Source organism: Carcharhinus amblyrhynchos, chromosome 6 (genome assembly GCF_965287045.1).
Source record: "Carcharhinus amblyrhynchos chromosome 6, sCarAmb.v2.hapA, whole genome shotgun sequence".
Taxonomy (NCBI): Eukaryota; Metazoa; Chordata; class Chondrichthyes; order Carcharhiniformes; family Carcharhinidae; genus Carcharhinus; species Carcharhinus amblyrhynchos.
The window spans coordinates 56,137,674-56,714,389 of NC_137329.1; the positions used below are offsets into that span (position 1 = coordinate 56,137,674).

The following is a 576,716-nucleotide window of genomic DNA, read 5'->3' on the forward strand; positions in this document are numbered from 1 at the left end:
ATTATATATCTGACGGGATAGGAAACTGTGCACAATGTCAATGGACTGAAACTTGTGAAAATCTCTGTCAACGCATCTCATGATAGGGCTGGGAGAGAATAAATGGATAGAGATACGGCAGTGGGGGTGGGGGGGGAGGGGGAAAGAACATGTCGGAGTTTAAAAGTCAGAGATAACATTTAAAAGGAGCCAAAAACACACTGCTAAAACAAAAAAACCAAATAGAGACATCCTTTGCGATGCCCACAATTGTGGCTTTTCAGCCCCATTTCAAACACACTAAATGGATTCATTTCATCATGAGCTGTGCAATCTCATGGTAATGACATGCTTGTGTCTAATTCTTTTGTCAGCCACTCCCATTTTGAATTAATTGCACCAGCAAAAAGTGCTGTTCATGGTTAGAGTCCAAAATACCACCGGATAAACCGGTAAAACAATCAGGTAGGATCAGCCCTGCTGGTAATATCAACTGTTTTACTGACATTTCCCACACAGGATTGCCAGTGTCACTGTCAATACCATCAGTTTCATTGGCACCTTCACTAGTACTGCAGATGTCACCAGTTTCACTGGCACCTTCACTACTACTGGAGATGTCACCAGTAGCACTCCCAGTATCACCAGTTTCAATGGCACCTGTCGCAGAGCTACCAGTTCAGAACTAGACCAAGTGGTACCAGATTTTAATGGTCGTTTCTTCTGGATTTAGGGCAGGAAACTGGAATTCAATACAAATAGGCAATTGTTCATCTGCCAGTGTCCTCCAGTGATGTAATTAGCAAGCTATCATTATCAAAATGGGAGCAATGCTCCAATACCATTGCAATAAACTCCACATATAACACCCTCCACCCCATCTTCCACTTTCCACTGCCAGTCCCACTTTGTCTGGAGGGCAGTGGAAAGCGTGAAAATTTGTCCACCTGAAGCAACCTCTTCACGTACAATATCGGCCCTGGTGATAAGGCCAGGCAGTGTTAGTGGTGCACTGACTGGAGAGTTTCATCGTGAGGAACACTCTGGGACTTGGTTCACAGTTTCAAGGAGGAACAACGCAGCTGCATCCAACTCATTTGACACGAGGCAAATCAAGGCATTTGTTTCCAAAACATACACGCACACAAAATGCAAATATAAAAACATCTGCCAATGGTCGAAGATATGTCAATTTACAAAAAGGGGTCCATATATTTTTAAGTAATTACACACACAAAAAGGTCACAAAGACACATCAAGAGGATCTCACTGGAAAATTACAATAACTGTATTATCCTGGAAAATTTACAACTTGACAGAAGAACCTGTTCACACAGCCAGTGGCAGAGAATGGAGCAGCCCATCTCTATTCCACTCACTTCCCTCCTGGTGCCTGCAGTCCTGGGTGACAGTTTCAAGGACGGTGTGGCAGAGTCCAGTTGTTCCCTTGCTGCTGGCTGTGTGCTCCTTTTCCAGGTAAGGTCAGAGAGTCTGTAAACCTTTTCATTTTGTTACTCGATCCTTTCTCATACTGAGTATCAACACTGGGGGTGATTTCATCCTTTTGGCAATAGTGGGAAGCCGGCCACATTGGTTCTTCCACCCGTCGTATCATCCACACAACTTTCCTGGACATTGACGTAAAAGTTTAAATGATTTCCCCCACTAAGCCTGGGCTCCTTTCCTTGAATAATTCAGAAAAAATGGTAATGTCCTTTCTCCTACAGCAGTATTGTCTTGATGTTCAGTTGATGTCAAGTCATACTATATATATATTTTATTTATATATATATATAAATCTAAACCAATCACCAGAATCTTCAGAAGTTCTGCACCGTTGGATTAAGGCCTTTCTTATACATAATATATACAGTGCAACCATACAGTACCAGTGTAATAGGCTATGCACCCTTTAAATAAATCAGATTCTTAAAAAGCCTCTTCTTTTTCTGATCTACCACACTGTCAGGCTAAGGAAACCTTTTGGAAACTGAGACTGATGGTCTCCATGGCTGGGGTAATGAACAAGTAATCTACCTGTGACTGATGGCAATGAACAGTCCAATTTAATATCAAAGTGATCATCATCTGACTACTCAACCCCGGTGCTGTGATTGCTTTCTGATAGGTTGGAGCCCACAGGGACCATTCAAATCAAATTACACCTTAAAATGTTCAGCGTCTTAAAAAAGGTTAATGGCCCCATCAGGATTTTAAAAAGGTCACACCAGAAATTGCTTTGTCACAACATTCCATATGACCTCTTTCAGAATGGAAGAGGACAGACATGGCTTTAGTAGCAGCCACAATGTAGAGAGGCATGAGAATCTGCAAAAAAACATTCCTCCAATCTGGCCAAATTCTGTTTTTGAAGTCCAAATAGATTGCCTGTCTTAATATGGTTACTAGGGAAGGGGCACTGGTTACAGTTCCCTGAAAGGTCAGAAACTGAATGACTGGTCCTGCAGAAGAATCATGTTGGCCAAAATTTTCAGGCCATTCATGCCGGTGGGATTCTCCGGTCCTGCAGGCAGTGCACTCCTACCTGTGGGTATCCTGCCATCAATGGGTGACATCGATGGGAATTCCCATTGATAGCAACGGAACCAGAGGATTCCGCTGCTAGCGAACAACACACCACCTCCCGATGGTGGAAAAATGCCCATTAACTCTCTGTCTACACATGCTGCCAGCCAGACCTGCTGAGTATTTCCAGCATTTTCTGCTTTTATTTCAGATTTCCAGCATCTGCAGTATTTTATTGAAAGACTGGTTGATTTCCCCCCCACCCTAGTTTGGGGCTTTGAGGTTAACTGTGGCACATTAAATGACCAGGTAACAGCACAGAACAATAGAACCGAGGACCTGCCTGGTTGCTGGGACTCAGTACTGCACAAGTCCATTCACTGTGATCAACTGAGCCAGCACGGAAGCAGAGAGTAACTCTCAAACAAATACTCCTTTGGACATAACCATGGTGAAGGCCCCCATTGCCAACTTGTGGAATGTTCTAAATTTGCATTTCTGCTCATTGACTCGGAATAGGATTTTTAAAAAACAACCGTCATTGTCTTAAAAACGTCTTGCACAAACCTTTCTCAATTAGACAACTTATACTGAAAAATGCAGTATGGTGGCAGCGAGTGTCTGAAAATTTTGATCTGCAGCTATACAGATCTGCAGTCTTTTTCAGAAATGCCCAGGTAAAAGTAAACAGTAACACCAGTGGCTTGTTTCAAAAAAATTATCAACAGTAAAAAGGGTAGATATGAAATGTCTGTAATAGGGGTACGGATTTATCTGTCGCCATCTCTCACCAGTAAATCAAATTGCTGGTTAATTTGGGCCCCGGACATCAGGGAAACCCAGCCACTTGATCCGCAACTGCCACACAGCTTCCAGTTTCGCTTTCTTAGTCTCCTCTGGCTTTGTGGACCCCACCCCATCCCCCACCATCCTCTGGTGGTTATGAATGGATGCTGACTGCAAACACCAATCACACACCCCCCTCCCACCCCCACCCCCCCCGCCCACCACTACACTGTAAACATTACAAAAGCTAAACGAACTGCCCTTTAAACTCCAGTGAGTTAGTAGCAGACATCATTTGAAATCACATTTAACAGCATCACAATTAAACATTCCAATGTGCACACAAAAAAGTATACTTTTCCACATAATTTTCTTTTAAAAAATACGCCTGCAAAATAGAATAATTAGATCCATATTAATATTTTCAGCCTCCACTATAATACACTGGCCCTTTACAAAGTAGTGAGTGTTCACCTTGGATCCTTTCATATGACCTCTCGAATCGCTACCATCTCAGCAGCAAGGACAGCAGTAGGCATATCCCAGGTATGGAAATACGTGGTGCTACTATGTAGCGTGCAGTTTAAACAGTTAACTCGAGACATCACTGCTTGTAGCCAACTTTGTTAAACACCATTGACCTTATTCATCCATCCATTCATGAGGCTCACCTTGGCAGGTTTGTTACCACTCAACCGTTGCTTGGTAGCAGTAACTGTCTTGTTGCCATGTTTGGTTTTGGCATCTTGGTTGCTCCAGCTCGTGGCTTTAGTCAGTTGTCAGTTGTGGGGGGAGGGATGTGCGGGGAGGGGGGTCAATAAAAAAAAATGCACGCACACATACACGCACACACACACAGGCCAGCCGGTAGTTGAGTCACCAACGAACTGTGTTCTTACAAATGGCAGGGGCCATGCACAGTCTTTGGGGGGAGGAGGGCGAGATGGAGTGGGGGAGCGGGGCCTTGCCATCAGCTCCTCGCTGGTGTTACACAGCCGTCTCCTGGTCCTCTCGCTGAATCATCTGGTAGTGCTGTCGGTTCTCCAGGTATGCTGCCAGCTCCATGTCCATGGCCTTCTCTGCTTTGTTTTTGGGAGTGTCTCCCTGAGAGGCAGGATGAGAAAGAGAGAAAGGTCAGTCAGGAAGGGGAAGAACGTGCACGACACCAATGTTCTACCTTCCCTTTTAATAGATACCTTTTAAAAGCAGGCTAACTAAACCAGAGCAACAGGCAATACTATCTGAAAGAGGTTTGAAATAGGTTGCATCTTTTTGCTGATGTTTTGTTAATATCTCAATGGCTCCTCACAACATAGAATCAAAGAATCCTACAGTGCAGGAGACCAGTCAACCCATCGAGTCTCACCGACCACAATCCCACCTAGGCCCTATTCCCATATTCCTGTGCATTTACTCTAGCTAGCTAGTCCCCTAACACGAAGGGTCAATTCAGCATGACCAATCCACCTAATCCGCACATCTTTGAACTATAGGAGGAAACCAGGGCACCCAGAGGAAACCCACATAGACACGGGGAGAATGTGTAAACTCCACATAGACAGTGACCCAAGCCAGGAATCAAACCTGGGTCTCTGGCACTGTGAGGCAGCAGGAAACATCTATTTAATATCAGGATAGTTTAAGCCTGTTACAAAGTAGACTCTTCTTGTGGTATGCTATCAGCTGTGGCATCAGTTGGTAGCACTGTCAAGAAATCATGGGCCTAAATTTTTAGGATGGCGGGGGTGGGGTTGGGGAGCTGGGTCTGAGTGCCTTGCTGCCATTTTATACTCTAATGAACATTCACTGGCATTAAGCAGGAGTTCTGCACTCCACTTGGGAGAATATCCTACCTCGAAGAGCTGCCAGCCAATTTGCAGTGGCCAGAAGAGAAACTGCATGGAGCTGCCTGATGCTAAGTCTGGAGAACTAGAAACACAGATAAGTGTAAGGGGTCCAGGGTGGGAAGGATAAGGAAGGGGCTGGGCATTGTGAAGACAGCGATTGGGGTCTCGTGGTATAGGCTTGGGGAGTCGGGGGGTGGTCCCGGAGGTTATTAGGCCTAAAGGGGAGGGCGCCCCAGTCAGAAAGGGACCTCTGTGTCGAAAACATCTGACCTCGTCTGTGTCTGGGATTCTCCGGAGTCACTGCAGCAAATGAAGTTTTGCTGAAAGCTAAATTCTCCATTCCTGCTGCCAACAGAGGCAGGTGTGGATGAGATTGGAGAATCCCGCTCCTGATATGGGCGCCCTCCCCTCACCTTTCCCATCCAACCAAGATCAAAGCTTCTTTATTTCTCGTTTCGTCCACGTAGCCTCAATCCTACCACCAGCCCCTCAGGTTTGAGGCTGGGCAGGAAATGGCCCTTAATGACAGTTAATTGGTGATCTAAGGGCCTCAGCTGGGGCAAGGGTGGATTTCAGCCCTTTCAGGTGAAGCAGTGCTTCACATGCACCTCTTCAATCTGATCTATTGCATTCACTGTTCCCAATGCAGTCCACTCTACATCAGAAAGACAAAACGTAGGGTGACCGCTTTGCTGGACCCTTCAGTGCGTCTGCAAGCAGAACCCAGACCTCCCTGTCACTTGCCACTTCAACACATCACCCTGCTCTCCTGTCCACATGTCTGCCCTTAGCTTTTTGCAATGTTCTAGCGAACCCCAACATAAACTGGAGGAACAGTACCTCTCCTTCCGATTGGGCACTTTACAGCCTCTGGACTGAATATTCACCCCATTTCTATTTGCTTTATTTCCATTTGTTTCAATTTACTAATTGATTATTCATCAATTTTTATCATCCTTCTTTCTCACTTCCATTTTTCCACTTCTCCATTCCCACTCTCCATCTCGCAACCACCCCCAACTCTCTGCCCGCCACCCGCCACCCCAACCGCTCCCCGAGCACACTCCCCCTTTAGCCTTAACCATCTATACCTCTGTTCCACCATTCCTGATCACTTAATGGTCACTTTTCGTACTTTCTCAGCCTTCTTCATCCTCATTTACATTGCTTTTGTCTAATTACAGCACCCCACCACCCTCATAGTGTAAAGCTCTTTGCTTTGCTCTTAGATCTGATGAAAGATCATTCAGACTTGAAACATTGGCTCTGTTCCTTCTCCACAGATGATGTCAGACCTGCTGAGATTTTGCAGCATTTTCTGTTTTCATAATGTTTTGGGGACCCGGGTCTGAAACCTGCCACAGCAGATGGTGGAATTTGAATTCAACAAAAATATCTGGAATTAAGAATCTACTGATGACCATGAAAACATTGTTGACTATTGGAAAATCCCATCTGGTTCACTAATGCCCTTTAGGAAAAGGAACCTGCCCTCTGTATCTGGTCCGGCCTACATGTGATTCCAGAGCCACAGCAATGTGTCTCTCAACTATCCTCCAAGGGCAACTTGGAATGGGCAATGCGTGGGCAATGACCAGCCAGTGAGGCCCCATGTCCTACAAATTAATAAAATAATATCCCAGGGAAGCACTTCAAAGCAGGACAGAGGATGCTGTCTGGGGTAACAATTACCCCTCAATCAACGCCACAAAAACAGATTATCATTGTTTCATTTGCTTATTGTGGGAGCTTGCTGTGTAAACTGTTTGCTAGATGACTACATTTCAAAAGTATTTGATTGGGCACAAGAGCTTTGGGTGTCCTGAGGTAGTAAAAGGCGCAATAAAAATGCAAGTTCTCCTTTTTTTTGTGATTACAAACTAGTGGCTTCAACCTGGCTACACCAACATTGGGCTCTCCTCAACGTTTTCCACACTGGCCAAGACCTTTCTGCAGCAAATTGGCACAAGTGGGGCCTTGTAGGAACCTGAGCTACAGCTGTGGTGCATCCCAATCAATGACTCACCGTACTGAAGTCTGATCCTGACAAAATTCAGCAAGGGCTCAGAGAGCTTGGGATTACTGCATACGCTAAGAAAAAAGCATCCTCCATTGCCCACGCTTGCTCCTGGCACAGTTAACAATGATGACCAGCGTTGCCAATCCCTCTATCTCCCTCTCTGGAGTAATCCTTGGCACATGACAAGGAGTAAGTTGATTCATGACAGAGGAAGGAAACTCTGGTGTTCTGTAGATCACACTGTGGCAGCATGGCTAAAACAGCTTTGAAAATAGAATTCCAAATACAGAGAAATTGTGCTTTTTGATTAGTTAAGGACAACACCTTCTATTCCCATTATACATTTTTATATTCATTTTTCAGGATGTGGGTGCCATTGGCTAGGCCAACATTTATTACCCATCCCTAAATACCCTCAGGAAGGTGGTGATGAGCTGAACTGCTGCAGTCCCTGTGAAGCCGGAACTCCCACTCACCTGACGAAGGAACAGCGCTCCAAAAGCTAGTGGCGTTTGCTATCAAATAAACCTATTGGACTTTAACCTGGTGTTTTGAAACTTCTTAGCTGGTACATCCACAGTGCGTTAGGAAAGGAATTCCAGGGAAAGAGTATCATAGAATCCATAGATCATGGAATCCCTACAGTACAGGGAAGGCCATTCGGCCCATCGAGTCTGCACCAGCCACAATTCCACCCAGACCATATTCCCCTAATCTCACATATTTATCCTGCCAATCCCCTGACACTAGGATCAGTTTAGCATGGTCATTCAACCTAACCCGCACAGCTTTGAAGTGTGGGAGGAAATCGGAGCACCCAGAGGGAACCCACAGAGACACGGGGAGAACATGCCAACTCCACACAGTCAAAGGCCGGAATTCAACCCAGGTCCCTGGCAGCAGTGTTAACCACTGTGCTACTGTGCCACCCCAAAGTATGGCAAGCTACTTCATAAGTAAGTAAATGAAAACAGATGAGGAGCCGAGGAAGAAGGGAATAAGAAGTGAGTAAAACTTGATGCAAGAGATGAAAAGATTTGAAAAGATTTCAAAGGAGCATGAAAACACATGTGGAGTGGATTTGGGAGGCAGTCGGATCCAGGGTGGTTGAGGAATCATCTGGATTGGAGGGAAGCACAAAAAAGCCAGAAGGACAAAGACTTTGGGAGGGTACGAGGGATTGGGGAATTATACAGAGAACAGGGTGAATGGTAAAGCCATGTAGGAATTTGAAGATTTAGAAGTAGATTTTAGACTGTGAGGCTGAAAGGCAATGCAGGTGAGTTAAGATCAAGCTGACAGATGATCGGGATTTAATACAGGGGCAATCTGTGTGTGTGTGTATTATACAGGGGCAGTGTTTGCGTGTGTGTGCATTTGAGTGGATTTTGGACACGTCGGGCTGTGTGGTTTAAGGAAGACATCAAGGGAAAGATCAGATCCAGGATCTCTCCTGATCAGTCTTAATGGTGATGGTGAAGTATGGAATTGTTCCCTGGGTCACTGGATATGAATGGCGTGCTCGGTCTTGGTCACAGCAATCAGATCATTTAAATACCAAGAGCAGTGAAATTGGACATTGATTAGTAGCACACAATGGGCAATGGTGAAACAGCAGATCATTGTATAGATCTCATCTGATTTTTAAAACATTTCCCATTGAAGTCAATGGTGTAGATAATTGGGCAGGATGTAAAAAGGAGGGCTGTAGATTTGCTTGCGTTATCGACAAAGACCAGCACTCTGCACCTAATCTAAATCAGCATGAGAATGCTGGAAATATATCTACAATAAGAAGTCTCACAACACCAGGTTAAAGTCCAACCAATTTATTTGATAGTAAACTCACAAGCTTTTGGGGTTTGCCCCTTCGTCAGGTGAACCTGGTGTTGTGAGACTTCTTACTGTGTTTACCTCAGTCCAACGCTGGCATCTCCACATCAGGAAATATATCTACAATACAGGGGAAGGTATCAATCAAGGCAACTCAGATTGTAAATGGACGATAATCCCTTCACTCTGATCAACAACTTGTATTTACAGAGTACCATTACCTTCGTAAAACATCCCAAAGGGAGAATCGCATGTTCTCAGAAAGAGAAATCTGGCACTGAGCAAGGGAGGAGATGGTAGGATCACATTCAAAGCAGTTGTGCATGTCAGAGAATGAGGGAGAGATGGAGGCAAGGAGGCTTAGGGACGGAAGTGCCCTAATGTGAACGCATGGAATACAGCTGTCTTCAGTATGAAGTGTGAGAGCTGGAGTTTGTAAGGGTAGAGAGGCCTGTAATTCTTCTGTCACTATAACCCCACGGCATGAAGCAAGGCAGCAGCCCCCCACAAGCACTTCACATGTAAGTCATGCTTCCTGTCGGCTGGACAACATCCTATCGCGAAAGCCATCAAATCAGTTAGGTTCCTTCTCTTTCCCTCACACTTCTTGCATTGCCATCTCCCACAGGACAAGTGAAGGCGACACTACAGATGAAAGCAAATTCCAAACTGTTTCAGAGGACAGCAAGACAATAAAAGCCCTCAAGACTGAAACAGTTCTGAGTTCTTTGTAAGTCTAAAGTGTTTTAGCAGATGTTAAAAAGGAACAGCAATAGTTTCTTGTGGGTTCATTGTAAATATTATTATCTTACATCCAGATTATAATATTGTGTTGAGGCCAACTTAATTGAGGATTGAAGATTGACCAGTATCAGTTTTAAGATTCCTGTATGACTTTCAGTTCAGACTGCCAATCGCTATAAAAGGAGACAATCTAAAATCCATTTCTAAATCTTCATATTCCTCCACGGATTTAACTGTCACCCTGTTCTCTGCATACTTCCCCAGTCCCTCATACCCTCCCAAAGTCTTTGTCCCTCTGGATCTTTTGTGCTTCCACTAATCCCTCCAATCCAGAAGATTCCTCAACCACCCTGGATCCGACTGCCTCCTGAATCCACTCCACACTTTCGGCTCCTCATGGGTGAACATTCTACACTGTCTAATCCATACAGCTGGAAATTTTCACCAATTCATTCCCTACACGACCGGCTATGTACAGTGGAGGGAGAATCCCAGATCACGCCCTGCACGCCACATGCAATGACTTGAATCAATCCGAAAGTTATTAAGACATTTACCAATTCTTCCCCAAGTTTCTATAAATATTCTTGATTTCCTTCCAAGAATGTTCTGCAACATTTTAGTATCACTGAAATCATCCCAAGAGTAAAGAACGTAGCTCGTAAATGTTTACCGAAGTCCAATAAATCGTTAGAGCTCCCAGCCATTATTTTTCTAGAGAGCAAAGGAAGGCTCTCATTAACATTTTGAGCTTTATACACTTATTGGTCTTCTGAATTTAAATTCTACATTGACCCGTGTGTGTGCTCAGATTATTTTATTTCTACTTGATATGAGAGAACTCAAGAGCTGGAGATGTGTGCTTTGTTTTATTTTCTCCTCTCCCTCAAGGTCTGACATACCTCTGTGTCAAATTGGACCACCCACACATTTATTCGTTGAAGCCCATGACAAATGAGTGACAGGTGAGAAACAGTTAGCCATCCCGTGGAGGACCATATCCAAATTCCTTCAAGTGCTCTAGCTGGCTTCAAAGTCAACCATCAAGAATCTCTCCCCTGGGACAGAATGAGCTCCCTTCTAACTGACTATGTCAATGGGGCTGTCTCCTTTGCCCATCATTACCTCCAGCCTAAAGCCACCCCCAGAGCCAAGGTGGAAACTTTACTTACTGGCAGGTGAACTTCACACAGTATGTTGTAATAAGCACTGAAAGCAAATCACTTTCTGAACAACAGCTCAGCCACCTATTCCTTTCCCCCGAGGTTTCTGCCTTTAGAATTGGTGGTGATAAAAATTTAAAATGTGTGCCCATGTCTCACAATGGCATCTGCCGCTCCATGGGCACTGTGTAAGGAAGTAAAAACCACAGTCGTACAAAGCACCTACACAGCTTATGTGCTTATGCAGCCCCCCACCACAGTGGCTATACTGAACCCACAAAGAAGGTAGTCACCGTGGCCTGGCACTAGAGCCATATTTTCTCAACAGGCTTTTTATCAAACTACTGTCTCCTATTGCTGATTTTTCACAGTTTCCAGTGGTTGCTATAGCATTCATACAAGAGAGCCTTACAATGTGGTGAATGCTTATAATTTTCCATGCCAGGCTGATCTGGGGCCTACAAAAGGCCTTCTCACGCAGAGGCGCAGGATTTAATGCTTTGCCAGAACTGAACTGGTTCTCCACTGAAATGTGCTGCCTCTTATAGCAATAGAAGGCATTTCTGAATGAGCTCATGGAGTGAAACCCCCTACTGTTCTTCCATTGGATGAGACAGCAAGGATTAATTACTCTGAAAGCTTTGTGGGTAGGATGGTGCTTCAGTGTATTGATATATGAGCACATTGCCCTACGTCATTCAATGCACGAGTGGATGCTCTAGCGATTCACTTTAATCAGACACCAGAGCGAGATACTCGTCTACTGGCAAAAGGTTAGAAATTGTGTGTTGCAGAAGGGCCTTGGGAGGCACCTCCTTTCGAGCCACTAATGGAATAGAAAGTTGGGGAACTATTAAAAATAATTTTTTCAAACTTCATTCTTAAAGTAACAAAAATCAGAGTGGATCAGGCAAACCCAAATTCATTCCTCGCTTGCTCCAAAAACCAAAATCCAATTGAATCCAATTCAAGATTCCCGCAGGGAGTCAAAAAAGATCCAAACTGACAAGATGAGGCATTGCATCCCATCTTGGGCTTGATCTGACGCTTGATCATAAGCAAAAGGCCAAGAAAATAGCCGAGAGCAATGAAAGGAAGAGACTTGCATACATATGATGCATTTCACAACCTCCAAATGCTTCAGAGTCAATGAGACACCTTTTCTGGAGGGCAGCCACTTTTGCAATGATGCAGAAACATGACAGCCAAGATCCTACAAACACGAATGAGGTCATCTCCAGACTATTGTTCTTATTAAGTGATGTTGATTAAAGGGCAAATATAGGCCAGGCCACCAGGAACTGCTCTTGCTCAAAATAGTGCCATGGAATCAAGGTAGACAGGGTCACACACATCTTTAACAGTGCATCACTTCCTTAGTACTGGATGAGGCATCAGCACTGGTTTTATTAACAGGTCACCAGTGGGTCTTGAACCCACAAGGTTCTGATTCAAGAAAGTGCTACCCCTGAGCCACAGCTGGTATCCAATCACCTTGGCTTAAGGCAAATTGGGGCAGTCAGACAGAATACCCACCTGAAGCCAGGATACTGACCAAAATTCTCCAGTCATTCATGTCCTGCCACTGCTGCCAGTCAGAATGGAGAATTTGCTCAGCCAAATCTCTGTACAATGCAACAGGACCAGAGAATCCCACTGGTGTGGATGGCTGGAATCCGCTCACTTGCTGGTATTTTATGACCTCTCTCGGGCGAGGCTTGTAAAATCCAGCCCGAGGCCAATGGAGAACTCTGTTCTGCGAGCCACGCCTGGCTGATTCTGGGGCAGACGTGGCAGTAAAATTCCGGCCAATATCTCCAGCGCAGAAAGAATCAGAATGGAGAGGGAAGAGTCAATGGTATGAAGTTGTTGAACTCAATGTTGATTCCAGAAGGGTATAAAGTGCCTAATCAAAAAATTATTTTCCTCCTTTCTATTGCTTTTCAGTAACTGCAGTATTTTGCTTTTAATCGGATGTAATTATTCATTATTCTGCTATTTACGATCACTTTGGACAAATCATTTGTTTCTTTCCTACAACTATTATCAATCCCTTTGCCCTTTGTATCATGAAATCTTTTGTCAGTCAATCTCTCCCACTCTATAACAAATCTTCCTTTTTGTTCCCCCGCCCCGGCACTCTTTTCATTGCATCAATATATTTCCATAGGAACACAGGAGCAAGAGTAGGCCAATCAGCCCCTCGAGCCTGCTCTGTCATTTAACTAGATCATGGCATATCTACCTCAACACCATTTTCCCGCATTATTCCCATACCCTTTAATGCGTCAAGTGTCTTGAGATCTATCGATCTCTGTCTTAAAATCACTCAATGATTGAACCTCCACAGTCCTCTGTGGTAGAAAATTCCAAAGGTTCAACACTCTCTGACAGAAGAAATTCCTCCTTATATATGTCCCAAATTGCCTACCTCTTATTCTGGCACTCTGCCCCCCAGTTCTAGCACCTACCTACCCCTACCAGCCAAGAAAACATTCTTCCTGCATCTATCCTATCAAGTCCTGTAAAAAACTTGCATGCTTCAATGAGGCTATTCTTCTAAAGTCCAGAGAACACAGACCCAGTTTGCTCAATCTCTCCTCATAGAACAATCCAAGCACTCCCTCTATAGCAAGTATGTCCTTCCTTTATGATTATTGTTTCTCAGCATAGAAACAGGAGCTGGCCATTTCGCCCCTTGAACGTGTAATAATAATTACTCTTTTCAATGATTTGAAATTTTACAAGATTTGTTCCAGAACATGCTGTTGAAAATCAACAACTAAAAGGTGTATTATATCCATTTTCACACATGCTTTTAGAATCATAAAAACTCTACAGGGCAGAAGACGGCCATTCGGCCCATTGAGTCCACACTGACCACAATCTCACCCAAGCCCTCTCCCCATAACCCCACACTTTTACCCTATGTAGTCTCCCTGACATAAAGGGACAATTCTAGCATGATCAATCCAACTAACCCCCACATCTTTGGACGTGGGGGGAAACTGGAGCACCTGGAGGAAACCCATGCAGACACGGGGAGAAGGTACATACTCCACACAGACAGTGACCCATGCCGGGAACTGAACCTGGGTCCCTGGCATTGTGAGGCAGCAGTGCTAACCACTGCACCACCTGTACAATTCAACCATAAAACACTGTATGGTAGGTCACACAAGAAAGTAGTTTGGCACTGTTTACCAGTGTAAATGGGTGCACTATGAATATTATTGAGGGAACGGTTGAGACTCTCGTGAGATTCGATGCCCCACCCCCGCCCCCCCAAGCAGGATTTCCAGCAATGGAGGTGCTTCACCATGGGTTGCTGGCAGGATAGCACAAATTGAGAACAATTTGTGCTGCTCACTGGCCGTGCTGCGGGAAAGGCCAGAAAATCCTGGCCTTAGTTTTGCTCTTCTTTGGAGTACCAAAAATACTTTGTGTCGTTCGACACCAAAAGCTAACACTTTGACCTTCTCCTTCAGGTTAGTTATGTTCCTTTACATTGCTTTTTCAATTGGCTTTCATTGTGCCTGTTTCTCTTCGGCTGTTTGTTTTCCTAATAAGGCTGGACTGTAGGGCAACTTCTTTACTAAAGCTGATCACAGGGCAGAAAGGGTTATTTGAACTAATACGATGCATACAGAGTGCTGTGAGAGTGCCTGTAATATTTAATAGCAGCCTCTGGGCCTGTCTGAATAAGCTCCATAGGTGGATAAACATTAGGATTGTGTGTGATGGACTGCAGTACATGGCAGTGAATGCCACTTATCATCATCATTACTATCGTTGCAGGATGTCTCCTTCATTGCTTAATTGCAAGCAAAGAGTTAGTTACGCTTTAACTCTTATAATGCTGGTGGTGATATTCGCTGAGTTAAGACAGTGCCACAGAACACCTCAAATTGTTTTGACCTTTAACTCATTGACACTTTGCCCTCAGCTGACAGGTAAAAAAGGCACCTCACCAGACAGCAGAGATTTCAGGAATGCTAACTTGTGGAATCCACATTCAGATTAGTGTTTCTGAAGAGGTGACACTGAAGGATCTGTTCTCCCAATCATTTCCATCTGTTGGCTTATTAACGACAGGGTCAGTACAGATTCCAGATGGTGGGGATTTTTTTTCCCCTCTCTCCTCTTGCTTTTGAAACTCCATCTGGTAATTTTCTTCCATAATAACAGCTCCTAACTAATTTCAAAATGGCCCTCACAACATTTGCCCCATCATCTGGCAGCTATACACTATTCTGGTCACATTAATTTAGCTGTCTTGCACATAGACAGCTGGGTTCTCACAGAAACAAGCCCTGCTGTATTATACAGTCTGCTGATGGAAGGTTAGCCTTCAAATTTTCTCAAAGGGGCTGTCGTTTTGGCTTTGCTCTGTCAAAACGGCACACTGTAAATCATATGGCGGCGAGCTGACTGCACCCTCTGACCACCACTCCTCCAACACCACCCCCATTCATCCAATATACCTCTCTGCTAGTACTGAGAGCAACTGTCCATAAAAAACTCTTTCTTTCCCATGAACATACATCTTGATGGCCCAATGAGTTGTGAAGCTGTAAAACACAGACTCACACCACATGGAGCTTCTCATGTTAGCCTCAGCCTCCAAGGAGAGCAGGGAAAGCATCGAGTTTAATCACAGAATGGTTACAGCGCAGAATGAAGCCATTCAGCCAATCGTGCTCATGCTGGCTGTCTGCAAGATCAATGTTTCTGCTTCCACCCCCTGTCCTTTACCTGGAGTCCTGCAATTTTCCTCTCCACAGATATTTATCCAACTCCCTCCAGAAATCATGACTGAATCTGCCACCACCACCACATTCACAGGCAGTGCCCTAACCACCCACTGCTTATAAAAGCTAACCAGTTTGTGAAACAAGAAGAAACGAGGGAGGAGAGAAAGAGAGAGAGAGAGAGAGAGAGAGACAGAGGGTGGAGAGAGAGAGAGAGAGAGAGACAGAGGGTGGAGAGAGAGAGAGAGAGAGAGAGAGGGTGGAGAGAGAGAGAGAGAGGGTGGAGAGAGAGAGAGAGAGGGTGGAGAGAGAGAGAGAGAGGGTGGAGAGAGAGAGAGAGAGAGGGTGGAGAGAGAGAGAGGGAGGCGGGGGAGAGAGAGAGGTAGGCGGGGGAGAGAGAGAGGGAGGCGGGGGGAGAGGGAGGCGGGGGGAGAGATGGGGAGAGGTGGGGAGAGAGGGGGGCAGAGAGGGGGGGAGAGGTGGGAAGGTGGGGAGGGGGAGGGGGAGGGGGAGAGGTGAGGAGGGGGAGAGGTGGGGAGGGAGGGGGGAGAGGTGGGGAGGGGGGGGCAGAGGTGGAGGGAGATGTGGGGGGGGGGGAAGAAATGTGACAGATATAAAACAAAGATGGACTCAGACAAGCATAAAAGAACAGTGGGGAGAGGAGGCTCACCCCAGGGCTCATATATGTCCTCCTAGAAAATATCTGAAGAGTCAAATCAGCTGAAATGTGGGCAGGGGGAGGAGGGGCACATGACCTACAAGCATAGTGTGACTGTAAAAGAACTGAAATAGGTAATTTAACCAACAGGTGTTTCAAGTATTACTTTAGTGGCTGGTGGAATAAACTTTCTTCCCATTGCTGCTTCATATTGGGAAGTCCCCCCACCACCATAATGCTTACCTTGTTTATCAAAAATCTGTCCAACTTTGTCTTGAATATATTTAATGACCCAGCCACTACTGCTTTCTTGGGAAGAAAATTCCAGGACTAATGACTAACTAAAAGAAATTTCTCTTTATCTCAGCCTTAATAGGGAAACCTCTTGTTCTTAAACAGTATCCCCTAGTTCCAATCTTCCCCCAATCCTAGTTTTCTGGAGGCGGCCTGGTAGCACAGTGGTTAGCACTGTGCCAGGGACCTGGGTTCGATTCTGACCTTGGCTGACTGTGCGGAGTTTGCATGTTTTCCCCATGTCTGTGCAGATTTCCTCCCACACTCAAAAATCATGCAGGTTAGGTGGATTGGCCGTGTTAAGTTGCCCCTTTATGTCCCAAGATGTGTTGGTTAGGTGGATTAGTTGTGATAAATGTGCAGGGTCATGGGGATAGGGTAGGGGGAAGTAATGGGCCTGGATAAAAGTCAGTGCAGACATGGTGGGCCAAATGGCTTCCTTTGTGCTTGTAGAGACTTAATGATTCCCATGACTCTTGCTTCAAGATGCAAAGACGTTCAATTATTAACCCTTAACTCTCCAAGGTGTCCAACATTTTACACTTCCAAGGTGTCATACAGTGGCTGCCCTGATTCTCTCTCCACTTGACCTGGCTCCTAACCTCATCAAGGGGAGGCACAGAACAATGGCAGTATTCAGCCCTGGATTGAAGAGTGAGGGAAGGCTACATCTGGTAGGATTAGGTTGGCCCCTGTTCATGGATGGTGTGCAAATTGACAAAGCACTATTGTATGGGAAAGCTAAAAATTTGAGGGGGGAGCACATTGCATGGGGGGGGTAAAAAAAATCATCCATTAACTAATTCATATGAATGTTAAGGAAGCTAAGCCATCAGTAAAACAACTTCTCAAACAATACATAAATCGTTAGGTCAACAATTCTTGTTTTAAGAGGAGTTTCTTTGAAGTAAACAATTATGACTATTTACGTAAATTGCCTGTTTTCAAAAGATTCAAGAGCAGATGCATCATGAGGTTTTATCTGGGACACGAACCTTTGATGTAGCAAACCATGGTGCATAAAGCAGCATGATTTTAGCAGCTATTTGGAGAGCTTCAAAGGCAGTAACATCTCAGCTTCTTTATCTATACACAGATTGATCACCCAAGCAGTTTATGATAACATCTGCTCTGCATACTCCACCATCAAATACCTTATGGTTACTTGGAATGGCGTCATTGTGAACTAAAGAAATGAGATGGACCCTAACATGGAGCAGCATGCTGTACAGCACTGTCTGCAGTTACAGTCACTTTAGTTAGAGTACTCTTTGTCCACGTCTTTACCGTAACAGCTTCTTTTTGAGGGGGGGGGATGGGGATGGATGGAAGTAAATTCACTAATTAACGCTGCCACAGAAAAAAAAGTTGAATTTTAACTAGAAGGAAGAGTTGAATTTTAAATGGATCTGAATCATGGCCATACAGTCCTGTCTTCCAAGTTGGCAAACTGCAACATGACAAGGAGTCCTTGACTAGAAGCTTCCTCCAGAGGAGGTGGACTGAGACATGTTCTGCTTGATTGGCACCCCATCCACAAACATTCACTTCCTCTACCACTGACATACAGTGACAGCAGTGTGTATCTACAAGATGCACTGCAAGAACTCACCAAGGCTCCTTAGGGAGCACCTTCCAAACTCGCGACCACTACCAATCCAGAAAGATAATGGCAGCAGATATAAGGGAACACGACCACCTGCAGTATATTTAAGACGCGGGTTGATAGGTTTTTGATAAGCAAGGGGATTAAGGGTTATGGGGAGAGGGTGGGAATGTGGAACTGAGATACGACAGATCAGCCATGATCTTATTGAATGGCGGGGCAGGCTCCAAGGGCTAGATGGCCTACTCCTGCTCCTATTTCTTATGTTCTTATGTTCTAAGTCACTCACCATCCTGACTTGGAAATAAATCACTATTCCTTCACTGTAGCTGGGTCATAATCCTGGAACTACTTCCCTAACAGCACCATGGGTGTACCTACACCTCATGGATTGCAGGAGTTCAAGAAGGCAGGTCACCATCACCTAATCGGGGGCAATTAGGGATGGACAATAAACGCTGGTCTAGCCTTTGAAACCCACTTTCCTTGAATGCATATTAAAAAGTCCTGCAAATCGAGGGGTTTTTGTATCAAGCCCCTACTACTTTCTGAGGGCAATGAAGGATGACCAATAAAAGGCAATCTCTACAGTGATGCCTGTCTTTTGAGTGCATAAAGGAAAAGAGAGCCAGAAAGTGAAATTTTGCAACACCACAGGCATCTAAATAGCGGGGACACAGCCGACAGCAGGAACTAAAGCTATTTTATAACTAGCATAACGTGTTTCTTTTTCTACCTCAATAAATATCTTATAGCTACAGATGGACTGTTGCACGGGGAGTTGGATCATCTGAACTTGGCACTTTGTAGTCACCATTTCACTCGCAGTGAATTTGTGGTCATTACTAAACAGAGACTTGGCACTTGATCCTGCTGCCATTACCATTACCTGCAAATCCGTCTTCATTAACGATGCACCAGCTTCAACAAGGAAGTGGCATATGGTTCGATGTCGGAGTGCAGCAGCTTTGTGTAGGACAGTCTCACCACTGCAAACAAAAATCATATGTTTGACTTTACACTTTGAAATATGAGGCTCCAGAGAGATTTCTCTTAACAGCGTAACATTATTCCAGTTATAAACATATGCTGCAACTGCAAAATTGGGCTCTTTATATTTTTAACAAAATGTTTTGGCTTATTGTTTTCCTTTGGAGATATTAACCCTCAATTCCCTTCCTCTCAGTTACCCAAGACCACAAACTCCAGCCTAAGGGAGAGGCCTTCAGAATATTCCAGAGCTTCTGCTAAAGCTGTGCTGAACCAGATTTTGGATGGTGCTTGCAGTCAGCAATAAGGTGTAGGGTGGGTAACCGTACTTACAACGTTGTCCCCTTTCACCTCTGCTGGAATTTTACCGCCTCGCCTGTCACAGAATCAGAGCGGGCAAGGGGCGCACAACGGAAATGTCCATTGATCTCGAGTGGGATTTCCCGGTCTCAGGTCGAGCGAGGCTGTAAAATCCCGCCTCTGGTCTCTGGTCGGGACCACCCTCTAATGGTAGAGAGATAATCACCGACAATTCAACAATACAAAGAACAAATGTCCCTCACTGCCCTGGCACGGTATTTTAGCCTCGGAGAATGCTTACCCGAAGATCAGAGGCTGAATGCCTGTGACCGTCATGGGTGAATACGACATTTGGCTTTGATCTTTGGGCAAGTGTTCTCTAAGGAGGCCTTCATGACACACGACAGCGCAGGGTCTCTGAGCAGAAACTGATATTCAAGTTCCGCACACATGAGGTCAGCCTCAACCGGAATCTTGGGTTCATGTCACACTATCTGTAACCCCCATGACTTGCCTGGGCTTGCAAAATCTCACTTATTGTCCTGTCTGGAGACAATACACATCTCTTTAACCTATGCTTAATGCTATCTCCACTCACATTGTCTGCACCTTTAAGACTTGATTACCTGTAAAAACTTGCATTCTAATCAGTATTCTGTAAACTGAGTGTGTATCTTTACATCCCCTGTTTGTGATCAGAACTCTCCACTCACCTGATGAAGGGTCAGAGGCCAGAAAGCTAGTGGCTTTTGCTACCAAATAAACCTGTTAGACTTTAACCTGGTGTTGTGAGACTTCTTACAATGAAAAGAAGATGCAAAGGAGATCAACAGCTCCCAGGACACAGTTGCAATGCAGAAAGAAGTTCAGTGACTTTACTAGAGTTGTCAAGGCAAGAATGCAAACATCTCTCACCTCCCACCCACAGCTGAACAATCACAATATTGCTTTCCCCTTCCCTACAATGAATGTGCAACACTTCCCCCAATTATCAACATCCTTGGGGTTACCATTGAGTTTGCCAACTTGCCAGGTAAACACAGTGACTACAGGAGCAGGTCAGAGGGTAGGAATACTGTGGTGAGTAACTCACCTCCTGACCTATCAAAGCCTGCCCATCATCCATAAGGCACAAGTCAGGACACTGATAATAATTAAATAGGTTTAGTCACTTCAAAAATAGTCAACTTTTGAAGCCAAAAATATTTCACAAGTTTTTAATGACTGTTTTTGCACTGGGTAGAATAATACTATTGGTCATATTTCCTGACATTATCTTGCCAGTTGCCTGGATGGGTGCAGCTCCAACAAGACTCAAGAAGCTTGACACCATCCAGGACAAAGCAGCCTGTTTGATTGGCATCACACCTACAAACATCCACTCGTTCCACCATCTACACGCAGTAGCAGCAATGTGCACTAGCTACAAGATGCACTGTAGAAATTCACCAAAGATCCTTTGGCAGCACCTTCCAAACCCTCGATCACTTCTGTCTAGAAGGACAAGGGCAGCAAATAAATGGGAACACTACCACCTGCAAGTTCCCTTCCAGGCACTCACCATCCTGACCTGGAAATATATCGCCATTCCTTCATTGTCGCTGGATCAAAATCCAGGAATTCCCTCATTGACGCAATTGTAGGTCAGCCCACAGCACATAGACTGCAGCATTTCAAGAAGGCAGCTATTCACCTCCTTTTCAAGGGCGACTAAGAATGGGCAATAAATGCTGGCCTAGCTTGTGATGGCCATGTCCCATGAACGAATAAAACAAAACTTCACATCTTCTCCTCCTACTCTCAGACTCCACACTTTGAACTCTCACCTTCACTGCAAACCTCACTTACCCAGGACTTACAATTTTGACATGACATACAAATCATTCTACCACGACAGGCACATTCCCAAAACACCTAACAAGAACATCACTATTCCTATTTTTCTTTCTTGCAGGGGCTGAGCACATACAGTCTAGGACAGAAGGCCATAGCCAAACAAAGCCAACACAGCACAGACCATCATGCGAAGGCATTATAATGATTGTGACGATGGCAGCCCCGGCGGAGATATCCTTTCGGTTTTTTTTTAAACAGCCTTTTCTCTTTATCCTTTCTTGGTTCCATCTCCCTTATGTACTCTGCAAGAAAAACTGCAGCTGCTTTCAGGCCAGTCTTCCTGAAAATGCAGTGTCACTTTATCCAACCCAAAGAGCCACTACTTCAGACATTGGCATCATGCGTAGTTTGGAAGGTGGGCAATTGTGGTTGGCTCCATAACAACAACTGAGTGATGCAGAGGAGCATAATAAAACTAAAACACCGGGCAGCGTAAGAATATATTAGGACAGCTTGGTCACAGCGATATGTTCCTGGGAGTGTCTTAAAGGAGGAAAGGAGGCAGAGAGGAATTCCAGAAAATGGGACCAAGCAGCTTAAAGCATAGCTGCCAAAGCTGGGTTGAAGAAAATCGGTGTTACACACATTGCTGTGTGTGCAGAGGTTATTGCATAGGGACAGAATTACAAGGAGTAAATGTTGAAAAAAAACCCCTCGAATCAATTAACTTGTATGGCATGAATGAATTCTTTAAATAACTTCTTGAATTATCCTTGTTGCCTATTAGTGTCATGATTATTGAGGGCGTTTATCATGTTAGTTCTGGGACAGCCCAGCTTCATAGAGGGACATGCTGTGCACAGAATCTTTATTGACATATTATGAGCATTTTTAATACCTGTTCTCAGTGCCCAGGTAGGAGCCGGATCCAAAATGGCGGCCAGGTAGAATTAGTCGATTGCCAGTTTGAACCCTTCAGCACTATCAAATTACTAGGCCCCCATCTTTTACTGCTAAAAAGCAGTATGTATTGTTTGGGAGAGATGATAGAAGCACTGTGTCCCATTATTCATTGAGGAATATCACTCAAAGTCTCGGATTGAGCACTTCTCCAGCATTTAATTACAAATATTTCAAGCAATTAATTCCAAGAAGAAGATTAAAGCTCTCACGTTTTGTAGAGTAAGAAAATGTTAAAACTTACTTCTCCTTCTCTGTTAAGTCCAGTATCTCTGGAGAGGCTGGCAGGAGAGAGGGTGTGGAGAGACAGAAAAGGTTTAATATTACTTAATGCACACATGGAAATTGTCCATTAGAAAGCTCAATTCCAATCCTCTACACGTCCATTTCTATTGCTTTATCAGGTAACTGAGTATTCACGTGATCTCCCATGGTCAAGACTTTGCATTCATTCATGGGATGTAGGCGTTATTATGTGGGCATCACTGGCAAGGCCAATACTTATCCTTGAACTGAGTGACTTGGTCATTTCAGAGGGCAGATAAGAGTGACCTTGAATACGCTGACATCTCCTCAGTGTACTGAGTGCCGATATCCTTCTTTTACTGGCACACTCAGCCCAACTGTCAGTAAAAATTAACATCTTAGGATGTAGTATTTGAGACATGACATCTGGAATGTATGTTTGTGAGGAAAAGGTGCCTCGACCCCTATGGTTCCCAAAGCTTCCACCATTAGCATTTTCCTTGACTCATATATGGTCTGTTGCAGACTAATTTAGAGAGGTTGACTTCTCTGACTAATTAGTAACTCTATCATCATTGTGCCATACCTTTAGGGAAGGAAACCAGCCGTCCTTACCTGGTGACTCCAGAACCACAACAATGCGGTTGACTCTCAACTACCATCTGAAATGGCCTAGCTAGCCACTCAGTTCAAGGACAACTAGGGATGGGCAATAAATGTTGGCTAGGTAGTGACTTCCATGTCCTACAAATGAATGAACAATGTTTCTGCTAATATGGTTGAAGCTGAGATATTTTTTCACTGACAATTCCAATGTTAATGTTCTCTTGTTTCTCTTGATGTCAGGTGTCAAGTGTATTGCGAAGCTGACCATCCATGGTTGAGGAAGGAATGAAACATGCTATGTATAAACTGATGGAGATTTATTTCCAGTAACCAAAACTAAACTCATCTGATGGTAAGGATACGACTCTTGCAATGGCAGCAGTAGGAGGAGGAGAGTTTGGCAAGGGTCAATTTGTAGTTGGCTGGCCTCTTACCATTTTCCAGGATGTACTTCACAATCTCTTTGCTTCCTACTGTGACAGCGTGATACAATAGGGTCCGGCCCTCAGGATCTCGCATCATCAGATCAGCGCCTGATTTCTGTAACTCCCGTAACTGCAACAACAAAATAAATACAACGTGGATCAGACATTCTACACAAAGCAAAGGGGTTCACTCCACTGGAACTGAATGGACCTTTACAGTGACACAGTGGTTAGCACTGTTGCCTCACAGTACCAGGCTTGATGGACCGAATGGTCTCCTTCTGCATTGTGAGATTCTAAAACTTTCATGACTTCTAAACTTCCCTTCATTAAGTGTTACCTCAGCTCAATCCTGATCTTGCCTTTTACCAGCTTACAGACATTTTGGTCTTTAGCGCTCACAAGTGTAAAAAGGAAATAGATTTTATTTGTTGGGGGTGGGGGAGATCCATATTTTTAATCAGAAAAATGTGAGATGAAATAAGATGGAAAGAGGTCCACGTGGACAAGAAACATTGGCACAGACTAGTTGGGTTAAATAAAACCTTAGTGACATTTTCTCTTACACGCTAGAGTTAAAAGAAATCAGTGTTGGTGTAATTGTAACATTTTCAAGGGGAATTTTTAAAGGCCTGTAGAAATAATGATGATTATGTGCTCATTAGTCTTTTTGATATGCAAATGAGAATATTTAAGAGCTGCCACTGCCTGAGGTCCCAGTCTGACAGGAATTCTGGAACTTTTGAAGACATGTTACCTGCTGTTACTCTCCTTAACAAGCTGGGAGTGTTCACAACAGTATACACGCTGCCGGGTCTGCTGGGAGAAGGGACAAATTACCCTCTCTTGTCCCCTAGACTCTGTTACAGGAATGAATGGGCCAAATCATCTGCAAGAGTGGCCGTCACCACTTGACTGCCACTCCATGAAATCACTCCAGAGCAGAAGAGGCCATTCGGTCCATCGGGTCTGCACCGACTCTCTGATAGAGTATTTTACCCAGGCCCTCTAACCTGCCACACATTTCCCATGGCTAATCCACTTAACCTATGCATCTCTGGACACTGAGGGGCAATTTAGTATGACCAATCTACCTAACTTACACATCTTTGGAGTGTGGGGGGAAACCGGAGCACCCAGAGGAAACGCCATACAGACACAGGAAGAACATACAAATTCCACACAGTCATCCAAGGATGGAAACAAACCCAGTCCCTGGCGCTGTGAGGCAGCAATGCTAGCCACTGTGCCATCGTGCTGCCCTGTTTAATTTAACCATTCCTATGTAACTACGTGGTACCGGAATGCCGCATTTCTGGCCCAGAATTCTAAACCAGGCCTCTTGAGAAGCATGGAATGTAATTGCTCCTGCAGTCCTTCTGTCTTCGTGTAGGAGCATTAGGGGAAGCAAAGCCAAATCTTTTTATTGTGTTCCAGTATAGTTACACACCCCACAGCCACTTTGACAAGCTACACAGATACAGTAAGTATAAGGTAAATGGGTGAGGGAGAGTCAGGGAGCAGGGGGCAACCCAATCAGTGGTAGTCAGTGGGGGGCAATCAGGGGTTAATTGGAGTTGGGGAGGGGGGAATCAATAGTGTCGTTACCCAGGAGTTAGAACTGGTTTCAAACTGTTCTTTTTCCTGGGAAACTATTCGGCTAAGTGAGTCAGAACCATCTGAAGCCTCTGACTCTATCTTTAGGTTTCTGAGTGTTCTAGATGCAGGGTAAGTGTCTATCGGGTGCCCAAACTTCCCAAGTAATCTCTGTCTAGTCAGTGCGTGGGGACTTCCGAGGGGTTCCCCAGCGCATCTTGGGGGGTACCTCCTGTGTACAACCATCTGGAAAATGGAAGTTCAGGACCAATGACCTGCCATAACATAACATATTTGATCCTACAAAAATTTATTATGCTAGCAAGTGTGATCTGACCAATACAGGTTCAGCATAACTTCCCTACTTTGCAATTCTATCCTTGGAGGAATAAAACCAAGGCTGAGGTTTTCTGGCTCTGCTATGGCAGGACCCGCTGAGGGAAAACCCAGCCACTAAAATCTGCTGTGCCTTTTTTTTTAATGGCCTTGCTAATCTGTGGTACAACTTTTTGTGACCATGGTATTTGTACTCCGAGAGGCCTTTACTCCTCTCTTTCATCTGGACCTTCCTCCTCCAGTCGTCCTTGTTGCTACTTCTACCCAAAGATCTTCAACCCTATGGTGTATCACTGTCCCGTGCCATCCTGAAGCACATTTAAAGCCACTCTCTGATGGCCAACATCCAGCTGTGCCTAGGTCAACCACTCTTTCTGCTGCTCTCTGCTTTGTCCTCTAATAGAGATCTCAGTAGCTTTTCAGCACTCCTGTAAGTCGAAACTTTAGAGTTCGTTTTGTTCTTGAAATTTCAATCACAATTTTGTTTGTCTTACGGTCTGCCTATGGAATTTTGTGCATATGTCTCAGCATCCATTTTTCCAACATCTCTATTTTCTTCCATAGACTTTCACTTATTGTCCAGCTTCCTAAGGCATTACTTGAACCTTCCACATCATAAGTGACCTCCTATTCTTCCTAGTGAACTGTACTGCTGCACATTTCTCTGTGTTAAACTTCATTTGCCAATAATTTGCCTATTCTGAGTTTATTCATATCTTTATCCAATTTGTTGCAGTCCTCCCCAGTATTGCCCAGCTCCCCAATTTAGTGTTACTTGAAAAATTTAGAAATTGGGCAGGATTTTCCAGTCACATTCACCCCAAAACTGGAAAATCCCACTCAAGATCAATGGATGTTTGCATGAATCCATCCACCCACCCCTACGATTTCCGTGGCCAGCGGGACAGGCAAATTTCCCTCATTGTGTTTCTGATTCCAAATAATTATCATAAATTGTGAATAGCAGTGATCCCAACACTGATTCCTACGGAGCACCACTTCCCATCTACTGTCACTTTCTATTATTAGCCTTTACTCCCACTGTCTGCTTTCTATCTTGAAGCCCCAGTGAGCAATCCACTCTGTCATTTGTCCCCTGATTCCGTATTCTCCGATCTTATTCATTCGTCTATTACTGCGCATTCAATCAAATGTTGGTTTGATCAGTCATGCCATTTCTTTTATCCACTCATGGGATGTTGGCATCTCGGGTTGTGGCAGCATTTATTGCCCATCCCTAATTGCCATGCGATGCCATTTCAGAGGGCAATTAAGAGTCAACCACATTGCTGTGGGTCTGAAGTCACATGTAGGCCAAATTGGATAAGGATGGGATATTTCCTTCCCAAAAAGACATTAGTGAATAGATGAGTTTTTACAAGTCGATAATGGTTTATGATCATCATTAGACTCTTATTTCCAGATTTTTATTGAATTTAAATTTCAGCATCTGCCATGGCGAGATTTGAACCCGAGTCCCCAAAGCATTGCTCTAGGACACTAGTCCAGTGACAATACCACTGCGCCACCACCTCCTATTAAACTAATGAGACAGGTTATGGGTTATAAAAGACATCAGGCTTTTTAATCGAGGATCGGGCTTACCTGTTGCAGGTCCTTGTTCTTTACTGCGTGAAGAAGGCTCTCATCTGCACAAAAAGAAACTGGTGTTTTTACTGTGGCAAGGGAGTGACTGAAGAGCACAATAAGAGGAAATAAAACAAAAGGATCATGTGCCTAATAACAAAAATATACTGTGGATGCTGGAAATCTGAAACCAAAACAGAAAATGCAGGAAGGATTCAATAAGTGTGTCAGCACCTGTGGAGGGGGCAATACAGTAAATGTTTCAAGTCTGTATGACTCTTCTTCAGGAGATATCAAGCAGTTTTTCTTTCAAGAACTTGGTTCTCTGAAATTCTGCTGGCATTCCATTGATCAGCTGCCATGAACCTCAGAGAAATGGGAAAAACATTTGCTTTCAGCCACTCAGACCATTTCCTCGGGATGATTCAGTAGACTCCTCTGGCATTGCGGGAGAAGATTAGTGGGACCAATGTGAAACCTGAGAGCCATTCTCATTATTTTGAGTCAATCATTCAGCTTTCCTAACTCCCAAATGCCTTCCACCACGTAAAAACCACGTGAATGCTCTTCGCATACTAAAACATTTCTGCTCACAGGAATGACATTATAATGGTCCTTAGAGCACACTGGGAGTAAAAGTAAGTATGCTCAGTAAAGTTGCACCCTTGCCTCGGATTCAAAAGGTTCCGAGTTCCAGTTGCACTCCAGGACTTGATCACAAACATCAAGGCTGTTCAATGCTGCACTGACAGTGTGCTGCATTGTTGGAGGTTCCATCTTTTGACTAAGATGTTGAACTGGAGTCCTGTCTGCCTGCTCTGGTGGAGGTAAATAAAATTCTCATGGCCCTTGCAAAAAATAGCAGGAGAATTATCCCTGGTGTCCTGGCCAATATCTACCCCTCAACCAACATCACAAAAAACAATTATTTGGTCATAAGGTGCCACAGTGATTAGCACTGCTGTCTCACAGCACATTAATTAGAAACCTGATGTCTGTATCGATATGCGTGATCTTCTTGGAGATCCTCTCTACTTGGAGCCGGCAGTTGGTGGTGTCGATGGTAGCCATGACGTGGAGATGCCGGCGTTGGACTGGGTCCAGTCCAATGTTGGCATCTCCACATCATGCTTCACAGTGCCACAGTGCCAGGGACCGGGATTTGATTCCTGGCTTGGGTCGCTGTCTGTGCAGAGTCTGCATGTTCTCCCCATGTCTGCTTGGGTTTCCTCCGGCTGCTCCGGTTTCCTCCCACAGTCCAAAAGACCTGCTCATTAGGTGCAGTGGCCATGCTAAATTCCCCCTCAGTATACCTGAATAAGCACCGGAATGTGGTGAGTAGGGGATTTTCACTGACTTCATTGCAGTGTTAACGTAAGCCTACTTGTGACACTAATAGATAAACTTAAACATGATCACACTGCTGTTTGTCGGAGCTTGCTGTGCACCAATTAGCTGCTGTGGCTCCTACATACTTCATCAGCTATCAAGTGCTTTGAGACATCAGGTGGTTGTGAAAAAGTTGAGCCTGTCTTTTTTTCCCCAAAGCCAAGTAAAAAACACACAGCTACAGTTATCAACAGATCAAAAATGAGTGGCTACAATCAATAAAAACAAAACTTAAAAAATCTGATGGAAAAGAGGAGGGAACATTGGATACAATAAACATTGCACTAAAAGCTTTGTCTTAAACTCTTCCTCATCAAGTGAATGAAGTTCCATTGTGTGCTATTTTTAATGTATTGGGTATCAGATTTTCATGAAATCATGATTTTAACAGCCTGTTTAAAACAGATTGCTTAAAATAATTTGCCGAATTTAAATAAATTAACAACTTCATTAAAATAGTGCAGACAAGATCTTAATTTAATTTCATTCCTATTAGTAGGAGAGACTAGGATGCGAGGGCACAGCCTCAGAGCAAAGGGATGATCCTTTAGAACTGAGATGAGGAGAAGTTTCTTCAGCCAGAGGGTGTTGAATCTGTGAATTCATTGCCACAGAAGGAGGCCAGGTCATTTAGTGTATTTAAGAAAGAAAGGCAGGTTCTTGATTGGTAAGGGGATCATAGGTTACAGGGAAAAAGCGAGAGAATGGGGTTGAGAAACATATCAGCCATGATTCAGTGGCAGAGAAGACTTGATGGGCCAAATGGGCTAATTGTGGTCCTATAGTTTATGAACTTAATGAGTAAATAAACATGCTAAAATTTAGCACATGTGCAGATTACAATTTATTTGAGTTTGGATGATAACATTATCATCCAGCCAGGACCGTTGGCCTAGATTTTCTGATGGTGTTTTCCAATATCCTGCTTAAGACGAATAGGTTATTTGTGGCATTAGATAATGTTGACTGAAAAATCTCCACTTGTCTTCCAAATGGTTGTAAATGGTTGCTGGCCATTTGCTGTTGTTGTGTTACAGACAGAAATGTTTTCCTGAATGTCACATGCTCCTAAACACACAATATACTCCTACATATGTTATTGACATGTTACAGGCTGTATTACACTCTGTAAACCATGACAGGCAACCTAGGCTAGTGAGTGAGTTGCATGAGAGGCCCTCCCTCATCTCAGTGGGCTGCAAGATTGAAACTGGGCTTGTCCGTGAACCGTGACCCCATGAAGAAGATTAAATACATTTAATACATGGTGAATATTTCATAACGAGTTATAGAAAATGCATAATTATTTATATATTAATAGAACTGTCATCAATTTCAAATGGTGAAAACAAAAGAAATATTTACACTTCGGACACAGAAGGAGCACATGTCTCTCACAGTCAGTGTTGTGTGCAATCAGTAAGTACCTCACATCACTTACCCCTACTTTATCAGTGTACCACTTCAGTTATACCGATTAGAAAAAAAACTATGCAGATCGAAACCAGTGGAATGTGGCAATTCTGCTTGTGGGCAACGGTCAACAAAATGTCTCACTGGACATGCTCAGAACCCAGATGGGCTACTTGTGGCCCCAGTGCCAAAGGTTGCCCACCATTGAATCATAGCATCCCTACAGTACAGAAGAAGGCCTTTTGGCCCATCGAGTCTGTCCCGACCACAATCATACCTAGGCCCTATTTCTGTAACCCTCATTTATCCTGCTAACCCTCCTGATACTAAGGGGCAATTTAGCATGGCCAATCAACCTAACCTGCACATCTTTAGACTCTGGGAGAAAACCCATGCAGACACAGGGAGAATGTCCAAACCCCACACAGTGACCTGAGCTGGGAATCGAATCGGGTCTTTGATGCTAACCACTGTGCCATCCCAAAGGGCTTGTTCAGGATTTCAACCCCAGTCCTCTTGCAAATTCATCTATTTCCAACACCAAGTGAGAGTCACTCTCCTGCACCAACGAGCTAAGTCCGCTGCTGTAAACCTGTCCCATTGCAATCTGTAGACTTAATCCTGGATTGGCAGCATTGTGTAGCTCTGCCTGTTCAAGCTTTACAACAATTTCACCAAGATCAAGAGCCTGATCTTTATAGGGCATGTAGTAGCAATGGCCCCAATACAGCTGGAGCTTGATCAGGTGAAGGCATTCCCTGAATATCTGTGGGTTTCAGTTCAGTTGGCAGGTCACTTTCCCAGGTGTAAGAAACTATCCAAACAATTGGAAATTTGCTTTTAAGTTAACAGCTCAGAGCAAGTTCGAATTTTGCTGGTAATTGAGGAGGCATGTGGAGACAAACTGCACCTGTGAAATGTAGTGAGCCAAACGCACACTGTTTTAAAAGCACTTCAAAGTAGGTCCCAAGTGATAATACACAAATGTCAAAATAAGACACAAAACAGAAAGTGCTAGAAAATCTCAGCAGATCTGACAGTCTCTGTGGAGAGGGAATAGGGCCAATGTTTCAAGTCTCGTTCTCTCTCCACAAATGCTGTCATACCTACTGAGATTTTCCAGCATTTTATGTTTTTATCTCAGACTCCAGCAACTGCCATATCTTGCCTTTATTTAAATATTTTATTGCTTTCTTTAGGTGGTTTTACAAAATGTATAAAACTCTTCATTTGGGGAAACTGCAAATGCACGTAGGACACTTCCTTTTGGGAGGGGATTACAACAGAAAACAGACTCATTCTACTTAACTATGTGTGTCCTAAAACATTTATTATTGCAGTGTTAGTTATTCCATTGCTTTTCGTGGAAACTTGCTGTGTGCAAATTGGCCACAATGAAAACAGTAACTGCACTTCAAAAGTACTTAATTGGCCAAAAAGCATTTTGGCAATGCCCTGATGTTATGGAAGGCACTATGTAAGCAGAAATTCTTTCTGTATAGAATTGCCAAGTCCATCATACCAACACTGGGTGAATGACTCTTGGGTCAGAGAGTTTTACATTTGCACGAGCCATCAAACACCTAACTTTTCTAATCCCATTTTCTGGCACTTGGTCCATAGCCCTTGGATGCTGTGACATTTCATCTAAATGCTTCTTAAATACTATGAAGATTCCCGTCCCTACCACCCTGTCAGGCAGTGAGTTCCAGACTCCCACCACCCTCTGGGTGAAGAACTATTTCCTCAAATTCCCTCAATCTTTTGCCCTTTACCTTAATTCTATGTATCCCTGGTTATGACCCTGCTAATAAGGGAAAACGTTCCTTCCTATTTCACCTATCTATGTCCCTCATAATTTTGTACACCTTGATAAGGTTCCCCCTTCAGCCTTCTCTGCCCTATGAAAAACGACCCCGGCCTAACCAGATTCTCTCCATAGCAATGCTACTTGGTATCAGATGTCTCAGCAGCTGTTTTCAGTACTTCAGCTACCACCTTCAAGAATCACGCATACCAGCCTTCCATCCATTGACTCTGTCTACAATTCTTGCTGTCTTGGCAAAGCAGCCAGCATAATCAAGGACCCTGCCGACCCCAGACATACTCTCATACACCTTCTTCCATCGGGAAAAAGATACAAAAGTCTGAGGGCCACCAACTCAAGAATAGCTTCTTCCCTGCTGCCATCAGACTTTTGAATGGATCTATCTTATATTAAGTTGATCTTTCTCTATACCTTAGCCATGACTGTAACACTACATTCTGCACCCTCTCCTTTCCTTCTCTATGTATGGTATGCTTTGTCTATATAAGGTGCAAGAAACAATACTTTTCACCGTATGCCAATAATTGTGACAATAATAAATCAAATCAAAAAGTGTACCTGCAAATTAGGCACATTTAATAAGTAATCAAAACAATAATGGTACAAATTACCACAAGTTCTACGGCCAGCTTTTCCTGTTTCAGTCGCCCATTCATATTTCCTTTACAATTAGTGCAGAATCTTAGATTTATTCCCGGCCTGGGTCACTATCTGTGTAGAGTCTGCACGTTCTCCCCGTGTCTGCCTGGATTTCCTCCACGTGCTCCGATTTCCTCCCAAAGTCTGAAAGATGTGCTAGTTAGCTGGATTGGCCATGCTAAATTCTCCCTCAGTGTACCACAACAGGCACCGGACTAGGGGATTTTCACAGTAACTTCATTGCATTGTTAATATAAGCCTATTTGTGACACTAATAAATAAATTTTAAAATATATACAAATACTGCACATCAGCGTACAGGAGTCAAAGGATATGACATTACCTCTATAAAAACATTGGTCCTATTGGAACATATGGACCTATGGTCCACTCATCATGTTGCATTCAGCAAAGTTTGCTAACTATCGAACCTTCAGCAGCAGAATCCACAAAAGAATTAGTTCTCCTGGACTTTCTTCCTCACCTTTCACCCCTCATTCAAGTTAGGCAAAGTGACTCCCACGGGAAAATACAGCGTGGTTGACACCCTGAGCTGCTGGCACAGGCCAGCTTGACTCCACCATCAAAGCTTGAATGTGGCTGGGAACCGCTAACACCTGGCCGTTTCAGGATGTGAGCTCGAAATTCAAAGCTGCGACCTATGCACTGGTGAATGCACGCAGTCCAATATTGGGCTGTATCCAATACAACTTCATGCATGGAATCCTTTGTGCTATCCTTCTCTGTACTTCATGTCAAAGGAGCACATTTGCAGAGATGGGGGTTAATACAGTCAGCACTTTCAGCAAAGCAGAGCAGGATTCTTTTGCATAAAATCCACAATGTCATCAAAACATATCTTATTAATGAGCTGTAGAAACACAAGTTTATGTCCTTTGAGATACACTTGAAAATTTGCCTTACAGGCATAAAACAGATACAGGTTCTATAATCCAATTCTTATCTACTGACACAGTTTTAATTTTGTGGCGATTAAATTATGAAATAAAAGCTGCATTCAAGGCCCAATTTGCCTGACGTTCTGCATTATCGCGGAGGTTATGGCATTAACCAAAGTCCTGCAGCACATTGTAGCTTTGTTACAGATACAGATGTTAACTCTCTGTGAAACACTGTCTTGTGACATAGAGAAGCTTTCATGTGGCAGTGTTAGATCCCTGTTCATTTATGTACCTTTATAAAATGTTGCATTAATTATGCAGTTACAGAACCCTGTAAAACAGCGAGATCCAATCATTTTATACATAATTTATGCCTAAATGAAATAAAGTGGCTTTGATTAGTAGATCTGAGTATGCAGAATGAAGAAAAAGCATCATTTTTAAAAATTAACCCATTGTTTTAAATCTAGTTCTTAATCAGAATGAGGTGGCCTTCCTCCTTTTCTGCTCTCAGTCACAATTTTATTCCTTTCTGCCAAAGGGTCAATGGGATCATACTCTGTTCAAATTTCCTTAATGGGTCTGATATTTCTGCACCAGTTTCTGTGGTACCAGAGCACCAAACCACAAAGTGGATGCAGGAAGAAAGAGGGTGAATCGGAGTCAAATAGAGGGAGGGGGGGGAAGATTGTATTAAGAGAGAAAAAGGACAGGAAAAGAAGAAAAAATTTAAGAGTTTAGAAGTTTTGAAATCAGGCTTGTCAACACACAGCCTGTGGGCCTCAGCTCAGTCCACCAGGCCTCTCTATCTGGCTCGTGGGCCAGAGCTCAGCCTACTGAATCTCTGTATCTGGCCCACAGGCCCGTTTTCAAAGAGTCAACAAGTAATTTTGAAGATTTTTCAGAAAACCACCTGTTCAATCACAAGCTGCTTCTTTCCCTCGTTTGCTGTTGTAGGATCATTAGTGAGCCAATCAGCAGCAACGGTCTCTGTTAAGGCCTGCTTATGTATGACTGTCCCTCCAAGATGTCTCTCACTCCCAATGCAGTCTCTGGTTGGAGGAGCAGCTTTCTTTACTCTGAGGCCTGGAAATATGGTGCAACGACAGTGCTCAGTCTGCTGGGAAGGGAGGTGGGTAGCGAAAGATGTAGTAGCCAGGCACAGGAAGGGTGCTTAGCTTGTTGGGGGGGGGGGGGGTGACGTTTTAGCTCTAGAATGGGGGGGAGGGGGGGGGGTTAGCTGCAGAGTGTGGGGGGGGGTGCAAAGGGAGCAATTATCAGGCAGGGGGAGGAGGCTAGCTGCGGTGAGGTGGGGGGGGTGAGGTGGTGGTATGGTAACTCTGTTAATCCCTCTGACACTAAGGGGCAATTCATCATGGCCAATCAACCTAACTCTCACATTTTCGGACTACGGAAGGAAACTGGAGCACCTGAAGGAAACCCATGCAGACACAGGGAGAACATGCAAACTCCACACTGACAGTCACCCGAGGTCAGAATTGAACTCGGGTCCCTGGCACTGTGAGGTAGTAAGTGCCTCTGTGCTGTCTTAGTCTTGTTAGAGTATTTTAACTTTCTATGAGATCTCCTGTCCTTCTTCTGAACTCCACTGAATACAACCCTAACTGATTCAATCCCTCCTCTACGTCAGTCCTGCCAACCAAGGACTCAGCCTGGTCAACCTTTGCTGCACTCCCTCTCTTTTAAATCTAGTTCTTAAACAGTATGTGGTGGCCCTAGCAAAAACATCCTTTCTCAGATAAGGAGGCTAAAACTGTGCACAATATTCCAGGTGTGGCCTCACAAGACCCTGTATAATTGCAGCAATGATGTGGATCACGATACTGCAAGCTCACAGATAACTCACGATGCTCCATTTCTCCAGTTTACACCCTTAACATATTAAAGAAGCCGTCCCTTCCAGACAAGCCCTACTTATACACAGAATCTGCTCAGATGAGGAGGATCGCAACAGACATCTCCAGACACTGAAAGGTGCTCCCATAAGAATAGGATATGATGCTCAACTCATTGAGCGACAGTTCCAATGCACCACAGCAAAAAACCGCACCAACCTCCTCAGAAGACAAACACAGGACAGAGTACAGTTCGTTATCCAGTACTTCCCTGGAGCGGAGAAGCTACGACATCTTCTCCGGAGCCTTCAACATATCATTGATGAAGACGAACATCTTGCCAGGGCCATCCCCACACCCCCACTTCTTGCCTTCAGACAACCACACAACCTCAAACAGACCATTGTCCACAGCAAACTACCCAGCCTTCAGGAGAACAGTGACCATAGAACCACATAACCCGGCCACAGCAACCTCTGCAAGATGTGCCAGATCATCAACATGGATGCCATCATCTCACATGAGAACACCATCCACCAGGTACATGGTACATACTCTTGCAACTTGGCCAACGTTGTCTTCCTGATACGCTGCAGGAAAGGATGTCCTGAGGCATGGGAGACCATGCAGATGCTATGACAACGGATGAATGAACATCGCTCGACAATCACCAGGCAAGACTGTTCTCTTCCTGTTGGGGAACACTTCAGCGATCACAGGCATTCGGCCTCTGATCTTTGGGTAGGCGTTCTCCGAGGCAGCCTTCATGACACATGGCAGTGCAGAGTCGCTGAGCACAGACTGATAGCCAAGTTCTGCACGAGGATGGTCTCAGCTGGGATCTTGGGTTTGTGTCACACTATCTGTAACCCCCACAAACTGCCTGGACTTGCAAAATCTCACTAACTTTCCTGTCTGGGAACAATTTACATCTTTTTAACCTGTGCTTAATGCTCTCTTCACTCACACTGTCTGTACCTTTAAGACTTGATTAACTGTAAAGACTCACATTCCAACCATTATTCATGTAAATTGAGTTTGTATCTTTGTACGCCTTGTTTGTGATCAGAACTCCCACCCACCTGACAAAAGAACAGCTAGTTCCGAAAGCTAGTGGCGTTTGCTACAAATAAACCTGTTGGACTTTAACCTGGTGTTGTGAGACTTCTTACTGTAATTGCAGCAAAACATCCCTGTTCCTCTATTTGAATCTTCTTGCTATGGAGACTTAGGTACAATCTGCTTTCTTTATCGCCTGCTGTATCTGCATGCTTACCTTCAACAACTGGTGTATGAGGACACCCAGCTATCGGTGCATATTTCCCTCTTTTAATTTATAGCCACTCAGCTAATAATCTGCTTTCCTGTTTTTAATCACAAAAAAACTGTACTGCATCTGCCATTCATTTACCCTCTCACTCAACTTGTGTAAATCACTGAATCATCTCTGCATTGTGGGCAATTTGTTCCATCTATTTGCCCAGATTATTTCTCTACTAATACCAATTTCCTTCACTTCCTCCCTCTTACTAAACTGTGCTCTGCCACATTTCTGATACATTATTTGTGTCCTCCTCAATGAAGACAAAACCAAGATATTTATTTAGTTGGTCAACCATTTCTTTGTTCCCCATTATAAATTGCACATTTAAGGCCCTCCATTCACCTCGACTGTCAGATTATGCTGGGCAATAGCAGACAGGCAAGATTGAGAAGGCCCTTTTCTCATCCATGTTGGTGTGAAGGCGGGGGTGACGGGTACATACTTTGAGGGAGGGGGGCTGCCTTGTGTATATCTGGTGAATCCTCCCCCTTCCCCTCCCCAAAAGCATGTGTGCCTCCCTGCCTGACATCCCAAACACACCCCCAAACCGTCCTCACCTCGCTCTCGAGGGCGATTGAACCCTCCTCATCCTAGAAGCCCAGGATGTACAATCACCATGGGCCTGTTTGTAGTTCCAACAGCACCCACTAATGGCACTGCATGAACTGCCAGCCAATCAGGTTGGCTGACAGCTACAGAGGGTGGGACTCCCTCTCACAGAGGGATAGAAGTTTCACTATTTGCTTGTTATTGCTGCCCCTGGTATGTTATCATCACGTGGATATGCCGGCATTGGACTAGCGTAAACACAGTAAAAAGTCTGACAACACCAGGTTTAAGTCCAACCAATTTATTTGATAGTAAACTCACAAGCTTTCGAGGTTTCCCTCTTCTTCACGTGAATGGAGAGTTCTGGCCAGACTTTTTACTGTGTTATCATCGCAGCATGATACCAACTTTTCCTTTCTAGCCCTTTGATAACAGCCACCATTTTCAGCTAGACTGTGAGAGACGATGTCACCCACAAGTGGGGTGACTGTGATACATCCCCATTTCAATAAGTACTTTTTAAAATTAATCTAAGCTTTTCAGTTAAACAGGAAGAAATAAGTATGCTACTGCAAAATGCCCTCAACTGAGGCATCACAAATAACAATGACCCCTGAAAGGGGAAACTGAACAGGCATTAAAATTTACCGGATAAAAGCAAATTACTGCAAATGCTGGAATCTGAAACCAAAAGAGAAAATGCTGGAAAATCTCAGCAGGTCTGGCAGTATTGTAACGAGAGTGTAAGGTCAGCTCTTTTCTCTCCTTACACGTATGCCAGGCCTGCTGAGATTTTCCAGCATTTTCTCTCTTTGGGATTAAAATTTGCTGCATAGGATTTTGCAGTAAATGAGCACTACTGTATTTATTTGGTCTGAACTTATACATGATTATCTTTTTCTATTTTATAGCTAGTAGCAAAAGCCATGCAACATAAAATTCTCCTTTTCCTTCATTTCTCATGTTGGAACCAGCAGTCACAAATGTTGTCTAAGTTTCTGGAATCTGCCTGTTGCAAAATCCCAAAATGTTCTATCCTATAATATGGACTGCCATCCTTTTATGTACCTGTGTCTCTGATTCTAGTAAATTCCATAGGGCAGCCTTCAAAAACCTGCAAGCATGGCACTGGGTGGTATTTAATGGGGATCTCACCCAGCAGACAGACAGCCAGCAAAAACCTTGTCACCACTTTCAGGGAAGGCTGTTAAATTAACTGCCAATCAGACACTTAATTGGGCCGCTGTGGGCCTTCTTCAGGATTAAGGACCCTGAAAGGAAAAGTAGTCTTGGCCAATGGGAACTGGATCCCAGAGGGCAGCAGCTCTTCATTGTTCAAACACTGCCACTGGGGGAGTCAGTGGTTAGTGCTCCACCAGAGTCAAAGCCTAGGATCACATGGAACCAGGCAAAGGGGAGTGATGGCAGGAGGGAGAGATATAAGGGAGAGAGAGTGGCAGCAAGGACTGGGTAGGGGTTGGATCTCAGCGACTCTTTCCCAATGCTGGGTCCCTTGATCAGGCACTGAGGGCAGTCGAATGAGGGACCCAGTGCCTTTGTGTAAGGGACCTCACCCAACCCCCAGAGCTGGCCAGCAAGAATGCCATAACTTGTTCTTTGAGCTCCCTACGCGGCAACTCCTCTATTTACCATCAGGTGGGTGGTGGACTTAAGCAGGGCTATAATATCAAAGGGCAGGGTGGAATGATAATGGGGTCACCACTTACCACCCACCCTAATCCTAATTAAATGCTACCTCACCATACCCCGTATCAAACTCACCACATGGGACAGGATTCAATTCTGTCTTGTGTGTGGATAGTTGGGGGGTGCAGGGTCTGGCATTGTCCCATTGAAATGCTGTGATGAGATGACAGAGGCTGTTATATTTACTATGTAAGTTTATCGAAGTGACAAGCATACTGATTACAGCCTGGTGAGGGAAGGCATTTCCTTCACCAGATGTTTAACCTCAGGCTATCTATCCTCAGTTGAAATCCATTTTCAACCAGTTGGTGTTGCGATTTGACAGCAGGAGCCTGAGCAGGCAGTGGGTGCTGGGAACGGGATGAAAGTGCACAGGGTTCAGGAAGTGTCAGAGGAAGAAGGGAACGATACAAAAGGGAGACAGGGAAAGATTGAAGAAAGGCAAAGATAAGGACAGTAAGAAACAAAAACAGAAAATGCTGGAAAATCTCAGCAGGTCTGACAGCATTTGTGGAGAGAGAATACAGCCAACGTTTTGAGGCTGGACGACCCTTCGTCAGAAAGGAAGACAATAGATAGTAGGGTGATCGGTATACTGTAAGGGTAAGGGGGAAGTTACAAAGATATCATAGTCAAAAGATAAAGGGAATGTAAATGGTGATGATCATGGCTAAGAAGGGTGCTATTAGCGGCACATTAAGAAATCAGAATGTGAGTGTCAAAGGACAATCTGAGACATGTAAGAAGTCCCACAACACCAGGTTAAAATCCAACAGGTTTATTTGCAATCATGAGCTTTCGGAGTGCTGCTCCTTCATCTGGTGAGTGAAGAGGTAGGTTCACAAACATGGCATATATAGACAGAGAAACAATTGCAAGATAATGATTGGAATGCAAGTCTTTACAGATAATCCAATCTATACAGGTACAGATAGTGCGAGTGGAGAGAGGGATCATCACAGGTTAAAGAGGTGTGAATTGTCTCAAGCCAGGAAAGTTATTAACTGCCGTGTTTGTGAACCTAAAAGCACATTCCATTCAGCAGATGAAGGAGCAGTGCTCTGAAAACTCATGATTCCAAATAAATCTGTTGGACTTTAACCTGGTGTTGTGAGACTTCTTACTGTGCTCATCCCAGTCTAACACCGACATCTCCGCATTATAACCTGAGACATGTAACAGATGGCCTGAGCGGAGTGGGGCAAGGGGAGACTATAGTGGAGGGGGGTGGGGAGAAAAGATAGAAAGCGAGACTTTAAAAAAGTGAAAAGAAATGATGGAAATGAAAATAAAGTAAACAAAATAAAATTAATGGAAATGGGGTGAAGGTGGAGGACAGAGTTCTTGCTCTGAAGATGTTGAACTCAAAGTTCAGTCTGGAAGGCTGTAAAGATGAGGTGCTGTTCATCCAGTTTGTGTTGGGCTTCACTGGAACACTGCAAAAGGCCAAGGATGGACATGTGGGCAGGAGAGCAGGGTGATGTGTTGAAATGGGAAGCACCAGGAAGGTTTGGGTACTGCTGAAATTTTCCAGCATCTGCACTAATTTGCTTTTAAGGACAGTAAGAGGATGTTTCAGAAAGTTATTGCTCTCTCGAGTTTGTCGACACTCTCTGGCTTTCTGCACTTGGATCAAAAATCATCACAGTCGACAGAGGAATGTGCTTTTAGCCATTACTTCATCACCTTGTTACCTGACTGGTGACATAATTTAAAATCAAAGGCTCCTCGGAATGTGTGAGGTTACTGATGCTCGTACACATCAAAGGCTATCCTGGGTGCTTTTACAGTACTGGAAACTGTAAGCTGTAAGACAAAGTGGCTAATCTCTCAGCCGATCTTCAAGACCAGATTTATTTTAAAGATTCATTCACAGGCTGTGAATGTCACCGGCAAAGCCAACTTTTACTGTCCATCTATAATTGCCCTTGGGAAGGTGTGGTGGTGAGGTAGCTTTTTGAATACCGTCTAGTGAGGGGGCCTTCATAGCGAGGGGGATTGAATATAAAAGTAGGGAGGTCTTGCTGCAGCTGTATAGGGCATTGGTGAGGCCGCAGCTGGAGTACTGTGTGCAGTTTTGGGCGCCGCACCTGCGCAGGGATGTTTTGGCCTTGGAGGGAGTGCAGAGGAGGTTTACTAGGCTGATACCAGAGTTGAGGGGGTTGAGCTATGAGGAGAGGCTGAATAAACTAGGTTTGTACTCGTTAGAAGAATGAGGGGAGATCTCATTGAGATGTATAAGATGATGAATGGGATGGATAGGATAGAGGTGGAGAGACTCTTCCTGCTCAAAAAAGACAGTAGGACTAGGGGGCACAGCCTCAAGATAAAGGGGGGGGCGGTTTAGAACGGAGTTGAGGAGGAACTTCTTCACTCAAAGGCTGGTGAATCTCTGGAATTCTCTGCCCGTTGAAGTGGTGGAGGCTGCCTCGCTAAATATTTTTAAGACGCGGGTTGATGGGTTTTTGATAAGAGAGGGGATTAAGGGTTATGGGGAGAGGGCGGGAAAGTGGAACTGAGCCACGACAGATCAGCCATGATCTTATTGAATGGCGGGGCAGGCTCAAAGGGCTAGATGGCCTACTCCTGCTCCTATTTCTTATGTTCTTATGTTTAGTGGCTTACTAGGCCTTTTCAGAGGTCACTTAGGAGTCAACCACATCACTGTGGATCTGGAGTCTCATTACTGTTCATGGGAGCTTGCTGTAGACAAATTGGCTTTCATGTTTCTCACATTATGAGAGTGCTCACAACTCAAAAGTATTTCATTGGCTGCCAGATTTCTTTCCATCAGCAAACCACATGGGTTTTTACAACAGTCTGTAGTTTCATGGTCACCATTACTATTACAGGCTTTTTAATGTCAGATTTTATTATTTATTGACTGAGTTTAAGTTTCCCAGCTGCTGTGGTGGGATTTGAACTCGTGTTTCGTAAGTCCAGCAACATAACCACTATGCTACTGTAGTAGTGTTTACCTCGACATGAGATATGCCACAATTCATTCATAATAAATAACTTACTAACCTTTCTACAGTGCCTTTTCTGGCCTTGAGACATTCCTAAGCTCTTCAAAGTGAAGGAAATTTATGAAAGTGTAGTCACTGTGTTAATGTTTAGCAATTATGATGACTAATTTGCACACAGCAAGGTCTCATGAAGAGCAATGAGATAATAACCAGTTCAACTGCTGTTGAGATGTTGCTTTAAATATAAATTGTGGCCACAGAGAACTTCCCTGCTCTTCTTCAAATAGAGCCCTGGCATAGATATTGCAGTGTGCAACTGAGTTATACAGAGCACAACAATCTCAGGTGTAATAGCTAGACTACGTTTGGTTAGCTAATCTACAAGCTCACACATGACTAAATACCAGTTACCAGCCTCAGTAACTTCGTGCGTGTGTGTGTGCATGTAACTTAGTCAAAGAATCTTTGATTACATAGAAACAAGGGCCATTCAGCCTTTCAAGCCACAATATAATCATGGCTGATCCTCTATCTCAATGTCGCAATGCCACATTCCCACTTTCTCTCCATGTCCCTTTGATGCCCTTTAAAATCTTTAAAAAAAATCCATCTCTTTCTGGAATACTTTGAGTGATTTGACCTTACCAGCCTTTTGTGGTAGAGACTACCCTTTGAGTGAAGAACTTTTTCCTCATCTCAGTCCTATATGCTCTACCCTGTATCCTGATGTGCAGTTGCTGATGTTGGACTGGGGTGGGCTCACAGCACCAGGTTAAAGCGGCTTCCGTTCATCTGATGAAGGAGCAGCGCTCCGAAAGCTCGTGATACCAAATAAACCTGTTGAAATTTTAACCTGGTGTTGAGACTTCCTACTGTATCCTGAGAATGTGTTCCCTGGTTCTAGACTTGGCAACCAAGGAAAACATTCTCCTAGTATCTAGTCTGGTCCAGCCCAATTAGAATTTTATATATTTCAATCAGATCTCCTCATCCTTCTAAACTCTATTGAATACAAGCCTAGTTGAACCAATCTCTCCTCATGAGACTAACTTTTACTGTTCAACATTTACTGTCCATCTATAATAACCCTCGATGAGGTGGTGGTGAATACCGTCGAGTGGCAGATTTACTGCCAAACCCAGGATCAGCCCAGTGAAACTCTGCTGCACCCCTTCTGTGGCAGGTGCAGAGGTTCACTTACATTATGACCCAAACTCCAGAAGTTGCAATTAAGTTTCAGTTTATTTATTAGTGTCACAAGTATACTTACATTAACACTGTAGTTAAGTTACTGTGAAAATCCCCTAGTCCTCTGGCGCTTGTTCGGGAACACAGAGAGAAGTTAGCATGGCCAATGCACCTAACCAACATCTTTCAGACTGTGGGAGGAAACACACGCAGACATGGGGACAGCTTGCAAACTCGACACAGACAGGAATTGAACCTGGGTCCCTGGCACTGTGAGACAGCAGTGCCAAACACTATGCCACGGTGCTGCCCAATTACAAATGAAACTAAATTTACAACATCATATCCCATTAGTGACTCTAGATTTCCAACTTTATTTCTAATGTTAGGCACATTTAATAATCATCATCAACCTTGCCACTATTTGTACTCCAAAGAAGCAATGTTCTTGTGGTGCACTTTGGGTTCTAAATTGCTTCTCACCTAGATTTGCGAACACTGGCATTGTTGTGTGCATTCTGAAACAGTATGATCACACACTTTGACTAAATTCCCACTCTGTCATGATGCTCAAGAAGATCAGCCACTGCCACTGAGAGTTGAAAGTCCGACAGCAATTCGCTTCAGCCTTATTCTCATGGTTTAAGACGTCACCCTAAACACACTCAAATGCAATGAGCAATATTGCTGCATACAGGAAAACTAGCTAATGGGGAGGTGATGGCATAGTTGTATTGTCACTACACTTAACGCTGGACTAGTAGTAATCCAGAGACTCAAGGTAATGCTCTGGGGACTCAGGTTTAAATCTGACCACGGTAGGCAGTGATATTTGAATTCAATAAAAGCTGAAATTAAATGTTGACAATCATGAAAAAATTGTTGTAAAAAAATCTGGTTTACTAACGTCCTTTAGGGAAGGCAATCTGCCAGCCTTACCTGGCCTGGCCTACATGTGACTGCAGAGCCACAGCAATGTGACTGATTCTCAAATGACTCAGTTCAAGGGCAATTAGGGAACGACACGCACATCGCATGAATGAATGAAAACTAAAGGACTGCATGAGGCAAGAACATATTTTACTCAGCGGTTAAAGTGAAGTTTATTACTCACAAGTAAAGCTTACATTGACACTGCAATGAAGTTACACTTAGTCGCCACAGTCCGGCACCAGTTCAGGTCAATGCACCTAACCAGCACATCTTTCGGACTGTGGGAGGAAGCTGAAGCATCCAGAGGAAACCCACCAGGCATGGGCAGAACGTGCAAATTCCACACAGACAGTGACCCAAGCTCAGATCGAACCTGGGTCCCTGGTATGGTGAGGCAGCAGTGTTAACCACCGTGCTACTGTGAATTCACTTCCTTGAAAGGCGGTGGAAGCAAACAATATAATTTGCAAAAGACGACTGGGTAAATAGTTGAAGAGGAAAGATTGCAGGGTTAGGAGACAGTTCATCTAAGAGCTAGCACAGGCATGATGGGCCAAATAGCCTTTTTCTGTTCTGCATCACTCTACAACATTGCCCCATTTACTTGTTTGTAGGAAATTAGTTTTACATCAGTGACTGAATAAATATGTTTGTTATTTCAAGGGCAATACAGATAAAATATAGCAGGAATTTAATTCTGATGATCAATTGGCATCTTGCCTTAAATTCCTGCGAGCTTTATCTATCACTGTACAGAATTGTGGCCTTGTGGCTATCACATAAACCTGACTCATGTCTTTAAACAATGGAGGCTCAGTGGGAAAATGAATACTTTAAAGAAGAGCTCCAAAATGTCACCCATGGGTGAGGCTTGAAACTGCATGGAGTAGCTCAGCCCATCAATCGGTTCCAAATACACCATGTGATCTCCATGTTGAATCTCCATCAAGGATTATTACAGCAATCAACCTTCATATATCAATCAAAGCCTTGTCCTGAGAGGTGTATATCTGGCAGGTGATGTGCATTCTCCTCAGCTTAACAAATTAGACATCAGTACCAGGGTTTTACTGTGCTCACCAACAAGAAAGAATCTGACAAATGGTCCATCACAGAGGAAAATCCTTCATTGTTGTCACCTTACCATCATGTTGGATTTACCCATTACATGTATTGCACATTTGCACCACTACACAAGTTTAAAGTTTACTTATTAGCCACACATAGGCTTACATTAATAGTGCAATGAAGTTACTGTGAAAATCCCCTAGTCGCTGAGGGAAAATTTTAGCATGGCCGATGAACCTAACCAGCACGGCTTTGGACTGTGGGAGGAAACCAGAGCACCCGGAGGAAACCCACGCAGACGTGGGAAAAAGGTGCAGATTGTGCACAGACAGTGACCCCCAGTGAACCCCAGTCCCTGGCACTGGTGAATTAGCAGTGCTAACCACTGTGCCACATGCCGCCCCTAAGATTTAAGGTCAAAAAAACGTCTAAAATAATGCGACCAATATCCTGGGCTCTGTGGCAGATAATGATGTAAAATTTGAATCCTCATTGATTTTGTCACATTGGACCCAGATGAGCTGATATTTCTTGGGCTGATATTATACGAGTTGAAGTGTTAGCAGGTTCATTCAGAATGAAGGCATTTCCCTGTGCGTCTTATATGAACGTGGCCATCGCTCAGCTTTCTGTGAGTGATATGTGGGGTTCTGAATAAACACGTCACCGATCATTTGCTTTATTTCTGGCAGGCTTTGAAGCTTTCTGTTCAGTAGCTTTGTAGCTTTGTGCTGTTTGATGGGAATCCCTGTGGACTAAAAAGCAATGCTTATTATCTATTCCTCAGAGAGACTTTCAGCTCATGTTCAACTTTGGTAACTCAGCAGGAAGCTGCAGATCAGGCTAGTCTGCAGTGAAGGATACGTGCACATTGTTTGATTTGATTTCAGAAGCACATTACCCAAAATCTGCATGATAGCCAAGATCAGTGCATTCACCAGAACACCCCTTTGTAGCTTCAAAAATATTTTTCTCAGTATACAGTCAAAAGGTGAACGCAGTAGGGGAGAAATAAAATCCTGCAAACATCACATTAATGAAGCTCTGTTTTCAAAAGATAAATTAAAGCCTTTTTTTGTCACAGGAAGACTGAAAAAACAGAAAGAAACAAAAACAAAAATACTGCAGTTGCTGGGAGTAAGGATAAAAGACGTTGGAAATATTTAGCTGGTCAGGTGGCATCTATGAAGAGATGCCACCTGACCAGGGTGTCGATGAAAGATCATCTAAATCTGAAACGTTAGCTCTGTTTCTCTCCAAAATGCTGACTCACTTCACAGCATCCCTACAGTGCATGAAGAGGCCATTCGGTCCATTGAGCCTGCACTGACAGCAATCCCACCCAGGCCCTTTCCTCATAACCCCATTTATTTACTTTGCTAATCCTCTGACACTAAGGGGTAATTTAGCATGGCCAATCAACCTAACCTGCCCATCTTTGGACTGTGGGAGGAAACCAGAGCACCCGGAGGAAACCCACATAGACATGGGGAGAACGTGCAAATTCCACAGACAGTGACCCAAGACCGGTATTGAAACCAGGTCTCTGGCACAGTGAAGCAGCAGTGCTAACCATTGTACCACTGTGCTAACCAGCTGAATACTTCCAGCGTTCCTAGGAACCAAAAAAAACAAGATTTTACATTTCTGCTATCCTCTTCACACAACCCTAGGGCTTTCCAAAAGTGCTTCACAGCCATTGAAATTTTGTTTTCTTGAAAAGTGGTCACTGTCAGGATGTAGGAAACGTGGCAGCCAATTGCTGCACAGCAAGCTCCCACAAACAACAAGTTGACGGATAACCCACCTTAGTGATGTTTGTGGATGCTGTTAGCACTACTTACTACACTGGGAAAAGAACCGATGAGAGGTAACAATGGAGGCCAGCAGATGCCCAGACAACAGATGTATCTGCCCGGCTCTTCCACTGTTCTGGTAATCAACTGGGTTTGAGGTAGACAATCCAAAACATCTCACCTAAACTGATCAGAAACTACAACTTCCTTCCACAAGAGATGGAAAATAAAGAAGGAGTCACTACAGGTTTTTTTGCAACTCTCCTGGTGGCTAGTTACATGGCTGCTGCAGTAGAGGCTGAAAGCCAGATCCCACCTCATTCTTTTATGGGGAAGACATTAAGGGCATTTAAATAAATGGTCATTGGATAAACATGTAGATGATATTGGAATAGTGTAGGTTAGATGGGCTTTAGATTGGTTTCACAGGTTGGTGCAACATCAAGGGCCAAAGGGTCTGTACTGCGCTGTTATGTTCTACGTTTAAACCTGCTCAGCGGAGGGAGGAAAAAAAATTACATTACAAAAGAAAAACCTAGCAAGCTTCTTAGGATGTAATCTGGTGCTGACCTATCTCCAGCTCTTCCTAATCAGAATGGTCTCATCGGCAGGCATTACATTCTTCCCGTGTCAGCATGGGTTTCCTCTAGGTGGTCTGGTTTCCTCCCACTGTCCAAAGGATGTGCTGGTTTGGTGCATTGGCCATGCTAAATTCTCCCTCAGCGTACCCGCAAAGGCGCAGAGTGTGGTGACCAGGGGATTTTCACAGTAACTTCATTGCAGTGTTAGTGTAAGCCTACTTGTGACACTGATACATAAACTTAAACTTAGGTTATGGGGATGGGGGCCAGGCTTGGGCAAAGATGCTCTGTCGGAGAGTCGGTGCAGATTCGATAGGCCAAATGGCCTCCTCCTGTAGGGATTCAATGATACATGCTCCTGGTTTGCACTGCATTATGAATCAGTACAAGGCACAACTCTACATGAAGCCAATACATCATCTTCATCACTGGATTCGATGAAGATATCAATAAACCATTGTAATGTAGCATTTCAATCATCAACACCATGTGGAATGGGGTTTGAGACATTTTCACACTTTATTTTCACGAGCCCCACAGGAAAATCTCCTCAGCAATATAATTATAGATCTTCTCCTCCATAGCGTGGGCTGCCTCTGCAGAGGGAGTGCTTTAAGCTATGTAATACCATGTTGAAGTACTCGGTGATTACAGGGCTTGTCACTGTGGTAGCTATGGTGGGAGCAGTTTACGGTCATTAGGAGCATGGCACTAGAAGCATCGTACAAAACATTACCATGCAATGTGCTACGTTTGATTTCTCCCTACTGTGTGAATAAGCCAGGATGACAACTCTGTAATCCATCAACTAAATAAATGTTGCACAACTCGAGAGTCATGCAGTTAATCGGTAACTTATTTTTCATTCCTCCCTTTCCACATAATAGAAACTTAGAGGATAAATCCCAATAGCCTTCTAAGCCTTAAATCCATTAGAACTCCCATTCTCTGTCATCTGAATTAGTTAAAGGTCACAGTGTTGGTCCAGCTACCTAAAGTTGAAGGAGGTACCCAGTGCAATGGCTCTTGTGTTGAGTTAGCTGTTATCAGCAGGGACAGGGCCCTGAAATAATTTTCAGTGTCCTGAAAATGTAAGGGATCTTATCGATCAGTAAGCCCTGCTGGAAAGTGTAGATACTAACAATGGGTGACTGGCTATAGAGGCAACTTCCCCTCAGCCTATTGCACCATAGAAGTCTGTTGACACTCGCTCACTTGGCTCACACATAAAGAAAGGCCACCTGTGGATCAGATGTTTCTCTTTGCCCATCGGATCTTTCTGTCAGCTCCTTTCTGTTGCATCATGCCACCTTTCATTCTTCCTTCACCACCTGACCCCGTGCTAGCTTCTCACTTTTTTTTGCCTTCCTTGCTCCTCGAATAAGCCCATAGTTATCCTCAGTACCTCTCTTGCTCCCACTGAGGGCTAACATCTTTGATCTCCTTCCCATCCTGTTCACCACACGCACCAGCAGTTCCTTCTACTTAGTCAGAAGATCAAGCTGTACCTTAATATTTTTAAATTAATTGTTAGGGTATGGTCTACGCCAGCATTTAATGCTCATCCCTGGATGTCCTTGAGAAGCTGGTCGTGAGTAACCTTCTTGAGTGCCTGCAGATTGCGTGGTTAGATGAGATGTTCTTGGACTTTGGCCCAGTGACAATTAAGGAATGGCAATAAATATCCAATTGGGATGTGGAGTGACTAGGAGAGTGTCTCTGCTTTCTCTCCAGAATGTTCATAACCTCATTCTGGTGACTGTTCTGACATTCTGTTTTAGGAGAGAATTTTAAAATAATAACACTTCGAATTATAATTAGTGACATAGGCGCATACTCTATAATAACTAAACTGAAGATCACTGTGGGAGTTTTAAGTTGGGTGGTTCACCGATTAGCACTGCAGCTTCACAGTGCCAGGGACCCGTGTTTGATTCCTGGCTTGGGTCATTGTCTATGCCGAGTCTGCACATTCTCCCCATGTCTGTGTGGGTTTCCTCTAGGTGCTCTGGTTCCCTCCTACAGTCCAAAAGGCATTAGATGCGTTGACCAATCTAAATTTTCCCTCAGTGTACCTAAACAGGCACCAGAGTGTGGCAATGGGGGGATTTTCACAGTAACTTCATTGCAATGTTAATGTAAACCTACTTGTGACACTAATAAGTAAACTCTAAAACTTTAATCTTGGCTTCTGAAACATCACACAACTCCATCCCTCAAACTGCACGTTCAACGTACTCTTGTTTTACACAGGACTCTTACCAGAGTTACCTACAATTGATTACAGTGTTTAAACCTTCTTACAATCACGTGCAGACTAAGAGGAAAGCATGTTAATTATACTGTCAATTGCTGATGTGATTGGGAATCATTCATCTGAGCCATCCTTGTCCAGAAACTGTCAAAATCCCGCTGGAGGCTGTGATTTGTCAGCCATGCAAGAAGAATTGTTCACTGCCTGCAACTACTCATGTCTGACAATACTGCCATGTCCATATGTGTGATGGGAGCTGACAGCCTGATATTCCTGAGCCAAGCAGAAAGATCCAGTGTGGATGTGATTGGATTAAACTGAATCAGAAAGGTATGTCTGAAGTATCTTCTTTGGTTACCTACTGAAACTCACTCACCTTTTAAAATGGGAACTTAAAAAGAAAATTCAAATGTTGAGGCATACTGACGCTCCAACAATATTTGGCGCCACACACTAGGGGGATAGGAGCAGGTTTGGTCATCGCTGCGGCTCAGCAGCAGCATTCACAATTGTGAGTCAGAAGGCTCCAAGACTTGAGCACCAAATCTAGGCTTACATGCCTATGCAGTGCTGAGGGAGTGCTGCATTGTCAGGCGTGCAATCCTTCAGTTGAGACAATAAACCGAGGCCATATGTGCACTCATGATTGTACGTAAAAGAAACCAGGCCATTATTCAAAACAAAAAGTTGCAGAGTTATCCCTGGGGTCATGCTCTATTTTTATTCCTGAAACCAACACTGTTCAAACAGATTATATAATCATTATCTCATTGTGGTTTGTAGCTGTGTGCAAACTGATTTTCAGGTTTCCTGTCTTACAACTGGGACTACACTCAAAAACTTACTTTGTTGGCTGAAAAGCATTTTGCAACATTGAGAAAGGGACTATATAAATGCAAGTACTTTCCTTCCTTCAATCCCAATGAATTCACAATCTGAGCCACGGCATCGCAGGGAGTGAGTGGAGGTGGGACAGCACCACCTCATCGACAGAAAGGGAAAATGGGAATCAGCAGATACCCGTGAGTGTGACTACAATAATATGATTTGAAAACCTGAATCCACTAGGATTGTCTTGGATCAAACATATAGAAGTTCTAGGGCAAGAGTGTGACCAAGTGCATTGTTCCAACAAAACTATGTCATACTAAAAACAAAACTTTTAGCTTTAGATTAAAAGAACATAAGAACATTAGAACATAAGAAATAGGAGCAGGAGTAGGCCATTTAGCCCTTCGAGCCTGCCCCGCCATTCAATAAGATCATGGCTGATCTGTCGTGGCTCAGTTCCACTTTCCTGCCCTCTCCCCATAACCCTTAATCCCCTCTCTTATCAAAAACCCATCAACCCGCGTCTTAAAAATATTTAGCGAGGCAGCCTCCACCACTTCAACAGGCAGAGAATTCCAGAGATTCACCACCCTTTGAGTGAAGAAGTTCCTCCTCAACTCCGTTCTAAACCGCACCCCCCTTTATCTTGAGGCTGTGCCCCCTAGTCCTACTGTCTTTTTTGAGCGGGAAGAGTCTCTCCACCTCTATCCTATCCATCCCATTCATCATCTTATACGTCTCAATGAGATCTCCCCTCATTCTTCTAAACTCTAATGAGTACAAGCCTAGTTTATTCAGCCTCTCCTCATAGCTCAACGCCCTCAACTCTGGTATCAGCCTAGTAAACCTCCTCTGCACTCCCTCCAAGGCCAAAATATCTTTGCGCAGGTGCGGCGCCCAAAACTGCACACAGTACTCCAGCTGCGGCCTCACCAATGCCCTATACAGCTGCAGCAAGACCTCCCTACTTTTATATTCAATCCCCCTCGCTATGAAGGCCAGCATCCCATTCGCCTTCCTGACCACATGCTGCACCTGCAAGCTGGGTTTTTGCGACTCATGCACAAGGACCCCAAGGTCCCTCTGCACCGTCGCCTGCTGCAGTTTTTCGCCACGTAAATAATAGTCCTTCCTACCATTATTCCTACCAAAGTGGACCACCTCACACTTGCCAACATTAAATTCCATTTGCCATTTCCTGGCCCATTCACCCAGCCTATCTAGATCCTTCTGCAGACTCTCCACACCCTCCGCACAATTTGCCGTTCCCCCAATCTTGGTGTCATCAGCAAATTTCGACACCCTACACTCGGGTCCCTCCTCCAGATCATCTATATAAATGGTAAAAAGCTGAGGCCCCAGCACCAACCCCTGGGGCACTCCACTAGTCACCATCCGCCAATCCGAATAGCACCCTTTGACCCCCACTCTCTGTCTCCTATTTGACAACCAATCCTCTATCCACGCTAACACCCTACCCCCAACTCCATGTCCCTCGACCTTCTGCAATAACCTCTTGTGAGGTACTTTGTCAAACGCCTTCTGAAAATCCAGAAAGACCACATCCACCGGCTCTCCTCTATCCACCGCCCTTGACACATCCTCATAGAACTCCAGTAAATTTGTCAGACACAACTTCCCTTTAATGAAACCGTGCTGCGTCTGCTCTATCAAGCAATTCCCTTCAAGATGCCTCGCAATTTCCTCCTTAATGACGGATTCTAACATTTTACCTACCACAGACGTTAAACTAACCGGCCTACAATTCCCCGCCTTTTGCCTGGCACCCTTCTTAAACAACGGCATAACATTAGCCGTTTTCCAATCCTCTGGCACTTCCCCGGAATCCAGCGACGTCTGGAAAATAACCACCAAGAAGAGGTTTATAATTTTGCAAAGAGTAGTGGTAAGTCTGAGGATGGGGAGAGTTTCAGGAACCAGCAAGAGGTGAACAAAAATTGATTAAAAAAGTAAAACAAAACAACAGAATGAGAGCAACAAGCCAGGATAGATTGTAAGAGCTTCTACAAGTATGTAAAAAGAGTCACAATTAGAAAACATGGCTCCTTTAAGGCAGAGGCAGGTGAAATTATCCTGAGGAATGAGGAAATGGTACAGACATTGAACAAATATTGTGTATCTGTCCTCACAGCAGAAGACAGAAGTTAAATACAAGAATTAGATGGTAGCCAATAGGCCAATAAGAACGAGGAACTGAAAGTAGTCAATATTAGCAGAAAAAAACACTGAAGCAACTTAAGACAGTAAATGCTGACAAAAACCTCAGGACCTGGTAATCTGACTCCTAGGGTTCCAAAAAAAATACACTGACTATAACTTACCAAAATTTCTTAAAGACCTGAAAGGTTGCACAGTACTGGAAGCTTGGAAGTGTAACACTGCAATTCGGGAGAAAGAAAATGGAACCACAGGCCAGTTAGCCTGACATCAGTCATCAGGAAAATGCTGGAATCCGTTACTAATAACGTTTTAACAAGACTTGGCGCATGAAGCAAGGAGCAGGAGAAATTCAATTTTTTTTCCCCTCTGGAAAGATCATCAGGTTGATAATACATTGCATTCATGCAGTGTGAGTTTTGTTAGAAATGCAAACATTTGTTATTCATCCCTAATGGCCCTTCAGAAGGTGATGATAACAATGAAGAAAAGGTGGTACATAAGAATGGCTTGGCTTGGGGGGAAACTTGAAGGTGCTGCGTGTTTCCATGCATCTACTGCCCTTGACCTTCCAGGTGGTAGAAGTTGTGGTTTTGGAAGGTGATGTTGAAGGAGCCTTGGCAAGTTGTTATAGTGCAACTTGTAGATGGCACACACTGCTGCAACTATCGTGCTGGAGGTTAATTTTTTTTAGGCTGGTGAATTGGGCTGCTTTGTCCTGGATAATGTCAAGTTTCTTCAGTTTTGTTGCAGCTGCACTCGACTAGTCCAATGGAAAGTATTTCATCACATTTTCTGACTTGTATCTTGTAAATGGTAGTTGCTTTGGGAATCAGAAGGTGACAGATTTCCTTGCGTGTGTGGCCACAGTACTTACACAGTTGGTTCAGTTACATTTCTGGTCAAGCCCAAGGATCTTGATGGTGGGGGATTTAGCAATGATGCCATTTAATGTTAAGGGGGCATGGTTAAATTCTCTCTTGTTGGAGGTGGTAATTGCCTGATACTTGCCATTCATCAGCTCAAGCCTAGATGCTGTCCAGGTCTTGCAGCCTAAGGGCACATTCTGTTTCATTATTTGAGGAATTATGATTGGTACTGGACACTGTGCAATCATCAGTGAACACCTCCTCTTCTGACATTATTTTGGAGGGGAGATCATTGATGAAGCAGCTGAAGTGGGGCTGAGGGCACTACCTTGTGGAAATCCTACTCTTGGTACTGTGTGATAGTCATCAAATAGGATTGAATTGCAAACCAAGGAGATGAGGTGATAACCTCATTTTCAGAACTTTAGAAGCTGAAACGGAATGGAGATTGGCCCATTGGGAGCAATGACATGAGCCGAGGGCTTCTCAGGCATTCAACAAAGAACCTGGATGTCTGCCAGAAATTCCAGTCTCAATTTCACAAATTGGCCAACAGCAATCAAAATATCTGGATGACTGTTAGCTTCAGAGCGGCAGGAATGAGGATGGACTGCAGAAAGAAATCAAGTTCAGATGTTGGTTAGGAACTGAAAACCTGAGCCAAAGCTGTGACATTCACCACAAACATCTAAAAATGCAAGAAATTATCCTTTTTCCCCAGCAATGAACATGAATCTTTAACCCTTGCACTGTGATTAAACCTACATGTGTTTGCCTGAACTGATGCAGCAGCCTTGATTTCCTCTCACTTTGCCCGGTTCTATTTCTCCACTTTGGGAAAGGTGAAATAGCTATCTAACAGATTAAGCTTTGGAGTGGAATGAAAAGGTAATAGCTACTATGAAACAGTATGTTCATATATTTAATTGTCTAAGAGTATTATAGTCCTAGTTGTGTGTATTTGTCTTTTCTTTAGTTTAAGAAATAGCCTTTAGTAATTGTTACATGATGACTGGGCTGGTTCTTCTTGCTGGGGATTTCACATGAATCCTCACACCATTCGAAACCAAAACTATACACTACCATGAGCAGGCGTTTCAAGTTGAGATGCCCTTGCAGATAACATCCATGTGGTCCATGACACTAACCAATCAGCTCCCTTTCCTCTTGTACTATAAATTGTTGCGATCGTTTGAATTTGGCATTCTTGTGTTTATCCTGAAGGGTGAAAATCTTCAGCAACATGTCTCACTTTTCAGCAAAATAAAGCTCTGTTGCAAATCTTAACACAACCTTTGGTGAAATAAATACTTGAAAGATATATGATAGCAGCAGTCAAAAACATTACAGGATAACTAGAGGTGACAGCCATACCGGGATCTCCTACAGTTACATCTAGATAGTAAAGAAATTACTGCTCCCTGACTTGGTGGTTTCCATTGGCAATACCCCATTTTTCAGTATTTATTCCATCGGGTTCCCTCATATGCCACAACGCACAGTTAGTATTACTGACACAGCAGTATTGATATTGTATTCTAAACTACAGAATCAGTATTGCATCACAGACAGAGCATGGTACTTTAGTGCTATTGACACAGCAGAGTAAGTTATACTCCAAATCACTGATACAGCACGACAAATTACATGCCAATGCATTGATACAGTCAGGCATACCAATACCAAATAACAGCATTGTACTAATTCAGCATTCTGAACCCAGCAGTGGAACTGATGTATCTCTGTAAATGATACAGCAGAGTATGTGACGTTCCAATGTTAACAAATTCCAGTATTACAGATAGAGCAGGGTAAGTGATACACCATTGTTATGATACCACAGTGTTTAAAGATTTAGTTATGTTAATGGATCAGTGATCCAGAGGCCTGGACTAATGAACCAGAAGCACAAATTCAAATCCAACTGGCAGTGGGGAGTTTAAAATTCAGTTCATTAAATAAAATAAAAGCTTGCGTCAGTAGTGGTAACCATGAAATTATCAGCTTTATACATTTTAAAAAAAAGTTTGTTAATGTCCTTTAGGGAATGGGATCTACCATCCTTACATGGTCTAGCCTACATTAGACTACAGACGCATAGCTGACATTTGAATGCCCTCTGAAATGGCCAAGCAAGCCACTCAGTTGTGAGTCATGGGTAATAAGGTATGGGCAGTCAACGCCAATCTTTCCAGCGATCCTCAGTGTTAATGAGAGAGCAAGGTAAGGGACACTCCAATGTCAGGGGCAGTACAGGGTAAGGGACACTCCAGTGTTAGGGATAGTGTAGTGAAAGGATACTCCAATGTTAGAGACCATAAGAAATAGGAACAAGAGTAGGCCATTCAGCCTCTCGAGCCTGCTCCATCATTCAATAGGATTATGGCTGATCTGACATTCCCCACTTTCCTGCCCCTTTCCCAGTAATCCTTGATTCCATGACTGATCAAATATCTATCTATTACAGCCTTAAATATACACAAGGACTCTGTGGCAAGGAGTTTGAAACAATCATGACGCTCAAAAAGAAGAAATTCCTTCTCATCTAATTTCTTAAATTGGTGCCTTTTATTATGAGACTATCCCTCTGGTCCTAAACTCTCCCATGAGGGGAAATATCCACTCGACATTTACCCTGTCAGGTCCTGAAAGAATCCTACATGATTCAGTGAGAGGTTTCAACCTCTCATTCTTCTAAATTCAATGAGCAGATTCCCAACCTGTTTAATCTTTCATCATAAGACAATCCCTCCACACTAGGGATCATCCGAGTGAACCTTCTCTGAACTGCTTCCAATGTGATATCTTTCCTTAAATAAGGGGTTGAAAACTGCCCTCAATACTCCAAATGTGGCCTCACCAGTACCTCGTACAATTGCAATAACTTTCCTACTCTTGTACTCCAAGCCCATTGAAAAAAGGCCCAACATTCCATTAGCCTTCCTGATTCCTGCTGCACCTACGTGCCAGCTTTCTGTGTTTTGTGCACAGATAGCCCCAAGTCCCTTTGTGTTGCAGCTTTCTGTAGTTTGTTTTCCCAGTTAAATAATACGGTTCTTTTGTTTTCCCTTCCAAAATGAACAATGTTACATTTTCCCCATACTTTACTCCATTTGCCAACAGTTTGCTCACTTGCTTAATCTATCAATCAATATCTTTTTGTATCCCTCTTGTAACTTGCCTTTCTACCTATTTTTGTATCATCTGCAAATTTAGCTACAATACATTCACTTCCTTCTTCCAAGTCGTTAATATATATGACTTGATCACTGAGCACTGATCCTTATGGAACCCTATTGGTTACAGGTCGCCAACCTAAAACAGAATCCCTTATCCCTACTTGCTGTTTGTTGTCCATTACCCAATTCTCTATCCATACTATCTCCAACACAATGGGCTCATATCTTATGACTTAACTTTTTATGAGGTAGTTTGTAGATTGCTTTCTGGAAGTCCAAGTATAACACACCTACTGGTTCCACTGGTTTCACTCTGCTTGAGACTTCCTCAAAACGCTCCAAAAAAAGTCAGATTTCCCTTTCATGAAGCCCTGCCGACTCTGCTTGATTAGATTGTGATTTTCCAAATGTGTTGCTATTACTTGCTTGATAATTGATTCCAATATTTTTCTAACAATAGACGTGAGGCTAATCGGCCTATAGTTGCACACTTTTTGCTTCCCTCCCTTCTTGAATAGGGGCATCACATCGCAGGTTTCCAATCCTCCAGTACTTCAGAATCCAAAGAAATTTTGGAAAATTACAACCAATATATCCACTATCTCTGTAGCTCCTTATTTTAGGATCCTGTGTTCAGGGGACTATTCTGCCTTTAGCTTCATTAGTTTGTCTAATACTACTTCTTTGGTGATGGTACTTAATTCCTCTCCTATACTCTTCAGTATTAGTGGGATATTTGAAGTATCTTCCACTGTAAAGACTGATGCAAAATATCTGTTTAACTCCTCTGCCATTTCCTTCTTCCCCATAACCATTTCCCCAGATTAATTTTACTAAGGGGCCAATGTTTACTTTGATCTCTTCCTTCCTTTTTACATATCTAAATAAACTCTTATTGTCAGTTTTTATATTCGTCACTCGTTTGTCCTCATTTATTTTCTCCCTATTATCTTCCTTTTCAAGATAAGGGATAAGACAGTATTGGAAGTACTGCTGGGAAAGGGCCAGTGTTTGCCAAACTTGAATATAAAGGACACTGCAGCATTAGCCATACAAGAGAGATAACACTTGACATTATTTATAATGATATAGCAACACTTTGAAAGCCTCAGTTAAAAGGTTCTCAGAAAGCAATAAAATTTGGTCATCTTTACCTGAACTTGTACTGGATGTGGCAAGTTTGTCAGACCTGGAAAAGTAAAAAAATACATCAATATGAGAATAAAAATAACTAAGATGGGCAATTCTTAAAAAATCAAACAAGATTTCCACCTCTATCATGTCTCTATACCACATGAGTCCTTCAGTGATAGAGATCTGAAATCCATATATATTTTTCAGTGGGCTTGAATTGCACAAATATTAACAGCCTGTATCAGTGTGTGAAATTTGGAGCAAAGCTACTGACTGCTGTGAAATACCAATGTTACTGGCAAATACATGCATTCAAGGTCCTTGGGAACTCACGTAGTGCTTCAAACATGAGCATGATTGCTAGTTGCTGGGGTCTTTCCCTGTCAAGTCTGCTGAGAGGGTTTTGTTTGGAGAGCACTTGATACCTTCAGAGTTGAAAATGTTATCTTCAATAACATAAACAAACCAGTTTTTCTTTTTCGCAACTTGTCTCAAATTAGAACCAGCATTGACATCTCCAAATTTAAACCTGTTCTCCAAGGCCCTAGCACACAATGGCAGATAGATGTATGAAATAAAAACAAGGCTTGGCTAATGTAGGGCTGTATATACACTACTCAAGTCAGAAGAGAAATAGGCTGTTCAGTCCCTTGCATCTCAACTCCAAGTTACGACCCGTGCTACACCTCGCTTGGTGCCCTTATCCCAGCAAAACCTTGGTCTTGAAAGCTTCAATTGAACTTGTTTCACATAACTTTTTGGGGAGTGTTTCAAATTTTCACCACCTTTTGTGCAAAAGGCTAAGCTCATTTTTAAGATTATGGCCCTTGGTTCTTGATTCTCCCACCAGAGAAAACCATTCCTCTTTATCTCCCCATTTAAATACCTCAATCAGATCACCTGCTTGTCTACAAGCTATGTCAATGCAGCTTGTCTTCTGAGCCCTGGGGTCATTCAAATATATCTGCATTCCACCAAGATCAGTCTGTGTTCCTGGAACCAAAAACAATACTCTAGGCTGGGTCAGACTAATTCTCTACATCAGTAATGGGCAACATGGACGAGTGAGTGGGCCGCGTGAGGGGCCTCCTTCATCTCAGCGGGCCGCAAGATTGAAATTGGGCATGTTCATTAACCACGGCCCTATGAATAAGATTAAATGGTCGGCACGTTAGCACAGTGGTTAGCAGTAATGCCTCATAGTGCTAGGGACCTGGGTTCAATTTCTGCTTTGGATTACTGTCACAGAATCATAGAACCATAGAAGCTTATAGTGCAGAAGGAGGCCATCTGGCCCATCAACTCTGCACTGACCACAATCCCACCCAGGCCCTATTCCCGGAAACTCACACATTTACCTTGCTAATGCCCCTGACACTAGGGTCAATTTAGCATGGCTAATTAACCTAGCCTGCACATCTTTGGATGGTGGGAGGAAACCCACGCAGGTACTGGAGAATGTGCAAACTCCAGGAGTCTGCCTCAGTGTACCTGAACAGGCACCAGAGTGTGGCAATAGAGAATCTTCACAGTAACTTCATTGCAGTGTTACTGTAGGCCTTCTTGTGACACTAATAAATAAATTTAAAACTTTAAATACATTTAATATACACCAAATATTTCATAAGTTATAGAAAATTATTCATGTATTAATAGAGCTGTAATCAACTTTAAGTGGTTAAAAGCAAAATAAATATTTACACTTTGGACACAGGGAATGCATGTCTCTCACAGTCAATGTTGTGTACAATCAGCACGCACCTCGCTTCACTTGCCCTTGCATTACGTGTATCACTTCAGTCATACCGGTAGGAAAAAAAACTGCATGGATAATGTAGTCGCTCACAGAATCCAAATAGGCCGCATGCGGCCCCTCCAGAACACCGGTTGCCCACCACTGCTCTGTACAACTGAAGCAAAACATTGTAATCTACACAGAGATAAAATTACATCACAAACTCCACAAATCCTGCACTAAAGGACTGATATGGAGGTGAGGTTTAAATTCCCCTCATTTATCTTTTTATGTCCAAACAATTGCCCCTCTTCCAAGTGATGGATTTGCACAGTTAACACAAGATAGAGAAGTAATTTCCCTCAAAATGAGTGCTGTAAATGTTAGAAAATCTCACAAATACTCAAGGTAGACTGGATGTGGCAGCTGTACAAGACACAATTAAAGTCAGTGACAGGTTAGGTAGGGGGAACCTCTGTGATGAATTATTGAATAGCATCCCTGCGTGTAGCGACCATGATTGACATTTACTGTTTGAAGTGTCACTGGGTAGTCATTATTCTGTCAGATAGAAGGACAGGGATGAAACACTCAGTGGAGCAGATTGTCTAAATGACTGGCTGGAAAAAGCTGAGAAAGAGAAGTTTGGAAGGGGAATATTCCAAATTCTTAACCATGTTGGTAGGGGTAGCAGGGCAGCAGAGGTGGCACAGTGGTTAGCACTGCTGCCTCACAATGCTGGGACCCAGGTTCAATTCCCAGCTTAGGACACTGTCTGTGTGGCATTCTCCCTGTGTCTGCATGGGTTTTTCTCCGGGTGCTCTGGTTTCCTCCAACAGTCCAAAAGACGTGCTGATTAGTTAATTGGCCATGCTAAATTCTCCCTCAGTATACCCGAACAGGTGCCGGAGTGTGCCAACTCGGGGATTTTTTACAGTAACTTCATTATAGTGTTAATATAAGCCTACTAATGACACAAATAATTAAACTTTTTAAAACAATGGTTTGCAGATTGCTAAGAGAAAATGTTTTCTATTTTTAACCCTCTTCCAGCCTGGCTGGAATGACCTTATTCTGGAGTAAAGCCTGCTGGAAAAATAATGGCTTGACTTACCCTCATCACAGTTCAAAAGGTTCTCAGGTTCCCTGCACACACCTATCAAATTTCAGTAACTCTGGCAAGGCTGACTGTGAAAATACCTCATTTCACTTCAATCACGGGATTTGACAATCCTATCCAAGCAGGTATTAGTGGCGCACCAAGTATACAAAACCAGATATGGAAACATTGAGTGCAGTCAATACCTTGGGCAAGAGACTGACAGCTGAAATGCTTTTTACCTTGGTGTGCCTGACCTCACCAGCTGAAACCACACACATTGCGATAACTATTGACCAGAAAAGCTGCCAGTAGGGAACAACAATAATCACCTGTAGGGATTAACTAGGTAAAAGTGCCACCAGTCAGACAGCAGAATCCCTTTAGGGAAAAGGGATTTAATGACAGTGACCCACACCTCAATACCTGCATTAATAAAAGGCTGTCTGCAGGATTACTGTCTCTTTTAGAATTACAGCAGAATCTGTGACTATTCCAGTGTTCATAGAAGCCCTACAGTATAGAAGAGCCATTTGGCCCATCAAGTCTGTACTGACCACAATCCCACCCAAGCCCTATTCCCATAACCTTGCACATTTACCCTGCTAAACCCCGACACTAGGGTCAATTTAGCATGGCCAATCCACCTAACCCACACATCTTTGGACTGTGGAAGGAAACTGCAGCACTGACAAGAAACCGACGCAGACATGGGGAGAATGTGCAAACTCCACACAGACAGTGACCTGAGGTGGAATTGAACCAGGGTCCCTGGCACTGTGAGGCAGCAGTGCTAATCACTATGCTACTGTGCTGCCCCTGTGCCTAGAACTGTGCAGATCCAACCCTTATTTTTGTAAATTCTACATGCACAAGGTCAGGTGGGATAGGCTAAAAGATCAGTACTGGTGAGAAAAATGTTCAGCTTATGAACTGGAATTCATGAATTTATGAATATGGAATTTGGCATCATCTTGTCAAATCACCATTTCAATTCATAAAATGAGGGGATGGGGGGTAGAATGGGGAATGGTGGTGTAGTTTTAGTGTCACTGGACTAGCAATCCAGAGGCCCAATCTCGTGCTCTGGAGCCAGGCGTTCAAATCCTACCACAGAAGATGATGGCATTTAAATTCAAATCATACATCAGGAATAGAAAGCTAGTCTCTGTGAAGGTGGCCATGGAACTACTAATGATTGTTGTAAAATCATATCTGGTTCACTGATGTCCTTTAGGGAAGGAAATCTGCCGTCCTTACCTGATCCACAGTAATGTGATTGATCCAACCTGACTCCAGATCCACAGCAATGTGACTGACTGTTCTATGATTCCATTGTAGGAATCATAGAATCCTACAATGCAGAAGAAGGCCTTTCAGCCCATCGAGTCTGCACTGATCACAATCCCACTCAGGCTCTATTCCCATAACCCCTCATTTTTACCCTGCTAATCCCCCTTTACTTTAGCATGGCCAATCAATCAATCACAGTCTTTGGACTGTGGGAGGAAACTGCAGCACCCAGAGTAAACCCACGCAGACATGGGGAGAATGTGCAGACTCCACACAGACAATCACCCGAAGCTGGAATTGAACCTGGGTCCCTGGGCTGTGAGGCAGCAGTGCTAACTACTGTGCCACCATGTCTCCATTTATGGATGTTTCTTCAGATGGTCAGCTCAAACATTACCTGGGTACCTCGACCTCATTTGATGATGAAAGACTGAATGAGGTGGCAGTTAAAGTCAAATACTTGATGATTGGAAAACGTAACTCATGAGAGTTGCTGTCAAAAACCAAGGACGTTAGCACAATGCATTTGGCAAGTGATGGTGCCTCCTGAACAACACGCCCCGAGATGGTGTTTCACTCCAGCCACAGCTTCTTCCAGCTTCTCGGTGGGGAATGTACAATATTCCACTGCTTGCCAATCTGATTTAAAATTATGAGACATAACTGGGGAAAGGGTGGCTGGAAGGACACAGTGCAATGGTGCATCAGTATTACTTTTTGTTATTAATCAGACTCCATTCAAGTGCACAACCATATAGTGTTTGTCTGGAAGATGATGAAGATCCTATTATCTTGTTTTTATATATTCCTATAATCTTTGGAACTGTACCCAGCAGCACAACAGTGGACAAAATTATTACACGGTCCTTTTTAAAAGTCTGTCCACCAGAATACCTAGAATCATTACAGTGCAGAAGGAGACCATGTGGCCCATTGCGTATGCACCAGCTCTCTGACAGTGTGTCCTATCCAGGCACAAAGCCCGCCCTATCCCCATAACCGTGCGCATTTACAACACTAGCCCATTTACCCTACACATCTTTGGACGCTAAAGGGCAATTTAGCATGGCCAATCCACCTAACCTGCACATCTTTGGAGCATGGGAGGAAACTAAAGCACCCAGAGGAAACTCAGGCAGAGACGGGGAGAAGATGCTAACTCCGTATAGTCACCCAAGCTGGGAATTGAACCTGCATCCTTGGCACAGTGAGGCAGCAGTGCTAACCACTGTGCCACCATGCCACCCCTTTTGGAATTTACTTTGGGAGAATGGTTGCATGTATAGATGTCTGCACATGATCTACCAATTAGGTCAACATCTCTCAATTGATCGCAAGAGTAACTGAGGTCAGGAAGCAACAGGCTCCTGTCTTGTACTGACATTAGGTTAGTTTATCTGGATCCTAGACATTAGGTGAGCTTCAGGGATTGGCAATCCAATTATGATCTTTACAATGAAACAACTTGCCCTCCAATGGAGATCAGTTAAGAGTCAACCACTTGCCATGAGTTGGAATCACATGTAGGCCAGACCAGGTAAGGATGACAGAATTCCTTCCCTAAAGGGCAGTAATGATTTTTTAAAAAAATATTTCACAGGCCTCGCTGGCGAGGCTGGATTCTTACAACAAATTATCATGGTCATCATTACTGGGACTAGCTTTATATCCAGATTTATTCATTGAGCTCAAATTCTAGCAGCTGCCATGGTGAGATCTAAAGCCATGTCCCCAGTGCATGAGGTGGTGCCTTTGGGTTAACCTATTACCACGATGCCATCATCTCCAACAGTACAGCTTGATCAGCTTCCAGTTCAACCTTCTATTTTCTTGGTAAACGTCACAGACATAACTTGCATTTGGGTTGTGCATTTTACATTCTACCAGCCCGAAATATTCAGAAGCTTGGAAGTGCTCTTGATTTGCCTTCATTGTTGTAATGTCGGGAACTGAAGCAGCTAATTGGCCCACAATAAGGTCCAACAAATGGCAATGAGATAACAACCAGTTAATCTCTTTGGGCGATGTTGTTCGAGGAATAAACACTGGCTAGAAACACCGAAGAGAACTCCATTGCTCTTCTTCGAATAGTGCAGGACCTTGGTTTAATGTCTCATCAAAAGGACATCACCACCAACACTGCAGCACTCCTTCAGATCTGCAGTTAAATGCCAGCGTAGATGTTGTCCTTAAGTCTATGGAGTAGGAATTGAGTTTAAAGTTTTTTTTTAGTGTCACAAGTAGGCTTACATTAACACTGCAATGAAGTTACTGTGAAAATCCCCTAGTTGGCACAACCCAGCGTCTGTTCAGGTACACGGAGAGCGAACTTAGCATGGCCAATGCACAGAACCAGCATGTCTCTCGGATTGTGGGTGGAAAATGGAGTACTTGGAAGAAAGCCATGAAGACATGGGGGAATGTGCAGACTCCGCAGAGACAGTGACCTTAACCAAGAATTGAGCCCGGATCCCTGGTGCTGAGAGGCAGCAGTACTAAGCACTGTGTCACCGTGCCACGATTCAGCTTAGAAAGTAAGAGTATCACCACTTAGCAAGATTGACACAGAGCTGTGTCAAGGCTCCAATCCCTCATTTTCTTACAGCAGGTATAATTTTATCAGAGCCAGCAAGGAGCTGGCTTGTGATGCTGGTTAAGATTATTACAGATGAATTACATAAATGAATGATTACATTGGAAATCAGAGGTATGATGCTCACAATGTTCTGCCCATTCACTTTAACATTAGTGATTTCCTGAACTGCACTCCCAGCGGGCAAGGTTCTCCACCAGCCTTCAGGGGCACAATAATAGCCCTTATAATATCTCTCACATACATTCTGACATGCAATGCCTGCCTGATAAGTGATTCAATTTATAAAGCACAGTATGCTTGAAAATGGACTGCGCACAGGCCGAGCAGTAAGTTTACTTCACAGTGTCGGTGCATCATTTCTGTCAGGAACTGGACATTTCTAGTTAGTCTAGTTAGTCTTGGGCTGGCAAGACTTTCTTCTGAAAAGGAGAATTCGGAAAATGGCCCTACTCCTTTCTGCAAAGATGCAAGATTTGAGTTATTAGTAAAGGAATTGGTCACTTATGTAATTCACTTAATGAGCATTCTTACTTCATCATGTCATGTCATCGCTTGAATATTACAGACTTAGTGAGTCCCACAGAGAGAGGTTGGCACTGCTGTAGGGTCAGTCAGTCACACACAAATAGGTTGGCAGCTTATGGTTCAATCAGTCACACAGTAATCGGTTGGCACTGCGAGAAGGTCAGTAAGTCACACAGTAATGAGTCTGAACTGTCAGCTGATATCTAAAACCAACTCCAATCTTTTCCACTGTCATTTCATAAGTGATCATTCATATTTACCTTGTTCAAAGCCATGATGCCCAATGCTGTGATTGCAGTACTTCCTCTAATAACACTGGAAATTACTGTGACACAGTAGCACAGTGGTTAGCACTGCTGCTTCACGGCTCCAGGGACCTGGGTTCGATTCCCGGCTTGGGTCACTGTCTGTGTGGAGTTTGCACATTCTCCTCGTGTCTGCACGGGTTTCCTGCAGGGAAACTCCGGGTTCCTCCCACAATCCAAAGATGTGGGGTTAGATTGTTTGGCCTTGCTAAAATTGCCCCTTAGTGAACTGCATTGTGTAGGTTAGAGGGATTAGTGGGTAAATATGTAAGGATAAGGGGGTAGGGCCTGGGTGGGATTGTGGTCAGTGCAGACTCGATGGGCCAAATGGCCTCTTTCTGCACTGTAGGGTTTCTATGTTCTACTGAGATTCCATGACGACTTAGAATCATGTGGCTTTTTTTTAGAAAGTTTATTTATTAGTGTCACAAATAAGCTTATATTAACACGGCAATGAAGTTACTGTGAAATCCCCTAGTTGCTACGCTCTGGTGCCTGTTCGGGTAATACTGAGGAAGAATTTAGCACGGCCAATGCACCTAACCAACACATCTTTTGAATTGTGAGAGGAAACCAGAGCACCTAGGGGAAACCCACGCAGACACGGGGAGAATGTGCAAACTCCACACAGACAGTGACCCAAGCTGGGAATCGAACCTGGGTCCCTAGCGTTGTGAGGCAGCTGTGCTAATCACCATGCCATCCTTGATGGCTTTGCCCTTAAATGAAGGGACATTCAAAACAAAACACACACGTGCATGCATGGCGCATGCACACATTTCACAGATCAACACACCACCCAGATTAAGGCACACATTGCACTATTGTGCGTGCAGCATCTAATGAGACCAAAGACTTTATGGTTATTATCTAGCCGTTTCACTGACATCCATTGTATATAATGACAGTACAGTACTCTGTTTACACTCAATAATTCTTTTTGACCGATAAACATCGTTTGGTTATTCACTGGATTTACATGATTTGTCATTGCATTTGTTTGTTACTGAGACAGCAGATTCAATAAGACACTTGAAAAAAACTGTCAGGAGTTTTATTTAACAACACAATTGGGTGAAGTCAGGGACTATTTATTCACTTCTCATCTTTCAAACATATGGGATTGAGTTGTGATTTAAAGTCCCCAGGTTACTTGCAACTCCCGCATGATCACAGAACTGGGGCTGCCATGTGGACGATGATCCACATTCCCTTGAAGTACAGCATCCAACTGGAAGTGAGGCACCATGGGATTAACCTGACAGACACCGTCAATCATACGGGGTGAGAGGGGGGATGCTGGTGGAAGGGCCAAGGGAATAAAGAGCAATGTCAGCATCACCAAACACTTTTTAAATAGTAATAAGAACTCTCCCTGTGATTACTCAAGCTTGCAAGAAAGTTAACTGTGACTATTAAATCAGCTGCCAACATTTGCCTAATTGATGCTTTACAACTCCCATGATGCTTGACAGTTCCAGGGTATGATTTAATCCCTCGGGCTCCCTTTGTTAAGAGAAGGCAGAGCATTTTAACAGACTCAACATTCCCGGGGGCCTGCTCTTGTTTAATAACAATATAAAAATATACAGAGACTGTGCCCGGGGTACATGCATCGAGCCAGGGCCACAGGGTAAGTGCCTGCAACCTCAGGCATTTGGTTCAAACTCCCCATGGGAGGCCTGCACAGTTATGGTAATCCTGCAAAATCTTCCACTTTGTTAACTCCAGATCTGTTCTGGACTAAGGCTTTCACTGTTTGAATTAACAGCCCAATTACACAAGGATGACTTTGATTTAGTTTGCTGACTCAAGTCTTTGAGTATACACGGGATCCTCTGATCAGTTTTGAAGACCATTGGTCTGGTTTTCCTTTCGTAAGTGAGGTGTGTGCCTCGGTAGTCACATATTGAAGTACCAAACAGCAGAAATTATAATCTGTTTGATTCAGTGCTAACCAACAAGCCCTACTGGAAGTGTCTGCAATCAGATGCCAGGTAAGGACAGCATGACACTTCGCTGCAAAGCCCTCTAAAGCTGAAGAGCTTGCCAGCATTTAGCGCTAGTTCAACTGCGGCAACTGGGTTGGGTAGTTGAGGGTGGAGCTATATCTCAGCTAACTCCTTCAGGAGAGTACAAAATTCCCCAATAAAAATTGGGAGGAGGAATCAGCATGTGAACCCTTGGTGGGGAGAAGAAATTGCCAAGGTGGCGAGATGGCGCATACAGATATAGCCATGAGCCAGTCACCTTCAGTGGTTGCCACCTTAGCCTTGGGTCTGGTAACTCACTGGAAGTAACATCCTCAACTCTCATGCAAATAAAAACATGTTAAAGAAAAGGATTGCCACACCGAGGGAGAAAGGTTTAACTTTGGAGATGTTACAAGGTGGGCAGTGGTGCATTGACTCTCTGTCCAATTTACCTTCCCATTCACTGCAACCCCACTGAAGTGGAGCTCCACACTCAGAATGTGCAGCAAGGAATGGGAAGGGACAGGTCAGGACTCTGATGGGGAAATTTTCCCTCACGGATTCAGTGTCACTAAATCATGAACTCATTCACAATTTTGTCAATCCTCCCAAATGAACTTAAGCATTTCAATTGTGCCAACGTGGAGACAGAGACAGAATAAGTGGGATTGCGTACTCCTGTGTCCAGTTGGAGGCCAAGACTATTGGAACTGGTTTCAAAAGCAAAAAGAAAGAAGCAGGGCCATTCAGCCCATCATACAATCCGGAAAGCTCCGATAATCTACCCTCATGCCTACTTGTTTCTTCAGTGATTCCAGGAATTTAATTTTCTCGACTCTAACTTAACTGATTCAATTCCCCCCCACCCTCAAAGTTTGATTTTTCAGGTTTTTCTTTTTCCATTCGCTTAACTGTCACTTATAAATTCCCTCTCACTCACTTTCTCCCTTTCAGCCTGGAGTTGAAGAATAATATGCAGAAACAGTCCTGCCATATTACTGACTCATCCTGGTTTAGGCAATCACGCAGAAAGATTCACAAGGTTGGCACCAGAATTGAAAGATTACCACTATCGGGGAAGAAAATTACAAATTCACTGCTCCTCTGTCAGATACACCAAGTGAGACAAAGCAGTCTGATCTCCAAATATACTGTAACATGTGCTGACCACGCACATTCCTCTTTTGCAGACTTTTTCCCTTTACAACTGGCCTCTTTACAGAGTTGGCCAAGGGAAGAGGATTATGTGCAAAATGCCTGCTAAGTTGTAATAGGTCAGCAGTGCGACAGGGGGGGAACTACCATGTACATTGTTGTGTTGGAGGGTTGAAATAGTTTCAATAAATTCTCAAATGCTAAACACTCTAACTTCATTGTAGCATATTAAAGAATTTTGAGAACACCCTATTGATCATGCTGACTTATTCCCCTCAAGTCTCAGATCACATGAGTGTATTAAAGTTTATTTTGTTAGTGTCACAAGTAGGCTTACATTAACACTGCAATGAAGTTACTGTTAAAATTCCCTAGTCGCCACACTCTGGTGCCTATTTGTGCACACTGAGGGAGAATTTAGCAAGGCCAGTGCACCTAACAAGCACGTCTTTCAGATTGTGGGAGGAAATTGAACCACCCGGAGGAAAGCCACACAAACACAGGGAGACTCCGCACAGACAGTGACTCAAGCTGGGAACTGAACCCTGGCGCTGTGAAGCAGCAGTGTTAACTACTGTGTCATCATGCCATCATACAACTTCCTTCCATGCTATCACAGACTGCTACAGTTAACCCCTGATGACTCTAGGTTCAACACACTCCATTATACTACATTGTGCAGCCCTTTGTTTGGGATAACAGTCATGCATGTACATAAAAAGACCATGCATTGAAAAAACTGGCCACAGACTACCCCGCCCAAAGTTGCCCATGTAGCACGGCTTCCAGCAGCATGGGTTGTAAGGACATCTGAGATGTTGCCTATATTTCAAATGAGTCTGTGTCAAGTAGCCACTGTCTGTCTCACCGATAAGCACTACCAGATTTCTTATTTCCAAGCTCAGCATGCCAAACTCAAGTCCTTCCTTCACCTGACATCCACATTTCCTGCAAGCCTCACAAGAACCCTGGTCAATTTTTCCCCTCTTTTCCAAGCCCAAGGTTGCTGAGTGAGGCCACACCTCTCCCTACTGCTGGCTTGGTTCAGTTAACTTGGGCACCGATTGGCATTGAAACCAAGGATCATTCCAAGGCGCAAGGTTCAGCTCTTGACTTATTATTGCCACATGGATTGGGATACAGTGAAAAATAGTGAAAAATGTTCCTTATGCACCATACAAACAAAGCATGTCATTCATAGAGTACATTGGGAGAAGGAAAGGAGAGAGTGCAAAGTTTGGCATTACAGTCATAGCTAGGGTGTAGAGAAAGATCAGCTTAATATAAGCTAGATTCAATCAAAAGTCTGATGGCAGCAGGGAAGCAGCTGTTAAGTCGGTCGGTACGTGATCTCAGGCTTCTGTGTCTTTCTCCCAATGGAAGAAGGTGGAAGAGAGAATGTCTGGGGTGTGTGAGGTCCTTCATTATGCTGGTTGCTTTTCAAAGGCAGTGGGAACTGTAGACAGAATCAATGGATGGCAGGCTGGTGTGCGTGATGGACTGGGCCACGTGCACAACACTTCATAATTTTTTTGCGGTCTTGGTCAGAGCAGGAGCCATACGAAACTGTAATCCGGAAAGGATGCTTTCTTATGGTGCATCTGTAAAAGTTGGAGAGAGTTGTAGTGGACATGCCAAATTCCATTAGTCTTCTGAGGAAGTAGGGGCATTGATGGGCTTTCTTAACTGTAGCATCAGCATGGAGGGATCAGAACAGGTTGTTGGCGATCTGGACGCCTAAATACTTAAATGGGTAACCTCACTGTGATATCAAGGGAACAAATTGCAGTTGCGCTTAAATATAATTTGCCGTGATTTCTGAGCCTACACCTCAGAAAACCAGTGTGGCTAGGCGCAGACTTGATGATTATGTCATGGAATCAATGCTGCCAATTTCTATTACCTTCCTTGTCTAACAATTATTTCTGGCCAAATTTTGATCTTTACTTTGGCTGCTTGAGGTTTAAAAACTGCCACTTGAGGTAATGATCCAAAAACCAGCAGCAAGTAGAGTTCACAGTAACTTGAAGCTGCCGTCTTTGTGGCTATGGCCAGACATGAACTCATTCTTGCAGCAGTAACACTGACTGGGCCAGAATGTTCCCTTTTAGAAATCATTCTGTGTATTCATTCATGAAGAAAATACTTAAAACATGCAGAAAGTTCTCAAAATGGGAAACCGTTTCCTGCATCAGAAGGCTTGATTTGGGGGATCCGTAGGTACTTTTTTCCTCTTCTCTTTCCCCTTTTCCCACCCATCACCCAATATTTAATTCCTAACATAATTAGGGAGAATATCAGTCTCCGTATTTGAATTGCTGCTTCTTGTTTGCTTTAATTGCAAGTCCTGACATATATGCGCAAGAATTAATGAACAATCTGGCTGGTGAAGGGATATGCCATTAATGTGCTGTGTTCTTAAAGCAAGGTTGAGCAGTCCAATAATTCTCAATGACGAGCAGACTTCCATGTCGGATGTAGTTTGGCCAGACTTTATGGTGGTTTTGGCACTTATGTTTTAATCACCGTGTCATCATCTTCAGAGATTGGCTATAAGCTGCAGTACATGACTTGCATATTTTCCATCTCCATTGCTTGGATATGGCTCAGTTGCTTTGTACCTCTCCTGCTGTGCTCTTGCATTCTGTCTATTCACATTGGATCTGAATTGCGATCCCTCCCCAGTGCCTCCGATGATTAGGTTTCCCACACAATGCATGCTTTTTTATGTGATACTCCAGAGACACCTCTCATGCAGAGCATAATTCGTATGATCAGGCCTCAGGGAAGAGTCTGCACAATAAAATAATCAGCAGAAATTATCCTCGTCTCTCAACCCCTCACGTTTAGTTCTTGTTTTTTTTAATAACCAGTGGTGATTGAATCCTACTGGTATTACATCAAAGAAACGGTAGAACAGAAAGCCATGTATCAACAGAGGCTTCATCGCTCTGGGTGGCGGCCATCTGACTGCCACTCTGTGCTGACACTCCTGTAATAATGCACAATGCTGGCAGAGGCGTCGTGACTTGGAGTTTATCTTTTCCTCGAGTCACATGAAGTGTGGATTGGTTTCAAAGCCTCTTCCAGCAAGGTCCCACAAAGGTATGAAGATACCTTCTCAATAGGATATAGAGTGAAAATTGCCATTTTCCTTTTCTCTTTTACCTCTCTCCCTTTTTCTCTCAAGGTGAGCTGCGAGTTAACCTGCTTTGCAAGGTTTTTTCCTTCTCTCATAGCTTGCAATGGAAATGAAAGAGTGGGCAGACAACCTGGTTCATTCCATCCTGGTTCTGGGTTCAGGCTGCTGGGAATTGCCTTTAGAATTGCCAACTGTCTAAGGTTGGCCTCAGATCTCCAGGTATTGAAGATAAATCACTAGGCCACTGCCGTGTGCAAACTTGGAGAAAAATCATCAGCACATTGAAAAAGATCTTTAAAAAAAATTTTTGAACAAGAGTTGGCACGGTGGAACAATGGTTAGTGCTGCTGCCTTACAGTGTCAGGGACCCATGTTCATTGTCTGTGTGGAGTCTGCACATTTTCCCCATGTTTGTGTGGGTTTCCTTCAGCTGGTCCAGTTTCTTCCCACACTTTAAAGATGTGTGGGTTAGTTTAATTGGCCACGTAAATTACCCTTTAATGTTATGGGGATTAGCAAGGTAAATACATAGGGCTGTGGTGGGAATGCTGTTGGTGCAGACTCGAAGGGCTGTACAGCCTCCTTCTGCACTGTCAGGATTCAATGGTTTGGCTGACAGTCAAGCATCATCCAATTGGTTAATATGACTTTTTTGTTTCTCAATTGGTGCAATAATTCAGGACATCACAAGAATGGATGCATTGACCAATGAATGGCTGGAATCGTGGGGGGGGGGGGGGGCAAGTCATGTGATGAAACCTTCAGGAATATTTAATCAGAGTTGGCAGCTCTAAACGCCCTCCAATTTTTTTGGTTTCTCACTTAAAACAGCAACAGTTCTTCACGTTGCTAAGCAGCAGGTTGGAGACTGAACTAAATGGTCCCACAACCAGAAAAATCAGAAAAGGACACAGGTGTCCATCAATGGCTGCCAATAAATGGTGGTAATGGTGGACAGGCAGCTTCATGAGGCCACACCAGATCTGCTCAACCAAACTGCAATCAACTGGCTCAGTTGATGCTTATTCTTTGTAAGGATCAGCAGTCTTCTCTTCTAGAAACCCTCATCACTGGAAACTCTGAGCAACCCTGAACCTTTTTGGCTGTTTTCTGGATGGGAGGATGCGGCAGTGAGCAGCAAGGCCTCATCCTGTTCACAAGCAGCAATGACATGGATCCAATGCACATTTCTGGTCAACAGGAATCACAAGGATTGTTTTATCAGTGAACGTGTAGCCAGAGTGTCTGCTCTCAGGTAGGAGACCATCCCCCAGACAAACCAGAGCATTTCAAGGCTGAAAAATAGGCCTTGGGGTTATCATTGACTAGAAACTCAACTGGACTCACCACATTAACACAGTGGCTACAACAGCAAGTCAGAGGCTAGGAATACTGCGGCAAGTACGGCAGCACGGTAGCACAGTGATTAGCACTGCTGCTTCACAGCTCCAGGGACCCGGGTTCAATTCCCGGCTTGGGTTACTGTGTGTGTGGAGTTTGCACATTCTCCTCATGTCTGTGTGGTTTTCCTCCGGGTGCTCCGGTTTCCTCCCACAATCCAAAGATGTGCGGGTTAGGTTGATTGGCCATGCTAAAATTGCTCTTAGTGTCCTGAGGTGCGTAATCTAGAGGGATTAGTGGGTAAATATATAGGGATATGGAGGTAGGGCCTGGGTGGGATTGTGGTCGGTGCAGACTTGACAGGCCAAATGGCCTCTTTCTGTGGTGTAGGGTTTTTTTATTCCATCCTATGAGTAACTCGCCTCCCGTCTCCCCACAGCCTGTCCATTATCTACAAGGCACAAGTCAGGAGTGTGATAGGATACTCCCCACTTGCTTTGGATGGGTGCAACTCCAACAACACTCAAGAAGCTTGACACCACCCAAGACAAAGCAGCCCGCTTGATTGGCATCACATGTACAAACATCCATTCCCACCACCATGCTTGGTAGTAGCAATATGTACTAGCTACAAGATGCACTACAGCAATTCATCAAAGATCCTTAAACAGCACCTTCCAACTCAAGACCACTTCCATCTAGAGGACAAGAGCAGCTGATACATGGAAACATCATGACGTTCCCCTTCAAGCCCCTCACCTGACTTGGAAATATATCACTGCTCCTTCCCAGTCACTGGGTCAAAATCCTGGAATTCTCTCCTTAATGGCATTGTGGGTCAACCCACAGCACATGGACTGCAGTGATTCAAAAAGGCAGCTCACCACCACCTTCTCAAGGGCAACTCGGGTGGGCAATAAATACTGGCCGGCTAGTAATGCCCATGTCCCATTAATGAATAAAAAAATGAATAAAAGAAATGTGTAGGAACAACAGGTTGACATCCATCTTGGAAGCGTAGATTAGAAGGGGGCATTGTCCATTTAGCACCTGACACATATTACTGGCAGACAGTTTAATTGGAAATCGAAGCACTTGCCAGGCACAGGGAGGATTTTCAGTGGAGTACGCTAATTGAGGGGGGGGGGGGGTGAACTGCACCAATTCAACATCCCCCAAGGTTTTGAGTCACTTGTCGCTGTTCCACAGTGAATCATCTCCACGTCCAGTCATAGCAAACATCCAGAAGTGTGAGATACCATCAGGAGGAGGCATTTTAAGTTCTGCAAAGTGAGAGACTGAAAAACAGAGACAGATTCAAGATTCCGAGTGTTTCCTTGTACTTTTTTTCTTTTAAACCTTCATCAGGCTGAATTGGTCCAGGCAGTGTTGAATAATAAAAGAACTAAGAGCAAGAGTAGGCCATCTGGCCCCTCAAGCCTGCTCTGCCATTTAATAAGATCATGACTGATCTTTTCATGGACTCAGCTCCATTTATCTGCCTGCTCGCCATAACCCTTAATTCCTTTACTGTTCAAAAATGTATCTATCCTTGCCTTAAAAACACTAAATGAGGTAGCCTCAACTACTTCACTGCACAGGGAACTCCACAGATTCACAATCCTTTGGGTGAAGAAGTTCCTCCTCAACTCAGTCCATATCTGTTCCCTCTTATTTGAGACCATGCCCCCTAGCTCTAGTTTCACCTGATGCCAAAGAGTGAACCAAGAGAGCTGGAATGCCATCATCACCGAGATTTCTACCAGTTCCAAACCATCATGTCTGCTTGTATGCTGTGCCACTTCTGGCATCGGCAAGAGATTTCAGGTTTTGTTAGGAACAGAAGATGTTTATTGATATGAGAAACTTAGGTACAGAAGTTGCAGCTGTAGGGTGTTCTGGAATCGTGCTCCAGTCTCTATGACATTAACTACATGGCTGTTAGATGATTTTGCCCGAGAGAGGGCTTTAGCCTGTGGGGTGATCACTCACGGCGGCACAGTGATTAACACTGCTGTCTCACAGCATCAGGGCCCGGGTTCAATTCCCAACTTGGATCATTGTGCGAAGTTTGCACATTCGCCCCATGTCTGCACAGATTTCCCCCCACAATCCAAAGATGTGCAGATTAGGTGGATTGACAATGCTAAATTGCCCCTTAGTGTTTCAAAATGTGTAGATTAGAAGGATTAGCGGGTTAATGTGTGGGGTTACTGGGATAGGGCGGAGGGAAACAGCTGGTTCCGGCCCCTTTGGCTGAATGGCCTCTTCCGCATTGTAGGGCTTCGATGACTCACAGTTGTTCCCACTGGTCCCTGAAGTCAGATGACCTACTTCTGCTGTGTTGTCTTAAAGAAATAGACACAACACTGCCGTCACTAGATCACTGACATCTCTATTACTGCCTCCAGTTATCACGCCTTATTGATCTGCACTCTCTAAATTATCATCTAGCCCTGTCGTGCTCTCTTTGAAATAAATATTCTCCTTCTGGATCACTCCACAGCCAAAGTTTGCAAATGTCTCTCTTCAAATGAACACTGGGCACTTCTGTGTCTTGCAATAAGACGCTTTTTAACGGTCTGATATAGTATTGGAAGAGCCTCATCATCCTGTCAGAATGAATGAAGGTGTAAAAGGGTTCAGGTGTCAGGTTATTTCAACATCCAGCTGTTATGCGAATAGCTTCAGACATGTCAGAAGCTGCCGCTATAGCTTTCTGCCTATAGCATGTCTACCGGTCACGGTGCAAATTTAATTGATTCGACGACCTGGCTTGGTCATCCAGAGGCAACCAGTAATGCACACGGATTCTATTTTGTTACTTGTCGTGTTTCTAAATCATAATCAGATCAAATATGTCAGTGTAGCCTCCAGGATTAATGATTGTGACATTACATCACTTCCTACTTTTGACCAGAAAGATCCACCACAATCTGGGAGACTGGATGTCGACTGGATTTCTTTTTTTCAGCAAAAGTGCAGCTTTTCTTGTTCCTTTGCTATGTGAGGCTCTCTTTTGGAGGACAGGCTGGAGAATTGCTGCCAGGTCCCTGCCAATGCTCCTCAGGGAGGTATGTCAGAGTCACTTAGATTTATCCAACATTCAGTAACCTGTGGCTAGAAATTGGAATTAAGTTTGTGAAGAACTGGTGCAAATCATCTTGACCCCAGTCAGAACCGGTTTCATGTTCTCCCTCTCATGTGCGCTTTTCCACAAACTCACTAACACATGGTGCTCTCTCTGACAGGGTGCCCGGTGTGTGGTGAGGCTTTGTCTCTCTCTGAACAACATGGAGGTCAGTGTGTGCGTACTGACTGGTTTGTACAATAAATCTATAATCTTATAATAATAGAGAAATTTTTTATTTAACAGCTAATTAACTGATTGCAATTGTGTAGTCTGACCACTGTGGACAAAACATACAGCCGCATGCCTATTATTTCCAATTTTCTTCCCGCACCTAGTGATGCACTAAGGCAGATTTTCATCTGTTTCACAGCTAGTAAGTCCTGAAACAGGTTACTAGTCTGTTGCCAGGGCTTATAGCTTCAGGGGTGCCATTTGTCTCTCCCACTTTTACTGCCAGCCATTGCCATGTTTGGAAGGATTTGCAGGTTGACTCACTCCCTGTGTTTGACTGCGTTATGAATGCACCTTCAATGGTCATCAAATCTTGAGTGGGACTTGAACCCAGAGCTTCTGGCTTAGAGGTCAGAATATTATCCACAGTACCACAAGACATCCACATGCATATTCATGTGCATGATTAGCCACAATCCTAATGAATAGTGGAGCAGGCTCGAAGGGCTGAATGGTCTCCTCCTGCTCCTATTTTCGATGTTTCCATGTATTACGCTGGTCCTTAATTTCCAGAGTCCCAATTCTTTCAGGACTTTTGCATGTGCTGCTGCAGAAGTTTCAGCTTAGATCGAGAAGACTCGTAATTGGTATGAATCACTGGTCACACGGGCACTTGGACACACTCTGGCAGAAGGTTGGTTCAAACACTCCATGTAGAAAATACCAGGCAGCCAAGGGAGCACCTCCTGAACACCTCTGCGCCTCAGGTCCTCAGGACATCTCCAAGTACTTCATGGCATTTGAACTGTTGCTGGTGATTCTCCACTGTTTGTGTCACCTTCTGCCAAAGTTATGGTTGGAGATTGGGAACCACTAAGAAAATTCAACCTCATGGGTGTCAATATTTCATAGAAACCCTCCAGTGCTGAAGGAGGCCATTCGGCTGATCGAGCCTGCACCAACAACAATCCCATCCAGGCCCTATCCCCATAACCCCATGTGTTTAACCTGCTAATCCCCCGACACTAAGGGTCAATTTAACATGACCAATCAACCTAATCTGCACAGTTGGATTATGGGAAGAAACCAGAGCACCCAGAGGAAACCCATGCAGACACAGGTAGAGTGTGCAAACTCCACATAGCTAGTGAGCAACCTGAGGCCAGAATTGAAGCCAGCTCCCTGGCGCTATGAGGCAGCAGTGCTAACCACTGCATCACTGTGCCGCCGCTACTTTTGTGAAGCTGCTTAAAGTGTCTTAAAATGCTATACAAATGCATGTCGGTCTCAACAAAATCTATTACAAGTTATGGAGAGTCGCAGGTCATGTTCACTGCTGATGTTGTTATGTCCACATGACATTAAAATTGGAACCATTGGCGCAGGACATTCATCCCATCTGGCCCACACACTTTTAACAAAAAGTAAGCAGCTTGTAGTGTCACGGACCCATTCCCATGCAAGACCTCCAACAAAATGCGACCTGGCAATACTGGAAAATCAAACAAGGGCTTTGCCAGGATATCACCAGGAGATTTCCTCAGCCCTGGCCGCCTGGTTTCCATGGATGAGATTCCCATGCTCTCATTAGGCCTGCAGTCAGTGCTCTACAAATTTACCCCCAGAACTTTAATCATTTTTACTGACGTACGTATCTGCCTTTTCCAAGGAGTTGCTCATCACGAGCTGTAAGATTCATTTTCTTTTATGGTTTAGGTCTTCCTGAATAATTTTCTAGCTAAAAGGAAGAGCTTTCCGTCTCTGTCAATGCTCTAAGCAGCAGGGCTGAAATGCGCCAGAATAGCCTGAGGTGTCTGTCCATTGTTCCTCCCTCAGGGAAACAGTTTGCACTTTACCTCCACGCACCTCAAGTAGCACAGGAGAGACTCGGAATGAATACACAGAGAGCTATCAGTTTGACCTCTTGCCCTTCTACCTTTGGGCAAAGCAGACCGGAATGCCAGCATTCTGTCTCTTAGGACACACACACCGCTCCGAGGAGCTGCTGACACCCGTTACCATGGAAACGAGCTGACCAAACTCGGCGCTGTTTCTGATATAGCTGGAACCGAATCCTGAACACAACAGAAAAACAAAACGTTGCCCCTCTCGCTTGCCCACAGTTCGTCCATTATCACTTTCCCAGCTGTTTCCATGAGCAAAAAGGCAAAAGTGTGAGTAAGACGGCCACACAAAACCATCAGACCATCAATGCAATCACTCTTTTCCCACAAGATGAAGGCTCTCTTAAACACAGCTGTGTAAACATGAGCAGGCCCACCTGCTGGTACCTGCACAAGAGCCAGGAGCAACATCACACATGCTCTGACTTTTAATGCTTGCGTCTGCCCACACGTTCTCATTTCATGCAGCACTGGCTCAGGGTTACTGAGATTTGCCAACTCCGTGTCCAAAAAGAAGGACCTTAATTTTTTTTTAAAATCACTTTCTTGTTGCACAATAGAATAACTGACTATCAGAGGCCCAGAATAGCAAACAGAGAGGCAAGGGTCAGAAGGTGCTGCTCCTGATCTTTACACACAGAGCTAGGCATTTATCTTCAGGACAAGGGCTAAATATGTGGATGCTGGAAATACGTGGCAAAGGCAGAGAACACGGTAAAGACTCAGCGGGTCCAGCAGCATTCTGTGGAGACAGAGACAAAACAGCGTTTCTGGCCACTGACCTTTCATCAGAAAAGGCCACAGACCGGAAACGTTAACTCTGTTTCTCTCTCCACAGATGCTGTTGGACTTGCTGAGCATTTCCAGCAATATCAGCCTTTATTACATATCTTGAGGACAATGGGAAATGCTCCAATTTCAATCTACAGAGTGTTTCCATCAACTCCTGCAATTCTGTTTAATAATCTGGAGGAGGGTATGGATAGGTCAGGTTAGGGAAGTTTTTGGTCCGGTAAAACTCCTGGGTTTAAAAAGCTATTCATATATGGCATGTGGGTGTAGCTGGATAGATCAGCATTTATTGCCCATGCCTAATTGCCCTTCAAAAGGTGGTGGTGAGCTGCTTCTTGAACCACTGCAGTCCCTGAGGTGTAGGTACACCTATAATGCTGTTAGGGAGGTAATTTCTGGATTTTGACTCAGTGATAATGAAGGAATGGCGACATATTTCCAAGGCAGGATGGTGAGTGGGAGCTTCCCATGTGCCTGTTACCTTTGTCCTTCTAGATGGTAGCGCTCGTGTGTTTGGAAGGTTTGTTGAAGGAGCTGTCCTGAGAACATCTTGGAAGTGGTACACACTGCTGCCACTGTGCATCAGCGGTGGAGGGAATGAATGTGGATGTGGTGCCAATCAAGCAGGCTGATTTGTCTTGGATGGTGTTAACCTTCATGAGTGTTGTTGGAACTTCTTTTTTATTCATTTGTGGGATAAGGGCATCACTGGCTGGCCTGCATTTATTGCCATCCCTAGATGCTCTTGGAGGGCAGCTGAGAGTCAACCACATTGCTGTGGCTCTGGAGTCACATGTAAGCCAGATCGAATAAAGGAAGGCAGATTTCCTTCCCTAAAGGACATTAGTGAACCAGATGAGTTTTTCCTGACGATTGACAATGGTTTCATGGTCATCTGTTGATTCTTAATTCCAGATATTTTTCATTGAATTCAAATTCCACCATCTGCCGTGGCACAATTCAAACCCAGATCCCAAGCACATGAGCTGAGTTTTTAGATTAATAGTCAGTAGGCCATCACCTCCCTACTGCACTCATCCAGGCATCGGCGAGTATTCTATCACACTCCTGACTTGAGCCTTGTGGATATGGATTTGGGGGATCAGGACGTGAGTAACTCTCCACAGAATTCCCAGTCTTGGGAAGCTGCTCTGGTAGCTGCAATATATATATATAATAACCCCTAAAACCTACACCATCATTCAATAAATCTGACGGTGACCTCAAGTCCTAGTTCTAGATTCCCCCACAAGGGGAAACATCCTCTCAGCATCTATCCTGTCAAACTATCTCAAAATTTTATATGTTTCAATAAAATCACCTGTCATTCTTTTAACCTCCAATGAGTAGAAGTCTAACCTTTTTCATTCCAGGAATCAACCTAGTAAACCTTCTCTGAACTGCCTCCAATATATACCTTCCTCAATAAGAAGATCAAAACTGTATACAGTACTCAAGGTGTAATCTCACCAATGGTTTGCATGAAAGTTTCACCCAAATTTGACAAAGCCTTTAGGTAACAGTTAAGATAACAGTTGGGTCCATAAATCACTCAAGGGAATGACAAATCTATCTCACCAAACATGAAGACATGGCCTCCAATCACTGAATTCATCTCCCACGGAGATTTTCTCTACAGTCTCCAACTGCATAGTTCCTTAACCCCACACAGCCTGCTTCTACCTCCTTCCAAAACCATAAACAGGACTGCACTGGTGTACCCATTGTTTCAGCCTGTTTCTGCCCCGAGCTGATTTCTTCCTATCTCAACTCTATTTCATCTTCCTTAGTCCAATCCCTTTCCATCTATATCCCTGGTTCATCCAATGCCCCTTGTCTCTAACAGCTTCTCAGCTCTAGCTGTCTCCTTTTCAGCAAGGAGATCCAATCTCTCCATGTCCATCTCCTGGATGTTCTAAGGGTTCTCAACATTTTCCTCTAACAGAGGCCCAACCATTCCCCATCCACCACTCTCCTCCAAGGTAAAAGCAAAATATTGTGGATGCTGGAATCTGAAACAAAAACAGAAAACGTTGGAAAATCTCTGGCGAAGGGTCATCCCGGACTCAAAACGTTGGCTCTTTTCTCTCTCCACAGATGCTGTCAGGCCTGCTGAGATTTTTTAGCATTTTCTGTTTTTGCACAATTCTCCTCCGCCTGGCTGAACCTGCACATGTCTTAACAATACCTTTTTTTGGGGGATATATGGAACATTTCTTGTTCCAGTCCGACTCAGACTCCCAGTCCACCCCTCCACTTTTTCTGGCACATTGTTATGGTTAATGGGGCCAGTTTCTGCTCTCGCAGCACTTTAGTCATCAGCTTTGTTTCTAATCTCCATCCTTTGCTCACCTTCACAAAATCCACCTCCCACTCGTCTCTTCCTTGTTTTCTCCATCTCCATTTCTGGGGATAGGCTGTTGACTGATATCTATTATAAACCAACTGGCTTCTTGATGACACTTCCTCCCAACCAACTTCATGCAACAACTCTATCTAATTGTTTCAGTTTCTCCACTTCCACTGCATTTGTTCGAGTGATGCCACCTTCCTGATCAGTACTTCCGATATGCCCTCCTTATTCCTCAACCATGAATTCCTGTCCATCATGGTTGACAGAGTTCTTGAACCTGACATTTCCATTCCCCACACTTCTGCTCTTGCTTTCCCTGCGCGTCTCATGATAGGATGCCCCTTGTCTTCATCTTTCATGCTGGCCTCCACACTCAACAAATTATCTTCTACCATTCCCGTCATCTCCAGCATGATACCAAATACATCTCCCCCTTTCAGCATTCCGAAGGAATCATTCCCTTTGTGACACTCTGGTGTACTCCTTAATTATCCCCATGTCTCTATTTTCTTCAATTCTGCAGCCTGATCTCTATGTTCCTGGGTTCCTACTGTGGGTGGCATGGTGACACAGTGGTTAGTAGTTGTCTCACAGCGACAGGAATCCAGGTTCAAGTCTGGCCTTGAAAATCTAGATTAAATGGATTAGCCATGGTAAATGTGTTAGGTCATGGGGATAGGGTGGTGGACAGGCCTGGGTAAGGTACTCTGTCAGAGAGTGTCGGTGCAGACGTGACAGCCCAAATGGCCTCCTTCTGCACTCTAGAGGTTCAATGGTTCTACTCTATGACTATTCCAAAGGAGTTGGAATCATACCTAGGACAGAAGAAGATGGTTGTCATTGTTGGAGGCTAACTATCCTAGCCTCAGGATTTCACTCAGGGTAGTAGTGCCCTAGGCCTAACCATTTCCATTACTTTATCAATGATGCTTCAGTGGGAGTGTTCACTGATGATTGAACAGTGTCTGGCATCACTTGCATCTCCATAGATACTGAAGCTGTCCACGGCCACTTGCAGAAAGACCTCGACAATGTTCAGGTTTGGATTGATAAGCAGTAAGTAACATTCATGTCACACAAGTGCCTGGCAATGACCATATCCAACAAGAAAGAATCTAACATCTCTCCTTCCTACTGCTGAATCCTCCATTATTGACATCCTGGGAGTTACCATTGACAAGAAACTGAACCAGACTAGCCATTTAAATACTGTGGCTACAGGAGCAGATCAAAGGCTGGGAAGTCTGTGATGTGCAACCCACCTCTTGACTCCCCAAAGCCAAAGCCAAGTCCACCATCTACAAGGCACAACTTAGGGATGTGATGGATAGCTGGCACAGATATGATGGGCCTCTTTCTGTGCTGTAAAACTCTATGATTGTATGACTCGCCGCTTGCCTGGATGAGTGCAACTTCAACAGCACTCAAGAAGCTTATCATCAACGACAAGGCAGCCTGCTTGTTTGTCACCTGATCCATCACATTCAACATTCACTCCCTCCACCACTGATGTAGAATTGCAGCAATGTGCACAAGATCTATTGCAGCAAATCACCAAGTCCTCTTAGCCAGCATCTTCCATACCCAGAACCTTAGACATCTGGGAGGAAAAGGGTGCAGCAGGTACATGGGAACACCCCCACTTGCAGGTTCCTTTCCAAGCCTCACAACATCCTGATCTGTATCTATTCCTCCATTCCTTGACTGTTGCTAGGTCCCAATGTGAGACCCTTACTCTAACAGCACTGTGGGTGTACCCACACCAAATGGAGTGCAGCACTTGGCTCATCACAGTCTTCTCAAGGGCAATTAGAGATAGGCAATAAATGCTGGCCTTGCCAGCATCACTTACAGCCCAACAACAAATAAACTAAAATGAAGATGAATATGAGCTGGAGGAACATTTTCTCATTTTCCAGACTCAATATTGCCAACAATGATTTCAAAATCCTCAGCAGTTGTTGGTGCTGATTCCACTATTCTCACTTACACCTCACCTAGACCTATCTTTTAAATCCTTTTATGTGTTCTATTGCCATCTTCTTTTGTCTTGGACCATCATCATTTATGTCATTTAATTGCCCCTGCCTTCCAACTTACCACAGTCCTTCCCTTTCATTGGTTTCTCTCTTTGTCCCTTTCTCTTCCTTAAAACTCATTCACTCTTTCCCATTCTGACAAATCAGTTTAACTCTGTTTCCACAGCCTAACCTGCTGAGTATTTCCAACATTTTTTAAAATTTGAGTAATTGGCTTAGGTCGCATGCAATTAAATATAATTGATACTCTGAAACCAGATAATTGTTGTCTCTGATTGTGTAGCAACACAAGCTTCATTTTAAGCTCACAGGATTCCTAAACCTTGGAAAGTGATAACCCATCAGTGAGTGACGCCACTGGTGCAGAAAGCCAATTAGATTCAAAGCCTTCAGTCAACCCCCTCAGGAGAGGGGTTATATGTGGGGATTGTCTCCCAACAACATTACATATATACAGCAGCACAGTAGTTCAGTGGTTAGCACTGCGGCCTCACAGCACCAGGAACCCAGTTTTGATTCTGGCCTTGGGTCACTGTCTGTGCGGAATCTGTTCGTTCTCCCCTTGTCTGCATGGGTTTCCTCCCACAATCCAAAAGATGTGCTGGTTAAGTGCATCGACCATTAAATTCTCCCTTAGTATACCTGAATAGACTCCGGAGTGTGGCAGCTAGAGGATTTTCACAGTAACTTCACTGTAATGTAAGCCTACTTGTAACACTGATAAATAAACTTAAAACACACTATAGCTGGAAGGTCAACTGGCAGTTCTAAGCTATAGCACTGTCTGCTGTATATTTACTCACTGTTACTATGTTATCCCGATTATAAAAACATTCTGTTCAATGTTCATCTCTCAGAAACAGATTAAATGGCTATTCATCTCACTCGCTGTTCTGGCATCTCACTGTGAACAAAATGATTCTGTACTTGCCCACATAACAACAGTGACAGCATGATTAAATGATCCATTATAAGTGAACCATTCTGAGATATTCCTGAGAGCTGTGACCAACTTTATTTTCTTTTCCACTCTCTCTTCAATACCCCCAATCTTATTATGAAGTTATAATAATTCTGCTTTGATAAACAACTATTAAGTCTCAATTGTAGCGTACATTCTTGCTGCAAGTCTACCATCATTTATAACAGACACTTTCTATACAACTGCCCTCAGTGTACTGCTCATTGCCGTAACGCTCTTTGTTACAGCTATTAATGTTATTAATGCTCTCACTCAGGTATAACACGTTATCTGTTATACATGTAATTATATAGCTGACAGTTAGAATATATACTCTGTTATGTTGTGCAGTGATGTGCCACACGTTCTGTTTTATATATTTAGACTCTACAATAGCTTGAATGGAAATGAAAAGATGTACTGTGATCAATCCTATATCACCCATCTAAAATTATTGTCCATAATTTTAAAATAACCTATAAATATCGGCTCTCAATTCTAACATTCTGTTCTTCATGTGTACTTATTATAATGCTCTCAGTTATACGACCTTCTCAGTTATATTCTGACCTAATTAGAATACTGCCATTTATAACCCAGCTTCTTTGTAAATCTATCCTCATTATAACACATTCCCCTTTCAAACATCTATCATTACAAATTTTCAGTCAGAATGCACTCTCTAATACACAGCCACCCTTATTGTGATGCACAGTATAGCACACATTCTGTCATATTTGTTTCATTTTAATGGTCTCAGTTATAGTGCACACACGGTTATTGTCTGCCCTCTGGTACAGACAACTCTCTGATAAAGAGTCTGCAAGTCGTCCCTCATTCTTTTTACATTATAAGGGATTAGCAGCATACATTTCAGATAACATAGCAATTTATTGCATTTACATACATTTTATGACATTTCCTTCTAATCTTTCTCTAGCTTTTTTCTCTGAAAATCATGGATAAGTGAATATTGGACCTGCAAGCAGCAAAATGGTGCACATCATGTTTTGTGCAGATATGTAAATAGCGAAGACATGATTGGCAGTGCTTTACTGTAATGCCTTTAGTGGAGTAAACCAACACAAGGTGCTTCACAGGAGCATTAGGAGACAAAATTGAAAGTAAGGCACATAGGTGAAAGACAGGTGATCAAAAACTTTTTTTAAACTTTTTTTCAATGGAAATGCGTATTGCTGGCAGGTCAACATTTGTTGTCTATCCCCGGTTGCCCTCGGCTTGCTAGGCCATTTCAGAGAACAGTTCAGAGTTAACCACACTGCTGTGGGTCTGGATCAGATTTCCTCCTCTAAAGGACATTAGTGATCCAAATAGGTTTTTCCGACAAATGATAATGGTTTTTTGGTCACCATTAATGAGATGTGCTTTTTAATTCCAGGTTTATTAATCTAATTTAAATTTCATCAGCATGCGTGTATACCATATTCCCAGAGCATTGTCACCAAGATTATTGTTCCAGTGACATTACCCCTAAGTCACCATCAACCCATGAAAAACGTGATGAGAGAGATAGACAGCTATAGACATTTCTGTGGTGTAAAACTCCATAGGCGGGATTTTCCGGCCACACTAGCCTCAAGACTAGAATATCCCACATGAGGTCCATGCCCCCACTTGCTACAATTCCCATGGCAGGCGGGACAGGAAACTTCGCCCTTTCACTCTATGTTTTACAGTGCATTTTTAAAAAAGAGCACGATAGAGGGGTGGAAATATTTATGGGGGGAATTTGAGAACTTACAGCCTAGGCAGCTATAAGGTACGGCTATCAATTGTGGAAGAATAGATTTCTGAGCTAGCAGAGGGGAGGGTGGTTGAGGCCATGGATGTGTTTGAAAACATGTATGAAATTTAAAATGGAGGTATTGAATGTTCCAATGTAAATCAGGCAAACAAATATGGATTAATCTGGGTTAGGATACAGGCAGCCAACGTTTGCAGAATGTAATGTCTACAAGAAGCACTGCAGGAACTCACCAAGGCTCCTTTGATAGTACCTTCCAAACACACGACCTTTGCTATCCAGAAAAACAAGGACTTCAGGTACCTGGAAACTCTGCCACCTGCAAGTTCTCCTCCAAGCCATTCACCATTCTGATTTGGAAATATATCACTGTTCCTTCACTGTTGCTAGGTCCAAACCCTGAAACTTCCTCCCCTATAGCACCATGGGTGCATAGGTCCAAGAAGGCAGCACACAACTGCCTTCTCAAGAACAATTATGGATGGGTAACAAATGCTGGGCTAGTGAGAAAAGCCTACATCCCTTGAATGAATTTAAAAAAAAGCTCATGTACAGTATAAAATTACGGGCTAGTCAGGACAGCAGCAGAATAGTCAAGTCTCCAGGTACCAAAGAAATGGATGAGAGACCCAGTAATAGATAAACCGAGGGGGTGAGTGAAGCTGGGCAACATTGTGTAGTTGGTCTTGATGCTGGAAATGGATATGTGGTTGCAAGTTCACCTTAGGGTCAAATATGACATCAAGGTTTGCAATCAGTCTGATTCAGTTTCAGTCTTATATGTCAGGGTGAGGGACAGACTTGATAGCTAGGCAATGGAATTAGTGGCAAGACTGAAGCCCTCCCCATAATAACCGGGAGACATATTTGCTTATCCAGTACTTGATATTGGACAGGTATTCTGGCAAACCAGAGTGTGAAGGAGTTGAGGGAGGTGCTGGTGATAATAGGCTGGAGGTAGCTGTACATTAGTGTTTTCAGAAGATGGAATAGTTTTAATAGTTTTTAATATTTTAATAGTTTTTGCTGATCTTCTATAAGATCACCTCTCATTTTTCCAACTCCAGTAGAACTGCTACAAGAACTACTTCCAATGCATTTATGTCCTTTCTTAAATAAGAGAACAAAATTGTACACAATATTCCAGATATAGCCTCATTAGTCACATGTACAACTGTGGCAAACATTCCTGCTTTTATATTCCACTTCCCTTACAATAAACAATAACATTCCATTTGCTTTTCTAATCACTTGCTGAACCTGCGTGCCAACTTTTCCTGATTCATGTACCATGCTACCCAAATCACACCGTCTCCGAGTTCTGTAATTGCTCTCCATTTAAATAATATGCTACTTTTCAATTCTTCCTGCCAAAGTGGACAAGTTGACATTTTCCCACAATATATACCATCTGCCAATTTTTTGCCCACTCACTTATTCTATTTCATGGGAGACTCCTGATGCCCTCTTTCTTTCCCACCTCTCTTTGTATTATCAGCAAATTTACCAACCATACATTTGGCCCATTCATCAAAGTCATTGATGTAGATTGGAAACAGTTGCGGCACCAATGCTGATCCCTATGGTACACCTTATCACAGGTGCCAACCTAAAAATGACTTATTTATGCCTACTCACTGTTTTCTATGAACTAACCAATCCTCTCTCCATGCTAATACATTATTCCATACATCATGAGGTCTTAGTTAGCACTGGAACCTTTGATGTGGCACCTTGTGAAATGCCTTCTGGAAATCTAAATGCAGTACATCCACAGGTTCTCCTTTATCCACTTGTTTCCTCAAAGAACTCCAATGAGTCAAGCATGATTTCCCTTTCACAAAACCATTTTGACTCTGCCTTACTTCATTGCAATGTTGAAGTGCCCCACTCTATCCACCTTAATGATAGATTCCAGCAATGTCCCTATGATAGATGTTATGCTAACTAGCCTGTAGTTTCCTGCTTCGTGTCCCCTTTCTTTGAATAAAGGTGTTACATTCACTATTTTCCAATTTGACAGGACTTTTCAGAATCTAAAGAATTTCAAAAATAAAAATCAATGCACCCACTATTTCAGCAGCCATTTCTTTTAATATTCTAGGATGAAGTCCATCAGAACCTGGACAATTATCAGCTTTTAGATTTAATAATCATCTCAGTACTATTTCTCTGGAGATTGTAATTATTTTAAGTTCCTCCCTCCCTTTCACCTCTTGATTCACTATAATTTCTGAGACATTATTTGATCCTCTACAGTGAAGACAGGCACAAGTATCAGTTTAATTCATCTGCTATTTCCTTATTTTCCATTATTAGCTCCCAAAACTCACTCTCTACAGAACCAAAGCCCACTTTACTTACTACTTGCTTTTTAAAATATTCTTACTATCCATTTTATATTTCTAGCTAGCGTTCTTTTATACTCTGCAATTTCTCCCTCTTTATTAATCTTTTAATAATTTTTGCTGTTTCTTATATTTTGTCCAATCTTCTAATCCACTACTAACTTTGCAGAAGTATATGTTTTATTTTCAACGTTGTACTGCCTTTAACATCCTTGGTTAGCCATGGATGGTGCATCCTTCCTTTACAGTCTTGCTTTCTCATTGGAGTGCATCTTTTCTGAGTATTTTGAAATATCTCCTCAAATACTGTTACTGCATCTCAACTGACCTACCACTAAATCTAAATTCCCAGCTCATTTCAGCCAGCTGTCTTCATGCTTTCAAAATTTCCCCTTTTAATTTTAGAACATTAATCTTAGATCCATTGTTCTCTCCCTTAAACTGAATGTGAAATTCAACCATATTATGTCATAGAATCCCTACAATGCAGGAGGCGGCCATTCAGCCCATTGAGTCTTTACCGACCACAATCCCATCCAGACCCTATCCCCTTAACACCACGTATTGACCCTGCTATTCCCCCTGACATTATGGGGCAATTTAGCATGGCCTAACCCGCACACCATTGGACTGAGAGAGGAAACTGGAGAATCCAGAGGAAACACACGCAAACAAGGGGAGAATGTGCAAACTCCACGTAGACTTTGACCCAGGTCCTTGGTGCTGTGAGGTAGCAGTGCGAATCAACGTGCTAAAATGCCACCCACTGATCACTGTTACCGACGGGGGTACCTTCAGTGAGATAATTAATTAATCCTGTCTCATTGCAGGTTATCAGATGCCTGCCCTCTGGTTTGCTCCAGAACATGTCCAGACGGACACAAGGCTACCTTGTCAATCTGATTCATCCAATGTATATGTAGCTTAAAATCGCCCATGATTATCGCTACATCTTTCTCATAAACCCTCATTACTTCCTTCTGTATACCCATCTTACAGCTTGCTTACAGGTAAGGGGTCTGTAAGCCATGGAGATGAGGCAATAGCTTGCAAGGATAGAGAGATCAATGGTCAGCTTTTGTGAGGAGGGATAATGACAGAAAGTTTGAGGTGGAGGCGACAGAAGCTAAGCAGAGGGACTATAAACATGGAATAACATAGGAGCAAAGAGGGGAAGTTATATAATCAGCAATTTAGTGGGAACAGGGTAGAGGGAAGCAGGAGGTACATCTCAAGGAGAAGATGTGCCCAGTGTGGGCAGGAAGAGAGATAGAATAGAAACGAGGGAAAGGTGAGAAGTCAGGGCTACAAATAGGGGCATTCTTAGAAGAAGTTTGGTGTGGTGGGCTAGAGAGAAAGGTAATCTGTAGAAGCAAAGGATGGTCTCAATTTTATTGACAAAAAAAATCATTTCCTCCTCTCACATGGAGATGATGGAAGGAAAGGGAGGAGTTTAAGAGGAATTTGTAGTAGGGTTGGAATCTTCAGATTCCACAATGATCCTGGAATCGGCAGCAATATTGACAGAAGACAGTAGGACCCAACTGCTTTATGTGGTCCAGCCACATGATAAATGTTTAAACAAGTCGCCCATCATAAATATTCAGAGCGGCATCCTTTGGACTTAAGGGCATACACTGAAGGATTCTGAGCACAGTATATATGAGTTATTATACAAAGCACGAAATGTGATTAAATGTAACTACTTCAGCAGAGTCTACTCCAACCTCTCCTATGGCAGTGCCTCAAATGAAATTCAGACATAAAAATCATGAACATTAGGAACATTTTGGTTCCAAAAAAACACATTTTTACTGCATCATACTTCATCTCCTCTCTCGGATTGTAATAAAAGAGCCTGAATTATCTTTGCTGTGCACATGTTCTTACTGGAAAGATTGCTACACAGACGCTGAAATGGAGCACACTGGCATTGTAGTGTGCCATTCTAGGATGTTAATTCCACGGATTTTCATTCTGCTCTCAGAGGAGATTTAAAAATCTGCTAGTGTGGAAACTGACTGATGAAAACTCTTTTTCTATTTGATCTTCCCATTTTATACTGCGACCCACAGCACAGATGGGCAGACACCTTTCATAACCTCAGGTTATCCAATGAATTGTTTGCTGGAGCAGACGAGTGAAGGAGCAGAGGGACAGATAAGAAATTACCTGTTTTAAAAACCTGTTTAAATAAGTTTAAAGCACTTTGTAATAAGAACTAACCTTGTAGAACTGTTTAAATCATTTAAAAGCATTACCGCTTTAAGAATTCTGAGGGAGTGGTTAGAAGGGAGCGTGGGCCAGCAAGCTTTAAATCAGCGCCAGTTTTAAAAGGAGGCCTGGTGTAGACAGCGGGCAGTGTCGGAGCGGGCAGCGGAGTGAGTGGGAAGCAGAGTGAGCTATTAGGGCTTAAGATCAAAAGGGCTGGAGAGAAAAGGGGCCAGGTAAGTTCGTGTGGAATATTCATGAATAATGGAGGGGCATGTGATGTGTTGTTTCTGTATGATGTGGGAACTGGTGGACCCCAGGGTCCTTCCCAGTGACCATGTCTGCAGTAAGTGCAGGTTGCTGGAGGAGCTCCAGCTCAAGGTAGATGAGCTGGCCTCTGAGCTACGGACACTGAGGCTCATCAGGGAGAGAGGGTGCCACTGTCAATGGGGTGCAAGAGACATCCATCCCCCCTGGACTGGCTAAATCTAAGGGTCAGGAACAAGAGGGGGCTGCTGAGAGGAGGAAGGGGGGGCTGCTGAGAGGAGGAAGGGGGGGCGGGGAGAGGAGGAAGGGGGGGCGGGGAGAGGAGGAAGGGGGGGCGGGGAGAGGAGGAAGGGGGGGCGGGGAGAGGAGGAAGGGGGGGCGGGGAGAGGAGGAAGGGGGGGCGGGGAGAGGAGGAAGGGGGGGCGGGGAGAGGAGGAAGGGGGGGCGGGGAGAGGAGGAAGGGGGGGCGGGGAGAGGAGGAAGGGGGGGCGGGGAGAGGAGGAAGGGGGGGCGGGGAGAGGAGGAAGGGGGGGCGGGGAGAGGAGGAAGGGGGGGCGGGGAGAGGAGGAAGGGGGGGCGGGGAGAGGAGGAAGGGGGGGCGGGGAGAGGAGGAAGGGGGGGCGGGGAGAGGAGGAAGGGGGGGGCGGGGAGAGGAGGAAGGGGGGGGCGGGGAGAGGAGGAAGGGGGGGGCGGGGAGAGGAGGAAGGGGGGGGCGGGGAGAGGAGGAAGGGGGGGGCGGGGAGAGGAGGAAGCGGGGGCGGGGAGAGGAGGAAGGGGGGGCGGGGAGAGGAGGAAGGGGGGGCGGGGAGAGGAGGAAGGGGGGGCGGGGAGAGGAGGAAGGGGGGGCGGGGAGAGGAGGAAGGGGGGGCGGGGAGAGGAGGAAGGGGGGGCGGGGAGAGGAGGAAGGGGGGGCGGGGAGAGGAGGAAGGGGGGGCGGGGAGAGGAGGAAGGGGGGGCGGGGAGAGGAGGAAGGGGGGGCGGGGAGAGGAGGAAGGGGGGGCGGGGAGAGGAGGAAGGGGGGGCGGGGAGAGGAGGAAGGGGGGGCGGGGAGAGGAGGTAGGGGGGGGCGGGGAGAGGAGGTAGGGGGGGGCGGGGAGAGGAGGAAGGGGGGGCGGGGAGAGGAGGAAGGGGGGGCGGGGAGAGGAGGAAGGGGGGGCGGGGAGAGGAGGAAGGGGGGCGGGGAGAGGAGGAAGGGGGGCGGGGAGAGGAGGAAGGGGGGCGGGGAGAGGAGGAAGGGGGGGCGGGGAGAGGAGGAAGGGGGGGCGGGGAGAGGAGGAAGGGGGGGCGGGGAGAGGAGGAAGGGGGGGCGGGGAGAGGAGGAAGGGGGGGCGGGGAGAGGAGGAAGGGGGGGCGGGGAGAGGAGGAAGGGGGGCGGGGAGAGGAGGAAGGGGGGCGGGGAGAGGAGGAAGGGGGGCGGGGAGAGGAGGCCTCAGCCTCTCAATCTGCATAACAGGTTTGAGGTTGCTTGGGTTCAGGATGTCACATCTGGGCTGCAGAGGAACCTGGAGTGGGAGGGTGAGAATCCGGTCGTCGTGGTACATGTGGGTGCCAACGACATAGGCAAAATGCGAACTGAGGATCTGGGGAGGGAGTATGAAAAGCTGGGAATGGAATTAAAGAGTAGAACCGACAAGGTGGTTATCTCTGGGCTACTGCCTGAACCGAGTGCAGACGGGTGTAGGGTTGACAGGATTAAGGAAGTGAATGGGTGGCTCAGGGATTGGTGTGGGAGGAATGGGTTTGAATTTATGGGGCATTGGCATCAGTATTGGGGTAGGTGGGACCTGTTTGGGCAGGATGGGGTTGGTCTGAACCGTGCTGGGACCAGAGTCCTGGCGAATCGTGTAAAGAGGACTGTAGATAGGGCTTTAAACTAATTGGGGGGGGGGGGGGGTGCGCGCGCGCAGGTAGGTGACATTAAGAGGCCTAAAGTTAAGGAGAGGGTACAGGTAAGGGTAGAGGCCGAGGATGTCCCAAAAATAAAGGGAGTGGGGGGCGTGAGTATGGTTGGTGGCGTTCCGGCAAATAGGGTCCAGGTGAAGGCTGGGATGAAGGCACTTTATCTGAATGTGCGAAGCATTCGGAATAAAGTGGATGAGCTGGTGGCGCAGATCAGCACAAATGGATATGATCTGGTGGCCATTACAGAGACGTGGCTGCAAGGCGACAGGGACTGGGAGATGAATGTACAGGGCTATCAAGTGTTTAGGAAGGATAGGCAGGAGGGAAAAAAGGGAGGGGGGGGGGGCGGGCGTAGCTCTGCTGATTAAGGATAGCATCAGGGTGGTGGCAAGGGATGATATTGGAGCCAAAGAGCAGAATGTGGAATCATTGTGGGTAGAGATTAGAAACAGCAAAGGGAGGAAGACGCTGGTGGGTGTCGTCTATAGGCCCCCGAATAATGATCTGGAGGTGGGGCGGGCTGTTAACGCGCAAATAAGTGCGGCGTGCAGGAATGGAACGGCCGTAGTTATGGGGGATTTCAATCTGCATATTGATTGGTCGACCCACGTTGGACGTGGTGGGCTCGAGGAGGAGTTCTTGGAATGCTGCCGGGATAGTTTCCTGGAACAGTGTGTGTTGGAGCCGACGAGGGAGCGAGCTATCTTGGATCTGGTGCTATGTAATGAGGCGGGTACAATCAGGGACCTTGCGGTGAAGGATCCTCTTGGGGAGAGTGATCATTGTATGGTGGAGTTTCTGGTGCAGATGGAGGAGGAGAAAGTGGGTTCCCGGACACGCGTCCTTTGTTTGAACAGAGGGGAGTACGGTAGGATGAGAGAGGAATTGGCGAATGTGGACTGGGGGAGCGCGTTGGAAGGTAGGTCTGCTGAGGAGCAGTGGAGGATCTTTAAGGAGATCTTTCTTGGTGCTCAGCAGAAATTTATTCCGATGGTCAAAAAGGACCGTAGGAGGAGAGGTAATAAGCCATGGATAACGAAGGAGGTGAAGGAAAGTGTTAAATTAAAAGCGGAGGCATTTAGAGTAGCTAAGAGTAGTGGCCGAGAAGAGGATTGGGAGAGGTTTAAATGTCAACAAAGATTAACAAAGAAATTGATAAAGAAGGGTAGGAGAAACTATGAAGCTGGGCTAGCGCTTAATATAAAAAAGGATAGCAAGAGTTTTATAAGTATATAAAAAGGAAGAGGCTGGCTAGGGTGAACGTTGGTTCCTTAGAGGATGAGAAGGGGGACTTAGTGGTAGGGGATGGGGAAATGGCTGAGGTCTTAAATAACTTTTTTGTTTTGGTCTTCACGGAGGAGGACGTGAATAATTTGCCGGGTGTTAGCGATGGAAAGGTGGTAGGACTGGAGGGTCTTGATGACATTACTGTTACTAGAGAGGCGGTGCTCGACAGACTGGAGGGCCTGATTGTGGACAAGTCCCCAGGACCGGATGGAATGAATCCGAGGGTTCTGAAAGAAATGGTGGAGGTGATAGTGGATGCCTTGGTGGTTATTTTCCAGACGTCGCTGGATTCCGGGGAAGTGCCGGATGATTGGAAAACGGCTAATGTTACGCCGTTGTTTAAGAAGGGTGCCAGGCAAAAGGTGGGGAATTATTGGCCGGTTAGTTTAACGTCTGTTGTAGGTAAAATGTTAGAATCCGTCATCAAGGAGGAAATAGCGAGGCATCTTGAGGGGAATTGCTTGATAGAGCAGACACAGCACGGTTTTGTTAAGGGGAAGTCGTGTCTGACAAATTTACTGGAGTTCTATGAGGATGTGTCTAGGGCGGTGGATAGAGGAGAGCTGGTGGATGTGGTCTTTCTTGATTTTCAGAAGGCGTTTGACAAGGTACCTCACAAAAGGTTATTGCAGAAGGTCAGGGGGCATGGAGTTGGGGGTAGGGTGTTAGCGTGGATAGAGGATTGGTTGTCAAATAGGAGGCAGAGAGTGGGGGTCAATGGGTGCTATTCGGATTGGCGGGTGGTGACAAGTGGAGTGCCTCAGGGGTTGGTGCTGGGGCCTCAGCTATTTACCATTTATATAGATGATCTGGAGGAGGGAACCGAGTGTATGGTGTCGAAATTTGCTGATGACACCAAGATTGGAGGAACGGCAAATTGTGCGGAGGGTGTGGAGAGTCTGCAGAAGGATCTAGATAGGCTGGGCAAATGGGCCAGGAACTGGCAAATGGAATTTAATGTTGGCAAGTGCGAGGCGGTCCACTTTGGTAGGAATAATGGTAGGAAGGATTATTACTTACGTGGAGAAAAACTGCAGCAGGCGACGGTGCAGAGGGACCTCGGGGTCCTTGTGCATGAGTGTCAAAAACCCAGCTTGCAGGTGCAGCAGGTGGTCAGGAAGACGAATGGGATGCTGGCCTTCATAGCGAGGGGGATTGAATATAAAAGTAGGGAGGTCTTGCTGCGGCTATATAGGGCATTGGTGAGGCCGCAGCTGGAGTACTGTGTGTAGTTTTGGGCGCCGTACTTACGCCGTACTTACGCAAGGATATTTTAGCCTTGGAGGGAGTGCAGAGGAGGTTTACTAGGCTGATGCCGGAGTTGAGGGGGTTGAGCTATGAGGAGAGGCTGAATAAACTAGGCTTGTACTCGTTAGAGTTTACAAGAATGAGGGGAGATCTCATTGAGACGTATAAGATGATGAATGGGATGGACAGGATAGAGGTGGAGAGACTCTTCCCGCTCAGAAAGGACAGTAGGACTAGGGGGCACAGCCTCAAGATAAAGGGGGGGCGGTTTAGAACGGAGTTGAGGAAGAACTTCTTCACTCAAAGGGTGGTGAATCTCTGGAATTCTCTGCCCGTTGAAGTGGTGGAGGCTACCTCGCTAAATATTTTTAAGACGCGGGTTGATGGGTTTTTGATAAGAGAGGGGATTAAGGGTTATGGGGAGAGGGCGGGAATGTGGAACTGAGCCACGACAGATCAGCCATGATCTTATTGAATGGCGGGGCAGGCTCGAAGGGCTAGATGGCCTACTCCTGCTCCTATTTCTTATGTTCTTATGAAGTACTTTTGAAATATTGTTAGTACCGTACCGAAACACAGCAACCAAGGGGAGGCAGTGGTGTGGTGGTATTGCTGCTGGACTAGTAATCCAGAGACCAAGGGTAACATTCTGGGGTCCCATATTATGAATGCCACCATGGTAGATGATGAAATCTGAATTCAATACAAATCTGAAATTAAAAGTCTAATGTTGACCATGAGGTGGAGATGTCAGCATTGGACAGAATTGGTCTCACATCACCAGGCTAAGGCCCAACAGGTTTATTTGGAATCATGAGCTTTTGGGTCTCGGCCTTTTGGCTAAGATGCAAATAAGATGAAGCCTTGGAGGAGGAGCTACACCTACTCCAATCAGCTTGGATCATGTAGATCAAGCCCAAGACAGGAGGTGAGAGCCCTGTCTTGTCAGCTTGGATCGGGAATGACCTAACTTGTTGGGACTCTGAATTTGCTTTAATTTGACTTGATTGGATTGGAATAAAGTAAACAAAAAAAAATGTTCCTTTATCAGGAGAGGTGGGATAAATATCAGTTAGGATGTAGGAAAGAACTTCCCATGCTCTTTTTAAATTTGAGGGGCCACATGGGGCCATGGTGTGACACATCATCCAATGGCATGGTGTGATGCATCATCCAAAAGAAAGCACCTCTGAAAAAGCAGCACTCCCTCAGTATGGCACTGGAGTGCCAGCCTGGATTATATCTGGAGTGGAATTAGAATTCAGGCCCTCACCTCATCTGATGAAGGAGCAGCGCTCCAAAAGCTTGTGATTTCAAATAAACTTGTTGGTGTTGTGAGACTTCTTACACTGACCATGAAGCCATTGTCGATTGTTGCTGGTTCACTAATGTCCTTTAGGGTAGGAAATCCGTCATCTTTACCTGGTCTGGCCTAAATGTAACTCCACATCCACAGCAATGTGGTTGACTCTTAAATGCCCTCATGGATTGGCAATAAATGCTGACCCAGCTAGTAACACCCACATCTCATGAACAAATAGAAAAAATGGTGTACAGCAAGCTCCCACATACAGCCATGAGATTATGACCAAATAATCTGTTTTGGAATGTTGATTCAGGGGTAAATATTGGTTACGATGTAGGAAAGAATTTCCTCCCATGCTCTTTTTAAATCTGAGGGGCCAGATGGGGTCTTGGTGTAATGCATCATCCAAAAGATAGCACTTCTGACAAAGCAGCACTCCCTCAGCACTGCACTATAGTGCCAGCCTTGATTACCCCTGGAGTGGGATTAGAACACAGGGCATTATGGCAGAGATTTTTTTTTAAATTCATTCATGGGATGTGAGCTTCACTGTCTAGACTAGCATTTTTGCCCATCCCTTATTGTCCTTGAGAAAGTAGTGGTGAGCTGCCTTCTTAAACGACTGCAGCCCCTGTGATGTAGGGAGATCCACAACAATGTTAGGGAGGGAGTTTCAGGATTATGACCCAGTGACACTGAAGGAAAATGATGATATATTTCGAAGTCAGGATGGTGTGTGGCTTTAAGTAGAACTTACAGTTCCCATGTATGTGCTGCCCTTGTCCTTCTGGATAGTAGCAGTCATGAATTTGGAAGGTGCTGCTTAAGAAGCCTTGGTAAGTTCCTGCACTTCATCTTGCAGATGATACACACTGTGCCACTGCGCACCAGTGGTGGAAGGAGTGAATGTTTGTAGATGGAGTACCAATCAAGTGGGCGGTGGAATGGCGTGTGCTAGGCTTGAGTGTTGATGGAGCTGCAATTATCCAGGTAAAAAGAGTGTTCCATTACATTCTTATTTGTGCACCTTGTAGATGGTGGACAGTTTTTTGGGGGGATGGGGGGAGGTCAGAGAGTCAGAAGGTGAGTAACTCGCTGCAGGATTCTAAGCCTCTAACCTGTTCTTGCAGGCACAGTATTTGCATTAGTCCAGTTCAGCTTTTGGTCAATGATAACCCCAGAATGTTGATAGTGGGGGATTCAGCGATGAATGTCAAGGGGTGATGGTTGGATTCTCTCTTGTTGGAGATGGTCTGACATGGATGTTACTTGCCATTTGTCAACCTGATATTGTCCAGATCTTGCTGCATTTAGACATGGGCTCCAGCTTTTTTGTGATTATAATTGCTAAGTTACAGCAGGCATGCATTGCTTCTCCCTGCTTAAGACCTCATTTTGATTTTTTTTTCAGCCTTTTCATCCAGGCTCCACTCTTGTGTCTTCAGCTGAGGCCAGAGGCAAAAACATGCTTGTTTGATGCAATCTCTCAACAGATAATAAATAAATAATTACAAACTAGGCAATAAATTTCACTGCTGTCTTTTGTTCAGCCTGGTACCATCCATTCATCGGATAATGGCTATCTTCAATTTTGGCTTGATTTAAAATCGCTATTAGTGCCACAGCATCTTTTCAGAATTGAATTCTCTCACTGATGAATGATCAAGTTTCTGCGAAGTTATGAATGATGAACACATTTGAAAATGGTCATTTAATGAATAATTTTGTGGATTACTTCCCCACCTTGAATGACACCAAATAAATAATTTGTTGCGCTGGTTCAATTCAGCAGGGCCATAGAATCATACCACATAGACCACTCAGCCTACCATGATGGTCCCTGCTCTTTGGAAGATTTATCTAATCAATTCCATTCCCTTGTTCTTTCTGCATTTACCCGAATACAATAGGGGGTTGTTCATTTTGGGATGAGGAGGAATTATTTCATTTAAGGAGAGGCAATGGCCTAGTGGTATTATCGTTAGACAGAATTAATCTAGAAAAACAGCTAATGTACTGGGATCCCGGGTTCGAATCCCATCATGGCAGATGGTGGAATTTGAATTCAATAAAAAATATCTGGATGAATGTCTATTGATGACCATGAAACCACTGTCAATTGTCAGAAAAACCCATCTGCTTCACTAATGTCCTTTAGGGAAGAAAATCTGCCGTCCTTACTTGGTCTGGTCTACATGTGACTCCAGACCCACCGTAATGTGGTTGACTCTGAAACGGCCTAGAAAGCCACTCAGTTCAAGGGCAACTACGGATGGGCAATAAATACTGGGCAGCCAGCAACACCCACTTCCCATGAATCAATAAAAAAAAGTCAAAGGGTTGTGAATCTTTGGGATTCTCTTCCCCAGGGGATTTTGAATGTTTGATTGTTGAATATATTCAAAGCTGAATAGATAGATTTTTGGCCTCTTGAGAATCAAGGGATACGGGAAACAGGCAGGGAAGTGGAGCTGAAACCCAAGATCAGCCGTGATCATGTTGAATGGTGGAACAAGTTCAGTGGGCCATGTGGTCTACTCCTGCTTCTTTTTCCTAGCTTCTTAAGAAAGGGATGTTTTCAGGGCTATGCCCAAGTCCCGGTTGAAATACTCTATTGAAACTGCTTCCACCGCCCTTTCAGGCAACATGTTACATATCAGTGCAACCTGATATGTTAAACAAATTCTCATTAAGTCCCCCTTGGCTCTTTTGCTAATTATTTTTAAATGTGTCCCCTCTGGTTATTGACCCTTCTGCAACAGGAACCAGATTCTCTCAACTTACCCTATCAAAATCCCTATCTGTACAATTACTCTATATAAATCAGGCTGCGTTATCAGCAAACTGGTAGACTTACTGAAAAGAAATGGCTCACTGGGATTAGTTATAGCGTGCGTTCTCATTAGAGTGCCATTTATCTTTAGCAACTATGAGCAGGATTTTCTCATTATTAACAAGCCAGCCTTCCCTGGGGAATACAGATGAATAACAGTTTATTTGGGAGAGGAATTAACAGAAATGTGTGGGCATTAACCTGATCCCCTCAGCATCACAGGACAGCACAGAATAAAAGGCACAAGGATCTGGATCCCCAGCTACATGAAAGACGCTGGGAATTTATCTGTTTTTGGATGCCACAGCTTGCTAGCCAATCTATGCCATTTCATTATAATCACCTCTTCCTATCCAAAGCATGGTTTCAACCGATTGGTTTAGAATAAGGAAAGTTCTGCAAACTGGGTTTAGTAAAGTCCCATTCTTACTATTTTGGTATTACCCATCATTTAAGAATTAAACATAGGAGACATCATCAAGAAATCTATAGATGATACAAAAATTGGTCCTGTGGTTGATGATGAGAAGGGAAGTGGCAGACTACAAGAAGATATCAGCAGACTCGTCAAGTGAACAGAAAAGTGTCAAACAGATTTTAACCTGAAGTGTGGGGTAGTATTTGGTGAGGGAGAGAAGATGAGGCAACACGCAATAAATGGTAGGACACTGAGAAGTGTAGAGGAACAGATAGATCTAGGAGTGTATGTCCATAGATCCGTCAAGTTAGTGGCACAGGTAGATAAGGTGATTAAGAAGGTGTATGGCATACTTTATTAGCAGAGAATAAAGGGTGTCACTGGCAAAGTCAGCATTTGTTGGCCATCCTGTATTGCCTTTGCAGGACTAAAAACTCATTTTGAGGGGCTGGAAATTGAACTTGAGGAAATAAAATGGACACCTACATTGGCCTTGGCCAATCAGAGTCGACTTGCCCAGTTTGAAGTACTCTGTGCTACATTCTCCATGACAATGCTTGCACCAATCACAGTCCATGTGCCAACCAATCAGCACTCTCTGCTCATTGTTCTTTTTTACTGTTGATAATTTCTTAGAGATCTATCCTGATGAGTGTAAAATGATAAGATTTGGTAGCACGTCTCTTTTTTCAGTAATGCTCAAGCTCTCCAGCACCAAATCACTATCTCCTTTTGTGTCAGGTAATACTCCAACCTTTGGAGAAATTTGCCTTTGATTTTCATTGACTTCAAGTTTACTACAGCTCCTTGATGCCACACTGGGGTCAAATGCTGCCTTGATGTCAAGGGCAGTAAACTCTTACCTCAACCCTGCAGTTGAGCTCTTTTGTCCTTATTTGGATCAAGATGTAGCGAGCTCAGGAGCCAAGGGGCCCTGGCAGAAGACAAGCTGAGTGTCACTGAGCAGACTACTGTTGCACTACGTTACACTAGAACTGTATAAAACATCATTTAGATCACAAAACTTTGAAGGGATATGATTGCATTTGAGAGGGTACAGAGGGGCTTTACAAGCACATTGTTAACGTTGGAAAATTTTAGCTTGCGGGAAGACTGGACAGGCTGGTGTTGTTTGCTTTAGACAAAGGAGATGCAACTCAAGTGCATAAACTCTTGAGGGGTTTAGAGGGTGTTCATAGGATTGATCTATTTCTCTTTGCAATTTGGTTAATAAGAAAGTACCATAGATTTAAAGCATTCAGGACAAGGATTCAAGAGGACTCGGGGGTAATTTTTCACTCAGAGAGTGGGGAGTAATTTTTCACTCAGACGGTGGTGGGCATCTGGAACTCATTACCTTTTGATTTGATTTATTATTGTCACATGTATTAATATGCAATCAAAAGTATTGTTTCGTGCGCGCTATACAGACAAAACATACCGATTAAAGAGGAAATGAGTGACTACAGGCTGTAGTGTTACAGTCATAGCTAGGGTGTAGAGAAAAATCAACTTCATGCAAGGTAAGTCCATTCAAAAGTCTGACAGCAGCAAGAGAGAAGCTGTTCTCGAGTCAGTTGGTACGTGACCTCAGACTTTTGTATCTTTTTCCTGAAGGAAGAAGGTAGAAGAGATAATATCTGGGGTGCGTGGAGTCCTTAATTGTGCTGGCTGCTTTGCTGAGACAGGCTCAATGGATGGGAGGCTGGTTTGCGTGATGGATTGGGTTACATTCATAATCTTTTGTAGCTCCTTGCGGTCTTGGACAGAGCAGGAACCATACCAAGCTGTGATACAGCCAGAAAGAATGCTTTCTATGGTGCATCTGTAAAAGTTGAACCTGAAAACTTGAAAGGGTGGCAGAAGCAGGAACTCTCAACATTTAAAAAATACTCGTGATATAGAGATGCCAGTGTTGGACTGGGGGGGCATAGTAAGAAGTCTCACAACCTCAGCTTAAAATCCAACAGGTTTATTTGGAACCACAAGCATTTGGAGTGTTTCATCACTCACCTGATGATGGAGCAGCGCTCTGAAAGCTCGTAATTCCAAATAACCCTGTTGGACTTTAAGCTGGTGTTGTGAAAAACACTTCGTTACGCAATTGAAGTGTTGTAATCTACAGGAGTACGGGCTAAGAATTGGGAAGTGTAATCAGGTTAGATAGCTACTTTTCAGTCAGCACTTGCATAAAGGCTTTCTTCGGTGCCATAAATGTTTATATTTCTATCCCCTGCCTAATTGCAGGAATTCCCTCACTAAATCTCTCTGCCTCCTTGAAAACATAGCTTAAAACTTTCATCAAGGTTTTGATCAATTGCTCTACTCTCTCTTTTTCTGGCAAATTTTGTCTTGGACTGAGCAGAAATACTGGACAGCAAGTCACTAACTTCAGCCTTGTAGGCCTGAGAGCAACTTGTTCCGCAGCAATACACAGAGAGAGCCTCACAAAGAAATAATCAGTGCTTCCTTGACGAGGTGGAGAGCAAGGCTGCAGCAAAAAGAGTCGGAGCCTTATGTTTAAAAAGAAATGAGAGACTCAAAAAAAAAATCAATGGCTGATACATTTTAAATCTTACAGTTTTTGTTTGAACAATCTGAAATCTGTTTCTTTCTGTCTCCATTAATTCTGTCCTTCTGACCTCCTGCCTGACCTCCATTCAGCAAAACAATGATCAAACGCAGCCTAGAGGTTACTCTTGGTTTAGAATGTGAGCCCTTCACTTTAAAAGATTTTCCACCGGGTGAATGAATGCATGAGGGGAGGGCAGTCTTCAGCTTCCAGTGCTGCAGAGTTGTAAAGATAGCGAGTTACAAAGTGGTCAAAGGTCATAGAGATAAGCTTTCGCCATTGAGGACTGAATACTCTACAGTGGATCACTGGGTGGTTGGATGGGATGGGGGTGGAGGGGGGGGCACTAAGGATTGGTTTGTATTTGAATAAGTGTGTGTTAATCTCTCTTCAATATGGCCTAGAGTAACAGCACAAAGGCAGAGTAATCCATTGATATCCCAGTGTTCTGTGCCAACAGACAGAGGAGAGTCAGAGACAAATCTGTACTGCAACCCAGCTGTGCATTGTGTCGGGTGGGTGGCACACTGACAGGCGTAAAAGTTTAGATCCCACCCGGAGCATTGCTGTCTAATCCCAGCTGGACCTGTGGGGTAAAGAGAAATCAAACCTTCTGCCGCCAGATGAGAAGAGGGAAGAGGGGAGGAAGTAAGAGTCAGCCCTGGGCCGCACATGCAGCAAGTTCACAAATAGCACTAAGCAGAGAAGCCTGTGAACAAGGCCGAGTCAAGGGCCGAATATCATCCAAAAGAATTTTTAAGAAAATCTACAAGGTATTCTAGAGTTTTAGCAAAAAAGGAGTTTTCTTAAAAAGGCATTTATTTAATGCCAAATTCTGCAGAATAAACCAGAAAGCAATAGAGGACATACAGCATCACGATCACCATCATTTCATCAGAAAAACCCTCTTTTGAGCTGCGGCAGACTGCTATATTTACATAAATCGGATTAAACCTGGCTCCTGCACAGCACAATGTTTAATTTTTACAATGCAAGACATTTAAAATGAGATGCTGTGCTGCAACAAATACAGCTGCAACGAGCTTCCCTGCGTGAAAATCAACCAAAATGTTAAAAGGATTAAAGTAAGCAGTCAGTTTCAAAGGCTTTCGCCTCGTTGCCTCACAGATAAGTGGGGGCCGGTGGGGGGGAGATTGGGAGGTCTGACTTAATGACAGTGTGAAGTGGCTGCACTAATATCAGTCCTCACTCCCTCCCCCATTCCCCCCCCCTCCCACTGCCCCAATGACCGGAATCCAGTTTCAGAGCTGCCATTCCTTTGAGAAGCCAAAGGACAGTCCAAAATGGATCCATATAGTATACAGGAACATCTGGTAGGGGAGGTTTAAGGCAAGCAGATAACATTCAGGGATGATGTGTGGAAGCATTTCCTCACACAAAGTCTACTGGAGATCAGGAACATTCTCCTCCACAAAAAGCTGAGGCTGAACTGATGAAAATGTCAAAACTGAGATTGGTAGAGTTTTGTTCCACAATGGTATTCAGTGATCTGCAACCAAAGTTGTAGATTGAGTTAAGGTACAGATCACAGATGATCTAATTAAATGGCAGTCCAGGTTCAGGGAGCTGAATGCATTGCTCCTATTCCTAATCATACAAGCAAAGAGTCAACTGAAAATAATAGGCCATTTACATTACGTGAGTGTGAAAGATTAAGGGTGAGAGAGTGTGTGGGAGGGTTCTAGTAAAATCACTGGTGGGCACACTGAATGTCCTAAAATTATTTAAATTCACCTTGAGGTAGCCCATGAATCTTATTTTCCCTTGAAATGTTAGCAACAGTTTGTTATCCATCCCAAGACATTGGTTGTTCTGCATCAGAGATAGAAGGAGTTAGTCATTGATTTCAGGAAGCATTGTGGAAGGCATGTGTCTGTCTACATCAATGGGGACGAAGTAGAAATGGTCAAGAGCTTCAAGTTTTTAGGTGTCCAGATCACCAACCACCTGTCCTGCTCCCGATGCTATAAAGAAAGCCCACCAATGCCTCTACTTTCTCAAGAGACTAAGGAAATTCGGCATATCCTCTATGGCTCTCATCAACTTTTACAAATGCACCATAGAAAGCTTTCTTTCCAGTTGTATCACAGCCTGGTATGGCTCTGGCTCTGTCCAGGACTGCAATAAACTGCAATGGGTCATGAACAAAGTCCAACCCATCACTGATTCTATCTACACTTCCTGCTGCCTTGGAAAAACAGCTAGCATAATCAAGATCCCCACGCACCCGGATATACTCTCTTCTACCTTCTTCCATGGGGAAAAAGATACAAAGGTCTGAGAACAATTACCAACCGACTCAAGAATAGCTTCGTCCCTGCTGCCATTAGACTTCTGAATGGGTCTACCTTGCATTAAGTTAATTTTTCTTTACACCCTAGCTATGACTGTAACACTATATTCTGCACTCTCTCCTTCTCTGCTCTATGTACGGTAAGCTTTGTCTATGTGGCATGCAAGAAACAATACTTTTCACTGTATACTCACATGTGATAATAGTAAGTCAAAGCATATCAGATCAAAAGAATATAAAGTTTTCCAAAAGGATGTTGCTTATGACACATACTAGTGTTGGAGTGTTCAACAGACAATGGGAATACAAAGGCTATTTAATAGGTATACTTTTAGACAAATTATCCCTGTGAATTCCTTAGAAACTAACATATTGTTTACATTATTTAAAAATAAATACAATTCTTATATATTACATAGACTTATGCTGCCTGTGCAGAATATAGCTCCTATTTTTTAAACCATAAAAATGAATACAATTCCAACATGTCATATGGAGATTAATAAATAAATCTTCTTAAATTATTCAGAGTAATGGCACCGGTACATATTATTATACAAAGATGAATGCAGCCTCTGAATGGACCTATATCATCGAAACTAAGATAGCTCTTGTATTTAAAATGGAAACAAACACAGCCCTTATGTATAGAATCCCTACAATGCAGAAAAAGGTCCATCATGCCTGCACCAACTACAATCCCACTTCGGCCCTACCCCTGTAACCCCTCGTATTTACCCTGCTAATCCTCTGCCATTCAGAGGCAATTGAGCATGACCAATTCACCTAACCTGCATATCTTTGGACTGAGGGAGGAAACTGGAGCACCCAGAGGAAGCCCACGCAGACACAGGGAGAACATGCAGACTCTGCACAGTGAGCCAAGGCTGAAATTGAACCCAGGTCCCTAGCACTGTGAGGGAGCAGTGCTAACCACTATACTATCATGCCACCCTCAACTGAGGGAATAATAAAAGTTCTTGTACGTTAAAGACTAATACTTCTGTGCAGCACTGAAGGAGTGCTGTCCGTCAGAGGTGGTGTCTTTTTCATAAAACGTTAACCTTGTCTAGTCTCTCAGTTGGACAAAAGGATCCCACAAGCAGTATTTGAAGAGAACATATGAGTTTTCCCTATGTCAAGCCCAATATTTATCCCTCAATCAAATTCACAAAAACGGATTATCTGATGTTCGATTGTTGTGTCTCGGATTCTGTCGTACACTAATTAATCCTCCATTACAACACTCAAAAAATAAAGAGTTGGCTGTAAGGCGCTTTGAAACATATTGAAATGATAAAAGGTCCAGTATACATGCAAAACTTGTATTTTTCTACGATATAATAGTTACACACACAACAAAGGATAGACATTACTGCATCTGATTGCTGGACAAATATATCTTAAATCTGGCATTATCAATTCTTTGACTGATCAATAGGTAGAAAGAAGCAACAATGCTCACTGATGTTAAACAACTAAGACCATACAGCACAGAATGCATTTTCAATAAATGCAGCGTTCCCGCTAGTTGACCAGTTCAGTGGGCTTTAAAAATACATTGTTAATATTATTCTTAATTTAATAAGTTCCCTGACCACCCCTTTGCATTAGAATGCGGTCCTTAAAAGGATACTCACTCCCACAACACTGAATGGAAAATGTGCAAATAGAGAGTCGTCACAGAAGGCTTGAGTTATTGGGCAATAACTCCTTTTGTTTTTTCTTTCTCCCTTGTGTTCAGACTTCCAGATTGCAAGAGGTCAAACTGTCAGGAAGCTGGACTTGAGTATTTATTTGGATAATTTGTGAAGTTAAGAGTATTCAATACCGTGCATGTGGGAGCTCGGTTTTCACTGCGTCTATCAGTAAAATCAGCAGCAGAGTGAAATTCCATTATAAAAAGCATTACATTCGTAATTCATCACTGGATCCTACAAAGACAGGAGAGGATTTATGGCAAGTGTCACAGTCATATATTTCAATTCTTTCCCTCTCCGTAATGGGAATTTACAGGAATAGTGGTTACCCACTGCAGCCAAAAACAATAACTAAACCAAGGAATCAAGATCATCACTGGGGGTGAAGCAGAATAAACTTAATGGAGTCTCGGATACCACTGAAGAATGTCAATGCGTAGAATTTATCATTCAGAAGCAGGCCATTCAGCCCAACTAGTCAATGCTGGTGTTTATGCTCCACACACAAATGATAAGATTATTAATAATAGAGGCATGGAATAATTTGAATGCATGTCAGCATTCAAAACATGTTCGGAAGAAGTAACCAAATTTCACCATTTTGGCTCTGATTTAATAAAAGATTAGTTTGAATTTGTGGATGACATTAAGGTTAATGGAGGATATCATATGTAACATGGATATCACTCCATGTGATCTCAGTGCCAGAGACGCTGGATACTGCAAAGGCTAGATCTAGGCTCTGACAATATTCTGGCAATAGTACTGAAGACATGTGCTCCAGAACTTGCAGTGCCACTAGCTAAGTTCCAACACAGGTATCTATGGGCAATGTAGAAAATTGTCCAGCTCTGTCCTGCACACAAGAAATAGGATAAATCCAATCCAGCCAATTATCACCCCCTCAGTGTTCTCTCGATCATTAATAAAGCGAATGAAGATGTCATAAACAGTGCTGTCAAGCAGCACTTACTCAGCAATAACTTGCTCAGTGACACCCAGTTTGTGTTCCGCCAGGGTCACTCAGCTCCTGACCTCATTACAGCCTTGGTTCAAACATGGACAAAACAACTGAATGCCAAAGATGAGGTGAACAACTGCCCTTTACATCAAGGCAGCATTTGGCCAAGTAAGCATAGAAACGTTGAGAGTATGAGTAGGAGGAGGCCATTCGGTCCTTCGAGCCTACTCTGCCATTCACTATGATCATGACCAACCATCCAACTCAGTAACCTGTTCCCACTTTCTCACCAGATTCTTCGAACCCTTTAGTTCCAAGGGCCATATCTAATTTCTTCTTGAAATCAAACAATGTTTTGGCCATAACTACTTTCTATGGTAGAGAATTTCATAGGCTCACCAACCTCCTCATCTCAATACTAAATGGTTTACTCCATAGCCTCAGAATGTGATCCCTTGTATTGGACCTCCCCGCTATCGGAAGCATCTTTCGTGCATCTGTTCTGTGTCAGGGGTTTGCCCGGCACCAACAGTTACAAAAACTTTCGAAGGGCTGAAAGTTAGAAATCTGTCTAGCAACAGTAACAGCCAGCATTTCCAGGGGCAGGCAAAACCATCAAAAATCATTAGCGCAATCCAAAGACAAGAGAGCATCTAAAGATGACCAGGTGTGAATTGCTCAAGTAGTAGAAACAGATTACTTAGATGGCTGCTTTGACAATGTCAACTTCCACCAACAAAAACAGGTAACCTCAATGATTGGGTGATGTAGGGCTAGGGAAATGCTAAATTCCACTAAAGAAAAGAACTTGAGATATGTACAGCCAACTCTCAAGTTTGAAATAACAAAAGGGTAAACAACATAAATCTCTAACCCTCTCAGCAGCAGAAAGGGAGCCTATACCTCATAGCCAGAAACGAGTCCATTGTTCACAACCAAGAGGCTAGGACCCATTTCACAGCCAAGGGATCATAAAGAACCAAGAAAAGTATAGCACAGGAACAGGCCCTTTGGCCCTCCATGCCTGTGCTGATCATGATGCTTGCCTAAACTGAAACCATATGCACTTATGGAGTCCATACCTTCCATTCAAATAGTTGCCCCTTAAATGCTGCAATTGTACCTGCTCCCATCACCTCCCCAGACAGCATGTTCCAGACATTCACCACCCTCTGTGTAAAAAAACTTGCCTCGCACATCTCTTCTAAACTTTTCTCCATGCACCTTAAACTGATGTCCCCCAGTACCTTACTTTTCTACCCTAGGAAAGAGCATCTGACTATCCACTCTGTCCATGCCATTCACAATCTTGTAAACCTCTATCAGGTTACCCTCAACCTCCATCTTTTCAGTAAGAACAGACAGAGTTTAGCTAACCTCTCCTCATAGCTAATACTCTCCAGGCCATGCAACATCCTGGTAAATCTCTTCTGTACCTTCTCCCAGGCATCCACATCCTCCTGGTAGTGTGGCCTAACTAAGATTCTGTACAGCTGCAGCACGACCTGACAATTTTTATACTCAATGCCCTGACCAATGAAGGCAATCATGCCATATGCTTTCTTGACTACCTTATCCACCTGCGTTGTCACTTTTAGTGATCGGTGGACATGTATGCTCAAATCTCTCTGCCTGTCAATACTCCTAAGGGTTCTACCATTTAATGTATAATCCCTACATACATTGTACCTTCCAAAATGCATTGTCTTACACTTGTCCGGATTAAACTCCATCTGCCATTTCTCCGCCCAAGTCTCCAGTCGGTGTATATCTTGCTGTATCTTCTGACAATCCTCTTCACTATCTGCAACTCCACCAATTTTTGTGTCATCTGCGAACTTACTAATCAAACCAGTTACATTTTCCTCCAAATGATTTATATATACTACGAACAACAAAGGTCTCAGAACTGATCCCTGTGAAACACCGCTAGTCACAGCCTTCCATTCAGAAAAGCACCCTTTCCTTGAACAGTGTGTGTTGGGGCCGACGAGGGAGCGAGCTATCTTGGACCTGGTGCTATGTAATGAGGCGGGTAGAATTAGGGACCTTGTGATGAAGGATCCTCTTGGGGAGAGTGATCATTGTATGGTGGAGTTTCTGGTGCAGATGGAGGAGGAGAAAGTGGGTTCCCGGACATGCGTCCTTTGTTTGAATAGAGGGGAGTACGGTAGGATGAGAGAAGAATTGGCGAATGTGGACTGGGGGAGCGCGTTGGAGGAAGGGTCTGTTGAGGAGCAGTGGAGGATCTTTAAGGAGATCTTTCTTGGTGCTCAGCAGAAATTTATTCCGATGGTCAAAAAGGATAGTAGGAGGAGAGGTAATAAGCCGTGGATAACGAAGGAGGTGAAGGAAAGTGTTAAATTAAAAGCGGAGGCGTTTAGAGTAGCTAAGAGTAGTGGGCGAGAAGAGGATTGGGAGAGGTTTAAATGTCAACAAAGATTGACAAAGAAGTTGATAAAGAAGGGTAGGAGAAACTATGAAGCTGGGCTAGCGCTTAATATAAAAAAGGATAGCAAGAGTTTTTATAAATATATAAAAAGGAAGAGGCTGGCTAGGGTGAATGTTGGTCCTTTAGAGGATGAGAAAGGGGACCTAGTGGTAGGGGATGGGGATATGGCTAAGGTATTGAATAACTTTTTTGTTTCTGTCTTCACGGAGGAGGACGTGAATAATTTGCCAGGTGTTAGCGATGGAAAGGTGGTAGGACTGGAGGGTCTTAATGACATTACTGTTACTAGAGAGGTGGTGCTCGACAGACTGGAGGGGCTGATTGTGGACAAGTCCCCGGGACCGGATGGAATGCATCCGAGGGTTCTGAAAGAAATGGCGGAGGTGATAGTGGATGCCTTGGTGGTTATTTTCCAGACGTCGCTGGATTCCAGGGAAGTGCCGGATGATTGGAAAACGGCTAATGTTACGCTGTTGTTTAAGAAGGGTGCCAGGCAAAAGGCGGGGAATTATAGGCCGGTTAGTTTAACGTCTGTGGTAGGTAAAATGTTAGAATCTGTCATTAAGGAGGAAATTGCGAGGCATCTTGAAGGGAATTGCTTGATAGAGCAGACGCAGCACGGTTTCATTAAAGGGAAGTCGTGTCTGACAAATTTACTGGAGTTCTATGAGGATGTGTCTAGGGCGGTGGATAGAGGAGAGCCGGTGGATGTGGTCTTTCTAGATTTTCAGAAGGCGTTTGACAAAGTACCTCACAAGAGGTTATTGCAGAAGGTCGAGGGACATGGAGTTGGGGGTAGGGTGTTAGCGTGGATAGAGGATTGGTTGTCAAATAGGAGGCAGAGAGTGGGGGTCAACGGGTGCTATTCGGATTGGCGGATGGTGACTAGTGGAGTGCCCCAGGGGTCGGTGCTGGGGCCTCAGCTTTTTACCATTTATATAGATGATCTGGAGGAGGGAACCGAGTGTATAGTGTCGAAATTTGCTGATGACACCAAGATTGGGTGAACGGCAAATTGTGCGGAGGGTGTGGAGAGACTGCAGAAGGATCTAGATAGGCTGGGCGAATGGGCCAGGAAATGGCAAATGGAATTTAATGTTGGCAAGTGTGAGGTGGTCCACTTTGGTAGGAATAATGGTAGGAAGGACTATTACTTGCGGGGCGAAAAACTGCAGCAGGTGACAGTGCAGAGGGACCTCGGGGTCCTTGTGCATGAGTCGCAAAAACCCAGCTTGCAGGTGCAGCAGGTGGTCAGGAAGGCGAATGGGATGCTGGCCTTCATAGCGAGGGGGATTGAATATAAAAGTAGGGAGGTCTTGCTGCAGCTGGAGTACTGGTGAGGCCGCAGCTGGAGTACTGTGTGCAGTTTTGGGCGCCGCACCTGCGCAAAGATATTTTGGCCTTGGAGGGAGTGCAGAGGAGGTTTACTAGGCTGATACCGGAGTTGAGGGGGTTGAGCTATGAGGAGAGGCTGAATAAACTGGGCTTGTACTCGTTAGAGTTTAGAAGAATGAGGGGAGATCTCATTGAGACGTATAAGATGATGAATGGGATGGACAGGATAGAGGTGGAGAGACTCTTCCCGCTCAAAAAAGACAGAAGGACTAGGGGGCACAGCCTCAAGATAAAAGGGGGGCGGTTTAGAACGGAGTTGAAGAGGAACTTCTTCACTCAAAGGGTGGTGAATCTCTGGAATTCTCTGCCCGTTGAAGTGGTGGAGGCTACCTCGCTAAATATTTTTAAGACGCGGGTTGATGGGTTTTTGACAAGAGAGGGGATTAAGGGTTATGGGGAGAGGGCGGGAAAGTGGAACTGAGCAGCGACAGATCAGCCATGATCTTATTGAATGGCGGGGCAGGCTCGAAGGGCTAGATGGCCTACTCCTGCTCCTATTTCTTATGTTCTTATGTACTTTCTGTCTTCTATGGCCAAGCCAGTTCTGTATCCATCTTGCCAGCTCTCCTCTGATCCCGTGTGACTTCAAGTTTTGTACCAGTCTACCATGAGGTACCTTGTCAAAGGCTTTACCAAAGTCCAGGTATATAACATCCACTACCTTTCCCTCATTTATCATCCTCGTCACTTCCTGAAAAAACTCAATTAAGTTAGTGTGCACGACCTCCCCTTCACAAAACCATGCTATCTATCACTAATAAATCCATTTCTTTCCAAATGTGAGTAAATCCTGGGCCTAAGAATCTTTTCCAATAATTTCCCTATCATGGAAGGCTCACCAGCTTATAATTTCCTGGATTATCCCTGCTGCCCTTCTTAAACAACGGAACAACATTAGCTATCTTCCAGTCCTCTGGAACTTCACCTGTGGCCAATGGGGATTCAAACATATCTGTCAAGGCCCCAGCAATTTCCACACTTGCCTCCCTCAGAATTCTGGGGTAGATTCCATCAGGCCCTGGGGACTTATCTACTTTAATGCTTTTTAATATGCCCAAAACCGCCTCCTTTTTGATAATGACATGACCCAGAATATCTATACACCTTACCCTAGGCTCCTCATCCATCAAATCCTTCTTTTTGTTGAATACTGAGGCGAAGTATTAATTTAATATCTCACCCATTTTCTCGGGTTCCATGCATAGATTCCCTCTAATATCATTGAGTGGGCCAACCCTTTCCCTGGCTCCTCTCTTGTTCATTTCCCAGCGAAGCTATAGTGCTGCAACTAAGCCTTAGAGCCAAGTCATTGCAGGAAATCTTCGTAAAGGCAGTTTAAATGTCTTTGTTGCACCCGAAAGAGGCATTTCACAGACTTGATTATGAACCTTGTATTTTGTGGTATTCTCTGGTCTCTCACATCCCACTGCTGCTGCCAGCAAGAATGGAGAATTTGGTGCTCAGCCAAATCTCTATTCACTGCAGCAGGACAGGAGAATCATAGTCACAGGAGAGGCTGGAGAATTCCAGCCTTAATTTGGAAGTTGTTTGAGAAAAGGAAGTCTTACTGAGTGCAGGGATCATAGATATTTGATGGACAAGGGGGAATTGCTACATAAACATTGTGATTACTTATTCATATACTTAAATGCAATAGCATTTTGTAGTCCTTTTTGTTATGTATTTTGCTTTTCCTTTAAGTTAAGAAAAATCTTTAATAAGTGTTTTTACGAAGTCTAGACTTGGCTCCTCACTAGGTTTTGAGTGCTTCCTCACAATATTTAAAAAAAAATTCACCACTATGACCAGTGTTCCAACTTGGAACAGCCTTGCAGGTAACATCACTGTTGTTTGTGACACCTGTCTAGTCCTGTTAGAATTTTGTAGGTTTCTAATGAGATCACCATTGACCAGAAACCAAACTCAACTAGCCATAAAAATACTGTGGCTGCCAAAGCAGATCAAAGGCTAGGTATCCTATGGCAAGTAACTCACTTTCTAACTCCGCAAAGCCTGTCCACCAGCTTCAAGGCACAAGTCAGGAGTGTGATGGAAACCTGTCCATTTGCCTGGGTGAGCACAGCTCCAACAACACTCAAGAGGCTCAACACCATCCAGGACAAAGCAGCCCACTTGATTACAACCCCTTCCTCAAACATTCAATCCCTCCATCACCGATGACCAGTGGCCGTCGTGCGTAACTAGCTACAAGATGCGCTGCAGGAAATCACTAAGATTTCTTAGACAGCACCTTCCTAACCCACAACCACTGTCATCTAGAAGGATAACAGCAGCAGGTACCAGGCAACACCACCATTTGGATGTTCCCCTCAGAGTCACTCACAGTCCTGACTTGGAAATATATCACCATTTCTTTGCAGTCGCTGGGTCACAATTCAGGAACTCCTTCCCTAAGAGCACAGTGGATGTACCTACGCCTCAGGGACTGCAGCAGTTCAGGAAGGCAGCTCACTACCATCGTTAGAAGGGCAACAGGGGATCAGCAATAAATGCTGGTCTAGCCACTTACACCCACATCCCATAAGTGAATTTAAAAACAACTGCTCCAGGCAGAACTCCCAGGAGGAGTGTGAAAACATTTTAGGGATCTCCTCAAACATCCCTGTGGAGATTAAACGTCTCCGCTGACTCATACAAATCCCTGGCTTGGGACCAACCAAAATAGAAAAAGCTCATTCGGAAAGACACTGAACACATCGAGAAGCTTCATAGGCAATGTGCAGAGGCAAAGACAAGGCTTCAGAGAGGGTGCACAAACATCCACACCAGCCATTAAAGCACCACCTACCCCACTGTGGCAGAGACAACCAATTACGTACTGAACTAATCAACCATCACACAACCCATCAAACTGCAATGAAAGCAAATTATCCCCCATTCCTCGGGATTGCTCAATAGGAATGGGTATAGTGGTAAACTAATCTTGCTGATGCTTCACCTGCAACTTCAGGTCTCACAGTTCATTGTTAAAGAAACATGCCTGGACAAAAATTCTACAGATACACTGGTGATTGTGCAGCCCATTTCAAAATTCTAAGATTCTCCACTGTACATCTAAGGATGACTAGTGCCAGAAATAGAAAAATCACACCCAATCATTGGAACATTCATATTCAAGCTGAATACAACCCTAGGTCCCCAAGATTTGTAGCTGAGCAGAAAATCAATTAATGAATGGCATCCCTAGAATCAGTTATCGATTTGCATTGATCTGCAGAATCAGATAATACTCTGTACTCACTAATACAGCCAGACATTGGAACGATGGCACATTGGTTAGCACTCCTGCCTCACAGCATCAGGGACCCGGGTTGAATTCCTGCCTTGGGTCACTATCTGTGTGGAGTTTGCACATTCTCCCTGTGCCTGTGTGGGTTTCCTCTGGATGTTCCGGTTTCCTCCCACATTCCAAAGATACATAAGAACATAAGAAATAGGAGCAGGAGTAGGCCATCTAGCCCTTCGAGCCTGCCCCACCATTCAATAAGATCATGGCTGATCTGTCATGGCTCAGTTCCACTTTCCCGCCCTCTCCCCATAACCCTTAATCCCCTCTCTTGTCAAAAACCCATCAACCCGCATCTTAAAAATATTTAGCGAGGTAGCCTCCACCACTTCAACGGGCAGAGAATTCCAGAGATTCACCACCCTTTGAGTGAAGAAGTTCCTGCTCAACTCCGTTCTAAACTGCCCCCGCTTTATCTTGAGGCTGTGCCCCCTAGTCCTACTGTCTTTTTTGAGCGGGAAGAGTCTCTCCACCTCTATCCTATCCATCCCATTCATCATCTTATACGTCTCAATGAGATCTCCCCTCATTCTTCTAAACTCTAACGAGTACAAGCCTAGTTTATTCAGCCTCTCCTCATAGCTCAACCCCCTCAACTCCGGTATCAGCCTAGTAAACCTCCTCTGCACTCCCTCCAAGGCCAAAAGATGCATGGGTTAGGTGGCTTGGCCATGCTAACTTGTCCCTCAGTGTTGGGGGAATAGCTGGGGTAAATGCATGTGGTTGTGGGGATTGGGCCTGGATGAGATTGTGACCACTGCAGACTTGATGGGCCAAATGGCCTCCTTCTGCATTGTAGGATTCTATGCAAGATTCTACGACAAGGATCTACGCCATCCACTGAACCAACAGTTCTAGATACTTGGACTATGCAGATTGCCTCATGAGGAAAGGTTGGACAGACTTAATTGAAGTATAGAAGATCCTGAATGGTCTTGACAAGGTGGACAAGGAAAGGCTGTTTCCTCCTCTGGGTGGGTCCAGAACTAGAGATCACTGTTTTAAAATTAGATGAGATGTCACACAATAAACTTTGGACCAACAAACTTTCGGAGCGCTGCTCCTTCTTAGGGTGAAGTCTTCCTGGCTAAGGAGCAGCACTCTGAAAGCTCGTGATTTCAAATAAACATGTTGGACTATAACCTGGTGTTGTGTGCTCTCATCTTGTCCACTCTAGTCCAACACCAGCATCTCCACATCAAGTTTTCAAATTAGGGGTTAGCTTTTAGGACAGAGATGAGAAGAATTGTTTTCAATCAGAAGTTTATACGGCTTTGACACTCTGCCTCAGAAGGCGGAGGAGACAGGGTGACTGAATATTTTTAAAGAAATAGACAGATGGGCAATGGCAATCTGGGGGTAGATGGGAATGTGGAATTTGAAACGCTTATAGATCAGCCATGATCTTACTGAATAGCAGAGTAGGGTAGAGGGGCCAAACTGCCTACCTCTGCTTTTTTAAATTTGATTTATTGTCACATATACTAATATACGTTGAAAAATACTGTTTCTTGCTCGCTATACAGACAAAGCATATTGTTCACAGATAAAGAAACAAGAGGGTGCAGAATGCAGTGTCACAGTCATAGCTAGGTGTAGAGAAAGATCAACTTAATGTAAGATAGGTCCACTCAAAAGTCTGATGGCAGAAGGGAAGAAGTCAATTCTTAAGTCAGTTGGTATGTGACATCAGACTTTTGTATCTTTGTTTTGACGGAAGGTGGTGGAAGAGAGAACGTCTGGCATTTGTGGGGCTCTTAATTATGCTGGCTGTTTTGCCATGGCAGCTGGAAGTATAGACAGAGTCAATGGATGGGAGGCTGGTTTACTTGATGGGTTGGGCTACATTCATGACCTTTTGTAGTTTCTTGCGATCTTGGGCAGAACAGGAGCCATATCAAGCTTGAGGGCATGGTGAATAATGCATACAGTGGCCGGAATTTTACCGGCATGCCCACCCCGATTCTGGGGGCAGGCGAGGCTCGGAAAACGACGTTCTCTGTTGGCGTCGGGCGGGATCGTATGTGTCTCAGGTGGATGTACTGGTAAAATTCCACTTAGTATCCCAGGCTTTATTAACAGGGCCATAGAGTACAAGAGCAAGATGGTTATGTTGAACTTGTTTAAATCACTAACGCAGCCTCAGTTGGGGTATTATGTCCAGTTCTGGGTGTCACACTTTAGGAGGGAGGTGAAGGCATTGGAGAAAGAGTGCAGAATGATTCATGAGAATCGTTCTAGGGATGAGCAACTTAATAATGAAGGTAGATCGCAGGAGTTAAGATCATTTCCCTCACAGAAAAGAAAATGGAGAGATTTGATAGAGGTATTCAAAATCATGAGTGGTGATGATAGAGCAGATAGGTAGAAACAGTTCCCAATCATGAAAGAATCAAGAACGAGAGGGCACAGACTTGAAGGAGTTGGTGAAAGAAGCAAAAGCGATACAAGGAAAAATGTAGCAAGCAGCTAAGTTCAGGAATGCACAGCCTGAGAGTGGCAGCTTCAATTGAAGCATTGATTTTGGAATTTGGAAGAAGAATTTGCAGGATTATTTGGAGGAGGAGGAAGAATGGCACTAAGTGAACAGCGTGTTCAGAGAGTTGGTGCAGACATGATGGGCCAAATGTCCTCATGCACTGTAAAAATTCTGTGATTTATTTTTAAATTATGGGGTACGTAGAGGATGTAGAATGGCTCTGAGAGTGACTCACAGATACTGTGGATTTATGGTCATGTATTATTCCATTTCTGGTATTCTCTGTGGATCCATAAGATGAGAGATCACTTTTAGTTTCTTCAGGGCTCACTTCTATTATGTTTCTCATTCTAAGGGCTATTTGATTTGATTTATTGTCACACATATTGGGATACAGTGAAAAATTTTGTTTATTGAACACTGTACAGGCAAAGCACATCAATCATAGAGTACATAGGGGAGAAGGAAAGGAGGGGGTGCAGTATGTAGTGTTACAGCCATAGCTAGGGTTTAGAGAATGATCAACTTAATGTGAGGCAAATCCATTCAAAAGTCTGACAGCAGCAGGGAAGAAGCTGTTCTTGAGTCAGTCGATCCATGACCTCAGACTTTTGTAGCTTTTCCTGGACAGAAGGTGATGGAAGAGAGTATGTTTGGATGCATCGGGTCCTTGATTATGCTGGCAGGTTTCCCAAGGCAGCAGGAAGTGTAGATCGAGTCAACGGATGGGTGGAGTAAATATGCTGTGGGTAGGGTTCTGCACAAGGAGGGTTTGATTTCTGGGCCCACCTTCAGAATGTGCCTGATAATACGTTGATTGGGGCTAATTAAGCAGAAGGGTAGGTTTGAGGCCTTCATCCCACCTAACGAATGTTGAAGGGTGGGATGTCCGGCCACCGAAACTGTGGGCCATGACCTGGAACAAAGTCACAGGCAGTACTCCCTGGGCACAGGATGGTATCCGCGGAGCTGGAAATGCAGGATCACGTGAAAACTCTTGGGATAATTTGTCATTGGGCAGTTTGCAGACTTCTGATTTGTTTCGAGTTTTGTTATCTCCAAACCATGGCACTGTTCAGAGATTGCATTCTTTTCAATCGGGAACAGGTTCTCTATGTCTTTGTAGAGCTGTTACATGTTTCAGTACAAGACATAGGAGTGTCATTGGAGCAAGATAGTGATGGTGGAGAGGGGCCAAACCAGCCCTTAGATTCATCGCCTCAGAGCCCTCCGTCTCTGCTCACTATATTCAGCTGATGTCAACCCCTAGAAAGAGGAGAAAGCCAAGGCAGACATGTGCAATGTGGGAGGTGGTGGCCGAGGACATCAACGGTGTTAAGTTGGTCAGAAGGACATGCTCCCAATGGCAGGAAAGGCTCAGTGACCGAATGAGGATAACCAAGGTGGGTAAGGTTTGAGAATGTGCATCTTGGGCCAGTATGCTGCAGGATGTGCTTGTGAATGCAGGAAAGAGGTGAGTTTGACTGCTCTTCAAGGGCAGCATGATTAAATGCGGACACAACTGCCCTTGATAATGTCATTGCACTTTTCAAGCAATGATCACATTGCAGTGGCAGTTGGCAGATGCACGAGTATAGGCTGGCAAACACTGAGCTGATAATGGGTTGGTGACATGAGTGTGATTAATGGCTCCCTGCGCCCTGGGGAAACCAGCTATCACTGCAATTCCTCGGGCTTTATCCAGTGGACTGTGTACATGTGGGTGAAGGATATCTAATTCTGAGCCCCTTGTAACATAGCGGCAGTGAGGTCCTTTCTGCAGTGGCACACAATACATTGTGTGATGCTGCTGAGGTCTCCACAGGCTGCCTGTCACAAGAATGCAACTTCAAAGTTATAGGCATCGGGTGTCTTTCCTATGCAGTTGGAGGAGATCTGCCCTGCGAACATGTCACATTGTGATGTGACTATGACACTTGCTAGCCTGAGTCTTTTCCTGTATTGAGTCACTGACAATTGCAGATAATTCAATCTCTGTCTTTAGACTTTAGGGGCTGCATAAGACCTTCTGCACAGCTGCTGAGGATCACCAAGTGCCCTTTGGCCCTCCGAGCCCAGCACTGCTGTGTCCTGTTCACCAGTGCATTCTGGACCTCCTGCTCTACTCTTCTTCCTCTCACCCTCCTCCTCCCCTCTCCACTGGAGACTGTCACTCATTGATACCACAAAGCCCCTCTGTTACAGATAATATACAACACTGTGAGATGGACAGGACCAAAGTCTAGCACTCAGAAGGGAGGCGATGGCCTGGTGGTATTATTAATCCAGAAACTCAATAATGTTCTGGGAACCCAGGTTCAAATCCCACCATGGTAGATGGTGGAATTTGAATTCAATAAAAGATATCTGGAATTATCGAAAGTCCCATCTGGTTCACTAAAGTCCTTTAGGGAAGGAAATCTATCCGTATCTGATCTGGCTTACATATGACTCCACAGCAGCAGCATTGTGCTTGACTCTCTACTGCCCTCCAAGGGTGACTAGGGATGGGCAATGAATGCTGGCCAGCCAGCGACGCCCCATGTCCCACGAATGAATGAAAAAAAAGCTGGGAAGAGATGTTTGAATGGACAGTCTGTCATTCACTCCTACAGTTACTGAAATACTACCTGCTAAGCTGAGACTCTAGGCTCAGCAGCAGCTTTGAAGCCTGCCCTAACAAGCTTACCCATGAGGAAACAAGTTCCACACATGATGCGACCCAGACTCAAAGCGTATTATTGTCCTCAGACTGTTTTATGGGAGTCAGCAGAGTCGTTTATGATCTTGAATACACGTTTAATTGAGATCAACATCACACGGTCAGGGTTCCGATTTTTTAACTCACCCGCATACCATTTTGAAAACCAATAAGAAAATATCAGAAACGCTGTCTGATATCATCATATTTTATAATACATCGGCCAATGCTGGGAAGACTTCCCAGTTTGAGAGTGTAGTATTCAATCCCAGAGGTTGTTCACCCTACCTATCTAAAATGTTCCTTCCAGATTAGACAACACCCCGATATAGATAACAGGAACTGCACGAACACTATTGCCACAATTATTCTGTTAACATCTTCACAGAATCCCTGCAGTGCAGGAGGCCATTTGGTCCATCGGACCCATGCCAACAACAATCCCACACAGGCTCTATCCCTCTACCTACTTACACCGCTATTCCCTCTGACACCAAGGGGCAATTTAGCGTAGCGTGGTTCTTCAAAGAATATGGTAGCAGAAATCTAACTAGTAAATTTTTGTTATCAAACTATTTTCACACCAATATTTTAATCTAATCCTTGTCGTCAACTGCCATGTTCTTCACCAGGCTACAGACTGATGGGGGCAATAGCATAGTAACAATGCTCCTAGCAATCCAAACATCTGGGTGAATGCTCTGGATATGAGTTCAACTCCCATCACAGCAACTGAGGGAATTTAAATTGAGTCAATTAGCACATCTGGAATAAAATGCTAATCTTCTTAGTGATGATCATGAAACTATCAGATCGTCATAAAAGTCCATCTGCTTCAGAGGAAGAAATCTGCCAGCCTTAGCTGATCTGGCTACTCGAGACTCCAGTCCCACAGCAATGGCCTAACAAGCCACACAGCCAGATGTATGCGACTCAAGAGCAAGTAGGGGTGGACAATAAGCATTGACTTTGCCAAGAACATTTTGTTTTAAAAGTGCTCTGGGGTAGTTAAAAATAGAAAGACTTGCATTTCACAATGTCAGAACAATGGGCGGCATGGTGACACAATCATTAGCACTGCTGCCTCACAGGGACCTGGGTTCAATTCCTGGCTTGCGCCAATGTCTGTGTGGTCTGCATGTTCTCCCCATGCCTGCATGGGCTTCCCAGGTGATCTGGTTTCCTTCCACTGTCCAAAGATGTGTGGGTTAGGTTGGTTGGCCATGCTAAATTGACCCTAGTGTCAGGGAGATTAGCAGGGTAAATATGTGGGACCTGGGTGGAATTGTGGTCAGTGCAGACTCGAGGGCCAAATGGTCTCTTTCTGCACTGTAGGGATTCTATGATTCACATCAAGAACAAGTTTGTTCCTTTCGCATCATATCAACAGCTATTTCCACATAATTACAGAACTCCCTCCATGCAGAGCTCTAATCATCTGCCCACTTTTCTGCTCTGAGCTGCACCATTCAGTTCAGTTAACATTCAAATAGATAATGTGCTGTAACTCTAACAGGTTGCACATGGTACGGGATGAAGTTTCTTACCATTAAATCAATAATTACAAATAACGGTTCAATCCCCAATTTGAGAAGAAGACTGCATCCAGTAAAAAATCAACATTATTTTGTAAAGTTTAGCGTTCTTTTATTTCTTCATTTTTTTAATATTCATTCATGGGGACATGGGCACCACTGGCTAGGCAGCATTTATTGTCCATCCCTAGTTGCCCTTGTTCAGAGGGCAGGTTAGACTAACAACATTGCTGTAGCTCTGGAGTCACATGTAAGCCAGACCAAGTAAGGACAGCAGATTTCTTTCCCTGAAGGACATTAGTGAACCAGTTGGGTTTATCCTATAATTGACAATGGTTTTCAGGGTTATCAGTCGACTCTTAACTCCAGATTTTTTTGAATTGAATTCAAATTCTGTCACTTGCTGTGGCAGGATTCGAATTCAGGTCCCCAGAACATTAGTTGAGTTTCTGGATTAATAGTTTAGTGATAATACCACTAGGTAGTTGCCTTCCTGAATTAAAGGCTTATGGCTTTGAGAAGCGTCCATACAAATTCGGGATTGGTTGAAGTGAAAGAAAGAGTACATGAACCTACATCTCTGACCTACATGGCAATGGATAGCCATTATGACTGCAGCCACTGAAGTAACTTCTGAAGCATAGTCACTGTTGTCATGGAGGAAAGATGGCAGTCAATTCTGCCCAACAATATTGAACTAGTGACCAGGTCATCAATACAATCAATAGAGCATGTCAAATCCCCCCCAAAGGATAAGCGTAGATATTACTAAAGTGAATCTGAACAGAAAGAAAGCCACATTATGTGCTACCTGAAGTGTGGTCTCAATGGATTCAGGCATACAGGAATATAAATTAACATCTGTTTGAAAGATCAGAGATGCAACTATAATACATGGCAACCAGGAACCAGGAGATGGGGCATAGGGAGGGTACCTTGCTGCATGAAAATTAGTATTAGAGTTTTATATTTGACATTATATGTATCATACGCACAATTAATTATTGATTGGTACAAGACACTTGAACCCAATATAACAAACAACACATTGTCATACAAGGATCTGCAGTCTTAGCTGTGATATTTTATTTACCTTTCTCACATGTGTACAGAACACGCTCATATGCATGTCCCTGAGCTCCCTGTGGATTGCTCCTGCAACTCCCTTGTCCTCCTGCTGCTTCAGCCTCTCCTTATTATAGATTCTTGCAGATCTCCAACCAAGTGTGGCACAAGCCTGTGGGATTTAGTATGCATTGACACTATCCACACTACAGGGGGTACTTAGAACTCTTCAAAGTCTTCTTACTTCGAGCATTTTGTCCGGCTCCCTCAAGCAGCCTTACACAATACTCCACTGCATTTTGATGGAAGCTGGTAGCACGTTCCCTGCGCTGGTCAGTTTGATGTTGACGAAAGTGTGCAGCGCAGTCAGTGGGCATCAGCCATTATGCACAGCGCATCAAATTCCAGATGGCCAGAGTGAAAGCCTGGCTGTGGAATGTGTGATGTCCACAAGCTGGTGGCTGCCATCAGTGCTACTGATATGAGATGTGCCTGCCAGGGCGAGGCTCATTGAAGGACATACATTTAATGAGAAAAATAAATCATCAACAGTTCTTTCTGAAAGCCAGAGTTTGATGTGCATCAAACAAAATGAGAAGTTTCTGCCAGTTACTTGCAAGTACCCTTGATCTTCAGGAATAAAACAGATGCCGGAGCTTTCGTATTATGTGCTTTGTCTCAGCAAGTGAAACTTTGGTCTAAAGTTAGCTGTGGAGCTGCAGCAGCAATTTCTAAAACTGAAACCAAGTGTTGGAAGAGTAGGTGTGTTGGTATCTTGTTAAAGAAAAGAGAGGTCAACCCTATGGGTGTGACCCTTTTCTCTAAACTGGAAACTGGGAGTGACTGTCACTTTAATGGAACTTAAAAAGGGGATGTGAGTGGGAGGCAGAGAGGAAAAGGCTGTAACAATTAGTGATTCGCCACACCTCATATTCCATTCTATGGGTACCTGTATACAACTTGTGGGGAAATTTCAAGTTATAACTATGGCCAGCCCCATTGCTGCAGCCAAATGTTAAAAGGTTAGTTAGAAAATGGGGCCAAAGAGATGGAAGGGGAGATTCAAATTAAGCCCAATCACGATCTCTATATGAGGGACAGACAAGATCCAAGCTGACAGGATGAGGCATTGCACCCCCTACTGGGCTTGATCTGAACTTCAACTTAGCCTAAAGGCCAAGATGGCTTTGAAAAACTACATCAGATAAAACTTCGGTTTGACCCTGATCCTTTACTCCAACCTATCTTAGGCAAACCAAGATGGCAGGTGTCAGTACACCTCCAGTACTATGGACTAGCCTCGTCCCCTGTCTGATCATGGCTTCACTCCTGCCAGGTCCTGAATTGGTGGTATTAAAACACAAGTCCTTTCCCTTCCTTTACCACTGAAGTGGAAATTGATTCACAACAATGCAATTGTTGTGGTATTTGATCTTTCTGCGCACCTTAGCAATGACTGTTACGCTACATTCTGCACTCTCTCCTTTCCTATTCTATGAATGGTATGCTTTGTCTGTATAGTGTGCAAGAAACAATACTTTTCACTGTATATTGATACATGTGACAATAATGAATCAAATCAAAATAAATGCACCTTTAGGTGCAATGAATGCATTTAAATTGAAGACTTCCATCAACGGTTTTTGCAAATATATATAATCCAAAGGTGACATTTAGAAGAACTAGGACACAGGGTCTTCCTGATCATACCTGCAAATGCACTGTCTCCTTTCCTTCTCCCCTATGTATTCTATGAACGGTATGCTTTGTCTGTATAGCGTGAAAGAAACAATACTTTTCCCTGTTTGCCAATACATGTGACAACAATAAACCAAATCAAAACATTCAGCATTCCCTACAGCACTGAATATTAAAAGTCAAGATGCAACAGGAAACTTCACACATCTGAAGTTTTTCAAATCACTTTTTACAAAACAGTTGGTGACTAAACTAAATTCAGTTGACTGTTAGGCTAATCATTTGATGCACACAGCCTCGATTCTTTGCTTAAAAGAGAGTATGAGTTAGCTTTCTGAAAACCCTGTAGATTTGTGCTTGGTTTGAAAGTAACCTCGTAGCTTGCTTGTGTCCCCGTCTTACCAGCCGTCCGATAACCTCTTCCAACAAGAAAGCATTTTCATTCACTCACAGTCAGGCTTGCCTTCTTATTTCATCTCATCTCATCTGCCTTTAAGCACTGAATTTTCCAACACTCCAAATTCTGCTACTGTCCTCTTTTCTAAAATGAACAGACATCACCACAGGGAAGATCACTATTAAAATTTAAAGCATCACTGCCCATCTGAAGTATTGGAAAAATTGGATTTCAGGAGCTATGTCCAATTTTAGTCAACGAGAAGATAGTCCTGGGGCACGTGAATGTGAAGATATGAGTAGAAGTTCACAGATTAGACTGGACAATACAGAACTGGGAAAAGACATGGCCCAGCTTCTTAATGTGCCAAGAGACCTGTGACATTGTGCCCAAGGGCCTTGTGAGCGAATCAGTGACCAAGGTCAGACTTGACTGATAACATGGGTTTGAATGTTAGAAGGAGACTTATATGTAATATTCTCTTTTTTTAAATTCATTCATGGGACATGGGTGTCACTGGCTGGCCAGCATTTATTGTACATCTCTAGTTGCTTTTGGAGGGCAGTTGAGAGTCAACCACATTGCTGGGGCTCTGGAGTCACATGTAGGTCAGACCAGGTAAGGAAAGCAGATTTCCTTCCCTAAAGGCTATTAGTGAACCAGATGGGTTTTTCCAACAATCGACAATGGTTTCATTGTCATCCGGATATTTTTTGAGTTCAAATTGCAGCATTTGCCATGGTGGGATTTGAAGTCCGGGTCCCCAGAATATTGGCTGAGTTCCTCCGCTCACTGCATTTAAGTGGAGAATGAATCCAGTTTTAATCAGGAGATTTTGCGGTAATTTCAGACGTAGGTGTTGTTTGTTGTAGCACAAATGTTGTGTTCTTTAAACTAAAAGTAAAGTTAAAGTGGAGTAAAGTTTATTTCTTAGTCACAAGTAGGCTTACATTAACACTGCAATGAAGTTGCTGTGAAAGTCCCCTAGTTGCTACACTCTGGTGCCTGTTTGGGTACACTGAGGGGAGAATCTATCAATTCATCTAACACGCACATTTTCGGACTGTGGGAGGAAACTGGAGCACCCGGAGGAAACCCACACAGACACAGGGAGAACGTAAAAACTCCACACAGTGACCCAAACTGGGAATTGAACCCTGGCGCTGTGAGGCAGCTGTGCTAACCATTGTGCCACCATGCCTAGGCATCACTTGCAGTCCTGTAGAGTCCATCCACTGCACTGTTGACTCTATCCCTTCAATCTCTAACTTAACGGCTGACACGGTATTCTCAATACTCACTCTAATACTGAAACAGCCACATTAATTGCTCAGTCTCTCAGCCACCAAGTATTGCCCACCCTTTTATTGCTGCATCATCCAAGGCAATTTTACTATTATAATTGATCAATTTTGAATTGTAACAATATAATCAAACTCTAATATTTTGTTCATGTACTAATTTTTCATTACTGAAGAAAATTTTGCAAGATTAAAACGTGCATATAAAATACCTGCAGCATCTTTACCAACACATACATCCACTTATCTTTGAGTGGTCACATTCCTTTAAATTTATCCCTCATCCATTGCATAAGAAACTTTTTAACTTATTACATGCCATTTTCTAACACCCCCATAGTGAGCTCCCAGGGCAGGAAGTCACAGAGACTACAGCAAATAAGTTGGCCATGAAAGCTGGAAGGCTCAGTGCTAAACTGTGGCTGCATTAATGCAGTGCTTGACTAATGCTTGTTTGGAAGGTCTAATGGAAAACATGCACACTAATCTTCCAAATCCAACCACTGAAAAAAAATGTTTACCTGTGAGCATCGAGTCCATGTCTGTACTGTCATAATTCACCAATAATAAATGAGATAACATTGTTATGAGTTCTCAGACATTTTCTCGATGAGATGCACCACTAAACAACGATGTTGCCAAGCTGCCCAACTACTGTAAGACATGGAGCCTTCAGCCCAGCAGCAACAAAACTGTCTCAAGTATATTCCACCTCTCCAATTCCAGTGCCTGGAGGGAACTCAACATCTCCTTGAATGACGAAGGACTGAATCACAAACAAAACCCCGCTTATCTTGGTGTTACCCCTGACTGGATACTGACATCTAACACACATCTGAGCAAGACAGCAGCAAAACTGAAAATGCAACACAACCTCCTCAGCAATCTTGCTGGCTCTTCATGGGATGCAGATAGATAATCAAACCTTAAGGACCTCAACTCTTGCTATTGCCTACTTGACTGCCAAGTGCTGTGCACCAGTATGGTACAACTCATCCCAAACCAGTCTTGTAGATACCCAGCTTAACACGACAATGTCTCTGGTACTCTCTGATCAACATCACTCCCCTGGCTCCTGGTCCTGAGTGACATCCCATCCGCTCGTATAAGGAAGAAAATTGTGACAAGAAAGGTCTTGGAGATGGTTTAGATCAACCCAAGCCTGCCACTATACAAGGACTTTATGAATCCGCCTGCTGCATGCCTCCCATCATGCCAGCCTGTATGGCTAAGACCACAGTGCCAAGAAATAACAACAGAGGTCATACAGCAGCAGGAATGAACCAAAACACCACCATTAAAAACCACTTCCTCATCACACAGCCCACCCTCCCAGCTTCAACCTCCATGTCAACACTGGGCACTCGCCAACCACTTCCAGACTGGCCAAGACCTTTGTGCAGCAAATTGACACAAGTGGGGCCTTGCAGGACCCTTCACTGCAGCTGTGGTGCACCCAAATCAATGATTCATCATTAAAGACTGTCTCCTGACAAAATTCAGAGAAGGGTTCAGACAGCCCCATTTAGTCACTGCGGAAGCTATTGCCTGCTTGGTGATTACTGCACACGCTTGCTTTAACACACTAAGCATGCAGAGGGGAAAGAGAAGGAATTGTTCTCTGCTATCAAAATCTGTCAAAAAGGGAACTCTCTCCACAAAGAGCTCCAGTCTCAAGTCCATACCGTGACATTGCTGCCTGGGGTGACGTTGTACCCTGTGCCACAGTTGGTACAGAAGATGGTTTAAAATCCGCCGCTGTGGTATTCGACCGATGAACACTGGCTATCTTGGCACCTGCCCTGCAATAATGAGGAAACAGAAACAGGTTACAGTTCATATATCCTTGGGCTGAAGGCTGCATTCCACTCTTTTTATTAGAGAATTCCCAACATTAAACTGCTTATTTATAGCAAGGTACTTAAAAAATCTCATTGCAGTCAGACAGTCTTGGTTTTGTGTGACAGAAATTGGGTTTGGCTAATTGACTAGTTCTTTGAGGAGTTAAGTATTTTGATTAGGTCATTAATCTGGGTTAGGTTGATTGGCTATGCTAAATTGACCCTAGTGTCAGGGGGATTAGCAGGGTAAATATGTGGGGTTATAGGGGCTGGGTGCGATTGTGGTCAATGGACCAAATGTCCTCCTTCTACATTGCAGAGATTCTATGAACATTGTGGATAGGGAAAGTCTGTAGATGTAATCTTTATGGACTTCCAGAAGGCATTTGATTAGATTCCAAAAAAAGATTATTAGCATACATGTATGGTATTGCCTGCAGCTTGTGGTATGGATTGGACGGGTAGCATGGTGGCACAGTGGTTAGCACCGCTGCCTCACAGAGCCAGGGACTTGGGTTCAATTCCCTGCTTGGGTCACTGTGTGGAGTCTGCACGTTCTTCCCTGCTTGGGTTTCCTCTGGGTGCTCCAATTTCCTCCCACTGTCCAAAACACGTATTGGTTAGGTGCATTGGCTACACTATAATCTCCTTCAGTGTACCCGAACAGGCGTATACAGGAGTGTAGTGACCAGGGAATTTTCCACAGTAACTTCATTGCAGTGTTAATGTAAGCTTACTTGTGACACTAATAAATAACCTCTAAAAACTCTGAAATTGGCTACAGGGTAGGGGACTGAGGGTAGGGAAAAAGAACATATACCATGATTGCCACGGTGTAAGAAGTGACGTTTACTCAGAGATTTGTACTTGGGATTCAACCTTTGAAGACATTTATCAATGTTTTGAGTGAAGAAAAAGAGAGGCTTATATTCAAGTTGCACAGACACACTGATAGATTAAGTGGGTTGTCAAAGCTGTGGCAAAAGGAATTCCACAAGTGTAATGTCATATACACATCAAACCCAAGAGTGACAAATCGGACTATTTTGATCACACTAAGAAACTACAAACCGTGAATGTTTATGTACACACTAACAGTTAAAACAAGCTTAAAACAAAAGCTAATGAAATGATGTCCTCCATCTAAAGGGCAATGGAACAGAATACTCAGGAAGTGGTGCTTCACCTGTACAGAGCCTTGGTCAGACCCTATCAGCTGATGATCATATCTTAGGAGGGATATACTGAACTTGAAGCTGTAGAGCCCGGAATGGTGCTGGGGCTTAAAGGGTTAAACTCTGAGGCCGGTATGATTAAAGGAACAATAGAAGATCGCTGTCTAAGACCTATCAGCCGCCCTGAACTGAGGGCAGTGGAATCAGGCCGTATGACTCTCACTGAACAGATATAATGAAGATTACATTGTATTCTAGCACCTCAGAGTGCGACTAGTTCTACGTAGAACAGCTTAAATACCTTTGCACCATTTGTAATGGCCACTTTGAAATGTTTGTAATGTTCTTTCAGGCACTTTACAAATAAAGTATATTTTGTCAGAAAAGAAATCAAACTGAGGGGCTGGAAAGTGTGCAGAAATCCTTGGGCTGTATGGTGCACATTAAATGTCCACAGTAAATATTACATGTATTATAGTTGTATTGAAACACCTTATAATGCATATAATCTATGTAGAAAACCTGAATGTCACTGAATTTTCTGTGATCACCATTTTAAAATGTTCTTTTAGATATTTTATGAATAAAGTATGCATTTGGGGGGAAAAACGGGTTAAGGGCTGATCTAATCAAGATCTTAAAAGGACAGAAGAATTCACTTAGGTAAATAATCACAGAATCTCTACAGTGCATAAGGAGGCCATTCAACCCATCGAGTCTACACCAACAACAATCCCACTGAGGCCCTACCCTCGTAACCCCACATATATACCCTATGAATCCCGGGACACTAAGGGGCAATTTAGCATGGCCAATGAACCTAACCTGCACATCTTTGGAATGTGGGAGGAAACTCATTCAGACACAGGGAGAATGTGCAAACTCCACAGTGACCCAAGCTGGGAATTGAACCCAAGTCCCTGGCGCTGTGAAGCAGCTGTGTTAACCACTGTGCCACCGTGCCACCCCAGCAACAACTTCATCTGCTGGGGGTATCCAGAGCACAATCTTAAAAAAACATTCAGGGAAATCAGGAAGCACGTTTTCCACAGAAAGAAATTACAGATCTGCAATCCTCTCCCAGAAGTTGTGAATGCCGTGTCAATTGCAGCTGAGATTTTTGTTGGATAAACAAACCTGGATTTTAAGTTGGGCCAACTGCATTGAGGCATAAATCAGCCATGGTCTAATTGAATGGCAGAACACACTTGAGGGGCAGAATGGCAGAACAGGCTTGAGGGGCTGAATGGCAGAACAATGGCAAACAACTGGAAACGCCTCTGACAGTTACGGGACCAGAAGATTCCAATGGTAGGCCATGGGGCACACGGTAAATCCTGCTCAGGGACAATCTCCAACATTACAATGCACTTGCACACACATATTACTGAAAAGACTTTTGGATGAGGCCTTCTTACACAAAAATGGTTTAAATTCCATGTGTTCAAAATCTTCCTTCCATTGAGTTATTTTCAGTGCAACTGTTTTTATGGTGTGAGGTGACAAAAACTGATTGCAGCTTAGGCAGGGCGGATTTCGAATGGATTCGGGCTTTGCAACCAGAAGTGAGAAAATATTCTGCACATTTACCTGATTTAAAAAAAATGGATTAACCAGCCAGTAGAAACAAAGTGGCAAGTGGGGTTTTGCTGTGAGATCATATACCATCAGAGAACCCAGCACGGTGGCACAGTGGTTAGCACTGCTGCCTCACAGCACCGGGGACCCGGGTTTGATTCCTGACTTGAGTCACTATGTGTGTGGAGTCTGCACTTTCTCCTGTGTCTGCTTGGGTTTCCTCTGGGTGCTCTGGTTTCCTCCACAGTCCCAAAGGCGTGCTGGTTAGGTGCATCGGTCATGCTAAATTCTCCCTTAGTATACCTGAACTGGCACCAGAGTGCGGTGACTAGGGAATTTTCACAGTAACTTCATTGCAGTGTTAATGTAAATCTACTTGTGCCACCAATTCATAAACTTTTGAACTTTAAATTGGGTTTGCCAAAATTGACAATGTTCATTGACCAGCAAGAAGAAGCATTTGATAGCAGTCAGGGTGAGGGGACCCTGCTTCGATTTCTCTATTGCTGTAAGGTAAAATATAGTCAAGCCACTGCCCTTCCAGTGGTCTCAGAGGTTACAAAGCTTCCCTCTTTTCACTTCCTCCCGCCCTTCTTCTTGCGCCAGTCGTCTTCCAGGGAGTGGAGAGGAAGCTAAACTCCAGGCACTCCACAAGCTCAAGTGAATCCTGCTTCCACCCGATTGTCTCACCAACACCTCTTTCACCTCCCCACTTCCCACAGCTCTTCCAAGTATATCCGACTGGGAACCCATTCCATACATCTCACTATGTTATTGTGGGAATATACCTATTGATGGGAATGGAGGTACAGGTAGAGGGTCGGGTTGGGGGAAACCCAACTCACAGTGCATCTGTGCAACAACAACAACTTGCATTTATATAGTGCCTTTGACGTAGCAAAATATCTCGAGGCACTTCACAGGAGCACCATCAAACAAAATTTGACACCGAGGCACATACTGTGACCTCGAGTCAGCTGACCCAAAAGCTTGGTCAAAGAAGTTGGTTCAAAGGAAGATCATAAAGGAGGAATGAAATTGGAATTGCAGAGAGGTTTAGGGAGCAGCTGAAGACATAACAACCAATGATGGGATGAGAAACCAGGGACGGACAAGAGGCTGGAATGGCAGGAGGGCAAAGACCTCAGAGAGTTGCAAGCTTGGGAGAAGATGACAGATATGGGGGTGTGCGGGTGGCTGGCGGGCAAGGCTATGGAACGATTTGAAAACAAAGATGTCAAGTTTAAAACTGAGGTAACTGTTGAATCAGGATGTATGGTGGCGAGGGCAGGGGTGCAAACAGATAGGTGCCATTGGGATTCAAAACTTGTGCAATGTCCAGTGCCCATCACTATCAGGAAAACATGTGGAGTGATATTTAAGATGGGTGAAGCTGCAAACCCATTTAAATATAACAGAGCCCGGGATGGGACAGCACGGTAGCACAGTGGTTAGCACTGCTGCTTCGCTGTGCCAGGGACCTGGGTTCGATTCCCGGCTTGGGTCACTGTCTATGTGGAGTTTGCACATTCTCCCCGTGTCTGCATGGGTTTCCTCTGGATGCTCCAGTTTCCTCCCACTGTCTGAAAGACTTGCGGGTTAGGTGCACTGGCCATGCTAAGTTCTCCCTCAGTGTATCCAAACAAGTGCCGAGTGTGACGACAAGAGGATTTTCACAGTAATTTCATTGCAGTGTTAATGTAAGCCTGCTTGTGACTAATAAATAAACTTTAAATTATTGTTCACTGTGATATACATTGAAAAAGGCAATTCTTTCAAGGAGTGAGCGACTGTAGCTCACAACAAGCGGTGCTAGGCCAGCTCAACAAGATAAAGACAAAATACTGTGGATGCTGGAATCGGAAACAAAAACAGAAAAATGCTGGCAATTCTCAGCAAGTCTGACAGCATCTGAGGGGAGAGAGAGTGTGCGTAAGATATGTTCAGCTCTGACAAAGGGTCAGACTCGAAACGTTGGCTCTATCCTCTCTCCTCAGATGCTGTCAGACCTGCTGAGATTTTCCAGCATTTTTCTGTTTCAGTCCAACAAGACAGAAGAGCCAATCTCGGAGAAAGTGCCCTGCAAGTCTTTTTTGCTTTACTTAAAGAGTTGGCAGTGGTTACAGGCAGTTTTTAAGGAGCTGTGGAGGGGATCATGTTTGTCCTCCCCCTTCCAACACTCCCCCCCTGATACACAATCAACATAGCCCCCAAGCAATTGGTTCAATTACAGAAGAATGCATTGAAACCCTTGAGTCTGACATTTCACCACCATTAATGTTCCATGCAGGTCATTTCTATTTGAATCTGAACAATGCCCACAAACCGATTGGAACAGTGGATTTGCTTGTTTTCAAGAAATGGGGGGGATGAAGAACAGACAACTGAGAGCCACTTAAAGCTGGCTGGCTGCAGAGATGGATGGGAACCATGCAGTTCCGAAAGAACAGGGAGTCTGGCCACCTTCCGTCCCAGTTTGAAACTGTGCATTGTGGAGAGTTTCTATCGAGCTCAGCTCCGTGCACTCTCCCTGCGGCTTCCCCCTCTTTTCAGGCATTGGCATTTTGTTTAGGTTTTGTATCCGTCGCCTTTTGAAGCTTCCCCTCACCTGCTGAGTAAAGGCTTTGAGACTCTGAGCGACTCACTGTGGGCAAGCGCCTCAGCAACTGAACTGTCGCTAGAAATACGCTTCCTCTGGGAGGCTTTCTGCAAATCCAAAATTCTGCAATGGAAAGGCAAAAATAAACACGTCAGCTATGAATTTAAGATTGAGCATGTCAGAGAGAGTGAGAGTCCGAGAGAGAGAGAGAGAGAAACAGACAGAAAGGGAAAGAGAAAGGAAGAATAAGAAAGAAGGAGTGAATGCAAGAAAGAAGTTTGAGAGAGAACGTAAAAAGAGTGAGTGGGAGTGAGTGAGTAAGCTCGAACAAGACAGAAAAACTGGGACAGAAACAGTGAGAGTGAGACTTATGAGTGAGCTACAGTTAAGAATTCGATGCAGAGTTTTGTGACTGATTTCTGGCCACATGTTGCCTTAGCGGTTTTGTTTATTGCCAGGATTACTAATAGGGTTGAGAAAATGATTTCAAAAGCTTCCTCTCTGACCTTGCTTTGACCTCCTCATTTGCAGTTTTCAAAAATAGGCAGAATTTCTCCCAGGCAGTAATTGCCAGGATTGTCTGTCCTTCTTCTTGTAAGGAGGTTTTCCTCTCTGTCTTCCCATTACAGTGCCAAGGAATGCAGTGTGAGCAGAGTGAGGTTACGTGGTGTTCTTTTGTCAATCTCCCTGCACAGCAGGCTCATAACTGACACTGGGAAACTGGTGTTGCTCCCGTTGGTGCCAGAACTCCCACTCCTGATTACCATGTGGAATTGGTCAACGAGTGGAAGCCAGGCCACAACAGGCCAGGATGTTGCTCTGATGCCCAGAGTTGTCAAATAGGATGCTGGCCTCATCTTGGGGCTGATGTAGCAACCCCAGAAACTTGGGCAAAGAGCCTGAAAATTGCCTGCATTGTGGTGGGAGGGGTGGAATGAGATTCCTGGAATGCACTGCAGGCATCTCTCTAAACCAACAGGATGTTGTGTTTAACAAGAACAAGACATGCAGCCCTTAGAGACCCAGTATAGCCATGAGCTGCAAGTCCAAAGCGTCTTGGCACTGTCAACTCCCATCACTTTAACACAAATATCCACCGATCTGGGCACCCCTGAAGTGCAATCTATGGAATGTAAGCAAGGGTAGGGAGCACTGAGGAGGGGCAAAATAACCCCCTGTAGTTCCATAAGTAGCACTCCTGCCTCAAAATCAGGAGATTGTGTTCAAGGCCCTCTCCAGGTATGCCAGCACCTAATTCGTCTCTGGTGCAGTACTGAGGAAGATACTGCCAGAAGTGCTATCTTTCGGATGAAAGGTTGGTTAAACAAAGGCATGGTGGCACAGTGGTTAGCACTGCTGCCTCACAGCGCCAGGGACCCAGATTCAATTCCAGGCTTGATCTGTGTTGAGTTTGCACATCTTCCCCATTCTCCCACAGTCCAAAGATATGCAGGTTAGGTTGATGGCCATGCTGAATTGCCCCTTAGTGTCCAAAGATGTGAGAGCTAGGGGGATTAGCAGGACAAATACATGGGTTCTGGGGATAGGGATGCACCTCCTTCTGCACTGTAGAGATTCTGTCTCCCTATGAAGGCCTCATCCACCCTCTCAGGTGCACATAAAAGATCCCACATCATTCTCTAAAAATAAAGCAGGAAAATTAGCCCTAGGGCCTTTAACAATGCTTGTCATAATTGAAAACAGATTATCACTTTGCTGTTTCTGGGACTTTACTGTATGTAATTTGGCTGCCAAGGCTTCCTGTATTACAACAGTGACTACACCAAAAGTATTCCATTGTAAAGCACTGAGATCATGAAAGGCACTGCATAAATGCAACATCTTTCTTTCTTTTAACCCGCATGGTGATGTTCTAGTGTTTTAAGAACATAAGAACATAAGAAATAGGAGCAGGAGTAGGCCATCTAGCCCTTCGAGCCTGCCCCGCCATTCAATAAGATCATGGCTGATCTGTTGTGGCTCAGTTCCACTTTCCCGCCCTCTCCCCATAACCCTTAATCCCCTCTCTTATCAAGAACCCATCAACCCGCTTCTTAAAAATATTTAGCGAGGCAGCCTCCACCACTTCAACGGGCAGAGAATTCCAGAGATTCACCACCCTTTGAGTGAAGAAGTTCCTCCTCAACTCCGTTCTAAACCGCCTCCCCTTTATCTTGAGGCTGTGCCCCCTAGTCCTACTGTCTTTTTTGAGCGGGAAGAGTCTCTCCACCTCTATCCTATCCATCCCATTCATCATCTTATACGTCTCAATGAGATCTCCCCTCATTCTTCTAAACTCTAACGAGTACAAGCCTAGTTTATTCAGCCTCTCCTCATAGCTCAATCCCCTCAACTCCGGTATCAGCCTAGTAAACCTCCTCTGCACTCCCTCCAGGGCCAAAATATCCTTGCGCAGGTGCGGCGCCCAAAACTGCACACAGTACTCCAGCTGCGGCTTCACCAATGCCCTATACAGCTGCAGCAAGACCTCCCTACTTTTATATTCAATCCCCTTCGCTATGAAGGCCAGCATCCCATTCGCCTTCCTGACCACCTGCTGCACCTGCAAGCTGGGTTTTTGCGACTCACTCATTCACCTTGCTACAATCCAAATAAATACACAGCTCGCACAGGCTGGCTACAGTACATACACAGGCCAAACTTGCTCCTGGACTACATTGTGCAAGTTCTGTGGCACAGGAGATGGTGTCATTGGCATGTCCCTCAATTAACAAAGACAACAACTGGCTCTGCAACTCTGAAATGGAAGTAGGTTTCATGTACCCAGAGCCCACTTTCTATTGTTCATAGGCCAGTTATCCTATTTTTGCTACACTTTCACTTGGCTGTGTGAGGAAGTTAATCTATTCATCCAGAAAGTCATCAAGGCTCTTTGACGACACCTCTGAACTTGCTACCTCTACCACACCACTAGATAAACACAATGGCTGCATCGGAACACCACAAACCATCCTGATCCAGCACATAAATCGCTGTCCCTTCGAATGTGGGTTAAAAATCTAGAATTCTCTACTTAGCAGCCTTGTGGAAGCTCCTTCACTACATGGACTGCAGTCATTCAAGAAGACTGACAAAGAAGCCTTCTCAAGCTCGATAAAGGATCAGCAATAAATGCTGGCCTTGTTAGAAATATCACATCCTGAAAATGAAACTTTCAAAAGCTCCTGATGTCCACAAAACATCATTGGCGCTGCCACTTGCTCTTATATATGTATGTAGCTGGTATATAGAATACCTGAAGAGAGTGGAAAGATGACACCAAAGCACAGGCAAAAGAATGACAGTACCTCTTCTTCACAGGAAAAGGGAAGCCAGAATGTGAGGAGAAGAGAGACTTCTTGTGACGTCTGGTAAGGGCTTCGCTGTCAGAGTGAGGGCTAGTAGGACTGAGGTGGGAAGGGGAAGGAGGGGAAGGAGGGAAAGGATGCCAGAAAGAGGAGAGAACACAGGAGAAAAACAAGAACAGTTTAATTGGAAGCTCCAAGGTGTGACAGATAATGAGATAAAAGGCAGGAAAACAGGATTGAGGCTCAATGTCATTCACCAACTTGACAAAAGCACAGTTCAACATTCTCTGAATTTTACTCCACCTACCACTTAGTCTTATTCAAACTCACAGATTCTGGATTCATTTACACACTGGACATTTGACCCAAGTGCAAGTGAGAATACATGGCTGACTGAACCTGTATGCGAGATGCACAAAGTGATCAAAAGGAAAAGACCAGCTTGTCCATCAAATCCACCCATACAGCATCACGGAGTCATACTTTTCACCCATTCCCCTTCATTCAACAACGTAACTTCTTTTGAGTAAAAAAACAAAATTACAATTTGGATGAGATAATCCAGTAAATCAGTGCTTGGAAATTAATGTGAAGAGGCCCACATCTTATAGCAAGTTGCACATTGAAGTGAGGAAATATCACTCACTGATCCTTCAACACCAGCAGGCTGACACCCCTCGCCTCCCTGACACCGATGACCAGCCCCGATTGCTAGCCTCCCTCTCTCTGTTACTTAACCCAAATGCAAAGTGGCAGCCGGACCCCGCCCAATGAGGCCCTGTCCCCGTGGCACTGCCCAATGCCTAGTGGGCAGTACCAAGGTGCCCCTTGGGCATTGGCACTTTACTCCTTGGGCAGTGCTAGGGAGCCCAGGCTAGCACTGCCAAGGTGGCGATGCTCAGCAGGTAATTCTCCCTCCCCCCCACCAGCAGCAGACCCTCTGAGGGGGCCTCAATGGCTCACCTCTTCACTCCAGTGGGGTCAGGCCGTCAGCTCCTTGCAAGCAGGGAGCTACTGTGTACCCCACTGGAGTGAAATACTCCTGGCTCGAATGGGGTGAAAGAAAGCAAAAGCAGCGCAATGGGCTGGGAGGATTGCCCCTGTTATGTCTGGGGGGGCAAGTCTAAATTTAAAAAAAAAATCCAAGCTCAAACTTAACACAGGCCTGGGTGCAAGAAACCACGGTAAACCTGACCCAATGACAATGTTCCTAATATAGCTGAAAGTCAGGGCCAGCTTCAAGTACAGAACGTTAACCTGGAGTGAAAAGAAGTGTATAGAAAATTAAAATTCTGAGGGGTTTTATAAGGTAAATGGGAAGTGAGAGAGATGGGGTAGCTATTTTTCATTGATTTCCCAGTTGGTAAGCATCAATTTAAGATCATGCCCAGAAAACCAAAGGGAGAGGGAATGAGGGGTGGGAGAGGAAACACTCGACCAGAAACAGGGGAGTGTGGGAGGGGTGGAAATAGAATCCACTGTAGTCTTCAAAACAGAAAGGGAGTAAACACTTGCCAAACATGTGAGAGGCAATGAGCTGAGAGAAGAGGAGTGGGATCAAGTAAATGATATTTCTCAAAGAGATGGCAGAGGTAAAATGGGCCAAATGAATTAAGTGTGGAAAAGTTCAAATATTTGAAATAAACTTTTTTTGCTTTTAAAAGATGAAAACTCTGGACTCTGCAGCGAGTCTTTGCAGCACTTTTTCCGCAGAAAACGGATTCTTGAACATGGCAGAGACCAGTCTAAAAGCTGATTGATAGGGTGAAGTTGCTACCCTGTACTCCAGTACCCAATGCAACTTTGTCACAACCCTGCATAAATAAACCCAAAACTGTCCTTCACTGGTTGAGATGTGACAGAGTTCTGCATATCCTCCCCACACACGCCAGACCTGCAATGGCTGTTACTTTCTTATCGTTATCTTATCAAGTACACTCATTAAGCTCTCCTGATAGAAAGCACTGACTTTTCTAAAGAATATAATTATCTAAAAAGTATGCTGCCTCATGTGTCACACTACATGCCAGCTCCCAACTAAGTACCCGATTACAGGCTGGCACCCATCCACCAGCTTCGAGATGGGGCACTACAGGTGTTTGTTTCTGAACGATTTGCCCACTATTAAGTTACAGATGTGAGGGGACAAATAAGTTTATTTATCAGTGTCACAGTTAGGCTTACATTAACACAGCAATGAAGTTGCTGTGAAAATCCCCTACTCGCCACATTCCAGCGCCACTTTGGGTACACAGAGGAAGAATTTAGCATGGCCAATGCACCTACTCAGCACATCTTTCAGGCTGTGGGAGGAAACCGGAGCACCCAGAAGAAACCCACGCAGACACAGGGAGAACGTGCAGTCTCCGCACAGATAGTGACCCAAGCCGGAAATCAAACCCGAGTTGCTGGCACTGTGGGGCAGCAACATTAACCACCAAACGGCTCCTTCAATGCTGAAAATGGGCCAGTGCCTATGACAAGGCTGACAGGCTGGAGGGTAAGAGGTCTCACAACACCAGGTTGAAGTAGAACAGGTTTATTTGGTAGCAAAAGCCACTACCCTCTTGAAAGGGCAGCGCTTCAAAAGCTAGTGGCTTTTGCTACCAAATAAACCTGTTAGACTTTAACCTGTTGTTGTGAGACTTCTTACTGTGTTTACTCCAGTCCAATGCCAGCATCTCCATACCCTGGCTGCAGAGAGAGAGACAGGCCATTAATATCTCTGATACTGAGCTCATAATTGCTGTACATTCTGTTTGAAATAGCTGTCACTTCTGTCATTTTACCAGTAATACTGCAGGGTGTTTTTCGAATAACCAAACCAAGGGATAACTTTCTCCTGGAGCAAATGGAAGGGTTGCTGGCCACTGCCTGTATGGGTTCATCCCTGGCTAACAGCTGCTTTCAAGCAGATGTCCCATTCACATGTTTATACAGCGAGGCCCTGCAACAGTCAACTGCAATTTCTTCCCTCCACTATCATCACTCAAATGCTGGAGCATTGTAATCTTTTGAGGAATGAGTTCAATGGGCATGGAATATAAGAGGAATTCCGAGCAATTAGTCATTGAACATAAACAGTGTAATATTTTTATTAACACTGTTCTGAGTTCTTTGCAGATCTGATCTTAAATGCTTCTTACTGAATCCTACTGTTTCTTCCTATGAGCTTCCCAAAATGATGAAGAGGGTGAAAAAATAGAACATGCTGCTTTCAGGTTTGAGACTTCTCGAAAGCGTTTGTACACCTATGCATGCACATGCACACATTATACACAGGCACATGTGCACATGCATAGACATGCGGACATATGCATATACACATGCACACACATGCAAGGGCACACTGATCCCACAAGAATAACCATCTGATCTGTAACAGCTGCAAGGAATTGACAAACAACAAGGCTGAGTAAATGAACAGGAGATTTATTTGGGAAAAGCAAGTATATACATAGGACAGCGATAAGAAAGCGTATAAACTCAACGACTCCCAGACTCCAACTCACAACTCGCAACTCTAGCTGTCAACTTCACCTGTTAAACAATCACTTCTCCACAATTGGCCTGATGGGTCATCTGACCCCTGATAACTCCTCCTCCTCACCATCACACAATCAAATAAAAATTCTCAGATGATTCCAGAGAAGATTTTCTCTGGACATGACCCCAGATTCTCAATCACAGACTGTGTTGCTGATCAAGACGGTATGATCCATGCCCAATGTAATCGGAGGCATCGTCTGTATTGTTGTCAAAAAAAGGCTGTGACGTTTCAAAGGTGCAATGGCAGGTTTTGCAATCACAGATGACAAAAGAAAAAAGTCATTGCTTTGCCACTATGGAGGTGAAGAATTGGAAAATATCTTTGAGGCATGCATTCCTGCACACAATGAAAATGACTACGACCTCAACAAAAATAACTGTTTGAACAACATTTAACATCCAGGAAAATACATTAAATGAAACAACTGCAATAATGCACTATGCAAGAAGCAAGCAAGAAAGACAACTAACCAATACTGCATGTGGTTGAAGAAACCAGTAACCAAATGAGAATTTGGTGAGATTGAATATGTCAACCTAAGGTTGTCTCTTTACTTGGGCTGGAGGAAGCTTTGGACTGGAGTTCCTCAGAGGTCGCTGCTGGGACCCTTGCTTTTCCTGATATAAACTAATGGTCTTGAACATGGAGTAAAGGGCACAATTTCAAAATCTGCAGATGACACAAAACTTGGAAGCTTTGTAAACTTCTGTCTTGTTGCAAACCTCATAGATGTTATCTGCGAGGGCTTCTCAATTTGAAATGCCAGTTCATGGTGTGTACAGTTTTGTTTTGGAATGGTGTGATGAGTCACGTGAAATCCCCAGTGAGAATACCTAGCCCAGTTGTTGTATAACAATTACTAAAGACTATTTGTTAAATGAAAGAAAACACAAATACACACGTAGAAGACTATAATATTTTGAAGACAATTAAATACATGAATTAATAAACACAAAGTTTATATAGAAATTACTTCTTGTTCTAAAATATATGCTTGAACTTGTTAAGACTACACCAGTACCAAACAACTTTCAAATTAAATAAATCTATAAATCAAATCCAGCTTATAGTAACCACACAGTACAAGGCAGATGACATCTTTTCCTGGTCCTGCAAAGATATTTAAACTGCCTTAACAAAGGTTTCTGCATTATCTTGGCTCTAAGACTTTTTAGATGTAAACTGGCCCCTCAGACTCTGATCTGTAAACTAGCTTTTCAGGCTCTTAAATGTAAGCTGACCTCTCGGCTATGAGATGTTAGACGGGTCTCCTTGCTTCTGAAGGTGCTGGCAATTATACCCTCTTTGATTCTTCCTTCTGTGTATTTGGGTTCTCTGCATCTCTCACATGCCGTGACTCTCAAAATTACTCTGTATATCTCCACCAATCTCTTAGTCATCTAAGTAAGCTGTTTCTCGTGATAGGGCTTTTTACATCTTATTCTGTCTGGATGCCTGTTAATCGCATTATTGAGAAGGATCACATCTTGGGCAGAATTTTCCCAAAAAAAACTAGATGTCATAATGTCGAGAACATCAGGGCGATCCATGCCGGACTGCAATCGTTCCATATTTAGTCATTTTTTTGGAAGAATCATGAGTTTTGTGCCGGTACTGTGGGGGAGAGGCCTAAACATGCCAGTAAGCCCAGCTGCAAAACACTGGGGTGCCATTTTGGAAGGGTGCTCCAATCTCTCAGTGCACTGGGAGAACCACTCCCTCTGCCACAGACATTGAGATTCCTCCCATCGGTGGCATGTCTCATCAACCCGAGATAGATTGTCACATCAGGGCCCTCCCAATGGGTCCCCCTTTATAGCTCCCACGTCCTCCCTATCATGACCCCCACATGCCCCCTTCATGTTCCATCCCTGCATGATCCCCCCTGCATGCCCCCCCCCCCCCCCCCCCCCCCCCAAATTATAGCCCCCAAATCCACTCAGGCATCAGCCCTTTGGCACTGTCCATGGCACACTTTGATGGAGGGTTGGGGAGGAGGGGGCTCTGTGTGCGCATTGTTTTTCAATTAGTGTGTAATTACAATATTTATACTTTTTAAACACTTCGTTAATAATTTCCACATCTTTACCTGAATTAGCTCTAGCAATATATGTAACCCTTTACTTGTTAACTTAAAGAATTTCCTGATTTATTTCTTGCACTGCACTATATACAGTCATATGTGTATTAAATTGGCAATATCACCTCCTTTTAAGTTTAAGCTCTGTTAGAATCAGCTCAGGAGTCAGTTCACCCCTGTTAACCTGGTGGTAACACAAAACAACATTCCCTGTTGGAATGGACTTAATCACACAAATGGGGTTGTACACCAGATCAAATACTAGTTGTCAGCAAGTTGCAGAAGTACCTCCCTTGACCCTGTGAAAACCACCCAGCTAGCCATGGATGCAAGCCCAACTGACTGAGGTAGAAAGACAAAGCAGGTAACCTTGCAATCGTTGCAATGCCAATCAGATTGCTAGTGACTGTAGAGCAACTTCATTCACAAATACAGAGTGTAGTACTCTCAATCACACTGGGCACCTCACACTATTATCTCTATTTGTACGGTAGTGAGTTTGAAGTCATAACTGATTAAGGACCACCAGCAGGCTTGTTCAACAAGCCACACAGCAAGCCCACCCAATTAGAGCACTAGATATATAAACTACAAGAGAATGAATTCCTTGTTGTGTAACGGACAGGTAAGCCAAACCTGGCAGACTATCTTCCACAATAGCCACTGCCAACAGTCAGTCCTACCAGCCACAAAGAACAGATTGATGAATAACTCCTTCACTACATAAACATAAAAGCAGGAGCAAAATAGCTTGAACGAGCTGATCTCAAAATAATGACAAGACAAGATGAGACGGTACAGCTATGTATGACTGGAATTGTGCAACTGGAAAGGCATGCTTGAGAAAGCGTCTACAAACAAAATTACATACGCACTGTAAGGTCTTCACAACATTCAAAATGTGCTCATCTTTACAACCACATCTGATCTTGTGTTATGCAGCAACTGTATCGTCATTCCACAGTCACAGAGGGAACAGCGCACAAAGGTCACAAGGGGATTATCACAACCAAACAACTCCTTCGGGAAAGGTATGCTTCCCATGAATTGATTGGATGGTAGAACAGCAAAGTGTTTGCCATGACAAGCTACAACAATGGTAAATCTGAGACCCATGAAAGATCTCTAAACTACCTCCAGGGCCCTGGATTGAAGATTTGCGCCCTGGTGAATACCTCCAGCTAGATATGTCCTCACACACCCTATGTACACATCTTCCAGAGTTACCCCAAGGAGTGAATGACCAACACATACAAGAATGAGAACAGAAGGATCGAATGAAAATAAGTGCAGAAGGAAACATGAAATTTAGAGCTACACCGCTAAACCAGGAGTTAAGGTACTTTTGAAATGTGATTGTGACGTTAGAAAGCAAACAACCCCTTGTGGTGCCTGGCTATTCGCCGTGACCAACACCAAAGCATCAATGGTCACTGCTAAGCACAGTCCATAAACCATCACACAAAAAAAGTCACTCCTCAGAGCACTGAAAACAGCATTCAAGATCTTGAATCCATTTTAGATATCAGCAATGAAGGCAAAGGATTGGAGTTAATTGAGAACACACCTGATGTCAGACCATACCCTACTCTTGAAAGATGTCACCATACTTAACAGACTGCATTATGAAATGAACTATTTTCATTGGTGAACAGATCTTTCCTCTCATTATATATGAATGAATGTATTAAGTTAATAGAACCATTAAAAGACGTAATTGTGTTACTGGTGAAGTTTTAAAGATTCATGTTATGTGTAAGTTTATCGTTTATACTTTTGGAAACAAACTACTGAAACATTCAATATCTTATTTACTAACAAAAAGGGATGTAGTGTTTCGAAAATTGTATTGTGCAATTTGTTCACTCAGGAACACCATATCCTAAACCAGCAGTAAGGGTCTAGAAGGAGAATAAAGGGATTTATGTTTTTACAGTAGCTGGAGTTCTGATTCTGAATGCTTCCTACTGAGTCCTATTGTTCCACAATGTAATCACCCTATCTTTCTCCCCAAACAAACATTGGCCTTATTCAGACGTATGCAGTGTACAATGTTCTTAGATGCAGACACAACATCCCTGGGGGAAAGGAAACTAATTAACGGCATCTACAAGGAATTAGAGTCTTGTACATTTAGCAGGGAATTGTTTAATTCTCTTACCTTGGAACAGGAGATAATGGTGGTGAAGAGGAGCAGGATGGGAAGGTAAAGGAGCCAGATGAGCCGACCAAATCAGGCATTCCTGGAGATGTCCCCACGGTCTCTGTGATCACAAGTTCAGGGTCCAAGATAAAGAGTTCATCTTGGGAAATGTCAGTCACATAATGCAAGTGTTCCTGAAAGGAAATACACAGGAAATAATCACAGCTCTGCCTAAAAGGGAAAGGAAAGAGACAGATACAATGATATACTGCCTTTCACAGCCTTAGGACATCCCAAATTGTTTAATAGTCAATTAAGGACCTTTGAAGTGCAGTGATTGTTGTAATCTGGGGAAATGAAGCATCTGACTTGTTTTCACTAACAGCAATGAAATGCGTGATCTGATAATCTGCTTTTTTCTTTAAAAATTGAAAATTGCCCTTTTCTTTGGATAGCGTTATGACACACCCTTTGTGTGTCTTCGGGAGAGTCCTGCCTCTTCCAGAAGTCACGCTGTCGCACTCCCTTGGTACTGCACTGAAGTGGCAGCCTAGATTTTTGTGCTGAAGACTCAGGAGTAAAAGTTAAACCCACATCCTTCTGACTGAGAATTGAGAATGCTACCCACTGAACTACGTCTGACAGCTAAACCAGTCCAGATAAATTCTGTTCTGCTTTAGGAGTCTTTGCAACTGCTAATAATTCATTCCATTCACAGAATTGTAAAAAGACAGAGAACTATTCTAGTCAATCTCTTCTTCATGCTTTCCAGGACGTTGACATTCTTTCAGAAGTGGAATTCCCAAAATTGAACACAACATTCCAGTTAAGGCCTAACCATTACTTTATGAAGATTTAGCATAACCTCCTTGCTATTCCTATTTCCTACACTATTAATAAAGTCAATGATCTATGATTTTTTAAACAGATTCATCTCAATCGACCTTTACTTTTAATTACATCACTGTTCTGTCTTCCAGGAACTGGTATCAATAACCCCTTCAGTGTCCAGACTGCTGGCTCCTAGCATGATACAGTATACTTTGTACCATAGCTGCAGTGGTACTTTGCTGGCTTTAAGTTTAAAGTTTATTTAAAGTAGGTTTATATTAACACTACAATGAAGTTATTGTGAAAATCGCCAAGTTGCCACACTCTGGTGTCTGTTCGTGTACACTGAGGGAGAATTTAGCATGGCCAATGTACCTAGCCTGCACGTCTTTCGGACTGTGGGAGGAAACGGAGCACCTGGAGGAAACCCACTCAGATACAGGGAGAACGTGCAAACTCCACACTGGCAGTGATCCAAGCAGGGAATTGAACCTGGTTCCCTGGCGCTGTGAGGCAGCAGTGCTAACCACTGTGCCACCGTGGGTTGGTCCTTCTAGTTTTCCCTGTTTTCCCTTTAAGTCTCCCAAAACTTTGCAGTGCTTCACAATTCTCAGCCCAATTAAGATGGCAAGTTGCTGACTTGCTGTCAGGGTTCCGATCACATTGAGGACGTTAATGCCAGTAGATCAATTTTCAAAATTGCTCCCCCCTCCCCTATTTCCTGTGACTTAGGCACCCTGGTTCATTCTATTAACCCATAACACAACTGGGAACAGGTGCATTATGCAGAAATAGGGAAAGATGGAATTTGAACCAATAGAATTTTGTTAAATTTATTTGTGGGACTTGGGCGTCGCTGGCTGGCCAGCATTTATTGCCTGTCCCTACTTGCCCGTGGAGGGCAGTTGAGACTCAACCACATTGCTGTGGCTCTGGAGTCACATGTAGTGAGGACGGCAGGCATTAGTGAACCTGATGGGTTTTTCTGACAGTCTACAGTGGTTTCGTGGTCATCATTAAATTCTTAATTCCAGATATGTTTTATTGAATTCAAATTCCATCAACTACCATGGCGGGATCCGAATCCAGGTTCCCAGAACATTAGCAGAGTTTCTGGATTAATACCTAACGATAATACCACTAGGCCACCGCCTTCCCATAAACTGGAACTCTACTGAGCGGGAGAGTCCAGTGCCTGATGACTAGGCTGTCAAACATATTGCTATACATACATGTATCACTATGAGACATCACCAGTTGTTATGGAGTCATTTACTGGGAGACACCAGAACAAGCTCTAACATTTATTTGGTGGTAGCCCAATCAAAAAGGTTTAGTGCGCAGCAATTGTGCACTTTAGTCATGGCAGTAAAATGGAATTCCCAAATGTTAACTGTATCAATTGATTGAGGTTAAGTATAAACAATGGAAGGCACTGATTGGATGGTTACTTGAGCACATAAGAGAGACACTAACTGACATGGGGAGTCACATTAGGAGGCAAAGTTCCACTCAGAGTGAAGAAAACAATTCCGAAGATTGATTCTGGTTTCCTCTTTTACCAACAGGTTTTCAGTATTAAAACACCTGAACATCCCTACCCCTTTGTCCTCCATTCAAATCTAATTCTTCAAACAAACTTTTGGACACCTGTCTTAAAATCTCCTTCTTTGGCTCAGTGTTTGGCCTGTAACACGCTCCTTGTGAAATATTAAAAATTTTTTTAAAAACTTCGATTGAGATATTCAAAAGGAAATTGGATTGCTATTTGAAAGAAAAGAATGTGCAAGATTACAGGGGGAGGGGGGGAATGCGATTTAAGGCAGGAGAGTGGGACTAGGTAGAAAGCTCTTTCAGAAAGGTAGTGCAGACCTGATGGTTGAATGGCCTCCTTCCACACTAGTGACTCTGCTAAAGTGTTATAGAGATTTAAGATTGTTTGCACCAAGAACTGGAGTGAAAAAAGCTTCCGCTAACGTAACGTCTTATCATATTGTTAACATGCGCCTCAACTCTTCTGGTCCAGTGAAATACTTTCAGTAGTGAATCAATAGGAATTGATACACTGGGGTGAATGTAGTAACGCGGCCCTTTAAGGAACGGTGGGGATGTTTCCCAAGGGCCACCTGATTGGTGAGGACCCTATGGATCGTCCCGGCGAGATGATGAACCAATTGTAGGAGAGTGTGGACCAGGGTTGAGGAGAGACTGGCAGTTGGAGCTAGGGAATCAAGTACAGCAGTCACACAGTAACCTGAATTTCTTGTGTGTGTATATATTTATATATTATTCTTTATTTGGCAATAAAATCGTTATTGGTTCGAGCCTCATCTAGTCATCCCTTGATCTAATGCAGTGAATTCTGCTCGTGGGTTAGATGTATCAGAATGATAGGGAGTGGGATAACTTGATCTTGGGTTTGGACATAGCTCGGCGCAACATTGAGAGCCGAAGGGCCTGTACTGTTCTATGTTTCTATGTGGGGTTGGAGTGGCGGTTTCTGGAGCACAGAAACCAGGAAGAGGAGTTTGGCTTTACGCTGATCTTACAGAAGGAGAAATGACAGAGGGTCTCCAGACTGCTGTTCCTGTCTGTCTCCAAGACTCTCATACTTCATTGATCTTGGTATTGCTGACCGAACCCTCTACTGGGTATTAAGACTAATTGCTGTTGTCACTATCTGAAGTTGCAGTCTTCAGAGAGAGCACTGTCCTTGAGAGCTATATAAACACTAAAGGAGCAAAGGCAGTCATATTCTTTGGTGCGATAAAGAGGAGCAAGCCAATTTTTAGTGCTTGCGGCATTGCACAGATTTCATAAAATGGTGCAGCACAGAAAATGTCACTTCAGTTAGCGGGCCAGTATTTTTGAAAGACCAATCCAATTATCCCTGTTGCTTGGCAAATTTTGTCAATTCCCTCTTTAAAGGTATTGTTGAAGGGCAGCACAGTGGCACAGTGGTTAGCACTGGTGCCTCACAATTCCAGGGACTCGGTTCAATTCCAATCTTGGGTGACAATAAGTGTGAAATTTGCACATTCCTCTTGTGTCTGCATGGGTTTACTCCCACATTCCATAGATGTGCAGGTTAGGTTGATTGGCCATGCTAAAGTGTCCCAAGATGTGTAGGCTAGCGGGATTAGAGGGATAAATATGTCGGGTGATGGGGATAAGGCGGGGGTGTGGGCCTCATTGTGTCTGCGTGGGTCTCCTCCAGGTGCTCCAGTTTCCTCATACACTCCAAGGATGTGCGGGTTAGGTTGGATGATCATGCCAAATTGGTCTTAGTGTCAGGGAGATTGTCAGGGTAAACAGATGAGGTTATGGGGATAGAGATTGTTGTTGAGGGCGGCATGGTGGTGTAGTGGTTAGCACTGTTGCCTCCCAGGGACACAGGTTCGATTCCCAGCTTGGGTCACTGCCTGTGTGGAGTTTGTATGTTCTCCCCATGTCTACGTGGGTTTCTTCCAAGTGCTCTATTTCCTCCCACAGCCCAAAAGACGTGCTGGTTAGATGCATTGGCCATGTTAAAGTCTCCCTTAGTATACCTGAACAGATGCCGGAGTGTGGCCACTAGGGGATTTTTACAGTAACTTTATTGCACTGCTAATGTAAACCTACTTGAGACACTAATAAATAAACTTTCAACTTGTTAGTGCAGGCTTGATGGGGCTAACGGCTTCCTTTTGCACTGTAGGATTCTATGATTCTCAGGTAGCCCATCTCCAGCCGTTGGAGGAGGGCATTGTCCAGACGGTATGAATGGGACAGAACATGCAGTGATGTTTCTCTATTGTTCCGGCTGCTGCTATAAAAACAAAAAACTACTTCTCATAAAACGAACTGGGGTGACTAACAACACCAGGACCCTTTAGGAGGGTCCCTCTTGAAGCAACATTGCTGGAGGGAGAGACAAATTCAGAATGTTAAGCTCTGCAGTCGAAACGCCAGCTGGCCCGAGCCACCCTGAAGGAATGTGTGCTATCTGAATGCTTATTTGCCCACACACTGCTCTACCCATTTTGCCAATCCTGCTATGTCACAAAAACACTTGAGGATAAGCACAAAAGCAACAATCAACTCTCCATACAATTACCCTGCAATTATTTGTACAAAAGAAGCATCGCTGTTTAAACATCAACGCTTCAGCCTGTTTTAAGTACTTTGTAAGCTGACAACTACTTGCAGATAGACTGGAAAACATTACTTTTGGGTGCACAAACACATCTTAAACACAACTGGCATTTTTAGAGATTCTGGAGTCAAAACACCTACAAGGTAAGAGAATCTATATTAATCAGTGCCTCACATTACTTTCATAACACATCAAGAGAATCCTACAGCATGTTAAACTGGTATCAGAAACATGGTCAGCCAGGAAGTGCTGCGCTTGACAGTGACTTGTGTTACTTTTATTCATTCGTGGGACATGGGATTTGCTGGCTGGCTGGCATTTATTGTCCATCCCTTGTTGGCCGAAGGCAGTTGAGAGGCAACCACATTGCTGTGGATCTGGAATCACATGTCGGCCAGACCGGGTAAGCATGGCAGATTTCTTTCCCTAAAGGACAATAGTGAACCGGATGGGATTTTCTGACAATCAACAATGGTTTCATGGCCATCAGTAGATTCTTAATACCAGTTATTTTTTAAAATTCAAATTCCACCATCTGCCATGGCGGGTTCGAACCCAGGTTCCCAGAACATTAGCTGAGTTTCTGGATTAATAGTCTAGTGATAATAGCACTAGGTCATCGCCTCCCCTGGTTTGCGCTCCAAGATGCCAGTGCTTGAGCTGCGTTAGTTGACCATTGTCTAAGACTTGGTCAGTCAGGAGTCAGTCAGGAGTCAGTCGACACTGTCCAGGATTGCCCTGGGGTCTCCAGCAATTAAAGATTAATCTCCTGACACTACTCTGAGCAACCACTGGGAGAGGGAAGGAGAAGGATGTCTGACTGGACGAGGTATTTATTGTGTGAGAAAGCCTCCAGGAACGTGCCTGACCAAGGCTGGCAACCCGAGGCGGAGATCATCAGGAAGGGTGAGAAGCAGGACGTTCTTGCCACGTGTTCATCCAGGCTAAATTTATGGTGACACCACAGCATTACACAGAAAGACACACACCAAATACTCCCAACTCAGGAATAAGCAGTGGTCAGAGATAAAGTAACAAACACAATGTTATGGACCACATAGCAATCATGGTCAACTATAACCTTGGATATGTTACATTGTAAAGCTTCCCCCATACAAAATCAGCAGGAAATCCCCTTAGGTTATGTGTAAACATGGAGTAAAGCTTCTTGCTGTCTGACCAAGAAACATTCAGAGAACAGCAGCAACTTGAATTTGAAGCTCTCTAGGAGTTTATAGGAATAGGATTCACAGAATCATAAAATCCCCATTCCGCCCATCAAGTCTACACCAACCACAATCCCAACCAGGCCCTATCCTGCAATCCTACACACTTACCCTGACAGTTCCCCTGACACTAGGGTCAATTTAGCATGGCCAATCCATCTAACCCACACAACTTTGCAGTGTGGGAGGAAATCAGGGCACCCAGAGGAAACCTATGCAGACACGGAGAATGTGCAAACTCCACACAGGAGAGGCCGGAACTGAACTCGGGTCCTTGGCGCTGTGAGAGAGCAGTGCTAACCAGTGTGCCTGGAGGGTTTCTAAAACATGGAGAGAATTTTAAGTCTGAGGTGTCGAATCACCAGCCATACTTAAATCAGCAAGATTGACAGTGGGCTGATGGGTGAGTGGAATTTCACATGGAACTGTGGCTGATGGTGAGGAGGAGGCAGCAGAATTTCCAATGAACTGAAATTGATGGGGGGGTTTGGGCAGCCAGTCAGAACAACGCTGACCTTTCAGAGTGGCAGAGACACAGATAAGAGTTTCAGCAGTAGACGGGCAGAGACAGGGCGGCTGCAGGTGGTTACAGCGGTGGAAATTGGCAGCCTTTGTTACATAGAAAATAAGAGATTGGAAATTCACTTCAAGTTGGGCAGAATTGCTCAGGTTGTGAACGGTTTAGCTCAAAAGTGCAGAGAGCGTTCCTATTTAATTAGCATGACATTTCTATCATACACACAGATCTCAGTGTGCCTTTGCAAGGGGCTCAAACCTAAATGACAAGTCACTGCCAAAGTGTAGGCACGCCCAAGCTATGAGCACTCTACTGGAAACCATTAGCCTCTTCTCAGTAGCAGCATTTATGCTTGTGAGGTAGTAGGTTGTAGGCCCCTCTTCAGGAACTAAATACAGTACTGAGTGGTGAGATGTTAAATTGAGACCCACTTGGCCCTCTTAAAGTAGGTGCAAAAGTTATCATGGCACTATTCAAAGTGAAGGTGAGTTCCTACCAATATTTATTTACTAATATCGCTAAAATAGATGATCTTGCTATTGCTGTTTCTGGGATCTTGTTGTATGAAGGTTGGCTGCTGAATTTCCGAGACCACACAATAGTGACTAACTTCAAAACATACTCAATCGTTTGTGAAGCTTCTTGGGTCATGATGAGGTTCTATTTTTACCCCCTTGTGGATTGAGACTGCCCTGGCCTCATTTCATTTCAAAACCCAAAGTGTAGATTCAATCATTTTGATGAAAAGATAGCATGCAAAACTGATGCTGAGTTTCTTACCTTGTATTTCACCCCAGATAGACTATTAGCATAAAGTTGGCAAACATAGAAATGTACTGGAGACTGGTACTCTACTGAGACAATGGCATTCCACATAATATGGGGGGGTGGGGTTTAGTTCAGCAGGAAGCAGGTGAGAAAAATGGTAGTCGCATTCAGGGAAAATGTTAAAACACAAATTCCAGCACATTAGTCATCACTTGCAGTCTATTCTTACCTGCGCCCGATCTATTCTGTAAAACCGGTCAGCAGTTGTGGCTGAAAAGAAAACAAGGAGAAATTAAAATGAAGGATGAGGCTCCAGACTGCTTCTTCCTACCGTGTTGCAAAAGACAGAGAGCCGCACAGCGCTCTTTTGCAGAAGAATATCTTTCCTGATCAAATATTCTGTGCACGGCACCATTGGTCAGGGCCTGTCGGAAAATCAGAAGTTTGCTGAATCAAAGTGGCTGACACTTTGCTTTGATTCAGTCATTATGACAGAGCGACTGGATTATTGGGAGGGACCAGTGATGGTAACATGTTAATGGAGTACCCAAATTCCAAATGGGTGACAACGATACATACAGGAAACTACAGACCCAAAGTGCCTCACTGCAATTCTGGCTAAATAGGTGGCACGGTGGCACAGTGGTTAGCACTGCTGCCTCACAGTGCCAGGGACTCAGGTTCAATTCTAGCCTTACTGCCTGTGCGAAGACTGTATATTCTCCCTGTGTCTGCTAGGGTTTCATAGAATCCCTACAGTACAGTAGGAGGCCATTCAGGCCATTGAGCCTGCACCGACAACAATCCCACTCTATTTTCATAATGCCACATATTTACCCTGCTAATCCCCCAAAATTAGGGTCAATTTAACATGGCCAATCAACTTAACCTGCACGTATTTGGAAGTTACCGCAGGGTGCTCCAGTTTCCTCCCAGTGTCCAAAAGAGATACTGCTTAGGTTCACTGGGCCGGCTAAATTCTCCGTCAGAGTACCCGAACAGGCATCAGTGTAGCAAGTAGGGGATTTTCACAGTAAACTTCGTTGCAGTGTTAATATAAGCCTACTTGTGACGCTAATAACTGAATTTAAACAATGAATTCATTTCTCAGGGATTTCTTCCCCCAACCCCTAGTCACAAAGTTTAAGAGATCGAATGAAGATGTTCAGATTTACGGAGACTTGATAAGAGTAGGTGGGAGAGGACGACTTCCACTGGCAGGAAGTTCGATATAAAGGACACACAGATTTTAAGATAATTAGCTGAAGAACCAGGGGAGCTCAGGACATTCTGCACTATAGTGATTCTATGAATCTATGTTTTTGACACAGTGGGTTTGTATGCTCTAGTATACAATATCTTTAAGGGAGGTGGAAGCAGATTCAACAGTAAATTTCTAAATGGAATTGGATGAATAATTGAAAAGGAAACATTTGCAGAGCTATATGGAAAGAGTAGAATGGTTTCCTTCTATGCTGTAACCATTTTCTGATATATGACCAGGATAGGTACTAATTGGGTAACTCTTTAAAGGGCTAGCACAAGTATAATGGACTGAATGGCTTCCTCCTGTGCTGCATAATTCTAGATTTACTTGTGATTAGCCGCAAGACAGTCACCAAGAGACAGACAGTGTCTGCCGTGAATGTCTGATGATAACACAGGACATTATGACATAGATCTGTCTGTACTGTTTGTCAGCTTGACTAGTTTTAGTGTGCAGTAGAAGCTGCAATAGCTACTTATCAGATCCAATGACATTTCCTGTCTGAACATGCGAATGTGATGCTATTTTTTCCATACTTGACATGTTGCAATTATACTTTTAGTTTCTACATTTCCCAACTTCTTTCACATCATTAAGATTCTGCTCGGTTGCACCAGCTAACCTAGTACAAGGATAAGTGGGCATCAAACATTTGTAAGGATGTTAAGACATCATGTTTTAAGGTTTTAATTTTGCCATCCCTGGAATTGAACTGGTCCTGCTGATTGGCTGCCTGCTTACAGACAATGGATGATTTTTCTGTTCATTAAACATAAATACAGTTTGCATTGATATAGAATGCATGCAACGTGTACCTATCGATAGTGTAAGAAGGGGTCTATATAGGATACGAACTGTGTACGTACATACAATGCATATATAAAGTGGACAGGCACATATTGAAGATGAATTCAATTGTTTGATACTCTTGGCAGAAAGCTGAATTTGAACAGAGCGTGGGTTATGAAACTGATTCTTGAATGTTGCTTTCAAATATCTCAGTCTGTGCTTCTTTCAGTTTTAGCTTTTTGTTGACTTGTATTGATTTATTATTGTCACATGTATTGGGATACAGTGAAAAGTATTGTTTCTTGTGAGCTATACAGACAGAATGTACTGTTCATACAGTGCATAAGGGAGAACGAAAGGGGAGGCTGCAAAATATAGTGTTATAGTTGCCAATAGAGTGAGGAGAAAGATCATCTTAATATACGATAGGACCATTCAAAAGTCTGACGGCAGCAGGGAAGAAGCTGTTCTTGGGAATGCAGGATTGGTGAATTTACCTTCAATTTGGACCGAACTTTTAGTTATGCCTTCTCATGTCTCCTTTCTTATCTGGTCACACTCCTGAGAAGCACCTTGGGATGTTTTTCTTAGTTAACAGTGTCATACAATATAAATGTTTGTTGCTCTATGAATTGTAAAGATTGTGTATATAACGTATGCGTGGTGCTCTGTCCCTCTGGACTAGGTAGTGAAAAGCAAACTGAGTGCTGACTGCAGCTGAAATCACATGGAATAGTACACTTCAGTTCCAGTCACTGAACTGAATCACTTTTACCTTATTGTCTATTGTTCAACTTCGCTTCTGCTGCCAAACCTATTATTACAGATCTCAATCTGCAAGCTACTCTGCAGGTTTTACTCTGCACTCCAATCTGGGGTACTACACTGAATTAACTATTCAAGCCTTTACATTACCCTATAAGTTACAAATTCCAGCAATGTGCTATTCTGCCTGTAACATATTCCCGTCTGGGTGCTGAATGTTCTGTATCGTTTTAGGACGTTCACCTTTATGGAACGGATACTTTTAATGAATACACATTGTGACATTGCTGCAAAATTAGAAACAGGTTAATTCCCAGATATCCACAAGAAATAAACCAGTTTGTTGATATACAAGTTAAATGACTAAAGTGTTTTAAGTGTTCTAAAAACAGACTAGCAGAATGTGCAAGATCAAAGTAGTCAATACACGCCAGGAATAGTTTAAGTAACATTATAATCTCTTACTAAGACTATAATTTAATCAGATATAGGCAGTAAAGGCACAGTGTAGATCAAAGGCAATGCCAGTAAGATACTCCAGACAGTATTACTCCATGTATAATATGCTGCTAAGATTTCATTGATTTTCTCCACTTGTGAAGGCTAAGAGTATCCAGGAGTTAAAGATTAATCTCCTTACCAACAACCAATTACATTTGTAAAGCTTTAATGTAGCAAAATATTCCAAGGCGCTTCACAAGAACGTTAACCAAATAAATGTGGATGCCGAATAATGTATGAACATACGATTCAGGAGCAGGAGTAGGCCATTTGGCCCAGATAGATTCTTGACTAATGAGGGACTCAAAAGTTATCTACACCTCAGGCTGAAAAATATTCACTGGCCCTGTCTCCACAGCTGCCTAGGTAACAGAGTTCCAAAGACTCATGGGAGAAAAAAATTCTTCTCATCTCCACCTTAAATGGAGGACCGTTTTGTATAAGGTGAAATTCAGACAAATGACTGAAAGCTTGGTCAAAGGTGAGTTTTAATGAATGTCTTAAGAAAGGGAGAGACACAAGAGAGGTAGAGAGATTTAGGGAGGGTATTTTAGAGGTTAGGATTTTGATGACGGGTGCAGTGATTAAAAGTGAGGGTAACAAGAATCCAGAATTGGGGAAATACAAGAATTTGAGAGGATTGGAGATCTGGAGAAGGCTAGACAGATAGAGAGGGTGAGGCGGCCCCTCACAGGATTTCAAAACAACTTTTACAATGGAGACATTCCCTGACCAGAAGTCTATGTTGGTATCCAAAGAAAAGGGTGAGAATTGAAGAGAGCTTGATGCAAGATAGGATAATAACCTTAGAGTTTTGGATGAGCTGAGATTTATGCAAGGTGGAAAAATGGAAGCTAGTCAGGAGATCACTGGAATAGTCATGGTTAGACGTAACAGAGGTATGGAAGAGGGTTTCAGTGGCAGATAGAGCTAAGTCCGGGGCGGCGTTGGACAACATTATGGAAGGGAAAGTAGGTGGCCTTAGTCATGTAGCAACTATGTGGTTAGAAGCTCATTTCGGAGTCACAGATCACCAAGATAGCATACGGTCTGATTCAACCTTAGGACAGTTATCAGCAAGGCAGATGAAGTAGGTGTATAAGGAAAGATATTTGCGGTAGGTTGTATGTTAATTGTGCATTTTTCTATGAAGCACAAATAAGGAGACATTACTGAAACTGTGGTCTGGTTTTCTGTGGCGGTATATGCTTATCATGCAGGACTGAGTGAAGGTTGGCTCCAGTAACGTCCTTCAGCAATTGGCTTTGTGAAATAGAACAGCAAAGAGCGAAGACAATGGCTTCAGCCTTCACAATAGTTTGTTCAAAGAGGCTTCACTTCATTAATGCTGGAAGTCAAACAAGCAGAATGAGGAACCAGGAACATTGACGGGATCAAGGAGAACTGGTAGTAAGGTCAAGCTGGATGTCATCAGGGTACATGTGGAAGTCTCATGCATTATTGGATGGCGTCGCCAAGGGGTGACATGTAAATAAGGGGGGCACAGATAGAAGATTGGGGGGGGGCAGCAGAAAGAACAGTGTGGAAAGGAAAAGTATTAGAACTAGAACTAGAACACTACAGTGCAGAAAGAGGCCCTTCGGCCCATCAAGTCTGCACCAACCACAATTCCACCCAAGACCTACCCCCATATCCCTACATATTATTACTCACTAACCCCTCTAATCTAAGCATCTTAGGACACTAAGGACAATTTTAGCATGGCCAATCAACCTAACCCGCACATCTTTGGACTGTGGGAGGAAACCAGAGCACCCGGAGGAAACCCACGCAGACACGAGGAAAATGTGCAAACTCCACACAGATAGTGACCCGAGCAAGTCCCTGGAGCTGAGAAGCAGCAGTGCTAACCACAGTGCTATTGTGCCGCCCATACAGCATGGGACTGCTGACGATTATTTGGTTATGATTTGAAAGACAAGATTGGAATCAGGTAAGAATAATCCCAGCCAGCCAGATAACAGAGGATGCTGAGGTCAACAATGTCAGCGGCTACTGACAAATTGAGGAGGAGGGGGAAGGATAGCTTATCTTTGCCACAGTCACTTTGATAATGGCCGTTTCAGTGCAGTTGCAGAACCCTGATTGGAGGGATTCCAATACAGAATTGTGGGTACAGATGGTTACTGATTGGGGAGGTGACAATATAATCAAGTATTCTAGAGTGCAAGAAGAATTAGAAAACAAGGCAGTAGCCAGTGAAGACGAAGGGTCATGCCTAATGGGTGGCACAGTGCTTAGCACTGCTGCCTCACAGTGCCAGAGACCTGGGTTCGATTCCAGCCTCTATGTGGGGTTCTCCCTAGTCTACGGGGGATTCCTCCTGGTGCTCCATTTTTCTCCCATAATCCAAAGATATGCAGGCCATGCTAAATTGTACCTCAGTGTTGGGGATTAGCAAGGTAAATACATGGGGTTACAGGGTTACAGCTTGGGTGCGAATACTGTCCATGCAGACTTGATGGGCTGAATGGCCTCATTCTGCATTTTAGTGATTCTATGAAGAAGCAGTATGATAGGACAGAGACAAGGAAAATATGTAATTTCTGCGCCAGAGCAGGGGAAAACATTAGGATCATAGAATTTAGGAAAGAAATCTGCTGCCCTTACCCAGTCTGGCCTGCATATGATTCCAAATCCACAGCAATGTGGTTGTCTCTTAACTGCCCTCTGAATAAGGGCAATTAGGGATGTGCAATAAATGCTGGCCAACCAGCAATGCCCATATCCCATGAATGAATAAAAAATATAGTCCTTTCTTTTCCAGCCAGATCAGGCAGCAAATGATTAAATTAGTTGTCTGCCACAGACATGCAAGAGTAGCGATGAGGGTGCTATCTGGAGGAATGAATAGGATGAGAGGCTGTTACGAGTAATCTAGGAAAACCATCATGGGGACATTAAAATAAATATCTTTTTCTCCCCGCATTTTGAAGCCTTCATTTATTCATTAGAAAGATGTTGAAGATGGAATAAAGGTTCTTTGACTGGATGGGACAGTTAGAGACAGAGCTCGTGTAAAGGAAGAGCCTGGAACATATCCAGAGTTAGGTATTCATTCTGCAGATCAATACTATCTTTTATCTTCCTATGAATTACTGCAGTAATGATACCACAGTCAATCCTCACAGACTGTGATGAATATATAACCTCAACATTATTGATAATCAGCACTAGTGTAGACTTATCACTCTGCTAATATGTTATGATTTACTGAGGACTGTGGGGAGTAAGTAAAAGATTGTAATTTAATATTCAGAATGAGATATGTCCACAAACCACTCACACTTGGCCTATTTGAGCTCATCGATTAAACTGTTAACGCTATTATTCACTCCCAGCCATCTGGAATGTCGTATGCAAAGCTGTGGCTGTTGTTGCAGAAGTTACTTTAGACGCTAATCTTATAATAGCTCCTTCTTCAGGTTTGTTTGAACCATTCAAGTCCCAGTGACACTGTAAATAAAACAGACTCACTTCTTCAGTCTATTAAACTGAGGCGTTTCATTGATGTGGGAGGGATACAAGGGCTGCTGTCCAATACACTACTGTAAAAAGCTTCACAGGCAGAGGGTTTGTGATGAGGCTTAGCCTAAGACCACTGCTGCCATGGCAAACAACTTAAAGAAATGTGCACTTTGGAAGAATAACAATGGAGTTCTGGATAGTGCAAAGGCAAGCTCACAGAGTCCCATAGAATGCTGCTCCTTCCTGCAGCTGCAGTCATGAATTCATCATTAGGCAGGCAGTCTCAATACCCAACTCGCTCTCTCAGCAGCTTCATTCCTACACTGCTCTTCAGTGCTGCACTGACCTAAGAGACGTGTCTGAACTAAAAGTTATTTTCATACACTGTGCACAGGTGCAGGCTTTGAGATGAGGCATGAAACTGAGGTCCCACCTGTGGCAGTAAATGGCCCCATGGGTCTATTCAAAGACGAACAGGGCTTTCCCCAGACCAACATCATTAAAAGTGAGTTAGTGGTCTTACTGCTGTTTGTGGGGCTTTCTGTGAGCAAATTGGCTGCTGTGTTCCCCTGCAGCACCTCAAGGTAACTTCATTGGCTAGGAGGTGCTTTGGGATGTCCTGAAGACATACAAGGTGCTATATAGATTGAAGTTTATTCACATACTCCTCTTGATTCTTTCCTTGTCCTTCATTTGTATTCGCTCAGCCTTTCCATCACTGCTCAATCTTTATACTCCCTTCCCAATATCTCCTCACTTGCCCTCCCATCTCATTTCTCTTCCCTCTTTGCTCTCTCTTGGTATTCTCTCTTCCCTCTTACTCCTTTTGTGCTTTCTCTTTCCTTCCCTTTATGTGAACTACAGATGGAACGATTTCTCATTAATAAGACAGAGCAGTGACTGCTAGTGACACAGCGCCCCTTCACACTACACTCTGCAGTCATTATAAAACTTCTTTAATTTAGAGGTGTCAGGATGCCTGCAACTAGTCTAACCTTGCTCCCATTTATCTAGCCATGAGGAGTTAAGTTTATTGAAAGCTGCTTTGTACAATTAAAACTGTGGTACCTTGAAAGGTATCATATTAACTGGCATCATATCAACAACTCTGATTTAATTTGATTTGATTAATTATTGTCACATATATTAACATACAATGAAAAGTATTGTTTCTTGTGTGCTAAACAGACAAAGCATACTGTTCATAGAGAAGGAAACGAGAGAGTGCAGAATGTAATTTTACAGTCATAGCTAGGGTGTTGAGAAAGATCAACTTAGTGCAAAGTAAGTCCATTCAAAAGTCTGTTGGCAGCAGGGAAGAAGCTGTTCTTGAGTTGGTTGGTATGTGACCTCAAACTTTTGTATTTTTTCCCCGAAGGAAGAAGATGGAAGAAAGAATGTCCGGGGTGCGTGGAGTCCTTAATTATGCTGGCTGCTTTGCCGAGGCAGTGGGAAGTATAGACAGAGTCAATGGATGGGAGACTGGTTTGCGTGAAGGATTGGGTTACATTCACCACCTTTTGTAGTTCCAATCTGTTGTTCAGCAGCACAATCTATAATTGGTACAGTACAAAGAGCTATCATTCACACTGGATAGTGTGGACTAATCTGTTTAAAGTTTACTTATTAGTATCACAAGTAGGCTTACATTAAACATGAGGTTACTGTGAAAATCCTGTAGTCATCACACTCTAGCGCCTGTTTGGGTACACTGAGGGAGAATTTAGCATGGCCAGTGCATGTAATTAGCACATCTTTCGACTGTGGGAGAGAAACAGAGCACCCGGAAGAAACCCACACGGACACGGGGAGAATGTGCTGATTCTGCAACGGGCATTGACCCAAGCTGGGAATTGAACCCAGGCCCTGGCAATGTGAGGCAGCAGTACTAACCACTGGGCCACCATACCATCGCTAGAGACTACTACTGTATGACTTGTGCATCTCAGATATGCATGCTGTACACATCAGAACGTAAAGATACAATTCACCAACAACAGCTTCCGTATTGGTTCACGTGAACCGGTGGAAATGCACGATATACTCAGTACAACAGCAGTGTCATCATATATTGCAAACAGTTTTGTAAGGCAGGGTCTTGCAATCTGGTGTTTCAGACAGTCCACAGTGTCTCTTTCAGTCACTGGTACTGTACTCAGATCTATCATGGATATCAATGATTAACTTATGGACTATCCACTCTCATCTTTTGGACCAGATTACTCGACCACCAATCAGCACTTGGTGCTGACCAGTCAGCAGTAGCTCCGTCTGTTGCTGCTACAGTAAGAGATTTAACTCCTGGCCTGACAAAAGTAACCCCGCACAGCAGAAGTACTGCACATGGTGCAAGTCTTAGAATCTCGGGAGAGTGCAAGTGACTGGGCCAGCAAGGCCTCACCTGTGCTGGAGCTCTAAAGCTTTCCCTTATGAATGCTGATGCAAGGGGTCAACACTCCAGGAAAACACAATAAATATTGGAGGGAAGGGTGGTTGACCTTACTTGGCTCTCATCTCTTTGCTGCACCCTGACGTTGGCAGGATATTGCAGGTGGTACATCTTCCTCTCCCTCACAAGCCCGTCTTCCAGCTAACAATTTGGGCAGCACGGTGGCACAGTGGTTAGCACTGCTGTCTCACATGAGCAGGGACCTGGGTTCAATTCCTGGCTTGGGTCACTGTCTGTGCAGAGTTTGCACATTATCTCTGTGTCTGCATTGATTTACTCCAGGTGCTCTGGTTTCCTCCTACCGTCCAAACACGTGGGGTTAGGTGGATTGGCCTTGCTAAATCGCCCTGTCATGTTAGGGGGACTAGCTAGGGTAAATGCATGGAATTATAGGGATAGGGCCTGGGTGGGATTGTGGTCACTGCAGACTCGATGGGCCAAATGGCCTCCTTCTGCCCTGTAGGATTTTATAAATATATCTATGAATAGTGCATGGCCTAAGATGTCCAATAGAACAGCCTGACAGAGCACACAGGATCACAACAGAAGAATGTCTGCTTGTTATCAGAGATACCAAATTGTGGCTGGCACATTTCACAATGCACCTCAGGCGGAAACTTTCAGTGAAGATAGGAGGAAATTGGGAAAAGAAAAACAAATTCGAGATAGAATGAACCAATGTGTTAGTTTGTGACTTGGGCCCTGGAAAACTAATGGGAATAAAGGGGATTGTAACTTGTAGGTCGGGAAGATATTATATGGATCTTTGAAGTAAAACTCCTCTCTACCATGCTGACTTCAGTTGTCAAATACTCTTGATTGTGCAGTAATGTTCTCCTTTGGGTACAGAGACAGGGGGTGCTTTCAGAACTTGTGCCAGGCAAACATGGGAGAAATGCTGCAAAGTGGCTCTATGAACAGAAAGTGTTTTAAATTGCTTCTACATTCTCCTCAATTAAAATGAGGCTTATTTCAATTCGACATAAATTGTTAATAATGCTCTTGAGGAATTTCAGTGTGTTTTATGATTAAGGGAAGTGCCCACTGGGCATTCTTCCAGCTACATAAATCTTTGGTGAGAAAAATTAATTATAGACTGTACTCACTGCAAATCTACACAATCTCATTGTAGGATTGACAAATCCCAGCCTCAGCAAGCATTAGAATTGCTTTCAAATACACACATGGCTGCTTTAAGTTATTCCTGCTGAGCTCTTTTATCTGCCTTTGGAATCATTTGTTTCTTAACCCTTTGATAGCACTACAACCCAAAGGCTGTTTTTACTGTTGCTAGGGCCATGCGCAGATATTTGGACTCCCAGGCTGGAGTGCGTCAATGTGTGTCAAGAGTTCCTGTCACCTGCAGCTGCTGACTTTAAGTGTGTTCTGAAGGGTCAGATTTTAACCTGCCAAGGTACGTGGTAAGTACATGGTGATGGCCTCTGAATCACATTGGGAACCTTACCACCCTATTAACTCTAATGATCAGTACACTATGATTCTCACATGGGCCTATCGCAACATCTAATCTAGGGTGGCAATCCAGTGCAGTACCGAGAGGATGCCACACTGTCAGAGATGCTGCTTTTGAGGTGAGATGTCAAACTGAAGTCATGACATTATTCATTACTAATGGAATAGAATATAAAAGTAGAGAAGTGCAGTTGCAACTAAATAGGGCATTGGTCATCTGGAGAACTGCACACGATTTCGGTTCCTTACTTGAATAAGGGTGTAAATGCATTGGTTCACTAGATTGATTCCAAGGATGAAGGAGTTGTCTTATGAAGAGAGATTGAGCAGTTTAAGCCAATACTCATTGAGTTTAGAAGATCGAATCAAGGTATAACATGGTGGCTGGCACTCCTGCCTCACAGCACCAGGGACCAGGTTCAATTCCCAGCTTGGATCACTATGTGTGTGGAGTTTGCACATTCTCCCCATGTCTTCATGGGTTTCCTTTGGGTGCTCCAGTTTCCTCCCACAGTCCGAAAGATATGCTGGTTAAGTGCATTGGTCATGCTAAATTCTCCCTCAGTGTATCTGGACAGGTGCTGGAATGTGGTCATTCGAGGATTTTCACAGTAACTTCATTGCAATGTTAATGTAAGCCTACTTTTGAGCGCCAGGGACCCAGGTTTGATTCCTTGCACAGGTCACTGTCTGTGTGGAGTTTGCATATTCTCCCCATGTCTGCATGGGTTTCCTCCAGGGGCTCTGGTTTCCTCCCACACTCGAAAGATGTGCCCCTTACTGTGCCAAGATGTGTTGGATAGGTGAATTAGTGGGGTAAACATGTGGGTAAATATGAGGTCTAGGTAAGATGCTCTGCCAGAGTCAGTGCAGAGTCAATGGGCTAGTTGGCCTCCTTCTGCACTGTAGGGTTTTATGAGACTTGGGCCAATTGCAAATTTTAAAGTAAGTTAGATCTTTTGTAGGCAAGTGTCACAGAAGCAAGTTGGGCAAATGGAGTTCAAAACCTTATCATCCATGATCTAACTGAATGGAAAACCAGACTGGAGGGGCTGAATGGCCTCCTTTTCTTGTGATTGTCGTCATGATGTATCTGTGAAGAATATTCCTTCAGACTGAATGAAAGATAAGGTGGTCAATGGAAGAAATGAGCTTGGTGGGCCAAATAGCCTTAATAATTCCATAAGATGTGTGGATGGGCAAGTAGTGAGAAGGGGCAGGAGCTTCACTTCAGGGAAAATAGCAAATATTCATACAAGTAAGCACTGATAAATATTTATGACTGACTTGTACCAACCTCTTGTCTGTCAGCTCAGCAGGGTTGTTGATGCAAGTAAATTTACTCCATTACTGTCGATTCTGAGCTAGCCTGGCTGCTTTAGCTACCTGAACACCTTGCAAGTCATTGTAAACCCAGTGCTTTTTTGCCGCTTCCTGCTTCATATATGCAGGACCATGAAAATTATTCTCACTGAGGACATGTGTTCTAGAACTTGTCTTGCCTCTAGCAAGGGTACAAATATAGTTACAACACTAGAATCTACTCAGCAATATGGAAAGTTGCCCAGATGTGTCCTGGGCACAAAAAGCAGGACAAATCCAAACCAGCCAATTACCATCCCATCATCAGTCTGAAAGCATTGGAAGGGATCATCAACAATGCAATCAAGCAGCACGTGCTCATCAATAACTTGCTTTCTGGGTTGTGCTGGAGCCACTTAGCTCCTGACATCATTACAGCTTTGATCAAAGATGGACAAAAGAGCTGAACTCCAGCAGTGAGGCGGGAGTGACTACCCTTGACATTAAGGCAGCATTTGGCCAAATGTGACATCAAGGAGCCCTAGCAAAACCAGAAACAGTGGGAACCAGAGGGAAAACCCTCCACTGGTTGGAATCATACCTGGCACAAAGGATGATAATTGTGGTTGTTGCAGGTCAATCATCTCAGCTCCAGGACATCACTGCAGGAGTTCCTTAGGGTAGTGTCCTAGAACCAACCATCTTCAGCTGCTTCATCAATGATCTTCCTTCCATCATATGGTCAGAAGTGGGAATGTTTGCTGATGGTCACACAATCTTCAGCACCATTCGCAACTCCTCAGATACTGAAGCAGTCCATGTCAAAATGCAACAAGACTTGGACAATGTCCAAGCTTGGATTGATATACGGCAAGTAAAATTCATGCCACACAAGTGCCAAACAATGATCATCTCCAACTACAGAGAGCCTAACTATCAACCCTTAACATTCAACTGAATCCCCCACTATCAACATTCTGGGGATCATCATTGACCAGAAACTGAAGTGGACCAGCCATATAAATACAGTGGCTACAAGAGCAGGTCAGAGGCTTGGAATTCTGTGGTGAGTAACTCAACTCCTGACTTGCCAAAGCCTTGCACAAATCAGGAATGTGATGGAATACCCTCAAATTGCCTGGATGAGGTCAACTCCAACATCACCCAACAACCTTAACACCATCATTAAAATAGCCTGCTTGACTGGCATCCCATTCACAAACATTCATTCCCTCCATCACCAATACATATTGGCAGCAGAAGTATGCACCATTTACAAGATACATTGCAGGAACTGACCAAAGCACCTTCCAAACTCTTGACTACTACCATCTAGAAGGACAAGGGCAGCAGATACATGGGAGCACCACCCCTCCAAGTCACTCACCATCCTGATTTGGAAATATGTTGTTGTTCCTTCGCTGCCACTGAGTCAAAATTCTGGAACCCCCTTCCTATCAGCATTGTTGATGTACCTACGCCATATGTATTGCAGCAGTACAAGGCAGCAACTCACCACCACCTTTTCAAGTGCAATAAGGGACAGTAAATAAATGCTGGCCTAGCCAGTGGCACCTGAATTCCATAATTTAAAAAAAAAATCAAGCTGTTCCTCTACTTGAAACGTGCCCAAACCACCTGCAGTCATCTGTCTTGGATCTACAAGTGCTTGGTCTCTTCCAAATCATATTGTTATATTCTTCTTGATAGTCTGCACTCTGACATTCTCCAAATTCCTCTCAAGCAATTCATGTCTGCTGTTGGTATCTTTGGCTTACCAGCTTCTCTCATCTGCCAGCACCCAGAACAACCAGCGCTTCATAGACATTTACCTTTGTTCTGTTGCTTCATCTTCCCAAAGCAGCGATAACAGACCTTCTTCTGAGACCTTTGTTCACAACTCCTACTCTGACACCAGCCTGAGGTTATACAAACATTCCCAATTGTTCAACTGCTTCACCTCCAGTTGCAACATGTACGTCTTCCTAATGCTTTCCAAATTTTGTTGTCTGTGTTTGTTGTTAATGTAACAGTTTTGTACTCCCAGCTTGTACGTTGTGTGTTAGTCTCTGCAAATCTGTTTTCAACATCATTGGGAGGCCAATATCATCAGCAAATCTAAGATTGGTTGAAGTCCTGCTGCATAAGGAGACACTAAGGATGGAACTTTTCCGTCCTGCCTGCCATGGGAATGGTCGCAGACAGTGGGGAGGGGGAACGGTCCATGCAAAGGTTGGTTGACCCTGAGTGTGATTTTTCAGTCTTGGGGCAATGGCAATGGCTGGAAAATCCCCCTCTCCCAACACTCCTGTTTTAATGCACGATTTTACTGCTTTCTGTGCTAGATTAAAGTTTAAAGTTTATTTATTAGTCACAAGTAGGCTCACATTCACACCACAATAAAGTTATTGTGAAAATCCCCTAGCTGCCTCTGGCACCTGGGGAAGAACTTAGTATGGCCAATCCACCTAACCAGCACGTCTTTGGACTGTGGGAGGAAACCAGAGTACCTGGAGGAAACCCAAGCAGACGCAAGGAGAATGTGCAAACTTCATACAGATACTGACTCAAGCCGGAAATTGAACCTGGGTCCCTGGCACTGTGAGACAGCAGTGTTAACCACTGTACCACCATACTACACTAATGTGAATATGGTTGCTTCACCCCAATTGTTCCCAGAAGCAATTCTATTTGTTTCCTCAAATGGTCTAAGGTCAACAATAATGAAATGAAAAATATTCTCTGTCGCTGGCTGTGTTTTAGCAAAATTTCAAAGTGGTTTGATCATTTCCACTTATTTGTCTGTCTGCACTCCTAACATATTACTAGTGATGGGAGGACTGATACAAGTGGTCACCAGGTTCCCATTTTCTATCTGTACAGTTCAAAGCGTTCTGGTCAGGCCAGCAAGAATATGGGTGCTCGCTGTGGCTCAGTGGGGGACATTTGTACCTCTGAGTCAGAAAGCTTGCGAGTTTAAACCCTTCTCCAGATAACAGTGCGTGAGAGAGCAGCTTTGTTAGAGGTACTGTCTTTCAGGTGAGACTTTACACCGAGACCCCATTTGCTCCATCAGGGAGATGTGGAAGATCCCAAAGAATCATTTGGGGAGCAGAGGAATGCTATTTGCTGCCCTTACCAATGTTTATCGCTTAACCAACTGTACTGAAAACAGAATATCTGGTCATTATCACATCGCATTTTGTGGGAACTTGTGTGCAAATTGGCTGCCATGTTTCCTCACATTACAATAGCAAAAGTATTTTAGAAATAAAATACTTCAATAGCTGTCAAATGCTTTGGTATGTCCTTAGGTCGCGAATGACAACAATGGCCCACAACATCCGGTCTCCGGCTTTTCGGAAGATGTGCTATGGGATCCCTCAGACATGCGAACATGAGGATTCTACAGGAACTGTCTAGGAATTGCCCAGCAACATCCAGTGGACAATCCCCCGGGACCCTTCAAAATAAATCTCCAAATCTGTTACAGCCAGGCACTTCAGAGGGCTCTGACTTACTTATCTGGAAAGTTATCCAGGAAATATTAGGAAAAATAAAACCATATCTAAGGCCTGGGTAAGTATAAAACTGCTCTCCCACACACCCCCACCGGCTACCCTACCCCCAGTCCTCTGACTCATTCCCTCGCCAACCAACTAGCCCTCATGACCCAATCTGACTAGACTATACCACCCTTCCCAGCTGCCTCCCTACGCACTCAAGAACCCAGGGGGCATCCTACCCATTAACCCTCACTCGTACTCATTCACTAATGCACTACAAAACTATTACCCAAAGCAGTTCAGCGTACCAGTAAATGAAGACTTACCAAAATATGGCAGCTAATGCTGTTACAAAGGGGATGTCGTTGGTTGCCCCTGACAATCCTGCACAATGAGGAAGGAATCAGGGAACAGGTACACTCCTCATTTCTGAGGCCCACTTCAGAGGTCTGGGCCAGGAATGCAGAGCTCCACTTTAGTTCAAACAAATAGCAGCGGAATGACAGCCCATCTGCCACTCCTTGGAAGATTCGGCCCTATATAAATACAGGTTCTCCCTTTATTTCTGTTATTCAATCAACTCAATCCAATACCAACAGCAGACTGCTGTGTTGCTGCCTGTCTGGAACATGTACAAGAACACCAGGTTTCCAAATCCCCAGTTTCATAAATGGTAATCTGTAAATCATTTATGTAATCAAATTACTACCTCATTACTATTACAATCCAACCAGTGTTATTAAATTCTCTAATGGTTCCTTATCTATAAAATCATGCCTTCACTCTAGTTGCAAAGATGTTGGCAACAAAAAACATTACTTCATGGAAGCAGGCAAAGTTTTCCAAACTAGTTTTTCTGACTCGCAAAGTAAATATGGATCTGCAAATGGTAGATTATAAATAAGAAGAAAATTGTGGACAGTGTGTTCTGGGTGTCTCCTACTCTGCCACCATATTTACAGCAGAAGTTAGCCAGATGTCCTGTTTCCATGGTGATCAATCATGGTGGATGCCTTGTGGAACCTCAACCTCATTTTCTTTCAGAGTAATGTATTAGCACTTAGAATTACTTTACAACAATATTTCTCTGTTTTAAGTGGGTAACACACACACTTCTGAATGGGAAGGTCACATGACCAAGTGCATCTTTCATTGAGGCATTAAACCGAAGCCCCTAGCCCTATTTGAGAAGTCCTAATCAATAGTTATCCCTCAATGAACAACACTGAAATAAATGAGTTGGTCACTTATTTCATTGCTGTTTGTGGATCTTGCTGTGCACAAATTGGCTGCAGCTTCACCTACTTTCTCATAGTAACCACACATCAAAAGACACTTTGTTTTTCCTTTCATTGGTGGGACATGGGCCATCGCCAGCATTTATTGTCCAATCCTAGTTGCCCAAGGGCAGTTGAGAGTCAACCACATTGTTCTGGTTCTGGAGTCACAGGTAGGCCAGACCAGGTAAGGATGGCAGATTTTCTTCCCTAAAGGACATTATGGGTTTTTCCGACAATCAACAATGGTTTCATAGTCATCAATAGATTCTTAATTCCAGATATATTTTATTGAATTCAACTTTCACCGTCTGCCTCAGAGGGATTTGAACCCAGACCCCTAGCATATTAGATGCGTTTCCACATAAATAGTCTTGCGAAAATACCACTTGGCCATTGCCTCCCTGAAGTGTTCAGGGACATTCGGAGATTGTGTGAGGCATTTACCTAAAGGCAAAGTCTTTCTTTGCGCCCCACCCCCTCCACATCAATTTCCCCTCACAGCACTGCGCTGAACTGCTTCTTTTAAAGGTAAAGGCAGGAATGCTGTAGCAAAGAAGCAGAGGAACATATTGGATTGGCACCTCAAGCTCTTGTAACAGCTCACTGGCTTCCCCAACAAAAGTTTTTGATGATAACTGGTACACAGCCAAGCTGTCAATGATTAAAGCTGGTCTGACTGAACCACATCCTTGGTTTGCTGCCCCATTAACTTCCTGAGGCAAAAATCAATCAACCTCACAGGAAGAGGCAAAACCACACAAAGTTAGGTATGTCGGTCACACCTCAGCACAGACTTCTTGCTGCAGCAGTTTTGGGCAGAGGATATTATACTATTATTCTGTGAGATGAACGGCACAAAATGGATGCCATGATTTTGCAGCATGGTATTTCAAAAAATCTGTTTCTATGTGAGAGAGGAGCAGAGAGTCAGTGTTCTGGAGTGTTTGGTAGCACGTTACACTGTACACTCGGGGACAACAGTTGATGTCTGAAAAATAGGATAAATCGGGGTTGAAAAGTAAGGAGGAAAGTCCTATCACTTATGTTTAAAGTTTTAAATTTTACTTATTAGCGTCACAAGTAGACTTACATTAACACTGCAATGAAGTTACTGTGAAAATCCTCTAGCCGCTACGCTCCGGCACCCTGTTTGGGTACACTGAGGAAGAATTAAGCACGGCCAGTGCACCTAACCCACAGGAAACCCAAGCAGACATGGGGAGAATGTGCAGGCTCCACACATGACACATGGCGACCATGAAATTAACAGACTGGAGTAAAAATCTCACAAGGTTCATTAGTGTTCTTAATGGAAGGAAATCTACAGATGTTACATTGCTCTAGCCTACATGTGACTCCAGATCCAAAGTGTTGTGGTTGACTCTTAACTGCCCTCTGAAATGGCCCAATGAGCCACTCAGTTCCTTCAAACCTCTTATGAAAAAGCCTTGTAAGAATTAAACTGGACAGTCCACCCGGCCTCAACCCTAGACAGGGGACAGGACAAAGGCTGATGCTCCCAGCCACCACCCACTGGCCCCCCCCCCCCCCCCCCCCCACCCCGCCCCCCAGTTGATCCTGCAAATTCCCCTTCACTAACATCTGGGAACTTGTGCCCACGGACCAGCCAATCATGATCCCACTGGATCGGAGTGCCAGAACATGGGGAACCCCACCTTGCCAGCAGGCACCCACCCAGACTGGTAAAATACCAGCAGCAATAGGTAGGCAATGGGTTCTTGGCACATCACACAGCACCTGATTTTACACCCCGCTTGCCTGCTAGCCCACTACAGGAGGAAGAAAATTTCACCCACTAACTCTGAAGCTTCCAATGAGCAAGTCACATTGCAATAAACCCATCTCTACATTTTGTAACGTAGAGCATATCTCAATGTAATAAGTGCTTTGGTAAACTGGAAAATTAATCCAATTTGATTCACATCCAACAGGCTTTCAATCACTTTCCAATAGATTAAATCTTCTTAGGCAGTTCTTCAGGATGGAGGATGACTTGCTTCCATTCAGGTTTGATGGGTTCCAAGATGGCTGACTCATCCAATTTGCAATCTACAGACTCTGCCACACGCTGGCTCGCCCTCATGAACCATCACTGTTTCACTTCCCTTCAAGAGGGTGACCAAGGTTCTGGCTATCCTTCAACACTTTGCCCAGGCTCCATTCACCACATGCAAATAGCCTGGACAACAAGTGTTGGTATGCTCCTTCTTTTACAGCCACGTTACCGCTAAGCCTGGCCTTGTCCTCACACAGTCTTCCAATATCTAATAAGACTCATGGGGCAGTAATCAGAACTGGGAAGTCATATAGATTTATCCCCTTCTCTACTTCAGGAAGTCTGAAGCCAATTGCAGCAGCCTTTCTACTAACCCAGCTGAGATCCAACAGATGACATTTTGGAGAACTGATGTTGAAACAGAGGGATAAAGCACTTCTATCAGACTTACTTTATATTAAGTTGATCTTACACCCTAGCTATGACTGCAACATTACGTTCTAACCCTTTCTTTTCCTTCTCCCCAATGCACTCTATGTACGGTATGCTTTGACTGTATAGTGCGCAAGAAACAATACTTTTCACTGTATCCCAATAAACGTGACAATAATAAATCAAATGAAATATCTCAGATATACTGTATGTACAGGAAGCTGTGTATAATGTATAAACATGCCCGATGAGGGTAAAGCTAGCTTGAAGAAAGGACTCTTTGTTAGTTTTGATGTGGTCTGTATCGTGGCATTCTGCAAGCATAACTCATAGTCCTTCAAAACGGTCTCTAAAAGCTCCAAATAGTGGCAATAATTAAATTCACAACAATTTCAGATGTGTTAGACAAACATCTACTTTAGAATTCACAAGACTCCAAAATACTGGATTTTGTTTTTCAAAGAAAACAGATAGGGTGTTTGCAGGAATGTAGAAAATGCAGTATTACAAAGAGCTCATTTTTCATTGTGTTTTGTAATGGTTATCGATTTGCCTATGTATTCACCATGTAGCAATCCATATTCAAAGAAAGAAGCATATAAATAAAATAAGTTATATATTTTTAATGCAATAGCACTTGATATAAAAGCAAATTACTGTGGTTGCTGGGTTCTGAAACCAATAGAGAAAATGTGGAGAATCTTAGTAGGTCTGGCTGCATCTGTAAGGGGAGAAAAGAGCTGACTTTTTAAGTCCAGATGATCCTTTGTTAAAGCACTTAGTAAGGGATGGATTTCTGGTGTTCTTTGGGGGAAGGAGTTTGTTGGAGCCCTTGTGGACATCCAGACCCTTAAATCAAACTCAGCAATCAATCCTCAAAATCCTGACTGAAGTTGGGTAGTGAGGCAACGAGACATCCTTTTGAGATAGATGAGTGTGTGAGGACAGTGGGTTTGTGGAGATTAAGGTAAGACATGCTGATAGTTCACAGCCTGCGCTGATTATGTTATTGGACTGTGTCTGAAGAGAGCAGATACGATTTAGAAATCTCCAGCGTAAAATCTTGTCCAACACCACGCTGGAGTACTGTGCACAGTGTTGGTCCTTTTACTTGAGGAAGGTTCTAAATGCATCAGAGGTGGTTCAGAGATGGTTTAAGATTGATTCCAGGGATGAAGGACTTGTTTTATGAAGAGAAATTGAGCAGTTTAGGACTATATTCACCGAAGTTTTGAAGAGTGAGAGGAGATTAATCGAGATATATAAGATGCTAAAGGGGATTGACAGGGCAGATGTAGAGAGGATGTCCCCCCCTTTTTGGACATTCTAGAATGAGAGGCCATAGTTTTAGGCTAAGGGGTGGCAAATTTAAAACATAAATTAGTTCACTTAAAGATTTGTGAATCTGTGGAATTCATTACCACAGTGCAGTGGACGCCAGAACACTGAACAAATACAAGGAGGAGATAGATAGGTTTTCAATTAGTAGAGAAATGAAAGGTTATGGGGAGTGGGCAGGAAACTGGTGATAAGGTCAAGTTGAGATCAAGCCATGATGGTATTGAATGGCGGAGCAGACTCGAAGAGCTGAATTGTCTACTCCTGCTTCTAGTTCTTATGCTCCATAGACACATACATGACTCTCAGCCAGTTCTTGTAATGTCCATAATATTCTAATGGTTGGTACAGAATCGGTCATATTAACCACAGGCATCCCATGTGCAGCATTTACACTTACAGCATGCAGGATGACAGTAAAGAATATCTGTGCAAAATCTTATTCAAACAAGTGATACAAAATTAGGTGACATGTTTCATGAAAGGATGGGCACATATGTAATTTTTCTAACTTATCTCTTGTGCAGTTTGAATATTTTGCTCCCAAAAACTTATTTCTTATTAAAAGGGTACTGTTTTGACTAGGCTGGAAGTCTTGGGAGGTTTTGCTGTGTTAAAGGTACCATAAAGGCAAGTTGCTGTTATCTTACAGGAAAAACACCTCAAAAATGGGGACTATATGTGGGGGTTGGGGGGGGAGAGAGAGGGGGAGAGAGACAGAGCAGATACCCTGGACAGGAGTCCCCCACCTGCCTCCCCCAACATGTTTTGTGGGCAGAAAAGGGCCCAGCAGTAGGATTTTCCAGTCTTGCCATTGTCAATGGGTTTCCCCATTTTTCACACCCTCCACCTTAGCCAGGGGGCGGGGCTTGGGGGTGGAGGGGGTGGTCACATCAGCATGACCAGCAGGAACAGCCTGAAAATCTGGGCCCTTGCTTTTGTGGAGTTAAGATTAAAACCATGACAAAGTTGATATTCTTTGTTAACCCAAATGTGCAGGTTAGTTTGATTAGCCATGCTAAGTTGCCCCTAGTGTCAGGGGATTAGCAATATAACTGTTGGGGTTACAGGAATAGGGACTGGATGGGATTGTGGTCAGTGCAGACTCGATGGGCCGAATGACCTCCTTTGGCACTGTAGGGATTCTATGATCTTCTGTGATCTACTCTAACTTATTTCTGAAAGAAAATATACTTCTTACTGAGTTTCAGTAAACATTACAATCGAATGAACAGTTATTATTAATATGGTGCAAGACACAAAACATAGGGAAAGTAATCCTGCATACAGAGGTTGGAATTTTACCGGCATACCCACTGAGGCTTGTAATATCATGCCTGTGGTCAACAGAGAATGCTGTTCCGTGAGTCTCGTCTGCCCTGATTCCAGGGCAGGTATGTACCTGAGATTTTGCTCAGCAACTATTTCACCAGTACAATGTGTATTATGCCACCTATTCATTCTAAGCTTTAGTAGTTGTTAAACATTCTGCCATTCTCCACACCTTTCACTTCAGTTCCTCAAGTTCAAAACTAGAAAGAAGATTCATTTGAGGATCGGGTTGGGAATGGGTGAGAGAATGAGAAACATTATTCAACTGCTCGACATGGCCTGTCAACTCGAGGAGCAGAAGGCAGTTACCATGTTAATGTCCTTAAAAATATATTTTAACAAAATACATCGGAAATCAGAATTCCTCCCACAGGGGGCCATTCGGCCCATCATACCTGCACAGACCACAATCCCACCCAGTCTCTATTCCTGCAACCCCATGTACTTGCCCTTCTAATCCCCCTGATAGTAAGGGGCAATTTAGCATTGCCAATCCATCTAAGCCACACATCTTTCGGACTGTGGAAGAAAACCAGAGCAGCTGGAGAAAACCCACACAGACATGGGGAGAATGTGCAGGCTCCGCACAGACACTGACCTAAGCCAGGAACTGAACCTGGGTCCCTGGCGCTGTGAGACAGCAGTGCTAAGCACTGTGACACCGTGTCGCCCATGTGAGTGCTGTGTGCATTTGGAATTGGGGCAGATATATGTTGCTAATCAAGTGAAATCTTCAAGGGTGAAGATTTCCCCTAAATATATACAAGCAAATACTCAGAAAATTCAACTGCCCTCTTCAGTCAGAGCAGAGATTCCAAAATGGCCACCTCAATGATGACAGGGGGCAACAAGACAAACTTTGAAGGAAAATTATTTTAAAGTTATAAATTAATGGGTTCAAAACAGACTATTCAAACATTGTTTGGCAACAATGGCACTTGGAGAGTTAAAGAAAAGCTACAGGCCTGGATCTCTGCCTCCCAGCAGCACAGCCATCGTCATGTCTTTGCACATCTGTTTTCAATAACAGTAAAAGCAGTGGTCAGTCAGTACAGGGGCTTTCTTTTGAACACAAGGGGAGCCCAAGCCTCTTTGTACTTCATCAGGATCAGTCAATAAAGCATCGAGGCCAACTGCTCAGCTTCAGCCTTCTTCTGCTTACGATCCAACTGACAAGTTTTCCTTTGTTAACTCCTATTATTGGGTTAGTTTTTAGGGGTACTTCCCTTGGAATGTAAAAACAGATGTGCAAAGTCCTATATAATTCCAAAGTAAATTGCTCATTCCCATGCTCTCCATCAGTAACACCCTTCAAACACACAGCATTGCTTTCTACATGTACACTGCTGACACACACAGTTCTACCTTACCACCGCCACTAACACTGAACTGATGGACTGTTTGACCAACATCCGGGGCTGAACAAGCAGAAATTAAACAAAGGCCTTCGAAACGATCAGAAAAGACTCTTCCATCCCCACCTGCTCCCTAGCCACCACTCCCATCGCTCTCCCTGTCTGAGACTGAGCCATCTGTTCACAATCTAGGTTTAACTCTAAATAGAATCCCTACAAAGAACAAAGAAAATGACAGTGCAGAAAGAGACCATTCGGCCCATCGAGTCTACACTGGTTCTCTGACCCACGCCCACGCCCCTGCCCTAGCCCCATATATTTACCCCTCTAATCCCCCCTAACCCACACATCTTGGGGCACTTTAGCATGGCCAACCAACCTAACCTGCATATCTATGGAATGTGGGAGGAAACCAATTCAGACACAGGGAGAATGTGTCTCCACACATTCAGTCGTCTGAGGCCGGAATTGAACCTGGGTCCCTGACACTGTGAGGCAGCAGCGCTAACCACTGTGCTGCCCTTGATGCTGACATGAGCTTCTGACCACGTAACTGCTCCTTCACCAAGACTGCCTACTTTCATCTCCGAGACATCCTTCTACTGCTTCTCTTGGCATCTGCTGCTGAAACCCTTGGCCAAGGCTTTGTTTCTCTCGACTTGACTATTCCGGTGAACTCCTGGCTGGCTCCCATGATCGAGCCTCCAGAAACCTGAGGTCTCCAAAACTCTGCTGCCTATGTCCTGACTCACAGCAGGACCCGTTCACCCCTCTGTTTACTGACCTACATCCAATCCCACCATACCTACAGCCTCCAGACTTACAACAATCTACCCAAAAAGAAAAACCAGGAAAATTTGAAATAAAGTGAACTGATCCATAAAATGGAAATCCAGCATTACTGATGTCTACTGGGATGTGACAATTTCGATACGGATTTCCCTTCTGGACGAGATATCTGAGCTCCAGCAATTCTGCCTTTTTGAGTATCCTCAGTTTTGATCACTCCATCTTTGCAGACCTGTCTTCAGCTGCCTAACCTCTCGAATTCCACCCCTAAATCTCTCTGCCTTCCCAACTTTTTTTTCTCCTTTAAGATGCTTCTTAAATCCTGCCTTTTTGGTCAAGCTATGTTCACTTGCCCTAATATTCTCCATTTTTTTTAATTCATTCATGGGACATGAGTGTTGCTGGCTGGCCAGCATTTATTTCCCTTGAGAATGTGGTGGTGATTGCCTTCTTGAATTGCTGCAGTCCATGTGCTGTTGGTTGATGCCGTTAGGGAGGGAATTCCAAGATTTTGACACAGCGACTGCAGAGGAATGGCGATAGATTTCCAAATCAGGATGGTGAGTGACTTGGAGGGGAACTTGCAGGTGTTCCTATGTATCTGCTGCCCTTGTCCTTCTAGATGGAAGCGATCATGGGTTTGGAAGGTGCTGTCTAAGGATCTTTTGCTACAGTGATAGTACACAAGTATGTGTACTATATATGTATATGTACGTATGACTTGGTGTCAAGATATTGTTTGGTCATATCCCTGTGATGCAACGTGGGACAATAAAGGTGCTGCAGAAAGGTAAGTTATTTTCGAATAATAAGAATCCAAAAGATAAGTTGTCATGGAAACGAGACGTCACTTTAAAAGATGAGAAAAACTGGACTGGGGTAATTGGGGGGGCCTTTGGGATGATAAGCACTGTAAAGCAGAAACCAGGGTTACTGGTAGAGATTGCACGTTGTCAGGTTTTATAGGCGAGGCCAGATTTGATGGAACATTCAGCCTGGCATTCCCAGGAATATTCAAAGTACGGGATCCGCATTTGAATTACTGCTTCCTGCAATAGGATTCTGACAATCCTTTCACTGCCTCACATTTCTCTCTTTACTGGCTTCTGAAGTTGTCAGTTAATTGTAGTTGGTGTAGACTGTTCATGCCCCATCTTTTTTTGGCCCCATTCTCTTTCTTTGTCCCGAACATCCCTTCTCCAGCCTGGTATTTATCTGCAAATGACAGCTCGCACCCTATCATTAACTACTTCTATCTGTGGAATTCAATTTGGATACAAGTTAAACCCTGCGGTATTTGCGATGCCTGATAATCTTGGACTCATCTACCCATCAAGCAGTAAATCCATTCACATTTTTTAAAGGTATTTATTACTTTCTCTGTTTTGTGCCTCTCACTGTCACTCTAAGCTGAGTGAGCAGACAGACGAGTTGCTTACAAGCCTTGGGCAATGTTACTCCATCACTGGTTGCTAAAAGAACAGTGATTGACGATGAGTTGGATATGACAGTGTTGAGACCAGAAAGTCACTTTGGGAAATCATGCGCACCAACACGTTCAATTGTGAGAGATGCAGCGCATTTGCAACACACCTTTCTACATCCTACCTCTACACATCTCAGCCTATCTTTACGACATAAACTTTATCACGTTTGGTTTACATCTCCTTGTGTTAACAGTTTTCTCCTGTTCTCCTTTGAAGACATTGACTGCTCACTGAAGTGAGGCCCTTTTGTTGCTGTGCAGCATCCAGATTGGCAATTCTCCATACAGGAGCTGACCCAAGCAACACAGACAAAGAGGAACATAGGAACAGAAGAATTAGGAGCAAGAGTAGGCAAAGTAAGCCCTTCAAGTCTGCTCCGCCATTCAATCAGATCATGGCTGATCTCTCCGTGGTCTCGAATCCACCTCCCCACCTGTTCCTCATATCCCCTTATCTATTTTTTAAAATTAGAATGTTATCTATCTCCTTCTTGAAACCATTCAATGATTCAGACTCCATCAAGTTCCACAAATTCTCTACTCTCAGTAAAATAGTTCCTTCTCATCTCAGTATTAAATCTATTGCCTCTCAACCTATACCTGTGACCTTTTGTTCTAGCTATCCTCTGTCAGGTAAGTGGCTAAACTGAGGCCCCATGTGAACTCAGGTGGATGTGAAAGAGACAGGCACACTCTCAAGGCTGACAGAGATGCCCAAAAACAGGAAGTTGTTAAAATGTTGTACACATCATTTTCTTTCTGTTAAAATGAACTTACTTGGGTGAGTTGGCTAGGTGCTGCATGGTGCTGGACTTGGGTTATCTGCTTGGCCGCTTGCGCACTGGTCTGTTCCCATGCAGCAAATGACTTTTGATACCACCCAACCTGGACTGGCCCTAACCACCCACTGGCAGGATTTACCAGTGTTGCTGAGGTCAACGGATGGCTCATCCCATCTGCCGCAGTGGGGCCAGGAAATCCCAGCCTGAGGGACTGAACAATCTCATACACCTGCCAGCACCATTTATGTGAATTCCACATTACATCGGGAAAATCCTGGAAGATCCCGTCCTTAGTTAATCAAGGATGTGGAGTAAACGCCTTTGGAGTCTCAGCAACTGAAGAATTAGGAGCAGGAGTAGGCAAAGTAAGCCCTTCAAGCCTGCTCCGCCATTCAATCAGATCATGGCTGATCTCTCCTTGGATGGCAGCTCAGGAACGCCTGGGAAAAGGACAATGGTTCATGATAATGAGCTCCCCCTTGACCACCATCATCTGACAGTTCAGTTAACCTTGGCCTTGAACAAGCTATCAGCATCTTATTGATGTTATGCTTCCACAGCACTCCATTTCCCAAAAGACAGCGGCTGAGATTCTCCAGTCTCCCAGCCTCGTGTTTCCCGCCGGTGGGAGGTGACATGTTGTTTGCTAGTGGAGGGATTCTCTGGTCTTGTCAGTGGGAATTCCCATTGATGTCACCCCATGCAGGCGGGAAACCCATGGGCAGGGATGTGCTGCCGGTGGGCCTAGAGAATCCCACTGGCGCGGACAGCTGGAGAATTTCAGACAGTATGTTGTATCTTTAGAGTAGATTTTAAAATTCAGCCCACTCCACATGTAATTTTGATATCTGGTCTCTTGAATTTGAGATTTGCCATGATTTGCATGGACACATTTCACTTTGATTTGAATTGGGAAAATAAATACATCTTTGCTGAAAGCCATAAGGACACAAAGGGGAAAGAAGTTATCGATTCAAAGGATTGGAATTGAAGATACCTGTCAGAGGCTGTGCTGTTCAGCATTCACTTCCCTGCACTTGGTGACCCTGTTAGTGTGAACATTTCCTCCCCTCAACTACCATAACCCTGTCTGAACACCACCGATATCTCTGCAGGTAAATGTCAAAAAGGTACACAGATTTTAGTGAAAAAATCCAGCAGTTACGCAATAGAGTCTTGGTGGAGGGAAAAAAGTCAAGTGAATCCAATCAGGGAGAACCATGAGCAACTATATTCTCCGCTCCAATTATCTGTCGCTATGAGACTAAATGACTTCAGTCAAAATTGGTCCACTTGGCATCACCAGTGTTCTTGCGTAATTAGGTGAACAGCTCGTTTAGTTTAATGAGATAGTCATTGGTCATTAAAATGGCTCAGTTTTGTAGTGTTACAAAGAATGCCTGTTCATACGATTGCAAAGAACAGAGGCAGAGCAGGGTAACATACATAACGAGGGAGTTACAGACTCAATGGAAGAAGATCAACATAGTTAAAAAAAACCAGCCAGAATAAATGAGATATAAAGCAACGTCTGAGCAATGTTCAGTTCAGTTCAGGTGGCACGGTGACACAGTGATTAGCACTGCTGCCTCACAGTGCCAGGGATCCAGGTTTGATTCCTGGTTTGGGTCACTAACTGTGCGGAGTCTGCATGTTCACCCCGTGTCTGTGTGGGTTTCCTCCCAAAACCCGAAAGACATACTGGTTAGGTGGATTGGCCATGCTAAATTCTCCATCAGTGTACTCAGACAGGTGCTGGAGTGTGGCGACTAGGGGATTTTTACAGTTACTTCATTGCAGTGTCAATATAAGCCTACGTGTTACACTAATAAATAAACTTAAACTTCAATAGCATAAACCACACAGGAACAAGTCCCTTACTGTGTCCATACTGACAGTGGTGTTCAAAATTAAGGTCCTTATCTAGAAGTTAGGGGTATATAGAAAGTTCAGGTGGAATTATTCAATATAGTGGGTTACATCTCAGCTGTTGTTCCTTGGTGGGGTGGAATAAACACGTGGAGTGGCTTGAGGGAAGGCGTACTGCTGGTGGGTTGGGGAGGTACTGGAATAAGATCAGGCCTGGATCGAAGTAGACTGTCTCCATTAACATGCCTGTTGCAACTACCCTCCTGATGTGTGAAGGTGAGGGCAGTGGAAAGAAGGGGTGGGAGGGGGCGCGGAGAGGTGAAGGAGTGGGAGTGGTATGGGGAGGGCTCACTGTTGCTTAGGACTAGGAGCCCAGGGAAATGAGTTGGTTGATACGTACGAGTACGTGGGATATTGCAGACTGTTGCAGGGAGGTGCACATTTATATATTTGGTGTGGGTGAATTAGTACCGCTCTGAAGTTGACTATGAGATGGCAAGAAGAGAGGTCCTTAGGGCCTGTGATCCCCAGGAGGAACTGGCTAGTTTGCTGAGGAGGTTACTGTAGGTTTCAATTTCACCTGCAGTCTTGGTGAAGCGCTATGCGGACGTGAGGATTCTGTCAGGAGTGACGCCTGTAAACGCCAATAAACAGGGTCCACAATGCAGTCTCTGGGCTCTGCAAAAAATCAAATCGTGCCAGCCTAACAGCCATCAGGCCTTGCCTGCAGCTCACCCTCCCCTACACAGCAAAGTGTAAAAAAAAGAGGAACTTTAATCAGGTTGAATTTGGGATGGCACGGTGGCACAGTGGTTAGCACTGCTGCCTCACAGCGCCAGGGACCAAGTTTAATTCCGGTCTGGAGTCACTGTCTGTGCGGAGTTTGCACATTCTCCCTGTGTCTGCGTGGGTTTTCTCTGGTTTCCTCCCACATTCTGAAAGATGTGCTGATCAGGTTGATTGGCCGTGCTAAATTGACCCTAGTGTCGGGATTAGCAGGGGGTTACGGGAATAGGACCTGGGTGGGATTGTAGTCAGTGCAGACTCGATGGGTCGAGTGGTCCCCTTCTGTACTGTAGGGATTCTCATCAGGCCTCCCCAGCAGCTCACCCTCCCTCCCTCCCCTACATACGAGGAACTTTAATCTGGCTGAATTTGGGCACTGCAGTACTTATAGCATCTCATTATCACAAAGTCAGCAACTAGCGCAGGCCCTCTGGAAAGCATTAACTGATGACTGACCGTCAGGGTGAGTTGCTGACAATGATTCACCCAAACAGAGTCTCAGGACAACTGGAAGCAAGGTCGAGTGAAAGAGCAGCAATTAGTGAATCTGAAACACCCTCAGGCTGCTCAGGACCAGACGTGTAATTAGGCACAGCTGCTCCTCAAGACGAGACACTTTCGAGGTTGAAAAATATGATGAAGAGCTAACCACAGACTCAACCGGACTCACTTTTAACCACCGGCGCGCCTTCACGCAGCTGAGATTACAATGTGCCATTTTCAATCATCCCCGGTGTTGAATTCTGACTAAGCCAAAAAGGAGTCAAAAGGTGAGTTTCACACACTGACAGAAACTTACTTCACTCAAAGTATTGTTTAGTGTTCTGCAAAAATGAACAGGACAGGACGAGTTTCTGGAAATTCACTGTTTTCTTTCACTTCTTGAACTGAGTGTAGATGGAGAGACGGGGAAACACTTTACACTTCAGTAGACAAAGGCTCAGCTGGAGGGCTGCTTCCCACAGGCTCATTAAAAGGATTCTATCTGACTGACCCGTAAGGTCAAAGGTTTATGGTAATTTATGGGGGCGTCCATTTTGTCAATGCCAAAAGAGAACAATAGCCTGGAGGGTGCAAGGCCTTAGATTCCAAGTACTCATGCCAGAAAAGACAGAGGAAATCAGAGTTTAAAGAATGCCTTCTCCCCTGAGGGGGGATCGTTTCTTTTTTTTGAGGGTCAGAGCACAACCTCAAGTAAGTGTGCAAAGGGCAAAATCTGTTTCCAGCTGAATGAGTAGAGATTGGCACCTTTACAACCTGCTCCCCACTCCCAATCTCAGTTCTTGAAAGTAACGAAACATCTCAGTGAAGCTGGCCTCACCATGCCTGTCTGCCTTTGGCCTGCATTGCAATGGGATCAGCAGGGTGCCTGCTCAGCTCAACAGCTGCTGCCAGATGTGCTGCAAGAAGTCTTTTTGTCCCCCTGGCTGGGAAAGATACCTGGAAGCTTCACATGTGGAGAGGGCTTAACGTGCGGAGCTAGCTGGCTTGTAAAGATCCTGCCTTCATAAACTGTGGTTCCTCCAAATCTCTGCTGCCTGTATTCTAGTTCACGCCAGGTGCACCCATCATCACCTCCAAACAAAATACTGCGGATGCCAGGAATCTGAATAAAAATCGAAAATGCTGGATAAACTCAGCAGATCTGGCAGCATCTGTGAGGACAGAAACCCAGGTTATATGGGAGAATTTTCCCATCCCACCTGTCACAGGAATCGTAGTTTGGGGGATGGGGCCTCAGGCAGGATTTTCCAGTTTTGGGGTGAATGCGGCTGGAAAATCCCGCCCATGATGTTCCGAATCCATATGACTCTTCTTCAGAACTGTTCTGTAAAAGGATCATACGTACTTGAAACATTAACTCTGTTTCTCTCTCCACAGACGCTGCCAGACCTGCTGAGTTCATCAGACATTTTCAGCTTTTATTTCACCCCTCATCACTCTTGCGGTAACTGATCTTCATTGATCCCAGGTCCAGAAACAACTTTCAAATTCTTACCCTGGTCTTCCATATCCTCCATCTTTCCCCTCCTGATCTCTAAGCCGAAGAATGGGGAAATAACAGAAGCATGTAATTTATTTTTAAGTTTATTTACTAGTGTCACAAGCAGGCTTACGTTAACACTGCAATGAAGTCACTGTGAAAATCCCCTAGTCGCCGCCCTCCAGCGCCTGTTTGGGTACACTGAGGGAGAAGTTAGCAAGGCCAATCCACCAAACCAGCACATGTGTTTCCTCCGGATGCTCTGGTTTCCTCCCACAGTCCAAAGATGTGCAGGTTAGGTTGATGAGCCATGCTAAAATTGCCCCTTAGTGTACTAGGATGGTTAGGTTAGAGGGATTAGCGGGTAAAATATGTTGAGAAATGGGGGTGGGGCCTGGGTGAGATTGTGGCCGGTGCAGACTCAATGGGCCGAAGGGCCTCTTTCTGCACTGTAGGGTTCTATGATCTTTCGGACTGTGGAAGGAAACCGGAGTACCTGGAGGAAACCCACGCAGACATGGGCAGAACGTGCAGACTCCACACAGACAGTGACCCAAACTGAGACTTGAGGCTGAGTCCCTGGCACTGTGAGGCAGCAGTGCTAATCACTGTGCCATCATGCTGCCCTGTAACTACATCGGGGCACTGAGAACATTAACGCTCTTCTCTTCTAGTAGCACAATGGGCAGTTGCCAATTATATTTCTTAAATCATTGCATTGCACTTAAAGTTCAATCTGCTTTTATTTCCATTCTCCCATATTGTGCAAGGAGCAACACTATGAGAAGGACTAGAACTACTTCACCCTATGTAGAAATAGTTTCTAGAGTTAGTATTGTGTGTTTCCTAGTACAAGTAGCTGATGTCATAGTGAGAAATATCTGCAGTCAGCAGTTTAACCTTGACAGTATGCAGTGCTGATTTTTCATTTGAACCTCCTTTCTCTCCGGCTGGTGTTTCATCCGAGGTAAGTACAGGATACAAAGGTTCGCATATTTGAAAGCAATAAGCAGAGAAGACTGGCCAGTGTGGAAATTGGGAGATTTTAAGACCATAAGATGTCGGAGCATTCAGACCATTGAGTCTCTCCGCCATTCAATGAGATCATGACTGATCTAATATAATCCTTAACTCCACTTACCCACTTTATCTCCATAAACCTTGTCAATCTCAGCCTTGAACATACTTAACGACCCAGCCTCCAGACTAAAGAATTCCACAGATTCACTATCCTCAGAGAAGAAATTCCTCCTCGTCGCTGTTTTAAATGGGTGACTCCGTACTCTGTGTTTCTGCCCTCTTGGTCCTAGACTCTCTTACAAGGGGGGAACATACTCTCAGCACCTATCCTGTCTAGCCTCCTGAGAATCCTTTATGTCTCAAAAAGGTGCAAATCATTCCCTGGGAAGAATCGCACACTTTTTTTGGGAGGAGACAGTCCATCCAGAGGCAAATTCAAAGCCTTAGGATAAGCCCCAGTACCATTCCATGGTTCCCACTAGGAGGTGCACATGTGTGGTGCAAGTGTGACACGAGTGTTTTGGCACTGCTAGCTGGGTAAAGAACCTGGCCTCCAATGGGTTATAGAGTCATAGAGGTTTACAGTATGGAAACAGACCCTTGTACATGCCGCCCTTTTTTTTTTACCCACTAAGCTACTCCCAATTGCCCGTGTCATCTTGCTGCAATGGCCTGAGATCAACACTTGCAGGTGACCCATTCATTGCATTATTGTATCATCGGTCTGGCCATCAGAAATAAAACAAAATACCGTACAACGTATCATGCAACCAGTCAATCCAACCCTAATATCACCCGTCACTGGAGGCTTTACTTCTAACTGAGAGGCCAAATAATAAGCCAACGGGTTTTCCCAATCAATCTTGACTGTCAAAAAGCAATTCAAATTCAACAAGATGTTTAGCGTGCCACATTTCAATTCCTACTGACTCACTATAAATAGAGACCATCAAAAGAAAGCTAATTTAATGCAAATACATTCGACAAACTGCCTTTGCAATAAAATATATGGTGTGATGAAGAAAAAGACAGCCTTAATGAACACAAGCAGCATCTGCTTATCCAGATGTGTCCTCCACACCCCCAGTTCATTATTAAAGGTACTGGACCAACACTTGTCAGGATAAGATGGATCCCACTGATCTGTGAGGTTATAAAGCATTGCAAAACTGAACACATTGTAATATTGAACATGTACCAACCAACTCAAGAACAGCTTCTTCCTTGCTGCCATCAGACTTTTGAATGGACCTAGCTTATATTAGATTGATCTTTCTCTAAACTCTATCTATGGCTGTAATGTTATATTTTGCACCCTCTTCTTTCCTTCTCCCCTATGTACCCTATGAATGGTATATTTTGTCTGTTTGGCAAGCAAGAAACAATACTTATTACTGTATCCCAATACACGTAACAATAATAAATCAAATCAAAGCATTGCTTTAATCACAGCAAGAGACCAGGCAACATCCTGGTGAACCTTGTTTGCACTCTCGCCAAAGCTTCCGTGTCCTTCTGGTAATGTGGTGACCAGAACTGCACGCAGTACTCCAAATGAGGCCTAACCAAGGTTTTATATTGCTGCAACATGATTTGTCAACTCTTGAAGTCAATGCCCCAGCCAATGAAGACAAACATGCTACATGCCTGCTTAGTCACTTTCCCCAGCAACCTGTTTCTGTTCAGGCCTGAGCACAGGTTGGCCTCTTTTAATTACTAAGCACAAAGAAAACTGAAAGAGCCCACACAGGTAAACGAATGCTGTCTGGGCAAGCTTGAGATTTATCTTGCCTCTAAACCTTGGAGAGAACATTATTACTCCTTAATAAGAAGTGAAATAATTAAATGAACATAATTAAAGTAGTACAGGCTGAAATGATTCAATCTGCTACAGAGGCAGCTTGAGGGCTCATTTGTGTGCCAGGCTTGTGGGCTGACTAATACAGTATGGTGCACAAATCCCACAGAGCTTGCTCTCCTACCCATATTACAACAGCAGCTTCCTTACAAAGCATTGTGTAATTCCAATCTATTGTCCAGTATATATTCTGATCTGCAACCCCACCCGCCACCCTTTGGCCCTCCAGCTGTTCAGTAACAGTTGGTCAGATCTCTCCAGTGACAGGGAAGACCTATTTGAGTTAGGCCAGCAGCTGCCAGGACACTGGGCTCATATTCACTGATGAGATCATATTTTTACTTTAATCAGTTTGAAGCTTCAGAAACACATTCTGTTTACACAAGAGAAAACTCCCCCAAGCTCCCCTTCCTTTCAGACACCACCACCCCATCCTCCCCGCTCCCCCGGCCCCTTAGGCTAGAGGTGAAGATGATAAGAAGCAACTCAGAATAATGATGCATTTCCACAAAAAGAATGGAAGCTAGCCAAAGCCGCTTTGGAAACACTCACCCTCTTGTCAAAACAAACCTTTGATACTTAAATCTGGCAGAGACTTCTTAGCAATCTAAGGATTCACTCAAACTGTTAGGGATTTGAGCTGATTCCGTGAGATTGACATACATGGGTACAGACGCTCAGGGTCATTTAGAATCATTAGAGTGCCTACAGCACAGGAGGCCGCCATTTGGTCTTACTCTCTTTGCCCTTTCCCTCTACTCCTGAAATCTTTATCTTTCTGAATATTTTTCTGGCTGGCCTCTGAATTGCCTCCACAGACTCAGATAGTTCTTTCCAATTCCTAATTTAACTGTTGCATAAAGAGGTTTCTCCAAAGTCCCTGTTGGCTCTATCATCTTAGATCAGTGACCTTCAGTTCTCGAGCATTCCACTGCTGGGAACAGATTCTCCCTACTCTTGTCCAGACCTCCTCATGACTTTGAATGACTCTCATCAAATCTTCTCTTAGCCTTCTATTCATGAAGGAGAATGGTCTTGACTTCTCCAATCTATCTACGCGTACACTTTTATCCACATTCTTACCCTGTGCTGCCACCTTAAATGAATTGTGCTTATTTACCCTAGCCCTCTCTGTTCCTGCACCCCATTTAGCTCTGTGGCTTCTATATTGTCTCTCCTCGTTCTCCTCACCTTTCTGCAAACTGCATATCATAAATCTCTGCATTAAAGTTCATTTGCCACATATCTGCCCATTCTGAGAGCCTGTACTCTAGAAGTCTATTACTATCCTCTTCACAGTTCACAATCCTTCCAAGCTTTGCACATCTTGTGCCCTGCGCACCCACAGCTAGGTCATTAATATGTATCATTAAAGAAAGTGGCCCTCGTACCAATCCCTGAGCCCACTGTATACCTTTGAAGATAATAACAAGCAAAGTAGTTCTTGGAAGATGTAACAAGCAAAGTGGATAATGGGGATCCTGTAGTTGTAGTATATCTGGACTTCCAGAAGTCATTTGATAAGGTGCCACACAAAAGATTAATACACAAAGTAAGATCATATGGGATTAGGGGTAACTTATTAGCTCGGATAGAGGATTGAGTAACCAACAGAAAGCACAGAGTGGGGATAAATGGGTTTTTTTTGGTTGGTAAGATGTAACTAGTAGGGTGCCACAGGGTTTGGTCCTCAGGCCCTAACCATTTACAATTTATATTAATGACTTATTTGCAGGAATAGATGTGCTACAGCCAAATTTTCCGGTGATGCTAAAATAGATGGGATAAGTTGCACTGAGGAAATAAGCAATTTACAAATGGATATGGATTAGTCAGGCAAATAAGCCAAAATGTAGCAGATGGAGTTTAACTTGGTTAAGTGTGAGATTATCCATTTTGATCAGAAAAATGGAAATGTTAATTATTGTGTAAATGGGGAGAAACTTCAGTGTTTCAGTGCAGAGGGATCTGGATGTCCTAATGCATGAATCATAGGAAGTTAGTATGCAGGTGCAGCAGGTAATAAAGAAAGCAAACAGAATTTTGGCATTTATTGGTAAAGGAATAGGATATAAAAGTAAAGAAGTATTGCTGCAACTGTACAAGGCATTACTGAGACCACACCTGGAATATTGTGTCCTTACTTGAGGAGGGATGTATTGGTATTAGGGGTGGTTCAGAGGAGGCTCAGATTGATTCCAGAGATGAGGAGTTTGTTTTATGAGGAGAGATTGAGCAGGTTAGGCCTATATTTTCGAGAGTTTAGAAGAATGTGAGGAGATCTAATTGAGGTATATAAGATGCTAACAGAGATTGACAGGATAGATGTAGAGTAGATATTTTCTCATGTGGGACAATCTAGAACGAGTGGTCATAGTTTTAGAAGAAGGGGTGGAAGATTTAAAATAGAGATGAGGAGAAACTATTTCTCTTAAAGGGCTGAGACAGTGAGTAAATTTAACAAGGAGATGGATAGATTTTTAATTAGTAATGGGTAATGGAGAACAGCCAGGAAAATGGAGTTGAGGGCGAGGCAAGATCAGCTATGATCGTATTGAATGATGGAGCAGGCTTGGGGGGCTGAATTGCCTACTCCTGCTCCTAGTTCTTATGTTCCTTCAGTCTGAAAAATAACCATTCGCCACTACACTCTTCCTCCTGCTACTCAGCAGCTTCTTATCCATACAGCCACTTTCCCTTTTATCCTGCAAGCTCTACCTTTTCTAACACATCTACTAAGTGGCACTTCTGAAAGACCATGTGCACGAGATCAACCATATTGTCCTCTTCACACCTCCATTACCTCACCAAGAAAAGAGAGAGAGGGTTAGAAAGAGACCATACCAGATATGGGAGTGGGAGAAAGGAAGCTAGAGAGAGACTTCCACAGATACACATGTGAGAAGGGGACATAGAGAGACATTAAAGAACATAGTGGAGCCATAAAAAAAGGATGCAGTGTTGATTCATTACAGTGACAGAAGAAAGAAATGGATTTAGATGTGATTGGAGATTTCAGTGTTGCATTTAGTGTAGGAGTAGAGGTTCAGTGGGTTCGCACAGAATGGTTCAACGTTTTGAGAGTTTGAAAAGATTAATAGCGAAAGATTATTTCTATAAATAGGTGAACCAGGGAATAAATATATGATTAACTCTTAAACCTTAACGGGAAAAAATGGAGCAAAGCTTTTGAGTAGAATATAAAATCCAATAGCACAATTCTCACAGATAGCAAACCGGGAAATAAAAAAAAATGTTTTCAATTCTAGTTAAAATTGAGTGAAATAAACATTTGGCACATAAACATGAGGTACTACAGAAGATGAAATATCATGAACTTAAAAAAAGCCTTTTTAAAAAAATCGTAATAGAAAAATTTGACATTCCACAAATATCAAATGAGGTTTTCAGGCACAGCAAGGCCTCACAGCGCCAGGGACCTGGGTTCAATTCCCAGCTTGGGTCACTGTCTGTGTGAAGTTTGCATGTTCTTCCCATGTCTGCGTGGATTTCCTCCGGTTATTCCGGTTTCCTCCCACAGTCCTTAAAGCCTGCTGATTAGGTGCATTGGCCATGCTGAATTCTCCTTCAGTATACCCGAACAGGCACTGGAATGTGGCAGTGACTCGGGGATTTTCACAGTAACTTCACTGCAGTGTTAATGGAAGCCTACTTTTGATGCTAATAAATAAACTTTAAACAGCATAAAAGAGCTAAGATTTCATCAGTTCACTGATTTCTACTTGATTTTAGTCACATGGATTACAAGAGTAAAACCACTGATAATAACTTCTGATTTCCTCGTTTCACTAGACATGAGCAAGCATCAGAGTTTGCTGACAGTTTTTGTTATCATTATGATCACAAAATTTGGGTCAACCGTCTTTGTATTGCAATTCCCTTTCATGAGGCTTTATAAGAAACCCTGCATAAATACTAGATCATAGTGTTTTCCTTATCAGGGTATGGATGACAATCCCTTTCTCATTATGTTCTGTCAATGACCATGAATACTAGTATTACTTCCCTTTCTCAAGGCTGTGTGTGAGACTTAGAGAAAGTACAATATTGTACTCCTCTGACCAGTGCCTGCAAAACCCTGAATAAACACAACCTAAAATTCTTCTTCCATCATACTTGGAGAGACCTGAGTAAGTATGGCAGCACATTTGCCTTTGCATAGTTCCATGAATAACTGCAAAGGAATACTCCTTCGTACCCTCATCCCTTAGCAGGCTCTGGGCAAGACTGGATAAATACTGCTCTACTCGTTAATTTTAAAAATGTGTCCTGTATAGATGCCATAACAGTCTGACAACTTTAAGCATTTTCCTGCTGTCAATGCGAAGCATGATTTGCTCCCATGACGCAATATTGGTGACTAGTTATCAATCGGCCAAAGGAACAGGTAGTGGATGATGAATAACTCTATGTTGAGAGTTTATATTCAGTTCACATTGCTGATCAATCCCACAGGTTTATTTCCAGATCACTAACAGTGCTCATGGTATCCTGGAACCCATTTACAAAACAATATAGCTTTAAAAATTATTGGTACCCTATCACAGTGATAAGACCATAGCTATAGGAACAAAATTAGCCCATTTGGCCCAACTAGTCTGCTCCACCAATCAATCTTGGCTGATAAATTTCTAAACCCATTCTCCCACCTTTTCCTGCAACTTTTGATCCCCTTTGATCGATGCCCAGGGGTTTATACTTTTTCTTTAAAGTGTCCATGCGCTATATTGTGAATCCCATCAATATATTCTCTTGGAATTTTCCTTTAAAGGACCCATGAACTATAATGAGGATCCCATTGTCGAAGATAGCATACAATACAATGGCTTCTTTAAAGCGTCTGTTAAATGTAATGGTGATTTGAATGTCTTGCCAATCTAATTATAATGGAATGCTGCTCTAAAATTTTACTATCACTTTCAAACAGATACTCACAGTCCAGAAAACACCATTTTGGGGATAGCTTCTGTGAGGACAAGGTTCGAGACTTGGTGCCGTCATCCTCCTGAAAAGAGAGGAGAAAGGAAGCCATTAGCACGTTCGGGAATTTGATTTGGAAAGACACTGTGCAACAGGGTACAACAGAGCAAGCCACGGACTTAGCATTACTATTTCCATCTTTTGAGTCAAAGAAAGTGCAGGATTTGAGTCCCTTTTCAGGCAGGCCCAGCAAAGGGTACACTGGCTCTACATTCCATACTTGCGCCAGCTCCGTGGGTTGTGAGGGCCCATGAGAGCTTCACACCACCCTTTAGGCTGGTTCCTGCCATGGATAGAAAATTCATGATAACTGGCCCTGTCAGACTGTTAACCATCAGGTGGATTCTTCACTTATTTCTTCGAGGGAAAGAGCAAGAAGATTCAAAAACAACAAAGGATGCAATACTCCACAAACATTCTCCAAAGCAGGGCCAGTGTGATTTGTAGACAACATCAAGGGCAAAATGGCATGATCAATGTCACCAATAAAGAGGTTGTTCTTGGACAGCAGTGAATACAACATGGGAACAAACAAGGCCAATTATTTTCACTACATTAAGCATGGGTGCCTGTTACAAGAACTGGACATTTGATGAATGTGGTTCTCTGAAGCTGAACACTCTGATCCTGACTTTTCCAGCAGATTTCCAGGACTCAGCAGGAGAGAATCTGGCTGAAGTCTTCAGACTGGGTGAGACTGAAGCTCTTGAAGTGAGGTGATGCCAGTGATGTACTCCATCAATAGCCCTTCTAAATACTGGGACATATTTCATTGAGTCATAGAATTCTACAGAAGGAGGCCATTCAGCCCATTGAGTCTGCACCGACCACAATCCCACCCTATCCCTATAAACCCATGCATTTACCCTAGCTAGTCCCCCCCGACACCCAGGGGCAATTTAACACAGCCAATCCACCTAACCTGCACATCTTTGGAGTATGGGAGGAAAATGGAGCACCTTGAGGAAACCCACATAGGCACAGGGAGAATGTGCAAACTCCACACAGACAGCAACCCAAGCCAGGAATCGAACCTGGGTACTTGGCGCTGTGAGGCAGCAGTGCTAACCACTGTGCCACCGTGCCACCCAAACTCATTCTTGAGAAAGAAACGTTTGCAAAGAAGACTGTCAATTAATTTCTTTAGTTTCTGATCTTGGCTTCTATTTTTAACAGCAACATACCATATTCTACAGTTGGAGCAGTTCGGTTAAGGGGGTCAAAAGGATTACGATGCAGTGTTGTTGCGGTTTTTATACCACAGAACAGCCAGCACATGCAAACCAAGCCCCTCACAGATCACATGTTTCCATTCCCTGCATGCAAACACACTATGGAAATCACAATGGTGGTTGGGCAGGGGGGGGTACCACAGCATGCATGCAGAAGGTGTGCTTCACACTTGGAACAAGAAAAGCATGAGACGAGAGTGTACGAGAGCCAGCACCCGTCATCAAACAGCAACCCTGGCTCACAAACCTGCAGCACCAATCGCTGGAGTGCGGGATGAACGATAGGCAAATCCTGTGGAAGAGCAGAACATCTCAGCATTGCATCAGTAATCAGGGTACGACTGTGGCCATCACAATAGGATTTTGTTATTCCAGGAGGGACACCGGTGCAATAATCACTACAGAAGTTTACCACATGCAACAGGTAAAGTTCACCCGGCTGAGGCACTTGCAGATACCTCGTAGGAACCAGCTTAATGCAGCAGTGGTCACCTAACAGTGTGTGGTAAGAGATGAGGAGATGGGAATCAATGGATCACATAAGGTAGTTAGAGAATAACTTTGGAAGTACTGGGACTGAATTTTACTGGCACCATTCAGCAGTCTGGCACTTGGCATCAGTGTGATGCCAGCTGGAGCCACAGCTGGCACAGGAACAATAGCAGATCAGTCTTGGCACCTTTGGCAGCATCTTGCCTGAACTGCAGGCTGCACACTCTCCAACCAACTGCAACAGATGCTATGCAGATAAAAAAAAGCAACCATTTCAGTGAAGTGGTTGCCAATCTGCACAACTGCAGCTGCGCATGACTGGGGGGTGGGGGAGATACGGGTGGGGTGGGGGGAGATACGGGGGTGAAGGGAGGAGATATGGGGGGGGGGGAGATACGGGGGAGGTGGGGGAGGGGGGAGATACGGGGGGGGAGGAGGGGGGTACATATTGGGGGGGAAGGAGGGAGATACGGGGGGGAGGAGGGAGATACGGGGGGGGGAGGGGGGAGATATTGGGGGGGAGAGGGGGGAGATATGGGGGGGGAGGGGGGAGATATTGGGGGGGAGAGGGGGGAGATATGGGGGGGGAGGGGGAGGTGGGAGGGAGAGGAGAGGAGAGATGGGGGTGGTTGGAAGAGTCTGCCAGCATCCTTAGCTCCCTTCTGCAGTTACCTCAGGCCAGCAGCAAACCTGAGGGTCTGCTAATCACCCACAAAACCAAAGCTGTCTTCTCAACCGATGAGCAACTCTGCGTGAACCAGTATGAGAATGAAGCAATTGTCAGGCTAATTCTGCAACTCTAATCTTCCTCAAGCAGCAGCATGCAGTTAGGCAAGTTGCAAAACCGTCTCTGAAGCACCGTAAATTCATACCAAGGCACTTGACACTATTGTTTCACCAGGGGAACCATCCTGCAATCAGAACCAAGAATTCACCCATCACGCTTGCCCCGTGCTGCCCCTTGATGGAGCTATCGAGCAGTCCCACTCTTCCCCTCCTACTCCAAATCTTATTACTTCTCCAAGTGCATATCCAATTCCCTTTAGAAAGTCAATGCCTGTGGGAGGAATTTTTTCCTGGATTCACGGGAATCATAGCAGGTGGGATGGGACCATGCAAAGATTCATTGACCTCGGGCAGGAAGTTCCAGTCTTGAGGCGAGTGCAGCTGGAAAATCCTGCCCTGTGTGTCCAATCGCTCCACATGCCGGGTAAGAGGGATTTCAATAAATCAAATCTTCATTCTCACAGAGGCAGTGGCATCATTGGTGCCCTCAAAATGGATACCCAAGCTCAGGTCACAACCAAACATTTATAAAGATTTTCTGTAACCTCCCTGCTTGTGCATTCTATCCTTTATTTACAAAGCTAAGAAGCTCATATGTTTTGTAAAAGCTTTATTAACTTGTTCTGGCACCTTCAAAGTTTGTCGTAGGCAATCCATCCCTCCCCACCAGTTCTCTTCCGTCTCCTAGCAACATCCTTAAAATGTCACCATTTTGTTTATAGTGCCTCTCCTCATTCTTCCACTAAAATCCACTTCTACCTGTGAGACGGTGGCGGAATAATAATAATGTTACTGGACTAGTAAACCAGGGCGGCATGGCAGCACAGTGGTTAGCACTGCTGTTTCACAGCACCAGGAACTCGGATTTGATTCTCGGCTTGAGTCACTGTCAGTGCGGAGTCTGCATGTTCTTCCTGTGTCTGCGTGGGTTTCCTCCAGGTGCTCTGGTTTTCTCCCACTCTCCAAAAGGCGGGCTAATTAGGTGCACCGGCCATGCTAAATTCTCCCTCAGTGTACCCAAACAGACGTCAGAGTGTGGTGACAAAGGGACTTTTACAGTAACACCATTGCAGTATTAATATAAGCCCACTTGTGACACTAATAAATGAAATTTTAGGAGCTCCTACTCATGTCCTGGGGACACGGGTTCATTTAAGGCAGGTGATGGCCAAGTGGTATTATCACTAGACTATTAATCCAGCAACTCAGCTAATGTTTTAAGGAGCTGGGTTTGAATCCCCAGCAGCTGCTGGAATTTGAATTCAACAACAACTATCTGGAATTAACAATCTACTGATGACCATGAAACCATTGTCAATTGTTGGAAAAATCCATCTTGTTCACTCATGCCCTTGAGGGAAGGAAATCTGCCAAATTTACCAGGTCTCGTCTACATGTGACCCCAGAACCACAGCAATATGGTTGACTCTTAACTGGCCTCCAAGGACCAGGCATGGGCAAAAAATGCTGACCAGCCAGTGACATCCATGTCCCACGAATGAATAAAAACAAATCCATAGCAGCTGGTGGAATTTAAATTCCAGTACTTATCAAAAAGCTAGTCTCAGTAAACGGTGACCAAGAAACCATTATGACTGGTGTTAAAAATCTAACTAGTTCATTAATGTCCTTTAGGGAAGGAAATCTGCCGTCCTTACCTGATCTGGCCTGCATGTGACTCCAAAGTCATAGCAATGTGGTTGGCTCTGAAATAGCATGCTATCCAGTTCTCAGGCAATTAGGAATGGGCAGCAAATGCTGGCCTTGCCAGTGACATCCACATCCCATGGAAGAATAAAGGAATAAAAATCCTCATCATTCTTTTTCAAGTTTGGAACATCTACAAATATCACATCGGGTTCCCCAGTTCAGGTCCTTACAGATCAGAGAAGGCAGCAAACCTAACATTAACCCCTGGGAACACCACAGCATACTCCAATGTGAGAAACAAACTTTCACCACCTCTCTCTTCTTTCTGTCTCTTACCCAGTCGTTATAACTTTTTAGATGTGCAAATAAAAAAAACAAGAGACAAAGCAATGCATTTTCAAACATTGTAGTTTTTTTGTCCAAATCAAATAAGTGTGAAGATGAATGAACACTTTGGGGTTGCCAGAACTGTGTCACACAAGAAGTTTTTTGATAAAGGTGATGGAACTACGTTAATCAGTTTAAATCAACCCCCAATCACTCTAATGTCACTATATATTAATCATCAAAACAAGAGACAGGCAAACACATTTTTTCCAGGCCAGAGGATAGGATAACACAATTCATCTGCATTAAGTTATATGTTCTCAAGGAAGATCATTCCCTTATCGCTATCAGTTCTCTGCAGTTTATAATTTCAAAGTGCTACTCAGAGATAGCCAGAGGCGTACATTTTTTGTAGGAGCTCTCCCTAGAGGAGCAGAAGTGTCCTTAGATAAAATCTCCTGTTTGTCACCAAGAAGGATTGCCAACCTTCTAGCATGTTCCAGGCAACCCTGGAGAAAAACCATCAGGATGTTAAAAAAAGATGTTTTTGTCATTTTCTTTGAACATTTCTCTTTATCAGGTATACAAATATTGAAAATGGGGAGAAAAGGCTGTGTGGCTGATAAGGAAAGCATCATCCAATTGCCCAATGAATCTTCATGTTTTCCAACTGGTGTAGGAAAGCAGTGCGTCACAAGGATGGGTGTGTTGGCTGGAGCGTGGGGGCAAGTCACGTGATGAAATGTCCAGGGATACATTAATCAGAGTGGGCAGCACTACATCCTGCAGAGTTTCGTTTGCGGACTCTAAGAGTTGTTTGTGGAATATTCTGACATGGGCTCCACACTTCAGCTAATCATCTGGGAACAGGACAAGCCTTCTGGGGTGAGAGATCATTTGGGCTGGGAGAGAATAAACATAAAGTGGATGGAGGAAAAATTAAATGAGTTGTTACCCGACAGTAAATTTACAAATCTGTTTTTCTTAAAAGCAAAATACAGCAAATGCTGGAAATCTGAACAAGCAGAACTTACTGGAGAAAGGCAGCAGGTCTGGCAACATCTGTGGAGAGAGAAACAGAGCCAACACTTCGAGTCCGTATGACTCTTCGTCGGAGCTATTTTTCTTTTTCAGCTGAAATTTGAAGGTATAATCTTTCTTTCCCCTAGTTGATGCTCTTTTGACATAGGCCATCAACTGCTGTGAACTCAGGTAGCCAACTTTCCCAAACCTATGTCAATTTTGTTCTGGCATTTGCCCATGAGGAGTGCCTAACTAATAGCAGCCTCTGCAGTAACTCTTTATCCCTTTGCTCAGTGCTCACTCTAAAAGCCAGACTGGTACCAAGAATAGGCTTGAGGGGCCAAATGGTCCTTCTCTATTCCTAGCTTGCCATGTAATCTCACTACACGCAAGGGAGGTTGGCACAGTGGTTAAGCAAAGCTGCCTCACAGCGCCAGGGACCCAAGTTCGATTCCTGGCTTGGGTGACTGTCTGTGCAGAGCCGGCACGTTCTCCTCATGTCTGGGTGGGTTGTCTCCGGGTGCTCCGGTTTCTTCCCACAATCCGAAAGACATGCTGGTTTAAGTGCATTGGCCATGCTAAATTCTCCACTCAGTGTACCTGAATCGATGCCAGAGTATGGCGACAAGGGGATTTTCACAGTAACTTCATTGCAGTGTTAATGTTAGCCTAGTGAATAAACTTCAAACAGGGGATGAAAATCCACTTATCACTGCTCTGTGGTAAGATGCCTTCTGGCTCTAATGGTTGGTGACAATCCTCCTATCTCTAGTTTCCTATATCATTCACGCAAAGAGAGATTCTAGTTTCATTAGAATTGCTTGCTGTGCAGCACTAATGTCGATAGCAACGGACAGAGGGTGAGGCAGCACTCAAGCTTTCTGCTTTTCCGGAAGCTTCTCTCTGCATTCCAATTAAAATGAATTGCAATGTCAACAAGAGCATATTTCATGCCACAGTATGTCCTTTCTTCCCAAGAGAAAAAAAAGCAAAATCCTGAGACGTACCTCCTGAAGCCTCTCGACGTGTGTGCGGCAGATCTCCAGGTCACTGTCGCCTGGGACAACGATGATACCGAGGGGCACCGCTGTGAAACAGAACAGCAAATCGATGAGAACAAAAATTTAGTTGCAGCAAAAGAAAGAGGACAACTTGCATTTTCATAGCACCTTTCACAACTTCAGGATATCCCAGGTTTGCAATGCAGCCAGTGGTGGAAATGCAACAACCAATTTGCACACAAGCTCCCACATACAGCATGACCAGACACAGAATGGGCAATATGATGACACAGTGGTTAGCACTACTGCCTCACAGTGCCAGGGACCTGGGTTCAATACCGGTCTCGGTCACTGTCTGTGTGGAGTTCGCACATTCTCCCCATGTCTGCGTGGATTTCCTCCAGGTTTCCTCCCACACTCCAAAGATGTGCAGGTTGGGTTGATTGACCATGCTAAATTGACCCCTTAGTGTTAGGGAATTAGCAGGGTAAATCTGTGTGGTTATGGGAATAGGGTCTGGGTGGGATTGCAGTCGGTGCAGACTCGATGAGTCAAATAGCCTCCTTCTGCATTATAGGGATTCTATGAGAAAAGATCATCCTTTATGTCTAGCTGAGAGAGCAGACAGGGTTCATTGGAAAACATTCAGTATTTTCTCACTCCTGTTCTACAGTGTCAACCTGGGTAAGGCGTTCAATTTCCAGCAGCTGGACTTGAAGACACAACCTTCGAATTCAGAGGCAAGACGTGCTGACGCCATGGCTAACACACCAGACTGGTAACTAACTAACAAGTTTATCTTGCTGATTGTTGAACCAACTTTTAAGCGCTATGTTATTATTGTTTAAAATTAGCCCTTCTATTAATATCTTATTAACTCTGCACTTGCATTCATTCACACCAATGCAAAGATGCCCAGGTGAATAGATCACTAGGATGTCAGGTAGAATAATCTAATTTTACACAGGGTGATCATCAGGAGAAATAATCCACCAGCTCCTGTTAGCAAGGGTTGAGGGCAGAAGAATCCATATACTGCACCTCACCAGGGTAGGAGGATCCATATACTGCACCTCACTGGGACTGCAGAATCCATATACCGCACCTCACCAGGGCAAAAGGGTCCATATACTGCACCTCACCAGGGTAAGAGGATCCACATACGGCACCTCACCAGTTAGGGGAGATCTATATACTGCACTTCACCAAGGTAGGACAGTCCATATACTGCACCTCATCAAGGAAGGAGTCAATATTTTGTACCTGACTAGAGTGCTGGCCAATGGTATCTCACCATCATGGAGTCAATATTCTGTATCTCACCAGAGTGGAATCAATGTACTGTATCTTACCAGAGTGGGTGTAAGTATTCTGTACCTCACCAGAGTGGAATCAATATATTGTATCTCACCAGAGTGGGAACGTCAATATATCATGCGTTATGTCATTTGCTTTCCCCACTGTGCTGAGAAAGAAATAAATGTTTAAATTTGAAACCAAAAGAACAAACGTTGGAAAATCTCAGCAGGTCTGGCAGCAACTGTAAGGAGAGAAAAGAGCTGGCGTTTCGAATCCAGATGACCTTTTGTCTGCACCATTCTTATTTTGCAGCAGTAACTAGTAGTTGTGCTAATGTTTATTAATTCTTACATTCTGAATTCAAGTAGCCTCCAGCCTATAACCATTGAGCAAATCTACAGAACTGTGAAACAGAAATGCCTAACTCACTGTACATGTCAGCAAGAACCTCATGTAATGTGTGGTTTTCCTTCTTATTCTCTTTTCACACATTTGAGTTGGAGGGACCAGAACATCAAGAGAACTGGGCTTATGTGAAAAAAAAGTGCCAGAGTTTTATCACCCGTTTCATGACATCTGCCTTTCCACGATCAACATCTAGAGTAAAACATGACCACTGGTGGGATTGTATCCTCAGGTGATGTACGTCACACACCTGACGGAAAAGAGGGTGACTGACACTCAGGTGCAACTCTGTACATCAGGGAACACAATACTTCGTTCCAACCTCTTCTTCAAATTCATTTGTAAATCTGTGCGTGCTCTCCCCCTCCCCCACTCGGTGGCCAAGTAATCTGTTCTCAAGGGGCCCAGCAGTCAAGACTGATGGAGAGTAAATTACCGCTTGGTAACAATATAAACACGCAGCTCCTGCTCCACTGACTCCTTAAGCTGAAAACTGTCACAGAGCAAATTTCTCAACACAAACACATTCTGCTCTTAAACAAACAGCTCCAGTCTGCTTTGCACAAAGCTTCAGTCAGACTGGGCTGCAATGTTATTTTTAATAATTGACCCATCATTGGCTGACCAGGTCTGCTCCGAAGCCATCAGATCAGAGTAGCTGACCCCAGTGCAACAACTTCAGGCTTATTAACTCTTGCACTGCATCACATCTTGAACTGAGATCTGGTGTGGCAGAGACTGCATGGTCTTTCCCTCTCCTTAAGGCACCCCAGGAGGCAAAGCAGCTCAAAGTTGTCAAATCCCAGCACCGACCAATAATACCAGAGTTTCATTTTAAGGTATGCAAGACTAGATGGGACACATTTTACTGGCACCCATCCGTTCCAAGTTTTACTGGTTTTCATTTCTTTTCAGGTTTACAGGCACTGGCTGCCTCTGAAGGTTGGCCAAATTTGCCAGTCTTTGCATTAAAATCAAGTCGGTGTCAACAATAGGAGGTATCAGAGCCAAGTCTCCAACCGAGCCATGCCAATGATTTAGAAGGAGAAAGTCTGGCTGGGGGTGGGGGGGAACCGTCAGGTTGTTGGGGATGAGACAGGAGTCTGCTGACTCAGGGAGGAGTGACCTGCTGACTCAGGGTATGGAGGGCTGCCTGCTGACTCAGGGGAGCTTGCTGGCTTGGGGTTTTACTTTAACTCTGCAGCAATGTGCCCAATTCTGTCACCTCTGCCACTCAACCATCTTGCAAACCTTATGTGGCCCAGTACAAAGGTCACTTAAGATTACTTATTGGAATCTACATTTGAACATTCACACAGAGAAATTAAAGAGCTCACTGCAATGTAAATATTTCACTAGTTCTATACTGGAATTTTGGATTAAATTATTTGACAACAACTTGTATTTAAATAGCACCTTTAACATGTTGAAACATCCTTCAGGAGTGTAAACAGGTAAACGTTGCCACTGGCTCAAAGGAGAAAATATTAGGGCAAGTAACCAAAAATGGTAGATCTCACGCAAATTTTTATCTATTAGTGTCACAAGTAGGTTTACATTAACATTGCAATGAAGTTACTGTGAAAATCCCCTAGTCGCCACACTCCAGTGCCTGTTCGAGTACACTGCAATCCAGGGTGAGGTAGCTAAATGGATACAAAATTAGCTTCATGACAGAAGCCAGAGAGTGGTTGTAGAGGGTTGTTTTTCAAACTGGAGTCCTATGATCAGTGGTGTGCCTCAGGGATCAGTGCTGGATTCACTGTTATTTGTCATTTATATTAATAATTTGGATGAGAATATAGGAAACATGGTTAGTAAGTTTGCAGATGACACCAAGATTGGTGGCATAGTGGACAGTGAAGGAGGTTATCTAGGTTTGCAATGGTATCTTGATCAATTGGACCAGTGAGCTGACGAATGGCAGGTGAAGTTTAATTTAGACAAATGCGAGGTGACACATATTGGTACACTGAACCAGGGCAGGACTTACTCAGTTCATGGTGGGGCATTGGGGAGAGTTACAGAACAGAGATCTTGGGGTACAGGTTCATAGCTCCTTGAAAGTGGAGTCACAGGTGGACAGACATTCAACGTGCTTGGCTTCATTGGTCAGAACATTGAATATAGGAGTTGGGACGTCTTGTTGAAGTTGTACAAGACATTGATAAGGCCACACTTGGAATATTGTGTACAGTTCTGGTCACCCTATTATAGAAAGGATATTATTAAACTAAAAAGAGTGCAGAAAAGATTTACTAGGATGCTACCGGGACTTGATCATTTGAGTTACAAGAAGAGGCTGGATAGACTGGGACTTTTTTCTCTGCAGCAAAGACTGTGGGGTGATCGTACAGAGGTCTATAAAATAATGAAGGGCATAGATCAGCTCGATAATCAATACCTTTTTCCAAAGGTTGAGGAGTCTAAAACTAGAAGGCATAGGTTTAAGGTGAGAGGGGAGAGATACAAAAGGGTCCAAAGGGGCAATTTTTTCACACAGAGGGGGTGAGTGTCTGGAACAAGTGCCAGAGGTAGTAGTAGCACAGTTTTGTCTTCTAAAAAAGCATTTAGACAGTCACATGGATATAAAGGGATATGGGCTAATTGTGGGCAACTGGGGCTAGCTTAGGGGTTTAAAAAATAAAAAAAAGGACGGTATGGACAAGATGGGCCTAAGGGCCTGTTTCCATGCTGTAAACCTATATGACGCTGAGGGAGAATTTAGCGTGACCAATCCAACTAACTAGCACATCTTTCAGACTGTGAGAGGAAACTGGAACACCTGGAGGAAACCCACGCAGACACAAGGCGAACATACAAACTCCACACAGGAATTGAATCCGGGTCCCTGGCACTGTGAGGCAGCAGTGCTAACCAGCATAATGCCCATGAGAAAGTGAGGCAGTAAGGTGAAGAGGTTTGAGGAAGAAATTCCAGAGATTAATGGGACAAATTTTAAAGGATGGGGAGGGAATAAAGCAAATGGAATAAAGGAATAGATCAGATTTGGAGGAATAGACATCTCAGAGGCTCAGAGAGCTGGAAGAGATTACATAGATGGCCAGGAGTGAGAGCCCTCCCATGACAGAACAGTTGGCTCATTACTATTCCAGCTCACCCACTCAGCAAATCAATTTATCTGAGTCTTTATCTTCAACCTTGTGACATGTGCTCCTTGGCTAAACAGCACGGGTGGAAAATTAAATTCAGCATAGAGGGGACAGCAAATTACCTGTACATTTTATTATTAAAGAATAAACAGTCCGCAATGTTAAAATAAATGTCTCTCTTTATGATTATTAATCGCCATAATGCTATAAACATGGACACTAAGCAAATTGCTGCTGATAGGTTTATTACCAGGTTTGAATAATGATGCACATCTTGCACTCCCATAACCATGTCCACACTGAGCAAAACAATAGGGAGCTCGCCGGGGATCCACACCAGTAGATAATGGTGTTAATGTAGCAACACTGTTCTCTGCAATAGACACTTGACATTACTTACAAGACATTTAGCCCGTTACAAAGTGCAGGACACTGACAGCAGTTTTTTGAAATTATTTTCTGGGACATGAGAATTGCTGGCTAAGCCAGCATTTGCTGCCCATTCCGAATTGCTCAAGAAGGTGGTGGTGAGTCACATTCTTGGACCTCTGCAGTCCATATGACAAGCTGTACTATGGGCCAGGTGCAGGAAGGTGCAATTAGAAAGAGTACCTGGGTGTCCTTGGGCTGGCATGGACAAGATGGGCTGAATGCCCTCCTTCTGTGCTGTTACTTTGCTATGGTTCTACAATGAAACAGCTGAAGGTGGTTGGTCCAGGACACCAGCCTTACAAACTCTTGCAGTGGAATCCTGGGATTGAGGTGTTTGGTCTCCAACAACCACAGCCATCTTCCTTTGTGCCAGGTATGTCTCTAACCAGTGGAGAATTTTCCCATCAAGTCCCATTGACTCAAATTTTACCATGGTTCCTTGATGCCACACTCAGTCAAATGTTGCCTCGGTGGCAAAGAAGACACTCGCACCTCACCTCGAGTCCACAGCCAAGACTGTGATGAGGTCAGTAGCCAAATAGCCCTGGCAGAGCCACGTATGAGTGCAACCACAGAACATTGCCACTAATATGCTGGGTGTGCTTCCAAACTAAGTCAGTAACAGCAGTGGGAGCGTACGAAACAGGGGACTCATTTGACTCCATTAATTATGATGCCCATTAGTGTCTGAGCTGGAGGGAATAAGACATTTAGAAGATTAAATGTTATATAGTGAAAAGTGAGAAGCACATTATTCAATCCTCCTCTATAGACAATTCTGGTATTGTTTGCCAGGATTAAGTACAAGGCAGGCTGGAATCAGTACTGAAGCTTTTGTACAATACGTGTTTCTTATGCAAGCAAACATTCAGAACTGCCTAAACACTGCCATCTAGTGGTCCCATTGCAAGCTGTACCTCAAAAGAATGCACCCATTGCCACAAACAAAAATAAAATGATTTGGTAAATTGTGTTTGGTGGGATCTTGCTGTGCCTAACTTGACTTCCCTGTACCTGTACATTACAACAGCGATTACACTTCAACAGCACTATCATTGGCTGCAAAGCATTTTGGGACCTGAAAGGTGCTATATAAATGCAAGCTCTTTTTGATTTGAGGAGTCACATAGGAAGGAGGTCAGTAGTCACTGGCCCATCGGCTACTTACAGGCTTCTTTCAGTTTCTCCTTGTCATAATGCAAGGCTTCGTAATCATGCATGCTGATCCGATTCACACGGATCTTCAGGCTTTCAGGTACCGTCTGTTGACTGAATCAGATAATAAATCATTTTAATAGAGCAAGCTGAAAGCTTTATTGCGGAGAGTCAAATTCGAATCATACAGTGAAAACAATGGGGCTACAGCTCCCCCCTCCTGTTGGTTCTGTAACATTTTCAGAGAAGGTGATCAGGGAAGTATTGCGGTGTTCTCTCCCTATTTCACTCTGTTTGTCAACCAGGCCCTGTTCCAGCTCCCACAAGAATTAAACAAATAGTCTCAATGCTATGACCATGAGATTAGAACCAGATCATTATTCACAGAATCTGCTGGAAGGTTCTCCTTGCTCAGGTTTCTTTGCCTGTATTGCAACTCCATGTTACAAGGTGGTAGTGTTCAAATCCCACTCAAGTACAAAGCTCAGGTTTGATACTCCAGTGCAGTACGAGGGAGGCAGGATGGGTGGACACAAATAGCCCAAGGCACTATTTTGTACAGGAGTCGGGTAGTTCTTAGTGTCCTGGCCAACATTCACTGTGGGCTGTGAGGTTTGGTACAATAGCGCCTCACAGTCAATGAGAATTGGAGCCAAAGTACAAAACATGGCAGCCTACTCTCGAGCTTCCTTTCTGTACATACTGCCCCAGGCATTGATCTGATATTCTGTCTGTTTATACAGATAACGTTCTGCTCTATCCTCTCTAATGCCAATTGATATAAGGTGTAAATATCAGGTGTAAATCACCACTGTGCAATAATCTCTTGCCACCATGAGTTCTCATTATCAACTGCTTGGGAGAGGGGTGGGGAGAATGCAACAATATCATGCGCTGGGTCATTATGTACTTTTCCATTCAAATGCAACAAACTGGATCACAGGAACAGGAGGCCATTTGGCCCCTCCATTTGATTGGGCTATTCAATTGGATCAGACATGACCAATACCCTAACAGCATTTACCCACCTTAGAATCACAGAAACCCTACAATGCAAAAAGAAGGCATTTGGCCCATCGAGTCTGCACTGACCACAATTCCACCAGGCCCTATTCTCATATCACTACATACCTACCTGCTAATCCCTCTAACCTACGCATCTCAGGACACTAAGGGGCAATTTTAGCACTGTCAATCAACCTAACCCGCACATCTTTGGAGTGTGGGAGGAAATCAGAGCACCCGGAGGAAGCCCATACAGACACGAAGAGAGTGTGCAAATTCCACACAGACAGTGACCCATGCCGGGAATTAAACCCAGATCCCTGGAGCTGCGAAGCAGCAGTGCTAATCACTGTGCTACCGTGCCGTACCTCACCTTGACTGTTTCTGCTGACCCAGAGCCTTTCGAGGCAGAGAATGCCAAGCCCCAGCACCAGTGTTTATGTGAAAATGTGCTTCCCGTATTCACTCCCCAAAGGCTAAACATGAACGTTAAGACAGTGCTCCCATGTTCAGGATATCCTGAGCAGAGGCAATGCTTTCTCTCTATCTACCTTAATGGGGTCCCTTTCTCATGTTAACACCTATATTAGATCACCCTGAAACACAAGAGAATACAATCCAAGTGGAAGGGCAACTTCTGTGGCAGCCAGCCTGGGTGACACGCTGATAGTCTAATCGAGAGAAACTCTGGGGCCATGCTGCTGTACTAATCAACGGCACCTTCATTGTGCCTCCCTCTCCATTCCTGGGCTTTCAGGCCTGCCGCATGATCCTGAAAATACAATTAATCTGTCTCCAACACTGCGGAATCAAAACGCTGGGGCTCATTTTGTACCATGTCGCCATCAAAATAAGTGACAGTCAATCAGCATTTGGATTTACGTTTCCCAATGTAGTCAGTGGAAACACAAAGAGAAGTAAAGTGAACTGTTGTATGTTTCACACCATCAGGCAAAGATCAGCCATCAGTTTGACTTGTTCCTTTGCTGTAAATCAGTGGTCCTAATCATATGTTTCTCAGGATAAATGGTATAAACTCCGTGAGGGAGTTTACTGGCGATCTATTTGGCACATCTTATACATATTTCATCATGCACTGAATCAATATCAGGAACACTCTGATACAGGGACCTTCCCATTGGGATAAGCCGCAGCATTTGAGTTATAATCACTTGCTATTCCCCTGATGCCTAAACCTTATACAAGTGAGTAGCTGTCTTCTTAAAGGAGGGATTTTACCAGGAGCAATTACTCATATAGAGAATCTGATCGCCCTCTTTCAGTTCTCTTAAAAACATAGCCAGCTTTCAGCTGGAATGACATCATTAGGGAACTAACTGGCTGGGAGGAGATGCTGAGTTAGAAGGCTGTACAGTTATGACATTAAGGAACAATAAATCTGCTGATTAAAATTGTAATGCTCAACTGAGCCTAGGGTCTGAAATTTGAATATTAACTCTGAACCCTCGCACGCTTTAATACCGCTATGGTGCAATCGAGCTCTGTAGCAACAATAACGCATATTGAAACAATGTTGTTAATATACTGAAATGTCCTCGGACACTTCACATGAGCTTTAGAAAACAAAAGTATGAAACTAGGCACATTAGGTCAGATGGTTAAAAGTTGAGTACAAGTGGCCAGTTTTGTCTCATGTCTTAAAGGAAGAAAGTACAGAGGTGGGGAAGTTTAGGGAGGGAATTCCAGAGTTTGCGTCCTAGGCAACTGGCAGCATGGCCACCAATAGTGCAGCGATTAAAATTGGGAATGCACAAAACATAACTGATGCCGTACTCCCTCATCCCCTTTCCTTTGAACCATGAAGGCATTTGGCATTAAATCTTGTGGCAAGTGAGAAAAATGGGGTCAGCAGTCAGTGGCTTTTGTTGGGCATAAAGTTACCCAGGACGAGCGCGTCATAAAATGACTGCTCCCACAATGGCTCACGCAGTGTTTCCAATCCGAGAACTTTTACTCCAGTGATAGGAAAAGACCCTTAGCTCTAACAAACCTGAGCTTTTGCCATAGAATAATCTCTCTCTGCTTTCTAACACTCAATTCCCTCTGCTAACAACCATCCAACTGACTCATTGAAAATCTTGTACACAACGACAAGAGTGGGCTGGGGAATGAGGAAATTAAAGCCAGGCCCTTTTAGAAAATGTAACATTGCATGACTATGCCAGTGAATCCCTTTGGCAGAAGTTCCTAAATGGTGATGATGGGGTTGCAGTGATACTCACTCGTTGAGCAATGGAATGGATGTTCTCCTCTTGGTCTTCTGGACCATGTTAGCCTGATTCCGTAATGAAATGTGAATAACCGAGGGTGCGAGCTTACACGGCTCCCCGTCCACCTGCATCGGGATTGACTTGTACGTTGTTAGTGTCACTTCACGGCACTGGTTGAGCCGTTCCCCGTGTCCCCCAACTTGCAGAGCAGCCTGGTTAGAATACAGGTAGGGAGAAAGTCAAGTCAACAGAAGAGATAAATGTTGGTGAGAAGGAAGAGTTAAAGGAACACCATCGGCATCAGGTTACTTTCCCCCACAGGTGAGTGGCGAAACCGACCCGAGGGGGCCAAATGGCCAATTCTTTTTCTGTGTACTCTTCTGAGCAACTTTGGTGGGTCCCAGGGAGGATCCCTGACTGTGCTATTCTTAATGGAACTAATTGACCAGTAAATATAGCAAGGAGGGCTAACTAGGAATGCCAGCTACTAATATAGGTTCCAGGATCCAAGGAAATGGAGACGTACCAATGATGCCATGGTGAAGCCAATCACCTCGATGCAGCCATCATCATGGCGTTGTGGCTCAAAATCATGATGCTCTCCTGGATTCCCCCATGGCACAGTGCCTGCACAGTACCTGCAAGTACAATGCAACAAAAACAAAAAGACATGGTTGTGGAATTTTAAGAACACACTTTTTAACACAATCACCACATATATCAAACATCCATCCCCTCCAACTCCGAGACTCAGTGCACGCTGCTGCTACTATCTACAAGATAGACTGCAGCAATTCACCAAAGATCCTTTGACAGCACCTTCCAAACCCATGACCACTTCCATCTAGAAGGATAAGGGCAGCAAATACATGGGGACGCCACCACCTGCAAGTTCTCCTCTCAGCTACTTACCATCCTGACTTGGAAAAATATTGCTGTTTCTTCATAGTTGCTGGATCAAAATCCTGGAATTCCCTTCCTAACAGCATTCTGGGTCAATCCGCAGCACATGGACTGCAGAAATTCAAGGCGGCAGCTCACTACCACCTTCTCAAGGGCAACTTGAGATGGGCAATAAATGCTGGCCAACTAGCAACGCCCATGTCTCATGAATAAATAAAAAAAAATTAATAGGTCAAAGTTCAGCAGTAGCCATCTTCACCTCCTACATTAACTGGGACTGTGTGGAGATTGGTCAGAGTTGAAACCTGCATCTTCTGACATTAGAAGGAGGGATGTTACCACAGAGCCAAAGGCCCATTCTTGGTTATATAGCAGAGTGAAGTACTTACCTCTTCCCAGCCCATCAGCAGTCTTGTTAAGGCTGACCTTTAATCAACTACAGAGCAGATTTCCCCCTCTCCCTTCCCAATGCCTATCTTGAAGGTGAAGGCATCCTACTATTATCACTAGGCTAGTAATTCAGAGGCCCAGGCTAATGCTCTGGGGATTCAGGTTCAAATCCCACCACAGCAGATGATGCAATTTGAATCCAAACAATAAAAATCTGGAATTAGAAGTCTAATGATGGTCATTAAACCATTGTCCTAAAACCCCACCTGGTTCACTAATGTCCTTTAGGGAAGGAGATCTGCCATCCTTACCTGGTCAGGCCTACATGTGACTCCAAAGCCACAGCAATGTGGTTGACTCTCAACTGTCCTCCAAAAAGACCTAGCAAACTACTCAGTTGTATCCAACTACTAGAAAGTCTATAAAGAATGAAACCAAACCCGGCATTGATCTACACACCAGAAACTATAGCAGCAAACGCGGCTCTTCAATCCTGTAAACTCCTCCTTACTAATATCTGGAGGCTTGTGCCAAATTAAGAGAACTGTCTTACAGATGAGGCTAGCAATAGTCTGATACAGTCATTCTCATGGAATTGTACCTTACAGATAGTGCCCCAGACACCACCAGCAACATCTCTGGGCATCTTCTGTCCCATCGGCAGGACAGGCCCAGCAGAGGTGGAGACACAGTGGTTAGATAGTAGGGAGCGAGTTACTCTGGGAGTCCTCAGCATTGACTCCGGACCTCATGAAACTCATGGCACCAGATCAAACATGAAACAGGAAGCTTCCTGCTGATTACCACGTACTTGTCTGTCCTCAGCTGACGAATCAGTGTATGAACCTCCCTACACTCCGTCTGTGGCAAGTCTACTCTTTCTTAGATAAGGAGACCAAAACTGCACACAGTGTGGTCTCACCAAGACCCCATACAGCTGCAGTAAGACAGCCTTACTCCTGTATTCAAGTCCTTACCCAAGTTGCTTTTGCTTGGCAAGGGAAAAAAACTCATTGGAATGAATGGGAGGAATGGCACAGCTTTTGACACAGTGAGGTGATGTCTGGTTCGAAGCTGGAGCCTTCAGTCCCCTGCTGGGCTGCAAGTTCAACCTATTCTTCCTGTTCATCTTCAGTCTCACAAGGGTTGAAGATCCAATCTCGCAGTTGTAGGTGGTAACAGGAAAGTAACTCTCGCTCAGAGAGCTGCACTGTTGTTATTCGCACTGATCACGACACGCGAGCGATGGGGTTGAGGGTTCAGGCCTATTGTTACGTGGCTATGCTATTGCACATCATTTCAAGCAGCCTGTGAGCGACCTGGAGGACACTGGCAGACAACCTTGAGACCCTCACGGCGCACAGGAGAGCTACTGTTGTAGGGCAGTAATCATTTTAAATTTCACCACTTAGATAACAATGATTCAGGACAACTTCAAACTTCTGCTGTCAGAGTTCAACATTGAAAAATGTCCTTCCAGCATTTGCTGACCCCCTAAGAATCAGATTTGAATGTCCCAGGAGTTAAAACCAGCATTTAGTTTTAATCTTTACCACAGTGTCTCAGAGGGTATGTTTTACTCATCTCTCTCTCTCTCTCTCTCTGTCTCCTTGCTGCACAGACAGGAGAAAAATGGAGGGAATGGGGTGGCAAAAAAAATCCCAATTGTAGGTCAGGAAAGGTAAACTGCTGACTGTCATCAGTATGTGTCTACCTGAGCCAGACTATTGTGGGGGCCACACACCTATGGAGATAATGAGAGAAAACTGCAAACTGAATGAGACACACAATCGCTTCATCCTGGTTCATTCAACTGATCAAATTCAATTCTGTTAAAATTGTTCCAGTCGTGTTTCTTTACCTCTGGATGCAGGCAGATGGACAAATTGAGCAAACGAGTGTAATTGCACGTGAATGATCCACACTTGGAAAAGGAGCAGCGTTGTGATTGTCAGAAACAGCCAGTGACCCAAGTGGCTTAATCCACTTCAGTGCAGTCAATATGTGCAATTTGTTCTGCCGCATCTCCCCAGGACTCAAAGCCAGCAAGCTCAACTGATATCAGCTTAATAAAGCAGAGTGCTGCCCTGCCACCATCCTCCCCAAATCAACACAACTCCCTTCGTACCAAAACTGTCATAGCTCCCCATCTTCTGCTTCCCCCAAACTTATAGAATTTAAATCAAAAGGTCCACACAACCGGCAGATCAAACACTCCACTTGTTATTTCCTTTAACCCATTTTTCCCCAGATTGTCCTCACAGCGCCAGGGACTCGGCTTCAGTTCCCAGCTTGGGCCACTGTCTGTGTGGAGTTTGCACATTCTCCCTGTGTCTGCATGGGTTCCCTCCAGTTGCCTCCCACAGTCCAAAGGTGTGTATATTAGGTGTATTGGCCATGCTAAATTGTCCCTTAGTGTCAGGGGATTAGGAGAGTAAATGCTTGGGGTTACGGGAATAGGCCAGCATTTATTGCCCATCCCCAACTGCCTTCGAGAAGGTGGTGGTAAGCTGCCTTCTTCAACTGCTGCAATCCATGAGGTGTAGGTACACTCACAGTGCTGTTAGGAAGGGAGTTCCAGGAGTTTGACCCAGCGACAGTGAAGGAACGGTGATACATTTCCAAGTCAGGATGGTGAGTGGCTTGGAGGGGAATTTCCAGGTGGAGGTGTTCCCATGTATCTGCTGCTTTGTCCTTCTAGATGGTAGTGATCGTGGGTTTGGAAGGTGCTTTCCAAGGAACTTTGGTGAGTTTCTGCAACTTATAAACGGTACACACTGCCGCTACAGTGTCAGTGATGGAGGGAGTTTAAGGTGGCAAATAGGGCGCCAACAAAGCAGGCTGCTTTGTCCTGGATGGTATCAAACTTTTGTGTTGTTGGAGCTGCACTCATCCAGGTAAGTGGAGAGTATTCCATCACACTCCTGACTTGTGCCTTGTGGCTTAATGGTGGACAGGCTTTGGGGAGTCAGGAGGTGAATTACTTGCAGTAGAATTCCAGCCTCTGACCTGCTCTGGTAACCATATAACTGATCCAATTTATTTCTGGTTAATGGTGACAGGATAGAATCACAGTATCCCTACAATGCAGAAGGAGGACATTTGGCCCATTGAGCCTGCACCAAGAATAATCCCAACCAGGACCTATCCTCGTAACCCCACATATTTAACCTACTTGTTCTCCAGACACAGGATGTTAAAAGTGGGAGATTCAGTGATGGTAATGCCACTGAATGTCACGGGATGATGGTTAGACCATAAGAAATAGGAGCAGAATTAGGCCACTCGGCCCATCGAGTCTGCTCTGCCATTCAATCATGGCTGATTTTTTTCTCATCCCCATTCTCCTGCCTTTTCCCCATAACCCCTGATCCCCTTAGTAATCAATAATTTATCTATCTCTGTCTTAAAGACACTCAATGACCTGGCCTCCACAGCCTTCTGCGGCAAAGAGTTCCACAGAGTCACCTCTCTGGCTGAAGAAATTCCTCCTCATCTCTGTTTTAAAGGATCGTCCCTTTAACCTGAGGTTGTGCCCTCTGGTTCTAGGTTTTCCTACTAGTGGAAACATCCTCTCCACGTCCACTCTATCCAGGCCTTGCAGTATCCAATAAGTTTCAATAAGATCCCCCCTTATCCTTCTAAACTCCAACGAGTACCGACCCAGAGTCCTCAGCCGTTCCTCATACGACAAGCTCTTCAGTCCGGGGATCATTTTTGTGAACCTGCTCTGGACCCTTTCCAAGGCCAGCGGATCCTTCCTTAGATATGGGGCCCAAAACTGCTCACAATAGTCCAAATGGAGTCTGACCAGAGCCTTTCTACAGCTTCAGAAGTACATCCCTGCTCTTGTATTCTCGCCCTCTCGATATGAATGCTAACACTGCATTTGCCTTCCTTACTGCTGACTGAACCTGTACGTTAATCTTCAGAGGATCTTGAACAATGACTCCCGAGTCCTTTTGTGTTTCTGATTTCCTAAGCATTTTCTCATTTAGAAAATAGTCTATGCCTCCATTCCTCCTTCTAAAGTGCATAACCTCACACTTTTCCACATTGTATTCCAACTGCCACTCCTTTGCCCACTCTCCTAACCTGTTCAAGTCCTTCTGCAGCCCACTGCTTCCTCAATACTACCTGTCCCTCTACATATCTTTGTATTATTTTCAAAATTAGCAACATTGCCCTCAGTTCCTTCCTCCAAATTGTTAATGTATATTGTAAAAAGTTGTTGTCCCAGCACTGACCCCTGAGGGACACCACTAGTCACCAGCTGCCCTTCATCCTCAAGAGATCCTCTCTTGTTGGAGTTGGTCATTGCCTGACACTTGAATCGGAGCGGGTGAGACCATAGAACAGACCACAGAAAGGTTTGTTGACCTCAGTTGGGGCGGGGGTGGGGGGGGTGGGTGTGTGTGTGTGTGTGTGTGTGTGTGTGTGTGTGCGCGCGCGCGCGCGCAACCAGAACATGCAAAGTCGCATGGAACATTGAACAGCACAAATCTCAATGGCATTGATTCAACTGGCCTAGACATGGGCCCATGCCCAGAGTGCAAGGGAGAAAAGCACTTCACAAATACTTCATCCGCTTGATATACTGACTGGCAACATCTTTGCATCCTGGCCACTCAGCCCGCTGGAGGCTTGGTGTTAAGGAACTTACCTTGGAATGTTCAGGAATACAATGCACTGTAACTTTAGGTCCTGAATCTTCGATGTCAGGTCTGTCCCATCACACTGTTAACAAGAAGATGGGTCAAGTAAGCAAATTGGCCAAAAGGATTACAATTCTTTTTTGGTGCGGTGTCCAATTGAGACACCATTCTGCCCTTCTCCACTGAAGCCTACAATGCCAATTCATAGTGGTTTACAACACTTCTTCTCCACCCACTCCTATCCTAATCCCTGGTGGCAATGTGGTTATTAACCTCTTTGATTATCTAGTGTTTAAACTGGGATTGGGATGGAAATATTCATTTAAATACATATCTGTGATCTATAGAACTTCCCACCTTCCCTGAGGAAAAGCACCTTCAACTCAGAGTAGCTCCTATCAATCTACACAGGAGACCACTGACAAAAATGACAGATGGAATTGGAGGGAACTTACTGATTTGGATAGCAAATGGGTTCAGACGTTGGTGACAGAGATAAGGGATAAATGGGTTTGAACTCCAATTGGCAGAATGCTACTCGCCCGTTTCACCTTGTTTCATTTCTCTCAGCACTCAGTCTCATTCACTGCCATCCATGCCCTCTCTTCAGCTGTTGGTTTTCTCTCATTCTAATCTGAGAATGTGAGTGGCAGTGAATGAGTGCTGCGAGAAGTGAAACAAGGTCAGATGGTCATGTCGATATGGATGATTTAGTACATGAGTACTGAAGTGAATTCTGCCTGACATCTCATTTGTTTATAATGGAATTCATCCCTCAGCATGTTCCTTTAATTACTCCAAGCTTAAGATGAAAAGATTTGACCCGTGTATTTCCTCATTGTGTCAGGGGTGCAAGGTGGCACAGAGAACCAACTGCATTGTTTCTGGTCCTGGATCAAAATTGAATCCTAGTGGTCCAATATCCTTAAAGATCCTGAGTGTTGGCGAGTCAGAAACAAGAAAATAGATCAGCCATGCTCTAATGAACAGCACTACAAGTTTGAGGGGCTAAATGGCCTCCTTCTGCACATATGTTTCTAGGATGCAGATCCTCACAGGTTAATGGGAGTGAGGCACAGGTCCTCGCTGGTTACAGGGAATATGACACAGGTCCTCACAGGTTACAGGGAATGTGGCACAGGTCCTCACAGGTTACAGGGAATGTGGCACAGGTCCTCACAGGTTACAGGAAATGTAAACAGGTTCTAAAGATTGTTGGAGTGTGGCTCAAGATGATGTATGCTGCTGGGGGTGTGACACGTAACCTCAAGTATTACATTTTTCAGCTAAAGTGTGCACTTACCACCACTTTGATATGTTTGGCTAAATCTTTGGAGCTTCTCATGAGGAAATCTGAAAATGCCGTCTGGAGAATACAAAGAGAGGGTGACACACAGTTACACTGGGCGAGTAACACTGGAAGAAAATATGGGACTTAATGTAATCATATACAATAAAGAACAAATCCATGGCAGAGTTTTATGAATAAAAGCACTTTAAAGTATTCTCCATCCTGGACCCACCTTGCCAAGGGCTCAGATCAATCCCTGGAGTACACAGGGGGGAATGCTGCTCTCAGTCAACACAGGTATCACTCCAGTTGCCAGGAAAAGTATGAAAGTGGCCCAGCGCAGCACAGATTTTCTCTCCCACCTTAACTCTGCTTGCCAAGGACCCAAAGCCAATTCCCTAGACCTGGCATTGTGAGGAACTCTGGGTCCCTCTGATTGCCATACAGCATAGCAGAGGACAGTATCTCACACACACTTGATAAAAAGGTCAGCAACAGCCACTTAGGCTGGAACTCTCCACCTCACCCACCACGGAATCAGAGCGAGTTAGGGTCCAACAATGAACAGCTCTGTTGACCTTGGGCTGGCATTTCCGGTCTCGCCTGAGCGAGGCTGTAAATTTCCACCCTTAATCTTTCATAAATTACAAACTATAGCAAAATATTACTTCACCCACCTTCTTCTCAATGCTAATTGCTCCCCTCAGCTCTTCTGCGTCAACTTCCTCCAGACCCATTTTTTAGTTCAATCTTTGTCTCATCATCACCACCCTTTGCTTTGCACTATCATCCTTTTTATTGTTTAATCACTCCTGCCTGCTGCCCAATTACAGATCTTTCCTTTTTGTTCTTTCCCCACCCACACCCTTCCCCCTCTTCCCCCCGCCCCCACCCCAACTGAGAACTCGCACCAACTCAATTCAATCTCTAATATTGGATTGTAATGGAAGAGCGTCGACCTGAAATCTTTGCTGAGTTTCTCTCTCTTTTTCAGATGCTGCCTGACCTGCTGAGTGTTTCCAGCAACTTCCACGTTTATTTTTGCTGCATCATCCCCTAAAGTCAGCAGTGCTCTGCACCAGCAGCGAGTTATTTGATGTAATGAAATAAATCCGGAAAAAGAACACCCTCCTGTTGTAAGCTGGCCCCAAAACCAGCAATGGAGCGAAATGCTTTGTTTAAAATGTGACAAACAGGCCTGGCTTTCTGGCAACTTCCAGATAGGAAGAACATTCAACAGTCAGTGTTTACCATGAATCGCGATTATTACATACCCCAGCGTAGAACATTTTATTCCGAAACCGACTGTTAAATTTCTCTGGCTTGGCCTCTGAAAGAAGAAATTGAGTATCAGCGACAGCTTCCAATCAAAATGAGGTACAAAATCACGTAGCCTGTCACTCAGCGTTATTTCCCATTTACCATCCTGCGCGCTAAGTCGGCAACTCGAGTTAAAAATAAATATTGCTCGCTTTTGTTCAAAAAGTCAGAAGCGATTTAGCACCGAGATTGAGGCTGTCGAAATCTCTCCTTTTAAACAGACAGCTATTCAAACCCTGCATTCTGAGCACACTTTGGATTTCAATCCAAACAACTTGGATTTAACCAAAACCTTAAAGTGGAAAAACCTGAGGGTAACGTTTCCAGTCCAACCCACCGTGGGAATTGTCACAGGCGGGACTGAAAATTTGACGGACCATTTAAAGTGTATTGACCTCAGGTGTGAGTTTCCAGTCTCGGGGCGGGCACGACTGGGAAAGTCCCACACTCGGTGTTAAGTTAGCAACAAATTATCTAGTGTATATAGTGCCATCTCAAGCCTTGAGTGTGAAGACCACACCATAATTGAGCCCAAACAAGAGCCAGGCAGTGTTCAGCTCTATTGACAGTGATATTTCTGCAACTTTATGATGCCTACAAGATTAAAAGGTCACAGTGTCATCAGCACAGGTTGGAAATGTTTTTCAACAGAGCCCCTTTAAGAAACAAAGGAACAAGCTAAATCCATGAAAGGACAACAATTTTAAAAGCAATCAAGATGGTAGTGGGCCTGCCTCCTCTATGAACCTTTCCAGTCCATCTATCGAAGTGAGGGGGGGCAGGACGCAGTGACGCTGTGGAGTCCCAATGCGACATGTCACACTGCGTCCTGGTGCAGCCTCTCACCTAAAGTGTGCAAATTTCAGACAACAAACAAAATGGGCACCACCCAAACAGACAGTGGATCCCCTTCTGATGTGGCACCTTCCTTCAAAACTAAGGCTTTCAGCTGTCCAAAGAAGTTCTCTCAAGAGACTGACCAGGGGTTTGGAGCAAGGGATTAGCACAGGAACAAATACAAATTAACTTCCCGGGATGCTTTTCCCATTCCAACGTACCTCGGGACTCATGAAACTCCAGAGTCACGTGAGCATCAAAGCCAAGGCTGAAGTAGTTGTTGAAGACATCGAGTGGAAGCTGTGAAGAAAGAAAAGGCAAAAGTTTCAGTTTATTGATTAGTGTATAGTTTGTGCTGGTTTTACAATGGGAGAACACGTCTCTGCAAGCTAATAGAAAGATGGAAAAAACATGCACTATTAAAAAATATTTAATATTCTTCTTGTTTGTCATAAAGTGCTTTTGAATCACTTTTAAAGTGTAGTCACTGCTACAATACAAGCAAACAACGTAGCACTCAACAGGTTTAAGGTGTGAGGGGCAGGGTTTAAAGGAGATGTACGAGGCAAGGCTTTTACACAGAGGGTGGTGGGTGCCTGGAACTCACTGCCAGGGAAGGTAGTGGAAGCTGATACGATGGAGACTTTTAAGGGGCATCTAGAAAAATACACGAATAAGATGGGGACAGAGGGACATGGTCACTGGACGAGTAGGGTGTTTTAATTCAGACAGGCAGCATGGTCGGTGCAGGCTTGGAGGGCCAAAGGGCCTGTTCCTGAGCTGTAATTTTCTTTGTTCTTTGTTCAATTTCCACACAGTAAACACATATCTGTCCGGGCAATCAACCTTTACTGATTAGCTGAGGGGCAATGCTGTCAGGAACCAAGAGTTTCTTATTCATCTTTGCATATTACAATGGGATCTTTTGGGAACATGCTCCAAGCAAATGAGGGCTTGACTGAACATATCTCTGACAGTGCAGCATTCTCTCAGCACTGCACTGATGTGTTGATATAGTCTTTAAAGTTTTAAAGCTTATTTATTAGTGTCACAAGTAGTCTTACATTAACACTGCAATAAAGTTACTGTGAAAATTCCCTTGTCGCCACACTCCTGCCCTTGTTCAGGTACACTGGGGGAGAATTTAGCTTGGCCAATGCACCTAACCAACACGTCTTGCTCCTGTATGAAAAAGACTCACTGTGGACGCTGAGCTTCCCACTGAGTGCCTCAAGGAGTCACCATGCAGGAGGTAAGCTAATTCCAGGTGCTGTTAGAGTTACAGCCACACGCTGTCAGTTGGTGTACCAACATGCCCTTTTCCTCCTCTACAACACCGGCATGAAGGGGCTTCGGCAGCCAGATGTGTGTGGCAGGGTGCAACTAGCCAATATGTATGATCACTCTCAGCCAGATGTGTGCATCAGATGCTTCTCTACAGATGCAGTGTACTACACCTGGTCAGCTGGTGACTCACCCCAAGGTCGAGAATGTAACAGCCTCCAAGGGAGTGTAACAGAGGTTCAACAGACTGGTTCCCGAGACGAGGGAGTTGCCCTATTTGAGTGGACAAGGCCAATACTTCCTAGAGTTGTCAAAGGCTGAGAAAGTGATCTCACTGAATTGCAAAATTCTTAAGGGGCTTGGCAGGATAGATGTTGAGAGGGTATTTTCCCTGGCGGGGGAGTTCAGAACCTGAAGTCAGAAAACCTGAATCAAGTGGCACCCCCTTAGAAATGACATGACAAGAAGTGCCTTCACACAAAAGGTTGTGAATCTTTGGTATTTGCCATCCCAGAGGGCTGAGGATGCTCAGTAGCCAAGTATATTTGAGAGATCAATAGATTTTTGAATACTAAAGGAACTAAGGATTGTTGGGATGGTGCCCGAGGCAGATCAGTCATGTTCCTATTGAAAGTTGGAGCAGGATCAAAGGATTGGGGGATTTATTCCTGCTCTTATTTCTTAAGCTCTTATGAAAAATAAAAAAGACTGAGCCTGCCTGTTCATCCAGAGATTAACCCATATCCAATACAGTGTCTATTAGAATAGTGCACTGTGCTGGTCTCCATTTAACAGATGGGATATACAGGCACTGGAAAAGGTGCAAAAATAGATTTACAAGATGACACTAGAACTGACAGATTATAGCAACCAGGAAAGGATTGAATAGACTGAAGCTGCCATCTCTAGAAAGAGAAGGTTAACAGAGGCTCTTGCCAGTTAAATGTCGAGAAGATGTTTTCACTTGCCGGGGAGTGGGGAGTGGTGGGGAGCCCAAAACTAAAAATAATAAATAGATGATAATCACCAATAATTCTACAGGGAATTCACGAGAAATATCTATACCCAGAGGGCGAGCGAAATGTGGGAATTCGCTATCACAGGCAGGCAAATTGCACACAGGCATTTAAGGGCAAGCTGGATAAACATGAAGGTGGAAAGGAGAGAAGGTTATATTGATAGGGGTGAGGGCTGGCAGCAGGCTTATATACAACACAAACATAAACTTCGGCTAAATTGCCTGTTTCTGTGCCATACATTGTATTGATTAATTTCCTGTTTATGCATTGATGACAACCTCTGCCAACCAACTACCACCATCTAGGATTTAACAATAAATGTTTTCACTGAGCCACCCAGACAGATTAAACAGCATGGATACGGTCTGCACTGCTACAACAGCCAATGCAACTTAAATTCTGCTCAGAAATAGACTCAGTCGAAGTCTCACAGCACACAGGTTAAAATCAAGCAGGTTTATTTGGCATCGCAAGCTTTCAGAGCGCTGCTCCTTCTTCAGGTGAATGATTCCAAATAAATCTGTTGGATTTAACCTGGTGTTGTGAGACTTGTTACTGTGCCCACTCCAGTCCAATCCCGATATCTCCACATCAGAAACAGACTGCACAGAAAGCTTCCAGAAAGCAACATGATTCAGGCCCTATGTTTTGGTACCGGTCTCTCCTGATTAAAGCACCTTCTGAGAGTGCCGTTTCATTTCAAAGTTCTTTTGTAAATAACAAAACTTCTCATATAACACTGTCTTGATCATCGTTTTAATAGTTACTGCACTTGCACCAAGAGTCACATTGGAACTAAATATATTCAGTCTTTTTAAACTCACCACCATTTTGCTCACTGCTTCTCATTCCCAAACCCCTCACTGCTTCCCATTCCCAAGGCCTCCCATTCCCAACCCCCTCACTGCTTCCCATTCCCAATGCTTCCCATTCCCAACCCCCTCACTGATTTCCATTCCCAACCCCCTCACTGCTTCCCATTCCCAACCCCCTTACTCCCTCCCCCTCATCTCATCCTCTCGAACCACCTCACACTGTTTCCCTCTTACGATCTCCTCACTCCTTTTCTCTGTCCCCTCACTGCCTCCCTCTCCTAAGCTCCTCACTTGCTGCTTCTCATTGTAAGCAAGGGATGTCGGGAAAGGCAGATAATGGGAGAGACTGAGGGGTTTGGGAGAGGGACAGAGTGAGGGGTTTGAGAGAGTGATGGAGTGAGGGGAAGGGAATGAGGGGATTGGGAGAGTGGCAGAGTGAAGGGGAGGGAGTGAGGGCACTGGAAGAGGGACAGAGTGAGGGGTTTGGGATAGGGATGGAGTGAGGGGCAGCTAGTGAGAGGTATAAGGGAGAGATGGAGAGAGGGGGAGCGAGTGAAAGGATTGGGAAAGGGATGCAGTGAGCAGGAGGGAGTGAGGGGGTTGGGGGGAACTGGTGAGTGAGAAACAAGCAGAAAGAGTAGGTAATTAGCAGAGCAGAAAGTCAGTAAGAGCAACGAATGATGAGTTATGATCCTGTTAGGCTCAAGGCAGCCAGTGGACTTTTCAGTTAAAAATTACAGATCAGGAACACAGCGTGGAAAAAGGGCTGGGCCCTCTCATGGCAAACTGATTTGCATTTAGCACATTTTCATTTAACAGGCTGTTTTTCAGGAATGCTAACTGAGGGACAGCTATTGCGTTTAAGGATAAATCTTGGCCAGATCACCATGGAAACTTTCTGCTTTGCTTGGAGTAATGCTCAGAGATCTTCAAAGCCCATCTGAGGATGCACAATGGGCCTTGGTTTGAGGTCTCTAATTAAGGATCGTCAGGGGGCAGAGGGGTTTAAAGGCAGGAGTGCAGCCTGTGAGATGGGCTGGCTATAGGTGTGTGCACTGTTTGAGGGGGGAGCTTGAATTTCATTGGGCAGTGAGGCTGGCAGAGAAATTTGTTAATAAGAACAAGGAATTTGAAAGGTTCAAGGAGTGTGTGGGAGGTCACAAGGTGACAGGGTATAGCGTCTGGAATAAGGCGAGGATTCAACAGGGGGTTTTTCCAGGCCAGGGAAGCTGTCCTCACAGGTTGTTAAATCTCTCAAAGTGACACTTGGTTGGATTTCAACATCAGCCCACTCTTCTCCTGGCACAGGATCTCCTTGGATCTATTGGGTAAGTTATTAAAGTAATTAAGCCTGGTTTAGCCCTCAGTGATGTAGCCAGGGCACCTGCTCCGCTAACCTGTCAGAAATTCGCTCAGGTCACCGAGGCAAGTGCAGAGCTTCTTCAGCAAAACTGACAAACTGTGAAGACTTTGATCAGTGAAAGTGAAGAGCTCCAGCCATGGCAATTGAAAGTCTGCTGTTCAAAGCACTTCCTCTCTCACAGAGCGCCATCACAGACTGATAGGCGATTGCTAACTGCTTGGAAAGCGTTTTGCTCACCTTCATCCTGATGGCAGCCCTCCCCATGCCACAGGAGCAGTGTGCGCAGCTCCACCCTGCTTCACTGCCGTGGGACAAGAGGAGCAACGCCAAACAGCTCCAGCAGCAAAGAAGCCTCAACTTCCTTCCCCTCAGTCACATACCCTTCCAATAGAGCAGAGGGGGTGAACACTGAGATCTAGCTGGAAGAAGGTGAGACCCCAAACACTGGGTCCACAGGCAGACAATTAGCTCTCTTAACAGTCTGTTACACTGGTACGTCAGGAGGCTCAGGATCTCATGGCAGGTCACTGCTGACATCTATAGCCTCTTCAAAACAAGACCACCTTTCCCTATTGGGGCAGGTGGGCAGGCACTGCAGTGGTCGACCAGATGTCCGTTGCTGGAGACCCTGGTGTGCTGTTACCAGGTCTCTAAAACACTGACGACACAAGAGAAAACACATTGACTGTATGGAATTCCTAAGTAGCCAATGACACATGGTATGGAAGTCTTGCGGGCAGAGTGGGTAGCATCCCTGCCTCTGAGACTGAAGCTCCAGGTTCAAGGCCCACCCCACGACTAGATGGTCAAAGAGGGTGTGCTCATAATGCAGTCAAATAGATTGAGTATCAACCTGCAAATCCTTCCAGACACACCAATGGCTGGCGGTAAGATTGGGACAGACTCCTGGTCAGTCACGGTTGATGTGGAGTGGTGTCCCTCAAACTACAAGCCCCGTGAGAGACTCGTGACCTGTTCCAGGGATTATTAACTATGGAAACAGGCAAAAGTAGGTCTTACTGCACCACTAGGTGTGGGAAGAGAATTGGAATTGGGATGGCACATGGTGATAAACAGTTCAATGGACCAAGACTCAGGTACGCCAACCTTTTCAGCTGCAGTTTCGTCACGCTCGTCTGGGACAGCGCTCGTGTTTCTCTCCACGTAGAGGTTCCACCGGTCCAGCTGCACAATGTTCCCATCTTCCACGTGCGACAGGATCTTGGAAACTGGCTCGTCTGTGTACCCCTAAATCCAGGACAGAGACAGATCCGGTCAGAATAGAAAATAAGGTCTTGAGCCCACCTCCAAATTGCCATTAAAGTGCGTCTTCCTTCACCCTGAAACTTAATTCCAAACAATCAGCTCATAGAACATAGAATATAGAACGGTACAGCACAGTACAGGCCCTCAATGTTGTGCCAAGCTATGTCCGAACCCAAAATCAAGCTATCCCACTCCCTATCATTCTGGTGTGTTCCATGTGTCTATCCAATAACCACTTGAAATTTCCTAAAGTGTCCTTTTCCACTATCACAGCAGACAGTGTATTCCACACGCCAACCACTCTGAGTGAAGAATCTACTCGGACATCCTTCCTTTATCTCCCACCATGAACCTTATAGTTATGCCCCCTAGTAATAGCTACATCCACCCAAGGAAATGGTCTCTGCACGTCCACTCTATCTATCCCCCTCATAATCTTATAAACCTCTATTAAGTCACCTCTTATCCTCCTCCGCTCTAAAGAGAAAAGCCTCAGCTCCCCTTACTTTTCCTCATAAGACCTACCCTCCAACCAGGCAGCATCCTGGTAAATCTCCTCTGCACTCTCTCCAATGCTTCCACATCCTTCTTATGGTGAGGTGACCAGAACTGCACACAATATTCCAAATGTCATCTCACCAACGTCCTGTATAGTTGCAGCATAAACACACGACTCTTAAACTCAAACCCCCTGTTAATAAATGCTAACACACTATAAGCCTTCTTCACGGCTCTATCCACTTGAGTGGCAACTTTCAGAGATCTGTGGATATGAACCCCAAGATCACTCTGCTCCTCCACATTCCTCAGAACCCTGCCGTTGACCCTGTAATCTGCATTCAAGTTTGTCCTACCAAAATGAATCACCTCGCACTTATTAGGGTTAAACTCCATCTGCCACTTTTCGGCCCAACTCTGCATCCTATCAATGTCTCTTTGCAGCCTACAAGAGCCCTCCACCTCATCCACTACTCCACCAATCTTGGTGTCATCAGCAAATTTACTAACCCACCCTTCAGCCCCCCCCCCCCTTCCAAGTCACTGATAAAAATCACAAACAGCAGAGGACCCAGCTCAAGGTGATCATCTGAACAAATCAAACCAGAGTTAATTTTAGCAAATTCATCCAGACTAAATTCATCATTCGATCTATGAGCGGCTGCCACAGCAAACTGTCAAGTAATTATGCAGATCAGCGTTATCACATTAGTCGCTAGCTCTGCTATACCATTTAGCTATCATCATGTCCCAGCAAGCTCAATGAACGTTGGGCTGAGTTAATGACAGCAGCTGATTTAATATCACCCATCTCAACTACCACTCAAAATTTTCCACACCATTTAGAGTGGCACAGTGGATAGCACTGCTGCCTCACAGCGCCAGGGACCTGGGTTCAATTCCGGCCTCGGGTGACTGTGTGGAGTTTGCACATTCTCCCCGTGTTAGCCGGGCCCTCCGGTTTCCTCCCACAGGCCAAAGATGTTTGGATTGGCCGTGCTAAAATTGCCCCTTAGTGACAGGGGGATTAGTAGGGTAAATATATGGGGTTACGGGGATAGGGCCTGGGTGGAATTGTGGTCAGTGCAGACTCGATGGGCTGAATGACTTCCTTCTGCAAGGGGATTCTATGATTGTTCTCCATCCCATCAGCCAGCAATAAAATGCACATTTGCAACACCATTAAAAAGAAGCAACCATCTTTCCTCCTTTCATCCATCCCTTCTCATTCTGTGTTAAGAGTGGTCAGAACTTACTGAGACTCTCTGAAACTCCATCTATGCTGCTCTTCTCCATGAGACATGGGAACACCTGCAGGTTCCCATCCAAGTCACTCTCCTGACTTGGAAATATATTGCTGTTCGTTCACTGTCATTGGGTTAAAATCCTGGAACTCCCTCCCTAACAGCACTGTGGGTGTACCTACACCACGTGGACTGTAGTGGTTTAAGGCGGCAGCTCACTATCACTTTCTGAAGGGCAATTATAGTATAGAGTTATGGAATCCTGACAGTGCTGAAAGAGGCCATTTGGCCCATCGTGCCTGCACCAACAACAATCCCACCCAGGCCCTATTCCCGTAACCCCAAGTATTTAGCTTGCTAATCCCCCTGACACTAAGGGTTAACTTAACATGGCCAATCAACCTGCACATCTTCTGCCTGTGGAAGGAAACAGGAACACCCGGAGGAAACACACACACAGACATGGGGAGAATGTGCAAACTCCACACAGACAGGTCACCCGCCGAGTCTGGAATTGAACCCAGGTCCCTAGCACTGTGAGGCAGCAGTACTAACCACTGCACTAACCATCATTATTGCCCTAGGGATGAGCAATAATTATTGGCTTAGCCAGCAAAGCCCACATCCCATAAATGTATTTTTAAAAAAAGCTCTCCACCTTAGTTACCACACAGTGCACCAAAATGGGCCCCTGGTGGGCTCCTGTAATCAGTCCCAATGATAGCTCTGGATCTTTTTCTGATCAACCTATTGCTTCATCTTTAGCCAGGGCTGGGTGCTACTTCAAATGGGTCCCAAAGGACAACCACTTCCAGCAGTAAAGAACCCTAGCATGTGCTGCAGAGCGGCTAAATAAAGTCATTCATTCTCCTTCAACTCACTTACCCCACCCCAATTCAGGGTCCTTGCAAGATCATTTCCTGTTCCTAGAGGAAGTACAGCCACAGGAGGCGGGGGATTCAGCTGCAGTTGATCCAAAATGGACAGAATCCATCCCACCTACCAAGAGAAATGCAAATTGATAGTGACAAACATTCCTCTATATGGTTATGGGCAGAATCTTCACCACAGTCACAGAATCACAGTAATGAAATCAGTTGCAAAATGTTCAAGTCCCAAGCCCCACATCGATTTAGTCAGTCTTTGAACCATTCATTGCTTGAAGTGTATGCCAAATATTGACATCAGTAAATATTTAAGAACATAATGAAGCTGATGTTCCACAATCAAGCTCCCAGAGGGAAGACTTGCTCCAGATTCACATCTTCAGCCCCACTAATACTGGACATCAGGACGTGGCTGCCAGAATTAGTCCACAGGTAGTATAGGAACAGCGTTAACTTAACTATAACACAAACAAATGCTCCAGGTGCACATGAGATTTAGCCAGTAAATCTTTCACGAAGTGACTCAGTTGTTGGTAGAATTTAAAATAAAGGAATTCCCTAGTTTTGCACACCCTGTTTCCGTTGCCGGCGAGAACAAAGAATTTGACGCTCAGCCAAAACTTCATTCACTGCAGCGGGACTGGAAAATCCCAGTCACAGGCAAGGTAGGAGAATTCCAGTCAAAGTGTTTTGTAATTAGGAACATAGGAAGAGGAGTGGGCCATTCAGCCCCTCGAGCCTGTTCCACTAATCAATTTATGATCTGCATTCGGGTTAGAGTTAGTGCATCTGCAAGCCTTGACTCAAGAACCGTTAAAGCCTTCAAGAATTCATCAATACAAAGTGTTGAACATGTGTATGATTTGCTTCATTTTTGCAAATATTTCATTTTAAGATATTTGTGCCCATGCAATTACATTTAAATGGTAAGCATAAAAAACTTATCTGACTACGGTTTAAAACTAACTTGATCACACTTTAAAACTCAGAAGGCATGCTGGGTTAGATAAAATTGACTGAATTCTTGACAGTACAATGCAAGCAAAACAAGCTTGTTTCTCCAGGTTAGAGATAGCACGTACTAAACAATTTCAATAACACAGTTAACCCATTACATATATATTGTAGTTTGAACTCTATGTTTGCAGTTTGGGTCAAGTCTGTTGCTAGCTCAGTCCAGAGTCTGTTTTGAGTTCTGCCTTGAGCAGTAGGACTGGCAGAAAAAGCCAATATCTCTTGCTCCCTTTCCCCAGTTTTCCATTTCCTGTATTAATTTAATTTTAAGTTCTGTTTAAAAAAAGAAATTCAACTCTATCAGTGCCGTCTTTGTCTATCCAAAGGAATGAATGGACCCTACACAGGGTGTCTGGCTTGAAAATCTTTAAATCCCAATGTTAAACACAAGCTGCTTATTTTGTAGCAACATGTTTTCTTTCAACTTTGTTCTTAAGATGAGCTGACCAGCATTGATTAACCATCCCTAGCTGCTTGAGAAGGTGGTGGTGAGCTGCCTTCTTGAACTGCTGCTGTCCATGTGGTGTAAGTACGCTCCAGGTGGTGTTAGGGAGAGAGTTCCTGGATTGTGACCAGTGACTGTACTCCAACACTGATACTTTTCCGAGTCAGCATAGTATGAGACTTGGAGAGGAGCTTGCAGGCGGAGGGGTCGCCAATGTGCCTTGCACTGGTGAGAGGTTACAGGTTTCAAAGATGCCGTCGAGGAAACCTCGGTGAATTGGTGCAATGCATCTTGTAGATGGTATGTACTGTAGGCACTGTGCCCAGATGGTGGAAAGAGTGAAGGTTTAAGGTTTTTGGTTGGATGTCAATTAAGCGGACAATTCTATCCTGGATGGAGCCTTGAGCGGTACTAGAGCTGCACCCATCCAGGCAAGTGGAGAGTATTCCATAACACTTCTGAGTTGTGCTTTGTAGATGGTGAATAGGTTTTGTGGAGTCTGGAGGCGAGTTACTCACAGGATTCCCAGCCTACTGCTGGAGTCCCCAGTATTTATATGGCTATCCAGTTAAGATTCTGGTCAATGGTAACACCCAAGATGTTGATTATGGGGGATTAAGCAATGGTAATGCCATTGAGTATCAAGGGGCGATAGTTAGATTCTTTTGTGTTAGAGATGGTCTTTGTCTGGCACTTGTGTAGCTTTGGGGCTTGCCATTTATCAGTCCAAGCCTGGATATTGTCCAAGTCTTGCTGCACTTGGACATCCACTGCTTCAGTATCTGAAGAGTCGTGAATGGTTCTCAGCATTGTGAAATCATCAGCGAATATCCCCACTTCTTACCTTATGATGGAAGGAAGGTTATTGATTTTTTTTTATTCGTTTGTGGGACATGCACATCACTGGCTAGCCAGCATTTATTGCCCATCCCTAGTTGCCCTTGGAGCGCAGTTGAGAGTCAACCACATTGCTGTGGCTCTGGAGTCACATGTAGGCCAGACCAGATAAGAAAGGCAGATTTCTTTCCTTGAAGGACATTAGTGACCCAGATGGGTTTTTCCAACAATTGACAAAGGTTTCATGGTCATCAGTAGATCCTTAATTCCAGATTTTTTGTTACTGAATTCAAATTCCACCATCTGCCGTGGCGGGATTCGGCCATTGCCTTCTCATGTTGCAACTGAAGATGGTTGGGCCTAGGATGCCATCCTGGTGGGCTTCTGCAGTGATGTCCTGAAGCTGAGATGATTGACGTCCAGCCATCACAGCCATTTTCCTTTGTACCAAGTATGACTCCAACCAGCAGCGCATTTTCCCCTTGATTCCCATTGACCCCAGTTTTGCAAGGGCTCCTTGCTGCCACACTCTGTCAAATGCTGCCTTGATGTCAAGATCAATTGCTTTCACCTCACCTCTGGTATTCTTTAGACCAAGGCTGTAAAGAGGTCAGGAGTTGAGAGACCCTGGTGGAGCCCAAACTGGGTGTCGCTGAGCAGGTGAGGTTTGATAGCTCTTTTGATGACCCTTTCCATCACTTCACTGATGATTGAGAGCAGGTGGTAATTGGTCAAACTGGATTTGACCTTTTAGTGTACACAGTATTGCTGGGCAACTTTCCACATTATCATGTAGATACCAGTGTTGGGAATGTATTGGAACAGTTTGGCCAGGGCATGGCTAGCTCTGGGGCACAAGTCAACAGTAGCAGGGATAGAACGCTATCGAGTCAATTGCCTTTGCTACACCTAGTTCACACAGCCATATCTTGGTGTCACTCGGAGTGAAACAAATTGGATGAAGACTGCTATTTGTGGTGCCCAGGATATCAGAAAATGAGATGGGTCACCAACCCAGCACTATTGGCTGAAGATGGGCGCAAGTATTTCAGGCTTTTGCATTGGATGCTGCTCTTCCCAAAGATGAAGTTAGGAATTTTCGTGGAGCCCACTCCTCCAATTGGTTGTTTAACTGTCCACCATCATTCATGAATGGACATGGCAGGACTGCAGAGCTTAGATTTGATCCCGTCAGTGTGGGGCAGTCTAACTTTGTCTCTTACTTGCTGCTAATGTTGCTTGGCACACACATGGTCCTGCATAGTAGCTTCACCAGGCTGACACCTCATTTTTAAGTATGCCTGGTGCTGCTCCTGGCATGCTCTCCTGCATTCTCCGCTGAACCAGGGTAGTTCCCCTGGCTCGACGGTGATGCTAGAATGGAGGCTATGCCGGGCCATGAGGTTATAGATTGAGGTTGTGTTTGGTTCTGCTGCTGCTGATGGCCCACAGTGCCTCATGGATGCCCAGTCTTGAGTTGCTAGATCTGTTTGAAATCTATCCCATTTAGCGTGGTGGTAATGCCACACAACACAATGAGGCTATCCTCAATATGAAGATGCAATTGGCTCCACAAGGTCTGTACAATGGTCACTCTTACTAATACTGTTACGGACAGATACATCCACTACAGGTAGATTGGCGAGAGTGCCGTTATTGTGTTTTCCCCTCTTGTTTTTCTCACCAGTTGCTGCAGACCCAGTCTATGTCCTTTCAGTCTCAGCCAGCTCAATCGTCTGTGATTGCGAAGACACTCTCAATTCTTTCACTCATGTTCATCAGAATAGACAGTACGACAGAAATGTTCCTCAGCGCTGCACACTGATCAAATCCCTCATCTTGCTCACACTCTGTACAGTTGGACTGGAGGCTAACGTGATGGGTGGGATCCTATGGTCTTGTTCGGATGAGATTGTAAAATTCTGCCCGAGGCCATTGGAGATTTCTGTTCTGGGAGCTTCACCCATCCCGGAAGGTTTTCGGCCGCTGTCTTTATATGTGATGGAAGCTGGAAAACTTTAAATAAGATGGGGAATTGACAATCTCTTAAAAGAAGCAGGGAGTTGGTGCAGTGTCTTTAATTGGGATGTGAGGGAAATGGTAATTCACAAGGAGCAACGTAAGGCTGGGCACAAAAATAATCTGGAATCCGCCCTGCATCGTCAAACAGCCTGACACTGCCCTCTAGTGGGCACAGCTCTTCATAGCTCAATACTTTTCCAAACTAGGACACAGCTTTGCCAGCTTTCAAATCGCTCTGCTACGTATATACAGATCAAATAAAAGAGCTGACCGCCCATGCCTCTACCCAGGTACATCAGATGTTGCACTATTTTCCATACAGAGTGTTAAGCAATGTATATTTGCAGATGGGATGGGTTTGATCTCTCTAGAACAGATTCTAATTGACTAGTGAACACTGGCCGGTACGTTCTTGGGGAATAGAATTGCCACTGCAGATAAGAAGCAGCCTGCGTAAGTTTGCTTTGATGTCAGAAATCAAGTAGTGGGATGTCTGGATGTGGTAGATAATGAATGATAGCAGCCTGATGACTGCACCACATTAAAACTGTACACCTGTCCCAGTGCTAGAAATGGTTAAGGAGAAAGAAGGAAGGCGTGGGCAAGAAAATTATAAAGTCACAGGGGAGTCAAGGAGGGGCATAGAAGTTTGGTAAAGAGATGGGATTTTAGGGATGTGGATTGGGAGGTGGATACTCAAGTGGTTTGGGAGGATTTTCCAGAGAATGGGCTTCGGGCAGCAAAAGGCACATCATCGAATGTGGGAGAAAAGGGGAAAGCTCACATCAGGATATGGTTGGATGGACAAAAGATTTGGGTCTGTGCTGGAGAGTGCAGGCCAACAATATCAGAGAGTGGGTGATGGAGCAGGCATGTGGTCAGCATCTCTGCTCGGGGTTTGATCGAGCACCAAAGCCATGAATAGATGGGTCTGTTCTGAGTTAGCAGATTGTGAAAGGGGCAGTGGTCAGGGAACAGTGGGTATTGTAGATGAGGGTTACAGTCTCCCTCATGTTCAACTGGAGGAAATAAGCTCATAATAGCAGCAAGGTGGTGACACTGTCACAGTAGCTTTTGACCTCCACATCAAGTGGGACCTTTGTTCTGAAACGAATCCCAACAAACAATTGTCATCTTTCATTTACAGAGCGGACTACACAGTGCCAAAAACCAGGGCGATATATTGAACACTCACAGTGCCGTCACCTCCACAGGCCAGGATTCGTAAGTTCTGAACCTTTCGATACAGCTCTAACCTGTACAGAACAAAACAGGAACTTTAAAATAAACACACACACACACAGAAACATACAGCTCCTCAGTCTCAAAGAGAGAAGTGATCACACGTTCATGTTCTTGGTTTAAAAATGACAAAGGAAACAGGGGGACAATTTATTCCAGGCCAGCAGTACAAACCTCTGGGAATCATCATTTGGGCAGAATTGGTGGGATTTTACAGTCTCGCTTGACCCAAGACCAGAAAATCCCACCCGAGATCACTGGAGCTTCCCACTGTCTACCCCTCACCCGCTCCGATTCCCATGGCGGACAGGCAGTAGAATTCCGGCATATATCTGTCATTTAGAAGCTTACAATTCCCAAATACCTATTACACAAGTATTATGAGTGGGACTTCCTCTGAGTCCCAAAATGCAACATTGCTGAACATGTCAAAGTTCATTGCCAATTTCATTGGAGGATCCTTTTCCACACCCCTCCCCACACCCCCCCCACTTCCCCCTACAAAATATCCACAGCTCCATCAGACCCAAATATTTGTCCCCATCCAATACTTACGCCTCCTTGGGTCCCCCTTGACACATGTCGAAGACTTGTCTTGGGTTCAGATACCACATGAACGACTGGATAATCTTTGCTCCCTGTAAGTGTAATAGTAACACAGTGATTCTAACCTGATGAGTTATTATTAAACACACATTATACAGAGAGCTGGATACAGAAGGCACGGTAGCACAGTGCTTAGCACTGCCACCTCACAACACCAGGGACCTGGGTTCGATTCCCAGCTTGGGTCACTGTCTGTGCGGAGCCTGCACGCTCTCCCCACGTCTGTGTGGGTTTCCTCTGGGTGCTCCAGTTTCCTCCCACGCTCCATAAGATGTGCTGGATAGGTGCATTGGCCACACTAAATTCTCCATCCGTGTATTCTAACAGGCACCAGACTGTAGCGACAGGGGATTTTCACAGTAACTTCACTGTAATGTTAATATAAGCCTACTTGTGATACTAATAAATTAACTTCTATAAAAAAAATCCTTCTCTCATACAGAGAGAACGTGAGGCTCACTTATCAATATATAACTAACCACTCAATGACCAGCTGTGCACAGCCTATCCAGCATCTACCTGACTTGTCAGATTAAGGCTTCACAGCACCGTGTTCAGGGCAGCATGGTGTCATAGTGGTTAACACTGCTGCCTCGCAGCCCCAGGGACCTGGGTTCGATTCCCAACTTGGGTCACTATCTGTACAGAGTCTGCATGTTTTCCGAGTCCACGTGGGTTTCCTCCGGGTACTCCGGTTTCCTTGCATATTCTAAAGATATGCCGGTTAGGTGCACTGACAATGCTAATTTCCTCCTTAGTGTCCTGGTATGCATAGGTTAGAAGAATTAGTGGGTAAATATGTGGGATTATGGGGATAGGGCTTAGATGGGATTGTCGTCTGTGCAGACTCGATGGGCCGAATGGCCTCCTTCTGCACTGTAGGGATTCTATGATTCATACAAAATAAAACTGGGAATAAATCAGCAGCTGGAAGCGAGCTACACCCCAACTACAGAGTTAGTGCAGATCCTCTGATTCTTTTCCCATTTCTTTTCTCTCTCCTAAGTCAGTGCTTTGTGATCTAGCTCTGATTCCAACTCATCCTGCAACCAGTCTGTCAGGATCTAACTCTTGATGAAGCACCCCAACCCTGTACATAAGTCATATTATTGTATGAGACAGAAAAGCAAGCAGTGGCCCTACTGCAGACTCCAATGGGTATCATCTAAAGCTTTTGTGGCATGGGTTTGTCCACAGGCTGCCCACTCATTTCTTCCTGCCCTGTAAGAGAGGGGGACTGCACACACACACACACACACACACACACGCGCGCGCACACACACACGCACGCGCACATACCTGATTTCCTCCACTTTTGGGATTGACAAACACCAGTAACGGTTTCATCAGTGAAGATGGAATAGGCTTTATGATGAACGGCCGCCATCTTCCTTCCTGTGTGAGAAGGGAAAACGTCAGTCCAGAACAGCAACTGTTTTCTGCACCAACTACTCCAGGCAGAGCGGCAAATATCAAAGCAATGAGCCACACTCAGAGGATGAGCTGCTTTGCAGCTGATTTTGAACAATCACCGACAATGTGTGGCTCGCAGCTTCCCCTGCAGCAACTGCACTTGCTCAAGAAAGGAGGTCACAACCCGGAAAACCGACCAATTCCTTCCATTTAATGACCAGAATCTCTCACTGCACTGCGCAGGGAAACAAGCAGTGAATAGGAACAAACTGGGGTGACTGAAGACATGATTCAAAAGGTAGATTCTCAGTAAGAGTTTAAACATTTAAAGAAGATTGCATGGCCATGTTTAGTGAACAGGATAACAAAGGACCCTGAAAGAAAGAATTGTTTTTATATTGTCTGTCATAACTAATGGATGTCTCAGAATGTTTTGCTGTTGACTATGTTTTTATTATGAGGTGTCAGCACTGTTGCCAGATGTAACAGCAAAGTCTCACGAGCAGCAGTGAGGTAAGAGCCAGGTAATCTGGGCAGTGGTGTTGATTGAGGGGTGAATGTTGGCCAGGATACCAGAGATAACCCCCTTTGCTCTTCTTCAAAAAGTGCCACAGAATCTTTTACATCCACCTAAGAGGAGCCATGGTTTAGCATCTAATCTGAAGGACAGCCTCTCCGACAGTGTGACATTCCTTCAGTACCGTGTTGGAGAGGCAGCTTGGACTCTGGAGTGGAACTGGAATCCACAGCCTTCTGATTCTGACAAGAGGTGAGCCAGGACTGAAGATGCAAGAGTTGGCTAAATACTTGAAAGTACCTGATTGAGATGAACGGTGGAGCAAGCTGGAACGGATTCTTCCTGCTCTTATCTTCTAGGTTTCTTTGTTTACTTGTACCTACACACGTGTGCACACACACACAGATCTGCTGAGTGATCTTACTTGTTCTTCTTATGCAGTAATTTCACATAGTTCACCAAATTTTCCAATTGCAATGGGATGTCGATTTCTTTATGGTTTCATCAGATTTGAACCACCACCACCAGCTGGAGTGATTCTGCTTTCTATCCCTTGATAAGATCGACCTGCATTTACAAAATATACTAAATGTCTCCAGCCACATCCCAGCAGGGAAGAGGGGTCGAAGAGGAGGTTGCAAGATGGGAAGGGGAAAGGCAAGTTTGACAATAGCAGAGTCAGTATAAACTACAGACAATGTATCTTGTCTATTTCATTTCCTCTATCTTACGTCATGCATCATTCCTGAGCCTAATAAATAGGAGGCAGGCAAAGATCAGGCCTCCGGTTGGTTGGAACTGGTCAATACAACTACGACCCCTGGGCAGCACAGTGGTTTGCACTGCTGCCTCACAGCGCCGGGGACCCAGGTTCGATTCCTGGCTTGTGTCACCATTGTGCAGAATCTGCACATTCTCTCCGTGTCTGATTGGGTTTCCTCCAGGTGCCCCAGTTTGCCCCACCCCCACTCCACCCCCATCCTTCTGAAAGACATGCTGGTTAGATGCATTGACCATGCTAAATTCTCCCTCAGTATTACCGGAATAGGCATCGGACTGTGGCAATTGGGGGATTTTCACAGCAACTTCATTGCAGTGTTAATGTAAACCTACTTGCGACACTAATAAATAAACTTTAAAATTTTAAGGTCTATAGTCTGAAACTTAACTTGCTCCTCAGACAGAAACCAGTGTTACTGAGGTTGGATAAAAGAAAAATCTGATGGAATTGAAACAGAAACAGAAAATGCTGGAAAATCTCAGCAGGTCTGACAGTATCTGGGGAGAGGGAACAGCGCCAACATTTCGAGTCTGGATGATTCTTCATGAGAGCTGAGGTTGGACTTGGCCAGTCCTCATCTCTGGCCCATGGCACAGAACGCTGATAACTGGCACTGTCTTAGCCTTCACCATACAGACTACAGTGGCTCAAAAAGGCAACTCAGGGATGGACAATAAATGCTGGCTTGTGAGCAATGACTATATCCTGAAGACAAGTTAAAAACAAAAAGAAAATCACCATCTTTCATCCCCCATTCATTCCTATTTTTCCTAATACAAATCTAATGCTGCTGAATCCATATTCCAGCAACAATAAACCTCAACAATGGCTGGGATTTTCCAGCTCTGCCCATGGCCAATAAATGAGCACAGCCATTGACTTCAGGAAGCATCATGGAGGACATGCCCCTGTCTACATCAATGGGGACGAAGTAAGAACGGTCGAAAGCTTCAGGTTTTTAGATGTCCAGATCATTAACAACCTGTCCTGGTCTCTCCATGCTGACGCTACAGTCAAGAAAGCCCACCAAAGCCTCTACTTTCTTAGAAGACCAAGGAAATTTGGCACGTCAGCTATGACTCTCACCAAATTCTACAGATGCACCATAGAAAGCATTCTTTCTGGTTGTATCACAGCTTGGTATGGCTCCTGCTCTGCCCAAGACCACAAGGAACTACAACAGGTTGTGAACAAAGCCCAGTCCATCACACAAACCAGCCTCCCAGCCACTGACTCTGTTTACACTTCCTGGAAAAGCAGCCAGCATAATTAAGGACCCCACACACCCTGGACATTCTCTCTTCCACATTCTTCCATCGGGAAAAAGATACAAAAGTCTGAGATGCAACAACCGACTCAAGAACAGCTTCTTCCCTGCTGCTGTCAGACTCTTGAATGGACTTACCTTGCATTGAGTTGATCTTTCACTACACCTAGCTATGCCTGTAACACTACATGCTGCACTCTCTTGTTTCCTTCTCTATGAACAGTATGATTTGTCTGTATAGTGCGCAAGAAACAATACTTTACACTGTATAATACCTGTGACAATAATAAATCAAATCAAATCAAATCAAACCAACCAGCCAAAGATCTGTTGACTTCAAGCAGGAATGATCCGTCCTGTAGCAGGCAGGACTGGAAAATCCTACTCGACAATTTAAAATAAAGTGATAGGGTTGTTTACCTCTGCTCCTTTTTTACTGGATTTCCTTTTGAACGAGGTCCGTTTTTTCTTTTTGCTCGACTTCAGTGAATTCTGGGAGGAAAGGAAAGGTGGGAGTTACTGATGAGCTGAAGGTGAGCTTGGAAGAATATCCGGCACAGGGATAATTCAGGACGTGTTCCTCACCTGAGCCCGTCTCACCCGGATGATCCAGGTTGGGGGAATAATAACGGCAGCGTGAGCACCAAGTGTGCATGGCTCCTCGATCTGTTGCAGCATAAAGCAGGTCACCTTGTTGTGATACTGAGGAAAGGGTGAAGGAAAACATTAAGCATTGCGGTTATCCACCCTCTATCTCCCAACTCTCAAATATAATTACTCAGTCGGTACAGGTGCTTGTTACAAGCATCAAGACACCAGAATAGACTAAGAGGCAAGGATGCAATGTGGGCATGGCAGTGGGTGCGTGTCGGGCACTGAGTGGGTGCGTGTCGGGCACTGAGTGGGTGCGTGTCGGGCACTGAGTGGGTGCGTGTCGGGCACTGAGTGGGTGCGTGTCGGGCACTGAGTGGGTGCGTGTCGGGCACTGAGTGGGTGCGTGTCGGGCACTGAGTGGGTGCGTGTCGGGCACTGAGTGGGTGCGTGTCGGGCACTGAGTGGGTGCGTGTCGGGCACTGAGTGGGTGCGTGTGTGAGGCAGTGAGTGGGTGCGTGCGGAGCACCGAGTGGGTGTGTGTGAGGCAGTGAGTGGGTGCGTGTCGGGCACTGAGTGGGTGTGTGTGGGGCAGTGAGTGGGTGTGTGTGGGGCAGTGAGTGGGTGAGCACCTTGAGACAGTAAGCGAGTCAGACTCGCACACATTGAATCCCTCCTGTCCCCCCCACCTCACCTCCTGGTCGAGAACAGCTCCCAATTTTGACAAATATTTGCGAGCTGAAACATTAGCTGAATGTTATTCTCCACTGTCCCTGCCTGACCTGCTCAGTGTTAACACAGTAAGCAGTCTCACAACACCAGGTTAAAGTCCAACAGGTTTATTTGGTAGTAAATGACACTAGCTTTCAGAACGCTGTTTCTTCGTCAGGTGAGTGCAGAGTTCTGATCACAAACAGAGCATATAAAGGCACACACAGTTTACAGAATAGATTAGATTTCTAGTGTCATTTACTACCAAATAAACCTGTTGGACTTTAACCTGGTGTTGTGAGACTTCTTACTGTGCTCACTCCAGTCCAATGCCAGCATCTCCACATCATGACTGCTCAGTGATTCCAGCAGTTGTACAGTTTGGTATTTCTGAGCAGTATCAGACTTGCTTCCAGATAAAACTGATTCCTTCAAGACAGAAAACTTACTGCTTGCTTGCACCAGGAACAGCTGATAGCGACAATCTCCTTACTGTGAAACGCAAACTTCTGCTGGAAACCCTGTGGGGGGTGGGGGCAGGAGGAGGAAGAATGGGAAAGAAGATATAACAGTAAGGAAGTGACTCAGGAGGCAACCAAAGTCAGCTCCAACAAGCCATTAGTACAAGAGGCAGTCACTGAGAAACCAACCACTCCCACCATCGGCACAGTAATCTCCAGACAAGAACACAACTTACCAGATCCACTTTCAGCAAACCAGCACCCAAAATATTCAAACCTCTTCCACTAGGGAGGAATGGACTGCTTTCTTACACAATGTGGGGTGGGAAGTGAAAGGAATTTATCTCTCAGACTAACATCCCCAACTAATTTTGTGAAATGTCAGCTTAACTGCATTCAGTTTCTTCTCCCCAAATAAATTCTCGTGTTTTGCTGGACACTGGGTTTTTTTTGGTGTTGGGATGTGGGTATCGCTGACTGGGCTAGCATTTATTGCCCATCCCCGAGGGGATTTCACAGTCAATCGCATTGCTGTGGGTCTGGAGTCACATGTAGGCTCGACTGGGTAAGGACAGCAAATTTCCTCCCCTAAAGGCCAATAATGAACCAAATGGGCTTTTAATGGCAATCAACAATCGTTTCATGGTCATCATCAGACTTTTAATTCCAGATTTTTTTACTGATTTCAAATTTCACCATCTGCCAAGGTGGGATTTGAACCAGGGTCCCCAGAGCATTACCCACTGGGGCTCTGGATTCCTAGTCCAGTGAAAATAGCATGACACTACTGCCTTCCTGTAATCAATGAGACTAGACATTTCAGAGGTCCCTATGGATTATATAAATAGAGAGGCAACCTATGCAAAGATCCTACTAATTAATCAGTAGACTGTTTATAGGCTTTGGGGAGATAAAATGCGGACATGATGACCACTTTGCATAACACCATCACAAAGCCCGCAAGCATGATCCTGAACCTTCCTGCTCTGCCATTTTAACTCAGCACCTTGCTCTCACACCCACATGTTCATCCCTGGCCTGCTGCAATGCTGCAGTGAAGCCCAACACAAGCTCGTGAAGCAGCATCTCATCTTCCCATTAGGCATATTATAGCCCTTAGGATTCAACATTGAGCTCAACAACTTTAAACTGTGACTTTGTCCCTCCAATTTTAAACACCTTTTAAAAAAAAATTCCATACGTTTATTGTCTCAATGCAATAATCCTCCCCCCACCCCCAAACCCCCCCGCCTCCCCCACTACCCTTTCCCACACCAGGCCATCTATCTTGTGTTCTTAAGCTTGCTCCATCTTGTTGCAATCTCTCACAGTTACAGCTTAATATCCAACACATTTCTCCCTCTCCCACGTTCTGAAGAGTCAAACAGACTCGAAACATTAACTCTGTTTCCCTCCTTACTGATACTGCCAGAACTGCAGAGTTTTTCCAGCATTCCCTATTCAGATCCCAGTCTGATTGTTTTTGGGCTTTGGTGGTTTGCATATGTAGATGAATTGGGCACTTTGGAAGTCTCACCAGAAGCTTTAGGAAGCACTAAAATGCTAAGAGCTCATGTCCACAGTAATCATCTTCCTGGACATGTCCCCTGACTGTGCACCAACATTAGTACCCCCCCACCTCCTCCTCCCATTGAAAACATGCCCCCGCCACCGCCCACCCCAACCTCCCCTGCCAATTGCACTCTGTGACTTCCTCAACATGCTGCTTTCAAAGGCCACCAGCAATCTTCTAAGTGGGAGAGTGGTTAGTACTGTTGCCTTACAGCACTAGGGACCCGGGTTCAATTCCCGGCTTGGCTCACTGTCTGTGTGGAGTCTGCACATTCTCCCCGTGTCTGCATGGATTTCCTCTGGATGCTCCGGTTTCCTCCGATGCGCAGGTTAGGTGGATTGGCCATGATAAATTACCACTTAGTGTCAGAGGAATTAGCTAGAGTAAATGCATGGGGTTGTGGTGATAGGGCCTGGGATTGTGGTTGGTGTAGACTCGATGGGCCAAATGGCTCCTTCTGCAGTGTATGATCTCAGCCATTACTTCTGGCTGCTCTGAACAGTGATGCAATCTAGCTGCATGAACCCAACAGTAAATGAGCAACTAATTCACAATTAACCACGCTGGTAATGGGAATTTCTGTACCAGGCTCAATGATCATTAAGATTTAATACGTATACTGCTAACCTGAAGATTCACGCTCCTCAAATATTAACATTAATACTGACACGACAGGTCCCCCGTTCACACACTGATTCCTACATTAGTTGATGTCGATATTCATTGATTCAAAGGAAGTGCTATTTTAATGAAGTGTTATATTAGGTTCTTCCCAAGATTTTGATGAAAGTTCTTCAAAAATGTGCACAGTCTGGGTGTTTGTCATTTAGATTTATTTATCCAAATAATCTGCTCTAAAATATTACTTTTAGTCTCAAGAGATAAACTTTATTCCTAAGGAATTACTCTTCTCTGCAGCATGTTAATGCTGGAATGTCTTACACGCAAACATACACACACTACACATACCTTGCCGCACTGTTTGCATTTCCCCTCTTGGCGCCTCCGATGAACCCAATGGTGCCGTACAAATGTTGGCTGAAAAAGCAAAACGAATATAATTTGTTCAGTTTGAAACTGGAAACCCATTCACATAACATCCCTACAGTACAGAAGGAGGCCATTCAGTCCATCGAAAACAATCTCACCCAGGCCTATTCCTGTAACCCCACCAATTTACTGTGCAAACCCTTCTAACGCTAAGGGTCAATTTATCATGGCCAATCAATCTAACCCGCACATCTTTGGAATGTGGGAGGAAACCGGAGCACCTGGAGGAAACTCAGATTGACATGGGGAGAATGTGCAACTCCACACAGACAGTGACCCAAGGCTGGAATTGAACCCAGGCGCTGTGAGGCAGCAATGCTAATCACTGTGCCACCATCCCATGCCATGTGATTATTTCTCACATTCTTTCTTTCCCTCCCCAGTCTCTATTGGTCACTGGTTGTTGTGCCACCAAGTGAAGGAATCCCTTCTGTGAGAGCGGGAACTGAGTCACTTTTTGTAGCACAGTGGTTAGCACAGTGCTGCCTCACAACGCCAGAGATCTGGGTTCAATTCCCAGCTTGGGTCACCGTCTGTGTGGAGTCTGCGCATTCTCCCCGTGTCTGTGTGTGTTTCCTCTGGGTGCTCCGGTTTCCTCCCACAATCCAAAAGATGCGCTGGTTAGGTGCACTGGCCATGCTAAGTTCTCCCTCAGTGTATCCGAACAGGCGCCGGAGTGTGGTGACTAGGGGATTTTTACAGCAACTTCATTGCAGTGTGAATGTAAGCCTACTTGTGACTAATAAATAAACTTTATGTGAGAACATGAGAAAAAGCTTTTCACACAGCAAGTCAGTCAGATCTGGAATGCACTGTCTGGAAGGGTGGCAGAGACAGATTCAATCATGACATTCAAGAGAGCATTAAGTGATTATCTGAATTGAAGCAATGTGCAGGGGGTACAGGGGAAAAGGCAGGGGAACAGCACTAAGCCATGATGCTCATTTGGTGAGCTGGTACAGACATGATGGGCCAAAATGGCCTCCTTCTGCACAGTAACAATTCTGTAATATGATCAGTCATGCTTATGCTAGTCCTTCTAAGCTCACTTCACGCCATTCCATTGCATGTTGTGTAATGGAGGACAGCGCAAGGCCCAGCGACGGACTTGTTATTCTAATATTAGAACTGGTTTTGTAGGTACAGGGGAGAGATTAATCATCTGGAAGTCTCAGGTATGACTCTGTACTCTTTGACTCAGTTGCAGCACAAGGCACAAAGTGGGGCATGCATGGGAAAACCATCAGCTCCAACCAGCAACCTTCCAGATAACACACCATCCAGGTATGGCCTTTTTTTCATTGGCACAGGCTCAAACTCCAGGCAGCCTCGACCGAACAGCACTGTGGGTGCACCAACACCACATGGGCCACAGTGGATCCAGAAGGTGATTCTCCTACACCTTCTCAAGAGCAACAATGGACAACTAATAAGAAATAGGAAATAAGAACATAAGAAATAGGAGCAGGAGTAGGCCATCTGGCCCTTCGTGCCTGCCCCGCCATTCAATAAGATCATAGATGCTGGTCTTGTTATGATTCCCATATTCCAGGAATGAATGAAGTAAAGCCATAGACAGGTAGCACTAGAGAGTTGCAGAATAAGTGGGTGCACATTTAAAATGGATTTAAGGAAAAATTTCATCTCACAAAGTGTAGTGGTGAATCTTTGGAATTTTTTATCCCAGAAAGCTGTGGAGGTCAAGTCTTTGAACAGTTTCTAGGCTGCAATCGATAGGAGAGCATGGTGGCACAGTGGTTAGCACTGCTACCTCACAGTGCCAGAGACCCGGGTTCAATTCCAACCTCGGGTGACTGTCTGTGTGGAATTTACACATTCTCCCCATGCCTGCGTGGGTTTCTTCTGGGTGCTCCGATTTCCTCCCACAGTCCAAAGATGTGTGGGTTAGGTGGATTGGCTATGCTGAATTGCTCCTTAGTGCCAGTGGGACTAGCGAGGATAAATACATGGGGTTATGGGACCCAGGTGGGATTGTGATCAGTGCAGCCTCAATGGGCTGAGTGGCCTCCTTCTGCACTGTAGGATTCTATGATTAAGGGTTACGGAGGCAAGGCAGGAAAGTGGACTTAGCGGGTGTTAGATCATGATTTTATTAAACGGTGGAACAGGTTCGAAGGGCTGAATGGCCTAGTCCTGTTACTATTTCTCATGGTCTTATATCCCCCCCAAACCTATTAAAGGATGAACTAGGAGGATGCATTTAGTGATAATAAACTAAAACTTCTGTGCAGCTTCAACCAGCAAAACCAGTTTTCCCATTGGGGTTAATGTAAAAGAAATGAAAATAGGTTTTAAAAGTTGCTTTGCAATTTTCTCCAAGTGTATTTCTTTTGAATAAAGATGCGATAATGGCACAGTCCAAAATCCAATTCAGTTCTTAAACTCATCATAAGGACAGTCAGAAATATGGAAAAGGAGCCTTGAAAGATGTTCCAATGACAGTGTCTGGGTCTCGACTGTATGTAGATACTGCAGCCAAGTCCTTCCTTAATTCCAGCAGGGTTTAGCTTCATATTACTCTGTTTTATTATTATTGCTGCTCAGGCATCCACTTACCTCCCGAATATTGCGTGATCCAGATTCCCGGAACGTTGGTTTACATCGAAAGTTTATCTGTGGATTTAACAAAAAAGGACTTAAAATAAAATTGGTCTAGCCTTTCGCAGGAACGTATAGCCAGGAAAACAAATGCTCTACCATCCATTTTTGCAAAGGATTTTTTAAAAAATATGGATCTATTTTTGTACAAGCGATGAATTTAAAAACAGTCACGGGAAAATGGAAGTAATCCTTGCTCTGGGCTGGTGTTTTTGAAACAGAAGTTGCAGCTAACTAACCAGATCGATGAAGGACGGACCAATATCATATTCTTTGATTTTTCAAAGGCATAGGCGATTGCTAAAATTATACATCAGTACATCGTCAGTACTGGGGAAGTTGCTTGAGTCCATGATCAAGGATTTCATAGCTCAGCACTTGAAAAGCAGTGACATAATCAGGCAAAGTCAGCATGGATTTACAAAAGGGGAATCAAGCTTGACGAATCTATTGGAATTCTTTGAGGATGTAGCTAGTAGAGTTGATTGAGGAGAACCAGCCGTTGTGATTTATTTAGACTTTCAGAAGGCTTTCAACAAGGCCTCACATAACAGGCTACTATGCAAAGTTAAAGCACATGGGATTATGGGTAATGTTTTGAGATAGATAAAAAGCTGGTTAACAGAGAGGAAGCAAAGAGTTAGCATTAATGAATCTTTTCCTGACTGGCAGGCTGTGACTAGTGGGGTTCTGCAGGATCTGCGATAGGACCCCAAATGTTCACATTATATATTAATGATTTAGAAGAGGGAACTAAATGTATTACCTACAAATCTGCAGATGGTACAAAGTTGGGTACAGAGTGAGTTGCATGGAAGATGCAGAAATGCTTCAGCATGGTTTGGAAAGGCTAAGTATGTGGGTATCTGTATGGCAGGTGCAATGTAATGTGAATAATGTGACGTTATCCACTTTGGTAGCAATAATAGGAAGACAGATCATTACTCGAATGGGTGCAAATTGAGACAGGTGGATACTCAGCGAGACCTTGGTGTCCTTGTGCGTCAGTCACTGAAAGTAAGCATGCAGGTACAGCAGGTAGTAAAGAAGGCAAATGGTATGTTGGCCTTCATAGTGACAGTGTTTGAGTACAGGAATAGAGAAGTTTTACTGCAATTGTATGGGGTGTTGGTGAGGCCACATCTGGAGTACTGTGTGCAGTTTAGGTGTCCTTATCTGAGGAAGGACGTCCTTGCTACAGAGGGAGTACAGCAAAGGTTTATCAGACAGATTCCTGGGAAGGCAGGTCTGTCATATGAGGAGAGATCGAGTCAGCTAAGGTTAGAAGAGGGAGGGGGAATCTCATAGAAACTTATAAAATTCCAAAAGGGTTAGACAGGGTAGATACAGAAAGAATGTTCCCAATGGTGGGGGAGTCCAGAACTTGGGGTCATAGTTTGAGGATAAGGTAAATCTTTTAGAACTGAGGTGAGGAGAAATTTCTTCATCCAGGGAATGGTGAATGTGTGGAATTCATTACCACAGAATGTAGTTGAGGCCAAATTGTTGTATGATTTCAAGAAGAAATTAGATATAGCTCTTGGGGCTAAAGGGATAAAGGGATATGGGGGGATCAGAACATTGAATTTGATGATCATAATCAATGGTACAGCAGGCCCGAAGGGCCAGATGGCCTCCTCCTGCTTCTAATTTCTATGTATTTGGAGACAAAATGGTGACAAGGAAAGGATATTGATGGGGGAGTGCACTACTACAGTTATTGTCACAGTATGAGGTTTATAAGATTATTAGGTTTTAGGATTGTACCTTTTCGTTTCTAAGAATTCTACATTTTGATGCTGTAGATTTGAATATAGGACATGTGACCTTGTACTGGAGTCTGCCTAACCGTAACCCCGGGTGGGTTAATTGTAGCGATCAGAGGAAGACTTGCATTGTTTTATTGAGAGGGAGGTGCAAAGTATTTATGCCAGAAGACAATGACCAAGTCTGCAATGAATGAACTTGGAGTCTCCAAAGTCCCAGAAAGTTAACGCACGTATTACATTGTCGAGATTTGTTCTTCAAACTATCCCTTTAAGGGATTTGGGGTCAAAGATAACTGATTAGCATTTCTACACAGTTATAAATCTAATATGCTTCCTCAGCAAAATCAGAAACAGGCAATTAGAGACAGACAGTGGGGTTGCATTATCATCTTGTGTGGAATGCAAGAACTTGCAATACAGAAAACGAGATGGAATCAACCAGGCCTGCATCTTCAGTGTCTGGAATAAGCCACCAGAAGTAGTTGTACAGACGGGTACAATTTTGTCTTTGAAAAGACTGCTTCGACAGTTATATGGGTACGATGGGTATGGGCCAATGTGGGCAAGTAGGAGTAGCTTAGGGGCTTCAAAAAAAAAGGAGGGCATGAACAAGTTGGGCCGAAGGGCCTGTTTCCATGCTGTAAACCTCTATGACTCGATGAGTCTTCAGCAGAGAAAAAGCCAACTCTATTGTTCACCACACAGAATGCAGGTGGGAGCTCACTTGCAGACTGAAGACCAAGCTCGTGAGGAAATAAAGGAGACAGGAAGATTTAACTAGCTTGGAGCTAGAGAGAAAAGTTTACAATAAAAACTCTCACACCGAGAGTTCCAGACTAGAAGTTACCTGGCTGGAAATGTGAAAATAAAGTAACCCATTAGAAGCGGAGAGCAATACTGAACTGTTTGTTCTGAGAACAATAATTCCATGGAGAATGGGATATAAATAAGACTTTTATGCATTTCTATTGTTTAAAGTATGAAGTTGCCTCCAAGAAGCAAATAGTGTTTAGAGAATAGCGTCTTTTTTAGTATTGTAAATCTTGACATTTTATCATAGATATCATATAATCCCTATAGTGCAGAAAGAGGCCATTTGGCAAACGAACTTGCACCGACAACAAGCCCACCCAGGCACTATCCCCGTAACCCCACATATTTATCCCGCTAAACCCACTGACACTAAGGGGCAATTTAGCATGGCCAATCCACCTAACCTGCACGTCTTTGGAGTGTGGGAGAAAACCCATGCACACATGGGGGGAATGTATAAACTCCACACAGAGAGTGACCCGAGGCTGGAATCAAACCCGGGTGTCTGGAGTTGTGAAGCAGCAGTGCTAACCACTGTGCCACCTCATCATTTCAGCCACTAGTTTGAATTTCTCTTCCCTAAGGAGATCGCAACATAACGCAGAGAACCATTCCCAATTGAAATAACTTTCAAAAGAAATATATTAAATAGAAAATACAATATACAATTAAATGATTTTAAAAATACCGTACTCACCTCAGTACACATTTAGATAGACCAGGCTCCATCTATTGGCAGATGCTGATAAGCGCAAACATGAGCTAAAGTCCTGACTACTTGCACAGATCAACATCTGCCAGTAGATGGAACACAGGATTTCAGTGCGAACTCAGAAGCGAAACCAGAAGCCCAAAGCTGATGAAGAACAGACCCCCAAGAACCAGCATTAGAGAAGGCAGGGAGTAGGCAATGGCAGGAACAGGAGAATAAGCAATTGGGGTCAAGGGTCCCCAGGACCGGATGGAATACATCCCAGGGTTCTGAAGGAAATGGCAGAGGTGATAGTGGATGCCTTAGTGATTATTTACCAAACTTCACTGGATTCCAAGGAAGTGCCGGAAGATTGGAAAACGGCTAATGTTACACCACTGTTTAAAAAAGGTAGCAGGCAAAAGGCAGGGAATTATAGGCCGGTTAGTTTAACGTCTGTAGTTGGAAAAATGCTTGAATCCGTGATCAAAGAAGAAATAGCGAGGCGCCTAGAAAGGAATGGTTTGATACAGCAGACACAGCACGGGTTCATTAAGGGGAAGTCGTGTTTGACGAATTTATTGGATTTCTATGAGGATGTGACTAGTGCGGTAGACAGAGGGGAACCGGTGGATGTGGTGTTTCTCGATTTTCAAAAGACGTTTGATAAGGTGCCGCACAAAAGGTTGCTTCAGAAGGTTAGGGGGCATGGAGTTGGGGGTAAGGTGTTAGCATGGATAGAGGATTGGTTGTCTAATAGGAGGCAGAGAGTTGGTATCAATGGGTGCTATTCTGATTGGCGGTCAGTGACTTGTGGAGTGCCCTAGGGATCGGTGCTGGGGCCTCAGCTATTTACCATTTATATAGATGATCTGGAGGAGGGGACTGAGTGTAGGGTAACAAAATTTGCTGATGACACCAAGATGAGTGGAAAAGCAAATTGTGCGGAGGGTGTGGAAAGTCTGCAGAGGGATCTAGATAGGTTGAGCGAGTGGACGAGGACCTGGCAGATGGAGTACAATGTTAGCAAGTGTGAGGTTATCCACTTTGGCAGGAATAATAGTAGGAGGGATTAATATTTAAAGGGAGAAAAGCTGCAGCATGCTACAGTGCAGAGGGCCCTGGAGGTCCTTGTGCATGAGTCGCACAAACCCAGTCTGCAGGTGCAGCAGGTGATCAAGAAGGCAAATGGGATGCTGGCCTTTATAGCGAGGGGGATAGAATATAAAAGCAGGGAGGTCTTGCTGCAACTGTACAGGGTACTGGTGAGGCCGCAGCTGGAGTACTGTGTGCAGTTTTGGTCGCCGCGCTTGCGCAAGGATATTTTGGCCTTGGAGGGAGTGCAGAGGAGGTTCACTAGGCTGATACCAGAGATGAGAGGGTTGGACTATGAAGAGAGACTAAATAGACTGGGTCTGTACTTGTTGGAGTTTAGAAGGATGAGGGGAGATCTTACAGAGACATATAAGATAATGAAAGGGATGGATAGGGTAGAGGTAGAGAGATTCTTCCTGCTCAGAAAGGACAGCAGGACTAGAGGGCACAGCCTCAAGATAAAGGGGAGGCGGTTTAGATCAGAGTTGAGGAGGAACTTCTTCACTCAAAGGGTGGTGAATCTCTAGAATTCTCTGCCCGTTGAAGTGGTGGAGGCTACCTCGCTAAATATATTTAAGTCACGGGTAGATAGGTTTTTGACAGACAAGGGAATTAAGGGTTATGGGGAGAAAGTGGGAAAGTGGAACTGATCCACTTCAGATCAGCCATGATCTTATTGAATGGCGGGGCAGGCTCGAAGGGCTAGATGGCCTACTCCTGCTCCTATTTCTTATATTCTTATGTTTTTATGGGTCGAAACAGCATGGGGCAGATCGTGTGAACAGATAGGCCACAGAATAGGAAGACTGTGACAAACAACTTCAAAATACAACCAAAACAGTTAAAGGGATATCCTGACACTGGTTTATGAACAATGTTAATGTGAAACAACAAGTGAGTTAATGTTAAGACCTACTGTACTGCTCTGTCAGCTACTCCATAAAGTTAGCCTGGGCATCTGGACATCACTGTGGGTAAATTAGTGAGGTAATTGCAGTGCCACCTTATTCCCAGGTGCCAATAATAATCCTCCCTGTATTTAAAGCAACATAAACTATCCATGTAGTTGGGAGAACGGTTTTTGCGGAGACGGTTGAATTGGTGAGATTATTTACTTTGCATTATTGTCCTGGCTGCAGAATTCATCAACCAGAAAGCAAAAGCACTGAGACCAAAATACTCAACTAATGAGGAAGAAGAAAATCACTCATGCATCAGAACGTTTAATTTAATATAAAACAACCAGAGGTTTTAGGAATGCACTGTGATTTCCAGATGAAATTTTGCATTTGTGTTATTAAAACAAAAATACAATTGGGAAATCTGAAGCTTGTGACCCAAAATTTTGTATCAAATCTGCCTAATATCAAGATAGAATCATAGAATACCTACAGTGCAGGAGGAGGACATTTGGCCCATCACGCCTGCACTGACAATAATCCCACCCAGGCCCTATCCCCATAACCCCACGTATTTACCCTACTAATCCCCTGACATCCCTTTCACACTAAGGAGCAATTTAGCATGGCCAATCAAAGAAAGAACAAACAAAGAACAAAGAAAATTACAGCACAGAAATAGGCCCTTTGGCCCTCCAAGGCTGCACCAATCATGCTGCCTGAATGAACTAAAACCCCCTACTCTTCGGGGAACCATATCCCTCTATTCCCATCCTATTCATGTACTTGTCAAGATACCACTTAAAAGTCATTATCGTATCTGCTTCCACTGCCTCCCCTAGCTGTGAGTTCCAGGGCACCCATCGCCTTCTGTGTAAAAACCTTCCCTTATATATCTCCTTTAAACCTTGCCCCTTGCACCTTAAACTTATGCCCCCTAGTGATTGACTCTTCCATCCTGGGAAAATGCTTCTGACTATCCACTCTGTCCATGCCCCTCATAATCTTGTAGACTTCTATCAGGTTGCTGCTCAACCTCCATCGTTCCAGTGAGAACAAACCAAGTTTCTCCAACCTTTCCTCGATCAACGTAACCTGCACATTTTTGGACTGTGGGAGGAAATCAGAGCACCCAGAGGAAATCCATGCAGACATTGGGAGAATATGCAAATGTTACACAGAGACAACAGGAGTGAATGGAACGAGTTTAGTCCACTGGAATACTATTCAACAGAAATGAGTGGGAATGAGTTTAGACGATTGAAATACTATTCAATGGGAGTGAATGGGAATGAGTTTAGTCCATTGGAATATTCTTCAATTGTCAATGATGGGCCATAGGTCAGATGTCCCAAAGCACTTCATCTCTTGAAGGAGAGTGCCTCCTCGCCCACACAAGAACAGATCAAGAATGTACATCTATACCTCCATCCCCCAAAACAGGAGTCAACAAAATGGGATTATATTGCTACAATTCACAGGACAGTAGAGACTTACTTTCTCCAGAAGCTCAATGCAGGCTGTGTGAACCACTATCTTGCATGCAGCACATTTCTTCCGTGACACCGACTTTTGCTACAAAGAGGGATGAGAAGAATGATTAACTGCAGTACATCGAATTAATATAAACTAGAACACCTTTTCCTCCCTTCCCTGAACCCTTTAGCCACACTTGGATCATACACAATCTATCAGCTATGAGGACTGAGAACTGATAGTTCTTTCAAACTTTCATCCAACCTATTGCGTTTCTAGCTGAGAAAAGAGGGGGGGTAATATGTGGCAGGTAACAGATCAGGACCACTGTGATGCGTGGTTTGCCTTCTTTCTTTGGGGAAGTTAACTTGTTGCCTTCCAACCTGTGCTAATGTAGGGAAGGGCATAGGCACAAACCCATCAGACTTTGATGAATTAATCAGCAGCAGACTGATGTGTGACATGACCTATGTCCCTTCATCAGCTCAACATGTTTTCAACGGAAAATACACAGAACCGATCCCCTTGGTCATCATTGAACCCCTACAGTGCAGAAGAAGGGCATCCAGCCCATCGAGTCTGCACCGACCACAATCCCACAGGTCCTATTCCCCTAACCCCACATATTTACCCTGCTATCCCCCAACACTAGGGACAATTTAGCATGGCCAATCAACCTAACGCATACATCTTTGGACTTGTTGGTTTTTCTTCATGCCTAATGGCCTACTGACAGAAATCATAATTGCGCACATCATGGTTCAAAGCCCTGCACTCTCATCTTCAAAACAGAAGTTTTTTGTCCAGAACTCAGTCACTTAACGAAACAAAAGTTTGTCTTCTGTGTCACAAAAGTAAACATTGGACTTGGTCAGTGGCGAAAACCCGTCTCTCAAACCGTACCTCAAATAGAAGGTACGATTTTGCTGCAACATCTTTCATCACCTCAAACATCCCAACATACTTTATAGCCAATGAAGTACTTTTGAAGGCAGCCACTGTTGGAATTAGACTATAAGACATAGGAGCAAAAATAGGCCTTTTAGTCTATCGAGTTTTCTCCACCATTCGATCTTGGTTTCTCTTCACTATAACTGATCTGCTACGGTAATCCACAATTCCACTTTCCTGCCTTATCCCCATAACCCTCGATTCCGTTACTGATTAAAAATCTGTCTATCTCAGCCTCGAACACAACCCAGCCTCAACACCCACTGCGGCAATGAATTCCACAGATTCACTACCCTCTGAGAAGAAATTCCTTCTCATCTCAGTCTTAACCCCCTTGCTCTGAGATTATGCCCCCTGGTCCTAGACTCTCCCACAAAGGGACACAAACTCTCAACATCTACCCTGACAAGCTCCCTGAAAATTTTATATACACGTCTCAATAAGGTCACCTCTCATTTTTCAAAACTCCAATGAGTAGAAGCCCAAACTACTGAACCTTACTCATAAGAAAATACCTCCGTAACCAGGGTGAACCTAGTGAACCTTTTCTGGACTGCCTCGAAACATGGCTGCCTCTGATATGGCCAAGCAAGATATTCACTGATAATACTGAATTCAAAGTCTTTGTTTTGACTCCATTTTAAGTACTGCATCATACTGTTGCATAGTTATCAACGCTTCTAACTGCCCTATTCTGGAATATTTTTCATATTATTCATTGCGTACACACGTACACACACACACACACCCTGGCTACTTTTAAATCTTGAGTTTTATTTTTGCTCCTTGATTTCTCATTGAATGTTTTAGATTTCTTGTCCCTCTCACTGCCTTCTTGGCTAAGCAACCTTTCTCCACATTTCCTTCAGTCATTCCAAGGGACATATTAAGGGCGGCACAGCAGTTAGCACTACTGCCTCATAGCACCAGGGACCCTGGTTTGATTCCTACCTTGGGTGATCGCGTGGAGTTTGCACATTCTCTGTGTCTGCATGGGCTTCCTCCAGACACTTCAGTTTCCTCAGTGCTTGGGGAATAGGGATGGGCCTCAATACAGAGCTCCTTTGGATGGTCAGTGCAGACTCAATGGGCTAAAATGGCCTCCTTCTGCACTGCAGGGATTATATGAATACTAATCCTTCTCATCCCAAATGTAACCTCTCCCCGACTCTGCTTAAATCCTCCCTTACCTGCTTTATTTACCCTCTAAAAAGGCCCATTCATGTCATTTTAGTTCAGGTGTAAGTAGGTTGTCCCCTCAGTACATCTGACACAAGTCCCAAATCCATGCCAATGCCCCAATATGTGAGCCTTTTCCTCCTGCACTAGTCCAATAGCCACACGTTGACCATTCTAATCCTTCTCTCCTTCACATGTCCTGTGCACGGTATCAGAGACGACCTGGAAGTTAGCACCCTTCAATTCAATTCAATTCTTTAATTGAATCATACAGCACACCAGGAGGCCCTTCAGCCCACTGGACCCGTGATGCCTCTTTGAAAGACCTATCAATTAATCCCACTCACCTCTCTTTCACCACACCCCTGCATATCATTCAGAGCTGTTTAATTCCCTTTTGAAAGTTACTATTGAGCCTAGTTTGATCACCCTTTAAGGTGGCACACTCCACATTATAACCACCCCCAGCATATAATGAATTCTCACTTTATCTTTCCCTTTCCTTTAAACCTAAATCTATTTCTTTTAAATCTATTTCCCAGCAGTCCTGCTAATGAAAACCTTTCACATCCATCTACTCTTGTCAAAAACTCGTTTTACTTTCAATTGAGTTTCATTGTGTTAAAATGAAATAATTGGGACAGGGATATAAATATAACATCTTGCTGGGAGAACCATCCTTAGTGACATCATACAATCGCAGACCTGAATTCTGGCCACTGGGGGGCAGTATTAATCAATGAGGGAGGCAGTTAGCCCCTGGCTTTACAACCACAAAAACATGGACACTTCCTTTAAAACTTCAATGTAAATTTGATCCTAGTGATTGCTCTATGCCTGTCCCATCGGACTGTGTATGTTTGTGTGCGCACATAGTGGAAGCTTTAGTACTTGCTATCTTAACCAGGGGCACACTTTGTTATATTAGAAAGCCAGCATGAAAGGACATGAACTGCACGGCAGCAAACTATGGTCAGAAGCAGTGGGACTGAAAGATTATTGCCTATATATAGATCAGCGATGGGCAACCTGTAGCTGTAGGCCTTATGCAGCCTACCAGGATTCTGTTTGCGGTCCCACAAGACATTTTGTTGACTGTTGCCCACATGTAGGGTTGCCAGATTCCGCTGATTTTCATCCATGTAGTTTGTTTTCCTACTAGCATGGCTGAAGTGATATATACGTGAAGGACACATGGAGAGAGGTGCATGCTACTTGTTTATAGCATTGACTATGAGAGCCATGCACTCCCCCTGTATCTAAACTGTAAATATTTACTTGGTTTTTACTATTTGAAGTTGATGAGAGTTCTATTACAGCAGCAAGGTAGCACAGTGGTTAGCACTGCTGCCTCACAGCATGAAGGACCTGGATTCAGGTCCGATCTTGTGTGGAGTTTGCACATTCTCCCTGTGTTTGTGTGGCTTTCGTCCGGGTGCTCTGGTTTCCTCCTACTGTCCAAAGGTGTGTGGGGGTGAGGTGGATTGGCCATGCTAAATTGACCCTTAGTGTCCTAAACTGTGCAGATTAGATGGATTGACCATGGTAAATGCATGGGGTTATGAGGATGGGAGGGGTTTTTGGAGAGTCAGTGCAGACTCAATGGGTCAAATGGCCTCCCTCCACACTGTAGGGATTCTATGATTCCAAATGAATTATTGAGCATTTTCTATAACTCATAATGGAACATTTAGGATGTATTAAATGTGTTTAATCTTATTCATGGGGTCATGGTTAGTGAACAAGCCTGATTTCAATCCTGCAGCCCGCTGAGATGAAGGAGGGTCAGTCATGTAGCCCACTCACTCGCCTAGGCTGCCCACCACTGTCACAGACCATCTGAGTAAGGGGCAAGAGGAAAGGCCCTCAGAAAGAATATGTTAGAGCAGGAGTTCTAATTTGAACACAGCAAGAATGTAGCAGGGAGAAAGTTTTGTGGGATGGTGTGCCCACAGCTTTGGAAAGTCAAAATGGACAAAAAAATAGAGGATTACTGAATCCAATACTAGTGAAAAAGGAAGAGAGACTATGATAGAGAAAGAGTGCAGAGGTGGAATACAGTTTGATCTCAGAAAAGAATACAATTTCTGGAAACAACTCCAACACATGGCAATTTCCCAAATAAACAACTCAACATTGACAAAGATTCATATCGTTATTAAGTAGATTATAAAAGGAGTCTTTAAATGTTTACTGTGAGCTGCTTGAGACAAGGAAACATTTAGCAGTGCAGCCACATACACATTTCTATTAGTTTTAAAATAGTTATGGAAAAGGTTAGGTCTGGTCCACAAGTTAATGGCCATTACAGAGACGTGGCTGCAGGGTGACAGGGACTGGGAGCTGAATGTACAGGGCTATCAAGTGTTTAGGAAGGATAGGCAGGAGGGAAAAGGGGGGGGCGTAGCTCTACTGATTAAGGATAGCATCACGGTGGTAGCAAGGGATGATATTGGAGCCAAGGAGCAGAGGGTGGAATCGTTGTGGGTGGAGATTAGGAACAGCAAAGGGAGGAAGACGCTGGTGGGTGTCGTCTATAGTCCCCCGAATAATGATCTGGAGATGGGGCGGGCTGTTAACGCGCAAATAAGTGCGGCGTGCAGGAATGGGACGGCCGTAGTTATGGGGGATTTCAATCTGCATATTGATTGGTCGACCCATGTTGGACGTGGGGGGCTCGAGGAAGAGTTCTTGGAATGCTGCCGGGATAGTTTCCTCGAACAGTGTGTGTTGGAGCCGACGAGGGAGCGAGCTATCTTGGATCTGATGCTATGTAATGAAGCGGGTAGAATTAGGGACCTTGTGGTGAAGGATCCTCTTGGGGAGAGTGATCATTGTATGGTGGAGTTTCTGGTGCAGATGGAGGAGGAGAAAGTGGGTTTCCGGACACGCGTCCTTTGTTTGAATAGAGGGAAATACGGTAGGATGAGAGAAGAATTGGCGAATGTGGACTGGGAGAGCGCGTTGGAGGGAGGGTCTGTTGAGGAGCAGTGGAGGATCTTTAAGGAGATCTTTCTTGGTGCTCAACGGAAATTTATTCCGATGGTTAAAAAGGACAGTAGGAGGAGAGGTAATAAGCCGTGGATAACGAAGGAGGTGAAGGAAAGTGTTAAATTAAAAGCGGAGGAATTTAGAGTAGCTAAGAGTAGTGGGCGAGAAGAGGATTGGGAGAGGTTTAAATGTCAACAAAGATTGACAAAGAAGTTGATAAGGAAGGGTAGGAGAAACTATGAAGCTGGGCTAGCGCTTAATATAAAAAAGGATAGCAAGAGTTTTTATAAATATATAAAAAGGAAGAGGCTGGCTAGGGTGAATGTTGGTCCTTTAGAGGATGAGAAAGGGGACCTAGTGGTAGGGGATGGGGATATGGCTAAGGTATTGAATAACTTTTTTGTTTCTGTCTTCACGGAGGAGGACGTGAATAATTTGCCGGGTGTTAGCGATAGAAAGGTGGTAGGACTGGAGGGTCTTAATGACATTACTGTTACTAGAAAGGCGGTGCTCGACAGACTGGAGGGGCTGATTGTGGACAAGTCCCCAGGACCGGATGGAATGCATCCAAGGGTTCTGAAAGAAATGGCGGAGGTGATAGTGGATGCCTTGGTGGTTATTTTCCAAACGTCGCTGGATTCCGGGGAAGTGCCGGATGATTGGAAAACGGCTAATGTTACGCCGTTGTTTAAGAAGGGTGCCAGGCAAAAGGCGGGGAATTATAGGCCGGTTAGTTTAACGTCTGTGGTAGGTAAAATGTTAGAATCTGTCATTAAGGAGGAAATTGCAAGGCATCTTGAAGGGAATTGCTTGATAGAGCAGACGCAGCACGGTTTCATTAAAGGGAAGTCGTGTCTGACAAATTTACTGGAGTTCTATGAGGATGTGTCTAGGGCGGTGGATAGAGGAGAGCCGGTGGATGTGGTCTTTCTAGATTTTCAGAAGGCGTTTGACAAAGTGCCTCACAAGAGGTTATTGCAGAAGGTCGAGGGACATGGAGTTGGGGGTAGGGTGTTAGCGTGGATAGAGGATTGGTTGTCAAATAGGAGGCAGAGAGTGGGGGTCAACGGGTGCTATTCGGATTGGCGGATGGTGACTAGTGGAGTGCCCCAGGGGTCGGTGCTGGGGCCTCAGCTTTTTACCATTTATATAGATGATCTGGAGGAGGGAACCGAGTGTAGAGTGTCGAAATTTGCTGATGACACCAAGATTGGGGGAACGGCAAATTGTGCGGAGGGTGTAGAGAGTCTGCAGAAGGATCTAGATAGGCTGGGCGAATGGGCCAGGAAATGGCAAATGGAATTTAATGTTGGCAAGTGTGAGGTGGTCCACTTTGGTAGGAAAAATGGTAGGAAGGACTATTACTTACAGGGCGAAAAACTGCAGCAGGCGACAGTGCAGAGGGACCTCGGGGTCCTTGTGCATGAGTTGCAAAAACCCAGCTTGCAGGTGCAGCAGGTGGTCAGGAAGGCGAATGGGATGCTGGCCTTCATAGCGAGGGGGATTGAATATAAAAGTAGGGAGGTCTTGCTGCAGGTGTATAGTGCATTGGTGAGGCCAAAACTGGAGTACTGTGTGCATTTTTGGGCGCCGCACCTGCGCAAAGATATTTTGGCCTTGGAGGGAGTGCAGAGGAGGTTTACTAGGCTGATACCGGAGTTGAGGGGGTTGAGCTATGAGGAGAGGCTGAATAAACTGGGCTTGTACTCGTTAGAGTTTAGAAGAATGAGAGGAGATCTCATTGAGACGTATAAGATGATGAATGGGATGGATAGGATAGAGGTGGAAAGACTCTTCCCGCTCAAAAAAGACAATAGGACTAGGGGGCACAGCCTCAAGATAAAAGGTTTAGAACGGAGTTGAGGAGGAACTTCTTCACTCAAAGGGTGGTGAATCTCTGGAATTCTCTGCCCGTTGAAGTGGTGGAGGCTGCCTCGCTAAATATTTTTAAGACGCGGGTTGATGGGTTTTTGATAGGAGAGGGGATTAAGGGTTATGGGGAGAGGGCGGGAAAGTGGAACTGAGCAGCGACAGATCAGCCATGATCTTATTGAATGGCAGGGCAGGCTCGAAGGGCTGGATGGCCTACTCCTGCTCCTATTTCTTATGTTCTTATGTTCTTAAAGTTCTAAATTAGAGCATGTCCTATTTTGATGGTATTGGACAGGAACTTCCAAAAGTTGACTGGAAGAGGTTGTTCATGGGTAAACAAATGTCTGGTAATGGGAGGCTTTCAAAAGCGAGATAACGAGGGTTCAGGGCCAGCGTGTTCCTGTTAGTGTGACAGGCAAGGCTGGCAGGAGTAGGGAAAACTGGATGACTAGAGATATTGAGGCTCTGGTTAATAAAAAGGAGGAAACATATTCATGTATAGGCAGCTGGGGTCCCCAAGGAGTATAGGCAATATAGAGTTAAATGGGAAATGAGATGGGCAAAAAGGGGTCTGGAGATAGCTTTGCCAGATGAAGTAAAAGAGAATCCAAAGAGATTCTATAAGTATAATAAGGGCAAAAGAATAAGTAGGGCCCCTTATAGATCAACGAGGTCATCTATATGTGGAGCCACAGGAGACTGATGAGATCCTAAACGAATATTTCTCGGCAGTATTTCCAGTGGAGAAAGACATGGAAGCTACGGAAGTAAATAGTGATGTCTTGAAAAGTATCCGCATTACAGAGGACACGGTGCTAGAGGTTTTAAAACACATGAAGGTAGATAAATCCCCAGGACCTGATCAAGTGTATCCCAGGACATTGTGGAAAGCTAGGGAAGAAATTGAGAGACATTTGTATCATTGACAGCCACAGGTGAGGTGCCAGAATACCGGAGTGAGGCAAATGTGCTGTTTTTGAAGAAATGCAGCAGGGAAAATCCAGGGAACTACAAACCAGTGAGCCTAATGTTAGCGGTGGGTAAGATGTGAAAGGAGATTCAGAGAGACAGAATCTACGTGCACTTGGAAAGGCAAGGACTGATTAGGGATAGTCAGCATGGCTTTGTGCATGGAAATTAAAATTTGTAAGACGTGATTTGAATTTTTTGAAGGGATGACCAAGAAAATAGATGAGGGCAGTTCAATAGATACTAGCAAGGCCTTTGACAAGGACACATGGTAGACTGGTCAGTAAGGTTAGATCACATGGGATCCATGGAGAACTAGCCAATTGGATACAGAATTGACTTGCTGGTAGGAGACAAAGGCTAGTAGCAGAGAGTTATTTTACAGACTGTAGGCCTGTGAGCAGCGGTATGCCGCGGGGATTGATGCAGGGCCCACTGTTGTGTGTCATTGAAATTAGTGATTTGGACGACAATATAGAAGCCATGCTTAGTAAATTTGCCAATGACTCCAAAATTGACAGTGTAGTGGACAGTTAAGAAGGTTATCTAAGACTACAATGGGATCCTGATTAATTGGGCCAGTGGGCTGAGGAATGGCAGATGGAGTTTAATTCAGATAAATGCGTTGTGTTGCCATTAGTCAGACAAACCAGGGCAGGATTTACACAGTTAATGGTAGGGCTCTGGGGAGTGTTGTCGAACAGAGAGACCTAGGGGTGCAGATACATAGTTCCTTGAACTTTGCAACACAGATAGACAGGGTGGTGAGGAAGGCGTTTGCAATACTTGCCTTCATCAGTCAGAGGGCTGAGTACAGGAATTGGGATGTTATGTTACAACCATACAAGACATTGGTAGGGCCACATTCAGAGTACTGCATACAATTCTGGTTGCCCTGCTGGAAAGGGTTCAAAAAGATTTACAAGAATGTTACCAGGATTGGAAGGTTTGAATTATAAGGAGATGCTGGATAGACTGGGACTTCTTTCCCTGGAGTGTCGGAGGATGAGGGGTGACTATATAGAGGTTTACAAAATCATGAGAAGCATAGATAAGGTGAATAGCCAAGGTCTTTCCCCGAGGGTCAGGGAGTCTAAAACCAGACGGCATAGGTTTAAGGTTAGAGGGGGATGATTTGAAAGGAACCTGAGGGTCAACTTTTTCACATGGATGGTGATGCATATATGGAACGTCAGAGGAGGTGGGAGAGGCAGTACAGCTACAATATTTAAAAGATGGTTGGACAGGGACATGGATAGGAAATGTTTAGAGGGATATGGGCCAAATACAGGCGAATCGGACTAATTCAGTTTAGGAAACTAGTCAGCATGGATGAGTTGGGCTGAAGGGTCTGTTTCTGGGCTGTATACCTCCATGACTCTAATATTTACAGGACTTTAATTGATAGCTAATGGCTAACATCTTGGACAACACTGTTCCACAGTTTGATATAGATGCAGTATTGAAATGGGCCACCCAGGCTTTTCATGATGCTCCTACCAGTGTCAACATCTCTTTGCCATAATATAGGAAGGGTTTTGACAGGGTGGTTGCTGATCCCTACACTATAAACCATTGCCAAAGGGCTGTCGATACTCACCAGCATCTTGGCGACACAATTCTGCTCTCCGGCATAACAGTAATCTCCAGAAACACTGGTCTCAAACCAGATGTGCTCACCATACTGTGCATTCTCCTAAAAGAGATTAGACCAGAGGAGACAGGTTAGTTTGACAGCCATTTCAGACAATCAGCAGAGGCCTCTGCAGACTTTATAATGAATGTCCGGTGAGTATTGGGAGAGGATAGGGGCAGTGAAGTCTGTTACAGTAGACTGGAGATCAGGAACAGAAAGGTCTGCCAGAGCTGCATGCTCAATGGCTACCTGACATAGAACTGCTACAATGCAGAAAGAGGCCTTTCGGCCCATCAATCCCTCCCAGGGCCTATCCCTGTAACCCCCATACTCACACTGCTAATCCCTCTAACCTACGCATCCTAGGACACTAAGGGGCAAATTAGCATGGCCAATGCACCTAATCCGCGCATCTTCAGACTGTGGGAGGAAGCCTGAGCACCCAGAGGAAACCCACGCAGACACAGGGAGAATATGCAAACTCCACACAGACAGTGACCCAAGCCCAGAATCAAACCCAGGTCCCTGGAGCTGTGATGCAGCAGCGCTAACCGTTGTGCGCTGCTGCATCATAATAATGTATGGGTGAACACCAGGGAGAGAACAGGATCGAGCCCAATTGACACCCCCTATATCCTTTGGTCAAATTGCTTGCTCCTATTCACAGTCAAAGACACCTGCCTGCTCAGAGACAAAGAACAAAGAAAATTCCAGCACAGGAACAGGCCCTTCGGCCCTCCAAGCCTGCACCAACCATGCTGCCAGACTGAACTAAAACCCCCTACCCTTCCCGGGACCATATCCCTCTATTTCCATCCTATTCACGTATTCGAACATAGAACATAGAACACTACAGCACAAACAGGCCCTTCGGCCCACGAGTTGCGCCGATCACATCAACACCTACCAATCTATAGACCTATCTATAACCCCCAATCCCATTAAACCCCATATACTCATCCAGAAGTCTTTTAAAAGACCCCAGCGAGTTCGCCTCCACCACCACTGACGGCAGCCGATTCCATTCACTCACCACCCTCTGAGTGAAAAACTTACCCCTAACGTCACTTCTGTACTTTCCTCCCCGCACCTTAAATCTGTGTCCTCTCGTAGCGACCATTTCAACCCGGGGAAATAGCCTCTGAGAATCCACCCTATCTATTCCTCTCAACATTTTATAAACTTCTATCAGGTCGCCTCTCAACCTTCGTCTCTCCAAGGAAAAGAGTCCCAGCTCCCTCAAACTAAACTTCATAAGGCATGCCTCCCAGTCCAGGCAACATCCTTGTAAATCTCCTCTGTACCCTTTCAATAGCTTCTACGTCTTTCCTATAGTGAGGCGACCAGAACTGCGCACAGTACTCCAAATGAGGCCTGACAAGGGTCTTATAAAGTTGCAGCATTACCTCCCGACTCCTAAACTCAATCCCTCGATTAATGAAGGTCAAGAAAAGAAGAAAAGTAGAGAGTCACCTCACAGGATTCATTTCTGTGAGGTCATATCTCCCCACCTGCTTTCCTTGAATTTCCAGTGACTCACTCATTGAGGGGGGATGGTGGCATAGTGATAATATCACTGAACTAGTAATCCAGAGGCTCGGGCTAATGTTCTAGGGGTATAGGTTCAAGTCCTGCCACAACAGCTGGTGGAATTTAAATTCAAAGAATAAATCTGGAATTGAATAGCTAGTGTCAGTAATGGTGACCATGAAACCATTATCGTAAAATCCCATCTGGTTCACGACTGTCCTTTAGGGAAAGAAATCTGTCACCCTTACCTAGTCTGACCTCCATTTGACTCCAGACAAAGACAATGTGCAGAGATTTGTAACTACCCTGGGTTTGAATCCCACCACGGCAGACAGTGGAATTTGAATTCAATGAAAATAACAGGAATTAAGAATCTGCTGACGACCATTGTCGATTGTCAGAAAATCCCATCTGGTTCACTAAGGTTCTTTAGGGAAGAAAATCTGCCGTCCTTACCTGGTCTGGCTTATACGTGACTCCAGACACACCTGAATAACGTTTTTGTTTCTGTCTTCACGGAGGAGGACGTGAATAATTTGCCGGGTGTTAGAGATGGAAAGGTGGTAGGACTGGAGGGTCTCAATGACATTATTGTTACTAGAGGAGGTGCTCGACAGACTGGAGGGGCTGATTGTGGACAGGTCCCCAGGACCGGATGGAATGCATCCGAGGGTTCTGAAAGAAATGGCGGGGGTGACAGTGGATGCCTTGGAGGTTATTTTCCAGACGTCGCTGGATTCCGGGGAAGTGCCGGAAGATTGGAAAGCGGTTAATGTTACGCCGTTGTTTAAGAAGGGTGCCAGGCAAAAGGCAGGGAATTATAGGCCGGTTAGTTTAACGTCTGTTGTAGGTAAAATGTTAGAATCTGTCATCAAGGAGGAAATAGCAAGGCACCTTGAGAGGAATTGCTTGATAGAGCAGACGCAGCACGGTTTCGTTAAAGGGAAGTCGTGTCTGACAAATTTACTGGAGTTCTATGAGGATGTGTCTAGGGCGGTGGATAGAGGAGAGCCGGCGGATGTGGTCTTTCTTGATTTTCAGAAGGCGTTTGACAAAGTGCCTCACAAGAGATTATTGCAGAAGGTCGAGGGACATGGAGTTGGGGGTAGGGTGTTAGCGTGGATAGAGGATTGGTTGTCAAATAGGAGGCAGAGAGTGGGGGTCAACGGGTGCTATTCGGATTGGCGGATGGTGACTAGTGGAGTGCCCCAGGGGTCGGTGCTGGGGCCTCAGCTATTTACCATTTATATAGATGATCTGGAGGAGGGAACCGAGTGTAGGGTGTCGAAATTTGCTGATGACACCAAGATTGGTGGAACGGCAAATTGTGCGGAGGGTGTGGAGAGTCTGCAGAAGGATCTAGATAGGCTGGGTGAATGGGCCAGGAAATGGCAAATGGAATTTAATGTTGGCAAGTGCGAGGTGGTCCACTTTGGTAGGAATAATGGTAGGAAGGATTATTACTTACGTGGCGAAAAACTGCAGCAAGCGACGGTGCAGAGGGACCTTGGGGTCGTTGTGCATGAGTCGCAAAAACCCAGCTTGCAGGTGCAGCAGGTGGTCAGGAAGGCGAATGGGATGCTGGCCTTCATAGCCAGGGGGATTGAATATAAAAGTAGGGAGGTCTTGCTGCGGCTGTATAGGGTATTGGTGAGGCCGCAGCTGGAGTACTGTGTGCAGTTTTGGGCGCCGTACTTACGCAAGGATATTTTGGCCTTGGAGGGAGCGCAGAGGAGGTTTACTAGGCTGATGCCGGAGTTGAGGGGGTTGAGCTATGAGGAGAGGCTGAATAAACTAGGCTTGTACTCATTAGAGTTTAGAAGAATGAGGGCAGATTTCATTGAGACGTATAAGATGATGAATGGGATGGATAGGATAGAGGTGGAGAGACTCTTCCCGCTCAGAAAGGATAGTAGGACTAGGGGGCACAGCCTCAAGATAAAGGGGGGGCGGTTTAGAACAGAGTTGAGGAGGAACTTCTTCACTCAAAGGGTGGTGAATCTCTGGAATTCTCTGCCCATTGAAGTGGTGGAGGCTACCTCGCTAAATATTTTTAAGACACGGGTTGATGGGTATTTGTTAAGAGAGGGGATTAAGGGTTATGGGGAGAGGGCGGGAATGTGGAACTGAGCCACGACAGATCAGCCATGATCTTACTGAATGGCGGGGCAGGCTCGAAGGGCTAGATGGCCTACTCCTGCTCCTATTTCTTATGTTCTTATGTTCACACAGCAACGTGGTTGACTCTCAACTTCTTTCTCAACAAGGGCAACTAGGGATGGGCAATAAATGTTGGCCAGCCATTGACACCCATGTCCCACGAATCAGTAAACAAAACATAAACCAGTATCCTGCTCCCACTGCCACATGAAGACTTCAATCTATCCTCCCTGCACAGTGAACACGTCCACCGTGTCACAAGGGCATCTCAAAATGGAGATGCCCTCTGAAATTTTCTAAAAATAAGTGTGGCCACAGCACTCTGGCTACCTTTGTGGGGGAGAATCTATCTAATAGGTTGGCCTGCGACTCTGGTTGTGAACCTAAGCAAACCTATGGCTCAACGTCAGGAGAATCAAAGGAGGTACAATATCTCCCACACCTCCACTGCAGGGGGAGGAATTGTCTTCAGGCTATGCATGGCACGGCAGCACTGTAATTAGCACTGCTGCCTCATAGTGCTGGGGCCCAGGTTCGATTCCCAGCTTCTATCACTGTCTGTGTGGAGTTTGCACATTCTTCCCATATCTGTGTAGATTTCTTCCACGTGCTCCTGTTTCCTTCCACAGTCCAAGATGTGCTAGTTAGGTGGACTGGCCATTCTAAATTGCCCATTGGTGTCAGGGGAACTAGTTAGAGTAAAGGCGTGGGATTGTGTGAAATTGTGGTCAGTGCAGGCACGATGGGCCAAATGGCCTCCTTCTGCACTATAGAATTGTATGACTCTATATCTGGGTTTGGCATCAGCAAGTGGTCTATCCATGCTATCCATGGAATTTGTTGTCCCATAGCACGATGGAGTCTGAATCATTAAACGGTTTCAAGGAGATGGATACATTTCTGACTTTGAAAACTAGGTTAAAAGGATATAGGGGAAACAGGACGTAAAGTGGATTTGAGACCAAGGAGAGATATGCAATGATCTAATTGAATGACGGAGCAGGCTCGAAGGGCTTAATTTCCTACTTCTGCTCCTAATTCCCATGTTCCTATATCAGGATAAACCTGGCAGTGTCACCAATTTGCCTACAAGTGGGCATTTAATTAACTCTCATAGGTGACCAATAGGGGAGCTGGATCCAGTCATGCTCCAGAGGCAGGATTCTCATTTTGCTCCCAGTCCTGCCTCCAAACCCATCTCCACCGCAAGACCAGCCAAATTCAGTCCATCATCTATGGATGTGTAAATACCTCTGACCTAACATGCCCATTAATCTGTTCAAAGACCGAGATGCCAAGGGAAAGTGCATGGCAACAGCTTTACTGAGGAGAAGACGTTTTTCATTTTAAATAATTATTTTGAAAGAGTTTTTGAGTGAACTAAAAGCACTCTTTGTGTGAGACCAAACAATATCTAGATTAGTTATCGGGCATGAATTTGACTTTCACCATTGACGGAGAGGACTATTGTTCATTATGGACACAAAAAAGCCTGCTGCCTCACTGTGCCAGGGACTCGAGTTCAATTCCCAGCATGGGTCACTATCTGTGTGGAGTCTGCCTGTGTTTGCTCTGGGTGCTCCAGTTTCCTCCCACAGTCCGAAGGACATGGTGGTTAAGTGCATTGGCCATGTTAAATTCTCCCTCAGTGTACCCGAACAGGCGCTGGAGTGTGGCAACTAGGCGATTTTCACAATAACTTCATTGCAGTGTTAATGTAAGCCTACTTGTGGCATTAATAAATAAATCTTAAAAAAAAATGGACGTTTGTCCGCTGGAGTTTAAGGAAGGGAGCTCCATTCACCTGGGTTCCTCTCTGAATATTTGTCCTCATGGAGCACTGTCATAAAGTTACAGTGACAATTCAATGCCATAAAAAGTTAAAGTAAAGTTTTATTTATTAGGCACAAGTAAGGCTTATATTAACATGAAGTTACTGTGAAATTCCCCTAAGCAGCACACTATGGCACCTGTTTGGGTCAATGCACCTAAGCAACACATCTCTCAGACTGTGGGAGGAAACGGGAGTGCCCGGAGGAAACCCATGCAGACAAGGGGAGAATGTGCAAACTCCACAAAGACAGTGACCCAAGCTGGGAATTGAACCTGGGTTCCTTGTGCTGTGAGGCAGCAGTGCTAGCCACTGTGCACTTGCACTGTGTACTGGCCACAAAACTTAACTAGTGTTTTTCGTGAAAACAGGAAGAACCAGTCAATTATATCTCTCATCTGGCAAAGCTTCAAATACTCTCACACTAACTTGAATCGTGACCCTTAGAGTAGGGAATCAAAAGCAAAACCAATTGACCCAACTCCCAGCACTTCCTGACAAAACAGCAATGAGAAACATTATTAAATCTCCGTGTGAAGTGACAGTGCAGAAGTGGAGGGGGTCAGGGCTGGACTGATGTTAGCAGCATAGTGGTTAGCACTGCTGCCTCACGCTGCCAGGGACCCAGGATCAATTCCTGGCTTGAGTCACTGTCTGTGTGGAATCGGCACATTCTCCTTGTGTCTGTGTGGGTTTCCTCTGGGTGCTCCGGTTTCCTCCCGCAGTCCAAAAGGTGTGTTGGTTAGGTGCACTGGCCATGCTAAATTCTCCCTCAGTGTGTCTGAAAGGTACCGGAGTGTGGTGACTGGGGGGATTTTCACAGCAACTTCATTGTAGTGTTAATGTAAGCCTACTTGTGACACTAATAAATAAATGTTATACTTTAAGGTGGTGGACACATGCAGCCCCTCGACCAGGATGTAAGAAAGAAAGAACTTGTATCTATATAGCAATTTTCACAACGTCAGGACATCCCATAGTGCTTTACAGCCAATGACACTTGTTTAACACTGTAGCCAGTGTTGTCATGGAGGGAAATCAACAGATACTTTTCACACAGCAAGCTCCCGGAAACAGAAAACAGCTCAGTGACTAGATAATATTTTATAGTGATAATGTTGTGAGCACAACTGGTCCCTAGGTACCAGGGAAAACACCCTTGCCTTTCTTTGAATAGCACCATGCAATATCAGATTTATATCAGCCAGAAGGGCTGCCAAAGCCTTGGTTGAAAGGTGCCTCAGACAATGCAGCCCTGCTGCAGTGGAGCACAGGAGGGAAGCCTGGATTCTGTGCTCAAGCCCCTAGATTGAGGAGCCACAAAACCACAAGCTTGAGTCGGAGACAACTGCACAACAAACTGAGCCAGAGTTGAACAACAAGGATGAAAAGCAGTACTGTACCGCAACCCGGACTCCAGGTACAGCTCTGTCCCAGAGCAGAGGAAACCAAAAATACAGGCCTTCAGCTCTGCCATCCTGGCACTGATGCTCACCACAATGGGCCCATGGAAACACCAATAATCTTACCATAGTTCTACAGCGTAATCTTAGTCAAAAGGCAATGGTCTCCTTTTGTGAAGTTGAATAAATTAAACAGCTGGTTTGAACATGACACTGAAAAAAACATTTGCTTTTCAAATTGAAAAAAAAATTCCCCTGCTAACTCAGAAGAGGAAGCTCTAACCTCAAACTGATACAACCCTCTGAAGAGCGAATGAGACATGCCTTCCTGTTGGTCTCTGATTAATAAAGATAGGTCTAAAAATAAAATCTAAATAATAGAATAACACACTTGCACTAGTCACATAGGAGAAACACATGTAACTTATCCTGAACAATCCTCAGACTGAGCACCATTCCACACGGAAACGCGCAATCAATCTGGAGCTGACTTCTCACATCACACAATGGAGTTTAGTACAGTAGGATTGCTTACAATGGGATGGGGTTTGGTACAGTGGGATTGTTTACAATGGGATGGGGTTTGGTACAGTGGGATTGTTTACAATGGGATGGGGTTTGGTACAGTGGGATTGTTTACAATGGGATGGGGTTTGGTACAGTGGGATTGTTTACAATGGGATGGGGTTTGGGATTGTTTACAATGGGATGGGGTTTGGGATTGTTTACAATGGGATGGGGTTTGGTACAGTGGGATCGTTTACAATGGGATGGGGTTTGGTACAGTGGGATCGTTTACAATGGGATGGGGTTTGGTACAGTGGGATTGTTTACAATGGGATGGGGTTTGGTACAGCAGGATAGCTTACACTGGGGTTAAAAAGGCCACTTTTAGTCTGTCAGAATATGCTCCTACTCACCGTCCAATCTACTGTGCTGCGTACTTCACGATCTGAGTCCTGCCGGAGGGCTAGGTGTGGGTTCGGCTGAGGCACCAGGTGCTGGAGTCCAGATTTAGCAATTGCTTTTCTGAAAGAAATCAGAGAACAGTGTTTGTTCCTTTGGCTCAATTTTTCATCTATTTAACCACTGCATAACCTTTTCACAGAAGCAGCAACAAAACATGATGATGGCTACTCGTATAACACCCTACAACTCAACAATTAAGGTCTGTGTTGGACTTTGTCTGCGATAACTCTATCATTTTCCACAATCTCAGATTTAACCATCACCAGAAATTACTATAATCTCATTCACAGGGCTACAGTTTACAGAACAGAGTGAAACTATGCTTTCACACTCCTCCAAGATTGACTTCAAAGGGGATTCAAAGCAAATAGATCATAAGAGCAGTTTTGCATCAAATCCCATGAGTTTCCCAAGGAGCAGATTAGATTCAAATTATCTCCAATGTGTGCTTTCATTATCAATCAAGAAACTTCCTTTGGGCCTCTCTAATATTCGCCTATGGGACAAACAAATGGAAGATCTCAATATTCCCCCAAGCTCTTCATTCAGATTCTCACTTTTTAAAAGACGCTTTCTTTGATTCCAAACAAGCAAAATCGAGGATGAACAATGTGAATTAGACACTAGGGTTATCTTCGCAGATATAGAAACCTGACACATGTGCAATTCATCCCTGAATGGGTGTTGCTCGGAGTACCGCATCTATCCTTTTTGTGCCATACCCAGTAGTTTGGCTCAGGTGCTGAACTGGGAGGTACTGCCAGCACAGGCAGTAGGGACTGGGCAAAATGACAACTCCAGCAGTAAAATGTGTCTTGAATTCTCAGGTCAGAAGTCTACAGGAAAACAATCAAAATGCTTGCCAGAATGGCGCGCTATGTCCAATGGTGTATCACCTTCAGGTAATAATCTACAAAGAAATGGTCATGCTGTGTACACCTGACTGAAGAGGAACACAGCACATTATATAATTGATAAAAGAACACAATATTCTATGCATATTATCAGCAGAATGAGAAATGGGATGTGTACTTCCTACATGATATAAATATGTGGTGAAGAACATTCTTAACAACGGAATACAGCATTTCTCAGATATTAAAAGTGCAGAGATACTGGAAACATACTATAAACCACAAGCAAGGTAGGGAAGGACAATGTTTTCAACATGAAGGGTTTCTGCTACTTAAGCAAATTAGAAGGTCATTAGCAAATCCCTGAAGATATCTCGGAAACTCAGCTCATTTGCTCTCTCCCACAGAACCTGACATAACAAATCCCCAAACTCAGCATCAGAGACTTGTGGATTGCTTCCTTCCTGATGTCGATGCGAGGAACTTCCTGCTCTCAAAATGAATCGTGAACTTTACTTACTCGGCGAAGCTCTATTTTTAAGTGTATTTCCACATATATCTTTAGCATAGGACGTCATATCCCTTTGATAGCAAGAAAGGCTCTACTGGAAAGTCTCGCAGCTGCGTTAGGCTCCAGGAAAGGCATTTGGGAGGAGGATTGATGCCCATCAAATGGATGGTGTGCAAAAAGGAAAATGTTCCAGAAACCAAGAGATAATGCTCTGGGAAATTGCCCATGGAACATACATCTGTGCAAGAAAGCAGGGGGAATCTTTCTGACATCATCCATATCATTTATTGAGTCTAATTTTAACATTCCACCCTTCCAAGAGTGGGCAGGGGTGGAAATCAATCCATGAATTAAAAATAAAGACTGTGGTAGTCCCAGTTTGGCATTTATTTGCAGAAAGGTTAGTCTATCACCCCAGGTGTCCACTGCAGTCTGACAAGTGACACAACAGTTAATCCATCACAGCACAAGGCTGTGACGTTAATAGACCTCTGCTTCTATGAGAGGGAGGATATGACAGACTTCCAGCGATAACAGAGGCCGTACTGCCAAGTGAATGCAACATGGAGCCTGTTGCTGCTTTTAAATCACTTCATGCTGAATTGCTCCACAGTATCAGTCTGTCAAACTGTGTCTGTAGTTAAGCTACATGACACACTTAATTGTGGCTATAGCTTAAACTCACCATTTCTTTCATTCTCTGAGTTAAACATGTCTTACTAAATTGAACAACTTTATTTACATACATCTCGCAAATGAGACTTGATCTTTCAACGTTCCCATTTATTTACCTCAGAGTTTGATTTTCCTGGCAAACCAATACCAAATAAAACACTCATCAATGTGTCTGCACCCTGCTATCCTTCCTCAAATCCCAACCGCCATACCCTGCTTTCCTAGCCTAGTCTGCAAGATACACCTGTGCTGTCTCCCTCACAATCCTCGCAGAACAGGTGACTACACTTATGACTGCAGAAAGAAGTAATGCTCTCTCAATGTATTCTCAATACAATTCTCAGGCATCATCTCCATGTAATGTGAATCAGCGATAAAGGAATGATAGAAGTGAATTCAGGAAGTTTAAAAATCTCTTCACTTCTATAATCTGTTGACTTGGGAGAGGGCATTAAATTACATGCTTTGAACGCCCTTCCAACTCCATCAATACTCTGCACATAATGTCCTATTTAAATAAAGGGAAGCTTTAGTCAAATGCAAAGGCCTATTCTGTGAACTAACTCTCAACACTATCATTTCAGTATTGCTGAGAAAAGTGACCTGCCACCAAAGCCTATTTGCAGAATGGCTCACAAGAAATAATTGTAACAGGGGAGCAATTGATATAACATGGAGAGAGAGAGAGTGCTGATTGGTTGGCAAGTAGACTCTGATTGGTGGAGGCATTGTCCTGGGGAATGCAGCATGGAACAGTTAACTGCCCAGCTTTGTTCAAATTCAAACTGGGCAGACCGACTCTGATTGGTCAAGGCATTGCCCTGGGGAATGAGTCAGGGAATAGCTGCCACAACCTTATGTTTACTTGAAAAAATAAGCAAAAAAGTGCACGTTTGCCTGCTGTCTGCAAAGGCCAGGGGCATGAATATATGTGGCTCCCAGCACACATGAATAAGCCACATTGTGCACTATTTCTACTGAAAACCAACGTAAGATGGTCAGTTGGGTTCACAGTGTGGGTCACTTACACATGCTAGAAGTCACATATCATTACACACAGAGCCTTTGCAGACAAGAGGGACATGTCCACACATTGCACCTCAGAAGCTTATGGAACAACCATTCCCTGGTTCATTCCCCAGGACAATGTCAGCACCCATTAGAATCAACTCACCAACCAATCAGCATGCTCTTCTCCTGCGGTATAAACTGTTGCTCCCCCGCCATAGTTGATAATTTCTCATGAGCTATCCTGATGCATGCAAGACCAAAAGCTTTGATAGAACATCTGTTTTTCAGCAATACTGGTCACTTTGTTTGAAGGAATCATTTGTAAGGGTAAGATCAGGGAATAGATGAAGGTGGAAACAAAGCAAATAGTGCTTTAGCAGAGGCTTAATAACCTACGTAACTTTGTCCTCTGCTGTATCATTGATGAGGCTCAAACTTAAAGGAACTTGGATTTCTATGGTTTCATTGCTGTCAAGCTAGGTAGCTACATCTACAAGAGGGAAGAACTTCCCCCTCCTGTGCCACTTGGTGCAAATTGGGTAATTGGCACTGCTGGAGCTGTCTGCCCCAAGACCATAGGCTGGGCTCATCCACCTTTACAACCAAGCTGGCACTGGGTATGTATTGAGGCATCTAACCCAAAATGAGAGAGGAGGAAAGCAAAGAAACAAGGTTATCTCGGATTGCAACAGGATCTTGATCAATTGGGCCAGCGGGCTAATGAATGGCAGACGGAGTTTAATTTAGATAAATGTGAGGTGATGCATTTTAGTAGATCAAACCAGGGCAGGACTTACTCAGTTAATGGTAGGGCGTTGGGGAGAGTTATAGAACAAAGAGATCTAGGATGCAAGTTCATAGTTCCTTGAAAGCGGAGTCACAGGTGAACATATGGTAAAGAAGGCATTTGGCATGCTTGGTTTCATTGGTCAGAAGTTGGGATGTCTTGTTGAAGTTATACAAGACATTGGTAAGACCACACTTGGAATACTGGGTACAGTTCTGTTCACCCTATTATAGAAAGGATATTATTAAACCAGAAAGAGTCCAGAAAAGATTTACTAGGATACTACCAGTACATGATAGTTTGAGTTATAAGGAGAGACTGGATAGACTGGGACTCTTTTCCCTGGAGTGACAGAGACCTATGGGTGGTCTTATAGAGGCCTACAAAATATTGAGGCACATAGATCAGCTAGATAGCTAACATCTTTTCCCAAAGAAAAGCGGAGTCTGAACTAAAGGGCATAGGTTTACGGTGAAAGAGGAAGAGAAACAAAAGGGTCCAGAGGGGCAAATTTTTCACACAAAGGGTGGTGAGTGTCTGGAACAAGCTGCCAGAGGTAGTAGTAGAGGCAGGTACAATTTTGTCTTTTAAAAAGTATTTAGGCAATTACATGGGTAAAATGGGTATTAGTGGTTTAAAAAGGGGCAGCATGGTCAACTTGGGCTGAAGGGCCTGTTTCCATGCTGTAAACCTCGATGACTTTACACCAACACCCACCAGCTTGCCACATCCTGGTAAGACCCTCCCCACCTCCTGCAAAGATAGATGAGTGGACAGCAGGAATACATACGACAGAAAGTTGCTCCACACTGGGGGGTGTTTGGCCGTGTAGCTTCTCTGTATCAAGTGGAGTGAATTTCTGCGGATACCATGCCTCCACCGTGGTGGCAGACTATGGGATACCCGCCTGACACTCAGCGACGGCCGCCTATTCCTCACTGACGTCACCCGGTACAGTTCCGATGCTCCTGAAGGATTGCAGGATGTAGCCGATGCCCGGCACGGGCCAGAGAGGAGGATGGTGCTAGACCGCCGGCGCTGGCTCGTCTGCTGGTAATTCCCATACAATCCGTAAGTCATTTTCCCAGAGTAGACCGATTCCGCTGGCAGGAGGTTGGAGGAACTCCTCCGCAAACAGCGAGGGGCCCTGAGGAAAGGCTTGGTGTAAACGGGCCTGTAATGCAGGCCTGAAGGCTGGAAAGTCTCTGACGTGCTAAGCAGGGTGTGCGGATCTGCTTCCCGGTCCAGTTGCTCCAGCTCATCCCAGCTGCTGCCCGTGGATGAAGACTCGGAGATATCCGAACCTCCCGGAGAGGAGCTCTCGCCCTCCGAATCATTCGGGGTGGCATTTACCTCTATCCCACAATCCACCTGGACTCTGCCAGCTTTGCCCGCTTCTTCCTCGGTCATCTGAATCAGGCTGGCCAGCAACATGGAGGGCCCAACCAGGTGGCTGTCAATAGTTCGCAGTTTGCCCCCTCGCTTCTGCTTGACGGCAAATCTTGGGTTGAGGTGAAGAGCAGTGGTGCTGGACCTCCGGCGTGTCAGTCTGCCCCTGGCGTGCCCACACCCTGATCCAGTCGAGTGAGAGGGCAGATTCTGCGACTGGACACTGGACCTGCGCCTCTGCACCAGCAGCGCCGATGGCATCCCAGCATTTGAACGGCGTCTCACTTTACTGCCAGGCACTGTGCCACTCACACGCCTACCTGTCCGCTGGCAGCGATGGGGCAACCTGACGCCAGGCATGCCAGATTCGGTCTTCTTAAAATGTCGCTTGAAAAAGGTCTCCATCGTTTTAGTTTGTCGCTGGGGAGGTGGAGGGGAGTGGACGGGGGCAGGCAGACAGTCAGAGTTTGGCTTTGAAAAGAGGTGTGCCTCAGTGGAGTTTGGTTCTGCACCCACGGCTGTTAAAGGCAGAGAAGGAGGAATAAGAATGGCATCGGGTTCAGCTCCTTCCATGACACTTATCACAGGAGTAACAACTAGACAAGACAGTCCTGCAAGCGAGCACAGCCCTCCACACAGCATGGCATGTTGCAGCGGGGAGCAGATTACTTCAGTGAGAGGATGAACAAGCTGTTAAGGCTCTCTGGAAGCTTTTCAACGCAAAACTGGAATTATAAAAGGTTATAGCACTGAGAGGCTTACAGCAGTGAGGGGGAAACCAAATGCATACTGCCTGCCTTTCACGATCAAATACTCTCTCCCATTTCCTGCAACAGTCTACCTCCACGCATTCCTCGTAACCAGTGGAGACACAGTGAAGAACGGAGGTCAGACTCAGCTCAAACAGGCCATTGACTCCTGGGCAGTGCAGCTTTTAACCCTAATTGGTTCAAGCATGCTGACTTTGCTGTGCCCTGCTGGCTATCTTCACTGCTAAATCAGAACACTCAACTGAATTAATTGATTCGCTAATGTGAATTTTCAATGTTTTCTCTAAATCCCCATTGTATAATGTTCTAAATTTAAAGTTCACGATGGAAGGGCTGCTGCTAAACGTTACGTCAGAGCAGGTAAAGGTTAAGGGAAGCGTCTTAACCAGGGAGTTCAAGATTACGAGACATTTTGGAAGACCTAGGCTGAATTTAATGCCCTCCACTGTAAGGCGAGTTTGGGAATGGAGGGCATTTAATCATGGAGGAGTGAAGGTGGTCAGTGGGGTCGCCGCTGCCCTCCTGTCCCTACAGTTAAGTACGGCAGGGAGGTTCATTGACAACCTTCACACCTTGTTGCCAATTGAAATCCTTAATGCCTACTTAACCGTAGAATCCCAATAGAGAAGAGGGAGGCCATTTAGCCCGTCGAGTCTGCATCAACTTTCCAAAAGAACAACTTACCCACACTCATTGTCCAATTAAGTGCCCAATTTGTACTTTATTCATTGGGCCTTCCCAAAAGGAACCAATGCTAGTCTCTCACCGGCTCTCCAGCCAGTGGGCCAGATCCCTATTGCCCCCTCCCCCACCCCCACCCCCTTAAATACTGTCTCTTCAGACATGACGGTCAATACCAAAGGACACAGATTTAAGATAAAGGAACCAGAGAGAAGATGATTAATGCAAATGTCACATAATAGTCCACTGGAAGATGTGCACTTAATACCCTTTTCATACTCAAGAGTTTCTATTTTTGCTACATGAAAGAATTTAAAATCTAATTTTCAAAGAAAATCTTTGACTTGAAGGCTGTACAGCTCAAGTCTCATAGGATGCTTTCTTTGATTGAAGGCAACTTAAAAAATGTATGCAAAGGCTAGTCAAAGAGAGGAGACAGTTATCATAGCTACACTGCTCATGTTCTATGGGGGAACACAGGTCCCTTCAGACTGGGTGCATCAAGCCCTCCCTGACAATGTTCAGGTATCCAGCTGATTTTCCTGCTCCCTCTGCCTTTCAACAAATACAAAATCTGGATTCAGACAGTTTGGCAACAGTTTCAAGACCAGGTCCCACACCTTCTTGAGGCAACTAGGGAAGGGCAACAAATGTACTTTGTTCATATCTGATTACAATTCATTTTAATTTTTAGAGAGACAGCAAGCTGATGCAATCAATCTCTTCCCAGGGAGGAATGAAATAAATCGTGGAACAACAGCTCCTTGGAATGGCTGAGACATAGTAAGAGGAGACCAACATCTCAGTCTGGGATTGAAACATGGTACAGTATCAGTGCAGACCCAATGGTCCGAATGGCCGTCTTTTGCATTGTAGGGATTCTATAGTGGGCATAGGTACCAGTTGTAACCAGAAGAAGACTTTCTGAAGGAGATATTATCTCATTGTGTTTCTCAAGTGTTTGAAGAGAAAGGGAGCTAATCTTCAAGTTAAAACTGAGTCATTCAGAATGCAAATTGAGAAGAGCTTCTTCCACACAAAGTTAAGTTGAAATATGGAATTCCCTCTCCCAAAAGGCTGGGGTGACGGAGAAACTTTCTCCTACCGTGTCTTCAACTAATGTTGATCAATACAATCGCCTAATACAAATCTTAGAATATGGAGTTAAGGTAGAAACCTGAAAGTAATAGGCTACGTGAGGAAAACCATCCTCAAGCAATCCCAACAAGATTGGCTTTTTGGGCTAATTCCCCGCCTGCCGCTGGGTTAATACCAGCGGTGGCAGGATGGGGCCTTTAAGAACTTAATGGGTGGGAGTTGAGGTACAGATCACACATGTTTTGAATGAATCGCTGAGAAGGTTCAAGAGTCCTATTGCCAATGCTCCTGGATTCTCAAGTTCAAAAGGCACTAAAACTAATCAGTACTCTGGGAAATTCCGCCTTAAATTTAAGCAACAATGTTCACCGCTGCTGTTTGCACATTAGAAACAATAACTGAAGCTTTAACCCTGATCGCCCTTGGTACCATACACAGTGGAATGCTTTCAGCATTACTGAGATTCTAGATTGCTTATCAGCAGTTCAAGGTCCAGTTAAACGAGCTCAATGGTTCCCATACATAAACCTTCTTCTGGGCACTGTGGGTCGTTCACCTATTTAAATGCCGACAACTCAAAGCCTTCCGTCTATAACTGTCTAAATCATTTGCTGTATCCAGACAATACAAAGATGGGATGTCTTCATGTAGCTTATTATTTTCAAGCCAGCTCGCAGCTTGCTGTGTGCTCGGGGAACACAGTTAAACAGTAAGGTGTCACCCAGTTAAGGAGGCGATGAGAAGAATTTCTTTCTGAGTCCCATGAACTTTCTTCCCCAGAGAGGCAGGGTCATTGCATTTAAAGACAGAAGTGGATAGATTCTTGACTAAAGGGGGAGTCAAAGGTTATCAGGAGTGGGTGAATGTGGAGTTGAGGCCACAATCAGATCAGTCATGATGTTATTGAATGGCAAAGGAGCTGAATGGCTTACAGTAGGCCATTCAGCCCCTTTGAGCCTACTCTGCCATTCAATAACATCATGACTGATCGAATACGTCTATGTGCACTGTTGTTCAGTGCTTCAGCGCTCCACCTCATATTGTTTCTTTTGCATGCTTCCTCAGTACTTTTACACTCAATAATAGAGCATATTGCTTTGCCCTTTGATGTTCATATACAGACTTGTCCATGCTAAATATACCAAAGGCATTATTCCTTTAGAACGTGTGATTTTTTTTAAACACTTTCATACTCACACACGCAGAACATTCTGGAGAAGGAGCTGGAAAGGAGACAATGGGAATGGTTACTGCTGGATGTACTGGATTTTCTCATTTACCCTCATCAGTACCCCCTCCACTCCCATCCATCCATCCATCCAACCAAACTCCCGCCAGCAGCTTACTAAAGCTCCTTATCTCGGGACTGGTCCCTGAGATGCATTGGGGTCATAGGAAGCAAGGAAAATGGACTCAAGTATGCAACTCTGCCAGCTGACAACGACAACCCTGGAAAGCAACACTTTGACTGCCAACAAATTGGTGGCATGGTGGCACTGTGGTTCGCACTGCTGCCTCACAGCACCAGGGACCCCGGGTTCAATTCCGGCCTCGGGTCACTGTCTTTGTGGAGTTTGCACATTCTGCCCGTTCTGCATCGGTTTTCTCCGGGTGCTCCGGTTTCCTCCCACAACGATGTGCAAAGATATGTAGGTTAGGTGGATTGGTCATGCTAAATTATCAAAGTGTCAGAGGGGCTAGCAGAGTAAATACATGGAGTTAAGTGGATAGGGCCGGGATGGGATTGTGGTCGGTGCAGACCTGATGGACTAAATGGCCTCTGTCTGCACTGTTGGGATTCTACGCTTCATTCAGCCGTGAAGATACCTATACTTGAGGTCCTTTCCCAGCACGGCTAACTGGACACCGATCAGGAGGGGGGCCACTTTCCCTCTTTTAGCCCTGGGAATGCCAAGACCAACTGGAGCAATTGCAGCTGAGGAAAGCTAACTCAACAGCATTGCGGCTCGGATCCCAGCTTCTGTGGCTCAGCCACCGGCCGAGCACCCGCGTGGGAGTCCAGCCCCCACTTCTTATCATTGTCGGTAACTTCACCGCAGCAGTTCAGACTGCACTCCACTGAAAACACAGTATCTGCAAACCATAAAAGCAAACTCCACTCCACGCTGACATTTAGAAGTTTCAAGAGGCAGAATAAATATCACAAGTTAATCCTGGGGGCGGGCGAGTGCCAAAGTCCATTTCAAATATAATACCACTGCAGCAGGTGAAACATCTTTGCAAAGGACATTGGAAGTTGCCACGAGAAAAGGTCAGGGTCAGAAGGTTTACAGTAATACTCCGGGGGTGTGCCACCCATGCAAAGTTACATAAGGTCTATTTTGAAACCATTGAAAAGCACAGCCATAAAGACAGCTATGGCTGAAAGACAACATTTGGTAGTTTAGAAAATGCAAGCTCTTTTTTTTTGAAAATGAAAAAACAGCCAGTGTGCACACCTCGGTACTGAGGGAGTGCCGCACTGCAGAAGTTGTTTTCTGAATGAAACATTAAAACAAAGACTTGTCTTCTCTCTCAGATAGACATAAAAGATCCCATGACACTAATCAAATTATAAAAGGAGTTTTCTCTGGCGCTTGGGACAATGCTTATCCCTCAACCTCACTACAAACAGATTCACGGAATCATAGAATCCCTACAGTGCAGAAGAGGCCATTCAATCCATCAAGTCTGCACTGATTTTCTGATAGAGTGCCTTACTCAGGCCCTCGCTCCCACCCTATTCCTAAAAATCCACACATTTACCCCACTAATTCCCCCAAACATCTTTAGACACTAAGGGACAATTTAGCATGGTCAATCCACCTAAACTACACATCTTTGCTGGGTGGGAGGAAACCAGAGCACCCAGAGGAAACCCCTGCAGACATGGGGAGAATGTGCAATGTTTGCACAGACAGTGACTCGAGGCCAGAATCGAACTTGTGTCCCTGATGCTGTGAGACAGCAGTGGTAACCACTGTGCCACCGTCTTGTCCATATCTGATCATGACTGTGTTGGTATTTATGGGAGCTTGCTGTACAATGATCTGCTACACCCCAAAACAGTAACTACACTTTAAAAATATGTCCTCACTGTGAAGCACTTTTAAGACATTCTGAGCTCATGAAAGGCGCTATATAAATGCAAGTCTTTCCTTTACTGAACTTTGCATTGGATACAGGACAGTTTCAGAAGGGTATCTGCAAATGACCTGAGCGTGATTCTCCTTTTCGCTTTTGTATTCAGAGGAACATAGATACAGCATGTGGTTACTGAATGTACATATACGAGTAGCTGTGGGTGCAGAGCTACGGGACACCGGAATTTTCCGTACTGGTCACTGCAGATGCTTTTACAACTTCAATCATATCTTAATTATAGCTGTGGGCACGTCAGAAGGTCACCAAGATTTAATCTGTAAGGGAGTTAGGGTAATACATGGCGAAATGATGATCCGAACTCATTTTCATTAAAGAAGGCTGAGAGGGGGGTGTTATCAAGATATTTATGATAGGACATAAATAATACTATTCAACTTAGGACAGAGCGAAAGGCCAAGGGTACAAAGGTTAAGGAAGCCCACGCAAGACTATAGCTTAGCAAGCTTCATATTTTGTTACGAATGAATCTGCAAAGATCACCCCAATCATAGATTGAGAAAGGCTATATGACTTTAGATGTATTTATTAAGTGCTGGATAAAATCAGGACATGGGCGGTAATGTGGCACAGTGGTTAACCAGAGACCCGGGTTCAATTCCCGGCTTGGGTCATCATCTGTGTGGAGTTTGCACATTCTCCCCTTGTCTGTGTGGGTTTCCTCTGGGTGCTCTGGTTTCCTCCCACAGTCCAGAGGTGTGTGGGTTAGGTGGATTGGCCTTGCTAAATTGCCCTTATTGTCAGGGGGACTGCATGGATTTATGGGAATAGAGCCTGGATGGGATTGTGGTCAGTGCAGATTTGATGGACGGAATGGCCTCTTTCTGCACTTACCAACTTAAAGATTTTAAGATGTTACAGCATTACCAACTTAAAGATTTTAATAAATTACACATTAACCATAGAATCCCTACAGTGCAGAAGGAGGCCACTTGGCTTACCGAGTCTGTACCAATCACAATCCCACCGAGACCCTATCGCTACAACTCCACACATTTACCCTAGCTATTCTCCCTGACACTAAGGGTCAATTTAGCATGGCCAATCCACCTAACCCACACACCTTCAGATGTGGGAGGAAACCAGAGCACCTGGAGGAAACACACACAGACATGGGAGAATGTGCAAACTCTACACAGACAGTGACCCGGGGCCAGAATTGAACCTGGGGTCCTGGTGCTGTGAGTTAGCAGTGCTAACCATCGTGCCAACCACTGTGCCACAAGAGAATACAAGAGTGCATGTGTGATACAGACGAGCAGCTAAAGCCAGTCAATGTTTCAATTAGATCTGTGCAAAAGCTGTTGGATAAAGTTGATGCAACGCTACATGTATCACCTCAGGGCCTTTCCGGTGTTAGGCCTCAGGGACATTGTCTGTGGAAAGCCAACTGGTCAAAGCTGAATAACTTTTTTAGGGCTTGAGTTGAGACTGAGAATCCGGCCATTCTGCTTTGTGGGGAAGACTGGAGCTGACGCACAGGAGATAAAGGGTTATGTTTCATGGTTTAATACAAGATGCACGGCTGAATGAACTTTTCAGCCCTCACCACTTTCTTATGCAAGAGAAATGGCTGATGGTAGCAGAAACTAAAAATAACGAGTCCATGTTGGTTGGATGGAGTTCAGCTTCTGCATCATTTCTTGTTTAGGCCTTTAAGTATTGAAGTGTTTTTTTAAGCTTCCTTCCTGCTTCATGATAAAGAACTGTATGGAACGTCCTGATCACCGTATTCTCAGTTAGTGCCGAATTGATCAAATCTGGGGCATCAACTGGAGCAGCTGCATTTGGCCTCAGTGCCTTTAGAGTACACAAGAAAAGTCAACATAGATTCACACTCTGGATCCAATAATTCCACTGGAAAATCTACAGGTGTGGATATAAACTGATGTCTGGGTCAAGTTTGGTAATATTGAATTCCCTAAAAGTTAAAGTTAAAGTTTATTTATTGATCACAAGTTACGCTTACATTAACACTACATTGAAGTCATGTGAAAATCCCCTAGCTGCCACACTTCGGCACCTGTTCAGGTACACTGAGGGAGAACTTAGCATGGCCAATGCTAACCAGCACGTCTTCTGTGGGAGGAAACCCATGCAGACAGAAGGAGAACGTGCAAATCCACACGGACAATGACCCAAGCCAGGAGTCGAACCCGACTCTGAAGTGCTGTGAAGCAGTAGTGCTAACCACTGTGCCCACCATGCTGCACCTTACTATGCCTTTCTCCACTCCTTCCTCTTTTGACGGATCCATTAGCGAGTGAGGGAGGGAAGCTCTGTGGGAGTCCTGGGCTGTTGCAGTTTATGTATAAGATTTGAAATCCATGCTTCATCTGCCCACACAGGCAGATGTAAAAGATGGAATGACATTATTTCCAAACAAAATGCCTGGCAAATTGTCATTCTATCCTAGCCAATATCAATAAGACAGATTATCAGGTCACTATCTCGGCACCATTGATGGGAGTTGTTGTGTTTAACCCAGTTGACATGTTCCTTGCATCATAAGTGAAATGCACTTGAATTCCTTTCCAAAATACTTGGGGTGTGCAGAGACGCTTTGTAAATAGAAGTCTTTCTTTGACCTGACTGACCCAAGCAGCCACTAAGCATCAAAAGATAGTTCAGCCACCCAGTCATTACTGTTAAGCCAAATTCATCTTCACACATGCCTATAGGCACAGGGATTCTGAAGCAATCAGGATCCTGTTTAACTCAGGGGAATCAAAACTAACTGCTTAGCGCCCATACTATATCGTGGAGATGCTGGCATTGGACTGGGGTGGGCACAGTAAGAAGTCTCACAACACTGGTACACTGAGGGAGAATTTAGCATGGCCAATGCACCTAATTAACATGTCTTTTGGGCTGTGGGAGGATACTGAAGCACCCAGGGGAAAAAGTGTTATTTATCGCTTTCAGGCGGTGTTCCGAAAGCTCGCGCTGCCAAATAAACCTGTTGGACTTTAACCTGATGTTGTGACACTTCTTACTGTGCCTACCCCAGTCCAACAATGGCATCTCCACATCATTTCCCAGTCTGTGTATCTCAGTACATAGGAACAGGAGGAGACCATTCAGCCCATCCCACCATTCAGTTAAATCATGATTGATCTATATCACAGATCCATTCACCCACTTTGCCACTTGGAAAAGACATCCCCTAGCCTGGAAGAGTGCAGCTTCAACCAACACTCATGCAGCTCCACACCATCCTTATCCACTCCACCACGGGTGCACAGTGACAGCAGTTTACCATCTACAAGGTGCACTGCAGCAACTCACAAAGCATCCTTTGACATACCTTCAAAACCCATAACTTGCACCGACTAAAAGGGCAAGGGTGTAGATACATGGGAACAGCACCATCTGCAAGTCCCTCTCCAAGCCACACAGCATCCTGACTTGGAACGTTTTGGCCCTTCCTTCAGTGTCACTGAGTCCAAATCCTAGAACTTTCTTCCTAACAGTCCTGAGGGTTATATCGACACCATCAGGCACTGCAGAGGAGGCTCACAGCCATCTTCTCAAGGGAAATTAGGGATGGACAATGAATGTTGGCTTTGCCAGTGACACTTACATCCCATGAACAAATGAAAAGAAACCTACACCTTAAAAAAATCTATTGATTTGAGTCTTGAGAAGTCCAGCAGCTTAATGGGAAGGAGAATGATCCAGATTTCCACAGCCCATTGTGTAAGAGTTCTGCCCGGTTTCCTACCTAAATCACCATGCTTTCATTTTAAAAGATTAATTCCACCACTCAGCCCCCCCATTCTTGATTCCTCCACTGCAGAAAATAATTTCACTAATAGCTATCCTATACGTTTTAAACACATCACTCAAATCATCCCCTAACTTTCTATGACATACAGTCTGTCAGAAGGATGCTGATAGTGGCACATTAGGAGACTAGAATGTGTAAATGGCAGAAAGGTGAATAGAGTGTCAAAGAACACCACCCTCCCCATCCCCACTCCACTAGGGCCATCTGTTACAAGTCACAGGTTATTCTTTGACACTCTGCTTACCTTTGTTCTGCCATTTACACATTCTGATCTCTGAATGTGCAGCTATTCGCACCCTTCTTAACCATGATCGCCACCATTCACATTCCCTTCATCTTTTTATGTATGGCACCTTTGTCAATTGTTCCCCCCCTCACCCACCACCCAACTCACCCCAACAGTATAACTATCAGACTATTTCCTATTGTCTTCAGCCCTGATGAAGGGTCACCCAGACTTGAAATGTTGGCTCTATTCTCTCTTGGCAGATGCTGTCAGACCTGCTGAGATTTTCCAGCATTTTCTGTTTTTGTTTCAGTTCCTTGGTTGAATGTCCCATCCAAAAGACAGCACCTCTGACAGCTCAGCACTCGTTCTAAGCTGCACTGGAGTAGGAATATCAATTTCTGCACTCAGGTTTCTGGAGCGGGACTTGAACTCACAACCTCTGGACACAGAGGTGGCTGTGCTTGTACCTGAGCCACACTCAAAATTATTTACGGAGTGGGACAGGTGAAATGAAGTAGTATTCAAAACAAAAAGCTGAGATGGAGGCTGGAGTTGGCAGCATTGTTAGATGTTCTAAATCACAATAACTGCCAGCTCTTTGGAGGGTGCCAGATACTTTCCAAATGTGATTTATGGATTTGTTACTCAATAAACATGCTGCTGCGTGGCATTCTAGTGAGATGAGATTTATCCATTAGCACAGCTCTGAAGCCCATTTTTAAATAGGAACACAGTTGTCACAGTGAGATAAATACTGCTGTATTATTTTAACAGTAGTGCTTAAGTCTGGACCGCATAATGTGAACACACTAGCTCTGGACGTAAAGTCAGATCCTAAAACACAACAAAAGATTTGCACAGCAGCTTATGGGGAGGTGATGACCTCATGGTATTATCGTTACTAATCAGAAATTCAGCTAAGATTCTGGGGACTCGGGTACGAATTCCGCCACGGCAGATGGTGAAATTTGAATTCAATAAAAAATTAAGGATCTATTGATGACCATGAAACCATTGTCGATTGTTGGTTAAACCCATCGAATTCACTAATATCCTTTAGGGAAGGAAATCTGCCGTCCTTACCTGATCTGGCCTACATGTGACTCCAGAGCCTACAGAAATGTGGTTGACTCTCAACTGCCCTCTGGGCAACTAGAGATGGGAAATAAATGCTGGCCACCCAGTGACACCCATGTCCCACAAATGAATAAAAAAAGACACCACATCTGAAGGTGCACGACTCTTCCTCTCGCTTGTCCAGAGTGGGAGATGTTCCCATGGAGTTAGTTTGCACCAAATTGAGGTCTGACAGTGAAAGTACTTGAGGAAAGAACACTGTGAGGGTTCTTTTGCTCAGAGATGCCAGCTGTGGCTCAGTTAGCAGCACTCATGCATCCGAGTGGAAGGTAGTGGGCTCAAGCCCCAATCCAGAGAAATCTCCAGGGCCTGTATTGAGGGAATGCTGAACTGTCAAAGTGGTCATCTTTCCAACGGAAATCATGACCTTGTCTGTCCTTTTGGCTGGACAACAAATATCCCACAGAACCATTTCAAAGAAGAAGGGAATCCTTCCCAGTGTAGTGGCCAATATTTATCCCCTAACTAACTAACATCATTAAAACAGAATATCTGTTTATCATCACATTGCTATTTGTGTGAGCTAACCATTTACAAATCTGATGCTGTGTTTTCCATGTTATTATAATTATTTCGATAAATACTTGACTGGCCAGAAAGCACTTTAGGGTGCCTTAAGGTTATGGAAGGCGCCACATAAATGTGAATCAATCTTTCTTTCAGGGCGCACTGGACTTTTCTGCACCTCTGAGATATCGGGCTTGTTGGAGGAGGATGTCTGCTGCCTCAGCAGGCCTGAAGGCATCGAGATCGACTTTTCCTCACAGTTGTCATGTCACCACTTGCTCACTCAGTCTCACTTTGTATCTTTACGCAAAATTACTTCACACAACAAATGGAAGCCTGCAGCTGGCATGATTTGCTTTAGTAAAACAACTCAATACAGTTCACGGTCACAGAAAAGTAAAGCAAGAACTGACATCCAAATGAAGGCAATGGGCCAAGCTGCCCAGTGTGCAGAAAAATGATGATTTTTCAGAGTAAATTCCAAACCAATGATGAAAATGCAGAGGAGGGGCATTTTTAAAAATGCTGCAAGTATGTTTTTTTTAAAGTCATATATATAGGCCATTTAAATGCAATTGCAACAAAATCTTTTTTGCAAACGCCTGCTCTGCCATTCAATAAGATCTTGCCTGATCTGACTGTAACCTCAACTCTACATTCCCACCCACCTCCTATAATCTTTCACCCTTTTACTTAAGAATCTATCTCACCTATCTTAACAATATTCAAAGATTCTGCCTCCACACCTTTTGAGGAAGAGAATTCCATGGATTCACGACTCAGAAAACATTTTTCCTCATCTTTGCCTTAAATGGGTGACCCCTTATTCTTAAACAAGGGCCCAAGGTTCTAGATTCTTACAAGAGGAAACAACCTCTCCACATGCACCCTGTTAAGACCCCTGAGGATCTTGTATGTTACAATCAAGTCAAATTTTGCTCTTCAAAACTGCAGAGGATACAAACCTTTCCGCCTAAGACAACCCACCCATTCCAGATATCAGTCTAATAAACCTTCTCTGAACTGCTCCCAACACATTTACATCCTTCCTGAAATAAGGCAACCTATACTGTACACAGTACTCCAGATGTTGTCTCACCAGTGCCCTGTATAACTGAAGCATAACCTCCCTACTTTAGTATTCAATTCCCCTCACAATAAACAATATCATCTATTAGCTTTCCTAGTTAGCTGTTGCACATGAACCTTTTGCAATTCACACACCAGGACACCGAGATCCATCTGCATCTCATTGCTTTGCAATCTCTCACCATTTAGATAATGTGCTTCTTTCTTACTCTCCCTGTCAAAATGGACAATTTCACATTTGCCCACATTATATTCCATTTGTCAGATCTTTGCCCACTAACGTAGCCTATGTCCCTTTGCAGGCTCATTATGTCTTCTTCACAACTTGCTTTCCTACCTATCTTGTGTCATCAGCAAATTTAGCAACCATACTTTTGTATCCTTCATCCTAATTATTTATATATATTGTAAAAGGTTGAGGCCCCACCACTGATGCCTGTAGCATACCATTTATTACATCTTGTCAACCAGAAAATGACCCATTTATACCTACTCTGTTTCCTGTTAGCTAGCTAATCTTCTATCCATGTCACTATTTTATTCCCTTACACCAAAAGCGTTTACTTTTGGTGATAAATTTTGATGCAGCATGTTATCAAATGCCTTCTGGAAATTTAAGGGCAGTACATCCACTGGTTCCCCTTTACCTACAAACACAGGTTACTTCTTCAAAGAACTCCAATAAATTGGTTTAACATGATTTCCCTTTCACAAAACCATGTTGAGCACCTGTCTGATAGTTGAGGGGACATTTAAAAGGTTTCAACATCAAAACAACTGTGCAAATTTGGCATGAAGACCATAAGACTGTAAGATATAGGAGCAGAATTAGGCCATTCGGCCCACTGAGTCAGGTCCTCCATTCAATCATAGCTGATATGATTCTTATTCCCGTTCTCCTGCCTTCTCCCCATAACTTTTGATGTCCTTATTGATCAAAAAGTGGAAAACTTTAGTGTCACAGAGGAAGTGGCACTGATTCCCTGTGAATGATTTCAGAGACTGCAGGGACTGCTTTAACAGACCACTCAGTCTTATTCTTGAATTGCTGAGGGCAATTGATCAGATTTCCAGATGTGATCCAAGAGACAATGCTATTAATGAAGCACATCTTTGAAGAGAGAGGATGTACCCCTAAAATAAGTTTAAAATCTATTTATTAGTGTCACAAGGAGGCTCACATTTACACCGCAATGAAGTTACTGTGAAAAACCTCGAGCAGCCACACTCTGGTGTCTATTCAGCTACACCGAGAGAAAATTTAGCACGGCCAATCTATCTAACCAACACGTCTGTCAGACTATAGAAGGAAACTAGAGCACCCGGAGGAAACCCACGCAGACACAGAAAGAGCTCCGCAAAGTGACTCAAGCCAGGAATCAAACCTGGGTCCCTGGCGCTGTGAGGCAGCAGAGCTAACCACTGTGCAAAATGCAAGGGATGTGACCAGCCTGTTTCAGGAAGAGTTAAGATTGTATCAATAGTTTGTACGGCTGGAAAATGTTAAAGAAGTTGAAGCAATTTGTTTCTTAAGTAAGGAATTAGTACTACAGCAGCATACATAGTAAGTGCGTGGAAAAGGTAGGGGTGATAACAAAAAGGGATGAAAAAGAGGATATTCTTATGGAGGTAGCTGGTGTGCCTGAGGTAATTTGTATTTGTCTTAACTGGAAAAATAGGTGCTGCTAGTGTCAAAATTAAGTAGGATGTTGCAAAGAAACTGGTTGGGAGAAAAATAAATCTGGATATAATTTATATGATTTTCAAAAGGTGTAAGGCAAACTTTGTAATAGACATGTTAGCAAAACTAAAGCCCATGGGATTAAAGGTCCAATGGCAGCATGGATATAAAATTGGCCAAAGGACAGAAAGCAGATCTTTTGATTTCATTTGATTTATTTTTGTCACATGTATTAACATACAGTGAAAAGTATTGTTTCTTGCGCGCCATACTGACAAAGCATACCATTCATAGAGAAGGAAATGAGAGATGCAGAATGTAGTGTTACAGTCATAGCTAGGGTGTAGAGAAAGATCAACTTAATGCAAGGCAAGTCCAATTTGTTGGTCAGACTGAAGAACTGCACCAAGCGTTGCTCCATAAGGGTCGACATGAGAATCCCTGCTCTTTCTCTTTCATATGGACTTGGATATAGAGCATAATTCAAAATTTGCAGGCAACACGACATTTGGCAGTGTAGTGAACATTGGGGACGGTAGTAACAACTCCAGGAGGGCAGAGCAGAGCAGTGTGGGGCAATAAGTGGGCAGACAAAATACTTCTGATGAAATTTAACACAGAAAAGTGATGCGATAAGATTTTGGAAAGATGAATGTGAAAAGGCAACGTAGACTAAATGGTAAAACAGGTGTATGTACACAGATCTCTGAAAGTGGAAAACAATCTGTGAAGGGCATTAAAAAACTAGGGATCCTTGATTTTATTCACAGAGGCATCAGGCTCAAATAAAAACAAGAGAATTGTGAAAAACCTTTCTAAAACACTGGAGCTCAGATGGATTAACTCTAAGGAAAGGTTCCCAGGGCATTACATTTGTTTGGAGAGTATTGAAGTGGTACCAGGGATGAGGTGACTTCAGCTATTTGCAGAGACAGGAGAACCATGAATTGCTTTCCTTAAAGTGGTAAAAGTTAGAGGAGGTTTGCGGAGATGTTTGCACAAACTCCATTATACAAGCCAAGATGGGACAAAGAGTGTACTATTAAGAGTTACTTCAATTGACCAAACTGCTACTTTTTTAAAGTCTAAACTGTCAGGGCAGAATGTGGACAACATTAAAATCATGTCACGTGAACAAATAATAGCAGCCTCAAAAAAGTTTGAATTTGCAATAATTATCCTATTATCTCTGTGATTGTGTCATACTCAAGAGGTTCAAACACAATGCACACAAACACACATACACACAATACACTACTGAATAGATTAGTTTGTTCATAAAGCGCTAGCTGATCTTTCCAATGAAGGAATTACAAAGAAAAGCAATTATCAAAAGGCCATGTGAATCAGATACCAGGACAGATATGCAAACTGGAAGAGAGGTAATTCCTGATTTTGTGGGGGAGGCAATGTATGAGTGCTGAAACCTTGGTGAACAGGCGATAGAAGCAATGGTTATTTGATGATCAGGGGCAGTTGGTCAAGTGTAGAAGGTCCAGTGTGCAGGTTAGCCCAAGTTCCATGGAGACAGTGGACCTACAGTCAACAGAGGAGTCACTTGCCTCCTGGCACAAGACAGAGGGTAATTTGGGCAGAGCAGATGTGTTCAGTGCCCACAGGGGAACCCCCACCTCCAACAAGTGATGTGTCTCCTGGAAAGTGTGAAAGAACAGCTAGCTGTCACCAAACACCTGGCACCAATGCTATATACGTGTATATGAATATGTATGTATAGCACTTGTTGGCATCTGTGCTCTCACACACATAAGCCACAGGTAGAACCTGACTGATTCTCAACTGCATTCTAAAGTGGCCAAGCAAGTGGCTCAGCCTTACATAAGGTGGGTCAGTAAATGCTGGCCTATCAGCAATGTCCTAGTCCTGAGCATTATTTTTTCAAAAAGCAAGGTGCATTTCACATGAATGCACCCACCGAGGTCCAAATTCAATTATGCAGTTAAGGCTGGTTCTATTTCCCCTGGGAAATGGTCATAAGCATACAGTAAGAGGGGAGAGGAGTTGATCCATAGGCTGGAGACTAGTGTAAACAACACTTTCCCTCAGCGAATAGCACTGCAAAGTTTATATCTGGTCACAGAATGAGAGAATGGCATCCCATTGAAGGGTATTTGGTTCTCTATAAAAAGAAGCATTGCGGTCCACAGTCCTCACAGCAAAGGGTATGTAAGATCTATATTCAGGTTTCTTGTTTTCTTCAACACATCTTGGTTTGATATATTTTGTAACCACTAACCTTTAAATCAAAAAGGAAATGCACATTTATCACTTTGTGAATCATAAATTAGTCAACCTGACAGTGTAATTCATTAACTAGTCATGGGATCAAATCCTCTCCTTAGTGAAGAGAGCTGTCAGGGCATTTCTCAACACTGCTTCCCAACTATTGAATGTCAAAGCATTTGCAAATCATTTTTAACCTGAGGAGTTGGGAAGAGGTTTGGGGGTAATTGGCGTTGGGGCTCTGAATGGGGGTTGCAGGAGTTGGGACTCTGGATGGGGTTAGCTGACATTAGGGGTTGCTTGAGTTGGGGCTCTAGCATTAGGGGTTGCTGGAGTTGGGACTCTGGCTGGGGGTAGCTGGCATTAGGGGTTGCTGGAGTTGGGTCTCTGGCATTAGGGGTTGCTGGAGTTGGGTCTCTTGTTGGGGTTGCTGGAGTTGGGACTCCTACTTTCCAAAGCAGGCCCAAGGCAGTCGTAGTGGTGGGTGGATGCAGAGTTGAGCAGGCTAGAAAGTCCAACAACTGTTTCTGGGACACCAGCCTAGTTTTATTCATGGTTGTGAGGCCCTCTAGTCCACACAATCCTCATCTGCCTCTGTTCCCAATTCACCCCCTTCAATAACCCCCATGCCCTTTCAATAACCCCATGCCCTTTCAATATCCTCCAAACTCCTGCCACATCCCCCCACGCTCCTGCCACGTCCCCATGCCTCTTCCATACAACTCATTCATCCTTCATACCCATTCTTCTAGTCCACTAGGTACTGAACCAATGAGCTACATTACCAAGTCTTTGAAATGTTCATACAACTTTCAAAATAAGTAAACAGGAATTCAAAATCCTCTTAAAAATGCTCCTCTTACAAGCTCATTAAACTGTCAATAAAACAAAGCCATTCATATTTTCATATAAAAATATCTTTAACCATTTAATGTTTTCTTGTTCAAATAAACATGTAAGCATTGAAAATCCACTTCAAATAAATATATTATTACAAACTTATAAAACTATCCCACAAATCTAGCAGTCCTCTTCATAGTTATATGATTCATTAGTGCATCTTGGAGCTCAGCCAGGTTTTCATAATCTGAACATCTGGCAAAAAAATGCCTGGCCACCTGTTCAGCCAGCTTGGTTAACATGAATTTTAAAGTGAAGACGTTGTTTGTAGGTTAGTAAGAGCAAAGATAATGGGGAACTATGCTTGGTACAGGTTAAGATACAGGCAGCAGAGTTCTGGGTAACCTCAAATTTAGAGAGGGTGGAGTATGGAATATGTTGAAATAATCAATTCTTGAGGTAATAAAGGCATGAATGAAAGCTTTAGCATCAGATGAGCATGTGGATTTAGGCTACCAACTGCCTCTGAGGGAGCCAGCACCAAATAACAAAGAATTTGAATTGTTGGGAGTTTTCTGCCTTTTACCTTCCTCATCACCCAGTCAAATAAGTACAAAGATCAAAACTGCACACAGTATTCTGGGTGTGGTCTTAAAAAAGCTGATTATAGAAAACTTCCTTATTCTTGTAGTCCAATCTTGCAACAAAGCCAACATACCATTTGCCTTCTTAACTGCTTGGTGTGCCTGCATGCTAACTTTGTGTCCCTTCATAAACATCCAAACCTCTCTGAATGCCAAGATTTAATTTCACGCCTTTTGAAAAATATGGTGCTTTTTCACTCTTACTATCATGCTGAATAACATCACACTTCTGTACTATATACTCCACCTCGTTGCCAGTTCGCTTCACCTGCCTATATCTCTTTGCAGTCTCTTTATGTCCTCCTCAGAGCTTACATTCCCATCTAGTTTTGCATCATCAACAAACTTGGGTGCAATGCTCTGTCTTTTTGCCCAAGCCAATAACGTAGATAGTAAAAAGCTGAGGCCCTAGCATTGATCCTCACAGCACTAGTTACAGTCTGCCAATGTGAAAGTGCCCCTATTCTCAGCTTCGTGTCTGTTAACCAGTCCTCTAACCATCTTTGAGAACTTTAAAATGCAGGAATTGGTGCACCAATGTAATAACTATATGCCACTTGCTTACCACAATCTGAAGAGATTATCTTGTCCTCACCAAGAAACAACAATCATCTACGGCATCTCAGGACTTTCACATTCAAATAAAGACGTGACAAATGCTGGAAATAGGATTATTGGATAAACTCCCCAATTACAATGACTAATGGCCAGACCCAACACTCAATTGAGAATTCCCTTTTGCAATAAAAACCATAAATTGTTTTAGATATGATCTAAGTTTAATACAATGTTAAATCCGTTTAAAAACTACACAGGATGGGATGCAGCTTACATTTATGAGATGTGATTGCTGAATGACAATGGGCAGGGAAGGCGATGGCCTAGTGGTATTATTGCTAGACTATTAGCCCAGAAACTCAACCAATGTCCCGGAGATCCAGGTTTGAATCCCGCCATGGCAGATGGTCGAATTTGAATTCAAAAAAAAATCTGAATTTAAGAATCTATTGATGAAACCATTGTCAATCATTGGTAAACCCCATCTGGTTCACGAATGTCCTTTCAGAAAGGAAATCTGACATCCTACCTGGTCTGGCCGTTATGTAACTCCAGAGCCACAGAAATGGGGTTGACTCTCAAATAGGGATGGGCAATAAATGCTGGCCAGCCAGCGACGCCCATGTCCCTCAACTGAATTTTTTAAAAAATCTACTACCAGTTATTTTGTACCTTATTGGGTGCTTCCAGGATCATGATTTTTGGTCATGTGTTAATGTTGAGGGAAACTGCCTATCTAAATATTTAAGATAATATGTAAGGCAATTGCCTGTAATAATACAGTTGCAAGCTCTGGTCAGTAGGGATGCTTTAGAGCAGGTTCTGAACTTTTCCCCAACATCAGCTCCTTGGACAAAATAAAACACATCAACTGATTTTGGACAATGCAAGAAGCAACTTGAAAACCCGTTGACCTGTTCAGTCAGGAAGGAACATCAAACAAATTTCAATGGAAATTTTCCTGATCGTAGGAATGTGTTCAGCCCCTTCATCCTTTGAGCATTCAATTGGATCATGGCTATCTGCACCTCAACTCTATTTAACCGCCTTGGTTCCAAAGGAAATGGTCTCTTTCTATATCTCATCCCTTTATCATTTAAAACACTTTGATTAGATCACCTTTGGTTTCCTAAAACCAAGATTATGCAACTTGCCACAATCATTTCACCCTTTAAGCCCAGCTTTCATTCGCTATCCGCCATAACAATGATAGAAATCCCAGAGAAACGGCAGAGATGGAATTTCACACTTTTCTCCAGGATTGCCTCTGATCTGTCACTCGGGCTACACACGAAATCAGGAGCAACCCCTCTTGGGACTTTGACCCCAATGTATTACTTGGCTGTGAGTTGAAGGGGTGGTCCCTTTAACAGCACAAAGTGTAATTTTCTCTGTACTCTGGAAATAAATACCAGGGAAATGTTCTGATCAGATCACAATGCTGGCTTTGTCTGTGGGAACATTAGGACAGTTTGGCTGCAGACACAAATTTACACCAGAGATTTGCAGCATTAACACAAATATTAAAAATAATTCAACATAACTACCCACTTTGAAATACAGTACTTTCATGTTCATAGTTTATTTAAAGCAGTCACTGACCATCTCAAAGATCTTCCATCAATCACAGGGAAGATGTTTGCAAATGATTGCACAGTGTTCAGCACCATTCACAACTCCTCAGATACCTAATCAATCTGTGTCCAGATACATCAAGACCTGGACAATATCCAGGCTTGGGTTGACAAGTAACATTCACGCCACATAAATACCAGACAATGGCCATCTCCAATAAGAGAGAACCTAACCATCACCCCTTGACAGTCGATGGCATTACCATTGCTAAATCTCCCACCATCAGCGTCCTAAAATTTAAGAAGCATTTAGATGAGTGCTTGAAATGCCATAGCATACAAGACTATGGAGCAAGTTCTGGAAAATGGGATTAGAATTGATATGTACTTGATGGCTGGTGCAGTCACGATGGTGTTGTAAAACTCTATGACTCCATGGGGTGATCACTGACCAGAAACTGAACTGGATCAGCCACATACTGTGATTGTAAGAGAAGAGGCTGGGAATCCTGCTGCGAGTAACTCACCTCCTGAACCTCCTAAGCCTGTCCACAATCTACAAAACACAAGGTGCAATGGAAAACTACTCCCACCACCCCCCCGCCTTGCCTGAATGAGTGCAGATCCCACAACACTCAAGAAACCCGATGCCATTGAGGACAAAGCAGTCTGCCTGAGGGGCACTCCATCCACAAACATTCACTCCCTCCACCACCGATGCACAGTGTGCATCATCTACAAGGTGGACTGCAGAAATTCACCAAGACTCCTTCAACAAACCCATGACCACTACCATCTAGAAGGGCAAAGGTAGCAGACACATGGGAACACTACCACCTGGAAATTTCCCTCCAAGCCACTTACCATCCTGATTTTGAAATATATCACCATTCCTTTAGAATCACTGGCTCAAAATCCTGGAATTCTCTTCTTGACAGCACTGTAGGGTACCTACACCACACGGTTCAAGGCGGCAGCTCATCATCACCTTCTCAAGGCAATTAAGATCGGGCAATAAATGCTGGCCTAACCACTGATGCTCACGTTCCCATGAGCAAATTGTCAAAAAAATCACCTGGAGCACAATAGTAAGCCACAATTCAAAGGCCGGATTAACAGAGCTGTTATTTGACTATCACTATTGTTTTGTATGAAGCCAATGTTTAGTGCAATCACTTGACATAGAGTCAGGAAAGCTGCCAACATTTGACATTGGTTTTACAGGTGGCAGATGAAGGATTTGTGTTCTCGCCACTCTGTTAAATGAGGCTCTTGAACCACTTCAGTTGCGTTTAGTGCCCTTAGCTTACACTCAACTGACCAAGCTGATCATGCATTCAAAACAAAATGACACAGCAGCACTACAGTGGCACCCAGCAGACAATACAGCCTTAGGCACACAATGCTGCATCACAAACTAAACATTTGAGAGTACAAATTAAAACACTTACAATTTGGCAAAAGAGCTGGTACAATGCAATGCAATTTAACACACCACAACAAACAGTGTGCACCACAGTACATTACAATGTGCAAACACTCGTGTACACAGTGGAATCTGCAACAACGGGGTATTGCTGCTGTTCAGGATTGGCAAACGGAGCCCGTGTGTGTACTTCTTTGGTGAATCAATGGGAAGTACTAATTGCTCACTAACACGGCGGTATGCTCAGCAGCCCAGTCCAGCTGTCACCCTCTCGATTCTGGGCAAGAACTCTCAGAAAAAAAGAAGCAACAACTGACTGACTGGATGTGGCCAGTTCCAGAGATTCCACACACTTGGTCACGTATGGTAAAGAGAGAAACCTACAGCAGAAAGCAAGCCCTCCAATTAATGAATGTACTCTTGCTGTCCTTTAATTCCATCACAGCATGTCTAACCAGCACGGCATGAGGACGTCCAACAAGCGGTAACACTGGTAATGAAGGCTGGGCTCAACAGGCAGCTTGAACTCTCCACACACACAGCATTGCTCTGTTGATCCATTATGGTTCTGCAGTAGATATTTAGATGATATTCCTGATGCAAACTACTGACAAATCACATGACATGAGGGGGAAAGGAGGAAAGACAAGAGCAGAATAAAAAGGAAGAGAGATTGATCAGAACACAACTGTACACAGAAGCATTTTAATAATAATTAGAATAACTGAGGAATTGGCAGCAGCAATTCACCCTCCTCTCCTCTGTCCTTCTAAAGGTGTTTATATGATGGTTCTGATGAAGTAAAACTTCCCAAAGCACTTCAGAAGAATGCTAGTGAGCAGAATTTGATACCAAACTACAGAAGGAGAAAAGGTGACTAAAAGGTAAAGAGACAGGATAAAGGAATGTTTGAAAGGAGAGGGGGCAGGGAGGTGGGAGGTTTTGGGAGGGGGTTTGAACTAAAGCAGATTGTGAAGTTGCAGGATTGCGTTATAGTGATGAGAAAGCATTACAATTTAGATGGTTTACTAGAAAATCTTCAGCAGCTCACCTTCAGGAGACCATGCTGTAACCACACTGACAACACATCACTTCCTGTGTACAGCCCATGGCAATACAATATACATACATACATATATATACATACACACACAAATATACATTCTTTTGTACAACTTTTTACTCCATTCTTAAAGTTACAAAGCCGCACTTGCGCAAGCATATTTTGGCCTTGGAGGGAGTACAGAGGAGGTTTACTAGGCTGATACCGGAGATGAGGGGGCTGGACTATGAAGAGAGACTAAATAGACTGTGTCTGTACTCATTGGAGTTTAGAAGGATGAGGGGGGATCTTATAGAGATGTATAAGATAATGAAAGGGATGGATAGGGTAGAGATAGAGAGATTCTTCCCACTTAGAAAGGATAACAGGACTAGAGGGCACAGCCTCAAGATAAGGGGGCGCAGTTTAGAACGGTTTTGAGAAGGAACTTCTTCGCTCAAAGGGTGGTGAATCTCTGGAATTCTCTGCCCGTTGAAGTGGTGGAGGCTACCTCGCTCAATATATTTAAGTCACGGGTAGATAGGTTTTTGACAGACAAGGGAATTAAGGGTTATGGGGAGAGAGCGGGAATGTGGAACTGATCCACTTCAGATCAGCCATGATCTTATTGAATGGTGGGGCAGGCTCGAAGGGTTAGATGGCCTACTCCTGCTCCTATTTCTTATGTTCTTATAACACGCAGAGCAGACCGGATTGACCCGAATCTATCTCCTTGCTACTCCAAAAATCAAATTCAAATTGAATCAAAGTTATGGTCTCCACAAGATAGACATACAAGAGGGGGGGAGAGATGGGGGAGAGGTAGGGAGAGAGGTGGGAGTGAGGAGGGGGGAGAAGGGAAGTGAGATGGAGGGGGAAGGTAGAGGGGGATTTGCGTGATGATACACCTACCTACAATATCTAATATCAGGAATGAGAAGTGATAAATTGAGATTGCAAAACTTCACCCTCAAGATATTCATAGGTTATGCAACAATTTTACAGAACATGCCGCCCCTCTCTAAGACTCATGCTGCAGTTTTGTTTTTGCAACCACCTCCTCTTTGAGCAACGAGGTTAAATAATTAAAACCTTCACTCTTTAATTAAAAAAAAGGGTAGTATGGGGCCCCATTGCAGAAAAGGCAGCCTATCTATTCCCTCTAAAATCTGCACAGTCGATTTTTCTCACTCCCATGTTCCTAGGTGAGATGTGGTTTTCCAGTCTATTCAGTTCAGGAATGGCAGGTGGGTTGAGGGTGCATTGTGTTGGAGCTGTACCCGGGCTGTTTACTCACCATCCCAGCCTGGCCAACAGGCACCAGGAAGTAGGTATTTCCCCCACAACCACCATTCCATTCCCTCATGAGTACAGGAGGCGGCAGCCAAACTCCCTGGACATTTTCTCCAGTGGGACAGGAGGACATTCTCAGTCCTCTCTGTCAACCCATTTATGAATTTATAGACTGGGAAAGGAAATAATAAGAAATGTATTACACTGGATGGAGGAATTGCTAAGCAGAAGATAAGATAATTGGAAAAAATATAAATCAGAGGAGCAATGAAAATAATTATTTTAACTTAAAAATTTATGATCTGTAGGGTGTGCCCTGAAAAGATTGTAAATGGAGATTCAACCAGAACTTATAAAAAGTGCAACTGTGAAAGGGAGAAATTTGCAGGATTTTGGGAAATAATATAGGGGAGTGAGACTATTTGGATATTCTTTTAAAGAGAGGTGGCATATAGATGATGGGCTGAATGGGCTTCTTTGTTACCATAAAGTAGTGTGATTTCCCCCCCATTCCCAGCCACAGGCTCATTGCTGAACTCAACAGCAGAAATCAGGAGCAATGGCCCACTGGGACTGGGAAAGGTGGACAAGAGAGGACGTGGTGAGAAAAGGAAGTGAGAGTAAAACAGAGAAAACAACATTTTAAAATGAACCACTTTATCTTCCTTTCACAGCTGAAACAAAAGTTGTACGCACATGATCCAAGAGTTAAAAATAGTCTCCACAGAGATTCCTGAACACATTTGGAATTGTGAAATCCAACAGGCACAAAGCCAGGGCCCCACTGCATGTCTAACCATGAATACAACACATGGCACATATGGGTTCCCATGTTAAATAATGAGGCAATTAATTCAATAAGCAAGGTTGGGGCAGGGTGGAAAATTTGGAGACACCACACTATGGGATAAAGGAAAATGGAAACGAAAAGGTTGGAGGAGACAGGAAGACAGAAGGACAGAATAACAATAGTGAGAGAGAGGACAGACTTAGAGGAAGAGAGTAGGGGAAAAAGAAATAGAGGGAAAGGGAACAAGAGGGAGGGGTGGAGGAGAAAAAGGGAGAAGAGGGGTAGAATCAACAACTAATGGAAGAAGAAACAGAAAGAGTACAAATTTGTAGATTTCTTTAATGAAAGCTGTTTACAAACCCAAGTCCCTTAATCAGTCAGGGAATCGCAACTTAAGGCAGGAATGTGGAGTTGGGAATTATTACATCAGATCAGTCATGATGCAATGAGCAGATGTGATGGGCCAAATGGCCTACTTCTGCTCCTATGTCAAATGATCTGACACATGTATAATGTGTACAATGCGGGGAGGCTGTTTAAGCACTGTCTGTGAATTGATTATACTACCTACAGCCTCTACGAGCCTGCTGCATGGTCTCTTGTCGCATGGCACGAAGAGTAATGCATACAAGCGAATGGTGGTTATGAAAAGGTGGAGAGATAATTCAGTTAAAACAGATTGTGCTGCATTATTACTGAGTGGAGCTGCTGGGACTGCTATACAGGAACTGCAAAATGCGATTATTTCCATTTTCCTCAACCTAATCAGCGTTTTTATTTCTCAGCATACCAGCTTCAGTGGGCAGTTGTTTTGTAAAGGACTTCCAGCTTTAGCAAGCATGTGGCTGCCTTCCAGACAGGAATGCGATCCAGAACTCTCACACCTTAAACTGACTCTGGTAGCTCTGCCAGTCTTTTCCCACTGCCGTCATCTCAACAACAACTGCATTTACGTAATGCCCTGAGCATTGAAAAATACCCCAAGGAGAATCACAGGAGAATTGCCAAATAAGGTTCAACACTAAGGCATGTAACGTATGAATTAGGAACAGGAGTAGGCCATTCAGCCTCTTGAGCCTGCTCTGCCATTCAATAAGATCATGGCCGATCTGATTATGGTCACAACTCCACATTCCGCCTCCCCCAGCAACATTTGAAGGAAGAATTAAGACACATGGCCTAAAGCTTGGTTAAATAGATAAATTCGAAGTAGGGAGAGAGCGATTTTGCACTTTAGACAACTAAAGGCATGGCCACCTATGGTGGAACAGTTGAAACTGGGGATATACCAGAGGCAGAAGTGGATTTGCGCAGATAACTAGGTTGTTTGTGGGGCTGGGAGAGATTACAGTAGTGGGGGGGCGGGCAAGAACATTTGTAAATAAACGGGTGGAGAGCTTTAAAATCAAGGCTGTGACTGATTCGATTTATTATTATCATCACATGTATTAACATAGTGAAAAGTATTGTATGCTATAAAAAGCACACCATTCATAGAGAAGGAAAGGACAGAGTGCAGAATGTAGTGTCACAGTTACAGTTAGGGTATAGAGAAATATCAACTTAATGCAAGGTAGATCCATTCAAAAGTCTGATTGCAGCAGGGAAAAGGCTGTTCTTGAGTCGGTTGTTACGTGACCTCAGACTTTTGTATCTTTTTCCTAACGGAAGAAGGTGGAAGAGAGAATGTCCAGAGTGCATGCACTGTACACTAATACATGTGACAATAATATGTCAAATCAAATCAAAGAATCAAAGGGTAACATTTTTGTCCACTTTTGACTTGGAACAGAATTTGGGTTGGACAATGCAAAACAGATTACTGATTGGCAATGGCACAGATCATCTGTTCCTGGAACATTGGGAGCATTATCTTGGGAATACAGTTTTCCAAAATTACACTAGAATTTGATAGTGACAGCATAGAATTTTTTAAACATACTTGAGAATGCTGGAGTTTTTCGAAAGTTCATTTTGTGGAAACATGGATGAAATACCATGGATGGAATGTGAGCAGAACGGTGACATAGTGATTAGCACTGCTGCAGCACAGTGCCAGGGAGCCGGGTTCGATTCCCAGCTTGGGTCACTGCCTGGGTGGAGTTTGCATATTCTACCTGTGTCTGTATGGGTTTCCTCTGGGTGCTCTGGTTTCCTCTCTCAGCCCAAAAGACATGCTGGTTAGGTGCATTGACCATGCTAAATTCTCCCTCAGTGTATCCGAACAGATGCTGGAGTGTGGCGACTAGGGAATTTTCACAGTAACTTCATTTCAGTGTTAATATAAGCGTACTTGTGGCGCTAATAAATGAACTTAAAACCTGACTTTCTGCTTTTTGAAGTATTTACAAAAGATTCAGAAAACTCACGGCTACCTCTAGTCCCAAACACCATCGAAATATCTCAGAGAGGACCTTATACGAAATACCTAATATGGAGAAAGTCAGTCTGAAACAAATTCAAGAACACAAGCTACGGGAGCCAGGCAGGAAAATGCAGTTTGAAGGTCACAGGGAACTACTTCCTGCTTCAAAAACAAGACCAACAGCTTGAGCAGACTTCCAGCTACAGCTATGGTTAGGAGATGTCAGAAAAGCAGAAAGATGCCGCAATAGGTAGGAGCCAGAGATCGTATTCTGGAAGGATGTGATCAAATGCAGTTTTCAGACATCTCATTTTGCACTTTAAACATAATAAAAATATGCTGAGCTACTTCAAAGGAATAATATAAAACAAAATGAGACATCAAGCCACATAAGGCAAATTGAGGGAAATAGTCCAAAACTTAGCCAAAGAACAAATTACAGCACAGGAAGCCCTCCAAGCCTGCTCTGACCATACTGCGCATTTGAACTAAAACTCCCTATCCTTCTGGGGACCATATCCCTCTATTGCCTAAGTCAAAGCATCTCAATGGAACAGTGAGAAGTAGAGTGTCGAAAGGATTGATGGGGGACGGAAACCAGAGCTCTGAGCCGAGACTTAACAATGGTGGAGCAATTATATTTGGGAATCCAAAAGAGCCAGAATTGCAGATATCTCAGGGGTTGTGGAGCTGGAGAAGGTTGCAGATATTGGGTTAGAGCCTATTCTGTGGAAGGATTTGAAAACAAGGATGGGCATTTTTGGCCAGGAACCCATGTAGATCAGTGAGCACAGGGGGTGGTTGGTGAATGGGACATGGTGCAAGTAAGGACCTCAGATTACAGAGGGCAAAATGCAACTGGTCATCCGGGAGTGCATTAGAACAGGTGAGTCTAGAATGAGGGTCTCAGCAGCAGAAGGATAATGTTATAGAGATGGAAACAGGCATTCTTAAAAATGGCATGGATATGTGGTCAGAAGCTATCTTAGAGGCAAGGTTGCTTTCGTCCGGGAGAGTTGTCAGGGAAAGGGTTGAGTCAGTCGCCGAATTCTATCCTAGCCATTTATTTGATACTCTCAGCTTTAATACTGTGAACGGGGCACAAACCCGACTGTAGGGATTCAAACATGGGACTCCAGGAAAGATGGGTACGGATTTGGGAGGTGACACCATGTTTGAGGAGATAGGGACAGGAGAAGGGGCAGTAGCTTGCAAGGATGGTGGGGTCTAGGGTTTTTATTTGAGCAAATGAGAAGTTGATAGCAGATTTAAAAGTGAAGGAGAGTAGGATTTACAACAGTAAGAGCACCCGTAAGCAATACCAACAAACACGAGGGCTGGGAGGGCGAGTTGAGTGATCAGTGGCTCAACAGAAATAGGGATAAGAGCGTATGGGTCCCACAGAGCAAATGAGCTCACAGTGGACCCGGGAGGGATAGGAGAGATACTAGATAGATACCTGTTCGGGGCTACGGCAGAGGCAACTATAGACGCAGCATGGTGGGCTATGAAACGGGGAATAAGCAGCATGGAGAACGGCAAGAGGCAGCTGAGTGGATGGCCCCGATCTTATTAACAAAAAGCACCTAGACAGACCGCAATTTCCAAGATATAAAGAAACAGTAAGCAAGCTGGAGTCAATGAAGGTTTAAAACAGAGTGACGTTGTATAAAAACCCCCAAATCAGTACTGGAAAGTTACTGAGGCAGTGCTTGCTTTTGACCCTCAGCTATGGAAACTCTACATTGAGATAAATGCTTCTGTTCCATGCCCCACTCCTATACCCAATCTTCAGGAATCCACTACTGGGTTCAAAACAGCCAAAGGGAAGAATGCACAGATAGTGTTTGGCTTCCAAAAATCCCCAATATCCTTTAGATTTTGAATGCAGTGACATGTGGAAATCAGCCAGTCCAGGACACTCTTGAAACCAGGATACATGGTAGAACAGTAGAGACCTGGGAGATGGCAACTCCCATTTTCAGCAGAGCAGGACATCCTCAAAAATGGAAAGGGTCGGCTTTTCTGCGAGCAAGCTCTTATCTTCCACGGGGAAAATGATAAACAGATGATCTACCTGCATTAGTGCTTCACATGTTGCTATTGCACACTACCTAGAAGCATTGTTGTGACATGCTGGTTAGCACTGCTGCCTCACAGCTCCAGGGACTGGATTTGATTCCACTCTAGGGATTCTACGAACTCATGATGTCATGCGAAGTCCCTGGTTTGATTTCTCCACATTAGATTTTATTTCCTTTTAAAGTATACTCTCCTGCGGGTCCCATTCCCATTTAAGGTTGCACCTTAATATGCTGAACCCACCCGAGGCAATCACTGTGTAAAGTCTTGGGTGATACTGCACTGGTCACCTCTTACATGCCCAACTCATATTGACTTGCACTGACTTCAATAGAGGAACAAGTGGAAGTGTATAACATGCAATGTATAATGTGACTTGCCCACCATTCCCCCACCCCACCACCCCACTCCACCCCACCCCCCCCACCCCCACCATTTATTTATTAGTGTCACAAATAGGTTTACATTAACACAGCAATGATGTTACTGTCAAAATCCCCTAATCACCACATTCTGGCGCCTGTTCGGGTACACTGAGGAATTTAGCATGGCCAATGCACCTAACCAGCACGTCTTTCGGACTGTAGGAGGAAATCAGAGGAATCTCACACAGACACGGGGAGAACATGCAGGCTCCTCACAAGCCAGGAACCGAACCCGCATCCCTGGCGTTCTGAGGCAACAGTGCTAATCATTGTATCACCGCGCTGCCGAGCTGGATCACTGGCCCTTTGACCTCTTCCTTCCTTCCCTCACTGTAGCAAGGAGTTTAGCATGGGCACAAACTTCCAGCTGCATGTTCTGTGCACCATCAGCCAACAGGTCTCAACCCCTTCGCTCACACACACTGCCTTGTTTGCGTTTCAAACGCCTCATATTACAAGGTGCACTGCACGTGCAACCAAGAAAGGCAACCATCAAAGGCACGGTGAAAGGATTATCATGCACTAATCACAACTCCCCCCCTTAATTATTCTTAATAAGCTCTCGCTGTCAGCAACCTGCTTCATTTAAATAAGAGAAAAACAAAATGAACCATCAAACTTGTTGCAGTATCTTTGATCTCAACAGAACAGCAGACGCATTCACCTCACCCCATTTGTCTTTAATGAATCCCCTTCATGGAGAGCCTGCTGTGAATAAACAAGCCTCAGAAGTGCAAGGGGAGGGAAAAGAAGCACTTCCTTTTCTCTTTAACATAAGAAAAGCGCCACTAGGAGTGAATAATTAGCACAAGGATATAGGGGACTCACTCAGTACTGATTTGCTATAAGGCGCTCATTAAAACCGACCGCCTTAGCCAAACCTTTGGTCAGCTGTGATAAACCTTTGGTTCTGTGTCAATTTTCTTCTCTGATTACGCTACCTGCAAAGTGCCTTTGGGCATTTTACTACCTTTGCGGAACCTTTGCTACGTGATTTGTAGGCTTGGGGCTGCCCTCAATCCAAACTCCAAGCATTGGGAGATATAAGGTAGACAAACACATAGCAGCTTTGGTCAACTCCTTTGGTGCTTGAGCACACATCATCTGAGCTATCAACCTCCCAGTATGGGCCAACAATATGGTTCAACATTTCTGGTCATCATAGGCCTTCAGACGTTGTCCAGAAAGCATGTTGGTTGGTTTTGGAAGTTAATGAATCTACCTCTGGGTGACCATCCTCCAAACTGTTCAGCTGCCTCCTGTCACATGTAGAAATTGGATGCTGGCTGGAAAACTCCAGTCAACCTTCTTTCTGTGTCCTTAACAAGGCTTTTACTGAGCATAATTGGCTACCCACTTTCTGGAGCCATGTGGTCCTGCCAACCAGGGATAGAAAACAGGCACTGCAGTGCCAGTATTTTCCGGCCATGCCCGCTTCTATTCCTAACCTCATTATGCCCAAATTTCTACCCCTGAAAATCATATCTCGGGAATCAAGGTGCAAAGCAATCGTGAAAGAATGAAGGATTGAGGTGGATCATCAGCCAGAATCAGAGCAGGCTCGAGGGCCCATCTGACTTCCTCCTGCTCCAATTTCTTATGTAATAACACAGTACTGAGGAGGGCGACACTGTCAGACATGCCAGCTCTGAGATTAGATATTAAGCCGAGGCCATGCTAGCTGAGGTAGGCATATAGGATCCCGCAGCATATAGGAAAAGCAGGGAGTTCTCCTTGGTGTGTCGGATAATCAAACCAACAGATTAGGATTACACAGGATATACCACTCAGAAACAGGCCACTTAGTCCAACCAGTCAATTCCTGTGTTTGTACTCCACTAGAGCCAGATTCAGTCAGTCATCTCTCACCTACTTTATCGTGAAAGGTTCTGGGACACTGCGAAAGGCCTTGGTCAATTTTGCAGTTTAAATGAGGCAGATTTCTCACACATTTACTATAATTTATAGAGGACAGAGATGACTCAGTTATAGATCACTCCACCATGCACTACAAAGTCTGGGGGTGTCAGGAAAGTGAAACTATAATGCAGAATACAGTATCACACAGTGGGTGGTGGAATGGAGGCTGAGACAGCGGGATGGTTCCCATGCTCAGTATTACTCTGCTCAATGCTGCTTCTAGGATGCTTCAATTGCCCCCAGGCAAAGTACGCCATCATCTACAAAACCTGACGGCCTCTATGTTGCCCAACCTCATATTATGTTTACAGGGAGGAACACACCCCTACTGTATCCTCTTCAAGACAAAAGAGGAACCCACCAATCCGTTTCCCCCATCTCAACCCACAAAGTACTGTGATACAAGAGTGCAGGAAAGTAGGTCACACATCAACGAAGGATTGACAGGCTGGGATCTCTTTTTCTTCTTGATAAAAATCGAATCTGTGATGATTTAACCATGGTCTTTAAAATGATGAGAGATTTTGTGAGAATGAACAAAGAGAGAATGCTTCTTCTTGTGGCGAATAACTAGAGGTCATCAATATAGATAGTTGTCAAGAAATCCAAAAGGAATGACAGAAGGAACTTATTTTCCTAAAGGGTGGTGGGAATGTGGATCTCGCTACCACAGCAAATGGTTGAAACAAAGAGTATAGGTGTTTTTGAGGGAAAGCTCAACAAGTACTTGAGGAAGAAGGAAGTGTGGGCAGAAGGTTATGGTAATAGATTTAGAAGAGAAAAGATGGCAAGAGGCCCTAGTGGAGTACAAACATGGGAATTGACTGGTTGGACTAAATGGCCTGTTTCTGAGTGGTGTATCCTGTGTAATCCTAAACATCAACAATACTGTGTTGTCAATCTTAATCATGTTAAATCAAAGACACAGAACTGAATCTCTACAGTGCAGACGGAAGCCATTCGGCCCATCAAGTTGCACCAACTTTCCGACAGAGCAGCTTATCCAGACTCTATCCCATAACCCCATGCATATACCCTGTTAATCTCCCCTAACTAGACATCCTGGGACACTAAGGGACAATTTAACACTTCCAATCCACCTAACCTGCACATCTTTGGAGTATAGGAGGAAAACAGAGCACCTGGAGGAAACCCACACAGACACAACAGAGAATGTGCTAACTCCACACAGACAGTCACCCGAGGCTGGAAATGAACTTGGTTCCTTGGTGCTGTGGGGCAGCAGTGCAAACCACTGTGCCACTCATACAGTGATGTGGAGATGCCGACGTTGGACTGGGGTAAGCACAGTAAGAAGTCTCGTAACACCAGGTTAAAGGACTTTAACCACCCATACTGTGCAGAGGACAGGCACTTTGGAGCAAGATACATCAAAGTAGATTGACGCTAGCAACAAGCTGCAGATTTAATTGCACTCTTGTGAAAACACAGCAATATGCAATGTACAGTTAACACCAGCGTCACAGGACTGAGCATTTGCCTAATATTCACCTACATACACTGGACATTTTAAATGTTTCGTGTTACCTAGTTTATCTTTTCAAAATTATGTAAAATTTCTGACACCACACATGTACATTTAGTACAATGGGTACTCTATAGAATAGAGAAAGTGAGAAACGTGGTATCGGAGTAGGACCTAAAGGTATCTGGCATCTCGTGATTGGATCACAATAATATCAGATGAGGTTACTGGGTTACTGCAAGGATCAGCACTTGGGTCCTAGCTATTTACAACATACATCCATGATTTAGATGTAGGGACCAACTGTCATATTTTTAAGTTTGGAGATGATACAAAGTTAGATGGGATATGTATTGCGAGGAAGATGCAAAGCAACTACAGGAAGATTTGGATTGACTTAGTGAGTGGACAAGGACATTGCAGATGGAATATTATATGGAAAAATGCAAAGAAGAATTTTGGTAGAAGGAATAGATACGCAAGGTATCTCCTAAATGATAAGAAATTTGAAAGTGTAGATGTACAAAGGGACCTGGGTGTCCTTGTCACTGAAGGCTAACATGCAGGTACAACAAGCTATTAGGAAGGCGAAGGGGATGTTAGCCTTTATCACAAGAGGATTTGAATACAAGAGATCTTGCTTCAATTTCTAGGAGGCTAGTTAGACCACAGACGGAGTGCTGTATGTCGTTTTAGTCACCTTACCTCAGCAAGGATATTACTGCCATAGAGGGAGACTTGTTCCAGCAATGGCAGCACTGTTTTATGAAGAAAAATTAGGCAAACTGGGCCTGTATTCTTTAGAGTTTCAAAGAATGAGAGGTGATCTCATTTAAACCTACAAAATATATAGAGGAATAGACAGAGTAGATGCAGGGAAGATGTTTCTCTTGACTGGGGAGTTTAGAATTAGGGGCACAATTTCAAAATAAGGGGGATGCCACTTAGGACCGAGATGAGAAGATATTTATTTAGACAGAAGATTGTGAATCTTAGGAATTTTCTAACCCAGAGGGCTGTGGGAGCTCAATCATTGTGTATGTTTAAAACAAAGATTTATAGACTGACCAACCAGAGAGCAGCTCAGCCCACCAGCCAGAGAGCAGCTCCACTGACCAACCAAAGAACTGCCAATTCCCAGTTCTGAAGAAGAACCATATTTAGCTCGAAACAATAACTTGGTTTCTTTCTTCGTAGATGCTATCTGACCTGCTGAGTGCTTCCAACATTTTGTGTTTTTACTTCAGTTTTCCTGCATCCACGGTATTTTGCTTTTATTTTGCCCTTTACCTATAAACAATAAACTCTCAGTTGTGTTCTGCCCAGGGAAAGTGTCCAAGCAGCAGAGAGAGATTTATAAGGAATTAAAGAAAATTACAGTGAAATTGTAAAAAGTATTAAGTCTGGTGAATCCCAAATGAGCAACAGACCAGATCACGGGTTTTCCATTCCTCTTTAATAGTTACCAGAGTCCAGGGGATCCATTTCCCTTCCTTTCACGCCTACTGTACAGAATTCCAATAAATACAGCCTCCTCCCATTTATTCTATGAAATTTCATAGGATTAAGTCCTTTCCCATTCACTTCCAGTAAACTGGAGTGCTGCCCATTTCTCTGAGGCTCCTTAGATATTATAAACCATCAGCTTTTAACAATCACCATAAAACTACTGCCACTGCACAGCCTACGTTCACCTAAAGGCAGATTCAGCAATACTGATGAAATTAGTTTAAAGAAGTCTGTGTTCACTTTTTTGAAGTATACTGAGGGACACATTGCAAATGCATTTTCCTGTCTTGAGTTTACATGAATCCACAGAAAATATTAAACACTTTAGCAAACTAGTCATTTATTTATAAGAATTCAACTCATCCATCGAGGAGTTTAACTGAGCCAACTATTGAATTTAATCCTGGCTGGGTCCAATTGACAATATAGTCAGAGTTGGAGACCTCCATCATAGCCAAGTTACTGTACAAAAAAAGCTTGCTTAACAACAGAAAGGTCAAAGATATTTGTTTGAAAATGTTTAACAGTCTTTGGGATGTCCATCCCACCATATCCTGCAAAAATGATCACACATAGAGCAAATAACCCAAATGATGGTAACACATTCATAGGATCTTTACAGTGCAGAAGGAGGCCATCCAGCCCATCAAGTCTGCACCGACCACTATCCCCATGCATTTACCCTACCCAGTCCTCCTGACAATAACCTCAATAGAATTGAAGCGTTGTTGCAGACAAGTCTACCTGAGGCCTGTTCTGTTGATATTGAGTTCTGCCTCTCTTCGCTGGGTGAGTCAGGCAATGGAAACCATACATTTGCAGATCAGTGGTGAAAACTTTCTCACAAATAGTAAAACTGAATAAGGTGGCTGATGCATGTTGTGAGCCTAAGATTGAAACCTTTCTCTCCAATCTATTTACTTTCACTGACACAGAGTGCAGGTGTCATCAGCAAATTTCGACACCATACACTCGGTTCCCTCCTCCAGATCATCTATATAAATGGTAAATAGCTGAGGCCCCAGCACCGACCCCTGGGGCACTCCACTAGTCACCAACCTTGTGCATGAGTCGCAAAAACCCAGCTTGCAGGTGCAGCAGGTGGTCAGGAAGGCGAATGGAATGCTGGCCTTCATAGCGAGGGGGATTGAATATAAAAGTAGGGAGGTCTTGCTGCAGCTGTATAGGGCATTGGTGAGGCCGCAGCTGGAGTACTGTGTGCAGTTTTGGGCGCCGCACCTGCACAAAGATATTTTGGCCTTGGAGGGAGTGCAGAGGAGGTTTACTAGGCTGATACCGGAGTTGAGGGGGTTGAGCTATGAGGAGAGGCTGAATAAACTAGGCTTGTACTCGTTAGAGTTTAGAAGAATGAGGGGAGATCTCATTGAGACGTATAAGATGATGAATGGGATGGATAGGATAGAGGTGGAGAGACTCTTCCCGCTCAGAAAAGACAGTAGGACTAGGGGGCACAGCCTCAAGATAAAGGGGGGGCGGTTTAGAACGGAGTTGAGGAGGAACTTCTACACTCAAAGGGTGGTGAATCTCTGGAATTCTCTGCCCGTTGAAGTGGTGGAGGCTGCCTCGCTAAATATTTTTAAGACGCGGGTTGATGGGTTTTTGATAAGAGAGGGGATTAAGGGTTATGGGGAGAGGGCGGGAAAGTGGAACTGAGCCACGACAGATCAGCCATGATCTTATTGAATGGCGGGGCAGGCTCGAAGGGCTGGATGGCCTACTCCTGCTCCTATTTCTTATGTTCTTATGAAAGATTAATAACCTGATTAAATCCATTTTCCTCTCTTCCTCCAGATGCTGCTTGATTTGCTGAGTATTTCCAGCATTTACTCCAAAGATGTGCAGGTTAGGTTGATTGGCCATGCTAAATTGCCCCTTAGTATCAGGGGGATTAACAGGATAAATACCTGCGGTTATGGGGATAGGGCCTGATTGGGATTGTTGTCGGTGCAGGCTGGCCTCCTTCTGCATTGTAGAGATTCCATGAAACCTGGCTGGGGGTATCTGGGATGGGAAAGTCGGTGATAGTATGTTCAATAACCAGGACATCAATGATCTGGTCAAGAATTAGGACTGGGTACCAGACTGCCCTTTCTGAACATTCACTGTTTCTGATGCTCACAAAAAAATGCAAATTGAAGGAAAGGAGTCGGCAGGATTTTTCATCCTCTTCCACCATGGTGGGGATGGAGACGGAATAGTACAAATGTGTCCAGATTGCCACGTGTTTCAAACAGAAGGTCAGCTACCATGGGCTACTTTGTTAGACAGATAAATTCCTATTTGTACGACAAGCCACTGGTCCAGGGCATCAAAGACAGCATCATAACCATGGGATCACTGGAGACTTAAAAGGCCTACGTCTTTTGCAGAATTGTTCAAAGGGCAACCTTCATAAAAGGAAAACTTGGCGTTCAACTTCAAATAAAGAATGAAATCGTCTGAGTTACCTTCAAGTGCTTGGAATACAGTGGGTTTCCATTTTGGGATGCTTCAGACGATATTGATTGCTTACACATTCCCATTTTCTCTGCAATGGCCTTTCCACCCTGGCTCCCCTATTCCCCTGCTCTTCCTTGCAACAGTGACTGCACTTCACAAGTACTTCATGAAAAACCAGATAAAGTGCAAGCCTTTCTTTAAACACCCCATTCTGACAATTGCACAAGTAAATTTGAGTGCGTAAAAGCAAATTACTGCAGATGCTGGAATGTGAAACCAAAAGAGAAAATGCTGGAAAATCTCAGCAGGTCTGGCAGCATCTACACGGAGAGAAAAGATCTGACGTTTCGAGTCCAGATGACCCTTTGCCAAAGCTAAAAAGCATAGGAAGTGGGAGATAATTACGCTGCAAGGTAAGGGAGTGAAATATGAGTCATAGCTGTAGAAACCAGGGGAGAAGAGTGCTAATGGCTGTCCACAGAGAGAATAAAGGATGTGAATGGGCAAATGGCAGAGAAGCTGTAAACTGTGACAGATGAAGATATTGGGGGGGGGGGGGGGTAAAATTTAGAAAAGGGGAAGCAAAGGGGGAGAAAAGATAAGGAAAGGATAGAGCAGGGGGAAAGAGTGAGGGTAAGAAAAATGAAGAAAGACAATAAAGAAATAAAAGGTAGACAACAGTAAAAAATTAAATAAAATAGAACAAAAACAAAGGGGTTGAGGTGGGGTAGAACCAATCATCTGAAGTTGTTAAATTCGATGTTGAGACCAAAGGCTGTTAAGTGCCTAGTTGGAAGATGAGATGCTGTTCCTCCAGTTTGCGTTGAGCTTCACTGGAACATTGCAGCAGGCTAAGGATAGACATGTGGGCATGGGAGCAGGATTGTGTGTTAAAATGGCAACCAGCGGGAAGGTCAGGGTCCTCCCACTTTCTACGCCTTTTAGCTTTGACAAAGGGTCATCTGGAAATGTCAGCTCTTTTTTTCTCCTTAGAGGTGCTGCCAGTCCTACTGAGGTTTTCCAGTAAATTTGAGTGCAGATGTTCATGCCTCCAAGTTGAGGTACATTTACCCAAGTACGTGTGCGTTTGTGTTCTCTGTCACTTAATAAAATGATTTCAGGAGAAGATAAGTACTTTGTAGCATGCAGGATTATGGGAATAGGGGAATAGAGCGATGCGATTGACTGGATTGCCCCATGCCTAGATTCAATGGACCAAATATCCTCCTTCTGTAGTGAAAGCACAACATTCTTTTACCTAACATCTGATAAACAGTAAATATCTGCATCCAAATTATGATGGAACAGGAACTGATCACACAAGAAAAAAAAAGCAGAGGCTACAGCTCCAACAACCAGTCCACGATAGCTGCATATTTCACTCCTTTTATCAGATCGCTATGGAAGAATCCAAGAATTAGCCTAGGGCTTGGTTTCATTTGTATGCTCTGGGGGATTAATGGATGTGCGAGTGTAGACAAACTGTGGCAAACAGAAACATAGCAGCAAGGGACAATTACAATGGACCAGTCTCTTTTTTTGTCCATCTCTTCATCTGCTCAAAGTAAGCACTTAAAAATAAAAATCCCAAAATGATGTACTCTGTTCACACGAATGTATGGAGTTGATGGATCACTATACCAACAAGTACACACATGCAGCCCAATAAATATATAATATAAAATATACAATAAATATATAATATAAAATAATATACAATAAATATATATAGGGAGGCCATGGCCAGAGGTATTATCACTACAATATTAATTCAGAAAGTCGGCTAATGTTCTGGGGACCCAGGTTTGAATCCCGCCACGGCAGATGGTGGAATTTGAATACAATTAAAAAAATCTGGAATTAAGAATACACTGATGACTATGAAACCATTGTCGATTGTCAGAAAAACCCATCTGATTCACTAATGTCCTTTAGGGATGGAAATCTGCCATTGTTTCCTGGTCTGGTCTACATGTGACTCCAGAACCACAGCAATGTGGTTCATTCTCAACTGCCCTCCAAGGGCAACTAGGGATTGGCAATAAATGCTGGCCCAGCCAGCGATGCCCATGTCCCACGGATAAATAAAAAAAGTCCAAAAGTATACATTTGGTGCATTGCACACGTTACAGTCCCGCTTAAAAAGGGTTGAAAAAACAGTCAGCCTCACAGCAGCGGTGGGAAAACATTTAGAGACAATAATGTGGGACAAAATGAATTAGCACTGGACAATGTATGGGCTAGGAAATGAAATAGTAAGAAGTCTCATAACACCAGGTTAAAGTCCAACAAGTTTATTTGATAGTAGACTCACAAGCTTTCGTGGTTTACCCCTTTGTCTGGTGAGTGGAGAGTTCTGGTCTCAAACAGAGCATATAAAGGCACACACAGCTTACAGAATACTGATTAGAATGCGAGCGAGTTTTTACAGCTAATCAATTTTTAAAGGTGCAGATAATGTGAGCGGTGATAGCATTAAGCATAGGTTAAAGAAATGTGTATTGTCTCCAGACAGGACAGTAAGTGAGACACTATCATTAGCCTCCATGACTTGCCTGGGCTTGCAACATCTCACTTCCTGTCCTGTCTGGAGACAATACACATCTCTTTAACCTATGCTTAATGCTATCTCCACTCACATTGTCTGCACCTTTAAGTATTGATTAGCTGTAAAGACTCGCAGTCTAATCAGTATTCTGTAAACTGTGTGTGTCTTTATATGCTCTGTTTGAGACCAGAACTCTCCACTCACCTGACGAAGGGGCAAACCCCAAAAGCTAGTGGATTTACTATCAAATAAACTTGTTGGACTTTAACCTGGTGTTGTGAGACTTCTTACTGTGTTTACCCCAGTCAAACGCCAGCATCTCCACATCATGTCTAGGAAATGAAAGCCATGGATTTGTTAAAGGCAAACCATTTTTAACAAACTTGATCAAGTTCCATGACTTGAAGCAATGGAGAAAATTGATGGGAGTAGTGTGGATGATGTTGGGTATTTAAGGTGCTTGGTAAAGTAACCAAGATTTGCTAGTAACATGCCCTCTTAAACTGTGCTGATGTGTGATTGTGCAGCCTTCAGGAATCTGTTACACAGGGAACGAGCGACGCACACTTTAAGATGTGGAACGCACTAATCTTAAAGGGACCATGTATTGCAATGAGGTGAAGGCCAAACATAAATTAGAGAAAATGATGCTAGTTAACAAAAATAAAAACCCCTGGGATTAAAGGAACAGTGAGAACATGGATAGAAATTCAGCTATGAAGACCGCAAGAAACTAAAAAGGATCATGAATGTGGCCCAATCCATCACACAAACCAGTCTCCCATTCATTTATTCTGTCTACACTTCCCACCGCCCTGGAAAAGCAGCCAACATAATCAAGGACACCACACATCCCCAACATACTCTCTTCCACCTTTTTCCGTCAGGAAAAAGACACAAAAGTCTGAGGACATGTACCAACCTGCTCAAAAACAGCTTCTTCCCTGCTGCCATTAGGTTTTTGAATGGACCTACCTTAAGTTGACCTTTCTCAACACCCTACTATGACTGTAACATGATATTCTGCTTCCTCACATTTCCTTTTCTTCTCTATGTGTATGGTGTGCTTTGTCTGAATATGCAAGAAACAATACTGTTCACTGTACCCCAATACATGTGATAATAATTAATCAGATTAAATCAAATGAGATTTAGTGATGAATCAGATTGTAGTGAGATGTATAGTAGAGTGAAGTATGTAGTGGTGGTCCCCAGGAGTCAGTATTGGGAGCACTGCTCTTTTTGATATATATTGATGACGTGGACTTGGGTAGACAGGTATAATTTCAAAGTTTGCTGATGATACAAAATCGACAAATGTAGTACAGTGAGGAAACAGACTTCAAAACGATGACACTGTTGAAATAGGTTGACACACGGCAGATTAAATGTCAGATAGAGAAATGTGAAATTATATATTTTGATAGAAAGATAACCTGTTCCTTCCAAGCATCAACTTTTCTTAATATATCTTTTCTGAGCTAAGGCGGCTAAAACTGTACACACTACTCTAGATATGGTCTCACACTTAGAGGATATGTAACAATATCTCCTCCACAATTATCTTCAACACTGGTGTCCCGCAAAGTTGTGTCCTTAGCCCCTTACTATGCCCCTGTCTACATCAAAAGTGGTGAAGTGGAGATGGTCGAGATCTTCACATTTCGATGTGTTCTGATCATCAACAATCTGTCCTGATCTCTGCACACTGACACTATAGTTAAGAAAGCCTACCAATGTCTCTACTTTCTCAGAAGGCTAAGGAAATTTGGCATGTCCACTACGACTCTCACTGATTTTTACAGATGCACTATAGAAAACATCCTCTCCAGAAGTATCACAGCTTACTGTGGATCCTGTTCTGACCAATACTGCAAAAAACTTGCTTTACCTGCATACCAGCCTTTGTGATCCTAAGATATCCAGAGCAGCAGTTTTGCAATCCTTCTCCATTTAAATAATATGCTGATTTTTTTTATTCTTTCTGCCAAACTGGATGAGTTCACACTTTTTTCGCATTATAGTTCATTTGCCAATTTTCTGTCCATTCACTTGATCTATCTAAATCCATTAGTGGATTCTTCATGTTGATAAACATCCATCAGATCAGTCTTTGGCTCCAGTTTTCTCAGTACCCTTTGCCTGGTGATTGTAATTGTTCTACATTCCTCCCTCCCTTTCACCTCTTGATTTACAAGTATTTGCAGGATGTTATTTATATCTTCCACAATGAGGACAGACACAAAATATCATGTCCCCTAGTAATAGGTTCTGCCATTTCCTTAATTTCCATTATTAATTTTCTAACTCCCTCTCTAGAGGACCCATGCTTCCTGAAGATATTCTTTCCCTTTTTAAATACCAGTAGAAACTCTTACTATTTGGTTTTATATTTTTAGCTATCTCATACTTCATTTTTCCTCTTTCATTTGTTTTTAGTTATTCTTTAACGGTCTTCTCCATTTGCTCTGCCATCTTCAAATATTTGTACACATACACTACCAGACCCCCCTCCCCTGTTCCTGGACTGCCTATAAAATTGAACCATTTAGTTTAGATTCCCCTTCTTAGTCTTCCTATCAAAATATATCATTTCACATTTCTCAATCTGACCTGTGTCCATTGGATTTTAGAAAAATGAGGGGTGATCTTACTGAAACACATAACATCTGGTCTGCATGGAGTTCGCACATTCCATGGGTCACACAGTGGCACATTGGTTAGCACTGCTGCCTCACAGTGGCAGGGACCCAGTTCAATTCCCGACTTGGGTTACCGTCTGTGTGGAGTTTGCACATTCTTCCTGTGTCTGCGTGGGTTTCCTCCGGGTGCTCTGGTTTCCTCCAAACGCGTGGGTCAGGTTGATTGGCCATTGTAAATTGCCCCGTAGTGTCAGAGAAACTAGCAGGGTGGATAGGTGGGGTTTTAGGGATAGGGCCTGGGTGGGATTGTAATCCGTGCAGACTTGATGGGCCAAGTCTGTAGGGCTTCTATGATCCTGAAGAGAATTGACAGGTTGGATGCTGAGAGGATATTTCCCTTTGTGGGAGAGACTAGAATTAGGGGACTCAATTTCAAATTAAGGGGTGTCTCATTTGAAGAGATGAATTGAACTTTTTTTCTCTCAGACAGTTTGTCTGTGAAATTCTCTTTCCAGAGAGCAATGGAGGCCTGCTGAATTAAAATGTTATTTGATTGAGTTACCAGTTCTATTTACTTTTTAACTTGAAGACTCAATTGAAGATGTACATTTCAATTTTAAGCTTTACAAAAAAACCCTACATTCCTGAAAATATTAACACAGGACAAGCTTAAAGACAAATATGTTAGAACTTGTAGTTCTACAAGGCGCTTCATATCGTGTATGATCAATTCTTGACTGACAAGGGTGGAGTTGAGGCCACAGTCAGATCAGTCATGATCTTATCAAACAGTGGAGCAGACTGGAGTGGCTAAGTGATCCAAATCTGTGTGTGCTCATATGGATAACAACTTGAAAGGAAAGGATTTATAGGACTATGAGAAAGGAAAATGGAGGGCCTAACTGGATAGGTCTAACTAAAGCCGGCACAGGTATGATGTGCTGCATTGTTTGATGGTGCTATCCACATACACCCCTGTACCGACTACATTCAGAGGCATAAATATTTGAGGTTTGCTACCACGTGCAATACATAGATCCTGACTGTCCACAAATGCTGTTCGTCATTCAAAGGATCTTGAGAAGTAACTGATGTCAAAGCTAGAGTTTACAGGCCCACATGCAGCAATAGTTTCTTCTTCAACATCATGCAGTGGAATTCATGCCAAATGATCTCCAGAAATGGTGGAGGCCACTGGACTCAGCAAAGGCCATAACCCCACAATGTTGTAATGCTGGTGACCTGTACTCCAGAACTGGAGGTGCCTCCAGCCCAGTTGCAATATTGGCATCTTCCCATCAACGTGGGAATCAATCATTTTGGTTCTGCCCACGAAAAGCAGGACAAATCCAGGCCAGGCAATTACTACTCCGTTAGCCTACTCTCTTATTATCAACAAAATAATGGAAAAGATCGTCAGTGTGGCACTCACTCCGCATTAACCTGCTCCCAGTTTCGGCATCAGACCTGATCCAAACATGAATACAAGGGCAGATTCCAGAACCGAGGTTAGAACTTAGAACATAGAACATTATAGTGCAGTACAGGCCCTTCGGCCCTTGATGTTGCGCCGACCTGTGAAACCAGTCTAAAGCCCATTTAACCTACACTATTCCAATATCATCCATATGTTTATCTAAATGCCCTTAATGTTGGCGAGTCCACTATTGTTGCATTCCACGCCGTTATTTCTCTCTGAGTAAACAATTAGAGTGACTGTCTTTGATGTTAAGGCAGCACTGAAGTGAATGTGGCACCGTGCAGCACTAGTATAACTGAAATCTATAGGGAACGGGGTAACAGTGAGCTAGGGCCATACCTAGAACAAAACAAGATGGCTCCACTTCATACCTGATCCCTGAGGGGAGAGTGACGTTTGTTGCTGAATGTAGTAAAGTTCGCAGCACGAAGAAGTTGGAGAATACGTAATGCTCAGTACTGGACCCCAGGCACCTAATTAGTGCTGTGGGATTCAGTGGGGCATCTGACTCTTCCCTGCAAGACCTAATTATTTCCGCAGCACTCCAGCAGTGTCTGCAAAGTCACTTTACAACAACATTGACACAATGCTGAACCACAGCAAGATACTTTGCCTTTAAGCAAGCATCCTTCTTGAAATGGACAAACAATAAAAGTCAAACTCCATCCTTTCATTTTCCTCTGTCTGCTCTTGACCTTCTAGCAGCTTTCAGTATCTGGCAGAGTGGTGGCATAGTGGTTAGCACTGCTGCTTCACAGCGCCAGGGACTGAGCTTCAATTCCTGGTTTGGGTCACTGTCCGTGTGAAGTCTGCACATTCTCCCCATGTCTATGTGGGTTTCCTCCAGGTGCTTCAATTTCCTTGCATAGTCCGAAAGATGTGGTTAGGTGCATTGGCTATGCTAAATTCTCCCTCAGTGAATCCGAACAAACGACAGAGTGTGGCGACTAGAGGATTTTCACAGTAACTTCATTGCAGTGTTAATGCAAATCTACTTGTGACACTAATAAAATTATTAAATAAACTTCACCTTGTGTACCTGGCATGGGCAGCGATAATTAGCAAGCTATCTGACCACGAAGGGACTTCATAGCAAAGTCCAATGTTGTCCATGCAACAACCCGCATACCTTACCACACAAGTCCCTCCAAAAAGAGACCCTCCACTCTTAACCCCATGTGAAGTTGGTTTTATCTTGATACAGGTTGAATTCCCAGCCTTTTGGTTTGCACAATGCAGTCCCATGGTGAACAGAGCACTAACTGAGATCATAGAATCACAGAATCCCTACAGTGCAGGAGGAGGCCATTCAGCCCATCATGTCGGCACTGACAACAATCCCACTCAAGCCCTATCCCCATAACCCCATGTATTTATGACACTAAGGAGCAATTTATCATGGCCAATCCACCTAACAAGCATATCTTTGGGCTGTGGGAGGAAACCAGAGCACCCAGAGGAAACCCACAAAGACACGGGGAGAATGTGCAAACTCCATATAGACTCAAGCCCAGCATCAAACTGTGAGGCAGCAGTGCGAACAACTGTGCTACCTTGCCGCCCTTAATGCCAGGGATAATTTTGTACCAGCAAATCCTGTTTTCTTTCCGCTGCAGAGTGGATCAAATGCAATTTCCTGACAATATTTTTTTTGAAGCCAATAAACAATATGTGCTCAAGGGGAAAGGTGGGGTAGGTGGATGCATTTACAGCAATGAAGGGCAAGCTAGGCTAGTGAGTGAGCCTCAGGAGTGACCCTCCTTCATCTCAGTGGGATACAGGTTTGATCACTAACCCTGACCCCATGAAGATTAAATTCATTCAATACACGCCACGTATTTTATAATGAGTTATGGAAAATTTTTGATCATTTATATACCAATAGAATTGCTATTAACTGTCCTCAACATAAATATCTACACTTTGGACGCAGAGGGAGCACACGGCTGTCACAGTCAGTGTTGTGAGCAATCAGCAAGCACTTCACTTCACTTGTCCTTGCTTTACATGTGCATCACTTCAATCTCTCTGGTAGGAAAATAAGCTATGCAGAAGAGAAACAAACAGAATGTGGCAACCCTGCTTGTGGGCAACAGCAACAATATGTCTCTTGGCCACACTCAGAACCCAGATGGGCCGCAGGCTGCCTATCGTTGATCTAAGGGGATGACATGCTCTGTGTCCAGCATCACGAAAACGCATGGGTGGGATCTTGCTGTGCACAAGTTTGCTGCACACAAGTTTGCTGCCAGCTTTCCTACATTCTAACAGTGACTTCAAAAGGGGGGGAGCGGGTGGTGGTGGCGGAAAAGTTGGAAATGAAAATACTGATCTCACAAAGTCTTTTTTTTGTTAGCATTACTGCTGCATTCACATTTTAGCACACAACCACTGGGGCAGGGTGCACAGGGTGTAGTTACACTGTTCTCCCAGAGATCGTCATACTGAAAGTTGCTCTGGAAAGCATTGTCTTAACTGGCAGAAAGCACAAAGGGCTCCCATCAAAAGGATTTATTACTTAGCGACTGGAATTGGTAGCTCCCAAGTCTCTCGCCACAGGGAGCCTGTTCGTTCAACAGCCATCTAACTAGTTATTCAATGCGCCAATAATTGCTAATCATTCAGCTGCGGTTTGTCCCACTTTTCACATCAAAGTCATTTAAACACAAGAAACTGTACCAAAAGCAAAAGCTGCAAGCCAGAGGCTCACGTGGCAAACACAGACTGAAAAGTGTACCTCCCTCTTCACACTTTCAGGCAGCAATTCAGGAAGAAATCTAGTCACATGATAGACAAATCCATTTCGAGTTGTGGGCAATCAGAGAGAGAGAGGTTGGGCACTTTAGAACCTGGGCGACAAAATGCTCACTTGCCACTTGAAGCAGCGATAGGATCAATATAGTATACAGAATATGTACATCCTACATTAGCAGTGCTCTTACTAAGATTTCAGTAATGGTAAGTACGCAAGTCATTTTTACCATGTTCACTCAAAAACACATTCATAGATCTTGCTCTTAAACTTGTCCACTGCGAGTATTTTAACTGATCAACATTTTATTAATATTTTATAAAATGGATGCATTCATTGAACAGTACAACACAGAAGGAGTCCATTCAGCCCATTACGCTTGTGAAAGTGACCCTCTCACTCTGCTCTTGCCCCACAGATCTTTCCCACAAGCTTTTCCTGTTCTCATATAGACACAATTCCCTTCTGAAAGTTGTTGGATCGCATCTCACTACACTCTCAGGAAGTGCATTTCTGATCATAACTGCTTGCTGCATAATAGCTGCACACCACACCCCGCCCCACACCACCTCTAGTTCTTCTGCCAATTATCTTTGGTTACCAAGAACAATAGGATTGAAAATGTTAAACAGAAAGTCAGCCCTTCAACGCTCCTTACATGGATCAAGTCTCCCTCATCTGGTCCTACAGGAGAAAATTTCATTGCACCAAGTCCACCAAGAGGCTGCACATTATGTAGGAGAAAGCAAATGGTAAAACAAAATATTGGTGAAAACTGACAGGACAATCATTCACCAACTAAACATTACGGGTGGCACGGTGGCACAGTGGTAGCGCTGCTGCCTCACAGTACCAGGGACCCAGGTTCAGGATCTGGGTCTGTGTGGAGTTTGCACATTCTCCCCGTGTCTGCGTGGATTTCCTCCGGGTGGTCCGGTTGCCTCCCACAGTCCAAAGATGTGCAGGTTAGATTGATTGGGCATGCTAATTAGTGTCAGGGGACTAGCAAGGTAAATATGTCGGATTATAGGGATAGGGCCTGGGTGGGATTGTGGTTGGTGCAGACTTGATGGGCTGAATGGCCTCCTTCTGCACTGTAGGGATTCCATGATTCAAAGATAAACATTCCACTGTACAAATGTGCCAAGTTAGTAGGTCACTTATGGTACGTTAAGTTAAAAAGCTCAAGACATTTCCATTTCTACTAGTGATGTTATTGCCGGCAGCATTAATTTTTAACCGCTGCACATCTGATTTCTTTATCCTAAAAGGGTTGAACTTTCTTTAATTTTGTCTGTGCCCATCAGCCAAAGATCTCCATGGCACAAATCCAATGCTGGAAGGTATATACAGGACAGCTATCTCTTTGATTTTTCCTCTCTCCTGATACCTGATCTGAATGTTCACATTCTTTCACTGAAGCACAATCAAGACGATCAACTTGCAGGAACAAGGATAAAATGCAGTTCCCCAACAACCATACCAGCACCCGTTACAGTTTAAAAATACAAAAGGAGTCTTTACAAGCCTGGTCCTTGCATTGGAATCACTATTGTCTCTGCTTCACATCAATACCTGGACTCCTAACAGAAATGGGCAAAATGTGCAAATATCAAGCCAGATAGGGGAGTAAGGTTGGTGGAATTTTCTGAATGAAGTGAAATAAATTGGAAAAAACATTAGCAGAGGATATTTACAAAGGGTGCTACACAAAAGAAGGAAAATAGACAACATAATAAGAACATAAGAAATAGGAGCAGGAGTAGGCCATCTAGCCCTTCGAGCCTGCCCCGCCATTCAATAAGATCATGGCTGATCTGTCGCTGCTCAGTTCCACTTTCCTGCCCTCTCCCCATAACCCTTAATCCCCTCTCTTATCAAAAACTCATCGACCCGCGTCTTAAAAATATTGAGCGAGGCAGCCTCCACCACTTCAACGGGCAGAGAATTCCAGAGATTCACCACCCTTTGAGTGAAGAAGTTCCTCCTCAACTCCATTCTAAACCGCCCCCCTTTTATCTTGAGGCTGTGCCCCCTAGTCCTGCTGTCTTTTTTGAGCGGGAAGAGTCTCTCCACCTCTATCCTATCCATCCCATTCATCATCTTATACGTCTCAATGAGATCTCCCCTCATTCTTCTAAACTCTAACGAGTACAAGCCCAGTTTATTCAGCCTCTCCTCATAGCTCAACCCCCTCAACTCCGGTATCAGCCTAGTAAACCTCCTCTGCACTCCCTCCAAGGCCAAAATATCTTTGCACAGGTGCGGCGCCCAAAACTGCACACAGTACTCCAGCTGCGGCCTCACCAATGCCCTATACAGCTGCAGCAAGACCTCCCTACTTTTATATTCAATCCCCCTCGCTATGAAGGCCAGCATCCCATTCGCCTTCCTGACCACCTGCTGCACCTGCAAGCTGGGTTTTTGCGACTCATGCACAAGGACCCCGAGGTCCCTCTGCACCGTCGCCTGCTGCAGTTTTTCGCCCCGTAAGTAATAGTCCTTCCTACCATTCTTCCTACCAAAGTGGACCACCTCACACTTGCCAACATTAAATTCCATTTGCCATTTCCTGGCCCATTCGCCCAGCCTATCTAGATCCTTCTGCAGACTCTCCACACCCTCCGCACAATTTGCCGTTCCCCCAATCTTGGTGTCATCAGCAAATTTCGACACCCTACACTCGGTTCCCTCCTCCAGATCATCTATATAAATGGTAAATAGCTGAGGCCCCAGCCCCTGGGGCACTCCACTAGTCACCATCCGCCAATCCGAATAGCACCCGTTGACCCCCACTCTCTGCCTCCTATTTGACAACCAATCCTCTATCCACGCTAACACCCTACCCCCAACTCCATGTCCCTCGACCTTCTGCAATAACCTCTTGTGAGGTACTTTGTCAAACGCCTTCTGAAAATCTAGAAAGACCACATCCACCGGCTCTCCTCTATCCACCGCCCTTGACACACCCTCATAGAACTCCAGTAAATTTGTCAGACACGACTTCCCTTTAATGAAACCGTGCTGCGTCCGCTCTATCAAGCAATTCCCTTCAAGATGCCTCGCAATTTCCTCCTTAATGACAGATTCTAACATTTTACCTACCACAGACGTTAAACTAACCAGCCTATAATTCCCCGCCTTTTGCCTGGCACTCCCCGCCTTTTATTATGAAGTGGAAGTAGCAAAGAATAAAGTTAGAAGTCTCAAGACTCAAAACTTAAAATGTCTATACAAGATAAAACAATCAGCAAAAGCACAAGAATGGTGAAAGGTACAGCCCAAAATAGTAAAGATAAAAGTCAGAGGGAGTTTCAATCGAACTGCGTGGTATCCTGGTCAGGGGTATAGTCTGTCTGGACACTATGGTCTGACTGCGGCACAGTGGGAGTGGCACAGCAGGAGCAGCATGGTGGCACAGCAGTTAGCATTGCCGCCTCACAGTGCCAGAAACCCGGGTTCAATTCCAGCCTCAGGTCACAGTCTGTGCGAAGTTTACACATTCTTTCCGTGTCTGCGTGGGTTTCCTCTGGGTGCTCCGGTTTCCTCCCACAGTCCAAAGGTGTGTAGGTTAGATTGATTGGCCATGCAGAATTGACCCTCACGTCAGGGGATTAGCAGAGTAAACATGTGGGGTTACAGGAATAGAACCTGAGTTGGATTGTGGTTGGTGCAGATTCAATGAGCCGAATGGCTCATTGCACTGTAGGGATCCCTGCACTGTAGGGATTTTATGGTCTTCTAATGGACTGAAACTGGACACTGTACTAGAGTGTACGGTCTATCTGGAACTGGACACAGTACTGGAGGATATGATCTAACTGGAACTGGACACAGTACTGGAGGATATGATCTAACTGGAACTGGACACAGTACTGGAGGGTAAGGTCTGTCTGGAACTGGACACTGTACTGCGCAGAACGGTCTGTCTGGAATTGGACATAGTACTAGAGGGTACGACCTGATTGGAACTGGACACAATAATGGAGGGTGTGGTCGCCCAGACTGACCATATCTCTAGTGCCGATTATGCCTGAATAACACTTTAAACTCTGTTGCATCTGTTGGATCATTCTATTTGGATGAAGATGGGCTGTATGGCTTTTTTAATTTGCATTCATCTTGTTATTGAAGCAGTAGCAAAATTTGAATAGCATAAAATGAGTCATCTTGCTTGGTGATTTCTACTGAACTCGGCTGGACTCCATCAACTGTCTTCTTTTCATCCTGCGAACACCCAAACGCAAATAATGGCTTGGCTCCAAAAGAACAAACAATCTAAATCTAATTTTTAAAATGACTTGTGCATTACTAAAGCTAAAACAGACGGTCGAGACATCTACAGAACTTAATGTAGTTTCTCCGGCACCCACGCTGGATCAGGTTAAAAATCTGTCACAGAGTTACTCTCAGAGTTTATCTAACTGAAATAAGCCTATCAGCATTTCCATCTGCCATAGAATCCCTACAGTGCAGAAGGAAGCCACTCGGCCCAACAAGTCTGCACAACCACAATCCCACTCAGGTTTTATTCCTGTTACCCAATGTATTAATCCTGCTAGCCCCCCTGACACTAAGTGACAAGTTAGCATGGCCAATCCACCTAACCTGCACATCCTTGGATCTTGCCATCCTCACAAAACAAGGTGTTTGAAATACTTTGCAGTATCGCCAAAGATTGCAATGTCTGTATAAAATAAATATTTTCAACTAACTTTTGACTTTGGTAGACATGACCACAGATAAAACAAATTGTTCGACGTATTCGGAAGCTATGGTTGCCAGGAACATTTCAATGCCATTTATCAGAGAGCAGAGAGGGGGTGTAAAACCGAAGATTTATTCCAACTCCTCTTATGTCCTTCCCTGCAATCTGCTGAGTTTAGCACATTTACAAGATGGGGAATCATCATCATTATTTAAAGAGTGGTTGGAAATCAATTTTTTAAGTGACACAATGGTTTGATTTATTATTGTCACATGTATTGAGATACAGCGAAAAGTATTATCTCTTGTGTGCGAAACAGATAAAGCATTATGCGCATAGAGGAAATGAGAGAGTGCAGAATGTAGTGTGACAGTCATAGCTAGGGTGTTGAGAAAGATCAACTTAGTGCGAGTTAGGCCCATTCAAAGGCCTGATCGCAGCAGGAAAGAAGCTGTTGTTGAGTTAGTTGGTAAGTGACCTGACAATGACAAGAAAGAGTCAATAAAATGGCATCAAGGGTAATGCTAAAATCATAGAATCCCTACAGTGCAGAAGGAGCCCATTCGGCCTATTGAGCCTGTACTGACCACAATCCCACCCAGGCCCTATTCTCGTAACCACACATATTTATCCTGCTGATACCCCTGACACTAAGGGTCAATGCAGCATGGCCAATCAATCTAACCCACACATCTTTGGACTGTGGGAGGAAACAGGAGAATCCAGAGGAAACCCACGCAGACACGGGGAGAATGTGCAAACTCCACAGAAGGTGACTTGAGGCTGGAATTGAGCCCGGGTCCCCGGCGCTGTGAGGCAGCAGTGCTAACTATTGTGCCGCCCCGTTGGAAGGTCGAGATGGTGAAACTTGAAAAGCACATTGTCATTCATGTTAAATAAATCCATGTCACCCTGTGCCCTTTGAAGTATTTGCATCTCAGAATAGGAGAGGCGGAAATGCAGCTCAAGTTTTAATGCTAAGGCCCAACAGCCACTTCCACAAACTGAACAGAAAGGACAGGCTGGCTGGTGTTTAGTTGAAAGGAAGCTTCCCAGCTCCTGGCCTCAACTGCAATCTTGGGAGATTTCATAAAAAAAACTCTTACTGAGTTTTTCTTTAACTTTACTTTTCACTCTTTCAACAATTATAAATACAGCAACAAGAATGTCAGCTCTACTCTCATTTGGTCTCTGGTGTTGAGTGAAAACATCAGCGTTAGCAGGCTAAAAATGTGAGATTACAGGAATAGGGCCTTGGTGGGATTGTGATCAGTGCAGGTTCGATGGGCTAAATGGCCTCCTTCTGCACTGTAGAGATTCTGTGATTCTATAATTTTAATGTTACCCTTGATGCCATTTTATTGATTCTTTGTGCCATTGTCAGATCACATACCAACTAACTCAAAAACAGCTTCTTCCCTGCTGCCGTCAGGCTTTTGAATGGACCTACCTCTCATTAAGTTGATCTTTCTCTACAACATAGCTATGACTGTACCACTACATTCTGCACTCACTCCTTTCCTTGTCTATGTACGATATGCTTTGTCTGTACAGCATGCAAGAAACAATACTTTTCTCTGTATCCCAATACATATGACAATAAGGTGGGAATCTAGATTTATCCATGCTTTAGGTTTTTCACGAAGGGATAAGGAATGGGGAATTAAAACAAAAAGACTTGCATTTACATGGCATTTTTCACAAGCACCTCAAAGTGCTTTACAGCCAGTGAAGTTTTAGGATCCAAGAATCCCTACAGAGTAGGAAGAAGCCATTCAGTCCATCGAGCCTGCACCAACAACAATCCCACCCAGGCCTTATCCCTTAACTCCATGCTAACCCCCTGACACTAAGGGCAATTTAGCATAGCCAATCAACCTAACCTACACATCCTCGGATCGTGGGAGGAAACCAGAGTACCCGGGTGAAACCCATTCAGACATGGGGAAAATGTGCATACTACACAGACAGTGACCTGAGGCTGGAATTGAACCTGGGTCCCTGGCACTGTGAGGCAGCAGTGCTAACCACTGTGCTGACCATCGTTGTAATGGAAGAGGTTGCATCAATGACAATTTGATAATACGTCTCACAGCATTAAGAGCAGCATCAACCTAGCAGAATTCCCAGATGACCTGAGCCTCAACTGCTGTCTCCAACAACTATGCTTTAGCGTCTACTCTTCTTTTCCACTCTCCACTTTAAGGTCACATGGCACAACACATCATTTTCCAGCCTGGAGCTGGGAGAACCATCCCAGTCCTTTTGAGTGAAACCTGCTCCATTCCACTGAGAAGAGAGCATGATGTAGAGCTCATCACAGAAATTAAACAAAACATGTTTAAAATATGATTAAATCAAACATTGATCGTGACGCTGCTCCCTTACTAAATCAATAGGCCTCATCCTGACTGTAATAGCTAGTGAGGAAGTGGTTCAATTTTCCTTTCCATAATTCTTTCTAGTGAGGGAGCTCTGCCTTTCTGACGGTTTCCAGGACTGACCTGTTTAATGTTTCTGCGCCTCCTAACATGAAGGGTTGCCAATTTTAACTCACTCAGGGAGAAAATGCCAATCCTTTACAATTTGAATTTATATGTTGATGAAGAGGCATTTGTATATTGATGAGGAAGTGAGCTTGGGGTGGGGTTGAGAGGAGGGTTAGGGAAGAACTGCACTGAGGGGGAGAAAAACATCTTTTTGGCAGCTTAAAAAATTGCAACCAAAAGAAGAACATTGAATAAGATAGAGGATAAGCATCGTAAGGATGGTGCTCAGCCTCCATATCTCAGTCACATCTTTGCACTTTGGCAAGCTCTGTTTCCTGCAGCAAAGATTAATTCAAAAATAGCCACTGACCCTTATTGTGATCAATTTGGGAAGTTGCAAACCATCCCATCGATGGGCACAGAAAGCAAGCAAAGGGAACAGAGGGGGTCACAGGAGGAAGAAGCATGAGTTTGAATTAAAAGTCACATTTCACAGAATCAGGACATGTAATTTAAGGACTGGCATTTAAAATAAAGTAGGAAGATGAGACAAGGCATCTGACTCATCGAAACTCAGCCTTGAGTATACGAGTTCTCTCATCAGACCAACTGTGTTTTAAATAATCCTAATGGCCTCTGATGTTTCACTCTAAAGCCCCGTTAATGTTGCTATTCTGCTGTATTTAAGGTGATGTGGATTTTTTTTGCTACAGGATCCAAAAATTACTTTTTATGAATCTCAAGTTACATTTGTGCTCTCAATCCTTCCTACAGATAAAAAAGGCTTCAAGAGAATAGTTTCAAAAGCAGTTACTCTTTGGATTTGACTACTCAACCAGGCTTAGTTGGTTAAAACGCCTGTTTAGTAAACAGGAGATTCTGAATGCAAATCTCAGTGGTGCCTGAGTTGTTTTGGGTGACACGGTGGCACAGTGCCTCACAGCTCCAGAGGCCTGCATTCAATTCCAACTTGGGTAACTGTGTGGTATTTGCACATTCTCCCCAGCATCTGCATCTGTGTGTCCTCCCACAGCCCAAAAATGTGCAGGTTAGGTGGATTGGCCATGCTAAATTGTCCCTTTGTGTCCAAAGATGTGTAGGTTAGTGAGATTGGCCATGCTATATTGTTCCTCAGTATGCATGTTAGGGAGAATTAGTGGGGGGAAAAACATAGGGTCACAGGAATAGGGTCTGGAGAACATAAAAAGATGCAGTGGGTGAATGGCCTCCTTCTGCACTGTAGGGATTCTATGAGCGCTTGCACAGTTAAAGGCATCAAGTGGACGGGGTGAACTAACCGACTACTATAGTCATAAATCAAAAGATTGGGGAAAAAAGACATTATGAATTCACATTAATAAATGTTCTTCTGATGAAAGGGTCATAACACTCGCACTTTTGCAACAAGAACATTAAACATCAGGTGGGGTTCAGGGGATAGGACTTGGGTGGGATTGTTGTTGGTGCAGACTTGATGGGCCGAATGGCCTCCTTCTGCACTGTAAGATTTCTATAATTCTATGAACAGATTTCTTCATGACCTAAAAAAAAATGAATTTTTTGAAACAAATATATTTGGGTTTTATTTTGGAGTCAAATTCCCTTTCAAATGTTGACAGATCTACTGTCATTTTGCAGTACTAATTTTGCCTTTGTCATTGCCCAGACACTCGGAACTGGCCGAGAGGGCAGCAGTGGGTCTAAAAGATATTATTTCCCCTTAAAATGTTGCACCTGACTGAAAAAAAAAATTTTAGTAACAGCATATCTCTCTAGGCTTTGTAATCCTTTACAACACAACAGACACTGTTTGTTTAACCAGCCCTTAAGCAAGTCTTTCAAACTGGTACGACAAGTTGAGAAAGCTGCTAATAAGCATATGCGGCTCTGAACTTTATAAATAGACACATCGAGTATGAAAGCACTTTATAAACCATTTGTTAGGCTTCAGCTGGTGCAATGTATTCAGCTCTGGGCATCAGTGTAGGAAGGATAGCAACGTCTTAGAAAGGGTGCCAAGAAGATTGACTAGAATGATGCCGGGAACCAGGGATCTCAGTTGTATTGAAACATAGAAAGTAGGTGCAGGAGTAGGCCATTCAGCCCTTCGAGCCTGCACCACCATTCAGTATGATCATGGACTTTTTCAGTATCCCACTCCCGCTTTCTCTCCATTCCCCTGGATCCCTTCAGCTGCAAGGGTCACATCCAGCTCCCCCTTGAATACTGAAAGATTGTCGAATTGTTCAAAAAGCTGGCACAGATATAATGGGCTGAATTGATAACACTTCACTCAGGTATAGGGTGTCAAATGAATGCAACTTGTTGTTGTTTGTACCGTTCTAGTTATGGTCCAAAACTGTGACAATTACTGCAACACACAACATGTAGGAGCAGAAGTAGGCCGTTCGGCCCATCGAGTCTGCTCCACCATTCAATGACCAAACTGATGTGATAATCGTCAACTCTACTTGACTGCCATATCCTTACAACCCTCAAATCCCCTACTGTTTAAAAATCTGTCTATCTCAGCCTTGAACATCTTTAGTGACATAGCCTCCATAACTCTTTGCAGTAAAGAATTCCACTGATTCATAGAATCCCCACTGTGTAGAAGGCACCATTTGGTCCATTGAGCCTGCACCGACCACAATCCCACCCAGGCCCTATTCCTGTAACCCCCTCATATTTCCCTGCTAATCGCCCTGACCACACACTTTAGAAACACATTTCTCGAGGAAAACACTATAGAAACGATCTTAATTTAGCATGGCCAGTCCACCTAACCCGTGCACATCTTTAGCCTGTGAGAGGAAACCGGAGCACCCAGGGGAAACCCACACAGACACAGGGAGAACATGCAAACTCCACACAGACAGTGACCTGAGAGCAGAATTGAATCTGGGTTCCTGGCGCTGTGAGGCAGTGCCACCCTCAGAGAGAAGAAATTCCTCCTCCTGCTCATGGGGTTCCAACAGGTACTTGATACACTGCGATGAGTGGGAAATCAGAAAGATATGGATGACATGGCCTGGTGAGATTATTAGGTTCACAATGTCCTCACAGGAAATGAAAAATGAGGGATTTCATGTGAGAAACAGTGTTGGAGCCCTTCACGGTTCTGATAATAAAACTATTTTTTTTTTAAAGATTCCCCTTTCCAACTAATGAACTATTCGGATTAAAACTCCTATTCTCCAACACCTAAAGAATCAATCTGTTTGCCATTAAACCAAACATCAAAATATCATGTATCTGCACTGAGGAAACACTGAAATAAATTAAACATTCAAAAGCAGATTTAACTATTCTAACTGCTCAACAGAAACTCTTAAGTGGATACTGTTACGCAACACTTTGTGAGCATCTCTGCATTATGTATTAAAATCACTACGTGCAGCAAGTGTCTTATTAAAACTCAATTATCTGTCAATTCCTTAGCTGATGGATCTCTCATCTATTTGCCTTGGCTACATCATCCGCAAACACGTCAGATTTTGTACATACGCTGACAGCAGTCAGTTCTACCTCATCACCAGCACTCTTAAGTTTTCCAGCTCATCTAATCTCATTCGGCTTGTCCAAAATCGAGATGAGCAGAAAAGTCCACAAATTAAGTATTCGAAAACCAGACTTTGCTGCTTTGCCTTCCATTCCTTCCCTCTTCCCAGTCACCGCCTGAGGCCGCAGCTTCAGCATTCCATTTTACACTGAGGTGAGCTTTCAACTCCATATCTTCTCCATTTCCAGGACAACCCAAATCCACTTCTGTAATGCTGTCTACTTATGCCACTGCCTTGGTCTATCTACTTCATTGAAACACATATCCATTCTTCAGATTCAACTGTCTCACTGTGATAGTGGCCAGCCCGCTTGATTGATATCCCATCCACAAATATTCATTCCTTCCACCATCAACACCCAGTGGCACACTGTGTACCATCTACAAGATGCACTGCTGGAACTCACCAAGGCTCCTGAGGCAGCATCTTCCAAATCCATGACCGCTAACATCTAGAAAGGCAAGGGCAGCAGACACACAGAACACCAGTACCTGCAAGTTCCCCTTCTAGCCAGATTTCTTTATATTGCCATTCCTTCACTATCACCGTATCAAAGCCCTGGAACTCCCTTCCTAACAGCACTGTGGATGTACCTAAGCAGTAAGAAGTCTCACAACACCAGGTTGTGGGACTTCTTTTCGTGTTTACTCCAGTCCAACGCCAGCATGTACCTACGCCACATAGACTGCAGTGGTACATGACGGCAGCCCAACAACACCTTCTCAAGGATAATTAGAATTGGACAATAAAAGCTAGCCTAGTCAGCGATACCCTCATCCCATCTTCTACCAGCTAATCCAAAACTCTGCTGCCCACATGTTAATTTGTATCAAGTCTCATTCATCTATCACCTCAGTGCCTGCTGGTTTATCTTGGCTCCTGGTCCAGCAACATGTTTAAAGTTCTGCACTGAAATCACTCCATGGCCTCTTGCCTTGATACCTCTGTAAACACCTTCAGGTCTACAAATCTCTGCTCTACTCCAAATCTGCCCCCTCGTGCTTCCCTGATTTTGATTGGCAGCCATACCTTCAAATGCACTTTGATGTCTGTTTGGGTATAAGAAGGGAAATTTAGCATGGCCAATGCATCTAACCAGCATCGGACTATGGGAAGAAACCAGAGCAACCGGAGGAAACCCACACAGACATGAGGAGAAGGTACAGACTCCGCACAGAGAGTGACCCAAGCTGGGAATCAAACCTATGAGGCAGCCGTGCTAACCACTGTGCACTGTACGCCCATTTCGCAGCAAATAATTTTGAAAATCAAGACTCCAAAAGCCGCGCTGAAATGAAATGTACATTACATTTCGCCCTCAGTGAGGGGAAGTCAGAGCGTGAGAGGGGTGACAGTGATCTGATTACAAACACTAAGGAAGTCTTCATCAGGTGTAAAAGGTGCATTGAATAAAGAAAGAGGCAGATACAGAGAAAATTCATTTGCCCAGCATTCAAAGAGCTGAATTTTTAAGCCATCTGATTATATCCATCTGTCCTTGAGTTAGGAAAGATAAAGGCTAATTCCTTACACCTGGGAGACAGCGATCCTAATCACAAATACATCTGTCAGTGTACGAGAGCGAGACACAGAATAAATTGCTTTTCGTCCTCCAATGAGAGATACTTTATTCAGTAAAGACAAGCCAGGCTGAATTTCAGAAATAAATCAAATCTCCTGGGTAAACAGGATGGGGAGAAGATGGAGTGAAGGAAAACAGGTCAAGGATAAGTAGGCCTCTGGTCTCCTTCTCACTGTCCCTTGGTAGAAGCTAATGGAAGTGAGCAAAAGTTGGTGGAGGGTTAAGACTGAAAGGAGTGACCACCGAGAGGGGCAGGGGAAGTGAGGGGAGGATTTGAGATTTAAACCATAAGTTATAGGAGCAGAATTAGGTCATCTGACCCATCAAGTTAGCTCCACCATTCAATCGTGGCTAATTATAATTCTCAACCTCATTCTCCTATCCTTTCCCCGTAACCTCTGATCTCCTTATCAATTAAAAACATATCTATCCCTGTCTTAAATACACTAAATGACCTGGCCTCCACAGCCTTCTGTGGCAATGAATTCGATAGATTCTCTGACTGAAGAAATTCCTCCTCATCTCAGTTCTAAGAGGTTCACCTCTCTCGCTCTCTCAATTCCCCTCACTGAGGGGGAAATGCATGTTTCACTGCAGCGTGGCTTTTGGAGTTTGTCCTCTTGATTTTCAAAATTATTTGCTGCAAAATGGGCTATGCCCTCGGATCCTAGTCTTTCTTACTAATGGAAACATCCTCTTCACCCAAGCTGCTACCCAATTGCAATCTGCAACCATTGCTAGCTCCATTCCCCCACACATCAGAAACCACACTGAATTTACTGCGCACGATCAGGCCATTTAACTTATCTCAGCTGCTGTTTAGGCTCCACATAAGCCTTGTTGCACTTTACCACATCTCACCCAGTCAGCATCTCATTATACTCCTTTCTCCTTCAGGCAGTTATCTCATTTCCCCTTGAATGCATTGAGGCTATTTGCCTTAACCATTCCCTGTGAGGGCAGGTTTGACATTCTAAACACTCTCTCAACAAAGCGGTTTCAGCTGAAATTCCTACTGGGTTTATCAGTTACTAGTTTTTGGATTCTGCCACAAGTAGGAACAACTCCCATAGACCTGGAACTTAATGCCCCCATTGGAGGTGAGTTCAGAAAATAACGGGCAAGGAGTTATGGTGGAGTGTGTGATTGGGCAGGAGGGTACAAGATGGAGCTCTCCCCTTCCTCTGGTTAGGTCTAGGTTGGAAAAGCCAACTGAGGCCTTTCTGGGCCTCATCCCACTGCTCCTAGTATTCAACCAATAGCCGGGGGAGGATTCACCATCCAGGAAGGCTGCCTGGCAAAGCCTTTTAGATTGGCCTACAGCCTTCTGGGGATGCCACATTCAAAAGCACTCTGCACCCGATCGAGGGAGCTGGCATCAGGAACAGGGTGGCCTACAGGAAACCATGGCCTTGCCCAACTGCTGTCCACCCTCATCCCACAAGCCAGCTCTGCGTGGTTATTCCATCCCAAACCACTGACCTCTCTTCAGACGAACCATCACCAATATTGGAGTAGGTGCCAATGCAATACCAGTACTGGCCACCACTCCCAGTGGCACTGCCAGTGATGCAGCTCTGCCGGCAGGATTTATACCTCGCACCGAGCTGAATTTGGAGGGAGATCCAATGCTGTGCAGGGAAGTGCCTGATTACCTCGGAATAGTGTCGGGCCTCCCGTGGCAAGGTGACATGGAACTCTCACAGTTTTCCAACTTTTGGGAGGGCAATTCGTTGCCGCCATTAGCAAGAATGGTGAGGTGGGAGGATTGTCCACTCCGTGCTGGCGCTGGATGAAATTCCTTGCTCCAGGACATTCATGGGAAATTATTCCAGGGAATCAGCTGGCCAAGATAGCGGTATATTTAATGGGCCCTCCCTTGAGGGGCAACTCTGGTGAACTACAGAAAGAAGACATGTTTTCAGTCAGATCTGGACCACACCCTGGGGTCTTGCCTCCTGCCCGAGGCTCTGTACCACCTGGTCACTGTACCATCAGCCTGGGCCCATCACTGAGTGTGTCATGACAGAGACAAATCCTGCTACATTACCGTCAAGTAGCAGTCAACAAATAGTTTAAAATCGCGAGCAGTGGCTCCGCCAACAGAGAGAATGCTTCTCAATTCATACTAAAGACAGACAGAAAAAGCTGAGCGGATTTAGAATGGGAGATCTAGGCTCTTGTGAAGTACAGTGCAGAGGCAAAGTACATCAGGACTATAAGAAACGTAAAGCCCTCAGGAGCAAGGAGCCTGGTACACAGACTAGAAGGTAAGTGTTGGCAAAAGATTGAAATTTGCATCTGGCACTGCCGTTCCTGCTGGCACTGGAGGTGGAGGTAAACCCGCATTAACACAAAGGCCTACCACCAGTTGTTTGCAGACCGCTAATCTCCCCATTTACACAACCTTCTGAGGGGGGACATGTGTTTGTTGTTGTATGAATGGCCTTTCATGCAGATAGCACACAGAGCTCTTGCTGCACGGAAGAAAAAGAGACTGCTTTTGCAGGACAGAGGAGAGAGTATTTGTCTTGTATTTTTCATTCAGTGCATTTCCTTGCCAAATACATGGCACGTAAAATGTATGACATTTTAATCCAGAGTGTATTGTTCATACAATTCCACCTCGAGGGGAATCCAATATCAATGCCACATGCACTTAGGGAATGATCTGACATCACTGCGTGCTTTTAAATGCTGGCAGCAATTTGACAATCCTGAACTTGGTTCAGTACCTTAAACATTATGTTAGCTTGCTGGCTTTCATTCGTAACACACTCCAGCATTTTGGCTAAAATGACTAATTTAAATGTTTAAACAGCAGGGAGAGGACTGCAGAACTTCCACACACACAAACATTCAACACGCTCCTAAAAAGGAGATTGCAGATGTAAATATACTCATTTCAGATGAAAGACTCTTGTGCTCCATTTGCATTTTTCTTTCGCTATTTTCTCTCTTGCCAAAAGGTGCTAACTCACTCAGTGGTGGGGTTTACTTATCAGTAGCCCAAGTATACGTACATATGAAAGGCTTGTTTGTGGCTATTCACATGGGGTAGGGGGTGGGGGAGGGGGCTCCATGCCTTTTCCAGCAGGGTCTGAAGCATGAGCAGGGATCCCAGGCAGAATTTCCCCTCTCTGGGAGGGTGAGAACTTGGCTCAAAAGTTTATTTATTGGTGTCACTAGTAGGCTTACATTAACACTGCAATGAAGTTACTGTGAAATTCCCCGACTCGCCACACTCCGATTCCTGTTCGGGTACATTGAAGGCAAATTTAGCATGGCCAATGCACCTGACCAGCACATCTTTCAGACTATGTGAGGAAATTGGAGCACCCGGAGGAAACCCACGCAGGCACGGGGACAAGATGTAGAGTCCACATAGACAGTGACCCAAGCTGGGAATTGAATCTAGTCCCTGGTGCTGTGAGGCAGCAGTGCTAACCATGGTGCCACAATGCTGTCCGACACCCTAGTGCACCCGAACCAGTTAAAGGAGCTGGGACAGGACCAGGCATTGGGAGACATCATTTCAAATGTCCTCCTCCCTCTCCTTGTAAGATTGTAATGAAAAACTCAAGACTGGTGAACATTTTCTCAAAGCTCAGGACCCGAATATCTGGAAATACTTGTGCCCTTTACTCAATTCTATTAAAAATCGGACAGCTTTTCCCACCTCAAGCTAGCCCTTAAGAATCTTGTGGGGAGGATCGGAGGGAGGGAAGAGGCGTTGACAGGCAAGGATTCCACTTAAAAACCATTAAGCACCTACCCGGACTGCTCAGTCCTGAAGCTTTGCAGAGAGAGCGAAAGAATAACATGCAAAGGCGCAAATGAAAGTTGCTTCACCTCAAGCAGAGAGTCAGATAGCAATGTAAAAAAACACAGCCCAGCTTATTTACACCATCACAAACGACAGATTAGCAAGATAAAAAAACGAAAGTATTGAAATACGACCTGAGAGGCTACACAAGAGGTTGGCTCCAGCCAATAATCCTTTACACTCACTGACTGCTCCGAGGGCAGAGCTGAGGTGGGAGGGGAGGAGAAGGAAAGGGGTGGTCTGACTGTGTGTCCTCGAGGGAAGCTATGTAACACTGCTATCTGGGCTGTATGAGTGCACTTCCTTTACTGAGTGACTGAGCCGTTGCTGCTCTCTCTCTCTCTCTCTGGGTTGGTTTCCAACTGCAGTCTGTCAAGCAGACTTTAGCTGTCTATTTTCCCCATTGCCACAGCAACCGAGAAGGGCAATCATTCCCCTCCTCATTTTCCACAGCAGTGTGCGCACAGGTGTTCACTGCAAAGCCACACTGTGTGCCTGACATGGAACATCTATGGTAAATATGGAAACAGTACTGCAATTGTGATGAGGTATGACGGCACGGTGGCACAGAGGTTAGCACCACTGCCTCACAGCGCCAGGGACCAGGGTTCGACTCCTGGCTTAGGTCACTGTCTGTGTGGAGTCTTGATGTGGAGACATCGGGGTAAACACAGTAAGAAGTCTCACAACACCAAGCTAAAGTCCAACAGGTTTATTTGGTAGCAAACGCCACTAGCTTTTGGGGCTTTGCCCTTCGTCAGGTGACGAAGGACACTCACCTGACGAAGGGCAAAGCCCCAAAAGCTAGTGGTGTTTGCTACCAAATAAACCCGTTGGACTTTAACCTGGTGTTGTGAGACTTCTTACTGTGTGTGGAGTCTGTAAATTCTCCCCGTGTCTGCGTGGGTTTCCTCTGGGACCCCTCCGGTTTCCTGCCACAGTCCAAAAGAAGTGCTGGTTAGGTCTATCAGCCACGCTGAATTCTCCCTCAGTGTAACTGAACAGGCACCGGAGCGTGACGACGAGGGGATTTTCACAGAAACTTCATTGCACTGTTAATGTAAGCCTACTTGATGACACTAATAAATAAACTTTAAAGAATGGACTTTGCAGTATGAAAAAAAATTGAATTTTATTGCACTCTAATGTCCAACTTGAATTATTTTGGAATGTACTTGTATACATTCTATGAATAAAGCATATTTTTGGGGAAAAAAATCCACATTGGCTACAAGCTTTTCACTGTTTCTAATGTTTACATACAAAAACATTTGTTTTAATAGCTTATTTTTCACAAACTAAACTTTCAATATTGATGTGCAGGCTGGCATGTTAGAAGTACGCAATGGGTAGATGAAAAATGGAGACTCTAATCAGGCACAAAATTAAACTTTACATCCAGCCACAGCAGCTCAGAAATCACAGCAGTCAACCCAGTCCGAGTAGTTATCACCATTCTGGCCTAATGATGCCAACGTGTTACAATTGGCTTCACCACCTCTCAGCTAGAGAGGCACGATGGCACAGTGATTAGCACTGCTGCATCACACTGCCAGGGACCCAGGTTCGATTCCTGGTTTGGGTCACTGTCTGTGCAGAGTTTGCATGTTCTCCTCTTGTCTGCATGGGTTTCCTCCGGGTGGACTGGTTTCCTCCCATAATCATGCTGGTTAGGTGATTGGCCATGCTAAACTCTCCCTCAGTGAACCCGAAAGGCACCAGAGTGTGGCCACTTGGGGACTTTCACAGCAACTTCATTGCAGTGTTAATGTAAGCCTACTTGTGACACTAATAAGTAAACTTAAAACTTAAACACAGCTACAACAGCAGAACTCATTCTGGGTCCCAGTCCAAAGGGTGCTCGGAAGAGTACCCGCCGTAGACAGAGTCAAGCCCAATTGTGATGCCAACCCTGGTCAAAGAATTTCTGGGAAATGCCGCAATGGCTCGTTGGCAGATGATGAGACCCAGCCATGGGTCTCACAGAACAGACGTACCCCAAGCAGCAGCAGAGAGGATGGCAAGGGAGGAACATTTTGCTACAGAATCTGGGCACATTCTGCTGCCTCACTGCAATGCATGAAGCAGCGAAGGGACACAATGGATAGCAAATAAAACACAGAAAACACTCCAACTTGGTGTGTGAAAGAGAAACAGCACCACATCACAGATAATCAAAGAGCTTTCAGTCAGACTTGCATTTACCTCGCACCTTTCATGGTCCAAGCCAGTGAAGTCTACACTCTGATGTAGCATAGAAAACTGAACTATGAAAAGGAGTTTGTTTTACATAAGGGCATTTAATCCAACAATTCACAAAAAGAGGGAATTTTATTCAGAGCAAGAGACAAATTCAGTCCAATGTTTGCATGTCAGGAGTGTGATGGACTACTCTCCAGTTGCCTGGATGAGTGCAGCTCCAACAACACTCAAGAAGTTTAGCACCACCTAGGACAAAACAGTCCACTTCATTGGCACCCCATCCACAAATAATCGCTCTGACACCACTGACACACAGTGAGCAGTGTGTACCAGCTATAAGATGCATTGCAAGGACTCACCAAGGCTCCTTAAGCAGACCTTTCAAACCCACGATCACTACCATCTAGAAGGACAAAAGCAGTACATGCCTGGGAACACCATCACCTGGAAATTCCTCTCCAAGTCACTCACCATCCTGACTTGGCAATATATTGTCAATCCTTCACTGTTGCTGGGGCAAAATCCTGGAAATCCCCCTCTGTTAGCACACTGGGTGTACCTACACCATGTAGACTGCAGTGGTTCAAGGCAGCAGCTCACCATCACCTTCTAAAGCGCTGTAAGGGATGGACAATAAATGCTGGCCTAGCCAGTGACATTCATATTCTTTGGACAAATATCAAAAATAAAGTGAATGCAATTAAATGCAGTTGAGCTGAAGTTTAATTTGGCTTCAGAATCTCTGCAAACTGAACCCACTCCAATAATACTTCATGGAGTGACTTTTGGAGGCTTGTCTGAATTCAATAGTTCCCTTGAGAATAACCAAGTGTTACCCAAGTGTTTGTTTGAAAAAACAAAGATTGCATGCAACGTGAGCATAAATGCTTTCAATGATAACCATGTTGAATTGCAAGATATACTATAGCAGCAGACCCAAGTCAAACAATAACTGGCTTTTCTAGAATTCCTTTAGCATAAAAGTTCCTAGGAGTGTCACAAGACTGTTAGAGACAAAATTTATTTATTAGTGTCACAAGTACACTTACATTAACACTACAATGAAGTTACTGTGAAAATCCCCCAGTTGCCACACTCTGGTGCTTGTTCGGGTACACTGAGGGAGAATTTAGCATGGGTAGTGCATCTAACCAGCACATCTTTTGGACTGTGGGAGGAAACCAGAGCACCCAGAGGAAACACACGGGGAGAACATGCAGATTCCTCACATACAGTGACCCAAGCCGGGAATTGCACCCAGGCACCTGGCGCTGAGGCAGCAATGCTAATCATTGTGCCAACATGCAGGTCCTTGTCCTGGCTGGGGATATCTAGAACATTGGATCACAATTTCAGGATAAGCAGTTGATCACTTGTGACTGAGCTGAGGAGAAATTCCTGGGCTGGGCAAGATTCCCTTTCAGTAAGTCTGTGCAAATCAATGGGCCAAATGGCTTCCTTCTGCACTGTAGGGATTCGATAGATTGTAATCTGGAAGGACATCCAACAACAGGATAATAGACCCCAGCAAGAGACCAACATCTTGAAGAGAGGGAATAGTTGTGGGCCAAGGTGGAGAAAGAAGATAGCCTGTGAGAAAGGGAGGAATTAGTAAAAGTATTTTTTGGAAAGAGTCTGAAGTACATCGTGAAAAGAATACCTCTTGCTCGTTTACATTTCAAATTCTGTATAATGACAGATTGAGATATTAATTCCATAGTATAAACAGAGCTTACTGTATCTTAGTAACAGAGTATTTTCAAAGGAGAAGAATAAATCTCATTTGGAGTCATTTGCCAAACTGAGTAACATTAATACCCTCTTGTGAAGATCACCAGTCAACAAGTTCACACAGCTCAATAGCTGGAAATGATGAAGTAATAGAGCCAACAAAAGCAAAATACTGTGGCCTATGGAAACTAGAAATTAAATACAGAAAATGCTGGAAATACTCGGTAGCTCTGGCAGCAGCCACGGAGGGAGAAGGAAATCATCCAGTTTGGAGAAGAAAGGAGAATGGAGGGCGAGGCGTGCAACGGAGCGTGAGGCGGGGGGGGGAGCACGAGCGGAGTTGGGCAATGTTAGAGATGGTAGTTGGTGGTCTTAGTGTTGGCGTGGGTACATAGAGGGGACACTCATGTCGTGGGGTCAGATATGGCACCAAGGAATGATCTGGTTCAACTTCAAAATTCCTCACACTAAATGGTAAGAGTGTTTTGCGGTTGGAGGTCAGATGTCGGCTTGGGGAACAGAGGAGACAGTGCAAACAGCTGTAATATTTATCCCACTCGGACAACTCGAGACTGAACCAGCTCCAGATTTGTCTATTCCAAGACTCTCCTAGCCAGCCACCCACATTCCATCCTCTGTCAACTCCAGCTCACACCAAAACTTGCTGTCCGTGTCTGTGCTCATGGCAAGGCCTATTCCCCCTTTCACCTCGATGCTTGCTGATCCATACCGATGGGTGCCCAGATGAGCAAGGCCTCAATTTTAAAATGCCCATTCTCATTTTCAAACCTATCCAAGCCTTACCTGCTCGCTTTGATTTTCTGAACCCTCTTCACATCTCAACGCTCAAATTCTGGCCTCTTGAGCATTTGTGATTTTAACCATTCCACTATGGGTTCTCTAGTATCTAAACTCTGGAGTTTCCGCCCTCAACCTCTCCTCCTTTAAGACCTTAAGATTTACTGTCCAATCAAACTTTTTAATCATCTATTCCTATAGCTCATGTGGTTCAGTGTAAAACCTTGCTTTATAATAGTCCTGTGAAGCGTAGGGATGCTTTATTACCTGATATACAAATTATGGAGAGGGCAAATAACATGCTGGAAAATGAGCCACATGGTCACTTGTGGCCAATAATACCACAGTGCGAGCAGATAACTGGGAATGTTATGCCAGTGATCATCAGCCCAAGTTACTGCCTAACTTTCAAAAGGGAATTGAACATATACTTGAAAATTGGACATTTGCAAAGCTTTGAGGAAAAATTGGGGCGCGAGAGTGTACGAACAATTGGACAGCTCTTTCAAAGAACAGGATAATAGGCCAAGTGGCTCCTTTTGGGCTCATAAGATCAGAAGAAATAGGACAAGTGGGCCATTCAGCCCATTGAGCCTGTCCCACCTTTCAATAAAATTGTGGCTGTAACACCACTGCCTGTCCCCACCTAATTCTCACCTCCCTTATCAATCAAAAATATGTCCAACACAGCCTTGGATATGTTTAATGACCTAGACTCCACTGCTCTCCAGGATGAGAATTCCAAAGGTGGCAGAGAAGAAATTCCTCCTCATTGCTGTCTTGAATAGAACATAGAACATAGAACATAGAACATTACAGCGCGGAACAGGCCCTTCGGCCCACAATGTTGCGCCGACCAGTCTTATTTTTAAAAAAAACATTGACCCACTAATCTAAACCAATCCCTTTTCGTCCATAAACCTATCCACCAATCTCTTAAACGCCCCCAAACTAGGCGCATTTACAACTGCAGCAGGCAGGGCATTCCAGTCCCTCACCACCCTCTGGGTAAAGAACCTGCCCCTGACATCCGTCCTATAACTACCCCCCCTTAATTTAAAGCCATGCCCCCTCGTGCTAGCTTTCTCCATCCGAGGAAACAGGCTATCACCATCCACCCTATCTAAACCTCTAATCATCTTATATGTTTCTATTAGATCCCCTCTTAGCCGCCTTCTTTCCAGTGAAAACAACCCCAAATCCCTCAGTCTCTCCTCATAGGACCTCCCCTGCATACCAGGCAACATCCTGGTAAACCTCCTCTGCACCCTCTCCAAAGCCTCCACATCCTTCCTGTAATGTGGGGACCAGAACTGCACACAGTACTCCAAGTGTGGCCGCACCAGAGTTGTGTACAGTTGCAACATGACGCTGCGACTCCTAAATTCAATCCCCCTACCAATAAACGCCAAGACACCGTACGCCTTCTTAACAACCTTATCTACTTGATTCCCAACTTTCAGGGATCTATGTACACATACACCTAGATCCCTCTGCTCCTCCACTCTATTCAAAGTCCTCCCGTTAGCCCTATACTCAACACATCTGTTATTCCTACCGAAATGGATTACCTCACACTTCTCCGCATTAAACTCCATCCGCCACCTCGCGGCCCAGCTCTGCAACCTGTCCAAGTCACCCTGCAAACTTCGACACCCTTCCTCACAATCTACCACACCTCCGACTTTGGTGTCATCAGCAAACTTACTAATCCACCCAACTATACCCTCATCCAGATCATTAATAAAGATTACAAACAGCAGTGGCCCCAAAACAGATCCCTGAGGCACACCACTTGTAACCGAACTCCATGATGAATAATTACCATCAACCACCACCCTCTGTCTCCTATCTGCTAACCAATTCCTGATCCAACTACCTAAATTACCACCAATCCCATACATCTGCATTTTCTGCAGAAGCATACCATGGTGAACCTTATCAAACGCCTTACTAAAATCCATATATACCACGTCTACTGCCTTACCCCCATCCACCTCTTTGGTCACCTTCTCAAAGAACTCAATAAGGTTAGTAAGGCACGACCTTCCCGCTACAAAACCATGCTGACTATCTCTAATCAATTCATTCCTCTCCAAATAACTATAAATCCTATCCCTAATAATTCTTTCTAAAACCTTGCCCACTACAGAAGTAAGACTCACTGGTCTATAATTCCCAGGGAAGTCTCTGTTCCCCTTCTTAAACAATGGGACAACATTCGCTGTCCTCCAATCCTCCGGTACTATACCAGAGACCAACGACGACCTGAAGATCAGAGCCAGTGGCTCTGCAATCACCTCTCTTGCCTCCCATAGAATCCTAGGGTAAATCCCGTCTGGACCGGGGACTTATCTATTTTCAACCCTTCTAGAATATCCAACACATCCTCTGTATCAACTGCAATACTTTCTATTTTACACCCCTTCACCCCAGTGACCTCCTCAGCTACATTCATATCGTCCTGCGTGAACACCGAAGAGAAATAATGGTTCAATGCCTCCCCAATCTCTTCCGGTTCCACACACAACTTCCCCCTACTGTCTGTAACTGGCCCTAATCTTGCCCTAACCAACCTTCTGTTCTTGACATACCTATAGAATGCCTTAGGATTCTCCTTAATCCTATCAGCCAAAGTCATCTCATGCCCTCTTCTAGCCCTTCTTAACTCCCTCTTCAACTCCCTCCTAGCCAATCTAAAGCTTTCTACTGCACTACCCGAGCCCTCAAGCCTCATCCGAACATAAGCCTCCTTCTTCTTCCTAACCAACAAATCAACTTTTTTTGTGCACCACGGTTCCCTAGCCCTACCAACTCCTCCTTGCCTGACAGGGACATACCTATCACAGACCCGCAGTAGCTGCTCCTTGAAAAAACTCCACATTTCAGACGTTCCTAGTCCCTGTAATCTCCTAGTCCAACCAATGCTTCCTAATTCTCTCCTAATGGCCTCATAATTACCCTTCCCCCAGCTAAAACTACTGACCCGAGGTTCATGCCTATCCCTTTCCATCACTAAGGTGAACGTAACCGAATTGTGGAATAGGGGACACTTTTATTTTTAACCTGTGCCCCCTAGATTCCTCCACAATGGGAAACGTCCTCTCAGCATCTATCCTGTAAAGCCCCCCTCAGGATCTTATATATTTCAATAAGGTCATCTCTCATTCTTCTAAACTCCAATGTGGTATAAACCCAACCTGTTCAATCTTTCCTCATAAGAGAACTATCATCCCAGGAATCACTCGTCTGAAGCTTCTCTGTACTGCTTCGAAGGATACGTGTCCTCAAAGAAACCAAAACTCTACACTACTCTAAATTTGGTCTCACCAACACCCAGTACTATTTCAGCAAAGACTTCCTTACATTTATGTTCCATGCCAATTGCAATAAAGGCCAACATTCCATTTATCCCCCCCCCTTGTTACTGGAGCATGATGTGCACCTTCTTTTATAATTCAGTAGGTGAGTGGGTTGATATCAGTGAGGGAGGGAAGGATACAGCACTTAGCCTTTTGGTCACCACTTCTGTTCAATAGCAGCATGACTACGATCAGGAATCATGAATGGGGAGTTTGGGTATGTCCAGAGGCAGCACATGCACAGTGCGCACTACGTGGGTAAAACATGGGAAAAGTTAAAGTTTAACCTTCGTCTGATCTCAAGCGTGACAGCAAAGTGAGTTTTTGGTGCACAGTGGCACAATAGATAGCACTGCTGCTTCACTGCGCCAGGGACCCCGGTTCAATTCCAGCCTTGGGTCACCGTCTGTGTGGTGTCTGCATGTTCTCCCTGTGTCTGCATGGGTTTCCTCCGGTTTCCTCCCACAGTCTAAAGATGTGTGGATCAAGCGATTAGCCATGTTGAGGTGCCCCTTAGTTTCGGGGGGGATTATCGGGGTGAATGCACGTGGTCACAAATGGAGCCTGGGTGTGATTGCTGTTGGTACAGGCTCAGTAGGCCAGATGACTTCTTTCTGCACTATAGGGATTCTATGCTTCACTTACATTTGTGTATGTGTATAGTTGAAGTAAAGCAATTTATTGTAATATTTGCTGCACTGGGATATGGTGAATCACAGATGAGTGAACTGTCAGGGATTCGGACTGCGACTGGATACACAGACAGATTTGCGCAGCTAAACAAATTCACAACAGAGAAGGATCAGGAACGACGGAGGTTGCCTGTACAAGAACAACAACAAACACATTCCATAAACGTCCACCACAGAGTAATACAGACACAAGGGTCGATCAGTGAATAAATAAACTGACAAAAGCAGTTTCTTTCCCTGGTCAAACCTTGGCCTTCATCCTTAGGTAGGGCAGCTGACTAGGCCTCAGCGCGGCCAGGGGAAGGTCAGGGTGCTGTAAGGTCTAGCTGGAAGAGAATGCATGAGGGTACAATCAAATCTGTAGAAGCCCCTCACCATGTGACAACCTCCATTGCTGAAGCCAGGGGCGGGGCGCAAGTAATCTGAAAGAAATCAAGAAGTTTGGGGCAAAGGAATGGAGGTAAAAACATTCGAGACAAAAATCGATGAGGAAAATCCTAACAAGTTTGAAGCAGGCAGAAAATGAGATGGAGATAGGTTCAGAAATTATGAATTAGAGAAAAAAACTTTTTGTGTTTCTCTTGCACTCTTCACAGCTTAGAATATCCCAGAACAGTTCATGGGCAATCCGATATTTATTACATTTGATTTGATTTGTTATTGTTACATGTATTAACATAGTGAAAAATATTGTTTCTCGCGCACTATACAGACAAAGCATACCGTTCATACAGAAGGAAACGAGAGAATGCAGAATGTACTGTTACAGTCAAAGCTAAGATGTAGAGAAAGATCAACTTAATGCAAGGTAGTCCATTCATAAGTCTGATGGCAGAGTGCGTGACCTCAGAATTTTGTATCATTTTCCCTATAGAAGGAGGTGGAAGAGAGAACGTCCGGGATGCGTAGGATCCTTAATTATGCAATGACATGTAGTCTGTAGTCACTGTGGCAGCCAGTTTGTACAAAGCCAGGGCTGACAAACAATGATGAAATGAGTGACAGATAAACTGTTTCATGTGTTACAAAAGGGCCAATACTGGCCAGGAAACAACATTAGAAGCAGAGGCGAAATTGAGACTTTGATAGCTCTATTAAATTAATGGCACCAAATACGTAGAAGCCGCTTTCGTTGAGGTTGGGTCATGTTTCCTGGTTCTGGCAGCATACAAAAAAACATTTTTAGAATGGTTGTCCCATGATGTTTCGTGCAACCACCTGGTCACAAAACAGGTTTTTCAGCATCAGTGTAGGTTGTGTTAAAAGAATAAATTCAGAAATAGAATTGGCTCGCAGTTGTACACCACATAGGAAACCATTATGGTGATGTTAGTGCTGTGTGTTACACTGCTCACCTAACACAGCACTGATGGTGCCAGATTTTAAAGTCAGCCCTCAAATTGTTACTCTGAAAAATATATAACTATGGACATGAGGGTTTATGCGGTGTTAGTGCCGCACAACAGATGAAAGTTTTTTAAAATTTAAGTTTATTTATCGTGTCACAAGTAGACTTACATTAACACTGCAATGAAGTTACTGTGAAAATCGTCACACTCTGGCACCTGTTTGGGTAACACTGAGGGAAAATTTAGCATGGCCAATGCACCTAACCAGCCCATCTTTCAGACGGTGGAAGGAAACCCACGCAGATACAGGGAGAACGTGCAGACTCCACACAAGTAGTGACCCGAGCTGGGAATCGAACTTAGGTCCCTGGCACTGTGAGGCAGCAATGCTAACTGCGCTACTGGGCTGTCACTTCTGAATAAAGTTAGAGCTTGTGGTATTAAAGGGACAGTAGCGACAAAAGTCTGAAATTGGCGGGACAGGTAAAAAAAGGGGCATGGTGTTTTTCCTACTGGATGATGATTTACTGTGGAGTTGCCCAAGGGATGGGGTGTTGAGATCCCTGCTCTTCCTGACGTACATTAAAGATCTAGACTTTGGTATAGAGCACAATTTCAAAATTTGCACACAATACGAAGTTTGGAAATAGTCTGAACGTTGGAGAGGATAGTGTAGAACTTCAAAAAGACATCCAGATAGACCAATGGAATGAGCAGAGTAGTTGCCAAAAATGTAACTGAGCGAAGAGATTGATTTTGGTAGAAAAAATGCAGAGAAAATATAAAAGGGTATAACTCTAAAGAGAGTGAGGGAGCAGAGGCATTAATAACAAAGGTGGCACTACAGGTTGAGAGAGTGGTTAACAAAGCATAGGGGATGCTAGACTTTACAAACAAGGCACTGGGATATACATTATATAAGCCCCATTTAAAACACTGGTTCAGCTAAAGCACTGTGCCCAACACACTTTTGAAAAGATGTAAAGGCAATAGAGAGAATACGGAAAAGTTTCCCTAAAATGATTCCAAGAATAGGGTACTTTGGTGACATAGATAGATTGGAGAAGCTGGGGCTGGGAGAAGGGGAGGCTGAGAAGAGATTAAATAGACATTTTGAAAATCATGAAAGGTTTGGACAGAGAAGATAAAGAGAAATTGTCCCCATTAGTGGAAGGATTGATAACCAGAGAACACCAATTTAAGGTGATTGTTTAAGAGATGCAGTGACACCTTGTTTGCACAGAGTCATTAGGATGTGGACTGCACTTACTGAGTTTGTGGTGGAGGCAAGTGCAGTGATGGCTTTCAGTGAGACTTGGCTCCTTATCTGAAGAAGAAACAGTTGTGATGTTAAGGAGAGGGGCACTAGGTGCATTACTCTTGCTGTGAGTTAGCACAGACAGGACAAATAGCCTCCTTCTGTGCTGTCTGCGTTCTTTGATTCTGTGCTGGAGGTAAGATCTAAACAATCTCTGTGTCAATGTGAGAATGCTGAATATTACGAGGCATCAATCACACAATTGCAGAGGACTTCAGGCGTTGCGACAACTTTTGGCAACTCATTGCTATTAAAAATATATTTTAAAAATCACTTGGATCATTAAATTAACCTTGTTCTTTTTCTGTTTGTAAATTCAGCCCTGTGTTTGCAAAGCAAACACAGTGGGTGAGACAACGGCCAAGTGGTATTATCACTAGACTATCAATCCAGAAACTCAGCTAATGTTCGGGGGATCCAGGTTCAAATCCCACCACGGCAGATGGTGGAAATTCAATTCAGTAAAAAAAATCTGGAATTAAAAACCTACTGATTACCATGAAACCATAGTCGATTGTCAGGGAAAACCCATCTGGATCACTAATGTCCTTCAGGAAAAGAAACCTGCTGTCCTTACCCGGTCTGGCCTACATGCGACTCCAGACCCACAGCAACATGGTTGACTCTCAACTGTCCTCCAAGGGTAACTGGGGATGGACAATAAATGCTGACGAGCCAGTGATACCCATATCCCAGAAATGAATTTAAAAAAATGAGGGGAACGATGCAGCTCACCGTCATTCACCCAACCCAGGAGTCTCTTCATGGCAGCAATTTGTTTCAGGATCTCTCTGCATCTTTATTGCCACTACTCTATCTGGAAGCAGCATGCAGCCAGAAAGGGGTCCTTCCTCAGGTCGTATTCCCAGCTAAGGCCAAACCAGTGTCAAACTGCAACATGACAGTTATTTATCCAAAGGACTATATCTTCTCCCCAATTCTGTATTGCAGCTCTGATGAAAGGTCAAATGGATTCAAAACGTCAACTCTGTTTCTCTCTCCACAGATGCTTCCTGACCTGTTGGTACTGCCAGCATTTTAACTGTCAGATTTTCAGCATTCAAAGTATTTTGCTTTTGCGACTACGTCTGTCACCCAGTTCAATGATACTTTACTTCACTTTTAACAATGATAAGTTGTTGGAGCTCGCTGCAAAGAGGAAGGTACGTGACAGTGGGGCTGTCATATAACATTAGATTGCAGTCCAATTCTTTCCGATTCACCACAAAACGTTATGTTTACAGCAGCCCCCATTCACTCAGCATTTTAGTAGATTGTGTAGGGCGGCACAGTGGTTAGCACTGCTGCCTCACACCACCAAGCCCCTGGGTTCAACTCCAGGTCACTGTCTGTGTGGAGTTTGCACATTTTCCTCATGTCTGCCTGGGTTTCCTCTGCATGCTCTGGTTTCCTCCCACAGTCCAAAGGTGTGCAGTTAGGTTGATTGGCCATGCTAAAATTGGCCCTTGTGTCAGGGGATTAGCAGGATAAATGTGTGGGGTTGTGAGCAGAGGACCTGGGAGGGATTGTGGTTGGTACAGACCCGATGAACCAAATGGCCTCCTTCTATACTGTAGGGATCCTATGAGTCCAATAATAAGAGTTTCCTCATTCCAGTCACCCAGTCTCTATGTAACTTGTAAGCAGTGATTTTTAAAACGGGGCTGATTTTGAATTTGAAAATGAAGTGTGCTGCAAAAATATTCTCAGTTACTCCACAAGTACACCACAGTATAAGTCATACTACAATGCTTTGACAATTCAGCATGATGCTACTACAAACAGGAGTCAAAATAGACTCTGACCCCAGGCCAAGTTCTGCTCCCCCTCCCCCACCCCACCCACCCACACACACACACACACACACACACACACACCCCTTCATCATGAAGAACATCTCAGGATCTCTAATGTCCTTGCTTGTGAGGAAGAGCACATGGAGAGTTAATAGCATGTCACAGAGAATTGCTACAGTGCATATTTAGCCCATCATGACTAAATGAGCAATTCACCTGGCACCATTCTCCCCGTAACAATGCGCATTCTGTATTTCAGATAATCTTGTTCCCTTTTGAGCGCTTCAAAACCTGCTTCCACACACCTTAAGGCAGTGCATTCCAGAGCTTAACCACTCGCTGCGTGAAAAAGCTTTTTTTCATATTTGCTTCTTCCGCAATTATTTCTTGTGCCCCCTGGCTCTGGATCCTTTCCTGAGCGGGAACAGTTTCTCCCTATCTTTTCTGTCCAGACCCATTATGATTCTGAATATCTCTATCAAATCTCTTCTCAGCGTCCTTTTTTCCAAGGAAACAATCCAAATTTATTTTCGTAACTGAAGCTCCTCATCTCTGGAACCATTCTCCTGAATTATTTTTGCACTCTCTCCAATGTCTTCACACGCTTGCTAAAGTGCAACACCTGGAACTGGACACAGTACTCCCAGTTGAAGCCAAAGCAGTGTCAAATTGCAGCAAGTCTATTAATCTGAATCTTTCCACTTCCCGCAAAGTGCATTCTGGCTTGTGACACTGCAGCACCATGTACACAAACTCTTTCCTGTGCTAAACTTAGATCCAAATCACTCCTGACAGTATGGTCACAGCATGTCTCAGACAGCAAGGGGAAACAACATACGAGAGACTAACTTAACATATAGCTGCCACTGCAACTTTATATACATAGCATATATGGACAATTCAAACCCTTAAAATATTAACATACATGAAATCCCTCCCCACAAAACACATACAGGAAACCCTGCAATCACACAATATCTACAACACATTCTACCCCTATTCCAATATTCAATAATCTATTGTGTAATATATAACTTGTGTTCTGTAGAATTAGAAAGGGATCTACTCCCCATCCCCAATATACTATATACAAATATTCTTGATGGAACGTATAAAGGTGATTATTGTGTTCTTTGTTATTATATCAAAGAATCTATCCCATATAACCTAATACAAACAAACATTCTACTGGCTGCAATAGTGCACTTACTGACCAGTTAATCACTATAATGTGAATAAGCCATGGTACCTCTCTTGAGGTCATTAACATCACAGAAAAAGTATTAGAGAAACATAAGGGACTAAAACTCGACAAATCCCCAGGATCTCACGCCCTACATTCCCTTAACAAGATAAAAGGTCAATAGAGTGGATGCATTAGTTATAATTTTTCAAAATTCCCTCAAATTCTACAATAGTTCCAGCAGATGAGAAGGTGCAAAAAGGAAAGAGAGAAAACAGGGATAGCTAGGAAAATGCTGGAATCGATGAAGAACGTCAAAATAATTCACTTAGAAAATGTGTCAGATAGGTCAGACAGAGTTAACATTGTTTCACAAAAGAGAAGTAGTGTTGACAAATTTATTAGAGTTTTTTTAGGGCATAATTAGCAGGGTAGATAAAGGGGAGAAGGGAGATGTGATATACTTGGGTTTCTAAAAAGCTTTTGATCAAGATGCCAGGTTAATACGTAAGATAAAGGATAATGGAGTTGGGATGATATATTAGCACAAATGGAGGACCACTGAGTGTACAGGATAGTGTGAGTAAAGATAAATGGGGCATTTTCATAATGGCACTACCATTCAGTAGAGTGCAGAAAATCATGCACAAGCATGCATGATTAAAGAGAACAATTAGGAGAGAAAAGTAAAAAAGGATCTATGAAATTAAACCATCAAGGAACATAAAACAAAATAGTAACATTTTATACGCACATCAATAAAAGGTGAGGATGGAAATAGTACCAGATAACCAAACTCAAAAAGGGTTAAGCCCAGGTCCTGAGGGATTGCATCCAAGAATTTTAAAGTAAGCTGGGGAAGAGTTACCAGAGGTAACTTTGAACTCTACAAAGTGAAGAGAGTAGCGCACACACTTCTGTCCCGCTGTATTAACTCACATTATTACATTTACCTAGTTCTTCTTCAAGTCCTTACCCTATCTGGTTGATGCCTTGTAACTACAAAGCTGGCCAAAAAAAAAAATTACTAGAGCTTCCATCTCACTGAGGAGGCTTCAGGCCAATCCACATCCAACAATCTGCTCTGAAAACTCTGCTCACATTTTAACAGCTGTGACAAATTGCTCCACAGTTGCTGAGGCAACCTGCAACATTCTAACTAAAACAAGCCGCAACATTCTAAAGTTAACTCAACTTGCCGTATCTTCCAAAAGGATCTGAATCCACTTCTTTGTCACAATCTAACTAGTTCTTCCATGGGCCATACACTGTATCAGGTTTTGTTGAAACCAGCCATTATTGAGATATATTGTTCATTGACACACAGACTGACAAGAAAATTACTTCTTCCCGTCATCAATACCGGAGGTAACAATTTGTTTGAAAAAAGGATGCAGTGCCAGGGGACTGGCAGACAGCTAATATATTTCTTATATTTAACAGAACAGAACATGTCCAGAGAATTACAGACCAGTAAACAGCTTAACAGTGCTGGCAGCAGAATTAATGGAATATCTATTAAAGGAGTGAATGGAAAATAAAAATATAACAATGAAGTTGGCAAGGACTTCAAAAGGGAAAGTCTTGGTTGACCAAGCTAATTGAATTTTTTGAGGAACTAACAGAGAGTAGACAATGCAAGGGATGTAATTTGTCAGTACTTTCAAAAGGCCTTCGATAACATTCCCCAGAATAGGCTATTGAATAAGATCAGAGAATGTGGAGTCAGGAGACAAAGTGGCAGAATGGATTGTTGGCTGGCTTCAAGACAGCACAGTAAGAAGTCTCACAGCGCCAGGTTAAAGTCCAAAAAGCAAATGCCACTAGCTTTCGGAGCACTGCTCCTTCATCAGGTAAGTGGGAATTTTGTTCACAAACAGGGCATATAAAGACATAAACTCAATTCACAAAATAATGATTAGAATGCGAGTCTTTACGGGTAATCAAGTCTTAAAGATACAGACAATATGAGTGGAGAGAGGGTTAAGCGCAGGTTAAAGAAATATACATTGTCTCCAGACAGGAAAGTTAGTGAGATTTTGCAAGCCCAGGCAAGTCGTGGGGGTTACAGATAGTGTGACATGAACCCAAGATCCTGGTTGAGACCATTCTCATGTGTGCAGAACTTGACCATCACTCTCTGCTCAGTGACTCTGCATTATCGTGTTGTGAAGGGCACCTTGGAGAATGCTTACCCGAAGATCAGAGGCCGAATGCCGGTGACTGCTGATGTGTTCCCTATCAAGAAGGGAACACTCTTGCCTGGTGTTGTCGAGCGGTATTCATTCATCCGTTGTCGTAGCGTCTGCATGGTCTCCCTAACTTACCATGCCTCGAGACATCCCTTCCTGCAGCGTATCAAGTAGATAACATTGGACAAGTTGCAGGTGTATGTACCATGTACCAGGTGTTCTCATGTGAAATGATAGCATCCGTGTCGATGATCCGGCATGTCTTGCAGAGGTTGCTGTGGCAGGGTTGTATGGTGTCACGGTCACTTCTTCTGAAGGCTGGGTAGTTTGCTGCAGACAATGGTCCGTTTGTGGTTGTGCGGTTGTTTGAAGGCAAGAAGTGGGGATGTGGGGATGGCCCTGGTGAGATGTTCGTCTTCATCAACAACATGTTGAAGGATCCGGAGAAGATGTCGTAGCTTCTCCGCTCCGGGCCAGTACTGGATGACAAAGAGTAGTCTTTCCGCCGTGTCCCATGTTTGTCTTCTGAGGAGGTCAGTGTGGTTTTTCGTTGTGGCGTGTTGGAACTGTCAATCAATGAGTTGAGCGCAATATCCTGTTCTTATGAGGGCATCTTTCAATGTCATTGCAATCCTTCTTATCTGAGCAGATCCTGTGTATATGGAGGGTTTGTCCGTAGGGGATAGCTTCTTTAACGTGTTTAGTGTAGAAGCTGGAGAAGTGGAGCAGCATGAGGTTATCCGTGGGCTTGTGGTACAGTGAAGTACTGAGGTGACCGTCCTTGATATAGATGCGTGTGTCCAAGAATGCAACCGATTCCGGAGAATAGTCCACGGTGAGTCTGATGATGTCATCATGTAGTTGTTTCAGTGATTGTTCATCATGAGTCCAAAGGAAGAAAATGTCATCGATGTATCTAGTGTATAGCATCGGTTGAAGGTCCTGTGTGGTGAAGAGGTCTTGTTTGAACCTGTGCATGAAAATGTTGGCATATTGAGGTGTGAATTTGGTCCCCATGGCTGTTCCGTACGTCTGTATAAAGAACTGGTTGTTGAAGCTGAAGACATTGTGGTCCAGGATGAAGCGCTTGTTGGTTGGGGTGTATGCACGCATGTGCAGTGGAAGTAAGTATGAGAGGGATGCAAGAAACTGCTGGAGGACATCGAAAATCTTACAGGATGAGCAAATAATTGGTAAATGAAGCTAAGTACATTTTGTTGGGAGGAAGACAGAAACCACATATTACTTGAGGAACAAAGAGAACTTGGAGTACAAATACGCTAATCATTAAAGCTGTACATGTGTCAGTAAGCCCATTTAAAAAAAAAAGTAGGCACTAGGTTTCATTTCTAGAAGGGAGAGAATTGCAAACCAGGGAACCTTGGTTAGGCCACACTTGGATTTTGTTTTTATTCATTTATGGGACGTGAGCATTGCTGGCTAGGCTGACATTTATTTACATCCCCTAGTGCCCTTGAGAAGGTGGTGAAGAGCTGCCTTCTGGAACTGCTGCAGTCTCAGAGATGTAGGTACACTCACTGTGCTGTTAGGGAGCAATTTTGACCGTGTGACAGTGAAGGAATGGCAATTTAATTCCAGGTCAGGATGGTGAGTGACTTGCAGGGGCACCTCCGGGTGGTGGCATTCCCATGTGTCTACAGCCCTTGTTCTTCTAGATGGTACAGCATGCAATTCTGGTTGCCACATTATAAAATGGATACAGAAGCACTGGAAAGTGTGCACAGAAGGTTTACAAGGACGATACCAGGAATACATAGGTGGGCATGTCAGGAAAGGATTGACGGACTTGGGTATGGCCCAAGGAAGAGCTAGTTAGATTTTGGCAAAGACGTGGATCCAGATGCTTTTGGAAGATAGGGCAAGTTGCTTTTATTTTAGAATATTGCAAGTTGTCGCAGCTGCTGTGGGGCAATTTGTCACAGCTATCGTGAGGGAAGAAAGCTAAAGTTTATTTATTAATGTCATAAGTAGACTTACATTAACACTGCAATGAAGTTGCTGTAAAAACCCCGTAGTCGCCACTGCACCTGTTCGGGTACACGGAGGGAGAATTTAGCATGGCCAGTGTACCTAACCAGCACGCCTTTCAAGCTGTGGGAGGAAACTGGAGCACCCGGAGGAAACCTACGCAGATACAGGAAGAACACGCAGACTCACCCTGGCAGCGGCCCAAGCCGGGAATTGAACCCTGGTCCGTGGCACTGTGAGACAGCAGTGCTAACCATTGTGCCACTAAGGGGTAACCTAATAGAAGCCTTTAAAATTGTGGCAGGTTTTGATTGAGTGGATACTGAGGAAATGTTTCCTCCTCTGGGGAAGAGCAAAACCAGAGGCCATCAATATAAGAAATATAATAATAAGAAATACAATAAAAGAAATCCAGTAGGGAAGTCAGAAGAAATCCAAAGAGTGGTCTGCCACAAGGAGTGACTGATGAAAATAGTATAGATACATTAAAGGAGAAACTCAAAAAGCTTATGAGGGAGAGGGGAATAGACGGATGCAATGATAAGTTTAAATAAGGGAAGTTGGGAAGAGGCTCAATAAGAGCAAAAATGCTAGCATGCCCGGTTAGGCCGGATGGCCTGTTTCTGTGCCATATATTGCCTATGTCTGTGCCTACATAGTCCTATATGGCAGAATGCTGCAAGGATCAGTGCTGGAGCCTTCATTATTTGTCATTTATATTAATGACCCAGATAAAGAGACTGAGAGTAGCAAATTTACTGATGACACAAAGCTAATGGGAATGGGGATGCTATGCAAATTCAGCACAGTGCACAAAGAGCATGCAAAGAGACATGGAGTGGTAAAGTGAATGGATAGCAAGATGGAAGATAGAGTATGGTGCAGAGGAGTGAGAGGTTATTCACATTGGTACTAAGAATAGAAAAGCAGAATATTTTTCAGAAGATTTCAAATTTTCACATGTTGAAGTTCAGAGAGATTTTGGTGCAGTCAAACAAGGAACAGAAAATCAGTATGTAGCTGCAACAAGCAATTAGGAAAGCAACTGTATGTTGGCCTTTATTGCAAGGGGTTTGGAATAAAAGAACAACGTAGTCTTGTTATAGTTATGAAGGGCTTTGGTGAGACCATAACTGGAACAGTGCGCAGTTTTAGTCTCCATAGTTAAGGAAGAATATACTTGCACCGCAGGCAGAACTGTAAAGGCTCATAAGATTGGTTACTGGAATGAGGGGCAGTCTGACAATGAGACTAAGAACATTGGGCTTGTGCTGTCTGGAGTTTAGAAGAATGTGGGGTGATCTTATTGAAAAGGTGAGAGGTGATCTTGGCCAGCGCATCTAAAACATCCAACCAATATTAAATCTTTTCCTGCACACTTCCTCAAAGTTTTGTTTTATTGTACATGGCAAATTCATTCAATAGGGTGGGCTCTTAAAATGCTTCTGTGTATGATTTAAAGGAAACAGTTTGTATTGTATGGGAACATGTAGTTAATGCACAGACTCCACAGCAACATTCCCCCAGACACAGTAATCAGATCAATGCTCCTGCTACTGGACTCAATATCTGATCATAGAATCATAGAATCCTACAATGCTGAAGGAGACCATTGGCCCATCAAGTGTGCACCAGTCACAATCCCACCCAGGCCCTTTTCCCGTAAGCCCACATATTTACCCTGTTAATCCTCCTGACGCTGAGGGGCAAATTAACATGGCCAATTTACCTAACCTGCACATCTTTGGAGTACGAGAGGAAACCGGAGCACCCAGAGGAAACCCACACAGGCACATGGAGAATATGCAAACTCCACACAGACAGCGATTTGAGACTGGAATTGAACCCGGATCCCCGGAGCTGTGAAATAGCAGTGCTAACCACTGTACCACCCAATATATCATACTGTCTCACTCCCAGAGATTCTCAAATACTGGCACAGAGACCCCACAAATAGGGGCGACACTCCCAGAGACCCCACAAATAGGGGCGACACTCCCAGAGACCCCACAAATAGGGGCGACACTCCCAGAGACCCCACAAATAGGGGCGACACTCCCAGAGACCCCACAAATAGGGGCGACACTCCCAGAGACCCCACAAATAGGGGCGACACTCCCAGAGACCCCACAAATAGGGGCGACACTCCCAGAGACCCCACAAATAGGGGCGACACTCCCAGAGACCCCACACTGGCATGCTCCGAAACTCCACACACACTGTCGTACCTCCTTTTTTTGCAAGGTTTGAAATACTATTATCAGTCACCTAAAGGAACATCACTATGTGTTGCTGTAAATTATTTTTCATTAGGTTACAACAACTGAAGTAATGACTTTGTAAATCAGCAAAGGGGTAGGTTTGTTGAGATTGGCTCATTTCTAATGACTTCTCAGCCAGTGCAAAATGACTCAGTCATTTAAAAAGCTGCAATGTGCAGCCTGCATTCTTACCATGAACAGAATTATGTCTCAACTACAAGTTAATTAGCTTTCTGCTGCTGAGTGCTCTGTGTTATTAGGATGTGGTGGGGAATGACTATGTGCATGCTGAGTTATTCTGCTGTTGGACCAATAAAGATAATTTGTATCCATGCACACTGACACAGACAGATACACACATCGCTCAGAGAAATGAGCATTCCTGAGATGGCCCTTTACACCAGTACTTGAACATGACAGTCTGCTGCTGACCCAAGCGCCAAGTATCATTTGAAAGCCTGGTTATCTGAACGGCATCTTCGAGCTGCCTCTGGTTGCCATGGTTCTGCTGGAACGGGGGGGTGGGCGGGGAGTTCAGGTCTATAACTGAGGATGTAGACAAACCAGATCCCCTCATTAAAGGATACTTTACCTGACTGAATACTGAAGAGAAGTAATGATGTGGGAAAGGCCAGGCAAGCCCTCTGTGAAAGTAAAGTTCAGCTGTGCACAGAAACAAGGTTTTCCTTTCACCAGTTAATTACATTCATTTCTCCTATATTTGAGTGAGTGAGCGCGTGTGTGTGTGTGTGTGTGTGTGTGTGTGTGTGTGTGTATATGTGTTGAAAGCTCTCAGGCCACCTCCCTCCAGCCTCTTCTGTCTTTCCACCTTACATAATGTTTGCTTGCCAGGTGTTGTTTTGTGAACTCCTACAGTGCAGAAGAGGCCATTCAGCCCATCCAGTCTGCCCATCCTATCCCCATGACCCTGTACATTTACCATGGCTAATCTTGGGATACTAACAGAGAATTTAATATGGCCAATCTACCTAATCTATACATCTTTGGAATGTAGGAGGAAACAGGAGCACCCGGTGGAAATCCATGCAGACATGGGGATTTGGGCAAACACCATAACAGTGACCTAAGGCTGGAACTGAACCTGGATCCCTGGAGCTGTGAGGCAGTGTGGCTAACCACTGTGCCACCATGCCACCCACTCACCAAGATGCTCTCATTCATCTTAAAATCCAAATGGTCAGAGGATTCTTTCAAGATAAGAAGTTAACTTATTTACCAAAGATAACCCTCGTGGTCTAACTTTATAATAACATCCATTGTGGCTCAGATGTTGCACTTTCACCTAGTTAGCAGCTACTGAGTTCAAACCTTGATCCACATTATCCAGCCTGACGATCGATCCAGTGCAGTACTGATGGTAGTGCTGCACTGTCAGAGGTGCCATCTTGCAGCTGAGATGTTATACTGAAGCTCCATCAGCACCCACAGGTGGTGCAAATGATCTCATGAAGAAAAAGAGCAGTGGATTTTCCCCAGTGCCCTAGCCAGTGGAGCAGCACAATGGTCAGCACTGCTGCCTCTCAGCACCAGGGACCTGGCTTGGGTCACTGTCTGCATGGAGTCTGCGCGTTCTCCCTGTGCCTGTGTGGGTTTCCTCCGTGCGCTCCGGTTTCCTCCCACAGTCTGAAAAGATGTGCTGGTTAGGTGCACTGGCCATGCTAAATTCTCCCTCAGTGTACCTGAACAGGTGCCGGAGTGTGGCAACTAGGGGATTTTCACAGTGACTTCATTGTAGTGTTAATGTAAGCCTACTTGTGACACTAATAAATAAACTTTAAAGAAACAGTACTGATCCCTCAACCAACACCTAAAAACAGATTATCTGGTCATTATCTCATTGCTGTTTTTGGGAGCTTGCTGTGTGCAAATTAACTGATTTCTCATAACAATGACGACACTTCAAATGTACTTGATAAAGTGTGAAGTGTTTTGAGAAAGCATGAAAAACATTATATAAATGTAAATCTAAGATATGAATGTGTGTGTGTGCAGTGTTGTGTGCAATGTGTTACATACATTTATATAGTGTTAATTCATGTAGCTTGTTACGGGTTACAAATATTTTATACACCATGTGTTATATAACACAGGTTTTATAAATATATATATTATATGCACGCATGTGTGTTATTTTTATTACACACATTATTATCAGTTTTATAACCAGCAACCATTCAGAGACAGGCTACCACATACAATGAGTGTTATGTTAGCCTTAGATCATCCTGCATCACTTCCTGACCAAGAAGCCAACATACATACAATTTGTCACACAGCAATATATTAACACAGGATGGTACAACCCCTTTAACCAGAAGCATTACATTTCACACTTCCTTGACAGGAACGAACTCCACTTTCACAGAGACTCTTTCACAGAATGAGATGGCTCAGTGCTTCTCGTGATACTAAATTAGGATTTCTTCTGCTACAGGGAGGCCCAAATATGACCATTACCGTTCCACGTTACAATGCCGGGGGCGGGACAGAGGATCCGATGATACAGTCAACATGAACCCACACACAGAAGAAACAAGCTCCCCATTCTTGCCAGCTGCTCATGAGTCAATGTGTAGGGTCTCCCTCAATGGTCTCTGATTCAAAAACCCACAAACATTTAAAGATACATGTGAGCATGACTTGTGAAAGATGGGAGGTGTTAAAAGGCACTGTGCATTTTTCCCCCTTCTGTTGCCACTCTCAATCATTTCCCTTTTTTCTCTAAAGATAGTAACTGGGTCACAGCTCCATGGTGTCAGTCTTGCCCTTCCATCATTATTAAGAGGTATGCCATCAACGGTCAGTCTTAGCAGGCTATTTGGTAGGGGGTACAGTAGGGGGGTGGGGGATACAGCAGGGGGGTTGGGGGTGCAATTCCAATCCAAACCCACCCAATGTGCCACAAGTTTACCCAATTCACAGCAAGTCTCAATCTTGGCCAATGGAAAGGCCACAGCTGGGCACACCTAACTTGGCAAAGACCTGAGATCGAATCCGTGACCCCATGTGTCGCATCAACTCAATTTAAAAAAACACTCTCTTGTGGCATGCAGGTGTCGCTGGCAAAGCCAGCATTTGTTGCCCATATGTAATTGCCCTTGAGACTGTATTGGTGAGCTGCCACCTTGAACCACTGCACTCCAGTGCTGATAGGGAGGCTTGACCCAGTGACAGTAAAGGAACGGTGATGTGATTCCAAGGCAGGATGGTAACTGACTTGAAGAGAAGCTTGTTCATGACATGTGTACCCTTGCATTTAGAGGCTAAAACCATCTTCATACTCAAGATTGGATAAATGGAGGAAAGAAGGAAGGCTGAAGGTCTTTTTTAAATCCAGTCATGGGATGTGGGCATTAGTGGCTAAGCAAGCACTGTGGCCCCTCCCAATCAAGAAGCCCTAACGAATCTGGAATCAATAGTTGGAGTCATATCTGGCACATAGGAAGATGATTGCGCTTGTGAAGGGTCAGTCATCTCAGCTCCATGACATCTTTGCCGGAGTCCCACAGGGGCGTGTCTTGGGCCCAACAATCTTCAGCTGCTTCATCAATGATCTTCCCTCCATCATAAGATCAGAAGTGGAGACGTTCACTGATGATTGCACAATGTTCAGCACCATTCGCGTCTCCTCAGTTACTAAAACAGTCCATGTTCAAATGCAACAAGATCTGGACAATATCCAGGCTTGGGCTGACAAATGGCAAATAACACTCACACCACATTCAAATGCCAGGCAATGACCATCATCAATAAGAGACACTCTAACCACCGCCACTTAACATTCAATGGTGTAACCATCACTGAATCCCCCACTGTCAACATCCTTGGGGTTGCCATTGACCAGAAACTCAACTGGACTCGCCACATAAACAGTGGCTACAAGAGCAGGTCAGAGGCCAGGAATACTGCAGCGAGTAACTCACCTCCTAACTCCCCAAAGGCTATCCACCATCTATAAGGCACAAGTCAGGACTGTGATGGAATACTCTCCACTTGCCTAAATGAGTGCAGTTCCAACAGCACTCAAGAAGCTTGACACCATCCAAGGTAAAGCAGCCCACTTGATTGGCACCACATCTACAAACATTCAATCCCTCCACCACCGGCACTCAGTAGCAGCAGTGTGTACTATCTACAAGATGCACTGCAGCAATTCACCAAAGATCCCTAGAAAGCACCTTCCAAACCCACAACCACTTCCATCTAAAAGGATAAGGGCAGTAAATAAATGGGAACACGACCACCTGAAAGTTCCCCTCCAAGCTACTCACCATCCTGACTTGGAAATAAATCGCCATTCCTTCGCAGTCACTGGGTCAAAATCCTGGAATTCCCTCCCTAACGGCATTGTGGGTCAACCCACAGCACATGGACTGCAGAGGTTCAAGAAGGCAGCTCATCACCACCTTCTCAAGGGAATTAGGGATGGGCAATAAATGCTGGCCAGCCAGCGACACCCATTTCCCATGAATGAATGAACAAAAATTGAGCAGGTGGTAGTAAGCTGCCTTCTTGAACTGTTGCAGTCCATGTGGTGTAAGTATAACCCCAGCGCCTTAGGGTGGAGAACTCTAGGATTTTTAACCCACCATTGGTGAAAGAACAATGATAAAGTTCTAAGTAAGAATGGGATGAGGCTTGGAGGGGAAAGAGTTTTAATCTAAACATGTAAGAATACATCATGCTCACAGAAATTACTTGTCAATAAGGCTGAGACAGCCATTCATTTTCCATGTGACATACCATTCATCACTGCTGCTCTTGCACAGAATAAAACTGCCACATAAGCAACACACATCCTAACAATGAGAAATGTCATCATGCTTTCTTCAAACTAACCCTAGCTGATCGTCCGACACACAACCTCATAAAAAAAACCAGGACTCTTATTCAATTCTAATGTGCACCTCACTTGTTATTCCATGGTAAAGCATCCAAAACTATTGATTAGATTACGACATGAACATATTCCTGAGTATTTATTATTTGACGTGTTAACTACAGGTCAAAGACACTTCTGAGTCAGTCAGGGAGTACGGTAACACACTTCTTTTGCTCTGGAAAGGAGCAATGCAATGTTAATCAGCATTGCCAACTCTGATTGAATGTACTCTTGGAGGTTTCATCAAATGACTTGCCCCTCCTGCTCCAGCCGTTAGTTGGTCAACACATCCATCCTTGTGACACACTGCCTTCTGACATCAATTAGAAAGCAAAAAGACTCATTGCCCAACTGGATGATACTCAACTGTCAGCCAAACAGCTGTTTTTATATCTGGTAAAGAGAAATGTTCACAGTAAATGACAAAAAAAACTAATCTTTTTTAACAATGGTTTTTCTCCAGTGTTGTAAATTCATCTACAACTCCTGGAGACTCCAGGACAATGTCTTGGAGGGTTAACAACCCCAGGGCCTGGATCTGATTCCATTCCAGACTGCTGGAATGATATAGGGCAGTGATGGACAACCTGTGGCCCATTAGGGTTCTGACTGTGGCCTGAGATACATTGGCTGGAATTGTACTGTTTCGCAAGCCTTGGAATCAGGATGGGCGAGGCTCACAAAACGGAATTCTCAGTTGGCCTCCGGTGGGATTTTACGACCTCTCTTGGCAATTGTGTTGAGAGAGTGAGAGCAGAGCAATTGGTTGGTGAATATTTTACTTGGTTTCCTCAGTTATCTTTAAACCCTGGTATAGTTTATTGGTAACTGTCAGGCTTTCTTCATAATAAAGATTCTATAACAGCAGCAGTAAAGCTTATCTGGGGCAGCCGGATTTATTAATTAAAATAAATAAAGATTATTTTTTCTTGTTTATTTATATCTATTAAAGATCTAAAGCACATATCTATATAATTAAGGACCATACAAGTTTTAGTTGTCACTGGTACTAGCTTTGATAAGTAAAGTGTTATACATTTTGTTTCTCCCGTTTGAAGTTGATGATAATTCAGTTAATATGTGGATGATTTAGTATCCGCTGTAAATCATTTTGAATATTTGCTGTGTATTAAATGTATTTAAATGAGTCATCAGGTCACGGTTAGTGAACAAGCCTGATTTCAATCTTGCGGCTCACTGAGATGAACATGAGCGCATGTTGTCCATCATTGACGTAGGGTGTTACATGAAAGCAATTTCTGACAGTTAGAACTTAACCAGAACACACAGGGCTACGGTTGGATTTAACTGATAATCACAGGTACAGAGATGAGAAGAATGGCTGCTGTGTTAAGATGCATTTTGCAGCAGCAAGGGGCACTCTTGGATTGGGTTTCAGACACTTTTTTGCTTTAGTATACAGTTCATGCATCAAACCCAGCACCACAACTCACCCGAAACTGCTTGATGCACACAGGCAGAGGTTTTGGAGCTAGTTTCCGTCCTGTTGTCACCAGGTTTGAACCCTCTGTTGACCTTTACCCTCCAGCAGCAACTTAATGTCACGGTGTTTAGTCAACGTCCCGGCAACACTGATTAACTCTGTCCATTTCTGGCCCAATGGAAGCGCCGTTCCTGAGGAAGTGCAGCTATCAGTTGTCCCCACAATAATGTGCATCCTCCAGCCCATCCAACAAACTCATAGTTCACATCAATCTATCACCTCAACTCAACCCAGACTCTCAATTACAACATGTGGCCATGTTGTAATTGCAGGCAGCCGATGGTCTCTTTCTCGCAACGCAATGGCAACAGAACATCCAACATGGGCAAAAATAAATATACTCGCAAACATTCTTCAGTTCTGAAAAGAGGAAGAGGGGAGTTCACTCCTCGCTGCTCTGGCAGTTTTACAGGACACAGACTTCCCATCTTGGTTTCAAACGAATGCTGAAGACATTACCTACCCTCTCCATTTGATGCTGAGGCAGAAAAGCTCCCAAGAGTAAAGCAGCAATGCGGAGTTTTCTGATTCTTTGTGGGAAGCCTGTGTCCTTCTTCCCCGGGATCGAGGATGACTTGCTTCCCAGCCAACTTAGAAGACAGCCCAGGACCTCCAGAATCTGCCACTTGCAGGGCAGGTGGCCCATGAAGGGCTGGATAGAGGGGATGCTTGTAAGTTTGTGCACTCACCTTCGCATGTTACCGACAAAGTCTCTCCAAGTGCCTTCCCAGATTTACATTCTCCATTTCAGAGAATCGTAGAATCCCTACACTGCTGAAGGAGGCCATTCGGCCATCAAGTCTGCACTGACCACAATCCCACCCAAGCCCTATTCCTGTAACCCCTGCTATTGCCACTGACACTAGGGTTAATTTAGCATGGTCAATCCATTTAACTTGCACCCCTTTGGAGTGTGGGAGAAAATTGGAGCACCCAGAGAAAATCCACACAGACACGGGGAGAATGTGCAAACTCTGCACAGACAGTAACCCGAGGCTGTCACTGTCTCCGGCACTGTGAGGCAGCAGTACTAACCACTGTGCCATTAGGGAATCCTGTGGCTCAGTTGGGATTTATGACCAATTTGGGGGATTTGTGTACCGTGCCATGGGGTACCTACCGGGTTTGGGGTGGATGGAGATCTCTTGTTCTTTACAAAGTGATCATTAACCCTATTTGAAACCTCTGCACTAAATCTCAGCCTGTAACAACAGCCATCATTCTCGAAATAAACCATGTTAATCCGTCAGTTAGATTCTAGCCTCACTCCTAAGTGTAATTATTGTGCTTGTGTGGGCATGATGTTAGTTCACCATTCTGTATGTACACAAGGGTCTAATTTTCAACGCATGAGTATTAGCTCTCATGTACAATCAGGATTTTCCATCTATGAGGGGGAGCTTGAAGATTTGCATCACTAATCTCACTCATTCGATTGTGGCAGAAAAATGCCCTAATAGTCAGAAAACTAGCATTTCAAACGTTATGACTGAATGTGGTCACACAGCAATGTTGCATATCCACAAACCATATGCTGTACTATCAATACAATAAGCACAATATTAATATATCACTGCAACAATACTCTAGAGAACACTCTCCAACCTCTCCAATAATACGTAAAGTCGCCATAGTCCCAAATGACAATAGGATGCTCTCTTTGAGAGAGAGAGCTGATTGGTGTAGATTTAACCTGAGGATCACCACACCTCAGGAGAGGGGCAAGATTGAGAATGACTTCAGCCTGTACGGAATTGAACCCACCCTGTTGGCGTCGCTCCACATCACTAACCATCCGACCAGCCAACTGAGCTAAACCATGTATAATTTGGGAAGGAGCTGTTCACTGGCTTTTGCTGGTAGTTTAGGAGAAGAACACTCTGCTCCTCCTTAAAAGTAAATCTTTTCATAGTATCCCTACAGTGCAGAAGGAGGCCATTTGGCCCATAGAGCGGCAACGATTCCAATCCCATCCAGGCCCTAATTCTGTAACCCCAATATTTACCCTGCTAATCCCCCTGACACCAAGGGTCAATTCAGCATGGCCAATCAACCTAAAACACACATCTTTGGGTTGTGGGAGATAACCGGAGCATCTGGAGGAAACCCACGCAGACATGGGGAGAACGTGCAAACTCCACACAGACAGTGACCCAAGCCGGGAATCGAAGCCTGGTCCCTGGCACTGTGAGGCAGCAGTGCTAATCACTGTGACGCCCCATTTTACACGTGCTTGAATGGGGTAACATGGATTCCATGTGGCACCTCACCTCAAGGATGGCTGTTTGAGCAAACAGGGTTCGCCTGCATTGTAGTATTTGTCCATGTCACATCCTCAAGACTGAAAGTGAAGCCTGCACCCAAAAGCTACTACTCAGAGTGCTGTCATTGATTCATGGGAAGGTGGGCGGTAAATCGTGGGTGTGTCAAATGGTGATAAATGGTGGGGTTTTTGGGTAAGTAGGTCCATGTGCTAGGAGGTGAGAAGTTGGAGGTGGTTGCGTTACTGATGGATCGCAGTTGGGTGGTTGAAGCCGTGAAGAATCAGGAGTGGATGATGAACTGTTGGTGACTGGGTGGCAATAACATGTGGGGTGGATGATGAATCATGGTTGGGTCAATTAATCGGTGCTGTTTTGTTTCCGAATTTTGCATTGGAATTCTCCGCACCGTCTAGTGCTGTGGACATTAGCGGCAGCATGAACTTCTCACCCACCACATTCATTCAGCTCCTGCTTCTAATCAGCACCCATCTCCCACTGCCCACCATTACCACCCACCTGCCACAACCTTGCACAACAGCAACTCGCATCCATATAGTGCCTTTATTTAGGGGAGGCAGTGGCCTAGCAAGAACATTAATCCAGAAACTCAGCTAATGTTCTGGGGACTTGGATTCGAATCCCGCCACAGCAGATGGTGGAATTTGAATTCAATAAAAAATACCTGGAATTAAGAATCGACCGATGACCATGAAACCACCGTTGATTGTCGAAAAACCCATCTGGTTCACTAATATCCTTTAGGGAAGGAAATCGGCTGTCCTTACCTGGTCTGGCCTACACGTGACTCCAGAGCCACAGCAGTGTGGTTGCCCTCCAAAGGCAACTGAGGATGGACAATAAAAGCTGGCCAGACAGCAACACACATGTCTGGCGAATTAATAAAAAATAATCGTGCCTTTAGTGCAGAGAAACATCCTCAGAGCCACAAACAGACAACTGATAGCAAAGGAGATGTGTGGACAGGTGAGCAAATGCTTGGCAAACCAGGTGGGTTTTATAAAGCATCTTAAAGAAAGAGAGATAGGTTGAAACACAGAATTAGGGAGGGAAATCTAGAGCTATTTCCTGGCACCCATAGGCACAGCCATTAATGGTGAAGTGAAGAAAACTGGGGATGCATAAGAGGCCAAATATGAAAGGATGCAGAGATATTGTTGTGGAGGATTGTAGGTCGGGAGGACAGAGGCCATGGAAGGATTTGAAAACAAGAATATAAAATCTTAAAAAGTGGTTTCCTGCCCAGAATAGGTCAGTGAGCAGAGGGACAATGGGGGAACAGGATTTGGGGAGCGTCAGGATGCAGAGAACAGGAGTGCTCATGTTTATGAAGGTTGGAAGATGGGAAGCTGCTCAGGAGAGCCAGGGGGAGAATTGAATTCAGAGGACACAAAGGTAGAATTGGAAGTTTCAGTTTTACAAAAGGTGAAAGGGGACACAGCCTCGTGAGATGGAGGGTATTGGATGGAAAGCCCATCTCGGACTGAAGTAGGATGCTGAGGCTCTGAGCAGTCTGGCTCAGCCTCACACAGCGGCAGGGAGAGGTCGGCTGCAAGGGACAGAGTCAGTGCTGAGAGTTGAAGGCTTCCCAATGTTTTACTGGAGAGTAAAGAATCTCACCCAAGTGTTGATGCCAAACAAGCAAACAGGCTGGGAGGATTCTGAGAGAGGAGCTGGCCGTCAGCAGCATCTAGTGACTGCAGTGTGGAACAACAGGTGGCATGGTGGAAACAGCTTCAGAGTGGGTTGACAAAGGATAGCAGCCACTCGGGCCAAAGACCCATTAGACTGTCAGTGAGGAACTGGGAGAGAGAGTGAGCGAGAGAGAGCGCACGTGAAGATGAGAGAGTGAGAGCAAGTGAGCGGCAGCAAGACAGTGAGATTGAGCACAAGTGAGAATGAGCAAGCAAAAGAGTTAGAACGAGAGGGGATCAAGCAGCACAAATGAACACTGTGACAGCTCTTTGAATGAGTTGCCCAATTTAAATGTAATTTATTAGCGCCACAAATAGGGTCACATTAACACTGCAATGAAGTTACTGTAAAAATCCCCCAGTTGCCACACTCCAGTGCCTGTTCGGGTACACTGAGGGAGAATTTAGCACGGCCAATACGCCTAACCAGCATGTCTTTCCTCCCACAATCCAAAATCGGAGCATCTGGAGGAAACCCATGCAGGCACGGGGAGAATGTGCAAACTCTACACAGACAGCGACCCAAGCCAGGAATTGAACCCAGATCCCTGGCACTGTGAGGCAGCAGTGCTAACCACTGTTATTAGGTTCGTTTTCACGAGACTCTCCTGTCCTTGATACAAAAGCAAGACACCAACAGTGTCTGGTTTAACACAACCCTTTATTCCTTTACATGTAAATGGCTGACCTTCGTTACTGAACCCTCAGTCAGTGCTGGAGGTTGGTTGGCGAAAGGCGTGTAAAGGGAAGGCACAGCCCTCTTATATACAATTCAAAGACAGGGTTACGTAATCGGGAAACAACAGAAAAGAACATTTCAATACCGTACCTTAACTGGTAAGACAAGAACAGGTTGCATCTGTGAGTGCAGTTACACGCTATCCTGTCATGACCATGATAGTTGCCAAAAAACATATTTCACGTTCCAAGAAAAACCACATTTCATATTCCAGTGATTATAGCAGAGGTAACACAGAAACTATGCAGAAGGTGGTAGCTGGGGTTAAAGTGTGGCAAGCTGAATACGTCAGTATAGCTTATCATGGAAGAAGGTGCTATTAGCTACACCCCTGCAAGCTCTAGTTAGCTGTTTATACCCTTCGCGCTCTGAGTTGCTGTTTTAACCGGTTTTTTCACATGCTTGCAGTTGCATGAGGTATTAAGCCTTTAATATCTCACTGTGCTGCCCAATTTATTCCCATACTCAAATGTTCTCTCACAACGCTGCAACTTCAATCTTTCTCGAGTACATTTCCAATTGTCTTTTCAAAGTTCCTGTGTAATCTGCTGCCAGCAGCCATCAGGCAACATGCTTCAGACCTTATTCATGTGAAAATTACTCAATTCGCTCCTATTTCTTTCACCAATTATTTGAAATTTGTGACCTCTCGTTGCGAATCCACCTGCCAGAGGAATTAGATTTTATCTGTCAAAACATCTCACCATTTTGAATATTCTCTCTGGGTTGGGGGGGGAGGTGGTGGTGGTGGTGGGGGGGGGCAGAAATAACCTACTCTGCTCAGAGAACAATAATTCATGCTTCTCCACAAGGTGAAGTCCCATACGCTTGTGAAACCTTCTAGGCTGTGACATCCTTCTGAAAGCCTAGTCCCAGGGTTGAGCACAAGATTCCAGCTCAGGGCAAATCATGACATTCAATTCTTGACAAACTAAACATCCCAGACGCAGTGTTCATCGCCTCACTGACTTGCCTTAGCACCATTTAAGAACTCATGAATAGGATCCCCCAGGTACCTCTGCACTTACCCCTTTCCCCCCACTTAAAAACATGAGCACTCAGATCATCCCACCTCAACAAGCTGCTTTCCCTCAAATCTATTGCTTTAAGAGAGAAGGAAAAATGAAATGATCTTAATATTAATCACTTGGAGATCCCACTCACTCATTCTCACCTATCCTCCCTCCCACTTACTCACCCTCCCTCCCATCCATTGTGTGTTTCTCTCCAGCCAGAAAAATGTCGACGACCACACTCTACCTCCTTTTCAACTACATCCACAGGATACACCATTCCTGTAACACACCTCTACTTTCAAAAACTGTATCCCACCACAAGCCCCATTCGCCCGCTCCCTCTCTGTACGCTGTCCTACCACATGAACCGAGTCTCGATCACTGCTGCGTCACAGCACTAGGGATTCGGGTTCGATTCCTGGCTTGGGTCACTGACCGTGCGGATTCTGCACATTCTCTGTGTTTGCACGTTCTCCTTGTATCCGCTTGGGTTTTCTCTGCGCATTCCAGTTTCCTCCCACAGTCCAAAAGAAGCGGTTAAGTGCATTGGCCATGTTAAAGTCTCCCTCGGCATACTTGAACAGGTATCGGAATGAGGTGACTAAAGAATTTTCACAGTAACTTCATTAATGTGAGCCTACTTGTGATTAATAAATAAGTAAACTTTATAGAACCCTCAATAGCCTCACCCATCCTTATCTTTAAGATTTCTGCACTCCTCCATACCTGGCCTCCCAAACATATCCAATTTGAATCACTCCACCACTGGCGGCCATGCCTTCGGTTGCCTCAGCACTAAGCTCCCCATAGCTGCACACCTGTCTTTCCTCTTCAAAACCAGCGACTTGACGAAGCCTTTGGTCATTTGCATGAACACCTTATGAACATGGCATCAAATGTTGTTTGATTACACTCCTGTGTTGTGCTGGGAATGGTTTACAATGTTAAAACGTGCCACAGAAACACAAGTTGCTGTTGTGTGATATTCTACCAAATGTCTCAAGTCTATAAATACATCCACCGCCACACCATTTACATCAATCCTCCCTGTCACTTCATCAAGACAGCCTCAATCAGCTTTGTCAGACATGAGCTGCCTTTAATAAGTAGGCCCGGGCTAAAAGTCTCTTTCTAACCTCTTCTTCCAAGTGAGGATCATTTTTCCCTTCTAACAATGATTTCTTGTGATTTTCTCATTACAGATATCAGACCAACTGGCCTGTAGTTACTAGATTTCTCTCTCTCCCCCCCATCAGGAATCAGGGTAGAGCATTTGCAAATTTCCAGTCCTCTAACATCACTCCCATAGTCAAAAACGATTAAAAGCTTGAGGACAGGACAACTTCTATCGTCACCAATGCTCCCTCTACTGTTTTATACCTAAGTGTGGAATGAATTTTGACACCAACATCAACTATACAAAAGTGCAAAACCAATAGAAACAAGAAAATCTGTACAGAATATATGTTTAATATAGATTTTTATGATGTTACCATGAAGGATATTGAACAAAGAATAATTAATAAGCTGTACAGCTTAAGATGCCAAATTTGAAATGAAATCAAATAAAAATAAAATGAACATTACAAAATTTTCGGTCATGTTTTAGAACCTTTAGGACACAAAATAAATTATCCATTTTCTTAACATTGGAAACTAAACATTTTATCATTTGTATTGATGCGTGGGATGCAATACTTTTTACGCTCTCTTTACGATTGAGATAACCAACTTTTAATAATTTAGGAAATCTTAGTAGCCTCCTGCTCGCTTGGCCTCATCTCCAGCACTTGCCTCTCCCAGCTTGCTTCTTCCTGCACATCCCAAACTCAACAACCCTCTGTTTCGCTATCGCTGCCAACTCACTCATTCATTCCCCTCACCCACCTCTCCCTTCTTTTCCTCCCACCATCCACTCACCACCCCCCCCACCCCACCACCACCCCTCCCATCCACTTGCTGCTGCACTTCTGAAGCCAGTGAGAAGTGGCAAATGGGAAAGTTGGCAAGCGGGAGGGAAGGGGCAAAGTGACAAGCAGGGTGGGAAGGTCCCACTTTGTCCCCCCACTCCTGTTCACACCTCTCCTAAGCACAGCTGTTTCTGTAAATCCAGGTGTTGACATTGGATTTTTACCAGGCATGGTGAACAACCACATCTCATCTGGAGTAATGTCAGTCAAACCCAAAATTGCACCTCAGAAACAAATAATTTGCACCCACATAGCTCAGGGTTCCCCAGAAACTACTGACCAGTTCACAAAGAGTCAGGCAAACTCTACACATGGCATCTCTCCCCTTCTCCAACAACTCCCACTTCCAGATTCTCTCTCTCCCTCCAGCTGGCAGCTCAGCTAAGAAGAGTGCAGCAAACTACCTGTTGCCATGTGGATTGAGCAGCTGCACTGAGCAGGATCAGGCACCGATGGAAATGCGACCACATGTGGCATCACAGCTTCACGAAGCATTGGATGGTGCAGCAGATTAGTCTCCACATACACTGTGTTAGCAATCAGGTACATGGCACTTGATGCTTTGGTGCCACGTATTATACCATCCCAATCCCTCCTGATTCCACTGAAAAATTCACCTCGTCTCCTCAATTCTGCTGTCAAATATAATGAAATCTATATCCTCGAGTTATTACCTGCCTGACATAGAAAACAGTTCCTGCTTATTTATTCCCTGATGAAACAGCAGCGCTCCGAAAGCTCGTGATTCCAAATAAACCTGTTGGACTTTAACCCGGTGTTTTGAACCTTCTTTCTGCGTCCACTCCAGTGTAACGCCGGCATCTCCACATCTTATTTACTCCACCACACTGGGATCTTAAATTTGGAAACTACTAAATAATGTGGAGACATTAGCATGTGGCAGGAAGTTTCAACATTCACCCCCACCTCCGTGCCCGCCTCCTCCCCCCTTCCCCGAGACCCCCTCCCTCTAAAAAAAAACTCAAGAGGATGCCGATATTTTTAAACTTAATATGGTCAGAATATTTTTGGACCCATTCTGTATTTTGGGAGCCTCCTCTTGACAGGCGTGGAGAATTAAATTCACCATCGCCTCTAAGGGGCCAGCTCAGCCCAGCGTGAAGAAGACTATTGTGACCAGGATCTCAAATCCGGTATACTGGTTTATATATACGGTTATGGTTTAACCGGGTAGCAGTGAGCCCTGTGCTCCTACAGGCCTCAGGGACTCAGACAACCTACAGCAAGCTCCTCAAAGCACTGGGGAAGCCCCATCAACGAGGCACTCACTAGATCCTCCAAAACTGGTGACAAAATAGGCTATCCAACAGCAGCATCCTTTCCGTAAACAACTTGCCCAGTTTTGAGATTCAATCATTCAAAACCAGCTCCACTGGGTGGGACATAAGACATAGGAGTTTAATTAGACTATTCAGCCCATTGAGTCTGCTCTGCCGTTCAACATGGCTGATATGATTCTCATCCCCATTCTCCTGCGTTCTTCCAAAACCCTTGATCCCCTTATTGATCAAGGACCTGTCTTAAAAACACTCAATGATCTGGCCTCCACAGCCCTCTGTGGCAATGAGTTCCACAGATTCACCACCCTCTCATTAAAGAAATTCCTCCTCATCTCAGTTTTTAAGGAGCGTCCATCCACTCTAAACCTGCATATTAGCCTTCAGAGAGTCTTGGACCAAGTCCCTTTGTGCTTCAGATTTCTGAAGTCTTTCCCCATTTAGACGAAGACATAGACTACGTTCTAATTAAAATCCCTCACACCAGACTTCCGAGGCAACCACTCCACTTGGAACTCGGATGTGGCAAGAGACTATCAGGAGGATTTCCTCAAAGCATTCCTGAGGAGATCAAACATTATCGCTGACTCATGGGAGACCCCCAGCCTGTGACCCACCTAAATAGAGAAAGTTCACTCGGGGAAGGCACCAAACACATCGAGAGACTTCATTAAGCACGTGGAGAGGTAAAGTCGAGGTGTTAGAGGGAGTACACAAACCTCCAAGCAACACAACTACCCAAGTCCCCAAGTATCACCGACCCCGCATGTGGCAGAGTCTGCACATCCTGCATTTGATTTAACACAGAACCCACTGAATTGAAGTGGAAACAAGTCACCCTTCATCCTGAGAAAATAAGTACTCGTGTATTAATTTTTTGAGGACACTTTTCTGGCGGAATTCTTCAACATTGCTAGGGCCTGGTCTGAAATAAAAGCGTATTAAACCTGTGGCTGTACTGAAATCTTGCTCCAGTCCCTCTATATAACAGACCTCAGTTAGCTGTACAGTGGGTCGTGGATGCCCCCTGGTGGACAAGATTAAAGAAATCAATTCCATGCTCCCGGACTACCTGGATGCACTACAGTTTGCCTACCGCTGCAGCAGGTCTACAACAGATGCCATTTCTCTGGCCCTGCACTCAACCCTGAAACACCTAAATAACAAGGACACCTATGTCCAACTCCTATTTATTGACTACAGATCAGCCTTTAACACCAATATTCCCATGAAACTCATCACCAAATTCCGTGGCCTGGGCCCCGGATCCTCCCTCTGTGAGGATGCATCCTGAACTTCCCAACTCACAGGCCACAATCAGTAAAGATAGGCAACAACTCCACCTCCACGATCATCCTCAACACCAGTGCCCCACAAGGCTGTGTTCTCAGCCCCCTACTATACTCCTTTACACTTACGACTGTGAAGCAAAATTCCCCTCCAGTTCAATTTTCAAGTTTGCTGACAGCACCACCATAATGAGTCGGATTGCAGACAACGACGAGGTAGAGTACAGAAATGAGATAGAGAATGTGAACTGGCACAGCAACAATAATCTCTCCCTCAAAGTCAAACGAAAATTGTCATCGACCACGGAAAGCATAAAGGAGAACATGCCCCTGTCTACATTAATGGGGACGAAGTAGAAAGGATTGAGAGCTTCAGGTTTTTAAGTGTCCAGATCACCAACAATCTGTCCTGGTCCTTTCATGTTGATACCATAGTTAAGAGAGTCCACCAACGCCTTCACTTTCTCAGAAGACAAAGGAAATTTGGCATGTTAGCTACGATTCTCATCAACTTTTACAGATGCACCATAGAAAGCATTATTTCTGGTTGTATCACCGCTTGGTATGGTTCCTGCTCTGCCCAAGACCATAACCAACTACAAAAGGTCATGAATGTAGCCCAATCCATCACGAAAACCAACTTCCCATCCATTGACTCTGTCTACAATTCCCGCTGCCTCAGCAAAGCAGCCAGCATAATCTGAGATCACATACCAACCGACTCAAGAACAGCTTTTTCCCTGCTGCTATCTGACTTTTGAATGGATTTACCTTGCATTAAGTTGATCTTTTTCTACACCCTAGCTGAGACTGTAACACTACATTCTGCACTTTCTCCTTTCCTCCTCTATGAACAATATGTTTTGTCTGTAAAACGCGCAAGAAACAATACTTTTCACTGTGTGTGAATACACGTGACAATAATAAATCAAATCAAATTCACTACACTCGTTGAGGGAGGGGAGGGAACCTTCTGTGGAAATGAATTCCATAAATTCACCACCCTCTGGCTGAAGAAATTCCTCATCTCGGTTCGAACCCTTTACTCTGAGGCTGTGCCCTCGGATCCTGGTTTCTCCTACTAATGGAAACATCTCCCCCTGTCCACTCTATCCAGACCTTTCAGTATTCTAAGTTTCAATAAATTCCCCGCTAATCCTTCTAAACTCCAAATAAGTTTAAGTTTATTCATTAATGTTACAAGTAAGCTTACATTAACAACCTAATGAAGTTATTGTGAAAATCCTTAGTCGCCACACTCCAGCACCTGTTTGGGTACACTGAGGGAAAAGTTAGCATGGTCAATGCACCTAACCAACATGCCTTTCAGACAGACGCACAGTCCTTAAATCCTCCTCATAAGTCAAGCTTTTCATTCTTGGGATCATTCTCATGAACTTCCTCTGGACCCTCGCCAAGGCCAGCATATCCATCCTTGGATACAGGGCCCAAAATTGCTCACAATATTCCAAATGTGGTCTGACCAGAGCCTTATAAAGCCTTAGCAGTACATCCTTGCTTTTATGTTTTAGTCCTCTTGAAATGAATGCTAACATTGCACTTGCCTTCCTAACGACCAACTCAATCTACATGTTAACTTGAAAAGAATCCTGAACCAGGACTGCCAAGTCCCTTTGTGCTTATGATTTCTGAATTCTCTACCCATTTAGAAAATAGTCTACGTCTCTATTCTTCCTACTAAACTTTCCTATATTGCATTCCACCTGCCACTTCTTCGCTCAATCTCCCACCCTTCTGAAGTCCTTCTGCAGCCTCGCCTCCTCAATACTACCTGTCCCTCCACCTATCGTATCATCTGCAAACTTAGCCACAACGCTCCCAGTTCCTTCATTTGGATCACTGATATATAAAGCAAAAAGCTGTAGTCCCAACACTGACCTCTGCAGAACTCCACTGGTCACTGGCTGCCATCCTGCAAAGGATCCTTTTATTCCCACTCTCTGCCTTCTGTCTGTCAGTCAATCTTCTATCCATGCTGGGACATTGCCTCCAATGGTTTCTTACCTTATTCAGCAGCGTCCTCTGCAGCACTTTGTCAAAGCCCTTCTGGAAATCCAAGTAGATAATGTCCACTACCCTGCTCATTACCTCCTCCAAGAATTTTATCAGATTTGTCAGGCATGACTTCTCCTTGGTGAATCCATAATGACTCAGCCTTATTTCATCCTGCACTTCCAGGTACTCCAAAATCTCATCCTTAATAATGGGCTCTTAAAATCTTACCGACGACCAAGGTTAGGCTTTCTGGCCTGTAATTTGCCATCTTTTACATTCTTCACTTCTTAAACAGGGGTGTTTCATTAGTGATTTTCTCGTCCTCTGGGCCCCTCCCTGACTCGTGGTTCCTGAAAGATCACCACCCTTCAGAACCCTGGGATATAGTCCATCTGATCGAGGTGATTTATCCATCTTCAGCCCTTTCAGCTTCCTTAGCACCTACTCCTTAACAATGGTCACCACACTCACCACTGCCCCTTGACTCTCTTGAGTTTCTGGTATGTTACTGGTATCTTCCACTGTGAGGATTGACGCAAAGCACCGATTCAGTTCTTCTGCCATTTCTTTGTTCCCCATTACTACCCCTCCAGGGTATTTTCCAGCATTCCAATGTCCACTCTTACCTCTCTTCAAAAAAAAATTCTTGCAATTTTTTTTTTATATTACTGGCTAGCTTAGTCTCATGTTTCATCTTCTCCCCCCTACAGCTTTTTTATTTGTCTTCCATTGATTTTTAAAGGCTTCCCACTAATCTTTGCCACATTGTATGCTTTTTCTTTTGTTTTTCTGCTGTCCCTGACTTCCCTTGTCAGCTATGCTTGCCTCATCCTCCCCTTAGTGTGCTTTTCCTTCCACGGGATGAAATTCTGCTGTATCTCCCGAATTACTCCCAGAAACTCCTGCCATTGCTGTTCAATTATCTTCCCTGCTAGGCTCCTCTCCCAATAGCTCTGGCAAATTCCTCCCTCATGCCTCTATAGTTATCTTTACTTAACGATAATGTTGCATCTGATTCCAGCTTCTCACTCTCAAACTGCAGGGTGAATTCTATCATATCATGGTCACTGTCTCCCAAGGGTTCCTTCACCTTAAGCTCCCTTATCCAGTCTGCCTCATTACACACCAGCAAATCCAGAATTGCTTGTTCCCGAGTGCTCCAAAAAGCCACCTTGCAGAAATCCACAAATTCCTTTTCTTAGGATCCACTAAGTACCTGATCTTCCCAGTTCACCTGTATGTTGAAGTCCCCCATGATCACTGTTACCTTGCCTTTCTTACACACTTTTTTTTTTAATCTCCTGGTGTATTTAGTGTCCCACATCCTAACTACTGCTTGGAGGTCCATCACTTTTTTATCTTTGCGGTTCCTCAACTCTACCAACACAGATTCGACATTTTCTGACCCTATATCACTACTTGCTATCGGTTTAATTTCATTTCTTACTAACAAGGCAACCCCACCCCCTCTGCCCACATTGATAGGATGTGTATCCTTGGATATTTAGCTCCCAACCCCTTGCAGCCATATCTCTGTGATGCTCAGAACTTCCTACCCACTAATTTCAATCTGTGTTACCAGCTCATTTACCTTATTTTGTACACTGTGCGCATTCGAATACAGTTACATTTAAATTAATTTGTCACAAGTAGGTTTACATTAACATCGCAATGACGTTATTCTGAAAATCCCCTAGTTGCTACATTCTGATGCCTGTTTGGGTACACTGAGGGAGAATTTAGCATGGCCAATGCACCTAATCAGCACGTCTTTCAGACTGTGGGAGGAAACAGGAGCACTTGAAGCAAACTCACATTGACAAGGGGAGAACATGCAAACGCCACACAGTTAGCGACCCGAGGCCGCGATCGAACCCGGGTCCCTGGCGCTGTGAAGCAGCAGTGCTAACCACTGTGCTACCTCGGTTATTCCTGTTAGGAATTCAGTGGCATTTTGACTGCAGATGAGGGGCCCAGGGGAAAAGACCATCATCACAAATCACAATACTTCAGGATAAACAAACTTGTTCAGCAGTGGACTAGACATGATTAAACAGTCAGCTATTTCCGGGGAAAGGGAAGAGTTAGGGAGCAATTTGTAAACCAAGACAACAGTACGGAATTAAAACAAAATCTGCTTCCATGGGGGTCTGCACATTTCAGTTCAGTCACTTATTAAACAGTTCAACGATTCAATACATTGCAGAGTTTTGCATCATTTAACAAAGGAACGTTTTCCACAAGAGCAGCAGGATTAAAGAGCGTGCCCAGCTCCGTGCTGTCAATCACGTTCCGTCACACAGCGACACAGCCCATACAAGAGGCAGCGAGCTACACACAGGAGGGACAGTTCAGACAAAGCAGCGCACTTGCAGTAAAAGCTGGCTGAGGTCAAACTCTTGCACTGTATGTTAGTGCGTTAAGGGGCATCAGGTCTCCTCATGGGATCAGACAGCCGTGGGGGTGAGGTCACTTCCAGGACAGAACAACACTAGGTGTTGGGGCAGCACCGTGGCACAATGGTTATCTTTGCTGCCTCACAGCGCCAGGGACCCAGGTTCAATTCCTGGCTTGGGTGACTGTCTGTGCAGAGTCTGTACACTCTCCCTGTAAACGTGTGGGTTTCCTCTGGGTGCTCCAGTTTCCTCCCACAGTCCAAAGATGTGCAGGTTGGGATGACTGGCCATGCTAAATTGCCGCTAGTGTCAGGAGGATTAGCAGCATAAATACAAAGGGTTATGGGAATAGAGTCTGGGTGAGTTTGTGGTTGACGCAGATTCGATGGGCTGAATGGCCTCCTTCTGCACTGTGAGGATTCTATCATTTGGCCCTTTGGAAACTCCAGAGAGAGAACTGATGGCACTCGGATTTCCACAGTTTGCTGAGGCCTTGGATTTTCTCTGCAGAAAAGGTGATCAAAGTGCTTTCTCTGCCATTGCTGGGAGTTCTGCCCTATCCTCCTTTCACCTCTGGGATCAAATCGAATCAGTGAGTAGATGGAGCAGAGATGAACAATTTTCATAGTTTATTAGCCTGCCCAGCCCAGGGGTTGGGGAGCCAGGTCGATGTCTGTGGGTGGGAGTGGAGAATGAATGGCCTGGATAGCCAGCACTGCTGGCTCTCTATATCGGCTTTCTTGCCTCTCAGAGATCATGTGGTTCTAGCAGGACATGGGATACGATGTGGAGATGCTGGCATTGGACTGGAGTGGGCACAGTAAGAAGTCTCACAACATCAGGTTAGGGTGCAACAGGTTTATTTGGAATCACGAGCTTTCAGAGCGCTGCTCCTTCATCAGGCGAGTGGAGAGTTGGGTTTGTGAACACAGCATATATAGACAAAGACTCAATTGCAAGATAATGGTTCAAATGCGAGTCTTAACAGGTAATCAAGTCTTTATAGGTACAGATGTGTTTATCCCTCTCTCCACTCGCATTGCCTGCACCTGTAAAGACTTGACTACCTATTAAGACACGCATTCCATTGATTATCTTGCAATAGTGTCTCTGTCCATATATGCTGTGCTCGCAAACCCAACTCTCCACTCATCTGATGAAGGCGCAGCGCTCCGAAAGTTCATGATAAACCTGCTGAACTTTAACCTGGTGTCATGAGAATTCTTACTGAGGACATGTGACAGGTAGTGTCAATAGTGATGCCTTGTCGCTCCACAATAGTTACAAGGCATCACTATTGTGGAGGATAATCTGAATGGAGCAGGGGGCCTTTATCTCTCTTGTCAAATTTTGTTATGAGCTAATCCATTCGGAGGTAAGTGCAGATTGTGAATAATCCATCCTTTCAGCTAAAATAGTCAGATTGTGCTGCAGCTCTCTAGTCTGCCGGCAGATGGTGCTGAGTCCCTGGTAGGAATCTCCTAACATGAGGCAAAGTGTGTGTCTGCATCCGTATTTGTGTCAGCACGTGTATCGGTGTCTGAGTACATATGTCTCTGTATGCATGCGTTTGATTCTGTATGCGTGTCTGCATGTTTTTTCTGTATGCGTGTCTGTGTCTGCATGCATATCAGTCTGTGTGTCTGTGTCTCTGTATGTGTCTTTTTGCGTGTGTGCATGTGTTTCTCTAAATGCATGTGTGTCTGCATGTGTCTCTGTACGCGTGTGTCTGCATGTGTTTCTCTGTATGCATGTGTGTCTGCATCTGTGCGTGTCAATTGTGCCTCTGTCTTTCTGCATGCCTATCTGCATATGTGTGAATCTGTGTATCTCATTGTTTGTGTTGTGTGTGTGGCTGCCTCTGCATTTGCGTGTCTGTCTCTCACAACGTACATATGTGTGTCTGTGTGGGGAGCAAATCCCAGACTTGTCTCTGACAGGTCTGCGCGCTCTTGATCCAAGAGTGGGTGATAGTGTATGGTGGCTGGAATGATGATGTTTCCTTTGTGCCGATCAGAGAACATTATAAATCCTGATTTTCAATATTTAGGTTGCAGCCGACAAATTTCCAGCCAGGTTGTTCCCAGGGAGAGAGTTTCCAATGGGAAGCAGAGGGAGAACACTTGGCCAACATCGGGAAAACTGCATCATGAATCTGGAACAATGGGTTCATTTCTGGATCCATCGCCTCAGGAGCAGACACTCCAGAACATTCTGGGACTAAAAGAGTTTTTTTTGTGAGGGAAGATTGCATAAAACCAGGTTGCAATCCTTCAAATTGTATAATGGAGGCTTTTGAGATGATTAAGTGATCCGCTCACTAATCCACCCTTACCTAATGCACTCTGGTCAGGGACTCCAGAAAATGGGGCTGTAATGAGGTAGCACTTCTTCACACACAAAGGGGGCATTGGAATCTAGAATTTTCTCACCGTAAGGACTGTGGATGAATTGGATTTGGTAAGATTTTTTGCTGGCCGAGGATGTCCAGGGAAATGGAAACACGGTGAGTGGATGGAGAAACGACTCACATCATCCAGGGTTTGACTGAATGCAGAACAGAGCTGAGGAGCTGGGTGACCTACTCCTGCCCTTCAGGGTGAAGAGAGATGAAGGCTTGTGGCCTGGTCTGATCCCATGCAGTGACCTCTGCGGCAAGAAGCAGACACACTGCATTTTTGTTCTGCAAGCCTTGTGGCCCCAGCAGGCCACTAATGGAAGTGGAAAAAAAAAACCAACATACTTATACACGACGGAACTGCGCTTTATCTTCCTGGAGCCACGGCGACTCTGCCGCATGCCCATCAAATAAGGAATGACTCCCTTTGGCGGCAGCCGGATTCTGGTGAAAGAATTGATCTCGTTACCATGGGAACACCAGGCAGACAGTTGCATGCCGTCAAGGTGGACAGAATTGTTACAGCTACAGGATACTTTGTTCTATTCCATTGGAATGGGTGGGGGCAGAGTTCACAGTCGCACAGGCCAGACACCAACACTCCTGCACAGGCCCCAACACATGTACACACAGGCAAACATAAAAGATCAAGGGTTATAGATAGAATCAGGGCAGGTAAATAGAGTTAAGTTACAGGTCAACCATGAACTAACTGAGTTATGGACAATCTTGATGCCACCTTACTGACCTCCTCCTATGCCTAAAGATCCCACTCTTAAATCAAAATTGGCAGAGAAAGCAAATGATTGAAGGGGATGTACCACTAGCCACTGTTACAGAACATTCTGGATCCCAAAATTCCCTGTGCAGATCACAGCCTCCGGGAACATGTCACCTTCACATAATATCCTGTCACAACACAGAGGGAAGAATCTGGCTCTTTAAGGTCATACTCAGTATCAGTCATCACACCTCTGTACACACAGGCACAAACCTTTGTGTTGCACACACACACTATTACACCTTTCACAGGAGAAGATATCATGAAGACAGTGGTGCAGTGGTAATGTCACTGAAACAGTAATCCAGATGCTCTGAAGACATAGGTTCAAGTTCCACAACGACTTGTGGAACTTAAATTGAATTCATAGACTTTCTCAGCAATGGTGATTATGACAACTATCAGTGATTGTTGTAAAAAGCCATCTGGTTCACTGAAACTCTTCAGGGAAGGAAATCTGCTGTCCTGGCCTACATGTGGCTAACCACCAATTTAAAGGCAATTTAGGGATGGGCAATAAATGCTGGCCTTGACAGAAATGCCCAAATCCCATGAATGAATAAAAACACAGTCTCCATTTTACACATACATGCTTATGTCACAGACACTTCATGATCTCCATTTACATAGGCTCACACTTCCTACAAAGAGTTACACGGACACACACACAACCATAAACTCAAATTTCACACACATTTGAGGTGGTTCTCCACGCTATCGGGTCGCACGGTGGCAGAGTGGTCAGCACTGCTGCCTCACAGTGCCAGGGACCCAGGTTCGATTCCCAGCTTGGGTCACTGTCTGTATGGAGTCTGCACATTCTCCCTGTGACAGTGTGGGTTTCCTCCGTGCGCTCCAGTTTCTTCCCACAGTCCAAAAAATGTGGGGGGTTAGGTGGATTGGCTTGCTAAATTGCCCCTTAGTGTCAGGGGGACTAGGTAGAGTAAATACATGAGTTATGGGGATAGAGCCCGGGTGGGATTGTGGTCGGTGCAGACTCGATGGGCTGAATGGCCTCCTTCGGCACTGTAGGGATTTAATGATTCTATGACCTCTTCTCACGTCATCCTCCGGCATGGAATTAACCCTCTCCTTCCATCCACGAGCCAACTGCTTTCTCACACCATGTGAGAGTATGGTTACATATGGGGTCACATTGAGGCAGCTATTCCTGGGAGCGTGGGCTGAGCACTTGTGTTGAAGTAGCTGCTAAGCTAGTAAATGAACTGCTCTTTGTTGTTAAGGATCAAATCTTCCAATGGCCAATTTCAGATGGCAGTGCAGGTGTGAACATGTACTACCTGGTTACTGGGCCAGAGTTGGGGTGGAGTGCTGTGTTATACAGTATATAAATGAATAATGTTGTTCTGTTGGCATGTTGATATAAACTGCTGCACTCTTCACTGAGCCAGGATCGGGCAGTTAGCTTTGCTGCCATAACTCTGCAGTGTATTCTATAATGGTCTGACGCTCAGGCATCCTGTTTAACTCACATGCTGATGTACCACGTACTGGCAGCTGTCCAACTACTAACAGGTTTCTCCCAGTTTAACCTCAATGAATATACGGTTTTCCGGGATTCAGCCACTTCCCACAGTTCAGGAACTTTCGCAATTCACACAATTCTCTATCTCTCAACTGATTAGAAACAGAAAGTCTGAACAGTTTGCCTGAGACACACACCTCACCTTATTCACTCCATAGTCTGCCCCATCATCGTTCAGTGGGGTAAGTGTAACAGAATTCAATGGTGTGTGAACACTTAGTTATTCTTCCTGCCAGTAAATGTATCTGTAACAGCTTCTTCTTGCACACATTCACAAACAATCAATAGTTCACACATTTCCAAAGGACCTATTGCCCATACTGTGTTTTATCTCAGAACTAAAAGCTAATATACGCAGTACCTGTGCACAACAAACCCCCAACACAACAAATTCACACCAAATAATTAAAATATACTGTACCCACGTACGATAAGCCCAATTAAAATATACACTGTACCCATGTACAATAAACCCAAATAATTAAAATATAAACTGTACTTGTGTACAATAAACCCCTATCACAACAAACTCACACCAACTAAATACAGTATAAAACATCAAGTTGCGGAATTAGTGGCATAGTGGTAATGTCACTGGGTGAGCAATCCAGAGGCCCAAGTTAATGGGTTCAAATCCCACCACAGCAGCTGGTGGAATTTAAATTCAAGTAATAATTTGGACTATAAAGCTAGTCTCAATAATAGCAATCATGAAACTATTATGTTGTAAAAATGTTTAAAAACCCCATCTGATTCATTAATGTTCTTGAAGGAAGGGAAATCTGCAATTCTTACCTGGTCTGGCCTACTTGGGTATAATCAAGACTATGGCACAGTCATTGACTTGGATACTAACAACACTATGGCACTAAGAATACTCAATCTTCCGAGCTTTATTACTCGTGCACAAGGAGGACACAGATGCAGAGGGACGCACTGCTAGGTGTTCTGTCGATTCATACAGATGTATTGCAGATATAGTTCACAACAGAAAATGAGAAACAAGCAATTTTCTAATCCTTAATTTACATACATAGTCCACCAGTCATAGTGTAGCTTTTTGTCCTTTCTTATCCAATAGAAAACTGTCTCCTTCTAATCCATCATTAGCATAATATGTGGCCATTCCTTGTTTTTGGCATGAGTTCTTCTACTTGTCTTTGGTTCCTGTGGCCACGGCAGGAACATAGAGTTTAAGAAACTGACACAAGGTGAGATTAGTCACTTCTCTGAATAAGCAACCGCCGACCTCATGAAAGCCTTCCCTGCACTTAAGCATTTTCCATTCTTACTAACAGAACTGTCTGCCACAGTTGCTGTAACTTAATTTCAACAACACCTTTAAAACAGATGAGAGGAGGAGGAATTTCTTTGCTGAATGAGGGCCATTCTTCCTCAGAGAGCAGTACATTGTATATGTTTAAGGCCAAGAAATTATTGATCTATAATGAAGTCAAGGCTTATGAGGGAACAAGTGGGGCTAAGACCACAATCATCAGGCAGGATTTTAGTGAATGGTGCAGCAACATTGATGGGCTGAATGGCCTACCTTTGCACCTATTTCTCATGACCTAATGTCATGGTCACCTGGCAGCAGCTGCCCCTCATTCTGTCAACTCAGCTATCAAGGGATAAGATGTCATATTTGGTAACAGATCTTAGCCACCACCTTTACCTTGTTCAAATTCAATGGGCCTGGTCGTTTTGCAAAGGTAGTATGTGCCCCCGTGATTTCAATGGGGAAAATCAATCTCCTGGAGCACGGTACTGCGCTTAGTACTTTAGGCGTCTGGATTTAATCCAGAGAATAAGAATTTAAGTCCCATCACGACCGTCTGAAAGGTTTAAATTGTTAAATAAAAGACTGAAATAGAGAAGCTGGAATCATCTTATAAGGGACAAGCCTAACATCAACTTGATTAAAAGTCTAACGTTGACCTTGAAACCATTGAGGATTGTTGTAAAAACCATATCTGGTTCACAAATGTCCTTTTAGGGAAGGAAATCTGCCCTCCTTCCCTGGTCGGGCCTATACGTGACTCCAGATCCACAACAATGTAGCTGACTCTTAAATGCCCCCTCAAGAGAAATTAAGGATGGGCAATAAATGCTGGCAGCAATGCCCACATCTGACAAAATCATTTTTAAAAATGGAAAGCAATCATTGTTGAACTGACTTTATTCACCACTGGCCAAACAAGAGGGTTGCAGTAATATAGCACAACTATTGTGTGTTTGAAATGTTCTGTAAACCAACTTGCTTCCTCAATGCCTTTTAGGTAAGGACACTTGCCATCTGTAAGGCAACTGGCCTACAAGTGACTCCTTCAGTCCCACACCAATGTGGATGACTCTGACTGAAGAGTAAGAGGAAGTCACACAAGCTTCAGCTGCTACCAGCGGTTCAAGGACTAGAACCAAACACCTCTGACAACAAGGCGATCAAGCAGTGGTCTCTGTGCAAGCTCTGAGGGAAAAGGAGATGGTGGATCCTGTCAGTTAGTTCCTAGAGCAGGCTGTCAGAGTCAATTAGCAGAATATGTCATCACCGGAACTTTCAAACAAGCACCAAGGCCTAGCTTGGCTGTTGGAGAGAAGGACACATCCTGTCAGATCCTTCATGCACACCCAAAAAGACTTTGCAGCACCGCACGCTGCCCTTAAAGTGGCTGTGGAGGAGGTGGGGGGTGGGAATGAGGCAGTCACGCAACTCCTTGTGGAATGTGCCTTTACAAAGAAGGTCTGGAGAGAGATACAGCGGTAGTTGTCGAGGTTCATCCTGAGCAGCTCTGTGATGCGAGACTCTATGCTCTGAGGGCTGTTTCCAGGGACGCACAGAGACAAACATCAACTGCTGCTGGAGGCTCAACTCAGTGAAAAATGCTCTTTGCTCTGCCCGAAACTTGTTGATCTCCCATGCAAAGAGCTGTTCTTGACCGAGTGATACAGACTGGCACATTCGAAAGTCCAGGACTACATGCTGAGGGATGCACTCAAGCTGCGGTAGCTGTGATCAAGGCACAATGGGGAAAAGATCATTACATAGGACCTTTCAGCCAATATAAACTGAGGGGCTAGTAACTGGGTAAAACTCTTCAGACTGTGTGTATATTTCTAACTGTGTGTAATGTTACTGAAGCACCACAGAGGGCACCATGACCAACGTATATAGTTTGTAATGAATTTTGGACTTTGTAATTAAAATATTGATCTGAACTCAAGAGAGCATTTTGATCTGAGGAAAACCTGTAAATATTGTAGAAGTTTACTTTCGTAATAATTGGAAACGTTTTATAATGTGCTTTTCAGACTTTATACAAATAAAGGATATTTTTGGAAAAAAATATTAGATTAACTGCCACCTTCTCAAGGCAATGAGGGAGGGTATAAATGCCAGCAATACCCATAACAGCGACTCCAGATCCACACAATTTAGTTGAATTTAAAATGAGATAGATTGTTATACAATAGGATCTCAAGTCCCTGTGCATCCCAAGAAGACAGAAAGCTGTGCCGTATCTGTAGCAGCAGCTGATCACATATTAAACTCCTCTTCATTAAATAATAAAGATTTCGGAGTATAATTCTGTCGTAGCTGTGCTGCCCTTGGGCTATCAGCTAACATGTATTAATAAGCTTGGGTTAAGCCTGGACATAATACTGGAACACCCATGGACTGAAACCTTTTTAAACATCAGCTATTTAGCAATAGCCCTGGGAAATTGGCAAGGAATCTCTATAAATAGAACTCTGAAGCTGTGCCATTTGGATCTCATGATCTGCAGCTCACATTCCACAGTCACAACAACAACTTACATTTAAAAAGCACACTTAGCTGGCACAGTGGTGCCTCATGGCATCAGGGTCCCAGATTCAATTCCTGGCTTGGATCACTGTCTGTGCAGAGTCTGCACATTCTCCCCATGTCTGTGTGGGTGTCCTCCAGATGCTCTGGTTTTCTTCCACAGTCCCAAAGATGTGCTGGTTAGGTGCACTGGTCATGCTAAATTCTCCCTCGTTGTACCCGAACAGGCGCCGGAGGGTGGCGGCTAGGGGATTTTCACTAACTTCACTGTAGTGTGAATGTAAGTCTACTCGTGACACCAATAATGAACTTAAATGTAAAACGTTCCAAGATTCTTCAGCGAGAGCGACATCAACAAAAGACACCAGCTGCACATGGAGACATCAGAACAGGTGACCAAAAGGATGATCAAAGAGTTGTTGATTTGAAGGAGTGTTTTGAAGGAGTGTTTTGAAGGAGTGAAAGATGGTGAGGTTTAAGGAGGGTCATGACCACGGCAGCTGATAGCACTGCCATCAAAGATGGAGAGATTCAAATCAAAGGTATGGAAGAGGCCAGGACTGGAAGAAATCTCGAAGGCTCATAGGGCTGGAGGAGATTACAGAGATAGGAAGGGGAGTGAGTTCGTGGAGGGATTGAAAACAAGGATGAGAATTTTACAGTTGAGACACTGTCAGACTCGAAGCCAGCGAAGGAGCAACAAGCGAGACAATGGGTGAACGAGGCTCGGACTGAGTTTCAGGTGAGCACCAAGCTCATACAAGATGGCAGAGCAGCCAGGAGAGGTTCAGAATAGCAAAGGCAACAACGAGGCAGATGAGAATTATTGCAACAGATGTGCTGAGGTATTTAAGTTTGTTTATTAGTATCACAAGCAGGCTTACATTAACAGGGCAATGAAATTACTGTGAAAACGCCCTAGTCGCCACTATAGCGCCTGTTCGGGTACACGGAGGGAGAATCTAGCATGGCCAATGCACCTAACCAGCACGCCTTGGACTGTGGGAGGAAAGCGGAGCACCCGAAGGAAACCCAGGCAGACACGGGGAGAATGTGCAAACTCCACACAGACAAGCCGGGAATCGAATCCGGGTCCCTGGCGCTGTGAGGCAGCACTTCTAACCACTGCGCCAATATGCCACCCAGGGTGGGGTCAGAGTTCAAGCTGGATGCAGGAGGTCTTAGCAATAGTGCAGCAAGCGTGTGGTAGGAAACTCATCTCTACCTCGAACAACAACAGTCTGGCCAAAAAACAGATGGATCTTGTGGCCAGAACGAAAGGGAATGTTTTCCGAGTGTTAACAGCAATGTGGAAAAAGATGTCATGAGAGACAGTGGTGAAGTAGAGCTGAAGACCACCGATGTTCACGTGGAACTGAATGTATTTCTGGCCTTCGTCACCAAGGGGCAACATTCCAATAAGAAATACAAGGGGGGCCAAGGAGAGATGGTTAGGGAGTGGGAGAGAAACCATTGCAGATCATTCTCTGGCTACAGTCTGATAGATAAATGTAAAACTAGGCTCAGGGCAGCTTCATCCAGCTGCACAAAGGGGAGGAGGTGCCTCAGAGAATGGGCTGGCACACGTGAGGGAGGTGTAGTTTATCATGACCACAGTCACAGTAAATATTGTGGCTTGGACAAAGGCCATTTTGGTAATGCGGCTGAACCAAAAGCCAGCTCCAAACTCGGATTTTCACACCAATGAGTTTGAGGACTTTGGAACAGAAATGGAGGTTAAATTTGAGGAAGTGGTTTGCAAGGACCAAAGAACCACAGCATAGAATCCCAACAGTGCAGCAGGCGGCCGTTTGGTCCATCGAGTCTGCACCGACTCTCCGAAAGAGCATCTTCCCCAGGTCCCCTCCCCTCAGGCCTATCCTCATTACCTTGCACATTTACCACAGCTAATCTACATCACCTATACCACCTTTGGACTGTGGGAAGAAACTGGAGTACCCAGAGCACAGGGAGAACATGCAGACTCCACACAGACAGTCAGCTAAGGCTAGAATTGAACCTAGGTCCCTGTTGCTGTGAGGTTCTGTGCCACCGTGCCACCCTCAGAGGGGAGGAGGGAAGGTTTTTTTCCCCCCCAAGGAGAGGGGGCGATGACAGCATGGTTGAAAGGGAGAAGGGTTGGGGGGGTGGCCATAGTAAAGGTGTTTGGTGGAAGACTGTTTCAGAGGATTGGGGCTTACTGATGGAATCCCTACAGTGCATTGAGTCTGCACCAACTATCTGACAAGAGTATTTTACTCAGGCCCTCTCCCCCACCTAATATCTGTAACCCTACACATTTAACCTAGCTAATCCATCTGACCTACACATCTTTTTAATGACAATTTAGCATGGCCACTCAACCTAACTTGTACACCTTTAGCGTGGGAGGAAACCAGAGCAACCGGAGGAAACACCCACACACAGGGAGAATGTGCAAACTCCACACCGTCACTCAAGGCCAGAATTGAACCTGGGTCCCTGAAGCTGTGAGGCTGCAGTGTGAACTACAGTGCCACCACCCCAGGGGCCAAATGGCCTCATCCGGCACTGTAGGGATTCTAGGGATCCTATCCTAGGCTAGTTAAACAAAGCAAAACAGATTTATTTACAAGGTGTTGCCTGATCGAAGTCCAATAAGGGAGAGAGATAAAAACCAGCAAACGACACATCATGTGACTCATCGCACACAGATGCATTGCTTTACAATACGGAACATCCTAACAGATGTGGGACTGAACGGCAAGACATTTAGAAAAGGGAACGACTATTAGGTTCACACAATAGGTCAGTCTGCATTAGAAGAGTCTGGAGTTAGATACTGCTGTAGACTGGGACCACAAAACAGCTAGCCGTGTACCTGTGCACAGTGCCAGGATTTCTGTCAATAACTGGCATGGCCCCCCTATCCTCGTTACAGAGATCACATGGTGTGGGAACCAAGCTGAAAAAGGAGGCTGAATACAATGCAAGAACACACAAAGAAAAGGTTTTCAGATGTATGTAGATTGTGGCGGGGTGGGGGGACACTTTTAAAGACTGAGTCACCATCTTTAACATGCTCACATCAGCAATCTTAACATCACTGTTAAGTGTATGACAGATACTTAGGTGCTGCACATAAGGCAGGTCTGATTATACAACACTGAAGCTCAGACTTCAACAGAAATCCAGGCAGCTGTCAGTCAGTCAGTATATATATTCTGTTTTAAACTCTTAAAAAGCCAGTTGGCAAAGTGTGGGAAGATGATGGCTCAAAATCACAAAATCCCTCTGGTGCAGAGGCCATTCCACCCATCAAGTCAGCACTGACAATAAGCCCACCCAGGTTCTATCTCTGCAACCCCATTTATTTACCCTTCTAATCCCCTGATACTAAGGAGCAATTTAGCATTGTCAATGAACCTAAATCGCACACCTTCGGACTGTGGGACGAAACCGGAGTACTGGAGGAAACCCATGCAGACACAGGGAGAATGTGTCGACTCCACACAGACAGTGATCCAACCCGGGAATGGAACCCGGGCACTGGCACTGTGAGGCAGCAGTGCTGACAACAGTGCCACCCTGGTCAATTGGTGCTTAGTTAGCATCAAGGACAGGTTTTCACAGCCTTTGGCAGAGAGAGAAGAGTGAATAGTTTTGAGATCCAAGTAAATGACAAGTTGGAGGAGGAGTTGGTGTAACCAGTGCGTACTAACAGTAAGAACAGGAAGAGATAGGGCGTATACAGCTTAGGAGAGCGGGGCAACACTGACTAAAGCTGCAGCCATGATGTGGAGATGCCGGCATTGGACTGGGATAAACACAGTAAGAAGTCTCACAACACCAGGTTAAAGTCCAACAGGTTTATTTGGTAGAAAACGCTACTAGCTTTCGGAACACTGTTCCTTCGTCAGGTGAGTGGAGAGTTCTGATCACAAACAGAGCATATAAAGGCACACACAGTTTACAGACTACTAATTAGAATGCGAGTCTTTGCAGCTAATCTGCTATTCAAGTCTTAAAGGTGCAGACAATGTGAGTGAAGATAGCATTAAGCATAGGTTAAAGAGATGTGTATTGTCTCCAGTAAATGAGATGTTGTAAGTTCAGGCAAGTCAAGGGTGTTACAGATAGTACGACATGAACCCAAGATCCCGGTTGAGGCCGTCCTTATTTGTGCGGAATTTGGCTATCAGTCTCTGCTCAGCGACTCTGCGCTGTCGTGTGTCGTGAAGGTCACCTTGGAGAATGCTTACCTGAAGAGCAGAGGCTAAATGCCCGTGACCACTTAAGTGTTCGCCAACAGGAAGGGATCAGGCTTGCCTAGTGATTGTCGAGCAGTGTTCATTCATCTGTTGTCGTCATGTCTGAATGGTCTCCCCAATGTACCATGCCTCGGGACATCCTTTCCTGCAGTGTATTAAGTAGACAACGTTGGCCAAGTTACAAGAGTATGTGCCGTATTCTCACGTGAGATGACAGCGTCCATGTCGATGATCCGGTATGTCTTGCAGAGGTTGCTGTGGCAGGGTTGTGTGGCGTTGCGGTCACTGTTCTCCTGAAGGCTGGGTAGTTTACTGCGGACAATGGCCTGTTTGAGGTTGAGTGGTTGTTTGAAGGCAAGAAGTGGGGGTGTGGGGATGGGCCTGCTGAGATGTTCGCCTTCATCAATGTCATGTTGAAGACTCCAGAGAAGATGTCAGAGAAGACTACCCAGCCTTCAGGAGAACAGGGGCCACAACACCACACAACCCTGCCACAGCAACCTCTGCAAGACATGCCGGATCATCAACATGGATGCCATCATCTCACGTGAGAACATTATCCACCAGGTACACGGCACATACTCTTGTAACTCGGCCAACATTGTCTACTTAATACGCTGCAGGAAAGGATATCCTGAGGCATGGTACAATGGGGAGACCACACTGACACTATGACAACGGATGAACAAACATCGCTCGACAATCACCAGGCAAGACTGTTCCCTTCCTGTTGGCAAACACTTCAGCTGTCACGGGTATTTGGCTTCTGATCTTCGGGTAAACATTCTCCAAGGCGGCCTTCACGAAATACGACAGCGCAGAATCGCTGAGCAGAAACTGACAGTCAAGTTCCACACACATGAGGACGGCCTCAACGGGGATCTTGGGGTCATGTCACACTATCTGTAACCTCCATGACTTGCCTAAACTTGCAACATCTCACTTACTGTCCTGTCTGGAGATAATACACATCTCTTTAACCTATGCTTAATGCTATCTCCACTCACATTGTCTGCACCTTTAAGATTTGAATAGCAGATTAGCTGCAAAGACTCACGTTCTTAGCAGTATTCTGTAAACTGTGTGTGCCCTGTTTGCGATCAGAACTCTTCACTCACCTGATGAAGGAACAACGATCCGAAAGTTACTGGCCTTTGCTTCCAAACAAACCTGTTGGGTTTTAACCTGGTATTCTGAGACTTCTTACTGTGTTAAAGCTGCAGCAACAGTAAAACAAGGTTACAGCACAGAATTATTTAGCTGTCTGTCAATAAAGATACAAAGAAAATTACTAACTAGATGGAGGAAGACTTCTCATGCCAGACCAAACTGTTAAGACTCCGTGGTTCTTCAGATATCAATTTCTCTGTTGCGAGACCGTTTAATATCAGATGTGAGAAAGGTGCATGAATCAAAAGTATATGAATCTGCCACTGAAACTGTATACCTCAAACCATCTGCAATTTGTGGTTTGATGTACTTCCTCTCCAGGGTCCCATGTGCAAACCGATACGACGGAAGACCGGGTCAGTTAAAGTTTTCATGCTTCCGAAGTTCAGAGTGGCACATAGCTCGACTTATAACTGAACATCAGAGGGCAGCAACAAGGATCAATTCATGTGTCTGTCAGCCTTAGTGGTACCAATCTACTGGCGACATTCCATCATATTCCCAGACAGTAACAACTGATAACACAGCACAATCCAGGTCAATTCTTTATACTGAAAAACAGGTACAACTGCATGCACGTAGCCACTCCCAGGAATGTAACCTTCCTGGGGCTGTTGGTTACTATCCCATTATACTGGAATATGGTTTATTGCACTGTAATACAGAGCACTGAGCAATTATTCAGGACACTACACAGTTAGCTATGGCTACAGAGCACTAGATCCATCATACGAATCGTAACATAACACCTCAGAGTCATATAGGAGCCTGGAGCACCACCATATTTACACAGCACTTCACCACAAAATAGATGCCATATTACCAGCTAAAACAGCTAGTGCTTTCCAGATACTGGGCCAACTCTCCCCATCCTCCTCCTGCAATCCCAAAGCTAGTCATCTTTCTTGCGATACCTGAACTTTTGGGCGGCACAGTGGTTAACACTGCTACCTCACAGGGAGCCAGAGACCCAGGTTCAATTCCAGTGTGTGTGGAATTTGCACTTCCTCCCCACGATTTCTCCGGTTTCTTCCCACAGTCCAAAGATGTGTGGGTTAGGTTGATTGGCCATGCTAAATTGACCCTACTGTCAGGGAGATTAGCAGGGTAAACATGGGGGGAGGTCACGGAAATAGGGTGCAAGTAGGATTACAGATGGTGCAGACTCGATGGGCCAAATGGCCTCCTTCTGCACTGTAAGGGTTCTATGATTTTATGATTCTCACAAAGTCCAACAGAGGCTCTGAGCTGCACTGTGCTGGCGATTAGAGTTTGATAAAGCAGCTTTCATGATGTTCTTGGCCAGGGAGAATGTAAACCCAGCCCAACCAGCCAGCAGAAGCTGCTGTAATTTATGGACAACATGAACCATCCTCAATCCCGCCACTGCCAAACTCTCCCAATACCAAACGGATTGCTTCCTTCCACTGGCTGGCCAATCAAAACCGTTTATGAAGACTCTGGGAACGGTGATGCCGTCCACACTGAACTTGTGACTTTCAATTGCCCTGGGAGCACTCAGGCCAGCAGCAACCTGTAAAGTAAGAGCTTCTGCAACACAGTTAAATGGTGCGAGTAAATCTAATTTCCTCTGCTTCTTTTATCCACCTCAGTCGAACTATAGAAACCCTACAGTGCAGCAGGAGGCCATTCGGGCCATTGAGTCTGTACTGACAACAACCCCACTCCATGCCCTATCCTCCACAACCCCATGCATTTACCCCACTAATCCTTTTAACCTACACATCCTGGGACACTATGGGGCAACTTAGCATGACCAATCCACCAAACCCGCACATCTTTGAAGTGTGGGAGGAAACTAGAGTACCCAGAGGAAACACACCCAGATATAGGAAGAATGTGCAGACTCTGTACAGATAGTGATCCAAGCCGGGAATCGAACCCAGGTCCTTGGAGCTGTGAGGCAGTAGTGCTAATCACTGTGCCACCCTGTGCTCAACAGATTGCTTTTCAAATAGGAGGATAATGTGGAGTTTTGTTTAATAAAAACAGAAAGGTCAGCATGAATTTCATCAGCCATATTTTCTCACACTACTGTCCTTATTTACTAAAGAGCAATGCAGAAGACTCACACAAACTCTCACCTCATTGCGCATGGCCAGCGAACACATGGTGAGGAGTGGGTTCCCATCTGGGGGTGGGGGGGGTGGCGGTGGAGGAACCTCTCACTGAACAAGAGCAAGACTCTTCACTGAAATAAACACATTTGGGAGGATAGGTGGGGGAGTAAATGGACCCACAGAGGGGGCATTACTGTGATATTTGACTATTCAGGAGCCAGACAAGTAATCATTGTCGTGGTGGTGGCGGTGGCAGTTGGAGGGGGTGTGGGGTGGTCATGTTGGACTCAGCCTCTCTCCCAACCAGCCGAGATGCCGGCATTGGACTGGGGTGGGCACAGTAAGAAGTCTCACAACACCAGGTTAAAGTCCGGCAGGTTTATTTAGAATTATAAGCTTTCGGAGCACTGCTTCTTCATCCAGTAATACTGGCCAACGACAGCCTTCAAGGCTGAGATTGGCCATTTTTGTTGGAGAAAAGCATCAAGGGACATGGGCGAAGGTAGTAACTGCGGCTGAGGTACAGACCAGCACGATCCAACTGAGTGGACGAGGAGCGCTGAGGGCTGAATGGACCCGCCTTGAGGGGCTGAATGGACCCCTCCTTCCTGTTCCAACACTAAGAATGTTCCAGACCTGGTTTTAGTGGAGACTTCAAGCAGCCAAGTTTGCGGAGGTGAGTAGCTGAACTGGGAGATCCAACGGGGAGGTTAGTACTGAAGAAGTGGATCTCTGTCAGTAGGGGAAGTTACACTTGATTCTCAGTAGCTCCTGACTGTGCTCTTCAACCTCTGTGTGAGGACATCAAAAGAGGACTGAAGGAGGAGATGATAGTGGTAATGTTACTGGATAAGCAATCAGAGAGCAGGCTTATGACGGGCTGAATGGCCCACTCATCCTCCTATGAACACAGACCCTGGTCACACAAGGGAAGCGGGCAGCTGGTCAAGGGACGGGTGCTACACTACATAACCGTGGACCAGCACTGCAGATATGAGGCAATACCTCTGTAAGAGGACAGGAAATGGGAGAGACCAAATGATATAACAGGTTAGGGCAGCATGGTGGCACAGTGGTTAGCACTGCTGCCTCACAACGCCAGGTGCCCAGATTCATTCCAGCCTCGGGTCACTGTCTGTGTGGAGTTTGCACATTCTACCCGTGTTTGCATGGGTTTCCACCAGGTTCTCTGGTTTCCTCCCACATTCCAAAAATGTGCAGGTTTGGTGGATTTGTCTTGCTAAATTGCCCCTTAGTGTCCTGGGATATATAGGTTAGAGAGATTAGTGGGGTAAATAGGTGGAGCTGCGCGGGATGCCAGATCGACTCTAGTGTTAGGGATCAGCAGGGTAAATATGTGGGGTTATGGGAACAGACCTGGGTGGGACTGTGGTCACTGAAGGCTCGACAGGCCGAATGGCCTCCTTCTGCACTGTAGGGAATCTATGACTTTATGAAGTTCAGCCCCTCGAGCCAGGGCTGTACATTATCTATCTGTCTTGTTTCCACAATCCTTGAATATCCTTACTTCACAAAACTGCCTCTCAATTCTGAAAGCTTCAATTGATGATTGCAGAGTCTAACACGGAAGGCTTTGCAACAAGTGAATTTACTCAGTCAGTGTATGGGCTGCTTTAGGAGGCCATTCATTTGCCTGCTACTATCAATATCTGCTAAAATTAGTGTCCTCACACGAGGCACATTCCAGATAGACAGGAATAGTTGCCAAATGGAAGGAACAAAAGCCTTCTCTGAAAATCACCACTCAATCGATTTGCAGCAGCCATCTGTGCCAAATTAATGGTTACAGGGACTAAAGTGGCTGACAAGAAACCCAAACATTAATTTGTGCAGCGATTTAATGGAAAAATACAGGCATCCAGACTGGGCAGTATGTGAAAATGTCTACACTTTGGAAGTAACAGTGCAATTTAAAAATTATGATTACTTGCCTGGCAGTTGACTTACTGCTTAAGTTTGCCCTGTTCCGATATTCAGTTTGGTAGATTTGAGGATACCCTGAGTTAGAATCAACTCCAACATTCACCTCGGCAAAATACATCCGACGTGCATGGGAGAGCAGGTTTGGTACAGAAAATAAAGGAAAAATAAAGAATCACATGCATTTAGCATCTTTCATGACATCTGAAAGCACTTTACAGCAATGAAGTACTTGAAAGTGAAATGCAGGAAATGCAGAAGGCAATCTGAACACAGCGAGCTCCCACAGACAATGTGATAACAATCAGATCATTGTTTTTGTGATGTTGACTGAGTAATGAGCATTGTCAGAACACCCACTCTTCTCAAATTAACGTAATGGGAGCATTTACGTCCATCCGAGTGGGGAGTCTGGATGCTGGTTTAATGGCATATCCACAACGGCACCTCAGGCAGTGCAGCACTCCCCCAGCTGGAGTGCCAGCTCCCACTTTTCAGCTCAAGTCCAGGACTAGGATTTGATCCCACAACCTGCTGACACCGAGGCGAGCGTGCTACTGAACACTGACACTAAGGCTCGCAGCGAGTCCGCTATGCCGCAAAGGAGCAATGCACCATTCAAACAGCGGTCACCAAATGTCGCCTCCTGGCGACCTACCCCTTTCGCCAGCTGCACAGCCTCCATCACGGCACGCAGCTCCTGTTTGTAAACTTACTACTCGTCCATTACCAGCAACTGATCACGGTCAGGAAAGCTAGTTGAAGCCCTCAAGAGTGGCAGTTATCGGGTTATTGCCCAGGTACTGCTGCTCAGGGATCTACTCCTCCATAGTAGGGGTTCATGTGGCTGGCAGAGGGCAGGACCTTGTGTTGGGGCTGAACTGATCCCCATTTGGATGAAAGTTCCCACATTTTCCGAGCCACCTCAGGCAGCTTTGGGGCCGAGCCTTGACTGAAGTGTCTCAGTGGATTTGGCCATGAGCCAGATGTTGCCTGAAGATGCACATCGTGCGGGATCCTCAGTCAATATCCAAACCTCTGCCATCCAATAATTCCCCAGCTCAGATTCTGGCAGCAGGAACCCCCCTCTCCTGTCAGCCACATGAACCGTACTGGTGGAGGTCTGGGTTCCTGAGCAGCAGCTCCTGGGCGATAGCCATTGGTGCCAGGCCCCAAAACCTCTGAGGAAGTAGCATCCTCGACCACACAATCTGAGTCAACTGGCCCCTCCGTGCCATTCCACTTTGCAGAGAGAACTACCCTGTGAGCAATTCTTGCAAACCCTGCACCTTCTTTGACCTCAGCAGCCATCAGGTCACACTGTGGAGTTCCATCCTGCTGGCCACAGAGGGCCGGAGTTTCCAGCAGGGGGTGCTCTATGAGGGAGTCCTCATTTTGACTGGCATTTAGAATGGCGGGTCAGTGCCACGTGACAATTCCTAGGCTGCCTATAAGCCTTTGCAGCAAGGAGGAGGAGGCTGTGCTTCACATTTCTGTGGAGTCAGACACATTGCAATCTGTTTCGCTATGTGAAGGGGCTGTTCCTCAATTTTTGGCTACACTTCTGATCATGCTCCAGATCTTTGGCCACCCAGAGAGGCAGACAGATCAGGAGACCACCACCACCCCCCCAACCCCCTCGCAACTGCTCCTGAGCCTGGCCAATGAGGCCATCAACAGGCTTGGGCAGCAGGCAGGTGAGTGGGTCATCCAGTCTGACTGCCTGCCTCTCTTCGGTGGTTACGTCCAGATGTCCCTGGGGAAGAGGGACAACATTGTCCCAGTAGGCTTGGATAGAGTGGATATGGGGAACATGTTTCCATTCGTAAGAGAGACTAGGATCCAAGGGCACAGCCTCAGAGTAATGGGAAGATTCTTTAGAACTGAGATGAGAAGGAATTTCTTCAGCCAGAGGGTGGTGAATCTATGGAATTCATTGCCACAGAAGATTGTGGAGGACAGGTCACAGAGATAGACAGGTTCTTGATTGGTTAAAGGATCAAAGCTTACAGGGAAAAGGCAGGAGAATGGGGTTGAGAAACCTATCAACTATGATCGAATGGTGGAGTAGACCCGATGGGCTGAATGGCCTAATTCTGCTCCTACATTTATGGCCTTACGACAGGCTGGGACCAGAAGGGCTTGAATGCATCATCAACCTCCCCATCCCCAGAAATATCATATTAAAGAGATTTAAAGTTCCTTTGAAAGCTTTTGTTTGGTATAGTTTGTTAACCATACTGCTTTAAGAAGGGGACACCTATTACCTTCTTTTAAGTGATCAATACTTGCAGTAGGTTGTATATAAAAAAAAAGCAGGCAAAAGTCTCTTTTGACCCCTACAGGAGATTTGGGACTTGTGCGAATAAGGTCAACGACCGGGTATCTCCTCAACCATCAGAATGAAGAAATCTTACTGAAGCGCATAAATACCGCCTGAACCAGAATGACCAAGTTAAAATATTCAACAAGAGAAAAAAGACCAAAATTGAATTGAGGGAGAGATAAGAGAGACAGAAGGAAAAAGTCAAAAATTATTTCTTTTTAAAAATCTCCAATGATTAAAACATGAAGGAAAAAGGTTCCACGCTGGTCAAAGTTAAATTTTCAGTGGCAGAGAGGTTATTTAGCACACTACTTGCACAATAAAAGGACAGGCCTTAGATAAAGGCAAAATACTGTGGATGCTGAAATCGGAAACAAAAACAGAAAAATGCTGGAAAATCTCAGCAGGCCTGACAGCATCTGTGGAGAGAGAATAGAGGCAATGTTGAGTCAGGATGGCTCTTCATCAGAGCTGACGAAGGGTCACCCAAACTCAAAGCAGCACGATGGCACAGTGGTTAGACTACTGCCTCGCAATGCCTAAAACCCAGGTTCAATTCCTGGCTTGGGTCACTGTGTGGAGTTTGCACGCTCCCCCCGTATCTGCATAGGTTTCGTTCCGGTGCTCCGATTTCCTCCCACAGTCCAAAAGACATACTGGTTAGGTGCATTGGCCACGCTAAATTCTCCCTCAGTGTATCTGAACAGGCACCACATTGTGGTGACGAGGGGATTTTCACAATATCTTCATTGCAGTGTTAATATAAGCTTACATGTGACAATAATAAATAAAGGGGCGGCACAGTGGTTAGCACTGCTGCCTCAGAGCTCCTGGGTTCGATTCCTGGCTTGAGTCAGTGTGTGTATGGAATTTGCACTTTCTCTCCTTCTGCGCGGGTTTCCTCCAGGTGCTCCAGTTTCCTCCCACCCTCCAAAGATGTACGGTTTTGGTGGATTGCCGCTTAGTGCCCTGGGATGCATAGGTTAGAGGGATTAGCAGGATAAATATGTGGAGGTAGGGCTCAGATGGGATTGTTGTCAGTGCAAACTTGATGGGCCGCATGGCCTCCTTCTGCACTGCAGGGATTCTATGATTCCACAGGTACTGTTAAACCTGCTGAGTTTCCCCAGCATTTTCTGGTTTTTTTTTGTTAAAGGATAGGCCATAATATTTTCTTTTTATGTTTAGTGTGTATCCAGTGCTGCATTTCACAGCATACCATGTGTTTAAATGGCAGTCCATAGGCAAGATATCAGTGTAAGCAAAGCACCTGGAGAACCTGGGCTTCTCTGGCAGCATGTTCCTGATTTCTACATTTAACTGTGCATGTATAGTCACTGGAAATTCTTGGCCTCACTGTTGCTTGGACTGTAAAATGTCAGGCCTATTATGTAGTATCCTTATATTAGATTCAATCAGGGTTTGCACTCTTGAGAACCTACAGCACTGGGAATCACAGTTCAGTTTTGCTGCTAAAATGCACTTGAGCATTCTAAGTTCACTTTTTACAGACTCTGGATCCTGTGGAAGATTCCATGGTACAACATGAGGCAAGTCTTTCTTCTTTTGGCAGTTATCAGGATGTCCCACGCTTCAGTCTTCACTCTCGATGGGAGAGCTCTGATGTTTTTCTTCCAAACAGGGAGCCGTGGCTCCAGATCCAACAGCCAAGAAGCAGTCACTTTCCTCCTAGCCCTAGGCTTTGCATACTTGTAACTGAAATCTTATCTGCTGATGCTGGGATATTGGTCAATAACCCAAAATAGATCAATAAGCCCCAACATTCATCAGTGTAAATTCAGAGAGGAAACAGCAGATACACAAATGTGGATAAATATGAGATTATCCACTTTGGTAGCAATAATAGGAAGACTGATTACTAGGTGGATATTCAGTGAGATTTTGGGGTCCTCATGCATCAGTCTCTGAAAGTAAGCGCACAGGTACAGCAGGCAATAAAGAAAACAAATGCTATCTTGGCCTTCACCGTGACAGGATTTGAGTGTCAGAATTTTACTGCAATTGTATAGGGTGTTGGATGAGACCACGCTTAGAGCATTATATGGAGTTTCGTTATCCTTTTCTGAGGAAGGATGTCCTTGCTATAGAGGGAGTACAGTGAAGGTTTACCTGGCTGATTCAGGTCTGTCATATGAGGAGAGACTAAGTCGGTCAGGATCGTATTCACTCGAGTTTAGAAGAACGAAAGGGGATCCCGTAGAAACTTATAAAGTTCTAACAGGATTAGACAGAGTAGATTCAGAAAGAATGTTCCCATGGCGGGAGAATCCAGAACTATTCATAGTTTGAGGATAAGGGATCAGTCTTTTAGGACTGAGGTGAGGAGAAATTCCTTCACCCAGAGGGCGGTGTGTGGAATTCACTATCACAGAAAGTAGTTGAGGCCAAAACATTGTGTGATTTCAAGAAGAAATCAGATTTAGCTCTTGGAGCTAAAGGGATCAAGGGATATTGGGGAGGATGGGGGTGGGGGATCAGGATATTGAATTTGAAGATCAGCCATGATTAAAATGAATGGCAGAGAGGGCTCGAAGGGCCGAATGGCCTCCTCCCTCTTTGAGTTTCTGTTTCCCCTGCACAACAAGTGCGAAAGCATCACTCAAAATTTGTTTAGTACATTGGTTGCAACTCGTTAGAAAAAGAGAACGGTGCTTAATCAATTATATTATTCTGCCACGTCCTTGTGTCAAATTGTTGTCCATTCCTCCTTCCCCGCACCCCACCCCCCAACAAACTTGTGCCCTCTGCCAGTGCTTCACTCTTGTGCTTTAAACAGCTGGTATTTATCATGCCAGGCATGGGCCATGTCTGGAATGACAAGAATCTAGTTAGACTTCAGGCTAGCTTTCTCCAAGTGAAACAGCATGAACATTTCACACACCCACCGTCACACAACACTGAAACCCAACCAAAGCTGCAGGCTTCATTTATTCATCTCATGACGGGGGGAGAAAAAAAAGCACCAAAAACACTTGACTGTCACGCTGCTGGTGTTGTTTGCCTACACAGGATAACAAAGCGTGGTCATTGTTTAAACACTACCGCCTACCTCCTTCCCACTCCCCGTGCTAAACAAAACTCTGGCACTCAGCAACCAGGCATCTGACAGCCGACCCCACTGCGAAGAGGAGGAAGAAACTAAGCCAATGGAAGCCGTCCCTGTAAGTCTGACACAAACAGGGAGTTTTCAATGTTGTATTACAAGGCAGTATCATATTTCTTGTGGTAAACCTGCAAGGGATAGCATATGATTTACACACACAGTAATAGCTGAACACGACAACTGACAAATGGATGGCTCCAAGACACCAGTGCAATAATATCAAATCCGAAGTTCTCAAGTGCGAGATTAAGATAAACGACCAGAAGAAGCAAAAAAAAATCCAGCATCTATATCACCACTTGGCAACATGCCAAGACATCTCTCAGAATCAGAACCAGATAAATATTGACACCATAGTGGGAAGAATCATAGCCAGATTCCCAACAACAGAAACAAAAAGGCCAAATCAAATGGCCAACAAGGCAAGAAGACGGAAAAGCCACATCAACACAGCAGAAGGCTATTCAAATCATTATGAGGGCTGTTAACATTCATTTCCCTGCTGCTGAATGGTATTACACTTATCTCTCAAGATTAAATGAGTGGTGACCACAGGTCATCAGATCCCTAACCAGAGCAGACAAATGCAGACGATTCTTACCAACTTTTATAGATGCACCATAGAAAGCATTCATTCTGGTTGTATCACAGCTTGGTATGGCTCCTGCTCTGTCCAAGACTGCAAGAAACTACAAAGGGTTGTGAACATAGCCCAATCCATCAAGCAAACCAGCTTCCTATCCACTGATTGTATTGACCTGTCCCACTGCCTCGACAAAGCAGCCAGCATAATCAGGGATGCCAAGCACTCCGGACATTCTCTCTTCCACCTTCTTCCGTCAGGGAAAAGACAGAAAAATCCGAGGTCACGTACTAACCGAATCAAGAAAAGCTTCTTCCCTGCTACCATTAAACTTTTGAATGGATCTACTTTGCATTAAGTTGATCTTTCTCTACACCCTAGCTATGACTGCCACACTACGTTCTGCATTCTCACCTTTCCTTCTCCCCTCTGTACTCTATGAATGGTATGCTTTGTCTGTATCGCATGCCAGAAACAATACTTCTCATTGTATATCAATACATGTGACAACAATAAATCAGATTATGTTGAAACAGGGTTGTGGAAAGTCAGTCAGTCAGAGGCAGTGGGGCTGACGGAGGGGAAGCGGTCAGAGGGACACAGAATTGGATCATCAAATTCAGGGACAGCATTCAAAGACATTTTTGGTCAACTTGACCTCAGTCAGCATGGCCTCCTTGACACTGGAGCCTGGGACATAAGAGATATATGTACCCATTTCTGGGCACCATATTTTATTCAGGACGTGAAGGGGATTTGACAGAGTTATTGAAAAACACGAGGAATCTGGATAGAGTAGATAGGGAGAAACTATTCCCATTGGTGGAAGGTTCAAGAACCAGAGGCATTGAATTCAAGTAATTGGCAAAAGAATCAATAGCAACACAAGGAGAAACCTTGTTTTTTTTACACAGCGATTTGGAATGCAGTGCCTGAGTGTGTGGTGGATGCAAGTTCAATCGAGGTTTCAAGGAGGATTGGATTATTATTTGAAAAGGAAGAATGTACAGGGCTTGGGAGAGAAGGCAAAGAAATAGCAATGGGTGAATTGCTCCTTCCGCGACCCAGCACAGATATACCACGCCGAATGGCCACCCTGTGTTGTAACCATTCAATGGAACCACACGAATAATCCAAGAGCAAGCAGCACAATTTGGCATTATAGGCCATAATCACACCTATTTATTTTATTGCTAGTAATCTTACACTATCCTGGTAATGGAAGAGGATTAATGTTGTTTTTTTCACAAAGAGCTCAACCTTGCCAACATTATTTTCTTTTAAAAATGGAGATTATAATTTTGGACTGAGTGGAGCAGTGTTGAAGGAGACACGTAAACGCACCAGATGCACCATTACTGATAACAGCAAAAAAGATCTGACCGCTGTCTCATCGTGATTGGCTAGCCCCCTTTCCTGCCCACTCACCAGTCCTGCCATCTTCCAGTTCTAACAGCAGGGTCCACCTCCACTAGAGACTCCCACAGAGGGGCCTCAAGCATTTAGGACCTTGAATTGAAGCCAGGACGACCAATAATGCCACCAGGGCTGCACAGTGGCCAGAATTAGAGGAATGCAGAATTCATAAAGGGTCACTGGCATTTACCCAGGTTCAATCTCCATTGGCACTATTTTAATTAATCACAGCCAGCACAGCAGTACTACATGACAACTGGTCTGAATACTGCTGGGCAGCTCGGCTGGTGGAGAAGGGGATGGGGAAGAAACAACTGGAATCCCCATTTCTTATCAGCACCCAGTAAATACCACTCAAGTCTACATGTGCAGATGTTACATCTCTTAGTTATGGTGGAGGGAAAAAAGAAAATCAGTTCCATAGCCCTCGTAACGTCTTAGGAATTCCTCCAAAGTTTTGTTTTCACAATGGTGTGAAAATGGGTTTACCCACACCAGCGATTACTTTATGTAAAATGGTAGATTAAACGCCATGCATAGGGCATCTTCCCATCTACAAACGTGACTTCCTGGTGCCACGGTTGTCTGTCATCTCTTTCACTGTCAAAGACTTATTTATCTATAGCACCTTGAACAACCTCAGAACAGCCAAATGTAAATTGCAGCTGTAGCAGCATTCGTGAAGAGGAGTCGCTGTCGCACTGTAGGGAAATACAGCAGCCAAGCTGTGCACAGCAAGCTCCCAAACAAGCGTAGCAGCAGTGGCCAGAAAACCTGCTGCACTCACGTTGGCTGAGGGATAGGATATAAGAGGCAACACCTCTACTCTTCCTCCTTTAATGTTTGCTTAGGCAATTCACTGTCCCTTTCTCAAGCGCATTTAGGAATGGCCAAGAAATGCTGATCCAGTCAACAATGCCCACATGTATAAAAGAAGGCAGATAGAGCCTTGGTTTACTGCACACCCCCCACCCTCCACCCCCACTGCCCCACCCACCACCCACAGTACTCCTTCCGTTTCGCATCTGACTGTCAACCTGGTTATGCATTTTCAAGTTTGTCGAATGGAGCATGACTCATACACGAGAGTGCTGCCCACTGTGGGAAGGCTGACACTTCAAAGGAGAAATCGCTCAAAATCTTTTGATAGGTTTCCATCCATCATTCTTTCCCTTCTTCAGCCCACCATCCAGATGCTGCATAATAACGTTTCCAACAGGAGAAAACATTTTTAAATACAACATACATTTCGCTTGCCAAAATTGAATTCACAAACTTGTTTCGTTCAAAGCTCTGCTAATGATTTCTCTTGTAGGCCTCGGCCTCCAGGTCAAAGGGCAGTGTCGGCAGTTGCTAAGCTTTGCTCCGTACTGGATAGCTCCCGGCGTGCAACCTTTGTTGTTAAGCTGCAGAGAAACAGCTGATAGGGATCACCCTGGGGTGAAAATCGCACCCCGCCTGCCCGAGGTGCCATGGCTCTGCTTTCCTACTTATTTATTGCAGAACTGGAAAAGGTTTTGGAGGAACTATGTTAAGCCCAATGTCAGCAGGTGGAAACCAGGGCTACCAAACAGGAACTCAACACCTCCTCATTACCACAGCGCTCTCAGAGAGAAAGCGCAGCACATCTTTGGGGAACTGAAGACTCGGCGGAAACAAATAACAGCAAAGAGAGTCAGTAGCAAGCGGATACAACAGAGAGCAAACTGGAGTCAGACAACAAAAGCATTGTACACCTCGCGCCATATGCATTTTTTAAAAATAAATTAATTCACGGCGTGAGCGTAAGTGTTTCCTACCCCCATTTTCCCTTCAGATGTGGGTGGTGCACTGTATCCTTGAATGCAACTGAGTGAGTTGCTAGGCCATTTAAAAGGCCTGTTCAGCATACAAATTAGAAGGACATTTGGCCTTTTGAGCCTACTCCGCCATTCGTTATGATCATAGCTGATCATCAAATTCAATATCTTAATCCCATCAACTCCCAACCAACCCCCCTCCCCAGACACATACACACAAACAAACAACATAAGAACATAAGAATATAAGAACAAGGAACAGGAGTAGCCATCTGGCCCCTCAAGCCTGCTCTGCCATTCGATAAGATCATGGCTGATCTTTTTGTGGACTCAGTTCCACTTACCCTCCCGCTCACCATAACCCTTAATTCCTTTACTGTTTAAAAATTTATCTATCCTTGCCTTAAAAAAGTATTCCTTGATCCCTTTAGTCCCAAGGGCTATATTTAATTTATTCTTGAAATCACACAATGCTTTGGCCTCAACTACTTTTTGTGGTACATTCATACCGCACAAGCATCAGGCACTGACACTCATTATGAGAGAGCTTAGCCACCTTGTCTTGACATTGAATATCATTACCATCCGTGAAAGCCCCACCAAATCTGGAAGTTACCACTGGCCAGTAACATAGAAACTAGAAGCAGGAGTAGGCCATTTGATTCGGAGCCTGCTTTGCCATTCAGCTTTATTATGGCTGATCATCAAATTCAACATCCCGATTCCCCCCCTTCCTCCCATATTGCTTGATCCCTCTAGCCCCAAGAGTCATATCTAATTTCTTCTCGAAATTAGATGACATTTTGGCCTCAACTACATTCTGTGGTAGTAAGTTCCACACATTCACCACCCTCTGGGTGAAGAAATTTCTCCTCACCTCAGTTCTAAAAGGTTTACCCCTTATCCTCAAACTATGGCCCCCTAGTTCTGGACTCCCCCACCATCAGGAACATTCTTTGAGTCTACCCTGTCTGACCCTGTTAGAATTTTATAAGTTTCTATGAGATCCCCTCTCACCCTTCTAAACTCCATACAATCCTAACTGCCAATCACGTTGCTTCAAGCCTAGAGTCACATGTAGGCTCGACCAGGTAAGAATGGCAGGGTTTGGGAAAATCCAATTGTCGTTGTCTGCAATGGTAGCTTTTTATTCCAAATTTATTTCATTAACTGAATTCAAATTGCTTTACTGCTATAGTGCGATTTGAACTCATGTTTCAGCGACCAATCCAGACTCCAGGATTGCAACCCCAGTTGATTGCTGTATTCCCAAAGGTGCCATTTGCCCATTATATGGTTCCAGGTTTTTTTTGTTAAATTGATATACCAAACTCAGACTGCTAGGCTCCATTCAGATTATCAGTCGCAAATAGCCACTGAAAGCAATCAAGGGAAAATACTGACCAAAAGCATTCACATTGCATGGTGAGCTAGATTGTAGCTTGAGCATCAAGGCCAAGTGAAATGAAGTGAAGCAAGACTAATCCTCACCTTTCTTCAGCTTTTGTGTTAATACACACAGAGCAAGGATGGCACATAGGCACAGTGGTTAGCACAGCTACCTCACTGTGTCAGGGACTCGGATTCAATTCCCAGTGTGGGTCACTGTTTCTGTGGAGTTTGCACACTCTCCCTGTGTATAAGTGGGTTTCCTCTGGGTGCTCCAGTTTCATCCCACAGTTCAAAGTCCAAAGATGTGGGGGTTAGGTGAATTGGTCATGCTAAATTGCCCCTTAGTGACAGGGGGACCAGCTAGGGTAAATGCATGGGGTTATGAGGATAGGGCCTGGGTGGGATTGTGGTCAGTGCAGACTCGATGGGCCAAATAGCCTCCTTCTGTATTGTATGATTCTATGAACTCAGAGACATCAGGGCAAAATTCAGGCATTATTTACCTGCAGGGCCAATGCAGTATCAAAGCACCGCAACAATGACACTGCTTACCTTGGAGCAGTGTGCAGCTGAAGCTTTACAGAGTCTTACCCTTCTGAAGAATTGGTGTCACTAATTTTGCTTTCAAACCCTTTTATCTTCCACAAAGATTTCCGGCTGCTTATTACTGCCAAATGGCATTTTAAGATTTGATGACCGATCTATAGGTACTTGACCTCAGCAAGGGCCAGAGCCCAGGGAGACAGCGTTAACAAGGATGAGAGAGTCGGAATTGTTAGTGAACCAGCTCCAAATCACTGGGCATTGATCTCTGCTGTAGCGTGTGTTCTTAAGGACATCAAATGAGGATATGGGCAAGTACAGCAATGCTACCACCCACAGTCAAAGGCAATGAGGCTCTTGCTGCTGCTCTCAAAAGTGAAGAACATTGACTCAGTGATGCGTAACCTGCGTCCCGGGAGCCAGGTGCGGCCCACCTGGATTCTGAGTGCGGCCCCCAAGACATTTTGCTGACCGTTGCCATAGGCAGGGTTGCCATGTTCTGCTGAACTGGTTTTTTCCTACCAGTATGACTAAAGTGATAACAGATGAAGCAAGGGCAAGTGAAGCAAGGTGTGTACTGATTGCTCACAACATTGACTGGGCGCTCCCTCTGCATCCAAAATTTGGCACGTCAGCTACGACTCTCACCAACTTTTACAGATGCACCGTAGAAAATATTCTTTCTGATTGTATCATAGCTTGGTATGGCTCTTGCTCTGCCTAAGACCATAAGGAACTACAAAGGGTTGTGAAGGAAGCCCAGTCCATCAAGCAAACCAGCCTCCCATCCATTGACACTGTCAACACTTCCCGCTGCCTCGGCAAAGTAGCTAGCATAATTAAGGACCCCATGCATCCCAGGCATACTTCTTCCACCTACTTCCACCAGGAAAAAGATACAAAAGTCTAAGGTCACGTGCCAACCAACTCAAGAACAGCTTCTTCCCTGCTGCCATCAGACTTTTGAATGGATAAAAGCAAATTACTGTGGATGCTGGAATCTGAAAGCGAAAGAGAAAATGCTGGAAAATCTCAGCAGGTCTGGCAGCATCTGTAAGGAAAGAAAAGAGCTGACATTGAGTCCAGATGGCCCTTTGTCAAAACTTTGACAAAAACCTTTGAATGGACCTACCTCGTATTAAATTGATCTTTCTCTACACCATAGCTATGACTGTAACACTACATTCTGCACCATCTCCTTTCATTCTCTACAAATGGTATGCTTTGTCTGCATAGCGTGCAAGAAACAATACTTTTCACTATATACTAATACATGTGACAATAATAAATCAAATCAAAAAGTGTAAATATTTCTTTTGGTTTTACCGGTTGAAGTTGATGACAGTTCTAACAATATATAAACATTCTCTGGTAATTCATTATAAAATATTTGGTGTGTGTAAATTATGTTTAACCTTGTTTATGGTTAGTGAACAATCCTGATTTTGATCTTGCAGCCCACAGAGATGAATGGGGGCCACTCATGCAGCCCATTCACTAGCCTTGGTTGCCTCTCACTAACTGGACGAAGCTATAGAAAGGAAACCTTGCCCCTGAGGAAATACCTCGAAACACTGGAGGAGGATAAACAAACCACTGTGTACTGTCAGCAATTTACCAAGTGGCTATGAGCAGGTGGAAATATAGCAGAGTGTGGGCTGTTTGACTGAAAAACAACATTAAAAGATTGACTTCTTCAAAAACAAAGATGCTTCTTAGTCACAATCAACCGTACAACCACCTACCTCCCAAAGATGGTCAGGTTCTGAGTATAATAATGCACTGGAGTTTGACATAACTGGTAAATCTACAGGTCTAATTACAGCAGACAGGAGACAAGAACCATAAACTCCACTATAAGTTGTCCTCTGACCACATTTACAGTATCAAGAAAAGGCTCCCGCAATGTGTTTGAATTCAGTTTGCACAATTGGGTCACACCTTTCAAAAATAAAGTATTTGAGCAAAAAAAAAGCCAGTCATTTCCTGCTGGAGTCTGCTGCCCTTGCTGACCTCAAGATCTTCCTGAATACTGCTTCCTTTAATTGATCTCAAGAAAGCGCAAATTATTTTTGAAACATATAATAGAATATCAAACGGTTTACAACATAGGAGGCGGCCATTTGGCCCATTGGATCTGTGCTAGCTCTCTACAGGAGCAACTCAGCTCATCCCACTCCCTTGCCCTACCCCTCTAACTGTGCAATCCTTTTCTCTTCAGGTTAAGGTTAGTTCCTTCCAAGAGCCACAATTTCATCTGCCCCCACCCCGGCTTTCAGATAATGTACCCCAGCTCGTAACCACTCAGTACATGACAGAGCCCTTCTTCACATCGCCTTGGGTTATTTTGCCAATCACTTTAGACCAGCATCCTGTGTTTCTCAGTCCTTCTGCCAATGGGAACAGTTCCCCTGATCTACCCTTCGTGATTTTGGACGGCTCATTCAAATTTCCTCTCAAAGGAAAACACTCTCAGCTTCTCCAATCTATCCACATAACTGAAGTCCCTCATCCCTGGAACCATGCTTATAAATTTTTTTCTGCATCCTCGTTAATGCTTTCACATCTTTCCCAAAGTGTGGCACCCAGAATCGGACACACTGCAGCAGTCGCGGCTGAAGCGGTCTCCACAAAGTTTCAGTACAACTTGCTTGCTTTGCACTCGATGCCTCTGTATATAAAGCCTGGAATTTCAAATGTCCTTTTAGCCACTTTAATCAATTTGTCCCGTGACTTTCAACCAACTGGTCACATACGAGGGTACAGAAAAGATTTACCAGGATGTTGCCTGGTATGGAGGGCATTAGCTAGGGGGAGAAATTGGAAATACTTAGCGTGTTCTCACTGGAACAATGGAGGTCGAGGGGCGACTTGATAAAAGTCTACAAGATTGAGAGGCATGGACAGAGTGGATAGACAAAGCTTCTTCCCCAGGGTGGAAGAATCAATTACTAGGGGGGCACTGGTTTAAGGTGCGAGGGGCAAGATGTAAAGGAGATGTACAAAGCACGTTTTTTATAAACACAGATGATAGTGGGTGCCTGGAACTCGCTGCCAGGGGAGGAGTGGAAGCAAATACAAAACAGTGACTTTTAAGGGGCATCTGGACAAATACATGAATAGGATGGGAATACAGGGATATGGTGCCTGGAAGCGTAGGGGGTTTTAATTCTGACCATGGCAGCATTGTTGGTGAAGGTTTGGAGGGCCAAAGGGCCTGTTCCTGTGCTGTAATTTTCTTTGTTCTAGGAACGTATTACAAACTGTATCCTTTATTTCATATGGTCTTTCCTCACTCTTCCTATCAAAATGAATCAACTCACACTTCTCTGCATTAAACTATCAGTCTTCACTGGGAGTACCTAATGGGGCACTGGATAAATGAAAAATGCTCCATTGGCACCACTATCAGCCATGTTTGACTGAAGCAGTAGAATTTAATACATTGTACATGGCATGACCATACTGGCACTCTACAACAGTATATTCTCCCTGGTGCACTTTAGGCAAAGCTATGGGAGATCTGCTAAGCCGATCTAAATATATATTTTTTTAATTTAAAAGCCCCACCAGTATGTGTTACAACCACTGGCTCAATAGCTGCTTCACCAGAATGCCATACTCCTGAATATGAGGATGCCAAGACTGAAGCTCAGTCTCAAGTCACCCAGGTTCTGGGGTTGCCCAAAGAGTCGAGTTCTTTCCTCGGATGTTGGGACTAAATTGAAGAAGCCTCCTCCACAACAGACACAGAGTTTGCCCTCCACTCTCAGGCACAAATCTCCAGAATCCTGATGATGCTGGAATGCCAAGACTTTAATGGTCTCTCAGGCTATCTTCAGACCCCTCATGCGTGTTAATAGGGCTAACACAAGGGGCTACACCAACAGGCCAAAGTGATTGATTTCCATTTGAATGACACTCCCTTCCTCTTGCAAATATCGATGTCGGTTCAAATCCTGCTTAGGATAGGCACTTCCTGTCAACAAATGTCATTTTCTGTTGTCATGTTGTTGGTCTCATTTCCTATTGAGGATTACCATGGGAAATTGCTACAATCAACAGTTTCCATTCAATTTCTCAGTCAACTGTTCCAGTGAGGTGTGTGGCTTTGTACACTAGGTGGCTCTGCAAAGCAAACTTTTGGCAGTACATACCATTGAACATGAAAAATTTTATCTTCATTACCTACCCATGAGCAATTTACTAGCTTGACATAGAATTAATAGAGAAGCTGGCCGAGAACCACATTAATGGAAATGCAGCTTCCTCCACAGTCCCCATTCCTTCACAGAATCTCCGCAAAACTGCTGTCAATCAATCATTATTTCCTCCTTCATTATTAGCTCCCTCCTATTTTAATTGCCCTAGGGGACGCCCCGCACAATACCTTTGAACTGCCTTCCATAAACTTAGAAGAATAAAGCTACACTGTAATAGTGACAACACTTCAAAAATATTTCATTCACTGCAAAGTGGCTGGACGGGTGGCACAGCGGTTAGTATTCGCAGCACCAAGGACCAGGGTTTGATTCCTGGCTTGGGTCACTCTGTGCAGAGCCTGCACGTTCCCCTCATATCCGGGTGGGTCTCCTCCGGGTGCTCCAAGTTTCTCCCACAGTCCAAAGGTGTGAGGGTTAGGTGGATTGGCAATGCTAATTGTCAGGGGTACTAGCTCGGTAAATGCATGAGGATAGGGCCTGGGTGGGATTGTGGTCGGTGCAGACTCGATGGGCCGCATGGCCTGCTTCTGCACTGTAGGATTCTATGAAAGTGATAACCTGTCTTCTGAAAGCTGCCTTACAAATGTGAGTCTTTCTCCAATTTGACCCCTGGGCTGAAGCCTGTCACAGATCTGGTCAAATCTAACCAGTACTTTTGCTTAGAAAAGGGTCCCAGCAGCAACAAGGGTCGCGTCAGAGACCCAGGTTCAATTCCTGACTTGGGTCACTGTCTGTGCGGAGTTTGCAGGTTCTCCCAGTATCTATGTGGGTTTCCTCCAGGTGCTCCAGTTTCCACAGTCCGAATGACGTGCTAGTTAGGTGCATTGGCCGTGCTAGATTCTCCTTCACCGTATCCAACCAGGTGCCGGAGTGTGGCGACTTGGGGATTTTCACAGTAACTTCGTTGCAATGTTAATGTAAGCCTACTTGTGACACGAATAAATAAAATAAAACACGTGCTTTGCTGTGACATGCTTCCCACACAGGGCCAAGCACAGTGTTTGCTTTTCCTCTTGCACAACCATGAGATATGTAGTTGTGGGAAACGCAATCCTTTTCCATAAAGTAGTTTGAGAAGAATTTTTACATTCATCGAGTTGAGGTGCTTCCCCACGGGGTCAACGAAGCATTTTCCATTGTTGGGCACTCAGTGCCCCATCAGGTCCTCCCAAGTGAGGGTACAACATGAAACAGAAATGGGCAAAGTGCCCATCTACTCTGCCTCAATCACACCATCACAAGCACCTCCAACTAAAGCAAGCAAAAATGTAATTTCTGGCATTCACCACCTTTCAGGCTGATTTAGGGGCAACACATTACAGGCAGCTCAGAGACTCTGACACGTGCCCACCAGATTGCAGCTGGGAAACTCAGTTCACATCATTGACTTAGTGTATTGAGATTCAGATTGAGTACATCTGCCTGACCTGAGGCTTTAATCCAGGTCCCAAGCAAAAAGACAGCATTGCAGCTTAATCATAGAATTCCTGCAGTGCAGAAGGAAGCCACTTGGCCCATCTAGTCTGCACTGACCACAATCCCAACCAGGCCCTATTCCCGCAACACCACATATTTACCCTGCTAATCCCTCTGACACGGAGGTCAAGTTAGCATGGACAGTCAACCCAACCTGCACAATTAACTCACCTCAGCTTCACACCATGAGGGAGTTTTCAGTCAAACTAAATCAGCTATGGGTTTTCGTATCCAGAAGCTCAATAGATTCAAAGTCAAATGTTAATATTTCAAAGAGGGTTGACTAAGGAAAAGAGACGTGCAACATCCAATGGGGGAAATCTCGTTCCTGAATCAACCCCCTCCCTTATTTCTGAAAAGGGCAATGCAAAGCTATATAAATGATCACCAATCCCCTCATACAGCACTATAAAGTTCTCTCTCCCTTTTCTTATTTCCACAGATAGTAGAGGGAGCAAGTATGTCCACACGTCCACTCCTCAGGCCCTTCAGACTCTGTTCTGCAGCGGTTAGCACTGCTGCCTCACAGTGCCTGGGACGCGGGTTCAATTCCGGCCTTGGGTGACTGTCTATGTGGAGTTTGCACATTCTCCCCGAACCTGCGTGGGTTTCCTCCGGGTGCTCTGGTTTCCTCCCGTGCTCTAAAGATGTATGGGTCAGGTGAATTGGCCGTGCTAAATTGCTCCTAGTGTCAGGGGGATTAGCAGGGTAAATATGTGGGGTTATGGGAATGGGGGCCTGGGTGGGATTGTGATTGGTGCAGGCGCAATGGGCCGAAAGGCCTCCTTCTGCACAGTGGGGATTCTATGACTAACAGTTCCTACCCTCTGGAGATAAGCCATGTCTCTGTCCAGTGCTGCTCTCCAATCTTTTGCTGCTAAAGAGAGCACATTGAGGAGAAGGGAAGCCTGATTCTCCAGGGGCCGCTGAGTTTGAAGTAGTCCTCTTGGAAAAAGGGATGGGGGTTGCTATTCTCAATGTCTGTCACTGTAAGTTACTGGAGCTGTTAAAATGCTTGCAACCCCCCACTGTCTGCAGAGCTTTCAGCGGCAAATGAGTGTCCAATGCAGCGACCCTCATACCTAACTGCACTGCAAAATGACTCCTTCCATCCACTCCTACCTGTCTCTGTAAATTAGTGAAAGCAACTCTTGCACTTGCCCCATTTTGCTGATATCTCTGCAATCTGCATTTCACTTTTCCTCCCAACCTCTCTTCAGCAAAAGCAAAGTGCCACGGATGCTGGAAATTCAAAAATGTTGGAAACACTCAAGTTCCGGCAGCAATGACTAAAATCTTTTGGATTGAGCATATCGAATGTCTGTTCAACATCCATGGCAGTAATATGCTGATACGCAAATAGCAGAGAAATTAAACAAATACTTTGGTTGGAATTTTCCCGTCCAGCTCATGCGCCACGGGAATTATAGCAGGATGGACACAGACCATGTAAAGTTTCATTTACCTTGGGCAGGATTTTAGTCTTGGGACCAGAAAATCCCACCCTTTGGAGGAAAGTACAAAAAACCTCCTGGAAATAATGGAGAACCAAGGCACTAGTGTAAATGAGGAACTGCAAGATACTCATAGGGAAATTAATGGGGCTTCAAATAAATAAATCCCCTGGACCTGATGATCTACCAGAGTGTTGAAAGAGGTAGTTGTCAAGATAGTGGAGGCATTGATGGTGAGCTTTCAAAATTCTATTGACTCTGGAGTGGTTCCTGTAGATTGAAGGGTGACAAACGTAACCCCACTATTTAAGAAAGGAGGGAAAGAGAAAATGGGGAACGACAGACCAATTAGCCTAACATCAGTAGAATTTGTACCAACAAATTTGAAAACTGGATACCGTTCAGTTTAAGTTTAAGTTTATAAGTTCAAGTTTATATATTATTGTCACAAGTAGGCTTACATGAACACTGTAATGAAGTTATTGTGAAAATCCCCTAGTCGCCACACTCTGCACCTGTCCAGGTAACACTGAGGGAGAATTTAGCATGGCCAGTGCACCTAACCAGCACATCTTTCGAACTGTTGGAGGAAACACATGCAGACTCCACACAGACAGTGACCCAAGCCAGGAATCGAACCCAGGTCCTTGACACTGAGAGGCAGCAGTGCTAACCACTGTGCTGCCATGCTGCCCTGATTAGATATTAGACATTGGACTACAGATCACGAGCCCACTCAGGTTAGCCTATAATACTGATCAGACATAGCCAGCATGGATTTATAAAAGGGAAATCATGTTTAACAAACCTCTTGGAGACTTTTGAGGATGTATCTAGCAGAATAGACAAAGGGGAATGTGGTATTTTTAGATTTTCAAATCACTTTCGATAAGGTCCCATACAAGGGATTGTTAAATAAAACTACAGCGCATAGAATGGGAGGGAGGAAATATACTGGCATGGATTGATAACTGGTTAATGGGCGGAAACTCACCTGACTTACCTGATGAAGGGGCAGTACTCCCAAAGCTAGAGGTTTTTGCTACCAAATAAATCTGTTGGACTTTAATCTGGTGTTGTGAGACTCCTTAATGGGCAGAAAACAGAGCAAGAATAAATGGGCCATTTTTAGGTTGGCAGGCTGTGACTGATGGGGTACTGCAGGTATCAGTGCTGGACCCCAGCTATCAATTATCTATATTAATGATTTGAAGTGGGTATTAAAGGTAACATTTCCATGTTTGCAGGTGACACAAAACTAGGTGAAAGTGAGTTGAGAAGAGGATGCAAAGACGCTTCAGGGAGATTTAGAGTGGCTAAATGAATGGGCAAAAATTTAGAAGATGGAATATAGTGTGGAGAAATGTGAGTTTAGCCGGTTTGGCAAGAAAAACAGAAAGGCAGCATATTTCTTAAACAGTGAGAGGCTGGGAAATGTTGAACTTCAAAGGGACTTGGATGTCCTTGTTGATAAGTCACTGAAAGGTAACACGCAGATAAAACAGGCAATTAAGGCAGCTAATGGCATGTTGGCCTTTCATCTAGAAGGTTTGAGTTTAGGAGTAAAAATGTCTGACTGCAATTATATAAAACCTTGCTGAGAACATACCTGGACTATTGGGTACTGCTTTGATCTCCTTAACCAAGGAAAATATACTTGCTATAGAGATATTGTAACAAAGGTTCACTAAATTAATTCCTGGACTGGAGGGACTGTCCTAAGATGAATGATTAAATAAACTGGGCCTTTATTCTCCGGAGTTTAGAATAGTGAGAGGTGACCACATTCAAATATTGAAACGGGTGACATGATGGCACAATGGTTAGCATTGCTGCCTCACAGCACCGGGGCCTGTGTTTCATTCACAGCTTGGGTCACTGTCTGTGTGAAGTCTGCACGTCCTCCGTGTATGCATGGGTTTCCTCAAGGTACTCCAGTTTCCTCCCACAATCCGAAAGATGTGTTGGTTACATGCATCGGCCATGCTAAATTCTCCGTCAATGTTACCCGAACAGGCCCCGGAGTGTGGTGACTAGGGGATTTCCGAAGTAACTTCTTTGTAGTGTTAATGCAAGATTATTTGTGACACTAATAAACAAACTTTAAACTTAAAAAAACATACAAAATTCTTATCGGGCTCAACAGGTAGATGCAAGAAGGGCGTAGCCCCTGGCTGTGAGGGGAAGAGGGGGTCCTGGGACCAGGGGACACGGACGCAGTCTCAAAATAAGGGGCACAACCAGAGCCGGCATGAATCTCACCAACCGTATTCGACCTTTGGCACTGGAAGTCTAGTTGTTTGTCTGAACTGCTTACCTTGTGATTTTTGTCTATACTGTTTACTTGGAGAACCCTCTCCTATAAACAGGATTGCAGATGGTGCCATGGGTGGGAATTTATTACAGAATCCCTGTGTTTATTATTCGGTGGTACATCTTAAGTTTTCCCATCATTTTATTGGTTTTAGGCTACAGCTAGGCTAGGCTTCAGCCATTTTAATGCGAGTAGGCCCGGGATTAAATCCAGTACCTGAAAACCAAAATCCAAAAGGCCATCAGCCCCAAGGTTTCAGATCAAGAATACTCTACCTGCATATTTGACAATATACAATTGGTCTCCAAGATCAACATTCATATCTCATCCAACCTCAGAGTGGACTGCCATATCCCCTTCATGGCTAAAACAAAATGACTCCCAAGAGATTTGGGCTCCTCATTTCCAGCAACTCTCATATTCCTATAAAGTCAAAGACTTCTGTTCCCGTACCTGGGCATTCCATACCATCTTTCCCAGACTCTGGGATGCAAAAATGCCCCCTGTCCCAGCTCCGATAATCCCGCTATCCCTGCTGCAATTTCATTCCACATTTCTCCATTTTGCTGATACCATTGCATTCAGTGTTTCACTTTTTCTCCTATTTGCAAAATCAAAATACTGCAGGTGCTTTAAAGTTTTTTTTAAACTAGTGTTACTAGTAGGCTTACGTTAACACTGCAATGAAGTTACTGTGAAAATCTCCTAGTCGCCACACTCGGATGCTTGTTTGGGTACACAGAGAATTTAGCGTGGCCAATGCGCTTAACCAGCACGTCTTTTGATTCTAGGAGGAAACCTACGCAGACATGGGGAGAACATGCAGACTCCACATAGACGGTGACCCAAGCTGGGAATCGAACCTGGGTCCCTGGCGCCGTGAAGCTAACCACCATGCCACCCTGATGCTGGATATCTGAATTGAAAATGGAAAACGCAGGTAATATTCAGCAGATCAGGCAGCACAACTCTATCTCATGTTTTTAAAAAGTATCTGTTGCCTCCTCCCAATTACCCTTGACCCAATCAAACTCTTTGCTGGCCAGGAGCTTAAAGTTGGAAGTAATCACTTCCGCTCGCTGATCCCTCTTCCTACAACCATAATGCTCTTAAAATTCAAGCCTTATATTTCCTAATCATGATGGCATAATGTGCCAGAAGTTTATAGTCAAAATCTAGATCCAGAACACAAGGTATAAACATCCCTGTTTTAAAGAAGTGGGTCAATCTATTTTGCAATTACATAGATCCTTTAATATAAGAAAACATTCCAATTGCGTCGCAGGAACATTGTCAGACAAAACTGAAATACATTTCAGCCTGCCTTTCAGGAGTGTCCGAAAGGAAGAGAGAGTGGTGGAAAGGCAGAGAGGTTTGGGAAGAGACCTTCAGCGGTTAGGGCCCAGGCAGCTCAGTCTCTATTTTAAGACAAGTGCCAAGATGGCAAAGGTCATATAGTAACTGGAAGGGAAGGGTACAACTAGGTCACTGTACAAGCACCACAGAACATGTCTGCTCCCGTTGGGCAGCCGGCTAATGCAACCCCTGGAAAAATATCAAAGGTGTGTTCCCTCTGATTTCCCACCATCCCTGGGGGGGGTTCCCTGTCTGCTTTGTAGGGGGTAGATCTTCCTCCAGTCCCTCTGCCTTCAAATGTCAAAAGGCGAGGCAATCAGGGAGGAAGGCCCTCTACTCATAGAATGTCCAACTCATTAATTCAGTTAGTCAGAGAGGCAAGGTGTAGCAAATATCATAGAATCCCTACAGTGCAGAAGGAGGCCATTCAGCCCATTGAGTCTGCACTGACCACAATCCCACCCAGGCCCTATTCCCATAACCCCACATGCTAACCCTGCTAATCCCCCTAACACTAAGGGTCAATTTAGCATAACCAACCAACCTAACCCATACATGTTTGGATGGTGGGAGGAAACTCACACAGACACAAGAAAAATTAGCAAACTCCACACAACGATCCAACGCCGGAATTGAACTCGGGTCACTGGTGCTGCGAAGCAGCAGTGCTAACGACTGTGCTGCCCATATGTAGATACGGACACCATCGAGGCACTGTTCTATAACAGAAGGTTGTCTTTTCATAATGCTCCCTGCCTTACCTTCCCGAATTAATTGCTTCCCCTTACCCGAAGTATCCAGGACTTGGACACCACCCTTATCAAAATCAGGGTTTTAAACTGCAGAAGGCATGAAAATGGCAGATTTGAGTCTATATTGATTCATGTGCCAGATCTGAACTGGTGCTCTTCAAATGACCCCCTCAAACTATGGCAGCGCCAGAGCTGGACAACACTGGAAAATGCAACCCTGGCATAACTTCCAGGGTCACTTCCTGAGACAGTAAATAGTCTCACAACACCAGATTAAAATCCAACAGGTTTATTTGGTAGCACGAGCTTTCAGAGCACTGCTTCTTCATCAAGTGAATGCAGGATTTGTTTAAAAAAAGGTATATATAGGCACAAACTCAATTTATATGTTAATGGTTGGAATGCAAGTCTTTACAGGTAATCAAGTCTTAAAGGTACAGAAAATGTGAGTGGAGAGAGGGTTAAGCATAGGTTAAAGAGGTGTGTATTGTCTCCAGCCAGTTAATGAGATTTTGCAAGCCCAGGCAAGTCGTGGGGGGGGTTACAGATAGTGTGACATAAACCCAAGATCCCGGTTGAAGCTGTCCTCGTGTGTGCGGAAATTGGCTATCAGTCACTGATCAGCGATTCTGCGTTGTCGTGTGTCGTGAAGGCCGCTTTGGAGAACGCTTACCCAAAGAAAAGAGGCTGAATGCCCTTGACTGTTGAAGTGCTCCCCCGATAGAAAGAGAACATTCTTGCCTGGTGATTGTCGAGCAATGTCCATTCATCAGCTGTCGTAGCATCTGCATGGTCTCCCCAATGTACCATGCCTCGGGGCATCCTTTCCTGCAGCACATCAGGTAGACAATGTTGGCCAAATCACAAGAGTGTGTACTGTGTACCTGGGGGATGGTGTTCTCACATGTGATGATGTCATCCGTGTCAATGATCCGGCATGTCTTGCAGAGGTTGCTGTGGCAGGGTTGTGTGGTATTGTGGTCACTGTTCTCCTGAAGGCTGGATAGTTTGCTGCGAACAATGGTCTGTTTGAGGTTGTGCAGTTGTTTGATGGCAAGTATTGGGGTGTGGGGGTGGCCTTGGCGAGACATTCATCTTCATCAATGACACGTTGAAGGCTGCGGAGAAGATGTCATTGCTTTTCCGCTCCAGGGAAGTACTGGATGACGAAGGGTACGCTGTCCGCCGTGTCCCATGTTTGTCTTCTGAGGAAATCAGCGCAGGTTTTCACTGTGGCGCATCAGAACTGTCGATCAATGAGTTGAGCGCCATATCCTGTTCTTACATGGGCATCTTTCAGCGTCTGGAGGTGTCTATTGCAATCCTCCTCATCTGAACAGATCCTGTGTATACGGAGGGCTTGTCCGTAGGGGATGGCTTCTTTAACGTGTTTAGTGTGGAAGCTGGAGAAGTGGAGCATCGTGAGGTTATCTGTGGGCTTGCGGTTCAGTGAGGTGCTGAGGTGACCGTCCTTGATGGAGATGCGTATGACCAAGAATGCAACCGATTCCGGAGAGTAGTCCATGGTGAGTCTGATGGTGGGATGGAACTTGTTGATGTCATCATATAGTGATGTTTCAGTGATTGTTTATCATGAGTCCATAGGAAGAAAATGTCATCACTGTATCTGGTGTACAGTATGTATTCGGTTGAAGGTCCTGTGCAGTGAGGAAATCTTGTTCAAACCTGTGCATGAAGATGCTGGCATATTGAGGTGCGAATTTGGTTCCCATGGCTGTTCCATATGTCTGGATGAAGAACTGGTTGTTGAAGATGAAGACATTGTGGTCCAAGATGAAGCGAATGAGTTGTAGAATTGCATCTGGAGATTGGCAGTTGTCAGCATTGAGTACTGAGGCAGTTGCAGCAATGTCATCATTGTGGGGGATGCCGGTGTAGAGTGCCAAGACATCCATTGTGACGAGGAGTGTTCCTGGTTCTTGAGAGATTTCAATGGCTTGATGTGTTAAGGAAAGGTTGGTGTGTGTGCACGAGGTTGTGGGAGGGTGGAGCAGGGGTGAGTTGTGTTAGCTCAGGGATTGTTCATAGAAAGATGAAAAGGTTAGAGGAAGGAAGTAAATCAGGTAAACACGTCCTTTCAGGTAAAGCACTCAGGTGACTAGCTGGAAAAAAAAAACACTTGCACTAGTAAAATAGGAACAGATTACCTGTTTATCTGCTTATGGAGGGTACAGGTGTGTCACAACACGTTACAAAGGGAAGAGTACAGAAGAATGGTGGGGTGGAGTGGGGGCGTAGGGGGAGGATGAGAGGAGAGAGAGGCAGCAAGGGGTGAAAGATGAAAAATCTGAAACTGCTCCTTCATAGGAGTGCCAGCACACACAATGCAAGCCAAGTCTGAAGCGATTACACTGATACAAGCTGTTCTTGAAAATCCCAGCACATTCATTCAAAATCAAATCACACATTCTCAGCAGGAATTGCTGAAATGCTTCAGGAGGTGTTGAGAACAAACTCCAAGCCAAGTTCCACACGCTATTCAATAGGAGAAGTTCTGCTACAGATGTATTTTCGGCTGCTCCATGTAAATGCTTTTCCTATTTGCCTGCCACTTCATTTGTTTGCTCTACTTGTTCCAGATATAGTGCTGAATGCAAACAAACTGAACACAAATAGGCAGCAATGACGCAAGGAGACACATCTGTAAAAAATAATGCCAAGTTATGCCAGCTTAAAGAACCATTTTCCTCCAGCCTCTCACAGTTCCCTTCTGAAAGATTCCTCCAGCCCTACAACACTGAACACGACTGAGAAAATCCTCCAACCCTACAACACTGTACACTGCTGAGAAAATCCTCCAGTCCTACAACACTGTACACTGCTGAGAGAATCCTCCAGTCCTACAACACTGTACACTGCTGAGAGAATCCTCCAGCCCTATAACACTGTACACTGCTGAGAGAATCCTCCAGTCTTACAACACTGTACACTGCTGAGAGAATCCTCCAGCCCTATAACACTGTACACTGCTGAGAAAATCCTCCAGTCCTACAACACTGTACACTGCTGAGAGAATCCTCCAGCCCTATAACACTGTACACTGCTGAGAGAATCCTCCAGTCTTACAACACTGAACACTGCTGAGAGAATCCTCCAGTCTTACAACACTGTACACTGCTGAGAAAATCCTCCAGTCTTACAACACTGTACACTGCTGAGAAAATCCTCCAGTCTTACAACACTGTACACCACTGAGAAAATCCTCCAGCCCTATAACACTGTACACTGCTGAGAGTCTTCCAGCCCTACAATACTGTACATTAATGAAAGTTCTCCAGCATGACGACACTGTACTGTGTCCTCTAAAGCGTCACCAACACCGTATCCTGATAATACGGTGTGTCAGCCCCAATGTCTGTTTAACATGACTTCCAAAGATCGAGTCACTTTTGGCACAATCGATTCATATTCTGTTGTATTTGCATGACAGTCAGCATCGACTCCTTTCCTGGCATTTTCTCCCTGTCTTTACTGCTGTTAAGGAAACACTTTTGTTTAAACAGCGGGCCCAATGACTTCCTCAGCTTAACTGATTTGAAGAGTTAGTGAAGCTAACTGCATGTTAGAAATGAGCCAACATCAGCAGATTCAGCTGTTATCTCAGGGGCTTTCAGTAATTGTCCACCCCCTTTCCCTCACTTGATACACTGAGCCTCTGAGGCTACGTATAACTGTACATGCTCCCATTCCATTTGGTGTCAATGTTTTTTGGAAAATTGTGGCCACAAATTTTGGGCCTGGCAACACAACTCCAGGAAACGGTCTCACCAATGCCTCATATAATTGTAATAAGACTTCTTTACCCTAGTACTCTGACCCCTCTGGAACAAAGTAGCATTCCATTTGCCTTCCAAATTGCTGGCACGTTACGTCCTTCTCAGATTCGTTACAAGACCGTGCAGGTCCGTCTGAAAGCAAACATTCTCCAGCCTCTTGCTATTGAAAAATGTTTTCCCAAAGTGGATAATTTTACACTTTGCTATATTTTATTCCATCTGCCAAGTTCTTGCCCACTCACCCAATCTGTTTACATCCTACTACAAATTCTTTCTATCCTCATCACTTATTTTCCCAGCTAATTTAGTATTTTCAACAAATCTGGATACATTACACTCAGTCCCTCATCTAAATCACTAAAGTAGATTGTAAGAAGCTGAGAGCTTTGAGCTGGATGGTGTTGAGCTGCCTGAGTGTTGTTGGAGCTGCATTCATCCAGGCAAGTGAGGAGTATTCAGTACCCTCCTCACCTGGGCCTTGGAATTGATGTATAGACTTTGGGAAATCAGAAGGCGAGTTGCTCACTGCAGAATTCCCAGCCTTAGATTTGCTCTTGTAGTCACACCAGTTATGTGGCTGGTCCAGTTAAGCAGATTCAGAAAGAATGTTCCCAAACACGGGGGAGTCCAGAACTAGGGGTCATAGTTTGAGGACAAGGAGTTCTCGAGGATAACCTTTTAGAACTGAGTTGAGGAGAAATTTCTGCAACCAGAGGGTAGTGAATGTGTAGACTTCACTACCACCGAACATAATTGAGGCCAAAACATCATCTGATTTCAAGAAGAAATTAGATTTAGTTCTTAGGACTAAAGGGATCAAGGGATATGAGAGGGGGGGGGGAAGGTGGAAAATCAGGATATTGAATTCGATGATCAGCTATGACCAAGATGAGTGGCAGAGCAGGCTTGAAGGGCCAAATGGCCTACTCCTGCTTTTTGTTTCTATATTTCTGGTCAACGGTAACTTCCAGATTTGATGGAGGTTTTACGGATGGTAAACGATGTTCAATGTTAAGGTGAGGTGGTTAAGCTGTCTTGTCCTGGATACAGTCAGTGCCTGGTGTTTGTGTGTCGTGAATGTTACTTGCCACTTATCAGTTCAAGGTGAAGATTGGCCAGCTGCTGCTACGTACAGGCATGGAATGCTTCAGTATCGGAGAGGTTGCAAATCGTACTGAACAGTCTGCAATTATCAGAGAAAATCCCCACTTCTGACTTCCAAATAGAAAGAAGGTCATTGATGAAGCAGCTTAAGGGTGGCACAGCAGTTAGCACTGCTGCTTGACAGCACCAGGGACCTGGGTTCAATTCCGGCCTCGGGTGACTGACCATGTGCAGTTTGCACGTTCTCTCCTCCGGGTGCTCCAGTTTCCTCTCACACTCCAAAGATGTGCAGGTTAGGTTGATTGGTCATGCTCAAGTGCCCCTTAGTGTCAGGGGACTAGCAGGGCAAATAAGGGAATTGGGCCTGGGTGGGATTGTGTTTGGTGCAGGTTCAATGGGCCGAAACATGTCCTTCTGCACTATAGGGATTCTATGAAGATGGTTGGGCCTAGGATACTACCCTAAGGAATTCCTGCAGTGATATCCTGGAGCTGAGATAATTGACCTCCAACCACAACAACCATCTTCCTTTGTGCCAGGTACGTCTACAACCAGCAGAGTGTTCTTCCTTGATTCCCAGTGACTAAGATTCTTGGATTCCACACAACGTTTTTCCTGGTGCCATGGCGGCCACTCTCACTTCACCTCTAGAATCCAGTTCTTCTTTTGGAGCAAGGCTGTAATGAAGTCTGAAGCTGAGTGACCCTAGAGAACCCCAAAGAGGAGCAGGTCATGCAATACAGTGTCAATTCAGCTCATGGCTAAGTTCAACAAACCCTTTTCAATGTTCACTTGGGATACACTGTGTTAATATATAAAAAAAAGGTAAGGAGTTTCTGTCACCACCACCCGCTTCCCAGCGGCCTGCTTTCTGGTGATGAAGGTGACTCGTCATTAGTGGGATCTTCCAGCTCCACCAATGTCAACAGCATTCCTGTTGTCAGAATCACCTCTGGCGGTGCTGGAAGATTCTGCCGGCGAGGACGATCAGGAATTCCCGCCCAATGTGTAATAAAATAACATTGGGCAATGCTGAACTAAAGACTGTCCTGTACCCAACACATCCCAAGGACCTTACTACGGCAAAAACGATCTTTTAAAAAAGTATTTCTGACGCTCGATTGAATGGAATGAATGTTTCTGGAGCTGCGCTTGTGGCCTTTGGTCAGGATTCTTTCAATGAACCACATTATCCAACACAGATGTCGCTTTACAGACAAACAGGAGGAATAGGGAAGGGAAGCGTCAGCAATCTCCCAAAGTCTGTCAGTCAGCTGAGTGCACAAACCGGGAATGAGGTGGAGCGCTTCAAGAAACTTGTGTGTTTATGAAAACAGGAGGCTCAAAATCAAATCCATATAAAGTGAAAATAATTGAAAGCGATTTGTGGACTAAAATTAGACAAGCATGAAGAATGGATTCGGGCTAAATAAAGGAAGCAAAGATTGCATCCGATCCAGAATACATAGCAGGGTGAGAAGTTCCTTCCCCAGGGTAGCCAAACATTAGCTTGATTCTTCAATGACATAAAAACAACCCTCGACTATTAAATCTGAGAAACAAACTATTCCCTCCTTCTCCCATTATATAATGTTCCTAATCCATGTGGTACACCACTCCCTTGGCATCACATTCACCTGTTACTGAAGTCACTTTATCTAATCCTAGATTCCTCTTGAATCGTTATATCTGTGCATCAGTTGATGACTCATGCTGACTTTTTTCTGTACTCTCCCACTTGGATTTTTTTCTCCATTTCAATAATCTCTTCCACTCCTTATCCACCTCGCAGTCACCCCAGTGTTCTGGCTGAATCACTACACCTCGACCTCCATGACCTTTTATGGAGAAATTAAAGCCTTGCTTCTTTCAATTCTTCAAAAGCCAATCGCTTCTCCAGCACTCAACCGTAACCAATAGTTACCACCTTCACTTTTGATAGCTTTTATTCAGAGCTTCTTCGTGTAGCAACATTTAGGGTCTCTCAAGGCCTCACAATACATCTCCTGAAGTATTTCCAAGACGCTCAGTTTTCACTTGTGCAATTGTTTTTTTAAAGCTTTCTGACTCTTGGCTCACTTAACCTCATTATTTCAAGCCTGAACACTCTCTAGGATCTTCCATCCAATCCTGAACAAGATACAGGGTTATCTGACAAAGACATCCCTTCCTCCACTCCCTCAAACGCCAATTTCCCTGTTCTCACACTCTCTCCTGCAACCTTCCACCTTTCTTTGTTAACATTACAGTGGTCCCTGAACTGCATTCTCAATGTATTTGGGGTGGCATAGCGGTTAGCACTACCCCCTCACAGTGCCAGGGACCAGGGTTCAATTCCCGGTTTGGGTCATTGTGCAGAGTCTGCACAGACATTCTCCCCATGTCTGCATGGGTTTCCTCTGGGTGCTCCAGTTTCCTCCCACAGTCCAAAAGATGTGCTGGTTAGGTGCATCGGACAAGCTAAATTCTCCCTCAGTGTACCTGAACAGGCGTTGGAATGTGGCAGTTAGGGGGTTTTCACAGTAACTTCATTGCAGTGTTATTGTCAGCCTACTTGTGACATTAATAAATAAACTTTAAACTCTTGGCTCACTTTAAATCTCATATTATTTCAAATCTGAACAGTCTGTAGGATCTTCCATCCAATCCTGAAGAGGAGACAGGATTAGAAGACACCCTTCTTCTACTCTCTCAACCTCCAACTTCCCTTTTCTTCCCTTCTCTCGCTCTCTGCTGTCTTTCTTTCCTTTGTTAATGTTACAATGGTTACCTGAACTGTTTACCTCACTGCATTGTCAATGTGTTGAGTGAAGATCTGTCACACTTTAGCCGTTGGCTCTAGAACCCTTTATTCGCACACTCTTGCCCTTCCTTCCACAACCCACCATTAGTGCTGACTTCTTCCCTTTTATTGTTCTCAGCTTGCTGTGTGCCACTGTGGGATTAATAAGAGATGAGGCTTATTTAATTGAAAATAAGGTTGCCAACAAAAAGGGGAATAAACGGGTAGCTTTTTCCCAGATAGAGGCCGCAACCGATCAGGAGCTGTAGCAGCTGGGCAAGCCCTCTTTTTGTGTTATGGGACACCTCGTCACTGTGCAGCAAAGACCAGGGACTCACCACGCAGGAAATCATTCATGCAAAGCCATATTCTATCCACTTAGCGAGCCACAACAAAGTCACAGCAATTTTATTATGCGTATCTCTGTCTCGAGTCACTGTAACAATCAAAAGTAATGCATTTATCATGAAACATCCAAGGTGTTTATCTAGTCAGTTCTCAACTACACAGGAAGCAGCAGCCACAACTGTTGTAGTCTCCCACGTAGAGTACATACGCACACAATCAAAAAAAAAAGTTCTGACATATCTGATCCGGCCTCAGCACATCAACCAGTCACATGTTCTCAAACACTACATCAAGCTGTTACAAAAAAAAAGTATGTAGTTACACTTCCTGCAGAGGCTCTCTTACATAAAGTGCAAAGATGAGGAGCAATAAGGAGGGTCTTGGCCAAGAGTTAACGCACCAGCAAGCAGGGTTTGAGATCCAAGCACCAATTCAAACAGGTGCAAGCGGATTCACCAGCGACAGAAATAATGACTTTTTTTAATTCAGGAAGGTGTAGCTGTGAAGATACTGTGGCATTGGGATGTCTCACAGTCAGATATCTGAACCAGGTGGCTTTCGCAGGGGTCACATGAGTTCCCTGGCACGTACTCCACTCAAATAGGTGATGCATCAATCCTCCCCATTGTCTTCCTTCCATCCAAATTTCTGTATAGAACATGGGGCATAACAGCACACAGTGAGGCCTTTCAGCTCATTGACTCATGACTTGTGCCTACACACTCAGTCACTGCTGCCTCACAGCGCCAGGGACTAGGGTTTGATTCTCAGTTTGGGTCACTGTCTGTGCAGAGTCTGCATGTTTTCCCTGTGTCTACGTGGATTTCCTCTAGGTGCTCCAGTTTCTTCCCACAGTCCGAAAGACGTGCTGCTTAGGCACAATGGCCATGCTAAGTTCTTCCTCAGTGTACCCGAGCAGGTGCCAGAGTGTAACTTCATTGCAGTGTTAGTGTAAGCCTACTTGTGACAGTAATAAATATACTTTAAGTTATTCCCTTTTCCCTCTTTTCTTTCAAACGTCTTCACTTTTAAAAGTGCCTCTGGATTCGATATCTGCCACTGAATCTGGTCGATTAGTCCATGTCTGTGTAGGAAAATCATTTCCTAACCTTTCCCATCATTCATTTGGTGATCTTAAACTTACTCCCTTTACATTGCCCAGTGAACATCATGCTTCCCAATTTAAAAATCCTTCGATTTTGACCAGGACTATTCTGGTGATCAGAGCCCCAGTATCTGGAACCACTCAAGTCTATCATCCCTGGTATCATCTTAGCGGTTCTTTCTTCTCTGCCTTGGTCTAGACATTTTTCCTAAAGTAGGGTGTTTAGAACTGGACTCAGCATTCTAACTGCAGCCTAGCCAAAGATTTGCATAGCTTCAGCAGTACCTTCTTGCTTTTTGCTGTACACGTGCACTTTTATTTTTCAGGCATCGTAAGTGTTTTCATTTTTAAAATAATGCTCGTGATTCCAAGTAAGCCTGTTGGACTTTAACCTGTGAGACTTCTTCCTGTGCCCACCCCAGTCCAACGCCGGCATCTCCATACGAGGGAGAAAGGAATAGATGGAAACAGTGATCGAGCCAGATGAAGAGGCTGCTGTGAACATAAACACAGCATGGACTTGTCAAGACAAATAGTCTGTTCCTGGACTGGGAACACTGTAATGCAATACATCCAAATGTTTGCACAGTTCCACCATCTTTGCTGCAAGTTCCCCACGGCCTCTACCCATTTCATCTGTCTGTTAACTTCAGTTCCACTCAGTCCAAGCCTGTTCTACATACAAACCATTTCTTGGAATTGTTTCACTCCTGCTCACTTGACCTTCCAGAGGATAATGAGCATCCTCCTCGCACAGTGTATTCAAAAACCTTTGCCAGGGTCCAGGTCTCAGCATCATAGGACCCTGAGCAGACGCACACAATTTCATATCACCATCACCATGAAAACTGCTCTCCTCCATCAGAATAACTTCTTGATTTATTATTGTCACATGTACTGGGATACAGCATTGCTGCTGACGTGCTATACAGACTAAATTTACCATTCATAGAGTACGTAGGAGAGAAGGAAAAGAGAGGATTCAGAATATAGTGTAACATTATTAGAGAGTTTAAAAGAGTAGAGTGCAGTTTTAAAATCATGGAACGGGAGTAAAAGATAGAATTAGAGGGTATGCTGGAGACAGCTTGCGAGAAATCATCTCACTCTGACGCTACCTTAGATTTTCCACTGCTGACCAAAAACACTCGCAGTCAGAGCAATTATGTCGCCTTACCACATCCTTCCCTAAAGCACGCAACTTCTGGACAAAACTTATGTTTCAACATCTAGTATGAATTTCACTCTCATCCATTTTCTCCCTCTTCATTCCGTGGACACGATCTTAAGAGATCACTGCTGAGCCCCAATCCCCTATTCTTCATCAGCCAGTTCATTGATCATCAAGGAATGGCCGCAATACACTCTGTAGGGTGCAGATTGAGCTTCATTCTCTGCCCCCTATATCTCTGCACACTTTGTACATCACTGTGAATGTGGTGACCAGGATTTGGATTATATCACAGACTTCAACAACGGGTTCCTTATGACTTACTCTATTCAAATGCAAGAGATTTCCAAGACACAATTCCATCACGCAAACCAGCCTCCCATCCATTGACTCTGCCTACATTTCCCACTGCCTCGGAAAAGCAGCCAGTACAATCAAAAACCTCAGACACTCCGGACACTCTCTCTTCCACCTTATTCCATCGGGGAAAAAGATGCAAAAGTCTGAGGTCATGTACCAACTGACTCAAGAACAGCTTCTTCCCTGCTGCCATCAGACTTTCGAATGGACCTACCTTTTGTTAAGTTGATCTTTCTCTACACCTTAGCTATGACTGTAACACTACATTCTGCACCCTCTCCTTTCCTTCTCTATGAACGGTATGTTTTGTCTGTATTGTGCGCAAGAAACAATACTTTTCTCTATAATATGTGACAATAATAAATCAAATCAAAAATTAGATACAAACAATTGGTACAATTTTGTGTGAATAATCAACTCCTCCCATAGAAGTGATCGAGATATCATCTCTCACTGGTTCAGAATTATTTACCAGATGACCTCCAGTCCAGAGCAATAATAAACCATAAATAATCACAATTTTATCTATTTAGTACAAAAAGGAGGATACATGTGTTTAGGAATGGATACACACGTACCCACCATGTTGAACCCAATATATCTCTTGTGTCACGCAAACTCTACCTTACATCATTTCACCAATCCAAGTTGTGGCCCCTTACAACAGCTCATTGGTACGGTCAAGATCAGAATCACAGACAAAGTCACTGCACTCGCATTCCACAGCAGAGAATATGAAGGCTCCACGGCCCCAACTTTCCAATCACAATCTAATCGTTTTAAATGGTTTAATCGCCAGCATCACACTCAAGCCAACTAAAATCAACACAGCCTGATCAACATGCAATCAAGGTCAGCCAGTAAAATAGTAACAACTTCTCAAAATGATGACAGCAATGCAAAGCACATTTGAAAAAAAAGACTGTTGGGAGGTACTATTCATCTTCATTCCAATATCATACTCTGGATAATCCCATCTCCCAAGTAAGGGGCATAAAATATCAAGTGATCTCTCTAAACAATATATCCATGTTGTGTTTTGACATTTCACTCAACTTCCACTTTTGACACCCATCCCAACCTGCCTGAATATAGCTAAGAATTTCCAATCTCTTACCCTGGAGCATGTTGCTCCTATTCAACACAGAGATAGCCTCCGATTGAAAACAGCATGATGCAGCTGGACAGTGAAAATTCATAGAATCCCTATAGTGCAGATGGAGGTTACACGGCCCATCGAGTCTGCACTGGCCACATTCCCACCCAGCCCCTAAGCCCATAGCCCCCCGACACTAAGTGGCAATTTTAGCATGGCTAATCCACTTAACCCGCACGTCTTTGGCCAGTGGGAGGAAACTGAAGCACCAGGAGGAAACCCACGCAGACATGAGGAGAATGTGCAAACTCCACATAGACTCAAGTCGGAAATCGAACCCGGGTCCCGGGCATCAGAAGCAGCAAATGGAAGTCATTTCCCAGCAGCTGATTTATCTGGGCAAAATGGCAAGGGAAGAAAATTCTGTATCATCCAATTTTGATTCACTTAGAAATATGACCCCACACTGCCCACCTTACTGGTCCCGTGACCCTAGACTGCCCATTCTATCAACACTTCAGACACACCCCCCACCCCATTCTACTGACCATACATTCCTTGACTTTCCATCGCACCTTTGCTGCTGTGACCCTTGTTAACTGGCTCCTGCTTCTTATCATTAAATCCTAATCCAACTATTGCAAGGAGGTGGTTATGTTTTAAACTGCCTCTTTTAATTCAAGCTAGAGTAGTGGAGAGGAACATGTTATTGCCTACTAGTTCTATCAGTTGTTAAACCCATTTGATCTAGATGCCTTGGAGAACAGTTCAACACCTTTAGAAACCTGACTGTCAGCTGTCACACGGATATAGAGGCAGAAGCAGCTGGCCTGGCTCTGTTCAGATGTATAGATTCTCCAGCAGTCCTGGAGAGAAAGAGAGATGGAAACAGCATCTAGTGTGAACAGCAGAGGTGAAGGCTTCCCTCTGTTAGCCACCAGGCAGAATGAGGGACAGCGTGTCGTCCCTGACGCAAAAGACAACCTATGGAAATTTCTGCTCAAAGTCAGTTGGGAAATTTTCAGAGACGAGGGGAAATAACTTACAACTAACATTGGAAGTATGACTCAGTAAACCAGTGAGTCAGGACGAGGCTGGGACCAACTCTGGGCTGGTACCTGTAAAGACAATTCTGCAGACTCAAGTATAAACACATGAATTTTTCAGTTTAGAAATTTTGGGGGGGCAGTGGGGAAAGGTTGGAGATATCTTTCCTGCAGTTCACTGTATTTATTGACTACAAGGGAATGTTTAGTTGATTTTAGTTTGCTTGTTACAGTAAAAGTCTTAAAATGTGAGGTCCTTTGAGTCAGCCATTGGGGACTCGAATGCCTTTTTAAAAGTTATCGATCTCTCGTAACAATACCTCGGTCTCTGGCAATCACCTGCAATCCTCTACCGTGGAATCTATCGCCCTCGCTGGGCGTCACTTCAGACCCAAATTGCTGCACTTCGCTCAACCTTAGCGCTGCAAAACAGGGAGATGGTGGCTTCACATGATTCTGCGGTGAAACGTGGGGACTGTAACCACAGAGTAAGTGACACGGGAGAAGTGAGCTCCCAGCAGGGATTTGCTTCTGTTAACTGTGGACCTTGCTTTTTTTCCCAGGCGCACGGTGGGATTGATGCCGTGGTCTGAATCTTTGAACCAGTATTGCAGTGTGTGACCCACTAACTGTGACAGTCCCTTCAACTGGCAACAGTTACCTCAGCTGAAAAACAGTGTTAACCACAGACCAGAATCACTGAACAACGGTGTTAAACGTTCTGCTCCATCTCAAGCATATTTTGGAAGCACAAAGGGTAAAGTATTCCCTTTGGCACTTCTCACACAACTGTCCCAGGCAGGGAATACTGATATTAGGAAATTAGAGTTAGACAGACAGGAGATTGCCAGCGCAATTTACCAATATACGGTCCCAGAAAATGCCACCACAAGCCAAAGAGGTACATTAGCCCTGCGGTGAGCAGCTTATTAGTGAGAGATGGGCGAGACCTTAAAGGAAAGGTGGCTTTTACTGAACTGCTGTCTAATTATAATTGTACAGAAAGCTTGTCGGGCCCGGACAGTGTTGTGAGTAGGATCTGAGTATGAAATAATGCGCAGCCTGCACCAATGTCTGATCCCTTCGCTCACAATGCGCTGAAGTGAATTGGTTCCAATAGGAGGCTCAATTTGCACCGAGTCTGAACAATGGGAGAAATAAACCCAGCAAGAGTTATTGTCCTGAACTCAGGCTGTGTCTGGAGATTATATTTTGGTGTGTGTAAGCCAAGGTGAAGGGCTGGCGGGTACAGCAGGTCTGTCAGTCACACTAATTGTGGTGGGTGTAAATTGGAAATAATGAATGAAGACATTCTGTGCTAGAATCACAATGACTCAACGTTAAACCCAATGCTATAAATGCACTGTGACACAGCCGGTACAATTGCCACTGTCTCTTCACTCTGCCCTCTTAATTTACTGCTTTCAAACCTTTTCAGCGGGGGAAGGCTGGTGATAACACTGCCCAGGAGTTTCCACAGTTGCTACGGCCCCATTATCAACTGAAAGATTGTGAATTAACCCACCTCCACTGGGTCAGGAAGCCATGATTGGATTTTTACAACCATCAGGGGGTTAACTGCTTCAGGATATGTCCTTCTGCCCCCCTGAACGATGCTGCCCCAATCTGCTCTGCCAATCAGAGGGCCAGCAGCTCCACTAGGAGCAACGGCCATTGCTCGGATTGCACCTGTGGACGAGGCCTGGCTTTAAATGGGGCAGCCTCACTGCGTTCAGTCAGACAAATCCTGGCGAGCATGGCGATGTGGGGGACTGGGTGGTTGGCATCCAGTTATCAAGAGGCCAAGGGGAGGAAGCCTTCATTGGCCACAAGGAACCCAAAAGGGGCCATTCATAATGATGTCTTTTAGCAGCACCACGGTGGCACAGTGGTTAGCACCACTGCCTCATAACACCAGGGACCAGGGTTTGATTCCCAGCTTGGGTCACTGTCTGTGCGGAGTCTGCATGTTCTCTCTGTGTCTGCAAGGGTTTCCTCAGGGTGCTCCAATTTCCTCCCACAGTCCGAAAGTTGTATTGGTTTGGTGCATTGGTCATGTTAAATTCCCCCTCAGTGTACCCAAACAGGCGCCAGAGTGTGGCCACTGGGAGATTTTCACAGTAACTTCATTGCAGTGTTGATGTAAGCCTACTTGTGACATTAATAAATAAACTTTAAAAAATTTTTAAGATGTTGTTTCTCATAAGATTAACCTTCTAAAGCAAACACGCTAGATACATCTTTAAGACCAAGGCCAAATATGTCAACCAAGTTGGCAATTTCAGCACACAAAGAAACCTCTGCAATTCTCCATTTATGCCCATAACCCGCTCCCTTCACCTCCCTCCCCCCCCCCTTCCCCACCCCTTTTACATTCGTTATCAAGAACAAAATATTTTCTTTATTAGCTCTGGTAATTATCTCAAACTTAAACCTCTAGCACAACTACATTCAAATATCCAAAATAAACCTCTCTCTTTCAATGTGGTTATCACTGGGTTCCTGAAATAGTTGCATCTTCTCGATTTTCAGATAACTGGTTACTATTTTCAACAACTTTATAACTGGCACTGATAACTTTTTCTGACCGTCCATCTCTTTGCTGAAGGTTGGGAGGTGTGAATAGAATTGATAACTGGCTAGGCCGGTTACACTAAAATAGGTTCTCAAAATGTTGTTACTGCTGCAGCACCCCATAGGACATCAGGTAGTGGCTAAGATGACAACAAATGCAGAATCCTTCTTGCAATGAGTGTGTGTGAACATTTCCAACTGCATAGTCAGAACTTTCCCTGCCTGTACTGTTAATCAACAACCAGTTACAAGGGAGCTTCCACAGAGAAATGACAACAGCTTACATAGTGGGGGGCCAGCACCAAGTAACCCAGCCCCAAGGCATCACTGGTAGGATGGACCCTCAATTGTTGCTCCACCAGACTTGTTCCAGCAGACAAGGCACCCGCCCCCCCCCTTCCTCTGCTATTAAACCCAATCCACAGAGCTTTGAGGATAGCAAGAGGCTAATAAATAGCCCAGAATTATTACTGCAAGGTTTGAATGTCAGATAAGCTGCCATAAATCCCCAATTCAGGATGGCTTTGCACGTGTTCCTTTCACATTATTGTGTCAATTTGCATGGCAGGCTTTTTACAAAGAGCAGTCATGTCAAATCTATCCAATGCTGCTGGCTGCACCATGTTCGACCAGAATGGCACAAAGACGAGAGCTGACCACTTGGTGGGGTTGGTGATGGTCCCCTCATCAGTTTCATCATCATAAATTGTGGGAAAGGCAGGGGAAGGCCCAAAGAGAAAAGAGGAAACCAATTCCAAACCAGGGCAACTAAACGTACATGAAACTGGAGAAACGTCAGGTGCCCAGCCTGTCACTGTGGATTCTACTTGGCTATACTTCAAGGTCCACTCAGAAAGCCAAGGCCTTTCCAGCAAGTTTGACCCCCCCCTGCCTTAACAGATTGCCAGCTCCACTGATCTAGACGGGCCCAAAGAAGCTGTGAAACCACCGATAGAGCTCTGTAAATGTCAGCACACAACCCTTCCCCACAGAAAAAAAATCAATTTGAACCTCTGGTTCGTGGAATCAGAGCAGAAGATGAGACAAACTATTGTGTTGAGCTTCCAACTGAGTCTCAATCCCCTTGCTCTTTCCTGATGGCCCGCATTTAAAATTGCAAATTACAAATTTAGGCCACACTCAACTCTGGATCGCTTGAAAGTTTCCAACCTAATGTCACTGTTCAGTCTGAGATGGAAATCAGGTGCTACCCCCATGTGGAAAGGGAAGAGGAGGTAGAGACTGAATATCCTCGAATCAACTCTCACCCCAATCCAAGTGGTTAGTGCAGAAATGTGCGGCTGTCCACCCAGTCACACCAGGGAAGAGGGGACTAAAACAAGTGACTGACCTGAAAACTAAATTAAAATTAATTACTTAGCATTTAAATTCAATTTGGAATAAAAACACTTGGGATGATTCAAATATATCTTCAGCACTGACCCAAACTGCTTATATCATTACTTGTTCAGCTGATGTTAAGCAGCCACTATTTCAGGTCTCTTGAGAAAACAAATAATTAGGACAATTTTTTTTTAAGAAAGTAATGTACTACGTCACAATGTGCAAGGCAGCAGCTGTTAGAGCCACACAGGAAAGAATCCCAGTCAGTGCTTTCAAAGGGGGGAAGAAAAGACAGGAATCACAGGCTGCCCCGCATCCTGGAAACTAGGCCACAGGCTGAGTCGAAACTGGAAGATATCCTCTTCTACATATCCCATGGCTCCAAAATCATTACTGGCACAAACGGCAGCAACACCTCTGTACACAAAGCAGTTTCTAATCCACTGTCACCCAAGTGAGAATAGTTAAACATCACACGGCTAGTTATGCGTGGATAATGAGTGAGCGAGGTTGCAGGCCCTGTTCAATTATTTAAGATGGCTGCTCATCTGTTTTTGACTCCCCTTCAGTCCGGTGCTCCTGCCTTTTGGCCACTCTGATCAGAGAATGGGGGGAATGGCAAGAAAAATCAGAGGATGCGTCTGTTGGTCTGTTTCTGAGTCTGGTCAAGGTGGCAATTAGGATAGACGGAGGTGGTCCTGAAGGAGAAAGGTAGGGGGTTGGAAGTTTTGTTTCTGCTACTTGCTTCTCTTCCACAATCTTTTCCATGTCCAGGTGGTACTGGAGGAGGAGTAAATACTAATGACCTTCATAACCCTTGTTTTATTCACTCGTGAATCATGGATGTTGCTGGCTTTATTGCCTATCTCTAGTTGCCCTTGTTCATAAAGCAGTTGAGTGTCAACAACATTGCTGTGGCTCTGAAGTCACAGGTAGACCAGGCTAGGTAAGGATGGCAGATTTCCTTCCCTAAAAGGACATTAGTAAACCAGATGGGTTTTTCCAACAATAGATAATAGGTTCATGCTCATTTGAAGATTCTTAATTCCAGATTTAAAACAAAATTGAATTCAAATTCCACCATCTACAGGGTTTGAACCCAGGTCCCCAGAATGCTAGCTTTTCTGGATTAATAGTCTAGCAATAACACCACAAGGCCATTGCCTCCGCTTTGGCTTCTCAAGATTGTTGTCTGGACACCATGACCAATATTGCAATCCAGTTTTAGAAGATTCCCCTCGGTTTCTTCTATAAAAGAAAATGTAGAATTTGAGAACATCAAGCACTGCTCCTTCTTCCCTCCACTTCCCTCTCAGCAGAAGTCCATATGCCATTAATTTCATTGCATCTACCTTTCCTTTCTCGGGTCTGCCTTCACAGTGCAAGATCCTAGCTGCCATTAGCATGCAACAAGATTGGAGGCAATGCCGCTAAAAAGAACTTAGTGTTTTTCGGAAACACTTTACAGCTTGGTGGTTATTTTCCAGACGTCGCTGGATTCCAGGGAAGTGCCGGAAGATTGGAAAGCAGCTAATGTTACGCCGTTGTTTAAGAAGGGTGCCAGGCAAAAGGCAGGGAATTATAGGCCGGTTAGTTTAACGTCTGTTGTAGGTAAAATGTTAGAATCCGTCATCAAGGAGGAAATAGCAAGGCATCTTGAGAGGAATTGCTTGATAGAGCAGACGCAGCACGGTTTCGTTAAAGGGAAGTCGTGTCTGACAAATTTACTGGAGTTCTATGAGGATGTGTCTAGGGCGGTGGATAGAGGAGAGCCGGTGGATGTGGTCTTTCTTGATTTTCAGAAGGCGTTTGACAAGGTACCTCACAAGAGGTTATTGCAGAAGGTCAGGGGACATGGAGTTGGGGGTAGGGTGTTAGCGTGGATAGAGGATTGGTTGTCAAATAGGAGGCAGAGAGTGGGGGTCAACGGGTGCTATTCGGATTGGCGGTTGGTGACTAGTGGAGTGCCTCAGGGGTCGGTGCTGGGGCCTCAGCTATTTACCACTTATATAGATGATCTGGAGGAGGGAACCGAGTGTAGGGTGTCGAAATTTGCTGATGACACCAAGTTTGGTGGAAAGGCAAATTGTGTGGAGGGTGTGCAGAGTCTACAGAAGGATCTAGATAGGCTGGGCGAATGGGCCAGGAAATGGCAAATGGAATTTAATGTTGGCAAGTGAGAGGCGGTCCACTTTGGTAGGAATAATGGTAGGAAGGATTATTACTTACGTGGAGAAAAACTGCAGCAGGCGACGGTGCAGAGGGACCTCGGGGTCCTTGTGCATGAGTCGCAAAAACCCAGCTTGCAGGTGCAGCAGGTGGTCAGGAAGGCGAATGGGGTGCTGGCCTTCATAGCAAGGGGGATTGAATATAAAAGTAGGGAGGTCTTGCTGCGGCTGTATAGGGCATTGGTGAGGCCGCAGCTGGAGTACTGTGTGCAGTTTTGGGTGCCGTACTTACGCAAGGATATTTTGGCCTTGGAGGGAGTGCAGAGGAGGTTTACTAGGCTGATGCCGGAGTTGAGGGGGTTGAGCTATGAGGAGAGGCTGAATAAACTAGGCTTGTACTCGGTAGAGTTTAGAAGAATGAGGGGAGATCTCATTGAGACATATGAGATAATGAACGGGATGGATAGGATAGAGGTGGAGAGACTCTTCCCGCTCAGAAAGGACAGTGGGACTGGGGGCACAGCCTCAAGATAAAGGGGGGGCGGTTTAGAACGGAGTTGAGGAAGAATGTCTTCACTCAAAGGGTGGTGAATCTCTGGAATTCTCTGCCCGTTGAAGTGGTGGAGGCTGCCTCGCTAAATATTTTTAAGGCGCGGGTTGATGGGTTTTTGATAAGCGAGGGGATTAAGGGTTATGGGGAGAGGGCGGGAATGTGGAACTGAGCCACGACAGATCAGCCATGATCTTATTGAATGGCGGGGCAGGCTCGAAGGGCTAGATGGCCTACTCCTGCTCCTATTTCTTATGTTATTATGTTCTTAATGAAGTACTTTGGAAATGTAGTCACTGCTGTGACGAAGGAAACAAGGCAAGCGATTTGCACATAGTGTCTCCACCCAGAAAACCGGAGAAGGGATTATTTTCATCATAGTGTGTCCCACACTTTGATTACCTTTGTGGATATGTGCTTGAAGAGAAAAGGTTTGTAGACTATGACATAAAAGCAGGGGAGTGCAACCATACAGTTGGCACAGGTACAGAGAACCAAATGGCAAATAAATAGCTTTTGAATCATTTTCCACAAGCTACCACATTCAGGTGATAATGAAAAGCTTTAAACAATTAAATGCAAGTAGAGGTTACCATTGGTTCAATCAGTGCTGATTCTACAATCAAGTACTTGATGTGAGCAGCAACTCTAAGACTGAGAAGCGTTGCATCTCAGAAAAGGAAAAACAGCAGTAATTCTACGCGGAAAGGGTGTCGGCTCAGCGCTGTGCGAGAGCAGATTTAGGGACGCTGGTTTGCAGTTAAAAGCGGTGCCTCAAGGCTGATGAGGTTATGACAAAAAAAAAGCTAATGGAATTCTGGGTTTCAGGAAGTACAAGTGTGTAAAAGCCACAAGTCAAATACAAAATCAGGCAGTTTCAGTTTGATCAATGCTGTTCAACATTAGCCATATCAGACTACTTGGGAGTTCAGATGCAGATTCTTGCAATTCTGATTAGTAATTAAAAGTAATCATTGAATGTGCCATCTTAATACTCCTTCACAGCATTACATGTGTATTTTAACCGTTTTCTTCAATGCTTAGAAAAATCATAATGAAAAACAGAACATGAATTTGCTTTTTGATCGTTGAGCGTGCTTTTACATTTTTGGCTATTGCTATTAATGTTTGTTCAGTAATCTTTTTTGTTTGCTCATGGGATAGAAGTGTCGCTGGCTAGGCTAGCATTTCACAGGATCATAGACTGAATCATAGAATCTCTACAATGTAGAGACTGCATCAACAACAATCCCATCCGTAACCCCATGTATTTACTCTGTCCCCCTGACACCAAGGAGCAATTTATCATGGTCGATCAACCTAATCCTCATACCTAGAAACTGTGGAAGAAACCAGAGCACCTGGTGGGAACCCAGCAGATATGGGGAGAACATGTGAACTCCCCACAAACAGTCAACCAAGGCTGGAGTTGAACCTGGGTCCCTGTGAGGCAGCTATGCTAATCACCATGTCACCCTTCAACTCTCACCATCTGCTGTGGTGGGATTTGAACTTGGGTCCACAGATCTTGTCCTGGGTCTCTGGATTACTATCCCATCCCTAACAGCCCTTGAGAAGGTGGCGGTGAGCTTCCTTCGCAAACCGCTGAAAACCATGTGATGTAGGTACATCAGAATACTAGTAAGAAAGGTTGCTGATCTTGCAACAAGAAAAGGAACAGGGTTATATTTCCAAGACAGGATGGTGGCAAAGTCAGGATGGAAGAGGTGGTGCTCCCATTCATCTGCTGCCCTCCCTCGTCCTTCTCAGTGGTTGAGGTTGTGGATTTGGAAGGTGCTGACAAAGGAACCTTGGTGAATTACTGCAGTGCATCTTGTAGATGGTACACGCTGCTGTTCCTGTGTAGGGAGAGGGCTTCTGCAATGGTAATGATATTGAATATCAAGGAGCAATGGTTAGATTCTCTCTTGCTGGAATGTTACTTGCTACTTAGAATCATAGAATCCTCACAAGGCAGAAAGAGGTTATTCAGCCCATCGAATCTGCACTGACAACAAGCCCACACATTCATCCTGCTAATCCCTCAAACCTGTGCATCCCAGGACACTAAAGGAGCAAGTTAGCGTGCACCTAACTCGCACATCTTTGGAGTGTGGGAGGAAATCGGAGAACCCAGAGACAATGCATGTAGACACAGGGAGAACACGCAAACTCCACACAGGCAGTAACCCAAGATGGGAATCAAACCCAAATCCATGGTGCTGTGAGGCAGCAGTGCCAACTACTGTGCCGCCCCAAGTATAAAAGTTGTCCAGATCTTACCGCATATTGGCATAGACTGCTTCAGCATCTGAGGAGTTGCGCATGATACTGAACAACCTGCAAACATCCCTGCTATTGACATTAAGATAAAGTCATTGTTATTGATCAAGGAGCTGAAGGTGGTTATGCTGAGGACACTTCCCTGAGGAATTCCTGTACTGACGTCCTGGGATTAGATGATTGGCCTCCAACAACCACATCTTCCTAGATTTGCAAAAATGGCATCACCGAAGGTGTATTTTTGGCTAGTCAGTCTTGGTCTGGTCTTGGGAGTACTGCATTACTGGGTTTCCCACTGCACACATTGTATTTTTTGAAGTTCAAGCATCCTATGAGTATTTATTAGAATGCTTTGGAAATATAAATATAAAAACAAACATCAGAAACTGTTTTTCATTATGGGCAGGATTTTCCAAACGTCCCCTAGCTTGTTTCATGGCAGTGGGGGTGACCCACCATTGGCTGGGGGTGGAATCCTTTCATCCCGCTGCTGTTAATGGGATTTCCCATTGTATGCACCCCCATCACCAGGAAACCCATGGCAAGAGTTTCACCACTGGCAGGACCAGAAGATCCCATTAACGTGAACAGCCAGAAAATTCCAATGCACATAACAGCAAGAGAAACATTTAAATTCATGAAAAAGTCTTGGGTAGTCGAAGGCTGAAAAACAAGCAGCCATGGGATACAAAGGATTTGTATTTGTGAAGCATCTATCACAACATATCAAAGTGCTTTACAGCCCATTCAGTACTTTCCTTGATTTGGAGTCACTGTCGTAACATGGAAATCACAGCAGCCAATTTACAGTAAGCTCCCATAAAACATAACAGAATTACAGAATGGTTACAGCACAGCGGGCGGCCATTCATCCCACCATGTCCATTCCAGCTGTCTGCATGAGCAAATTAGCAAGTCCCACTCTCCTTCCTTGAAGCCCAGTAGATTCTCTCTCTTCAGCTACTTACCCAAGAATCTCTGGAGGGCCACAATTGAATCAGCCTCCACCACACACTGAGGCAGTGCACTCCAGATCCAAACAACTCACTGCATTAAAAAGGCTTTTCATATCATCTATGGATTTTTCACCAACCACGCAAAATTGATGTCCGCTGCTCCTCCACCTTTCTGGCAACGGGAACAGTTTCACCCCATCTACTCTGTCCCAGCTGTGATATTGAATGCTCGATTCAATCCCCTCTCAACCGTGCCTTCTTGAAGAAAACCACCGGCTTCTAATCTATCCATGTAGCGGAAGTCTCTGATTTTCATAACTCCTTTCTATCTTCTCAAAAGTCTTCATGTCCATTCTAAAGTGCAGTGTCGCAAGCGGCCAAAGCACCATTTTATAAAAAGGCTCATTGTGACATATCTCCCTCTTCCTGCACCCCTTTTATAATTAGATCCTTCCTTTCATATTGCCTTACTTTATCCTTCTTACCAAAATTCATCACTTTACACTTTGCAGAATTAAATTTCTCCTGCCACGTGTCCACCCATTCCACCAGCCTGTTTATTTTCTTGGAGGTCCATCACCATCTACCTCACAGTTTGCAAAACCTCCAAGTTTTTTGGGTCATCGTTTGGAATTATACCACGTACACCTAAATCTAAGTTAGTAACATAAGACAAGAAAAGCAGAGATCCAAGTACCAACCCTGTGGAACCCCACCGTATACTTTGCCACATTTACCACCATTTTGTTTATTCATTCGTGGGACATGGGCATCGCTGGCTGGCCATCATTTATTGCCCATCTCTAGTTGCCCTTGAGAAGGTGATGGTGAGCTGCCTTCTTGAAATGCTGCAGTCCACGTTCTGTGGGTTGATCCACAATGCCATTAGGTTGGGAAATTCCATGATTTTGACCCAGTGACTGCGAAGGAATGGCGATATATTTCCAAGTCAGGATGGTGAGTGGCTTGGAGGAGGAGAACTTGCAGATGATGGTGTTCCCACGCATCTGCTGCCCTTGTCCTTCTCGATGGAAGTGGTTATGGGTTTGAAAGGTGCTGCCTAAGGATCTTTGACGATTTGCTGCAGTGCATCTTGTAGACAGTGCATACTGTTGTTACTGAGCATCGGTGGTGGAGGGAATGGATGTTTGTAGATGTGGTGCCAGTCAAGCGGGCTGCTTTGTCCTAGATGATGTCAAGCTGCACCCATCCAGGCAAGTGCGGAGTATTCCAACACACTCTTGACTTGTATCTTGTAGATGGTGGAAAGGCACTGGGGAGTTAGGAGGTGAGTTACTGTTCTCCATCACTCAGCCAGTTTCCTATCCATGCAGCTGCCACTGTTCCTTGATTCCAAGGATTTCATATGTTGCTAGCAAGCCTACTATTTGGCACTTTATCAAAAGCCGTTTTAAAGTTTGTGTACATCACATCGACTACATTTCTCTCATCAAAACCTCGATCAGGGTACTTCAGTACGATTTGCCTTTGACAATCCATGCTGGCTTGCCTTAATCAATCCAGGCTTTCCTCAAGTGACTGCCTGCTTTTAAAATCTTTCCCACCACAGGGGTTAAATTGAATGGCCTGTTATTGCTGAGCTTATCCTTGCATTTTACAAAAAGATGTTCTCCTGTCATCTGGCACCACTCCAGCATTGGAAGATGATAGCCAGTGTCTCCACAATTTCCACCTTTACTTTGCTTACTACACTAAGATGCATGTCACCTGTTCCTGGCGACCTATCAGCTGGAGTGCTACAAACTCAGCCACGACAGAGACACTTACAAAGACAGAGAAAGATCTTTACACAAAGAGTTAAGAGTGATAACATTTTTTGCCCCAGAGTTAGCGGTATTAGAGTCAAAAAGCAGCTCGGCTTTCAAATTAAATTGCCCATGTGGATGAAGGGAAAAGGCATCAATATGATTTGGGTACAGCCTGGTTAAGTGGGATTGGAACTATTTTGTCACACATGAAAGGAAACATGTTGACACAATCCAGCTGGACTGAATAGCTGTCTCAACCTATGAAAATCACCTCCCTTCATTCATTTTGAAGTGAACGGCTGGATGAAAAATAAAGTGGCAATGGACCATCAACTGGCCGGCCTGCTCTCCCTGCAGGGCCTTGCCACAGCCTGCTCTCCTCACAGGCATTACCACAGTCTGCTCTCCCCCCAGGCCTTACAACCTGCTCTCCCCACAGGCATGACCACAGCCTGGCCTGTCTGCTGTCCCCACAGGCCTCGCGACAGTCTGCTCTTCTCGCAGGCCTTGCCGCAGTCTGGCCAGCCTGCTCTCTCTGCAGGCCGCACCACAGCCTGGCTGGCCTGCTCTCCCCATTGGCTGTGACACAGCCTGGGCTGCCTGTTCTCCCTGGAGGCCACTTCATAGCCTGGCCTACCTGATCGCCCCACAGGTATCATGACCCTCCAAGCCCATAACTGATACCATCAAGAAGAGTAGCAGATACTGGGATACCACCACCTGGAAATATATCACCATTCCTTCAATGTTGCTGGGTCAAAATCCTGAAATTCCCTTCCTAAGAGCACTGTGGGTGTACCTACTCCTCAGGTACTGCAGCAGTTCAAGAAGACAGCTTACTATCATCTTCTTCTGGAGGACAACTAAGGATTAGCAATAAATACTGGTCCAGCCAGCATCGCCCCTAAAGTGAATTTTGCAAAATTATATTATGATTGTCATTAGACTAATCTTCATGGAACATTAGGCTGTTGATTAAATTTGGCTCATTTTTCACAGTAAATCAAAATGATCTGACCCTGTTGGTTCATATTGTTGCAGAAAACTATCAACACATTCAAGAGTTTCACTGCCTTCCTTGACTGAGTATGGCATTGAAGACAATAAGAATTGAGGGAGGGAGGGGAGAGAACGGGGATGGTGGTGGGTGAGGGACTCTCTGTTCGTTGGAGAGAGTTCTACCATGAAGGAAGGCGGTTGTGGTTGTTGGAGGTCAAATCATCTCAGTCCCAAGCATCACTACAGGAGTTCTTCAGGGTAGTGTCCTAGGCCCAACCATCTTCAGCTGCTTCATCAACTACCTTCCTTCCATCATAAAGTCAAAGAAGTGTGGATGTTCGCTGATGATTGCACAATGTTTAGCACCTTTCACAACCCCTCAGATACCGAAACAGTCCATGTTCATAAGCAACAAGTTCTGCACAAAATTCAGGCTTAGTGTGATAAGTGGTGAGTGGCATTTGTGCGACACAAAATTCCAGGCAACGATGATCTCCGACAAGACAGAAACTAACCATATCCCTCTGACATTCAATAGCATTACAATTGCTGAATCCCCCACTTCCTGGGGGTTACCATTGACCCGAAACTGAACTGGACCAGCCATATAAATACTAGGACAAGTCAAAGGCTAGGAATCCTGAGGTGCGTAACTCACCTCTTTACTCCCCAAAGTCATCTATAAGGCACAGATCAGGAGTGTGATGGAATGCTCCCTATTGGTTTCAATGAATATAGCTCTAACAACATTCAAAAAGCCAAATACTGTCCAGGACAAAGCAGCCTCTCGAGTGACATCAATCCATCACATTAGACATTCATTCCCTCTGCCACTTGGAACACAATGGATTAGTATGTACCATCTACATGATATACTGCAGCAGCTTGCCAATCCTCCTTCGATGGCACCTTTCCAGTCTCTACAAGGGCATCTGATGCACAGGAACACCACCACTTGTAAATACTCTTTGAAGTCACACACTATCCTCACTCGGAAATATATTGATGTTCCTTCGCTGTTGCTGAGTCAAAATCCTGGAGCTTCTTTCCTAATGTCACTCTGGATGTACCACATGGACTGCTACGGTTCAAAGTGTGGGTTCAGCACTATCTGCTCAAGGGCAATTTAGGGATTGATAACAAATGCTGGCCTTGCCAGCAATGCAGCATCCTATGCATGATCAATAAAAAAGTTAGTCTGCCTATGGCAATCAATATGAAAATAAAATTACTCTTTCTGTACTACATGCTTGCCTAATCTCTGCATTTATACAACCTACCAATTCGCAACTGCTACCAGGGAACAACAAAACTACAATCTTACATACTTTTTAATTTCTTCATTCTGCCATAATTTTGAACTGTCGTAAATGTCATAATGTAGGAAACATAGCAACCAATTTGTGCACAGCAAACACCCCAAAGCAGCAACGTGCTCATGATCAGCGAATAGTATTAGTGATGTTGCCCAGGACCAGGGATCCAAGATGGGGTCGGAGCGGGGCAACCTCTTCTTCATGGCAACTCTGTCCGCACTTCCCCTTGCCTTGGAAAAGCAGCCAGCATAATCAAGGACCCCACGCACCCTGGACATTTCGTCTTTCACCTTCTTCCGTTGGGAAAAAGACACAAAAAATCTGAGGACATGTACCAATTGACTCAAGAACAGCTTCTTCCCTGCTGCTGTCTAGTTTTTTGAATGGACCTACCTTGCAAGAGGTTGATCTTTCTCTACACCCTGGCTAACACTGTAACACTAGATTCTGCACTCTCGTTTCCTTCTCGATGAACAGTATGCTTCCTGTGTATAGCGCAAGAAACAATACTTTTCGCTGTATACCAATAGGTGGAGAATAATAAATCAAATATCTTGTGAGCTGACACCAGCATATCCTCTAATTCTATATTTTACTCTTAGTCTATGCTTTCATAACTTAACTCTATGTACTCTAGGAATGGTATGCTTTGTCTACACAGCACGCAAGAAACAATACGTTTCACTGTATCTCAATGCACGTAACAATAATAAATCAAATCACTATCTGCTTCACAATAGTGTTATGGTACCCAAGAGAGAAGATGAAACCTTGCTCCAAAATAAATATATTAGTGAGACCAATTGTCACTTTTTGGCATAAACATTGCAGCGATTTTGTCAAAGCTTTTTTGTCTGTTCGAGTACATTGACGTAGAGAAAGAAATTCTGCAGACTATTTTTGTGAAATCTAACCTGCCTCGTGCCAACACTGCTGCACGGATGCACAATGAGTGTACAACATTAATCTCCCTGACTCGAATTGAGGCCTTTGTTTCTTTGAATGCGTCTGTATCCCTTGTCTATTGTTGTAAATGCTACCACTAAGATGGACAAGGAAACACAAATGAAGGCATATGCCAATCTTTCAACAGTCACATTTCAAAGCCAAAGTCTGTCTATCTGAAGGAGGATTAATTCTTCTCCCTGTGCTGGTAGGCAATAAAGGCATTGCCTTTGCCATAAATATTTTAGCAATTACTACACTCCAACAGAATTAAATGCTAAATTGAATGATTGCTACACTAATCCCTTCTGAACAGCCTCAAATGAAGTTTGCAATAATCACTGGTTGAAGTTAATACACCTCACTGGAGAATATCTATATAAAACATCCCTGGCGAGGTGTTGCACTTGTCACATTCCAACTGTGCATCACGGTTAATGAAGCTTCAGCAGCTTAGGTGTCAAGGTGGCTGCACTGCTCTACCTTCAGGCAATCTCCTGCAACAGGAACCCATCTCCACACACCATTAGCCAGTACAGCTATAAAACTCTGCGTTAACAAGCCAATTACATGCAACATTAGAGACTGGAAATTTCTACAACCTGCCTCAACTGAATAATCAATCAAAATAAATGGCACCAGCAAAGTGTAGCACTCCGCCCTCTGCAATAGTCAAAGTGCTTTCCCCATAATTTAACTGTGATCCAAGACCATCCTCAGTAAGATAACCAGTGACAGGAAAATAATGAACGGACAATGGAAAATCCTTCAGGAATCAATAGTTTGAATGGTATCTAGACTCATATTTGACCTTTCCACTCCTGTTACCAGCAGAACCTTTTATCTAGGCCCAGAAACCTCAAAAACCTTCCACACTATTGACTGGAGTTGAGAGGATTGGCTTATGAGGAGAGACCAGTAGACAGGGACTATACTCATTAGAATTCAGAAGAATGAGGGAAGCTCTTATAGAGAAGTACAAGATTATGAAGGGAGGTTCTGCTGTTTGCAACAATACAACAGGGAATGCAAGCAGCCTCTGACCAGGCCCAAAACAATCCAGGAGTTCTCGCCCTCAGAAGTGGACTTAACAAGGAAGGAGGAGAGAGTGTTATTGGTCCAGAGGTCAACCCATTTTTTTAAATCCAAACATCACAGAATCATAGAATCCCTACAATACAGAAAGAGGCCATTTGGCCCATCAACTCTGTACCAACCACAATCCCACTCGGGCCCTATTCCCATAACCCTACACATTTACCCTGCTAGTCCACCTGACACTAACGGTCAATTTAGCATGACCAATCAACCCAATCCGCACAACTTTGGAGAGTGGGAGGAAACCAGAGTAACTGGAGGAAAACCATGCACACACAGGGAGAACATGCAGTCTCCACACAGACATGGACCCGAGGCTGGAACTGACAATTGTGAAGCAGCAGTGCTAACCACTGTGCTACTGTGCCGCCCACCATGCTGGCCTTTATCTTAATCTTCAACAAAAGTTGCCAACCGCATGGAAACGACTTTCAATCTCACAGAAGCAATACTGCAGGTACTAAAATCTAAAACTACAAGCAGAAAATACTGGAAATATTCAGTAGGTCAGGCAGCATCCGCCACAGGAGCAACAGCATTAACATTTCAGGCTGATGGCTTGGTGACAGATACGGAACATTTCCAAATTTTTAAATTCACTTTGATATCACTGGATGGGCAAAGGATTTATTTAATTTATTTATCTGTGTCACAAGTAGGCTTACCTTAACACGACAGCGGAGTTACTGTGAAAAATCCCCTAGTTGCCACACTCCAGCGCCTGTTCGGTACACTGAGGGAGAATTTAGCATGGTCTGTGCATCTAGTCAGCACGTCTTTCAGACTGTGGGAGGTAACCTATGCGCCCGCAGACACAGGGAGAACACACAGACAGTGGCCTAAGCCGGTTATCAAACCCAGATCCCTGGCACCGTCAGTTAGCAGTGCTAACCACTGTGCCACCTAGGGGATGGGATAAAAATCAGGAACAGGAGTCATTCAGCCCCTCAAGCTTGCCACACCGTCAAGTATATCATTTGATATACGATTTGCACCTCAGTCCCATTTACCTCCGTATTTCTTGGTAGCCGTGCCCAATAAAAATTTAGTCTCAGTCTTGATGAGCCCAACATCGACTAAGTTTCAAAATGCAAAATTGAAAGTTTTTTGTTTAAACCAAATCTATATGCAAATGTGTGAAGAGTGCTGAGCACTTGGGCCAAAATCTGCACATCTTTCATTCAGTCACAAGCTCCAGGCGAAGGTGTTGTAAATTGTGCAAAGTCAGAGCCCAGCTAATAATCTGCATTGTAGCAAGCAGGCCGCACAGAACTTGCACTACATTCATCCCATCTGAGTGCAGAATCCAATAGTGGCTATGGAAACTCTTCCAGCAGTCAACAGAAAACGCCAACATCATCAATCATAAACTATTGTTCCTTCCTGGGAACATACTCATCTAAATGAATGGAAGAAGTTAGTCGAATGTTCTCTCTAATTCTCTTTGCAATACATGGCCTGCTTGTTCCACTGCATGGGTAAGATTGCTTCAAGGCCACACATGTACATCTTAAAGTGAACGTTACTGTACGTTCCCTGCGTGGTTAATACTGGATTACAGAGCAGTATGTGCATACACATGCCCAGCTTAGAGGAAACATTGATCACAGATATGTAGTGACAACCACCATTATCTAGGCAGTGGCAGAGAGGGAGAAGCAGAGGGAAAGGGAGGGGGGGGGGGGAAGGGTATAGAAATCAGACAAAGTGGGGGAAAAAAGGCATGGGGGAGAAGTGCATGAAAGGAAACGGTGCAGAGAAATGATATGTAACACAGGGAAGGCAGGAGGAGGAATGGGAAGAGAAGGGGTGAAGTGGGGGGAGGGGCGAGGTGCGGCAGGGGATGGGGAGGGGCATGACACAGCAGGAGGTGCGAGGCGGCAGCAGGGAGGGGCAAGATGTGATAGGGGAGGGCTGCAATGTAGTAGGGGGAGGGGCACAATGCAGCAGGGAAGGGGTGAGATGTGTTGGAGGGGGGGGTTGGCAAGATATGGTAGTGGCAAAATGTGGTAGGGGGAGGGGCAGGATGTAGTAGGGAGAGGGAGGGGTGAGATGTGGTCAGGGTGCAGCATGGGAGCAGAGAGGGGAGAGACGCTTTCTTTCAGAAACATAATCGGAGGTAATGCTGCAGTATATTTGTTGCACTGTCTGCTCCGCCATACAGTTTGAGAGTAATGTTGCCCGGCACGTTAGCCACATGTGGTTAGCCGAAAAGCTTGATGTGGCCAATTGTGTTTCTTATTGGTAAACAAATACGTATTAGACACCATGACTGAGCATATGATCTAAATACTCTTTACACTATGACCTTTAACTTGTGTGTTTATCAGTAAATGGTGAGATGAAAAGCAGAGTGTATGTTTTGTTAAAACTTTTGGTATTTTATTTCCTTGGTTGCTGAATCACAATCAACGTTTGTTCAGTAAATATGTACTCAAAATACACTGACTGTATTGTGGGAATGCAGACAAGGCCATTTCTATACAAATCCTTCACCTCTATCGGACAACCCTGGGTGAGGGAACCATTTGACACGTACTCAGGGAGCACTGCATCCTCCTCATTGGCAGGGGAGCTCCAATGAGTTAAGGTCTTACAGAAGGGAACAAAGAATGCAGAGAAGTAGAATGAGCCGACAAGTGGCAGATGAAACTTAATGCAGAGGAATGTGAAGTTATTCATATTGGTGGGAACAACAAAGAAAGACAGTATCAAATGAAGGCGCTGTATTGCTAAAGGGAGTGCAGGAGCAGAGAGATCACGGTATATATGTGCATAAATCATTGAAAGTGGCTAGACAGGTCAATAGGGCATTTAAATTGGGTGGCATAGTGGTTAGCACTGCTGCCTCGGTGCAAGGGACCTGGGTTCAATTCTTGGCTTGGGTGATTGTCTGTCTGAAGCCTGCACATTCTTCCTGTCTTCGTGTGCTTCCTCCGTGTGCTCTGGTTTCCTTCCACAAACTGAAAGACATGTTGGTTAAGTGCACTGACTATGCTAAATTCTCTCTCAGTGCACCCGCACTTCATTGCGGTGTTAGTGTAAGCCTAATAAACTTTAATAAGGCGTGTAGCAAAGAGAATTAGAGAGAATATTAGACTGATTTATTCCACATATTTAGCATATGGCATTCTGAGCTTTATTAATACAGTGTAAAAGGAAGTTATGTTAAACTTGCACAAAACACCGATTAGGCCACAATTGGAAATATTGCATCCTGCTCTGGATGCCACACTTTGGAAAGGATGTGTAGAGAGAATGTAGATAAGTTTCACGAGGAAGGATCCAGAGTTGAGGAACGTCAATTATGTGAATTGACCGGAGAAGCTGGACTGTTTCCATGGAGAAGACAGAGGGGAGATTTGATAAGAGATTTAATAAATAATGAGGTGTGGACAGAGTAGACAGGGAGAAACAACTGCTCCCGTTGGCAGAAGGACTGAGAACCAGAGGTTAGTTGACAAAAGAAGCAATGGAGGCCTGAGGAGAAACATTTTTCATACAGTGAGTGGTTAGGAGCTGGAATGCACGGCCCTGAGGCAACTTCAGTCAAGGCATTCAAAAGGGAATGGATCATCAGAAAAATACCTATCTGCAGGGCCATGAGGAGAAGATAATGAAATAGCACGAGGTGAATCTTTGTATGAGGAGTCAGCAGATACAATGGGCCAAATGGTATAAAGAACCTATAGAACCCTACAGTGCAGAAAGAGGCCCTTCGACCCATCGAGTCTGCATCGATCACAATCTCACCCAGGCCCTACCCCCATATCCCTCCATATTTTACCCACTAATCCCTCTAACCTTAGAATTTTAGGACACTAAGAGGCAATTTTATCATGGCCAATCAACCTAACCTGCACATCTTTGGACTGTGGGAGGAAACCCACGCAGACACGAGGAGAATGTGCAAACTCCACAGACAGTGACCCGAGCTGGGAATTAAACCCAGGTCCCTGGAGCTGTGAAGCAGTAGTGCTAACCACTGTGCTACCGTGTCGCCCCATCTTTCTGTGTTGTAACTAGTGATTTTGTGCATCTTTTAAAGCAGAGACAAAGGCTGTGCGCCTGTGTGCAATGTTTCTCCCCCACCAATGGGACTATTCAGAGAAGTAAAACATGTTTGCTTGTGCTCCAAGGTTTGACTTGCACACAGTTAGCTGTTTCTCACCAACTTTTACAGATGCACCACAGAAAGCATTTTTTCTGACTGTATCTCCTGCTCTACCCAAGAAACTACAAAAGGTCATGAATGTAGCCCAATCCATCATGCAAACCAGCCTCCCATCCACTGACTCTGTCTATAATTTCCGCTGCCTTGGCAAAGCAGCCAGCATAATTAAGGACCCCCACAACACCCTGGACTTCTCTCTTCCATCAGGAAAAAGATACAAAAATCTGAGGCCATGTACCAACCGACTGAAGTATAGCTTCTTCCCTGCTGTCAGACTTTTGAATGGACCTACCTTGCATTAGGTTGGTCTTTCTCTACACCCTAGCTATGACTGTGACACTACATTCTGCACTCTCTCATTTCCTTCTCTATGAATGGTATGCTTTGTCTGTATAAAGCGCAAGAAACAATACTATTCACTGTATACTAATACATGTGACGATAATAAATCAAATCAAAAAATCAAATGTGAATAAAGAGGCATCAACTTAAGGTGCCCAATATTCTACACAAATACAGAACAATATGCAGTTTACACTAACACCAACACAAGGACATTTATGCAGACACTGGATTATCCATTCTGCCAAATCTTTCTTGGTCCAGAGACATGGTAAACATATAGAGAACACTGGAAAAGTTTTAAAGTTTATTTCTTCGCGTCACAAGTAGGCTTACATTAACACTGTTAATGTAAGTTACTGTGAAAATCCCCTAGTCACTGCACTCCGTGTACCCAAACATGTGCCGGAGGGAAAATTTAGCATGGCCAATGCACCTAACCAGCACATCTTTTGGACTGTGGGAGGAAACCGGAGTATCTGAAAGGAAACCCACGCAGTCATAGGGAGAACGGGCAGACTCTGCAAAGACAGCTGGGAATCGAACTTGGGTCCCTGGTGCTGCGAGGTAGTAGTGCTAACCACTGTGCTGCCCGTTAAATATCAAAAAAAATCATGGTCTACCTTGTTTATCTCTGCCAGCTTGGCAGCTGCATGAGAACTACCTGCAACTTTTAGTGTCGGAAGCACACTAATAAACATTTAGTGTTGGAAGTTCACGCACAGTGTATAGTAGAAAAGAATTATTTTGCTATCAGGGAGGGGAAAGGCAGGTCAACATTTTGTTTACACTTTCCCAAGCCAGGTTAGGAACACAGGGTGCAGTCATTCCACTTCCAGAAGCCATAAATGAAACATTTGCAAGGAAGAATATAAGTATGCCAATATTCAAAACTAAAATTTGTGCAAGTGTCCAAACTGGTCCTGCTATAGTCACATCGGTGGCCACTGTGGCGTCAGTGTACCTTTAAGAAGGGTTTTTTTTAAAAAAACGACAGTGCTGCAGCTCACAGCTTCAGCGGTTCCAAGCTCACAGCTTTAGGTAATGTCATTATTGGGAGGTGTGAAAAAAAACTGTGGGAGGTCAGGTGACCAAAGTTTTTCAACTTTCAGTTCTGTTTTGGTGTTAGAAGAATAGCTGAAAGAGGTCTCTCTGTTTTTATTTTGAAAGTTTTACCAGTTAGCTGAAAGCACAGTTTATTGCCATCTTGCAGTAAAGAATCAAGTGTTTTGGTGTTTTTGGGGAGCTGATGACTACAAGCTGCTCTGAGTTTTCAAGATCATTTATGATCAGCATTCAACCCAGGGAACTGGATTCCAGTATTAAGTGAGCTTTAGCCTGTGCAGTGATAAGACTGTTTAAAGGGTTTTGCTTATTGGATTTTAGTTTTAATTGGAACACATTAGAGATATTAAGAGTTTTATATGATAGTGGTTGATTTGTTTCTTGTTTATAATTGATAAAAGTTCTTGCTAATTTCCTTAGTATACATGTTGACTATATTAAATAAAGTTTGTTTGATAAGACCTCCTTGGTAGGTCACTTGAATTATACCAGAGGTAGAACATCTCATGCTTATCCTAGCCAAATGCAATGTGAAAAAAAACTTATGCTTCAGGCAAGCTTCGTAACATACTTTGGAGTTTCTGACCTGAACAATAACACTATTTAGCAATTCCTGCTGGACAGCCTGTATCTTCGGCACATAATTCACATCCACGATATATCATTAAGATGCACTCTCTCTGTAGGTCAGTGGGAACTTGGTACTTTTCCACAAGACCATGACATATAAGAGCAGAATTAGGCTATTTGGCCCATCAAGTCTGCTCTGTCATTCAATCATGGCTTTTCTCACATGGAACACAAGGTAGGATCAGCTTCGACCTCTCAAATCTGGTGAATAATCTGGCAAGTTCACCCTTGAAAGGCTTCCTTAGATATTTTGCAAAACTGTCTTGGGTTTTGAACACAAACCAGTTCTGGACCTGTAGAGTTCCAGACAGGTAAATTGATTTCCTTGCCTTATGAGGTTCTAAGATTATCGAGGGTAGATGAGGAACTTGGAAGTTGAAACTCAAATAGATCAGCCACGATCTTATTGAATGGCGGAGCGGGCTGGAAAGGCTGAATGGCCTACTCTGGCTTCTATTTCATTCGTTTAGTTAGTCTCTCGGATGGGATGGAATTCTTCACATTCGGAAGGGAGCAAAAACAGAGTTAAACTCAGGTTAAAACGAAGCTCGCCACGTGTTCAGCTTCTCCATCATCCTCGAACAGACCATGAAAATTCCACACATTAATGAAACAGTTTGTTCAAAGAAATAGAGCGACCGAAAAGAAAACAACATGTGGTAGCACTTCTTCTCTGCAGATTGGATTTTGGATAATGCTGAAAAACAAAGTTGAAATTAATAGCACAGCAACATTCTCTCCTCATTTTCTTCTTTAAAAGAGAAAACAGTGCGAGTTTGGTCCCAGGAACCGCTCTGTATGTCCACTTCAGCTGAAATGAGGATTGACAGTGGGTGGGTGATAAAACAGTGCATAATTGTGGAAAACCAGATTTATGAACCATAATCTCTGACCCCTCAGGTGACCAACAGTTTCTTCCTCGTTAAGTACAAAGAACAGTACAGCACAGCAAAAGGCCCTTCGGCCCTCCAAGCCTGTTCTGATCATGATGCCTGCCTACACTGAAACCATATGCACTGACACAGTCTGTATCCTTCCATTCCCATCCTATTCACGTATTCATCCAGATTTCCCTTAAATGCCACTATCATACCTGCTCCAACTTCTCCCTGGACATCGCACTCTAGACATTCACCACCCTCTGTGTAAAAAAAACTTGCCTCACACATCTCCTCTGAACTTTTCTCCATGCACCTTAAACCCATGTCCCTAGTACTTGACTCTTCTACCCTAGGAAACAGCATCTGGCTATCCACTCCATCCACGCCGCTCATTAGTAGGTTAAAAAAAAAATGTTTTGTGCTCCACTGAGGCATTCAAGAGGGCAGTAAATGATAATTACTTGAATAGAAGGGATACAGGGGAATGGTACCAAGTTAAGTTGCCTGTTCGCAGAGCTGGTGCAAACATGATGGGCCAACTGGCCTCCTCCTGCACTGTAACAATTCTGTTGATTTGTTGATGGCTTTCAGCCAAGGCACCATTTTTCAAACACAGTGTTATTTTGACGAATAGCACTAGAGTTCTCCTGTGTATCTATAGTTATCTAACTTTTTATAGAAAGATAAAAAAGGGAGTAGGCCATTCAGTCCATCGAGCCTGTTCCGCCATTCAGTGTGATCATAGCTGATCCTCAATCAATGCCGTTCTCCCACTCCTTCCCTAAGCCCCTTTCAAGCCTAGAGATCTATATTTCTTTCTGAAATATGTTCAGTGACTCGGCCTTTTGTCCTAGAGAATTCCACAGGTTACCACTCACTGAGTGAAGACATTTCTTGTCATCTCAGCCCTAAATGGCCTAGCTTGTTCCCTGACACTGTGACCTTTACCTAGATGGTCCCACCCCCACCCCACACTCCATAGACTGGGAAAAGCCGATGCTGAGTGACTTCTATGGCGACTATGGAAAAATTCCCACTTTCACCATTGAATTCAGAGTGTGTGAATATGCATGAGAGTCACACGTGAAGGGAAATTCATTTTGTCTTTTTCTTCCTTTGCTGGGCATGAATCCTCATTTGAGACAACAGCAGTTTGCGGCCTACACAATGGACTTCTATTTAAAGCACTTTTAGGTCCTGTATGCATGCAAGTACCCAAAGTCAACCCAATGATACTCTCTGTGCAATAGTGACCCTGCTGAGATTGGCAGCTCGACAGCATATGGCATCTCCGGGAACGGGTCCAAATCTCAGCACCCTAGGCCCTGGTACATGGTCACGCGGAGTGAGACAAAGCGATTTTACAAGGTCATTTCTGAAGTATTCTGATTAAAAGAACAGTGACCATTTCCACAAACGAGATTGGACAGGACTCTCAACAGAGTCCCACCTGTCCTCATATTTTATTTTTAGTTACTATCTGCCAAATTTATTAATACAATGACCATATAACACAGCGACGTCCACAGTTTTTACCTTCTTACACCACTTTGAACCGTACCATAGATCAGACAGCCGCAAAGAGTTCAAAATAGTTTTCCTTTAACATTGTATTCACACAACAAAATTAAGATGAATTTTTCACATATTTTTCCCTAAAGAAAATGTAACTGGATCCTTTGATGTGTATTTAGGGCAGACAGGACTCCCGGATGAACAGCTCAGTGCCTGCTTGTCCATTACATGGACTGGCAAAAACTAGCCTGAAGACAGTGACCCCAAACAAGGGCCAATTAGCAGTGCCTGGCTATTCGGGGAAAAATGTTGCACACTGATGTTGTAGCCTCTACTGGGTTGAGAAAATGAGGATTTAAAAAAAATAAAGTCAGGACGTGAAAAGCAAACATTGCACGAGGAGAACTCCAGCTCTGATCAGGGAAGGGTTCAGGTTTATAAAACCAAGACCTCTCCCAAGGTGGCTCAGTGCACAAGCGAGCTTCATTATCGTAACAGCATGTAAACAGAGGCTGAACGCCACCCCTGTCATGTTTAATTTGCTGATTAAAAAGAGTATAAATAGGGGATACTTCCATGTCCAGTGGGCACTGCAGGATCTGAAGTGTATCACCACCCTCAGGAAAGGTATTCTGGTTTAGTTAGTTAAGTTTCCTTTGATTAAGTTGATCTTTCTCTACACCCTAGCTATGACTGTAACACTACATTTTGCACTCTCTCCTTTCTTTCCCTACGTATGGTATGCTTTGTCTGTATATGGCGTAAGAGACAATACTTTTCACTGTATACCAATACACGTGACAATAAATCACATCAAAAAAGGTTTTGTTCCAGTTGTAGCACTCCACCAGGAACGTCCCCCGTTATTTTGATTTAATGTATTATTGGTTTTATTAAGAGTTGAAATAGGAAAATAGAGATTGAACTCATTACTATGGTCATTTGGTACAATCACTTTGCATTATAGCAGAAATCAAGGAGCTCTCAAACCAAACGACACCTCACCTAGCATCATGTCTATCTGTTCTTAGACACAGATTGTTAAAAATTAATTCTTCAAATATTTGCACTGTTGTCAAGGCTATTTGTTTGTTACCCAATCTCTAGCTGCCCCAGAGAGAGTGGTGCTGAACTTTGTGAGCCAGTGTGGTCCGTGTTGAGCCAGTGTGGTCCGTGTTGTGAAGGTGCTGTTAGGTAGCAAGTGCCAGGACTTGAATCCCATGACAATGAAGGAATTGGCGATTTGTGTCCGAGTCAAGGTGGTGTCTGAATTGGAAAGGGGAGGGAAAAAATACACCCACTACCCCAGTTCTTCTTTCCAGATCCAAGATTTGGGAAGTACTGTCAAAGCAAAACCTTGAAGGAGTGCATGTGTCTCAAGTCATGAAATCCAGTCTGGACCACAAAAGAGTTTCAATGTTACACTCCTAGGTTCAACTGTACATCAGGACCATCTGCGAGAAAGCAGAGTGGCTAAAGAAGCGACTGGCACCACCAAATCAGAGTGGATACTTGAGGCAAAGCCAAATTTGTCATCAAAAGCAGAAAGTTTTGGAAATTCTCAGCAGGTCTGACACTATCTGTAGAGAGAGAGAGAATGTTTCAAATCTGGATGACCTCTCAGAGCTCCAAATGTGTAATAGCTCCCATTACTCTACTTGGACTGTATCCTATATTCACCAATAGATCTTAGTGATAAGATTTATGACGTATCCAACACTGAGGTCACTGCATTTCCAACAGCAGTTTCCAAACGAACCAAGCCAAAAATATAGATCCTTAAATAAAACAGGGCTTGAGGCTGGACATGGTCCATAGATCATGGCTTTGGTCATCTTGGCTCCCATATCTCTGTACCGTGATAAACAGTGTACTTAGTCTGATCTAAACTCCGCTGGTAATGTTTTGATAGCAAACCCTTTCTATCCTATCAGTCAATCCACACACTGGAGGTGACTTGATTGGTGGGTGAATGATTGAAGAATAACCAAGCACAATGGATTCAGCAGAGACATTGGACAGCACCGAAAAGTAATGTCAACATTTTCCAGTTTTGGACTTCCTTTCAGCAGTTCATTGTGCCAAATCAGCTCTGCAGGGAAGCAGATTTTAGCCAAAATTGTCTCCAGTTTCCAATGCTATTGATGTTTTGGAAGTTCTTCTTTTAACAAAAATTAAATCAGTCCTATCTTTAGATCATTGTTTTTTTCCCCCCAAATGTTCAAATCTGTTTATAGGGCACCATTTGATAAATTGAACGGAGAGGCTGCCAATCTTTTCCTCGGCCTTTTGTAGCACTGCTCTCCAACCAGCTACTTGGGAGCAGCCTCAGACCACTGACAGGTTTGGTGGCCAATTTCTCCTCACACCCATCAGTACCAGGTTTCCATTCTCTCCCGTCAGAGAACAGAACAAAATAAAACACGCAGCGTGAAGAGGGACATTTGGGAGGGTGAAGCCACATTCTAGTACTCCATGGAACAACACATTACCGCATTACCACCAGACTTTGTGGTAGAAGATTGCCCATTTCCCCCACCCCACTTGACAGTACAAAACTAAGCAAAAATTAAGCAATTGTTTGGAGAAACTAACACGCACACAGGTACACATGATATTAATAAAACTGGTCCTCAGCAGCCTCCCTCCTGTCACGCCAGTGTATAAACAAATATTGCACCACCACCATGCTGCAGCCAGCCTTACCTCCCCCATTTAAACGTCCAATTACACGTGGCATCGAAATGGGCATAAGTGAGCAATCCCCAAATAGCATTTGCAAATTTGTATACATGAGGACCCACATACAGAACAAGCTCTCGTAACCTCTAATATCACAAGGCGATGGCCTTTTGGCTTTATCACTAGACTATTAATCTAGAAACTCAGCTAATGTTCTGGGGACTCAGTTTCAAATCCCACCAGAGAGAATTTGAATTTCAATAAAAAGTATCTGGAATTAAGAATCTACTAATGATCACGAAACCATTGTCGATTATCAGAAAAACCCATCTGGTTCACTAATGTCCTTTAGGGAAGGAAATCTGCTGTCCTTATCTGGTCGGGCCTACATGTGACTTCAGACCCAGAGCAATGTGATTGGCTCTTAACTGCCCTCTGAATAAGGGCAACTTGGGATGGGCAATGAATTCTCACCAGCCAGCAGTGCCCATGTCCCACGAATAAATTTTTAAAAAACTCACACCAAAACACAGGAAAGGAATAAGCTTGCAGTTATATCTGCCCTCAGAATAACCCAAAGTCATTCACAGACATTAAGTACCTCTGATGTGCAGTCACTACAGCAGTCCATTTGCCCACAGGAATATCCTGGTAAAGTTGAACAGAATTGATGACAGAGTGCCAGCTGTACCATGGAGGACCTTAGGGCCTTAGTTTAAAGTCTCAGCTATGATCAACAACTCTCAAAGTGTCAGCCTTAGATTAATCAATTTATTTCACAGGATTTGGACGTCGCTGGCTGGGCCAGCATTTGTTGCCCATCCTAACTGCCCTTGAACTGAGTGGCTTGCTAGGTCAATTCAGAGTCATCCACATTTTTGTGGCTCCGGAGTCACGTGTAGGCCAAACCAGGCAAGGACAGCAGATTTCCTTCCCTAAAGGACATTAGTAAACCAAATGGATTTTTTGCAACAATTGACAATAGCTTGATGGTCACTATTACTGAGACTAGCTTTCAATTTCAGATTTTATTAATTGAGTTTAAATTCCATCAGCTGCTGAGATGGGATTTGAACCCCATCTCCTCAAAGCACCAGTCTCAGTCTCTGCTTTACTAGATTTTTAAAGTTTATTTATTAATCTTACAAGTAGGCTTACATTAACACTGCAATAAAGTTACTGTGAAAATCCCCTAGTTGCCACACCCCGGCCCCTCTTCGGGTACACTGAAGGAAAATCTAGCCAATGCACCTAACCAACACATCTTTTGGACTGTGGGAAGAAAGCGGAGAACCCGGAGGAGACACACACAGACATGTTCTTGGCACTGTGAGGCAGTAGTGTTAACCACTGTGCCACCCAGAGTGTGTACTAGCTCAGTGATACTACCACTAGGCCACTGTGTCACAGATTGAGCCCGGGGACACTTGCACAGAGATGAACATCCTAAAACAGAATCAAGAACCAGAGTCTCAAATCCTCAGACAAGATCTCCAACACGGCAAAAGTTCAAGCCATTGAAATGTCCTTTATATTTCTGTTCTAACTGACATTTTCTCTGTCGTTTTTAATTTCTACCAATACATTTTCTATCAGCTAGTGTTCTGCTTGCTTCTTCAGCTCGTATTATTTAAATGACTACACTCTCCAAGTTCAGACTTGCCCCTCACTGCCCTTTTCTACCTTGCTAGGCTTTCTGTGGCTCACTAAGCATGGAGAGACTAGGCAGAAGTCAGGAAGAAAACTTAATATTTAAAAATCAGTTCTGGAGGAGCAATGCAAAAATTGACTCAACAGCCTGTTTCCACGCTGTATTGCTCTATGACTCTATAGCAACATTTTAAAGCATTTGGATAAGTGCTTGGATGGGAAAGGATTAGAGGGATATGGGCCAAACACAGGCAATTGGGACAAGCTAGGATGGCATCTTGCTGGCATGGACCAGTTGGGCCGAAGGGCCTGTTTCCGTGCTGTATGACTCTGATTCTATAGCCAATACAAATACACTGGCAGATGGTCTGCCATTCTTTGCAACAAGTGCTCCTTGAGTGTTGATGGGTGGGGTTGCAGGGAGGAGTGTTAGGGGCATGAGGCAGGAATATCTAAGAAGAATGTGACCTATGTGCAAGAGACCTTCTCCCTATTCCTAGCCCCAGAGGCATTCATTTCTACTCAGACGTTTGTAGTATTCACACAAGCAGGCACAGTAACTATTACTCAAGTGTGTACAATGCAAATACATTAATTTGCAAGTTAAGAGCTAGGAGCAGGAGTGGGCAAAGCAGCCCCTCGAACCTGCTCTGCCATTTAATACAGTCATGGCTGATCTTGTCTGGGCCTCAACTCCACTTTCCTACCCATTCTTCATGATCCTTCAACCCATTACTAATTAAAAATCTGTCTATCTCCTTCTTAAATTTATTCAATGCCCCAACATCCACTGCACCCTGGGGTAGTGAATTCCATGTATTCATCACCCTTTGAGAGAAATTGTTTCTCCTCATCTTTGTTTTAAATCTGCCATCCCTTATTCTAAAACTATTATCTCTCATTCTAGTTTTCCCCACAAGAGGAAGCATCCATTCTGCAGCTACCCTGTCAATCCCCTTTAGCATCTTACATACCTCAACTAGATCTCCCTTCATTCTTCCAAACTCTTGAGAATATAGGCCTAAACTGTTCAATCTCTCCTCATAAGGCAAACCCCTTATCTCTGGAATTAATCTAGTGAACCTCCTTTGAACTGCCTCGAATGTAACTACATCCCTCCTCAAGTAAGAGGACCTAAACTGTACACAGCTCTCCAGGTGCAGTCTCACTGATGCTTTGTACATTTGCAGCAACACTTCACTACTTTCATATTTTAATCCTTTAGCAGCAAATTTCATTAGTCTTCCTTATTACCTGCTGCATCTGCATACTAACTTTGTGATTCATGCACGAGGACACCCAGATCCCTCTGCACCAAAGCACTCCAAAGTTTCTCTCCATTTAGATAATAAATTGCCTTTCTATTTTTCAGACCAAAACGAATAATCTCATGCTTTTCCATATTCAACTGAATCTGCCAACTTTTGACCACTCACCCAATCTATTCACAGCCATGGATAGATTAGGTGAGTGGGTCATGGCCATGGATAGATTAGGTGATTAAATTGCCTATTTCTTTATTGCAATTTACTATCCCATCTAATTTAGGATCTTATGCAAATCTGGCTATAGTACGTTTTATCCCTGCATTCAAATCATTAATATAGATTGTAAATAGTTGGGGGCCCAAGGGCCAAACTCTGAGATACCCCACTAATTACATCTTGTCAGCCAGAAAAAGATCCATTTATCCCGACTCTCAGCCTTTTGTCAGTTAACCAATCTCTGACCAAGCTAATAAATTACCCCTAACCCCGTGAGATCTTACTTTGTGTGGCACCATTTTCAAATGCCTTCTTGAAGTCCAGATATCCACTTTGCTTGTTACACCTTCAAAAGAACTCTAGCAAATTAGTCACACAAACGGGTTCTGTAACTGAGGAACACTACTTTTCCACATCTAGGTCAACAACTCACATGGGCAGGTACAATAACTCACCCGAAGCTGTACAGCTACTTGCATCATGTAACTTTATATGTACAGAATCTCAAGTAACAGTTACAGGGGTTGAGACAGTAATGTCTTACCATTTGTCACACCTTTTCTAAAATGCTCAGATGGATAATCCCTGAAGGTGATGATCTTCAAAAGATTACAATTTAACAATGTGAATAGGAGAGGCAGGAATCATCAAGTCTTGTGGTATAACAAAAGAACTGTTAAGACCTGCTCAGATTTCAGTCTCGCCCTGTTAGCAGCTTCAAACAGTGATTCAAGGCCACACTTTATCCAGGGGAAGAGAAAAACCACAAGACAACAGATTGCCAGCCAGAGGCAGGGCAAAGCTGATGACATTCTGGGAACACTTCTCTTTATCCAGTCATCAGCCCACAATCGCATGTCACAGTGCTGTCCACGGTACAGAGAAAATGGAGCAGCTGCAAATCCAGAGTGTGGCTAAATCTTCCAGAACCCACACAATGCTTGTTTCTTAGAGCAGTGTGTATGGGAAATGCTTTAACCAACCAAAAATATCAATCAGCCTGTACTTCAGCCACCCACATCTGATTTGCGAAAATGTCCTGGTGACAACATCCATTTATAAACAGAATGCTCAGACTGGAGTCAGCCAGCTGGCAGGGACTGACTGCAACCAGCCAGTGGGGACCGTTACCCATCAGCAATTCACACTTCTGTAATCAGTATCATACTAACAACGTGCCAACTTCATCCCCAGATGGCTAAAGAACACTAGCATATCCTTAAAAAGGGCCAAATGGCCTGTTTCTGCCTCATTCCACAATTAACAGCCACATGTGCGCGTTCGAGTCTCCCGAAACAACTTCTCTGACCGAGCAGCGTCCAGCTCCCACGCGGAACACTCGATTAGGGAATCATCCCTCGAATCTGTGCAAGGCCAGAGTCTCCTGGCGTCTTGCAAACAGCACGTAGTAATGTTCCTGTAGATCAATGCCAGATCCAACCACAGCAGTTCTCCCTCTCTCTCCCGCACCCACAGGGACACCGCTCCTTACTCCATTCTAATTCACTACTTCCAACTGGCTCTTCATCGTAAGAAGTGTCACAGCACCAGATTAAAATCCGACAGGTTTATTTAGTATCACAAGCTTTGAGTTCTGCTCCTTCCTCAGGTGAGTGAGGAGTCCATTTATCTGATGAAAGTGCTGTGCTCTGAAAGCTCATGATTCCAAATAAACTTGTTGGATTTTAACCTGGTATTGCGAGACTTCTTATTGTGCTTACCCCAGCCTAACGCTGGCAACTCCACATCATGGCTCGTGACAAGGCACTCTTTAATCTGTCTAAATCAAACAGTTTTTACATTATGAAGGGCATACTTTATCTTCTACGATCTGATAACACACTGGTTGTTTGCTGGCTGCCATTGTGTACAGATGGTGTTCCAACATATAGATTAGTGTTTGGAACATCTCAAAAGGTGCCTGGGAAAGAATAAAGCTACAAGAATCTTGTGAATATGTGACCATCTCACAGTGGAGTGCAGTTTTTAAATCCATCCTGTGTTGGGATAACTTTAAAGAAACCCAGAATTCTGCCTAAGGTGAAGATCTGAGAAAGTTCTTGCAGCCAGTCCAGGGTCATCAGGAAACAGGAGGCTCACTTGGCTCAATAATATGGGAAAACGGGCAAAAGTAGTATTCCACTTTTATGGTAACTGTTAACAAGGAAGACATTTTGTTGTTATTTTGATATTTCAAGAAGAGAAGTGAAGCTTATAACCACACAGCACATGAATAATTTGTAGCAAATGCTCCAATTCAGCAATCATTGGATTTACAAGATACAGGTCATGTTCACCACCTTTTTCACTTTTGCACTTTATTCAGCAATGCTATCTGAATCTAACTTCCCCCTTCATTATCTTGGTCCAGCCATCTTCAACTGCTTTGCTATATCTATTATGACAAGTGTTTCATAACATTCAGATCATGCAGGTCATGACTGCTCAAGAACCAAAGCCATCTGGTATGTGCCAGCCTCCAACGCCACTAGCAACAGCCTTGGAGTTCAATCCTTTAACTTGACCACCCATAACCAAATGCTATCTCTATCAATAGAGAGCAAGGGCTGGGTACATAAGTACACTCACTTCCTATTAGCTTAGGCTGGGTGGTAGCACCTTCACCTCAGTCAGAAGGTCATGGTTTAAATCCTGCTCCAAATCCTTGAGCATAACATCTAGGCCAACACCCCAATGCAATACTGTAAGTGCGCAAAACTGTTGCTCGTCTGGCTTTCCGCAGAATCCTAGAATCTCTACAGTGCAGAAGGAGGCCATTTAGCCCATCAAGCCGGCACCAACAATAATCCCACCCAGGCCCTATCCCCTTAACCTCATATGCCCCTCAATTAAGGGGCAATTTTGCTAAATCAACCTAACCTGCACATCTTTAGAATGTGGCAGGAAACCACTGCACCCAGAGGAAACCCATGCAGACACAGCGAGAACGTGCAAACTCAGCGCAGATAGTGACCAGAGGTCGGAATTGAACCCACGTCCCTGGCGTTGTGAGGCAGCAGTGCTAACCACTGTGTCACCCAATGAGACCACAACAGCCCTCAAGTGCAAAAGTTCCCATGGCACTACTGGCAGCAGGGGCATTTTCCCCCAGTGCCATGACTATAATTATTAGTCTTCAACCAACATCACTAAAAAATGTTTATCTGGTTGTTAATTCAGTGCTATTTGTGGGAGCTTGCTGTATGCAAATTGGCTGTCATGTTTCCTACAATACAGCAGTGACGACTCAAGTTTAACTCTAATAAGTGTCACAAATAGGCTGACATTAACAGAGCAATGAAGTTCCTGTGAAAATCTCCTAGTTGCCACACTCCGGCCCTTGTTCGGTTACACTGAGAAAGAATCCAGCACGGCCAATCAACCTGACCCGCACATCTTTTAGATTGTGGGAGGAAACCAGAACATCCATGCAGACACAGGGAGGATGTGCAGACTCCACACAGACATTGACCCAAACCGGGAATCAAACCCCAGTTCCTACGAGGCAGCACTTCATTGGCTGGAAAGGTCTTTGTGACATTCTGAGATTATGAAAGACATGGCAGAAATGCGAGTCTTTTTCTCTTTGTCTCAACTCAAGGTCTCTTAACTTCCTTGGTTATTCCCTGGAAATTGTACACAGAACTGTCACACTAAATTATTATAGCTCGTTGACACTGTACAGAAAAAAAAAAATCACATTTTGGTATCTTAGAGCACAGTTAATTATAAAGCTCATTATGTTACAGACTTAAGTGAAATGCATCAGCATTCTTGTAACACTAAGAATGTCAAGTGAAATTTAAACCAGCACTAAGATTACTCATTATGATACAAGCTCATTGTTGCTCTATCTGCTTCCTATTTTTTTATTAAAACATTAATTTTCAATCAATGCCATTTTCAAGATGAGTTACAAAATTTCCCAGCGTGTGAAAGGATTATCATGAAACCAGAAGGCATTTCATATTGGTGGGAGTCTGCTGCCTTTGTCCCAGTAATGTTCTGTCAGTCAGGGCTCCTTACATCCGACGCCCGCAGCAGATTATTAATATATTAACACCTACACTACAGGAAGGCTCAATTCTGCGCTCTGTTCTCAGCTAACTGCTCAAATTGGAGCAACAGTTGGGGTGCTACATTTAGCATCAGCTTCTGTAGCAGCCAGCTTTCAGCCAACTCAAGTCTAGTCAACCTTGTAAGACTGTTCCGCTTGTCTTTTTATGGGGCATGTGGAACATCGCTTTTTCCAGGCCTACCCCGGTGCCCTCCCACAACACTTTTACCGATACATCGATGACTATTTTGTTGCTGCCTCACGCTCTCGGCCAGACCTGGAAAAATTCATCAACTTCGTTTCCAGTTCCCACCCCTCCAACACCTTCACCTGGTCCATCTCAGGCACTTCCCTTCCTTGACCTTTCTGTCTCCATGTCCGGCAATAGACAGTCTACCAATATTCATTACAGGCTTACTGACTCCCACAGCTATCTCAGCTACAGCTCTTCACACCCTCCATTCTACAAGGACTCCATCCCTTCCTCTCACTTACTTCACCTGCGTTGCATTTGTTCCAATGATGCCACTTTCCAAAGTGCTCCTTCTTCCTCAACCATGGGTTTCCCACCTACGGTTGTTGACAGGGCCCTCAAAACCGTATGGTCACCTCCCATGCCACAACCCTCATTCCCTCCCAGACAAGGAAATTATGATGCGATTAGGTGAGATTTAGGATGCGGAAGGAAACTGCAGGAGATGGGCACAATTGAAACGTGGAGCTTGTTCAAGGAACGACTACTGCGTGTCCTTGGTAAGTATGTACCTGTCAGGCAGGGAAGAAGTGATTGAGGCGAGGGAACCGTGGTTTACGGAAGAAGTTGAATTGCTTGCGAAGAGGAAGCAGGACACATGCCAAGATGAGACGTGACAGCTCAGTTAGAGCGCTTGAGAGTTACAAGTTAGCCAGGAAGGGATACGAGAAGTCTTTTGGCAGGTAGGATCAAGGAAAACCCTAAAGCTTTCTATAGATATGTTATGAATAAAAGAATGACTAGGGTAAGATTAGTGCCAGTCAAGGACAGTAGTGGGAAGTTGTACATGGAATCTGAAGAGATAGGAGAGATGCTAAAAGAATATTTTTCGTCAGTATTCACACAGGAAAAAGACAATGTTGTCGAGGAGAATACTGAGATACAGGCTATTAGACTAGATAGGATTGAGGTTCATAAGGAGGAGGTGTTAGCAATTCTGGAAAGTATGAAAATAGATAAGTCCCCTGGGCCAGATAGGATTTATCCTAGGGTTGTCTGGGAGGCTAGAGAGGAGATTGCAGAGCTTTGGCTTTGATCTTTAGGGCGTCATTGTCTACAGGAATAGTGCCAGAAGACTGGAGGATTGCAAATGTTGTCCCCTTGTTCAAGAGGGGGAGTAGAGACAACCCAGGTAATTATAGTGAGCTTTATTTCTGTTGTGGGCAAAGTTTTGGAAAGGATTATAAGAGATAGGATTTATAATCATCTAGAAAGGAACAATTTGATTAGGGATAGTCAACACAGTTTTGTGAGGGGTAAGTTGTGCCTCACAAACCTTATTGAGTTCTTTGAGAAGGTCAAAGAGGTGGATGAGGGTAAAGAAGTTGATGTGGTGTATATGGATTTTACTAAAGTGTTTGATAAGGTTCCCCACGGTAAGCTATTGCAGAAGATACAGAGGCATGGGATTGAGGGTGATTTAGTGGCTTGGATCAGAAATTGGCTAGCTGTAAGAAGACAGAGGTTGTGGTTGACAGGAAATGTTCATCCTGGAGTTCAGTCACTAGTGGTGTACTGCAAGGATCTATTTTGGGGCCACTGCTGTTTGTCATTTTCATAAATGACCTGGATGAGGCTGTAGAAGGATGGGTTAGTAAATTTGCAGATGACACTAAAGGTGGTGGAGTTGTGGACAATGTGGAAGGATGTCACAGGGGGACATAGATAAGCTGCAGAGCTGGGCTGAGAGGTAGAAAATGGAGTTTAATGCAGAAAAGTGTGAAGTGATTCACCTTGGAAGGAGTAACAGGAATACAAAGTACTGGGCTAATGGCAAGTTACTTGGCAGTGTGGATGAGCAGAGAGATCTTGGTGTCCATGTGCGTAGATCCCTGAAAGTTGGCACCTCAGTTGATAGGGTTGTTAGGGCAGCATACGGTGTGTTAGTTTTTATTGGTAGAGGGATTGAGTTTTGGAGCCATGAGGGCGGCACGGTAGCACAGTGGTTAGCACTGCTGCTGCTTCACAGCTCCAGGGTCCTGGGTTCGATTCCTGGCTCGGGTCACTGTTTGTGTGCAGTTGGCACATTCTCCTCGTCTCTGCGTGGGTTTCCACCGGGTACTCTGGTTTCCTCCCACAGTCCAAAGATGTGCGGGTTAGGTTGATTGGTCATGCTAAGAAATTGTCCCTTATTGCCCAGTGATACATAGGTTAGAGGGATTAGTAGGTATAATATGTAGGGATAAGGGGGTAGGGCCTGGGTGGGATTGTGTTTGGTGCAGACTCAATGGGCCGAAGGGCCTCTTTCTGCATTGTAGGGTTCTAAAAAAAGGTCACGTTGCAGCCGTACAAAACTCTGGTGCGGCCACACTTAGAGTATTGTGTACAGTTCTGATTGCCGCATTATGGGAAGGATGTGGAAGCATTGGAAAGGATGCAGAAGAGATTTACCAGGATGTTGCCTGGTATGGTGGGAAGGTCATATGAGGAAAGGCTGAGGGACTTGAGGCTGTTTTCGTTAGAGAGAAGAAAGTTAAGAGGTGACTTAATAGAGGCATATAAGATGATCAGAGGATTAGATAGGGTGGACAGTGAGAGCCTTTTTCGTCGGTTGGAGATGGCTAGCGCGAGGGAACACAGCTTTAAATTGAGGGGTAATAGATATAGGACAGATGTCAGAGGTACTTCTTTACTCAAAGTAGTAAGACCATGGAATGTTCTGCCTGCAACAGTACTGGATTCACCAGCATTAAGGGCATTTCATTGGTTTCACAGGTCAGCACAACATTGAGGGCTGAAGGGACTGTACTGTGCTGTAATGTTCTATGTTCTAAGGATAAAATCTCCCTTGTTCATGCATTTCACCCCAACAGCCTCCACCATTTTCACCAACTCCAGCATGATGCCACCACTAAACACATCTTCCCTTCACTCCCTCTGTCAGCATTCTGCAGAGACTGTTCCCTCCAGGATAACCTGTCCACTTTTCCATGATACCCAACACCTCTTCCACCACCCACGGCACCTTCCCATTCAATTGCAGAAGGTGCAACACCTGTCCCTTTATCTCTTTATGCTCACTGTCCAAGGTCCAAAACACTCATTCCAGGTTAAGCAACATTTCGCTTGCAACTCTTTCAATTTGGTCTATTGCATTCACTGCTCCCAATGTAATCTCCTCTATATCAGAAGAAACCAAATGTGGACTGGATGATCGCTTTGCTGAGCACCTCTGGTCTTGATGTAATCAGGACCTTCCTGTTGCTTGCCATTTTAACACACGATCCTGCTCCCGTGCCCACATCTGTCCTTAGCCCGCTGCAATATTCCAACAAAGCTCAACACAAACTGGAGGAACAACATCCCATCTTCCGGCTCAACACGGTACAGCCTACTGCTCTCAGCGTCAAATTCAACAACTTCAGATAATAAGCTGTACCCCACCTCGACCCCTTTGTTTTCATTTTATGTAATTTACCTTTTATTTCTTTATTGTCTCTTTATTTTTCTTCCCCCTATTTTATCCCCATTTTCTTATCTTTTCTCCCTCTTTCTCTCAATTTTACCTCTTCACCACCCCCCCCACCCCGCTCCAACATTCTCATCTGTCACAGTTTACCCTCTGATTTTTAGCTTGCCTGCCATGTGGCCATTCACACCTGTTATTCTCTCTATGGACTGCTATTAGCAGCCTTTCCCCCATTTTTGTGGCTATGACCCATCTTTCATTCCCTCACCCTGCAGTATAAATATCTCCCATTTTCTCTGCCTTTTAGCTTTGACAAAGGGTCATCTGGACTCGAAACGTCAGCTTTTTTCTCTCCTTACAGATGTTGCCAGACCTGCTGAGATTTTCCAGCATTCTCTCTTTTGGTTGCGAAACTGATCTCCCCATTATAAGATCCAATCAAAATCAATAAGGTCAACAAAGAGTCAACATTGTCAGTTTCATATCCGATTATCAATTGGCCTTAATGACCTAGGATGTGTGGCTTACAATGTAAATCCTCCATTGCTGAAGAGCACAATTGTGTGGACATCACTCAACACTGCCTGCCAACACTCACATGTGATCAATGACAGATACTGGAAGAGAAGTCAGGCTCCATGGAACTAAACTTTCCAGGGAGGAACAGAAAAAAGGAACCATGACAGAACAGGTTACGAGGCTGTGAAATGCACAGCCTGACAAGGATGGTGGAGATGGGTTCAACTGTTACGCCCAATAAGCAACTTGGATATAGGTGGGAAATGGAACATCTTGCAGACCTGTGAGGGAAGAGCAGGGGATAACTCTTCCAAACAACCAGCACTGACAGATGGGTCAAACGGCCTCCCTTCTGTACTGTACCCTGTTAAGATTAAAACTTGCAATGGCAGAAAGAACTTTTACATAGAAAACGTCCCAGGTACTTCAATGACCCAGGTCAGATTAAGAGGTGGCCAAGCAATAAGCAAATCGGTTGCAAGGCGAGTTCTGAAAGGACAGGACGGTAGAGAGGAGGAGGGCTTTAAACAAAGAATACAGCACAGAAACAGCTCAGCAAGGCTGTGCCAATATATGGTTTCCATACGTCTCCTGTTCACATATCTATCAAGGTACGCCTCGAACGTTGCTAATGTGCCTGCTTCCACCATCTCCACCGGCAGTGGGTTCCAGGCACCTAGTACCCTCTGAAAAACTTCCCCCGCATGTCTCCCTTAAACTTACCCCCTTTCACCCTAAACCTGTGTCCTCTTGTAACTGACCTTTCCACCCTAGAAAAAAGCCTCTGACTATCCACCCTATCCAATGCCTCACAATTTTGTAGTCCTCCATCAGGTCGCCCCCTCAGCCTCCATCTTTCCAGTGAAAACAATCTGAGTTTTTTCAGCCTCACCTTATACCTAAAACTCTCCAGGCCAAGCAAAATCCTCATAAACCTTCTTTGTACCCTTTAGGGAAAGAGAAATAAATTTTGCATTTATATAGCACTTTTCACACCCATCAAGCGTCTCAGGGCCCTTTACAGCCAAAGCAGTATTATTTTTGATGTACTATCACTGTTGTAATGTGGCGGTCTATTTTCACACAGTAAACTCCCATAAAATAGCAACATGATAATGTCTAGCTAATCTGTTTATGTTTTAATTTTTTTTTAAATTCATTTTTACAGGATGTGGGTGTCGCTGGCTGGGCCAGCATTTATCGCCCAGCCCTAAATGACCTCCATTTCAGAAGACATTTAAGAGTCAGCTACATTGCTGTGGCTCTGGAGTCATATGTAGGTCACAGCAGGTAAGGACGGCAGATCTCCTTCCCTGAAGGACATTAGTGAACCAGATGGGTTTTTCTGACAGCGGTTTCATGGTCGTCAGCCTCCGGTTTCCTTTCACAGTCCAAAATCCAAAATTGTACAGGTTAGGCGCATTGGCCATGATAAATTACCCTTTAATGTCAGGGGAACTAACTAGGGTAAGTGCATGAGGTTATAGGGATAGAGCCTGGACGGGATTGTGGTCGGTGCAGACTCGATGGGCCAAATGGCCTTTTTCTGCACTGTAGGATTTCACGATTCTATAATTAGATTTTTAATTTCAGATTTTTACCAAATTCAAATTTCACCATCTGCCACGTGGGATTCGTACCCAGGTCACCAGAGAATTACCCTGGGTCTCTGGTCCAGTGAGAATTCCAGTGTGCTACTGCCTCCTCCATGAGGGGGATGAGTAGTGGCCAGGACACTGGGGATTGCTCCTCTGCTCTTCTTCCAAACAGTGTCACTGGATATGTGACATCCTCCTGAGCAGGCTGATGGGACCTCAGCTTAACACCTTATCCACACAATGCACCTCCGATAGTGCAGCACTCCCTCACACTGCCTTAATTCTGGTGCTCAAGGCTCAGGAGTGGGATCCGAACTTGGAGTCTTGTGCCTGGGAAACAAGAGTGCTCCTAAATGGACCACATCTGGCAAGGGCAGGGGAAGAGGATTATAGTGCTGGAGAAGGTTAGAGAAAGGTTGACGTCTACATGCAACGATAATACTTGCAAATGTTAGGCTGGGCAAACACATGACAAACGTATCAATGAAGACAGTGGCTATGGACGAACAGGACGTGGCGTGGTATGTTATAGTATCCATATCAGATATCAAAATGACTTCAGAAATGGGTGCCATACGCAAGGCCTTCAATCACTGATGGTATACTGGTGAACACAGGGGCCCATCACTCTTCTGAGCTGGGGTTACCCAGATCGCTCCACAATTACTTTAGACCACCTCACTCAGGAGTTAACTTCCCCAATCTGCAGCTCGTTGTCATGTAGCCCCCAATGAACCCTTTCAGGTTCAATTCCATTGCCCAAGAATAATGCTGTCAATTTTATACCCATTCCACCCATGAGAATGGGGATGAGAATCATATCAGCCTAATTCTGCTCCTATATCTTATGGTCTTATTCCACTTACTAACCTCATTAAACACCTCCACACATTTATCCAGTCAGAGGATTAAGAACTACAGTATCACCTGTTAATACCCTGAATACAAGACTGATAATGCTCTGTTACCCTCTCATTAGAATGCAGCAAACAGAATAAAAGTAATTATTAATAAGACTCTGGCCAAGACCCAAATTGTGCAGTTCAGAAACAGCTCCAGCAACATGTCCAAAATTAACTAAGATTCCTCCAAATGCAGATCTTAAATCAAATGCAAGGGAAGGACAAAACTGATTCAGTTTAAAGTTTAGTTATTAGTGTCACAAGTAGGTTTACATTAATACTACAATGAAGTTGCTGTGAAAATTCCCTAGTCACAACACTCCAGTGCCTGTTCGGGTACACTGAAGGAGAATTTAGCATGGCCAATGCGCCTAAATCAGCACATCTTTCGAACTGTGGGAGGGAGCCTGAGCAGGCCCACACATACATGGGGACAGCGTGCAGACTTCGCCCAGACAGTAATCTAAACCGGGAATCAAACCCGTGTCCCTTTCGCTGTAAGGCAGCAGTGCTAACCACTGTGACATAATGCCACCCTAGCCATCAGCACTCAGCTCAAGCCGCACACAAGTTATCAGTGTGACTGAGGAATAACAGCGATTACCAAGAGAGAGTACAACTACAAACCTGCAAGCTAAACCTGGGTTGCACTCCCACATCTCAGTGTCCCTCCAAACCACTGGTTAAACAGGCACTCCCCGTGTGTCTGATCTTGGATATGTTGTGAGAGGCAGCATTTTGCAAGTTTTAAGAATCTCCCATTCCAGAGAATGGAAATATGAGCTGAAGCATCATCACATGACTTGACACTGGTCAAAAGAACTGACGGTTCCCAGTAGCCATTACCACGGAATCAGTACTTGGCCCCAAGCCCCTCAGATAATGGAAAAAGAGATGATCAGGACTTCACACTCACTGAAACATAGATAGAGCAGGTGGGGGCCATTCAGCCCTACGAGCCTGATGCACCGGTTATGATCATGGCTAATCATCCAACTCAATAGCCTGATCCCACCTTTCCCCCCCATATCCTTGGATCCCCCGGGCCCTATTCTTCATTCATCTACTTCAAATCCTCAGCCCGAATCCTCCACCATCACCAAATAGAAAGTAAAGGTTTTCAGTCCTTGTCTGTATCAGCGTCACTGATTCTATTCCCCTCCCTAGCCAATGACTCTGACTAAACGCAACAGCTCACATCCTCAGCATTCCACCTGACCACCCCTTCTCCGTATCCCTTCCAGGTCAAGGGCCATCAGCTTCTATCCCTGCCACGATCTCAGCCACTTGTGTTGCTGTAAGCCTTCCTCCCAGATCTTCACCACTCTGGACTTGACCATTCTGTGCTTCTCCTGGCCTGCTGGCTGACCATCCCCCACACGGGATAAACACTGGCTGACCCAAAATTCAGCTGCCTGTATTCCATCTGTGACCAAGTGCTGCTCAAACCAACGCGTCTGGTCCCCTCAATTCCCACCTTTTATGTCTCAATCCTGGAATGGTTTGACTCCTCCCTACCTCTAACCTCCTACAATCACCTCGCTCTCCATTCCTGTGGCAGTCTCAATTTCTCTCTGTGCCTGTGAGTGCTGACCCTGTCCGCAGCCACCTCCGCCTCAGTCTGGAATCACTCCTGGCTTCAATCAATTCATCTCCTACTTTAAGACTAACCAAACTTTCACTCACCCCAGTTTAATACGTCCTTTCTTTGGCTTGGCATCCATTTGCATAGACATAGCTGTGGAGGAGGTCATTCAGCCCATCAAGCCTGTACTGACCACAATCCTGCCCAGGCCCTAGCCCCATGCATTTGCCCTAGCTAGTCCCCCTGACACTGAGGGGCAATTTACCATGGCCAATCCACCTAACCTGCACACCTTTGGACTGTGGGAGGACACCCACACAGACACAAGGAGAACATGCAGACGCCACACAGTGACCCAAGCCAGGAATTGAATCCAGATCCCTGGCGCTGTGAAGCTAAGCACTGTGCCACCCCAATATGTTATAACTCGATGAACTGCCTTGATGAGACACTGTGTAAACACAAATCACTCTTGTCTATGGGACAAGAGATACGGGATAAGAGTGCTTTCAATCGACAGAAAGGTTTCTACCCCTCTTGGGCTGCCTACCTTCCCTTTTGAAGCACGCAGTCAGACAGCCCAAAGGAAATAGCACAAAGCCTGCATGCCCACTGCCACAGAAGAACAACAACAAAGAGAAAATGTACCAAAAGCATCAAAACATCAGCAGGGCTTTCAGCCCTATGCATTATCTGATGGCTGGTTGTCGCTTTGCTCTGCGTGTGCTGATATGTATGATTAGTACCTATGAAAATCAGGGAAAGTCCCTGCAGGCTCCTCCACACCACAACCATCCTCTGAATCATTCAAAAGATCAGCCGACTCAAAAGCTGAACTGTCTGTATTGTCATATGTCCTCATGTCACTGTTACCGAGGGAAAGGATGTTGTTTTTTTCTATACACGAAGGAAAGGTTGTTTTTTTTTAATATATAGATTTAAAAATCTGTATTGTCCCAATGTCATTGTTACTGGCAGAAATGTTGTCTTTTTTTAAATACATACATACACACATTCAAAATGAGAGCTACATCAATAAAATCTGCCTCGCAGGCAACTGTGGTGAAATGAAGCTACATGCTGAGATATTGTGCACTCGCGCCGTTCTCCCTCACACCAGCAGCTTCATCTGGGCTTGCCACAGGAGGTGCCAGCTCACTGAAGCTTCAGCAATGTGGCGGCAGGACTGGAAAGAAAAATGTTACTGAGAGAAAAAAGACCCTTCAATCGAGAAACTCAAATCCAGCTTTTGAAATCCTGAGCAATCCCATCCTGTAGGTCTAGGGAGATTTCATAACTTATTGGAGCAGAATTAGGCTGCTTGACTCATCGAATACGCTCTGCCATTCAGTCATGGCTGATAAGCTCCTCATCCCCACTTTCCTACCTTTTCCCCATAACCCTTCAACCCATTACCAATTAAAAATCTGTCTCACTCCTTCTTAAACATAGTCACTGTCCCAGCATCCACCGCACTTTGCAATGGCAAATTCCACAGATTCACAATCTTTTTGGGAGAAGTAGTTTCTCTTCAACTCTGTTTTAAATTTGCTACTCCTTATCCTAAGGCTATGACCTCTTTTCCAAGAATGCCCCTCAAGAAGACGCATCTGCTCCATGTCTGCTTTATCCATACCTTTTATCATCCTGTATACCTCAATTTGATCTCCCCTCATTCTTCTAAATTCCATTGGACTGGAAGGGCATGCTTGCCCTCGCTTGCTTTCCAAACTCTAAGCCCAATGATTAGGGGTCCTTCATTGTCAGCCACAGCAGGCTGAACTAACCTTCAGACACTTTGATCTTGTATGTAGAATAAAACGCCATATATTACTAAACACTTCCCCTCCGAAACCAACTTCTAATTGCCACGTGACAAGAGGCAATCTGATCTTTTTCATATTCATTCTGGGAATGGGCATCACTGATAAGGTCAGCATTTATTGTCCATCCCCACCTGCCCCTGAGAAGGTGATCCATAAGATGATAAGATTAGGAGCAGAATTTGGCCCATCGAGTCTGCTCCGCCATTCAATCATGGCTGATAAGTTCCTCAAACCCATTCTCCTGCCTTTTCCCCATAACCTTTGATCTCCTAACCAAACAAAAACCAATCTATTTCTGCTTAATACATTCAATGACTTAGCCTCCATAGCCTTATATGGCAATAAATTCCACAGATTCATCACCCTCTGAAGAAATTCCTCTTCTTCTCAATTCCAAAGAGTCCTGCCTTTATTGTAAGGCTATGCCCTCGGGTCCTAGCCTCTCCTATGGCAGCACGGTGGCGCAGCGGTTAGCATACTCCACAGCACTAGGGACCCACATTTGATTCCCAGCTTGGGTCACTGTCTGTGCAAAGTTTGCATGTTCTCCCTGCATCTGCGTGAGTTTCCTCCGGGTGCTCCAGTTTCCTCCCAGAGTCCCAAAAACCTGCTGCTTAGGTGGATTGGCCATACTAAATTCTCCCTCAGGTGTACCCAAACAGGCGCCGCAGTGTGGCAACTAGGAGATTTTCATCATTGCAGTGTTAATGTAAGCCTACTTGTGAGTAATAAAAATAAACTTAAACTTTGTAATGGAAACACCTTCCCCACATCCACTCTATCTAGGTCTTTCATCATTCCATAAGTTTCAATAAGATCCCACCTCATCCTTCTAAACTCCAAGTGCAGACTCAGAGTCCTCAGATGCTCTTCATACGTCAAAGCTTTTCACATCTGGGATCATTCTCATGAATGTCTGATGGTGCTGAGCTGCCTTCTTGAACCTTTACAGTCAGTGCGTATACCTTCACCACACAATCTCGTGAGGTCAGGAGTTCCAGGATTTTGGCCCAGTGACAATAAAGGATCAGTGGCGGACATCGATCTGTGGCTTGTAAGGGGACCTGACAGCAATGGTGCTTGTGTGCACACTTCCTGCCCTTGCCCTTGTAGGTGCTGGGGTCTGCAGGGGTTTGGGGAGGACTGTCAAGCTGGAATCATTTCATCGGCAGAGGGAAGCTGGTGGGATTCTTCCCCTTTGAATGAGAGAAAATTTAAGCATTGATTCAGAATATTTCTTTGACTGGATATCCCGTAACACGGTCAGCCGTATTCCTGAGCATCAGACTAATAGGGGAAACTGGAGTACCAGGAGGAAACCCAGGCAGGCACGGGGAGAACATGCAAACCCCAAACTCCAGAACTTTCAGTCCCTCAGAAACCATCACATTCCAACTCGGATTGTTCATCTCGATCTGCATTTTTTCTTACAATTTGATTAAAGCCAGGTATTCTTCCAGCTGCAGTCAACTGCAGACCCATTATTGCTATGGAGTAGTGGAGAAGTTGAATCTAGAGGCATGACACAGTACAGGAAATTATCCTTCCAGACCTGAGACAATTACATGCCTGGTAACAACATTAACTGCTCTATTTTTAGTTCACAGTTGCTGTTGATCCAATTACATTGCCACTGAAAACAATCCCAGGCCTAAAATTACCTGCAGCAGAGTACTTCAGAATTCTGAGCAGGAGCCAATTCCTCATTAGACACCAGAGTGTCACATCATCTACCTTGCAGAATGGCATGTCCCTCCTTCCCCTGGACCGAATCCTATCCTTCTTTCTAACTCATCCAGCCTGTGATGTTACTCAGCATATCAGTTCACCAAAGCTTCTGTGTATTCCTTCAATCATATCTCAGCACCAAATGGCTTCATGTATGACCAAAAGGTGGCAGCCCAGACAGAAAGTTGGGTTATTTGCTTTTAAAACAAGAAGCCCATCATTAGATCAAAAATGGACTTTAAGTTGCACACCAGACAGCAACTTAAATTTAATTTATTAGTGTCACAAGTAGGTTTACATTAACACTGCAATGAAGTTTCTGTGAAAATCGCCTAGTCGCCACACTCCAGCACCTATTTGGGTACACAGAGAATTTAGCATTGCCATTGCACCTAAACAACATATTTTTCAGATTGTGGAAGGAAACCAGAGCACCCAGAGGAAACCCATGCAGATATGGGAAGAATGTGCAAACTCCACACAAACAGTGACCCGAGCCGGGAATCGAACCCAGGTCGCTGGTGCTGTGAGGTAGCAGTGACTATCAGACAAATTCAGAGCAGGCAAATGCTCCTCGAAATGGCCTAACAAAGCCTCTGCCAAGCAGTGAGATACCTCACCTGCCTACCAACCACAGCCACGTCACCAGCATTTCTCCCTCTCTGATCGGCAGCCGGTAAGGATTGATTACGCCGTTCTTTGATATAAAGCACCAGAAAGGCAAATTCAGTTCAGGGGAAATAGAGATGTCACTACATTCACAATCCAGAGGCCTAGGCTAATGACCTGGGGACATGCATTCAAATCTTCCCACCGCAGTTGGTGGAATTTAAATGCCATTAATAAATCAGGAATTATAAAGCTAGTGTCAGCCGTGGTGGCCATGACAATATCACCAATTGCTGTAAAAATCCATCCGTTTCACTAATGGCACGAAAGGAAGGAAATCTTCTGTCCGTACTCAGTCTGACCTAAATGTGACTTCAACCCACACAATGACTGCCCTCTGAAATGGCCTAACAAAGACACAGTTCAAGGGCAATCAAGGATGAGCAATAAATGTTGGCCTTGTCAGCGATACTCACATCCCAGGAAAGGACCGAAAATTTCATTCACTATCACAAGACACCAAGTCAATGTTTTCTGACAAACTTCTTCTTTAAAAGGGTATAAGTGTCGAGTTAATTATATGATCAGTGACACATTCAATGGTATGTTACCATCCCACTAATTAAATGCCAGAAATTCACAGTTCCTCGCAAACCAGCACAAAAGGAGGTTGCCTAGTGATAAAACTGAAGAGGTGAATTATATCCACTGTTTGGGTTACTGAAGGAATGTTGCCACACATAAGAAATAGAAACAAAACGGAAATGAGCGCCCAGGGCGCAGGCAGCCCTGCCCAGGGCGCCAGGATCAGCGTGTGGATTTCAGCATGTATTCCTTCAGTGACCAAATCTATGTTATTTAAAACCAAAAAGATTCAACATATTTGCAGCCTTCGTTCCTGAACATAATCTAGAACCTATGTTGCACCCATATCAACCCATGTTGGACACAGACCCCATCTCAGAATCACAATAACCAGACATCTGAAACTAAGGAAGCATCACATAACCTGGTTTACATTTTAAAAAAAAGGATTCCACCCCCTCTATCCAAGCAGCCGGTTACATTATTAGGGAAGTATACAGATGGGCACACCTATCACCATGTTTCCAGTTATTACCTAGCTTGTAGTCCGCAAGTATGATCACCAGTGGGGAGGTGCCTTTCCAGATCTGGTGACGGTGACAGTGTAAATAACCTCCCAATGAGTCTGCATAGCAGAACCTTTCTGCTACCTTCCCAGGGCACATTACCACAACACCATAACACACTGTCTATATACAACACAGAAATGTAACTTCAGTCAGCACATGTACACTGCACCCACTGAGGAAAGTGTGTCTCTGTTTTTGTCAAAAGCCACGATACATACACGCAGATACAGAACTGTACCCGTGTGTCTGTGATACTTTGTGTAACCTACACATGTGCAATAATTACACTAAAGTATCCCTACTCTGTATTGACATTGCTGGGCTATCACCCATTACAGATCATCAGTCAAGATTACACTAAATGGACATGCCACAAATTGCAACAATCAAAACATTCCTGGGCTGAAGTGACATTAATATGACCCTCCCCAATTTAGCATCTGTGACTGTGTGCAGGAGTTGGTAACTGTGAGAATGCACGTGAGGGGTAAACCGGAGGGGGAGCCAGAGTAGTCGCGAGAGAGAGGGGGAGTTTGGGAAGGGGTGGCAAGAGAGAGGAGGGGAGCCAGGGGTTGGGGGTGTGGCAAGAGAGAGGGGGAGCTGGGGATGGGGATGAGGGGGGGGGGGGTTGATGAGAAGGGGGAGCCGGGGAGGGGGTGGTGGTGAGAGTGAGGTGGGGGAGCGGGGTGAGAGAGAGGAGGAGCCAGGGTGAGAGGGGATGTGAGTGGGGGGGGGAGCTGGATGGGGGGGGGTGTGAGAGAGGGGCGGGAGCTGGATGGTGGGGGGGGGGTGTGAGAGAGGGGCGAGAGCTGGACGGGGGGGGGGTGTGAGAGAGGGGCGGGAGCTGGACGGGGTGGGGGTGTGAGAGAGGGGCGGGAGCTGGACGGGGTGGGGGTGTGAGAGAGGGGCGGGAGCTGGACGGGGTGGGGGTGTGAGAGAGGGGCGGGAGCTGGACGGGGTGGGGGTGTGAGAGAGGGGCGGGAGCTGGACGGGGTGGGGGTGTGAGAGAGGGGCGGGAGCTGGACGGGGGGGGGGCGGTGTGAGAGAGGGGAAGGAGCTGGGTCAGTGGGTGGGGGGGGGGGTGCGAGAGAGGGGGAGAAGCCGGTGGGGGGGTGACAAAGAGGGGGGGGCGGGTGACAAAGAGGGGGGGCCGGGGAGGGGGGGGGGTGTGACAAAGAGGGGGAGCCGGGGAGGGGGGGGCGGTGTGACAAAGAGGGGGAGCCGGGGGGGGGGGGGGGGTGACAAAGAGGGGGAGCCGGGGAGGGGGGGGGGTGACAAAGAGGGGGAGCCGGGGAGGGGGGGGGTGACAAAGAGGGGGAGCCGGGGAGGGGGGGGGTGACAAAGAGGGGGAAAGAGAGAGACACTGAAGAACATCAAGCAGACTGAGTGGCTGACTGCAAATTACCCTCTGTCCCTTATCTAAAATCTGAAACTTGAATGTTACAGGGAGGGTGGTTTTCCGGCCAATCCCCGCAGTGAGATGTGAGGGACACCAGGGCAGAGCAACCGGGGAGGAGAGGAAGCGACAGGCGTCCCTGAAATGTATCCTGTTGACTCGAAACCATTTTGTCAGCAGCAGCTTGGGGATCGCTCACTCACCTTCGCCCGAAGAACTTGAGGCCGGTGAAGGGTTTGTTCTGGTGGTGGTGGTGGTGGTGATGGTGGTGAGGAGACGCCGGGCTCTGCTGCTCATTCTCACAGGACACAGGCAGCTCGCAGGAGGACGATCCGGACGCTGAGGATTCCTCCAGATCCGCCTGGAGCTCTTCCTCCCCTTGCTCCATCCTGGGGAAGGAAGAAATGCTTCCCAGTGGGAGAGAGAGAGAGTGTGTATCCCCGGGCTGATGTGAGTTGCCAGCCGTATGGGATCTTTCAGCTCTTCATGTAGCCAGAGAGTCAGTCCAGAGCACAGTGTGTGTGGAGCTGGGATTGAGAGCTACATTAACAGGAGGCACAGAGGAAATAACAGGGCTTTACACAGCATTGGACAGAGGGAGGAATTAAAACAACCAGGAATCCTAAATAAATAAATAAATACATTCATAAATAAATAAAAAGTTGCAATTTCTGCTCCAGCAGGACTGGCACCCGGAAGTAACTGGATCTAGCTGGGATGGGCTTTAAATCAGCTCCCACTCCTCCTCGGAGTGCTATTAGACAGGAGGGGAAAGCTCCTGGAACAAGGCGACTGTATACCCAGCTGCAGTAGAGTTGGGAACAGTCAGCCTGTGCTGTGAGACACTCTGCCCTAGAGCTACAGTACACATACACACACTCTCTCTCTTTAAGCTGCTTCTCTCAATCGGATGCTGCACATTCAAGAACAGGAAGTTTGCAATGCCTGCACTCAGAAGAGTGACAGGACCCTGATAGTTGCCTGCTGATCTGCCTCCTGGAGAATGAATGAAACTTCTGCAAGAGTGACAGAGAATGGAGAAGGTGTTGCTGCCATCTGCCGTGCCTTCCACCAAGCAGTCTGCGCGTGTATACAGCCTCTGCCCACAGCATCTCAATCAGAGTTGGAAAGGAAGGGGAGAGTTGGTGGCATTCACCCTGGGAGAACTGCCAAGTGTATCTCATTAAGAGTGCCAATCACTCGGGTTAAAATTGCAACCTGCTTTGATGGATGTTAGCCTTACCTTCCTGTGCAATTACAGTTTACTATCGCGGGCAAGACATTTAATCGCTGAGTTAACGGTTTGTAACAATGCCATGCGAACATATTATTATCAGACAACCCCCCTGCAGCCAATGCTTATTTAAATAGTTTTGCAATTCCATTTGCTGATCATAAATTCTATGGAGCCTGAAACTAAACATACAAAAAGACTTGGTGCCGCGGGGATTTAAAAACATTCAACGTATCAAATCTGAACTCAATTCCTCTGTACACCACAACTCATGGGTCTTCCATATTATCAGTCATAGTTCCTGCCTCCTGTTTAATATCTTGTTGCAAAAATCCCACTAATCAGGTCACTCAATCAGGGAAGCATTTCCTTTCAGCCAACCACATTCACTGCTCTGATTCCCGCAGCCTTGCTGCCCTATAACCTCTTTGCTCAGCCAATGGACTGCCAGAGCTATTTCAGTCTTGCAATTCCTGATTGGCTGCTATTTGAATAGAGCAATCACATCCCATCAAAATAACTTCCTCTGTCACAAAGTTGCAGTGATTGTCCTCCATCCATATCACTGTGTCCCGAAAGATAACAATTATTAAATTAACATTCAAAAATCAGAAATGCCCTCCATCCTGACTTCCAAATATAACCTGCAAAGCAAATTGTGTGTACAAATTTTACAGCAGTGATCATATTTCAATGGCAGCACAGTGGTTAGCACTGCTGCTTCATAGCACCAGAATCTCAGGGTCAATTCTGGCTTCAGGTCACTGTGCGGAGTTTGCACATTCTCCCCATGTCTGTGTGGGCTTCCTCCAGGTGTTCCGATTTCCTCCCACAGTAGAAAGATGTGCGGGTTAGGTTGATTGGCCGTGCTAAATTGTCCGTTAGTGACGGGGGGATCAGCAGGGTAAATACATGGGATTATAGGGATAGGACCTCATAGCAGACTCAATGGGCCGAATGGCCTCCTTCTATGATTCTAAGGAATAATTCATTGACTGGTATGTGAAACACTGAATATCTTCAAATTTGGGTTCTTTTCCAATTCCGGAAAAAAAATTGAACATTTGATGGACTAAGTTATGTTTGTCTAGGGTTGGCTCTGTCATTCTTGTGCAAACTGATATCCAGTCAATCTGGGTGAACCACTTCATTGTGGACATTACAAGTTAAGATGATTCATTATCAGCAGTGCTGTGAAGAAGTTTGGATACAATATGTGTATTGAAGGAAGGCTGAAGAAGAGAATGGGAAAGTCACACCATGAAAGAATGGAGTGTTCAGAGAGAGGCAGAGCATGAATGAAGGCATTGAGAGAAAGAAATAATCACAGGAATGAGATAAAGTTTTCAATATATCAAAGCTAGAAATAGAATTGAACGTAGGACAAATATGAGATTTTCACTGTGTATTGAATATGTGTGGATCAGAGTTACTCAAGAAACTACAAAGGTTCTGAATAAAACAAGCTGAACCTAGCTAATCTTACAGCTAAAATTCTTGCAAGTGGTGTTGATCCCATTGCATCCAATGCCCTTGTCCTCAAGGTGGTAGAGATTGTGGATTTGGAAGGTTCTGTCAAATGAATCTTGCTGAGTTGTTCCAGTGGATCCTGAAGATGGCACACTGCTGCCATGGTGTGGCGGTGGTAGAAGGAGTGAATGTTTGTGGATGGGGTTCCAATCAAGTGAGCTGCTTTGTCCTAGATGGTGTCGAGCTTCTTGAGTGTTGATGGAATTGCATTCATCCAGGCAAGTGATGAGTATTCCATTATACTCCTAACTTATGCCTGGTAGAAGGTGGACAGACTCTGGGGAGTCAGGATGTGAGTTACTCATTGAGGGATTCTTAGCTTCTGACCTGCACTTGTAGCCACAGCATTTATATGGCCAATCCAGTTCAGTTTTGGGTCAATGGTAACCCCCAGGATATTGATAGTGGGGGATTCACCAATTATGATGCATTGAGTATCAAAGGGAGATGGTTAGATTCTTTCTTGTTGCAGATGGTAATTGCCTGGCACGTTTATGTGGCGTGAATGTTAGTTGCCACTTATCAGCCTAAGTCTGAATATTGTCCATGTCTTGCTGCACTTGGAAACAGATTACTTCAATAGAGTCATGAGGGATGCTGAACATTGTGCAATCATTAGCATCAGCAAACGTCCCGTTTCTGACTAGGTAAGGTATCGAAAGTCTAACGGTGGGGGCTTGAGTTTATTTTTAAGTTTTAGGTTTATTTATTAGTGTCACAAATAGGCTTACATCAACACTGCAATGAACTGAAACTCCCCTAGTCACCACACTCTAGCACCTGTTTGGGTACACCGAGAGAGAATTTAGTTTAGCCAATGTCCCTAACCAGCACGTCTTTTGGACTGTGGGAGGAAACCGGAGCACCCGGAGGAAACCCAGGCAAACGCTGGGAGAACACACAGACTCCGCACAGAAAGTGACCAAGCCAGGATTCGAACAATGAGGCAGGAGTGCTCAGCACTGTGCCACCATCTGAGGCAAGGTGGCACTTAAAATAACTCAGATGCAGAGTAAATACAAACTCTATCCATATCCCTGTAATGTCACTTCCATCTTTTGCAACTAGAAACGCATCGCCTGTCTTTTAAGAAACCATATATTATCAAACGCATTTACCCAGCTAAGGGGATATCTCAAATTGCAATATTACAAAAGTCAATAGTGCCCTGCTCCAGGGCTCTGTGGGATCTTTTCTGTCTGTCCTTCTTGGTGATTCCTACTCATACCACTCGGTATAAAGCCATCCTTCAGCTAAAGTTCAATCCATTATATGACACACTAACCAAACACTGTACTGACTTGGATCATAGATCATAGACTCTCTAGTGTAGAAGGAGGCTGTTCAGCTCATTGCGCTGACGACAATCCCACCCAGGCCTATCCCCATAACTCCATGTATTTATCCTTCTAATGCCCCTGATACTAAGGGGCAATTTAGCATGTCCACTCAACCTAACCCACACAAGTTTGGAGGGTGGGAGGAAACTGGAGCACCCGGAGGAAACCCACGCAGACACATGGAGAACATGCAAACTCTGCACAGACAGTGATCCGAAAGAGGAATTGAACCCAGGTTCTGGGCACTGTGAGGCAGGACTGCTAACCACTGTGCCATCATGCCGACTTCTAAGGCAGTGCGCTATTCTGTAATCAACATCCTGGAGGTTACCATTGATCAGATACTTAACTGGACTAGCCTATTATGGCTATAAGAGCAGGCCATCGGCTGGGAATTCTGCAGTGAGTAACTCATCTCTTGACTCCTGAAAGCCTGTTCACCACCTATAAGGCACAACTCAGGAGTGTGATGGAATATTCTCCACTTGCCTGGATGGGTGCAGCTCCAACAACACTCAAGGAGCTCAACACCATCCAGGAAAAAGCAACATCCTTGATTCGCAACGTATTCACCACATTACACATTCATTCCCTCCTCCAACAATGCACATTGGCAGTATGTGTACTGTTTGATTTGATTTATTATTTTCACATATATTGGGATACAGTGAAAAGTACTGTTTCTTGTGCGCTACACAGACAAAATATACCGTTCATAGAGTACATAGGGAAGAAGGTGCAGATTATATTGTTGCAGTTACAAATAGGATGAAGAGAAAGAACTGGAGTGAAGATGGAATTAGAGAGTATGGTGGGGATAGCTCGCCATCTGGTGCCATCTTTTTTTTGATACACTGAAAAAACTTGCAAAGGCTTCTTCAACAGCCATCTCTACCAGGACAAGAGCAGCAGAAGGAACATCGCAACCTTCAAGGTGCCCTCCAAGTCAATCACCATTCTGGTTTGGAACAATATAACTGTCCTTCACTGTCACAGGATCAAAATCTTGGCACTCCCTAAATGGCACAGTGGTTAGCACTGCTGCCTCACAGCGCCAGGGACCCGGGTTCAATTGCTGGCTTGTATCACTGACTATGCGGAGTTTGCATGTTCTCCCTGTGTCTGTGTGGGTTTCCTCCAGGAGCTCTGGTTTCCTCCCACAATCTGAAAGACGTGCTGGTTCGGTGCATTGGCCATGCTAAATTCTCCCTCAGTGTTACCCAAACAGACGCCGGAGTGTGACGACTGGGGGATTTTCACAGTAACTTCATTGCACTGTTAATGTAAACCTACTTGTGACACTAATAAATAAACTTTAAAAAAACAAGTCCAGTGCCAACATCACATGTATTCTGTCACATGTTCAAAGGCAATTAGGGATGGACAATGAATGCTGGCCTAGTCAGCAACACCCACATCCGAAGAATGAATGAAGAGAACACATTTTTGAAATGAGGTATCCTTAAATATTTTCAACTTAAAAAAGAATCAAGACTAGGCTATAAAGAAAGAAAAAAGAACAAAATTGTGCAGTGCTTTGTTACATCCTCATTTCACTTTGAAATGCTTTGACGGTTAAGTTCAATGCAATAAAAAGCTCTCTTTAAACGAAACTTACGCTGAGCTCTATTTATACATCAAAAGGTGACATGCTGTAGCAGGAAAATCCCTATTGCAGAATCACAGGATCCCTACAGTGCAGAGGGAGGTCATTCAACCATTGACCCGGCACCGACAAGAATCCCACCCAATCCCTATCCCCGGAACCCCAGGTATTTACCTTGTTAGTCCCCCTGACACTAAGGGGCAATTTAGCATGGCCAATCCACCTAAACTGCACATCTTTGAAGTGTGGGAGGAAACTGGAGCATCCGGAAAACTCATGCAGACACGGGGGGATGTGCAGACTCCACACAGAAGTTATCCAAGGCCGGAATTGAACTGGAGTCCCTGAAGTGCAAGGCAGCAATGCTAACCACTGTGCCACCATGCCACCCATATCCTTCTAACCTGTTACACAGCAGTGTACTTGTACACGCCAGACTGCCAGCAAGCCACTGAATGACCGATCAGTTGAAAGAATTAAATGTATCTCTAATATCATGGACACGGCTATATTCAATGGATAACACTCCAGCCTCTAAGTCAGAAAGTCATTGGCCAGAATTTTCCTCTCCCAATCACAGCGGAAATCATAGCTGGCGTGAGTGCTACATCTCACAAAAAGGCTCAAAGCTGGTTTTAAGGTGAGCTAAGATGAGAAAGCGATTGTAATCTTCAGCCAACAATGACAGACTGTGTTTCCCACTGCCGAAGGTCACAGACTTTATTAGCATAAATCAGCATCTATTTTCTCAGAAGACCAAGGAAATTTGGCATGTCTGCTATGACTCTCACCAACTTTTACAGATGCACCATAGAAAGCATTCTTTTTGGTTGTATCACAGCTTGGTATGGCTCCTGCTCTGCCCTAGACCGCAAGAAATTACAAAGGGTCGTCAACAAAGCCCAATCCACCATGCAAACCAGCCTCCCATCCTTTGACTCCGTCTACAATTTCCACTGCCTTGGAAAAGCAGCCAGCATAATTAAGGACACCACACACCCTGGACATACTCTCTTCCACCTTCTTCCATCGGGAAAAAGATACAAAAGTCTGAGGCCACTGACTCAAGAGCAGCTTCTTCCCTGCTGCCACCAGACTTTGGAATGGACCTATCTCACACTAAGTTGATCTTTCCCTACATCCGAGCTATGACTGCACACTACGTTCTGCACTCTCATTTCCCTCTCTATGAACTGTATGCTTTATCTGTATAGCATTCAAAAAACAATACTTTTCACTGTATCCAATACATGTGACAATAATAAATCAAATCAAATCAAATCATAAATCAGCATCTCATTATGATGCCTACTAACAGTATTCATCCCTTCCTCCACACTGCATTAAAAACGCATGTCAGTCTACAATTAGAACAACATGTTTCACAACAGGATTTAAACAACATGCGGCTGGTGACCTACACTGCACTCCTGACTCTAGGGCTGGTTCACTTTGTTTCGTGCAGAACTTGCAGGGATCAGTGCCAGGGTTCACAGGTTTCAGGGAGGTTCTGACAGACAGGTCTCTACAGCTACCACACCAGGGTTAAGGCTTTTACTGAGGGCAAGGGCTCCACTGGGGAAGGGAATGTGTGGAGGGCAATGGTTCCACTGGGGGCAATGACTGGGGAAGGCTGCACTGAGGCACTGTGATGATTGTCCCTTTAAGCTACCCAACAGAAATGATAGTTCCCAAATGAGGGAACAGGTCAGCAGCTGTTCAATTGACATGTAGGGAGTCTGGTAAGTGAAGCAAACTGTCCATTCATGCAACACTGGCCCCTCAAAGTGGCAACAGTGTTGCCCTATTTTACACCCTTCGTTCAGAGCCTTCACATTCACCAGGACATTCAGAAGTACAGAATTACTAGGCGACTGAACCAGTCTGAGACCATTCAGAGAGCAGAAACCTCCAGACCCCTTAAATTAATCTCACGTAGTCACCGAACATTCTCCCTAATGTTTAGCCCAAACAGTGCAGTTTTGAGAAGAAAATGATAGAGGCATCTGGCTCGCCAAAACGCAAACCAAAGGCAGCAGGGCCTTCTGCGGATGCAGAGGATGATCTTCAGAGAGCCATCATCAGTGGATGCCTCACTACAACCATCTGAGGGTATAAATGTCATATGTTATCTGCAGAAACCTCCACATGTTGAGGGATTTACCACAATCTGCTGGATTTGGCATCATGGTGACTCGGAGAGCGTTCATTGCCAGTGACAGTGAAAGTAATCACCACACTCAATTTCTATGCCAGTGGCTTGTTCCAGGGCTTCACTTGGGAGCCTGTAGGATTGTCAAGTGTCCACTCGCAAATAGAATTCCTACAGTACAGAAGAAGGCCATTCAGCCCATTGACACTGGGGGCAATGCAACCAGGAAATCACAGACGCCATCTTTACAAAGGCCCACAATTTTGTCAATGTTAACAGAGATCAAACGAGCCAGAATGCAAGAACACTTGAGACTTCGGGTTTCCCACAGCAGAGTGCCATCAGCTGCGTTCATGTGACTATAAAAACCCCCTGGCTACAGGGAGTCTAATACATCAATGGGAAAGATTATCTTTCACTCAAAGTGCAGCTGATCTGCGAACGTAACAAACTTATCATGCCGGTTTGTGTCAGATGCCCAGGAAGCATCTGTGACTCATAGATCCTGAGCCGGTCTCTGATTCCTGACATCTTCAAGGGACTTCACAGGGTTAGCTCCTCAAAGACAAAGATTACCCACAGAGGATGTGGCTGATGATGCCTATGTGGTGGCCTCAGGCTCCTGCAGAGGGAAGGTATGATGAGGCTCATGCTGCAATCCAGACATGGATGGAACACAGCCACAGGGATCCTGAAAATGCCAGGACTGATCTGACAGAGTCTCCACTACACTCTGCAGAAGGTCTCACACATCACTGTGGCTTGCTGTGCACTACAGAACCTGGCCCTGCAAAGGGGGGGAGGACTTGAGTAGCAAGATGAAGGATGTGCACATCTCTTCCAATGGAGAGGAGCTCAAAGGGGATGACGGTTCTCCGCATTTTGCTGAGCTCAGCAGATTGACACTGGAAACATCAGAAAGCTGTCTGGCACATAAGCTCTGAATAAAGGCTCATATCATCTCCAGGGGGCAATTCTCCTGGTCCCTGACCTCCTGGGGGGCCTTCATGCCGCCCTCATCACTCCAGTGGGGTTGGGCCGCCAGCTCCTCACTAGTGGAGAGTTGTGATAAACTCCACTGGAGGGAAACACTGCTGGCGGGGGTGGGGGGGATGGGGGGGCGGATCTCAGTCCCGGTCTGCTAAAGTAATTAAAATGGCCATTAGCATAATTCATACAGCTCTGAGCCGATTTCCAGCACAGAGCTGATGGTGTTGGAAATCCGGCGGGTGGGGACATGTGGAGACTGTGGCGTCCAGTGGGAGGCTTGCTACACAGTCTTTGCCTGAGTGTCCTGGCCCACTGCGCTGCTAGAACACTGCAACGTGCTGGGAGAACTGCCACCCTGACCGCCCCCCCAAACATTTTGCAGCTTATTAAGGTCGCCTACAAATTGATTTTAGAAAAATATCTTTCATCCCATTAATCTAGGTGGGATTCAAACTCAAACAGACAGGCAGTAGGGCAGCTCACCGTACAACGCGCTTCTGCTTTATTTTTCACGATAAATGCCTTGTCGTTTTTCTCATTCAAATTGGTTATTTTCTTTTGGTGCTACCCACAATGAATTCACAAAGACCACCTGCTACCAAGAACAGATTTTGGTCTCTATGCAAACCAGGCCTAAGACCGCTCTTCATCTGTCTCCCAGGAATGGGCCTGCCCAGCAGGGTGGTGTACAGAGCATCAGGAGCAGCGCAGCACTATGGCACAAAGGTTTTGTTGCGAACACTTCAAAATCTCTGGCAAACTGAGAACTGCCTTGTGCACATCAAGCTTTAGATCAAAGTGGTTTCCCACTGGAAGGTTAACAAGGTTAACAGAGCTCAGAGGACGCCAGCGGGCAGCTGGTTTGATCAGCATTCATGAGATGCAAATTAATGCAAATTGTATTCGTGCCACCAGCCAGCAGGAAGAGCGGCCTGCTATTAACCTACCACTGGGAGAATTACAATGTGATTTTACACTTTGTGGCTTTTACTAGATTCTCCGCTCCCGCCCACCCCCAAATCTGCCGCAAACTGTTTCAGCAAACTCCGCCCGTGCACTGAAAACCTCCCACCTCATCCGTGGCTGGGATTCCCCAGTGCCCCTGCGGCGATTGGAGTTTTGGCAGCAGTGTGGCCACAGGCAAGATCAGGGAATCTCACTGGTGACGTTTAAAATTTGTTTATTAGTGTCACAAATTGGCTTACATTAACACTGCAATGAAGTTACTGTGAAAGTCCCCTAGTCGCCACACTCTAGCGCCTGTTCAGGTACACTGAGGGAGAATTTAACATGGCCAACGCACCTAACCAGCATGTCTTTCAGGCTGTGGGAGGAATCTGGAGCACCCAGAGGAAACTCACGCAGACATGGGGAGAACATACAGATCCTGTACCGACTCTGACCAGAGCCCAGAATCGAACCCAGGTCCCTGGTGCCGTGAGGCAGCAGTTCTAACCACTGTGCTGCCTTGGATCTGAGGCTAAACCAAAGCTCCATCTGCTCTCTCAGGCAGATGGAAAGGGTCCTGCGACACAATTTGAACGATTACTTTAGCTCGTGTTGTGGTTCATACTTATCCCTCAGCCAACATTATTAAAACATGTGAAAACATTGGGCAGGATTTTTACCCATCCCGCGGCGTGTTTTGTGGCAATGGAGGCAGCCTGCCATGGGCTGATGGTGGAATATTCCAGTCCCGCTGCTGTCAACAGGTTTTCCCATTGTTTACACCCTCTGCCACCAGGGAACCCACATCTGGGAAGATGTTGGTGAGAATGGAAGATTCTGCCAACAGGAATGACCAGAAAACTTCAGCCATTATTGTTTAGGGAAACTTGCTGTGTGCAAGTTAGCAGCCTTTTTTTCCACACGACAAGCCTGTTACATTTGATGGAACTTCAAACGTGTTTTTGGATATCCTGAGATTGTGAAAGGTGTTATAGAAATGTGAATTCATTCTTTTTCCAACTCAGTACTAGGTATCACTACTGACAAACTTTGTTCGTGGGTGGCATGGTGGCACAGCAGTTAGCGCTGCTGCCTCACAATGCCAGGGACCCGGGTTCAAATCTGGCCTCAGTTTACTGTCTGTGCGAAGTCTGCACAGTCTCCCTGTGTCTGTGTGGGTTTCCTCAGGGTACTCTGGTTTCCTCCCACAGTCTAAGGTTGTGCAGGTTAGGTTGATTGGTCATGTTAAATTGTTCCTCAGTATCAGGGAGATTTGCAGGGTGTATACATGGGGTTACAGGGATAGGGCCTGATTGGGATTGTTGTCCATGCAGGCTTGATGTGCTGAATGGCCTTCTTCTGCAGTGTAGGGATTCTACCATTATAATAATGGGCCTTTTTTGACTGTTTGTCTCCCTTATACCCTCCCCATTTAGGTCTTCCTTATGCTTTTGAGTTGACTGAGGCCAAGTAGGTCACCAACACCAACTCTGAAATCAATTTGTTCTTCACCTGACTGCCAGCTAAGGAGAGACTTTATACAGAAGTCACCAAGAGTGGTCCATTGACAGCTTTCCCATTGATTTCCCTCTTTTGTCTCCAGTGGCAGGGGTTGAATACAAAAGTTCATTGTACAACTGACAGCACATGTTGCATCTACAATGCACTATGCATCAACTCTTTGCCGGATACAGAACTTACATTAAAATTCAAATACAGGAAGCTCCCCCAGTGAATTTATCCAGTAATTACAGACAGCAAATCTGCCTGTAAATAAAACATACTTTTACTGACATCACGCTATATATCTTCAGTTTTACAAGGAGAGGTAATTACTGGCAATTTGTTCTGCACCTTTTAAGATATTGGCACACACGCCTGGCAGCAAGTAAGAATGATTTTTTAAAGAAGGATAATTGAACATGAAGACAACGTTCAAGTGGTTGAGTGGAAAATAATTCTCTTCTACCTCAGCACCATACCCCCTCGCTGACACCCATGGAGATGAGACACTGCTCTGGGGTATTTGCTTTTACTTGAACTGCATGGTTGGCAGAGATCCTTTCAGCTGTTACCTGGATCACCCGTGGGAAATACAACCACAGTAATTACTTAATATCTTCGCTCCCGACTCTCTGATAGCACTTTCCACACTTGTAAAGTTGAAATACAAACTGAGACAACACCTCTGCCTCGAATGAGTAATTGAAAATTTACTTTTAAAACACTGGAATTTTCCACGCAGCCTTTGACGCACTGAATTTCAAGAGTTACAACATTGGCCTCTTAATACCGGGGTTGGTGGGCCTGCCCTATGAAGAGAGATTTGTTGGACTGGGCCTGTATTCACTTGAGCTTAGAACAGTGATGGGCAGCTGAGCTAGTAAGTGGGCCGCATGAGTGGCCTGCCTTCAACTCCGAGTGGGGCATCGACGCCTGCGGCCATTCGCCTTGTCCAAAAAAAATGCCAAGCCACCTAGAGTCTGCATGTTCTCCTGGTATCTGCATGGGCTTCCACCTGGCGCTCCGGTTTCCTCCCACAGTCTGAAGGATGTGCTAGTTAGGTGCATTGACCATGCTAAATTCTCCCTCAGTGTACCTGAACAGGTACTGGAGTGCGGTGACTAGGGGATTTTCATAGTAACTTCATTGCAGTGTTAATATAAGCCTATATAAGAACATAAGAAATAGGAGCAGGAGTAGGCCATCTAGCCCTTCGAGCCTGCCCTGCCATTCAATAAGATCATGGCTGATCTGAAGTGGATCAGTTCCACATTCCCGCTTTCTCCCCATAACCCTTAATTCCGTTGTCTATCAGAAACCTATCTACCCGTGACTTAAATGTATTTAGCGAGGTAGCCTCCACCACTTCAACGGGCAGAGAATTCCAGAGGTTCACCACCATTTGAGTGAAGAAGTTCCTCCTCAACTCCAATCTAAGCTGCCCTTATCTTGAGGCTGTGTCCTCCAGTCCTGTTGTCCTTTCTAAGCGGGAAGAATCTCTCTACCTCTACCCTATCAATCCCCTTCATTATCTTATACGTTTCTATAAGATTCCCCCCTCATCCTTCTAAACTCCAACGAGTACAGACCCAGTCTATTTAGTCTCTCTTCATAGGCCAACCCCCTCATCTCCGATATCAGCCTAGTGAACCTCCTCTGCACTCCCTCCAAGGCCAAAATATCCTTGCGCAACTGCGGTGACCAAAACTGCACACAGTACTCCAGCTGCGGCCTCACCAGTGCCCTGTACAGTTGCAGCAAGACCTCCCTACTTTTATATTCAATCCCCCTCGCTATAAAGGCCAACATCCCATTAGCCTTCCTGACCACCTGCTGCACCTGCAGACTGGGTTTTTGCGACTCATGCACAAGGACCCCCAGGTCCCTCTGCACCAGAGCATGCTGCAGATTTTCGCCTTTTAAATAATAATCCCTCCTACTATTATTTCTGCCAAAGTGGATAACCTCACACTTGCTAACATTGTACTCCATCTGTCAGGTCCTTGCCCACTCGCTCAGCCTGTCCAGATCTCTCTGCAGACTTTCCACACCCTCCACGCAATTTGCCTTTCCACTCATCCTCGTGTCATCAGCAAATTTCGTCATCCTACACTCAGCCCCCTCCTCCAGATCATCTATATAAATGGTAAATAGTTGAGGCCCCAGCACCGATCCCTGCGGCACTCCACTAGTCACCAACCGCCAACCAGAATAGCACCCATTGATACCATATGACACGAATCAGTAAACTTTAAAACTCCTTCATCTCAGTGGGCCTTAAGATTGAAATCAAGCTTGTTCACTGACCGTGATCCCATGAACAAGATTGAGTTAATTTAATACACGCCAAATAGTGATTTATAGAAAATGCATAATCATTTAAATATTAATAGAATGATCAACTTAAAATGCTAAAAACAATATGAATATTTTCAGAGGGAGCTCTCACAGTCAATGTTATGAGCAATCAGCATGCATCTCACTTCACTTGCACTTGCTTTACACGTGTACCACTTTAGTCATACTGGAAGGAAAAAAATATGCGAAAAGAAATCAGCAGGACATGGCAACTCTGCTTGTGGGCAACGGTCAACAAAAAGTCTTTTGCGCTGCCCTCAGATGGGCCACATGTGACCCCGGGCCGCAGGTTTCTCACCTTTGGTTTGGAAGGATGAAAGGAGATCTGATTGAAACGTATAAAATTCAAACAGGGCTAGACAGATTGGATGCAGAAAGATGTTTTCATTGGTTGGGAAATCTAGAACCAGGGGACACAGTCTTAGGATACGGGATGGACCATTCAGGACTGAGATGAGAAAAATGTTCTTCACTCAGAGGGTAATGAACCTGTGGAATTCTCTACCACAGAAAGCTGAGGAGGCCAACTGACTGAATGTATTCAAGATAGATTGTTTTTAGATTTTAATGGCATCAGGGGTATGAAGAGGAAGCAGGAATATGGCATTGAGGGGATCAGCCATGATCATATTGAATGGCAGAGCAAGCTCAAAGACCTGAATGGCCTACTCCTTGTTTCTATGTGTACCCCTGATTCCTATACCCCGCCTTTGGTAGTCACATTGACTAAGTTAACAGCACCACACTCAAAGTCAGAAGGTTATGGATTCAAGCCTCAAAACTTGCTTTACATGAAATTTCTAGGCTGAAGGAAATGGCTATCCTCAGCCCCCTGGAGGAGAAGGGTCTAAAGTTGTCCTTAAGTGAATGGAGCCGTCAACTGGTAGAGATAGAATTGAAGGAAAGCCACAAGGAATCATAATTTATCATCCACATAGTGCCAATGAAGGTGAATCTCATATCCTCGTACACCCATGATGAAATACCAATTGATGCCCTTTCTTCTGTGTCTCCTGTACAGGTGAATCATCAGTTGCAGTGCCTGCCAATCCTGACGGACCCATACTAGCCTCTGCAAAGGAAGACAAAGTCTCAGGGGTGTGCAGCATCACATCCCCTCCCTCCATCAAACATCAATGCAGATATTGGTGGGATAAGCATGGCGGAAAGTTGCTAGCACAACCTGGTGAGGGCACTTCAGATAGTGCGGTAGAACAGGCTGCCAGATAATGTGGTAGAACAGGCCTCAGGCAGTCTGACGAGTGTTCAAGGTGATCCAGAGATTCGATCCAAGTTGGATGACAAGCCTCCAGAATCGTCCGTAAGATGGCAGATGTTGGATATCCAGCAGGGAGTACATGGAGGATTGATGGATATGCCACCAACGGCAAGTTCCCCTCCAGGCTACACACCATCCTAACCTGAAACTATATTGCTGTTCCTTCAAAATCCTGGAACTCCCTCCCTAACAGCATGTGGGTGTAACTTCACCACATGGATGCAGTGGTTCAAGAAGGCAGTTCACCACCACTTTCTCAAGGACAATTAAGGATGGGTAATAAATGCTGGGCTAGTTAGTGACACCACATTGTATGAAAGAATGAAAGAAAGGCAGTCAATTTTTTTGTACGGCAAACTCCCCAAGTGATAATGACAAGATAAATTTCCTTTTGTGATGTTGGTTGAGGGATAAATCTTGATCATGACACTGAGAATACCTCCTCTGATTTTTGAAATTGTGCCATGGGATGTTTTTGATCCATCAAAGCAGACGGATAGGGTCTTGGTTTAATGTCTCACCTGTGAAGCCCACATTCAGTACTGCGTGGAAGTGTCAGCCATGGTTTTTGTGCTCATGTCCTGGAGTTGGACTTGAATGTAGAATCTTGTAAATCAGAGGCAGGAGTGCTACTGTAATAAGTCTTTGGAGTCAGAAGACCCTTCACTAAAATCCCTTTATTTACAATTCCTTCAGCAGTACACAGAGTGCTATCAATCAGCAGTCCAGCTTTGGGAGTGTCAGAGGAACTGACACTCCAGGTTAAATACAAGGAAAAAACTCCTTGATTGGGCCATCAATTGATCCCTTAATCAGGGAGTTCATATTCCAAAAGGCCAATCTCAATGGCCTGACTGAAGTAATTGCAGGTACCCACTGAGCCACAATGAGCAGAGTGGGGCACAAAGTGGAACAAGCTGCTTGAAGTGGGAGGTGGAGGAGGGCTCTCAGCAGGAGGCCATATCCACCCAAAAACTTTGAGCAACTGATCTACCACAATTTTAGCAAGGAACAGTGTGAGGATGGCACTGCCAGTGGATGAGCCTTTGCACATTGATACCCTGCTAGGCTGAAGCAGACCATATTTGTACATCTCCGAGTTCACGATACGCTCTTGAATAAAGAAAGTCACCAAAGCCTCCTGTTTACCTCCATCTCCAAAGCTGTGCTGGATAGCTGTCTCTCTCTGCTCTGTTGAACCACACATGCATCTTTCCCTGGTCAATTCTGAATGACTTTCAGCAGTCGTTCCAGTCAAAATGCATCACCCCTTTAAGAGTTGCAGCCTTTAAATACTATAGACCAACTTGAACTAGTGCTGGTCTCCCCTAACTCTGCACCCCCTGCAACTCGGCAGCATGTTTAACACTTGCTGCACATAGCAAACATATGAAGAGCAAAGAACAAAGAACAACCCAGCACGGGAAACAGGCCCTTCGGCCCAACGAGCCCGCGCCACCACATCACCCTACACCTATTCTACCCTGCGTGTCTACGAATGGAACCCCTAACTTAGCCAGATTCAGGGGAGAATAGTGTCAATTTGGTAAACCAATCAGCCTAAGAGCACATCTTTGGGGTGTGGGAGGAAACCGGAGCGCCCGGAGGAAACCCACGCAACCACAAGGAGAATGCGCAAACTCCCACAGACACAGGCCCAAATCCATGTATCTGCACAGCTAGCAGTGATAGTTACTGAGCTGTTGCGGCGCCCGTCTACCGGTCCAGGATCAAGCACACACACCGACACGAAGTACTAGGCCACTCCCGGAACTTCCAAGAGCAGCCCACGCACGACCCGCCGTGTGCATGCCCCTCGTTTGACACGAGGTGGACCTCCACCTGCGGAATAAAAAGACAAAAACGTTAATCTTACAAGTCTGCTTTTCCGGTGTCTCCTGAGGTTCTGACCTTATTTAATAGCCCCTACTATAACCCTCCATCCTCGTTTCATTCATGTGCCTATCTAACTGAACCTTAAACGAGTCCAACGTTCCTGCCTCCACCACCCTACTCGGTAGCGCGTTCCATACCCCCACAACTCTCTGCGTAAAGAACCTTCCTCTCACTTCCAAATTATACCTCTCCCCCCTCACCCTTAGATCATGCCCTCTCATATTTGTACCCAATCTAGGGAGCAGTCTCTCACTATTGACTCTATCTATTCCCTTCAGTATCTTATATACCTCTATCATGTCCCCCCTCAACCTCCGTCTTTCCAAGGAGAAAAGTCCCAGTTTCTCCAACCTTTCCTCGTAACCCAGCCCCTCCATGCCAGGCAACATCCTGGTAAACCTCCTCTGAACCCTCTCCAGAGCCTCCACGTCCTTCCGGTAGTAAGGTGACCAGAACTGGACGCAGTACTCCAAATGCGGTCTAACCAACGTTCTATACAACTGAAGCGTTAGACAGCAGCTTTTATACTCTATACCCCTTCCTATAAAGGCTAGCATTCCATAAGCCTTCCTAACAACCTTCTCCACTTGTGTCGCAACCTTCATGGATTTGTGAACCTGCACTCCCAGGTCCCTCTGTATTTCTATACTCCTAATCGGTCTACCTTTTATCACATAGCTCCTCTCTGCATTATTCCTTCCAAAATGCATCACCGCGCATTTGTCAGGATTAAATTCCATCTGCCACCTATCTGCCCAATGCATCAACCTATCTATATCCTGTTGTATCACCTGACATTCCACTTCAGTACCCGCCAACCCTGCCATCTTGGTGTCATCCGCAAACTTGCTGATCACACCACCTACGCTCTCTTCCAAGTTGTTTATGTATACTACAAAGAGGAGAGGTCCCAGTACTGAGCCCTGCGGCACACCACTGGTCACTGGCCTCCAGCCCGAAAAGGTCCCCTCCACAACTACCCTCTGTCTCCTATTGCCCAGCCAGTTCTCAAGCCACCTAGCTACCTGACCTCGTATCCCATGCGCCTTAACCTTTTCTACCAGCCTACCATGAGGGACTTTGTCAAACGCCTTACTGAAATCCATATAGATGACATCAACGGCTCTCCCATCGTCAACCGTTTTTGTCACCTCCTCAAAGAATTCCACCAGATTCGTAAGGCAAGACCTCCCTCTAACAAAGCCATGTTGCGTATCCCTAATCAGATCGCAACGCTCCAAATGCTCATACATCCTACCCCTAAGTATTTTTTCCATTAATTTCCCTACCACCGATGTCAAACTCACCGGTCTATAATTTCCAGGGTTATCCCTACTACCTTTTTTAAACAGCGGTACCACATTTGCTACCCTCCAGTCTTCTGGGACCTCACCTGTGTCCAAAGAAGAGACAAAGATTTGCGCCAGAGGCCCAGCAATTTCATCTTTCACCTCCCTAAGCAGCCTGGGATAAATACCATCAGGCCCCGGAGCTTTATCCGTCCTTACGCTACCTAAAAGCCCTAGCACTTCCTCCCTCGTAATAGATATTTCCTGCAACTGATCCTCCGCTCCCTCCAAGAGACCGCACGATTCCGAACCCCTCTCCTTCGTGAATACCGACGCAAAGTATTCATTCAGGAGCTCCCCCATTCCCTCCAACTCAATACATAACTCCCCACTTTTGTCCCTAAGAGGACCAATTTTCCCTCTAACTACTCTCTTGCTCCTAATATAGGAATAAAATGCCTTTGGATTTTCCTTAATCCAACCAGCCAAAGCCATTTCATGCCCTCTCTTCGCCCTTCTAATTCCCCTTTTTAGCTCCCTCCTACTCTCTATAAATGGATTGAATCTCTGGATCATTTCGAACACTCCTCAGACCCTGTCTGGGGCCTGCTCCACCACATGTCTGGCAGCAGCACCAAGTTAACATCTGAAGCTCTGATGAAGGGTCATTCAGACTCGATATAGAACATAGAACATAGAACACTACAGCACAAACAGGCCCCTCGGCCCACGAGTTGCGCCGAACACATCAACACCTACCAATCTATAGACGTATCTATAACCCCCAATCCCATTAAACCCCATATACTCATCCAGAAGTCTTTTAAAAGACCCCAGCGAGTTCGCCTCCACCACCACTGACGACAGCCGATTCCATTCACTCACCACCCTCTGAGTGAAAAACTTACCCTTAACATCACTTCTGTACTTTCCTCCCAGCACCTTAAATCTGTGTCCTCTCGTAGCGACCATTTCAACCCGGGGAAATAGCCTCTGAGAATCCACTCTATCTATTCCTCTCAACATTTTATAAACTTTATCAGGTCGCCTCTCAACCTTCGTCTCTCCAGGGAAAAGAGTCCCAGCTCCCTCAAACTAACTTCATAAGGCATGCCTCCCAGTCCAGGCAACATCCTTGTAAATCTCCTCTGTACCCTTTCAATAGCTTCTACGTCTTTCCTATAGTGAGGCGACCAGAACTGCGCACAGTACTCCAAATGAGGCCTGACAAGGGTCTTATAAAGTTGCAGCATTACCTCCCGACTCCTAAACTCAATCCCTCGATTAATGAAGGCCAGTACACCATACGCCTTCTTGACCACCTCCTCCACCTGCGAGGCCGATTTAAGAGTCCTGTGGACCCGGACCCCAAGATCCTTCTGCTCTTCAACACTACTAAGACTCTTGCCCTTGATACTGTACTCGTTCATCCCGTTGGTTCTGCCAAAATGGACGACTACACATTTATCCGCGTTGAAGTCCATCTGCCACTTCTCCGCCCAGTCCTGCATCCTATTTATGTCCTGCTGCAACTTCTGACATCCCTCCAGACCATCCACAACACCACCGACCTTCGTGTCATCAGCGAACTTACTTACCCATCCTTCCACCTCCTCATCCAGGTCATTTATGAAAATGACAAACAGCAAGGGTCCTAGAACAGATCCCTGGGGCACTCCACTGGTGACTGACCTCTATTCAGAAAATGACCCATCCACAACCACTCTCTGCCTTCTGCAGGCAAGCCAGTTCTGGATCCACAAGGCCAAAGGCCCTTGGATCCCATGCCCTCTCACCTTCTCAAGAAGTCTTGCATGGGGGACCTTATCAAACGCCTTGCTGAAGTCCATGTACACCACGTCCACGGCACTTCCTTCGTCAATGTGTTCAGTCACATTATCGAAGAACTCAACTAGGCTCGTAAGGCACGGCCTGCCCTTGACAAATCCATGCTGACTATTCCTGATCATGTCAAACCTCTCCAAATGCTCGTAAAATCTTGTCCCTCAGAAGCCTCTCCATCAGCTTACCAACCACTGAGGTCAGACTCACCGGTCGGTAATTTCCCGGGCTGTCCCTGTTCCCTTTCTTGAAAATAGGAACTACATCCACAATCCTCCAATCTTCCGGAACCTCTCCTGTCTCCGTTGACGACGCAAAGATCAACGCCAGGGGCTCTGCAATCACTACCCTCGCCTCCCACAGTATCCTGGGGTACATCCCATCTGGTCCCGGCGACTTATCTATCTTGATAGAATTCAAAAGTTCTAACACATCCTCCTCCTTAATATCCACATACTCAATCTTTTCTATCTGCTGCAAATCCGTTGCAAAATCCCCCAGATCAGCTTCCACTGTGAATACTGAGGTAAAGTACTCATTAAGCACCTCTGCCATTTCTTCTGGTTCCACACAGACCTTTCCCCCTTCACCTTTTATAGGTCCTATCCCTTCTCTTCTCATCCTTTTACCTTTCACATATTTATAGAAGGCCTTGGGATTCTCCTTAATCTTACCCACCAAGGTCTTCTCATGACCCCTTCCGGCTCTCCTAAGTTCCCTTTTAAGCTCCTTTCTACAGTCCTTATACTCCTCAAGATCCTTAACATCTCCTAGTTCCCTGAACCTTTTGTACACCTTCCCTTTCCTCCTGACTAGGTTCAACACAGCCTTTGTGCACCACGGTTCCCACGACCTACCAAAACCCCCTTGTCTCATCGGAACGTTGTCATGCAGAGCTCCAGACAAACATTCCTTGAATATCCGCCACCTTCCTTCGGTACTTTTCCCTAAGAACGCCTCCTTCCAGTTTATTTGTCCAAGTAACTTCCTGACTTCTTCGTATCTCCCCTTACTCCAGACAAACACCTTCCTAGCCTGCCTGATCCTATCTCGTTCCAATGCAATTGTGAAGGAGATAGAATTATGGTCACCATTCCCAAGATGCTCTCCTACCGAGAGATCCATCACCTGCCCTGGTTCATTCGCCAGTACCAGGTCAAGTACAGCCTCACCCCTCGTAGGCTTATCCACATACTGTGTCAGGAAACCTTCCTGAACACACCTAACAAACTCCTCCCCATCCAAACCCCTTACCCTAGGGATATTCATAAGAACATAAGAACATAAGAAATAGGAGCAGGAGTAGGCCATCTAGCCCTTCGAGCCTGCCCCGCCATTCAATAAGATCATGGCTGATCTGTCGTGGCTCAGTTCCACTTTCCCGCCCTCTCCCCATAACCCTTAATCCCCTCTCTTATCAAAAACCCATCAACCCGCTTCTTAAAAATATTTAGCGAGGCAGCCTCCACCACTTCAACGGGCAGAGAATTCCAGAGATTCACCACCCTTTGAGTGAAGAAGTTCCTCCTCAACTCCGTTCTGAACCGCCCCCCCTTTATCTTGAGGCTGTGCCCCCTAGTCCTACTGTCTTTTTTGAGCGGGAAGAGTCTTTCCACCTCTATCCTATCCATCCCATTCATCATCTTATACGTCTCAATGAGATCTCCCCTCATTCTTCTAAACTCTAACGAGTACAAGCCTAGTTTATTCAGCCTCTCCTCATAGCTCAACCCCCTCAACTCCGGTATCAGCCTAGTAAACCTCCTCTGCACTCCCTCCAAGGCCAAAATATCCTTGCGCAGGTGCGGCGCCCAAAACTGCACACAGTACTCCAGCTGCGGCCTCACCAATGCCCTATACAGCTGCAGCAAGACCTCCCTACTTTTATATTCAATCCCCCTCGCTATGAAGGCCAGCATCCCATTCGCCTTCCTGACCACCTGCTGCACCTGCAGGCTGGGTTTTTGCGACTCATGCACAAGGACCCCGAGGTCCCTCTGCACCGTTGCCTGCTGCAGTTTTTCGCCACGTAAGTAATAGTCCTTCCTACCATTCTTCCTACCAAAGTAGACCACCTCACACTTGCCAACATTAAATTCCATTTGCCATTTCCTGGCCCATTCGCCCAGCCTATCTAGATCCTTCTGCAGACTCTCCACACCCTCCGCACAATTTGCCCACAATTTTCCAGTCGATGTTTGGGAAATTGAAGTCTCCCATCACGACAACTCTGTTATTAATACATCTCTCCAGAATCTGTTTCCCTATCTGCTCTTCAACTTCCCTGTCACTATTGGGCGGCCTATAGAATACACCCAGCAAAGTTTTCGACCCTTTGCTGTTCGTAACTTCCACCCACAGAGACTCTGTAGATAGTCCCTCCACGGCATCCTCTTTCTCTGCAGCCATGACACTGTCCCTGATCAACAGTGCCACTCCGCCACCTCTTCTGCCACCCTCCCTGTCCTTCCTGAAGCATCTGAAACCTGGCACCTGAAGTACCCAGTCCTGTCCCTGAGACATCCAAGTCTCCATAATGGCCACCACATCACATTCCCAAGCAGCAATCCACGCCCTAAGCTCATCTACCTTATTCACTACGCTCCTTGCATTAAAATATATACACTTCAGCCCCTCAGTCTGGGCATTTCCCTTCTCCACTCCCTGTCTAACCTCCCTCTCATACTGCCTGCAGTCCTCCCCTACCTGGGAGCTAACCTCCTCCATCCCAGTCTCCCCATCACAATTCCCTCCCCCCATCCTTTCTAGTTTAAAGTCCCCCCGGTATGTTGACTCTAACCTCCCTCCACTGATGCTGTCAGACCTGTTGAGATTTTCCAGCATTTTTTGTTTTTGCTTCAGATTCCAACATCGAAAGGAGCGTATGAGGAACGATTGAGGACCCTGGGTTTGTACACTTTGGTGATTAGCATGAGAATTATAACATGACTGTCAAATGGTTGCTGCGATATGAAGATGGCATTACAGCCTCCTTTATTGTGTCTTTTAGTGTTTGTTTTCTGTATCTGTGCTGCTGGTATCATTCCACATGATTGTTTTTAATAGGCTGTTAATGAGAGCTACTGAACCTAATGTTCCACAATGGTCATGAATACCCTTTCATCAGCCTTCACATGCACTTAAAGCACTTCTCCCTGAATATCATTGCACATCAATTATGGAGCATAGTCTCTGTACAGTAATTATCAGCAATAGCATATCTCCCAAACAAAATAATCATTTAAAAAAGGGACAAAATTAGACAAGCCCTGGGAATCACGATATATAGTTAACCTGTGCCCATTCCATAAGACCATAAGACAAAGGAGCAGAATCAGGCCACTTGGCCCATTGAGTCAGCTCTGCCATTCAAACACGACTGCTATTTTTCTCATCCCCATTCTCTACCTTTTCCACATAACCCCTGATCCCCTTATTAATCAAGAACCTATCTTTCTCGGTCTTAAAGACACTCAGTGACCTGGCCTCCACAGTCTTCTGCGGCAAAGAGTTCCACAGACTCATCAGTCTCTGGATAAAGAAATTTCTCCTCATCCCTGTTTTAAAGGATCATCCCTTTAGTCTGAGGTTGTGCCCTCTGGTTCTAGTTTCTCCTACTAGTGGAAGCATCCTGTCCATGTCCATTCTATCCAGGCCTTGCAGTATCCTGTCAGTTTCAGTAAGATCCCCCCCTCATCCTTCTAAGCTTGTAGGGAAGGGAAGATTTGATCTGATTTGATTTATTATTGTCACATAAATTAGTCTACAGTAAAAAGTATGGCTTCTCGCGTGCTACACAGACAACACATACCGTTCATACAGAAGGAAGGAGAGAGTGCAGTTTGTAGTGTGACAATCATAGCTAAAGTGTAGAGAAAGATCAACTTAGTGTGAGGTAGAGCCATCCAAAAGTCTGATGGCAGCAGGGAAGAAGCTGTTCTTGAGTCAGTTGGTACATGACCCCAGACTTTTGTATTTTTTTCTCAACAGAAGAACATGGAAGAGAGAATGTCCAGGGTGCATGGGGTCCTTTATTATGCTGGCTGCTTTTCTGGGGCAGTGGGAAGTGTAGACTGGAGCAATGGATGGGAGGCTGGTTTGCGTGATGGACTAGGCTTCATTCATGACCCATTGTAGTTTCTGGTGGTCTAGGGCAGAGCAGGAGCCATACCAAGCTGTGATACAACCAGCAAGAATGCTTTCTATGGTGCATCTGTAAAAGTTGGTGAGAGTTGTAGCAGAGATGTCAAATTTTCTTAGTCTTCTGAGGAAGTACAAGAGTTTCTGGCTTTCTCTTCTATGAAGCGAAAGGCCAGTCAGCTGGAGGAGTTCCTTGTACAAGGTGAGATAAGACAAACATTTCCTATGAAACAACAGGATTACATTATTTGCCCATGGGAGCAATCATAGAGTCGTGGAATCCCTACAGTGCAGAAGGAAGCCATTTGGCCCCTCGGGTCGGCACCAACAACAATTCCACCTAGGTCCTAGCCCCGTAACCTCACATACATACGCTGCTATCCTCTCTGACACTAAGGAGCAATGAAGCATGGCAAATCAACCTAACTTACACCTCTTCGGAGTAACGTACTGACACTCACACTCAGGAGAGACTTTCGCCGACCAGGAACACCTTTCAAATATCGATGCTGCATATGGTCGTCCAGCCATTCATTTTAAAAGCTTTTGATAAATTATCCATCAAGAAACCTGTTTAGTAGCTGTTCTGGCTAATGTCTACTTTCTCAAGCCCATGCCTCAACTTCAGACATGCAGTTGTCAGTTATTTTAGTCTTTCCAAATCTTGCTTGTTTTGATTCTGACATCTTGGACCACAGGCGTGGGTGTATCCTAACTCCCCAGCGCCTAGGAGAACGGTTACCATTGCCTGGAATATCCTGGAATGGTTCTAGAGCTGGCTCGATTTTCTCAACATCGAACCCCATTTGGTAAAGGGCATGAAATATTGGCGATCTTATGATGTTAAAAGATCACCATTCACTCTTCAAAGGCAAACAGTTTAAGTTTACTTATTAGTGTCACAAGTCAGCTTGCATTAACACTGCAATGAAATTAGTGTGAAAATCCCCTAGTCGCCACACTCCGGCACCTGTTAGGGTACACCGAGGGAGAATTTAGCATGGCTAATGCACCTAACTGGCACGTCTTTTGGACTGTGGGAGGAAACTGGAGCGCCCAGAGGAAACCCACACAGACACGGGGAGAACGTGCAGACTCTGCACAGACAGTGACCCAAGCCAGGATTCAAACCCAGTTTCCTGGTGCTGTGAGTAACTGTGCAGTGCTAACCACTGCGCCATCCTGCTGCCCCAGTGACTGATAATAGAACTTATCAAAGACACAAAACACAAATAAATTCATAGGATAAACAACAAAGAGAATGATCTTACAATGATATACTTATTGTAGAAATATCATCTACTTTCTTCCAAATGTTAAACATGATTAAATGGGAACTCTAAGACCTCCTTAAGTCTTACATTTAACTTAAAAAGTTAAATTCTATTGACTTTTACCCTCAGAGTTACCTAGTTCCTGGATGCAAAGGTCAACAGGATCCAGACTTCTGGGTTTCCAGATTTTTAACACTGCCCCAGAATTTTCTTGTGGGAAAGGTTTATCCTGTGTATGTAGTAAGTGTAGGCTGGAAAAGAAGGAATGTTTCTGGCATCTTCCCATATTTTCCTGACTGCCTATCAGCTGACTGTCCAGCTGTAGGCCAGGACCCATTGTCCAGAGGGTCCCAGTGTAGGCTAAAGATCTGCACTGATCTGGAATGAGGTACCCCAGTTATTCCTGAGCCTGGGCATAGGAACTGTACCCTTTGAGGGCAGGGAAATGCCAGACAAACCTACGCAGGATCCTTCTAACCAATGTACGATTTTAAATCACAGTATGTTCCTTCACCTGAACGCCTCTGATCATCACTGACAGACCGAAGAGAGTTCTTTAACTCGAATTTCTCAAGACAGATGCGTTCCCTTGTGATTTCTATGGAGCAAATCACAGCCAATTTTCATTCTAGATTGGTGGTGGTGACATTAGGAGATTGCTAAATACAGCCCAGAGGTTGTTATTTTTTCCTCATTGTTAATAACTAGGATGCTTGTCATTTGTTCTGGCAGGCATGTGCCACTAGATCAGTGAACACCTGCAACAAAATCCACTCCCATTAAAGGTTGTAGAGGCTTGCCACCTACTGCAGGCACACAGAATGTGCAGTGTGTATTAATTTTGATAGATGGATTAGTCCTTACCTTGTGAAGGTATCTCTGCAAGTGTGACAGGAAAATTCATGGGGCAGCCATGCCTCTTGTGCAGATAAAAGTTTAAAGCTTTATTTATTAGTGTCACAAGTAGGCTTATATTAACACTGCAATGAAGTTTTTCTGAGAATCTCCTAGTCATCACACTCTGGGTACACTGAGGGAGAATTTAGCATGGCCAACACGTCTTTCAGACTGTGTGGGAGAACTGGAGCACCCGGAGGAAACCCACACAGACATGGGGAGAACGTGCAGTCTCCACACAGACAGTGACCCAAGCCGTATGATTCTATGATTTGAGCAGACGTTGAGGGATACTTTTCAACATGGAGCCAACAGCATTGTCGGGATTAACGGGGTGGGTATAGGAGGCATCGCAAATTGATATCCACCTCTTTTTCTTTTTTTATTTTAACTTTTTGCTCAGCTTCAACAAGTCACCATTATATGATGCAAGGGCGGATACAATTTTTATTGAAAATCCAACACGTTAGTTGTCTGCTACATACCATTCATTCATTCTATCGTGTTCGAGATTAAAACTGGAGTCGTTTCATCACTGAGCAGGGCAAATCTACCAATCTATATATCTGGTTCCTCACCTTCTGTCAGGAGATGACATGATACAACAAAGAGTGTTTCTCTTTGTGTGGGAAACAAGTGTGGGATAGGCTGCATGGATGAAAGGATCTATTCCTACCTGCCAGCTGTGGTTTAATTTTTTTTTGATCATTAGGTGTGGGCATTGCAGGCAAAGTCAGCACTTGTTGCCCATCCCTAATTGCCCTTGAACTGAGGGCTTGCTTGGCCATTTCAGAGGGCATTTAAGAGTTACATTGCTATTGGTCTGGAGTCACATATAGACCAGATCAGTTAAGGATGGCAGATGTCCTTCCCTAAAGGTTATTAGTGAACCAGATAGATATGACAATCAACAACTTCCTGGCCATCATTAGACCTTTAATTCTATCTGCCATAATGGGATTTGAACCTGGCTCCCCAGATCATTACCCTGGGTCTCTGGATTAGTACCCTAGTGGCAATACCACTACATCACCATCTCCCCTTGATAAATAGTATCAGTCTTGCCTCTGACTCAGAAAGCTGCTCCAGACTGACACTCCAGTGCAGTACTGTTGGAGAGCTTCACTGTGGGAGGTACTTTCTTTCAGAAGCAATAATATTCTAGGCCCTTTCTGTCCTCACTGGTCAACAAAACATTCCCTGGCACTATCTCAAAGAGCAGGATAGTTATCAACCTCGGACCATTAAAAACAAATGGCCGTTATCACTTTGCTATTTGTGACAGCCTTGCTGTGTGTAAATTGGCTATTGTATTAGCTATATTACCATAGTCACTGCATTTCAAAAGTGTTTCAAGTGCTTTGGAATATCCTAAGGTTTTGAAAGGGGCTGTATACATGTATCCTTTCCTTTCTTTCATGTTTACATACACACTTGACCCCTGTGAGATTATCTCCACAGTGTGTGTACGAAAGTTTAGATTGCATTCTTCCAGCAATTTCCAATTAGATTTCTGCCACAACCTTTGCATTGATGGAATTCGAAAACCATATAGGTGAAGAAACTGAGGCAGGATTGGGCCGAAGTGAATTGTAGGCCAGTAATCCTCTCCATTAGAAAGATTAGAATCGTACTCTAAGCAGCAAGAGCAAAGCCTAATCTGTTTGTGAGATTAGTGTCCTGCATTCACTAAGAGGCAGTTAGGATTATTTGTAATGTTTAAAATGCTGTGAATCTTTAATGCTTTAAAGATATGAATAAAATGGTTAATTCAGTATCATGCAGGCTCTCAATGAACGGCATGTAACCAAGGGCATTACATTGTATTAATTCTGCGACGGAGGAATGGAAAATGCTGCAGATACCCAATGGAACAGGCAGCGTCTGAGGAGAGGAAAATAGAGTTAACACCAGCAACAGTGTGTGAGTGACGGATATGGTTTCACAACCAGGGAACATGGAAATGCTGGGGATGCAGGGACATTGCCAAAATTACCTTATTGGCATTTGTTAAACTCTTGTTTCCCACCCTGTAGCAGCCAGAATGGCAACCTGGTCAGCTACTGGGCCCGAAAGCCTGAGGTACAAGGCCACAGCTGGAGACAGTTCCCAGAAATCAGACAGATTCAGGCTTGGTGGGAGGGATGGGGAAGCTCAAAGCAGGGCAATATGAAAGAAGGGAGAAACTGTGGGCAGGGAAGATCATTAGGGGTTGACTCACTGTCTGTCTGTTGACTGTCAGTCTAAAGTTTGAATTTTCACATGACAGTTTTTGTTAGGGTTTCAATTACATTTTGTATGAAGAAGTGTTTTCTATCATCACTGCTGAACAGCTTAACTCTAATTTTAACAATATGTACTTCCCTACTCTTCTGGACTGTCTGGAAATAGTTGGCTATTTTATCAACTTCCTTAATCTTCTTGAATGCCTCAATTAGACCAAGCTTAGTCAATAAGAGGGTGCAAAGAAAGTTTACCAGAATGTTGCCTCGTCTGGAGATTTTGAGGAAATGTTAGATAAACTCGGATTGTTTTCACTGGAAAGACTGAGGCTGAGGGGCAACATTATAGAAATCTAGAAAATTATGAGAGGCATATATCAGGCAAGTAGTGAGAGGCTTTTTCCCAGGTTGGAAGGGCACAGGTTTACGGTGCGAGGGGGCAAGTTTAGGAGGGAATGCACAGGAAAAGTTTTTCACACAGAGGATGATGGGCACTTGGAACCCACTACCAGTGGAGGTGGTGGAAGCAGGCACATTAGCAACATTCAAGGTGTATCTTGATAGACACGTGAACGGGAGGTGAACAAAGGGGTACATGCTGCATATCGATGCAGGCTTGGTGGGTTGAAGGGCCTATTCCTGTGCTGTATTGTTCTTTGTTCTCTTTGTTCTTAATAAGTTAACCCTTATAGCCTTGGGACATTGCTATGCCCAATGTGGTTGTCATTTTGCCTACTTTATTACAAAGACTATGGGCAGAATTCTCTGGCCTCCCTGGTCTAAAAATCGGAAATTCGCGCCTGATTGTCAATGGGATTTCACATTGTCCGCAACACGACAATTCCAGTGGCAGGCAGGATGGGAGAATTCCAGCCTAAATGAGTTTCAAAATTAATTTGTTTCCTGCTGTTTGAGACAACCTAAACTTGGGGAAGGCACTATATAAAAGGATATTCTTTCCTTCATTATGTGAGCAGGCCCACCCCAATTTATTTCTTCCTTCCCACCACAGATGCAAATTGTATCATCTTGTCTGCACTGTTGCATGAGATCATAGAATCTGTGCAGTTCAGAAGGAGGCCATTCGGCCCACTGAGCCTGCACCGACAACAATCCCAGCAGGCCCTATCCCCATAATCCCAGGTATTTAGCCTGTTAATCTTCCTGGCATCACTGGGCAAGTTAACATGACCAATCAACTAACCCACACATCTTCGGAATGTGGGAGGAAATCGGAGCACTCGGAGGAAATCCACACAGACATGGGGAGAATGTGCAGACTCCACACAAACAGTGGCCCGAGGCTGGAATTGAACCCAGGACCCTGGCGCTACAAAGCAGCAATGTTGGTCACTGTGCCACCGTGCCATGTGTCACTCAAACACACCAGTTGTTGAAACTGGCCCTGGAGCTCCACTGTACTTCTTTTCAATGAGTCCATTAAACTTTACAAACAGCTTCAGGGTCCAATTACCTTGTATAATGGTGTGCCTGAACTTTCATTCCTGCCAAGGGTCTGGTTCAAAGAGGAGAAGCAATTAGCCCTTGGAACTGGGAAATAAACACTTATAAATGCACTTAGGTTCAGCATTACCTTCATGAGGTTAATAAGTAACTAACAGAAATATACGGATATTGACAGAACAACAAACTCAAAGCACCTTGCAAATTCAATATCAGTTCTAACTGCTATGGACATGGTGTTTTTAGATTTCCAGAAGGCGTTCGATAAGGTGCCTCACAAAAGGTTGCTGCAGAAGGTTCGGGTACACAGAGTTGGGGGTAAAATGTTAGTGTGGACTGAGGATTGGTTATCTAACAGGAAGCAGTGAGTTGGAATCAATGGGTGCTTTTCTGGTTGGCAGTTGGTGACTAGTGGAGTGCTGCAGGGATCAGTGCTGGGGCCTCAACTGTTTACCATTTACGTAGACAATCTGGAGGAGGGGGCTGAGTGTAGGGTAACAAAATTTGCTGATGACACGAAGATGAGTGGAAAAGCGAATTTGCATGGAGGGCGTGGAAAGCCTGCAGAGAGATTTGAATAGGCTGAGCGAGTGGGCGAGGACCTGGCAGATGGAGTATAACGTCAGCAAATGTGAGGTTCTACCACTTTGGTAGAAATAATAGTAGGAGGGATTATTATTTAAAGGATGAAAAGCTGCAGCATGCTACTGTGCAGAGGGACCTGGGGGTCCTTGTGCACGAATCGCAAAAACCCAGTCTGCAGGTGCAGCAGGTAATCAAGAAGGCGAATGGGATGCTGGCCTTTATAGTGAGGGGGATAGAATATAAAAGCAGGGAGGTCTTGCTGCAACTGTACAGGGCACTGGTGAGGCCGCAGCTGGAGTACTGTGTGCAGTTTTGGTCCCCTTATTTGCGAAAGGATATATTGCCCTTGGGGGGAATACAGAGAAGGTTCACCAGACTGACACCGGAGATGAGGGGGTTAGCCTATGAAGAGAGATTGAATAGACTGGGCCTGTATTCGTTGGAGTTTAGAAAGCTGAGGGGGGGATCTTATAGAAACTTACAAGATAATGAAGGGGCTAGGTAGGGTAGAGGTAGAGAGAGATTCTTCCCGCTTAGAAAGGAAAACAGAACGAGGGCACAGCTTCAAAATAAGGGGGGGGGCGGGGGTTGCAGTTTAGAACAGAGTTGAGGAGGAACTTCTTAACTCAAAGGGTGGTGAATCTCTGGAATTCTCTGCCCATTGAAGTGGTGGAGGCTACCTCGTTGAATATACTTAAGACTTCGGTAGATAGGTTTTTGACAGACAAGGGGATTAAGGGTTATGGGGAGAAAGTGGGAAAGTGGAACTGATCCACTTCGGATCAGCCACAATCTTATTGAATGGCGGGGCAGGCTCGAAGGGCTAGCTGGCCTACTCCTGCTCCTATTTCTCATGTTCTTATGCTATGCTGCTTCCACACAGCATGAGGGGACATAGCCCTGAAGTACATTTCCTATCACGAGTGCATTCTTCATGTTTAGAAAGAACTATGTGTCAACACCTTAAACTGTGACCCAATTGGTTCCTTGTTCAGTTTTTGTCATGTTGCAGAAATTATATTTGAATGAAGAAAGGTAATTTTGACTTTGTGCAACTGTAAAAACGGGTGTAATTCATTCAACTGCCCATTAAATATCTCTTTCACTTTTCATTCCCATTCCTAGTCAAATAAATGCAAATCAGGAGGGATTTTTTTTATTCATTTGCAGGACATGGGCGTCACTGGCTGGCCAGTATTTATTGCCTGTCCCTAGTTGCCCTTGAACTGAGGGGCTTGCTCAGCCATTTCAGAGGGCAGTTGAGTCAATCACATTACTGTGGCTTTGAAGCCAGACCAGGTAAGGACGGCAGATTTCCTTCCCTTAAGGGCATTAGTGAACCGGATGGGTTTTTCCCCACAGTTGACAATGGTTTCATGGTCATCAGCAGATATTCATCCAGATTTGTTTTATTGATTGCAAATCCCACCATTTCATGCGGCAGGATTTGAACCCAGGTTCCCAGTAGAGCTATCCAATCAGTTTCTGGATTAATTCTATCTAGCAATAATACCATTTGGCCATTGCCTTCCCTTAAGATGCACAATGGACCACAGACCGGTTATCACCCGGCTTACACCAGAAGTCAAGTCAACGTTACCCCAGGGAACGCGATCTAAGTAAGCCTTTGGAAATGTTCAACAGCAAACCGACTTTGTAGCAATTGCTTTTAGCTAATAGACTTGTCCAACATTTTGATAAGATCTCATTCTAGCCTTCAAAATCAGCAAAGCAATACCTCAAACTAAGTCTAAAATGGCAATTGCATTTAGTGCCCTAATGATGAACAAGCAAATAGTTGCGGGACTATGAAGAATGGGAGAACAAAGCTGATTGGATATCTCTTTCAGTGAGCTAGCACAGGCACAATGGATTGAATAGCCTCAAGTGTGCCGTGAAATTCTATAGGCAGGATCTTAAATGGAGGCTCCCATCGAGGGTAAGTCAGCTTTCATTGAACCCGGAAGCCATGACTCAATTTTACGTTGTTGAGGTGATGGACTTTCTGCAATTATAAATTCTGCCTTGCTGAGACAGGACATCCCACCTCTGAGAGTTATCAGCCAATCAGAAAGCCAGCAGTTCTTCAGTCCCAGCAGCACCACTGGGAGTGGGGACCACAGCTGGGACAGCGAAAGGCCCTCACCAGTAATGATGGAGCAGGCCCAGGGTACAGAAAGATGAGACAATCAATTTAGCCCTGGGAGGGGTAGGTTGTGTCCCCCATGGGTGGGGCCCTTGCTGCTGGGACAACTCTCTATTGGCTGCAAGTTGACCAAACAGGAAGAGGCCCTCCAGCCCACTTGGAGGCTGTCAGGCTGTACTGGCATTTAGGGCCTCTGCTTACATCCATTTGAACTTTGCTGGGTGCTTGGGGGCCTGCCGCCACTTGGGGAGACCACCAGGTTTACCATGGCCACCTTCCAGGAGGCTCCGGGGTGGCATTTTTATGGCTTATGAAGGGATTCCCTGTTGGCAATGATTATCCCCACAACAATGATGCTGACTATTCACTTCTCTCCACAACACCTTTGCTGGGGCCTGCCTGACTGTCCCTGGCACCTGCAGAATCCACTTTCCAAGCCATAAATGTGCTCTCCAAATACAGGTCCTATACTGACCACCACTAGCAGTGATGCTTCGAAGAATCATAAGAATCATAAGAACTAGGGACAGGAGTAGAAAACCCAGTCCTTTGAACCTGCTCCACCATTTAATACGATCATGGCTGATCTCAACTCCATGGGCGGTACCGTAACACATTGGTTAGCATTGCTGCCTCACGGCACCAGGCAACCGGGTTTGATTCCTGGCTTGGGTCACTATCTATGTGGAGTTTACACATTCTCCCCGTCTTTGTGTGGGTTTTCTCTGGGTGCTCTGGTTTCCTCCCATTGACCATGCTAAATTCTCCCTCAGTGTGTCCGAACAGATGCCAGTGTGTGGCGGCTAGGGGATTTTCATAGTAACTTCATTGCAGTGTGACTGTAAGCCTACTTATACCCAATGCACCTAACCAGCACGTCTTTCAGACTGTGGGAAGAAATTAGAGCACCCAGAGGAAACCAACACAGACATGGGGAAACTACGCAAACTCCACACAGCCAAACCAAAAAATCAAACCTGGCTACCTGATGCTGTGAGGCAGCTGTGCTAACCACTGTGCCACCCCTTCCATAGCAACTTTTCACAACTCAAAGGGTTTCACAACCAATTCCATTTTGAAGTGTAGTCACGGTTGTAATGTACGGTCTGATTATTTCTACACACAGAGGCATAAAAGTGAAAATGAAGCTGGAGGTCATTGCAGACCCAGGGCCATTCTCCTAATATTTACTGAAGTTATATTTACAGTAGAGGCTGCAACATGTATTTATTTAAACTTACACCAGAATGCATTATTTATTTATTTAAACTTACAACAGAGTGGATTATTTATTTCCATTTTCAATTAATGTTTCAGAGTAAGACATCAGTCATTTTGAACTGAAATGAGGAGAAACATCTTCAGTCAAAGGGCTGTGAATGTTTGACATTCTCACTGTGTAGATTCAGAGATTGATCAGTTTTGGGCATACTAAGAGGATACAAAGACATGGGGTTGAAGATCAGTTATGATATTGAAAGTCTGAATGGTTTGAATTGATTTGATTTGATTTATTATTGTCACCTGTATTGTTATACAGTGAGAAGTATTGTTTCTTGCACTATACAGAAAAAGCAGACTGTTCATAGAGTACACCGGGGAAAAGGAAAGGTACTCCTTCAAAAAACTCAATCAAATTTGTGAGACATGATTTTCCACTCACAAAGCCATGCTGAATGTCCCTAATCAGTCCTTGCGTCTCTAAATGCCTGTAGATCCTCTCTCTCAAAATACCCTCCAACAACTTGTCCAAAGATGTGCGGGTTAGGTTGATTGGCCGTGCTAAAAATTGCCCCTTGGTGTCCTGAGATGCATAGATTAGAGGGATTAGCAGGTAAAATATGTAGGGATATGGGGATAAGGCCTGGGTGGGATTGTGGTCGGTGCAGACTCAATGGGTCAAATAGCCTCTTTATGCACTGTAGGGTTTCTATGATTCTATGAACTTACCGACCACAGACGTGAGGCTCACTGGCCTGTAGTTCCCAGGCTTTTCCCTGCAGCCCTTTTTAAACAAAGGTGCAACATTTGCCACCCTCCAATCTTCAGGCACCTCACCTGTGACTATCGATGATTTAAATATCTCTGCCAGGGCACCTGCAATTTCCTCCCCAACCTCTCACAATGTCCTGGGATATGCTTCATCAGGTCCCAGGGATTTATCTACCATGATGCGCTCTACCTTGAGGACTTCCAGCACCTCTTCCTCTGTAATATGTACACTCCTCAAGACATCACCATTTATTCCACCAAGTTCCCTAACATCCATGGATATGAGCCAAATGTTGGAAATTGGGATTATCTTAGGGGCAACATGGATAAGTTGGGCCAAAGGGCCTGTTTCCATGCTGTAAACCTCTATGACTCTGTGAGAGGGTGAGGACTGTCATGTTACAGTCATAGCGAGGGTTTAGAGAAAGATCAGCTTAATATTAGGTAGGTCCATTCAAAAATCTGGTGGCAGCAGGAAAGGAGCTGTTCTTGAGTTAGTTGGTACATGTCCTCAGACATTTGTATCTTTTTACCAACAGAAGAAGGTGGAAGAGAGTATGTCCGGTTGCGTGAAGTCCTTAATTATGCTGGTGCTTTTCCGAGACAGCAGGAAGTATAGACAGTGTCAACAGATGGGAGGCTGGTTTGAGTGACGGAGTGGGCATCGTTCATGATGTTTTGTAGTTTCTTGCGGTCTACTCCTGCTCTCTATTTATTTTTATGCTCTTAGGTAACTGATAGCTTTCTTCCTACATTTCCGAGACCGGGGCAAGCATTGATCCACATCCCTTTTTTTTAAACTGCTGTTGGTCCCTTGGATTAGTTCAGATCATTCCTTTACCAAACCACACTGACTCACAGAATCTTTTAGATTGAGTGTCATCTGAAACTGAGTGAAAAGTTACAGATCTGAGTGAAGATGGTTCAGCACTACACAACACAGGGCAGCATGATGGCTCAGTGGTTAGCACTGCTGCTTGACTATGCCAGGGACGCAGTTCAATTCCAGCCTCAGTCACTGTATGGAGTCTGCATGTTCTTGCCATGTCTGCATGGGTGTCCTCCGGTTTCCTCCCACAGTTCAAAGAGGCATAGTTTATGTGGACTGGACATGCTAAATTGTCCCTTAGTATCCAAACATTTGTAGGTAGATGGACAGGGTTACAAAGGGAGGGTCTGGGTGGGATGCTCTTTCAGAGTCAGTGCACACTCAATGGACCAAATGGCCTCTTTCTGTAGGGATTCTATGGTTCAATGGAAATATTTCTAATGCAATTAGCAGATTCACTGCAATTGTAGCAGGCGGGTTGCAGACAATGTAAAGGCTCATTGATAGTTGTGTGGGAATTTCCGGCTTTTCGACCAGCATGGCTGGAGAATTCTGCCCATAGTCTTCGAAACCTGAGCACTTCCTCAAGCGATTTTACAAAGCAGGAAGATGTCAATCTCATTTGCTAAAGATCACAATAATACTGTCTATTCTGTATAACAATGCAGCTGAAGGAATATATAAATCTGTCTGTCTCACACACAGTGCTACGTTTCAGCTGTGGTTTACTGGTTGCATTCTCACCTCTGAGTCGGAAGGCTGTGAGTTCAAGTCTGGAGACTCAAGTGCACAATCTAGACCAATAGTTCAGTGCAACAACAACTTGCATTTGTCTATAAAACAGTTTAAAATCCCCCAAGGTGATTTGCATGAGTTTTATCTGAAGGGGTGCTGAACTGTCAGAGGTGCCATCTTTCAGACGAGATACTGAAGGCCCTATCTGTACTATCAGATGAACGTGAGATGGAAATATTTTCAAGATGAGCAAGGGAGTTCTCTCTTATGCTCTGGCTAACTTTAATCCCTCAACTAACAGAGATGATCTGATCATTCGTCTCATTGTTGTTTGTGGCATCTTGTGTGTATAAATTGGCTGCTGCGTTTCCTACAGTGCAACAGTAATTACACTTCGTAAGTACTTTGTTCCTTGTAAAGTGCTTTGGAAGGTCCAAAGGTCTTGAAAGGCACTATGTAAATGCAACTCTTTCTTTTCATAGAGTCATAGAGGTTTACAGCATGGAAACAGGCCCTTCGGCCCAACTTGCCCATGCCGCCATTTCTTTTTAACCCCTAAACTAATCCCAGTTGTTCACATTTATCCCTAACTTCTCCCACACATTATTCTCCATCTCTTAACAAGTTATCCTTAGTCCTCTTAAAACTTTTTCACTTCAGTATTGCAACATCTACACATCAATTAAATGTTTCCAGTCTTTGGTTAATAAGATTACATTTCCTGATGTTTTCAAAATTAATTAACACCTTGTGATCTGATTACCTACCTACTCCTGCACCTATTTTCTATATTTCTACGGAAGGCATGGAATACAGAGTATAAAGTGCAGTTAGGAAGATGTAATTTATTCTTGCACCCCATTACTCTCACATTGATTAGTTATATTTCTCACACATTGCTTATAAGTTTTTATTCAGCAGCGATACCAATGTTACTTTTAAAGGAGGAAGAAAGCATTTCAAAATTTGTATAATATCTCTTCTGGAATTCAAAATTTGTACTTTTAGCAATACTACAGGTCAACCTGCGTTCAATATATATTTACATATTTTCATATTTAAAAGGGATGTAATATATGATCAAGAATCTTAAATAAGCAAGCACATTACACTAAAATTTGAGATATTATGCTAGAGCAGGACTTGCATGTGATTCAGAATGATTCAGAGTACAATAAGTTACTTCACATCAAATTAACAGGATGAAGGACTAGGTTTAAATATCTAAAATACAATCACTGATAAATCATACTTTTGAATTCCGATGCAGTATTAAACTTTCTTTATTGATCATAGCTATATCTATTTGCTCCACAAACTATGTACCCCTCCAGCAATCTCCACTTTATCATTGAGCTGGGTACAGTGCAATGAAATGTGTGAACTTATTCCAATTTAAAGATGTTTTCTGAGTCACTTTTCACCCATTTTCTCTGCTCCAATCCAGTGTTGCTTAGTATAGAAACTTAAGGGGGACTAAGCTTGCACTCACTTATAACCCTGATGCCATGAATTGGTACTCTGATACACTAGAGGCTACGCTACTAGCCTCACACAATGAATTATAGTTACCCGATAGAACATTATTTTTTCTTTCAATCCCACACGAGAACGTTTGGAATTTGTATGTGCATGATAATGAACACCATATAGGAAGAAAGATGCTCAATTAATAAAACAATGTCCTTGTTTATTTCAAGATCAAAGCTGCAACTGTGTTACATAAAGACTTGCAGAGTAGGCTTACATTAGCTCAATGGAATACAACATGCAGGAAGTTAACTCTGAAGACTGAATAACAATGCATTATGCAATAGGTGGGTGGATCTAAACTATGGTGTAACCTTCTGCAAATGAACGGTTTGTGCAAAAGACAATTCACTTCATTAAATTGATAAGGAACGAAAGAGAGGTATTGATGCCTGTGCATCGATGTATATTCTGTAATAGACTGATTGATTCAAACAGAAATTTATCTACAGTACAGTCATCGAATGGGAATGAATTCTGGATATAATCAATGCTGGAGGTGGTTCCTAGCTGCTGACTACTGCTTGAATTCAGGCTGAAAAGAATCATGCTTACTTTGGCTGCCCACGGTCTGCCTGATTGATTTTTATTGTGGCCTTGAAATGTGAGGCAAACAGTATAGCCTGAGGTAGGCAAAATTCTTCTTTACAATCAGTTTAATTGATAATTGTAAAGACCCCAACACAATTTTCAAGTTCCAATGGGCACTTATTCAACCCTGTGATGGTAGGCATAGAGTGGTCCAACCTTTCACCTAGTTAAAGAGCCAGTACAGATTTCTCAAAATGCTGGACAAATACCAAAGTGTCACCGACTTTTGTGGATCCCAATGGCTCCACGATGTTCTCATGCACTATTTGCTTTTTAGTGCACTCTGCCCAGTCCACCTTCACTTAACGCAGAGTAGCTGCCCAATTCTTGCAGAAGGTCGAGGGCCATGGAGTTGGGGGTAGGGTGTTAGCGTAGATAGAGGATTGGTTGTCAAATAGGAGGCAGAGAGTGGGGGTCAACGGGTGCTATTCGGATGGATGGATCACCTGCTATCACTCGCTGAGTTCACTAATTCAATCCAAGCAAGGCCTGACTAAGGGACCTCTATAACGAAACAGCGAGAGCTCACAACAATAACAGACATTGCGACTGAAATAAAATCACATTATATTTTCAATGGCTTTATCACATTTCTAAGGCAATCAAAAATATTCTACCAATGGGAAATCTATTCCATTCACACTTCACGGAAATGGTTCAGCTCCCTCTATGCTGCCATCACCGTGTGTAGTATAATTTACAGTTGTCCCCAGTGTCTGTCTGTAGTATTCCCTGGCTGGGCTAGTTGTACAGAATGTGGTATTAAGCATTTAATAAAAACTGAAAAACTCTTAAAGGATCCCCTTTCCTTTGAATCATGGAAAATACAACACTGAAGGAGGCCATTTGGCCTATCGTGACTATACTGCACCTTCGAACAAGTATCAGATTAATGCCATTCTGCTACGCTTTTCCCATAGTTGTGCAAATCTTTCCCATTTAACTTTAACTTCCTTTTGAAAGTCCCTATTGAATCTGCTCCCACCATCCTTTCAGGCAGTGCTTTCCAGATTGTAACTTCTAAAAGGAATTCTCTGTATCTGCACTCTGGTTCATTTGCCAGTTATCCGCCAAATGTAGAAATACTTGACCAATGTTTAATTATATACCACATTGAAATACATTATTCCTTTACCAACAGTGCTTCTGTGTTGAAACTGATACACAGTGCCTGAGACACCTTGTCCCCAGAAAACGTTTTTCTTTTAGCCACTCTTGTGAAAACAGGACCCCTTTAAACAGACAATGGATCTGCCATAAGAACTGACACTGACACAAATTGGGTAAACTTTGCCTTGTCCACATTATAGAATCATAGAAACCCTACAGTACAGAAGGAGGCCATTTGGCCCATCGGGTTTACATCAAACACAGTCTATTCCTGTAGCCCCACATACTTACCCTGCTAATCTCCTGACACTAAGGGACAATTTAGCCTGGCCAATCAGCCTAATCAGACTGTGGGAGGAAACTGGAGCACCCGGAGGAAACACGAGGAGACACGGGGAGAATGTGCAAACTCCACACAGAGATTGACCCAAGGTCAGAATTGAACCCGGATCCCTGGCGCTGTGAGGCAGCAGTGCCATGATGCCGCCCTCACACTTTTCCGCGCTTCATGCTGGCAAATCCCAAAGTCCAGTTCGATGTGACACTTCCGTACCTTTTTCCAGAAGCTGAAGCTGGAGAAGGAGGAACCTGCCAGCTCTTCTTCTTCCACATCTGCCCAGCAGTTGGGTCTTTCGTGTGTGGATGGTCTTTACCAGAACTGCCAATAGTCCATGGGTATTTAACACTTTATCAAACAGCGATCAGACAAATGCTCTTCAGTCATGCTGCAGCAGCCCCACTTCTTTCACAATGGTTTCGCTGATCAAGTCTGATTAGTTCCTCATTCAAACTTCCTGATGACACCACGAACCACAGGGATGTGAGTTCTTTATTTCTGCTCAAACGCCTCATGAATTGGAAGTGGGGGAGGGAGAGCGTGGAAGAGAATAAAACTAAAAGTAAGGTGCTGATTATCCCAAGTGGAGGGTGCTGATGTGACCTAATATTGATGATGCTGATGAATAAAGGTTGAAGGTTACAAGACTCTGGCTACGTCCTGTTGCATGCAGCATCGACTCAGACTGATCACCAACTGTGCGTCAAATTTGCCAGTGTCCAGTTCCTTTAATGGTGTCATTATTTATGCAAGCTCAGACTTGTGCAAATTGAGACTACACACAATAATTTGATGTCAAATTTGACCTTCCCTGAACAGAAACTATTAGTAAACTGCAATTTTAACATGGAGGCTGGAATTTTACCGGCATGCCTGCCTGAGGCTTGTAAAATCGCGCCCAAGGCCAGCGGAGAATGTTGTTCTGTGAGCCTTGCCCTATTTCAGGGCAAACGGGCCGGTAAAATCAGGGCTGGAGTGTTCATATTTCACCTTCTACGTGACCACCCAGTATGTGAGATATAAAGGAGTACCTCGTGCACTGAAGATCCTGGGTAAGCATGTTCCAAACTACTAAAGCCATTCCAACTAATAAAGTTTTATCTGTTATTCTGTGATTCTATTCACATTATGTTGGGTCTTTCGTGTGTTTCATTTGGCAAACTGGTGTTTCACATACTAATTCTCACAGTTTTTATGTATCAGTGTGCAAGTAAATAAGACATGATGACAAAAATAAAATCGAATTCAGGCCCAATTTTATCTGATGGTAAAATGTAATAGTTCATTCTTATTGCTCATTACTGTGCAGCTATTTCACAATAGTTCTTCTTTCCTCCCCCCAACAACTTCATTTCGTCTTGGTGATACAATGGTCCAGGGAATTTTTTTTGCAGGTCAGTTTACTGTTTCTTCTCTCCTGGTCCAGGCTGATGGATAAAAACAAATTCTGCTGGGATCTGAAACAAAAACAGAAAATGCTGGAAAATTCTCAGCAGGTCTGACACGTCTGTGGACCAGACTGATGGGTGTTGGCTGTAAGGATCCTAATGGGCAACAGAATGGTTGGCACTGCTGCCTCACAGCGCCAAGAACCCGGGGTCCATTCCCAGCTTGGGTCACTGTCTGTGCAGAATCTGCTTGTTGTCTCTGTGTCTGTGTGCGTTTCCTCTGGATGCTCCAGTTTCCTCCTGCAGTCTGAATGCTAAATCCTCCCTCAGCGTGCCCGAACAGGCGCTGGACTGTGGCGACTAGGGGATTTTCACAATAACTTCATTGCAGTGTCAATGTAAGTGTATTCGTGACACGAAGAAATGAACTTTAAACTTAAAATGCCAAAACATTCCTGAATGAGCATCAATGTGTAATCAACTGAAAAAGATTATAGATGGCTGGCATGGGAAATGATGCTCGTGCACTGGTACAGCCCTCGTGACGTGAGGCAGAGGTCCATCATCAGGGCAGAGTAGGATGCAGCAGTTACTTCTGAACAACATGTTCTCAGAAGGTTTGATTATAGATGAGCATTGTTGAGATCCCTAATCCTTAAGCTCACGCAACGCATTAAACAAAATAAGCAAACGTAAATCTGTGCAGTGTGCACACGGCTGGATTAACAACCCTCCAAGCGAGGTTATCATATCTTCCCTTCCGCTGTACCAACCGCACACCTCATTAACTAGCAAACATGTAATCAAATGCATGCGCAGAGAAGGTGTCAGTGTTGCTAATTACCTGAATATCAGCTTGCAGGTGCAGCAGGTGGTCAGGAAGGCGAATGGGATGCTGGCCTTCATAGCGAGGGGGATTGAATATAAAAGTAGGGAGGTCTTGCTGCGGCTGTATAGGGCATTGGTGAGGCCGCAGCTGGAGTACTGTGTCCAGTTTTGGGCGCCGTACTTACGCAAGGATATTTTGGCCTTGGAGGGAGTGCAGAGGAGGTTTACTAGGCTGATGCCGGAGTTGAGGGGGTTGAGCTATGAGGAGAGGCTGAATAAATTAGGCTTGTACTCGTTAGAGTTTAGAAGAATGAGGGGAGATCTCATTGAGACGTATAAGATGATGAATGGGATGGATAGGATAGAGGTGGAGACACTCTTCCCGCTCAGAAAGGACAGTAGGACTAGGGGGCACAGCCTCAAGATAAAGGGGGGGGGCGGTTTAGAACAGAGTTGAGGAGGAACTTCTTCACTCAAAGGGTGGTGAATCTCTGGAATTCTTTGCCCGTTGAAGTGGTGGAGGCTACCTCGCTAAATATTTTTAAGAAGCGGGTTGATGGGTTTTTGATAAGAGAGGGGATTAAGGGTTGTGGGGAGAGGGCGGGAATGTGGAACTGAGCCACGACAGATCAGCCATGATCTTATTGAATGGCGGGGCAGGCTCGAAGGGCTAGTTGGCCTACTCCTGCTCCTATTTCTTATGTTCTTATGTACAGTTTTTCTGAGCGATGATGAGTTTCACCAGAGGCTCCATATTTGACTGGAGCCACTGGGGCAGAGAACCACAGGCCCCTGTGTTAATGTACTCTAATTGTGCATTGCGTTGAACCCAAACTTTAAGACATGTATCCTGTACACTTAGACAACAGGAACTGGACAGTTTTAGTGATTTAAGCACACATGTCTATTTTAAATTATCAGAGTTCCCCATACCACACCATGGCAGGAATTTTACCTCCCCCCCACCACCAGAAGAATTAGAGCAGGTGAGGGGCGGACAATGAAAAGGTCCATTGATCTCGGGTGGGATTTTATAGTTTTGGGATGAGCGAGGCCATAAAATCCTGCCCCATACGTTGCTTTGTATACATTAACTAAAAAATATTTATACTTTAGAACACAGTTTTCATGATTTAAGAAATAATTAGATTTGGAATTTAATGGTGCACATTTTAGACTTCATTACGAACAAAGAAAGTATTTATTAACAAGGAAAAACAAGCTCACAGCCTCACAGTTGCCTCAGAGCAGCCCAATGGTTGCCTCAGTTCTTTCTTGTCTTCTACATGGCTTCTAGATGTCTTTTGCCTGAGAGAGAGCTCCAACTCCTGGGGTGAGAACCTGCTCTCAGTCCCAATTGGTCCCTCAAGCTAGGTGATCCTCTTCTGCTGTGTTGCCCTCTAAGGGACAAATCAACGCATTCACCACATCCCTTCCCCTTTATAACTAAGTTACTCAAGCCCAAATTCTAACTAGTCATTATGCACATGAATTGGACAATTGTAAATCATTGGCTGAAACTCTACCACCAGGTTCCCAGAACGGAAATCTCCATTGGCTGCTGATCTCTGAGCAAATTCTACGATCTTGCCCAAGTGAGTCTGTAAGATCCTGCCCCATTGTTTTTTTCAGTTTCTTGCAGAGAGGTTTAACTCTGTAGTCTGAGATGCTGCCACAGGATTGACATCGACATGAACTGTAATAACTGGCACTGGCAGTTCATTACTATTTACTTCCACTGAGACATCAGTTATGTCGATGACAGGTCAATCAGATACTTCAGTGGTTACACATTTGAAAATATTTTTTGATAGCTCATTGATGAGATTGTGAGGCTTGTGCATCCAAGCATAAACACTTTTATTGGTAGGCTTTAACTATGTACAGTTCCAAATATAGTCTTGCATGGAACTGTTCCATGCTGTTTTTTTCATTTGCGTGACCAATTCAGCAATCTTCTTCTAGCATGTAACCTGTTTCTTCGTCCAAATTTTTGATGCTTCTTTATATTCAATAGTTCCTGGTTTCTTTTGAAATCTTGAATTTCTGCATTTCTTTTGAGGTGAATCATCATGTTCTTACTGGACATATACGTTTCATAAAAGGAACCTTCATTGCTGTTTGTCTTAATTTCATAAGAACATAAGAACATAAGAAATAGGAGCAGGAGTAGGCCATCTGGCCCTTCGAGCCTGCCCCCCCATTCAATAAGATCATGGCTGATCTGTTGTGGCTCAGTTCCACATTCCCGCCCTCTCCCCATAACCCTTAATCCCCTCTCTTATCAAAAACTTCAGCTAACCTTTTCTGGTTTCACTGTTGGTCAGGCCTATAAACTGCTGACAGGTTAAAAAAATGTTGACAGGCTGCAGGGTCCATCAGCTGACAAGACTGAAAATGGGAGTGCATAATATATTCAAAACAACAGTGAGGGAAATGCTTGATGTCAAGCACTGGCCTATCTCTGAGTAAATCATAGATTGAACTCACGTACATAGACTGAACTTGGTCCTCAATTTCCTGTCTACCACTAGGTATGATGGTCTTTGGTGGGATTTCCTCTTGTCCATTGCCTGCCCACCTGACAATGGTAGCTGGTTGAATGCTGGCTCATATTCCTGCTCTCAGTTTTCAGTTGAATTCCTACTTGCGATTTAACTTTTTTTTTAAACATTGGCCATTTCAGAAACAATGGTACCCAGCGAAGGAGCTAAAATATATCTCCACAAGGTTGTTCCTCTTTAGTGAAACCACTTGCTCTGTTTCAAGTGTTATGGCACCAAGGTGACTGATCTATTCCATGTATTCTGTGAAAATTCATGTGAATGCAATAAAACACCTTGTTACACTGAAGGGGAGTAGGCAGAATTTGTCTCTTATTTGCAACACTCTTGAACAATCAGGCTTATATGCCAGTAATGTACCTCTGCTGGCACATGATCCTCTACATAATATACAGGAAACAAGGTTTACAAATATCACATTAAATTGTTGGAACATTGACAATTTTCCAATCTACGTGTTTTGCCACATTTTATCAGATATAACAAACTGCAATGATACATGCATATCTTCTACAATGGAACATCTTGATAACCCAGCAGTCACTGAAATGCATTGTGTGAAGTACTTTGAGACATCAGGAGTAATTTCGGATCAGCTGCAATTTATCCAGCTTTGGGATGAGATGTTAACCTCTCGGATTGATTGGTAAGATCCCATGACACAGTATCGAGGACGATCAGGGAGGGGGCAGGGGGACTCAGACCAATATTTGTCCCTCAACCAACATCATTAAAACATGCTATCTGGTCATTTTCTTCAGTTCTGTTTGGAAGCTTCTTATATGAAAACTGGCCGCTGCCTTTACTTCTTCTGAAGTAACTCCTCAGAGGCCGGTGTCTCTTCACCAGATTCCCTTTATTTACAAACTTACCTCCACTCCTAAGAGGGATTCAGGGGCAAAGTCAGAATCTGAAGTGTCAGTAGACCTGGCATTCCTCATTATATACAAAAGTGAGTCCCCCTGATTGGTCAGGCAATCATTATCTCAATCAGGGAGCTCATACTCCAAGAGGCCAACTTCATGCACATGATTGGGTTCATTACAGCTTGGAAGAACTGGATCCCACCCCAGGTTTCCCTTCAAGAGAAACATGGAATATGGAATCATATAGCACAGCGGGGAGGTCATTCAGCCCATCATGTCTGCGCCTTCTCTTTGAAAGAGCTGTCCAATTGCTCTCATTCTTCTGCCCTTTCTCCATGCCATGCCTAATGTGCTTTTCCAAGTTGATAAATGAATCTGGTCCTTCACCCTTTCAGTCACTCCTGATCACAGCAATTGGCTGCTCAGAGAAACTCTATCCACCATCTGGTTCTTCTACCAACTACCTTTAAGGTTAAAGTTTATTTATTATTGTCACAAGTAGGATTACATTAACACTGCAATGAAGTTACTGTGAATATCCCCTAGTCGCCACACTCCAGTGCCTGTTCAGGTAACACTGAGGGAGAATTTAGCATGGCCAATGCACCTAACCAGCACATCTTTCAGACTGTGGAAGGAAATCGGAGCATCTAGAGAAAACACACTTTCCACATTGAAAGTGACCCAAGTTGGGAATCAATCTTGGGTCCCTGGTGCTGTGAGGCAGCAGTGCTAACCACTGTGCCACCATGCTGCCCTTACCTGAAATCTGTCTCCTCTGGTTGCTGACACTCCTGCCAGTTTCTTCCAATCTTACCTATCAATCTGCTCATGATTTTGCAAGAAGCCATGTCTCATTAGGTTTTCCTTAGCCTTGAAATGTTTGGAACAAGTAGACAATGCACCACCAAATGGCTGAAGTGCACTAACTCAGAGATCAAGCTGTTGTACCTGTCCAGCTCAATGCTACAATAACCAGAGTACAGCTACTTTACTGAGTGTTTGGACCAGGATCCTGGAAAAACCACATATGTTCAGTGCAGTATATTGGAAGTAATGTGTTCCCTTCTCCAACTAACTACTTGGTGAGACAGAAGGTTTTAGAAAAATAAAGAAATTGCATTGGAGGAACACCCAGCATTCTGAAACTAGATAATTGAAAAAAGGAGGAATGGATTATTTAAAGCTTTAAAAAGAAAACACTAGAGTTGGCTGAAGTTATTACTTGAAGTAGATTTTTGTATGGAAAATCAACCAAAGTTTTTATCCTTTCGAGGCTTCCATTTGGAAGAGAGTGTCCCCAATGCAGCGATGAGAGAGTGCAGCATTGTCAGAAGCACCAGTGTAAAAATGAAGTCGCATCTGCCCTCTCTGGTGGACCAAAGAGCTTCTGAGACACAATTTGAAGAAGATATTTTGTAGGCGACAACAATGTCTGGTTCTTTACATGACATATTAGCATGATTAGAATGGATAAATACATTTTTGGATCAGATTTTTTAGCAGTGACCCAAGCCAACCTTTTTGACAAATCAAATAAACAAAATCAAATAAGCTGAGGGACAAATAAAAAGGGCAGTCCGTTAAAGGCTGAACCACCCAAAACAAAAAAAAAAGAAACGTAAAGGAAACTTAAAAAAGCAAACCAAAACATGATTAAAGGGGTTATTCATACACTGCAGACAATGAGCATGGAAGGCTTCAACAGTGCCTGTGGACTCTGTATGCTCCCTCCCAGGGACACCTGGTCGTGAATGTAGCCGCAGCAGAGGGACAGACAGTCGGGTCGGACGACCCCCTCGGTTGCCCACTGTCTGGACCGGTTTAGGGCAAGTTGGCCAGGCCCAGGAACAGGTTCATGAGGAGGTCCTCCACCTTCCTTGCCTCTCTTCTCACCAGGTTCCCACAGATCAGGAGTGCGGGGCTGAAGTGTAACTAAAGTATCAATAAAGGGTTTTTCAGATAACAAAAAGCAGTGACCCAAGTGTTGTTTCACAGGTTTAAGTGGGGAAGGACTTTAATTGGCCAGCCCTGATCAGAGGTTTAATCTTTATTGGACAACCCAAGGTTTCAGCCAATCAAATATTGGTCCCAGATCTTGAAGGGGTTTGAATTTATGAAAATAACCGAAAATCTAGAAAATGTTGACTGGATAACCTCATTAGCTAGGCAATCAAGTACAGAGGACAAATGGATTCTATTTAAAGCAATTTCCATACTTATGAAGCCATGTTTGGTTAAAAAGGCGGCTGATAATACAAAATGAGGAATGTACAGAAGAAAATTGAATTGATACAGAAGGCATTCTACACACTTGCAGTATTTAACTCATAAGAGAACAGGGGAAAGTATCATACAATTAAGGAAGACAAAAATAGGCATATGATTACCTATGAATATCCAGAAAAGGATGTCTATTTGAAGAACAGTAACTTTGTTTTAGCTCTGTCAGAAGTAGAAAGATCATTATGTGCCTCATCAGCCTAGACCATGAGAAGGCGTTTGACAGAATACCGCACAGCTACACGATGGATGTGCTCTCCAAAATGGGCTTTGGGGACGGAATCCGCAATTGGATCCTGCTGCCCTACACAGACATCAGTTTCAGTCAATGGGTGGGAATCAGATAGTTTTCAAATCAGGTCTGGAGTCAGACAGGGCTGCCCTCTGTCCTCCGTCCTTTTTGTGTGTTGCATTGAACCCTTTGCCGAGGCCCTCAGAAGCGACCCAGGCATCAAAGGGGTGACAATCCCAGGCAGCGGAGGCACGCAGATCAAAGCCTCCCTCTACATGGATGACGCGGCCGTCTTCTGCTCGGTCCCCTCATCTGTTCGTAGGCTCCTCCAGGTCTGCTAGCAGTTTGAGCTGGCCTCGGGAGTCAAAGTCAACCTGGCAAGAGCGAAGCCATGTTCTTTGGGAACTGGGCTGACAAATCCTTTGTCCCCTTCACCCTCAGGACAGATTACCTGAAGGTGCTGGGGATATGGTTTGGAGCGGCAGGGGCATGCGCCAAAAACTGGGACGAGCGCATCGCCAAAGCCAGGCAGAAACTGGGCTTGTGGGAGCAACGCTGCTTCTCCATGACAGGAAAAAACCTGGTGATCCGGTGTGAGGTGCTGTCCGTGTTGTTGTGCGTGGTGCAGGTGTGGCCTACACCCAAATCCTGTGCTGCAGCAGTGACGCAGGCCATCTTCAAGTTTACCTGGAGATCAAAGATGGATTGCGTCCGGAGGGAGGCGATGCACAAATCTCCAGAGAACAGAGGGAAAAACGTTCCCAATGCCGCCCTCATCCTGATGGCCACCTTTGTGTGCAGCTACATCAAGCTGTGCGTAGATCGTCGGTGCACTAACAGCAAGTGCCACTACTTTTTGAGGTTCTACCTGTCCTGAGTATTGCGGAGGATGGGTCTGGCCACACGGCCGCAGAATGCTCCGAGTAGTTGGACCGTACCGCAGCACCTGTCCTTCGTGGAGAAATTTTTCCACAAACACACCCTTGACCACATGGCGATTAAGCAGTGGTTAGCACGTAATGTCCTTGGGGCCCTGAGAGAAAAGGAGATGGCAGATCCTGTCGGATGGTTCCCTGAGCAGACCGTCAGTGTCATCTGGCAGAACGCCTCATCACCAGAACTCACAAACAAGCACCAAGATCTGGCTTGGCTGGTGGTGAGAAGGGCACTCCCCGTCAGATCCTTTATGCATGCTCGAGGTCTCAACATCACTGCACGCTGCCCTCGAAGTGGCTGCGAGGCTGATGAGACGGTCGCACACCTCCTTATGGAATGTGCCTTTGCAAAGAAGGTCTGGAGTGAGATGCACTGGTATTTGTCGAGGTTCGTCCCGAGCAGCTCGGTGACACAGGACTCTGTGCTCTACGGGCTGTTTCCAGGGACGCACACCGAGACAAATATCAACTGCTGCTGGAGGGTCATCAACTAGGTGAAGGACGCACTTTGGTCCGCCCAAAACTTGTTGATCTTCCAGTTGAAAGAACTGTCCTCGACCGAGTGTTGCAGACTGGCACATTCCAAGGTCCAGGACTATGTGCTGAGGGGCGCACTGAAGCTTGGGGCAGCTGCCGCAAAGACACAATGGGGAAAGGCCACACTATAAGGCCTTTTAGCAGAGGCAGACCGAGGGCCCGGGAACTGCAGAACACCCTCGGCCTGCATAACTGTGTGCCAATCTGAGCAATAATGGCACATCATAAAATTTAAGGCATGTATATAGTTTTACATTTTGAAATGTAATGACTGTAATTTGTATTGTTTTAATTCTGCACTGTTTGCAATTCATAAGACATGTAAATTTGCAATGGTTTATTTGAGATTTTTATGAATAAAGTATACTTTTGGAAAAAAAAATCATTAAGTATTAGACTGCGAATCAACATTGTAGCTCAGGATCAGTCTGAGTTGCAGGTTCTCAGCTGCAGCTCAGTTAGTTGTATGCTCACCCTTGAATCACAGGTTCTGGGTTCAATTCTCCTCCACGGCTCAAGCACGGAAGTCAAGGATGATGCTCCAGTGCAGTACAGAGAGAATGCTGCAATGCCGAGGTGCTGTCTTTCAAAAAATACAGAGGCCCCTCCTGCCAAACATCTCCTGACACCATTTGGAATAAGAGCAGGGGAGTTATCCCGAATACCCCTGGTAAATATCTGTCAACATCATTAAAACTGATTATGTCAGTTTGGATCAGAATGGAGAGCTCCAAGTTGAAATCAGTCCAGGGTCCAGATAATGTCCATCTGATGATGGGGGTGGCGGGAAAGCATTTTGAGCACATATCTTTTTTCTGATAGTTCAATTCAGTCAGCGGTGCTCCTCTAAACCGGAAACCAGCTCATGTGGGTTTTAGTTTCAAAAAGGGAGACAGGACAGAAGCAGGAAACATCTGCCTAGATGCCTGAATTTCATGTTTGGGAAAAGATTCTAGAATTGATCATAAGTCCCTTAGCAGAGAAAATAGGACTATTCAGTAGGCCATTCGGCCCTCTGAGCATGCTCTGCCATCCATTAAGATCATGGCTGATCATCTAACTCAGCCCTCCTACTACCAATTACCAATTATTCCTTTCTCACTTTAAGTCTCAGTCTAAGATGGCCTGTTGTCTATTTGGTTCCTCAATGTATTAGTGCAGAAAACATGCCATATATCCGAAGAATTTCTCCTCTACGGCATTGTTACTAATTTGATTGGCCCAATGACTTTGCAGATTAAAGTCAACCAAAATCTCAGATGTTCTTTTATCACATGCATCTCTGATTTCCTGTTTATGTCATCCCCAACATAACCACTACAGTTTGGGATCCATATACCACCCCCACTAATGTTTTTTGCCTCTTGATGCTTCTCAGCTCTACCCATACAGATTCCACATCATTAGAGCCAATATGTCTCTTCACTATTGCATTACTTTCCCCTTTAACCAGCAATGTAATCCCACCAACTGCACCTTTTTGTCTGTCCTTCCTAAACATCCCTGAATGTTCAGTTTCCATCCCTAGTCATCCTTAGCGATATCTTCATAATCCTAACTATATCATATCTATTCACATCTATTTGTGTGGTTAATTCATCCACTTGTACTCTGCATATTAAGGCACAGAGCTTCAAGGCTAGTCTTTTTAACATTCCTTGTTCCATTCCCATTATTTTTCACTGTGTCCCCGTTTGATTCTGGCCCTTGATTTCTCTGTCTCTCACTTTTCTTATTCCCCTCTTTTGTTCTTATCCTTGTTCTCCCTTCTCTGACTCCTTGCATAGATTCCAACTCCCCTGCCACTTTAATTTAAACCCTCCCCAACCACTCTGGCAATGACACCCCCTCAGATACCAGCCCTGGTCCTGCCCAAGTCCAACCTGTCCAGTTCCAGGTAATGATCACTGGGACATGGAGAGGGCATTAGAAAATGATTTCCAAAAAACAAGTATTGGCAATATCCGACAGATTTGCTAAGAATTTTTTTTAGGGACGGCACTAGGGCAGTGGGTGAAAGAAATCTGGCACACACTATCGACTTGGGTTTCAGAAATTCCTTGATAACCTATCTTACATTAGGTTACTTTGAAAGATGGAAGCTGTGGCTGCAGTAGGAATTTAAGATCCTGGATTAGGAATTGGAAAAAAATTCTAGTGGGAAAAAAATTCCACTGTAGTGGATATGATCCAGCTTGGTACTCGTCATGTCTCCAGGAATCAGTTCTGGGCTGCTACAGGTGGCATGATGGCCCTGTGGTTTGCACTGCTGCCTCACAGTGGCAGGGACCACAGTTTGATTTCTAGCTTGGGTCACTGTCTGTGTGGAGTTTGCAAGTTCTCCCCATTTCTGCGTGGGTTTCCTGTGAGTGCTCCAGTTTCCTCCCACAGTCCCAAAGACAGGTTAGTGCATTGGCCATTTAAATTCTCTCTCAGTGTATCCAAACAGGCACCGGAGTGTGGCGACTAGGGGATTTTCACAGTAGCTTCATTGCAGTGTTAATGTAAGCCCACTTGTGACACTGATAAATAAATTTAAACTTACATTGATCAATGACCTGGATAATAATATTGGAAGCGTGGTAAGTACTGGTGAAGATGACACTAAGATCTGTGCCAAGCATTAAACAAGATGGAGTGCAATCAATTTCAGATGTGCAATGGCGGGGGTGGCAAACCTTGGCAAATGGCATTTTTGGTAAAATGTATGTGGCATACATGTTTGGTCAGACCAACACAGGATACATGTATTCTGTTTAGTGAAAAATTCTGCAGGAGTTTGAGACAGTGAAAGATTGGATTGTTAGTGTGCACAAGTCCCTGAAAGTTCATGACTGGTGTGGAAAATGTATAGGAAAAGCCAATAAGGTACTGACCAGGTCATGTCCATTGTGCCAGGCAGTATAAATCAAATTTTAATACAAATCAGACCATCTCTAAAATATTGTGCCTGGATTAGGCCCGCTCACAAGGTGAAATGATGGAATTAGGATAAGGTCCAGAGGGACACTACAGGCGGGATTGTCTCACCCGCAAAACAGAAAACCCTGCCTGAGGTCAACGGACCTTTCTGTGGTCCGCCCCTTGCCTGTTACCAATCCGTGGTGGATGGAATAGGAAAATTTGCCCCTACAAGTATGACTCCCAGCTTGAAGAGCCAGTGTTCCTCCAATGAGCTCAAAGAATTTGGCCTATTCTAGAGCAGTGTAGACTTTGAGGTGACCTGATGGGGGCCTGTAAAATAATGACAGGGCTGGATAGAGTCTACATTTATAGATTGTGTCAACTTAATCAAAAGGGGACAGATAGAAGACAAGAGTTAAAACTTCACAAAATAAACAGGATATCAGGTGATTTTGTTTTCCACCCAGAGAATTGAGAGATTCTGGATAACATTACCAGCTGGTGGTATGGGCAGCACAGTGACACTGTGGTCGGAGCACTGCTGCCTCACAATGCCAGGGACCCAGGTTCGATCCCTGGCTTGGGTCACTGTCTGTGTGGGATCTGCACATTCTCCCCGTGTCTGCACGGGTTTCCTCCGGGTGCTCCGCTTTCCTCCCACAGTCTGACAGACATGAAGGTTAGGTTGATTGGCCAAGTTAATTTGACCCTAGTTTCGGGGGGATTAGCAGGGTAAATATGTGGGGTTACAGGGATAAGGTAGGACTGTTGTTGGTGAAGATTTGATGGGCTGAATGGCCTCCTTCTGCACTGTAGGGATTCTATGATTCTATGGTGTGATGAGGCAGACTCTTTCCAGAGGGAGATGAACAATCACATAATCTAGATGGTAATACACAAGAAGGGATGTGAGTGAAATTTTGCAGAACATAGCAGGACAAGAGATGCTGGAATGAAACATTAGAGTGGAGAAACAGCATTCACAGAGGACTGGGAGGGAGAAGAGCATTCGAATGAAGTGCAGTTCACAAACAGAACAGTATGGAAATGAGAGGTAGACTAAGTTGGGTTCAAAGTGCATGTAGATAAATGCAGAGAGCGGTAAAGGTGAAAAATAAAGTCGCCATGGTCCCAAATGACCATAGGTTGCTCTCATCTTTGAGGGAGAGAGCTGATTGGTGGGGATTTAACCTGAGGGTCACCACACCTCAGGTAAGGGGCAAGTTTGAGAAAGTGGGGCCTTCATGAATAACCACATCCAGTACGAGAATTGAACCGCACTGTTTGTGTCACTTTACATCACTAACCAGCCAACCAGCCAACTGAGCTGAGTGGTAAATAAGGTTGGTGAGATGCAGAAACAAGTAACCACTTGGAGTATTATATAGTGGCAATAATGGGAGTATCGTTCAAACAAGGGATGGAATGGGAACTTAAAGGTGGGGAATTTACACCCCCTCCCCTAGATCACCACTCCCCCAGGAAGGCTGGGAAGTGGAAAGCATTGCTGCGCAAAGTTGGGTGGGATGGGAGTGAGTTTTCTGCCTGTTACATTCCTGTCACCAGTAGGTGACCCCTGCCATGTGGAGAGATCACCCAGTGAAAGCTAGCAGAGTGGGTGGCCTTCCTACTTGGACACATTGAGGCTGTTAGGGAAACCCCAGCAGCAAATGCTGCCCCTTTTGGAAGAACCTCCTGCACATTGTTCAAGTCACCTTGGGAACTACAGCATGCTTCTGAAAGAACACTATATGAACTTTTCTTTAGCTGTGTTCAATAAAGTGAAGACATGCTCATGTTCGTCTCTTTTTCTAGTATACACAGCAACATGTTACAGTGTTGAAAATGTTGAAGCAAATATTGAAATCAGTGCAAATCTAAATTAGCAAAGCACACTTGAAAGGTCTGAAATCAATCCAAAGATGGCACAGTTTGGCCTCTGATTTAAGTTTGTTTGGAATCCCCCAACCTCTCCCTTCACCCCTCACTAGGTCCTGCCTGATTTGCCCCGGAGGCAGCCGCCTCCAATAGCTGGGATTGAAAATTACTGGCTGGCAACTATTGGGGCAACAACTCCTACCTTAGAGATAGGTAAAATCTAGCTGCAGTTCCATGCCTGGAAACAGGGCTACTGCCAGTTTCCTGGCTGGTGTATAGGTCCTATAAAATCCAGACCAACATGCCTGGCTACAATGCAACCAGGAGTGATCGGGATGGAACATAAAGGGAAAAATCTTGGCAGTGTTGATCAAGTATACTGCAAAATAGCACTAGAAAGGCATAACATAAGATGAAAGGATTCGATTTGATTAGAATTATGGAACAAGAGTGTGCTATTACATTGCTGCCTGTCCACCACCTACAAGGCACAAATCAGGAGTGTGATGGAATACTCTCCCTTTGCAGGCTGAGTGCAGCTCCAACAGCACTCAAGAAACCCAACATCACCCAAGACAAAGCAGCCTGATTGGCACGCCATCCACAAATATTCACTTCTTCCACCACCAACAAATAGGGGCAGCAGTGTGTATCATCTACAAGATGCTCTGCAGGAATCTGCCACGGTTCCTTAGACAGCACCTTCCAAACCCACAACCTCTGCCATCTCGCAGGACAAGGGCAGCAGATACATGAGAACACCACCACCTGCAAGTTGCCTTTCACTATCCTGACTTGGAAATACACTGCCATTCCTTTGTTGTTGCTGGGTCAAAATCCTGGAGCTCCCTCCCTAACTGCACTGTGGGTGTACCTATACCTCAGGGACTGCAGCAGTTCAAGAAGGCAGCTCACTGTCACCTTTTCAAGGACAATTATGAATGGGAAATGATTGCTGCCCTAGCCAATGACTCGCACATCCCAAGCAAGAATTTTTTAAAAAGTAGAATACACAAATATTTTTAAAAAATAAAGAAAGGACACAACTCTTTAGTTTGTTGTATATTCTTAAACTTCCTATAGTTCCAATCAGTTTTCTCACACAGCATCCAAATATTTCATTTTTGGGGAAATTATTGGAGAATATATGTGTTCATTCTTTACTAGAAGGAATTGCCTGCTCCACTAGTATGTTCAATTTCAATAAATACTCTGGTTGCTCTTTATAGGTCCCTTCTTAAATCTCTAAATGTGGGCAAGCCTTCATCTGTAGTCATTTGATCACTCAAAGAAACTATGCGTGGGCCTGAACATCTGACTCAGACTGTTACTTTGCTCTTGTTAACTTACATGGAAATCCAAATGTTCCTCTCTTGCCTGGCCTTTCATCTCAAGAGGCAGCAGAGAGACCTCACTAAGGAGCATTCTGGAAGAAGTCATCGCAGTCACCCTGACATTATAGTGGGTAGAGGAAGAACTGGTGTCAACGAGCGATTATCCATGTTCAATCCCATCAATTTCCCCAAAACCATTTCTCTATCAATGCTGATTTCCTTCAGCTCCTCACTAAAACATTTTGTCTTAGTACTTTTAGCACAATATTCATATCTTCCTTTGTGAAGCAAAGTACAAATTTAATTCCTCAACCATTATCTTTATTCCCCATTATTAATTCTCCTGTTTCTGACTGTAAGGGGCCTACATTTGTTTTTGTCAATCCTTTTCTCACTACATATCTCTAGAAACCCTTTCAGTCAGTTTCATGATCATTAGTAGATTCTTAATTCCAGGTTTTTTAAAATTGAATTTAAATTCTACCATCATGAGATTTGAACTCAGGTCCCCAGGATGTTAGCAAAGTTTCTGTAATAGTCTGGCAATAATACCACTAGGCCATCACCTTCCCAACATGTGTCAGTAATCTGATCACCAGCATGTGTCCCTAGTTCACCACACAAGCCCTCAGAAAGCTGTGGGAGTGTAACCGTGCTCGTGGAAGATTTTTTTTATTCATTCAATGAATGTGAACTTCACTAGGAAGGCTAGCATTTATTGCCCATCCCTAATTAACCTTGAGAAGGTGGTGGTGAGCAATCTTTTGAACCACTGCAGTCCCTGAGGTGTAGCTACATCCACAATGTTGTTAGGAAGGAAGTTCCAGGGTTTTGACCCAGCGACAGTGAAGGAATGGTGATTTATTTCCAAGTCAGGAAGCTGAGTGGTTTGAAGGAGAACTTGCAGGTGGTGGTCTTCTTATGTGGCTGCTGCCCTTGCCCTTCCAGACAGTAGTCGTCATGGGTTTGGAAGATGCTGTTGAAGGAGCCTTAGTGAGTTCCTATAGTGCATAATGTAGCTGGTGCACACTGCTGCTACTGAGCATTGGTGATGGAGGGAGTGAATGTTTATGGAAGGAATACCAACTAAGTGGGCTGCTTTGTCCTGAATGGTATCAACTTCTTGAATGTTGTTGGAGCTGCACCATCCAGACAAGGGCATTTATTTGGTTAGTCCAGTTGAGTTTCTGGTCAATGGTAATTCACAGGATGTTGATAGTGGGGGATTCAGCGACAATAGTGCCATTGAATGTTAAGGGATGATGGCTAGATTCTCTCTTGTTGGAGGTGGTATTGCCTGGCACTTGTATGGCACAACTGTTACTTGCCATTTGTCAGCACAAGCTTGGATAATGTTCAGATCTTGTTGCATTTGGATGTGGACTGCTTCAGTATCTCAGAAGCTGTGAATGTTGCTGAACATTGTGCCATTATCAGCAAACATTTCCAGTTCTGACCTTATGATGGAAGGAAGTCACTGATGAAGCAGCTGAAGGTGGTTGAGCCTGGGACACTACCCTGAGGAACTCCTGCAGTGATGTCCTGGAATTGATGTAATTAATCTCCAACTACCACAACCAACTTCCTTTGTGCCAGTTTTGACTCCAACGAGCCGAGAGTTCCTCCCCAATTCCCACTGACTCCAGTTTTGCTTGGGCCCCTTGATGCCACATTGGGTTAAACACTGCTTTGACTCAAGGTCACTTACTCTTACCTCACCTCTTGAATTCAGCTTCATATTTGAACCAAGAACATAATAAGAACATAAGAAATAGGAGCAGGAGTAGGCCATCTAGCCCTTCGAGCCTGCCTCAAGGCTGTAATGAGATTAGGAGCTGAGTGACCCTAGCAGAACCCAATCTGAGCGCCAGTGAACAGGTTATTGTTTAGCAAGTGCTGCTTGATAGCGTTGAGAATCCCATCACTTTGCTAATGATTGAGAGTAGATTGTTAGGGTGGTAATCGGTCAGGTTGGATTGTCCTTTTTTTGTGTACAGGATATACCTGGGCAACGTTCCACATTGCTGGGGAGCTGCCAGTGTTGTAATTGTACTGGAAGAGTTTTGCTAGGGGAACAGAACATTCTAGAGCACAAGACTTCAGTACTATTGCCAGAATGTTTAAAGTTTATTATTAGTGTCACAAGTACATTAACGCAGCAATGCAGTTACTGTGAAAATCCCCTAGTCACCACACTCTGGTGCCTATTTGAATACACTGAAGGGGAATTTAGCATGGCCAATGCACCTAACCAGCACATCTTTTGGATGTGGGAGAAAATTGGAACACATGGAGGAAATCCATACAGACACAGGGAGAACGTGCAGATTCCACACAGACAATGACCCAAGCCGGGATTTGAACCCAGGTCCCTGGCACTGTGAGGCAACAGTGCTGACTGCTGTGCCACCGTGCCACCCATGTTGTTAGGGCCCACTGACTTTGCAGTATCCAGGGCCTCCAACCATTTCCTGTTATCATTAGGAGTGAATCAAAATGGCTGGAGATTGGCGTCTGTGACGCTGGGGACCACTGGAGGAGGCAGAGATGAATCATCCACTAGGCACTTCTCATAGAATCTTTTCAGTGCAAAAGGAGGCCATTCAGCCCTTCGAGTCTGCACCGATCACAATCGCGTCCGGGCCCTATTTCCGTAACCCCACATATTTATTTTGCTAATTCCCTGACAGTAGAGTCAATTTAGCATGGCCAATCCACCTATCTTGCACATCTTTGGACTGTGGGAAGAAACCGGAGCACCTGGAGGAAACCCACGTAGACACAGGGAGAATGTACAAACCACACACAGAGTGACCTGAGGCCAGAATTGAACCCAGGTCCCTGGCAGCAGTGCTAGCCATTGTGCCACTGTGCCGCCCTTCTCGCTGAAGACTGCTGCGAATGCTTCAGCCTTATCTTTAGCCTCCTCCTCCAGTGAGTTGGTTAATTGCCCACCACCATCCACTGTCAGATGTGGCAGAACTGCATATGAGGGAGAAGCAGATGACGAGGCATCCTCTGTCTGTTCTTCACCTTCAGCGGCAGAGTTGCTGGTTGGCACTACTGACCTTTCCCTTCTCAGCCTTGCGAACAACAAGAAAGATATTAGGGAACAGCTCAGCCCGTCAGGAAACTGCACATTCATGTTTACAGCCATTCCCACTCTGTTGGCTGTCATGAACTTTCCTTCCTAGTATCCAGCCATGTCTGAAGGTCTCCTGCTCCCAAGTCCCCTGGTTCCATGAATTAATTCATCCAGTGGCAAGTTTCCTGCCCATGTGATGCCCACTGCACACATTAACAATTTTCATTGTGATTGGGTGTATAGCAGCTCTGATGTCCGAGTGGGCATGTCCCGGTGTTGGGAGCCATGCTCTCCTTATTAAATTCCACCTACGGTGTCAACAGTATTGAGCGTCAGACCCCCCCTCACCACAGCCTGATTTATTCATTATTCAATAGCTCATCACAATGTCTTCTTTTAAGTGGCAAAAGGTTAGCTCGAATCCAAGGAGATTTTCAGCATAGACACATTGCATCTCCACAACTGGAGCATGGTGACACAGTGGTTAGCACTATTACCTCACAGCACCAGGGATCTGGGTTCAATTCAAGGCTTGGATCACTGTCTGTGCAGAGTCTGCACTTTCTCCCTATGTCTGCGTGAGTTTCCTCTGGGTGCTCTGAATTCCTCCCACAGTCCAAAGATGTGTGGGTTAGGTGGATTGGCCATGCTAAATTCTCCCTTAGAATCAGGGGCACTAGCAGGCTAAATTCATGGGGTTATGGGGATAGGACCTGGGTGGGATTGTGGTTGGTGCAGACTCGATGGGCTGAATGGCCTCTTTTTGCACTATAGGGTTCTATGATTCTAAGAGCTCTGCCACCTGACTATTCATCTAACAGGGATGTTATAAAGTGAGAGGCCACTAGATGGTGGTAAAATACATCAGTAAACTTTGGTGATAGAAACGCTACCAAGTATTGTATACAGATAGCGTCCTCTTCAAATAAACATAAAATGATCCAAGACACTTCAGATCAGCATCACAAAATGTTACACGAAGCCATATAAGGAGATGTTAGGATAGCTTCTCATTTAATCGTAGGATCCTTACAGCACAGAAGGAGGCCATTCAGGTTCTCTGTCGAAGCAATGCACCCCCACATTCCACCATACTTCTGCACATTCTTCCTTTTCCCTCTGAGTTGTCACTTGAAGGCCTCGTTTGAATCTGCTTCCACTTTGCTCCCAGGCTGTCTTTTTCCGACCCTAACCATTTTCCCCATTTCCACATTGCTTCTTTTACCAATTAGTTTAAATCTGGGCCTTCTCATTCTCGATCATTTCACAAATGGGAAGAACTCCTCCTTACTTCCTCGGTCCACACCCCTCAGGATTCCAAATACCTCTATCAAATCTTCTCTTCACCTTCTCCACAGAAAACATTCCCAATTTCTCCAATCAATTTCTCCAATCTATTCCTCAATATGTTATCATGAACCTTTTCTGTACTTTCATAAGAACAGAAGAAATAGGAGCAGGAGTAGGCTATCCAGCCCTTCGAGCCTGCCCCGCCATTCAATAAGATCATGGCTGATCTGTCGTGGCTCAGTTCCACATTCCCGCCCTCTCCCCATAACCCTTAATCCCCTCGCTTATCAAAAACCCATCAACCCACGTCTTAAAAATATTTAGCGAGGCAGCCTCCACCACTTCAACGGGCAGAGAATTTCAGAGATTCACCACCCTTTGAGTGAAGAAGTTCCTCCTCAACTCCGTTCTAAACCGCCCCCCCTTTATCTTGAGGCTGTGCCCCCTAGTCCTACTGTCCTTTCTGAGCGGGAAGAGCCTCTCCACCTCTATCCTATCCATCCCATTCATCATCTTATACGTCTCAATGAGATCTCCCCTCATTCTTCTAAACTCTAACGAGTACAAGCCTAGTTTATTCAGCCTCTCCTCATAGCTCAACCCCCTCAACTCCGGTATCAGCCTAGTAAACCTCCTCTGCACTCCCTCCAAGGCCAAAATATCCCTGCGTAAGTACGGCGACCAAAACTGCACACAGTACTCCAGCTGCGGCCTCACCAATGCCCTATATAGCTGCAGCAAGACCTCCCTACTTTTATATTCAATCCCCCTCGCTATGAAGGCCAGCATCCCATTCGCCTTCCTGACCACCTGCTGCACCTGCAAGCTGGGTTTTTGCGACTCATGCACAAGGACCCCGAGGTCCCTCTGCACCGTCGTTTGCTGCAGTTTTTCGCCCCATAAGTAAGCCTTCCTGTAAGCCTTCACATCCTTCTTAAAGTGTGGTGCCCACAACTGGGCAAAATACTCCAATCGAGGCAGAATCAGTGATTTTTACAACTTTAACCTGATTTCCTTGTTTTTCTGCTCTATTGATAAGCACAGTGGCACAGTGCTTAGCACTGCTGGCTTACAGCGCCAGGGACCTGGATTCAATTCTGGCCTTGAGTCACTTCTGTATGGAGTTTGCACATTCTCCTCGTGTCTACGTGGTCCGGTTTCCTCTCACACTCCAAAGATGTGGGAGTATTGGGTTAGGTGGATTGGCCATGCTATATTGTCCCCTAGTGTCGGGGGGGTGAGATAGGGTAAATGCATAGAGTTGTGGGGATAGGGCTTGGGTAGGATTGTTGCCAGTGCAGACTTGATGGGCCGAATGGTCTCCTTCTGCACTTAAGTAAGCTATAATTCTATGTACTCTCCAGTAAATGGAGTGAATAGTACATGTCTAAACTCTGCATTACACCCAACATAATATCAGATAATGAAAATTTCATTCCTGAAACTATACAGAAAGAAAGATCAACGTTTGTGGAGTGCATTCTATGGCCCATGGATGTCCCAACATAGTTTACAACAGTAAGTATTTTTGAAATGTAGAATCCTAGAATGGTTACTCAGTACAGGCAGCTCATTAGTGAAGGAGAGTTTGTTCTCTCCTTCACTATCATTCCTGAGCACCTTGTTTCCAGGAATATGTAATACCCAGTCCTGCCCGTCATTGAATCAGCTCTTTGTTATAGCAACATATTTCCATGTGTCTATCCACACCTTATGATATTGCACGGGGTCATGCAACAATGTAGGCAGCATTCTGACACACAACATAGAAATCCAAAACTGCAAGTCTGATTAATAAATTAACTCACGTGAAGATACTTAGCCAAGTTCTTAATTGTGAAAATGGAAATGTTACTGAGGTGGTCTCATCTAGTCCGTATCAAATTCCAAATGGGGTTCATTGACACCCGTATTTTGTATTCAAACTGGCGTGCACTAGTCAGTGTAGGCGGTTGTATCCAGGATCTTTGGATGAGATGGCCATTATGTTCCTTTGTCTCTACCAGTCTTTGAGTTCTTTCACAATGACCTTATCTGCAATGTAAGAAGTCTCATATCACCAAGTTAAAGTCCAACAGGTTTATTTGGTAACATAAGCCACAAGCTTTTGGAGAAGCTGCAATGACAGGGAAAGGATCTACTGTTCCTTCGAGAAAAGATCTGCAGCCATTCCTATCTGTGTTTAACTATACATTCTCGGCCACCTTTCGGGTCCACGCCCATTTTAAAACATAAAACTCAGGACTTTTTTAAAGTCCAATATTTCTGTGTATAATTCCAGGATTCTTCTCCTCTAACATTAAAATGCTTCTCACCAGAGTGCTGGACAAGTATTAATGGCATCAGGTGATAAGATTCAGAGCAAGACTGAAAAATGGTGTCTCAAGCAGACAATTTACTCAATCTACTTGTCAATGTTTAAAAATCTTTTGAAAAGATACAGGTCTTGTTGATGTAAAGTAAATGAGGCTAATAGCAGAGATTCATGAGAATGGACTTTTGATTTTTTGATTTCATTTATTTTTGTCACATGTATTAATACAAAGTGAAAAGTACTGTTTCTTGCACGCTGAACAGACAAAACATACTGTATATAGAGAAGGAATGGAGAGAGTGCAGAATGCTGTGTTACAATCACAGCTAGGCTGTAGAGGAAGATCAACTTAATAATAGACTTGCTCTTCAAGAATGTGCTGACACAGAGTCCTACAGTGCAGAAAGAGGCCACTGAGACCATCAAGTCTGCACCAACCACGATCCCACCCACGCCCTATCCCCACAACTTCATGTATTTACCCTAGCTAGTCCTCCTGACACTAAGGGGCAACTTAGCATGGCCAATCTAGCTAACCCGTACATTTTTGGACTCTAGGAGAAAACTGAAGCACCCAGAAGAAACCTAACAGACATGGAGAGAATGTGCAAACACCACACAGACAGGGACCCAAACTGGGAATTGGACCTGAGTCCTAAGTAGGCCCATTCAAAAGTCTGATGGCAGCAGGGAAGAAGCAGGTCTTGAGTCAGCTGGCATGCGTCCTCAGATTTTTTGTATCTTTTTCCCGACGGAAGAGGGTGGAAGAGAGTATGCCCAGAGTGCGTGGGTTCCTTGATTATGATATGTTTGTAAAAGTATTGAAGGATTTGGCTAGGTCCTATGACAAGCCTTCCTTTGATATGTGACCATTACATACTAATTGTCATGGATTTAAGGATAAGGGACAAAGGCAGAAATATTTTTATCTTATACTTTATCAACTTGGAGGCCAGATTTATCTTTTCTACCATAACACACTGAAGGGAAATGGACAAAAGCCAGACTTGGGGAACCTGTCATGTTTCTTACTGATAAACGGAGGGGAATGTGACAAAGATGAATTCAGGGAAATGTTTAGTCTATTTATTAGTGTCACAAGTAAGCTTACATTGACATCCATCATTATGAAGTGCTTCAAAAGGCTAGTCATAGCACAAATCAATTCTGGCCTCCCGGACTGCCGGGGTTCACTAAAGTTCACCTATCGTCGCAACAGGTCCACACCAGACGCCATTTCCCTGGCCCAGCACTCAACCCTGGAGCACCTGGATAACAAGGACACCTATGTCAGACTCCTATGTAGTGACTACAGGTCAGTCTCCAACACCATTATTCCTACAAAACTCATCTCCAAACTCCATGGCCAGGACCTCGGCTCCTCCCTCTGCGTCTGGATTCTGAGCTTCCTAACTCACAGACCACAATCAGTAAGGATAGGCAATAACAGCTTCTCCATAATCATCCTCAACACAGGTGTCCCACAAGGCTGTGTTCTCGGCCTCCTGCTATACTCCTTATACACCTATAACAGTGTGGCCAAATTCCCCTCCAATTCAATTTTCAAGTTTGCTGACGCCACCACCATAGTGAGTCAGACTTCAAACAATGACGAGACAAAGTACAGGAATGAGAGAGAATCTGGTGAACTGGTGCGACAACAATAATCTCTCCCTCAATATCAACAAAACTAAGGAGAACACGGGCGAAGTGGCAAGTGTTGCAAGCTCCAGGTTTTTAGGTGTCCAGAGCATCAACAACCTGTCTTGGTCTCCACCATGCCAACACTGTAGTTAAGAAAGCCCACCAACACCTCCACTTTCTCAGAAGACTAAGGAAATTTGGCATGGCAGCTATGACACTCACCAACTTTTACAGATGCACCATACAAAGCATTCTTTCTGGTTGTATCACAGTTTGCATTATTCCTGCTCTGTCCAAGGCTGCAAGAAACCAGAAAAGGTTGTCAATGTAGCCCAATCCATCACGCAAACCAGCCTCCCATCCACTGACTCTGTCTACACTTCCCGCTGCCTCGGCAAAGCAGCCAGCATAATTAAGGACCCTACGTACCCTGGACATTCTCCCTTCCATCTTCTTCTGTCGGGAAAAAAATGCAAAAGTCTGAGGTCACATATCAACTGACTCAAGAACAGCTTCTTCCCTGCTGCTGTCAGACTTTTGAATGGACCTACCTTGCATTAAGTTGATCTTTCTCTACATCCTTTCTCTACACCACTGTAACACTGCATTCTGCACTCTCTCATTTCCTTTTCTATGAATGGTATGCTCTATTTGTATAGTGCGCAAGAAACAATACTTTTCACTGGATACTAATACACGTGACATAATAAATGAAATCACATCAAAACACTGCAATGACGTTACTGTGAAAATCTCCTAATTGCCACACTCCAGTGCCTGTTTGGGTAACATTGAGGGAGAATTTAGCATGGCCCATGCAGCTAACCAGCACGTATGTTAGACTATGGGAGGAAACCAGAGCACGCAGAGGAAACCCACACAGACAGGGGGACAACATGCAGATTCCACACAGAGTGACCAAAGCCAGGAATCGAACTCGGGTCCCTGGAGCTGCTAGATAGCAGTGCCACCCTGTGTAGAAACAAGGTCATGAGTGTCACAGCTGAATGTCCTTTCAATAATGGATTCTGTGATAGGAATCATACAGTGATTGATGAAATGGTGCGTAAGTGCAGCACACAACAAGTTGACAATAGCCCTGCATGGATTGTTCAAGAAAAGAATTCTCTCCCGAAGTTTGGAGGGCACAGTCTCTTTCAGAAGCTCAAACTGTCTTATGTTCTGTGCAATATTGCTCCTAATCTAGAGATGTTATAATTAATTCTTTTCTTCTGTGCATATGAATGCTTTAGATGATGAGGAACATATTATTTGAGCTGAAGTCTCAGAGAAAGTTGGGACAACACAGAAACTTCACATAAAATCACCTGAGACAAATTCAGGGGGATCTAGTATACGACCAAAGAGAGGGTTGTACAGATTAGAAAGGCATGAATAGAGGTTCTGATAGTAAGACTGTACTTATCAAACATAGGAATCAAACTGCTAAAGCTCATTTCTTAATTACAAAATCTCAATCTCTCAGCACCTCATATTTCAAATGCCCATGTGTTTTCTGATGAAGGCTCTGAGGAACAGGATCTGGCATATCAGGAACTGGGCAGTGGTAATGTGCCTGATCATGACACACAATGCAGCAGTATCACATCCACAACTCAATTGTCTGGGCTGAGTGACACATATCCCCACTGGCTCTATTGAATGGAGCTATGTTGCAACGTGCAGGAAAAGCTACTGCTAAGTTCAAATATAGGTTCAATACTCAGAGTGACAGCCAAGCAGCGAGGTCCATGGACTAATGGAAATGGATGAAATAGCACAGTACAGAAACAGATGTATGACATTCATTACTGTAACATGTTGGAGGCAGCCAATAAACTTGAGGATAAAACAATAATTAAGAGGAAAACCATACATCAATTGAACAGCTCATTACACAGGTGCTGTAGAAGTTGAACAGAGTGTTATACAGGGGGCTGTATAGACTGAACAATGTGTGACACAGAGGGCTGTATAGACTGAACAGTGTGTGATACAGGGGACTGTATAGACTGAACAGAGTGTTACACAGGGGACTGTATAGACTGAACAGTGTGTGACACAGGGGGCTGTATAAACTGAACAGAGTGTGACACAGGGGACTGTATAGACTGAACAGAGTGTTACATGGGGACTGTATAGACTGAACAGTGTGTGACACAGGGGACTGTATAGACTGAACAGAGTGTTACACAGGGGACTGTATAGACTGAACAGTGTGTTACACAGGGGACTGTATAGACTGAACAGAGTGTTATAGAGGGGACTGTACAGACTGAACAGTGTGTTACACAGGGGGCTGTATAGACCAAACAGTGTGTTACACAGGTGCTGTATAAGTTGAACAGAGTGTTATACAGGGGACTGTATAGACTGAACAGTGTGTTACACAGGGGGCTGTATAGACTGAACAGAGTGTCACACAGGGGGCTGTATAGACCAAACAGTGTGTTACACAGGTGCTGTATAGATTGAACAGTGTGTGACACAGGGGACTGTATAGACCGAACAGTGTGTGACACAGGGGACTGTATAGACCGAACAGTGTGTGACACAGGGGATGGTACAGACTGAACAATGTGTCACACAGGAGACTGTATGGACTGAACAATGTGTTACACAGGGGACTGTATGGACTGCATCCCCCCCCCCCCACTCCCTGGTTATTTTGACCTTTATTAGGAGTGATTCTGGGATACATCCCAGAAGTTGGCTGATCCACCGAATTCCCGGTAGTGAGGCCACTTTCAGTTGAACATTTGAATTGAGTCTGGTTGGCAGGCCAGAGTTTTGGCAGACTGGACTCTGGCCCGTGGGCTGTATGTGGACAAGCCTGAGCTAATGGCATAAGCTGCAGGCAAAGATTAGTGTACAGCTACAGGCAGAGATTAGTGTACAGCTACAGGTAGATACTAGTGTACAGATACAGGTAGGTACTAGTGTAGACCTGCAGGCAATGGGACCCTGTGTGATAACCTCTCTGGATATGCTGAATCCCATTGTACAAAGAACCCCCAACTTCTGTCGTGACACTACGGACTTCCTACAGAAACTCAGCACATATGGAGCAGTTGAACGAGGAGCACTCCTCATCACAATGGATGTCTCTGCGCTCTACACCAGCATCCCCCACGATGATGACATTGCTGCAACTGCCTCAGTATTCAACGCCGACAACTTCCAATCTCCAGATACAATTCTACAACTCATCCGCTTCATCCTGGACCACAATGTCTTCACCTTCAACAACCAGTTCTTCATTCAGACACACGGAACAGCCATGGGGACCAAATTCGCAACTCAATATGCCAACATCTTCATGCACAGATTCAAACAAGACCTCTTCACTGCACAGGACCTTCAACCGATGCTATACACTAGATACATCAATGACATTTTCTTCCTTTGGACTCATGGCGAGCAATCATTGAAACAAATATATGATGACATCAACAAGTTTCAACCCACCATCAGACTCACCATGGTTTACTCTCCGGAATTGGTTGCATTCTTGGTCATACGCATCTCCATCAAGGACAGTCACCTCAGCACCTCACTGAACCGCAAGCCCACAGATAACCTGACGAAGCTTCCATCCTAAACATGTTAAAGAAGCCATTCCCTATGGACAGGCCCTCTGTATATACAGGATCTGCTCAGATGAGGAGGATCGTGACAGACACTTCCAGATGCTGAAAGATACCCTCATAAGAACAGGATATGGCGCTCGACTCATCGATCAAATGTTCCGATGCGCTACAGTGAAAAACCGCACCAACCTCTTTAGAAGACAAACATGGGACACAGAGGACAGAGTACCCTTTGTCATCCAGTACTTCCCTGGAGCGGAGAAGTTATGACATCTTCTCCGGAGCCTTCAACATGTCAGCGATGAAGACGAACATCTCATCAAGGCCATCCCCACACCCCCACTTCTTGCCTTCAAACAACCACACAATCTCAAACAGATCATTGTCCACAGCAAACTACCCAGCCTTCAGGAGAACAGTGACCACGACACCACACAACCCTGCCACAGCAATCCCGGCAAGACATGCCGGATCATCGACACGGATGCCATCATCTCACGTGAGAATACCATCCACCAGGTACATGGTACATACTCTTGTAACTTGGCCAACATTATCTACCTGATACGCTGCAGGAAAGGATGTCCCGAGGCATGGTACATTGGGGAGACCGTGCAGACGCTACGACAATGGATGAATGAACATCGCTCAACAATCACCAGGCAGGGATGTTCCCTTCCAGTCGGGGAAGCAGTCATGGGCATTCAGCCTCTGATCTTCACGTAATGTTCTCCAAAGGGCCTTCACGACACATGACAACACAGAATCACTGAGCAGAGACTGATAGCCAAGTTCTACATGCACAATGACAGCCTCAACCAGGATCTTGGGTTCATGTCGCATTATCTGTAACCCCCATGACTTGCCTGGGCTTGCAAAATCTCACTAACTGTCCTGGGTGGAGACAATACACATCTCTTTAACCTGTGCTTGGCCCTCTCTCCACTCACATTGTCTGTACATTTAAGACTTGATTATCTAACAAACAAAGAACAAAGAACAACCCAGCACGGGAAACAGGCCCTTTGGCCCAACAAGCCCGCGCCGCCGCATCACCCTACACCTGTTCTACCCTGCGTATCTACAAATAGAACCCCTGACTTAGCCAGATTCAGGGGAGAATAGTGTCAATTTGGTAAAACCAATCAGCCTAAGAGCACATCTTTGGGGTGTGGGAGGAAACCGGAGCGCCCGGAGGAAACCCACGCAACCACAGGGAGAATGCGCAAACTCCCACAGACACAGGCCCAAATCCATGTATCTGCACAGCTAGCAGTGATAGTCACTGAGCTGTTGCGGCACCCGTCTACCGGTCCAGGATCAAGCACACACACCGACACAAAGTACTAGGCCACTCCCGGAACCTCCGAGAGCAGCCCACGCACGACCCACCGTGTGCATGCCCCTCGTTTGACAACGAGGTGGACCTCCACCTGCGGAATAAAAAGACAAAAACGTTAATCACAAGCCTGCCTTTCCGGTGTCTCCCGAGGTTCTAACCCTTATTTAATAGCCCCTACCATAACCCTCCATCCTCGTTTCACTCATGTGCCTATCTAACTGAACCTTAAACGAGTCCAACGTTCCCGCCTCCACCACCCTACTCGGTAGCGCGTTCCATACCCCCACAACTCTCTGCGTAAAGAACCTTCCTCTCATATCCAAATTATACCTCTCCCCCCTCACCCTTAAATCATGTCCTCTTGTATTTGTAACCAATCTAGGGAGCAGTCTCTCACTATTGACTCTGTCTATTCCCTTCAGTATCTTATATACCTCTATCATGTCCCCCCTCAATCTCCGTCTTTCCAAGGAGAACAGTCCCAGTTTCTCCAACCTTTCCTCGTAACCCAGCCCCTCCATGCCAGGCAACATCCTGGTAAACCTCCTCTGCACCCTTTCCAGAGCCTCCACGTCCTTCCGGTAGTAAGGTGACCAGAACTGGACGCAGTACTCCAAATGCGGTCTAACCAATGTTCTATACAACTGAAGCATTAGACGGCAGCTTTTAAACTCTATACCCCTTCCTATAAAGGCTAGCATTCCATAAGCCTTCCTGACAACATTCTCCACTTGTGTCGCAACCTTCATGGATTTGTGAACCTGCACTCCCAGGTCCCTCTGTATTTCTATACTCCTAATTTGTCTACCTTTAATCACATAGCTCCTCTCTACATTATTCCTTCCAAAATGCATCACCTCGCATTTGTCAGGATTAAATTCCATCTGCCACCTATCTGCCCAATGCACCAACCTATCTATATCCTGTTGTATCACCTCACAATCCACTTCGGTACCCGCCAACCCTGCCATCTTGGTGTCATCAGCAAACTTGCTGATCACACCACCTACGCTCTCTTCCAAGTCATTTATGTAGACTACAAAGAGGAGGTCCCAGTATTGAGCCCTGCGGCACACCACTGGTCACTGGCCTCCAGCCGGACAAAGTCCCCTCCACAACTACCCTCTGTCTCCTATTGCCCAGCCAGTTCTCAATCCACCTAGCTACCTGACCTCGTATCCCATGCGCCTTAACCTTTTCTACCAGCCTACCATGAGGGACTTTGTCAAACGCCTTACTGAAATCCATATAGATGACATCAACGGCTCTCCCATCGTCAACCGTTTTTGTCACCTCCTCAAAGAATTCCACCAGATTCGTAAGGCAAGACCTCCCTCTAACAAAGCCATGTTGCATATCCCCAATCAGACCGCAACGCTCCAAATGCTCATACATCCTACCCCTAAGTATTTTTTCTATTAATTTCCCTACCACCGATGTCAAACTCACCGGCCTATAATTTCCAGGGTTATCCCTGCTACCTTTTTTGAACAGCGGTACCACATTTGCTACCCTCCAGTCTTCTGGGACCTCACCTGTGTCCAAAGAAGAGACAAAGATTTGCGCCAGAGGCCCAGCAATTTCATCTTTCACCTCCCTAAGCAGCCTGGGATAAATACCATCAGGCCCCGGAGCTTTATCCGTCCTTACGCTATCTGTAAAGACTTGCGTTCCAATCATTATCTTGTTAATTGAATTTGTGTCTGTATATGACCTGTTTGTGAACACAAGTCCTCACTCACTTGATGAAGGGGCCTAAGACTCTGAAACTAGTGCCAAATAAACTTGTTGGACTTTAACCTGGTGTTGTGAGACTTCTTACTTACGTTCTTATACGGAGGGTAGTGTACAGTTACAGGCAGACTACAATCTGGAATTCTTGAGCAGCCACAGATAGAAAATATTGTGGTTGTGCAAGCAATGACTTGCACAGTTATAAGAAACTCCCATGGACAATTATAGATGTGCTCTTTGAATTTAACAGCATAATAGTGAAACTTGTGGCTTTGTTAGCTTTGAATTAAATCCACGTCTCAGTTTCCATATTTCTAGCCTCACGTAGGTCCTAGTGTAGCCTCAATTGAGATTCGATACACTGTAACCTCTCCAATCCCGAATGCTTGGCACCAAGTTATTTCTGGATTTTGCAATTTTCGGATTATAGAATTAGGTTGGAATGTCCTAACTACAAGTGTGTGAACTGGAAAAAAAACTTAGATATAAATATCTGAAATAGTTATCTAAAAAGGGTGCTAAAACATTATAAAGCAGCAATAAAAAATGTTTATTTATCAAATACTGGAAGTGGGAGGTTCGTGCGGAGAGAGAGGACATAGCAAAGTACTACCCCACCACCCTAGACATCTTCAGTGGGTGGAGGCCTGACAAATCCCTTTATGGTGTGGGTACCTCCACTGATCTTCACCATAATAAACCTCCTCACAAGGCCAAAGACTGTGCCAGGATCAGTTGTAGAGGTTCTGGCAGGCATACCTTGCCTTTTACACTATGTACTGACCCATCACCATGAACTCCCAGCCTTCTCTTGGAAGTACCTTGTCCCACTTGCAGTGGATATCATTGTCAGTCATGGCTCACTTCCCAGTCAGAAGCGCATGGTTTCAAATCCCACTTGATACACTTCATAGAAACAAACATAGAAACACTGAAGATAGGAGCAAGAGGAGGACGTTTGCCCTTCAAACCTGCTCTGCCATTCATCACGATCATAGATGATTGTCCAATTTAACAGCCTAATCCTACTTTCTCACCAAAATCTTTGATCCCATTTGCCACAAATGCTGTATCTAACCACCTCTTGAATGCATTCAATGTTTTGGCAATGTTTTGGCACAGGTAATGAATTCTACAAGCTGGGGGGACTTAGTGGTAGGGGATGGGGAAATGGCTGAGGTCTTGAATAACTTTTTTGTTTCGGTCTTCACGGAGGAGGACGTGAATAATTTGCCGGGTGTTAGCGATGGAAAGGTGGTAGGACTGGAGGGCCTGAATGACATTATTGTTACTAGAGAGGTGGTGCTCGACAGACTGGAGGGGCTGATTGTGGACAAGTCCCCAGGACCGGATGGAATGCATCCAAGGGTTCTGAAAGAAATGGCGGAGGTGATAGCGGATGCCTTGGTGGTTATTTTCCAAACGTCGTTGGATTCCGGGGAAGTGCCGGAAGATTGGAAAACGGCTAATGTTACGCCATTGTTTAAGAAGGGTGCCAGGCAAAAGGCAGGGAATTATAGGCCGGTTAGTTTAACGTCTGTTGTAGGTAAAATGTTAGAATCCGTCATCAAGGGGGAAATAGCGAGGCATCTTGAGGGGAATTGCTTGATAGAGCAGACGCAGCACGGTTTCGTTAAGGGGAAGTCGTGTCTGACAAATTTACTGGAGTTCTATGAGGATGTGTCTAGGGCGGTGGATAGAGGAGAGCTGGTGGATGTGGTCTTTCTTGATTTTCAGAAGGCGTTTGACAAGGTACCTCACAAGAGGTTATTGCAGAAGGTCAGGGGACATGGATTTGGGGGTAGGGTGTTAGCGTGGATAGAGGATTGGTTGTCAGATAGGAGGCAGAGAGTGGGGGTCAATGGGTGCTATTCAGATTGGCGGTTGGTGACTAGTGGAGTGCCCCAGGGGTCGGTGCTGGGGTCTCAGCTATTTACCATTTATATAGATGATCTGGAGGAGGGAACCGAGTGTGTGGTGTCGAAATTTGCTGATGACACCAAGATTGGTGGAACGGCAAACGGCGCGGAGGGTGTGGAGAGTCTACAGAAGGATCTAGATAGGCTGGGCGAATGGGCCAGGAACTGGCAAATGGAATTTAATGTTGGCAAGTGCGAGGTGGTCCACTTTGGTAGGAATAATGGTGGGAAGGATTATTATTTACGTGGTGAAAAACTGCAGCAGGCGACAGTGCAGAGGGACCTCGGGGTCCTTGTGCATGAGTGTCAAAAACCCAGCTTGCAGGTGCAGCAGGTGGTCAGGCAGGCAAATGGGATGCTGGCCTTCATAGCGAGGGGGATTGAATATAAAAGTAGGGAGGTCTTGCTGCGGCTATATAGGGCATTGGTGGAGTACTGTGTGCAGTTTTGGGCGTCGTACTTACGCAAGGATATTTTGGCCTTGGAGGGAGTGCAGAGGAGGTTTACTAGGCTGATGCTGGAGTTGAGGGGGTTGAGCTATGAGGAGAGGCTGAATAAACTTGTACTCGTTAGAGTTTAGAAGAATGAGGGGAGATCTCATTGAGACATATAAGATGATGAATGGGATGGATAGAATAGAGGTGGAGAGGCTCTTCCCGCTCAGAAAGGACAGTAGGACTAGGGGGCACAGCCTCAAGATAAAGGGGGGGAGGTTTAGAACGGAGTTGAGGAAGAACTTCTTCACTCAAAGGGTGGTGAATCTCTGGAATTCTCTGCCCGTTGAAGTGGTGGAGGCTGCCTCGCTAAATATTTTTAAGACGCGGGTTGATGGGTTTTTGATAGGAGAGGGGATTAAGGGTTATGGGGAGAGGGCGGGAAAGTGGAACTGAGCAGCGACAGATCAGCCATGATCTTATTGAATGGCGGGGCAGGCTCGAAGGGCTAGATGGCCTACTCCTGCTCCTATTTCTTATGTTCTTATGTTCTCACTACTCTTTGGAAGAAGATCTATCCCCTCATCTCCGTCTTAAATGGTCTATCCCAAATCCTCAGAGTGTGACCCCTGGTTCTGAACTTCACTTTGGTGCAGACTATAGGCTGGCACCCCACTGCATGCTGAGGGAGTGTTACACTGGCAGAGGTGCTGTCTTTCAGAGATTGTAAATCCCATCTACCCCAAACCATCAGTCATTATGTCTGCTCTCAAGGTATTGTTGATCCCAGTCTCTCAGGTGTACCTAAAGGACTCCTTGATGCTTTGCTCTAAGAAGGTTAGGGTGGTTCTTTCTGGTGTCCTGGACGACTTATTCCTCAAACAACATTGCCCAATAGATAATCATTTCATGAATCTATTTACGAGGCCCGGCTGTATATCATGGAATCAGAGAATGTTTAAAGCAGAGGGAGAGGCCAATTGGCCCATCATGTCTGTGCCAGCTGAAAAATGAGACACCCAGCTTCACCTGACTTGTACAAAATAGCTGCCGCGCGAACATTGACAACACTGTAAAAATTACTTGATACATGAAGCACTTTGGGACATCCTCAAAATCATTCTTTCGATGTGATAGCTCATGGCACAGTCCTTTTTTTTATTTTGCTAGCAGGATGGTAAGCATTGTTAACTTCAGTGAATAGTTTAATTATCCATCAAGGTTTTACATTTCAGTCTGCTCTTGGATATCAAATTTCAATTCCTAGTTAAGAATTCCCTTCAGGCTTTGAAGCCATCAATTCGAGTTGAGATCACATTATGTATCTGCTAAGGCTCCAGACTTATATTTTCAACAGTTTTGCAGCCACAATTCTCTGTCTGAATGGGGACAGGTTGGGGACGTGCATCATGAATAAATATCAGACTGATTCCGGCAGTGATGGGGGGGGCGGGGAGCAGGAGATCAGAGGCAGCTTAAATGTTTTAGCTCAGCAACCTCATTAAAATGTCCCATAGCCGGGAATAATCAGTGCAGCTCACTGGCAGGGAACATCAAGGGAAAATATAATCATTGAAGTCAAGCTAATTAGAAGCACTGGAGGCTTGTAGTCAGAATCTGCACAGCAGGGGCCCAAAGCCATCTATCTTTCGCTTTTGAAGGGAGTTCTTCCTGGAATTCTGGCACAATCTGTAATGGAGTCAACTTGCAACACAATCATTATCATTGGGGTCAATAGCCAATCAGAATGAAACCCAAAAGAGACAAATGCGATGTGGCTGCTACTGCAATGACCTCAATAAATCCTCGAGTGCTTTATAGATCATGAAGTATTTTCGATGCTGTAATGCGGGGAGACGTAGCAGCCAAGCTGCACACAGCAAGATCCCAAGAAACTGCAAGAGTTAATGACCAGATGATCTGTTTTGGTCGTGGGACAAGTATTAGACAGGACAGCAGAGGCAGCCACCCTCTCCACCCTCCCCAGTGCCCCCTCTACCTCCATTGTCCGTATGGAGTTTGCACTTTCTCCCCGTGTCTGTGTGGGTTTCCTCCCATGCTCCAAAGATGTGTGGGTTAGGTTGATTGGCCATGGTAAGTTGTGGGTTAGGTTGATTGGCCATGGTAAATTGACCCTAGTGTCAGGGGGATTAGCCGAGTAAATGTGTGCATTACGGGAATAGAGCCTGGGTGGGATTGTGGTTGGTGCAGATTTGACAGGCCGAATGGTTTCCTTCTGCACTGCAGAGGTTCTATGATTCTATGACAACCAGGAAACCAGTCGTGCTTCAAAGTACTTCAAAGAGGCTGATAAATAGCTCCAAAAAGATAGAGATTATGAAAGGTAAGTGGAAGTTTTGTCGAGGAGCTTTGTAACTGGCTGCATTGGGGAACAGGAAGGCAACATAGCTCACCAAGTGTGGTGATGCTGAATGAAGAGGACTCAGTGCAGGACAGACCATACACAGTTAGCTTGATAGCCAGCAGCGAGGAGTTTCAGTTGGGTCAAACATGGATTTAGTAGGGATAGGGCTGAAGTAGAGGTGAGACAGGCAATGTGTGGGAGCTGGAAGTAATCAGTTCTGAAGGTTGAAAGAATGTGGGATTTAAAGCTCATATTTAAAGTTTATTTATTCGTGTCACAAGTAGGCTTACATTAACACTGCAATGAAGTTACTGTAAACATCCCGATTTGCCACACTCTGGCCCCTCTTCGGGTACACTGAGGGAGAATTTAGCATGGCTAATGTACCTAACCAGCACATCTTTTGGATTGTGAGAGGAAACTGGAGCACCCAGAGGAAACCCATGCAGACACAGGGAGAACATGCAGACTCCACATAGACGGTGACCTGAGGCCAGAATTGAACCTGTGTCCCTGGCGCTGTGAGGCAGCAGTGCTAACAACTGGGCCACTGTGCTAACCTCTGGTGTCCTGTCATTACAGAGGGGATTAAATCAAGGTCCCATCTGGCCATCTGACCCAAGCTGGGAATTGAACCCGGATTCCTGATGCTGTGGGGCAGCAATGCTAACCACTGCACCACCGTGCCAGCCATATCAGGATCTAAGGAAGTGCCAATGTCACAACTAGCACCCCTGAGTCAATAGTGAGGGAGCAGAATTTGTGGCAGTGCTGAGCAAGAAGAGGTTATCTATCGTTCAAGATTCAATGGTAGTTAAACAGGTTGACAGCAAATTAGCAGTTTAGGGGGCTCACCTAAGGATAAGGGGAGGTGGAGGTGAGTGTTCTTCAGTCTTTAAGATAACCATGGGCTGGATTTTACAGTTTGCCTAGAGATGTTGGGGTCATTTCAGGATTGTGTGGCCGCACACATGGACAGGAAACTCCCAAAGCTATATTCCAATTTGCAGCCAATTAATGTCAGAACCATAGAGTGGGGGGAAATTGCAGGTGAACAAAGAATGATGGGCGGGTGGGCAGTTAGCTTGAGGGCACTGTCTTCAAAGCGGAGTCTGCTGCTGTCATGCCAGCTGCACAAGGAGAAGGCTGCTACATGGGTGCAATGAACGGCAGCGAGTCGGGGTGATGGCTGGAGTGTGAGGGTGACACTGCATTTCCATGATTCCTTCTTGGAGGCAGGAGGAAACCCACATAGACACGGGGAGAAGGTGCAAACTCCACACAGTCACCCAAGGCTGGAATTGAACACAGTCCCTGGTGCTGTGAAGCAACGCAGCCAACCTTGTGTTGCCCATTCCTCTCTCCTCATTCTCCTCCTGACAAGAGGAGTGCATGCCACCCATCTCCTGAATGGGTGTAATCCTGCAGTCTGGCTTGGCCTCACTACAACCTCCCCAACAGCCCTCGCACAGACCAATCTCTTTAACGTGCACTCCCTCCCAACAGCAGGTCTGAGTTTTGCTGCTTGGGAGCTCTGCACTTCTTCGTTCCTTTCAGTTCCAGGTCTTAATTACCTATCGCCGTGCTCATAGCAGAAAAATTCTGATCAATGTGTGGATTGATCTTTGTGCAAAGATCATTCTGAGATCAGTGCTAAATTTGCACTGCAGTGTTTGAACCTATATATCTGATAACTGTCATTATTTACCTAGAATTAGTGTTACAGATCTATCTTTCTCTAATGTATACAAGAATATCATACCCACTGTCTCATCAATTAGGAGGCTAACCCTTAAGTATCAAAAGATTTGGGAGAAAGAAACGCGGGATTTTACGGCCTTGCTCATCCCAAAACCGTAAAACCCTGCCCAAGGACAACGAACCTTACAATGCTCCACCCCTCACCCCACCCCCATATCCTGGGCAGGCAGGATGGTAAAGTTGTGTTCTATTTTTTCCCAAACAAAAAACAAATCGTATAAATTGCTTTATAAATCTCATTAATGGGTTATATATTCTCCAGCAGATCAGAGCTGTTATTAAAAACTATAGTACTGTCCTGTTTGGCCGTGACAAGATCGAATTTCATGATTGAATCAGACCATTTTTTAGGCACCCAGAGTGGCTGCCACGGCAGGCATTTGGTCCCTGGCCAATGCCTGATTTAAGGAAGTTGCCAAACAATCAGGATCCTTTTCTTGTGCAGTGTAAGTTTTTACTGCCTTTGAGATTTGGTATTCTTGGGTCTGTCCTGATGAATGCAAGATGAAAAACTTTGGCAACATGTTTCTTATTTCAGCAATGCTGATGTTCTGCACTACCGAGCAAATAATATACAAATATTTAAAGATTGTCTCCAGTCCTATCCTTTACCAACTAGTTTTGTAGCGTAAAACATGGCAATGGAGAAGGATTGACCAAGGTGAAGGTTCGAAGTTAAGAAAGAAATAATCAGGCGGAATCCTACAATCCGAGTAGTGATATCACCTGACATTCTCAGAATCTGAATCACATGATCGGCAGAAAAATGAAATGGATATGTGGATAAGTGGTTATATCCCTACCAAAAAAGAAAGAAGGTATAACCTTACTCCTTTCACTTCCTACCAGAAATAAACTTAGAAGTAAAGTTTTCTGTGAGCTGGATGCCTTCAGTGGAAAGTGATGAAGGTTCAGATCATCTATTAGAATTCTTGAGGTGAAATTTAGAAGAATATGATCTATTAAGTGTCTAAAAGATATGGTTGGACAGTTTGGACAATGGATGAGTACTCCATGGAAGAATATACCATGAATTTTTACAAATGATAATAAAAATTGATGCAGTTTAACTGGGGGATCCCTGGAACAGTACTTGAGTTTAAATTGCTGGATTTTGTTAAGATGTCTCACATGGACAGGCAATTGGTTCTGAATGATTCTTGGATATGGACACCCCATTGGATCAGATGTCTGATGCCTTAAGAAATTGCTGGGAAACAATCATTTCCTCCAGCCTTCATGGGGCAAATGTAACTCTCCATAATGACACAAATAATTGAAGACTTAGCTGATGTCAGGTTTTGAAATACAAAACACAGGCAGCAATATGGTGAAGGGTTAAAAGCAGGCAGAATAATAATCTTTATCAGATCATTATCTGAAGGCAAAATGATGGAGAGAGTTTAGAGTTTATTCTGAGGTATCAAATTAGGAGCAACCAGTTTTGTCTTGGAATTGCCCTGAAAAGCCTTTTGCTAATGAGGCTTGTAAAGCTAAAGTAAGGTGAGTTCCTTGGGATTTTTAAGAGCAATTGGTGACACAGGTATTAGAATGAAGGCTCCCACAGCTGCAAATGTATTCCTGAGAATCCTTTCAACTCTTTTGACCATTTTTTTCATGGGAATGCGGATCAGTCGACAGAAAAGCTGTGTTTCTGCAGGGCAAGACTCACAAGAAGTGTTTCTGAAGTCATCTAAAAAGGCAGCATATGCAAAAGAGAATTATGGGAATTAAAAGAAACATCTCTATGGCCTGAATGATGCTTCCAGTATGTAGTATTTTTCAGTGAAGTTCAATTTGCTGCAAATGTTTAGACAAACAGAAGATCCTGTAATATTTTATTGGTCTGACTTAGGAAAACCTTCAGGCACATTCATGATGCATGTTGATGATTTCTTATGCAGTATTTGAGAAAGCTACTCTTTATTCAGATTACAATAAAATTTAAAATAGGGAGCCAGGCTTGTACATCTTTCAAATATATTGATTTAAATATTCAATAGCGTAGGTCCGGAATAACTTTAAACCAAAAATTCTACTTGGCACTTGTTACTCCCATCCTGGTTAGTCATACTAAATCATCACAAGATGTTGGGCAGGATTTTATGGCCTTGCTCGAGTGAGACCGGGAATTCTCTTCCGAGGTCAACAGACATTTCTGTTTGCCCCTTGCTCGCTCCGATTCCGTGATGGTAGAATTTCGGCGGTTATGTCAAAAGTAGAGACAGAGTAATTTGTCAGTTGAACTGCTTAGGCTCTTCGACTAAACCAGATGATAGTTTTGACATTTAGGAATTAGGTGCCATAAAAAAACCTACCAAAAACAGGAATGTTTCTGGGGTAAATAAAATATTAAAAATAGAATTAAACCTGGAGACATACATACTTAAGTTTCCCCTTCAAGGACGCGAAAAGATATGAAGCTGTTCATTTTTAGGGATGCTTCACATTCTAATCTTTCTAATGGGCATTGCACTGCAGCAGGTTTCATAATATTTCTAACAGGTGAAAGTGAAAGATGTTGTAAGTTAGCTTGGGAAGCTAAGAAAACAAAAAAGGGTTAAACGTACTTATTCTGCGGAAACTCTAGCTCTTGTGAAGACAATGAATATGGGGTGTTGTTTGTCAAATGTTTGGAGTGAGAATCTACGCCATGGGCATACTGAAGATAGTACACCCATTGAGTGTTATGTAGACAATACTTCAATGTGAAAGGCGTGACTGAGAAAAGGTTATAGATTGACCCTGTTGGCTTGAAGCAAACGTTGGCAAGAAAGGACATTTCTAAAATTAAAGGGTCACACGAGTCATTAAGTGTCCAACTGTTTCACAAAAAGAAATTCATGTAAGAAATAGTTAGGGTATTATGAATTGCCCCTCCTCTAATACCCCGAACTATGAATTGCCCCTCCTCAAATGTGATGCTTTGTACAGAATATAACAATGCCTGATTTAATTTGGTTTCAATTTCTGTTTGTATGATTTAATCTTACTTCGATATTTTGTGTTTGTGTTAATTATAATTTGTATTTAAAGAGAGATGAGGGAGTCCATAAACTATATACTTACTGTTTACAGGTGGATAACATTAACTGTGATTCACTTCTGTCCCTGTAAAATAGACATACTGAAGCTGCGGCTGCTAGTTAGGAGGTGCATGTTTGTAATGTAACTCTGTAAGTAAAAAGTTTGCAAAGATTGCCTCCTGTTTTATCCTTCACCACTTTTGTTTTCTGCAGTATAAGACTATCCAGATTCTCAAGGGGGACGTTCCACTAGTCACAGAGGTGGAAGGGCATCCAGTTCCTCGGGTTCCCCTGGATTACTAGGCTGGTACTTGACATTGGCATGGCAAAATGGTTATGGCTCCTCATCTTCTGTCAGTCCTCAGATAGCACAAGGTGTGCCAGGGTGATATTTAACTCCTAAACCCAAGTGAAGACAATGAAACTCCCAAACCCAGGCCTTGACAAGGGAGTCCTGGCTGCTCTAAACCTGATTTCTCAGGCTCTTTGTGTCAGCAAACCACTGTTTCCCAATCCCTTCTCCTTGGAGATGGGGTCAAACATTCCAAATCAACCTCTCTGGCTCAAACACAACGTTTGGAATGCCATTACTCAGGCAGAGATGGTGGGATTTATAAAAGTCTCCATTTTTAGACTCCCCTCCCGCAATAGTGAGTGAGGCTGAATTTACATAAGAACTTGCATCTCTTGTGGCCAATTGAGGAGATCTTGTGGCGCAGTGGGTAATGTTCCTGCCTCTGAGACAGAAGCTCTGGGTTTGAGTCCCACCCTAGGACCTGATGGCCAAGGAAGGTGCATTCAAGAAATCCTTCCCATGTGCTAATTGTTGACAATAAACGTGGGAGAGTATCCTAGTCAGCCAGGTTTGATGCAGAGTGGCTCAAGTTATGGTCCTGGCTATGTGGAGTTGGCATGTGGTGGTGGCACGATATATATCTGACATAGGGTTAATTCAGGAAAAATGGCACACCCCAGTCCTTCATTGAGTGCTTCTGGTGACATTTATTTGACAGGATTGTAAACATAAAGTTTGTGGCTCAATTCAGCATAGCCAGAGGCTGCCAGTCTGTGCCTGAGGCCACATCACCAGAGTGGTTGGCAGCTCTCGCCAGATGCTGCTGGGCCAGCTCATGAATAACATTAACATACACTCTGCATTTGGCTTGAGCCTTGTGCCAAGAACGTAATGAAGGGGCTCTGCAGAGTTTCACAGCCTTGAATGATATGTGGTTACAAATCCAAGGATAAAAATGTGGCTGCCAAGATTACCATAATGTAATTGTCTGTCAACCTGTTCCAAATTAACCAAGAACTCAAATGACATTCCATGGATATCCATATTTCAGCAGTCAAGTCACATCATATGGTTAAAAGCTTTTCTTTTAAGGTCTTCAGAATTGCAACTGTCAGTGACCCCCAATCCCAGCTCTTCTTTTTGAAGTGGATCAGCGTCATGAAGTTGTGGGAAAAATCACCACTCGGAGTCAGATTTAAAGATTCAACATGCAGTTTATCGGACAAAGCTTTGGGAGAAGCACTGGGCTGTCCGCAGTGTTCACAGCTGCCTTCTCAACTTTAAAATGGCAGCTGAGCTTCTTTTATACATTTTCAAATAGTGGACAAGTTCAGTCATTAGCAGTTATCGCATCGTTATACATTTTGGAGAGTAGACAAGTAGGGACCTTAGCAGTTATCACGTCGTTATATATTTCGGAGCGTGGGCAAGTATGGACAGTAGCAGTTATCACATTGTTATCCGTGTATGCCCCCCCCCTTCAATGACTGATCTCATTAACAAAACTCATTGTTTTGGTTCTGCCTTATCTTAAGTTAAGGTGATCATCTGGGCCTCAAGGTCTGGTTTATTTCCTGTAGTAATTAGACAGTAACAGAATTTAGCTCGTTGCGCAATGTCTGTGCCTAAGTCAGCACATCTTAATGTCTTTTCACCTGGCATTTTGTGCCAGGTAACCATCTTGTATCTTTTAATTTCGAGTTTACTCCAACAATGATATTGGGCACCCATCATGCTTTTTACTGAGCAAGGAGGTGTAAGACTTTAGAACGTCATCTCTAGACCTCATCTTCTCTCTACTCCATCTTTCCCTCCTTACCTTAATTCAATTTACTTAAGGCCCTTCTAATCCTGCACAATCTTGAGACTGCATTTTCATACAATACCAAAAGCTTTCAAGTTGGCATTAACATTTCAACTGACTTCCCAAAAGGACTGAAGTGATATTATTTACAATGTTGTATTTTGTTGAAAATAAGACCATTTTTAGTGGCCAACAAAACTTTTATTTAGAAATATTGGAAAATTCGGAACAGTAACAGGCCTTTGGGTTTGTTCCACTGTTCAGTCAGATCATGAGTGATCTACATTCTAATATTGTCACCTTTGCTCTATACCCCTTGACACCCAAAGCAAGCAAAAAAATCTATCCACCTCAGTCTTAAAACCTCTCTTTCTCCCTGCATTCACAATATTTTACTTCAGAATGGACTTGTTCTAATTTAAAGGTTTAGCCCCTCATTCTTGATCCCCCACCACGAGAAATAATTCCTCCATTTCTACCGTCTCAAAGCTTATTCAGATTTTAAACATCTCAATCAATCACCCTTCAGTCTCTTATACTCAACTAAAAACAATCCAGGTGGTGGATGGGATAGCCTGGCAGGGATAGGAGCCATCAATGGCTGTGGCGTGTACTCTCCAATGGGAAATACAGAAACAGTAATCCTCAGTATACCATTTTCCATCTCTGTCCCTCATTAAGTTTTTGTACCCCTTCACTTGCAGTGTCCCCTATCCTTTCAACTTTCCATTATTCTATTCCCTTCCTACCAGTCTCCTTCTTAGTTCAATTACAGCTCCAACATCGACAATGGTTTCATGGCCATCCAGTTTTTTTTATTGAATTCAAATTTTGCCATGTGCCGTGGTGTTGATTCGAACCTGGGTCCCCAGAACATTAGCTGAGTTTCTGGATTAATAGTCTAGCGATAATGCCACTAGACCATCGCCTCGCCTTATATTTGGTCAGTTAGCATGTTAGGTGTAAGGACAAAGGGTGGTGGGTAGGGACATGGAGGTGTGAGTGTTGAGGGCTGGAGAGTCATTTTACATTTTAATGATAAAAAAAACTTGTTCACAGAACTGGTGCATCGAGGCAGCGTCCGGGTCCAACATGCCCCATACCTACCAGCCTCCATATTCAATCCGGGATAGCCAGCTACAACTTCCATTTTCACCACCCCCAAGGCTGAAAACCCAATCTTCCAGGGGCACTTTCCCCCAATCAGATTTGCAGAGCCAGGAATTGTCCCAATTTGATATTCCTGACCCAGAAGCAAGCATTCAGGCGGTATTTGTTACTGTGAATTAAAAGGAGCCCTCAAATCTTGCCTTTCAAAAAATGTGTTAAGATTACTTTGGACACATGTTGCGACCACAGCAGATGTGTTATGGCCACAGCAGATGTGTTACAACCATAGCAGATGTTATTTGCTGAGCAAGCCAAATCTCATAGGGAAACTTGTGAGGAGAAAAGCTACTGATTCCACTAACATAGAACTCCAATAACACTTTTAGGCTTTTAAAAATAAAATGATTAATTAACAAGAGGGGAAAAAAACGAAGCACACAAAATTATACACTTTAACAATCTTACAAAACAACTCCCCCCCAAAAAGTCCACTTGGTCAGAGCACCAAGTAAATTATTTGGTAACAACTCCCATATAGATTTTTAAAAATTCAGTAATATTGCCCACAGCAAAAACTGACGTCACTTTAGCGCAGGTATACCACATGACTCCCCAGACTCTTCCACTTTGCTGTGAAAATACAAGGATATTCAAAACAAAATTGCTTTCTGAAACAAAAGCATTTCTGGTTTGACTGGATAGCTGTTTCAGATTTCATAGCTTCTCTCAGCACAGAGCTGGTTTGAGGACATCTCCCTCACATAACTACCCAACCCTGCTTTCCTTAAATATGATTTCTCCCTTTCATCTCTCATTCCAACATCCTTGTCATCTCTTTGAACCCAATGTTTCCAAAATATAAAACATTTTCATATTTTCCCATTGCCTCCACTTTCCAGTCAAGTGAAATTTAAAACCTTCCCCTCCTAACTTATGAAATCTTTGTACGTTGTAAAAGTCCTTTAAATTCCCCATTGAAATTTAAAAGTTAAGTCCTTATTTAGCTCCTAATGCAAATTTTTAAAAGCCCAACGTAGTTACTTGTAAAACGATCTCGCCATAGCCTCTCATTACAACTGCACACCTAGCACCTTGTCCTTTTATCTCTCAGCTCTCACAGACAAGCAGTTTCTATGAAACTTTCCATAGTTTGTTGAATTATGGGCATATATACACACATACACAAACACATATACACACACACATGCCCTTATTTACGGAATGCTACCACATTCCCAAAAATATTAAAAACTATATTATCTATTAGCAGAGATGAGTATGATTAAGCTAATTGAGATAACACTATTTATTGGAGTGCTTTCTCAGTTTGGCTCAGCCAGTAGCTGCTTGCTTTTTAGATGTTTAAAAGCAGGAAGGTCTCGCTCCTTCCCAACATATCTCAGTGAAGTGTCAGTGAGACACAATGTGGCTGGAAACATATAGCGAGGTGCTGAACTGTGATCCTATTGTCAAAATAAAGTCATTTTGTGGAACTGAATGATATTAAGTAAAGCAGATATCTGTCTGTGCTTACGGGGAGTGCTAACTGTGAGTGCGCCATAAGCAATATTACACTCGAGAGGTTTGAGTGTGCTCCGTGGAGCATGATAAAGAAATTAGAGCAATTTATAATCATTATCTGAGTGTCACAAGCACCAGCACAATCTCAAAACAATGATTACTTTTCTGATTAAATGCATGGTGCTATGTCGCTTTTTTGGATTGATTTGAGTTGCTCTCTACCTTAGTTGGTGCTGCTGCCCACCTGCAAACCTCTCTTGTCTCTCTCTCTCTCCCTTCCTGCATATTCTCTACGATGCCATGCATGATCATACAAGCTAAAACAATAAGCGATTCATCTAACAGCGCCCAGCCACAATGTGTGCCTCCCTCTCCCTCAGTCCCATCCCTTAAAACTTCACTAAGATCAGGCAGGAAGAAAACTCCTTCTTCCTTTCCCTAGCAACCACTCCAAAAGCTGAAGCTGAATCTTTTGGAGGATAATGACATGGAAAACCTTTTGGTTAGTGGCCCCACGCACCAGAAAAAGTCAACAGAACTGAATAAGGGGCATTGACTGATTGATTGATTGATTGACTGATTTATTATTGTCACATATATAGAGACACTAGGAAAAGTATTGTTTCTTGCAAGCTATACAGACAAAACATGCCATTCAAGGAGTAGATAGGGGAGAAGGAAAGGAGAGGGTGCAGAATATAGTGTTGCAGTTACCGATAGGGTGAAGAGAAAGATCAGCTTAACATGTGGTAGGACCATTCAAAAGTTTGATTTGAACTTGGGTGTAGAGTAATGGCTTCTGCCATATAACTGTACTCCTTTCCAGCTACTCCTCCAAATTCCACAGGAAAACATGGGCTCCTCTGTGTTCCTCCTTCCTCCTCCATTCCCAGCCTGAGCTTGCAACAACAACTCCACTCCATCCTTATATGTTTGATTTTGATTTGATTTGATTTATTATTGTCACATGTATTAGTATACAATGAAAAGTATTGTTTCTTGCGCACTATACAGACAAAGCATACCGTTCATAGAGAAGGAAATGAGAGAGTGCAGAATGTAATGCTACAGTCATAGCTAGCATGTAGAGAAAGATCAACTTAATGCAAGGTAAGTCCATTCAAAAGTCTGATAGCAGCGGGGCAGAAGTTGTTCTTGAGTCGGTTGGCACATGACCTCAGACTGTTGCGTCCTTTTCCTGACAGAAGAAGGTGAAAGAAACTGCTCTCCACCTGAAACAGGCAAGCAGACTCACTAATGACACTCAGATGAAGGCTGGCAGTGAAAATCTGTGGATTCTTCACAAGACCCCCTCACAGGATTGCAGTTCACTCTCTTGCTAGTCTCCCACCACGAGATAAAAATGGGCAACCTTAGTTTGTAATCAGCAATTTTAGATATTCAGCCATCCTTCAATAACATGAATCACTTAAAGGGCCAAGTCTAGACAGCATCCACGAGCACTTGGAGTGAAGTCTCTGTGCCTGGAATTATACTGATTGCTCTGATTAAACACATTATAAATTCAGGAGACAACAGCAGCAGATACAGCTGCAGGTCTGATCAAATATAACAGTTCAGATGCTGATCAGAGTACAAAGCCCACTGGAATTTAACTTGCTGAGCAAAATCCCAATGAAGGAGTTAATGGGAGAGTGCAAACTGCCAACCGATTAACCTGAATAATGAACTTGGTCATTCTTTTCTTAATCCGATGAAAGCTTTACAAATCGTTTTATAATCATTGTCATTATTTGTTGAAGAGATGAGAAGCAGAGTTGTAACTTCATTGTATTTTGATGCTAAGAGCTCCTTTTAATATATAAACACATTTTGACAACACCTCCTAACCTGTGCCCTCCAGTGGAGAATACAATGCATGGGAGAATTGTTTGCAAAGTCCTGTTCAACTTGTACAAAATTCTGACTCTAATACTTATCACTGTTCCTTCGCTGTATGTAGGCCAAAATCCTGGAAATCTGTCTCCAGCAGCACTGTGGCATGTGAACTGCAGTGATTCAAGAAGGTGACTCACCAAGTCTTCTCAAGGGCAATTAGTGTTAGGCCACAAATGCTGCTTTTGCCAACGATGCCCATATGTAAGAACGAATTTTTAAAAACTACTCTTTGAACAGTGGTAGATATCAGCTTATTTATCCACTTACTTATTCGTGCATCAGGTTCTATACAAGCAGAGTTCATGGAAAGAGTTTGGTCTGTTAGGATTCTACACAAGGGGAGTACATTCAAAGAGTTGATGCATTAGGGTTTTATAGCAATGGGGTTTTGGAAAGGATTTGATCTATTAAGATTCTAAAAAAGGCGAGTTTATGGAAAGGATTGATGTATTATGATTCTATACAAGGGGAGTTTATGGAAAGCTTTAGTGCATTAAAGTTTTAAAGTTTAGTTATTAGTGGCACAAGTACACATTAAGACTGCAATGAAGTTACTGTGAAAATTGCCTAGTTGCCACACTTCAGCACCTGTTCGGGAGCACTGAGGGCGAATTAGCATGTCCAATGCACCTAACCAGCACATCTTTGGAGTGTGGGAGGAAAACGGAGCACCTGGAGGAAACCCATGCAGACGTGGGGAGAATGTGCAAACTCCACACAGATAGTAACCTAAGCCAGGAATCGAATGCAGGTCCCTGGCGCTGGAAGGCAGCAGTGCTAACCACTGTGCCATCATGCCACCCTACGATTCTATACAAAGGAAGAGTATGGCAAGGGGTTGGTCCATTGGAATTCTCTGCATGCATTGATCACCATCCTCACATACTTCCCCAGGTGCTTCTTGGCTGCATGTTAGTCACTGTGTGTAAATTCCCAGCTGTTTCTGTATTGTGCAAAATTCACAATGCCACCTAGGAAATGGGACCCGAATTTCAACTTTTTCTAAATCTGGACATTTTTTTTCATTACAATCTATTGAAGGTTGTCATCAAAGAATCTGCTTGACTGAAAGCATCAGTGCATTAAGGATAATTTTAGAAAATCATGAATTTATTTCATAGGATAAATATTGGCACAAAATTCCACCTTTCATGTTGGACCCAAACGTCATGTTAATGGGACTCTTCAAAAGAAACCTAATATTGTGCAGCTGTTTAAATACATGGCAGTAATACAGAATACAAGTGTAATAATTATCTGGCAATGGAATTAATTTCGCAGGCACAGCAGTGATTACTGCTTCCTTTGAACAGGCAGTTCTGTTCACTTTCAGGAATAGAGTTATCATGATTTCTTGTGATTTGCCAGGGCTTGTTCTTTAATCTCAAACTTTCCGTCATGTGCCTTTCATTTCTCTACCACATACACAGTGCCCACTTATCACAGCCTATATCAGCACTAACCATCCCCCAAAACCTGGGAAGTCAATTATGAAGATGGCAATTACGACACATGAAGGGTGCCCGTTATTCTGGGCAGTTTTTTGTACTGTGAGTAAACCACCATCTGAAAAACCTCAGTGCTGATGGCAGCCTCACCCACTGCTTCCTCTTTTTGCCAGCAGCCTCGCACTTTTATCTAGATGCTTCTCCTGCTCAGTCCGGGAATGGAGTGGAAGCTCTTTCACACAACAAGCCCCTAGGAACAGAGCAGTTGGAGACCAGTTACATTCTTTCCCTTTGGTGGCATGGTGGCACAGTGGTTAGCACTGCTGTCTCACAGAGCCAGGGTCCTGGGTTCAATTCCAGCCTCAGGTCACTGTCTGTGTGGAGTTTGCACATTCTCCCTGAGTCTGTGTGTGTTTCTCCGGGTGCTCAGGTTTCCTCCCACAGTCCAAAGGTGTGCAGGTTAGGTGGATTGGCCATGATAAATTGACCCTTAGTGTCAGGGTGATTAGCAGGGTAGATAATTATGGTTACGGAGATAGATCCGAGGTGAGATTGTTGTCGATGCAGGCTCGATGTGGCAAATAACCTCCTTCTGCACTGCAGGATTCCATGGTGATTTTATGTATAGGTGGCTAAGGGCTTCCAGTTGAGATGGAGAAGTCTGTTTGTTGTAAGGGCATTAGAATACATCTCCCCTTCCCCTGATTTAAAACATTGGTTTGAATTGTGACACTTCTACAATTAAATGTAGGGCAAGATCCTTATGATAGGCAAAGTGCCCATTAAATGGAAAAAGCAGTTTTTGATTCAGGATATCAGAAGTTTGGAGAATTTGCATAACTAAAAGTTGAATCCAACTTCAGAGTATGTTCTTCTCCTCTCTTTTGGTCACTTTTCCTCCACTCAGTCAAAACTGAAATGGCTTGGACCCAGTTCTCTGTTCATCTGCAAGAATGAACTAGAAGCAATGCAGCATTTGGAAAAAATTGAGTATGAGAGAAAGATATATAAAGATAGATGGCAAGAGTTCGTATGTATATTTAAAAAAGTTAACAAAGTGAACATTGGCCCTATAGAACGTGAGTCTGGGGAATTAATAATGGGAAATAAGGAGATGGCAGAACTGAACAGCTATTTTGCATCGGTCTTCACCGTCGATGATACAAGTAACATTCCAGAGGTTGCTGCAAATCAGGAATCGGAAAGGAGGAAGAGACTCAACAAAGCTACAATCACTAGAGAAGTGGTGCTGAACTAATTGTTGGAGCTGCAGATGGACAAATCCTTGGGTTCTGATTAATTTCATGGTTTTAAAACAAGCGGCTGGTGAGATAGTTGATTTGTTGGTTTTAATTTTCCGAAATTCCCTAGATTTGGGGAGGTGCCTTTAGATTAGAAAATAGTGAATGTAACTCCTTTATTCGAAGTGGGAGGGAGGCGGTAAACAGGAAGCATAATCTTTGAATCCTTTAAGGCCGAGGTAAATAAATTCTTGATAAGTTGAGGGGTGAAAGGTTATTGGGGAGGCAGGAATGTAGAGTTCAGATTAAAATTAGATCAACTTGTATGAATGCTGGAGCAGGCTTGAGAAGTCGAATGGCCTACGCCTGCCCCTAATTCATACGTTCGGCTGTATTGTTACCAGTCTGTTGGGTGCTTTCATTGATGGGTTTTCACTTAATTCCAGATCAAAATGGTCCTCCTGACAGGTGGTAACAAGCTCTCCTCAGGGCACATGTATGCATTTAATACTTGGTGCAGCACACACAGCCAACAGTAGATGAGAATGCAAATAAATCGCTTGCTTTAGCACTGACTGAACCTGATACAGTCTGAATTAAACCACAGGACCATACAAAATCAGGAGTAGACCATTCAGCCCTTTGAGCCTGTTCTGCCATTGATCATGGCTGATCTAACACTCACTAAGTCCACTTTCCTGCCTTCTCTCCATAAGCCTTAATTCCACTACTGATTAAAAACCTATCGATCTCAGTCTTGTAGATGTCCAAGACCTCAGCCTCTGTAGCTTCCTGGGATAAAGAATTCCAAAGATTCACCACTTCTTGAAAGAAGAAATTCTTCTTCAAATCCGTCTCAAATGAGTACCTCCTCTATTCTGTGTCTATGTCCTCTGGGTCCTACACTCTTCCATGAGTGGAAACATCTTCCCTACATTTACCCTGTCTAATTCTCTCAGAATCTTTTCTGTTTCAATCACATCACCTCCCATTCTTTTGAACTCCAAGGGAGGAATTTTCAGGCTGTGCTCGCCCCAAAACGGAAAATCCTGCCCCAGGTCAACAGACCTTTGCATGGTCTGTCCCCAGCATGCTACGATTCCCGTGGCGGGTAGTACGGGAAAATTCTCCCCCCAGGTGTTGACAATCCTATTAAGGGGATAATATATAAAAAAAACAATTAAAACAAGGTCGATAAGGTGCCATTAACCACTAAAAACTTTCAGCAGATCAATAAGAGAATCATAGAATCCCTATAATGCAAAAGGAGACCATTACGCCCATTGAGTCTGCACCAACCACAATCCCACCCAGGCCCTATCCCCATAGCCCCATGCATTTACCCTAGCTAGTCCCCCTGACACTAAGGGGCAATTTAGCATGGCCAATCCACCTAACACGCTCATCTTTGGACTGTGGGAGGAAACGGATGCGTCTAGAGGAAACCCATACAGACATGGAGGATAATGTTCAAACTCCCCACAGACCCAAGGCCAGAAAGGAACCCAGATCCCTGTCCTGTGCTACCCATTATGCCACCGTGCCGCCAAAGTTCAAAGTTCAAATGAGTCTGACAATCAACTATATGTAGGTTAAAAACAGAAAGTTAAATACACCTGAAAACCATCTGAACTTTCATGCAACTGGGATGTTTAAACAATGTAAATTTCCAGGGCAAAAAGTGTCATTGCAAGGAGTCAATAGTCGCAATTTTCATACACTTACAATGCCTCATCAATCAAGCCATGAACGAGCCAGTCTCCATGCTTATCAGCATGCTTTGGAACTTTGAAAAGATGGTTAGGCTAATTATCCCCAGAATATATCAGCACAAGTCAGCAGCATTTCACACTGTGCTACCCAGAACCAACAACAGTGGAGTAAATTCACTCAGTCCCATGCTGAGCCAACAGGCATGAATTTAACAATACTATAATCAGAATTGTCAATCTAAAGCAAAATGAATAAATCTAAGAGGCTTAAAGAGAATTGAAATTTTTTCCAAATGAGAAGTTGTATTTCTTCTTGTGGATGGTACCTCAACAGCACAAGCTTCCAACTCTGGCATTGCGCAGGCCTCCCAATGCAGTTAGAGCTTCCTACCAACAAGCTGAACCAGTTGTATCACTGAAGGTCATAGAATCCTACAGTGCAGAAGGAGGCCATTCAGCCCATTGAGCCTACACCAACCACACTCAAACCCAAGCCTTATCCCCATAACCCCATGCATTTACCCTAGCTACTCCCTCTGACACTAAGGGGCAACTTAGCATGGCCAATCCACCTAACCCGCACACCTTTGGGCTGTGGGAGGAAACTGGAGCACCCGGCAGAAACCCACGCAGACACAAGGAGAATTTGCAAACTCCACCCAGGCAGTGACCCAAGCTGGGAATCGAACCCAGATCCCTGGTGCTGTGAGGCAGCAGTGCTAACCACTGTGCCAGCCCTCATTGCAGCAACAACCATCAGAGGAAGTACAAAGGGTATTTTAAGAAGAATCTTTCATGGGATGCGGGCATCATTAACAATTTCAGCATTTGTTGCCCACTCCGAGGTGCCCCTTTATATTGTTGGGCAGCTGTTGGGGGTGTTTTGTCTCAACAATCCTAGATGTTGTTTGTACACAGTGTATGTCCACATGCACAAAAATCACTTTAAAAGCAGCCTTCAATAAGATCTAGATACGGTTAAGAAGCAAATTGTATAGGACGCAACTACTGCAGGAATACTCTGACTGCCGAGAAGAATGAATTATCTTTGTTACAGATGCAGAGGGAAGGGAATCTGCCTGCGATATGTTTTTACCGGTTTGCAGCTACATGGGGAATGGAATGTAACTCATCTTCAGTGAGTCACACATTGGAATTCAAACCTCTGCTGCCCTAACCACACCAAATCCCTGTTCACCCATCCCTGCCTGTGCTTGCTGGCCCACAGCGGCACCCAGTCCACTGAAGCTTTCATTTCAAACTTCTCATCCTTGTTTTCAAAGCTCTCTGGCTTTGCATATCCCTGGCTATGTAACCTCTTCCAGTCCTACAAGGCTCCAAAGTCTTCTCCTAAACTAGCCCTCTTGAGTATTTCTGATTTTAATTGCTCAGTGACTGGTAGCCTGCTTAGTTCCAAAGCTCTAGAAGTCCCCCCTGACCACCCACCGCTAACCCTTTCGACTCTACCTCTCTCCTTGGGGGCGATTCTCCCACCTCCGGCAGCGCAGTGGGCCGGGAGACATCAGCAGAGGCCGTGTCGCGGGTATCCCGCTGGGTGCCCAGACCCCCACGCATCCCCCAGTCCAAAGTTTGTAGTGTCACCAGCTTCCTGCTAGATCTTACCAGCACTGATGCAGAGTGAGTGGAATAGGTCCCACTCCCTGTTTGCCAGAGGGAATGCCGTTGAGGCAACCTGCGGTGCTCAGAGTGTGGGAGATTCATTCTGAAAATCACAAGATCGGCAGATACATCGGAAAAACACCACCTGCTGTTGCTGAGTGTAAATCCTGGAATTCCCTCCCTAACAGCACTATGGGTATACCTACATCTCAGAGACTGCAGCAGTTCAGGAAGGCAGCTCACCACCATCTTCTCAAGAGCAATTTGGGATGTGCAACAAATGGTGGCCTAGCCAGTGACATCCACATCCCGTAAATAAACAAAAATGGCTCAAAACACAAAAAAAAAAGAGGTTAATGGGAGCAAGAAGCATGAAGTAATTAATATTAGTAAAGAAAAAGTACCAAGGAATTAAGAGGACTGCAAATCAGCAAATCCTCTGGATCTGACGGCCAACATTCTGGGTTCTAAAGGTAGACAAGTGGGTGCAATCATTGTGATCTTGCATAGTTCCCACATTTTAGAAAAAGTTGCCAACTGATTGGAAAGCAACAAATATTGGGCAGAATTTTCATAGATCATAGATCATAGAATCCCAAAAAATTATAAGTATCACAAAAGTCTGAAACTGGAGTTTCAGTGGTTTTAATCAGTGAGCTATCCCATGAAATCTACTCCCATTTTCAACATCCTTGGGGCTACTATTAATCAGAAATGGAACTGAGCTAGCCATATAAATATTGTCGTTACAAAAGTAGGTGGGAAGCTTGGAACTCCTGACTCCGCAGAGTCTTCCCACCATCTACAAGTACAAGTCAGGAATGTGATGGAATATTCTCCACTTGGATGAGTACAACTCCAACAACGCTCAAGAGGTTTGGCACCACCCAGGACAAAACAGCATGCCTAATTGGCACCTCACACACCACCTTCAACATTCACTCTCTGACACACACTGGCAGCAGTGTGTGCCATCTACAAGATGCACTGTAAGGACTCACCTTCGACAACATCTCCCAAACCCACAACCATTACCATTAGTAAGACAAGATCAGCAGATGCCAGACAACATCATCACCTACAAGTTCCCTCCAAGCCATACACCATCTTGACTTGGAAATATATCGCCTATAGATCACTACCATCTAGAAGGCCAAGATCAGCAGATACATTGGAAAAACACCACCTGCAAGTTCCCCTCCAAGTCACTCACTGTCCTGGCTTGGAAATATATCTCTATTCCTTCACTGTTGCTGAGTTTAAATCCTTGAACTCCTGCTCTAACAGCACTGTGGGTGTACTTACACCACATGGACTGCAGCAGTTCAAGAAGACAATTCGCCACCACTTTCTCAAGAGCAATCAGGAATGGGCAACAAATGCTGACTTTGCCAGCGATGCCCACATCCCATTGAATAATTTTTAATAATGCTTGCCTTGTAGGTGGAACCAACTAGGATTCATTAGATTGCCCCCTGAGATGAGTAGGTTGCCCTATGATGAAAGATGGTACAGAGTGAGCTAATACCATCTGGAGTTGAGAAGAATGAAAGGTGATCTCATCAAAACATGTAGGATTCTCATTAAGCTTGGAAAAGTAGATGCTGAGAGGCTGTTTCCCCAGACTAGAGAGTGCCGCACATTTGGGCATAGTCTCAGCATAAGAGATCGAACATGGGGGTGAGGAAAAATTTCTTCACTTAAAGTTGATGAATCTTTGCAATTCTGTGAAGGGCTGTGAATGCTCAGTTGTTGAGTTGATTTAAGGCTAGAAGATAGATTGTTACACAGTAGGGGAATCAGGCGATATGGGGTCAATGCAGGAACTGAGGTAAGAGATCAGCCATGATGTTATTAAATGGAAACCATGATGTGGAGATGCCGGTGTTGGATTGGGCTGGGCACAGTAAGAAGTCTCACATCACCAGGTTAAAGTCCAACACGCACATTCCAACCATTATCTTGCAATTGTGTCTTTGCCTATATATGCCTACCTTTCCACTCACCTGATGAAGGAGCAGCACTCCAAAAGCTCGTGATTCAAATAAACCTGTTGGACTTCAACGTGCTGTTGTGAGACTTCTTATTAAATGGAGGAACAAGCTCGAGGAGATTTGTGGCCTACTCCTGTTCTTTTCTTCCCTATGATCAAATGGTTGATCACCTGTTCTAATGTGTCAAAATTTGCTTGATAATGTTCCTGTGAAGCACTTAGTTACATCTCATTATATTCAAACTGTTGCATTTTTATAATAATATAAAAACCATCAATCACTCACAAGGGATCGTATAAACATGCTGAGAGTTCATTTACTGAGGCTAGGCACATGGGAGCATTGATAGAAAGGTATAAAGCCTGAAGACACCAGAGCTGTGCACTGTGTGTTCTGCTTAACAGCAAAAGTGAAACTAAGCGGGAGTCCACTTCCTTTCGAGTGATGTCATGCTTCTATCCCTTAAAGGCATATTACAGCGCAAACTGCCAATTTTTGTTGCATCTAATTCATCCATTTTAGAAAGAAAATAACAGGAGGATACCCAACAATGTTGGGACAAACATAAATTATTTCCTTCTTTGGTTTCTGCCCCAGGCTGGGGTCAGGTGTGGGGTACAAAACCTTTTATCTATTATTCCCAGTAATCATGATCCAGCTACACTGCTGCAACATTAGATACTGACTGTTACTCACACTGCTTCTCAGCTATTGTCTTTCATGCTCATAGCACAAGGTCACAGCTGACAAAAGTCCTCATTTTTCACTGAGATAGATGATTCACAATGGGATGCATATTGCGCACAACATGTTGGTATACAGTGCTTTCTGCTGGCCTTTCATATTGGGCTGCATGACTGAAGGTTGAGCGAGACTGCAATGTACAGACTAGTCCCTTAATCTAGAGTTCTCAGAAGCTTTCATTCAGGAGGAGCATTTCTCTGCAATTTTCCAGCTCTAAGTGCATTAGCGGTAAACGTATTGCACTGCATAATTTGTGGATTAGCAGACTCTTTGGCTATTTCTGGAACATAAAGATGCTCCATCTATTCTGATTAAACCCGGATCAGAGCAAACAATATTCTGTAAAAGCCTCACTTCACAAAACTGACAACATGAGAACTTATAGCCGGATAGGAGGGAACTTTCTATTGCTCTGAGAGGAAACAGCTTCCCAGCGTTCGTCTGGAATTGTCTGCAGCTCATTGGCAAATGCCATTTCAACAAGGTGATGTCTGTGTGGCATTCCTGGTGCCAGCAACCACAGACCTGGCATCTCTGAGCTGGTGGGACTGGCCTGTTTGAAGGTAGTAAGAAGTCTCACAACACCAGGTTAAAGTCCAACAGGTTTATTTGGCAGCAAAAGCCACCAGCTTTTGAAGCGCTGCTCCTTCATCAGGTGAGTGGGATTTCAGATCACAAACAAGGCATATAAAGACACAAACTCAATTTACAAAATAATGGTTGGGATGCAAGTCTTTACAGGTAATCGAGTCTTAAAGATACAGACAATGTGAGTGGAGAGAGGGTTAAGCACAGGTTAAAGGGATGTGTATTGTCTCCAGCCAGGACAGTTTCTGAGATTTTGCAACCCCAGGCAAGTCGTGGGGGTTACAGATAGTGTGATTGGAGTCAGAGAGCTGCTGGAAGCTCTGAACTTACCTCCTCAGAAGCTGGAGCGCCCAAATCAGACTTTTGTGGACCATGTCTGTTTCGTGTCGAATGTGGAAGCGTGAACGCGGTGGTAAAAGGGATAAGTTTGGGAGTCCAGCCCATTAAGCCAGAGTCTGATGTTGTGCCCACCCAGACTATGGGTGTGTCAGCTGCTGCCTCATTTCCTCCTCCTCTTCCTGAGGTGGTCACCCAATCTAGGAGGGCATCCTCATGATGCCCAGTTTGAGAAGAATCCAACAGACCACCACAAGTCAGGATACCCTTTCTGGTGAGAGCTGCTGGGCTCCTCCAGTGCGCTTCAGGCAGTTGGGCCTTTGTCTCAGTGCCCGCGTGATCTGCGAAGCGATGCCCTGCGTGGCAGTGTGGCTCTCATTGTCACAGCACTGGTCAGGTGTGATGGAGTCATTGACCCATGGAGCAGATAACCTTCCTCTCCGAACAATCACCCTGGGGTCCCACGTGATGCCTGTAAAATCATCGGAATATTGAACAGGATGAAAGCATCATGACTGCTGCCAGGAGTAGTGGACATTCACCAGCATGAGTTGCTGTGTGTGGGGATACACCAGCCCCACACTGAGTGAGTGTTACCATTTACAGTTTCAGTGCATTTAAGCACTGAGATGGGCACCCCACACCATGGAGAAACCCAGTACCCTGGCAAGGTCAGGTGCCCGCTCCTCCTGTGTCTCTCTGTTGAGGAAGACAATGAAGAGCCCTCTGCTGATGGACAGAGCTTCCAGCAACGGATAACAAACTGTAGATGGCGGCAGTGACACCTGTCCAGCCTCGAAGGACCCACTGGTATGAAAATTCAGGGCCATTGTCACCTTGACAGAAACTGGCAGTGCCGCTCTTGCCCTGCTCTGAAACTGCATATGGGATCCTTTGTATGGTCTGCTTCAGTGAAAGACTTCACAAAGACTTCAGTTAAGACTTCATTTTAAAGTACTTTTGCTTGTGTAATTATGTTAAGCTTTGAAGCTAACTTGGCCACATTTTAAAACTCAGCTGGAGATTCTGGGATGATCTTCGGAATTGACTGCATTTGAAAATACAATGTTAGCAGAAATAACTAAACTGAAGCTTTTTCACGGCTGCAGCTGCCAATTGTTTATGTAAGTTGGAGGCTGTGTGTGCCCAGCGCTTTCAAAAGCACAGATAAGAATTCATATATTATAGTAACAGTTATCTGTTCAATTGAGTCCTGTACAAGGTTTGGATTACGAACCAGTTCTGCCAGTTCTTCTCTTTTTCTCTCTCTCTCTGTCTCTCCAGTGAATCAATTTTCTTTGCTACTGTCGTGCTGATTTTAAGTGATGCTCAATAAAAGAAGTTGAATTTCAGACCAGTGCTGCATGCTTCTATTCTAAGAAATGAACAGAACCTACACTGCATGTCCATGAGGGAGTGCAAAGTGTGACCACCTTCTTGGTGAAGTGCAATCAATAATCAGACTGAGGTACAGGTAGGAGAAAAGCTTCCTGAGGATCCTAGGTGGTGGCTTCCTGCTGATAGTCCTTATCACCCCTTGCGAGCAGCTTTTCATCATTGCTGCGTCTGCGCTGCTGCCCTCTGAAGCTGCAGTTCAAGGGTAAACTTTAATCACACTCCCCATGACTGGGACTAATTGGTGAACTCAGGGGCCTTTCAGAAGCATACAACTCATTTCAATGCACTCAGCATCACTCGCTGCTGCCTTAACCAACTTTACACAATTCCTCCTACAATGCAGCACTGCCACTAACCTTGCAGCAGCAGGTAGCCAAAAGCACCCCACCAATAAATTGGATAATGATGCCTTTAAATAGTTTGTTTAACAGAGGACGTTAATAGGAGCGTTAATAGGATTCAAAATGGCAGGTTGGCCATCAAATCAGCATTGACACTGCCTGATGGCACAATCTACACATTCTACATATTTCCAAAGTATACACAGGGTCCAGAAGGTAGCGCTCAGTGCAGGCTGCACCAGAGCTGTTCGGGAGTAAATCTTTTCTACAATTTTGATCTCAATTAGTTCCCACTGTGCCAAAACCGCTAGCACAGCAGAGCCACAATTTGCAAGCTAATTCTTTCTTTAGCGCAGAATACCTTAGTTAATTTTATATCCAGCTTTGATAATTTGGATAATCATTTCTTACATCG

At 44.4% G+C, this 576,716-nt stretch overlaps 1 protein-coding gene across 3 annotated transcripts; it reads right to left on the reverse strand.

Annotated features, from left to right (window-relative positions):
• Positions 1-3,516: 3,516 nt before the first annotated feature.
• On the reverse strand, positions 3,517-479,060 carry dgkza (diacylglycerol kinase, zeta a). Of its 3 annotated transcripts, none has more exons than XM_080190494.1 (36): positions 478,382-479,060; positions 377,922-378,020; positions 265,534-265,642; positions 257,654-257,749; positions 248,113-248,190; positions 241,307-241,363; positions 238,649-238,717; positions 236,095-236,166; positions 234,929-235,045; positions 234,764-234,835; positions 231,665-231,760; positions 230,315-230,397; positions 229,713-229,773; positions 224,198-224,311; positions 221,412-221,552; positions 216,045-216,123; positions 214,941-214,996; positions 213,679-213,741; positions 212,384-212,457; positions 206,954-207,065; positions 206,440-206,639; positions 203,205-203,305; positions 196,794-196,873; positions 191,756-191,800; positions 190,232-190,301; positions 151,636-151,676; positions 143,948-144,123; positions 136,157-136,255; positions 132,858-132,971; positions 127,341-127,457; positions 57,697-57,731; positions 27,108-27,151; positions 23,580-23,700; positions 22,538-22,574; positions 19,097-19,196; positions 3,517-4,395 (listed from the first exon to the last, which is right to left on the reverse strand). In XM_080190494.1, the coding sequence occupies exons 1-36, from the start codon at positions 478,564-478,566 to the stop codon at positions 4,279-4,281; spliced, it is 3,330 nt and encodes a 1,109-aa protein (XP_080046620.1). In that variant the 5' UTR covers positions 478,567-479,060; the 3' UTR covers positions 3,517-4,278. The 3 variants fall into 3 exon arrangements, with proteins under 3 accessions (XP_080046620.1, XP_080046619.1, XP_080046621.1); XM_080190493.1 differs by lacking the exon at positions 478,382-479,060 and adding an exon at positions 270,211-271,327 and having other exon boundaries at positions 377,922-377,982; XM_080190495.1 differs by lacking the exon at positions 377,922-378,020.
• Between the last annotated feature and the right edge of the window lie 97,656 nt (positions 479,061-576,716).

Bases quoted from the DNA above. Each gene is read 5' to 3' on its own strand.
- dgkza (XM_080190493.1), bottom strand. From the start codon at position 271,214: ATGGAGACCTTTTTCAAGCGACATTTTAAGAAGACCGAATCTGGCATG. The intron at 257,750-265,533 runs GTGAGTAGGAGC...AATCTCTTTTAG, and splicing joins GCAGCACAGTAGATTGGACG to GAGAATGCACAGTATGGTGA. The intron at 132,972-136,156 runs GTACTGTCATTC...TTTCCATTGCAG, and splicing joins CCTTTTCCTGTGAAGAAGAG to AATTTTGGATTTGCAGAAAG.